This window comes from Rattus rattus, chromosome 9, assembly GCF_011064425.1.
Source record: "Rattus rattus isolate New Zealand chromosome 9, Rrattus_CSIRO_v1, whole genome shotgun sequence".
NCBI lineage: Eukaryota > Metazoa > Chordata > Mammalia > Rodentia > Muridae > Rattus > Rattus rattus.
The window spans coordinates 36,733,884-37,242,637 of record NC_046162.1 but is presented as its reverse complement, the minus strand read 5'-3'; the positions used below and the strand labels follow the sequence as shown (position 1 = coordinate 37,242,637).

General features: G+C 41.4%; 5 protein-coding genes and 1 non-coding gene across 12 annotated transcripts; 1 reads left to right on the top strand and 5 right to left on the bottom strand.

The window, feature by feature from the left end:
- The first annotated feature begins 23,938 nt into the window (after positions 1 to 23,938).
- Positions 23,939 to 92,912, top strand: Cdc42se2 (CDC42 small effector 2). Its single transcript, XM_032911763.1, has 6 exons — positions 23,939 to 24,062; positions 54,148 to 54,290; positions 71,062 to 71,366; positions 86,697 to 86,798; positions 90,012 to 90,127; positions 90,684 to 92,912. The coding sequence occupies exons 3-5, from the start codon at positions 71,313 to 71,315 to the stop codon at positions 90,108 to 90,110; spliced, it is 255 nt and encodes an 84-aa protein (XP_032767654.1). The 5' UTR covers positions 23,939 to 24,062; positions 54,148 to 54,290; positions 71,062 to 71,312; the 3' UTR covers positions 90,111 to 90,127; positions 90,684 to 92,912.
- A 12,545-nt stretch (positions 92,913 to 105,457) lies between these two features.
- Positions 105,458 to 268,385, bottom strand: Rapgef6 (Rap guanine nucleotide exchange factor 6). Of its 7 annotated transcripts, none has more exons than XM_032911944.1 (29): positions 268,148 to 268,385; positions 246,974 to 247,044; positions 244,628 to 244,684; positions 240,229 to 240,312; positions 231,683 to 231,752; positions 225,145 to 225,288; positions 192,358 to 192,489; positions 182,952 to 183,129; positions 180,915 to 181,051; positions 177,510 to 177,668; positions 176,786 to 176,938; positions 172,599 to 172,763; positions 169,326 to 169,433; positions 168,030 to 168,233; positions 164,320 to 164,428; positions 161,496 to 161,736; positions 154,991 to 155,148; positions 152,540 to 152,554; positions 146,116 to 146,356; positions 142,147 to 142,530; positions 138,856 to 139,067; positions 134,763 to 134,886; positions 131,737 to 131,760; positions 126,992 to 127,212; positions 124,495 to 124,683; positions 120,214 to 120,348; positions 114,120 to 114,348; positions 112,408 to 112,910; positions 105,458 to 108,650 (listed from the first exon to the last, which is right to left on the bottom strand). In XM_032911944.1, the coding sequence occupies exons 1-29, from the start codon at positions 268,214 to 268,216 to the stop codon at positions 108,625 to 108,627; spliced, it is 4,542 nt and encodes a 1,513-aa protein (XP_032767835.1). In that variant the 5' UTR covers positions 268,217 to 268,385; the 3' UTR covers positions 105,458 to 108,624. The 7 variants fall into 7 exon arrangements, with proteins under 7 accessions (XP_032767835.1, XP_032767832.1, XP_032767831.1 ...); XM_032911941.1 differs by lacking the exon at positions 131,737 to 131,760 and adding an exon at positions 110,217 to 110,531; XM_032911940.1 differs by lacking the exon at positions 152,540 to 152,554 and adding an exon at positions 110,217 to 110,531.
- A 5,352-nt stretch (positions 268,386 to 273,737) lies between these two features.
- Fnip1 (folliculin interacting protein 1) lies at positions 273,738 to 355,828 on the bottom strand. The gene is made up of 18 exons (XM_032911939.1): positions 355,633 to 355,828; positions 329,963 to 330,089; positions 320,337 to 320,471; positions 311,368 to 311,468; positions 311,034 to 311,108; positions 309,336 to 309,427; positions 304,442 to 304,525; positions 302,899 to 302,970; positions 300,715 to 300,850; positions 298,022 to 298,223; positions 295,746 to 295,831; positions 291,719 to 291,865; positions 290,610 to 290,779; positions 287,828 to 289,244; positions 286,736 to 286,904; positions 281,486 to 281,683; positions 278,368 to 278,483; positions 273,738 to 276,408 (listed from the first exon to the last, which is right to left on the bottom strand). Exons 1-18 carry the CDS (start codon positions 355,722 to 355,724, stop codon positions 276,330 to 276,332), a joined length of 3,498 nt encoding a protein of 1,165 aa, XP_032767830.1. The 5' UTR covers positions 355,725 to 355,828; the 3' UTR covers positions 273,738 to 276,329.
- On the bottom strand, positions 336,019 to 336,123 carry LOC116910646. Its single transcript, XR_004389182.1, has one exon. It is a non-coding gene; the product is annotated as a U6 spliceosomal RNA (small nuclear RNA).
- Positions 355,829 to 367,419: 11,591 nt separating the features above from the next.
- On the bottom strand, positions 367,420 to 414,875 carry Meikin (meiotic kinetochore factor). Its single transcript, XM_032914107.1, is given in 16 exon segments — positions 367,420 to 367,451; positions 376,461 to 376,581; positions 379,892 to 380,011; positions 381,856 to 381,936; positions 384,989 to 385,144; positions 391,159 to 391,225; positions 392,520 to 392,529; positions 395,149 to 395,213; positions 398,049 to 398,088; positions 399,189 to 399,308; positions 402,472 to 402,603; positions 411,924 to 411,981; positions 413,687 to 413,771; positions 414,572 to 414,589; positions 414,591 to 414,663; positions 414,758 to 414,875. Coding segments are annotated over 16 exon segments (1,296 nt in total).
- A 9,145-nt stretch (positions 414,876 to 424,020) lies between these two features.
- On the bottom strand, positions 424,021 to 482,279 carry Acsl6 (acyl-CoA synthetase long chain family member 6). The gene is made up of 21 exons (XM_032911845.1): positions 482,141 to 482,279; positions 465,617 to 465,837; positions 462,596 to 462,710; positions 461,928 to 461,992; positions 460,860 to 460,961; positions 460,374 to 460,473; positions 459,499 to 459,677; positions 458,414 to 458,446; positions 456,587 to 456,638; positions 451,156 to 451,229; positions 449,248 to 449,325; positions 447,503 to 447,637; positions 446,706 to 446,840; positions 445,219 to 445,314; positions 443,893 to 443,965; positions 440,285 to 440,373; positions 439,444 to 439,560; positions 434,178 to 434,321; positions 432,644 to 432,745; positions 431,758 to 431,829; positions 424,021 to 424,503 (listed from the first exon to the last, which is right to left on the bottom strand). Exons 1-21 carry the CDS (start codon positions 482,187 to 482,189, stop codon positions 424,366 to 424,368), a joined length of 2,169 nt encoding a protein of 722 aa, XP_032767736.1. The 5' UTR covers positions 482,190 to 482,279; the 3' UTR covers positions 424,021 to 424,365.
- Positions 482,280 to 508,754: the final 26,475 nt, after the last annotated feature.

The window sequence follows — 508,754 nt, the reverse complement described above, 5'->3', positions numbered from 1 at the left end:
GAGAGTGTGTCTGTGTGTGTGAGAGTGTGTCTGTGTGTGTGTGAGTGTGTGTGTGTGTGTATGTGAGTCTGTGTGTGTGTATGAGAGTGTGTCTGTGTGTGTGGAGTGTGTCTGTGTGTGTATGAGAGTGTGTCTGTGTATATGTGTGTCTGTGTGTGTCTGTGTGTGTATGAGAGTGTATCTGTGTGTCTGTGTGTGTATGAGTGTGTGTCTGTGTGTGTGAGTGTGTCTGTGTGTATGTGAGTGTGTCTGTGGGTGTGTTTGAGAGTGTGTCTGTGTATATGTGTGTCTGTGTGTGAGTATGAGAGTGTGTCTGTGTGTGTATGAGAGTGTGTCTGTGTGTGTGTATGTGAGTGTGTCTGTGTGTGAGTATGAGTGTGTGTCTGTGTGTGTATGAGTGTGTGTCTGTGTGTGTGAGTGTGTCTGTGTGTATGTGAGTGTGTCTGTGTGTGTGTATGAGAGTGTGTCTGTGTATATGTGTGTCTGTGTGTGTGTCTGTGTGTGTATGAGAGTGTGTCTGTGTATGTCTGTGTGTGTATGAGTGTGTGTCTGTGTGTGTATGTGAGTGTGTCTGTGTGTATGTGAGTGTGTCTCTGTGTGTTTATGAGAGTGTTTCTGTGTGTCTGTGTTTGTGTACGTGCACATGTGTACAGGTATCTGAGAAGGCCAAAAAGGGCACCAGATCCCTGATGCTGGAGTAAAGGTGGTTGTGAGCCACCTGATGTGAGTGCCGGGAACTGAACTCAGATCCTCTGAGAGAGCAGCAAGTGTTCTGAAGTGCTGATCCATCTCTGCAGCCACGGTCACAGGTTCCTCTGTGTGCCTTTTGTCTTGTATTGCTTTATCTTGCATCTTTGGGGTATCCACCCAGGACCGCCCCAGTGTTGAAACAAGAGCTCTTCACCTCAGCTACATCTTCTTGCCTGTTTCTTTCCCCCTTTCTTTTTTTTTTTTTTTTTTCGGAGTTGGGGATCGAACCCAGGGCCTTGCGCTTCCTAGGCAAGCGCTCTACCACTGAGCTAAATCCCCAACCCCTCTTTCCCCCTTTCTTGCTTACCTTATTTTTTGTGCTCTGTGTGGTTCGTTATCTGTGTAGCCCTGGCTGTCCTGGAACTCACTCTGTAGACCAGGCTGGCCTCAAGTTCGGGAGATCTATCTGCCTCTGCTCCCCGAGTGCTAGGATTAAAGGTGTGTGCCGCCACCACCCTGGCGTCTTTGTGGTTCTTAAGTGCTTGGGCAGGACCAACCCTAGGCAGGGAGGTCCGGGCTGTGTTGGAAAAGCTGAGCGGCAAGCCAGTAAGCAGTGCTCCTCCGTGGTTTCTGCTTCGGGCTCCTGTTCTACCTGACCTCCCTTGATGGCAGACTGTACCTGTAAGCTAAACAGACTTTTCTCCCCAAATTGGCTTTGGACAGTGTTCTGTCGCCAGTTGCAGTGATTGATGGGATGTTCTGAGACGGGAAGTATTGGCAGGATTCATCCAGTGCCACTCTGACTGGTGATTTTTGTGACATCTGGCCAGCTTCACAGACTGGAAGAGCTGCTGCTCGAGAGGCTGCACGTGAAGTAAGGTGTTGGACGAAGAAGGCAAAGGCACTTCCTGTTTTCACACCAGGTGGTGGATGTGGACATCACAGGCTCTTCCTGTCTAAGGGTCCTGGTAGGAGCTGCTTAGGGGATACACCGAGAGTTTAAATGGACCATCCTTCCCGTAATGCACTGGTTCCCATGTATTAGAATCACCTAGCTAACTACTGCCACAATCCCAATGCCAAGTGAATTATCTTTCTTTTTTCAACTGTTTTTTTTTTTTAAATGTTCGAGACAGGGTCTCAGGCAATACAGGCTGGCCTTGAAAGCCTGGTTCCTCCTGTCTTTATAAAGGCCAATGCTAGGCTGATGTGTGCCACTCTGCCTGGCAAATATTCTCAAACATATTAATTGGGCCTTTACTTTTTTCCCTTCCCCCAACTTTGGTTAAAAGTAACATTCCTTTAATATCAAACTTTATGATATTTGCATTTTTCTTTAACCACTTATAATCTCTCTTCTCATCTCTTCTCACCTCAATTGAATTTGGGGTTGACATTTTGTCCTTTTGTCATAATTGCTACGTTGTTCATTTCCCAGTTGGTTGATAATAAACCCTCAAATAGTTTGTTCAAGAAGAACTCATGGGGCCAGGGATGTGGCTCGACTGATAGAGTTCTTGTCTAACACATCAAAAACTGGGATCATTCGAAGTACCATGCAAATGGGGTACATTGGTGCTGACCATAACTTTAACACTGAGAGATGAAGGCAGTTCATCTTTACCAAGGCTGTCTTTAGCCATATATCAAGTTTAAGGCTAGCCTGGGCTACATGAGATCCTGTCTAAAAAAAAAAAAAAAAAAAAAAAAAGAAAGAAAGAAAGAAAGGAAGGAAGGAAGAGAGGAAGGAAGGCAGAAAGGAAGGAAAGGACCAAAAAACAAGGAGATGGGTAGTGGTGGCAGAGGCAGGTGGATCTCTGAGTTTGAGGCCAGCTTGGTCTGCAGAGAAAGTTCCAGGATAGCCAGGGCTACACAGAAAAACCCTATCTTGAAAAACCAAACCAAACCAAAATACCCAAGGAGAAATTAACAGAGCTGGAAGTGACGGCCTTTGCCTATGACTCCAACACTTAGAAGGCAGAGGGAGGAGGATGTCCATTTGAGTCTGCCTGGGTTGCATAGCCAGACCAAGGGAAGGGAGGGAGGGAGGGAGGGAGGGAGGGAAAGCCAGTAAGACATCTCAGTCAGCAAAGGGACCTGAAGGGGAAAGGAGAGCCAACTCCACAGAGTTCTGAATTCCTCGTGGCTCCATGGATTGCTTCATGGTTACACTCATGCATAGAATAGAAGAAAATATCGAAATACATCTTACAGAGAGTATATTTTCTGAACTGTTCTACGGTCAGAACTTTAATTCTATTGCTTTCATATCCTCCCCCTACCTGAACAAAAAACAATTTAAGTCAACATGAAATGGTTCATCCACACTCTCTCCCCGAGGACTGTGAATCCCAGAAGATTACTTTATTTAATATCTAATCAGGGCCGTGGAGAAATCTAAGGTACAATTAGTGTGACTTCAACTTTTACCAGGACAAACAAAATCATCTAAATCATCTTCTTTCTTTCTAATTACTCTCTCTCTCTCTCTCTCTCTCTCTCTCTCTCTCTCTCTCTCTGTGTGTGTGTGTGTGTGTCTGTCTGTCTGTCTGTCTGTATGTATGTATGTATGTATGTCAGGGTTCATGCATGTGTAGAAGTCAGAAGACAGCTTGTAGTAGTTGGATCTCTCTTACACCGTTTGGGCCCAGGATTCAAACTCAGGTTGTCAGGCATGGCAACAAGGCGACAAGCACTGCTGAGCCATGCTGCTGGCCTTCCCTCCCCTGTATTAATTAGGTAGTTATTCCCTCCCCCACCCAGATAATATTTTGTATAGACGCTACGATGGTTCCTCTTTCACTTTAACTCCTCTGGGTGTGAACAGGGCTGTGGGGGCCGGTTGTCGTCGCTTACATAATGAAGACTGTAGTGAGGCCTTGTGCAAGGCCACCAGCCATTCTCCTGTGTGTCCGTCCCTTCTGCAGCCACTGTCCTCAGCGGGAAGTGCCCCACATCACTCTGTCGGATGCTCGCTGCATAATTCTTTTCATCTGAAATTAGTGTGACTGCAACTACTTTTTACAAGCTCAGTGCTATTTCCTGATGAACCTTTAAAGTTGTCAAAGTATGTTTTAGATAAGCCTAAAGCCGGGCATGGTAGCACAAAATTTAGCAGGAAGAGGCAGGAGGCCCAGGCATTCTAGAATAGTATTAGCTCACATAGTGACTTCAAAGCAACTGTTGTCTACATGAGACCCTGTTCTCCCCATTCCCAAAAGCATACAAATATATCATTTGATGAATGACTCTAACTGGACAGCATCGTAAGAAGAACCCAAGTCAGGCCCAGAACAAGGACTGAGGACAGGGCTTCGTGGGTAAGAGCACTCTCTGTGCAAACATAAAGACCTGAGTTTGAATCCCAGCACTTATATAAAAAACTGGTGTGGCTATGCATGCCTGTAGCCCCAGAGCTGTGGGTGTCAGAGTAGGAGGACCTCTGGGGCTTGCTGGCTGCTAGTCTAGCTCCAAGTTCAATGAGAGGCCCTGTCTCAGGGGGATAAGGTAAGAGTGGAGAACAAGACTTGTGACATCCTCTGGCCTCTAAAAGCATACTTACCCCACCAATACCACACAGGTACACACATACGTACACACGTGCACACACATCCACACTACTCCAGGTTCAGTTCAAGACCCTGTCTCAGGTCAGGTAGTGGTGGTACATGCCTCTAGTCCTATCACCCTAGAGGCAGAGGTAGGTGGCTCTCTGAGTTCGAGGCCAGCCTGATCTCCAGAGTGAGTTCCAGGATAGTCAGGGCTACACAGAGAAACCCTGTGTCAAAACCCAAAAACGATAAAAAAAAGACCCTGTTTCAAAAAATAAAGTGGAGAACGTATGAGGAAAACACTAGAGTTGACCTCTGGACTGTACACACATGCATACTTGCATGGGCAGCCACACCCACATACACAAAGAGACATGAACATACACATGCACACACATGCACATGCACAGACAGAAAGGGAAAGAAGTAGGTAGTTGGATTTCTACTTTATGTTACATTCTAAAGCTACTCCATTTGATTTGGTGAATTATTGTCAAAAATGAAGTGAAATAGGGTCTCACCTGTGTGTCCCTGGATGGCCTGGAACTCACAGAGATCCACCTGCCTCTCTCTCTTTAGCACTGGGATCAAAGGCAGGTACCACCAAGCCTGGCTTCAAAACCAAAGCAGCGACGAAATGACTCATAATAAACATCTCTTAAACCACAAGCTACCCTCACTGGTATCATCAGTATTTACTCTTTTTGATTTGAGACAAGGTCTCGAGTGGCTCATGGTGTCTTCAACCTTGCTATGCAGCTAAGGAAGACCTTGAGCCATTCTCCTGAGGTCTGGAATGAGGGGAATGGAGCCCGGACTTCTTACAGAGATGAAAACAACACTTTAAAGCTGAGCCCTCTGGGGCTGGGGCTGGGCCTCCGTGGTGAAACACCCACAAGGCCCTGCGTTCAATTTCCCAGGAGTGAAAAATGAGGGCTGGTGAGATGGCTCAGCAGGTAAGTGGGCTGTCAAGATGCCTGACTACCTGAGTTTGATCCTCAGAACTCAGATGATGAAAGGAAAAAAAAACACAAAACTTTGACGAGTATTTTTTTCTTTCTTTTTTTTTAACCTTCAAAAGCATACCATGACACATGCCTTTCTCTCTAAAAACAAAACAAAACAAAAAACCCAAAACAATGAAAATATAGCCAATAAAACCATCTTTTAAAAGGATGTAGAAAGACTTGCAAGAAAAAACAAAACAGAAACAAAAACAAAACAAAAAAACAAAACAAAACAAAACAACCAAAACAATGATACTATACCCAATAAAACCATCTTTTAAAAGGGTGTGGAAAGCGGGGTTGGGGATTTAGCTCAGTGGTAGAGCACTTGCCTAGCAAGCGCAAGGCCCTGAGTTCGGTCCCCAGCTCCGAAAAAAAGAAAAAAAAAAAAAAAAAAAAAAGGGTGTGGAAAGACTTGCAAGAGGTTTGAGTATGGGTTGCTAAGTGAAACAAGCAAACCAGGAAATCAAACCGTGTGACTCTGGCTCCATGACTATCTGGGAAAAGGCAAAGTGGAGGACACAGGAAGGCCACCCGCTTTCCAGAGACCGCGGGGAGGGTGAGCATGGGGAATTTTAGAGCTGTGAATCTCTTCTGGATGAGACTGTTGTGCGTGTGTGTGTGGGGTGGGGTTTCAAAACAGTTGTCAAAAAAACAAAATGTTCAACAAAGGGAGTCGCTTAAATTACGAGCTGCAGCTAACAATAGCGTGTGCTGGGCAGGCTGCCACACGTGTACTCCCATGAGGCGTGCTGAAACATAGTGAGCTCCAGGACTATGGGCAATGAAGTACATGGTCTCACAACACGAAAACAAGTAGAATCAGGACATGTATATATGTTAATGGATTATGAAAAATACACTGAACTCGTGCACATGGTAACAAAGGGGACAATGGGGCTGAAGAGAAGGCTAAGTGCCTAACAGCATAACCTGCTCCTCCAGAGGACCCAAGCTCTGTTCTAGCACCCACGTCAGGCAGCTGACAACTGCTGGTAACTCCTGATAAGGCAAGCTTCTAACAGCCTCTTTTGGCCTCCCCAGGCACTATATGCATGTGCAAATAGTCATATACAGATTTTTTTTTAAAAAAAAATCTTTAAAATATAAAAAGTGATGGTTCACGTCTTTAATCCTAGTGCTCTGGAGGCAGAGGCAGGTAGATCTCTGAGTTCGAGGCCAGCTTAATCCACATAGCGAGGCCTTGCCTCAAAACAAAATAAAACAACCCAAAGGTAAATATATAAAAAGGAATTAAAGAGCTGGCTTGGTGGCCAATGTCTTTAATCCCAGCATTCTGGTGCCAGAGGCAGGCAGATCTCTGAGTTCCAGGTCAGCCTGGTCTACAGAGTGAATTCTGGGACAGTCAGGGCTACACAGAGAAACCTTGTCTTGAAGCAAAACAAACAAACAACCAACCAACCAACCACCACCACCACCACCACCAATGGAACTAAAGGCTGCCATGCCTTGCACACCATTTTTTTTTTTTTTTAAAAGCAGGTTTTCATGAAGCCCTGTGTGATCTTGAACTTGTGATCCCCCAGCTCCAGATCTTGAGTGCTGGGATTGTAGGCATGCACCACTGTATTATTTTCTCGTCTGTTACTGTGACTAGAGACCATGACCAAGAAAGCATTGATTTGGTATTATGGTTTCAGAGGGCTACAGTCCATCATGGTGGGGAATTGTGGTAGTAAGCATTAGACTTGGTAGCTGGGGCAGCAGCCAAGAGCTCACATTTTAGTCCTCCAGCAGGAGGTAGAGAGGCACACTGGGAATGTTGAAAGTCTTTTGAAACTTCAAAGCCCACCCCCAGTGACACACCTCTTCTGACAAAGCCACTCCTCTTCTGACAAGGCCATGCCTCCTAATTCTTCCCAAACTGTTCCACTAGCTGGGCACCAACTATTCAAGTGTATGAGCCTAGAGATGCCATTCTCACCCAAACCACTCCGGCTACTATGTCTGCTTTAGAGGTAGCTGGGATTAAACCAAGGACTTTGTGTATATTCAGCAAGCATTCTACCAACGGATTCACATTCATCGCTCCTTAAAATGTAAATTTATAGACACAGTAAAACCACATGAAGCAAGCCTAAGAAAGTATTACTATGATGTTGTTACTTATCAGATTTGGGCTTTCGAAGATTTTTAAATTTTTATGTGTGTGTGTGTGTGTGTGTGTGTGTGTGTGTGTGTGTGTGTGTGTGTAGATGCACAAATTGTGCAGGTGCCCAGAAAGGGCATCAGATCCCCTGGAGCTGCAGCTACAAAACACTCTTATTCACTGAGCCATCTTTCTGGCCCTGTAGCCAAGGTTAGCTTCTAAATGACTCTTCTGGTCCCACATCCTGAATCCTGGAATACAGGCTTATGTCACCACACCCAGCTTTATCCACATTCTTAACAACTAAATCACTTGATGTACTAGTCGTACATCTCATTTATTGTTTTACGGTTTGTCAGTTAATGAAAAACGAAGTTAGAATTGGAATAATTTCTTGATAAGAATGTTGGGCAGGGCTTACCTAGGATAGGAAGCTCTGTTGGGAGCTTCTGTAGGCGGCTTCCTTTCTTCTAAATCAGGAAATTCCTGCGGGGAGGACTTTTCTAGTAACAGACCACCAATTTCATGAAAAACTTATGTGTTTTCCCCACTTAAAAGATTTCCCAGGAATGTGCAAAACTGTGAAGCTGTTAACATTGGATCCAATGAGTTCATTTTCTTTCTCAGAGTGTCTTCTAAGAGGTTCTAAGAGTAAAAAACAAAACAAAACAAAACAAAAAAACAAAAACAAAAACAAAGAAACAAGCCAATACTGGCCCATTGTGTTTTTAAAAGATTTATTCTTATCTTTATGTGCATGAGTGTTTGCCTGCTTGTATGTGCACATCATGTGCATGCTGTGTCCATAGAAGCCAGAGGAGGGGGTTGGAGACCCTGGGACTGGAATTACAGGTGTTGGGGAGCTGCTGCGTGGACCCAAATCCAGGTTCTCTGGAAGAGCATCCAGTGCTCTCAACCATGAGCTGTATCTCCAGCCAGATACATTCGTATCACTGTATGCGCCTTACCTTTAGAAAAGGAAAATGCAAAAAAGGAAAAGAAAGTCATCTGGGTGACTACATACACATGGACAACAGAATATAGTATGGAAATTACCTTGTCTTGGCTGCATCTTGGGTGTGCCATTACTGTTCATGAAGAGAGAATCCCAACTAATGGCAAACTGTTCGGATGAACCGAAAACAAGCCCGAGAGCAGAGCACAAGAGGTGCACATTCATAAGCCAAGCACTCAGGAGGTAGATTAGGAGTTCAAGGTTATCCTTGGCTAGGCAACAAGTTAGAGGCTAGCTTGGGTTACATGAAACCCTGCCTCCAAAATTAATAATAAATACATAAATAAAACTGGAGGGATCGGTCTTTAACCCTAGGGTCGAAGACCTCAGAGGCAGAGGGAGGCAGGAGATGAGTGAGGAGGTTAGAGAGGCTGTATTGATCCTTATATTGATCTTCAGCTTTCTCCACTCCCCATACAATAGATGACAAATGCTATTGAATTGGACCCTGCTAGTTCTCTTAAAGAACCTGAGACCAGGCCTTGGGTTTGATCGCTACTGTGACAGCAAACAGATGAGGAAGGAAATTAACCAGCAGAATAGCCGAGGAAACAGAACAGCACACATAGCCACAGTGCTCCTTCACAGCTCCCATAGTCCACCATTTATGAATGACTGCCCCATGGAGCTTATCAAGGAAATAAGTGAAGCAACACGAACTTAAAGTGCAAAGGTCATGTATGAGACATTAATCCTGACTCCGTAAATGTCACTCTCCATGGCTTATGAGCTGTCAGTGTGTTTAAGCACATGGGTGTGCAGGGGCCTGTGTGTGTCAGTCTGAACTGATGGTTGGATGTAAGTCTTCCTCTATTGCTCTCTACTCTTTTATTTACTTAGTAATTTTTTCTGAGATGAGGGCTGCCACTGAAACTGAAGTGTTTTGGCTAGACTGGCTGTCTAGCACGACCTAGGATTTATGCCTCTCTGTCCCCTGGCCCTGGGGTTGTAGGTATGTCCTACAGCACCTTGCTTTTATATGTGTGCCAAGGATCCAAACTCCAGTCCTCATGCTTGCATAGCAGACACTTAACCTACTGAGCTAAACTGTAACCTTCAAGCTACATCGTTGACTCACTTCATCTTGACTCATTTATCCTTCCAGCTAACATCAGGCACCGTAGTATAATCTGATTTCTGTCTCAGAAGCCCCAGCTTGTTTCCTGTCCTCTCTCTCTCTCTCTCTCTCTCTCTCTCTCTCTCTCTCTCTCTCTCTCTCTCTCTCTCCATACCGTGCGCTCTCATCATATTTTCTCACACCTCTCCGAGTTGACACATGACTCTTCCACACTTAAAGACGTCCATCCCCACTTTGGTAATCCCTCTAAATTGCCTCTTGTCCTTTAGGAATCCTTTCTGGACTTTTATAGCTGGAGTCCAATGGTCTTCATCAGAACTTTGACTAGAATATTTAGCAAAGTGACTTCCTCCTCACACAGCGTTACGGAGCCGGAAGCTGTGGTTGCAGCATCTTGATTCAGCAGCTTCCTGACAGATTGGGAGGAAGGAGGCTGCAGAGCCAAGGGCAGAGAGAGGGTGACTACTCATCCCTTGGGAAGGGTGGCTAGAAGTCACAGCCAAGATCAAGAGCTATGGAGATTCTCGATGTGCTGTTAGAAGCAGTTCAGAGGCAAGACATTTGTGGTTCAAGAGGTGAGCCTGAGAAGACCTCAGAGGCAGAGGGAGGCAGGAGATGAGTGAGGAGGTTAGAGAGGCTGTCTTGATCCTTATATTGATCTTCAGCTTTCTCCACTCCCCATATAATAATAGACGACAAATGCTATTGAATTGGACCCTGCTAGTTCTCTTAAAGAACATCTCTCTCTCTCTCTCTCTCTCTCTCTCTCTCTCTCTCTCTCTCTCTCTCTCTCTCTCTGTGTGTGTGTGTGTGTGTGTAGGTATTTGTGAGGGCCAGAAGAGAATGTCAGCTTCCCTGGAGCTGGAGTTACAGGTTGTGAACTGCTAATGTGGGTGCTGAGAACTGATCTTGGGTCCCCTGAAGGAGCAATGTGTGCCTTTAACCACTGGGCCTTCTCTCCAGATGTACCCCCCTCCCCCTTTTCTTCCTTCCTTCCTTCCTTTTGTATGTATGAATGTGTGTGTTGGATGCACTTATGCCACAGCGCACACATGGATGTCAGAGGGCCACTTGCGGAAGATGATTTTGTCTTTCTACCTTGCAGGTCCTGGGTATAGTTGAGGTCGTTGGGCTTGGCAGCAACCAACTTCACCTACTAAGCCATCTCGCAGACCAATAGACTCTTCTTGTGTGGTGTGGCACACGTAATTTCCCAGCATTCGGGAGGCATGGTGAGGTAATTCTCCACAAGTTCAAGGCTGTATCTTTTGGGAATCTCTCATGGGCTTTTTTGTTATACTGCCTTGCATTATACATATATGGATGTGACCTATTTTTTTCCTACCTGAGTCATTAGGAGAAAAATTACTGCTTTGAGTCATCTCTGAATGTCCCTTGGGGCTTTAGGTTTCAATGGAGTACCGAAGAGTATTTATATGGGCATGTATGTATGTATGTATGTATGTATGTATGTATGTATGTATGTATGTATGTATATGGGTGTGTGTATATATATGTATGTATGTATGTATATGGATGTGTGTATATGTGTGTATGTATGTTTGTGTGTATGTATGTATGTATGTATGTACGTATGTATGTATGTGTTTATTTGAGACAGAGTCTTAATATGCAGCCCAAGCTGATTTTAAACCTTCCATCCTTCTGCCTCTGCCTTCTCTAGTGCTAGGATAATAGGCATGTGCAGCCACATCTGGTGAATCCTACAAATGTGCGTGCCTGTAGAAATGATGAGTATGGCCAGGAGCAGTGGTGCTCACCTTTAATCCCAGCACTCAGGAAACAAGGGCAAGCAGATCTCTGTGAATCTTAGGCCAGCCTGGTCTACTTGGTGAATTCCAGGGCTGCCAGGGCTATGTGGAGAGATCCTGTCTCAAAAAAACAACAAACAAAAAGAAGTAATGAGTGTGTGTGTTTGTTGGGCTTACTTGTTTCACTGTTTTTAGACCTTATTTTTGCACACTGGTTATATGGATTGAGACAAAAACAAGGGCTGGAGAGATGGTTCAGCGGTTAAGAGCACTGACTGCTCTTCAGAGGTTCAGAGTTCAATTCCCAGCAACCACTTGGTGGCTCACAACCATCTGTAATGGGATCTGATGCCCTCTTCTGGTGTGTCTGAAGATAGCAACAGTGTACTCATATACATAAAATAAATAAATCTCTAAAAAAAAAAAGTCGAGACAAAAACAAACACGTGAGCTTGCAAAACCTAGTCCAAGGTCTCTGAGGAACCTAAATGTTTAGTTAACTAGTGGTTACTTTAGAGACCAGTATATTTCTCCTGTGTGACTTCATGGCTTCTGGGTACTACTCTTCTTTGCTTTTATCACTTTATGTTATGAAATTTGAAATCAGAAATCAGCGTATCGAGTACACTCCGATCCTCTGATTGAAGTGTGAGTCTTTATAACTAGGAACTAATGGCCTGAAAACACTCCAAGTTTGGTCTTTATCAGAGTGTAACGTATGTGTATATCCTCATCTATCTGTAATTATCTTCTTATCCTTTGTGTATGCTTATTTTATAATTAATGAAGACTGAAACAAATTTGATTGAAATATTTCTTTAAATGTCTAACACCGAACTGGCCGATCTCATACCCATAGCTTCATGTTGCAGCTGAACCCTTGAAGCATAAATACTCCTCACTGAGATGTGTTGTAAACAATAAAACAAAACAAAACAAAACATGGGGCAAATGAGATGGCTCAGCAGGTAAGGGAGCTTTTCGAAAAGCCTTACGTCCTGAGTTCAATTCCTGGAACCTGCATATTGGAAGGACAGGACTCACTCCCACAAGCTGTCCCTTGATCTCCATCTACGCACCTTGGCACACCACAGCATCATGAACAGATAGACTGTCTCGGTTCTCATTCACTGTCGACTTCACACAGCCTAGAATCACCTGGGGAAAGCAGTCTCAGGTAAGTAATTGTCTTTTCCACATGGGGCTGTGGAAGTGTCTGTGAGGCATTGTCTTAATTGACGTAGGAAGAAGGCCCAGTCCACAATGGACAGGTCCTGGGCTGTATAAGATAACAAACTGCATGGACAATCGACTTCTGGGAAAAAGAAAGTCACTTTTCTTTAAGGATGTGGCTCCTGGCAGGTCAATCACACCTCAGTGGATGACTTCACACCAGGTTTGTATGAGTAGCACACGTATGAGTTCATGGGTCATTTAAAAAAAAAAAAAGGACAAGAGGTTGGGGGTTAGAGAGGTGAGGGTGGATCTGAGAGGGGTGAGGAGGGAAGGGGATCAATTATGTCTTATGAAATTCCCAAAGAATTAATTTAAAGAGCAGGTGGGTTCTATCTAACCATGAGCATGAGCCTATAGGAAAACATCCTCCCCTATGGTTCCTCTGGAAGGCCTGGTCTGTGAGCGAGTTTCCTGGTCTGAGGTAACACTGCCTGGAGTTTCCTTCCTTCAGTGGTGGACTGTGACCCAGAAGTACAAGCAGAAATGAATTCTTTCCCTCCCTAAAACGGCTTTTCCGGTATATTTTTTAAGTGGAGAAATGCTAGAACACACACACACACACACACACACACACACACACACACACACACACACACTGAATAAAAAATTTAAAGTACATGCTGAATTTTGAAGTCTTATTTTAAAAATGTGAGATGCATTTGAAAACGAGGACATGACAGTTCCTTGGTGTGGGTGGGTAGAAGGTTTTTATTGCAGATAAGAGGGAGAAGACATAGGCTTCTGGAAGGGTCCAGACTGAACTGGGCCATGACAGGAGAGAATGGGAGAAAGCAAGAGGAAGAGGGGGTGGAGAGGAGAGACCCAAGAGGTTCAAGAGAGCAAGTAGTCAAAATGGCTGCATTTTATAGGAAAGAGAAGCTGAGGGGAGGGAGGGGAAGCTCAGCTGCTGGTAGGGTATGGGTGGGGCGAGAAGTGCTGGGCAGAGCCACAGAGACCGAGTGAGACTTGTCCTTTAGGGCCTGGCAGTAACTTCAGTGGACTTTATATGGACTGCATGCTGAATGGTGTGTTCGGGATACTGAGTGAGATGAACTAGTGTTGGCATTGGGCTTTGTGAGCCTGCCCTCTGTTCTTCCATTTCAAAGACCTGAAGGGTTACTACCATCCACAGGTTTGAGGACTTACTGGCCTGCTGCTTCAAAATAAAGTTACATTTGAACACACTTTTACCTAGATGAAAATACGTAGGTTCAGATACGTTAAATTATCAGGAAAAAAAAAACTGCCATGATTTCCTCTCTCTCGTCTAATCATAAACAGATAAACCAGGTGTGTGGATAATGCGTGGGTATTGGTCCACCCGCTCTTGAGGCTTGACCATAGCATGGGAACTCAGGTACACTCTTGAGGCTTGAACCTGCCTCCCAGTGGTGAAAAGGAAGGCTAAGTCAATGCCAGCGGCTGTGTTAGCTTTCTATCGCTGTGTGACAGAATGGTGGAAGTTTAGTGACCTGAAACAACACCCATTTATTGGCTTATGTTCTCGGTACAGTAGGAGTTCAGTGTACCAGGACCGGAGTCTCTGCTGGTGGTTCTCTGCCCTCGGCGTCACAGGGTGAAATCAAGGTGTTTGCACGTCTTACTTCATCTGGAGGCTCCAGGTGGAGGGACTACCTCTTGCTCATTAGCCGGATCCAGTCAGTTCCTTGGGGGTATGGGACTTAGGTCCCTGTTCCCTTGCTAGCCGTCAGTCAGTGATGACCAGTCTCTGCTCTTAGGCTGTGTGTTTTTTTTTTTTTTTTTTTGCTCAGTTCCCCACCCTCCATCTAGCCGGCAAGCCTAAATCTCTCCAGCTTCTCTTCCTGTCACTAGGCAGAGAAAGCCCTACACTTCTAAGGGCTCGTGTCACTAAGTCAGACCCACTGAAATAACCTCCTTTCAATTCAACCATGGCAGCAGAGTCTGTTGTGGGAATGGCATCCCCTCCTAGTCATAGGGTCTTGGGACTGAGGCATGGGACGCTGGGAGTACAGGTTCATTTTTAGCAGTCAGCCTTCCAGTGTCCTGGTCATCTGATAGGGTGAGTAACCAGAATGGTTGTGGAAGGGAGGGAAGGGAATTCAGCCTGGCTCCTGGGAGGACAGGAGCAGAACAAGAGCTGAGTTTCTGTGAAGCAATGGCCCCTGCTGGCTCAAGAGCGCTACCGGGACAGGAAGGGGTCTGGTTTGCCATTTTCCTTCCCAGAGATACAGATCTCTGTGCTAGCAGGAAGTGACAAAAGTCCTGCCTTACGTTTAGGACACCAATCTCTTAAGTGCTTGAGGGCTACTAAATGTCCTTTGCCCTCATGCTGGAGCTTCGACGCGTGGAGATGGAAATTCCACTGCCTCTCCACTGCTCACTAGCCCTCACTGCCAAGGTCCCCTGTTGCCCTCCGGTCCTGCTGTCCACTGACCCCCACTGCCACTGGCTCCTGCTGCCCTCCAGTTCTGCTGCCCAGTGACTCCCACTGCCCACTGGCCCCCATTGCCCACTGACCACCACTGCCACTGACCCCTGCAGCCCTCTGGTCCTGCTGTTCACTGGCCCCCACTGCCACTGGCCCCCCGTCCTCCACTCCCCTCTATAGCCTCCTACTTCCTACTGCTCCCCACTGCACCCATAGCCTCCTGCTGCCCACTGCCCCCCTACACACTGCTTCCTGTTGCCTACTGCCCTCCCCCACTGCCCACTGGCCATTGGACGGCCCCTGCCGTCCAATGGCCCCTGTTGCCTGCCAACAGTTCTGCTGCTCCTCTGAGCCAAGGAGCCTTGTCCAGGTGCAGGCAGGAGCATCTCGCCAGCACAACCTCCACTCCTTTTGTACTTACCTCTCCCCATGTTTAAACGCTCAACTGATGTTCTTTAGCTCGCTGGGAACACTCTCAATGTGCCAATTTCTGAGCCTTTCTCATTAAGATTTGTGAACTGTAATCTGCCTTTTCTCTCTTCATTACCATTATTACTTAGGTTATATTAGGTGTTGGGTCTCGCTAATATTTTTAAGTGTTGTAAAAATTATGATGATGGTGGTGGTGGTGGTGGTGGTGGTGGTGGTGATGATGATGATGATGATGTGAGATCACAAGTTGCCCAAATTGGCCTCAAACTCCCCCCGAGTGCTGACATTACAAGTACATGCTCCTATTCCAGCTCACCTCTACTCTCACTCCTACTCATACAGTGCCAGGGGTTGAACCCAGAGCTTCAGAATGCAAGCTAGCTAGGTACTCTGCCAACTGAGCTATATCCTCAGCTACAACTCATGCTTAGTGTGTGTTTTTGCATGTGTGTGCAAGTTCATGTGTATTCATGTGCATGGAGGGGTCAAAGTTCGGTCATACCTCCGGTGTTTTTCTTCAGGAGTCATCCACATTTAAAAAAGATGATCGCATCTGCTTGTGTGCACACATCCTTGCCATGGTGCCCTTGTGAGGCCAGAGAATGGCTTTGCTGGAGTCGGTTCTTTCCTTCCACCCCGTGAGTCTTGGAAAGCAAACTTAGGTCCTAAGGCCTACCCGCTGGGACATCCCTCTGGCTCTGACGATTTATTTACTTATGTGTATGAGTGTTTTGCCTCATGTGTGCCTGGTGCTTTAGGAGGCTAGAAGAGGGCATCAGGTCCTGTGGAACTGGAGTTATGGATGAGGTTTGAGCCTCCTCTACAAGAGAAGGAAGTGCTCTTAAATATTGAGCCAGCACTCCAGCCCCTCGCCTAGTTTTTTGAAACAGGATCTTCCTCCCTTTTACCTGGAATGTATTAATGCAGCCAGATGATTCCAGAGAGCTGCCTGTCTCTTCCTCCCCAGTGGTGGTGTCACATAGATTCTGGGGGGGGGGCGTCAAACTCAGGTTCTCATTTTACCAATTGAGCTATCTCCCTAGTGCTCCCCAACTCATATATAACGTAAATTTTTATTGAGAACTCATACATGAAGGGTATATTTATATCATGTCTACCCTTTCCTCTTTGCCTTCCAACTTTTTCTGTGTTCCTTTCACTCACTCCCAAATTCATGACCATTTCTATAACTTTTGAAATTCTGTTATATATATATATATATATATATATATATATATGCACAATGTGGTGGTTTGAAAGAAAATGGCCCCCAGAGGCCCATAGGTGTGGCCTTGTTAGAGGAAATGGCCACTGGGAGTGGGCTTCGAGGTCTCAGATCTTCACACCACACCCAGTGAGTGAGGCAGTCACTTCCTACCGCCTGCAGACACAGACGTAGAACTCTCAGCTATCTTTCCAGCACCAAGTCTGCCTACATGTCACCATGCCACCTGCTGTGACAATAATGTTAAACCTCTGGACCGTAAGCCAGCCCCAATAAGTGTGTTCCTTTATAAGAGCTGTCGTGGTCATGGTGTCTCTCCCCAGTGATAAGACACACAGGCAAATAGATACGACCGACCTACTGAGTCCATTTATGTGTGCACATGTCTGGCCACTTTGGACTGGGTAACCTATCAGCAACCGTTGGTTGCTTATAACCATTCATCTGGGGTGAGGCCTCACGAAATCTCCCCGCCCTCAGAGGACCATAAGTTCATTATGTAGGTCTAATTTAGGCAACCGAATTGTTGAGGTTCCATGGGTAGAGCATCCCTTTCATCTCCAGACACTGTCTAGCAGAAGATGTCCTGATTCTCTGGCTTTTATAATCTTTTTGCCTCCTCTTCTGACGTGTAGAGTTGAAGTATAGATGTACCATCTGGGGCTGGGCACCCACAGTCACGTAGTCTGTGCATTTTAACCAGTTGTGGATCTCTGTAATAGCCTGTGTCTGTTGCAAACAGATTTTTTTTAACTTCTAATTTATTTCACGTGCATGAGGATTTCGCCTGTGTGCAAATATGTGCACTTGCTGATATCAGAAGAAGGTGGCAGATCCTCTGGAACTGGAATTATAGATGGTTGTGAATCTCTGTGTGCATAAATTGAACCCTGGTCCTTAGCAAGAACAAATGTTCTTAGCCATTGAGCCAACTCTCAAGAAGTTCCTTGGTCGGAGGGGAAAGATACACTTGTCTGGGAGGGCTGATGCTCCCATTTAACTCATATTTAACTTTTTCTTTTTTCTAAGACAGGGTCTCTCTCTATAGCTGTGGCTGGCCAAGAACTCACTACATAGATAGTGGTTCTCAACTGTCCTAATGCTGTGACCCTTTAATACAGTGCCTCATGTTGTGATGACCCTAACCATAAAATTATTTCATTTCTACTCTGCAACTGTAATTTTGCTAATGTTATGAATCATAATGCATATATGTCATATGCAACCCCTAAGGGGGTCTCAACCCACAGGTTGAGAACCACTGATGTAGCCCCAGCTGGGCTTGTAATCACAGACATCTACCTGCCTGTGTCTCCCTCGTGCTGGGATTAAAGGTATATGCCACCACACCAAGCTTTTCATATTTAACACCAATAAACAGATAAAGAAAATTTACTGCTCTTTGTTGGGAAAATCTGCATAGCTTACATATGTTAACAGGAAGGTTAACAGGGAAGAAAGACGGGGGCTGTAGTTTGGTGGAAGATCACTTGCTTCAGATGCAGTATACCCTAGGTTTAACCCCAATCCTACTTTTTTTTTTTTTTTAAAGGATGAAATAAATAGAAAAAGTTTCTAGTGGCTGGTGGTCACTGGTCTGATGATCTGACATATTGTAAAACCTCTCCCTCCCCGTTTTCTGACTGACTGTTTCCAAGGGCTTTTTGATTACAATTCCCAACTTTTTTGCTGGACATGGTGGCATAGACCTTTAATCCCACCACTTGGGAGACAGAGGCAAGTGGATCTCTGTTCGTTCAAGGTTAGCCTAGTCAGTCTACGTAGTGAGTCCAAGGCCAGCTAGGGCTACCTAGTGAGACCCTGTCTCAAACCAAACCAACAGAAAACAACAACAACAACAACAACAACAACAACAACAACAACAACAACAGTGTTACTGAAGCTACAGAAGCAACATGGATCCTAACCTAGACTTCTCTATCTCTGCTCCTTAGGAAGCATGCTGCTCCCTAATATCGTCCTCCATAGCACCCCATGTGTGCTCTCCATGGTATAGAAGCTGTCTCTTCTAACTGAACAGCTAACTGCCCCCTTTTACCCTGGATTCTTGTCTGTACAGATCTCTGTGACTCTACTGTCTCCCTAAGGCTCTGGTGTTCAGTTATGTGATGTTGACATGTGTCATCTCATGGAGGAAAAAGGCCAGGTTTTTCTATCCAGATTTGCCCAGCACTTGGTATTGTATCCAGCGCACAGTGGGCATTCAGTGACTACTTGTGGTCTGGTGCTCTGTAAGGGCTGAAGCAGGCATGCTTCAGTTTTGCACAGTGAGTTCCTGTTGCAGTGCTTCAAGCCATGACCGAAGTGGTCATTTTTTCCTGTCCTTACTGAGTTCCACATATTTTCTGAGTTTTTCCCATCTTCTCAAGTCGTGATTCACGTGCCACGTGTCTATTATCCTTCAGGCCAACTGGCTAAGATATTTGTTCTTTTATGTTGTCTGACAGAAGGTATAGCTCAATGACAGAGGGCTCAGCGAATGTGAGGTCCTGTTTTCCATCCCTAGCACCAAAGAAGAAGGAGAAGGAGAAGGAGAAGGAGAAAAAGAAGGAGGAGAAGGAGAAGGAGAAGGAGAAAAAGAAGGAGGAGAAAAAGAAGGAGGAGAAGGAGAAGGAGAAAAAGGAGAAGGAGAAAAAGAAGGAGGAGAAGGAGAAGAGGAGGAGGAGGAGGAGGGGGAGGAGGAGGAAGAAAAGCAACTTAACTTTCTATAGCTTTACATAGAACTGATGAGTATTCTCTGTATTCCAAACAATTTGTACATACTTCTGAAGAGTGGTTTTATAATTTGTCACTGAAGCCTGGATACAACTAAGAGTAAAAAGAGGGACAATAACTAGTAAGCCAGGATCAGAGATGACCCTGAAAAAAGTCAGAAACATGGACATATTATTACGCTAGCAGTTGTGTATTGAATCATTCGGCTGTGAAGCTGTTCTAGGCTGACGTGGGTCTTATTTCTCTTTCCTTTCTTTATCGTATGAAACTGTGTTACAAAGCCTGCTTGAGGGACTGTTGGTGCCTCTCTGAAGACACTCTCTTAGGGCTGGAAAGATAGCTCAGTGGCAGAGTGCTTCCCCAGCGTGTGAGAGGCCCTAAGTTTAATTCTTAGAATTGCACATACACTGCCAAGTTTATTTTATTGATTCTGCTTTCTTTAGGGCTCAAACAGTCCCACGCAGTGCCTTTTATGAACTTTTTTCTCAGTATTATTATGAACCAGGGCAAGGAGCTTAATTAGATGCTTGTGGAGAGATAATAGTTAATGTTTTCTTGTTGGTACTTAGCTTGGGCCTGTGAATTCGCTCAATGATTTCCCACAACAGTTCTCAAGGTAGACATTATTAGTCCTATTAAATGAAAAGATAGGTTAGGAAAGAGCTTTGATCTGAACCACATTGCTAATTAAGCACCAGAGTCTGGATTGAACTCCAGGTTTTGATTCCATACATCATCTCCTTTCTAAGTGAGGAAATGTAGCTGCTGTCAAGTTCTGGGAAGCAGTTTAAAAAATTAAATGTCACACTTTTAGGAACATTCCTTTGCTTTGAGTTGCATGTGCCTGTATGCAGGCACAGTGCATATGCATATGCAGTGCATACATGTGTGGCTATGCATGTGCAGTGTATACATGTGTGACTATGCATGTGCAATGTGTGCATGTGCATGTATGCATGCACTGTGTACATGTGTGGATGTGCATGTTCAGTGTATGCATGTGTGGGTGTGCATGTGCAGTTAGTGTATTCGTGGCTATGCATGTGCAGTGAGTGTATGAGTGGCTATGCATGTGCAAGTGTCCATGTGCATGTATTGCATGCATAGTTCATGCATGTGTAGTGAGTAGATGTGGGGCTATGCATATTCAGTGTGTGCATGTGTGTTATGTAGAGGCCAGAGATTGACAGCACATATCTTTTATCATTCTCTATCTTGCTTTTAAGGATAGGGTTTCTTGGGGTTGGGGATTTAGCCCGGTGGAAGGGCGCTTGCCTAGGAAGCGCAAGGCCCTGGGTTGGGTCCCCAGCTCCGAAAAAAAAAAAAAAAAAAAAAAAAAAAAAAAAGGATAGAGTCTGGGAATTGCCAACCAGGCTAGTTGGCGATCCTCTCTTGTCTCTGCCTCCCAGTGCTGGGATTACAGGCTTTTATCAGAGATGGAACTGTACAGCGAGTACTTTCCCCGACTGAGCATTCTCCCTAGCCCCCGCTTTGAGATCTTCAAAAGAAGATTTATTCAATTTACTAAGAATGCAGAATCAGGCCACTGTGGCAGCTATGTGAGCTCAGAAGAGATTAGGAGCTGGTGAGACCAACATGTTGCTTCCCGCTGTCCTTGGTGTTTGCACTTGCTATGGATTAGGAGGTGCACAGGACAGCTTCTTCTGTACTTTAACAACTGTGGTACTTATCAGTATCTTCAGAGGCAGGCCACTGTGCAGTGATGAATGGTGGTGTCTGTTTTCTGCCCTCGTTCTTTGGGAACAAGACTGTACTTGGGAAGACAGTGAAGACACACCCTGTCTCTGACTCTAGAAAATTCAGTTTTTGGTGTTATCATAATTACAAACTATATTTTGACATGATGAAATCCACTGTCAATAATTTTTGTGAAGAAGAGCAAAAGTTAACACTGGCCCCTTCCGCCCCTTCTCCCAAAACAGGGTCTCACTGTATAGCCTTGGCTATATTAGAACTCGCTATGTAGAACGGGTTGGTCTTGAACTCACAAGATCTTCTGGAACTAAAGATATGTTGTCCCCATGGCTGCCCTAAAACTTTGTTTTAAAAAACTGAATCATAAGGTATAATTTTTAGCTTTGTTTTAAATCATAAAGAATAAATCAAATATGTAAAGAGACCGCTACTAATATGATATTGAGCAAACCATCGTGTATATCTACCATTAAACAATACTATCATCCAAGCTAGGCCCACGCATGTAATCTCAACATTTGAGAAGCAGAGGCTGGTGGATTGCCATGATTCAAGGTTACCCTAGTCTGTAGAGTGAGTGCCAGGCCAGTCAGATCTATGTATGGTGAGACTTTGTGACAAGAAGCTGTAACAACAGCTGTAGCAACAAAATAATATTTGTCTAATTGAACAGAATTGTGTCCTTAACAAAAGGGAGTATGAATGGCCCTAGCAACCACAATTAGATACTGTTCAATCAATCATACACACACACACACACACACACACACACACACACACACACACACACACACACACACACTTTTTGAGACTGGATTTCTCTGTATAGCCCTGACTGTCCTAAAACTTGCTCTGTAGACCAGGCTGGCCCTGAACTCATAGTGATTCACCTGCTTCTGTCTCCCAAGTGCTGGGATTAAAGGTATAGGCCACCATCGCCCAGTCTCACATGAAATAATGCGTAACCATTCCCATAAAGATTGTTACCTTTTATGGATAAGTGGTAGAAAATATTGTTTGTGTGTTTGTATAAGGTGACCGTATTTGCATGTCAAAGAGCAATACATGTAATGTATGACACTTGGGAAGTTTTTGGGTTTTTTTGCCTCAGGAAAGTTTTCTGAAACAATGTGCCTTTAAGTATTATATCCAATTTTCTCTACCCTATCACATTATTCTTACTCAGTGAAATAGGATATGAGGATGTCACTGGCCAAAAATTGCATCAGATATCAAGTAAATGGTTACTGTATACAAAAGAACCGAGAAGTCCGAATGTTCATGGTATGATGTAGGTTAGAACCAAGAGGAAACTGAAAATAAAATTGGTTATTTTTGTTGTTGAACGTCTTGGGGGCATGTGTTTTTTGTTTTTTGTTTTTTTTTTTCTTCTAGGCACTTAGGACAGATCAGTTGAGTAGAACAGTTATCCCCAGTCTCAAAGGTCGACATGTGTAGCTCAGTGGTAAAGAACTCACCAAGCCAGAGCAGGCCCTGGGTTTCATCCTCAGCACTGCAGACATCAAACCCAGCCAACCCAAAAGACACCCAGCTTTTGCTGGGGAAGACATACACGAACAACATTATGGAATAAATTGTGCAGATTGTTCCTGGAGCAGGAGAGCAAGGGCAATAAAGGGAAGGCTTGAGGCTATAGCAATGTAAAGTAGTGGGTTTAGGCTAAGTGTCATCGTCAAAGAAGGTCTGAGTGGAGTGGAGGGGCGAAGGTAGACATTAAAGAATGTCCTAGTCCCTGAGTGCAGTCTGGACTTTGCAAGCATCAGTGAGGTTGGGGATGAATTCTGAGACCTACAGGGGGGGGGAAAAATCTCAGGGACTTTGTCAGCCATTGTAAAGATCTTATCTTCTACAGTAACTGGAACACTGGTGGATTTTGATCAGATGAGACATGAGCTGACTCTCTTTGCGGGAGGATATTTTCCCTGTTGTTTTGACAACACAGTTTGTTGATGGTGGTTAGGGAGGCCATTTAAGAAACCCACTGGAAGTACGACTGAGGCCACGGATGATAGAAACAATGTAGGTGAACAGTCTGATTTTGTTTTATTTCGAATGAGCCGTACCAATTACCCTTATGGACAGATGCAATATTGAGAATTGGAGGAACCAAGGAATACTCCAGTTTTGGGATTGAACTGCTAGAAAAAAGCCTACCAATCGTGATGGTCACGCAGCTCCCTGTCTGAGTATGTGCGGCTAGATTCCAGTGAAAAGACACCCATTTGTTCCTTGCTTCTGGGTAGGTAAAGTGTACAGCTAATGTAGTCGCAAGACAGAATGTGGTGGCTGAGTTAGGAGGACTGCTGTGAGATCCAGGTCAGCCAGGATTCTACTACAAAAGTCTTTAGGCATGTGACACTTGTCATCCCAGCACTCGGGAGATGGAGGCACAAGATCCAGACCACCCTTAGCTATATAGTGAGTTGGAGGCCAGTCTGGGCTACAAAAAGACCCTCTCTCAAACAATGACAAACCAAAACCAAAACCAAAACCGATCCCACAAGAAGTCACAGAGACACACCGGACACTTTTCAAATGCTAGGTGGATATTCTTGGCTCTCCAATGAGTCAGTGATTCTGATTCCTTAAAAGTAGCATGATCTAAGCGTTTGGACAAATAGTTTTCTTCGACTGCTACTGAGAGACATCTGGTGCTAGCCAGCTCTGCCTACTAGCGCCCTCGCTTGCCCGGGCGCGTCTATGGCCGGATCCAGATAGCAAGGTGTTGTGGTGCGAGGCCGCGGCCTCCATCTTCCCCATCGCCCACCCAGCGGTCACTCAGTGCGCGCTTCGCATCCTCTAGGTCTCGCCGCTCCCTCGATGGGCGGGGCTTCACAGAGACCAGCCCGCCTACTGGGAGAGACAGGGCGTGTCCCTGTGGCGGGGGCGTATCCGCGCAGCCGCACACACAGTTTGTGGCTCCGCCTCTGCGCGCCAGAGACTAGGCGGGAGGGCGGAGCCCGAAGCCGGGAGCGCAGCTGCTGGTGTGTGGAGATCTTAGGAGCTTCGGAGCCGGCGCTCGGAGCCGCGCGGCTGGAGCAGGCGGCGGAGACAAAGGCGACGGTGAGTGTGGGAGAGGGCCCCGCGATGGCCCTGCCGCTCGAGGCGCCAAGTACAGAGCCGCGGCTCGGAAGGCTGAGGGCGAGCGGGGCCCGGGCCTCTCCGCGCTGCGGACTTGGGCAGCGGACTGGGGCTGAGGGCTGAGGCTGCGGCGGCTCCATTTTCCAGTCTGGGCGAGGTCCTCACGAGAGGACCGGCGAATGGTTCTCTTCATTCTCCGTGAGGCCAGCTTCCACTGTAGCTTGCACCTTCCCGATGGGGGAGGCGCTACGGACCCCTCCCCCAGTCAGCATCCTGGCCAGTCTGGACCGGCGCGGAGCGGCTGGACTCCCGGATTCCGACTCCCGCCCGGCCTCCCCGGGACCCCGGGAAAGGAAGCCCGGCCACTGCTTTGCAGTCGCTCCGGCGACTCTTACAGGTTGTTGCACCGGGAGCTCCCAGCTACGGTGGTGAGCATTACTAACGGGTGTGGTAGGTAGCGGCTCACTGACGTCGCGTTTCGAGCTGAGGAGCAGCCCCATGCCGGTTGATTTCGGGCAACCCTGGGAATTCCGCGTTAGCAGCCGTGATTGCTGCTGCTGAGCTTTCCTGGAGGAGTTTGGTGGTGATGTGCAGAGCGCAGAACTGAAACATTCTGGGCCTGGGAGTACAGCTTAGTGGTGGGGAACTTGCCTTGAATGTAGGAGGCCCAGAGTGGTTCAGTTCCCCAGTACTCCCACCCGCCACAAAGAAAAAGAGAAAATTAAATGCTCTATTAAAGGTCTTATCGCATAATACATGCTCAGTAAAATACTGATGTAATGAATGAATCTCAAAACACCACACGAAGCTGTTCCTACTAGTAAGATTAGGCACATAGCTTCTTGACTTGGATAAAGGACTCTTGGAAAGAATGCTTAGCAAGTTTTTGACTCCCCCCTCCCATGTAAACTAGCGATAACTAGTCGGTCATTCTTGACAGTTTTGCAGGCAGTACCTTTGAGATGTGGAATTTTTGAGAGCAGTTGGGTTACAAATTTCTGTTTCTTAGCAGACCCGATTTCTCCTCTTCTTTGAAAATAATTAATTGAGAAAGATGTTTGGAGTATATTTTGAGGTCTATCTTTCTATGTAGTAGGAGTAAAGAAGTGTATGTGCTTTTGAGGGGCTGTGGCATGGTCTTGAATCTATCTCTGTGAGCTAGGGAGAGTTCTGAACTTTGAGGGAGGGGACCTTGGTGATTTAACGTCACTGTTTACCCAGCATACTCATTAGACACGTATTAAGTGCAGAGAGATTTTGAATGCTGTTTGTGGAAGGGAACAAAGCTCCAAATGATTTCTCTCTTAAGCTTGAGCATGAAGTTCGTTCTGTGGTTTCCATGTAGCAAGTGAGAACCTCCTCAAACCCCTAGGGCTACTTCACATGAAAAAAAAAAAAAAAAAAACGGCTGGTGAATTTCAGGAAGTGTTCATTCATAGCCTCCTACTTAAAAGTTAATGAGTAACTCTTTAAGGCTAAGATTATTGGGTTATGGTTTCATTTGCCATCTTAATAAAAATTCGTGTAGGTTTTAAAGCGACAGGAAAAACGGTTTCAACAAGATGGAACCTGAACTAGATTTTGCTGCCATGTTTTTTATCGATAGTGTGATTCCAGATCTGTTTCAGTAAGACTCTTTGTAATAACATTTTGTATATTAAAAAGTCCCTGCTCTGTGGTTAAATCAGCACTTGCTGCTCATCTAGAGGATTGGAGTTAAGTTCCCAGCACCCACACCTGATGGCTCACAATTGTCTGTATGTAACAGGGTTATGACGCCCTCTTCTGGTCTTCATGGGGCACCCGAATATAAGTGACATACACACGTATAGACATAATTACAAAACAGTAACAACAACAAAAAAAATCCCCAAAGATGGGTAGGGAATATGGGTCTGTTGATATGAAATCACTGGTTCAGCCACCAGCACCACAAGCTGGAGTGATAGTGGGAGCTCTATTACCACCAACACCTGTGATGGTGGAGGCAGAAGGATCATGAGTTTAAGGCCGTCTTTGGCGTATCTAACACAGACTTGAGGCCAGCTTGAACTATATGAGACGCAAAAGGCAAGATAAATTAGTAGCTTCCTTTTGTTTTGGATATTTTAGCCGTTTTATTTTATCTCACTTTTAACAGAACTAGGGATGTGGCTTATGGTAGTACACCAGGCTCTGGGTTCTGTCTTCAGTACCACAAAAAGAAAGGAGTTGATGGGTAGGAAAAAAGAAATATCTTAAGTAAAGCACCTTTCCAGCAATGTTGTTTTGTCTCCTTGTTTACCATAAAAAAATACACTATTGACTAAATAGTGTTGACAAGAGAAGGATTATTAGTAAAAATACGTGGTGCTGTTTGGACTCTCCTGACAGAATTACAACTATGATAAAACTGCGTGTTAAAATGAGTGTGGGCTAGGCACTATGGTATGCACTTTTAATCACAGCATTTGTGAGGCAAGAGGCAGGTGGACTTCTGAGTTTAAGGCCAGCCTGGCCTACGTACCTAGTTCCAAGCTAGCCAGAACCACAGAACGAGACCTGTCTCAACAGGGAGAAAAAGATGTAGGCCGAGGTTATACCTTAGTTGTTAATTTGTTTAGCATGCATGAGGCCTTGGGTATGAGCTCCAGTGCTGCACAAATTGAGGTACCTTCCTATAATCCTAGCACTGGGGGTGGGGGGAGGAGGGTTAGAGGTAGAGGCAGGAGGATCAGAAGTTAAAGGTTATTTTTGGTTGCTTATCAAGTTCCAGTCCAGCCTGAGCTACATGAGACCCTATTTCAAAACAAAACCAACTAACAAAACAGCCCCCTCAAAAAAAAAATTACCCCAAACACACACACACACACACACACACACACACACACACACACACACACACACACACAGACCCCAAACCAAACCAAACCGTGAAGAAAGACTTGTGTAGCCTGGTCGATAAGAGTGTTTTCCCAGCATGCATGAAGCCCTGGCTTGGTGGTCCACTGCGTCATTGCTTCAGGGGGAGAGAGGTGGAGAGAAGCATTGCATTTACTGTGAACGTGAAGTTTCTGTTGTTCGTTGCTGTGGATGTTTTTGGGTGAGATCGAGCCAGGGCCTCAAGTGTTCCACCTCAGTCAGTTGCAGCCATTTTCGTTTTCATTTTCATTTTATTTTATGTTTTCACATATGATTTTCTAGTCAACAGCATTGACGTTTTATGGATGTTCCCAGGAACAGTAAGAGAAGAGTACACTTGATGGAACGTTCTGATTTTAGATGTGTAGGGATTCCATAGCCAGTGTTTTTTCTAGGAATGATAAAAGTAACCGCCCCACGTGTTATTGATAGAGATCGTGATAGTTTCTCTTTTTAAAAGTTTTAAAAATTTATTTATGTATTTTATCTATATGAGTGCTCTATTTGCATATTCTCTTGTATGCCAGAGGCATCAGATCCCATTACAGATGGTTGTGAGCCACCATGTAGTTGCTGGAAATTGAACTCAGGACCTCTGAAAGAGCCACCAGTTCTCTTAATCACTGAGCCATCTCTCCAGCCCCTCACTTTCTTTAAAAAAGTTTTTTTTTTTAATTTAGATTTTATTTTAGGTAGAAGGTTTTGCCTGCATGTATGCATGCATGTATGTATGCATGTATATATGTATGTATACCATGTTTGTGTCTGGTGTCTGCCCATGGAGGTCAGAGGAGGTGTCAGATTCCCTGGAACTGGAGTCATGGATGGTTGTGAGCCAAGTTACCATGTAGGTGCTGGGAACTGTACCCAGATTCTGTGTTCTAAGTGACTATCTAAGTGCTATCTCCTGGTCTGTAGTTTCTCTTTTCTTAAAAAAAAAAAAAGATTTCTGTCTTTATTTTTAGTTATGTGTATTTATGGGTCCAGCTGTGGATATCTACACATCATTTAAGGGCCTGTAGAGGCCAGAGGAGGGAATGGAATCCCCTGGAACTACAGGCAGTTTGAGCCATCAGATGTGGGTGCTAGGAACCAAACTTGGTTCCTCTACAAAGGCAGTGTGTGCTCTCAACTGCTGAGGCACCTCTCAGCCCTGACAGTTCTTTACATGGTATGTTTCTTGTAGGAGTTATATAAGAATATATACCATATAGTCTTAAGTCTGTAGAATGTGGTGTTTGGGCTTGTGTAAAGTATACTCTACAGTAGTCATATGTTGAGGAGATCACCTAATGATACATTTTGCAGAATGTCTCCACCATTCAATGTTTAACTCCTTCAGAAGTCGAAATGAATGTTCTGCAAAGTCCATCTGCATCATTACAAGGTACTGAAGATTCACCACTTTTTTTTTTTTTTTGGTTCTTTTTTTTCGGAGCTGGGGACCGAACCCAGGGCCTTGGGCTTCCTAGGCAAGCGCTCTACCACTGAGCTAAATCCCCAACCCTGATTCACCACTGTTTTTACAGTTAGCTTTTGAATTTAGTAGACCTTTGTGATTTACCAGTGCTGGGACTATTTTGTCATTGTGTAAACTGACAATTCAAATAGGACTTTCCAAGTTCATTCAGACATTGGCTGTTAGTCTTTTTTTTTTTTTTTTGGGGGTATAGCAGCCCTGGCTGTCCTAGAATTTGCTTTGTAGATCAGGCTGATTTCAAGCTCACAGAGGTCTGCCTGGGTCTGCCTCCCAAGTGCTGGGATTTTTTGGCTGTTAGTTTTTTTATGGCTGTTCTTAGGAGTAACAAAAGTCATGAGTACCTGAAAACAGAACTTTACTGTTTTTAAGCTTCTGGCTGTTCACCCTTTTCATTTTAGTTATTCTTAGAACCATTAAAAAAAAAAAGCAATCCTTTAGATTTTAGTGGTAGAGAGTTGTGATAGTTTTAGAATGTTTATTTCTTGTAGGAATTTATTCAATAGCATGCAGTGACAGCCTAGTATTATGAAAAACCTGAGGGAAATGATTACAGAGCCAGTAAAGAACATTGAAGATGGACTGTGATGATGTCTGATACGACCTCCTCCTTGCTCAAGGATGGCTGCTCACCCTTGGCCACCAAGGTGGGAGCCACCAGAGTGTGGCCTACTTTAGTTCCTCACGGCTAATGGAAGGAAGACTCTTGATTATAGACTAATCCCTTACAGAGATCTGAACCCAGTGATTGTTACTCAACAGATTTCTTCTTGGTGCTTTTGAGCCTGAGGCTTCTTCCTGTCTAAGAGTTCCAGGTGGACAGTCACTTGAGCTGATAGATGGCTGTCCTGGAACAGCAGCTTGTGGAGGGGGAGGTGTCTTTGTGACTCTGCTTTTTGCATTTTTTTTTTTTCTGTAAATGTGAGCAGTGGTTAGAAAGAAAAGGTGAGGGTCATGAGGTCGGAGGATGAACTGTGCTGTCTGAACGTGTCTGTGTACGTGTGTGCATGTGGGTGTGTGCGTGCATTCAAGAGAACAGGGAGGAAGGCAGGAGGTGGAGAAGATAGCGGATTAACAGGAGGTGGAATTCCTTGGCAGAAAGTAGTTATTAAATACAGATATGTCTGGTGCTAGAGAGAGAGTTCAGCAGCACTGGCCACTCTTCCAGAGGACCCTGGTTTGATTCTCAGTGCCCACACGACAGCTCACAACTGTCTGTTGAGAGATGCATTAATGTATAACTATAACGATATGCCATTAGGAGTCAGTTTAATACTTTGTCCATTTAGTAGAATAAAAGTGATAAGTTCTCCCCTAAGGCCTATGAGCCACAGGTTCTTAGCCCCCAAATGGTGCCAGGTATGGGCTTCATCTTATGGAGTGAGAGTTACAGTCAATTAGAAAGTGGTTGGTGAGTCCCATGATGTTTATGTCACTACTGTACCAATGGACATGTCTTGCCAGAACTGTTGATATTGTAGTTTGCAAGGTTCACAGCTGTCAAGATTGATGTTGACTTCAAAAGCATACATAGCACCTTCTGGAATAATGAAAGCTAGCCAGTAGTGATGAGACTTCCAGGTCAATACCAGCATATTATCGCCATGTTCTGTGACTCAAGTGCATACCATTGGCAGTGGTGGGTCTTAATATCAAGGTCTGGAGGGTAACCAATAGCACTGGCAGTGGCCTGTAGTGTTTAGAGCTTATGGACCTTACCTGCCAGCACCTCCAAAGGAGGAGTTTGTTCCTAGCACTGGGCTGTATTTGTTAGTCTAGTAGGGGTATTTGTTCTGTTTTAGGGTAATTCTGTTTTAACTCTTTGTCTCTGTCTCTCTGTCTTTCTGTATCTCTTTGTCTCTGTCTGTCTGTCTCCCCTCTCCCCCTCTCCCCCTCTCAGTCAGGAAGCTTGCACAGTAATAGGTAGGCCTCCACATCACTTTTTGGAAAGGTCATCACTCTCCATTTTCTCTCTTTTACCCTGCTCTTCTATCCCCTACCCTTTCAGTTTAACTCTTCTTGTTCTGTTGATCTCTTTTAAACCTTTATACAACTGTTTTCAAGGCTTTCAAGGGTTGTGTATCTGATGGGGTCGGTAGTTCATATTTTGTAAGAGTGATTTTTAGACTTAGAACACAATTCTTTTCTCAGTTGAAAATTCTAAAATGATTAAGAACAATGCATGGCATATTGTAGTCTACATTTCGAAGGTACTGTATTTTCACATTCTCCAGGATAACCTGCTTTTATTTTTTAGGTATTAGACTTTTTAAATCATGAGATATTTAATTATTTGCTTAAGGATGAGTCTATTTTATTAATTTTTTTTTCTTTTTTCTTTTTTTCAGAGCTGGGGACCGAACCCAGGGCCTTGCGCTTGCTAGGCAAGCGCTCTACCACTGAGCTAAATACCCAACTCCTATTTTATTAATTTTTAAAATTTATTTTTTATTTCATGTTTATTGGTATTTTGCCTGCATGTATGTCTATATGGGGATGTCAGAAGCCCCTTAACTGGAGTTAGAGACATTTGTGAGTTGTAATGTGGGTCCTGGGAATTGTATACAGGTCTTCTGGAAGAAACAGCCAGTGCGCCTAAATTCTTAACCATCTCTCTAGCTCCTTAAGGTTTTATAAGAGTAAAAAAAAAATTAGATTTATTTTACTTTATATGTTTGAGTGTTTTGCTTCCATGAATTTATGTGTACCACATGTGTGTCTAGGGCTTGTGGGGACTGGAAGAAGTCATTGGATTTGTTGGAACTGGAGTTTTAGATGGTTTTGAATCTCCATGTGGGTGTTGGAAATTGAACCCAGGCCCCCTACAAGAGAGCAACTTGTGCTCTAAACTGCTGAGCATTTGGTCAGCCCTCTTGGAGGATTTTAAAAGAATTGAAAATGTATATTTTTGATTTCTTTTAGATTGATTGATTGATTCACTTATTTTGGGGAATAAGTCTCATGGAGCTAAGGTTGGCTCACAGCTGTGTGTGTAGCTGAGGGTGACCTTGAATTTCTGACCCTTCTAACAGGTCTGCTATCCCATACAAAGGGGATTTCTGAACTGAAACGTCCAGTTTCAATAATAAGTAATCTTTATCTGACACTTATAGAGTACTTATAAATGTATGTAGCTAAAGAGAGATTATGGTTAAAAAAATCCTTTTCCTAGAAAATAGTATATGAATTCACATTAAACCTCATGGTTTTTTACAGGGATTGAGTGAACCCTGACCAGTTTCGTTTACTGATCTAGAAATTCATGCTATGATTCTTATCATCTTCATGGTAGAGTTTTTGAAAGTGTATTGCATTAAAGCACAAAATTATTTTGTTTTATTTGGTTTATCAAGTCATCTACTTTGACTTTATTTTTCTTTTCGGTGCTGGGGTTGAACCCTAGGGTGCCCAGGTGTTATGCAACTGCCAACTATTGAACTGTACATCAGTCTTCTGCTGGGGCTTTTGGCATAGGAAATCAGAGTGAACCTGGACTCTATCCAACACCGTGTTTTACCCCTCCCTGCCTTGGGGAACTACAGGTCTCTGTGCAGCTGTTCTGCTCAGTGATGGGTCTCACTGTGCTTGCTGTCAAGCCTAGGTCTTAAGGAGCTCATGTAGCCCTCCTAGTCACTTAGATAATGAAGTCTTATAGTGTCTGTCTGCACTGGCCTTGTTTTAGTCCTTTTCTTTTTCCTCTTTTTTTTTCTTTTCAGACAGGTTATCTCTATGTAGCTCTGGCTGGCCCAGAACTTGCTATGCACATAAGGCTGACCTCGGACTCACAGAGGTCTGCGTGCTTCTGCCTCCTCAGTGGTGTGATTAGAGACCAGGTGTGCTGTCACACCTGGTGGTTTTCTTTCCTGTTCGTTTGTTTCTTTAGTTCATAAACAGTATTAACAATTCTTCAGTAAGGGCATCCTCCCCTGTTTAGAGGTTGGGGCAGGGTGAGGCTTTGAGTGGTTAGTCCCCGGGGCTGGGGACTGAACCCAGGACCTTGCACTTCCTAGGCAAGCACTCTACCACTGAGCCAAATCCCCAACCCCGAGTGGTTAGTCTTAACTGCTGCCATTTTTGTCCAATGTTCATTAGATGAATTTGGTCCTAGGAATACTGTAAGTGGTATTCTTGGGTATTCCATGCCTGGGAACCACACTCTACTGTTAGCTGAATAGCATGTTAGTAGAAGTAAGCATAGTACATTAAAGTGACTTCATACAGCATAGCTTTTAGCATTTCCCTGTGGCCTCAAAAATCCCTCCCAATTCCTGTTTAGTAATACACTTTCAGGGTACTTCTGTGTGTGTGTGACTCACTGTTGGTAGCATCCTTTGCTTTTAAGGCTCCTTTCTCCATAACATCTCTTGAACATTCTTTGTCATGTTTGAACCCAAGGTAGCCACTGTCTTTACACTCCATCCTTTTGTCACTGCACTCCTCTGACTGCCCTGTCACCCATAGGCCTGCTAGCAGTTTTTATTTAGACCATGCCCAGCTCTTCAAGTGCCCACTGGCCTTGCTAGCCTCGAGTGCCTTCACAGTCTATAATCCCAGTGCTTTCCCCTGGTCCAGTGCTGTCTTTCTCCTGAATGGCTGTTCACACCTTGTCTTCATCTCTTGGTACCACGTCCCCTCCCCTCTTTTGTCTCCAGCTGATGAATTAGTTTCTTGTATACTCACAATGAAAAAGTCAGAAAACCTTTTCTGGCCATCCTGCGTCTCTACTCACATCTTCTGTTTCTGCCCTTGCTCTTGGTTTTGTTCCTTTTCTCTGGTCAAGGATATTAACTGCTTCAGTCTTAATCTCATTCAGGGTTGGACCTTTGTCCTGTTCTCCTGGATCACCTTACTCATATAAAGCTAATGCTGAAAACTCTCCCTTCTCCTAAGAAACCTTCCTTAACATGTTCATCTTACCTTAGCTACTGCTCTAAAACAGTTGTGGTTTTTAATTATTAGTTGGTTTTGGCTTGTCTCTTCTGGCTCCTCTATTCTGTCGGCTGTATCTGCACCTTGGGGGTAGACTCCCCAGTCAGTTCTCCAAAGTAATTTCAGTTGAGATAGCAGCATTTGGCCTGGTTGATAATCATGTCTTTGAAACCTTTCTTTCCTTTACTTTCTGGATAAGACTGTGTGTTTTCAGTTTCTTCTACTGGTTCCATTTTTGTTGCCCCAGCTTTTTAGAAAGGAGGCAGTGTTCCCAGGCTCTATGTTTAGATCTCTGATGTATTTATATTTAGTCTCTCGTGATCTCATCCTATCTAGTGAGAAAAGCTGAGAATTTTATCTTTAGTCTGAGTCTTTTTCTAACCTCCAGTCTTGTATTTCCATCTGCCTATTCAACATTTTCAACTAGATATCTATAGGCTTGTGTTGTTCAACAAAACTTAACTAAACTCACTCTCCTGCTTCCCCTCTGGTCATTATTCCCATTCCAGTCTCCCTCATCGTGTTGAATGTTAACTTTGTCAGCTTCCTTGGCTGAAAACGTACCAGACCTTCTTGGTACTCCACATTGAAGTAAAATAAGGTGCCATGAAAGCATGCTTGAAAGATGCTTGTAGATACCTTAAAAGCCGTGTTAAGAATAAATACAGAGCCTCTAGGGGATGTCCAGTTTGGTGGCTGTGCTTGCTGAGCATGTGCAAGGCCCAGTGTTTGATCCCAAAAAACAGGCCCATAGGCACCGAGAAATAAATCGACCCAGTTTGCATCTTCACATCCTGCCGCTCTCTAAGCAGCCGTACTCTTCCTGCTCCTTCTCTGTTCTGTTCTCAGCAGAGCAGCCAGGTCATGATTTTAAAATGGAAGTCACTTCTATGCTCCAGCACTGTCTGTGGGTGGTCTCTGTTTTTTTGTTTTTTGTTTTGTTTTGTTTTTTTTGTTTGTTTTTTGTATTTTGTTTTGCTGGGTTAACATTTAGACCAGTGGTAACTTGGAGGAGGAAAGGATTTATTTGGCTTATACTTCCAGGTCATGTACATCATTGAGGGAAGTCATGACAGAAACTCAAGCAGGAGCTGGAGAATGAGTCAGAGTTGCTTTTGGATAGTGTTTTAATCACGGAACAGCGCAAACTGCAGCAGGTGGCTCTCAGAAAATGGACCAGAGTTACTGCAGAGCTCATGGGTCTCATAGACCCTCCTGTTTGTATTGTCCTGAGCTCAAGTTCTAGTTTCCCTTGGTGGACTCCAGTCCGTGGTCTCCTTTGAAGTTCCTTGGCCCTAGTATACAGTTGTGCTGTCTGTGCCCCTACGGACAACTTTGCTTCATTCTGGGGACTGTCTCTCAGTATCTGGGCTGACAGGGGTCGTCGTGGAAAGCACTAGCATTTGCTGAACGAGCACGTAGAGCTGGTGGAATGCATGTGTGCTTTTGTAGCTAAATTAGAAATTGGAAGAATTAATGGAAATAAAAGATGCTAGAGGAAGAAGTAAGTTTGAAATTAGTGTGGATATGGAAAGTGGAGACTGAAATAAGCGATAAGGGCCTGAAGAAGACATGAGGAGCAGTGGAGGGGGATGCAGCGACTGAGTGTGATCTGGAAGGAGGTGGCGGCACTTAACATTTACTTTGTTTTGTTTTGGTTTTGGGTTTTATTTTTTCGAGACATGGACTCACATTGTGCCACTCTAGATGCCCTGGAACTTACTGTGTAGATCAGGATGGCCTTAAACTCAAAGAGATCCTCCTGCCTCTGCTTCCCCAGTGCTATAATGAAATGAGCCACTATGCCTGGCTGGCTCATTAGAACTTTTTCAGGGTGCTTAACTCCATATTTCTCTTTAAGATAACAATTCTTGAAGGCTGAGTGTTGGTGACTTACATGGACTTACACACTCCAGGTTCAACTATGTTGTCCCTTGCTTTTTACCAGGACTATTTGCTGAAATGAGATTGAAAGCCAAAACTATGGTAAACATCGTTAAAGAAGAACAATTACTGTAACTTATGTAACCCAGTAGTATTTTTTTGTCTGTGTGTGTACCTATCCCAGAGATTAACTTCCAGGTATTGTTCCTTGGGCTTCTCCCTACTCCCTGCTTTTTTGAAACAGTCTTCCTGGGACTTGGAGCCTTGCAGATTCAATCAGGTTGGCCGGCCAGTGAGACCCCAGAGGTCCTGTTTCTGCCATCTTTGTCCTGGGATTATGGGTGTGTGTTAACTGCATGGATTTTATGAGGGCTGGGGACCGATCTGAGGTCCTGATGGTCAACACTTTATTGAACTGCCTCACCAGCCCCTTTTTGCATTATTGTTATCATTTCTTGTCAAAAGCTCAAACAGTTCTCAGAGTTTTAGGGGGAATTTCAGGGCACAGAAGTTGCTAACTACCGTGTCCTGTCAGACTAAATGTACTTCCTGTTTACTCCTCTCTCAAAAACAGAGCTGGGGGCATGAGGGCAGAGTGGTGGTGTGTCTCACAGATACCCTGCTTCTCCATGGTATGTTAGCAGCTAGCTGCAGTAATGTATATTACTTTGAATAGTAGTTAATGAATGGATGTACATATTTGTGTTCTTAAATGAAAAATGTTGGCTGTACATGAGTGCTTTCATTTTTATAACGCTGGAGGTTAAAGCGGGGATCCTACGTATGCAGGGCGGTCAAACTCCTGAGCCTTAGCCCCAGTCTCTGAAGTACGTTTTTAAACTGCAACTTAAGTTCAGTAGAAAGGAGGATGCCAGTGAAGTTAATTACATGCAAGTGTTCCGTGTTCTGCTGAGTAAGAGTTCCTACTTAACTTTCCACCCCTAAGCTGTAGGGACCATATCCTGTTGATTAAAGCAGTCTTTTAGGTGGAACTTTGAAAGAGGTGGTTTAGAAATCCCTGAATGAATAATGGTCCACATAAAAATTATTCTATTAAATATTTTTACAAATATTAATATGTAATAATCTATCTTTTCATTGATTTGTGAAACTAGTATGTGCACATAATCTGGACTTGATTTTTACAGCCATTTGAGGTAGGCTTATGTTTGCTTTTGTATAAACATGTACATTACAGTTTAGGCTTTCATGTCCAGTAATCTTAACTCCTAAGCAATAATAACCATAAAAGTCAGATTTCGTATTTTTATTTCACATTAAAAGAAACATTACATATGCTTTTATATGCATGCTGTTGTGATGTTTGAGAGAAGAAGGTCTTGCTGTTTAGCTCGAACTGGCCTCAAATTTGTCAGCTTCCTGCCTCAGTCCCAAGTGCTGAGATTATAAATATGTCTCACCACACCGGCTCTCTTTCATTTTATATATATATATATATATATATATATATATTTTTTTTTTTTTTTTTTTTTAATTTTTTTTAAGCTAGGTGTGGTGGCACATGCCTTTAATCCCATCACGTAGAAGGCAGAGGCAGGTAGAACTCTGTGAGATTGAGGCCAGCAGGGACTACATAGTGAGTTCAGGACATCCAGAGTAAGAGTCTATCTCAGAAAAACAAAACAAAATATGTATTGATTATTTCAAAATTGTGTGTGTGCATGCTCATATGAACATGCGTGTGTGTATATGAACATGAGAGCAGTTACCCATGGAGCCCGAAGAGGGTGCCAGATCCCTAGACTTGATGCTACAGGTGGTGTGATCTACCTGATGTGGGTGTTGGCAGCCTACCTTTGCTTACAAGAGCAATATGTGCCATTTCTCCCTTGAGCCATTTCTCCAGCCTGTTACATTTTTAATGTGTATTTTACATGTCAAGTAATTTTGAATGACACACTAGAATGCTTTGGTTAAATCCATTTATTTTATGGACTAAGTTATCTTTATTAGAATCCAGCATTGATCTGAATGAGTTTATGTGGGAAATGCCACCTGGGGATTAATGAGATCCTTATCCATTGACTCCTATATTTTTTCCATGTTTTTAATGTACTCCTGTGTGTGTGTGTGTGTGTGTGTGTGTGTGTGTGTGTGTGTGTGTGTGTGTGTATGTACACACATGCTTTGGTACTCCGCTGGAGGTCAGAGTGGACCTGATTATTAATTTCTTAACTGCATTTCTAATCACTCCTTCATCTCAGTGCAGATGCTAAAGAGCTTACCATGAATGCCTCTGAGAGTTTGTTGGTTTTGTGACTGAGCCTGGATCAGTCTATTCAGATTGTTTCTCTGTAGTGAAAGAAGTCCAGCTATACCAGTGTGCTGTGTGCAGTTACCTGCTCCCTGCCCCCTTCCTTCTGTAATGTATATATAAACACTCTAATTCAGCATTTTGGTTGGAGTTTGCCTGTCAGCGTATCTAAATGCTCCTGGCATTTTCTGCTACTCTCAACGTCTCCCAGTCAGTGTTATCAAGTCAGTAGATGATCTCCTGTCAGTCCTCAAGTGTTCACAGCTTCTCCTGTTTTCAACACCCTCGTTCTAGAGACTCTTGTCCTGTCATAGTGAATTTATTGTTCAGCAGTTGAACTTGGTTGACTGAGAGGGCTGCTGGCATTGATCAGCCACATTTACTTTACTTAATTTATTATTCTTTAACTCAGATTGTTCTCTAATGCACCATTGTTCTCTAATGCACAGCACTAAATAAAGTAACTGTTACATCAGAAAACATAAACCAGTGGAAAAGGCTTCAATCTCTACCCTTAGCATTACAGGGGGTTAATTTTGATAAATGTCTTTACAGAAAAGTCAGTGAATTTATCCTCAAAAAAGATTCTATTACATCTCACACCAGCCAATATTACCACCATAAAAGCATTGCTTTTTATTCAGTAAGAGGGGATCTGTTGGAAAAGAGGTAAAGCTGCAGGTAAAGTGGTGAGAAGTGGGCTGCGTGTGGTGGTGCACACCTGTAACCTCAGCACTCAGGCGGCTGAGGCAGGAGGAGCGAGAACATGGGAGAGGTCAGGTCACCTGTGAAGAGCTGGAGAGGGCTCAGAGTGTAGCTTATGGTGTGGAGATGGAGTCAAGAGTCTTCCTGGCCTCACCATTAATGGCTTGTACTTGGTCATCCCTAGAGTGGCCACTGTGTATATCTATAGGTTCAACTGTGAAGATGCAGGAAGAAGAATGGCCCTGAAGTCAGTCCCTGCTATGTGTCCAGGGACTTGGAGAACTAAGAAAGCATTTTCCTGACCCCTGGTAAACCCCTCAGCTATGGTCGTCTGTTCCTGCTAGGAGGCTATGCAGCATATTATGTAGCGTGTGAATGTTATGTTATACTGCATACAAATGAAAGAGAACCTTAAGGAGTATGGTGCAGTGTGAGCTACATAGTGAGTCCTGTCTTACTGTTCTCATGTTCTTTCTCTTCTCTCCTCTTGTGTTTATTGGCAGCAGAATGTGGCAGGCCACCTTATTTTATTTTATTGATTTATTTTGAGGCAGAGGCTGGCTTTGAACTCCTTATTTGGTGGCTGGTCATGAACTTCTGATTCTCCTGCCTCTACCTACCAAGTGCTAGGACAGCAGGCCTGTTCCACCGTGTTGGCTAGTAGTGTTTTGTTTTGTTTTTTCCTTAAGAACATTCTTACTGTCATACTTGATTATATTATATTGACTAACAAAAAAATGTAGTTCCTTACACAGTAGAATTACTTTAATAGTGGCCCTAGGACAAAATAAAGGTTGGAGGATAAATTCATGTTTTTCTCTGCCTTGTCTGGTGTTGCCTTAATGTTGAAATAATTACAGTGGGCCTGTGAGATGGCTTAGTAGGCAAAGGTGCTTGTTGCTAAGCTGACAACCTGGGTTTGATTCTTGGGACTCAACATAATGGACGGAGAGAATCACCTCTCACACAGTGCCCTCCAACTTCCACATTTCACCATGGCATACATAAGTGAGTAAATAATGTAAGAAAAAAGGTAATTTTAGAAGAATCCACCCCCCACCCCCAGGATCAAACTCTGGCAGAGTCTATTGTGCATACTAGGCATGGACTCCACCATTGAGCCATACATTTTCAGTCTCAAGGATGTGTTTAGTTGAAGGCCTATAACTAAGTCTGTGTAAAATAAACTGCATCTGCAGTTGACAGTTCCATTAGCTATTGCTGAACTCTATGTCAGGAGTTCTTAGAAAAAGTTTAGCATGTAAGAATTGTTACATTAGAGTTTGATTTGATTTTTATTTCATACATGTAAAAGTACTTGTGGGAGCAGTTTTGTGTGTGTGTGTGTGTGTGTGTGTGTGTGTGTGTGTGTGTGTGTGTGTGTGTGTGTATGTGGGTGGGTGGTTCTCTCAGAAAACCACTGTCTCAATCTTGTCAACATCTTGAAGACGTTTGCATCCTCAAGTAGTAGTGCCTACAGCTCTCCAAGAACCTTTAGGTTTTACAGTAAGTGACCAGTCTTTTACCAGCATGATAAGTTACTTAGGATGCACTGCTAATTTCTTGATTTGGCCTTATCTCCCTAATGCCTTTCATTGTATGGTATTACAGTGTGTTCACAGACAGGCTCCTGCAGTTTGTCTCTTTTATAGCTATTTTCTTACCTTAGTGCCACTTCCTTGGTTGTACAGATGTTGCTCAAACTACTTCTTAATGTGGTAAAGACGAATTAAAAGCAATACTGTTGATGTGGCTTTTTCTACTGAGAAATCGTGCATTTGTTGTCAGTCAACTGACAATCCCTTGAGAATGTCCCTAAAAATACGGCATATTTGTAAACAGATAAGCAACTGTTTAAGAAAAATGTTGAGAATTACTCCATATCTTTATGCTTAAAACTTTTTTTCCAAAGTTTAAATTCAGAGCAAATTTTGGCCTGTTATTTTTTAGAATATCTCTTATATTCTAACAGTTTTGTACATATGAACAATATATCATGTTTCCCTCAATTCCTCCCCCCTACTACTCCCAGGCAACCCCAAGATCTCACCCATCTTTTTTATTCCCTCTACTTTAGTGCTAATAACCCACTGAGTCCAGTTATCATTGCCGATTGGATGCTAGTTGATCTTGTCGACTTGATCTGGTGAGATAACCACAGCTGCAGTGAGCACATGACTGTAGTGTCACATCCTGTCCTGAAGACATTTACAGCCCGTCTCCCTCCCCCAGCTCTTCTGTTCTTTCTGCCCTTCTTCCATGGGTGTGTCGTGTGTGTGTGTGTGTGTGTGTGTGTGTGTGTGTGTGTCTGTCTGTCTGTCTGTCTGTCTGTCTGTCTTAGGAAATCTATTGTCCTTCTTTACATTTATTTTATGAGTACTAACCTTGTTTTTGTGAAACATTGCTTTATGTATAAGGCTGTGGTTCTCAACCTTCCTAATACTATGACCCTCTAATATAGTTCCTCTTTTGTGGTGACCCTAACCATAACATTATTTTGTTGCTATTTCATAACTGTAGTTTTGCTACTGTCATGAATTGTAATGTAAACATCTGATATACAACTCCTGAAAGGGTGGATTAACCCTAAAGGGGTCATGACCCACAGGTTGAGAACCAGTGGTCTAGATGCTTATAATTAACCACACAGCCTGTGTGTGGAGGAACTACTACTGAAGGCTAACTGTTTTCAGCTGGTGAGTGTGGGAGGCACCGGGAAGTGGCATGGCAAGTCCTCTTACCCTTGGTGCTTGCCACTTTTTCTCACTTAAGAAAGGGTATTAGGGCTTTCTTATTAGGGTAAAGGGTACTCAGACACACAAGTAAGTAAAGAAATATTTTCAAAGAAAGGGTATTAGGTGTGTTGGGGATGACTTGGCTTGTGGAAGATGTTGATAGTGTTTCATTTCCTTTCTGCTGTACCTACTGTGTTAGGATGTCTTGGGAGCTCTTAGAAGTTAATTGGGGTCAAGAATCTAAAAATATGTGGAATTAAGGTGAACTCATATGTATTTGTGGTGATTGTTTAATCGCCCTGTCCAAGAATGAGAGCAGGTCTTGTGACTTTTCAAAGTCTTTTTAAAATCTGATTTATGGCCGGGTGGTGTTGTTGCATGTTGCCTTTAATCCCTGCACTCAGGAAACAGGTAGGTGGATCTCTGAATTTGATGCCAGCCTGGTCTACAGAGCAAGTTCCAGAAGAGCCAGGGCTAGAGAGCAACGTTGTCTGGAAAAACCAATTAAAGGAAAAAAAAAAAAGCACCTGACTCCAAAGCTGGGCATGGCGGCACACACCTTTAATCTCAGCACCCAGAGGCTGAGGCAGGTGGGTCTCTGAGTTCAATGCCATCCTGGTCTACAGAATGAGTTCTAGGACAGCCAAGCGTAGTTAAAGTCATCTATAGCTAGGGGTTTTCCTCTCATCAACTTTACTCCCAGAAATAAGGGCTCTGGGACTTAATAGTTCATGAATAAACACCTAGGACAAAAGCTTTGCTTGTTCTCTGCCTAGCTCATAACTTAATTACCCATTTATGCTAGTCTAAATTGTGCCATGTAGCTGGCTACCTGGTCTTCAGTTTCATGCCACCATCTTCTTCTGTGTCTGGGGTGAATCTCCAGCACCTTACTCTTTGCCAGAGACCTCTTTCTCTCTCTCCAAACTATTTCCTGCCTCATCTCTTTGGCTGTAGGCCTTTTTATTTGACAGGTGAATGCTTTTACACAGTGCATAAGAGATTCTCTCTACAGCCAGGACACCCTGTCTTGACCACCCCCAACAAAAACAAAATAAAACAAACAAGCAAGCAAAAATCTGACTTCACTGGAAGTTTTAATGTTAAAAACTGAATTAGCCAGGCATAGTGGTACACATGCCTTTACTTGTAGCACTCTGGAAATAGACAGGTGGGTACCTATGGGTACAAGGTGAGCCTGCAATGCATAGTGAGTTCTGGGACAGTCTCACAGTCTTGAGACTAAGCTTTTAAAAAACAAAACAAACAAACAAACAAGTCTTGAGATTAAACTAACTGTTCTGAGTTGAGCTGAACCAAGCTGAATTGAGAGGAGCTAATTGTTGCTGACTAAAAGGGTGAGAAAGTAACTATTTCTGTGTCTTCTTAGAAGTGGACACATTTGCATTTCTAACATTTATTCATAATGTCTATTTTAATAAATTGACCCTTTTGGAAACAAAATATAGCTAAAATATGGAGGAAACAACTCTTAACTTCAGTAATAATTACAAGTTTCTTTTACCAGATTTGAGAGACTAGTATTTTGGTCCTGAATACAGTGTGGTTCTAAATGCATTGCTGTAGAGTGTGGGCTGGTGGATCTATTCTCCAAACACCTGCCTGGCCTGGCCAAACTATTGATCCTAGGATTCACTTAAGATTGTGCTTGGGGTTAAGAAGCATGTTCCTGATTTTTTTGGGGGGGGCAGCCCCCTCCCCCAATAGGCTTATGAGGAGATTTTATGTAGTGGTAGATTCGGTTTATTGAATTGTGTAAGTCAGTGCTGTTAACAGCCTTCTTTGTCTAAATAGTAATTTTATCACCAGAGAAAACCAACATTCTTTCAGCTCTGCGCTCAGACACAAGAAAGAGGTTTTTGTCCTGGGATTTGCCTCTTTGGTTGGAAAGGGGTCCTGTATTTATGACCTCTCAATGTGGTTTGTCAGCAGCGTAGCACCTGTCACTGTCTCTTACAACTGAGTATTTCATGGTGTGCATGAACAGCATTTTATTTCTCTATTATCAGTTTGTGAACATTTTCAGTTTTTCTTCACATTTCAGTCATTATGAATAATGCAGTTAAGAATATGAACATTAATCATCGTGTGGTAATTGAGTAATAGAGGCAAACAACTTACGTGTGGGACAAAGGTGGTCCTATGAGATCATGATGGAGATTCTTGTCACCCAGTAACATGTCATGGTATCTGCCCTGTCACCTGATTGTGGTGATGTTGGTCTAAAATTACTGTGCTGATGGTCATAGGTGTAGAACACAGTTATGTAAGGTATATAACACTTGCTAACATAAGCTATATGTTTATATAATTATAAATATGCAGTTTTCATCATTAGAGTATTCTTTCTACTTATATATAAAACATATAATGTGTAAAACAGCCTCAGGCAGGTCCTCAGCAGTTTCTGGAAGGCATTGCTGTCACAGGAGCTGACGGCGGCGTGAATGCTGCTGCTCCTAAAGACCTTCCAGAGGGAGGCTCTGGGCAGACAACATGTTCCTTCCTTATAATGGCAGCAAAGGTGGGCAGATTGCTGATACCAGCCTGGGCACATAGTGAGACCCTGTCTCAAAAAACAATAAAAATAACCTAGTATATTTTTAAAATTCACATTTGTTTATGTGCGTGCACTTGTACTTGTGGAGGTCAGAGGACACTTGTAGAAGTTAGTTCTCCTTTTACCATGCAGATTCCTGGAATGGAACTTGGGTCAGGTCATCAGGCCTAGTAGCAAATATCTTTACTTACTTAGCCATTTCATTGGTGTGTGTGTGTGTGTGTGTGTGTGTGTGTGTGTGTGTGTGTGTGTGTGTATGTAATCCCCCTCCCCCTCCCCAGACAGGGTCTCTCTGGCTGTCCTGTAACTTGCTCTGTAGACCAGACTGGCCTTGAGCTCAGAGAGATTTGCTTGCTTCTGCCTCCTGAATTCTGGGATTAAAGGCAAAGGCCCACATACCTGGCCTAGTTTTTAAATGTTTTTTTAAAAAGATTTATTTATTTTATATGTGATTACACAGTTGCTGTCTTCAGACCTGAGAACAGGGTATTGAATCCCATTCAGATGTTTGTGAACCACCATGTGGTTGCTGGGAATTGAATTCAGAACCTCTGGCAGAACAGAACAGTCAGTGCTCTTAACCACTGAGCCATCTCTCCAGCCCTAGTTTTAAAAATTTTTAATTGAAATAGAATTATATCAGTCTTTCTTTTTCCTTCCTCTAGCCCTTCTAGCCCCTCCCATATCCCCTCCTGCTGTCAAGTTGGTATAATTATCATCTCATATTCTCTCTCTCTCTCTCTCTCTCTCTCTGTGTCTCTCTCTCTCTCAGTGACAGTGTTTTGTTGTTTGTATGTATATGGTTTCAAGACTAATCAATACTTCAAAGTTTCCCCCTCTCATGTTAACATGTTGATTGGTTGCTGTCCCCGTTTTGTCTATGCATTTCTAAGAGATTCTTTCACAGCAGATGTCCTTGTGTTCTGGCTCTTAGAGTCTTTTCACCCCCTCTTCCATGAACGACGTTCCCTGAGCCATAGATACAGGAGTTGCAATGAATAGGTATTCACTGAGGCTGGACTACCCACAGTTTCTGGATTGTATCCATTTGTGGTTTTCCGTGATGGTCTCTACCTGCTGTAGAGAGGTTTCTTTGATGAGGAGTGGTCACTACCCTTACTCAGGTAAGCAGGCTCTTGCACAAAGAGGGATTGCAGGTCTAGTATTTACATTTAAAAAAGTCATTTTAGGAACTGGAGAGATGGCTCAGCTGTTAAGAATATAGGCTCCACTTCCAGAGGTCCGGGATTCAATTCCAAGCATTCAGATGACGGCTCACAACCATCTCTAACTGTAGTCCTGTGGGATCCAATGCCCTCTTTCAGTGTGCAGATGTACGTGGAGACAAAACGCCCACATACAAGCACGTGCTTGTCATTTCCAGCCTTGCACTGGTAATTTAGAGTCACTATAGAGAATTCAAGGGAGAGTGATGGTCAGCGTGCAGTAACATGGGTGATTTCAGACTGTGCATGCAGCTGTTCAGTGAGTGGTCTGGACGGTGAAAGCATTGAGGTTAAACATTTCTATACTTCCCAGGGGAAAAGGAGCATTTTATTTATATCAGATGGTTTTTTGGTTTGTTTTTTGGTTTCTGAGATTGTGTCTAACAGTATAGATTAAACTGGCTCTAAATTCCTGATTGTTGTGCTCGAGTCTGCTGGATGCTGGGCTTACAGATGTGTGTATCAGCAAGCCTGGCAAGGAAACTTAAAACCACAGCAGTTGGATCTTTATGCTAAGAGAAGTGTATTCAACTCAGAAAAACAGGATCATGCAGTCTTAGTTAGGATTTCAACTGTGAAGGGACACCCTGACCGTGGCAACTCTTGTAAAAGAAAATGTTTAATTGGGGCTGGCTTGCAGTTTCAGAGGTTTAGTCCATTATCATCATGGTGGCACACATGGTGCTGGTAGGAGATGAAAATTGTACACCCTGATCACAGGCAGCAGGAAGTGAACAGGCTTGAGTTTCTAAGACTTCAAAGTCACACACCTCCTCCATCAAAGCCACACCCACTCCAGGGTCACACCTCCTAGTAGTGCTATTCCCTATGGACCTGTGGGGGCCATTTTTATTCAGACTACCACAGGAGTGTTAGTATTTTATCAGTCCATTAATTGTCATGCGTTATACATAAAATAATTCCACATTATATCTGACAGAACTTTGTTGTCTTGCTTTTTGAATGTTGAAATTCCAGGCATTTGCTACCAGGCCAGGTATAAGAGAACCTTTAATTCTTCATACTGACATTACAAATTCAATTAATAATACTAAGTCTTACGTACTAGACTTCTCAAATGGAGTGAAGGAATAAATATAAGCAATGCATATTTTAAACCCAAGACACCTACTGTAGCTTTCAGATTCCATTCTGTGAAACAAAACTGTTCATGATTTCAGAGATGACAGTTGGTGGTGACGAAGTTTTTGGATAAGGAGGATCAGGTACATCAGGTGGTGTGTGTGTGTGTGTGTGTGTGTGTGTGTGTGTGTGTGTGTGTGTAGGAGGGTGGTGGTGTCAAGAGTTCCTGGACCATGTGAGACGCTGTCTCAGAACCTTTCCCCACTCTCCAAAAAAGGGAATGGGTGGTCTGGAAGAGTTAGAATTGAAGTAGTTTTGAATTAATATATTCAGGAAGCTAGGCCCATAGTTATGTCCTAGAGGTTAGGAAGTTGAAACTGGTAGGTGGCTGTCAGAACTCTGAATCTGGGGCCACAACTGGTGCTGGTAGCAGCCGCTAGTGAAGGCGGGGACCCTCCCATGCCCTGATTCACCACTCAGCTCAGCAGCAGGAAGCCTGTGGGTCTCACTTCTGCTCACTCTCTCAGGAGCTGCTTACTCAGCCTGTTTACATTCCAGATAAATTAACTGCAAGAGGACAATCTGGAAAATGTAGGGGATTTTTTTGGTTGTTACTTTTTAAAAAAAAAAAAAAAGCCTGTCTGCCCCTGAAGCATAGGAAGGAATGTATTCAAGGGGAGCATGAGTACCCTTCTGCTCTGGTTACGAGGCTTTGCATGCAGTGTATTTCGAAGGTGGTGAGAGTAAAAACATTTCAACTCGGATTTGATATGTTCTCAAATGTTACACTAAATGTGAGCCATTAATTTTTTTTTCTTTTTTTTTTTTTTTTTCTTTTTTTTTTTCCCCGGAGCTGGGGACCGAACCCAGGGCCTTGCGCTCGCTAGGCAAGCGCTCTACCGCTGAGCTAAATCCCCAACCCCTGTGAACCATTAATTTTGTTGTTTATATAAAATTCTTTTTTTTTCCAGGCCTAAAATTTTCAGTTGCAAATAAGCTAGTGTTTGTAAAATCCTTTTATAGTGTGCTTCGTGTGTTTCGTGTGTGTGCGCGCGCGCGAGTGTGTGTGTGTGTGTGTGTGTGCGTGTGTCACAGCATATATGTACAGGTGAGAGGAGGCAGGGTCTCTTGTTCACAGGCTGGTAGTTTTCTTGGGGTTCTTCTGTTTCTGTAGGAACACAGGATTAGAGATGTACTACTATTCCTGGCTTTCCTTGGATACTGGGAATTCAAACTCAGGTCCTCATGCTTGTGCAAGGATTTTATTTGCTGATCCATCTTTACTTGCTATGTTTTATTTTTTAAAATTCAGTTTATTTTATTATCTTGCTGAAAGGAGATGGGTTGTGATAATTTTCAAAAATATTGTGGGGAGGAAGTGATACCGGGGAGGGGGCTCTCCCTTCTCAGAGGAGAAGGGGAGGATCTGTGTGACTGTGTACTTGGAGGAGAGGAAGGTTGATATTGGAATGTAAAGTGAATGAATAAATAAATAAAATTTAAAAATAGATGTGGTGGCACATAACATTTAATACCAGTCCTCTGAGGCAGAGACAGGTGGATCTCGGAATGGGAGGCTAGTCTGGTCTTCAGATTGAGCTCTAGAATAGGCAAGGTTACACAGAGAAATCCTGTCTCAAAAATAAGATTTGTGGGGTTGGGGATTTAGCTCAGTGGTAGAGCACTCGCCTAACAAGGGCAAGGCCCTGAGTTGGGTCCCTAAATCCAAAAAAAAAAAAAAAAAAAAAAGATTTGTGTATTAGGAAAGAACAAGTCTTCCCAAACTAGATTGGGAAGATGCTATTATTATGTATTTATTTCTAAGATTTGTTTTATTTTATGTTTATGAGGAGTTTGCATCAGATCTTCTGGAACTGGAGTCAAGATAGATGTGAACCACCACATGGAGGTTGGAAGTTGAACTTGAGTCCTCAGAAGTGCTATTAACTGCTGAGCTATCTCTCTAGCCTGTCTTGTGTTACCATTACTCAATCTTAAATATTTCTCTACAGTGCTTTAATAGGGAACTGAAAGCTCATTTTAGTGTGTTCTTTTTCATGCCCTCCATGTTTAATGAAACGACAGCTGACCGGGTGGTTTTGATTTGCTGTGTGTCTTGTGTGTCTGCTGTGTCTGATGGTGCATACCTGCCTATAATCCCAGGCCAGGAGGATTTCGAACTCAAGACTGGCTTGGGCTACACAGTGACTTTAAGGCTAGCCTAGACTAAATAGGGAGAGCCTGTTCCACAAAAATCAAAGTAATGCTGGAGTGGTGGCACATCCAGCCCTGTAATCCTAGCACCTGGGAGATGGAAATTGGAAACTCAGGAGGAGATCGAGACCCATTCATTGACATTACATGGCAAGTTTGAGGTTAGCTTGGCCTGCTAGAGATCTCAACAAAACAAGAAATCACCCCAGAGCAAAACAAACAGAAGACACATATGCTAAATTACTTTCCGGATTCTGTTTTAGAGTTTTAAAAAAATGTATGTTTGCCTGTTCATATGTGTATGTATATGTTTATGTCTATGTCTGCCTGTCTTAGGGAGGAGGGGTTCTGAGTATGCCATAGCATGCATGTGAAGGTCAGAGGACAGTTTACTAAAGGGTCTCTTCTACCCAGTAAGTGGGTCCTGGTCTGTAACTCAGATTGTCAGGCTTGGTGGCAATCACTTTTACTAGTGGCTGCAGATCTGGAATTAAATAGATTGTAAAAATAGTTAGGCGAGATCTTGGTTTGGCCTTGAAGGTCAAGGCAGAAAGACAGGAGTCGGGAGTGATACTCTTGTTCTTTGCTTGGGAAACAAGGTAGAAGAGAGAGAATAGAATAAAGTAAGGTGGGTAGAATTGAGGTAGGAGAGGGGTAAGGAAAGTGGAGTTGAGTTGAGGTGTGTGGAGTGAGGGCACACACCTTGTGTGATGTGCTGCCTGCTGTAGACTGTGCATTTACACCGAAGAACATGTGGGCTGCAGAGCTTCAGGCTGGGAATGTGGGTTTGAGAATCACCGATACACATCATCAATATACATATGCCCCGTGAACTCTGGGCTGATGGAGACAAGGTAAGGAGCCTGTATGGACTGAAAGGACTCCAGTATTAATGTGTAAGCAAGTACAAATCTGCCTACACTTTTTAATCGGAAGAGTGAAAGCTGCCCTCACTGAGCAAGCGCCATTTGGCTTACCCCAGTTCCGAAATTCCCATTATTAGCATTTCCCTTCGGGTTGAAATGCAGCCTTTCTAGGAGTTGCCATTAAAAAGCAGTTATTTCTGAAGGGGTAAACTTTTAATCTGTTATGGTAGTGTTCATATTTTTAGATCACTGACCTTTATTTTGGAATTCAAATGGAAATGTAAGAAAGATTAAGTTTGGAAAACATAATACTGTCCCAAAGTGTGAGATTAAAGAGGAGTTTTAGACTTGGGGCCTGGGTTGGAAACAGGTCATGGTAGAGCACAGGGAACCTGTCACCAAAGAGGGAAGCTGGGAGCCAGCACACTTTGTAATCCTGCTCTTGGGAGGCAGAAGCAAGAGGATGGAGAATTCCCATGCTGCCTGTCTAGTGTGGCACTGATCCACAGAAGGAGGGGTGAAAGAACACTTGAAAAATGAAATACAGGGAAAGTCTGAAGGCATTTCAGTTATAAACAAGGGTGCTCATGTAATTTATGCTTGGGTAGAATTTCGGTGTAATTTGTTACTTGAACTAGATTGAGATAGAGAAAGGAATGGCCATGAAAACTGTGTAGACTGGGACTGTGATGGACAGTCCTTTTACAAGGTTTTGTGATTTCATTTGTAGCATAATGAAATATTTCAAAATGTTAGTCGTGTGTGTCAAGCATTATACTGAATTAAGTGGCACTTCTTTCTTCTGCCTCTCAAGTGCTGTGATTAAAGACCTGTGCCACCACATCCAATTTTTAAGTATATACTTTTTATTAGATTATCTGAAGTAATTTAATAGGATCAAGTCCTGCTAATGTGAATTTCTATCCATTTGGGAAAAGTGGGAACTAAGTAAAATTTTTTTAGTAAGACCTAGGACTCTCCCTTACATTTGATCAGTTTAAGCTTACGATTTTTGAGCTACAGGGGATTGGTACTTAAAACTTGTAAGAGGGTATAAGGATTAAAAGGAGTCGTACCTGGGTTTCTGCTATTAATGGGGTCTTTAGTTACTCCCCACAGTCCTGATAGTAGACACTGACGCAGGACAGCGGGACACAGAACAGTGTTCCAGTTGTTTCTCCTTATCCATCCTGTCTTGCTGGGTGGTGGAGGAGAGTATGTCTAACTTTTCTGTGACTGCCTGAATGTGTTTAAAGATAATCCTTTTTTTTTTTTTTTTTTTTTTTTGGTTCTTTTTTTTTTTTAGAGCTGGGGGCCGAACCCAGGGCCTTTCGCTTCCTAGGCAAGCGCTCTACCCCTGAGCTAAATCCCCAACCCCCATAATCCTTTTTTTATTCATGGCACTCTGATGCATACCTTGGAAAACAGAAGTTTCTATGCAGAGAGTGCTATAATCTCAAACTGAGCTAGAGAAGTAATACAGGGTGCTCTGTCTCTTCATGGTGAACAACAGGCAGGTGGGAAAGGTGGCATTTAATGTGGTACAAAGGCACCACCACACGCCAGGTCGTAAGGTAGATTTTCTGTAGCTTCGTGGCTCCTTCAGAGTTCTAAGGAGAATCTAGTACATGCCAGTAACAGGTTCATGAATGTTCTTTGTGTGATTACACTAAAGTGTAGTTTTAGCTGACAGTGAAATGATTAAAAATATTTGATTCTTACAGAATATACTAAGGGAGTAAGGAGCTGTACTGACTGGGATTGAATAAGTCTGTTGAATTTTCTTTTAGAGAGTGCCCAATTACACAAGGATCCAGTACTGTTTAGCACATGCTTTCTCTGTGATCGTCAACTAGTGTTTTGGTACTTACTTAGCATTATACACATTTCTGAAAAACTTTTCTGAAAAGATTGTGATCGTGTGTCAAGCTTGATATATTGAAAAGGTCCAGCTTTCTGTGGAAATCAGTCTTGACATTCATTATCAATCTGCAGTGAGCAATTGGTTATAATAGAATAATTGCACATTTTAATAGTGTCCAACCAGAGCTCCCAGGGACTAAACCACTACCCAAAGACTACACGCAGACTGACTCATGTAGATATCTATATATAGATATCTATGTAGATATCTATGTATAGATATCTATGTAGATATCTATGTCTGTCTGTCTGTCTGTCTATCTGAGGCTGGGAACAGACAGTGGGCCAGAGCTTGCCTGGGTGCCCAAGGCTGTGGTGTGACCCTAGCACATGACAATATATGTCACCCCAGTGCTAGTTTGCTTTCAGTCTTTGTGGTCCTCTTCATTGCCTCCTCACACCTATTGCCAGGCAGTTGATATATCTGCTCTTCGTTACCAGAAATTAGTTTTTGTTTTCTAGAATTTATATAACTGGATTTTAAAGCATATTGTGTGTACATGTGTTATGTGTGCATGTGTATGTGCATGTGTGTGTGTTTCCCTCAGTGCTGGAGAAGAAATCCTGGATTTTGTGTATGTTAACCAAGTGCTCTATCATAGGCCTATGTAGTCAGTCTGGGTGGGTTTTTGATGAAGTATAATTATTTTTTGATTCATCCGTGTTGATATATGTTTAGTAGTTAATTATTTTTGTTCATGTGTGATGTGTGTATTTCATATGTTAATATGTAAAAGCCAGAGATATGCTATTTTTCTTTGTCACTCTATCTTAAAAAACTACATTTACTAGTGTGTGTGTGTGTGTGTGTGTGTGTGTGTGCGCGCGCACGCACGCACGCATTCAGGTGCGTCTATATGTACACATGTGTGGAGGTCAGAGGGCAGTTGGTTCTTTTTTACTGTGAGGGTGCCTGAGGTTGAACTTAGATGTGACAGCAAGTGGCCTTACCTAGTGTGCCATCTCACTGTTGTCTATTTTGAAGCAGTCTCAGTGAACCTGGAGCTTGGCATTTTGGCTGTATGGCTGGCTGGCGCGTCCCCTGAGTCCACCTGTCTTGGCACCCTCACCACTGGGGTTAGAGGCGTGTGCCCCTGCATCCAGCTCGTGTGTGCTGGCCAGCATACTTAGGTCTCCATTCTCGTATGGCAGCTCTCTACCTGCTAAGCCATCTCCACAACCCTACAGCAGTTCATTCACTGTTAAAACCAGGCATGTTCAATCTACGTCTTCTTGTCCTCTGCAAAGTTCATCATTGAGAACCCGGGAGCTAAGACACACACACACACACACACACACACACACACACACACACACACACGCACAATCTCATACTGTGTTAAGTCAGTTTGCAATTCTGTACTGGGTTGCATTCACAGTTACTCTAGGGCTCATGTGGCACATGGCTGCAAATTCCTGAATGGAGGTATATTCCTGTTTATTCATTCACCTATCCATAGGCAATTGGGGTTGTTTCCTGGGTTTTGCTGTTTGAAAAAAAAAAAGGCAATTTAAGTAAATTGAGTTACAGAGCTATTTTTCTGAATTAGGTAATACTCATAATCATAAAAGATCCAGAGTTTTGTCTAACTGACTGGGTATTTTAAGACAGAAAAGGGAAGTACAGTAGTGTTCCATCTCGCTCTACCCTTTTTGGGTGTGGTCTGATCTGCTGGCAGCCTGTGCTTGGCTGAAGTTCGCCTGCTTGTGATTGGGTGAGGCTCAGCTGCTTGTTCTGCCAGTTCATCAGGTTTCCTGTTCGTTTACATAGTGAGTTAGGTGCATTTCAATTTTTTAAAAATGTATAAACTTGTATTTATAAAAAGACTTACAAATAAATAAAAACGTCACTCACCAAAATTAGCCAGACCCAAAACTCTATACAACGTAATGTATTTTGTAGTATAGGAACTCAGAGTATAGATACAGCTTCAGAGGACTGACTTTTTTTTTTTTCACTTATTCATTTTATCATCTGTTACAAATAAATGCTGTAAATAGTTTTACAGATGTACACTTTCGCTTCTTTAGATAAATATGTAGGAATGCAGTGGTTACATTGTATGACAGTGTGTTTGTGTGTATATTTTTAAAGGAATTACACAATTAAAAAATAGCTATGCATTTCAAGCTTGTACCAGCAGCATTTGGGAGACACAATTAGTATTTATTTTTGCTCTAGTTTTTGATACTAAGGTTAAACCTGGGGCCTTGAACATGCAAGGCAAGCACCCCTACCAACCAAGGTACATCCCCAGCCTACCAGTTTAAAGGGTTGAATATACAGACAGTTTCAACAAAGCAGTTGATGTCTAGGGAGGAATTGTTTGTTTGAATGGCTGGAATTGGAAGAGAATGACTTCTCGTGGCAATGCTTTTAGGGGGTGAAGACTTTGGATGGATAGGAATGACATATGTGAGTTATGGTGCCCCTGAGCAGAGTGAGGGAGTAGTGGTTAGATCAGCAGTCGAGCTTGTCCATGCTAGATTTGAGGCTCACTGTAGCTTAGTGTGCTATGTGTTACTCTGGATGCTTGTGTATGAAGGAATTGCTAAGCTTTACTATAGGCTACCCATTTTCAGAGTTAGAACTCAAACCTGCAGCTTTCTGACTCAAAGTTCATGTTTTTATCTCACGTTATCTTATGTTCCCAAATCTGGAAAACACATTTGACTTTGACAATAATATAGCATGCTCTGTGAGCTATTAAGAATATATAGCAGAGTTTGAAAGTTCAGATGTTTATCAGGTCCAGACAGGTAGCTGGGAACTGAGTTACAGTGGAGAGAGTGGCAGGAGGTATCTGTGGAGAGCCACAGAGCACACGCCCAGCGAGAGGTGGCAGTTTATTCAATCTGATGGCGCTCCTTGTAGGAGCAGACCTTAGGTTGTTTGATTTCATTTTTCAAGAGAGATTAGAGATCTGTGTTTTTGGTGAAGTCTTAAGATTTGTTCATGTAGGCAGGTGTCCTTTGACATACTGTGTCCATGGAAGACTTGTCACCTGGATTCTGTGTAGTGGGCGCCTTTGGTCTGATTCTACCTTGCATGGCATGGAGGCAACAGTCAGTCTATATGATGAGAAAAGGGTGGGGGCTTGTGTAATAAGCACATTCCAGGCATTAAAAAGTAGGTTGTTTGTGTAAACTTGGTGTTTAAGTGAGCTCTAGCATTTGAGTTCAGTTTTCATCTGTATCAGTTAATTATATAGAAGGGAGAATTGCTCCCTGCAGCTTTCCCCTCCTAACTACATGCTTTTGTTTTCAGATAGGGCCAGTGTTGAGTGAAACACAGAAACCAAATGAGAAGACGTCTTCAAGGAACAACTGCTAATGAGTCTGCAGAGTCGCCTGTGTGTCTTTCAGCGTAGTCCCCACTCAGAGCTGAGTGAGTGGCCCCATTGATGAGTGGTAAGTCTGTCCACTGTTGGCTAGACATCGAAATGACATCCACAGAACCAGTCTACTTCGTATTCTTAGCACTCAGCAGCAGTCAGTCCATTTTGTTGGAGTTCTCCCCTTCAGTATTAGTGTGGTTTTAGGGTGTGGCTTTGATTTTCAGGTTAAGCATAGCCTTCCATGGCCGATGGTTTCCTCTTCTCTCCCAGTGATGTTGGTTTATCATCTCATGGCTGTCTTCTAGTTAGTCACAATACATTCCACATTTCATCAGTTTAATCAGCCAGTGGTTATCTACTCTTAAAGCCACTTTGATAGCCTAATCTTTTTTTTTTTTTTTTTTAATTTTTATTTATTTATTTATTTTTTTTCCGGAGCTGGGGACCGAACCCAGGGCCTTGCGCTCGCTAGGCAAGCGCTCTACCACTGAGCTAAATCCCCAACCCCTTTGATAGCCTAATCTTAATTATTAAAAATCTACTGGGAGCTCGGTATGGTGGAGTATGCCTTTAATTGTAGCACTTGGGAGGCAGAGACTGCCTGGTCTATAAAGTGAGTTCCAGGATAGCCAGGATTACATAGAGAGACCCTTTCTCAAAAGAGACAGGGAGGGAGGGAGGGAGGGAGGGAAGTGGGGGGAAGAGGAGGAGGAGGAAGAGGAGGAGGAAGAAGAAGAGGAGGAGGAAGAAGAAGAGGAGGAAGAGGAGGAGGAGGAGGAAGAAGAAGAGGAGGAGGAAAGGAAAGGGGAAGGGAAGAAAAGACCTGAATTTTTTCCTCTGGATAGAAGCATGTTTATCCTCTCTACAGTGTGACCCACTATATAACAGAATGAGGATGTTTGAGATAAGAGACCCTTCCAGCACAGTCTCAGAGATCATAGACCTCCTCTGGAGGAAGGGTGTTTCCCACCAGGCAGTCAACACCTGCAGTGACAGGGAACCTGAGAGTTCTGGAGGGTCTTTTGGAAGCACTTTAAATAAAATAGAAATACTGTTTCTCTAAAATTAAGGGGAACTTAAAGCTGGCAACTGTGTCAACCTTTTAAAAGTAGAATATACTAAGGGCAAGAACTCATAAAAAACAAAGCATTTTAAAGTTCTTTTGTCAATACTGAGCGTGAACATTTCGTGTGGAGCTGGACAGCTATTAGAATTGAAAAGCGGAGGGAAAGCAGTTGTTTAACATGAATCCGACTGTGTTAAAGACACTGAAGTCACTGACTCGGCTTTGATTGCAGTGGATAAAATGCCAGTAACCATGTGCGTTTAGATCTGGGCCTCACTGAGCCTCTTTTCTGTGCCCTGAAGCACGTGTGTAATCGGGTCCTCCGGGGAGAGCGCCCACACTCCCCTTTCCTGCTTTCTCACACTGTAAGTGCATTGCTGGGGAACAGACTACAGTAGGCTCCCAGGAACGCTCCTACTCTAAATTCCTGTCTTTAAAATCATTGCTATGCTAAAGTTCTTAGTGCTACAAAAATTCTTGTGCCCTACCAACACTGAAAATGTTGCTTAATAAAAATGTGGCCTTGGTTTTTACTTTGTCTTTGAGTATTTAACGGTTTACATTCAGTTGAAAATAACTAATCTTCATAAATTTACATTAATGTTTCTTATAAGATAAATTCAGTCATAAATTGCCTCTCATGAGCTGGCCAGCAGTTTAGAAGTTTATTGAGAGAGGCACAGGGCATGTGGTCCTAATGAAAATGGAAGCGAATAAACCCATCCATAAAATTCTCCTCCCAGCAGCTGTCAGGGCCCTTAGGACAATAGCAGAGTGAGGGGATCCTTTCACTTCTCCCATTTCTGTTTGTGAAATGATTCTTGGGTTTAGAGAGCACTGGGTCTTTTCCCCAAGTGCTTTCTCTTTGGAAGTTTCTCAAGACACATCTAAGCATGAGAGCGACTGTCGCTCATGGCCCCATCACTGATTTTACACTCATGAGAAATAACTGCTAGGTTAAGGTTCACTGCTGAGCTGCGTTCTCTGTCATGACTCCGCACACTGTTCGTACGGCTGGGCTGCTTCTGCCTTTGTCTTTGGTGTTTAAGTTGGCAGAAAGGGACGTGAGTGGCTGTGCGCCTGCCTGGGAAGGGAGGAGAAGGGTGGAGCATAATCCACACTGAGTTTTGAGAAGAGATAATGAAATCCTTTATATCCTTTTCCATAGAGCAGCATTTCAAAGACCCCATTTTAATAAGAATTGGTTGTGCAGCTGCAGCCCTGGCAACAAGGCCTGGGTAAGAAGAATTGGGGCAAATTTCCAGAAACAGGCCATCAGTGGTCTCCTGTGGAGCTGTGCTAATGAAACAGATGAGAGCATAAAGCACTCATAGACATAAGCCTAGTTCTTTGTGTTGTATAGAAGATGTTGGAATCTTCCACATATAGTTTATTATTTAAAAGCTACAAAAGCTGTCATAAAAGCTATATTATAGTCTGAGTATAAAAAAATCTATCCTTTCAAGTTAATATTTATTTCTGTGAATTATATCTAAAATGTAATTGTTGCTGCCCATTTTTTGTGAAATCCAGATGTTTTCAAAACATGGTATAAGATTTATCAGATGTTTTAGAGATAATATTTGTTGCTGAAGAGACAGCTCAATGGCTGTCTTTAAGAGAACCTTGGTTCAGGTTCCAGCACTCACATGGCAGCACACAGCATTCTGCAATTCAGGTTCCGAGGGATCTGATGCCTTTCTCTGGTGTCTGAGGGTGCACAGACATACATGCAGGTAAAACATTCATACACATAAAGTAAAAATAAGTATCTTTAAAAAGACAAGCAAATCCCCAGCTCCGAAAAAAAAAAACCAAAAAAAAAAAAAAAAAAAAAAGACAAGCAAGCTTCCTCTTCCCGTAACCAGCCAGAGCTTTTGTGTTCACAGGTGACCTGTGGAGATGGTTTGCTACTCTTGACCCAGAAAACCCCACAAAATCATGCAAATCAAGAGGTTCAAACCTTTGTGTTCACTTTAAGAACACCCAGGAAACTGCCCAGGCCATCAAGGGTATGCATATCCGCAAAGCCACCAAGTATCTGAAGGATGTCACTTTAAAGAAGCAGTGTGTGCCATTCTGGTGGTATAATGGTGGAGTCGGTAGGTGTGCCCAGGCCAAACAGTGGGGCTGGGCACAGGGACGGTGGCCAAAATGGTGTGCTGAATTTTTGTTGCACATGCTTAAAAGTGCAGCGAGTAACGCTGAACTTAAGGGTTCAGATGTAGATTCTCTGTCACTGAACACATACGGGTAAACACAGCACCTGAGATGCAGCGGTGAACCTACAGCGCTCATGGCCGGGTTAACCCATACATGAGCTGCCCCGCCACACTGAGACGATCGTCACTGAGAAGGAACAGACTGTTCCAAAGCCAGGAGAGGAGGTTGCACAGAAGAAACTGAAGAGACAAAAGCTCAGTGTGAAGTAAATGCAGATAAAGTTAAAAACAAAACAACAAAAAGCCTGAGTGAGCGCGAGTTTATTTAACACTGACATGGCTGCAAAAGCCGTCATTAGCTATGACTTGGAACTACTTGGCCACTTGACATTGGGTTGTTCCAAGGTTTTTGATCTTGTCTTAAGTATTTCAGTGAAGAATTTTTATCCATGTGAAGTTTTCTTTCTTTTGAGTTCTTTATAGATTACTATTGGTGAAAATTTAGGTTGCTTTCATAAAAGGAGTGAAATTCACATATATGTGGTTTGCCAGTGCCTTAGAGATACCACAGTCAAGGCAACTCACAGAAGAGTTTGTCTGGGGCTCGTGGCTTCAGCAGGTTAGAGGTTAAGATGGGGTAGTGAGTGGAAAGAAGTAGAAGGTGGCTGCAGCAGCAGCTGACACTCAAAACTTGAACCCCAAAAGGAGGCAGAGAGCAAACTGGGAGTGACACTGGCCTTTGAAACCTTAAAGCCTGTCCCCAGTGACACACCTCCTTGAACAAGGTCACACCTCTTAATCCTTCCCAAACAGTTCCCCCATCAGGGGAACAAGTAATCAAACACGAGCCTGTAGGGGCTGCTGTCATCTCAGTCACCTCAGACATTTCCTTGTCCCCTTCCCAGTACTGAGCACAGTCACAGCTCAAAGTGAAAGTGGAATGCATATGACACAGTAGTTGCCATTTGGGCTTTATTTATTTATTTTTTGAGCAGGTTGTGGATTGGTTTTGTTGTTGTTGTTTGTTTTGTTGTAAGACAGGATTTCTCTTTGTAGCCCTGGCTATCTTGGAACTCACTCTGTAGACCAGGCTGGCCTGGAACTTGAAATTGGCCCGCCTCTGCTTCCCATGTGCTGGGATTAAAGACATGCGCCAACACCTGATAAAAAATAGTTTTAGTATATATTTGAGCACAGCATTAAGAAAGACCAAGAGAGACATGTGGAGAAATATAGTAGAATGCCCTCCATGGGCTTCTCTAGAGAGGTGCCAAACATTTCTTTAATTAGAAGCAGTGAGTATTTTAAACTTGTCATCTTCCCCTGTGGGTTTTCATATTTGATCCTTTTTTATTTCTCTCCTGAAAATCCATGACTTATTTTTAATTAGTGCCCTCAAGAATCTCTCAACAGTTAAGTTTCCCATTCAGTCTTTACATATAGTTTAATGTGCTTCAGTTCTGTTTATAGCCTGGACAAAGCATGATGATGGGTTACGGGCTCCTGACAGTCATGGGCTCCTTTCCCTTGTACTTCCACCTCCCCTTTCTGCTGGGCTGTGGATTCCCACTGGACAGGGCAAGTCAGCCGAGTCCTGGGTTCAAGGAGCCAGTGGTTTACTTCATTCTTTGGACATAATAGTTGGTTCCTGACCACATCCGACAAGTTGTTAAAATTGAAGTGCTGCTTTAATTTTTTAAAAATTTTTATTACCATTAAGTTGTATTGAATCCTTTCCTGCCCTGTGTTTGATTCCCACCAACCCCTCACACCCAAACAGGATCTCTGCAGCTCTGCTGTCCTTTGAATTCTGACTCATCCTGACTGTCACTCGGGCACTGGAATTACAGACAGAGAGACTCCATGTCCAGCTCATTTTCTTTGATTGGTTTAAAAAAATTAATTAGTGTTAGTAAATTTCCTTTTAAAACAGAAAACTCCAAATATATTATAAACCTCCCCCAAAAGGAGTTAAACAACACTTGAGTTGTTTACACATACTAAAAACATTGTGAAAAGGATTATCATTTATTTTAATTTTCATAATCCTAAGAGGCAAATGCTATCCTTATCCTGGGAATGAGGAAATGGCAATTCAGATACATCAGGCGTCTTAATAAAGTCTAGCTCACTGCTACCTTAAATTATAGTTATATATGACACGTTGTGTCTAACAGTTAGATTCCCCCAGTTAATTGTATATAACAGTCAACAGCCTGTCTAGATGGAGGTCTTCTCTGACCGACCCTCAGAGTTACTGTTTGCGTGACTTGAACTTTAACCTCTGTCCATCAGGGCCTGTGGGCAGGAGTTCACACTAGAGTACGTTTCTCCTTCTGTAGCTTAGTGAGTAGCCTAATACCTGTGGGCTGTTTGTAAGGATCCTGACTGAGTCCTGGGCTATGCTGCCGCTTCATCAGACAAGATGGCTACATGACATGGTATGTGCAGTATGGCCAATGAATAATTGTTAAACAGTGTATAGAGTACTATCTAAATCTAAGTCATGTTTTCTTGATTTTTAGTTTTCGTGTGTGTGTGTGTGGTGTGTGTGTGTGTGTGCGTGCGCATGTGCACGTGCCAGAGGAAGATCATCAGGAAAACAGAAATTTCCCCCTTATCCCTGAGGCAGAGTCTTTCTTGCTGACTTTGCAGGTTAGCTGGTCAGCAAACCCCATCAGTTTGCTTGTCTTCACCCCCTCAGTGCACAGGTCACAGGTGTGTGGGCCTTTTCTGTGTGTGTAGAGGATCACCTCAGGTCCTCATGCTTGCACAGCAAACACTCTTATCCTCTGAACCCTCTCCCTGTTCCCTAAAAATGATTTTCTTTTAGGGGGACTGGGTATCACCACGTAGCCTTCAAGTACACAGTCTTGCCTTAGCCTCTGGTGTGCCATCACTCCCTTCTGACTGTAGGCATAGGCTGTCCCAGCCTCCTCATGACTAGTGCCTATTCCTCGTCCTGTCCCTCTCCTTCCCTTTAAGAAAAGATGGAGCGTCCACACCTTAGTGGCTTACCAGATGCTATGCTCTCTGTAGAAACTGCTTCAACTACAATGTTAATTTGGGTAATACAGTTGGATGCAGATTTTTGTTAAAAACATACAACTTAAGCCTGATGGTGGTGTGTGTACAGTCCTCACTACCATGGGGACGAAGGTGAGAATATTGCTTAAGCCCAGGAGTCTAGGTCAGCCTAGGCAAGACAATTGAGGCTAAAGAAGCCTCACAATAAAGAATGTAGGAGGGATGAGGAGAGAGAGAGGTGGCACTAGAAAGAGGATAGTGTTTCGAGTGAAGGAGTTTCAAATAGGGGGCTGCAGAGCTGGCTGGTGGTTAACTTACAACTCTGTATCATTCTAGTTCCACAGGATCCAGTGCCCCTTTCAGATCTCTCAGGCAAAACATTTATAGACATAAAACAATAAATGGAAAAGCAATTTACATTGAAAAATGTTTAAAGTAACGAAGAAAACTCCATATAGAGTGTGGTGTAATTCTGTTGTCACAGATTATTTTATTTAAAAAAAAAAAAAAAAGGTTTCCATCCAAAAGCTCATTTGATGGCCGAAATGCCTTATTTATTGGAGGAAAATATCAAGTTGACAAGTCTGAGGCACTTGGCACCAGGCACATAGGAATGGAGTGTAAGTCCAAGTGATCTTTTGTCTCTGGGGAGTAATCTGAAACAGGATTAAAGCTGTCCTCCACCTTGCCTTGTTTACACCCAGATAAGCCACTGCAGTTTGTGTTGAACTGGCTTTCACATCCCAAGGGACTGATAGGGACTTCTTTGCCTGGCCAAGAGGCATGGATTACACACACCACTCATTTGTGAGGCCTGCTCCGTTATGTCCTCTTTTGCTTGGTAGATATGCTAGGAGTAGCTCGATATTGAATATCATTCCCTTCTAAACCTTTATGCCTTGGACATCCAGAGCCTTCTGTTTTTAGAGGAGAAAATGTGACAAATCAATTTAGTATGCAGTTGTTTAGTGAGACTTATTAATTGATAAAGTAACCAAGTTAGATTTACTAGTTCAACTATCTACTGAGAGTTCTCTGTAAAATTAATATATGATGTGGATGTATAAATTATACATTTAAAATACCTTGGACGATATTAGGACCTTGCTATAAAAAGGAAGAATTAATTTGATTGGTTTATTTTCTCTGTACCTTGATACCAGTTTTGCTATATTTTCTCTTTTAAATATAAATGTAGATAGATACTTTTTAATGTGTTGCTCAATCTAAGAGAGGGAGCCTGGCCAGGACAGTCTTTGTCCATTCTTCTAGGGTAGCACTGAGAAAGCCAAAGAAGAAAATGGTAACAAGGGCAACAGTAGTAGCATAGCAACAGTAATGAAAACAGTTACTTAGGAAAGGTGTTAAACACACAGCTCTGCAAACTTCCCAACCGCATTTCTAGGCAGTCTGTATTTACTTACTCAATCCTCACATGGATCATAGAGATATGAATACACTAGTATGAAATCATTTCGTAGAGCAGCAAAATAAGATCTACAAAGATGAATTTTCTGCAGTTCTAAGCCAGTTTGTTGGACATTGCTGTGTAGCCCAGGCTGGCCTTCGCTAACACTAGCACTAGCCAGCTGTTACAATCGTAAACCAGCATTCCATGCTCCTTTCTAACCTTTCCTCTACATACCAGTGTTCAGTGTGAATGGGTGTATCCTGTCCATGTGGTATAATAATTCTAAGCCAATTAATTAAGTTAACATTCATACTTGAACTTAGGCATTTTTGTGGCTATCTAAACAATAGTAAATGCAAACTTTTTAGGAAGCACTGGGCTTACATAGGAAAAACAAGCCTCTAGTCATGATTAATTCACAAAAGAGTTAAAAGGAAAAACAGTCAAACTTCGCAGTGATAGACTGATTCTAAAGTGTATGTGGAAATAGAGGAGCCCAGAAGTAGGATGGAATTCAAAAACTAACAGTAAAAGCAGGGCACTTCCGTCCCAACTGCAGGTCTTACCTCAGTGGAGCTGGAAGTGCAGTGGGGACAAATTGGGCTACAAATTGGAGTATAGATACAAAATTAAACCTAGGAGTTCTAGAATAAATGGACAGTCTATGTGACTTTGAGGAATACGTCAAAATTTCTTAGGCAGAACATAAATCATAAAAGATAGAGTTGATGTATCAGAGTTCATGCAAGCTAGCCTCTCTCCAAAAGACATTTGTATGAAAGAAAAAGATCAGAAAAAAATACTCATGTATGGAGTGGACAAGGGACTTGTTCTAGAGTATATAAAGAACTTGGTTTGGGGTTGGGGATTTAGCTCAGTGGTAGAGCGCTTGCCTAGCAACCGCAAGGCCCTAGGTTCGGTCCCCAACTCCGGAAAAAAAGGAAAGAAAAGAAAAAAAAAAAGAACTTGGTTTAATTAAAATGGAATTGAGATTACAGTAATAGAACATAACTAAAATTTTAAAATGGGCATTGGGAATCTGAAGAGATCGGTTCTCACACCTAGGCGGTTCACAGCCTTCTGGGGCTCAGAGCTTCTGCACTCTGCTGTTCAGAGCTTCTGCACGGACATACTCACATGGAGACACATAACACATAGTTAGAAATAATAAAAGTTTTATCTTTTAAAAATGTGCGGTAGATCTGAAAATACAGAGCTGAGCAAGGTGTGTGAATATCAACAAATGTGAAAACATCGAATGAGGCTGGAAGAATGGCTTAGCAGCCAAGAGTGCTCACTTCTCTTGTATTCAGTTTCCCATGGCACAGAACCACATGTAACTCCAGATCCAAGGGATCTGCAGGTACTCACACGCATACAGCATTCACGCACATGGGTACATACAAAGATAATAAGACCCCTTTTAAAAGAAAATACCGGGGTTGGGGATTTAGCTCAGTGGTAGAGCGCTTGCCTAGGAAGCGCAAGGCCCTGGGTTCGGTCCCCAGCTCTGAAAAAAAGAAAAAAGAAGAAGAAGGAAAAAAAAAATGAAAAGAAAATACCGTTAATAGTATTAGTTATCAGAAGAGGGTAAACTAAAACCGAGGGACACTACTGTCCACTGTAACGAGTAAGGTGAGCCATGCTGGCCGTAGTGTAGAGAGTGGCAGGGTGTAGGGCAGTGGGACTCTTACACATCACTGTTAGGAAGTAAGGTGATAAAACCAGTTTGCAAAAGTGGTGGACAGCTTCTTAGAAAGTAAAACTCATTCTGTGCTTGAAATTTGATGTAGGATTTCTACTCCTATGTTTCCTCCAAAATAAAAACTCTTCACACTTGTCAGCATATGAACATGATTTAAAACTTTTAAAAATTTACATACATTTATCCGTCTGTCCATTCATGCATTCGTTTGCTTAGTGTGGATAGTGCCCACAGAGGCCAGAAGAGGGAGTTGTGTCCCCTGGAACTGGAGGCACAGGCACTGCTCAACATATGTGCTGAGAACTGAACTCCGCGAGCCATTTTAACCACCGAGTCATCTCCCCAGCCCCGTTAAATATTGAGCTTAGTCTGTCATCCATTTACACCAATCAGTGGGAAAGACTAGTGTCTAACTGGTCATTTCAAGCAGGAGTAAAATACTGTTTCTGTAATTGCATGCACTCCTCTCTGCTCTTTGAGACTAGTTCAGGAACAGTGGCTTCTTTGGGCTTTTGGTTAACCACACAGAAGTGGATCTGTTAATATGTGAGTTGGAAACTCCTCCAAGAGTTATTACAAATCATGTTCAAAGAACAGTTTCAAGCTGGGCACAGTTGCCACTCCTATAAATTTAGCATGTAGGAAGTAGACCAGAGGGCTGGAGAGATGCCTCAGTGGTTAAGAGCACTGACTGCTCTTCCAGAGGTCCTGAGTTCAATTCCCAGCAACCACATGGTGGCTCACAACCGTCTGTAATGGGATCTGGTGCCCTCTTCTGGTGTGTCTGAACACAGCTGACATTCATAAATGAATAAATCTTAAAGGAAAAAAGGAAGTGAATCAGAAACTCTCAAGCAGTCCTTAGTTTGCTAGTAAGTTCAGGGTCACTTGGGCCTCATAAGACCCTAACTGAAAAGGCTGAAAACAGGGGCTTGGGAGATGGCTGCGTTGGCAAAGTGTTGACTGTGCAAGCATTGGGGACCAAGTTTAATCCCCAGTCTTTAGTAAAAGCCAAAAGGGCACAGCAGTGTATGCCTATAACCCCAGGGCTAAGGGTCCTATCCTTTGGGCTCCCTGACCAACCAGTCTAGATGAGTTCATGAGCTCTAGGTTCTGTAAGAGACTACCTCAAAACAAACAAACAAACAAACAAACAAACAAAAAACACTGATGGTATAAAACTGAAGACACCTGATGTAACTTGGTCTTTCCTGCAATGTGGAAAACAAGAGTCTGAGGAGATAGATTAGTTGATAAAGCAAGGACCCAAGTTTGATTTTCCAGAACCCACTAAAAATATGGGGCTGGAGAGAGGGCTCAGTTTAAGAGCATTTGGTGCTGTACTAGAGAACCCAAGTTCAGTTCCTAGCACCCACATGGAGGCTCACAGCCATCTGTAACTTCAACTGCAGGGGATCCAGTGCCCTTTTCTGGCTTTTGTGGGCACCAGGTAGGTATGCCCAGTACATATACACACATGCAAGCAAAGTACTCATACAGAAAAGCTAAACCTTAAACATAGAACTGTGGGCACTGTGGCACCCCAGTATTGGGGTTTGCTGTCCAGCCAGCCCAGCCTGGGGTCATTCCAGGCCAGTTTGAGACTCTGTCACTTGCACACCCCAAACACAGAAGATAGCTCCTGAGGAATGACCCCTGAGATTGCCTTCTGACCTTTACATGCACATCCCCTCAGCCATGCATCCACACCCCCCCCCCACATAATGAAACATTAAAAACAACAACAGAAAGAACCTGAAAACAAAACTGTTCGAAACTAGTGTGGGACAGTTAGTTTGTGCTCCTGTTGGCTGTGAATGAGCTGTATTGATAAGTCATACCTGTCATTGGTTAATAGCTTTGTACTTCTGTAGGAAACAACTCTGGCATTTGGTGTAAGTTAGGCAACCTTTCCCCTAATTTTACCCAACCCTTCAATGTCACTAGTAAAGGTGTTCATCTTTACTTGATTCTTTGCATTTTCATTTCTGATCCTCATCAGTTCATTTGACCAACTGCTAATTACATTTACTGTTACTGTTTATATCTTATTTAAACGTTTGGGCACTTAAAAATAATCTTGTAGGACTAGATTGGTAGCTCAGTGGTTAGGAATGCTTGGAGTTCTTAAAGGGGACGTGAGTCCGGTCTGGCACCTGTGTCTATAGCTCACAACCACCTTAACTTCAGCTCCAAGGAATCTGGTGCTTTCTTCTGGCCTCCCTAAGCACTGTGCTCATTACATACACAGAGCAAGTGGAGAGGAAGAGAGACTGCAGAGATGGTTCAGTGGTTAAAAGTATTCAGTGCTTTCCTAGAGGACCCAGGTTCAGTTCCTAGCACCTAAAGGCAGCTCACAACCATTTGAAACTCTAGTTCCAAGGGTTTAGATTTCCTTTTCTGGACTTTGTGGGCCCAGGCCATAGACATGTGCATATACACACATGCACACAAAAACCCTAATATACATAATGTTTTTAAATTAAAAGACAAATCTTTTTTTTTTTCTTTTTTGTCAGAGCTGGGGACCAAACCCAGGGCCTTGCGCTTGCTAGGCAAGCGCTCTACCACTGAGCTAAATCCCCAACCCCAAGACAAATCTTTAAAAATACGTATATTGACAGTTGTATGGTGCACAAATGTCCTGGTTAACAAATACTTTTATAGCTACAACCCAGGTTTGAGAGATAGATCAGGGCTGGGGTCACAGCCAGTGATGGACTGCTCTCCTGGCTTTCATTCTAGCCCAACTGGGAGTCGGGAGGGGGGCAGAACATTGTCAGTGGTCCAGGAGTCTTTGTGCATCCTTTTCTGTTTGGAATCCTGCCCTTGAGTGCCCTCCTGACTGTTAACTTTACTTTGACCTATTTTTGTATCTCTAGACAAATATTGTTTAAACTGTTTTTGAAATTTGTGGCAATGGTTCTCTGTGTGCTGTTTTATATAATGCTTCTCAAGAATAATCATCTGTAAAGCTGTGATTTGTTGTTATTTTTATGAATATGCCATTTTAATTTAAAAAAATTTCCCCCTTGGGGCTAAAGAGAGGTTGCATAGTTCTACCTTAGTTCTGTTCCCAGCATTTACATTGGGTAACTCCTGTCTGTCTGTCTGTCTGTCTGGTGCGCACGCGCGCGCGCGCGCACACACACACACACGCGCACACACACACACATGCACACATGCACACACGCACACACGCACACACATGCACACATGCACACACGCACACACACACGCACACCACCTGCCCTGTAACACCAGAGCTAGGGGGTTTAATGCTGTCTTCTGGCCTCCACATGTACTTGCATGCATGTGCACGTGCCCCACACACATACACAATTTTTTTTAAATTTGTTTTTCTTCTTGATAGATTTCAAAGCTATTTTGTAGTTAATTGTGAGATGTGGTAGTGTGTGCTTGTAGGCTGAGTTACTTGGAGGTCGAGGCCTGGGAATCCTTGAGGCACAGAAGTCAGAACTAATCTGGGCAACATAGTGCCATCCAATCTTGGGAAAACAAAATAAAACAAAACAAAACAAAACCACCACCAAAAAAAAAAAAAAAAATCCCTGTTATGTTAGCTTAGTCTTGCATTTGCCATTTTTAATTTTGATGGCAGATAAGAGCATGCGGTGTGCAGTGCCTGTGTGTATAGCATCTGATTTAGCTTTCATTTAGATCTGGTAACTGAAACATGGCATTCTGTTTTATAACAGAAATCCGATGGGTGCGAGGGCCTGTCACTTCTCCACGCCAACTCTTCTAAATGATTGGAATACTTAAGCTTCTGAAAGTCTTCAGACAGCCAGAGGAATGCCGCTTTCAGGAACAGCATCTAAACTCGGCTGTAGGCATAGCACATGCCATGTCTTTACTTCAATGTCTAAATTCCTAGCTTTGGTACAGTGCTATGCAGACTCAGTGTTCCTGTTTCTGAACTGTGTCCAGCTCTTCTTTCCCTTAAGATTAGGCTTTAGGAGAAAGTTCTGCTGCTGTGGACCAGTCTGATGTTGACTTATGTGTGGAATGTGCAGGGCTGTGTCACTGCTGGGCTTCTGCTCCCCTGTGGATAGTTGGTCTGTTTTTTTAAGTGTAGGGTTTTGCTTTGGTTTGTATTTTGTTGGGAATTCTCATGTAGCCCAAGCTGGCCTCAAACTTGTTGTACAGTGGAAGGTGACTTTGAACTCCTAATCCTTTTGTTTTCTGTAATAGTACTTAGCTTTAAAAGTATAAAGTTTTAAAAATGGAACTATTTTAAGCAACTTTCAGCTCAAGAAGTGAATGTTACTATTAATATAATAACAATGTTGAATTATTTTGCAACAGATTCAGTATTCTTTGAAGATGTTTATATATAAATATTTTAGGTTCATACACCTGAAATAATTCTAAAAATGTCATTTGAGGAGGGCAAGCACACTGACATTTCCCAAGGCATCTTAGGAAACATCTTTGGTGTGGTGCTTTAGATTTTGGTTTTTGTCTTTTTAGATACAAGTCCAGGCTGGCCTCACACTCAGGGATCTCCTGCTTCTGTCTCCCTAGTGCTAGGATTAAAGGAGTGTGCATTGGCTATGTGAAGAAAACGTGAATTTGGGGAAATGTGGATTGGTAGGGTTATTATAGATGGTAAAGCAAGAAGTCATGTGTTAATTTAAACAGTGTAGCCATTTAAGACAAGCGAATAAAGGAGCAAAGGGAACCTGCTGGAAATGAGAAGTTAATATTTGAAGGTGGGTTCTAGCTGCTTATATATAAACCAGAATGTGTGACACGCATGGACTAGCCAAGTAACAGGTGTGACAGTCCTCGAGGAGCTCTGTGTCTATGGGCTGCACCATGGTGAGCAGACGGGGTTTCCACAAGACCCTGGCTGAGGCCTGGGACCCAAGGGCAGGTCGGCCTGTTTGGAGCTATGCTTCAGCACAAGGCACCACGTTACAGTAAGGACGATAGTTCTGCTGTGCGCTCATACAGTAAGGTGACTCATTCCAGAAAGCTAGAAGAGAATTTTCAGAGTTGTTACCGTAAAGAATCAGTGTTTAAGGCAATAGATGTACTTTTTACTTTACAGAGTGCATACACGAGGGGGTTGCCCATGCACACACGAATATGAGTTAAACTTTTTTTTTTTTGGTTCTTTTTTTCGGAGCTGGGGGCCGAACCCAGGGCCTTGCGCTTCCTAGGCAAGTGCTCTACCACTGAGCTAAATCCCCAACCCCTAAACTTTTTTTTTTATCCTTAGAGACTATATGTTCTATGTCCACCTCGTGTGTGTGTGGGGGGAGGGGTGAGAGTGTGTGTGTGAGACTTTGACACTTTGGCTCTCGTGTGTGGAAGTTAGAGGATAACTTTCAAGAATAAAGTCTCTTCTTCTGTGTGTCTTGATCTAAGTGACTAAGTGAAGCCCTCAGTTTGGTGCCAGCGCCTTTACCCACTCTCTTGTCAGCCTTATCTGTGACCTTCTGTTTCAGTATTTAATTTTTTTTTTTTTTTTTTTTTTTTTTTTTTTTTTTTTTTTTTTTTTGGAGCTGGGGACTGAACCCAGGGCCTTGTGCTTGCTAGGCAAGCACTCTACCACTGAGCTAAATCCCCAACCCCAGTATTTAATATGTTTAAAGTGCCCATTGGATACTGTGAATTTAACTCATTTTCTAGTATATTCCTTATACCAGATTTGGCAGAAGAAATAAGTAAAAGACTTCCTTTGATCTAATTAAATCTCAAAATTTTTCTCAGTTTCGACATCTCTCCTTCTTACCTCTAGACTTGGTTTCGAGAATGATTGGAAGGCTCCCCTTCCTTTGTTTCTCTGTTAGTTTGACAAGGGTTTCTGGGGTGGAGTAAGGAGTGTTTGTTTCAAGGTCTGTATTTAAATTATACCAAAGCTGAATTTCTCTTCCTCCAGTCTTGAATGTGTTTGCCTTCTGCATGAACTGTGAGGTCCAGGATTGTTTGCTCCGTAGCTGATTACGTTGTGACCTGAGCAGTCACCTCCACAGAGACCTCGTCTTTCCAGAGATGACAGTAGTGCCATCTCAGCAGAGTTAGAGCCTTTCTAGCATTGAGGAAATCAAAGGGAAGAATTTTCAAAAGTATGTCTGGTTAGGGTAAAGGATACTTAACCCATGCTATAAAATAACACTTTATGTAGCAGTTACACTGGTGAGAATAAAGAGAATTTTGCGTTACCTTTATGCTATTTAATTTTGGAAGGGCAGGGTTTTAATCTGATTAGTCCCCAGAGTTCTGTGAGCTGATGAGATAGTCATTAAGGGATGGCAGAGTCTATCAGTTTAGGGGGCTTCTTTGAGAGGTTTGCAGATACTCAACTTATTTTACCATTTGGGTCAGAAATGTTCACATCTTTTTTTTGTAACCAAATGAAGTCATCTTTAGGGTTTGGTCTTTTCATTTCAAGGGTGGCTTTTTTCTTCACTCTGTGCCACAGTATCTTTCTAAGCTTTCTGTTTTTCTTGTGTATGTTGCCTTCACTTGTTGGCTCCACTGGCGGTCGGCCCCTCCCTTCTGTGGTCTGATCGTCCTTTCTCAGTGATATTTGACAGTGCCTCTCTCTCTTGATTGTGGGTAGCCAGATGTCTTTAGTAAACTTGTCAGGGGGCTGTAGTTGCTGTGCTGCCTCCCTCTGTTGAGCCATCTTTATTATTCACGCTGCTGCTTCTCTTAGATTCTCACCATTGTCTCGGTCATGGCTGGCTGACTGCTACGGCTTCCTTGGCTTGCAACTTACATATCCAGTATTAGGGATCTTCAACTAATGTGCATGGTAGGTTGCCAGGAGTGTGAGACCATTTAATGTAACTTTAGGCCTCACCAGAGCAAACTTGTATTCAGGTGACACTGGTCTTAGGAATGACTGGAACCTCCCTGGCTCTCTTTCCTTTGCTTCTCTGTCAGCTGACAAGGACTTCTTGGACTCACCTTGGCTTGCTGTGGCGGCATGAGAGATGTCTCCACTCATTTGGGTGGGGGAGGGACCCTAATGGCTGGATCCACAGAAGGAAAGCTAACTGCTAGGTACGGTTCTATTTCCAAGGATGGGTAGTCATTTTAAGGTTTTATACCGCTTTACCTTAGAGTTCATTGATCCGTCAGGTACTGTGGTCCTTCGTGTCTGAAAATAGAGGACTCAGGGAAACATAAAAGGACTACCAGCAAGTCTTTGTGGAACTTAGTGTGGCAACCATACTATTTTAATTGGTGATTTTTAAATAAAATGCTTTTAAACTAATTCATAGTCTATAGTTAGAGAATATTCTATGAAAACAAGGATTTTCTTTTTCACTATTAAAACTTGACCCCCCTCGTGGTCAAGCCATAGCTTAAAAAATAGTTTGTGAAGTCACCGTGACTTGCAGTACTTGCCTTTAGGTAACATTGCTCGTGCTACAGACTTCAGAAGATGCATGGCTCCGAGGGTACCTCACTCACGTCTCCTCCTCTTCCTAGACCTGCTGCCGGCTCTGGACCAAAGCTGTTCTGTCCTTCCCACTGACTTGGAACCAGTCTGTAGAACCGGAAGCAGAGAAAAGAAGCAATCAGACTTCCCTTTCAATCAACTCGTGACATTTGACTCCAGAGACAGAGGCACAGTGAAATAGTTATCTGACGACCATCCTCACTTTGAGGGCGCACATCGTGGAGCTTCCTGTGTGAAGATTTGGAGCCTTCCTGGTGCTTGCTCAGGCCTTGGACTGAGCATGAGTGAATTCTGGCTGTGCTTCAACTGCTGTATTGCAGAGCAGCCTCAGCCTGTGAGTATCTGGGACACTTGCTCTCCGACTGAGCATGGGGACCCCGGGGACTGGCAGCAACTGCAGTTCTAGGACTCTAAGCATCCATAAAAGCCCAGGAACAGAAGCACTGGGCGTGGTGGCACACACCTGTAACCCAGCACTTGGGCAGGGAGAAGCTAGGGTTTGAGTTTGAGGCCAGCCTGGTCTATAGAGAAAGTTTCAGGCAAGCCATTGTTATGTGGTAAGATCTTGCCTCAAAAAAAAAAAAAAAACCAAAAGCAAACAGAGGAGAGTGTATTTTGAAGATAAACTGGGTGTCAAGAATTGCGCTAGGAACTTTGATCCTTGCACTTGGGAGGCAGAGGCAGGCAGATCTTAGAGTTTGAAGCCAGTTCAGAGCAGTTAGAGGTGCGTGGTAAGATTGCCTGCCCTGGTAGGGAATTGTTGTAGGCCCCACTGCATCACTGAGAAGGCAGTGGTTCATGGCACTGACAGATGCAGGGTGGGAGAAAGGAGGCTAAGGGCTGAGTGCCATGCTAGCCATTAGACTGCTGCTGGGAAGGTGACAGCCAGGTCCTTGTGAGCTCTTCCTCACAGCTCTTGTCTCCAGTTGTGGCAGGCTGTTGTTTCACGCAGTCATGCAGGTGTTATGTGACCCTGTGTGACTTCACACAAGCTGTACTGTCTGGCTTATGTCAACTTGATACAAGCTGGAGTCATTTGAGAGGGGGGAATCTCAGCTGAGAAATTGCCTCTGGAAGATCAGACGGTAGGCTAGCCTGTAGGTTAGCCTGTATGGTATTGTCTTAAGTATGGGGGAAGGGCCAGCCCACTGTAGTTGTTGGTACCACCCCTAAGCTGGTGATCCTGGATGCTATAAAAAAGCAGGCTGAGCCAGCCATATGGGGAGCAAGCCAGTAAGCAGCGCCCTCCATGGCCTCTGCTTCAGTTCCTGCCCTCCTTGAGTTCTTACCCAGAGTTCCTTCGATGGTGGACTGTTGTGGGAGTGTAAGTAGATAATAACCCTTTTCTCCCTAAGTTGCATGTGGTCATGGTGTTTTATTACAGCAATAGATGTCCCAAGACAAAAGCCCTATTTTTTTGTGTTTCTTAACCTTTCTATTTTAAAGGTTAGAAAACTATTCATCCATCTTTGCAGAGGCCTGCATAAGGTCATCTCTGGAAGGCTGGGATACAGCTCAGTGGTGCAGGGTTTTGGCCCAGAACCTGTAGTTCTCAGGAGGCTGAGTTACATGGGTGCTGTACATGGCTCTTACCCGTCCTGAGCTCCGTAGAGGCTGGACCATGTTACTTTGTGTCTTCACGACCCAATAACGTCTTAGGGAATGCATATACATGCTAGCTGCTTGGCTGGACAAGTGAATGTGTACTTTATTCCACAGTATAACAGTGTATGGAGAATGATGAGGATTAAAATTTAAATATACTTGTACACAGACTTTAAATTTGTCCTTACCTGGTTTCTAGAAGGGGCAAACATCTTTTCATACACTTCGTGTAAGTCTGTGCTTCTTTTCTCATTGTCTGTTAATGGTCTATGTGAGTTATGTTGCTGCTTCAGGCATGCTTTTCAGATTAAAGGTGTGTACATTGCCTGTCATTTCTTAAACATAATGTCGTTAGAGCAGGTTTTGTGGAAGCTGGTCTTTGTGCCTGTCACTAGCTACATACTGCCTTCTGCTTTCCCTTTAGTGACTTCATTGATGTGGCATCAACTCAGGGGTACTTTTCCATGCTAAGTAGCTATCCAAAGACACTTCATTAAACAGGCAGTCTTTATTAGTGACTCGAAATGTCACCTGTTACTTTCAAATTCCCGAGTCCAGGTGTCAGAGGGGCAGGGTTCTGTCCTTTTGGCACAGTGGCCTCTGCTACTTCGCTGCTTTGTTCTTTGGTTGTTTTGTCTTTGTGGTGGTGCTGAGATTGAGGCCAGGCTCTAGGCAAGTGTGCTAGGTTGGTGCCTGCTACAGCTGGAGTTGCTGGACTTCCCTGTTTCACGAGGGAAAATCTTTTCATAGTTGTTCCTTGTCAGGATATTGGTTTTGTAGTGTCCCCAGCCAGCTTGTCTGTAGAGTTGTCTTGTGTCTGCCTTTGGGGCGAGACTTCCAGGTGGGCTGCGTGCTCACCCGACTCAGGTGTTCTGGGGATCCAAACGCCGGTCCTCACTCTGGTGTGGAAAGCACTGTGACCACTAAGCCGTCCGTCTCCGCAGTCGGAGACGTGTTTGAGAAGAGCGCATAGTGAAGTGAGCCGTTTGAGCTCACTCACACCTAGCGAGGGCTTTAAGCAGCTGGAGCTTAGGCCTTTGAGTTATGAGAGAGGAACAGTAGAAATAGAGTTCTTTCTAGAAAGACTCTGAGTGTAACATTTGACATTTCAGTCATAAAGCTACATCTACTCCACAGTCCTCTTTACTTTCTGAGAACAAGTGTGCAGCAGACTGTGGTCGCCATAGTTGAAGAGTTGGCTTTGCTGTCGGCTTCAAGCACACACTACAGAACACACGACTGTCACCTCTGTCTCACAGAGCTGTGTTCTGCTGATCCTGTAGCCAGTGTCGATAGCCTTCTCTGACAGTGACTTGGTTACATCTTAGTTTTCTGAAGCATTTGTAGGACAAAGTGCCACGTGCCAGCTCTCCCACTCCTTTATGACCCTGCTTTTACACAGTCCTTGGGCACAAAGGGAAGAGCCTCACGCAGGAAAGAAAATGGGAAGCCGTTTCCTGCCCAGTGGCTAAGAATCTCTCGTCTCCCTTCGTGTTGACACAGTGCAGTCTGTAGCACAGTCGAGCCCCGGTGTCTCCATGGTACAAATGCCATTGCTGCTGTTAAGGTTGTGAACTGAGCTCACAATGCCCTGTAACTAAATTTAAGAAGTTTTATCAACTGCTTTCAAGGGAAGTGAGTTCTCCAGTTGCTGTGCTGTAGAATACTGGCAACTCCATGTCATTATAAAGAGTGGACACTGGTTCTAGGGAATCATTTCTGTCTAAACTGCATGGCTTCCTTTCATGGCAGGGATGAGGTTTGAGTCTTTAACAATACCTTGGGATTTCTGAACGAGCCTAGTACTGAACACACATTTCTGCTCTCATGGGCTCACTCTAGAGGGAGAGAGCTTTACTGCATGCATAGGTCTATGATGTCATATGGTAGTAACCACTTTATGGGCAAGGAGCGCTGGTAAAGACAACAGGGATGTAGGAGAAACAGAGATGTGTGCGCAGGGCCAGAGAAGGCCTTGGAGCAGGCGAGAAGCAAGGACTAGGGCCAGAGGAGTAAGCAGCGCTCATCCTCACGAGGCCACATTTTGTCGGAGCCTAGAGCCAGCAAAGCATGCGCAGTGAGAGGACAGCTCTGAAGCCCCTGGGCTGGGAGTAGGGAGACCCCTGCTGGAGTGAGGCCAGAGAGAGGAACAGCCTTTAGCTTTTCCAGGTCACAAAGCACGTTGATTTTATTCTTTGTAAAAACAACCTAAACAACTGTGGCGTGCTTGCATGTGTCAAGAAACTAGTGGGAGAACTTTTACACTGAGTAGTTTGAGTGACAGCCATGCTCACCCAGAGCAGCACCTCCTCAGCTTCAGGGCTGAGTTTGCAGTGTGTTGGCTCTTTTGCTGCTGTGTGTGGCTCTGATGTACAGTTTTAGTCCGTAATGCCGAGCCAGAGGGAGACTGCAAGTGACCGCCGAGCATCACCAGGCGTCAGAGCAGGGGAGTTTGTGGATTTTCAAGGGAAGTGGTTGAGGAGATGGTTGATGGACCACTTGGGTAGTATAGAAAATCTGTCCTCAGTGCAGCGGGAGAGCGACAGCAGGCAGGCCTGGCCCTTTGTGATCAGGGGTCACAGGAAGCATGAGTGGCTGCCGAGGTCCTCAGGTGTCATAACAGTTGTTCTGAAAACAGAAGTACCTGTCCTTAATTCATTTAATCTCACACAAAGTCATAATTATAATTTGTCTCAAGACACAAGTACATGAATTTAATTTAAGAAAAAAAGTCATCCTTATCAATTAAGATGGGGAAAATGGCCCTGTTTTTTTTTTTTTGGAAGGTCATTGAAGAGGACTGATTGAAATGTAATTGTGTGATTGAGCCCCCAAATTCTCAAGACTGTTAGGTGGAAACCCCCTGCCTCCTGAGTGGCTGTGCTGTGATGCCAGCAAGGCTGGATCTTCAGTTAGGGCTGTGCTCAGCTCTGGGTGGTGGTGGAACCGGTAAGAGACCACACTTCACTGGCATGCATTCGGATGCCAGATGGTGCCGTCAGTCTCTTCCTCTTGAGCGCACAGCTTCAGTGCTTTGTGTTCATTCTTGACATTGTCTAGAGGTGAGGGGGCAGTTGACCAGGCCCCAAACCCTCCAAGGCTGAGCCAAAGTAGACATTTCCTTTTTTTTTAGCCCATGATCTGGGTATTTTGTGATAGAAACAGAGAGCTGACTCATGCGTGTGTTTCCTGTGTGTGTATTTTGTGTACAAGTTCTATAATGTAGGTATGGAGTGTGACATTGTCTTCATTTATAGGTCCTTAGGAATTAGGAAGGCTTCGATGATTCAGCCCTGCTATTTGTACTCCTAACCAGTTAGGAGCTATTGGAGAGCAAGATACAGATTGGGTTCAAGATGGGAGGGGAGGTGAGTCAGAGACAGTGGAAAGCCTTTTATTTATTTAAAAGATAACCCCTCAGTGTGGCTAAGGCTAGCCTGCAGTGCTGTGTGGCTCACCTGGAACTTACACAGACCCTGGCTAATGGGTTTGTTTTTTTTTTTTTTTTTAAATATTATTTATTTAATGTGTATGAGTACATTGTAGCTGTCTTCAGACACACCAGAAGAGGGCATCAGATCTCATTACAGATGGTTGTGAGCCACCATGTGGTTGCTGGGAATTGAACTCAGGACCTCTGGAAGAGCAGTCAGTGCTCTTAACCGCTGAGCCATCTCTCCAGCCCCCTGGCTGCTGGTTTTTGAATATTTATTTGGCTTACAAAAAAAAGCTACTTTCTTATCTTTTAGTACTTTTTTTTTTTTGGTTCTTGTTTTTCCGGAGCTGGGGACCGAACCCAGGGCCTTGCGCTTCCTAGGCAAGCGCTCTACCACTGAGCTAATTCCCCAACCCCAGTACTTTTTTAAATAGGTCTTGATTCAGTTTAGATTGGGATCTCTCCTCCCCCTTTCCCCTCTCTTCCTCCCCCTCCATTCCCCCTTCCCCTTCCTCTATCTTTCCCTCCTCCCTCCCCATCATCCCCCTCTCAGGTACCCTCACAGCTACCTTATAGTTGTAATTTATAGGCACCTCGAATGTTACAGCTAAAAAACCAGTTCATTAGTATTTAAAGGCAAAATCAAATCCTCTTTGATTTGTGAATCTGTAGAAATTACATTTTATGCCAGAATCACCGCAGTGATGCTCACCAGTGCCAGGATGACCATCAGGGATGGATGTCGTTGTTTGGGGGCAGGATGTCTTACACTTGTCCCTTGGTTGGACCTGGCTCTTGTCCTGTCTGTGGTCCTTGCTCTTTAGTATGCTGGGAACTTGAGCTGTGGGTTGTGAAGAGTCAGTCTCACAGGATAGCGACAACTGACTCTGGTGCCATGGTGCCTGTAGCACTGTTGGCTGTTGTGGCTGCCACAGGGTCTTCATTAACAATGTTTTTACCTCCGTTTTTAACAGTCTGATGGGTAAAGTGAAATTCTCTGATTTTTCTGTTTTCTCTTTTTTTCTTCCTTATGACTACTAACGAGGTTAAGCTCCCTCCCAACACCTTTCACCCTCTCTTTTTTCTTTCTTATTTTTTAAAAAATATTATTACATTGTTTAGGGAGACGTGTGGCCGTAACACACAGGTGGCGGTCAGAGGACAACTGTGGGAACTAGTTCTCCTACTCCACCACGTGGGTCCCAGGGAACTGAATACAAATCCTTAGGTTTGGCAGCAAATGTCTTTACCTACTGAGCTATCTTGCTAACCTCTTTATTTTTGAAATGGGATCTCATGTGTCTCAGGCTAGCCTCAAGGTTACCATATAGCCACAGATGACTTTGTGCTATTTATTGTTTGTTTTTTGAGACAGGGTCTCTACAGAGCCCTGGCTGTCCTAGAATTCACAGAGATCTTACTGCCTCTGGATGCTGGGATTAAAGGTGTGCATCACCAGGCCCAGCATTGACCTTGTGTTTTTGGTCTGTCCTCCACCTTCCAAATGCTTGGATTATGGGTCCTGGGGTTTCATTTGTGTATGCTAGGCAGGGGCTCCGCCAACTGAGCTGTGTCTGCAGCACAAAGCGTCTCTTGATGTTTATTGATCAGTGTGGTTTTCTATATCTCATATTCATAATATCTGAGTACAAACTATTGGTTGTGTGTATATACAATATCCACACATGTATGTGTACATGAAAGCCAGAGACCAATGACAGGTGCCTTCCCATGTCCTTCTGTCTTCCTCACTGAACTCAGCTCTCTGATTCAGTAACATTAGTTGGGTAACGAGCACCAAACAGCCTTCTGCCTTTGCCTCCCCAACTGTAGGGTTATAGGCCCAGGTTTTTATGTTGAGCAATGGGGATCTGAACTCTGGTCCTCCTGCTTGCACGGCAAGTACATGAGTACCTGAGCGCCTCCCTCAGTGTATAGAGTAGATGGAGTTAATAGCTGGGGAGGGAGCACTCAGGTTAGAGCTCTTATAGTGTACAGGAGACGGCAGATCAGACTCCAGCAACACAACCAGAAAGACAGAGAACTAACAGATAGCCATCTTGGGTTATGGCTTTGTGTCTTTAAAAATGTTCTCTCACTCCTGAGTTATAAAGATACACACCTGTACTTTCTTGTAAAAGTAGAATCAGTTGCCATATATAATAAAAGCCTCTGAAGTGAATTCATTTTATTTATTTGTTTGTTTGTTTATTTATGGAGACAAAAGTCTAATTTGTGTGGCCCAGGCTGAACTTGAATCCATGTTCCTCTTGCCCCAGCCTTCTGGGTTTAGAGGGTTCAGGTGTGCACCACTTTGCTGGGCTTGGAAAACAGAATCTAATTGTGCTTAGTTTCCTGTGTGGTGACTTTTTGCCCTACAACTCCTTGCCCGTAGTTCTTTGTCCCGGTATGAGATCTATCATAGTGTGTTGTGGCATGCTACATACCTGTCTTTCTCACTTAGCCACAGGTACTAAAATGTGTCCACATGACATGTGAGTCACACTCGAGTCTCTTCATTCTGCTTTTCCTGAGCTCAGCATTGTGCTGATGTCATGGTCTCTGTTTTTCTGCTTTATATTGTCCTTGCATTTGTGAGGGCAGATCTGTCCTTTAGTTTTAAGTTTTGGCTAGTCTTAGTGGAATCTTCCATACAAATTTCAGTTTGTCAGGTTTTCTGGAAGACCTATTGAGAGTTCAGTTGAGTTTCATGATTTCAGTTCAGATTCATGAAACTGGATAAATATGCAGACTAGTTCTGAGAAAGCTTGCTCTCCCCACCCACCCATCCATCCACCCACTCACCCTTTTACCCACTCACCCACCCACCCACTCACCCTTCCACCCACTCACTCACCCACCCACTACTCACCTACCCACTCGCCCACTCATCCATCTGCAGAGTCTCATGTAGCCCAGGCTGGCCTCAGACTTCCTACGACTTCTTCTGATCCTGCTTTCACCTTCCCAAGTGCTGGGGTTACAGTCCTGTACTACTGACCTGGTTTTATGTGGTGCTGGGGATCCAACCTTGGGCCTTGTGCATGTTAGGAAAGCACTCAGTCAGCTGAGTGACATTTCTAACCAGGAAGCTCTTGGGGGTGGCAGTGGGGGTGGGGTTTGTGTTTATGTCTTTAATTCCTCCATTGTTCTCTATTTTTTCCTCTGACTCAGGGTCTTACTGAATCAAAATTAGGATCTTGTGTTGAATTCTAATCTTGTGCTGTCTAATTTTAATGTGCATAATACTGGTTTGTTTGACTATTAGATTATGAATCAGAGTGATGCACAAACTAGCAGTTTCTTGAAATAAAATTCCCCAGTTCCATTCTTCCACTCTTTGACCCATGGGCATTTGCAGCCTAAGGTCAGTGTCTTTGTCACTGATATGTTGCTGTGAAGAGACAGCATGACCTAGGTCACTTTTATAAAGAACAACGATTAACTAGGGCTGGCGTACCCTCTCAGATTTAGTTCATTTTCCTCAAGGCAGGGAGCATGGCACTGGAGCGGTGGCTGAGAGCCACATCCTGATCTGTAGGTAAAGAGAAAGACAAAGATAGAGGGGGGTGAGCAGACGAGAGAACTGATTTGGCATGGGCTTTTGAAATCTCAAAATCTCAGAGGCCCCTCTTGGCACACTTCCTCCAAAAGGCCACACCCACTCTAACAAGTGCACCCTTCCTAATCCTTCTCAAGTACTGCCACTCCCTGAAGCCTGAGTATTTAGTGTGGGTCTGTCGGTGCTGTTCTTACTCAGACCACCACCCTCAGCCATTCTGGCCTTTTAAAAGGCCAGAGTCTGAGGAAGAATGTATCTATGAAGCTCCGCTGTGCCTTTAATTTCAAGTGTGGTTAAGTATTAATCTAACTCAGTACTTCTGTTTATTGTTTTTAATAACTTTTGTAGAAACAGCACACTTCATAGCCTCATAGCACCCTGTATACTAAGTATTTGTGGGACTGAAATTAAGAATAATGAAAAATAAAAACAGTAGTTGTTGTGTTTTCCTCCCAGGTCTCAGATAGGTGTGTTTTCTGCTATAGACCTGAGTGCAGCTCAGAAACAGGATTACCTTTGGGGAAGGGCAGAGCAAGCCAGGGCTTATGGTAGCTCAGACTTCCCTGGAGCCTTCCTGCTTCATCTCCCAGCAGGCACTGCAGTCACAGCTCCATCTCCCAGCAAGCACTGCAGTCACAGCTCCATCTCCCAGCAAGCACTGCAGTCACAGCTCCATCTCCCAGCAAGCACTGCAGTCACAGCTGTGCGCTCCTTACCGCACCATCTGCTGCCACAGACACAAACCTCAGGAGGAAAGGCAGGAATGCCTTTTGATGAATGTGAAGAAAAACAACTGTTTTCAAATAACTTGAAAAAAAGCTGCAGCTTTCTTTTCCTGTGCCTACCCCAGTGCCTCACACAGAATCACCCAGTCCTGTCTGCAGGCCTGTGGAGAGCTCCCATTAGCTGACAGCTTTCATGAGTTCTAAAACATTGCCTGAAAGACTCCATTGTTGAAAGTCATCTGACCACATCTGGGAGATTGTCGTGTTTATTTAGAAAATACAGTGTGCAGTTACAGGTCCTGTTGTGTGGTGGCCCAAAGTCTGTGCCTTTCTTGGTCATGAATTCTTAAAGGGCCAAAGTGAAGTTGCCTCTCTGACACCAATAGCATGGGCTTATTTTCCCCTTGGGTTTTATGAAACTGCAAGAATGGAGAATCAGGCCTCTGCTTGAGGTTATTGTGGTCGGGTTCTGTCTCTCACATGACTGATACATAAGTACCTCAGAAACTTCTGTTTCATTCCTTTTAAACCAGTAACAGGCTGATAGAAAGGTTTAGAATGAAATGCTTATGGTACACATTTTCTGTAACTAAGGACACAGTAGAGATTAATTATCCAGAATTAATAACACATTGATTTGGCTAAGAGTACTTACTGGCCATTCTTCCACAGGACTTGATTTTAGTTCCTAGTACTCAAGTTGGGTGGCTCACAATGACCTGAAACCTCAGTTCTAAGGGATCTCACCTCCTCTGGGTACCTGTGCGCACACATTTGTACATACATGCATTCACAATGTGTCATGTTAACACATAGGAAGAACATTCTCCTGCTCCTAGTAGGTAAGGTAGAGTAGGAAGGGGCCTCAGGTTCAAGGCCAGCCTGGTTTGTATTGTTACTTAGTTTGCATAGGTAACTAAAAAATATGTTTAGCTCTCTTCTTCACAGGAGAAAGGACAAATTGGATGTTTTTAGTGCTTGAGAGAGGAGACTCCATCATGATAAACTTTAGTCAGAAAGGATCCAATTAAAGTGATCAGGGACAACCTGACAGTGGGGGTAAGATTTTCTGTGCTATACGACTCTAGAGATGTGAGGGAGGGTGGAGCCCACAGCACCCAGGGCTAAGTATAAATGTCCTAACTACAAAGGCAGGTGTAGGGGGCGGGAGGTGGGGTGGGGAAGGCCAAGACGGGATCGCAAATTCCAGACCAGCCATGGCTACCTGGCATGCTTCCACTGCCCCGCTCAACCACCAACCACCAACCACATGGTATTCTTCAAGCATAAGGTGGATTTTTTTTTTCTTCTCAAGAACATGGTATTAAAATTTCAAGACAAACACAGATGCAGTTGTCAGCAGCCAGGGGAATTCCACAGTTGGGCCTCAGCAAAGCAAAAACAGGAAGCTTGAGAGGGCGCTCGCAGCCCTGCTGTGAGGACTTGGGTAGACTCACTGTGTTTCCGGAACACTTCACTCTCACAGGGCACCTCATTAGCTGCCGGCCATGCAAATAATCCGGGTCGTACTTAAAATGCTTTTCATTCTGTATAAGGTCAGGGGTTAGAGGCACAAATGGGAACAGTTGTGCTAGAGTAGAGGTGGTTTGGCAAAAGTATCTTTCTATGGAATTTCTGCATCATTACATCATAGTTGGAGCGCCAGTGTCCAGTGATTTGGAGTTGACACAGAAGGCCTTGCCACCACCTTGTGAGCCTTGCCTTCACGTGCTCTGTACAGCTATCAAAGAGTTATGGAGTTAGGGGAAACCGAGCCGACCGAGATGAGATGATAGCAAGGAGTTCAGATTGATTTTGGTTTGCTGCCGTTTAACAGATCTCAGAGTTGTGTGGTTAACCAGGAGTGACTCCTGGCATATGTGGCAACAGCTGCCACCCTCAGAGTAACTGCTCCGAGTGAAGGAGAGCACACGCTGTAGATCCATTTAAGTGAACCTCAGTAGATCAGCACCTACATGGAGAAAGGATGGGGGAAGGGACTTTGGGAGGACGGGTGTGCTCACTGTGTTGACTGGTATGGGCTCGTGTGCTTGATCTTCACCCCTTCCTTTCTATTTCCATCTCTTCCTTCCTCTCTCGTCTTAAGGGTATCTGTGCACAGCCATGTGTCTTTGTGATGAGTGGGCTGTGGCCTTCCTCCCCACCTTTGCCTTTATGTGTGAGTCCGCCCTTGGAATGTGCTTGCAGTCTGTCCCTCAGGACTCAGTGTGCAGGGAGTACTGGGCTCACTATGGTAGCTGTTCTCTGAGCCTCACCCAGGAGTTGAAGTTGGTCACTTGGGGTAGGGGTGTGGGCCATGTGTAACTTCCAAGCACCACATCTTACTGGTGGGCATGGAGAGGGCCTGGTGCCTCTGCACAGTCTTCAGGGCCAGGATGATAGAAACTAGGGATGTCTGGAAGGTGTGGCTCCAGAGTATGCCAGGTCTAGAGAGGCCCTGCAGCTGCCTGTGTGCACAGCAGAGGCAGGCGCTCCTAAAAGTCAGGTTCCCGTGAGACCTGGGGAGATGGCCCCGGTGCTGCAGATCCTTTGCCCCAGGATGTCCAGCTGCTGTCCTTTTCTCCTTGGGATGAAGCCTCCATCTCCACCCTCAGTTGGTACTACAGGGGGCAGAAGGTCTACTGAGTGGTCTTAGATGCTGGAAATTGATCATGATTGGAGTATGTACAGGTGGGTGAAGTAGGATGACTGGCTTCCGAAGGCCACTTTAACGGTCATTAGCAAGAAGGAAAAGAGTGAGAATACTGCCACATCCACTTTTCTTCGCCTTTCAAGGTTCTTCTACAGAATTATGATTTATTGCCCCCGACAGGAACAGTGGGGGCGGGGGAGTAAGAGAAGTGTGGTGGGTGCAGACACATGTGGAATCTGGGCTAGCCAAGTGTAGGAAGGGTCTGCACCTTCTCTTGGCTTCCTGAGACCTAGATTAAAGATGAGCAGGGCTCCAGGACACCCTTACTGAAGGCCTGGAGATTAGAGAAATAAAGCACAAATGACTTGGGTGATATCACATCCAGCATTTGGGAGGCAGAGGCAGGAGGCTCATACATTCATTCATTCATTCATTCATACATACATACATATATACATATATACATATATACGTACATACATACGGAGTTCCAGTATAGCCAGCCTATATAGTGAGGCTGGTCTCTGACAATACGGAAGGAGGCACAGGTGAGAGTGTTGACTCACTGTTTTAGAGGTTAGCATTGCAAGCGCTCACCAGAGGCTTACTGTGTCAGTAACGTGTAAGAGTGAGCTCTTGAAAAACCATAAGGGACAGGGAGATAGATGGTGTGGTGTGTAAAGGTATGTGCCACACAGGCCCAGTGACCTGGTATCAGTCCTCAGAACCCATAGACAGGTGGAAGGAGAGAACCGACTCCACAAGAGTGCTCTGGCACGCGCCTCTCCCAACACTAGTGATTATTACTACTCTTACTGTTGATGCTACCTAAAACAAGTTCTGCTCCAGAGTTGCAGCTGTAGGTCACGTGGCCTTGAGCACTTGCTGTGCAGAGGTGCACCTTAAGTTTAAAGGTTTATTTGTTTTATGTGGGGGTGTTTTGTCTGCATGTATCTTGAACCATGTGTATGCAGTTGCCTGAGGAGGCCAGAAGAGGGTGTTGGAGTCCTTGAAACGGAACTTACAGGTATGTGGGTGCTGGGAATAGAACCCAGGCTCTATAGTATAGAATTGGCTGCAAGAGCAGTCAGTGTTCTTAAACGCTGAGCCATCTCTTCAGACCAATTATCCATCATTGCATTCCCAGCACCCACATAAAGAGCCCAGCCCTAGAGGACAGGATGGGATGGAGGAGATCCCTGAAGCTTGCTGGCCAGCTAGCTTAGGCAGTCATTGGGTTCCAGGTCCAGTAAGAGACCCCATCTCAAAAACTAAGGGAGGCTAGACCTGGTGGTACATGATTTTAATCCCAGTACTAGGAGGCAGAGGCAGTTGGATCTCTGTGGGTTCAAGAACAGCCTGGTCTACAGAGTTCCAGAACAACCAGAGCTGCACTATGTAGAGAGACTCTGTCTCAAAACAAAACACAAAATAAAAAAGCCTAAGATAGAGAGTAAGAAAAAGGAATTCATGAGATGGGTGGGTTCTATACATTTTTATGAAGTTGTCAAAGAATAAAACAGAACAAAAGTATCTAAAAGAAAACCCACCACAGTCATGCTCTAAACATTTCTAAACTCAGTGGGTCATTTAGAAAGGGCATGGAAGTGTAACGGTGGGGGGCTGTCGGAGGAAAGGGGTTCAGTGGCCATGAGAGAGAATCTGAGAGGGGTGATAAGCATGACTGGGATCAAAACACTACATACACATGAGATTCTCAAAGAAATTTGAACAATGTTTTAAAGAAACTGTTTTTAAAAGTGAGGGATAGTGGGACCTCTGGCCTCACATGGGCCAGGCTGATGGAACAGCCCTGGCCGAGTGCTTGCTTTAGTGTCCTTGCTGTTTTCATCCCGCCATAGAGGGGGAGTCAGAGCTGACTGGACTGTGAACTTGAAGACTTTACACTCTAGCCTGTCAATTCCTGAACAGAGCAAGTTATTTTCCTATAACATGTTAAGAAGAAACATTTTAATAATGGATGTAAACAAACCGAGTGCTCGCTCGCTCTGTCTGTCTGTCTCTGTCTGTGTCTGTCTCTCTCTCTCTCTCTCTCTCTCTCTCTCTCTCTCTCTCTCTCTCTCACACACACACACACACACACACACACACATACATACAGCAGGCACATGGTCAGAAGTCACTGTGTCACCATGCAGTTACCAGGAATAAACCTCATCCCACTCAGAGAGGGAAGCACATGCCATTGCTGAACCAGGGGAATCAAGTATTTCTTAAGAAAAGAATCCAGCTGCTTTTGGGTTTTGTTCAGCAACAATAAAAAATCAAAATATTGTAAGTTGGCTTGTGCCTTGTACATGCGAACTTTGCACTTCTCCGTGTTTATAGAAAGCTGTGTTCTGACAGACAGGCTGCCATGAGCACTGTCAGATTTAGGACTTACTAGAATAGCAGCAGTGTTGCAGTTTTATGGACCTGGGGTAGTCTTCCCTGAGGTTCCGTTCCTACAGTTTGTGGTTCCCTGGAAATTTTGGAGCTGTGTGCTGTCACAAGGGAAGCCTGCTGTGAGGACAGTGACCCAGCTACACTGGTGGCTGCTCTTGTGTCATATCCAAGGGATCTGGGCAAACATCAGATGAGCAGGGAAGGGGCACTGGTGAGGCAGGAGGTGGGTGTACTGGTGAAGCCAGCGTGCCTGCTTGGCTGCTCACTGGGAAACTGGCTACTGCTCCAGCCGATCGTGGTGGTCACACCTCAGGAGCTGGGGCAGGATGGGCTATACTGATGCGACCCTATCACAAAGGAGGCAAGCCCCAGCCTTGTTGGGTTTAGACAGGGCATCAGTCAGCGCAGTGAACGGACCAGTGCTAAGTCTTGCCCCTCCCCCAAAGCCAGCTGAATGACACATTCATTCCAATGTGGAGAGGGCAATTGGAGACAACCCAAGTAAATGACATCAGAATATAATCAACTTGTTATCAAGAGCTAGAAAGTTGGGCTTAAAATCAAGAGCATTATGGTCAGGTCCCACATGTTCTTGGCAAATGATGAGGGGTAATTTTACATTTGTCTTCTTTTTGACATAAAAATATGTATCAGTGGACATTATAGACTGTTCAGTGGTTTTATGTATGTTTAGTCAGATTAGCTAGTTCCTCAGACATCTATTATTTTACCTAGTGATGGCAGTGCGTGCTTCTATTCTCAGCATTTGGGAAATTGAAGCAGGATGGTCAGGAGTTCAAGGCCCGTCTGGGCTACATGAGAATCGGTCTTTAAAAAAAAACAAAAGTACTGTTTCTTTAGTTTTGTTTTTTGAAAAGTTGTATATAATGTAGCCCGGCTGGCTTCAAACCCAAGGACACAGGCATGTGTCACCAGCTCGCTTAGTACTTGCTCTTTTATGTTAAAAACGTCCAGATGCCTCTTCAGGTAGAACTCTGATTATGTGGCTGCACACGTCCCAGCATCGTTGGGTGGGAGGTGTTAAAGGGCAACCTCAAGGAGTTAGCTCTCTCCCCATGTGTATTCCATGGATGGAAGCTGGGTTTCAGGGTGTACCTGGTAAGCTTTCCTAGCAGCCGAGCGGTTTTCACTGCCCATCCTCTGGAGTTTTGACAGTTCATTGTTTCAAAGAGAAATGAAAAGTATGAGAATTAGGGTTTCGGACCAGTGTCGGGGGAATAAGGCCTTTTCTTAACACATTATTTCTCCTATCTTAGAAGAGGCGACGACGGATTGACCGAAGTATGATTGGGGAACCAACCAACTTTGTGCACACAGCTCACGTAGGATCCGGAGACCTATTTAGTGGGATGAACTCGGTAAGTTTGATTGTGGGACATGCATATGGGAACTGTGGGACAAGGCCCAGTGGGACCTGCATAACAGACTCACACCTTCAAAATGATTTCTTGGACTGTTGTGCGGGTCCCTTTTAGTAACTTCATGTCAAGTGAGTTCTACAACTGGATTGTGCCAGTCATGGGTTGAAAATATTTGGAAAGGAGCATTGTCTGCATAGACCTTTCCCGTTGCCACCCCCTGAGCAGTATTGTCCAGCGTCATTTACATTACTGACACTATTACATACTGCTGTGTACAATACAGTGACTTAATGTTCATGGAAGATGTACTGTATACGGAAAAGGCAGACCACGTCATGCAAGAGCAGCCACTCGTGAGCATGTGTTTTTAGACTTGAATTTGGAACCTTAGTTAATGATTGATTCTTATGCTACCACCATGGGACTCAAAGGTCAGCTTTTAATTTACTATTTATGTCAGACGTGGTGTGTACTTTTAACTCCAGCACTCAGAAGGTCGAGGCAGGAGGAAGATCTCTTGAGGTCAAGGCCAGCCTATTCTTCATAATGAATTCTAAGACAGCCGAGGCTAGAGACCCTGCCTCAAAAAAAAAAAACCAAAAAAGAAACCCACCCAAATAAACAAACACACACGCATTAATACATATTCTCCTGTTGTGAACTGCTGTTCACATACTCTAGGTTTAGTTTTTATTTATGTGTTGGTGTGCATGCTGAGCTGGTCTTCAATGTGAGCTACTGCCTCAGGCTGGTGGATGCGGGGACACTACTTGGCTACCTGTTAAGATAAAGGTAGCTGGCGGTGCTTGGAAACATTCTCAGTCTTGTTCGTGCACAGTTCAGAATTTTCTTTAGATTCGTGCTTGCATCGTCCCATTCGTAAGCTTCACGGGGTCTGCTGCACGCTCCGGCTGAGGCAGAGGCTCCTGTGCTGACAGCATCAGGTTTTGCCCTGGAGGCCACTGGAGTCTTCCCTGGGACTGACGTGCATTCTGCAGAACCCGTCAGTCCTTTGGGTAGCCATTTCAGTGGATGAGCCTGCTGTCTCTACAGCATCCGTCCCTCAGAGTGCTGAGCTCTTGCTGACAGGTCAGTCAGGGAGGTTTTGGAAATTACTGCTGATAGTCCCCATCTGCATAAACTTGGCTGTGAGAGAAATTGTGTTTTCCTGTGTAAGAATAGTGACAGTAAGACAAAACCATGAGTAGAAATGCTAAACGTCCAAGGAGATGTTTGAACCCATCTGTCCTGAGACGGGAGCAACTCATAGGAACCGGCTTGTGTGTGAAGATGCCCGCCTGGCCTGCACCGCATCACTGACCACCCCTGAACACAGGGCTCCCCCAAGACATCCAGACGGACAGATTGATTTCTGTGGGCCGCATGGCACTGGTTGCTGCTGTTTACAGGCGTAGACTGCCACACCTGCAAGCTGACTTCTTAATGCCAACTTCTTGCCAGCAAGAGCTTTGTGAGCCTTTAGTAGTAGTTTTAAAACACTGTACCTGCAGTCATGTGTCTGCTCTTACACACTCACACTTTAGTTGGACACTGCAGAATTGATTTTTTTTTTTTTTTTTTGAGGAAACACACACCTTTTTCTTAGACTTGTGTGGCTTTGAGTTTGAAAGTCTTGACTGGTAGGTGGTCCTGGAATATCTGCAGAGGCTCTGTGTGTATTGGGTATAGACCGCTAAAGATTGGTATCTGAGCTGAGGTCACATTGCATCACAAAGGGATGTTGTCATGCCTCAGGGCTTAAGGATAAGCTGTACATTCTTACAGAAGCAGCCATCAGTCGTGAGTACAGGTGTTCAGCTGTAGTGTATGCAATGCCACCGGGGTGAGATGCTTCCCGGAAGTCAGTGTCTCCGAGTAAGGGCAGGGGAGTGGGTCCTGGAAGGTCCTTAAGCTGTTTGCAGCCGAAGAAGCTTAGCCCCCATGTGTACTCTTCTGGCATCTTTAAATCTGTTATTCCAGAAATAAGCTAGACAAGCTTCTGGGATTGGGCAGTGGAGGGAAAAGGTGGGTCTGGAGGTTCGAGAGTGGGGAGCAGGTAGAGAGGAAGAGAGAATGGGAGAGGGAGAGAGAGGACGGAGGGCGAGCAGAAGCCACAGTGGACCAGATCTTCGAGGCTGGGAGAAACCCAAGTAGCAAGGGGTCTCATAGCCAGGGAAAGCGTTAGTACAGTGTCAGCCCTGCCCGATCTTGTCACATAGCTTATCATTGTAACTGGATTGTGTGTTTTTCACAAGGGTGTATTAGGGCTGGAAATCCCACAACAAATTGACTAGGTGAAATAGTTGTCTGAGGAAACAGTTTATCTGACTAAACATTATACATAAAACACGGGGTGTTCTACAGTGTCCACTGGTACATGTCAAAATGACGACTTAGGAGCACCAGCAGAAAGCTCCTGTGCCTCCTTATGTCTCAGTGAATAGATTTATGAACATGGTCCAAGCGTCCCTTCTTCCCCTCAGGTCTTAGCTCAGGAAAGTGACCCTGCATGGGTCCCCAGACTGTGGCTGACTGTCACTGAGCATCACCTCCAAACTTCCTGCATGGGTTCCTCCTTCCAGCAGTGTGGCCTGAATTACTCTCTGCTTCCAGAATGTTTCTAATTTACAGGACCTGGGTCGGAAGGATGGTGATAGACTGAAGGAAGGTCTTCTGCATTTGCCCTAGCACTTTGCGGTCCATCGGGATGAGACTCTGGTCTGACCACAGAGCAAAGCCTGACAGGCTGAGGCAGTAGTTCACTCGTTGACAGGATTAAAAAGTGAACATGCCTGCCCTGTGTCTGTGGACACCTTCATCAGCCTGTTGATTATGAATCGCAGAAGGGAGTGGCAGTTTCAGAAACCTTAGGCAGTGTGACTACAAGTTCAAGGCCATCCTGTACTACTACACGAGGCCTGCTTGTGGGGAAAAAAAACCAAACTAAAACAAATTGTTCAGTATTGACCTCACCACTGGCACTATAACCAGGAAAAATTAAGATGTTTAAAAATGAATGTGTTCCAGTAAATGCTCAGTAGTACTCAGTAAATAGACTCATGGTGGCCCAGGCATCCGTCCTCCCTCTAGACTGTGGCTGACTGTCACTGGGCATCACCTCCAGATTCCTGTGTCCTGAAGATGGAGGGGAAATCACTGTGGCAGTCTCTGGTTCCTGCTGTGCATCTGTTCTGTTCCTGTTTGTTTTAGGTCAGCTCCATTCAGAACCAGATGCAGTCCAAGGGAGGTTATGGAGGAGGAATGCCTGCCAATGTGCAGATGCAGCTCGTGGACACAAAGGCAGGATAGCCCTGGTCCCTTCATCCGTGAGTACCTCAGAGCTGGGGTGGGCAGCCTCTCGCTTAGCCAAGAGTCTTAGTCTCGAGGTTAAAAAAGTTACTCAAATTCTCTTTCTTTGTGGCCTTGGCATGTGCTTGATTTTAGATTAAAATGTCAGGCCGTCTCCTCATGTGAAGGCCTTAAGAGACAGTTTAGGGGAAAGGCTTTGGCCTGTGATTCTGGTGACAAAAATACTGCTTTGTCTTCTTACCAAGAGGGACAGTATTGTGTACTGGGTAGTGAGGTAATTTATAAGTATTTCATTATTAATAAAATGACTTCTGAAAAGGCAAGACTTATTTTTACCTGAGAGTGTAAAAGATAGTTTGAATTTTTTGGTTGGATGTGGCAGCATGTGCTTTTAATCTCAGCATTTGGGAAGCAGAGGCAGGTAGATCTTGGTGCGTTCAAGCTAGCCTGGTCTACATGGTGAGTTCCAGGACAGCCAGGACTGTGTGTAAAGAGACCCTGTTTATAAAATAAAACAAACAAACAAAAAAAATCCTAAAAATACTAATTTGAATTCTTCTTTTGGTTTTGTAGGTCATTGTGAACTCCTGTATTTTCTCTGTCCACAGTTCTATAATATTTTTGTCTTGTGATTGGATTTCTTTTATTCTAATTATAAAAAAGAAGTGTGGCGGCAATCTGTTCACCCTGTGATCTCCAGCAAAGACGTTCCTGCTCCAGGAAAGGCAGTGTCAGGCCGACCTGCCTTGCCGTCAGCGGCATGCATGCCTGGGACTCTGACAGAGTTCTTTGGATCGTAGCTGAATTTTCAATGTTTAATTGACATGGATCGGATCTTAGCATGGTCTTCTTTGTGACTGCTAGCACTGTATTGTAATTTTCCATTTTAAACCTTTTTGTTGCACCTCCAGCCCCTCTGCCGTATGATTTACTGGTAAACAAAGACCTGTAATTACTGCCATCGTTTATGTATATTTGGAAGGTATGAGACCCACAGTACAATAGTCCTTTGCAGCTGTTGGAAACGTGCGTGGAGTGCGTCTGCACACTCCATGGTGCTGCTCAGAGGGGACCCCATGGGACACCAGACCTCCATCCTGAGCTGCTGCAGCCTGAGGCGGCTCCCCTCTCAGAGGAGGCTCTTTACAGATATTCCGAGTGGGTTCTGGTCTGACAGAGCCGTGACAGGAAAGCCTGTGTTGCAGAGGCAGTGGCTTGGCTGTAAATGTTCAGTGTATTTATTTGAGAGTAAGGACCTGTGATTGTGAGCGGATGCAGTCTGGATCTGAGTGTGTGAAGCCCATTCAGTCTCTCAGCATCGTCCTGTTAGCTCTTCTTTGTGTTCCTGTTTTCTACTTCGTCTTTTGGTGTCAGATTGTTCCCACTGTCTGTGTGTTCAAATTCCGGCCTCTGCCACCAGCTGTGACTTGCAGAGTCCTTGGCCTTCCAGTGCTCACTTACCATGGAGGCTGTGGCAGCTTCCAATAGCAGCCTGCAGCCTGCTGCCTCACTGACCAGCCCTCAGTAACATTCTGAGGACAGTAAGAGGCCTTTGCTCAGGTCCCATTCTGTCCTCTTCCCTGCTGAGTGTAAGTAGCTGGGCCCTGCGGTCCACGTTACTTTCTATCTGCCTTTGATTGATCGATTAGCATTTGTGCAGAAGATGGGTCTTAACTGAGATTAGAGCGCTGAAGGCAGTAGGTCCTCGTCTAGAGAAGCTGTGATCTTTTCTTTTCTGCCTTCACCTGTCCCCGTCCTGAGAATGCTGACTGAAGAGCCACTAGGCTGAGGCAGGCAAAGCCAAGAGCATTTCCCTCTGTTTCTTCCGAGCATAACTTACATAGGGTGGAACACTGGATGACCTGATTCTTTGATTTTGTGATTCTTACCATTCTTAGGTGTCAGTCCTGAGCACAGAGGATTTCTCTGTCTAGGAGAAACGTTTTCTTCACCGTTGTCTTTCATTCACCGGATGGACACTGCACTCTAGAGTCTGCCATTCTGCTTAGCCAGGGTGAGGTTCCTGCCAGGGCACTGCCGTGTGCAGACTTTCTGTATAACAGACAGGGATTTCTTGGCATCGTCGGCACTGATGGATGGGACAGCACAGGGAGCCATTGTCCCCTCCCCCATCACTGTTTGCTGCTCCAAGGCCAGTCATTAATAAGCCAAAGGCTCCTGAAGCCCGTGATGGTCCTGGCAGCCTCTGACCTCTCGGCACAGTGAGACACTGTCCCCAGCGCAGCGCCTGGTGCCCTGGAGGGTTCCAGTAAGGTGGAGAGAATGTACAGCGTGACCTGGTACATGCTGGTTACGGAGGCCTGAGGATGCGGCAAAGGTGCAGGGAGACACTTCCCACCTCCTCCAATGGGATCGTAAACCTTGGGAACTCCTCTGTTCCCCCTAGTCACACATCTCATTTTTAAATTGGAGCTAATAGGATTTTGTACCCAGAATTTATTATATTAATATTTCTCTGAAATACATGGTAACAACTAGTAAGCAGGAGAAACAGCAGATCGCAGCGGTGTGCTGGGCGCAGCTTCTCCAGTGGGCCTGGAAAGTGTTTGTCCATTAGCTTCCCTTTGGTCATGAAACGGAGCTGTTGGTGAGAGCAGCTGCTTGATCTGCTCGGTGACTCGTGCTCAGCCCCAGAAGACAAGATGGACGTATTTTTATAATCTAAGCATACTTTTTTTGTACATTGTGTTCATTCTTGAATAAAGTGAGCTCACTGTTGGCTTGTAGATATTAAAAAAGAAAGTATTGATTTTGATTCAATAAATGTTTTCTTTTAGTCTTTGTTTGGATTTTTCTTCTCTTTTAATAAAATTTTACTCACCAAAACTTATGTAGAGAATCTTCTAGTGTTCTCCAGTGACAGCCCATGGGTGCAGACAACTCGTCACTCTTTTGTTTAACAGTTTTTTTAAACGTGAGCTGGGCGAGGTGGTTCAGGTCTACAGTCTGAGAGGTTATGGCAGGAGGATTGTGTATTCATGTATCATGCCAGGACTACACAAAGAAAAGAAACCCTGTCTTAAAGAAAGACTGTTCCAAAAGATAGTTCAAAGTCTGCAAATTGTAATCCTTTCTTCCTTAAGGTCTCGCTGTGTAGTACTTGCTGGAACCTACTGTATAGGCCAGATTGGCCTCAGTTTCTGAGTGACAGTTAGTTGCTTATTGCTAACCAGGACATGTGGCTGGAAGTCAGAGGATAACTGTTACACCTGGAGGCAGGCTGGACCGCAGGCTCTTCTGCCGCCTTGGTCTAGACACACCTCCAGCAGCAGTGTCTCCAAAGCATCCTGTCGGAGTGGACTCACATTCAGCTGATTACTTCCTATGTGACGCTTGATGGCTTCGAGAAGGGTGACAGCCAAGCACTCTGACACAGCACAGGCCGGTGGTGTCACTTTTACCTCTGATGCAGAAGAGTAAAGCTCAGCATGCACCACTGTACTCACAAGAGCCCCAAAGTGGCAGGAGCCAAGAGTGGGTCAGTTGGACATAGAACTGCCTCATGGAACCCGATACACAGAAAAGCCAGAGCATCTGTCAACAGGTTTTGACCGCTTGCCCTGTATGTCCACAGAGAGGAAGTTGACTTAAGATGTTCTTTTCAGTGACAGGATGGCTCAGACTGTGAAGCCAATGGCCTGAGTGAACCTAGGGATCCAGATAGTAGACATGGAAAGCCAGCTGCAGGATGTCCTCTTGACCTGCACATGCACACGCACACGCACACACTCTTATGCCCACTCCTCCCCAACAGGTGTGATTTTAAAAAGTAAAACCAGAACAGAATCTAACTCCTCCCCTTTACCAAATCACCTAAAGTGATTGGTAGGAATGGTCCATGGGCTTAGCAGTTAAGAGCACTGGCTGCTCTTGCCAAGGCCTGGGTTTGGTTTGCAGCACCCACGTGAGTGATGGCTCACAGCTGTGTGCAGTTCCAGGGGATCGACCTCCTTGTCACTTACACTCAAGTACACATACACACACACACCTCAAAAAGGAATAAAGATTGCCTACAAATGAAATACTTGTGAGCAAAATTAGATAAATGTTGGAGGGATGAAGCTATGATAAAGCAGGATTGCTACACACCTTTAACTCTAGCACCCCTTAACCATTACATATAATGTCTTTGAGTCTCTCCCTCCAATCCTGTGTAACAGTCAGACCTTTTGTGACCTGGCTTCAAGTTTTGATGGTTTTGTCCCCATCTTCATTTATATAACTTTATTCTATCTAGAATAATTTATCCCCTTTATTAGAGATAAGATCTCAGATTGACATCATTTGTAACAAACTTAGGGGCTCATTGATCCTAAGAGAGTTCACATCTCAGCAATGGCTTTAGAGGTGTCAGTAACCCAGCCTTCCTGGGACCTGACAACACCTCCCCAATTTCAGGAGATTACATCACCCCGTACCATCAACAAAAGAGCTGGGATGATGGACAAAGCTGGGAGGAGAGAGAGGCCGGGGACATTTGTTTTGCTCATTGCTCACTGCCCAGGTTCTGGGTGAGACTCACTTGGGACCTAGCATACAGCATGTGACAATTTTCCAACATGATCCATACCCACAAGACATTTTCCTTCCTGTATAGGAATGAACCCAGTGATCTAAATATTCATAACTGCTCTGTGTCTGCAGGTGGAGGCAGACACCATGAAAAGCTTACTAGGTGCCCCCTCATGAAGACACCAAGGTGCAGGATAATACAATCATTCTATGAAGTGGAATAACTGCCTGTTAAACTGCTAGCAATTTTTTTCTTTTTGTTCTTTTTAAACTTACAAGTATCTTCAACCCTGGGACTTCTAAACAGCCATAAAAGCTTATGTCTAAGGGTCTCAAAAGCTGTGGCATCAGGTTGTTTTCCCCTTAGTCATCTGTGAAAAGTAAAAATAAAATCAAGAGTATCCAGGTGTGGAAGGGGGGAGACAAAGGTAGACCTCAGGCTAGGGCAAAGGAGTCCCAGTAACAACATAGTGTCAGAGGAACTGGCTTGGAGACCCAGTAGAAACAGCAGACGCTAGGATACAATAAAGCTAACCCCAGTCATTCTCCCCAGAGTGCACAGCTAAGGGACTTCCCATAGAAAAACTGGCCGTGCACCACAGGGGTTGCTCTGAGGTGGGGCCCAGGATCCACTTGGGTGGACAGGCTTCCAGAATGCCTGGGGTCTTGGCAGAGGTAGGGGAGGGGGCGGGGCTGCCACACTCCTGCCAACACAGTAGCTCAGGCAATTCTGCCCCAGCCAAGTTTGCAGAGCTCAGTGGAGGAGGCTGTAATGTCTCCTCATAACCAGATGGAGGAGCCCTTCCTTTGTCTTTAGTGATATCAGAGCCATTCTTTTGTTCTATGAATGGGATCCAAGATTCCTTCTTCCTTGTGGAATGAGTCCCTTGTTTTAGTTGGTCTTTTTGTGTCAAAAAAGAGATCCATGGGACAACAGCTCAGCTCCAAGGAATGCGAGGAGCAGGCTTTAGGGCTGAACATGAGCTTGCAATCTAATTTATCCGTCTTAACCTAGCTGAACCAGTGGCTAATTTCCTCAGAGAAAGTTCTTTCTAATCACCCTGGACAAAGGGGTCTCTGTAACATACAGAGTTCTCTAGCAGACAGGCAGAATATTTACTCATGTCCACTCAAAGACTGCGACATTCCCTCCCATTGTTTTCCTATGTCAGCCGTCTTAGGAAGGATCTCTGGAGACACCCATCCCTACCCTACCTGTTAGCTCTCCTAGAAAGCTTCCTTAGGGCTTGAGCAGAGCCCTCTTAGATCCTGTAGGGTTAAGACCTGGGGCCCAGGCTCAGCACCTTACCTTTCCCTGCAACTTCCTGATCTCTGAAGGAATCTGGAATAGTGATCAATGGAGGGTCAGGTCACTTTCCACCTTCCTGGGGCTCCTCTTTTCCATCTAGTTGAACATTGTTTCCAGCAGCACAAGGATCCAGGGTGTAGGAACATCTCGCTGGGGCCTCCACATGCTATAGAAGTAATGTCTTCCCAGTGAGGGCTGGCTTTTTTTTTTTTTTTTTTTTTTAAGATTTTTTTATTTACTTATTATATATAAGTACACTGTTGCTGTCTTCAGACACAGCAGAAGAGGGCATCGGATCCCATTACAGATGGTTGTGAGCCACCATGTGGTTGCTGGGAATTGAACTCAGGACCTCTGGAAGAGCAGTCAGTGCTTTTAACCACTGAGCCATCTCTCCAGTCGTCTTCCCAGTGAGGAATACTCTATACACTCAGATTAACGAAATGAAAGCTCTTTGACAATGGTACACAACTGATTCTAGCTGATGTACAAAAGGGGACCAGCCTGGGACAGAGGCTTTTACCAGCCTGTGAAGTCTTTAGGTTTATTCGCTCTACATATGCGCTCGCCCAGGTCTCAGCTCCAGGTTACACTTTGAATATAAACAGAGACAGGAGACCACAAACTGGACACTAGGACGAATGGAGAGTTGCACAGCAAAGAGATTGCCAGGATTATTTTAAGTACACCAGTGTTGTCCTTGTTGAACAGCTGTTTCTCAAAGTCATCTTCCCACCAGGCAGAATTACACTTTTCCTGTTGATATAGCACATGAGACAAAATGGCCGATCAAGATTTAATGACTGTTGTGACACTGCACCACCCTTTACGGCCATATTACTTGCTATGGGGATGGGCCTCGTGGGTGATTGTAAGTCAGAGTTGTCCCTTGCTATGGGAACGGAGCCCAATTGGAAGTCAGTGAATAAACATTAACAGAAACTTCCTCAGCAACCCTTAACCTCAGCTGTGGTACAGAGTTTCTACAGTTTCTAAACAGCATGGTTAGAGTTAAGGCCTAGGTTACTGTTACCTGGCTAGCCTGCCATTTTGTGCTGTTACTAATGGCATAGGGAAGCTTTCTCATATGCCGTTACTAGGCTGTTCTGTGCCTTCTTGTTCTTGGAAACAAATCACAACAGAACAACAGAAGTCAGAACTGCTTTGTACAGTGAGCCACAGCGAGCTTGGACCTGAACCAACCACTGAGCAGCACTACCCACACTGTGTATGAGCTTTTATGGTATTTGCCTTTCTAAGCTGCCCCTGGGATGGACCCCAACATAAGAGAGACGCCTGCACCAATATAAGAAACTATTTGGAGTAAGACTTCCATTTTGAGTAGGGTGAAGTTTAAGTTCCTAAGATCTCTCTAGGAACTGGCATTGTACTGTAGTAAGAGACTGTGGGTAACTGACACCCTAGTTGACACGTTAAGACATAAGTGTTATACAAGTCCCATCCTGGTTGACACACTAAGACATGAATGTTAGCTATATAACAAGGACATGTTCCTAAGGAAACCTCTTACCCTAAATCCTGACTGGTGAAATAATTTGGCACAGATATTTTTAAAAGCCATATACGATCTTGACACATCAGTCAGTTCCAAAGTCTGACATGTGGCCCTGATCAGTCTTGGGGTGTGGTGTTCAATAAACCATTCCTATTTGACTAAGATCAATGTCTGAGTGGTTTGTGTACTGATTTCCAGACCCCAACAGTTAGCACAGTATGTTCAACTTTGTGTATGTTACTATTTATTTTCTAAGCAAGTTTTTATTTTTATTTTGTTGTTTTTCAAGACAGTTTCTCTGTGTAGCCCTAGCTGTCCTGGAACTCAGTATGTAAACCAGGCTGGCCTCCAACTCACAGAGATCCACCTGCCTCTGCCTCCCAAGTGCTGGGATTAAAGGAGTGTGCCACCACACTAGGCTAAGGTATTTGTTTCTTAAAAGTAAACCTCCCACTGGGGGGTCACATAGCAAATATCCTGCATGCATACCAGATGCATATGGTTCCTAAGAGTAGCTAAATTAGTTATGAAATAGCAATGAAGTACTTCTATGGTTAGGAGTCACAACACGAGGAACTGAACTAGAGAGTAGCATTAGGGAGGGTGAGGAGCATTGCTTTAGCACATCAACTGTATTTTATCAAGTTTCTCCTGCTTTATTTCCACTTCCTGATAGTCGGAAGCAGGTGCTTCTAGCACAGCACAGCCACCAGCCCAACACAGGGAACCATGGAAGTTTCCGTCTCACGGGATCTGGCAAGCTTGCAACCCCAGCTGTAACCAGTCTGCAGCCAGACAGCTCAGCAGGCTTACCTCCAGGTCTCTGTCCCTACAACTGGCCTCTGACATACGGACAGTAGGGCAGCCCAGCTGGGAAGGGGTGAGGCCCATGCCTACCGACAGCTGCAGAGTAACGGGCTTGCAGCCACGACCTTGGAATGACCTTGGAATGACCTTGGAATGTTTGCAGTCCTCAGCTCTATGGTCTTCAGACACAGAGCAGCAGAGACGCACAGCAGCTCGAGCCTCTGGATTTCTGACCCACAGAGAAGCGCAGAGAATGTAGCTCACGCTACCAAGTTTGTGCTGATCTGTAGTATTAACTAGGTGTTATAACAGGATACAGGAGAAATCCAGTTATCTCAACAGACAGAGGGGAGGCATTGACAGAGCTCAGCAGCTAGTGAAGCCAAGGGTAGAGAGAAAGCTGGAACAGAAGGGCCTTTCTGAGGAAAAATATGTGTGTGTGTGTGTACATAAAAACATATACATGCACACACACACTTTGGCAAATGCAGGTTCTGTATTGATTGTCCTCCCCATCTCCTTTTCTCCTTTCTTTCTTTTTGGCCTGGCTGGCCTGGAGTTCGGGTAGCCTCATCTCGAGTTCTAGGATTAAAGGCATACACCACCATGCCTGCCTGGCCCTATCATTTCTTAGCATTATATTGTCGTGAAGAAAAAAAGAAAGTCTATACAACAAGAAGGCAGACACAGGTGTTTTTTTTTGTTTGTTTGTTTTTTTTTTTTTTTTTTGTTTTTTTGTTTTTTTTCGGAGCTGAGGATCGAACCCAGGGCCTTGCACTTGCTAGGCAAGCGCTCTACCACTGAGCTAAATCCCCAACCCCCAGACACAGGTCTAAATTAGTATTGGCAGAAGCAAGGCTGCCAGATGCCATATCAACATTAAAGACCCATTTTGTTTTCTATTTGTCAAGACTAAGTAATTAAACATTGAAAACACAAAAGCTACTTTTCAAAGTGAAGGCATGGAACAAACTCTTACGCAGTGTGTTACACAAAGGTTGGAGAGATGGTTCAGAAGGTAAGAATACTTGCTATTCTTGAAGAGGACTTGAGTTCAATTCCAGCACCCTTAAGGTGACTCACGACTGTCTGTAACTTCAAGTCCAGGGGATCCAGTGCCTGTTTCTGGCATCAGACACACATTGGCGCACAGATATTCCTACAGGCAAAAGCATCCACTTACTTAAAAATAAATAAAAACCTTCGCATGAAGAATAAGGCCATGAGCCAGACACAGAAAAAAAAGACATCATCTTCCATTTGGGGGGCTGATGCACAGGGGTGATGGGTCCGAGGCTGGCCTATTTAGAACAAAGAAAGAAAAAGAACCAATAAAAAGAAGAATTAAAGCCACCCAGAGTTCTGCGTGCGAAGACCGCCTGTCATGCTGACGGACCGCAGCATTAGTGTAGGGTGAGAGCCGGGCCTTCTCCAGTCACACAGGGACAGCTCCGTCTACCCCACGCAACACAGCCACAGCACTACAGCATGAAGGCAGAGTGGTTCTGGGAGTGAAGACAGACCACACAGCAGACTTAAGAGACACAACAAGAAACACAGTCATATTCTTGACTTAACAGCAAAGATAACTGCTGTGTGGTGGGAAGAAAGTGGCTTTTCAGTAACCGTGAAAAACTATGGGAGCTGCAGATATAGACCTGGCACCACACTACACACACGTGCTCTGAGCATCATGTATGAGAGGACTAGGAAAATATTCACATAGAAGCGTGGGCCGTAAAGAAGACACATTAATCTAGTTTGAAATGAGGGGTATTTTTTCCAGGGCCAGAGAGCTAGTTCAGTGGTTAAGGGATGATCGCTGCTGGGGGAGGTGGCACACGCCTTTAAGGAGGCAGAGGCAGGGGAGAGGGAGGGGTTAGGGGGATATTGGCCTGGAAGGGGAATAACAATCGAAATGTAAATAAGAAATACTCAAGTTAATAAATATAAAAAATTTTAAAAAGGAGGCAGAGGCAGACACAGGTCTATCTCCATGAGTTCCAGCCATAGTGAGTTCCAGGCTAGCCAGGGCTACATAGGGAGGCCTTATTTTCAAACAAAACAAAATAAGAAGTGATTACTGCTCTTGCAGAGGACGGGCGTTTGTCAGCACGCACGCCGGCCTGCTCACGATTGCTTGTAATTCCCGGGGAACTTCTGACCCCAAGATGGCGTTTGTTAGCCACCACTCACAGACAAGCTGCTGTTACACAGGTTTTCTTTTCCAAGACAGGGAGGGTTTCTCTATGTGGACCAGGCTGGCCTCAAATTGAGATCCAGCTACTTCTGCCTTCTGAGTGCTGGGATTAAAGCATGGGCTACCACACTCAGCTCCCACCTCACTGTCTAGCTGGCTTCTTCCCTCTCTGCTGGTCAGTCCTCTCCATGCACAGTATGTTAGGGTCTGCTCTCCCTCCTCCCTTAGGCTCCCTGCCCTCGTTTCCTGGCTCACACTGGTACCCCACTTTCCATAGCGCATACTGAAGACCTGAAGCTATGGGCTGCATGTCTTTGGGTCTGGGTTATTTCACTGTCTATTGGTGGCGCTGAGGACTAAATCCAGGGCTTTGGTTATGCTATATAAAGTCTCTACCCCTGAGCTACATCCCTACCTCACTTGTTTCCAATTCTGTCCATTTCCCTGTAAATTATACTTCCTGCACAGCTGAAGTACGAGGATGTATGACATACTGCAGCCTTGTTACCCACTCACCAGCTGTTGGGCAGGTAGGCTGCCCCCGTTTTCTAGCTACTGTAACCTCTGAAAGGATTCAAGGCCCACTTCTCAGGGGACAGGGGCTGGTACTCTAAGCTTGGCTGAAAATCTAGGTCTGAGGACGTAATAGGCCCATGCAGGAATAGTATTTCTGATGGTTAACTAAATGGACACAGCAACACACTGCCTTCAAACACCCATGCTTATACCTGTAGACAGAGTAGCCTTCATCTTTCATCAGAGGCCTTCCCTCATAGCACGCAGAGAATGAGAGACAGTTGTGGGCTCAGCCCTGAGCAAGTCACTTCACCCCCACCCCTAATGCTTAGAGCACACCGTGGAAGAGGGTGTTATGAGTCAGATGACAGGTGAAGGGCTACAATGTACCACGGAATGATACCATACAATGTACCATGTGGCAAAATCACAGCTCGGGACAACCGTGGACATCTGTGCTGGCCGCAGGAGACCAGACTGTGAACAGACGGCCAGGGAGGTGTGGGGCTCACAGGACATTCCACCTCAGAACTATGGCCAATACATAGACTGACTCTACGAGTGAGAATCACTGTCTTTAGTGGTACTCAAGTTGTACTGAGCCCACCAGGCTCCAAAAGGCAGCTTCACACCCATGGATACACACATGGAGCCGATGGGTCTCTAAACAAGAAATGAATTAGAGAGATTTGTGAGGGGAGTGGGTAGGGGTGGAGGGAAGGTGGGAGGTGAGAGCCATCCGTATGCTGGGCTTACCTGTCTTAAAACTAAGCCAACTAGGTCACGGGCTGGAGAGATAGCTCAGTGGTTAAGAGCACTGACTGTTCTTCCAGAGGTCCTGAGTTCAAATCCCAGCGACCACGTGGTGGCTCACAACTATCTGTAATGGGATTCGATGCCCTTTTCTGGTGTATCTGAAGACAGCTACAGTGGACTTATATATAATAAATTTAAAAAAAGAAAAAAGAAAAAAAGAAAACCCGGTCGTGTTGTAGCATGGCGCCACCTGGTGTCTGTTACTTTTTTTTCTTCCCTAAGGCAGGGTTTTTCTATGTAGTCTTGGTTGTCCTAGAATTCATTCTGTGGAGCAAGTTGGCCTCAAACTCAGAGATCAGTCTCCCTTTGCCTCCCAGTGCTGGGATTAAAGATGTGTCCCACAACCACGTGGTTGACTCTAAAAGGTTCTTAACTTTGCCCTGGGAGAGACTCTTCTCTCCAACCCCCCAAAGAACTCAGGTTGCAAAAACGCCAAGCAGAAGCCCACATTGTAAGACTGGCTGAATCACTACATTCACTCCCAGTCTCCAAGTGCCCTAATCCAAACTGGAGAGAGCGAGACCTCACACCTGACCCGGTACTGTTTAAGAAATGCTTAAGTTTAAAAATGGCTCTGGCGGGTGTGTCGATGCCTATGTGGGCACATGCATAGAACACAACTCTGGAGAGCTGGGTCTCTGCTCCTGCCTTTCTGTGGATTCAGTTGTTTGGTCTGCAGGTCATGATTGCCTTTTTGGTCTACACTTTACCAGTCTCCACTGGAGGTCTGTGAACTCAAGTATCTCCCTACCTCCCAGCCTTTGTGTTTAGAGACATTACCTATGCCTTCAAATACTGTCAAGTCTATCCTTTTTTTTTCCTTTTTGAGACTGTAGCTTTGACTGTCCTGAAACTCTATGTAGACCAGAACTGTCTGGAACTCACAAGAGATCTACCTCTCTGATAGCTGAGTGGTGGAATCAAATGTGTTCTTCAGCATGCTTCACTCAACCATACTTTTAAAAACCCCAAGATTTCAATAGGTTCCGCACATGCATGACTTACCAGAGCAGTAGTCCAAGTCTGTAATTGTTTTGAAAAGCTTTTGACAGGTTCAACTGCCCAACCCCACTCCTTTCCATTGCCAGGTTAGCCTTAAGCTCATGATGCAGGGAACCATGGTGGGCTTCTCATCTCTCCGCCTGTACCTTCTGGTATGGTGGTCGGCAGGTCTTCTCCCACCAGGTTCAGTCACTCTTACCAGTAAAACCGTGGCTCTTCTGTTTCCCTTTCATGGTTCTGGGGAGCTCTTCTTAACAGCAACTCACAAGCATAATACTGTGAAGACCACAATTATGGTCCCTTCTTGTTGCTAACCAGGGTTATTCCTCACCTTACATTCTCACCAAATATTTTCAAAGAGCCGAACTGTATCCATTTTGGGCACATCACCTCATTAGTTTATGCTGCTATTAATTTGTTTAGCTTACTATTACTATTATTCTGAATTGTTAACTTACTAATTGCAGTTATTACTGAGACATTAATTTTGTCTAATGTATCTATCTAAAAGCTACCAGTTTCCTTTTAAGTGTGCTGTTAAACTAATAGGTGGTGGCAACTGGGAGGCAAAGGCAGATGGCAGATGAATCTCTGTGAGCTGGAGGCCAGACCTGTCTATACAATGAACTCCATGATAGGACCACACGGTTGAGACCATTTCAAGAGTAAATCTTAAAAATTCCATCTGTCGTGTGTGCATGCATGTGCCATAAGACATGGATGAGGACAGCTTGTGGCACCCAGTTCTCCCTTCTCACTGTGTGGGTTCAAAGACTGCACTCAGATCGTCAGGATAGATGGCCAATGTTCTTACTCCCCAAGCCTAGTGCAAGAAAATGCTGTTTTGTTCTATGGGGCTCACGCTCCTGACTACAAGTGTATGCTACTGTGCCTGACTTTGCTGGTAGCTTCAGTACACAAACACTCCATTTTGATCCATGGTCTGGGCTCATCTAGCATTTACTCTGAGGTGTGGGAAGTGTTTCCTATTGGATGGACTGTGTCCTTTCCATTTCCACATCTTCACTCAACTGGGGAAGGTTAAGCTTCCATCATAGGCTGGGGTAGCTGTAGGATTTAAACTATGAGGACAATATGGAGGCCTGCTCGGTAGGGACAGATGCTCTCTTCAATAATGTCTAGCAGTTCCTGCTCCTGCAGGCAAGCCTACTCAAACAAAAGGAGCCCAGTGTGACCAGTCCCAACATTGCACTAGACACACTGGCAAATAAGAGACTGAAAATGAGCACCATGAGGATTTGAGGCTCTGAGCAAGCAGCGAGATCCCCAGGAATCCAGTGTCAGGACAAAGGAGACTCCATGAAGCAGCATCCTGAAGGGCAAACATGAGTTGTACTGCCCACCTGCATCAGACGTACTACACCCTTACCTGCATATCTTGACAGATGTACACCCTTACCTGCATACCGTGAGTGAGGGACAGGCTGAGGCCGCCCTTCGGATGGCTGGCTCTTCTCTCTTCACAGGTTTCTAGAGATGAAGTTTAATGGGTTCTCAAGGTGTGCTATGGACTACACCCAAAGCAACAGGAACCCAATTACATAAATTTTGTTTACTAGACCTGCTAACAGATTACAAGGTATTTAGGTGACAATAAACGTGGTTAGTTCTGAGTTCTAAAAGCCTGAACTCAAGGGGAAAGCAAAGACTTGTTTCCCAAAGACTGCAACATACAGAGTCCTTTTGAAACTGTCTGCCCATTCTTACCTAGAGCAAAGGGCTGGGAAAACCTTGAGTTGGGATGGGAATCTGGAGCCTACAGGTGTTAGTTCCCACATGAGGAAACCCACATATATAGAAGGGACTGGGAGAACTTTACTGGGAGAAAAGAAATGGCCACCAGGGTACCAACTAAGGCTGGGTAGAGAGACTGCACAGGCTCATTGGCTGCCAAGGATCCGCACACAGTGCATGCCCGGCTTTCTCTACTCACTGGACTATGTAGGGTCTGTCCACTGCTCTGTCACAGCACATGTGTCTTAGACTTCCCAACAGGTTCCAGTCTACACTGTAGCTCTGATGGCCTTGATGTGAGCAAAGTTTCGGCAAAGCTCATTCTCCAATAAAAAGGGGCCGTGTTTTCATTTGGGACAATTCTTGAGATGATGCTCTGTATGAATGAGGCTGACAAGTTCTTTAGGGCCCAACAGCATCTGTAACAACCATGACAGTTGCCCATCGATATTTCTGTAGAAAGTGAGTTCAATGGGGTTTAAAGTCATTGTTACTTCATTTGTAACAACAAACGCCACCTTTAAATTACATCAGGTTCACAGATATGGTTGATAGTAACAGAAGACTCCCGATTTCTCTGGTGACTTGTGAGGTGACACAGGCCCCAAACTGGAACGCTAAGTTTAGTTAGGGTGTTCTAGGCTGGCTTCACACATTCCATTCAGTGGAAGGTGACTTTGAAATCCTGCTCCTCTTGCCTCCACCACCCCCGGGCTGTGGTTGTAGCTATGTGTTGAAATATCCACTTTTTGTGGTTCAAGAAATCAAATCCAGGGCTTCATGCATGTTAGGGAGGCAAGTAGTCTCCTGATGAGCCACCCCGAAGCCTGAACACTCCTTTGAAGGGACCTGGTTAGCTGTTCCATGGGTTCTATAGACTTGGGAAGGAAGCACACAGTTAATACACGTTCTTTATTGGTTCTGATGTATTAGGAGATGTGGTAATAAATGATACCCTTACATTTTTTAACCAAAATATAACAAGTATTTACACTCAGTAAAAATACAAAGCATACAGAGGCACTGTCTTTCTAAAAGACATAAGTTTAAGAGGCATCAAAAACTAGGAGACAACATTGCTTGTGACAGGATGCCTTACAATCATTGAATTGTGCAGATAATTGTCACTTGATCATAGCAACTGTGCAATTTTGCTTTTGTTTTTGATAAACTCACATTTCGATTTTAAAACATCTATCAAGTTCAACTGCATTCATTCTGTACAATAAAAATAAAGAGACCTTTTAAACAACACAAAAGCTAACGATGACTGGAGCTCAAGTTTTGACTTGAAAATGTACCTGACTCATCTCGGATGACCCTTCCCCCTTCGTAGCATGCGACAGATGCCACCGGGGTACACGCACTGCCTTCGAGAACCTTTAAGTCCAAATAATCACGGTTTAAAATTTTAAGGAAATCTTTTTCCCTTTTCCTTTCTTTGTAGTCCTACAATCACGTATTACACGTATATAATTATGTCCTATAGTCACTGCTGCTGTTCCAGCTTGGCAGAGATCATGGAGGTAATCAACACGTCACCCTCGCGAATATGCTCTGAAGGATTTTTCTCCCCAAAGGTCATTTATAAAGACATCAATTAGAGGAAATCAGGTCTGGTGACCACAAATAATCTTGCTGTAAGCAGTGCCGGAATCACTCATCTCTAAATGTAAATGGTTTACTATGAGATTTTGTTGAAATTTATTATTTGGCAAAATTCTGCACTAACAGTCTCCTGCTCTGACAGTCATGGCAGGTGCTGTGCACTGTCATTTTAGTAACGTTGCACACTTAGAACAAGGACAAATGGGGGCTTGAGACTGGAGCAAGCATGGGCTTTAAGGCTTACCTTGCTCTAGTCACATGACAAAGTAAAAAAAGGCAGACATGATTTTTTTCAGGGACTCATCTACATCAAATTACAAAGCATTTGGTTTTTATTCTGATCAATATGATCAGTTGGTGAGCACTCACAGATAAAGCTCGATTAAAACCAAGGCAGCTACACAATGCAGGTTCAAAGCCACAGACCTTAACTCTCTGTGCAAGACATTTATAGCTTTAAGGACCAAGGCAGGCAAGGGTCCATCTGTTTGAAGACCTGGTGGATAAACAGAAGCTGTGCAAAGAGCACATTTTTCTGGAGCAATGGATAGAAAATGGTGACAATGAGTACCCAAACTTGGATTAAAAAGGTGGATATAGCAAAAATATTTCTTTTGTTTTGGACGTGAAAACAATCTGCAAATAGGTGAATAAAAAGATTCACAATCAGAAAACAGCACAGTTCATAGGCCAGATCAGTTAAGCATGGCTGTCAAGCTGCAGCGGACACTCAGGCTGCCTTGCACTTAAAGGGTCAGCGAGGCCGTGCCTCACTGCACTGCACTGCACTGCAGGGCACCTGGGCTCATGTCTAAGGCTTTTGGGTTAATGTTTCTCCAGGGGAATTCCTCAGCCATTATGTTTCCTAGAGACAGGCATTCTGTGGGAAGACATAATACTGTTACATTTGGAACTGTTCTGACAAGTGACTGGGCAGAAAAACAGGAAGAGAGAGCAAGGGGAAAGTACAAACTTGAAAAGGCGGTTGGTCACATGACTGCTCTGGAGCAAAGCTGTCATGGTCAGTGCACTGTCAATGGCTTTGGCTTTTTTTGTAATTACAGAAGTTTATGAAATCTTACTTGCCTTTATATTAAGAAGCAAATCAAAACCTTTAAATATATATACAAAAGGTTATACTTAATTTGTAAAAAAGTGAAAAGTCCACTTAATTTAGTAAGCAGTCAATGAATTTGAGTTATATACTTAAGAGTGCCATGTCTAGGAGGTCACACGGATGTCCTTTCCAGGATGGACGTCTCCTCCAGTGTTCTAGCGTCTTTCTCCCTCTTATACTGAGCTCTGTGGAGGGCTCAAAGCTCAAGTTCAATGATTGCACATGTGATTGTGTGCTGCAAGCCACAGCACAAGCCATGGGCACCTTCACCATTGCTTCCATGATACTTTAAAAAAGTATTTCTCTTTTTTACTATTGTTTTGTGTATAGGGTTCCTCTGACTGCATGTATGTCTATGTGCCACATGCATGCAGTGCCGTGGAGGTCAGACGAGGGTGTCGATCCCCTGGATCTGGAATTTCATGCAGTTGTGAGCCAACATGTGAGTGCTGGAATTAAACTGGGCCCTCTGCAGACGTCTCTTAACCACTGAGCCATCTCTCCAGCTCCTACAATATTTCTTTTAAACTAGGATTTCCACACTTGTGAAATGTTAGCTTAGGGTTTCTATAGAAAGAAAACTCTTTAGAAGCCATTGCCAGTGGGTTTGTAGTATCCTCATAATTGGATGCAACATGATGTTCTCTCCTTCTTTGGAAATTAGAATTCTCCCTTCCTACTCCCACTCTGCTTTCCTTTCCGAAAGATTGCTAAGACCCTGTGGCTGCTGTAGCCATCATGACGAGCTGGCTGCCTGCACTACACCTGTATAGGGGTCCAGTTCTCACCTGAGTGCCTGCTACCATGGTGCCACATCTCCGTACCTGCTGCTCAGACCACACACAGCTTTATAGACTAAGACAAATAACAGCTAACAAGAGCTTTTGAATACAAACAAAACCACAATACTTCAAATAATAAGTTACTTTTCAAATACACAAGATTATCCTTGGTATTGGCAGACATTTTCAATGTGTCCTTTTAGCCCAAGCTATGGCTTGGAAATAATAATAATAATACCACTATCTTTAAAACGACTCTCGAAAGGAAAAAACTTATAGTGATATACAGGGGACAATTCTGAGCTTCAATGTGGTCCCAAGGCAGGAGTGATGTGCAAAGTTTAGGCTGAGATCAGGTGCAACACCCAGATCAGGAAACTGCACCTGCAGGATATAACAAAAGGAAGCACGACTCAGAAGAGCCCATCCTCAGAGCCCAGTGTGGAGATCTCAGCATCAGTGGCAGCAGTGAGCTGTTGGCCTTGGCCTGCAGACCCACGGGCTCTTGTCCATGGTCCTGACTTCCAGTGGTCTCCAAGGCGCCGTCCAAAGGCTAGACTGCTGACACCTGCTCATTCTCTGAAAATGATGAAGACACAATTAGCCAGCACATCTATCTGTTAATGTAGATCAAACAACAACAGACAGGTTATCCGCTACTTAAGAAGAAGCTTTCTCTATCTCAACAAATCTTGGTAGATATCCCATCAAGGCCCAGGCTTGACTGTAACACTGAAGGCTAATAAAAAGCTGGAAATTTCAAAATTAAAATTCTTTTACACTTATTTTTTGTGTATGTGTGTATACATAAATGCCACTGTGCATGCGTGAAGTGTCAGAGGACAATTTGCAGAATTGCTTCTCTTCTTCTGGGGATAAAACACAGGTCATCAGGCTTGGCAGAAAGTGCCTTTACCTCCTGAGCCATCTTGCTGGTCCCTGTAATTTCTTTTTTTTTTTTTTTTTTTTTTTTTTTTTGATGCGTGTGCTCGCATGCATGTGTACGGGTACATATGTGTGCTGGTGTGTGTGTATGTGTACATATGTGTATACTGGTGTGTTAACATGTGTATGAGTGCATGTGTGTACAGGTATGTGTCCATGTGTATGGAGACTAGAGGTTGACCTCTGATGTCTTTTTTTTTTTTTTTTTTTTTTGGAGCCGGGACCAACCTGGGCCTTGCCTAGCAAGCGCCTACCACTGAGCTAAATCCCATCCCCGACCTCTGATGTCTTAATGCATGGATCACTGTCTATTTTACTTACTCCCTATACCCATGCACCATCGACGGGGGGTCCTAAGCTTGTTGATCTGACTAGTCTACACAGCTAGCTTGCTCTAACTCCCTAGTGCTGGGATTATGGCCACTCTACTTCCCAGTTTTTACACGGAACTCTAAATTCTGCCCTGATCGGAGCCATCTACCCAGAGGGTTTTAATGTATCATTTTACTACTATACTGTTTAGAAGGATAAAATCTATTTTTAATGTAGACATTACTTTTTAAATTTTTGCTACAGTTACAAAGTTCATTAGGAGACTTGCTTGTCAAAGCAGCTAAGCCAAGAGAGTCTTTAGACAACCATCTTTTATAAAGCTTTACTCAGCAGACATCAAGTATCTTCTCTCGGAATTCTCCTACTTCAACTCCTACAGTTTCATTAGCAAAGATACTAAAGATACTCCATTTGAGCTGGCATCAGAGCAGTGGCCAATGGAGACAGCAGGAGTGTGTGTGTGTGTGTGTGTGTGTGTGTGTGTGTGTGTGTGTGTGTGTGTGTGTACAGGCGCAGGTGCTGTGTGTGTGTGCAAAAAGGCAGTGTAGGCCGTGTAGGCCGGGAGTAGTTCATTTTGTGGTGTTGGTGTCTCCTGTGTGGTGTGGAGGTCAGAACTCAGGCTGCCAGGCTTGCACAAGTGCTCTTGATGGGCTCAATAGAACAATAAACACATTTTAGTAGTGCTGGAGATTGAACCCAGGATCTCATTTGTGCTAGTCACTCTATCACTGAGCTATATTTCTAGATTGTAGTTAAAAAAAAATTTAAAGAGATTAAAAAATATTAGATTATCATAGACACCAGAGAAAAGACCCTTTTATGCTCCACAATCCACTTAAGAGCCATCGAGACAGTTTGTCAACGTACCATCTGCTTCGCTATCTGCATCAGCCACATCTGCTAGTTTGGGATGGGACGGCTGCAAGCTATGCCTTTGAGGCTGGGATCCGATCTTCGAGGGAACCCAGGCCGAGGTGTGGCTACTGGGAGGAGCTGGCGGCAGTCTAGACAGGCTGTTAAGCATCATCTTTGATCTTTGTACTGCCACACTATAGTCTGGAGGTTTTAGGTGCGGGTGGGGTCCTTCCTTTAGGTCCGCTAAGGAAATTCCCAGATATCCTGGAGGAGTGGGAGGTGGCTCCCTATGCCTATCACCTTTCTTGGGTGAGGTGACACAGTACACTGGGGTGAAAAAATAAGCAGTGGAAATGTTAATGGAAAAACGTAAGAAACAAAGGAAAGAAAACCCACACTGAACATCACAATGGCAAAAATATAACTTAAAAAACAGGCAAAATGAATACATTTAAATACAATGATAGCAAACTAAAAATGTTCCTACAGACACTAATATCTAAACCTGCTGGATACTGTAAGGAAACTCTGCACACAGACAGCTACATGAAGCTGGAGAACAGTGACAGGACAGCTCTTCCAGGTACAGCCCTCACAGGCACCCAACAGCTCAATCAAGCCCATAGCTCGAAGACAAGAGTCACAAGCACACTTCTGTTGGCTGCAAAGCAGCTACTCTGAACCACAGAGACTGTCTTCTGGTGCTCAGGGTGGACATTCTCAGTCCAGGCATGCAAACAATGAGCTTTCCCAGTTCAGATGAACTAACTCTTTGTGGATCGTATTTTTTTTTTTTTTTTCCCGGAGCTGGGGACCGAACCCAGGGCCTTGCGCTTCCTAGGTAAGCGCTCTACCGCTGAGCTAAATCCCCAGCCCCTGTGGATCGTATTTTTGAGAAAGGGTCTCTACACGGCTCTGGCTTGGCTGGAAGTCACAGAGATCTGCCGCCTCTGCCTCTGGGTGCTGAGATTAAAGGTGTGCATCTCCCTTGGCTAGGATCTTATTCTAACTCCTGTTTTCTGATTAAAGTGTAGAAAACCCACGAAGCTTAGAAAATGTGACCTTAAGAACAATGGTAACTTTTCTTTTTGTCAAGTGTGTAATAAGCCCTTGCTAGCATGGCACACAGCTTCAAAAAGCCTCAGAACAAGGAAGAAAGCAGTGAAGCCCACTCAACTACCTGCTGATTACACAAAGAACATTTAAGAAGACTGCCAACACATGAGCAGAATGGCTGTAAGGAGTATTAAATCCTTATCACATCCACATCCCACATCACACCATCACAACAATCCTTGTGAATTTCTAGTCTTCTACAAGTGATGTAATGTCAAGGCTAGAACAGCCTTCTACTTTCATCATGACAAACAGACATGACTAAGTATGGAAAAGTTGTCAAGAGAAGAGAAAAATGAAGGAGGTTTTACCCATATCACCGAGAAGTGAAAGATATTAAAATTAACACTTAGAGGGAGCTATGCTTATATATTCCTAGAATCCTGAAAAATCCTAATCAAAGCCAAGATATTATAAGATTAGTACATTTGATGGTCATTTCATTTAAGAAGAAAGAGATATTGTGTGAAAGTATTCATGTAATTCAGGGAATAAACAATTCCATGACTAAATATACTGCAAAAGCTTATTACTAGACAGCAACCTTCAAATCAGCTGACACCCGGTAGTGCACGCCAGGCTAGGTACACAGAAACGCCTGGGGTCTCTTTCTGTCTCTGTGATGCCTGGGAGTGAGAGCAGGGCCTGTGGAGCTAAGACCTGCTGTATCACTGAGCCTGTTATTTCTGTCACAGATACACAGCAAGTGTGGTCCCAACAACGTAGAGACAATACAACAGTCTTTTCTTCCCCTGCTCATACTCCTAACGGCTTGCGTATCTCCTCTGGAACTTTAGAAAAGGCTTCATGGAGGCTTTACCTGGGTGTCTGTGTGTTCCATGTGTATCTGACGGATACGTGTGTTTTCAGTTAAGATCACTGTCAATTCACTTCTTGCTTTGTACATAAGTACAAAGACATGCATGGCAGAGGAAAAGTAAAGCTCCAGAAGAGCCACGAATTATCGAAGGCAGAAGAATAGTCAAGTAGGAAAATAATAAGATCTGGTAAAGATAGCGCAATCGTTTTTTAGAGGAGGGTGCAAATAATGCCTCAGCATCAGTGATACAAACAAACCTGCACTCACCAATCAAGCCCTTGTCTGTACTGGAAGTGACAGTTTTATAAACGGGGTCACTGGTATCCCTGGGCTCCAAGCCATCAGGTGCCTCTGCTGGTGTACTTTCCAAAACCCTCCGCTTGACTGTCCCGTAGTTTGGTTCCCACGTGTCAGACAGTGAGCTGGATGAGGCCCAACTCTGCCTCAGCTGGTTCGTCTCTAGGCTGCCTTTGCACTGGCTACAAGTTCTTGAGCAACCTTTCGGACAGGCGCAGAGCTCACAGTCAGGAGGCTCAACTTCAGCAATAGGGTCGCCTAGATGCGTGTGTCTGTAGGAGTTCAGAAAGTCCCAGCTCTTTTGATTCTGAAGGCTCTGGAAGTTGTCATGGGAGCTGCTGGAACAGGATGTCCAACTGCCCCGGCCACTGTCAGCTGCCTCCAGCACGACATGCTCCTGAGACATCTCTTCGCTGCTCAGAGAAGACGAGACGGCCACGCCCTTGATAAGAGACGGCTTTGACAGCATCCACCTGAGCATGGGGAAAACAGCTGAGCAGTGAGGAATCTGGTGTGTACCGGAGACTCCTAAGCACACGCACAGAGACCAGGACACAGCCGAGTCCTAAGCCAGGCAATGCTTCCTCTAAGAAACCCTGACCGACTTTAAATAAAAATCTCAAGTGAATGGAGAGTAACCTTTGTAAGTACACTGCTCCGCAATGTGGAAAATCCAGCATTTCTGAGCTAAGGAGCCACGTTTTATTTTTTCACAAACATTGGAAGTTAGCTAAGTATGCCAGGAAGTCAGCAACACCTTCCCAAAGTGCCTACTACACAGATGTCAGCATTTACAGCAAGGATCTGAAACATGGGCTCCATGGAGCCAACAGTTCTTCTGTACAGTCTGCGGTAGAGATGGTTTCTGTATAGTTAAGGTTCCTTTTCTGTTCAACCTGCAGCATGCATGCTGGCACGAATAGTTACAAACATACCGCAATACAAAATCTGTAAGCATATAATTAAATATGCTTATAAATACATGGTGAGGCAGTTATTATTATTATTGTTGTTGTTGTTGTTATATTTTTGTTTTTGAAGGAGGGACGGACTCAACTGTGCTTTTCTTGAATGTCAGTTCTTTTTCTTTTCTTTTTTTTTGGACAACAAAATAGTCTCACTGTCAAAAGGCTAGACATGGGAATCAAGACCAAGAAGGCCTGGTCCTACTCTCCTAGCTCCTGTATTGTGCTAGACAGGAAGTCTGTTGTGTGACACAATCTTTCTCCAAGAGTCACGTCTCTAGTAACAACAGCAGCACATGATGTTCTTAGTGAGCGACGAGATACCTGGCAGAAAGTAACCTGAATAAAGAGAATTCAGGAACACACAGAAAAGGGTATCTACCAAGTATGGCTGCAGCACATTCCTTTAATCTCAGCACTTGGAAGCAGAAGTGCAGGCAGAGGCAGGTGAATCTCTGTGAGTTTGAGGACAGCCAGGGTACACAGAGAAACTGTCTCAAGAAACAAAAACCAAATCTAAACAATAAAAAAAGGGTATCTGTGCACCTTTCAAGTAGCGTGTATTTGCACACTCGGCACACACAAAGTGCATAACACAGCCTCATACTCCTACACAGTAGGCCACACACCTAAGCTACAGGGGAGGGTGCGAGTCAGGCTCTGAAGGCTGCACACTGGTTCTGCTTTTGAGATAGGAACACAGACATGGACGATTACCCGTGAGCAAGCTGACTGTGGTCTGAGATCCCCGAAGGGTGATCTGTCTTTTCCCATGCCCCGGTGGGCTCAGGAACTGCTAGGCTGTGGGCCGAACAGCGTTCATCCTGTCCAGCTGCCGACATGGAGTCAACAGAACCATTGCTCACAATGCTGGACCGAGAGGAGATTTCACTGTGGCTGGAGTCAGATAAGTTGTCACATTTACTTGATGGTGTGAGTGTACAACCTGAATGAGAGAAGAATACCAATCAAACTTCAAAATAAGGGGACAGGGGCAGCCATGGGAGACCAAGAAAAATAAAAGGACAGAAAACAAAGCAGGAGGAAATGTGAGGAAGACTCATGCTTGAGGAGGTGAGGATGGCAACTTCTCCACTCTTTTCCCCATACAGCAGTCATTCACCACCACACCCACAGAACTCCACATTGCAGAAAAAAGTCAAAATCGACTATTACCGTTCCAGACTCACATACTTCCACAGTTCCAATAAAACACGAGCAATAAATACATTACAAACATTAACACGTGCCAACAGTACACTTTTCGACCTCGTTCTAACTCTGTATTCCCTTTTTTTGACATGAAATATCTCATGGCCCACCCTGTGGAAGCAACAGGAGGGCTCAAAGAACTGTGCTTGGAAATTTTCGCAGTGCACACACTTACCCCAGATATTCTATTACTCTACCCAAGTCTTTCCCCAGATATAGGACCACTATTTCAATCAATTATTTGTGGTGATTCTGAGAATACAATTCAGGTATTCTTGTACAGGTCGGGCAAAGGCTCTACCAGTGAGAGCTCCAGTTCTGTTTTTGTGTGTGTGTACACACACATTAGTGGTGTATGTATATGTTCATGTGGGTACGTGTAAGTCAGAGGGTGATGTAAGGTGTTTTCCCTGATTGCTCTCTACCTTATTTTTTTAAGACACCGACTCTGTAACTCATCAGCTGGCTGGCCAGAGAGCCCAGGCACCCTCTCATCTCTAGCTCCCTGACCCATGCTAGTGTTACAGAATGCACAGTGGATTTTTACTTAGATGCAGGCGGTAGGGATTCAGGTACTCACATCTAAAGGCCTTCCTAGCCCTGTTTCAGTTTCTTTAAACAAATTGTTTTAGATTTGGTCATAATTGATTTTGTTAAGAATTAAATAGCTGAGCACAGTGCATGGTTACAGAAGACCTCTCTGTTTTGGAGGGATAGAAGGGGAGGGTTAAGGTGAGGGATCCAAAGCCACAGCTACAACATGATGGCGAAATGTACAAGGTGCTCTGTCTGTAAGAGCAAGAAATCACACTTTGGTTTCAAAAGAAAAGAAAATGCTGTAGCAGTTCCACAAGGAGCTGGTCTTTAAGAAGCAACAATACTTTCTTGTTCACAGGGCAGAGTGAGGCCACATGACTTTTGGATCAATTTTCAAAACATCACTAAAGAAATGAAGGCTCTTGTACATTCCTGACCCTCAGTAACACAGAGAGGAAGACTGAGCTAAGTGCTAGGGTCTCCTTCGGCCTTAAGAATTTTGGTATGTGTGATAAATTAACTGAAGAAAAAATGGCCGTGAAGCAACATTTTTGTAAGGTGCCATTAATCATTTTACAGAAAAAAAAAAAAATCAAGATCCAGAAATGTGTGAATTACCCTGGGGCTTATGAGCCAAAACCCCAGTAAGACAGACAAGTCAGTGCTTCTGAGTTTTACCACACAGCCTTGAGTTTGGGCTCACTGTCAGCGTCACCAGTGCCGTGAAATGATTATTCAGTTTTTAAGAAGACCAAGACAATAAATATGTCAAATGAAAAAAAAAAAAAAATCAAACCAGTTAACCGTCTTCTTCCAGAGAGAACCACTGCCTTTTCGCTGTACTGAACAGACTTGCTCTGCTTTCTTCAAATCAGTTTGATCCTATGTTTGTTACATCAGAGTTTCTCAAAGGTAACTGATACTAAGAACTGCCTGGAACATTTATTAAATTACATACACATCTGGCACCCATTCAAATTTATGAGACCTGGGGTGGGACATGGTAATTTTACTTAAAAGTTTCCAGATGATTCTGAACCTGCTGGGGTAACTGACTTCTTGGCTTACAGTTTTTTGGGGGTGAGGAGTGGGAGCAGTTGAGGTAGTAAGATGGTAAACAGCTTCCTAAGAAGCTTTCTTTGATAATTTCACTCAGGTTCAGCTGCTATCAGAAGAAAATACAGCAAAGTACAGAAAACAAGTGGATAAAATTTACTAACTTAACACAGTGGTCAGAGAACATATATACAAGTGAGACACAGTAAATCAGTATTTCTTTGCTGTTAAAGGATCTACAGTACGCATAAAATTCTTAATAGTACTTACTACATTGTCTGCCCAATGTTTGACAGATGGCTGAGTTCGAGCTACATTTACATGAATAACTTAAAACAAGTTTAACACTAATATTAGATAAGGAACTTGTCAGAGAGTCTTTCTCCGTTTAGTCTTGAACCGCGTACAGAAGCAGCTTAGCGCGGTACTGTGGCTTTGGCTACTCGAGTCGGAGATGGCATTCCCTCTCTCATCTGTGATGTTGCTTCCAACATCCTTCACTTGCTCACAGCTGTCTGTAGCTTGATTGTGATGTGCATCCTCTTTCTGGTTGTTGACTAGTCTCTCCCTTGAAAGCGTTCTCTCCCTAAATCTTCTAAACGGGGATGTCATCCTTCTCCTGGGAGTGTCCTCACACCTTGTCCTGTCTCTATTCTCCTCAGTGGACTTCTTGGTCCTGTCTGTTCTTTTGGCTGTGCTCCCAGTAATCTGAAGGATTTTCTTTTGCAAGTAAACCCCACCTATTCCGGGGCAGCTCTGGCCACTGATCTTGGTGCTGGGCTCACGGGGAGGGGATGAGGAAGGCCCTGAGAGACGCAGCAGGATGCTGTGATCAGATAGGAGACTGCCAACTGGAGGGAGAGATGCAAAAACCCTGGCATGGTCAATTAATTCTTTTCAACTAGTCACAATCAGCTAGGTTTACATAGCATTTCAACCATTATAAATTTTATCATCTTGACAATATCTAAAAAACTGAACTATAGTAAGTTTTTTTTTTAGTAACTCCATAAACTATGGAGCTATAGCTACTGTACAGCATAAACACCTCTGTTACTACGAGACAAGAGGACAGACATTACCTTGCTCAGAGCATGCTGACAAAAAATGCTGAAAGCAAGCCATATTGGTAAAAATTAAAAAGACAAATATGACAACAATATCAGGTGATCTGAACCATTTCTTAAAAGAAATAATGCTCTAGGATTTTCAGGAGAGTTTAATTAAAAAAAAAAAAAAAAAAAAAAAAAAAAAAAAAAAAAAGCTCAGTGGAAACCAAATAGGACACACACAGGATCCAAGTGTACCTTTATAAAGCACTGTTTCTGGTGCATGTGGGGCTCCAAAACGAAGGAATGACTGTGCCACGTGTGCGTGTGCGCAGGTGCCCCGGTGGAGGTCAGAGGAGAAGCAAAGTGGTGCTCTCCCTGAGGAACAGCTCATTGATTGGCCCAAGTGATTTGCCTCTCTCTTCCCCAGTCCCAGGATCATGAGTGTGCTACCATGCCTGAGATTTTACACAGTGCTAGGGTGAACCTAGGTATTCATACTTCCATAGTGGGTGTTTTATTGACTGAGCTGTCTCCCCAGACCTTGGCTTCTAAGTTCTTGTTTAAATTTTCCTTATGAAAATATGAAATAGGGTTACCTTACTAGTTATGAGAAAAAAACTAATTCCAAAGTTTAACAGGTACTGAGAACAGATGAATAATGGATTTGTATTACAAAAATGTTCACCCACAGGCCACTAGCATGCTCCTGTTTATGGAAATAGAGGTAGTGAGGTGGGTTGGGCTTTTCTTTTCTTTTTGGAAGGGTCCCACTCTGCAGTTCTAAAGTGGCCAGAAACTTGCTACAGCCTCCTCAAGAATGTCCTAGAGTGCATGTCAGGTCCTCCTGCCTGAGCTGGCTGAGTGCTGGTGTCACAGATATGCACCGCTCATCATGCCTGGCTGCCTTGACGGGGTTTTAAGATATTTAAGAATAATTTCTGAACATTTTTTTGAAGAGAATTCTTCAAGCTTCTAAAAACACTTATAAACATTATGGTCAGCTGTCAGCCACATATTGAAAGACAACAGAGAAAAGGAGAATTTACACCAGTGTAAGAATAGTTTTTTGGACTGGAGTGGAGGTACATATCTTTAATCCCAGCACTTAGGAAGCAGAGGCAGGTGGATCTCAACCCCAGCCTGGACTACACAGCAAGTTTCAGAAAAGACAAAAAAGAGTGAATTTTTCTTGGGATATTCTTATCCATAATATTTCTTCCCAAGCCACAGTAAGCACAAACCATAATCAGATCTAGTAGCTTCTTCCTTACAGAAATGTTTGTGCAGTTTCCAAACTCAGGCCTTGGCACATTTGACCACCTGCCTGACTACAGGCTTGGTTGCTCCTTCTAGAGCTCTGAGAAGGTTTTCTGGATGATGAGCTCCTACAGAGAACTATGTCTTCTCTGAGTCTCACACAGTATAGTGAGATGCAGAGGATCAGAAACTGCTTTATGACACGCCTACTATACACGCTCCTTCTGTGTCCTATTTGATTTCCATGAACCATTCCTTAGATAAATCTCAGCTACCTGAGGGTACAAAGGGCTGGGGAGTAAGTGAGTCATGCCATCCTGGGGTAACGGCAGGAAAAGGGTCATTTGAATGTATTAATCATTTATCACACATAGAAAGAACATTTCTGTTAAACTGTATACATAGACCTCAAGACAAAGGGTCTTTCTGGACCTTATGAACAAGTCATGCATGGTGACAAAGAAGTAACAAGGGACAGAATGTCAACTTCGAGTGTTAACATCACCATGCTGCAACTGGCATACTGAAACTTAGATCTTGGGAAAGTAGTGAGGTGCGGGAGTTTGCGGGGAGCTCCAATAGCCAGGACTGCCAAACTTAATCTCTGCTCTGGCCAGGCAAGGTCCTCTACGGTGATTATATAGTATTTTTTCTTTTTCATTCATGAAGAAGCCAGGACTAGGATAGGTTTGGAGTGTGGAAGACCAGGATAAGAAACACATTCTTTAGCCTAACATGTGGTCAACATCATATGCCACATCAATAGTTCAGGTTAGCCAAGAAAATCTTCAGCCTGAGTCATGAAAACACATGTAAAGAATCAGGATTTCTGTCTTTTCTTTTCTGGTTTTGTGTAAATGTAAAAGCCCCAAGACATAGTTTATTTTAAATCCCCATAAATAAGAAAAACAGAAGAAACCAAAAGGAGGAACCTAAATATTCCCTTTTTTTCTCTCTTTTTGTTTTTCAAGACAGGGTTTCTCTGTGTAGCCTAGGCTGTCCTGGAACTCACAGAGCTCCACCCACCCATCTCTGCTGGGATTAAAGGTTATGTCACAATGCGCAGCTAGCATTTGTTTCTTTTCCTCCATTTTGTACTTGAACAAAAAAAGAAGAAAACCTTTTCTGGGGAGCTGGGTTTCAGGCCTTGAACCTATTATGCAGTAAATGACAACCCTGACCCCCTGGTCTCCTCTTCCCAGGTGCTGGGATGACAGGTGTGCACTATCACAACCAGTATAAGTATGGTTTCTTGTAGAATTTCTTTTTTTCTTTTTTCTTTTTTTTTTTTGGAGCTGGGGACCGAACCCAGGGCCTTGTGCTTGCTAGGCAAGCGCTCTACCACTGAGCTAAATCCCCAACCCCGTAGAATTTCTTTTTGCAAATTCTCCACAGAGACGTTCAATTATATGAAACTGGAACGATGGCACTGAGCACTGGTCCAGACCAAAACAGCTGTCATTTATGCTCTCATTTCTACCCATGCTTGCCCTCTTTAAAACAGCTAATAAGGATCATGCTTCGAACACTGGAGTCCTAGTTACTTGATAACACCTGAAAAACGTTTGAACAATTCAGTGTGAAATATTAATTTAAAACTAGGCCTTAGCATTTTACCTTTCTGCCATTTGCTTATAGACTTAAGTGCTGAAGTGCTATTTGGTTTGAGAAGAATTAGTGGGAAACATTACTCTCACCTTTGCGAGGGGAGCTTTGAGGAGATGCAGGAGGACTAGAGTGTAGAGAGGACGCTACAGAAATAGTATCTTCTGTGTGTTTCTTACCACTCACTTCTTCAGTTGGTCCTAAACCTTTCTGAGGTAAATTTGTACCTAAAAGTAAATGAATAAACAAACAAGGAAGCAAATCAGCATCATTTTACAATAAAATGTATGTAGTTGTCTAAACATTAGTAACTAAAGATGTGTAAGTGCAGTTAGGGACTTAAAGTCTCTGGGAAACGTCAGATAGGCTTCATCTCTACGTTGTTTGTTCAACCTCAGCTGGTCAGTACAGCCCAGATTAACAAGGCAGCTTGCTCTGTGGTATGGTGTCCTAACCCTCGCAGTGATGTGGGGTGCAAGTACTGTCACCACCTGAGTTGCATCTCTGCTGTGGGTATGCACATGAGGCTGCAGGGCTGCCAGGTCAGCCCTTTTCAAGAGCACTAAATTCATATTAAAGAACAAAAGCCAGCAACAGAAAGGAAAATTATATGGAGCTCCTAAAAACATTTTTGGAGAGTTCTATCCTACACTAACGAGCTGTTGGGCATAGGTGAGATTCAGAAATGGTTCCAGCCCACTCAGTTATTATATCGTTTCTAAGAAGTCACTGAGGTCCAGACTGCTCTCAACATGGAGTGAGGACAGCTGTGAGGAGCTGCTACAGTGGCAGCAGTCTTCTGAAAAGGCACTCACTCACACCAGCCAGGCTCTCTTGCCTCCGGATTTGCTCTCCTCTTCCCCACAACTGTCTCACGTTTAAATATATCTCGACCTCTCTCCTCCCCCTTTTCTTTCTCCTTCCATCTCCCTTCCCTTGTCTCCTTCTGTCACTCTCTTGTTCAAGCTGGTCTCAAACTTGTAGCCTGGGTTAACACTGAACGTGCAATCCCCCTGCTTCAGTCTCCCAAGTGTTAGAATTAGAGGGGTGTATACCATGTAAGATTTCCAATCTTTTTAGTGGTTCCCCAGTGACAAATTTTGTTTGTCACCTCTAAAACCTACACATATTATGGCTTTACTTCTCACATCCTTGGGAGGCTGTTTAGTTTGGTGGTTAAAAAGCAAGAATTTTAGAGCCAACCTGCCTAGGATCATGCCAGACTGACTATGTACTGGCACTGCGTAAATCACTAAGAATCCATGTAGAATGAGGCTGTCTCATTCTACATCTCATCTCATAGGGTATTATGAAGACCAAGTAAGTATATAAAGTTAATAAAGATGGACAGTGCTAGCATCTGTCTAAGCTCCACCCCAGTTATCTAGCAACAGCCAAGTAGGCCTGACTCACTATAAAAGGGGCTGCTTGTCCACTTCTCTCTCTCGCCCCTCCTCTCTTGCTCTTCCCTTTCCTGTTCTGTCCTCTCATCCCTTCCCCCTCCTCCATGTGCTCATGGCAGGCCTCTACTTCTCTTCTCTTCCCCCCCACCCCTGCCTCTACTACCTTCTTAACGCCCGCCGCCCCATGCCCTGAATAAACTCTATTCTATACTATACTGTGCTGTGGCTGGTCCCTCAGGAGGGAGAAATGCCTCAGCATGGGCCCACCGAGGCACCCCCTCCCCATACTACACCACCCCACCCCCTCCTCTTTATCTTTTTATAAATAGATCAGACTGTGTCTAAAACTCAGTGTTAAATGTGAGCTTCAAATGCTTATTTGTGCGTGTGTATGCATGTGTGTGTATGCATGCTGCTGGGAACTGGGCTGACCTTTGTGTACACTAGTCAAGCACTCAACTACCAAGTCAAATCCCCAACCCCGACTTTCAGTTACTGTCTCTTTTTTTTTTTTTTTTTTCGGGGCTGGGGACCGAACCCAGGGCCTTGCGCTTCCTAGGCAAGCGCTCTACCACTGAGCTAAATCCCCAACCCCAGTTACTGTCTCTTATCTGTAGTAAACCAAAGTGTGTGTAGCTCCTTACAGATAGCAAACATTATCCCTGCCTTTGTTAAAGGTTTCATTTGTTTCTTTTAGTATACTGTGTTAGCACACACCTAATAGAGAAGTAATTTGTGTCTACACTGACACTAGATCGAAACCCTGGCCATTTTTTTATTCAATTCTGTATTCTCCCATCAAATCAAATCAAATCAAATCAAATCAAATCACATACTTCTACTAAGCACATAATATGTATAATACATGGACCATGTTAATAATAATAGGAAACAAAGGTAATCCAGCTTCATATATAAAAATGCAGAGATATTGTTAAAACGCCAAATAAATGTAATTCCAATAATATCTATATGGCTCAACAGGGAAAACAAGAGTTGTAGATTATACTTTCTTTATCTTTAAAAACTTTTTTAGATTTATTATTTTATGTGTATTAATGTTTTGCCTGCATGTATGTGTGCCACATGTGTGTCTGGTGCCCACAGACGTCAGAGAGGCATTTGATCCCCTGGAAATGAAGTCACAGAGTGTTGTGAGTCATTATATGGGTTCTGGGAAGCAAACTCAGATCCCTATGCAAAGTGCTTATTAACCACTGTGCCATCTCTCTAGCCCTGTTATTTAAACAAAACACAAACCCCAAAACCAACCACAAAGATTTATTTTATTATGTGTCTGGGTGTCTGACACATAATAAAGAATAAGAGAATAAGAAAATATAGATGCCCAAGGAGGCCAGAGACTGATTATCTGGAACTCAAGCTATAGACAGTTGTGTGCCACCTGATGTGCTGGGAATCTAACTTGGGTTCTCATGAAAGCAGTATTCCTTAATCACTGAGCAATCTCTCTATCCTTCTACATTTAGTTCAAATTAAAAATTTTCCAAGGAGTCTATGGGGCTGACCCTAGCTGAGACTCCTATCAATGGGGGTTATGGAGTCTGAGGTGGTCATCTCCTGTAGTCAGGTGGGACTTCCAGGGGAGGGAGGAGGACAATAATCCACCCACAAAACCTTCAACCTTGATTTTGTCCTGCCTGTAAGATATGCAGGGATAAAGACTGAGCAGAGATTGAGAGAGCAGCCTACCAACAACTGGCATAATTTGAGACCTATGGGAGAGAGCCAACCCCTGACACTATAATGATACTCTGCTGTGCTTGCAGAAACCTAGTATAACTGTCTCCTGAGAGGCTTCATCTGGCAGGTGATGGAAACAGATGCAGAGACCCACAGCCAAACATCAGGCAGAGCTTGGGGAGTCTTGTGGAAGAGAGGGGGATAGGACTGAGGGAGCTGGAGGGGTCAAGGACATTACAAGGAGACCTACAGAGTGAAGTAACCTGAGCCCATGGGGGCTCATAAAGACTAAATTACCAACCAAAGAATATGTAGGGGCTGGACCCAGACCCCCTACACATTTGTAGACGTGTACCTTGGTCTTCATGTGGATTCCCTAACAAGTGGAGTGGAGGTTGTCTCTGACTCAGTTGCCTGCCACTGGGGCCCCTTCCCCTAACTGGACTGCCTGGGAGAGGATGTGTTTAGGCCCGTGGTGAATGGATGGCCCAGGGCAGGGTGGTATAGGGGGCGGAGGGGTGTTCCCTTTCTCTGAGAAGAAAGGGAGGAGGGTAATAGAGTGGATGAATTTGCAACAGTGAGACTGAGAGGAAAGGAGGGATGAAAGGCTGAGATGTGGATGTAAAGTGAATAAAATGTGTATATGTGTGTGTGCATTTATAGGTGTTCTGACTGCCTGTGTGTCTGTGTATCACATGTGTACAGTGGTCATAGAGGCCAGGAAAGGATGCTGGATCCCCTGGAACTAGAGTTACAGATAGTTGTGGGCTATCCTGTGGATGTAGGCAATCAAACCAGGCCCTCTGGAAGAGCAGCCAGTGCTCTTACCCACTGAGCCATTGCTCCAGTCCTGAATTCTTGTTTACTTTATACAAGTACATTTCTCCTAATGAGGTTTTCTGGAGGAGGCATTAATAATTGTTTATTTCATAATAAACACTTTGATCCTCATAGCTTTTGGAGGCTTGCATCTGTAGTATCTGAAATACAGCTTTGAATGCAGAATGGACTTCAGCTTGATTGATGTATTACCTAAGATTTGATGTAGATATTCAAGATGTACAATTGTGTAAGATTTCTGATGATAAACAGATTTTAGTAGTATACAAATCCCACCACCAGTATTTAAAACATGCTGTCATCAAATATGTTGAAGTAAAATGAAACCTTTTTGACTCATGAAGCCATGACCATATTCTTGTTAGTACTTAGCTAATTACCTTTGGAAATTAAGAGTAAAATGGGTTTAGGGCTATGAGCACTCACTCAGCACATGGTCTTTGGTTTGTCCTTTCTTCCGGATGGGGTGCAGGTTAACTGCTGGCACCTGAAGCACCTGGCTCACTCTGTGTGGCTGGTGCGAGTGGACTTTAGCTGTGTGGCCAGCTGACCTCAGTGGCACAGGAGACATCTCAGATGATCTGGCTGACTTTTTTTCAGTTAAGCTCTTTGTCACTACAACAAAAAAGAGAATGGTCAGGCAACTGCAGATTTTTAAGGCAAGACCATTAGCAATGACAAGTAGTTGCTTAAAAACCACACATTTTTATACAAAAAAATTATCAAAGATTATTTTCATAAAAGAAATTTAAACTCTGAAATTGCTGTGGAATAAGCTGTTGCTTCTTAAATTCTTGAATCTCCTGAGGCCAAGGTCACACTCACATCTATATGACTGAAATTCTCTCGCTGGATCAACTCAGGTGTGCCACTAGCCATTCTCTGGACCACAGCGGCGTGATACTAACATGGAAATGTAAACTACTACCTTCCTTCTCCTCACAACTCCTCGTACTCCAGGCCTGTAGAGCCATGACTACCGGCCTGCCTCCCCTGTGTATTTCCCAGTCTTCCATGCCAGAGGCTTGGGATTTCTATCAGGTCAGCCTCTGCTCTGTTTGGTGTCAGTGCAAGCACACCCCACTAATTTTCTTCAGTAGAAGTATCCAATGTATCCTCGCTCTCTTTTGAAACAGGCCTTAATTATGCAGCCCAGTCTGACCATGGACATACACTATTCCGTCTCAGACGCTCAAGTACTGTTCATCACTGGAGAATACCTGGAGGGCTAAAGTTATGCCCCTAATATTAATTACTGTGCTTAAGAGATCTATAAAATAAAACTGCCTCTAACCTGTAAACTCCACTTGTCTGAGGACAGACAATTTACCGAATACTGGAAGCTGTTCATGTAACAAACCATGTATGTTCCCTTCTGTAAACAAAGTTGTTTCCACCAACTGCACAGAAAGTGTCTGATCACATATAGGTAGGAGGTGCCTTGGTATAAAGTACGTTAGGATGTATGCTTGTCCTGAAAGTACATATTGTGGGTTTTGCCTTTATAAGCACCTCACTAACATAATTTGAAGCCATTTTTTTTCTGGGAATCTTGGGTATGGGCCAGTGCCCATTGTTCTGGTCAGTATTTAATGAAACTTGCTTCAAATTTGGCTCAGAAATTGTGACAGTGCTCTTATTTTTGTCTGGTGGGAATAACATACCACTATGCCTGACTCTTGCTAATATACGATACATTGAATAACTCTCTTTACCCAGTAGTTTAAATTCATTGTATTGTTTAAGCTTGGTAGTTGTTTCTCTGTTCAGCTGGCGAGCTACTATATTAGTATGGAAATACCAACACATTTATCGAGTTTTAGGCACACAAAGAATACCATTCCCCTCTGTCAATAGAAAACTTGCAATTCCATTATGCTATTCTTATAACATTTAATTTACCATTAAGTAGTATCTTCTTTCAACTTCACCTCCTATAACTCAGTTTTCCTAACCCAGAGACATGTGCTCTGAAGCCTGCACTTAATGAAGGCAGCACTGGACAGGGTGCTTCTTGGGGTACAGTACATACTGAGCAGAGCACTGGGTGGTAGACTCTGAGGTGTTAGTAGTGAGGAGAAAATCTCTTCCACAGTGTCAGAATGTGTTTACTTTCTCTTGTATCTTACTGGTAAGTTGTCACTGCTAGTGTTTAACCAAACCCCTAAGCTTTATAGTTAGTAATTTTAGCCTAATATTGATGTTACTTTTCATTTAAAAGCGAGGGCAACAGTATTCTCAAACAGTATTTTCTACAATGTTCCGATAAAAAAATTTACTCCTATGTTGTGTATGGGTGTTTTTTTTTTTCTGCATGCATGTTTGTGTACCATGTTTTTGTAGTGCCCATGGAGTCTAGAAGAGGGCATTAAATCCTCTGGAATTGGGATGCGGGACAGTTGTGTGACACCATATAAGTGTTGGAAACTGACCTCAGGTTCTATGAGAGCAGCAAGTGCTCTTAACACATGAGCTAGCTCTCCAGTGACTGTGTATTATCTCCTCTCCTTTTTAAAGCTACATTAATATTCCTATTTAAAAAAAAAAAAAGAAAAGAAAAAAGAAAAGCAAGGGTTTCTCTGTGTAGCCCTGGCTGTCCTGGAACTCACTCTGTAGACCAGGTTGGCCTTGAACTCAGAGATCTGCCTGCCTCTGCCTGTCAAGTTCACCACCACTGCCTGGCAATGCTTCAATTTAAAACACCCCCCCCCCAAATGTATTTATAAAGCCTTTAAAGGAAGAACTATTTACCCTTCTCCGTCCTTCAGTTATTTAAGGGCTGCATGGGACTCAGTATCTCATGAGCAGACCAGGCTGCTGGAGGACAGCAGTCATCTTTGCAAATGAAATCAGCACTAATTCTGAAGATCACAATGTCTATTTTGCTTTGCTCACCAGTGTGACACAAAAGAAAAGTACTCACAGGTACCATATGCAGGCTCCCACTGCAGTGACATCATCTGGAACTTCTCCTCGTCTGTGTCTATGTCCAGACTAGAAAGATACTGTTTCACTTTCCTTGCCATTTGGGCATCTTCATACAGTTTCTTGGCATTCAGCAGTGAGCTGCGGCGTGCTCTTTTTTTGTGAGCCCCTCCCTGAACATCTAGCATGTTAGAATTTGTGCTGCCTTGACTCAATGACCTGTAAGAAGATGGAAACTATAATGAGAGCCTGTGAAGATGAGAATTCAGCACGAAAGAATGAAGATTCAAGTATTTTTTCGGTTAATGCTATTGCATGCTGATGTAAATGAGTTAAAAGATGAAAAGCATTAATGCAAAGTAATTTGGCACAGATGGCAATGTTCTCAATTAAGAACAAGATCTGTCAAACGTGGATTTCAAAAGGGTAAGACACCAGTTCCCCCCTGAGTAACATATCCTATTACAATCTTTGTGTGCCTATGCAACCCACGGCTAACCCACTGTGCTAACAAGAGCTTTCCTCTGCTCCTCTTAGGCCATGCACACTGTAAGATGTGGCAAGAGTCTGGGTCAGGATGAATTTGTTCTCAGTCCTTCCTCAAAGGCAAATAGAGCAGCTTTATTACCTGGACTGCTTGCAGTATGCTATTAAAAACATCATTTTGTGACAGCAGGGTCATTCCAAACATAGAGACTAATTTTACCAGCAACCATATTTTGACCAAAACTTAAAGAGAACCAAGATATTATCTGAAAATAACATTTCAACCCAGTATAGTGAGAGATCAGAAACTCAGTAAAAAATTGCTACCATCTCTGCAGATACAATGTAGTCAGACATTACCTGCATTCTAGAATTAGCTGAGATTCTGCCCTTGTAACACTCCTGCACATGACGGGACTTCACACTGGGTCTTAGAATGATACTACTCAAGTAAGCTGCTTTACCCACCCCAGCTTTTCCGTCAAGCCTGCTTATAGGATGCATACCCAGAACCAATGGAAGGTAGCAACTGTTACGTAGCAGGTCACTTCTAACAGGCCAGCAAATTCAGTGCTTACAGGATTATTTACTTGTTGCCATGTGTGTGCAGTGGTGGGAAGATGCCCCAGCAAGACGGTGAGGTCTGAGGAGTGTTTCTCTCCTCCTACCTTTATGTGGACTCTAGGTAGCACTCATGACTCCAGGCTTGCAGTCAAATGGTCTTTAATCTTTTTCTCTATTGTTAGTATTAGTATCTTATTTCCAGAAAAGATTCTAAAACATGGGCTACTTGTGTGCTCACACACCCAGCTTAAAACAGACACCAAATCTTAATGTTTGCACTGTAAATCACATAAGGCAAAACTGAAAATCTGTTACTGGTGGTTTTTTTTTTTTTTTTTTGTTGTTGTTACATTTTTAAGAATTTTGAAGTAGGGTTCCCAGGAGAGAGGGGGAAAGGAGACAAACCACAGTGATACATGCATGAAATGTCATAAATAAACCTATTTTGGAGGTTACTGAAATAAAAAACCAAACCAACCAAAAACCCCAACAATTCTTTTAAAAAAAAAAAAAAAAAAAAAGGAAGGAAACAGTAGGGTTATAGCTTGCATTTTATATGGTTTTGTTTTAAAGACAGTTTCCTCTGTGTAGCCCTGGATGTCCTTGAGCTCAGAGATCTACCTGCTCCTACATCCCGACTGCTGGGATTAAAGGCATTTGGAATAATAACCTCCTGGCACCCTGATGACTTTTAGTTGAGAGTCAGGTAGAAATGGTGATGTGGCTGCAGGCAACCTAGAGAAAAGACTGCAAAATCTGCAGAATGGTTTGGAAGAAAAATCTAGTAATTAGCGAATTACCCTTTAACCTTTAAGAACCTGAAAAATTCAGTAAATATCTAACATAACTGTGTGCTGGGCCAGACTGGATGCCGACAGGGTCAGCTCTGCCTTCTTTTACATTTATCCTTAAGTCATGGGTGACCACTATACTGGTGGTACAGAGGGTAGTACTGTGTACACTCCACACAAGCAGGGACAAGGGGCAGGTACTGGGGATTCCAAAAATGATCTAGAAGATTCAACTTTTGAGTATGAAGTTTCCTTATATTTCCCTTTTTATGTCTGTATAAAGGTGTTACATGAGGAACACATAACTCAGTTCAGATGGCGAGAATCACGACACTAGCACAGCGGCCTGACAGTTCCAGCAAAGCTGAGTGTACTGCTACGCCTGTTGTCCTGCTCTCTCTCTTCTGGGTTTTGGTCTCTGTGTGCTGCACTCTTGGAGACTTTCTGCATTATGATTCATTTTATGTCTTTTCCTGAGAAAGACTGCATCTGAGTCTTTTTAGGAAAATCCTAAAATTAACTCTATCTGGCCACTATTTGGAAGTCCACCTTATGCACAGATAAGCACATAACTAGATGAGGCCATTATTCCAGGAATCTGCTTGGGGTAGCTGCCCCTGAGCAAACTCTAGCAGCATAATTGGTGCAGGGTAAACAGACACAACTGACATACTCTTACTGGCCAGGAGAATAGGTTTCAGATTCAAGGTCTCTTTTCATTTTAAGCTTGGAGCTCTTTGAAAATATAGTTTAAAGAAAGGGGTCCTACAGGGTACACCCCTGGAGGAATAGAACTCAAGTGAATAAGATAGGTTGACTAAAACAAGCGTTTCCTACTTTATAGTGTAGACGATGAAACACATCGTAAAAGGTTAGGTATTAGTGTTTGCTATTCATAGAAAGACCAGTTCAGATATTTTCTTTAATTTGGAGTTATAGGGCTAAGAATAACAAGAATAACCCATTCTGTTTGTATTTTCTAATTGTGACTGAACTTGTAACCCTGGACATGTAATAAAAAGTACTACTTGGATATCATTAGTCTGTCTTTATTCTGTGAAGCTTATATAAATATAGAAGCACCTGGTTGCTAGTAAGACAGAGTAGTAGTAAAAATGGCCGGATTGTTGGACAGTCAGGGCTGTAAGTTCCCCTGACCATTGCTTGACTCCCTCCCTCCCTTTGCTGATTCCTTGCCATCTCTGCTGGCTATCCTGTCAGCCATGACCCTCCAACTCTCCTCTCCGTGCTGGGCAAGTCCCAAGACCCCACTGGCATCCAGACACATGAAGCATTTCAAGAAGCTCAAACAAACAAGGTACTGCACTGGCTTTTCTTGGTACACAGATAAAACATCTCATAATGTGGTGACTATTATTGTGTGAGTGTGCTGTGTATGCTACAGTGGATCTGTGGAGTCACAGACTGCTGTATGGAATTGGTTATCTCCAACCTTCATGTGCATACCAGGGATCAAACTCAGTGAAACAAAGCCTTAACACTGATAAACAAAATTTTAATGCTAGCAATTATTAATCTTATTTTAGTTGTTATCTAAAATAAAAAAGCCAGCTTGTAAACAAACCTATAAAGTTCTAATGCATGAGACTGACAGAGGATAATATAGTGTCTTCTGAACTACTGCCAAAGCATCAAATACTGATGTGAATAAAAACACCTGATGTCTGCAAGCCCCAAATCTGACAGGACTGGACCTACCGGCTCAACAGCTGCAGCTGCCTGCTGTAGCTCTGTCACTAGGTCAGAAGATGTCTGCTGAAGTAGTAATGACATCAATTTCTACTTCCAGTAAGAAGAACCAGGGAAGACCAAGACACAAATGTATGACACAGAAGAAAACACACAAACACACCAGAGGAGGAAAGTCAAGTTCACCAAATGAAAAACAAGACTACGAATACGACTCAAAGATATGGCCAAAAAATTCTTATATGTAGCCTAAGTATCTAGCCTCACAATTCATTGGTTTTAAACATCAAAATTCTATCTGCATTCTCCGTATGTATGCAATTCCATGCACCTACAGTACCAACTCTTCTCTCATTTAAAATGAAAGGTCTAGGGAAATGATGCATAAGATCTTTAACTGCCTGTGGCTCTAAACCAGATGGCTAGCAATGTAGAACTCAGAGTCCAGAACCTACTTAAACCACAAAAGACTGAGTAGTTAAGTTTTTGGGAGCCAAGGGAATCTTTATACAAAGGCAATGGAGACTTAAAGTAAATTTCAATCTAAGATTCAAGTTTCAGGCATTCAGTGGATCTGATGAGGGGTTTAAAAATTCTATTCACTTATACAATACAGATCAAATAAAGATGCTTCTCTGCAAAACTAATGGGAAATGCAACCCTTACAAACAGGCCTTTTACACACTAAAATGTATGTTCACTTTCATAAAATAGGCACTGAAATTAGAGAAGGTGTGGTCAGCTTTTACAGCAGACTGTCTAGGCTTGGATCCCCATCAAAAGGTGTAAGACTGGGCACGTTACCTTCCCCACCCACACCGTGGGGATAACACCAGTTCACAGGGTAAGAGGGGACTTTTGCAGGTTACTCATTTAGACAGCTTACAGCAGTGTAAGGACACAGGAAAATGCAACACGTATTTGTTATCATCTACATCTCATGAATCTGTTAAATTCAAATCTAAAAAGGGATTACAGAATGCCAATAATGAAAAAACAAACAAATGAAACGGAGACCGACACAAGGCTGTCCCATCACTACTTCCACCGTGTTAGCAAAGGCGTCTGTCAGGTGTAGGCTGACGGAGTTAAGAGAAGGCATGCCATCTGATCTGCGTGCATTAATGAAAAGGATGCAGCACATGTTAAGAGTTGCACAACCTTCATTCCAGCTGTTCATTTCCCCACTTACCCCAGACTCCGCCACCTCTTCTTCCTGTAAGCAAGAGCCACAAACATTGAAGCATGTATTTGAATAGGAAAGCACAGAAAAAGACAACAGTTGAGAGTCAGAGAATTTATGCAGACAGAACAGAACAGAAAAATTTACCAGGAAAAAAAATCATATCTTAACAGTAAAAAATGGCTCTAATGAAATGAAGGAATGGGAAGGACGCATTGAGTCCTGAAGGCCAAACCCCTCGATAGCATGTACTTTAAAACATGCTTTTAGATGAAATGCACTTTTAATACCTGTCTAGTCATTAGTTGATTTTTGTTTTTGTTTTTGTTTGTTTTCTAAGAAAGGGTTTCTCTATATAGCCCTGGATGTCCTGGAACTTGTTCAGTAGACCAGGCTGACCTCACATGCAGGGAGATCCGCCTGCCTCTGCTTCCTGAGTGCTGGAATCAAAGGTGTGAGCCACCACCGCCCGCCATTGTAAGTTGATGTTATTAAGCACGGGATGCCATTTGTTCACTGCAAACTTTCGACTCTGTTTTGGGAAGTGTAGGAACTGGTCTTAAGATCAGAGTTTAGACATACTTTTGGATCCACTCATTTAAATACTGAAAGATTACAAGGAACATACAGATAGACAAATCCATTTTTAAGTGAAGAAATTTCTCTAATCAAATATTGTACAAAAAAAATTGATTAGCAAATCCAACTTTGAAAATAAAAACATATGAGAGCAGGATGGTGGTGTGCACATATGTACTATGACATGGGAGGAATTCCAAGCCAGTCTGGGAACACAATGAGATCCTAATAACTTAGGTACTGGTGGAAACAACTGAACTAGGATAAATATATTTATTTCCCCATGCACTTCTTACCCAACCCAGGTTATTCCCAAGCAAACAGCTTTTTAATTGTATGTTTGTGTGCATGTATGCGGGTTATGTGTGCACATTTATGTGTGTTTAAGGCAGAGGTCAGCCTTTGGGGTTGTTCCTAAGGTGTCATAAACTTGTCCCTCCCCTCCCCCAACAGGATTCTTTTCATTGGCTGGTTAGTTAGTCAACTTACATGATGCTGGGGACTGACAAGGACTCAAGTTTTCACTGCAAGCACCTTACTGAGTGAGTTCTCCCCTGCCCTCTTATGTTAATTTGGAAGTACAGCTGCACCTTCATACGCTACCAAATGATTTGGCGGGTAACTAATTTGTTGTCTTCAGGCACTAGAGTGAAAACATGCATGAGTAGATGGAGGGTCACATAAGACAAGAGACAGTAGAAAGTCCACTGTACTAGGACATTCAACAAAAACAAAAACAGACAAGCCTCCTCCAGGTGTGCTTTGGTCCCTGGTTCTTACTGGTTTTTGTTTCTACATTCTGGAGAAGTGACGTTTCATTACATTACCAAGAGAGAGAAAAGAGATGGGAAGAGATCTGGCACTCCTTCTCCACTACTCTGAGAATCTCTCAACTAGAGCCAACACGAGATCGTCTACTAGGGAAGCAGTGAGTGCTCCACGGCGATGTAAGTGAAGCAAGTGAAAGCGATGCCTCCCCAGCCAAACTCAACCTGACACGCACTGACTATAAAGAATCAAGCATTTCTATTTTCCTAGAATATATATATTTTAAAAGCACAGCAATTATATGTACTTAAAATTATTTTATTTATTAATTAATGCCCTATTTGGAGAGGTCCAAAAGGAAAATCTGATTTAAAAAAAAAATACACTGTAATGTCTACTTACATGCTGAAGATTATAAAAATTACTGGGAACAGCTTAACAACACACTTCCTATAAACTCTATACATAAATCTGTAGCAGCCTTTTTAGTACACAAATTATCAAAAAAGCATTCTCGTTTTGAGTATGGCTGTGTACACCTGTAATACCAGCAATTCAAAGTGGAGGCAAAATCATGAGTTCTAGACCAGCCTCAGTTATGTAGTGAGTCCAAAAAAATTCTCAGGTAAAATTAAAAGATAAATGAAACTCTAATCAAGGTGCAGCGTGGTAGGGCTAGAGAGATGGCTCATGGTTAAGAGCACTGACTGCTCTTCCAGAGGTTCTGAGTTCAATTCCCAGCAACTACATGGTGGCCCACAACAATCTGCAATAGGATCTGATGCCTTCTTTCTGGTGTGTTGGAAGACAGTGACAGTGTATTCATACACATAAAATAAATAAATCTTAGTTAAAAGAAAAAAAAAAGGCTGTAGCATGGATAAATGTAATTTCTGGGAAAGAGCTTACATGCAAGCAGTTACAGTGTAACTTTTGGAAAAGAAATGTTTTAGAAAACTGAAGTACCAGTTAGGACTTTAAAAGAGAAGCAGAGGGGTTGGGGATTTAGCTCAGTGGTAGAGCGCTTGCCTAGCAAGTGCAAGGCCCTGGGTTTGGTCCCCAGCTCTGGGGAAAAAAAAAATAAAAAAGAGAGAGAAGCAGAATGATTCTTTACTACTTAGGTTAGAAAACAGATGAGACAATTTGCATTCAGAGGATTTCAGGGAACTCAATATTCTTTTATTTGCTTGTTGGTACTTTATATATAACAACCATACAGAACTACTTGTACAGTCAGAAAAGTCATTGGAAAAACTAGGGCTCAAATCTTAGTAAGTTATACAAAAACTGTTTGAAGGCCTAGAGACATGGCTCAGCAGTTAAGGGCACTGAGCTCTTTTGCAGAGGACCGAGTTCAATTCCCAGCACTTACATGGTAACTCACAAGCATCTCCAACTCTAGCTCCAGAGAGGCCCACACCCTCTTCTGGACCTGCAAGCATTGCACATGTGACACACAGACACACATGCAGGCAATCATATATGAATTAAAAATAAAACAAAACTGCTTGGGATTCAATTTCTTCAGCTGTAAAGGGAAGTTGAATATTGTTTACCTGTGAGAATTACCGTAATGAAAGACTACTGGAGACTGATGTGTATACAACACTTAGCACAGTACACAACAAAGGACAGACATCATTACCTCACCACCCTGATGCTACCCGTACGTGATTTCCATGTCATACCTCTGGCGAAACATCATGGCAGGGTCCATGTTAGCAGAAGTCATTCGAATAATATGACGGATTTCCTTGGCAATCATTCTTAGCTTCTCGAAGTTTACTAAGCCATCTACTTTGGAGTCATTTCCTATGAAATATATTTTTTAAAACTTTCATAGTTATAATTTTATCTCCAAGTAGCACAAGTTCAGTTATTACTGAGTAATAACTGAATAAGCTTGCTTTACCAAAGTGTTCCCCCCACTCCCTTTTAAGACTTGATAAATTCATAGATGGTTCCCCCTGACTCCAGGGACTGAGCTTCTAAGAGCTGTGTTTCCTGAGGGAATGACGACTCTGAATTCAGAGAGTGACTATCTATGGCTGCTAAAGCTGGTTCAGTATCTCATAGGCACGTACACAAGTTACACAGCATATAATCTTGTTCTGTACATGGTTTGGTCTATTGGAAGGATCTATAGCACCTGAAAACTTAGGCTAGCCACTTGACAAGGGCACTGTTGGGCCTACTTACTTACTAATAATTAAGTCGGCCTACAATTTTTTTTTTGATTTATAATTTTTAAAATAAATAAAATTATTTAAGAAGTAGTAGATACACTCATAGGAGTAAACAGTGGGAGATTAAGTAAAACTGGATTTCTTTCTCAAATGGCAATAATTAGCTAAAACTAAGGTAGCTATGTCATAAGGATAATTTCTGGCCCCACATTCACTTTTTCTCTCTCAGAATCTGAATTTGTCACTGAGACTTTAATCACTGGTATGAAAATAACTGTGTGTAAGTTCTTTAATTTACAAATTTGAAGACTGTCCACTTTTCCTGAAGAGATTAGTTATGAGGCCATATGGAGCCCATGTATTGTCTTACTTAGTCCAAATCATCAGGCGAAAATGTCCTAAGTCTGTCTGCCTGACCACAGTAGCATTTAACTACACCTGTCTGTAACTGTTAGTGCAACCCAGCTTTTCTAACAATGAAGGCCCTGAAGCCAAGTCTGAGAGCTCTATGGGTTTAGATCACATCCTTTTCACAGTAAGTGGCACCTGTGCACTGGTCACAGGAATGGTTCGTGGCCTCAATGCCAGCTGGAAACAAAACAACACCAATCATGCTCAAATGTTATAAGAGTATGTCAGAAGTCTGTGAGGATCTTTTCTTATGTAATGTGGTGATGATGAAATTCTGAGGCAGGAAGACTAGGCAACTAGAAGACACTCTCTGCTGATGACAATTAGCAAGGGCAGACAAGGCACATGGAGCTGAAACAAGAACTGAGTAGAGCCCGTCTGTGTTTTGAGGTAAGAAGAATAAAATCAATTAAATCCAATTAAACTTCAATGTTTTACTTTGGGAATCTGACTGCATCCTGGGGATAAGGATGAACCAAATGCAGACTGGAATAAAGCCTAAAAACTTGGAAATAAATGAAAAACATTTGGGATTGGGGCTGGCGAGATGGCTCAGAGGTAACTGACTGCTCTTCCAGAGGTACTAAGCTCAATTCCCAGAAACCACATGGTGGCTCACAACCATCTACAATGGGATCTGATGCCCTCTTCTGGTGTGTCTGAAGAGAGTTACAGTGTATATATTTATTATATATATTATATTATATATTATACATATATATAAATCTTAAAAAAATTGGGATTAATAACAGTCTTAACTGAGCAAAGTTTAATCCTTATTAGTCATAAATTTCCGATTTTTGGGCATAACTTTTCCACTGTTCTCTAAACAAACAAATAAATGAACAAAAAACCAAAAATTAAAACACCAATGTGCATCAAGAAAAAAATGAACCTGAACAAAACAAGATGTGAAAGAGGGCCCAGAAAGAGAAGCAGAGAAGACTCAGACTGCAGAGTCACTATAGAGAAACCATGAAATACCCGTTTTAAACATGTTCAAAGATACAAAACCAATACTTTAACAGAGAATATGAAACAAAAGAAGTAGTAAAACTGAAAAACAATGAATTAAAGAAGGAATTCAGTGACAGGTTTAATTGACTGTACACAGCTGAAGAGAAGGAGTGTGAAGAACAACACTACTCGGAGTACAGCACAAAAGGACAATCTGCAGGAAGATGTGAGGCTAACAAGGCACGGTGTCAAGTCAGACAAAAGTGAAACCAGAACCCCAAAACTGATGCCAGAAATGGGCAAATAAACACCTAACTATACAGTATGTTCCAAAACTGAGGAAGGTAATCTATTTCAATATGACCAGAAATGTAAATCACAACTACAATGAAACAAAATTACAAACCTCACACCTCATAAAACCTAACAAAACAGCAAAGTATGAGAAGGCCACAACTGCAGCTATCAGCAGAGGCAGTGAAAAGAGTAACAGGAAGACTGCGGTTGACGTCTCAACAGTGACAATGGGAGCCAGAAAAGAATGGCTGCTACTTCAAAATGCTGAAGGAGAGCAGCTGCCAATCCAAACCACACTTCTGAAACTGAGGTCTTGGCCTTCAGATGAACAGAAATTGATATCTCCATCACTTTAAGGTAATAATGGTGTCTGATATACCAAACAAAATCAAACTCCTCAACAACTAACCACCAAAGCCCTCAAAACCACAGAGTGCACTAGTCATGTGCACACACAGAAACGCAGGATGAAAGAAACAGCAGCAAGCACAAATAGACACATGCGAGATTAAACACTGATTTTAGTAACTGACAGGAAAACAATGTCGGACTGACAGCACAATGGGTGAAGAAGACAGGCGAAGAGTAAATGAAGCTTGAATAGTCTTAAGTTTTTCACATGGCCTGAAACAACACAACACTCATGAATACTGGCAAACACACTGACACTTACATCATCGGTGTTAACAGTAAAAAAAAAAATTGAAAAGTTGTACAGGTAACTAAGGGAACAGAGTAGGAAAAATACCATTAAATAGACTGTAAATGAACTCTAATGGTAAAAGATCAAAAGACAAACAAACAAACAAAAACCCCCCAAAAACGTTTTAGCTAAGAATTTCTACTCATCAAAAAATAACCTTAAAACAGTCAAAGAGCAAGTTATTCTATGCCCAGGATGTAGAAGAGAATGCTTGTAGAAATTGTGAACCAAAAAGAAAACCTATTACAAAATGAGCAAGGAATCCGAACTGGTAACTGTCAAAAGGGTTACTGCACAGGACACAGTTATAATCATAGACGTGCAAATTACAAGCATGTCAAGATATAAGCACACACTTACTGTAATGTGTGAAAACAGCTTGGACTTAAAAGATAATGGTAAGGATGAGCAGTAAGAGAACACCCCCAATGCTGGAAACCAACATCACCACCACACCATTTTTTTAAGGGTTGACCCACAGAGTCTACTCAGAATGTGTCGTCTAGTCATTAAGAACATATCTGCCTAAAGAGCATCAACGAGAACAAACAACACTCTTCACAGCAGGACACTACGGGGACTACTTAAACCCCACAAACCAGAGTGAGTCACTGACAGCACTAGGACCTGGAACACTAAGCTAAGCAGTTTTAGACAATAGTGAAGATTCTCCCTAATCCTATGTTGACCAAAATAAGCCAAAAATCAAATCAAACAAACATTCTGTGAATCTGTTTGTTGAAAGTTCAAGAACAACTGAGACTCAACTGTGGCACTAGAAATTAGGGTAAGAGTCACCTTTTGAGGAGAGGAAGAGGGGAGGGAGGGTTGGGAATGAGCGGGAGCAAGCTTGCTTCTAGGATATTGGCAATGTTTAATTTTTGCCCATAAAACTTATTATGTTGTCAGATTTTATTAGTTGTTCATTTATTTTGGACAGGTTTACTTATGTGAGATTTAAATTTTAAAAATTTGGGAGGAAAAAAAACATCACTAAGCTTAAAGCAAATACAAGTCAGGTGTGTCTGGTAGCGTCAGTCTATATCTGAACTTATACTGTGAACATTCGATTTGTTACTGTTGACAATGTGGCTTTACCTGTCATAAACTCACTGCATTTGACTGTATAGATATCTAGTGACATGAAATGATTACATCGAAATGGATAACAGATTAAAATGCTGCAGCTAAAGTTAAACATGCTAGTTTTCAAATGATTTCCAATACCTTCATGAAGGAATGTCATATCTTTCTTGACAACAGGGAAGAGTGGAATAATTGGAGGCTGCATGCTCTGACTACTAAGAATATTTCTGTATTTTGCCATGTTTCTAGATGGATCAAAAAGGTCTTGTAGATCTTGAAGGTGTTTCTCATATTTGCTTGGTAACTTTTCCCAGGTGCCTCTCAGTCGTGCTACTGGTGCCAGGTTCAAGCCACTGTCAAAATGAGAAAAAACAAAACAAAACAAACCATTAAGAGTGGATTTAAAGGAAATGGTATAGGTTCAGGTCAATAAAGTACACAACCACAATCTAGAGAGGGAAATAAGCAGGACCCACTTTATTACTTTGAAACAAAAAAGAACTATAAGAAAAATAAACAAAAGGGACTCTTTAAACCTTAAACAATAAAAATCTCTTGCAGAGAACCAGTGGTAGGATAATGATTGCTTTACTTTGCACGTAAGAGATAAATGTAGCACTCATACAAAAGCTAAAAGGAGCGTGAGCGTCAGTGTTGCTTACACAGCACTGACCTGACAGTTTAAATGATTGACTGAGGGAGATTCTTGATTCAAGTGTCTGTGTCTGAAGGCTCCAATCTTGTCCCCTAAGTCTCCAGATATCTATCTACTTTCCCTGTTGCAGAGAACTTTAAACAAGTTCAGACAGTCCCTAAGTTGAAATATAATTCATGTCCATCAGGAAGCAGTCTCTCCTCAGTCCTTCATGCTGCATGCCAAAATTCAGCTGTCACTGAGCTGTATCACCTAATATACCTCAACATTCCTACAGTTTAGTCCCCTGCCTCCCAGGCTTCTGATTTTTACCTACACCACTACATGCAAAATGTTCTCCAAGTCCCGAACTACTAGAATGATTGTCAAAAAGTAGCCAAGGTTAAACAGCAGTAAGCAGAGGTACAAAAAAAAAAAAAAAAAAGATACACATAGCTGAAGAATGAAGGAAGGCTGAACAACAGGGCTCCAAAATTACAAGGCAAAGAACAATTCCTGATTTGGAATAAGAGCAAAAAAGTCTGGCAGTAAAGATGAACTCAAAGGAAGCTGTTCAGGAGGACAGCAGGGAGAAACTAAGTTATACACAGCCCTAAGGATGCCAATCTCCACTCAAAAAGCCAAAGGCAAAATAATTTCCAAGACCAATCCTGTTAGCTAGGAACTGAGCCCCAGCTTCTCTCAGATGAGCCTGGATAAGTAGCTGCTACAGAAGTCCTCAGTCAGAACGACTGTGACAACCACATGCCGTAAAAGAACAGTCAAAGAACGCCTGCCTAAGGAGGATAAAGAAGGATGCTTCCAAATTTTATGAACCAGCATAGAACTGACATTAAATTCACAAACTATGAGACCATCAAAGAACAATGTGCTAAAACTTACCACGATTACACACACACACATATACACACACAGATTGTAGGGTAATTATTATTGTGAAACTATTAAAATTTATTATATTATGATCACTTTTGATACGAAAATATCATATAGGCTGAGGGTATGGCTAAGCAGCCAAATGTTTGTCTAGCATGTGCAAGATCCTGGGTTCAAATCTCAACTAAGTGAAAAAAAAAATCAAACCTTAAATTCAATTTTCATTCCTAATTTTTAGGAAGTCAACAAAATAGAATCAATAGCCTATTTTTCAACCTAAAGACTGCATTGTGATTAGTGAAATAATACTAAAAACAATTATTATGAATCACAATTATGCAGAAGCTCATATGTGTAATTATTTAATGTATAAATTTAAGGAAACAAGGAGCAAATAAGATAAACAGGTAAATGGGAAGAAACTACATCTTCATCATTATTTGAAAGAAACAAGAAAATGAGATTAGACAACTCCTCCCTCCCCCATATTAACTCAAAACCATAAGGAAAATCAAAAGAAAAAGAAAGTACCATGCCAATACATGGAACTGATACATATACACAGTCGAATACTTAGCAGAAGCAACAAATGATCAAGACACTATCAGGATGCCACTCACTCAAAGACTTGTTCAAGACTTACATGTACAAAACCATGAATGTCACAGAGGGAAAGTGAAGTGTAGTAGTGTTTTGGCGGTAAAGGAGCTATTGCTAAATAAATCTATGTATTCTGTGTAATTTCAATAAAATATTACCAGGACAGTTTTAGAAGACCTAAATGAACGGACTCTGAGGCTCACATCAAACAGTCAGCAGCAGCCAGAGACAGGATGAGGAAAGGAACAAGGAACTTGACTAGTTCTGTGAGAACTCAAGACCCTTAAAGCTTTAGTGCTCTAGCAACTGTAGTTAAATCACTGATACAGGACATAGAAACAGACCAAGATAGGTTTGGGGTTTTAGCAGCATATTTTATTTTTTTAAAGATTTATGTGCAAGAGTGTCTGTCTACATGTATCTATGTGTACCACATGCATGCCTGGTGCCTGCAGAGGCAGAAGAAGCCATTAGATACCCTAGAACTGAAGTTAGAAATAGTTGTGAGCTTCCATGTAGATAAATAATGCTTATTCTAAAGTTAACATTAATTTTCCTAGTACCCAGGAGGCAGAGGCAGGTCTATCTCTGTGAGTTTGAGGGCCCATCTGTGAATTCCATAGTGAATTCCAGTCCAGCCACAGATAAGTAAGAGGGCCTGTCTTAAAAACACAAAACAAACAAACAAACAAGCTTTCCTCTTAGCCTTTTGTTTTAGCCACCTCTATTTCTTTTATCCGCCCCTGATCCCCAGAAACACTATCAGGAACTCCCAGGGGCCACACCAGCCTGAGACTCTGATTGATCGGTGTCTTCCTAAGCCATTATCAGAGGGGCTTTTTTTTTTTTTTTTTTTTTTTTTTGGCAGCAGAAGGGAACTAACACAGGAACCCACAAATGCAGAGCGACATACTTTGGAACACAGTTGTAAATGGGCTGTCTTTGGGCTCATGGAAAGAGGTGGAAAGGTTGCAAAAGTCAGAGAGGATGATGACCCCAAAAGAATACCATCTTCCAGATACAAGACTGATGCACACAGAACAGAGCCTGTACAAGTTCAAACCAGACAAGGTCCCAGCACTGAGAGGGTGAAGTAGCTCCCACTCTTAACCAAGTAGCTGTCTGTGATTAATACTCAATGACAAAGGAAAATTTAGTTTTCTTTAATAGAATCTCACTAGGTATATTAACCACACATCAGGGTAGGATCCATGCCCTACATATTTGTTGGACAAGACAAACAGAACTCAATGGTATTTTTATAGAAAAAAGTCATTATATAGGTATTTATACAAACTTACCTTATTATTGCAAACATGGAATTGAAATTCTTGCATTCTCGGCAATGAAGGGCAATTTTAATAAAATGTTTAATAATCTTCATTCTTTTCAGCTGGTTTGACTCACTTAGAATCTCCGCGGCAACCCAGAATGTCTCTTGGTTTACAATATCCTCAAACTGTTTCAAGTGAGTATTTCCTGTTTTGGAATCTAATTTAAAAAGATCATCAATATATTCAGTAGGCTCAATGTTACGAAACAAATCAAAGTCCCTCATTGACAGCTGGGTGGCAACCTCGATGGTGCTGAGCTGCAGCATGGAGAGCTGGCTTTCTTTCAGTAGTTCCTGGGCATCTTCATCAGAACACAATGTTTCTGTCTCCATGTTATTTTTTAGGTAATACCTAAATGAGAAGAAAATGATAAATATGATCATAAATAGATTTCACTTATAAGAACAACTTTCTTACTTTTTGCTTCCCAAAAATACAACTTTATGATTAGCTTTTGCCACAAACATTAGAATATTCCCTAAGAGATGAAATGGGAAACTACGTTGAAGGCCATCTTGAGGAGTTCTTCTACTTCTGCTGTCTAACATCTATTACTGAAAAAAAATAAAAACGAGGATGAAAATTATCTTGAAGTCAGTCATTTTAAGAAACAACTCATTTGTGTGAACAATTATGTGTTGTGCTGGGAAGAAAAGCTCTAGGGGGCAATGGTGGGCTCTTCTCACCATTGTTGATGCCTGGTCCTTAGGGGCAGTGTGATAGGAAAATAACAGAGAAAACTGGTGCTGGACAAGAAGGGTCACTGCTGTAGCTAACCTCATCAAATAGTTCCTAAGCTTTTGGGACTGGTTGGTGGGAGGAAAATTTAAGACCTTGGAAATGTGGGACACTGAAGTCCTAGAATATCCAAAGTGCAGCTCAATGGCCTACTTTAGTTGGAACTTTGAAGAGCAGAATACCAATAGAAACATGGACTGTTAAGGCTTTGTTTGAGAATACTTTGCTTCCCTTAAATCAGTGGTTCTCAGCTTGTAGGTCATAGATGTCATCATAGAGGACAGTGGGCAAATGGATTAGAGGTCACCGGTGTTATCTTCTGCCGAAGAACTTGTTTACCATTTTGTTCATGTCCTAAGACTGCTGGAGACCAAGTTTAAAAATAACTTAGGCAGAGGAAATTCAAGCCTAATAAAGTATCCAGGCCATGGACCTTTACTTTATAGTGACAATTAGGAGCAAAAGTAAGAATATAAATACATTAAGTTATTTTCATCAGCCAATCTGATGCTGGAACTAAGGAGGGTATACTTTAGGCTGGAGAGATGGCTCAGTGGTTAAGAGTATTGTCCATTTGTCCTGAGTTCAATTCTAAGCAACCACATGGTGGCTTACTGTCATCTATGATGGGATCTGATGCCCTCTTTTGATGCTGTCTGTCATGCAGGCATAGATGCAAATAAAGTGCTCATTTACATAAATAAGTAAGTATTTCTAAAAAAGGACCAGTACCATTTAAAGTAGTGGTTCTCAACTTTCCTAATCTGTAACTCTTTTTTTTTTTTCTCCTGTAACTCTTTAATACAGTTCCTCATGTTGTAGTGACTACCAACCATAAGGTTATTTTAGTTGTAGCATCATAACTGTAATCTTGCCACTGTTATGAATCACAGTGTAAATATCTGATATATGACCCCTGTGAAAGGATCATTTAACACCAAAAGGGTTATGACATAGGTTGAGAACTGCTGATTTAAAGGAAACAAAATATTCTGTATCAGGATGACTAGGAACTATCTTAAGAGCTTATCAGGACCTGGCCAGATCTTTCCTGTAGCAGTAAGAGTGTGAACTTGTAAACGAATTTAGAAGAAATTTCTGTCTGGACTCAGTGACACAGGCTAGGCTCAACCTTATAAAGATCTACCAATTTTAGTCTCCCGGTGCTGGGATTAACGATGTGCACCATCATGTCCACTGGCACAGGCCTAATTCCAGTTACTTGGGTGTCTAAGTCTATCAAGCTGTGCTTGGAGAACTTAGTGAGATCTTGTCTCAAAATAAGAAATTAAAACAGGGGTGTGGTGTGGCAGGGGGAATAGGGGGCTGGATATAGTTCAGTGGTTGAGGCCTTACTATGTAAGAGGATCTAGGTTCAATTGACAGTACTTCAAAAATAAATAAAAATATGTAAGTAAAAAACTTCCTTTTGGAAAAAGAAAGAGCCACTTGGACCCCTCTTAGCATAGTGCCACTGAATACACTGTTTCCCAGGATTAACTTTATCATGTTCAACTACCTGGCCACCCATAAACCACTGCAACTAGAGCCCAAAGGGTCTTGCTGCTGCTTAGTCCGGCAGCCAACTGTGGCACTGGCTGTGATAATGTTTTTGAAGGCATGTGGACCGAAAGAGGTTTGGGTCATGGAGGATTCTACCAAGAGTTTTCAAAGAAAGGCTTGAGAAACCAGGCAATGTGTGGGAAGGTCAAGACTGCAGCAGTCAGCCTCTGGGCAGGTTGGTAAGTAAAGTGAAAGGTTAAGATGAAGATACAATGGAGATGCCATCAATGTGGAACGCCCTACAGGCGAAGGAAAGCCAAAAACAAGTTCAAGATAGTTGAAGAGGCAATACAGGTGGATCTTCCCAAGCCAAAAGAATGATACCATGTGTGTGCCCTGGGCACAGGCACGGGTCTACAGGACTTAATGTTTGCCTCAATAAATTTTGTCTTGTTTTGGTCTGACTGGTCTTTGCTATTCTCACGTTATTCCTACTCAGAATGGAAATTTACCTGCTGTCCCTTTCATCTCTTTTGTTCGTTTGTTTTAGTTTTTGAAGACAAGGTTTCGCTGTATAACAGCCCTGGATGCCTGGAACTCACTTTGTAGACCAGGCTGGCCTCAAACTCACAGAGCTCTCCCTGCCTCCGCCTCCAGAGTGCTGGGAGTAAAGGCATCAGTGCCCAGCTGCTTTCAGCTTTTTTATTCTTCAATGACAAGCTAAGAGCTTGTCCTGAGTCTTAGAAGAGACTTTGGGTTTGGGCAAAAAAACTGTGAAACAAGTTGGAGGGATTAAGATTTTTAAGATTCTCAGATTGAGGTCGCATGACCGGGAGTGGGGGGTGTGATGTTATGGTCAAAATGTTTCACATGGGTTCAGATAGAAGGGGGTGCATACCTTGTATAGTAGGCTGTCTGGAGAAAGCAGGTCACTGGGGTCATGCTTCTGAAAGTTTATCTAGTCCTTAGTGTCATTCCCTCTCTCCTTCCTGACTGCTGCGAGAGGATCTACTTCTGCTCTGCTACACACTTCCTGCCATGATGGACTCTGAACAAAATTAATCCTTCCTCCATCAAGTTGTTTCTACCAGGTGTTTTGTGACAGCAATAAAAACTTAGTACAGTATTTGACATATGGGTTCTATTATATAAATATTAGTTGACGAGGAATAAAATTTCTGACTGGTAAGAAAAAGCGGATACATCCAGACTTGTTTTCATCCCTATTCAGTAGATGCTATTGGACCCACTTTCCCTTCCCTCCTGTCTGACACTTTCAAGTGAGGCAAGAAAAAGTGGACCTGCAGGCAGAAGTTGTCCTTAGTGGTTTCTCCTACATTAAATAAACTTTGCATCTTAGCAAGTGGTATGGATCAATCCTTGTACAAGAGAGCTCCACTTCCTGCTCTCTCTAGAACAGAACCTCTGTGATACCTAGGTGAGAGGCAGGCCTCGACTATTTACAGCTGGGCATTGATTATACAGGACTGCTTTCTTTCTCCTCTTTATAGTAGTCTTTAAGGATCTCTCCAAGTTTCTATTTACATAATTGTAGAGACAAAAACTTGAGAAGAGAAATCCTACTTTAATGCGTTGAACTAAATAGCAAAGAAGCATTATGTTTCTTCCTAAAACGCCTGCTTTAACAGGGACTCTACAAATAGCACTCTGCATATGAGGAATATGCTCATTCACCTTCCATTGAGTTGAATTCTATCAGCTAATTTGGAGAACTGGTCCGGAAGTCTTCTCTGCTTTATAACACCCTCAGGAGTAACAGAAACTTCACAGAGAGAGTATGTGTCAGATGCACCAGTCAAACCAAATTCCTGTACAGCTTGGCAGACCACTTCTTTAGCTGTGGTATCTTTACTGATGATAATGTAGCAGCTTTGTTGATCTGCTTTGAAAACTCTTATAACTTGATCAGGAATATCTATATAAACACAAAGTTTAGCCTTAGTATTTCAAAAAGTAACATTTAAACACCCCAAAAAGCAAGTTGGAGTACAAGGATCCCTCTACACATTGAAATATACATTTCTATTTCACACAGGATATGAAAGAAATGTATCCATTTTCTTCAGATGAAAAATATTAATAGTAGAAGTTCACAAAGACAAAAATTGTGATAATACAATTTAAAGACAATTCATTTAACATATTATAAACATTTTGATGTTGTTATTCCTCGATAAAGCTATTTATATCATTTAAAACAAAAAATGTGTATGGGTGTTCTGCCTGCATGTATGCTGTGTTTCACATGAATGCTAGGTGCCTGCAGAAGCCAGAAGAGGATACCTGACCCACAGGGACTAGAGTTAGTGATGACTGTGAGCTATCATGTAGGATCTGGGATTGAAGTTGGGCCCTCTGGAAGAACAGCGGGGGGCTTCTAATCATTAAGCCATTTCTCGGGCCTTCACGCTATTTAATTTGGACATGTAGGGATAGTAGTCCATAGGTATTGAGAGTGGGCATGTGCACACAAGTGCAGGTGCTATTGGAGCCCAGCAACACGGGATTACCATTTCCTATCATGACAAAGAATATGATACAAACTCCCCACAGTAGATAAAACTTTATTTTTTCAAGCTCTTCATTGACAACCCTTAAAAAGCCTTTGAAAAGGTAAGTGTATTTTCCAGGTCTTTAAAATAGTTTCCAATATTTCTCTAGAAGATATGTTTCACGATCCTAGAATGTGATGAGAGCAGGTTTGATCCTGTCTGTATTAAAATTGTTTATTACTTCATATTATTGTCTTGCTGCCTATTCTGAAAGGCGATCTTTTTCTTGTCTTCGATACCTTGGATTTTTGAGACAGGGTCTCTCTCTATGAAGTACTGGTAGTTCTAGATTTTACAAAGTAGACCAGGATGGCCTTAGACTCACAAAGATCCTCTTGCCTGTCCTTAAGTGTCAGATTTAAAGGCATGTGCTAATACTTTTTTGGCATTACCTGTGTTTCCTCCTAGTGAGTCATAATGATACCAACATTATTCTACTTTAAAGTGGCAATCATTTTCCTAGCTTTTATTGTTCTTTTTAACGGGGAGGCATTATTTGTGTTTGTGTGAGTTTGTATAAGTGTATGTGTAGAGGCCAGTGGTTTAACATGAGGTATCTTCAATGGCTCTCCACCTATCTTTTGAGACATGGTCTTTCTCTGAACCTGGAGCCCCATGATTCCACTCAATTGAGTTGCCAGTGAGAACCCTTGCTCTCTACGTCTCCAGCCTTGAGATGGTGATTGCTGTTCAGTGTAGCAGCAACCCCCCCTTTTTTTTTGTAAATATGAATGCTAGATATTAAACTCTTGTGTAACAAATACTTCACCTACTAAGTCATCTTCTCTGCAGCCTATTTTCTCAGTTTTACATTAACTGTATTTTAAAGAGGAAAGTGTTTAAATGTCCATATGATTAAACAACTTTGTTCTGTGATTTTGCTAGTAGCAAATAAATTCATACTGTTCATATGATATGCACATGTAAACATTTCCTCCTTCTGTCTTATTTTCCTTCTTAAGAGAAGAGTTCACACCTCCAGGACAATTCTTACAGCAGGAAAAGATGATAAAAATGAACACTGACACGACAGCATAAACAAATGCTAAGTTTCCACGAGAAAATAAGCTGTATTTACAAATAGGAATATTTATTGCTGACTTGTGATGAGGGCAGCAAATAAGTGTATACGTTTGCTCAGTACTGTCTTTCTTAGCACTACACACAGGAAAAAAAGGGGAAGATGAGAATAAAGAATGGGCACCACAGCAAACAGTTCTACAGAATAATAACCCCCATGCTCTCAGACCTTGAAAATGAGAACACAGAAAGACACCTGCTCCCAGGACTAAAAGATCCAACTGAATTTACATGAAAGCAAGTCTACTCCCTAGCTACTGGGCACTCTGGGTCACGTTCACGTGCTCAGTAGTCTCTGTTCTAGAAAGACACACTACGCTGTCTTTCTCTGATGTATGTAAAGACCTGAGACAGCAATTCTTCTTGCTCCTATTTCTTGCCAATGAAGTTTCTAACTTGCAGGTAACAGCACCATTATTCCCTAAGCTTAAAAATGTTAGATCCTTCTACAATGCACCAAAATCAGGCATGCTTCTCTGCCTAGGACTAGAAATTACTGTAAGCAGGCAGAAGTCTGGTTGTCAGGAGAAGAAAAGTAAGTGAAGGGGTTTCACCACACACTTTTACTCTTTAAAAAAGAACCAAACAGTGCTTGTGTTTCTTGTATTGTCTCTGCACTTTTCATGGACTGGGCTCTAGAAGTAGATTTCTCTGTTAGAATTTTGGAGGCTAAGCCCCAGCAAGTGGTTCTGGCTGCCCCTGAGGATATGACGAAACATCTATGCCTTTATTAGCATCTTTAGGGGGATATATTCACAGACAGGGTAGGGATGTGCACAACTTCACTCTCTTTCTCTGCTCTTCTAATACCTGGGAAGAAACACAGAGTTGTGTATCTTGAACAGGCTAAAAAGCTGAACGTTCTAAAACCATTTGTTCCTCATATAAAAGACAAATTGTTGGACTGGAGAGATGGCTCAGTGGTTAAGAGCACTGACTGCTCTTCCAGAGGTTCTGAGTTCAATTCCCAGCAACCACATGGTGGCTCACAACCATCTATATAATGGGGATCCGATTCCATTTTCTGGTGTGTCTGAAGACAGCAACCGTGTACTCACATACATGAAGTAAATAAATAAAATCTTTAAAAAAAAAGCATTAAAAAAAAAAAAAAGACAAATTGTTCCACAGACACATAACACAAAGTCAAGGTTTTTTTTTTTTAAAGGTGTTTCTAGAAGAAATCTGTAAATAGGATTACCCAAAGGCACCACCACAGAAACCCTGATCAATCTGCCAATGCAATGAAAACCGATCTGGAAAACAGTGAAATCGGAAGAAAACAATTCCTTCTCTTTGGCCATCAAGAGTACTTCAGACTCTACTTTAGAGCCACTATGTACATCACTTACAAACACAGTGCCAGATGGAGATCAATATACACAAAGTATTTGGCTCATGACAGAGTCAAAAGAATCAAAAGGAAAAAAGTGTATAATCACCTTGAATTCTAAGTCATGAAGCAAAACTGCAAACACAAAAAAATTCCATTAAAAGAAAAGCAGTTTTGGTTTTTTGGATGGAGAGTTCTGGGCAAGAGTTCTGCCACTAAGCTATCACTGTAGTCCCAGAAAAACATGCTTCTAAAAGACCTTGGAAGTGCATAGTATTTACTAGCCCAGAGATTCGTGTGCAGAGATGTGTGTGTGTGTGTGTATTTGCATTTGTTTGTTTATTTTGTGTGACTGGTATGTGGGTGGAACATCATACACATGCCACAGTACTTATGTGGAAGTCAGAGGACAAAATGTTGAAGTTGGTCTTCTATCATGTGGATCCCAGGGACAGAATTTACGAGGGCAGGCTTAGTAAGTCTTAGTAGTAAGTATGTCCTTACCTGCTGAGCTATTTCATCAGCCCTTAGATTCCATCCATCCATCCATCCATCCATCCATCCATCCATCCATCCATCCATCTGGGGGCAGGGTGTGTGTGTGTCTGTCTGTCTGTCTGTCTGTCTGTCTATCTATCTATCTAGGCAGGGTTTCTGTGTAGCCCTGGCTGTCCTCAAACTCACAGAGATCCACCTGCTTCTGTCTCTTAAGCACTGGGCTTAAAAACCTGTATCATCATGTCTGGCTCCAGATTTTATTTTTAAGAAATCAAATTAGACAAATGAAGCAACCACAAACTCCAAATATCTGGACTTTTAAGTTAGAAATACATCTCTGGAGTATATTATTATTATTATTATTACTATTATTATTATTTACAAGATCTCTTTGTGTAACCTTGGTTGTTCTAGAACTCTGTCTAGGACTTGTCTGTCTGTAGACCAGGCTAACCTCAAGCTCACAGAGATTTGCCTGCCTCTGCCTTCTACGTGCTCTGATTAAAGGCCTGTGCCACCATGCCTGACTATTTTTCTATACTCTTATGTTTTTTTGAGGCAGGGTTTTTCTATGCAATATACCTGGCTGTTGTGGAACTCACTTTGTCGTCCAGGATGGCCTCAAACTCACAGAGATCCACCTGCCTCCTAACTGATAGGATTAAAGTCACCACTACCTGCCCTTAATTTACTCTTAAAGATTTATTTATTTATTCCTTTGTGTGTGTGCTTGATTGTCTGAATGTATGAGCACCACATGTGAGCAGTGCGAATAGATCTCATGGAACTGCTGAGCATTGCTCCAGCCCCTAGAGTGCTAACTTTGATTCAGTATGTGAACAACAACAACAACAACAACAACAACAAAACAAAAAAACAAAAACAAAACAACTTTAAAGGAGCTGGGTCTGGTGGTGCATGCCTTTAATCCTAGTGCTTGGAAGGCAGAGGTAGGCAGTTCTGACTGAGGGTAGCCTAGCCTACACCAAGTTCCAGGACAGCCTGGGATATAGAGAGACCCTATATCAAAACAAAACCTTTAAAGATGTACTGACCATGAGATCACACCACTAAAAATAAGATAATTTTTCATGTTTTTAGAAAGATTTTTAAGAAAATAAAGTTTACTTTGTCTTTTGCCTCAAGTTTTACTTTGCTGAACTGATACTTTTTTTTTTCTTTTTTCTTTTTTTCGGAGCTGGGGACCGAACCCAGGGCCTCAAGCGCTCTACCACTGAGCTAAATCCCCAACCCTGCTGAACTGATACTTATGAAGCACTTGCGTACCCAGTGTTCCAGCTGATGAAAACACATTAGGAAGGACAGGCTTGACCTGAGGCATTAACTAATTCCAGAGAATGGGAAGTGGTTCCAGGAAAGACAGTAACGGAAGAGTAGAACCACCAATGAAGTGATCAGGGTGTGTGCACATATACATACATGCCTCCAAGGGGACAGGGGACTAGAAAAGATCAAGAATTGGCATACGTGTCCTATTTATGTCAAGCGAGTATCTAACTCATTTTTTAGGCATTAGACAGTGTTGACTAAGTTCAAAATGTGTTAACATACAAATATAAAACATGGGAATCTATGAAGACAAAGATTTAGCAAAACACAAATTTCCACGATTGGGGACTAAAGAATTTTACCATATCTTTAAACAATGTTGGCAGAACATCACATCCAGATACATAAATATCTAAAGTACTTTGTTAAATAAAATGGTGAGGGAAGTGTAACACCTCATTTGAATCAATGGGATTGGAACACACATTTTACATCAATGAAATCTGTGAGAAGATCTAAATAAATTATTCATTGCAAAACCTGAGGGATAGAGACATTTGTATTAACCATTGTCTATAAAGTTTTACTTTAAAAAAAGTATGGTTATCTATAACTAAAATATCACTAAAGACTTGGAATGCAGACAGAATTAAGTCTGCTGTATCAAATAAATTAAGACAGGGTTTCTGCTACAAAATGAAAAAGCAAGCAAAGAGCTCTGTATGTAAACTCGGTGGGGTGTGTGGAGTCAGAATCCAATTTCGTTTAGCCACACTGAATTTTTTCTTTCTTCTTTCTTTCTTTTTCTGGGATGGGTTTCATGTAGCCCAGGGTGGCCTCAAACATGCCATGTAGTCAAGGATGATCTTGAACTTCAGATCCACCAAGAACTGCTGGCATTACAAGCCTGTGCCACCATGAGAGCTATGAAAGCTTCAGGTCTTTTATATGCTAAGCAAGCACTCTAACAATCCAGCTACATTCCTAGTTTCATACTCTGAATTCTTTAAGCTTCAAGTTATGCTAGACTATAAAAAAATACTTCCAGAAGCATTCCATGACACATGTTCACACACACACACACACACACACACACACTCTACAATATAACAAAAGTAAAATTTCAAAAAACTTTTCACAAGTTGTAAAGTGGCATGTATATTCTGACTCTGTATGAAAACAAAAACATATGTAGTCAAGAAACACAACTAAAAGGCTCGCACCAGTGAGCACTACCTCACGAGTGGAATTCTGCTCCCTATTTTATTGAGTTCTCTATCATATTATATTCTTTTTGAAAATAACAAACTACACACAAAAGACAAAATGATACCAAGATACTTACAGTAAAAACCAACAGCTGTAGGCAGCAAAAATAAAGCAAAATTATAAAAAGTCAGCAATCAAATCAAAGTATTCAATAATTCTACAGCTCTGCCTGCATTGAAACTTTGATCTGGTAAGAACTTTACATGCAGACTCAACACAGCTGAACTTGACTGACAAATACCAGTCATGCTGGCTAATGACAGAAGGTCACTGCAAGGGCTTATGCACAAAGCAAATTCTAGTACTACTGTTCAATGTTAAGAAGCTGAATTTGGAACTGGTAATAACTTTCCCCAAAAAAGCCTGATAACATTCGTGCATCTTTCCCGTACATGTGGAGGTCTCTGATGGGGTGTCCAGCTTTATCACTAGGATGTGCACATGCTGCAGTCTCAGCCTCATGGGACTGTCTCCAGGTAGATTGACAATGCATCTCCGGGTCGTCTTGAGATATTCTCAAGGACAGAACTGTGAAGCCAATCTGAGAGCAATTTGAGAAGTAACTGTTCCTCAGGGCTGACTCAGTTCCACAGTACAACTGTCTAAATTTTAACCATTTCACCTCCCATCCCCCTTTTTTTGTTACCCTTTATCTTCCTTTTACCACTTCTTTCTCTTCTTTCATTTAAGTCCTTTTTTATTCCTTCGGCACCACTTTCTAATTATTTACTCATTTACTTTTGTCTGTGTGCATGCATGGGAAAGGTCAGAAGATGGCAATTGGGAATCAGCTCGCTCCTACCAATGGGGTCCAAAGAGCACACTCAGATTGTCAGACTTGGTGGCAAGTGCTTTCTTTAACTTGGGTCTTCACCACCAGCATAAATATAAATGCTTAGGACGTCAATACAGCCAAAAAACCCAAAACAACAACAACAACAACAACAACAACAACAACAGCAACAACAACACCCATAAAACCATATGCCTTTTCTAATAATTGCTTTAATAAAAACATGCATATTTAAGATTGTGAATCTTCTATGGAATGTAAGAAATATACCACTGTACACCACATACAGACAAAGAGAAACAGATTTTGATTGCACAACATGATGGACACGTGAAGACATGAAAACATGCTGCTTTCAGCAGAGGAATGGGCTGGAGCACTGGAGAGTAGCACTAAGGGTAAGAGACCGCTCACTGGTTACAAGGGGAGAATCTACAGGTGCCAAAGCACAGGCCGCTTTCAAGAAGCAGTGAAGCAACAGGTGGTCAGAACAGGCAGCGAGAGAGAAATTCATCCCCGAAACACCTCAACCCTGTACAGACATTTCTTCCACGTCACAGAGAGGAACCCAGCCTCTGCATCTGGGACACCTTAGTGCTCACTCTTTCTGAAGCAAATAATTCATTTTATGTACTCATAAGTAGTTTTGCATTTATTTATGATTTTTGTCTGATGACGAGACTTCACTAATACGGCAAGAGCTAGAAGTTAAGTGGAGTTATGACTCCCTGAAATATTTGTTCTACAGTTGGCAGCCCTACGGAAGGTGCGATGCACAGCATCGGCCTGCTGAGCATCATGGCTCTAGCCTCAGTTGGGAATGGGAGAGAACAGTGTACACAACTACTTTCACTGGTCTGTGTTTTCGTTAAAGCTTGGAGTTTGTAGGTTGTTATAAAAAAAAAAAAATCCCAAGAAATAATGTACAATACAACCTTCAGCAAATGCTTTCTGTTGTGCTAAGGTTTTTTTATTTAAGTTGCTGTAAGAAAAGAGAAACTTTACTAATACACCTACATTTTCTTTCTGGCACTGAAATGTACGTGAACAAACTCCCTTCCTCTGTGCACTAGAACTGAAAACGTAAGTTCAATCAGAAACACGTGGAGGGACCACTTTCCCCATCTCTACCTTTTGTCTTTTCTTGAAAAACATTTCACATCTTTTCAAGTGATGGGTATATAATCAGTTCTTTATAATGAAATTTTAGATCATATAGTTATGTGACATTTTATGCCTCCGGGCACCAATACATGTAGAAAGCAGCTTGATGTTCCATCCTGAAAATCATTAGCAATGTAAACAATGCTACACTCTGGTAACAATTCTTGACCAACCCCCAAACCAACAAAACAAACAAACCAGAAACAACTTTAGTGTCACATGCTGAGGGTAAAAAATCAGTGCTTCTAAGAAAATTACTAAGATGCTTTAATATTTAGAGATATGAAGACAACCTGCCTTAATTCTTTTTCACAGTCTGTTTTCATTCCATCACTCAGCAATTTCTGAAAAATACCACTGAGATTGTTTTATTATCAAGTTTCAATTTTCAGGGAAGTAACCTTGTGCTTAGGTTTAAAAAAAAAAAGAAGACGACGACGACAATTTTCCCCACTAGCTTTTTTCATGAAGTAAAAAGCCAGAGTCAGAAGTGAAAACCGCAGGCTAACCCAGTATCTGCTGCACAAAGCTCAAGTGATGGAGCCATAGGAAGTTACATGGAAATGTTACCTGAAGGATTGGAAAAGTCCAACATGCTAGTGGTAGGCTGTAAGAGATCTGGGCTGCTGGACGAGAGTGTTCCAGGAATTGGCATGATAGCCAGGCTGTGCCTACAGTGCCTGGTTCCCACAATGCTGTCATCTTGTGATTGACTCAGGCCTCCGTCACTTTAAAAGAAAAACATGTATTACTTTCAAGTATTAGAAGGTACTTACACAGCAAACAATTTGACTTCCTAAGTACAAAGGTGTAACAAGAACAAAATCAACTCAGTGTCATGATTCAACCAGTTAGATTAAAACATCTCAGCGAACAAAAAGGAATGAAGATACAGCAATGAAATGTTTTTGATAGTTACATTAAAATGAAGTAGAAAACAGAAGTAATTCTACTAATCACAAATAATGAGTTTGTTTCCTCTGGTTTTGGTACAGAACAACAGTTTAGGGACTGATTTACTGAGCTATATATGACTACAGCACAGGAAGTGTCCCCTCCAATCACATGATAATCGCAAGACAGTTTAAGTCAGTAACAGCTCTCTTTTAAGGTTTCAAAACTGCATATTAACTAAAATGCCATTATCTAGGACAACAAAATATTCTTCTTTTAAAACATTTAGAATATTACACAGGTTACTCTAAAGCCACTGTAAGGAAAAATATAGACAGTTAAACTTTGTGTATTTTCCAAATATTACTTTAATTATAAAGTAAAACTGTTGTATAGAATTTAAGATCACAGTGAAAAAGATTTCCATCATCAGCAATGACCAAAGTAAGAGTTATTCCCTAAACTGACTAGCATTGAAATGCTTTCTTTAGTATCTATTTCCATCTCCATTTTACTCAGCACAGCCTTCTGTTTTGTTTGTGTTCCACAGAGGTATCACAGAACACTTACCAATCATCATGGAAAAGATTAAACTACAATCTAAAAGATGAGTGATATAGAATATATTTAGAATATGTTAAAGCCAAATATGGGATACAGGCAGACTATGAAAGGAAGCAAGATGGAGAGTAATGGACTGTTAATAGCAAGACCAGAAAGATAGCCAGGACAAGAGAATATAGTCAGGAAGGCATGAAGGTATGGCATGGAAGGAAGTCACTGTGATGGTAGACAGACTACTATAAGGTTGCCTTGAGTGAATTCCTTCTCTAGCTGGCCACTGGCTGAAGGACTACTACAAAGACTGAGTGAGCCCAACTAGATGAAGAACAGTATTTGTCTTTATGAAGAGAGCCAAGTACTGTACCCAAATGAATAATCCAAACCTACAGGAGAGGATCGTTTACTTTAACTTGTCACTGAGAAGTAGTGGGATAACAATACAACTGATACAAATAGCATTTATCTTCAAGGAGAAACATCAACCTACTCTTATGAAAAGAAATACTGTATTTGGTGAGTAATTCATGCTTACCCTAAGCTAGCTCTCTACAAAGTTGGTTGCTGCTGTCACAATTAAACATTTTAGGATTAGCTAGGAGGAAAAAAGAAATGCTACTGAGTATTTAAATCATAAAAAGTGTAAAGATCACAGAGGACTCTTGGGTCTGGGATCAGTCAAAGAAGCACCTAACCCTCAAGGGACTGGAGGCCCTAGGAAGTTTAGAGGACTGGTGTGGTGGGTGGGGTGGGGACATCCTTGTGGAGACTGGGGGTGGGGGGAGAGTATGGGATGTGATGTGGAACAGTCGGGGGATGAACAGGGAGGGGAATAAAATCTGGAGTGTAAAAATTAAAAAAAAAAAAAGAATTCTGTAATGCTATTGGGGAGGAAAAATAAACACAGAAAATGTTAATAATTTCAAATGTTCTGATATATTTAGTGTGTTAGAATCCATAATTAAAGCCATAACTGTCAATAAAAAATGTGTAAAGATCTATTTTTGAACAGTAAGTCTTTCTCTAGTTGATGTCTGAAAACAAACACACCAGTGTTTTGATTCATAAGGTCAGGTAAGCAAATCCAAGGAAACAAACCTTTAAAGACATGATCTATTCTTAACTAACAACACTAAACTAAGATTAGAATTGTTTTTTGATACAGGGTCTCATATAGCCTTGACTGTTCTTCAACATTCTATCTGGTGAGAATGACCTTGAACGCCCAATCATCCTACCTCCACCTCCAAAGTGTTGGTTTTCTATGGGGCCTGTGGTCAAAGACAGAGACTTTCAGAAGGGAAGCAAGCACTCTGCCTATGAAGTCAGGTCCCCAGCCCTGGGTCAGAGTTTTACATTACAGGCAATTTACCACAGAGGCAAAGCTCACAAAATATGAAAAGTTCTTAATATTTACTATCACTTAACATTGATTCTGCTTTTTAATAATTAATACCACAAGACTATCTAGCTACACTCATAGCAAGTAGATTATAAATTCATAGTAATTAGGGTGTGAGCATGTAGACATGAAAACTCTGTCCTGCGCAATTCAAGCTATGACAGAAATGAAGTAGTTAATTTGCAAAAAAAAAAAAAAAAAAAAAAAAATCCATGCTTAAAGTTGAACTGATAAAGCCTATTTGAAAATAATCATGTCATTTCTTACCAAAACAGTCTCCTGAGAAGTGATGCAGTAACAGAAACAAAATATTTTTGAAAAATTCCTCAATAATTAGTTCCCTAACATTTAAAATGTTTGAAATAAAAATAATTAGTTTTCTTATGAAACCAAAGAGGCCACAAAATAACTCCAACATTACAAGCAAACAAAAAAAAAATATACTGGTATTTGGAGAGGAAAACAGTTCTTGATGCAGAGAACGAAACAGCATATCTCTAAGGTACAGTGATGTCGCTTGGGCAACCATGAGTAGAGAGAGTAAAGCTGAGCCATTTTAAAAAGGGAAATTGATTCCCTGAGTGGAATTAGCCTTGGCTAATGAAAACCATGCTTTATCTCATAATTTATGGATGGACCCACATCAACAACTTGTCAAAAACTTATTTTCATTTTAACTTTTTTATTTTTTAAAGATTTATTTATTTTATGTACATGCCCTCTCTGCATGTACACCTATACACCAGAAGAGGGCATCAGATCCCATTACAGATGGTTATGAGCCACCATGTGGTTGCTAGGAATTGAACTCAGGACCTCTGGAAGAGCAGTCAGTGCTCTTAACCTCTGAGCCATCTCTCCAGCCCATACTTCTTTTTTTAAAGAAAAATTCTTTTCTTCCTGCTCCCACAAATACTGTAATAGCTGCCCTGTTCTTAAGAGGATATGTGGGAGAAATAGAATTTGAAATGCTTCAGCTAAGGAGCTTTAGCACATAGGGATTCAGAAACTACAGAATTAAAATTAATTAATATTTCATCTTGGTTTTTGAGACTGGGTTTATCTGTGTAGCCCTGGCTGGCCTGGATGCCACTCTGTAGACCAGGCTGGCCTCAAACTCAAGAGATCTGCCTGCCTCTGCCTCCTGAGTGCTGGGATTAAAGGTAGGTGTGTGTGTGTGTGTGTGTGTGTGTGTGTGTGTGTGTGTGTGTGTGGTGTGGTGTGTGTGTGTGTACCACTACCACCTGGCAAAACTACTTGATTTTTAATCTCAATTAAAAGAACTGAAATATTTTATAGTAGGAAAGATGAAAGACAAGGGGAAAAAAGGGAAAACTTATTTGTGCTTTATAAAACAAACAAAAACATCTGTCCTTCTTGCTACTTTTCATGTCTAACATACCAATCTCTTATACTAGGGCTTGTGGTGTATTTGTAGCTCTTGTGAGGCTGAAGCAGGAAGATCACTTGACCACAGGAGCTTGAGGGCAGCACTGGCAACATGGCAGGACATAATCATCATGAGATCTATTGAAAGGGTGTTGTATCCTTGGATAAGCATCTGTATGGATCATTTGAACTCATGTTTTCTGCCTATTATCTACTGATATCACAGTCTTGTTTTTCCCTTGAAATGATTTCCAGGAGTTTGTCAGAGAGGGTGAATCTCTGTAGTGGGTTGAATGAGTATGTTTCCTATCAACTCAAATATTTGAACACTTGTTTCCCAGTTGGTGGTGCTGTCTAGGGAAGCTTAGATAGTGCAGCCTTGCTAGAGGAAGTACATCACTGAAGACGACTTTGGGTGTTTAGAGTCTCATTCCATTTCCTGTTTGCTGTCTTTGCAAAATGAAAAAAAAAAAAAAAACCAAACAAACAGAAATGAACTTATTTACTGGATGTGGGTGACGCATACCTGCACTTCTAGCACTTGGGAAGAAGAAAGAGTTCAGCCCTTTAAAGAGTTTGAGACCAGCTATGGCTATACAGTGAATTCAATGCCAGCTGGAACTACTTGGGGAGACCCTTTTTCAAAAAAAAAAAAAAAAAAAAAAAAGCCAAGAACTAGTGATCTGGTTCAATGGTATAATACTTGCCTTACATGGGGAAGGCCTTCCAAAAACTGCAAGAAAAATTACCCAAATTCATTTTAAATGATTAATAGTATCAAAAATAATAATACATGTTCTCAAAAATACAGAGTAACTAGTCTAACATAAAAATGAAAACCGAATTCTCACAAACTGGTCTCAGAAATCTGTAGAACTCTTATCTTTTAGTGACTGAAATGACTGACATTATATATCATACTGCATCCAAGAGAGGTGTAACACAAAGCAAAAAGCTCAGCAAATGAAAAATTAAATAAAAATATATCCTGAATTTAAAGAAACCCACTTTTAGTAGATCTTTCTTCCTTGGTACCAATTAAAAGTTATCATGTGGGAAATACTCCTGGTGACAGCAACTTCTGTGTTTCCTGCTATGAACCTGGTGTCCATGCCTAGTATCCTACTTCCACTCTCCAAAGAATATGCATAATGCCACTGGCTTAGTTGCCCAGGAAGGGTCTCTAATGAGCCACAGTCACAACATTCTCTAGTTGTAGATCCTACCTGACATAACCATACTACCAGTTGCAATGATGTACATACTCTAGACCAAGCCATCAGGGCTTCTGGAGGTAGATCGCAAGAAAGGCACTCTCTGTGTGAACTATTTCCTGCTTTCTGGGCCCTAGGTTTTTCTCCTTTCCACCGTGACTTCAAACACGTCCCAAGCTTGTTAGTGTAGGCTATCCTTCTAAGGTCTCTTCACCCAACTTCCTCTGGTGTCAGTGTTTGCTGATATGTACAATAATAAATAAATATTTTGGCTGTTTTAAAGTTGTGGTTTTTATAACCTAGTCACCTCAGTGAAAGCAGGAAATGAATGAGCAATGAGCTCTAGAGTGGAATTAGAACAAAGCCATTACAATTACGTCTCAAATGAGCGACTAATTAATTGAAGAGAAAATTTGTCTCCCTGGCTAGAAGTAAGAACTTGTGAAGAATATTTCTTTATCTTTCAGAAGTGTGTGTGTGTGTGTGTGTGTGTGTGTGTGTGTGTGTGTGTGTGTGTGTGAGAGAGATGGGGACATACATATGCTTGTGTGTGTCTATGTGTGTAGGGGGCCAGGAGGCTGACATCAGCTATCTTCCTTAATGTCTATATTTTATTTTTCTCAGAAAGTTGACAAAAAATCTCTGGAATCAGAGCCTACCAATGCTACAAGACTGGATGGCTATGAAGCCTCAGGGATCCTCCCATCCCCGCCCCCGACAGCTGAAGTTACAGGTATTAGCTAGTGTACCTAGCTTATTACAATGTGGGTGTGGGGTCATCATACCTGAGTGGCCAGGGCTCCATCTACTGAGCCACTTTCCTAGCATGAGAGTCTTCAATGCTAATGAAGACAGAAGACTGCACATGTGTTTTTCTTGGATGCACCTTTTTGTCAGTGACAGTTCACTATCTTAACTGATTCACCAAGTACTGGATACACCCTTTGTTTTACGTACTGTACTTGCTTAGTACTTTGTAAAATTGGTAATACATATCCTGGAGTTATTCTTAACCATGACACTTCAGTGGAGTGATTCAATGATCATTTTACAAACCTCAATTTGCATACAAAATTCTTAGATTTTATTTAATTTTGGAGATATCTCATGTTTGAAACAAAAAATAGATTTAAACTGGGAATGGTGAATGTATGCCCAGAAATCTGAAGGCTATGGTAGAAGCTTTTGAGCTCCTGCCAATATGTGGTATATTTATAGAAAGACGATCTCAAAAAGACCAAATATCAAAAACTTCACCATTAGAATTCAGGAGAAAGTAATACTAGCAATAAAAAATGACATTTAAAAACAAAAAAAAAAAATTACTAGCGATGAACATGTCCCAAGACTTAAGATATGCAAATTTACAGATCCCGTGAATTGAAACTGGACCCTATATAGAAAAATATACCATATGAAACAATCTTCTCTAGAATTCACAATACTAAAAGCTACCAGTGATAAATTCTACAGATAATGTGGAGAATTCTGATTTCACTCATGCACTATTTGAAGATTTTATGATGAATAAAAACAAACACGAGTCAGAGTTTGCTTCCCTACCATAAAAACCAGTCAGCATTACAGCCCCACACGATACATTGGTATTACCCACCTAAATAGTTTTGGAGGCAAGATACTAAATCGTGTTTTATCCAAAATTTTCCTGATTTTATTTCTTCCACCTGAAACGGTATTTGCTTTAATTTTCTTGTTTCCTTTCTCCTGTGGCGCCTGCTCAATATCCCCTGGGACATCTTGAATTGAATGACGATTACTTTTTTTTTCAGCAATTTTGGGAATATGAGGGACACCAGATTTCTCTTGTTCAGTCCTACTGAGCAATTCTTTGAACACTGTGGAAATAAACAAACATCATTTTCCTTTTCTTTGTTAAAAAGTTTTATACCAACACATTTTAAGGAAAAACATCATCGCTTTCTCAGTCTAATACTCATTTTAACATCAGCTGCTAGATTCCCAAAGTGGTAAGATGAAGTCACTGGGAAAAACTGAGAGGAAACAGGTAGGCTGCCAGCAGTGTGAAAGATGGGTACTACACAGTGAGACTGCTCTCATACGGCTCTACCGTGTGAGCCAGTAGCAGCCTAGTCCAGGGCTTGCTTTTCTCTGTGCTGCTTCTTCTGTCATTTCTTTCCTCTCTTACTTCCCTTTTGCGGTTCTGACACAGGATTTTGCTTCACAGCCTGGCTTGAACTCTCAGTATCTTCCTGCTCCAGCCTCCCAAGTGCTGGGATTACATGTGTGTGCCACTCCACTGGGCTTGTTAAAAACAATGACCTGTACATACTTACGGAGATCAGGATGTTATGCACTCATATCCCCAACCACTGTTATGTCCATGTTTGCACTGTCCCTCAAGCCTTTCTCAGTCTAAGCCTGATTTCAGGCCAACACTGCTTTTGCTGCCACAGAAGAGAGACCATGCCGAACTGGTCTCTGTGCCAGACTGGACGATCTTAGCGTAATGTCTTCCGATACTATCCACTTTAGCCAAGTGTCAGGATTTGACCTGGGCTGTGGCTTAATACTCCTAAATATCATGTACCGTCCTTTTACCTACTAATGAGCCTCAGGCTGATTCTTAATCTTAGTGATTTGTGAGAGCAGCAATAAGTAACATACAGGTATTTCTTAGGTGTATGATGTCGTTTCTTGTGGTTATCCACTAAGGAGGGAGACAGCACCCTCATGCACAGGTTCTGTTTAGCCGTATGAAGAGCTTGTCTTCTCCATAGCAGTTATGCTGAGTTACACTGACACCCAGAGTGTGAAGAATGCCTTTCGCACACATCCTTATCATCAACATCTGCTATATGTTTTCTTCTTTGTTTAAAGTTACTTAAGACAGAAGATGACTATGGCCTAGATTTGTAGTTTTCTGATGGTTAATAATATTGAGTACTTTCTCAAATATTTGTTGACTATGTCTGTTTCTTCTTTTAAGAAGTGTCTGTTTAGATAATTTGCTCATTAAAAACCATAAGATTGCTTTTTTCATTTTCTTTAAAGATAGCATTTCATTATATATCTCAGCTACACTTAAACTTTCAATCCTGCTTCAGCTTCTAAGTGCTTTCCTTTCCTCCTTTCTTGTCTTATATTTTGGAGATAATGTCTTAGGTAGTTCAGGCCAGCTTTGGAATCCTAATTCTCCTGCCTCCACCATACCAGCTTTTTGAGATCTTTACATAATCTGCATATTAAGGTTTTGCTAGAAGAACTGACAAATATTTTTTCCCCATCTTGTAGGGTTTTCAGCAAGACAAGACTATACTGCCATGATGAAAGCATTTGAAAAATGAGACTTATTTTTTTTATACTTATGTGCACATATGAGTGTCTGGCATGTGTGCATGTGCCTGCTGAGTTCAGAAGAGGGCATCAGATTCTTTGAACCTGCAAATGCAGATGGATTTTGCCTGATGTAGGTGCTGGAAAAAGAACTGAGGTCCTCTGGAAGGATAGCAAGTGCTTTTAACCACTGAGCCATCTCTTCAGCACCAAGAGAGACATTTCAGTTTGCCCTAAGACCCCAAGCGCTCCATTTCCTTCTGAAAGGCAATCTAATCAGCCTAAAGGGATTTTCTTCCCCTGTCTTGTAAAAACTCCCAAGTGGCCTTTGGTTTTTAGTTGCTATTCTGGATTTATGGCTATCATTCTCATGATTTTAACCAAAATTCAATACAGTCTAAAGCAAGTGTTAATAAATCATAAAAATGTCTAAAGCAAATGACAACAAATCTTAACAATTACAAGAACAAATGAATGGTACGTTTGGTGACAAGCACAAGCTTAATACCTCTTTTATTCTGCTATGAATATGAAACACAAACGACGTGCGGTACAGATATAGGTCAGCTACAGCATTCAGCTATACTCAGCTTACACTCAGGCCTAGCCCCGTCCTTATACTACAGAACTGAAGAACACAGTGTAGCTACGATAAATGTTTCTACACAGAACCAAAGGACATGCTGTTTAGAAATCTCACTCATATATTTCAATGCTTCATTCAGTTTACTTGATGAAACAACTAATCTGGCGTTTGATTCACTGTGGAAAGCTCGGTTTGAAGGTCGGGAGTAGAAAAAAGCCTGCTTATGAGTTCTAAGCTTTATTTAGGTCATCTAGGTTTTATTGCTGTACTCTGTACTGCACAGTACACAACAGGAACTCGAGAGATACTTTACATAGGACCGAAGCTGTATCACTATTTCCTTAGGTTTAGGAGTACTTCTATTTCCATGAAATTTAGATTATATAAAAATTATCGATTATAAAATCCTAATAACCTTAGCAGCTTCACAATAAAGTTTCTATTTTACTATCATCTACCTCACTGAAATGACTTTTAGCTTTTCTATTACTCAAAATAAAACAAAACCTTATCTCAATAGCTTTACAACAAAACTTACCAAAAATGTTGGTCTTCACAGTAAGTGCAAGATGAGTATTATTCCTCAAAATTTCAAGGGCTTTAGCAAATGTAATATTCTCAAAGTTTTGCCCATTGACTTCCATTATCTTGAAAATATTTTAAAAATACAAATTAAGACAAAGATAATAGTAGTCACATTTATAATCTTAAAAGCTTAAGAGTAGAAAAACTAAATAGAACTTGAATAAATCACACCATATATAAACAATGATGAGAAGCTGGGCTATCATTTTTTTCCCTGTATGGCTTAATTTCCAAATCTTGCATTCCATGTATTTTAAAAGTTTATTTTCTTTGGGATCCCAAAGGATATGGCCCAGTAGTCAAGAGCAAGAACTGCTCTCACAGAGAATGCAGTTCAGTCTGTACACGCATGGTACCTCACAATCACCCACAACTCCAATTCTAGGTGATCTAATACTTTGTCCTGACCTCTGTAGGCTCCAGGCAAGCATATGATGCACAGACATTTAGGCAAAACACACATACACCTAAAATAAATAAACCTAAAAAAGAAGAGGGGGAGGGGGAAAAGTAAAACAGGGACCGGAGAGATGGCTGAGTGGGTAAAGGTGCTTGATCCCCAGAACCCACATGGTGAAAAGAGAGAACTTACTTCTCAGACATCCACACATACATCATGACTCGTGTGTGTGAATAAGAACATATACATACACTAAACATAATAAAATATATGATAATTTGTAAGTGAAGAAAAATTTTAATCATGTTTAGCTCACAAGATGAAAACACTACTTATGTATATTCATGCAGATTTTAGTCAAATAGTCTAAAGGGAAATTTAGTGCATTCCAAGGTATTAACTTAATTTAATAGCAGCATGCTAATACTGAATGCAACAGTGCATGCCTATAATCCCATACTAAGGCAAGAGGACTCAAAGTACAGAGCTACACAGTCAGGCTTTGTCTTAGGGGAAAACCAAATCAGGATTCTAAATATTTCCTATATTTTTCTTTCCTTTTTTTAATTAATAAAAGAACCAGGCAGGCAGCCAAAAGCAGCACTACCGTGATGTTTTTTTCTGCAGGTGAGAAACTGCTTCTTCGCAGAAGGGACTCCTTAATTTGGTTATACCCCCTCACCACACAAAATGTTTAGTAGACTGGGGGTGAGGGTGGGAGGAAGCAAATCCTAAGGGCAAAGAAAATAATGAGCAAAATTCTTCAGCAAACAAAAAGCAAAGAGAACAGACTTCAGAAGTGACACAGAAATTCCCAAAGGAGAAGAGAATACAAAACATATATTAGGAAAAGAAAGGTCAATAGAAGCGAAACTCAGAATTCCACAAAGACAGGTCAGGCCCATTGTGGTGGCACACCTTTAACTCCCGTGGACTCTGAGTTTGAGGCCAGCCTGGTCTACAAAGTGAGTTCCGGGTCAGCCAGGGTTACATTGTGAGACTCTGTCTCAAACAAGGCAAACAATACCAAATAACTCATATCTATACACCAAAGTGCCCTGGCACTGAAGACGGCTCCAGTCAGTTCACAGTTCCCAACAACTCTGAATCTCAAGGACGAAGAATAAAGATATGTCTGTGTAGGGATCAATAGTATGAAAAAAGGGCAGGCTTCTGGCTTCCATTGGGCAACGATATGATAAGGGGATATTTTTCTGCAACTTCAATATTCTTAAGAGTAAAACCAGTTACCATAGAACTGTATAATACACTAAACATCTTCAAGTATATACAGATGTCTGTAGAGTGAGAAATCACAGAGATGCATGATCTAACACATTAGAGGTGACTGTGGGAGAAAGGATGGAAGAAGCAAAACCAGACAGATTTCACATCTGGAATATAACTTTTAGATCTCACTGTCCTCTTACCTACTATGAGAAATGATGCTTTTAAATGTTTTATAAAATTCTTTAAAAATCATAATAAACTAATTCTAAAATACTGACTGTTAGATATTTTTAATGAGTAGACTGAGGAAAGGGCCAGATTAAAAAACTTTCTTCAAGAAATCAAAGGATTGCTACCACCCCCAACCCCCACCCCCGTGCTCACTCCCCACAGTGTCTCACTGCATGGCTAGCCCTGGCTGGCCTGAACTCAGAGATCTATCTGCTTTTGCATCCAAGTCATGGGATTAAAGGTGTGCATCACCAAGCCTGACTTACTACGGTTTCCCCATACCCTACCCACCAGCTTCTGACATTCAGGGTATTGTAGGCCATTCAGTGGCCTCTACTCACTGTGCACCAGCAATAATCTCTAGGTTTGATACCCTAGGGGCTAGAGATAGAGCGTAGTAGAACACAGTGCTCACCCAGCATGTGTGGAGCCCTGGGTTTTATCCCTGTGTATACGATCAACAAACCAAACAACAACAAACTCCTAACAAAAACAAAATGAAAGAGTGTACATGTCTATTTTAGACATTGCCAAATGATGGCCATTTTGTGTGTGAACTGAAGATTAGCAAGAAAACAACACTGATGTACATGAAAATCATCTATAGAGCTTTTTAAAAATACAGATTCCTGGGGCAAGCATGTAAGTTGGTGTTAAAGTGCTTGTCTCACATTAGAAAGCTGTGGTCTGATTTCCAGTGCTTGAAAATAAAACAACCAAAATTAAAAAAAAAAAAAAAATCACAACAGGTTCCCAGGCTTTTCTGTTGATATTAATAAAATTACTTACCAATAAAATTACTTATCAATAAAATTAATAAAATGACTGAGGGAGCTTGGGAATTACATTTAATATGTAAGGTGCAGTATATTACATTTTTAATTAGGTTGTACAATAGCTACTTAATTCCTAAAAGGAATAAGCCAACCAGGTATAATGGCACATGACACTGGCACACGCCCAGCACTCAGGAGGCAGAGCTCTGTGCGTTCAAGGGCAGCCTAGTCTACTATATAATGACTTTAAGGACACAGTGAGACCCAGCCTAGAAACCAAAACCCAGAAAGAATAACAACAACAAACCAAGTAAAAAACAAACAAACAAACAAACAAACAAACAAACCAGTAAGCTACAACCAATTCCTCCCACATCTCGGCTTTTCCTGGTTTTTCATCTGGTTCACTCTGCTTATAACTGCAGCTGTGGCACTACATGGACATTAATCTGATGCTATCACCGAATCTTCAGCCACTTATATTAAAAGCATTTTGAAGCTTCTATTGTATCACACTTGTAAGGGTGCTAATTCATGAACATTTCTAGAACATTTTGAAGTTGCCAAGGATAAATTTCATAATCCTTGGGAAATAGGGAGGGCCATTCAAAAAAACTGACTGAGTCCTGTAGAACACATGGTTTCAACATTATAAAATTTCCCATCAAAAGTAACGAATATATGATAAATATTTTGAAGACAAATCCTATTTCAATATTAGCGCTCGGGCTGAGGAGATAGCTTGGCTGGGAAAGTGAGGACCTGACTGCCTGGTGCTGGGAAGGTAGAGATGGGGATCCCTGGCGCCTGCTGAGCAGATGCCCTAGCCAATTTGGCAAGTTCCAGGCCACTGAAGCTGGCAAGGAGGAAAAAAAGGCAGGCAGCCCCTAAGGAAAACACTCAAAGTTGTCTCTGCTGTGGACACGCACGCTCTTCACTCTCAAAACTGCCCTCCCCAAAAAGAGACAGAAGTAACAGATACATTGTCTATCAAAGTTCGTACTTAAGTGTGGGTTACTCACTCACCTGGTCACCCCGTTTCAGTCCTGCATCAGCAGCCTTGCTACCAGGCTCCACTACTTCAACAAAGACACCAAACCCCTTCTCGCTGCCTCCCGTGAGGCTGAAGTGCAGCGGGGACTCACGGGACGCCTTCTGCAGTACAACCTGCCTCCACTTAGCCTTTGCAGCACAGGCGATGTTCAGTAATCTGAGGTGACCGTTCATTTTCTGTGAAGCAGAAGACTGAGGTGTACATGTATGTATCTATTTTTACAGGCTTTAAAATATCCTACAATGGTTAGGATTAGAACCAAAAAACCACAAACTGTAGAACTTGTGACAAGGTAAACAAGACAGGAGAGGGTACTTCCACCCTAGAGCACTCAGTACAATTTCTCAAGTGTTTTAAAAGACTTTTTGTTAATGAAAGGTTATCCCGAATCTGCTGAATTTAATGTATTATTCTTGTATACCTCCTGGCTGTTATACAAAACAGGATTTTCTAAAATTCTATTTTAAAACTAGAGTAACTTCCTATTGCCTAATATTCAGACACATCCAAGTTTCCATGTCTTCAAAAATTAACTTTTTAAAACTCAGTAACATTCTAACTTGAAGTTCTATCCCAAATTTAATATTCAACAATTCTCAAACAGGGAATGTAATGTGTTTGTGAACATGATATGGCTCTAATAAAAAGCTATAGATATTTTTTCTTCCAGGCCAGCAATCAAATTCTATACTTGTACATAGTACCTTAGAGTGGGAGATTTCAGTGAATGGGATTGGGGGCAATCCAGGACTCAACCTCGCTTTGTTTAAATAGCTACTCATTGACACTGTGAGAGCTAAACGATGGTAGTGTGCCTGGATGAGTCAAGTTCCCCAATCTCTGTTTATGCTTCCTCATTCTGTACAGAGCAGATATGCTACAACCAAGTCTACAGGAACTGAGGGTAAAAAGGGACCAGGGTTGCCACTTTGTTCCTTCTGTGCTCAATTCAACCCACTTGCTCTGGGAACTACACTCCTGAGTATTTTCTCTGTTTTCAGGTTTACCTCACTATAGTTTTCACAATCTGCCCAAATTGGAGATTACCATTTTCTACTGAGATCTGAGGCATAAGCTTAGGAAACCTGTCCATGTGCACATTCTAACAAGAGGCTAGGTCCAAAACAAAATGAACATGTTTTATTTTGGTGAGGAATTCTCATCCTACAACAGATATAGGAGTAGAACTTGTTCTGAGTTGCTGTTTTTTACTGAGGGAGTACAGAGAACTATGAATTATAAAAGTAATAAATTCTTTTGAGCCTTACTGTATCTTCCAAATTTTTTTCAAATTCTTCTAGAAATCGAGTCATAGCAGGATCACCTTCAAAATCATTAAAATGATTATTTACCCATAAGAGTACAATCCGGGTCACCTGTGGAAACAGGAGAAAGCATGTGGTTATGCGGTACTCTTCTATCTTCTGGCTCCTCTTGAGCGTCCTTTGTTCTAGGCAGTTTAATCTCAGCATATGTTTCCTTTGGTTCAGCAAGAAGACACAAACGAAGATGTGTATTTCACATAAGCGTCTTAAACACAAGCCTTTGTATCTTGTAAGTGCAGGCAATAATTTCAAACATTAAAGGTGTTAAAAATGTACTTGACCAAAATTGTGAAGAAAAACATATCTAAAAAATGTCACTAAATACTGTCAAATTTTCAAAGCCTTGAGTTATTATTTTGTTGCATAGTTAAGTAAAAAAAAATCAAGGAACGTGGGGCTAGAAGAGAGGGCTCAGTGTGTAAAGTGCTTGCTGTGCAAGCACAAGGATCTAAATTCAGATCTTGGCACCTATGTACAACCCAGGGTGCGCTGGCACACACCTCTAAGCCCAGTGCTGGGAGACGGAAACAGGATAATCCAGGGAGCTCCCAACTGGTGGCTCCTAGTCCAGCTTGATACCTTGTCTCAAAAAATATTGCAGGGAGCAGGGGGTTCTCATGTGCTACAATGGACCTGCATACACACAGGTGACCCTCTCCTAACATAAAACTAACAAATGTAAGTGGATTTGAATACTGTGCCTAATAAAGTCAGTAATTGATTCACACTCCAAAATTTGTGATAGAATATCCATGTCACCATTTTAAGCAGTCTAAAGCACATACTCATTATATGAAATTCTAGAACATTCTTTATCACAGCTGTTCTCAACCTGTGGGTCATGGCCTCTTTGGCAATTCTCTATCTCCAAAATCATTTACATTATGATTCATAAGTATAGCAAACCTACAGTTACAGATAGCAACATAAATAATTTTATGGTTGGGGTCACCACAACATGACGAACTGTATTAAAGGTTACCACAGCTATTAGGATGGTTGAGAACCACTGCTTTATTACTTCAAAAGAAGAATCCATATTCATTCATTAGTGTGTTTTCATTATTCTGTACCCCTTTGCCCCTGAAAGTTACTGTTCATCTGCTTTTCTGTCTCTGGATTTTTCCTACTTCAAATATTTCATATACAGACTCATGCAATAAGTATCCATTTATGACGTTTTCACTTAGCACTTCAATTTCATGCATATTTATTTTACTGCCACACATGATTCATTTATCTCTGATGATTTTGGTTTGTTCCCACCTTCTAACTATTATCAATAGTGCTATAAATATCTGTGTTAAGGTTTATGCTTGCAAAGCTGTTTTCTTTCTTTGGGTACATACCTAGCAGAAGAGTTTTTGGGTTATGTGTCTGCTGTGTTTAGCCTTTTAGAGCTGCTAAATTGTTTTCCATAGCGCAACAGTTTATAGTACCATCTTCAATATTGTGTGTGTGTCCATTCCTTATATCCCCAGGAGTGCTCCTTTCTCCCATTAAAAAAGCCATCTTAGTAGGTGAGGTGGTACACGTCACTAGATTTTGAGTGCACTTTCCTATGTGCAATGAGAGTAAACATCCTCATATGCTTGTGGACCATTTATGAATCTTCTTCAGAGAGGTATTTACTCCAGTCATTTGTTCATTTTTCAGTCATGTTGCTTGTCTTTCTGTCCTTAAGTTTTAGGAGTTTTTTACTCTGGTGAGAAGATCCTTACCACACCTATGATTTGTAAATTTTATGTTGTTTATACAACTTTTCGCCTTTTCCACTTTCATAGATTGGTTGCAGTGCTTACCTGGCATTTGCATGGGTTCTGGGGATCCAGACTCCCATTCTCATCCTTGCCCAGCAGTGTTTTTAATCACTGAGCTGTCTCCCTATCTTGTAGTTCTTGATAGAGCTCTTTGATACAGAAAAAAGATTTTAGTATTGGAAGTTCTGTTTACCTGTCTTTTTTTCTTTTTTGCTTGTGTTTGGGTGTTATATCTTTAGAACTAAAGTCATAGTCTAAGGGCACTGTATTTTGTCTCTTAAAAATGTTTACAACTATTATTACTGTATATATTCATCATCTGTGTGGAGTACATGTGCCATGATATGCATTAAGGTCAGAGGACAACTTTGTGGAACTGGTTCTCCCTTTTCACCTGCATGTGTGTCCTGGGGTTTGAACTCAGACCTCCACGTTGTCAGGACTGTGCAGCAGGTGTCTTTACCCAAGACTCACACTGCTGGCCTCAAACCTGCAACACTGCTCCTGCATCAGCTGGGGGTGAACTGTAGGCACCTGGGTCCTCCTACAGCTACTAACGTTGATTCCTATGTTTAGGTCTCTGATTGATCCCTTTTGAATAAATTTTTGTATATGGTGTATGAAAGGGTCCAATTTATGCTTTTACATAAATATATCTAGCTATTTCTAAATAATGTTTTGGTTCTTTTCCTAAGTATCCCTTTATTTTCTCTAGAGCTAAAGTACTTGTATCTAATTCTACAACATGGGTGGCAGTGAGGGGAAGGAAAGGCTGTAGTCTCCTGAATAACAGAATTCAGTGTCCTCACCTACGGTTTATTATCTCTAACATATAAGACAGGAAAGCACACCGGAAATGATGACCCCGCTTTTACTTTCTGAAAACAATTTATTCCCAACTAATATGATGAGGTGTCTTTCCATTAAAAATATATAGATGTCCTATAAAATAAACTAAAATCTTCAATCAAAAATAGCAAACAATGCGCAGTGCAAAAAATAACCCAAAGACACATTTCCTATACATTATGGGAAACCAACTAAGTGCTAACAAAATTTCAGATGATTTTAGAGTCTCTAACTCAGAAAAGCTTGGACCGTCTTATCCTGAGACAAATAGCCCATCTTCTTGAAAAGAAGTGGAGTATTACTTAAAACTCACTAACCAGCTTCATGTTCTATCCATCTGTACAACTACTACTACGGTCCCTGAGTTTACAACTAGCTGTGCCACTGTCTTACCTCAGTTTCTGATCCTGTAGCTGGTACCCACTTCTCTCACGGCTATTATGTTAGGAAAGTGAGCAAACACATGTCTACACTAACTCACTACATTAATTAGGTAAGTTTACTTTTTCCCACAAAACAACAAAACCCTCACTATATCTATTAAGTGCAAAAGTGTCTATTAATAAAATGTAAAGGTTAAAGTTGTCTTTTCTATTTATAAACCCACCTTATCCCTTAAGCTGTCAATCTTAAACCATTCCAAAAGCTTGATCCCAACATCCAAAGGAGTTTCAAGAAATGTTCTGTAAGTTAATAGGAAATCTTCTATATAAGTTGGGTCCACAATAGAATGCTCTTCTATCAAATGCATGATGAGACGCTCAGGTGTCGCCTAAAAACCCAAGAAAAGAAAAGATTAGGAAAAAATAGAACTCAAGGTGTCACATTATCTCCATTATCCTATCTTATCTTATGACTGTAATTTAGTAGCAGCCAGAGGATCGGAACTGAGATATGGCAGAGGGGTAAGTCCCCAACAGCATCTGCTCAGCTGTGCTTCTTTCTTCTGCCATTTCACCATGGCAGGACCCAGGAAATGTGCCGACTCGTTCCTATATGGGCTTTTACTACTAATTCTGCTACAATATGGCAGGTAATGACTGTCTAAGGCAAAGGAAACAACAGAAATAAAGAAGAGAGCAAGCAAGTAAGCTTTCTTCCACTTCTAATCCAAGTCAACTGCCATACTAGGCTACAGGAATAATATAGAGGTCTGTACTCTTCAAGCTTTGCTGTATGTGAAATGACTAAATCCTGTATGGTTTCTATATTCAAGATTTTAAATGCTTGTATACTTCAAATTTCGCGTGCACACACGCGCACACAAACACATTTTCTATTGAGTTACTGAATCGATGTTAAAATTTATTAGACTTTGCAGGTCTCCTAATTAATTAATTTTTGGTGTCTGTGTCATGAGGAGGCCAGAGGACAACCCTGAGTATTGTTCCTCAAGAACTTTTCCTTATTTTTTGAGACAGAGTCTTACAGGCCTGGGAGCCTTACAAGCATGAGCCACCATGCCTGGCTTTTTGGAGGGTTGGCAGAGTGAGGGTTAGGCCAGAGAATTACGTCAGTGTCTTCCTCAAATGTTCTCCACCCTTTTTTTTTTTTTTTTTTTTTTGTGGAAAAAAATATTTTTGTTGGGGCTCACCAACTGGCCAGACTGGCTGGCTAGAAAGCCCAAGGGACCCTTGTTTCTGCCTCCTCAATGAAAGAATTAAAGTTGCTTGTCATCATACTAGTCTTTTTAAAGAAACCTGAATTAAGAGTCTTGTGCTTGAACAGCAAACACTTTACCAACTGACCCATCTCTCCAACCTGGAGAGATGACTCAGTGATGAAGAGCACTTGGGCTTGGTTCCTAGCACCCACATGGTAGCTCACAATCATGTCTAACTCCAATTCCAGGGGATCCAATGTCCTTTTCTTTAGACTTCTGTAGACATGACACATACATGGTACATAGGCACACACACAAGCAAAAGACTAATATTACGGATATAATTTATATACACAAACATAAATATAATTTAATATTTTATACATTATATATCATTTTATGTAAATAAAATTTAAAAATCTAATCCTGGCCCTTAAGTTCAAATGCCAATCTGCTGCAACCATACAAATAACTAATCCGAACATCTATATAGTAAACATACATTAATACTGACAATGTTATCTCAGAATTTTTATTCTCCAAGGGCACCCAATGTTAATAAGGTACTCAGAAGTAAGAAAGATGTCATATAACCAACTTATGGCATAGAGACTATAAGTTATTCCTTTTTATTTCTTACTCTTAAAAATACTAAGTCTAAGATTATGAAAATGGGTTTGTTATTTAGGCCAATGATGGTCTAGGAAACTTATATGTGGTCTTAGGGTAGACATAGTGAGTGAGTGTGCTAACTGTTCAACTTTAAAAGAAGAACACTATCCTGTTTGTCTAAAACGGTAGATAAGGGTTCCTACAGAGTCTGGGCCATACATTAAAAAATATGAAGAGGCCATTATCATGCAAAAATTAAGTCTTCAGCGTCTACCCTTGCAACCAAGAAACTTTGGTCCTTGGAGAGAGAATCACACTCTGGATAACCTCCACTTGGAGAAAGGCAAAAGACATGGTTGGCACTGCTATTCTGGCATGGTAGAGACTGGTTAAAACCAGCAAATAAACAAGAGAAGAATTAATAGATATGGAAATAAAACATTAGAAAAAAAAGTCTGTAGGATAGTTTTAGGCCAGTTAAATATCATATAATGTATGGCTGCAGAATACACAGAGAGTTGTAGATGTACATTGATAATGAACATAAATACCTGTTTTCCTAGCTCTGACTCACGAGGGGCTAAAAATATACAATATAGTAAATTTCCAGATCTGGCTTATAAATGCTATTTTCTACTGGAAAGATCAGGAACTTTCTGGAGAAATGGCTGATTCCAGAGTAAGAACAAGAAAAGTTCATGATAATCCTTACTGACTGTTAGAAAACTAAGAAATGCTCAAAGAATGATGAGGGCATTTCAAAAGAATACAAGAGTCAACTTGTAGAGCATTTGAACAATACTGATGGCAAGGGAGTATAACAATAAATCCATATCAAACACAAATTAAAGAATGACAATCAGTATTTATAAGAGAAATTATAGTATCAGTAAAATGGTGTTTTCAGCAGGAATCATCAACAATAATAAAAGAGGTGGGAAGAGGTTTGCACCTAGTTGTTACTATCCACAAACTAGAGGCATACGCTGACAGTCACCTCAGAACATCTCTTCATCAGATACCCATCAGTTATCAAGTGTCACAAATGGTGACATCATAGGAAAAAAATCCTCACATATGGACACGGGTCTTCAATGTTAGGTTCTCCAGAGGTGTTTAAGTAGTACTCTTGCTTTAGGAATGGTGACATACTGTATTTGTAAAATATCTCAAACAATTCAAAAGAAGACTGACGAAAAAGGGGCAAACGCGACACAATATTAAAAGTGGGGGAAATCTGACTTACAGAGTCTCTGTATTCTTGAAACTTTTCTTTTTTTTGTTCATGTATATATGGGTATGTGTGAGCCAAAGGTCAATTTCGGATGTCTTACTCAAATATTCTCCACCATGTTTTAAGACGGGGTCTCACACCAAACTCAGAGCTCATGAATGTCACCAAGATAATGGGATCCTCCTATCTCTGCTTCCCCTCTGCTTCAATTACAGGTGCACAACGATGTGCCCAGAGTTTTACATGAGTTCTGACAGGCTCAGGTCCCTGTATCTGCATTTGTCTGACAAGCCCTAACTAATTAAACTGAGCCATCTCCCCATTCTAGTTCTTAAACATTTCTATATATTTTAAATTATTAAAATATAGGGGTCTTTGCCCAAAACAAAATGATAATATGCATCAGTCTATGTATTCTATTTATATGTTGTCCTTTCTTTCTTTCTTTCTTTCTTTCTTTTTTTTTTTTTGGAAACAGTTTCAAATAGCTGTGTATGGCTTTGAACTTGTTTTACATATAGCTCAAGCAAGTCTTGGACTCAGGATCCTCTTGCCTTTATCTTCTTAGTATGGGAATGATTATAGGTGTGCAACTACCATACTCAGCCACACTCACCTTTTCTGCACACAAAACTTATACTAAGAGACAGCTCTAAGAATTCAATTCCTAGGAGAGAACTGTTATGGCATCACTTGTATTTCCTCTCTATGGTATTAAGTTCTCCACTTGCCAATTAATGACATTTTTCAAATAAGGCTACCTTAAAAAGAGAACCACGTATCTTAGTTTCAACTTATATTTGATTTACTTTATATCTAGGGGTCTTCATAGAGACAAGAGTGACAAAGAATAGATGAAGAGAAGAAAATATAGAGATTGCTGCTTTGAGTGTAATCATACTACAACTCCAGATTCCCTCCCTCAGTCTTGACTGCACCGCTTCTGTTTTCAATTAGAGAAAGGGTCAGAAACGCCACAGCTGATTTCAAGCTAACAAGACCTCTGCACCTTCACTGTGGACTCTGTGTGTCTTTGTGGCTAGTTTTTAAATTTCCAGTTCTGGTCTCGCCACTAAAATTGCTTGCTTTCTTTTTTGTAAGACCAACACCCACTATCAAGGGCTTACATATTTAAGAACATTTGACCAGTATAATCTAAAATAATATATCAATTTGGATATTAAAGGGTAATAATTATCCTTTATCATTCAGGTGTGTGAGAACAAATTAGACAACAAGCTAGTGAAGAACTTTACATTACTCATAGAAGTGGTCTAAAGCCTGTTTTTAAAGCAAAATGAAAGATCTGAATGAAGTTTCTAGAACAAGAAATAAAAACACCCACCTTGATCACAATGTGTCCTTTTCTAGTTCCACTCCGGTCTAGTTCACGATGCTCATGTACCATGACGATTTCTCCCTCTTCCTCAACTTTATGGGTATTTTTTTCGACATGATTTAAAATTCTCCAATAGTCCTGTTGGGCTATGCAGACAAACTGTCCGAGAACAACATGGGGACAGTTAATGAACCTATAGTACATAAACACATCACTACGCACCAAGGCCGAGCACAGTGGCAAGAAATCAAGCGGCATCAGTGCTTTCTCATTCAATTTGTTTAACCTCAAACAAAAATCAAGGTAAACAATTCACACGGAGAGACAAAGTGGAATCTTCTGCATTCTGCTCTAAAAGGAGAAGTGAACATCCACTTCTCTCAAACAGACACTATGCAAAGAAATCATGAAGCAGGAGTAAGCTAGAAACAAACAACTCACAAGTTCCCATTTCCTTCCTTTTCTGAAAACAGAAAGCGGCTGAACTGGATAACAAGAGTTTGAATGTTCAAACAAACCAACAGTTACTTGAAACATTCTCTTAAAAAGTTACACTTTGTTCAAGTCACAAAATTTGAGAGAGATATAAAATCTACTTTCTCTTGTCAACTTCAGGCTATCAAAAATCCTAATTCTCAACTAATGCTGTTTTATTTTGAGCAAGAAAGAGAAAAGCAGGTCTGCCATTTCCAGTCTTAAAGGAGGAGGGAACAAAGCAGAGTAGCTTTACCTGACAATCATCGACTTTGGTTCTGACAACTCCACGCATGTGCTGCTTATCCAGAGTGGGCACGATTCCAAAACTATTTCCCATGAAGAGATTTTCAATTTTCCCATCTGGATGGCTAATTTCTACAGTGCCATTTAAAATGACATACCACGAGTCAAGCTACAGAGGAAAATAAAGGTATTAGAATCTTTTTTTAAAAAAGACAGTTATAAGTTAACTTTGACGAACAATTTAACAAAATATGTCAAATGCATCACTTAAAGGAGAAGAGAAGACCTAGCTCTATGTTCAGTAATTATTCAGCAACATCCTATGCCTTGTCTACACAGAACTACTGGTTTCTTTCACTTTCTTCTTTTAGTCACCAAAGGAAATTTCCTAATTGGCCAAATTCTCTGAGGCAAAATACTGTACTGTTTCAAAAAACACTTATTGTTTTAAAGAAAATTTATTTTGTGTGCATGAGTGTACACACACACATGCCCTAGGTCTCCAGATAAGGGCTTCATACTCCCTAAATCTGGACTTAGAGACAATTGTGAGGTGTCCCATATCTCCTTTAAGAAGACCCAGGGGTCTCAACTGCTAAGTCCTTTATTAGGAGCAAAAATGTGTAAATCCAGACCCTGCCACTGAGCAGCACAGTGACTTTCACGAAGTTATATAATGTCTTCAGGCCTCAGTTTATTGCTAAATAGATGTTAAAAAAGAAAAAAGTAATATAGAACTCCTAAAGTAGATGGCCAATTTAATAAAGACCAAATGCTTACTTACAACAGTGCCCAACATAGAAATCATCCTAATGATAAATACTAGCAAGCCTGAATTTTAATGCACAGTTAACAAATTATATATTTTATATATTTACATTATATTAGAAATTGGTGCTCATATTAAAAACAAATCATTTATGTGAAATCATTTAACATGAGGGAGATACACAAATGTTCGCGTGAAGGTTAGAGGACGAAAAGTAGAAATTATTTCTCTCCTTCTACTCTATGGGTACCATGGATTGAAGAGAGGTCAGGCTTGGAGGCAAGTTCTTTTACTCACAGAACCATATTGCTAGCCTGGGAGATGACACGTATGCATGTACACACTTCTAATTTTAAAAGTGTATTTTAGTTTATGTGTATGAATGTTGGATCCCCTGAAACTGCCATCTATCCACCTAAAGCTATATATATTTTTTTCTTTTTTCTTTTTTTTCGGAGCTGGGGACCGAACGTAGGGCCTTGCGCTTGCTAGGCAAGTGCTCTACCGCTGAGCTAAATCCCCAACCCCCTAAAGTTATATTTTTAAAAGTCTTCTGTGTATTAGTGAAAGAACATTTATTCTTTATAGTCATTCCTCCTCGTGAGCCTAAACTTTCAACATTTTCCATGCAATCTGAGTAGTAACTAGGTAACAAAAAGACTATTTTAAAGTCCATTTCTTTGTTGCTGATTATAAGAACACAGTAGAATTTATAGATAGAATTTATAGATTATATAAACTACAGAGAATGGGGCTGTGTCTTTTCCCAACCACCATATATATTCCTGTGTCACAGAAATACCTAGTACAAAGTCGATGGACAATACATATTTTGTTGTTGTGTCTGTTTTTTTTTTTTTTGAGACAAGATCTCTATGTAGTCATGGGTGTCCTGGAACTTGCTAATGTGGACCAGGCCGGTCTCTAACACACGGAGATATATTTGCTTGCCTCCCTAGTACTGGAATTAAAGGTGTGCACCTTGCCCAACCAGACAATACATTTTTGCTAACAGAACTATAGAGACTTAGAGAACATAAAAACTTGTAGAAAAGAAAAGCACATTAAAATCCTACTGTCTAAACAGCTTTTATATATTATTTTAAGTTGTTGAATATATTTAGAGTATTCTGCTTGAGTATATGTGTTTGTATATATAGGTAGACAAGTGTGTGCATGTGGAGACCAGAGGTCAACCTCAGGTGCTATCCACGTTGGTTTATTTTCGCTTGTGTATGTGTAGGTGCAGGTACACATGTGTGCATATGTGAACGTACTTATTTGGAGGCTAGAGGACAACCTTGGCTGTCTTTCTGCAGACACCAACTACATAATTCTTTTAGAAAGGGTCTTGTTGACCTAGGGCTTGCCAAGCAGGCTGGACTGGTTGACCAATGAGCCCTAGGGACCTTTAGGTTTCCATCTACTCAGTGCTAGGTTTACAGATGGATGCCACGAATCTAGCTTTTGTTGAAGCTTCTGGGGACCAAAAGTGTGTCCTCACATTTGATGGCAAATACTTTACCAACTTAGCTATTTCTCCAGTCCCTAATCTTGTCATTGAAGATAAAAATATAAACTAATCTGTCTCCTCAAACTTCCTGGGGATGTGTATATTATTTGTTAGATGTACAAAACATGCAAATAAAGCTGGAGGAGACATCTGCCCCTGGAAGAATTTCTAGCAATTGAAAAAGAATGTGAGCTTGTGGAGTACACAGCTCAGTGGGACATCACTTGTCCAGTATGTTGGGTTGGATACCCCAGTAACACAAAGAATGACTAAGAATACTCTACTCTTTTATCCCACGCTTACCCATTATTTGGTTAGCCATTGCTTGTTTTTAAACTATAGTTTGGCATACTCAGTTTTTCCTATTACAAATATATAATGACCATCTTTTGACACAACTCTTGAGTTTATTCTGTTCTAAGGAGACACTAGTAAGTAGAACAGATTAGAGAGTGTGAATATAGAGAATTCTAAATGAATTTCGGAAATATTAAAAAATTGGTAATACACTTCTGAGCAATCTTACAGTCGTGTTTCCTAGTCACACTAAAGCAGTGGTTCCCAACTTGTGGGTTTTTACCCTTTTGAGAGGTTGCCCAAGACCACTGGAAAACACAAATATTTCCATTACAATTTGTACCAGTAGCAAAATTACAGTTATGAGTAGCAATGAGATAATTTTATGGTTGGGGGTCACTGTAACATGAGGAACTGTATGTATTAAAGGGTTACAGCATTAGAAAGACTGAGAAACACCACACTACAGCCCTGTCACATCCACTAGGAGGCAGGGATCAGCATCAATACCCTGGCCCTCCTCCTTTTAATTCACATTCAATGAACATGGGGACTAAGTTTTAAACACACACACACCCACAACAACAATCAAAAATTCTTTAGAGATTTATTAATTTTAGTTATTAAAAACGGTTGAATTATTGATTGAGTATCTACTCTGCATAAAGTCTACTGCTAGGAAAACAACGATTTAGATAGTAAAGCAATAACAACACAACTTGTCTCTTCAAAGATTAACTACCCCACTCAGGATTTACTCAAAAGAATTTAAACTCAAAAGCTTGAATTTATACAAGCTTAGAGAAGTTAATTTAACACTTAATTTGCTGACTTACCTCTTGCCCATCTTCAAGAATAACAGCCCCAGCCTGCTCTACTACTTCAAAAATCATGACAGAGCAGAGCTCTCTCCTTACAGACATGGTCATGTTCGCAAAGGCAGGTAGCTGGTGCATGAACTCAAGTAACTGCTCTATAAGAAAAAGACCAATGATGCTACTTTAACATACAGCACATTTTGCAATTCAACAGTCAACTTGTTAATTAACTCAGGATCTGATACCCATGTCTGACCTCCACAGCACTGCACACACATGATGCACAGACATACATACAGGCAAAATAGCTATCACATAAAAATAATTAAAAAAAAACCCAGTTAATTTAGTAGGCTATATGTGTGCACACACACATTATAAACTGTATGCGTATTTACCCTCACATACCAACACAAGCATACTGAGAAACATCATTCAACCAGGAACCCACAAAGGTTCAGACAAAGCTGTAACATCTATTTGATGTGCTTAGTTCAAGATGTCACTTGCTCAGTGGTGCAATTTAGTAGTGCTGTACTTTGATTTGATAGATTTGCACAAACCCTTCTGTTTATTCCTTTTAGGCTAGAATTTTCTTTTTCATAATTCTACTGGTAATGTCAGTCAGTAAATTAGGGATAACTAACGTGATGTATAGCTCAAGATTTGTTAAACCAACTAATTAGTTAACTTCTTTTACCAAAAATTTATTATTTTTACTAAATGATTATGGGTTTCTGAGACTATTTTCTGACGTCAAGAAATAAAGATAAAAATAACGGAAACATATGCACAAACATCCAAAATGAGATAAACAAGCTTCGATAGAACTGGCCACACAAAGAAGGTATACACTCATAGGTAACTGGAATTCATGAAAGGTAGAGTGTCTGTGTGGATGTTTACAGCACGTCTAATCTGTGGTTATTTAACAATATTCTATCTTTATAATGGCAATGTTTAAATATATCATTGCTAATAAAAGTTATAATTTTCACTTAACATTGACTTCTAATATGAACAGCAATATGATAAAAAATTTAAGATAAAATCTTAAATAAACAACAGCAATATGTAACTGACACTAAGTAAACTTAGTTCCTTAACGATGCATCACCATCTTTAGATTCAACTTTTCATTTAAAAATAGATTAACTGTAACAAATTGAGAAACACACAAAAAGCTTTATCTATAGTTTTAATGAGGGTAACATTAACGAGGGTGCACAAATGAGGGTACTTGAAATATATTTGAAATTGATTTAAAAATTATTTCATAGATTTGAGGTACTACTCTAGTGAGCTTTAAATGTCTTATGAACATGAAGATACAAATCAGTAAAATGAAATCAACATTTTTATTTTATAAACACTCACAGCAAGTCTCAAAATGGCTCTCAATGATCTGACATTTTGATACCAATGTCCAGGTATAGTCTTTCACAAACACACTCTCAAGTTTGCATGGTGTAATGGTTATGGCAGAAGAAATGATAGTCACAGAAGACATTGGGGGCATCTATCTACCTTACTCACTGTGAATTACTAGATCCACACTAGAGATCGCCTGCCATGTTGTTAAGGTAAAGAAGCAGGTACAAAGAAGACTCCATGACATAAAACTGAGGTCTGGGGCCAGAAGTCTCATGAATAGGCATCTTGGATCTAAGATTTTCACACACTCCAGCGAAGGCGCAAGTGACTGGAGTCTGTGTGTAAACTCTGACTAAGATTGTAAGCTAACATTATCTAGCTAAGTTGTTCCTGATTTCTCGACCAACAAAGACTATGAACTAATAAATGTATGTTGTTTTAAGAAGTTATGTTTTGGTACAATATGTTATGTGGCAACAGCTTATTTTGTACATAAGGGTAAAAATGTTTATGTGAACACAATTATTTCTTCTTTTCTCTTTCCCCTCCCCCCCCTTTTCCCTCCTTTCCTCTCCTCTCCTCTCCTCCCCTCCCCTCCCACACCCTCCCCTTCCCTTTCTTTTTTAAAAGACAGGATTTTCTGTGGAGCTCTGGTTGGCTTCAAATGTATTTATTTCTTACCAACGTCATCATCAGTTTTGTCTGCAGGTTCCTTTTCAAGACATTCCCGGACAAGATCTCGACCCTGCAGTGGATCTGTTCGATCAAGCTCTTCCTCCTCCTCCTCTTCATCCTCAGAATCAACAGGTCCTTCAGGAAGACGGGTTAAATCTACATCTCCTACTTCACTCTCTGTAGCCTACAGAAAGAAGTTTCAACCACAAGTTTGGAAACTTATCAATGCTAGATATCATAGGAATTAGGATGTTTCAAAAACTACCATTCACAGAAGATGAAGATTTTTTTCAAAAGTAAAAACTGATTAGAATATTTTTTAATATTATGCTCCTGATGCATACTGTAAATGAAAAAGCATGAATATTAAGAGTTATAGAAAATGGTGATTTGAGCACAGGGATTCTATAATAATAAATATCAGCAATCAAAAATGAGTAGTAGTGGAGATTATGACAGCTTCATTTGAGACGGTACATGTTTTCTGGCCCCTTTCATAGTTCTTTATTCTCTTTTCCTGAGCCCAATGATTCAGAGAGGAGAAGGTGGAAGGAACTCAGGAGCCTGAGGATGGGGAAAAGTACGCTGAAATACTTAGTCTGTATATAGGATGTTGCACTCATGAACTCATAGCAACTGTGGTTACCCATATAAGATCAAGGAAGTTAAAACATCCAACATAATGTGCATTGTTATTTAGAAAGTACTTTGAATAAAATTAAATCAGTATTAAAAAAAACTCATTCTAGAATAGAGTTACTCCCAAGGTCCCACTCGTAGCTGAGGATCTATAAGAAGTGGTGGAAAAGAGTCTTTTCTATGAGGGGTAGATGCTGGCAGGTTCCTTGTGCTGCAGCAGATAATTGCACAACCTTGTATATATGGGTAGCACTAAGTGGGCTCATTGGGACATTTATATGTGTATGTGTGTGACCATCAATGAAAGTTTCAAAGAGTTAAAAATAGGAACAAAGCTAAAAATGAACTGGAAGAGCAGAGGAAGGGAAATGGAAAGGAGAACTTTTGAGTAAGAGAAGTAGAACCAAAAAGAGCAATGAAGCAACAGAAATACAGCATACTGGACACAGAATGCCAGCAACAGAATTTCAGAGAAGAATGGAGGGAAAACAGGCAAACCACAGTACACAGGATGACCTTGGAGACAGGCAGGAAAGAGAGCCCTATCTGCAACCCCCTCCCCCCCAATCAGAACTGCTTTTACTGTTTCTGTGGGCCAGCATATTAATCTTCTAGCCTTTGTTAATTTACAATAGGGCTCAGATAACAATTCAGTCTTGCTTTATGCACAATTTTATAGTGCCTTTGGATTCCTATTTGTTTTTAAGTAGTTAATAATCTAGATTGAATGTACAACTTGAGCTCCTAGTCTTAAAGACTAGAAAAGTGGCTTGTAACAGTCTGCTGCTATGGTCTGGACCATTATCTTCTCTTTTCCTTTATGAGACAAGGTTTCTCGTGGCCCAGATGGGCCTCGACTTCAGACCTGTAACTAAGATGCCCTTAAACTCCTGATCTACTTGCTGCCATTTAGGATTATAGGTATATGCTCTTGTACTGAGTTTATAAAGTGCTAAGCTCGAACCCAACAGCAAGCACTCTACTAACATATCTCCTCCCTTTTCAACAGTGCTAGGCATCAAATACAGGGCCACCCAAGGCCCCTTTAGCCAAGGCATACCCCCAGATCCTAAAACTTTAAAAAAAAGATTTATTTATTTATGAATATGAATGCTCTGTCTTCATGCATACCGGAAGAGGGAACCATATACTATTGCAAATGGCTGTGAGCTACCAGTAGGTGCTAGAAATTGAACTCAGGATTTCTGCAAGAGCAGCCAGTGCTCTTAACCACTGAGTCATCTCTCCAGCCCGTATTTTTATTATATGTGCATGAATGTTTTGGCTGCATGTATTGTAAGTGAACTTCATGTGTGTTTGGTGCCCAGAGAGGCCAGAAAAGGGAACCTAATTCCCTGGCACTGGGGTTATAGATGGTTGTGAACTGCTATATGGGAGCTAGGAACCAAAACCACAAGTGCTCTACGTGGAGCCATCTCTCCAACACCCTAAAAATTCTTGATAGAAAGAAATCTTAACTTCAAGAAGATGGTATTGGAAGGTGGAGCCTTTGGGCAGCTAAAAGCTCAGTTATTAGAATACTCATGATTGGGTAGTACCCTAATATAAGAGGCCAGAGGGAGTTCATCAAACCCTTCTTCTGTATGAGGAAATAGCTGGATGGTGCCACCTACAGATCAGAAAGTCTTTTACAGGATAGCAAGTTTGCCATCACCTTAACTTGGAATATCCAGCCTCTAACCCAGGAGCATGACTTTCTACTGTTTGTGAGCTATCCAGGGCATGGCTTTTGTTTTTTAAATAGAAGCTTGAATGGACTATGATAGTATCTCAGAGAAGGTATCCTATTTTGTAACCACCATGTACTTAGAAAGCAAAAATAAGGACTCTCATTAAGGATTTCATAACTGTAAAATGAATAGATGAATAAATTTAACTGTGTGTTGTGGCTCATGTCTGCAATCCCAACACACGAAAGACTGAATCCCTGAGATCTAGACCAGCCCAGGGTAAGACTGGTGGATGGCATGGTGAAGAGAGTAAATATGAAGACTCAACAAGAGATGGACAATGGTCGATTAAAAGAAACAGAATCGAGGGACTAGAATGACAATATTAAGAGATGGTAGGAGACTTATTTTTGTAGGATAGTTAGCAAATTGAACCAAGCACCCCCAGGCACAGATCATCAACAAGATGATGATAAACGGGTTAAGCACAGGAGTCTAGTAGGACAAGGATTAAACCTCTTTTGGTTTTCCTTTCCTGTCACATGTACTTTGTCTAATGCGGTGAGTACAAACTGACTCTGTGATGAGTTGGCCTTCACCAAATAAACCATCAGAGAACATCCTTTTCCTGTTTGCAGCTAAACATGAAACTACAGTAAAAGGTGCCACAGGTTATAACCAACTTATAAAAACCACATTTTTAAACTGAGGTTTAAGTGTGAAGCCAGACCCTCATATTTCCAATGCCTTTCCTTTCGGCACAATCATGTCCAGGTTCCCTTCTCAGGGACCATTCAGTTTTTTTAAGTTCATCTTTGTTTTCTCGATCAGACAAGAATTCTGTGCAATGCAGTCTTCCACAGTTCTGCAGCCCGGGATGGCCCTGACTGTTTCTCTCCTCTGTCTTACAGTTACATTTTGGTCAGCAGAGATAGTTCGCACAATTTTCTTCCACCAATACTGACATTTACTTTCAAATATATAATTCAACTTGAATTTTTTTCCAGATTACTTCTAAGTGCCCAAACAGTGCTTGACTCAGCAAAAGAAACAAGATTAGTAAAACAGAGTCCCACCTGCATACATTTCTTCTGATAATACAAAACACCACCCTTACAAGATACCATTAAACACAAAACACCAGAAAGACAGCTAAGGAAAAGCAAGCATGCTGAAGGACTAGCACGTGTTCTGCTCTGAAGCAGACTCTAGCATGCTGTAGAGAAAGAATGGAATACAGAACCAGATGGCAGATGGTAGTGGGAAGTGAAAGGCTTGGAATTTATAGTTTGATAAGAGTGAAGCACTGATATTTCATTAATAGAGTACTTTTTAAGCCTTCATATTCTTGCAATTTGTTTTAAGTAGGAGTTTAAATTAAATGGCATTGTATGTGGGTAGTTGACAAGGACATAAGATGGTGTTTTTTTACATTTGTATTTTTCTTAGGATTAATAGCAAAGATCAAGCCCCAGGACCTTGTACACATTAGGCAAGTGCTCTACTGCTAGATCACAAATTCTCTGGCTGCCTTTCTCTTCCAGAAATGAAGTCAAAGCTCAGAGCAGCTCAGTCCTGATCAGACCTGGTAAGACAGCATGCTGAGCAGCTCCTCTACATCTTCCAGCACGAGCCAAGCTTGTGTCCTACCTAGTGCCTGCCCTCAAGCTTCAATGCGAAGCTTGTCTACCCTGTTGAAAGAACCAGCCTCCTCCCCCAAGCTCCCCTGCCCCACTGTTCTGTCTGGATTTGAAGTGAAGGTTCCCTCACATCCCTCCTCACTTTCCGGAACCCAGTCATGCTATACAGCAGGTAGTTATAGCTCCAATTACAGCTTTTCTCAGAATCTGAAGAAAAGTCCTCTACTTCCCTGCAGGCTCTACCATGCTTCCTATGGCCTGATGTTTTTTGTTTAAATGTTCTCTTGACGGTCATGGGGGTGGGAATCCTTCTCTCCTGATAAAGCCCCTTCCTGAAGGAAAATTTTGTGCCAGCTCCTTTCTGCAAATGTATATTTTTAAGTAACAGCTATCACTGAGTGACACTCCTATTGAACAGATGATATTCTTAACAGAAAATTTAAAGACAGGTGGCTAAAGAACATTTAGCAGAACAAAGCTAATTGGGAAAGGAAAAAAAAAAGCAGCTCTAATGGAGATATGGTACAAAGTCTGGTAACATGGACACCGGGGTTGAAAGTTAAGGCATTTTTTGAAGTCTGTTTCTTTCCCACACAGATGGGGGATAAATGGCTCTGTGCCTTGGATTACGTACGAGTGAGTTAAGACAAATGCCTAGAGACTGCACTGTAGTTAAGAGCACATATTGCTCTTCTAGAGGGCATGAATTTGGTTCCCAGCACCTAAATTGCTTGGAGCAACCAGTAAGGCAAGATAAAGAGGATCTAATGCCCATTTCTGGCTTCCAGGAACACTACACTCAAGTGTACAACCATACACAAGGACACATTTTGTTTTTTAAACAAAATCAAAAATTTTTAAAAGGATAAATGTTTTTGTTCAAGAGCTTTTCCTTTCAATTGTCCAGCTGTTAGATAAGACTAAAGTTAATAGAAAGAAGGATCTAGAAAAAGAAGCACTTCATATTCTCTTGAACATTCTTGGAAGATGGGTAGAAACTCTAAGAATATTCTGGCATCTTAATGCATACTTCGAGCTAAAATTTAAGATAATCTGATAAAGACATTTACATTGGAACCTTACTTGTAATCTTCTTTTTAAATAGTGGTAAATGTTTTGGTTTACCACAAAGGCTTTTATTTTTAAACCAAAATAAAAAAAAATTCAAAAGGCGGTAGTGCCTAAGAATATAGCCTCATACCTGGCTACATGGTGCTTCTAGCATAGTACTAAACCCAGCTCCCCAAAGTGAAATATTTGCATCATTTCACAAGACTTTGCTTTATAGTTAAATGCCAAGTCTTCACACTTAAAATATGTCAAAAGCTGGAATACTTACAACCATACAATTTTACAGCTGTTGGTTCAGTTATCAGCAATATTCATGTCTGACAAAAAAGTATATTCATAGCTTTAACAAGTATTCCTCTGAAGGTAGCCCTGGGTCCAGTACTAATGCTTAACCTTTCTTCTGTTTTATTCCATAAGTTCTTTTTCACACACACACACACACACACACACACACACACACACACACACACACACACACACACCATTTTAAACTTGTTTTTAACCTCTAGTTAAAATCTTACAATTTTTGAGGTCTACTTTATTATTCTGTTCTAGTTTATCTTTTAGTAGATATTCCTTTAAGCGTTCCCTACACATTTTAAAATTATCATTTGTTTATTCCATTTTAAGGCATAAAATATAAGAATCCCTTTCTATTTTATCTTTGCTGGCCTGTTTTTCTTTGTCTTATGGGACGTCATGTGCATAAATCATCAACTTTTAAAATGTATTCTTTTTTTTTAAAAAAAGATTTATTCATTTATTATATATAAGTACACTGTCTTCAGATACACCAGAAGAGGGATCAGATCCCATTACTGATGGTTGGGAACCACCATGTGGTTGCTGGGAATTGAACTCAGGACCTCTGGGAGAGCAGTCGGGTGCTCTTAACTGCTGAGCCATCTCTCCAGCCCTAATCATCAACTTTACATAATCTAGAATCATACGGGAAGAGTTTCGATGAGGAACTATCTGTATCAATTTGATAATCTAGAGTCATACGGGAAGAGTTTCGATGAGGGACTATCTGTATCAATTTGATAATCTAGAATCATACGGGAAGAGTTTCGATGAGGGACTATCTGTATCAATTTGACCTGTGAGAATGTCTACAGAGGCCATCTTGATTCTGCTGAGGAGAAGCAGAGAACTCTAGACTGTGTAAGGGTAGAGAAAGGAAGCCGAGCACACGCGTGCACCTGCTACCTCACTGCTCTTTGCTCTTGACTGTAGATGAAATCTGACTAGTCGTTTCAAGTTCCTGCCGCACTGACTTTCCCACAGTGAGCTGCGAAACTGGAACTGTGAGCAAATATATCCTTTCCCCCAAGTTGCTTTTGTCACAATAAAATGTTTATTTTTAGGCAATTGCCTTACAAGTTAGCTGCAACTAAGAGTCTGACAATTTCTACCTTAACTGGCCTCTCCTAAGAGACCCTTACCTCACACGTCTGCATTTGGGTTTACTATTACCACAATTTTCTTTAGCTTTAGCTGTTGTTGCTAGAATTTAAATGTTTATATCTTTTTTTACTTGTTTATACTCTGTAAATTCACTAAAACTTACCACGGTCTTACTGGGTAATTAATAAATTTCAATACATACTTCCTTCTAGTTGTAGAGATTTTATTTAACACAACATTTTGGAGATGTAAAACAGTAAAAGTAGAACAGAGATTGGTTTTTGTAAGGACAGGGATCAGGAGAGGAAATGAGTACAAACAAGCCTAAAATGCTTTCAGACTCACTTCTCATATTAAAAAGGGTAAATTGTGCTATATGTGAACAATTCACTAATGACCATGAAACAAATGCACACGATTAGTGATATAGGAAGCTGAACTGATGGCATGGAACTGAATTATGTGTTCTTCAATATTCTGTAGCATGCAGGTTAACCAGCAAGATGTCTATCTATATTTTGATGAATTATAAAGAAAACAGTTAAAAGGTAACACAAACTGCAGATTGCATGGAAGTTTGCAAACGGGGTAGTCACATAGAGGGACATTACCTTGCAATACAAGACTTCTACCTAACACTAAGCAGGCAAGTGACCTGAAGAAGCTATAATCAGTGAGGGATCTCAGACACTCTTCCAGCATCTTTGACGAGATACCAGTTGTACACAGCCTATCCTTGAGTACACAGCCAAGCGCTGACTTGAATGAATAAATAAAGATATGTTCACTACCCCTGCATTCTTTCTGTTACAACTATTGGGGCTTTGCTTCTTGCCTAAAAAAGCCAACCATATCTATCTTAGAAAGAGACTATCCCAGTGAAATTAGGTACCAATGGAGTGTCAGTACCACATTGTTGCTTACTGTCTTCTCTTAACAAGGCATACATTCCCAATGATTCTGAGAGAATGTACAGCTACAACACTCCATTTGACTGTTTTAGAATCAGTCTTTCTCAGTATTCCTTTGTGAAACAACACAGAAGCAAAGAAACCACCACTCCAACTGAGTTTTAGATGCAACAACACCCATGGTTCTTCTACAATGTACTTCTGTTTGAGAGGCAAAATATACTAATTAACCCCACCAATTACTAAAGAAATGGAGTAAGTAACTAAGAGTTACTGTATTAGTTTGACTTTCTTTGTTAAATTCCTTACAGTATTTCTACAGAAGAGAAGAGAAAGGATCAGTTCTTTGGATATAAATATTGTAGAAGAGACAAACAGGAAGTCAGAGATGGTCACTGCATCTTTAGGAAGTCAGAGATGGTCACTGCATCTTTTTGTTAAGAAAGCTGTACAGAGACTTAACACTGAAAGCTTTTTTTTAGATTTTGTATCTGCGTACAAATTCTCCAATCACAGTTTCTTAAAATACTTGAATCTGGGAAGCAACTCAGTAAAAACTCAATGTAAATATTTCCTTCTGAAAAAATGACTATAATTTTGCTTTTTGCTACATTGTATCATACACACACACACACACACACACACACACACACACACACACACAGAGTAAAATATGAGATGGGCTGTAAATCTAAACTAAGTATGAAAAAAAGTATGCAACAAAATTCAGTACAACATTAAAACATTACTCAAATGTCAAAATAATATTTAGATATACTATATTAAATAAAATATATCACCAAAGTTGAATTTATGTTTCCTTGTAGATGACTACTGAAAAACTTAAAATTAGATATGCGGGGGTTGGGGATTTAGCTCAGTGGTAGAGCCCTTGCCTAGGAAGCGCAAGGCCCTGAGTTCGGTCCCCAGCTCCGAAAAAAAAAAGAAAAAAAAAAAAAAAAAAAAAAATTAGATATGCAGCTCACATGAAAGGTCTACTAGTCAGTCCCAAAACACAAAATGTATCTGAATTCGTAAGTAAACCAACCATTGATATTGCATCTCTAGTTATCTACCACTCCTGGGCTTCAGGTCACAAGGCTTTACATCTAGAAAACTACCCTAGACATCCTACAGAAGGACGGTATCCTACGCTACCATAAGGATCTAACAAATCAGCACTGGCTGAAGCCAAATTTGAATTCAATCTAGTAGGATGTGCAAAGATTCTCTCAGTCTATTATGATTCCCAGAACCCTCTTTTTATTATAAGAATTGCTGAGGGAAGGAAAAAAAAAAAACCTTACTTAGTTTGGAATTTTCTGTTCGGCTTTAAAGATAGAGTAGTCTGTAAGTACACTCCCTATTTAACTTTCTATTTCACTAAAGTTACATGGGAGAAAACTTGCAAAGTTTAGCAATGCAAAAGCAATCCTACTTTTCTTCATAAATTTTACTTATAGACAACTTCTACAATTAAAAAAATGAAAAAGCAGTCTTTTCACAAGTATAAGCCATTGTTTCAGAAACCTGCTTTAAACCCAGGCATGAGCTCTCAGAAGGCTGAGGTAAGGAGACTGAAAATTTCAAGTTAGCCTACGTTACAGGGCAACATTCTGTTTCACAAAAACAAAACTCTACAAACCTTTCCCTTAACTAAGGCAAGCATTCTATATCATATGGATTCAACTGGATAAAAGAAATAATCAGGCTGACAAATGAGATAACATATTAAGCATACTTTGCTAAAAATCTTATACTTGAGTTTCAGTTAAATTAAAAGATACATGATCTTCTAGAGCAGTGGTTCTCAACCTTCCTAATGCTGCGACCCTTTACTACAGTTCCTCATGTTGTGTTGAACCCCAACCATAAAATTCTCATTGCTACTTCATAACTGTACCCTTGCTACTGTTATGAATCTTACTGTAACTATCTGTTTTCTGAGGGTCTTAGGAGACTCCTGTGAAAGGTAGTTTGATGTAGAGGATAAGCAGAGGGTATTTTGCAGAATCAAAAAGTCCATATGCACAGTACCCAGCCTAATGATTACCTGATAGATATCGGATAAACTGCTGCTCCCAGAGTCACTGGCAATGCTACAGCCAGACTGACTAGAAGACACATGAGTGACCTGTGGATGAGGGTTGTCCGTGAGGTGCATCTTGGTAAGATCTGCTGGAAGCTGAAGGAGAAAAGAACTGGAGTTATTCTGAATCCCAAACTTTGCTTATTACAGAGTTCTTGACATAATATAATTTTAAAAACAAAAAATAGCTTTACATGTCAAGAATAGTAAATACACAAATACATACACACTGGTAGTGTGTCTAAATAAAATTAACAGTAATGTTTCCAATGACAAGTGAGCACCTGTGGGCAGTAAGACAAGGTTAACGAAATGACTATACAAGATTTTAAAATGTTACAACCGTTGTTCTTAATGTTGCATTATGTAGTTAGTTGCTGGAAAATTCATTAGTGATCACAATTATACAATGAATGCCTCTGGTAAGTGCAGAGTTACAAGAAGAATAGAAAAGACAAGGCAAAATGGCTCAGTGGGTAAAGGTGATTGTCTACAAGCATGATAAACCAAAATGACTTCGGGACCCACAGAATAGAGAGAACCAATTCCTACAAGTTATCCTTCATCTTTACATGCTCATCATAGCATGTCCAAGTGCACACGCAAATAAATAGAATGCAATTAAAAATAAAAAGCAAATGGCTCTACCACTTTATCTTTAATATATGACTAATCTTATCAAGGATGCAGACTATATGATGTATCTCATACTGTGAAATAAAACAGGTATCTCATAAGCAATATTATGGAAGTTAAGACAAGAAATAATTCGATATGCTAAAAGCAGTTAATGTTCTAAGGAAGAGATAAGATCATTCACTATCACTCCATATAATTTCTCTTTAATTTGCGATTCAGGACCATTAAGTAAACCTAAAATTTGAAATAAGTTTCTGAGTTGCATACACGCAATGTATTCTATATTTATTTTAAAGAGAAAATGATCAAGTTTAAGTTCCACTATCTTACGAATTCAGACTACAGAAATTACAGACTAATTATACCATGAACTTCTGCTGATGGGTTAAGTAATTCAGACAAACATTGCTGAAAGAAAACAACACACAATACAGCATCAAAATGTGCAAGGAAAAATGAACCAGAAATAGAAGGACTAATGTATGATCTAACTTCTATGGGAACCAAAATGTTAAAATTCACAGAAGCAAAGAATAAAATGGTGGGTACTAGAGGTTGGGAGCTGGGAGACTGTAGAAAGTTTCAGTTATAAGAAATGAATGAATTTTAGTCACAAATTACACAGCACAAGTAACAATCATTGTAAAAAATGTATTATAGAGTTCCAAAAACTAAGACTAGATTTTAAATGTTCTAGTCGTGAAGAAATATTTTATATGAGCAGGCTAACTAGCCCTGGTCATTTCACAGTATGGGTATATATCAAAACCTCATCACAAACATAATTATTTTTCAATAAAAGAAAGTTAAAAGTGAAAATAACAATGGGAGATGAAGCCACACTCATGTTATGAAATGTCAGTGCAAATCTCTCACTAACAAAAACATAAAGATGTGAACATAGTTAAGAAATGTCACCTACAGTGTGCACACAGAGAGCATAATCCAAAAATTATAGAACATGCATTCTTTAAGATAGACATCAAATATTTGTAAGAATCATACAAGGCTAAAAAACAATTAAAATTATACAGAGAACATTCAGTAATGTGCAAAGGCAGAAATACGTAACAAAAATATAAATGATCACGTATTGGGGAACTATAAAATGAAGTCTCTACAACCCATAAATCAATACTATCACATTAGAAACAAGACCAAATAAATGCTACATATTAGGAAGGGATGGGGATTAAAGTCATCGTTTAGATGGGTGTGGTGGCACACACCTGTCACCCTAGTTCACAGGAGGTGGAGACAGAAAGATCAAGAGAGGCAGAGAGAGGCAGTCCTTAGAGCTAACTGGCTGTCAGCTAGCCTACCCAAAACAGCCAGGGAGGGTCAGCAAGAGACCCTATTTCAACAGAGTAAGGCAGAAAAAAGGAGTATATTGGATATTTGGCTCTGGCCTCCATGTTCTCGAATGGTACCCTCCTGTACCCGCTAAACATCCACTACATAACACACCCACACCTGATTCCTACACAAAGGAAGACAGATCAAGGAGGTGTCACCTATGACAGTTATGTAACCAATCAAAGTCAAAGAGCTGCAGACTAAGCCTGGTAATACAGTGTACTGAGAAATCTTTAAGCTCTACCAGCCCCTGAAAGCAGTGATTTTCACTCTTCTTACTCTACTAATGAGGGACTGAGGCAGCACAACTGAGCAGTGTGCGTAGTTTCATATTCAAATAAGCAGTGGAACATGGCTTCGGGCAACTTGATTTTAGCATCCCAAGATGCTGTATTTTATGCTAGGAACACAGGTGATGACACAAAAATGAAGACACAGGGACGATGTGAAGACTATATATAGAAATTTCCTGAACCTCTTCTTTAAGAGACTAGATATGAAGATACAGCGACTGCAGTTAACACTCGCATGCTCCTTAGGAAGTTCATTTGTGAACCATAGCAAATACATTCATATGCCTTTACATAGATTTTCTGAACCGAGAATGAGACCAAATGAAGTAGCTGTTTCATGACATTAAGCTGAAGTTTCTGTTTACTTTGTAAGAATCAAAATAGAAAATTTTTATTCCTTTTCTTCATGACCATCTAATCCAGTAAGCTCTGCAGAATGTCTTGTCTGTCAGACTCTGTCAAGTATATTCTACATCTGGACTTACCTGGTCTGCTGAAGATCATGTGCTTATAAAGACTATTGCCAAAGTTACATTCAGGAAGCAAGATGTCTTGAATACAAACATTACAGAAGCATAAAGGCTGTTGCTGACTGAATAAACTTAAGGTCTCACAGGTACAGACAACCTTTTGAGGGAAACTGCCTAAAGGCTCAGATATCTGGACTCCTTTGTTGTTTGGCTTTACCATTTATCTAAACATGGAGTCACTTAGGTTAAGACAGAAGATACAGCTAGAACTGACTATTAATCTTGCCCGAGGCCAGAAAAAACACTTATTTTCCTCCAGGAAAAAAAAAAAAAAAAAAAAAAAAAAAAAAAAAAAAAAAAAAAAAAAAAAAAAAAAAAAAAAAAAAAAAAAAAAAAAAAAAAAAAAAAAAAAAAAAAAAAAAAAAAAAAAAAAAAAAAAAAAAAAAAAAAAAAAAAAAAAAAAAAAAAAAAAAAAAAAAAAAAAAAAAAAAAAAAAAAAAAAAAAAAAAAAAAAAAAAAAAAAAAAAAAAAAAAAAAAAAAAAAAAAAAAAAAAAAAAAAAAAAAAAAAAAAAAAAAAAAAAAAAAAAAAAAAAAAAAAAAAAAAAAAAAAAAAAAAAAAAAAAAAAAAAAAAAAAAAAAAAAAAAAAAAAAAAAAAAAAAAAAAAAAAAAAAAAAAAAAAAAAAAAAAAAAAAAAAAAAAAAAAAAAAAAAAAAAAAAAAAAAAAAAAAAAAAAAAAAAAAAAAAAAAAAAAAAAAAAAAAAAAAAAAAAAAAAAAAAAAAAAAAAAAAAAAAAAAAAAAAAAAAAAAAAAAAAAAAAAAAAAAAAAAAAAAAAAAAAAAAAAAAAAAAAAAAAAAAAAAAAAAAAAAAAAAAAAAAAAAAAAAAAAAAAAAAAAAAAAAAAAAAAAAAAAAAAAAAAAAAAAAAAAAAAAAAAAAAAAAAAAAAAAAAAAAAAAAAAAAAAAAAAAAAAAAAAAAAAAAAAAAAAAAAAAAAAAAAAAAAAAAAAAAAAAAAAAAAAAAAAAAAAAAAAAAAAAAAAAAAAAAAAAAAAAAAAAAAAAAAAAAAAAAAAAAAAAAAAAAAAAAAAAAAAAAAAAAAAAAAAAAAAAAAAAAAAAAAAAAAAAAAAAAAAAAAAAAAAAAAAAAAAAAAAAAAAAAAAAAAAAAAAAAAAAAAAAAAAAAAAAAAAAAAAAAAAAAAAAAAAAAAAAAAAAAAAAAAAAAAAAAAAAAAAAAAAAAAAAAAAAAAAAAAAAAAAAAAAAAAAAAAAAAAAAAAAAAAAAAAAAAAAAAAAAAAAAAAAAAAAAAAAAAAAAAAAAAAAAAAAAAAAAAAAAAAAAAAAAAAAAAAAAAAAAAAAAAAAAAAAAAAAAAAAAAAAAAAAAAAAAAAAAAAAAAAAAAAAAAAAAAAAAAAAAAAAAAAAAAAAAAAAAAAAAAAAAAAAAAAAAAAAAAAAAAAAAAAAAAAAAAAAAAAAAAAAAAAAAAAAAAAAAAAAAAAAAAAAAAAAAAAAAAAAAAAAAAAAAAAAAAAAAAAAAAAAAAAAAAAAAAAAAAAAAAAAAAAAAGCTAAGAAGCAAAGTATTTATCGAAAGCCTATGAAATACTCATACCCGTGTTTCTTGGTTTATACTTCCCTCCTAGAGGCAGGCCATAGAAACCAGGATTTTCCCTTCCACAAGGCAGGTTACAAAATTAATCTTCCCTTATCTTTTTACCTTGAAGCTGGCTATAATTTCTCTGATACCCTGTCTGATACTAGATAGTAAGACTCCCACAAGGAATTCTGCTCCCTATTCTTGAGGACAGAATGCTTAAAAATCTTGAAAGACCTTTGCTAGGTCTCCCTTTCCAGTCTTTGAGAAGTAGATCTGACTTTTTCTGCACAATTTTATTTTTATGTAGTGGTCCCAACTTTAATCAGGCCCATGAAATGCTGTCTCTATAAAAACCCAAGCAGTGTCAGCTGCAGTGGCCCATTCACGCCTTTAATCCCAGCACTTAGGAGGCAGAGGCAGGTGGATCTCTGAGTTTGAGGCCAGCCTGGTTACAAAGTGAGTTCCAGAACAACTCACAGCTAGATAGAGAACTAGCTAGTAAAAAACCAAGCCAAAACCCAAAAAGCATGTGATTTTAAAAAGTTTCTAAGAACTGATCACAGTGAAGACCCAGGAGGCTGTCAGGGGAAGTCAGAGAAGTTCCAGGTTCCTTGGCCTAGGCATCTCTCAAGCTGTGGCCTTTGTAATATCCTTAACTAAAAAAGAAACTATGTCTTTGAGTTCTGTGAGCTACTGAGGCAAAGCAAGTAAACTCTAACAGTGGGATCTGAGAACCCTGATTTATAGTTGATTGGGCAGAGAAAAGGGTAAAATAATCTGGGGCTTACAAGGCATGACACAGTCCTGGGACCTGAACTTCAGCCTGCAATCTGTGCTATCTGCAGGTGGATAGTGTTAGTCAGGAGACGCCCAAAGGATCCACAGTATGGAGTGATTTCTTGCTTGGTGTATGGAAGGAACCCCAATGTTGTAGCTCCTGATCCCACTGTGAACCCCGAGATTATGCTATTTACTGAAAATACCTGTTTCTAGTTGTGGTGTGACTTGGCACTTGGCATACACCTATATTAATTCCTCTGGCTAGACTACAGACATGCCCTTAGTACACATATTTAATCCAAAAAATAAAAGTAAAGTTAGTTTGTAGAAGGAAGTTTAAAAGTGAGGTCTAATTGAGTGGCAGACAGAGTGACAAATCAGAGAAAGATCTGACAGATAAGCTATGCCCAACTCTCAACAGGAAAAAGAGGCTACTTGAGAGCATCACAGAAAAGAAAGAGGGGGAAGGAATAGGCAGTTTTGCTGGGACAGTTATAGACAGGTTGCAGAGAGAGAACAAGCTAGACACAGGTAAAGACAGGACAAGCTAGAGCATGAGGAGGAGGAGATTAACAACCAGAATGAGAGTAATCATTATCTGCCTATTTTGGAATGGACTTGCTTCTCAGTACCCATGGTGGACTGATTCCTGGACCAACCCTGCAAACACTAGAATTGACAAATGCTCTAGTCTCCTCCAAAATGGGGGGAAATGGTTGAGTCTGCATATAACTCATTCACATTTCCTATGTATTTTTAAACATTTCACATGCGTGTCTGTTTTGCCAGCATGCATGTTATGTGTACTATATGTAACAGAACAGAGTCTCAGGTCCTCTGGAATTAGAGCTATGAATGTTATGTGAGACACAATGTGGGTGCTGGGAACCGACTTGCATCCTCTGCAAGAGCGTAAGTGCACTTGATCATTAAGCTATCCTTCTAACCTCTTTTACAAGACCTAACACAACATAGTGCTGTTAATGGCATGCAAAGTTGTTTAGAAATGAAAGCTAGGGGGAAAACAAATTCAGTGCCATTTGTTTAATGTATTTTTGCTCCATGGTTGGTTGAATACATGTGGACAGTGCTCACAGATGCTAAGGTCCAACTGTATTATTCAGAATTTAAAGGTCTGAGGTAGATTTGTACATTTAAACCTCAATGTATCTCTCAAATTTTTTAACTAAAAAGCAAGCTTCAGGATGAATATAAAAGGTGCCACAAATGTTTAAAATATAAGAATTACGTGTGTGTGTGTGTGTGTGTGTGTGTGTGTGCGCGCGCGCGCGTGCGTGCGCACCCTAGGATATAAACATCTTGGTTTATAGGGAAAGATTTAGAAGTAGAAAAGCAATATTGTTGTTTTCTAAAAAAAAGAAAGTCTAGGACTGGTGACTCAAAATGAATTTTAGCTAATTTGAAATATATAGATGAACTTATTCCTTATGGAGAAAATATTTGTTTCATAAAAGCAGAATCTTTGTAGGCCGCACAAGCTGGCATCCAAATTCTGTTTGAGTCTCTTGAGTGTCAGTATTACAAGATCTGCCATACTTGATTCTTTATTTCTTCTGTAAATAATTTGAAAACCTTTTATGCTAAAACTGAATGTGTAACATATGTAAACATGTTTTGTACACATATACATGCAATGTGGGACATATTCTTTAATCTTTAGTAAGGATTGCTAACATAAGGATACACATTCTAGAGTTTTGATTTTTATGTGGGTTCTTAGGATTGAACTTGTGTCCTCTTGTTTGCTGAGCAAACACTTTACTGACTGGTGGTCTGATAATGGCCCTCACAAGCTCATATATCTGAGTGCTTAGTCACAGGGAATGGCATTATTTGAAAGAATTAGAAGGAGTAGGAGGCTTGGTTTTGTTGGAGTAATGTGATACTAGGGATGAACTTAGAAGTTTCAAAAGCCTAGGCCAAGCCCAGAGTCTCTCTTTCTCTTGTCTATGGATCAGGACGAAGCTCTCAGCTACTGCTCCAGGGTCTGCCTGCCTGCTGCTATGCTCCCTTGTCATGATGATCGTGGACCAAACTTCTGACACTGTAAACAAGGCCTCAATTAAATGATAACTTGTATAATAGTTACCTTAGTCACGATGTCTCTTCACAGCAATAGACCAGTGACTAAGACACTGACTGAGGAGTGATCTAATCCTAAGTCCTCCACATTCTGCTTTTTTACAATGATAACAAGATTAGCAGATTTCAAAATGGGTTTTTATTATAATGTCTTATGGGAATAACTAATTCACACAATATTTATGGTAGTGTTGCAAATAAATGTTAACATACAAGCCATAAATAAATGTTAACATACAAGCCAAAAAAAAGAAAAAAAGAGTTGAAAGTGCTACAAGATAATACAGCATCAAAATAATTAAAGCTTATGTAAGAAGCTTACAAGGAATAAAGTATTTCTGTATTTTTACTATATTCATTTAGAATTTTTTCTATTCATGTAGAATTTCTGGTTCTTGGCATTTTACAATATTTCTTCTTTACCCATCAAACAAAAGCCTGGTGTAGTGATGTCTGCCCTGCACAGTCTGTTCATTAAATATCTGTAGAATAAATGAATGACTGCAACCAGCGCCTTAACACTGCTGCTCAGTATTTTGTGATTTCTGAACAAATGAAACTCTAAAGTTCAGTTTTATCTAGTCTCACCCAACTCCCTTCCACATGCGGTTTTCAGCAGTGCCACCACTGCTGTCAGCAGTGCTGAGGCCCCACGGGATAGCTCCAGTCTGTGTTCCACATAGCATCAACTCTCCAAAGCTCTATACTGTTTTAGGAAACACAATTCATGAATACTGAAAATTAAATAAAATGGTTCATTCTATGGTTGAACAAACTGGAAAATGGTGATATTCTTTATGTCCTTTAACTCTTGATAGCACAAGAAGTTCCTCAATACAGAAATCTATTTTTACATACGGTTCTGCAAATTTATTTTCCCCAATACGATATTGACATCTTACCAGTGTAAGAAATTTATGTTTGCTTTGGAATAATCTGATATAGTCAACAATTCCATGTTTGAAATACTTTCATAGGGCAACTAGTATTAGTCAAAGACATAACCGTGAAGAATACCTGCAGCTTAGCAGATGGGGAGGGATATCAATCTGAATCAGCACAAACATAGGTAATACAGCCAGAGTAATATTACAGGGTAGTTCTATGCCCTATTTCAAGAGTGACCTGCCAGTAGGGATTTCTACTGTATACCCAATGCTAGGCATGACCAAATTCAAGTCTTGGGGTACAGGAGATTAAGAAATTATTAAATCTCAAGATGTAATTTTGAGAGTGATGTTTGAGGTACATCATTAGGATAATCAATATTTTTGATAAGCATATCAGATAACGATAACAAAGACCTAGAAATGTAATACACAAAATAGTGAATCTAGTTACATATGTGCTTAGGCCTGCCATGATATACTCTAATGGTAAAATGATATTAATGATATTAAATTTATAACATTTAGCACAAAAGGTAAAATACTTCACTACTAATTATTATTACACAGTGAAATGATATTTTGGATAGACTCTCATTTAATAATGATTAAGATTAATTTAACCTAGTTTTCACACTATATTTCTGTTAAGTGGCATTGATCCCAGAGGCTTCTGATGCATTCAGAATCCATAGAAGACCAGCCAGCCCAGGCAAGGGTACAGAGAAGAACAGTAGGATCCTTTTCTTTCTGCAGTGCTGGAGATAGGACCCAAGGCATTGTGCATACCAGTACAGCCCTCTCTCCCACGAATCATAGCCCAAACCTCAGATAGGACATTCCTTAGTGTTTACAACTCCTGTCTTAAAAGTGAACCTCTGAAAATTTTTAAGTGGGAAAGTGATAGAGATTTTGGGTTTTTAAAATTACTCTAGAAACATTTAAGATGAAAATAAAGTCAAAGAGATGAGCCCAATTTGGGGTTTAAGATGGTGGAGGCATTCTCCAAGCCACCAAAATTACAAGGGCCCTTTAGTACAGAGTAGTCGCATAACCAACAGCTGACAGTGCGAGAGAGAGAGAGAGAGAGAGAGAGAGAGAGAGAGAGAGAGAGAGAGAGACAGAGACAGAGACAGAGAGACAGAGACAGAGAGACAGAGACAGAGACGAGAGATTGATTCTAAGATCTCAAGAGCAGTCCCCAGACACAAACCTGACCCTAAGGAATATGTGTTCTAAGTATCTCAGTGGCCTCAATTTCTACTCATTTTCTAAAAAGTAAAATTTAGAGATGTGAAGTAAGGTAAAGGCCAGGTATGACTGGTCAGATATGACAAAGCTAGCTATTTATTAATTGTTTTCATTGGCTCATGGCTGTGAACTGCACAAAGAAGAATAAAGAAGCCAAAGCCCAATGGCTTCTTCAACACAGTGAGATGACACCTCAATCAAACTGTCTTGTCCAACAGTGAAAGGAGCACCCAGCTAACAGTCTCTTGTGTGAAGCTCCCTGGAAACCAACGATCCGAAGACAGGAATCTATTATACAGGGAGAAGAATAATCACGACTATAAAATAAAAACCATTACTAAAACAAATAACTGTGAGCTTCACTTATGAGGCTTAAGAAACATGTAACATAAATGGGTACATTTAAAAATTTAAAACATGGGCTGGAGAGATGGCTCCGCGGTTAAGAGCACTGACCCATCTTCCAGAGGTCCTGAGTTCAATTCCCAGCAACCACATGGTGGCTCACAACTGTCTGCAATGGGATCTGTTTGTGTCTGAAGACAACTACAGTGTACTCATATTACATAAAATAAATAAATAATTAATTAAAAATGTTAAAACATGTCTAGCATTGGTTACAAAGAAACAATAAATTAGTGAGTTAGAAACATCAAACTGAATGAATGTTTAAGGACATAACAGGTGGACAAAAGTGAGAGGAGCTGCAATTTTGTCAAAAACAATCTCTACTAGCAGTACACACCTTGAATCCCAATTCTTGGGAGGCAGAGACAGGCAGATCTCTACAAAGCTAGCTCAAGACTTGGCAGGGTTTTGTAGTAAGAGCCTATGCCAAAAATGTAACACCCTCCCCCCTTCTTCTTACAAATAAAGACAAACAAGGCTCTGTGGCTTGAAAGAGTCCTCAAGAGTACTAAGAAAGGAAAACAAAACATTTTGATGCTTGGCGAATTTTCATGGATATATAAACTAACTAAACATACAACTAAGTAAAAACATGACCCTCAGTGCAAACTTCTCATATGGACAGAAGATCGTGTATTAAACTTCAAGGGCCATAGAGAAAGGACTGGGAGCTTATTTTATATACAACTAAATAATAAAAAGAATCATTAAATGAAAGTTAAAAGAGTAAAACAAACTTGAAAATCCAATATAGAGAGTATTAAAATTAGTATCTAGTATAATGGATTTAAATAAAGAGTTAAATCTTAATAATAATGTAAAAGATGAGGGAAGACAGGAAGGAGACATGTATACTTATAAATAATTTACACAGGAAAGCACTCATCACAGAATTCTCATATTTTTCTGTTACTTTGTGTGTGTCTTTTCTTTAAAAACAACTCCTACACCCCATTCTTAATTTTGTTCAGTTTTATCTGGTCTTATCCAATTCCCTTCCACATGCAGTTTTCAATTCTAGTAGTGTGACTATTACTGTCAGCAGTGCTGGGAGCCCACAGGTGGCGTCTGCACTGAAGCAGCCACATTCTTTGTATGTGAAGATAAAAACACAAATTGCATAGCTAGGCTCCTTTCCACCTCTTTATGTCACAGCCACTGTTGCCAAATGATTTAAATATCCCTCCTACAAGAGCATTCAGGGAAGATGCGATGAGCTAGGCTGAATAAACAGTACAACACAGTGCTAACAACTACTTTCTCCTTAGTCACCATCAACAGCGAACCTCTGAAACAAAGACCTTCCTGTGAAGTCTCCAGTGTGCCTAAGTATCACAAAGAAATCTTGAAATATTTAAAATCGACCATCTAAGCATTTTCTAAAACAGAAAAGATAGCTTCAAACATTGTAAAAAGCTATTATCAACAATAAAACTACATTGCTATAGACTATTTTCAACCACTCAAGATTTTGTCAGTGTTTGCTTTAAAATGACAAGTGGTTTTTGTTTTTTTTTTACCAATTACTATTTTACAAATACTTTGGAACACTGAATATTTTTACATAATTAATTTACATTCACTTTTTTTTTTTGCCTTATTCTTTAGGAATGAGCACTCAATTTTACGAAATAGAACAATTCATTTCTAAGTTATCAGTTATTACCACATTAGCAAGATACGTTATATAAGCTCATGATTAGAACACTATATCTAAACATACTAGTTCTTTAAGGTGAGAAACAACAGAATGCCTCAAGTTAAGTATGGTCATAAGTAATTTAAATTAAATGACAATGAGACAAGGATTTATATATTGTTTTGTAGCTCTTATTTTTAAAGTTTAGAAATTAGCAAATAGAACTAATTTAGAATTCAAGTGCAATTTAAATTTAATGATTAAAGTATATAAAAATAGTAATTACTTACTTTGGAGGCCCATGGCTGCAGACAATTGGCATAACATCGAACAAGAAAAGCCATATTTCCTTGGTTGGAGGGGTAGTTTCTCTTTTAAACCAGAGAGAGCCACACTGACGAGTATGTTGACAAAATTCTGCTAAGTTTCTTTTTACAATCCACACATCATTGTTGCTATATAAATGTAGCCCCTCTAACCCTCTTTACAGACAAAAATCAGAAGCTTTCAGAAGCAGAATATTGTTCTAAGTATAAAAATTATCCTTAAATGCCACTTTACAAGCAAGTAACATGAAATAAAGATGTTTAGATTTCAGGCTCAGCGCACAGTTACATGCATCCTCAGGCACCTGACACAGACATACACATTGGCAGCAAACAGACTAGTACCGGATCAGTCAAAGCAAGCAGGCAACATGCATGAAATCTGTGTTCCTGGAATCCATGAAACCTTCCTCTGTAATATAGCTATTTTTCCATCAACTTATTTCATGCTGAAGAGCAAACACTGCAGAGACTTCTGCATCGGAGGCAAAGCAAATGCTGAATCCTGAAGACTACAGTCTCTTCTTTAAATATCCTTAAATGCTAGAGGTTAAAAAACAACCCAAACCAAAACAAAAGACGAAACAAAAAAACCCACCATGCATGCACATCATCCCAACCACAGAGCAAATGGAGGCAGGAGACAAATGCTCTAACAGGTTTGTCCTGTATAATGTCTGAGAATATCCAGAATTCAAAGCAACCTTCTCTTCTCCCAAGCAGTTTCACAGCTCTACAATACAGCTTCTGATTCCAGGCATTAGTAAGAAAGCACTGATGATCTAAGTCTGCCCTTTCTAGATCACATATATATACGATGCAGCAAAGAAACCACTACATCTTTTGTGAACGCAAGAGTCTGTCAGTGTCTTAATTCCTACTGCCCTTGCCTGCTTCACAGCAGCTCCCCAAGGAGAAGCTCCTATTGATTCTATGCCCTGCAGTAAGATGAAATATCTAATAAGGAGGAAAGAGAGTGGGAGGAGAATAGAGCTAAAAGGATGACATCACCTGTGCAGAAAGCCTTCACAAACTGCATTAGATCAATTGGCTACTGTATCTGCAGATGTAGCCCAAGAGCAATTACTAAACACACACACACACACACACACACACACACACACACACACACACACACACACACACAAACACGACCTTTTGTGAGATGTGCTGGCAAGCTAAATTCTATAAGAAAAAAAACCCTGGCTAATGTCCCTGTCTGTTCTATAGTTTTAAAAATTCTGTACATTGATATTCCATTGTATTTGAGAAGCCTCTTTTCTAATATTATTTAAACTTAACACAGAATTGTTCTCTCAGGGGAAAATAATTTGCTGTAGTAAGATACTACTGAATTCTAAGTACATGGGCATTCTGGTTCAGAGATGTCACATCAAAGTAATGCTAATACCACAAATTTATGGGTTTCTGCATACAACTTGCTATTTATTGAATGAATGTTCTGAAGGTTAAATCTTCAAGCCCACATTGAGTTAGCATTAAAAATAAAAACGGGTGCTAAGATTTATATGTAAATACTTTTAAACAAATCCAAGATTTTTATGTAAACAAAAAAATCCTTCTTTTGCAAGGGGGAAAAAATCCACGCAGACACAATGTATACTAATTCCTTTGAGGAAGAATAATCTATACAATCTGGGTACTTCCCTGCAGCCCAATGTGCAATTCCTAGAAAGAGAGCCAGTCAAACACAAAATGAACCAGAAAAGGAAACAATTAAACCTGTCTCTGATTAAAAACATGGAATAAAAGGAAGCTGTCATATTTTTTCTTTAAAACTTAAAAGAGAAAAAAAATTGCCACACCCTCTCCAGTAAGAAAAGCACCAACCCTTTCCATTATGCTTCTGCTACAAGGCATCCTTTCCTTTATCCTTCTGCTTATCCTCCCACCTAGCACTTCATCTCCTACCATTGCCCCCCAATGGTTAAAGTACAGTCAGGTATACCTCCAGGCAGCAGAATTGTGAGACGAGCAGTTAGCAGTAAAGTAATAGAACTATTTTCCTCTATTTACTTTTGAAGACAGGGAATGTGCAACACAGAAGGAGATTATTACCTGAGAAACAGATATTGTAATGAAAGATTCTGTTTCCTGCTGAAAATATATCTTGTTGACATACATATACAGGCAGGCAGGCAGGCAGGCAGGCAGGCAGGCAGGCAGACAGACAGAGACAGACAGACAGACACACACACACACACTTCCTCGAGTCACTCCAGCAGTCTCTTACTTTCTAAGCGACACTATGCTCCTAATATGAATTATGTTGCTCCTTATACAACTAGAATTTAATGTAATAATGCTATTATTTTGAACATATTCCATGTTTATAATATACAATTTTATTTTACATGAATTGCCCATGAATTGTTTTATTCAAAACCCTGTGAATTGCTTTATTCAAAAGCCCAGCCCTTTCCCACAAAACGTACAGTGAAATACAAAATTTGTTATCACAAATTCAAATAAGTACTAGTTTACTAAATATAAACCATATACTACTTGTAGAGATTGATTTTCAAGAACTATGTTTCCAATTTAATGAATATACCCTAAGTTGGGATTTCAAAAATGCAACTTTAAAGACAAACGAAAAGCATTTATTTTAAAATATAAAAATATGGATAAAGATAATTTTTTTGCTAAAGATACATTTCCTAAAGAAAAGTACTAAACAAAAATTAGTAACAGGACTCAAGAATTATTTTAACTATAATGCCAGTATATAATTGTATTTATGTATGTACTGGCAGAATAAATGACAGCCAACCAAAACCAGTATCTGCAGTGGCTCCTTGTTCCTTCCTATAAATCATGCTTATACCTTTGACACAAAGAAAGACCTCAAGCTGGGCAAAAAGACAAGTCATCTCTTAACTGCTGCTCCGGGAGTGAAATGCAAGCCACTAACGCCATATGTCAGACCTACTGGAGTACACATCAACCCCAATAAAGGATCAAAACAATTCTTTCTCTCCTCCCTGCTCCCCAGTTTGGCAGGCTTATAAGTAAAGATGACATCATCTTGTTCTACCAATTATCTTACAGTATTTGCTATTCCAGAAACCAGTATGGTGAACCTATCATGGGAAACCTCCTGGGGTAACACTATCAGAAGAAAGCAAGAGGCCAAACTATACTCAGCATGTAGACCCTAAAAGCCAGCTGATGATACTCCCTTCCATTGTCTCTTCACATTCAATAACTAATCTTTTAACTAATTACTGATATAAACTAGGTCAGTAATTTGTTAAATAATTTGTCAAAATGAATTAGTAGATGAATCAATTATTTTTCATGGGCATCACGTTTAGAATTTATCATGATCTCACCTCATTGTCAAGTGAAGTCAGTGCAGTGATAGAGGGAGTGCTGATTCATAGTCTAGAATCATTACTACAGGCTACGCACTGAGGAACACACCTTCCTGCATATGAAATACCAGTATGCTAAGCCATACAAACAAAATCTTTAGTTTTAAAAGGGGCATTTGACTCCTGTGAGATAAGACCAAGTTTCCAATAATTACAAAACAGTTTTTATAAATATATAAACAATCTGGTTAGTAAGATTTGTTATCTGAATATATAATTTACAAGCCAACTATAAACTGGAATATTGGAAATTATGCTGCATAGAAAACCAAAGATAAGGTTCTAATAGTTAATAATTTCACCACCCATCTGCACAGTGAAACAGTACAGGTAATTTAGGGATGCCAAATGCCAAAAGAGAATAGCAAACCTAAAGCTGTCATTTTAAACATAAAATGGCTGGTCATTTCTGCCTTTGAAATAAACTGATAATGCTATAGTAATGAGCACACCACTGCAGTGACAACGTACCAGCTAAAGTAACCACATAGTGTACCACCTTATCTTTCCCTTGCTTCAGAGAAATGAATCTGTAGCTATCAAACATGGTTAACTCTAATTATTGTTGCCCCTTAGTAATTTCTGACTTCAAGAAGCAAGTCCTAACTACTACTCATCACCTCTAAGTATCAAAGCTTTCTTTCTATTCTTTTTGGGAAACTGTTCTAGCATACTATGGTGTGTTCACTGATTGCTTGCATGCTATCAAAAATCTCTGTCAAAACCACTTGAAGTCCATATGTACTATGAAATATGATATATCCTTAGGGAGTGATTGAGAAAGAAAGAGCAAGGAGAGAGAGGAAAGCTGTTATCATCAGCGATGGTGATGTAAGCTTCTATAATTAGAATCAGTGAAACTGAAGGAACAATAAAAGGCACCACCATGCTTCTACTTTGCCCTACCCAAAGCAGCTATACCAGGCGTTTTTATTACACAGAAAGAAAACACACTTGCATACAGAAGTCAGACAAATACATACTATTATGAACATAGTTTTAGGATAGTATTTATTTTCAAAAACAAAACCTAGTAATTTAAAAATCCACGAACAAGAAAATCTCATTTAAAAAAAATAAACTGTCAAGAATACTTTATCTGAACTGGATCACATTAGTACCTTTAATTTAAACACATCATTTGCTAGCACTGTGGAAATTGAATACAGAACATAGTTTTTAGTGAATAGAGAACAGAGCAATCTGAAAAGCAGTAATGTTAATTTGTTTGCTGTTTAAGGAGCTGCTATACTTGTCTACCCGGAATGCTATCAAAAATTATCCTCAGACTCCTGACACACACTAATACCCGAGTTAAACAATTATTGAAAGAGCTTTCTTTGGCAACTGCTGTGCAAACAATCACAAGTGTGATAATCTTTCTCATTCTGGGTCCTTGGACATATCCACATGAGTTAGTTTCATCCCTAGGGAAGCACAAACTGCCCCAGAAGAAACAGTATACCTGGCTGTCTTCCACCAACATTAAAGTTCATGTATACTAAATATTAAAAACAATTGAAAATATGACTACTGTGCTAGTAATATTTATGTAGAAAGTTAGTTTCGTACTTTTAACCCAGTAATTTAATTTCTACATATTAATCCTGAGGAAATAACCAGTCATTTATTAATTTATACATAAAAGCTGTTAGTTAACAGAAGAAAAACTAGGAAAGGCAAACATATAGCACAGTATGAATGTTAAAGTATTTTGGAGAAATTTTAATTGACAAAAAATTTAAAAGGCAGGACATATAAGCAGTTAGCATCATCCAATATAAAGGTTTGTGTTAATAAACACTCCTTTGAAAGTCACTTTCCCAGCACTACCTCTGGCTCTGAGGACCTTGCCTTACTTTCCTTAATATTCTTCTATGCATTTCATTTCTGTAAGAAGCATATATTTCACAAAAACCTTTAACCATTTTTAAACTGACATTTCTCCCACTGAATACCAAGTGCACTTATTTGTGGACTCACAGCCCTAAGGTTTGTTATAAGAATCTACGTTACTTTCCAGAGTGAACCAGATTATACTAGGAGATATGGATAGTAGTGAATGAGTCAGAGAGGGGAGAAAGAGGGGTGCAGTAGGGAGGGAGGGAGGGAGGGAGGGAGGGAGGGAGGGAGGAAGAATATCCTTGAAAAAATTTAAGATAGAAAGCACCAGGAAAATCACAACACTTGTAAAACAATGGAGAAAGTAAAAAAATGTAAAAGTTTTTAATAACCAATGACTAATGACCAATGAATAATACTGAGGGGCTTGAGATCCAGTTAAGCCCACACTGGTACACCACAATGAGACTACCTAGTAAAAGAAACTTAATTTCACAACTAAAGTACCCAAGTGCCAACTAATTTTTAAACTTCTAAAACAATGTCCAGATCTATAATTGACTCAGTCACATTTCTATAAAAATGACTTAGCATTAATAATGTCTGGTATTTCAGAGATTCATTTCCGGTCAAAGGTACATTAAGTGTTTAATTTGATAAAAATTATAAGATGTTTTGTGTATATTGGTTCAGGCTTACTCTTGGAATTTAACTCAAGGTAATATCAGTATTAAAAATTGAACACACATATGAAAATGCTCACTATTAGACTTTATTTCAAACAAAACAATTGGACTGAGGTGGTGGCTCAATGGGAAAAGCATTTGCTATGCAAGCATGAGGTACTGAGCTTTGGCTCTCAGATGTTGTACTGCGCATCTTTTAACTCCAGTACCCTACACGTAGATAAGGGAGAGACACGTTTCAGTAGCTTGATGCAGGCCAGCTATCCTGGTATACACAAAGGTGAACAAGAGAATGTGTCTGAGAGGACTGGCAGTGGAAACTGTCTTCTGAGCCACAGATATGCTGTGACACATGTGTGCCTACACACAGACATTTAAATATAAAGATAAAATAATAAAGCAACTAGTCTTATGTAAAAAATAAAATAAAGCTCAGGACTGAACTTGTGACTTGCACAGGCCATGCATGTTCTTTACCAATGAACTACATTCACAAACTCAGCAAGTTGGTAATTCAGTTTTCTCAGTGAGTAGAACTGTATGGGCACCTGTATCAGGCATATGTAATGTACTACAGACCAACAAAGGGAAGTACAATCCATGAAGAAACGTCAGGGGTTTCTCCAGAGAGAATGGAGTTTAGGAGCAAAGTCAGACTCTGTCAGAAGATACAGCATAACAATACTATGAACAAAAAGAACAAGAAGCAAGTTAAGATTAGAGGTAGAGGGTGCTGGAGAGATGGCTCAGCGGTTAAGAGCTCCAACTGCTCTTCCAGAGGTCCTGAGTTCAATTCCCAGCAACCACATGGTGGCTCACAACCATCTGTAATGAGATCTGGTGTGTCTGAAGACAGCTACAGTGTACTCGTATACATTAAATAAAAAAAAAAGAAAAGATTAGAGGTAGATTCAAAAGCCTAGCATTAATATTAGGGGAAAAGGTCAGTAATAGCCTCCCAGAAAAAGAGCAGACTGAAAGAAAGGAAGGATAGAGTTGTGCCGGAACGCTGTAAAGGTAGACGGCTGTCACATAAGAAAGGGACTTCAAACTGTAAGACATTTAGGTTAAACAACTAACTAGCCTTGCTTACTAAAAGAAAGGAGGATTTTTTTTTGTTTTTGTTTGTTTATTTATTTGTTTTTTGGTAAGACAAAGTCTCACTCTGTAGATCAGGATGAACTGGAGCTTGTGGTGGTTCCTTCTGGCCCTGCCTCATGAATGCTGGGATTAAAAGGATGCACAGCCAAGGCTTATTTCTGTGCTTTCAACTCCAAGAGCAAATGTGGTCTGAAAACGTTGAATTGATAATTCTAGCAATAGACAATCCACAAGTTTTAAATAGTACATCTTTCTGAGTAGCATTATTTAGATCCTATTGTCTTGTTCTTTTTAACACTCATCTCTGTTTGGAAACTTAGATTGTGTACTATCTACCAAGAACTCAAGTTCAAAGTGTTCTAAAAACTGTGTGTGTGTGTGTGTGTGTGTGTGTGTGTGTGTGTGTGTGTGTGTGTGTTAAATTTATGTGTATGAGTATTTTGCCTGGATGTTGTGAGCCTCCATGTGGGTGCTGGGAACTGAACCTGGCCCTCTAGAAGAGCAGCTGGTACTCTTAGCCACTGAGCAATTTCTCTAACTCCTTAAGTTTGTATCCTGAGTATAGTTGATTGAATTTAGGTTATTAGGCTTGGTGCCAAGCATCTTTACCTGATGATTCATGTCACCAGGCTCAAGTTCAAGAAAGTCCTACTCTGAGGTTGCCAATATCTTTAGAAATGAATCTTTTACCTGTGAAATAGGGAAAGGCAAAGAACATTTTGTACTGTTTTGCTGGCACATATCAAACTAAAAAAAGGCACAGTGATATTCAGGTTAAGATGAGGAAGGCAATAAACTCGAAGAAGACAGACAAGCATCCAAATGACGGCATGTGGTACACAGAAGCAACAGGCCCAATCAATGCCTCTGCGAAGGAGCTTCTGAAACGAGAGACACCAAGCTATTCACTGCAAGTAAGAGATGGCTATGAACATTTAGGATTCAGTTTGGACCAAAAAAATACAAAAATGACTGGTAAGGCGGTGTCTGAAATAAAGAAGTTGCTGCCATATTCTATTTAGCAGGAGCAGTGTGCTTATGGTGCACACTAACATCAAGCTACCCTGAGCTTACACTTTCATTCTCATTCAGTAGCTTACTTAACTTTATTTAACATATTTATGAAAGTGATTGCAGTTGCTGAGTGTTTTACAGAGTACCAGACACTGGGCAATTCCTTTAATAAACCTACAAGTTACCAACCTAAACATACCAATACCCCCAGAACTATAATACTACCAACAGAACCCACAAACCAAAAACACTCAGACCAAAATAAAGCCCACACAACCTGACTAAAGACACACCAAGCTAAGTAAACTTACCTAAGACAGGTGCTGTTATTATGACAGTCTGATCACTCTGAGGATACAATGAGGCGCTCGTTATTAAGGCAAGAGCAACGGAAGGTGGAGAGTGCATACAGACATTTGACATGAGTAAGGCAAGCACAATGGAAGGTGGAGAGTGCGTACAGACATTGACAGATGCTCTGAAAGCACAGGTGCACGCTCCGTCTTTCCAAAAGGAAAATGACACAGAATTGACTCTTGGGGATGAATAGGTTTTGGGTAAAACAACAAATAATAAAGGGAGATTTAAAACAAAATGAAGAATATAAGCGATTTATATAAAAACATGGCCTGTTTAAGGACCAACAATGTGGCATGGTAAAAAAAGATAGAGGCTACATAGGAAAACAAAGTACAAAGCTGGAAATGTGAGGACCTGTGCTAGGCAATCTGGCAGCTGCTGTTTATCTATTTAATTACTTAAACGGAGTTCAAACTAAATAAAGTTAAAACTCTAAGACACCATGTTACATTAGCCACATTTTAAGCGCTTAGGGAACCATATGTGGGTGGCCGTTCCCATCTGGGCAGCACCAACATAAGGCACCTGCACCATCATAGCAAGTTCCACTGCACAGGCTGGTCTAGACTCTGGAAGTCATCATGTGCTGGATCACTGCCACTTCTCCGATAGACTGTGGTAAACCACCACCAAAATTGATCAATCAATCAATCATAAAACAAAATTAAAACAAGGATATTGTTAGAGCTCCATCTAAAATTTAAAAAAGCAAAATGAATGGACCAGTTGGTGGTAGGGGGTAGGAGAATATGAAGAACAAGTTTACCAAAAAGAAAACCAGTTTTGAACAAATTTTAAAATCAAATACAAAAATGACTAAGTACATTTGTTTTGATAAAGAGATTATATAATACTTTTCATCTTAAGAAATACCCCCAATTTAGATGAAAACAGTTTGTGCAGTGGGCTTGGGTGATACTGTAACAGTCCTGTGAGGAAAATTAAGGCAGGGGTAGTGGCACATGGACAGGCAAGAGGATCATGAGTTCAAAAATGTCCCAAGTTATATATTGCAAGACCTCTCACAACAAAATATTAGTGAGCACTTAGAGAAATGACACAGAGAGACAGAAACACACATTTTAAATAGCTGATGGGAAAAAAAATCTACAGGTACTAAGAATTAGGCACCATGTGTGTACTTCAATCCCAAGTACCCTGACAGAAGCCCAGGGAACAGGCAGGTAAGGAGTCAGGACCACCGCTTTAGTGGCAAAGCAACCAAAGTACAAAGTGAGTACAAAGGAGGAAGACCTGCAGGCAGCCTGCTCATCCACCAACGCTGGACTCTCTCTACATGGCGTAACATCTTGTTTTACAAACATTTTTGTGCTATTTCTAAATAATAAATACATCTTCTTCAAAGGTTCATGATCTGAGAAGATTTTACAATATCCAAAATGGCTATAAAGTATGAAAAGGTTTTAATTATTCCTACAGCAAAAAAATTACTGTTTTTAATTAAAACAATTTTAAAAAAATTAAAATCTTAAAATCACAATGTACATAGGTGTTAGAGTTTCTGAAGAAGGCTAATAAAATCTGACTCCATCCAGTGCTGCGGAAAGGAGGTGGAACAAGTTACTTTTTCTCTTAGACCAAGGGAAAGACTACAACGAAGAATGGAGAGACTGTGCAGGCACCCTAGAGAACAGGCTCTCGGTTTCATTTTGTTTTAAATCATGCTGTTAAATGTAGCATTTAATATATGATCTAGTTACCTCTCCTGGGTACGGACTTGAGGAAGCTGAAAATAACTGTCTCAAAACAGATGTAGACAAATGTCCCTAACTGTGCCACACTGAAACAATTAAATACTTAACCAACAGGTAGAACATGAAACAAGCTACGCCACACTGAAACAATGGAGTATTATTCAGCAAAAAAGTAGAGATAATGAGATACATAATATGGATATATCTTTAATCACTGAAACAAATATAAGATGATAGGCAAAAGAATAATGTAACATATTAAGCCATATAACATTTCAGAGAATAAAACTAATTAACACTAAAAGAAAGCACAGTGGCTGCCTAAGGACAGGGATTTAGTGAAGGATGGCTTACAAAAAGAGACAAAGCATTTGGGAGTGATAAAAATGTTTATCTTGATCATGCTGACTGCTATAAAGGTCTATATATAATATTAAACTTCAAGTATGAGTTATATACTGTTTATAGCCAATAAAGTTAAAAAAGACACATAAACTGTTACAAAGACTGAGGTTTTAAAGATATTACTACTAGAATGAGGCCTGCAGGCACAGGCCATACTTTAGAGCTGTCTGGAAAGCCGAGACTGCAAGTTTCAACCCTGAGTTGGTACAGACTGAGTTCGACCCTGTCTCAAAAGTAAAATGGAAGCTGGGTATGTAGCTCCGTCAAGAAATGTAGAGGTGCTGAGGTCAAGCCCCAGCACTACATTCTTTTTACATTATTTTCACGCTGACATTATGCCTGCCATTGGGAGGAATGAATACAATCACAGTACAGTTTATGCATACATTAAAACATCACAATAAAACTATGTTGTAGTTAATAGTAAAATTCTAATATTCCATCTTTTCAGTCATGCTTTTAGTGGGTGAACCAATGCACAAACATGCAAAGTGCTAAGGATTACATTCAGGGACTCAGTGCATGCTAGGCAAGCACTTTACCATTGAGCTATATTCCCAGCTCTTCTGCAGTTATTCTAATTATTCAGTAAGAAAAACTTAAAATCTAACCAAGATCTTTAATTCTCACAAAATTATGATGTACAGGTTATGCAGTAAATAGTAAGTGTGACAAAGAAAACAACAATGACAAAATATTCTGTACATTTTCAAGAACTGCACACTTTTAGCACTCTAGCAAGAAAAATTTGAAGGTTGTAAACTGAAGAAAAGAGACTATCAAAGATTCAGATGGATGGACCTCTGAGTTCAAGACCAGCCCAGTATATACATAACAAAGTGCCAGAGCAGCCAGAGTTACACCGCAAACAAAAACTCACAAATAAAAGTATTTCTCATTTTGCTCTATGAATTGCTGACAGTAAGACAAAGAAAATAAAGAACTTTATAGTGGTTATAACACCAATTCTCTCTAAATGCTTTCACAGAAACTAGAACCTCATTTTTCTTTTTAAAAAACTTGCAGTCTTATAAATTTATTCAAATGAGTGTTTTGAAAGAAGCATCCAAACTTTACAATTACATTTTGCTAACTTTTTGTACAGGTACATATTTTAAGTTGAACATATTTCCCTTCTGTTCATTCTTCCCAAAGCCCCCTTTCTTACCTTTCTCCCTTTCATGTCTTTGTCCCCCTAGGCAATTTTACTTCTATTTTAATCATATATTATATACATCCATACACACATGCATATATCAATATATCCACACATAATTTTATGTATACATATATAAAATCTAACAATCACAAAAGAAAAGACATTTGTCTGTGACTGGCCTAATTCGCTTAATATGACTCTCCAGTTTCACCAATTTTCCTGCTAACAGTATAACTTCATTCTCATGTGTGCATGCATATGGGCATGTGAATACATGTGTATGTGGTAATGTCATGTGTATGTTGTAGTTAGAAGATATTGTTCTTGGTTGCTGTCCGTCTTTTTTGACAACCTTTAACCAGCCCAGAACTTGTTAAGTAGGGTAGATTGGCTGGCCAGGGAGCCTTGGAGACTAGGATCTGCCTGTCTCACTGTTGGGGCTACACGTTTGGGACTTCCATTACTAGCCATTTAAAATGTGGGTTCTAAGAATGGAACTCAGGCTGTCATGATTGCAAGGCAAGCACTGTATCGTGGAGCCATCTGCCCAGCTCTCATTTTACTATACACACGCACCACACTTCCCTTACCCATTTCTCTGCTGTTAAACACTAAGCGGTTTCACACCTATTTTTACCAGTGCTGCAATAAGCACTAGTGTGCAAGCGCCTCGTTTTCGGATGTGCTGACTTGGAGTTCTTCAGGTCAACACCCAGGAGAATACAGCTGGCTCAAACAGTAGACCTACTTGGAGTTTTGAGAAACTGTCATATCAATTCCTTTAAAAGTTGAACTAGTTCACATTCTTAGGAAGACTGTCAATATAGCATTTTCTAAATTGCCTGAAATATATCCTTTCTATGAAAAAAATATTAATTCAAGATACCACACACACAAGTATTCTGGTAAAAATCCTTTTCTAACTAATCTAGTCTCTCTGACAAATAATCAGGTTTGCCCCAGTTGATCAATTAAGTTCCCTCATAATTTACCAAATTCCAGACAGCACCTAGTGGGAAAACTACCTAACTCAAGCAGCTTATGTACACACACACACACACACACACACACACACACACACACACACACACACACACTTGTGCAAAAATGCCACTTAAAGAGTTATCACCCAACAAAATCCTAAGTGCTAACTGCTTGGTTTAATCTAGTCAGGAAATCAAACTGTCTAAAGTGAGACGACTTTCTTCAGCACACAGGAAAACTAAAAGCAAATGACTCACGTATGTAAACCATAGATAGACCTCAAGAGGAAATATAGACTATGCCTTTTGACATGACACCAAAAACAAACAAAAATCTGGAGAAAGAACATATTAAAGTTGAAACTAAAATGTACAAGCAACAAACATACATGTAGGTGCCCCACACGTACACACATAGACATAAAAGTCATAAGTACTCTTTAACCCATCATACAAAGAGCCAAACGGTATAAACATCCTTTTATTTGGCAATGCTACATCTTATAATTTTTCTAGTGTGATTAATATACTGAGATACCCATCCACAATGATATTTCATAGAAAATCATTTTTAAAAAAACCTAGAACTAAGTTTAATAACCAAGTATTAGAAGCTCAATGAAGAAATGATGACATATTGTTACAATGAGTATTAAATGTGTGGTGGTTATGTGTTTATAGTTCTAGCTACTAGGGAGGCTGAGCTGGGGACATCTCTTGAGCCCAGGAGCTTGGGACAAACCTAGGCAACATGGTGAGAAGTTATCTAAAAAAAACAAATCAATGTTATAAAAAAGTTTAAAATTTTATTTTTTTAAGATATACTCTTACTTTATATATATTTATACATTTGGCCAGCATGGATGTCTGTGAACCATGTATATGCCTGTGTACTTCCTGTGTGCTTGGTGCCCAGGGAGACCAGAAATGGGTATCAGAACCCCTGGAGCTGGAATTATAGATGGTCGGGAGGCTGGGAATCTAAGTCTGCTCCTCTGCAAGAACAAACAGTGCTCATAAGCACTCACCTGCCTCTCCAGCCCCTAAACTTCCAGTTTAAAATGTTAGAACATAAGGAGATCCAGCACAAGAAGGTCTATAGGAGTCTAAATAGGGCTGACTAGAAAATATCTTTATCATGGCATTTTAGAGTTAAATTGTCCAAAGAATAAGAAACAGAATTCTACAAATTGCAACAAAACAGTGTCATATCACACTGAAAGGTATCTTATTAGGACTATGCAGGCTTCTCAGGAGAATTCTTAGCAGTTGAAGTACTGTTAGAGATTAGTTGCCAATTGAGAATGTTAGTCTGAAAGAAACTAAGGAAAAGTCCAAGACAGGCAAAAGAAGTCATTATAAGACAAGCCTCAGAAAAAATACTTAGGGAACCCTCCAGTAGTGAAAGATAGGCAGCACCACTAGGGAAAACATACAGTGTAAAATTCAGAAGAGACAAAATTAAAAAGAGAAAACAATCACCATTCAGTAAAACATACAGATCAATACTAGGAAGAGAAAAGGACAGAGGACAACCAAAATGATGACAGGCTGAACATATTCTGATGCAGATCACCATGCAAACAGAACCGAAAGCAGGCAGATACACAGATATTTGTACCTGAAAATAGACTATGGAGAACTTAAAAATTAACACAACTGTAAGGAACTAAATAGAGACCTAGCACTTAATATAATAATAATATAATAAATAGAGCACTTAATTTCAAAAGAAAAAAAACCCTTAAAACAAATGAAAATAGCAATATAACTAGGATACAACAAAAATAGTACCAAGAGTTTCCTTCCAATCATTACATACAGCATAGAACAGAATAGCAAATAATGTAATATGCACCTCAATGACATTATAAGTAAAACCGAACCAAAAACAAAATTAATGAAAACAGAGAGAAACAGTAAAGCCTGGATGTAATGTAAGAGGTTAATGAAATAAAGAAGTGGGGAGGGGGCTGAGAACACGCATCTGAGTATGCACGTGGAGGGCAGTTACAGAACAACCTTGTGTTGTCGGTCCTTGCCTTCCACCTTGTTTGAGGCAGGCAGATGCTCTGCTGTTTGTAGCTATGTTCTCCAAGCTAGATGGTTAGTGGGTTTCTGGTGATTTTCCAGTCTCTAGCGCCCATCTTACTGCACAAGTTCTACAATTAAGAGAGACAGACCACTGCACACGGGTTTACAAGGGGCTTCTAGGGAATTAAATCAAGGTCCTCACGTTTGTTTGTTTGCTTTTTTTCTTCAAATATAAAATCAACAAAATTTTTTAAAGTAGAGGGGAACAGAAAATTTAAACAAACTACACACACACACACACACACACACACACACACACACAGAAAGAAAGAAACTGTCTTAAAAACTCAGTGAACAGGGGCAACGGAGGTAGCTCAGTGGAAATAACTTTAGTTCAATATTGAAAATTCATTTGTAAAACCAGGTCTGGTGGTGCACAACTTTAATTCCAGGACCATAATTTCTGTGACTTTGAGAGCAGCCTGATACATAGTAATACTTACAGCAGCAAGTACTCATATTCCCAGCACTGGGAAGGCGGAGACGGGACAATCTCTAAGTTTCACTGCTCAGCCAGGCTTGCCTACTTGGTGAGTTTCAAATCAGTAAGAGATCCTGTCTCCAAAAAAGACAGTTAACAGTGCCTGAGGAATAGCATCTGAGTTTGTCCTCTGGTCTCCACATGGGTACCTTCAAACACATGCATGCATGCATGCACATACACATATGCATGTCTACACCACACACACACACAAATAAGAAAGCAAACAAAATACATCACATCAGAACAAAGTATAAACATCCTATAGTTTTCTTTATAAATTTGGTAAAATTTACCACTGCTTCATGATAAAAGCCTGATTAAGTTTCTATAGAGAGATCATAGATTAAGTTAATAGAGGCTATATAGATACAAATGCACAGCATTATACTAAAAGGAGAAATGCTGAAGTGCTTCTCTTAGGTATGGTGATATTCACTTGCGCTGCTCATTCAATATATAGAATTTCTGAAAATTTTAGTCATTAAAATGTAATAATAAAAGTATTACAAAAAGGAAGGCAAGCTATCCCTGCTTACAGATATGATTCTCTACATAGAAAAGTCTTTAAAAAACTAATGAAGGTTCAGAAGTAAATGTGATAGACCTACTTAAAAAAAAGAAAAGCCTAAAAACCCCAGCAAAAGATTATTAGAACTGAAAAGGAAAATTTGGTAAATTTGCAAAATTAAAAAGGTTCATCGTGCAGATGGTGTAGAGAGGTCACTTGGTAAAGTGCTTGCCCTGCAAACATCAGAGCCCGAGTTTAGTCCCTAGCACTCATACTAAAAAAATAAAAATACCAGAAATAGTGTGGATGCTTATAACATAGTGATGGGGAAACAAAAGTAGGTCCTGGCCAGACAGCAAGAAGAGATTCTAAAGACAAAATAAAACAAATGCTAGGTGGACGGATGGTTCCAAGGGAATGAAACCTGAGCTGGTTCTTTGGCCTTCCTGTATTCATGCACCTGTACACACATTTACGAAAATCAGTAGTTAAAAAGTTCAGTACACACAGGTCTCACTGAGTAGCCCTGCTGGCAGGCCCAAAACTTGCTACATGGATAAGGTTGGCCTTCAACTCACAGAAATCTGTCTGCCTCTGTCTTCTGAGTACTAGAATTAAGGCTGTGTGCCACAGTGTCAGGACTCAGTACTGTTTTTAAATATACTTCAACTTCAACCATTAAAAAAGAAATATAAAAACTTCACAAAAACAAGCCTAGGACTGAATTTAACAAAGGAAGCCACAGACCTCTCAAATGAATTTTCTCTATGTTCATATACTAAGAATTAATGTTGCTAATGTTTAGGGGCTAGAGTGGTGGTTCAGTGGTTTGAGAGTGTGTACTGTTCTTATAGAGACCGACAGTTTAGTCCCCAGAACTCACATAGGTAGCTCACAACTTCTTCTAACTCTAGCTCCAGGACATCCAACACCACCTTCCAGCTTCTATGGGCAGAGACCCATGTACAATAGTGTTAATTCCCACACATCCAAAGCCACTTGCAGGTTCAATGCAACCCCTTTCAACAGTATACCCTTAACAAGACAAGGGAGACCTTCCTCCCCCAAATTCTTATGGAAGCACAAACATCAAATAGATGAAAAGAATACAGAACAAAACTGTAGGCACCACAGCATCACCTTCAACACAGCACTAAGCAAGAGTAAGCAGAAACGCTGGTACCAGCACAAGTACAGAACAGAAGAGAGAACGACTCCCTGAAAAAACAATCCACACAACTACATACCAAGAAATGGCAGCCCTTTAATGAACAATGCCAGGAAAATAGATATGCATATGTATCTCTTATCTTGCACAAGAGATCAAAGACCTGAATTTCCAAAACTACTAAAAAAAATTTCAAAAACACTTAAGATACACTTCAATGCTGAATATAGGTAGTATTTGAATATAAGCTTAAAGACACCAACAATAGGAACAGAAATGACAAATACAAGCTTCTATACATAAAGAAAACCAAAAAGTAAAGAGAATATAAAAAATTCCACCTATTCACTTGACATAAGATTACCATCTATAAGATTTAAGAAACTCAGAAACAATATGAAAAGCTCCACATAATCCCATAGAGGGAAAAATGGATAAATGATTGGAACACTTCTCAAAAGGCAGCAGTACAATAATCAATGAATATAATCTTAAGACGTTTAGTATAATTATTCAATAAATCAAAATTGTAATAAGATATCATCGTAGCCACCTAGGAAGTCAACTGTAAAATACAGACAAACCAAAACCACAAACTGCTGACAAGGATGTATGGGGAAAAGACACTCTCACCCTCTACAGATGAGCTGTAGTAGAAGAACCATTATGAGAGACTGTACAAAAACACCTCAAAAAGCTGAGAATTGTTGGGAGTAGTGATGCTTCTGCCTCTCCCCCTCATGTGTGTGCATGTGTGTGTGCTTATGTGTGATGTGTGTTGTGTGTGTCACAAATTCATAACCAGCTCTGGGAACATAGTAACAGCATGTCTAAAACAAAAGAAAATGAAATATGCTAAAAACAGATCTGTATGAGTGAGCAACTCCATTCCTTGGTATACACGAGTTGATACATGAACCATGTTTACTAGGGCACCCACTAATGAATGGATAAAGACAATGTAGTATATATTCAAAATGCAGTTATTATCCAGCCATAAAGATGAATCCTGTCACCTGAAACAAGATGGGTGGAATTGAATTACCTTAAGTGGACAATCAGACACAGAAAGATAAACAATGCATTCTCTCATGGAGAAGCCAAGAAAAAGCCAATTTGGGGCAGCAGTGACAGTTCCGTAGGCAGACAACACATAGTGCCAAGTTAGATTCCCCACCACTATAAGTGTTATAATGGTACAGGTACATACATACATACATACATACATACATACATACATACATACATACATACATACATACATACATATAAACAGAAACTTGGATATCAGTGTTTCATTGGCTAGCCAATCTAACCAAAATGGTGAATTCTAGGTTTACTGAAAGTCTTTCTTCTCAAAAGTTAAGGCATAGAGCAACAAGGGAAATACTTAAATTTGGATTCTAACTTCTATAGGGCACATGACAGATGAATGTACCCTCACATACTCATGCAGAAACGTGAACATAAATATGTCAATCTGAACATAAAAAGTGACTAACAAGAGGTTAGAAGGGTTATTGATGGTGATATATAAAACGTTGGATTTGATCAGTATATACTGTATGCAAGTGATAACAGGACATGGAATACCATTAATATAATCTATAAAAAGTACATATGAACAGATACTGAGATCCAAATTAATTAATTATGGCATATTGTTATAATGGAACACTATGTACTCATTCAAAATGTAAAAGAAAATTCAACGGTATTCAAAGATGTTAAACTATATACATGATTTTAAAGATCACACATGTTTAGAAAATTTAAAATAGACATTGTATACAATAAGGTAAAAAATGACAATTTAATTAGTAACAGCAAAATCATGTGTGTGTGTATGTGTAAATATATATACACATATATATGTGTATACACATACACACACAGATATATACTTTGGACAAGAGTATTTAAAACAGGGTTTCCTCTGTGAACGCCTGGCAGTCCTCAAATTCACAGAGATCCGCCTGCCTTGGTCTCCAAGTGCTCTACCGCCCAGCAATAAACTGTATATTTAAAAAGAAACTGTTTCTTCATATGACTCCAGTATTGGTTGCAAATTTTGTAACCAGTATGTTTATTTTTAGAAACATAACATATAATTAATGAAATTAGGCAAATGTGATAGAATCATTAAAGCTGCCTTGAGTCCTATTCTTATTCTAGTAAACCTGACTATCCTCCTCTACCCTGCCATACACAAAATGAGAGCATTTCTTTCCTGAAACCAAAGCAACAGACTTGTCAGTTTTTCTGCAACCAACTCTGCCATCACTCTAACACCAACTCTGCCATCACTCTAACACCAACTCTCCCACCACTCTAACACCAACTCTGCCACCACTCTAACACCAACTCTGCCATCACTCTAACACCAACTCTCCCACCACTCTAACACCAACTCTGCCATCACTCTAACACCAACTCTGCCATCACTCTAACACCAACTCTGCCATCACTCTAACACCAACTCTCCCACCACTCTAACACCAACTCTGCCATCACTCTAACACCAACTCTGCCATCACTCTAACACCAACTCTGCCATCACTCTAACACCAACTCTCCCACCACTCTAACACCAACTCTGCCACCACTCTAACACCAACTCTGCCACCACTCTAACACCAACTCTGCCACCACTCTAACACCAACTCTCCCACCACTCTAACACCAACTCTGCCACCACTCTAACACCAACTCTCCCACCACTCTAACACCAACCTGCCACCACCTAACTTTTACCTGCTTGCCACCAACAACTCAACCCTGCCACCACCTAACACCAACTCTCCCACTACTTCAACACCAACTCTACCATCAATTCAACTCTGCCACCACTCTAACACCAATCTCCCATCACTCTAACACCAACTCTTAATGCCACCTGCCCACTTAACACCAACTCTGCCACCACTCTAACACCAACTCTGCCATCACTCTAACACCAACCTCCCACCACTTAACACCAACTCTGCCATCAACTTCCAACACCAACCTTGCCATCACTCTAACACCAACCTGCCATCACCTAACACCAACTCTCCCACCACTCTAAACCACCAACTAACCTGCCACCACTCTAACACCAACTTCTGCCACCACTCTAACACCAACCTGCCACCACTCTAACACCAATCACTCCCTAATAATTCAACTCTGCCAACACCTAACAATCCTCCCACCACTCTAACACCAACTCTCCCACCACTCTAACACCAACTCTGCCACCACTCTAACACCAACTCTGCCACCACTCTAACACCAACTCTGCCACCACTCTAACACCACTCTCCCATCACTCTAACACCGACTCTCCCACCACTCTAACACCAACTCTGCCATCACTCTAACACCGACTCTGCCATCACTCTAACAACGTCATTTAAACACAGACCAGAGGAGGAAAGCTGTAGGGCAACTCAAGAGTTCTGAGACTCTGCAGTGCTGACTCCTTGGAAGATACAATTATGGAATTTCCCCTTAAAAATGCCCATGGGCCTATTCTTCAAATTATTATTTCTCAATTTAACCATTTCTCAGTCTAAAAAGATGTTATCTGCAACAACAGAGTTTAAAAAAAGACTTCTAAGGCAACGGCTTCCTTTCTCTGACTTTAAGAAAGCTCGATGTTTCATTTGCTTCTTTCAACGTTACTTTAACACATATTTTTACACTAGTGCCTGCTTCTATGTGTGACCAACTAACAGTCTTGTAGGCCAAGAAGAATTGCCATGGTTTTCTTTCTTTTGTCATGTCTTCCATCATATTACGTCTTCCCATTAGTTGATTGCCTGAGTTCTCAGATTCAATCTACATCCTATTCAGTAACTATAAAGGCAAGAACATTCATAAATGTATACAAGAAGCTACAACAAATACTTTGGTTAATTATTTTATGTAAAACTAAAGCTAAAGCAAAATTCCCACAGATAAGATTTCTAGTCAATCCAACAGTCAAGTGTAAGTGTTTCTAAAAACTATTTTACCATAACTTCTACATGTAAAGACCAAAAAACATGTAAATTAAAGATAATTTACGTGAAAATTAAGGATCCATAAAAAAGTCTAAAATATACTCACCGAAAGGTAGTTATTAACATCCACCCCATCGATTATGGTTTGGCGTTCTCCCTTATAGTTAATTTTCCGAAACCTTCGTCGAGACTGTCTGGCAGGAATTTCTCTTTGTAATATACTATCTTCATTGTCTTTGGAATTTTCTACCTGAAATACATGTTCACAGTCCTGATTAAATATCCAGTTTTTCCACCTTACTGAGAGTCTATGAAGTCTTAAAAGGCTCATAAGGAAGCTTCATTTATTCCTGCCAAGAAAGTGCCTGAAGAAACAGTCTGTACAAGGCAATGTTCTGAGTTGAAAAAGATTAAAGACAATGTTTTTATAAAGAACTAGAGACCACAGCTTCCTTCCAGGAAACTGTCTGTCTTGAGCACATAAACATGTATCTGTCTAAGTAAAGTCTCTTACCAGAAACGAAGGCTGTTAGCTACACCTACACATTCAGTACTTATACCCGGATGTCAGTCTAATTACACTCTGCCTCATTATGCGCTTTACTTACCAAACAATCATGGCTATCATTTTAGTGAACTACTGAAAAGTAAAACAAAACTACTCTATTTTTTTTTTTGGTAGAAATTCTTTGGTGTCTACCTTAATGCATAAGAACGGCAACTTTTAAAAACAACAGAGAAGCTATTATAGAGACTACTTAAAATAGACATACATATAAATATTTCACTCTGCAACACTATCTCCAGTTACTATCTCTGGGTAAAAAACAAAATGAAAGCCCCAAAGACTAGTATCTTTCCTTACTAAAGGTGAGCTGCTGGCAGGCCTATCTATTTACAAAACCTGAAGTGTTGACATAAAACTGCTATCCAATCACAGTATATCACTACTACAAAACTAACAATATTTTTAAAAGACTTATTTTTCACTTATATGCACATATGTGTATCATGTCTGTATGAGTCAATACTACACATGTGCTGGTACCTAAGGAGGCCAGAAGAGGGCACTGGATTCCCTGAAGCTGTGAGTAGCTTTGTGTGGGTGCTGGGAACCAAACATGAGTCCTCTCTAAGAACATTCTCTTCAGCTCTCCAAACTTCAATCTTTGCATAAACATATACTGGTAACTTCTAAATTATACTTCATAACTAAGCTAATATTCAAGACATTCTGTTTCTCTCTACAACTACTTTTCCTACTAATGTCACATCTCTCTGCTATCACAAAATATGCTTTAGGCACTGAATTAAGCAATTCAGTCAATGATCAATTTCCAGCTCTCATGCTCCTCTTCCAAAGATCAGATCCATTTCTCAGGAGGTCATACTGTGTACACGCCCCGCTCCTAATGCCCTTTCTTTCAATAGCATCATCACCATCCCTTATTTGAGTTTTAATCACTTCAGTTTTGCAACACATCAATAGTGATCCTGCTGCTTTAGACAAGTTCTCCAACTCACACTGTAGTAAGATAAGCTACCAAGATAAATCATCCTGTCAGGGCTCTAATGTGACCACGGACAACCAATGTTTATTGTACTTATTGAAATTTTAAAAATTCATTTTATGTATATAGGTTTTTTTCCCTGTATGTATGTCTGTGCACTACACATATATCTGGTGTATGTAGAGTCTAGAAGGCGGCACTGGACCCCCTGGAATTGGAGTTACACACCATAACCATGTAGGTGCTGGAAACTGAACTCAGCTTCTCCAAAAAGCATCCCTAATGTTACCCAGCATCATCTCCTTACCCTTGATAAATGTAAACTCTTACACCCGATATTCAAAGCCATGTATGTCTCTGTCTCCCTTAAACTATTTTTCTTTGTCCCAGGACAGATTCTTGTTCTGTATCTGTGCCCGACCTTGAACTTAAAATATTCCTGGAATAGTCACACAATTATGCTTATTTATGGGAAATAATTATATATGTACTTGCAGTGTATTTATTTTATTTATTTCACATGATTCTCTGATGTAAATGAAGCCTCATTATTATATGTGTATTCCTTACATTTTTTTCTCTGAAATGAGTATTCTTTTTCTTTAGATTTACTTGTTTATCTTATTCTTTGGGTATGGGAGTTCATCTGCATGCATGTATGTGTAACATGTGTGGGCCTGGTGGCTGTCCCCGTGGAAACCAGAAACAAGCATCAGAACCGACTGTGATGCTAATGAACCTGGGTCCTGTGTGGGAGTCCAAGTGTTCTTAACTGTGACCACTCCAGTCCTGCAATGTGCATTCTTTGTCCTTTGGTTTAAAAAGTTTCCTTGGTACTCAGATTACTGTAGTTTTGTTCTATAAATCATCTATAAAATTTCCTGTTTTTTATTGATATAGTTCAGTAGCTTTCTGTATAGTCATGAAATTGTTTAACAGTCACCGTTTTCTAGTTCTAGCTCAATGTTACCACCCTAAAGAAATTCAGTCTCTCTGTCTTGCCCTTCCTTTTCTATAAAAGGCAACTACTAATCTCCACTGTTCCTATCAGTTTAATTTCTCTTTTGTAATATAAGACTTATTTGTAATACACACACACACACACACACACACACACACACACACACACACATACAGATAGAGAGGAAAACACCAGATAGACACAGACACACACACAGAGATGGAGTATCTTTATATCACCCTTGCTGGCGTCAAACTCGCTATGGAGTAGACCTGCCTAACCTTATACTCACAGAGCTCTGTCTGCCTCCAGAGTGCTAGGATTAAAAGCACGTGCCACCACCTGGAGTCCTATTGTACACAGTTTATATAAATGAAGTAATATAATTGATGGCTTTGTGTGTCTAGCTTCTTTACATTATTTTGCATTCAACACAGTATTTTTTTCCATCAATTAACTTATTTATTCACTCTACATCCCAATCACCGCCCCCTCACCCCCTCTGGTTTCCTTTAATTAACAGAGTATTTTCAAGGTTTATCCATTTATGACAGAATAGACAGCTCACTCTATATAAGGCAGAGTACTATTCCATATTATGGACACTGGATAAAGTTTATTCAGGTTATAGATATTTGAGCTATTTCTATTTCTGGGAAATTATGGATAATGTACAATCTGTATACAAGATGTTAAATATTTTGGAGTGAAATTAATGGGAAATATGTTAACCAACACCTAACCATTTTTCTAAGTTGGCAGTAGCACCTCACACTCTCAGCGGAGACAGAGGCTCCAATTTTATTAGATGCTTTCCAATGCTAATGATTGCCTACCAATAAAACCCTTTGTCATTATTTTTAATTATGGATGAAGTCTTCAAGTTACAACATAGGTGCCTGTCATGTAGTTCTTCACTTTTAGGAAAAACTGGTCTAACCACAAGAATGTATTGGGACATAGGCTGTTAAGTAGCTGTCTTTGTCTTCCTACCTAGAAGAAACTACATTTAAAAATTAAAAATAAAAAAAAAATGTACAGAATCTTTTAAGTATCATCTCAACACAAAAATCCCTAATGGGGAAAAGAAATCTTTCTAATGTAATAAAACGCATTCCAGGGGTTAGGGATTTGGCTCAGTGGTAGAGCGCTTGCCTAGGAAGCTCAAGATCCTGGGTTTGATCCCCAGCCCCGAAAAAAAGAAAAGAAAAAAAAAAAACAAAACGCATTCCAGATAATAGATTCATAACCTCTTAAAAACAAGATTAATTTTGTTTTCTCAGCTTACGAGAGAGGGTCTCACTGTGGCCCACATTGTCCCTGAAAGTTCAGCATTTCTCCTGCCTCAGTTTCTGAAGTACTGGGACTACAGGCATTTGCCACCATGGCAACAAATTGATCTTTACTTTGAAAGATATCAACTAAGTTAATATATTCAATGAATAAGGTGTCTGGCCACAGGTAGTTCCAATCATCCCTGAAGTTACTAGAGATCAAATATTTGAATGAATTCTCAATATTTTTTTTTCTTTTCTTTTTTTTCGGAGCTGGGGACCGAACCCAGGGCCTTGCGCTTCCTAGGCAAGCGCTCTACCACTGATCTAAATCCCCAACCCCTCAATATTTTAAAATTCTAAAATTTTGGATTATTTTCTACTATAATTAACAAAGCATTCTAAACATAGATGAATCAGCAAAAACAGTTCTAAAATTTAAAAATTATATTTATATTTGAACACATTTTAATTGACATTCTACACACACCATTTTTCCTGAACTATCTAAAAAGTAACTTAGAGGGACATTGTCTATTTCTTATGAAATTTATCAACATGCATTTTCTCATGCCTAGAACTTTATCCCATACTAGCATAACACAGTTATCAAAATCAAGACTTCGACAGTATCTTACCTGCATGCCATATTGCTAACATGATTTCTAATTCTCCACTGCCCGAGAGTCAACAAGCACTATGTTCATTAGATGCTACATTTGTCTTTTAGAGCAGTTCCAGGACTGTTCTAGTTCCTGTCACTGAGATCTCAGCAATTCGTAGAACATTCTCTAATTTGTTTGGTAATTCGTGAGTCTGGTTTAAGTATGAATGCTGAGCAAGAATTCATCCCAGAAATGACCTTTCTTCTTTCAGTGTTGTCACAACAGGAGTAGTATCCCATTAGTTTGTGTACATGTGATGGCAGTAGCAGTAGCTACTACTCTGGTGGAAATCTGCCATATTTTAACATCAGAAATTTAGTAATGTTCCCTTCATAAATTATTGCTAGGAACATACTCTGTGATGTCCTAAGTACTTGGTTCCCTAACTGACCATTAGCCTCCCTAGTTTTGCCAATTTTAAGCCGAGTGTTTCCTCACTCTTTGTTAGTTGGCATCCTACCACCATGGAGTGCTAGTTCGTCTTCCCTTGTCACTCATTACATCATCAAGAGTTAACTACTGTATGACATATGAAGGTGCTATCACCACCATAAATGTTTATTTGGATTCCCAAATGCTCCTAGGTTTGGCCAATGGGAGTGTTTTTGATCTGGGTCCTGGGTTACTTTAAATTCTCTTAAATGTTTCCTTTACATTGTCAGGTAATGAAAATATCTTGTTTCTTAAGAGGGAAAAAGAAGATAATGACGTACAATTCATTGTTAAATTTTTTAAAGGTACATTTAATACATGTGTACATTAAAATTCTAGACAGTAATTTCTTCATAAAAAAATATATATTTGTATGTTGGTATTCTGGCTAGTAATACATGTCTCCTCACCCTAGTCCTTTCTTCTCCTTCTCTTCCTCTTCTTTTTTTCTTTTTGAGACAATGTCATAAGTAACCCATACTGCCTGTGACTCATTATCAGGTTTTGAACTCATGCTCATCCTGCCACCACCTGGTCAAGTGCTTGAATTAAAGCATGAATTATGATGTCTAGCTTGTAATTAGTTGTACATTAAGTTTATTAGTTTAAAAATTAACAATTCTTAAACAATTTTTATTAACATCTTCTTACATTATTTAGTATACATGCACACACTCTACACCAAGGGTGGATGGAGGTCAAGGGACAATCTCTAGAAAGCAGGCTGTCAGACTTGATGGCAAGCATCTTTACCTGGGGAACCATCCCACCAGTCTAATACTTAAACAATCTGATGGGTAAATTAATAGATACATGATAATGTAAGCTAATAAATTCTAACTCAGTAAATAAAAAGGACATGGTAAAATGCCAGAATAAACTCTGGGCTTTAAACAGAAATGGAGAAATGAACATAAATGTAAATTCATACACAACAGGTTGGCATGCATTGTACTGGGATCTCAAGGAACTAAGCACAACCAGCAACCAGAGCTTAGCATCATCATCACAAACTCCCTTTCCAACAAAGGCTTAACAGTTCCATGTTTCAAGCAGCAAACAGAAGATGAGACTGTAGCATAAAACGCTTTCCTGACTTTTCCTGACCCACAAACACGCTGTATGTGCACTAAGTACTAAAGCACAGTGGAATACCCTGCAGGTCTAGCACCTACAGTTCTAGGGCACCTCTGTCAACAGTGCATACATGTGGCTCACTTACACATATGTAGGCAAACCAATCATTCATAAATATACATAAAAATAAATCTTTTAAAAAGCTAAACTTTCTAAAGGTCTAACAACTGTCTAGGCCTCTTATGGAAAAATAAAAAAAAATTCATTAAACACAAGTCTAAATAAAATATCTCAAATTATTAAAGAGTGTAAGTATTAGAATCAAACTATTTCTTACTTGAGTCTATTTCTTATGTGCCTTTATTTTCTCTAGCTCTTTCCCTCAGATCATCTGAAGTTTACTGACTACATCAATGGCAAAGGAGAAAACACTAGAAAAACTTATGCTCCTTTAAAGAGATCCACCCTCCTTGACACACAGACAGACATTTTCTGGTAGAACAGGTAAAGAAAGTTACCAATTTGGGGACATGTTATCTCCATTATCATGTTAGACATTATTTCAACCATCAAAGTGTTAGAGATAAAAATAGCTAAAGGTGTTACACGGTTCTGATTTAAATATCGCCATAGGTCATGGAAAGGAAACTTTCCTGGGTATTGAAAGCCTACCATATTTAGAGTTAAAACTGAAGCACATCAAAAAAGCAATTCAGCATCTTACCACAATCATTTCTGAAGGTTCTAATACAAGACAATCACATCCTCTTTTTCCTCCAAACTGCTTACCAAAACTATAAAAACAGAAAAACAATTTCTTTAGCAGAAGTTATAACGCATGTCAATATGGGAAAAATAAAAACTCCAAGACATTAACTGATCCTATTAGTGAGTTTTCTAACAAAACCAAAATAAACGAGTTCCTCTTAATTACTCAAATATGATAAGTCTCATCTCTATTCTATGTACATTTTCCAAAATTTCTTTACTTAGTCCCCATAACTGTTTATGAAAGATATTTACCTAATCTTAAATTATAAACACTTAAATGACTAAATTAAAAAAACATTCAAGATGTTATAATTGTTTTATAAAAGTAAACTATTACATTAGAAAACAGATATAGAAACAAAAAACATTTTAGTAAATGAAGAAATGCAGATAGACAATAAAATGGTGTTTTTTAAAACGGGAATTGCCAGATTAGCTATTTCTGGGAAAAACAAATAAAGAAAACCTTAAGCAAGTCTATGCTAAGAGAAGTACTCCATATGCTTCATCTGAGAAAAAGATTTCTTCTTCTTTTTTTTTTTTTAAGATTTATATATTTATATGAGCACACTGTAGCTGTCCTCAGACACACCAGAATAAAGCGTCAAATCCCATGTGGTTGCTGGGAACTGAACTCAGAACCTCTGGAAGAGTAGTCAATGCTCTTAACTTCTGAGCCATCTTTCCAGCCCAAGAAAAAGATTTCTAAACAAATCAAAACTAGAAAGAAACAATGAAAAACTGGGCCTTAGAAAGGTAAATTTAAAAAAAAGTGCAAACAGAAAAAAAGGTTGTCAAACGGCTGAGACACAAAGATGAACCAAGCCTATGGGTGCGTATATGTAAACTTGAGAACGCTCTAAGACACTAGCACCAGGACATAACAAGAGGTAATGGACCTGAGGGTTGTTACACTGCTGCAGACAGTAATAGAAATTGTTCTACTGCACAGTCTATCTATCTAAAACAGATTTGATTATTCTGAGCCTTATCTTTTCAAGTTCAAATGGATTGAGGGATAGAGAAAATAAAGGCGCAAACGAAATATACCCAAGTAAGAAATGATTTGTTTCTAATATTGTGTCCTTTAATAATTTGAGATAATATTTCATTTAGGTTTATATTTAGTGAATTATTTTTTTATTTTTTCCATAATAGGCCTTGATACGTGTTAGAATTTTAGATAATTTGGCTTTTTAAAAGATTTATATTTATGTTTGATTTTTTTTCTTGCATGTGTATAAGTGAACACCATGTGGCAGTTAAAAAGCACTTATTCCTCTTGCAGAAAACTTGTATTTGATCACAGTATGCACATGGTGGTTCACGGCCTTCCATAATTCCAGTACTAGGGGATTTGACATCCTCTTGTGGTTTCCAGTAGCACCAAGCACATATATATTTACGTGTAGACAAAATACTCATACATATGAAACAAAAAATATATATCAAAGTAAAATTCTGCCTCTCCATTAAGTAAACAGGAAGGGGAAAGACACTAATGTTAAAAAAAAAAAAAGCTATTCAGAATAAATTCTAAGTCATTTATAAGGAAAATTATATAACTTTACCAATGAACTGAAACCAGGGCTTAAATAAGGCAACAAATAGCATATACTTTTACAAGAAGGCTCAAAATTATAATTATACAATTTTATAACATATAAGATTTGTTATTAACAATTTGCAATAAAAATCCTTAACAAAATTCAATAAAACTGAATAGCAGGGCATTGTGGCACACATCTTTAATCCCAGCAATCAAGAGGGCAGAGGCACGTGGATCTAGTTCAAGGTCAGTCAGAGTTATACAGTACAACTCCCCTACCCAAATGTAAGAAAATTGTCTTTTGAACATATAAAAAAGATCACTTTATTTCTATGCTGAAGATTTATGAATATTTTTTCTAAAATTGAGCCTTATATTACCTAATACATAAAACCTAAAGAAGTTTCATGCAACACAGAATAGGCTTACAGTCCTTCCCACATTTAACCTTGACAACACTACCCACTAAGCAGTTAACTGAATTGAAAGATAGCAATTCAATTTTTAGGAAGAAAACTGCTTCAAATTTTTCAAATTTGTAAAGCTGGAGCACCAGAGAGGAGATGAAGAGGTAAAGATGGATAAAAGAAGGAAGGGCGGGAGGGCAGACACACATTATGCACTTATGCACTTTGGAGATCTCTGGAAAGGTCCTCAAGTCTGTACTGTACTGTGATTCACAGCATATACAGGGAGTACGTGAAAAAAAAAAAAAGAGCCAACGGAACAAGCACTTAACATATGGACACAAACTACTGTCCACAGAAATGCATCTTGTTAATAATGACATCACAATTCTGAAGAAGTGCTAGATTTAATCTCACAAATTTAAAAGATAAGGCTCAAAATAATCAAATCTGTTATAGATAGCTAGACTATATAGTAAAACAATTCTTATTATTATCTTAAACAATTGGAATCCATTTATATAAGATGTACAGCATATGATATCGAATCAATAAAATAGCATTTCTCCAAATTGTACAGATTCGGTACAGTTATAAAATAATTTAAAAATCCCAGAAAGTTGGTTTTAAAGTCTGACATAACAATCCAAAGATTTACACAGAAATTTTAAGAAGCTACTACTGTACTGAAACGAAGGTGGGAAACAAATTAACCAACTGCAGGACACAGTGGTAATCCAATGATGAAGTACGGGACCAACTCAGGCCAAACAACTTAAGAGACTAGACTAGACAGGCCTACATATACACACTCCAACTGTTTTGTAACAAAAGTAAAATCATATTTAGTGGGAGAGAAACATAAACCCCACCTTTTAAAAATTTTTTTAAAGATTTCTTTATTATTATCTTTTATGTATATGAGTACACTGTAGCTGTCTTCAGGTATATCAGAAGAAGGCATCAGACCCCATTACAGATGGTTGTGAGCCACCATGTGGTTGCTGGGAATTAACTCAGGACCTCTGGAAGAGCAGTCAGCGCTCTTAACCACTGAGCCACCTGTCGAGTCCCCCTTTTAAAATTTTTAAATGACTAGCTAATTAATACAGAACAGCTAACAATAAGGGTCAAGCAAAAGAGGCTTAACTCTATGTCTGGCAACCTGAGTTTAATTCCCAGGACCTACAGAGTGAAAGGAAAGAACTCCTCCAAGTTGTCCTCAAATCTCTACCTGTGATCTGTGGCACAGAAACACATACAAATAAAAATTATGAAACCAAGGGGAGATTCAGTAAAGCACCAGAAGCAAAAAATAATTGGAAATGGTCGGAAATAAGTGAAAACAAATAGACCACAAAGTAAATTTTTTATATATGCTTTTTATTAGGACTAGGAAGTTGCTACCTGTATGTCTGCAAATTTCACTTTGTTTTGTATTCTATCAATAATTTTCTATGCTTAAATTACCAGGCAGTTTTATATAGCATTTTATTTATTTAGACATAGATTTGTATAGCAGGCACTGTAATCTATAACACTTTTTTTTTTTTTTTAAAAAGAGATTTATTTATTTTATGTATGTGAATACATTGTCACTGTCTTCAGACACACCAGAAGAGGGCATCAGATCCCATTATAGATGGTTGTAAGCCACCTGTGTTTGCTGGGAATTGAACTCAGGATCTCTGGAAGAGCAATCAGTGCTCTTGACCACTGAGCCATCTCTCCAGCCCCATTTTATTATAGTATGTTTTATTAACTGATTTTGGATGCAGAACCAACCCTGTATTTGGAAAATTCTAATGCTGGTAACACAGTATTTTAAATACATTCCTTGATTTCATTTACTATTATTTTGTTAGTAGTTTATGTATATCCTGACCTTCACAATAGTCACAAATAATATAACATAATATAAAATATCTTGGTGTGACTCTAACCAAGCAAGTGAAAGATCTTATGACAAGAACTTCAAGTCTCTGAAGAAAGAAATCATAGAAGACCTCAGAAGATGTAAAGATCTTCCATGCTCATGGATTGGCAGGATTAATAAAGTAAAAGTGACCATCTTGCTGAAAGCAATCTACCAATTCAATGCAATCCCCATCAAAATTCCAATTCAATTCTTCATAGAGTTAGAAAGAGTAGTTCTCAAATTCATTTGGAATAATAAAAAACTCAGGATAGCAAAAACTATTCTCAACAATAAAATTTATGGGGGAAATCCCCATCCCTGACCTCAAGCTATACTACAGAGCAATACTGATGAAAACTGCATGGTGTTGGTACAGAGACAGGCAGGTAGATCACTGGAACAGAACTGAAGACCCAGAAATGAACCCACACACTTATGGTCACTTGATCTTTGACAAAGGATGGTTTTACATCCAGTGGCAAAAAGATAGCATATTCAACAAATGGTGCTGGTTCAACTGGAGGTCAGCATGTAGAAGAATACAAATTAATTCATTCTTATCATCCTATACAAAGCTTAAGTCCAAGTGGATTAAGGACCTCCACATCAAACCAGATACACTCAAACTAATAGAAGAAAAAGTGGGGAAGAGTCTCGATCACATGGGCACTGGGGAAAATTTCCTGTACAAAACACCAATGATGTATATTTTTAAACTCCATGATTTTTTAAGAATTTATGTCTTAGAAATGACATTTCAGAAGTATTTAGATGCAACTTTGTTAAAGACATTAAATATTTTCCTAAGTATTTTCAAACTTATAAACTTCTTTCCTAAATTTAAATTGATTGTTTTTACTTTTAAGTCTGCTTTTACTCAATTAATAGTAAATAGTAGAAGCTCCAATCATAGAACAATGAACTTCCAACCTCCACCTCGGTTGACCCAGTTCATCCCTATATAGGCCAATATAGTCATGAGCTTTTTCATCACACCTGGATTTTGAATCTTGAACTAACTCTTATTTAATATAAACTCTTTATTGAGTTTGTTTTCCCTGCATGTATGTCTGTGTGGCACGCCTGGTGCCTAAGGAGGTCAGAAGAGGTTGTTGGGTGCCTTGGAACTAGAGACACAGATGGTTGTGAGCTGTCATGTGGGTGCTAAGATTCAAACCTGTGTCCTATGGAAAGGCAGCCAGTGTTAACTGCTGAGCCATCTACTAGTTCCTGATTTAACCCTATTAAATTACACAATCTATTAAAATTGATATTAAGATGAAGAAAACCACTATGTTCCTCTTGCCATTTATTTCTTGTGGCTCTTAACCATGCTTCCAAGGAATGCTGATCCTGCAGAAGCTGGAAATGAATATTTCTAGGAAACAGAACTTGAGGTAACACATATAATGCATTCTGGCTTTTTATATATAACTTTATTGATTTTTTTCTTTCACTGTTCTTCTCATAAACAGATTGCCACAATTGCTGATCCTAAGAGACAGTTACTAATTTTGAATGGTCAGTGATTTCAAAGAACAGAATCAGAAGCCCGGTGATGAGGTAGTCTGGGAAGAGTGGATGTGCACCTTTCAGAATAAGCACAGAATTTAAAGATATCTGTGTCCATATAGAGTCCAGCAGGGCATCTGCTGTGGAGAGGGCTGTTATTTATTCTCTAGTATGTGTGTACAGATGTTTATGTGTATGCAGCTAGAGGTGGACAGTAGATGTCTCTTGCTCCATCATTTTACAGCTTCTTTTCTGGAACAGCGTTTCTAAGGGAACACAGAGCTCAGTGTTTTGGCTAGACTGGCTGGCCAGCAAGGCCTATGATCCTGCCTCTCTTTATCCCCTCTATTCCATACACTACCACCCCATGACGCTGGGATTATAAGCATACATCTAGACAGCTATATGTTTGCTCAGTATCTAAACTCAGGCCTTCATGCTTGGGTAGAAAGCACTTTACTTGCTAAACCATCTGTCAAGTCCCAGAGAAGGCTCTTAATAATTAAGAAGGCAAAAGTGGACATCCATCAGTCTCTTCCTCTAGCTTTTACAGTGCTTGTACAGTGAGACAATAAACATACTGAGTATGGTAGCAAAAAAAGAGAAGATGAGATGGGGTTCAAATTACATCTGAGCATCTATCTTTTCAGAAGTAGGAACAATACTGAGTTCCTAATATGTTGGAATTTCTCAAAGGGACAAAATACCTATAGAATTTATAGCGATTTATAATGGATCTCTTCTATCATGGAGGAGTCAGGTTATTTGTCCTCATAGAAGAGACACATTCTGAATTCTGCTAACACTGGTAACCATCACAAGCTTACAAAGTATATTTTCCTACCTGGCACTACTTCCTCAACTCCAAATGGACTGACTCTCTGCTTGAAACTGACCCTTTAACAGTCCTACATTGTAATAAAAGTTGTAGATTCTGTCAGTGTTCTATTTTCCCAGGTTCCAGAGGCAGTTTTGTCAGCAGAGGCTACCCAAGAAAGGTCTCTGCTCTACAGTTGGCAGGGTGGGGCAGGGCGGGGCAGGGCATGGCAGGGCAGGGCAAAGTTCCTAACCCTTTTACCACCTGTGGGTCAGTCTGCATCTGGAAGAGATGAGACTTGGGTATTTTTCCTACCTGCCATCACTGTTCATCAGTTCATACTCTCAGTTCCCAGACACTATGAACCAACTTTTGGCAAGAGGTACTCTTGCATTGGATTGCAAGTAATATTTTTTTTAATAAAGTCTATATTTCAGTCATAAAGGAAAAAAACAGTTCCTTTTTCTGGTTTGACTTGGGATCTTACCATCAGCTGGGGTGCGGTCAATTACTTTTTATCCTTAATAGTATCAAGGCTTATTCAACAGTTAATACCTTTAAGCTAAACTGTCCCAATAGAGACGTCATTGTACTTCTGTGAACCAGGATACTACTATCATCCCTAGTCTTACACTACGGAGGGTTCATATTCTTGTATCATAATGATTAGAAACAATATTCACACAAGCCAGAAATTATGTGATGATTATTTTATGACAACTATCATTTTGTACTTCTCATTCCATTAACTCATTAATCCTAATGTCTGCCTGATAACTTTCACACATACAAAAATAAAGACCTACTACTCATATTCTATAGCATAAAGATTAACTAAATGAGTATCATGTTTGCTGTGTTTTTGGTGGCTAAATTAATGTCCAACATAATTTTCTTTAACTTGTAAAAACTCATATATTACCATGAGTTATTTTAAAAACTAAAACTTCATTGCCGAGATTATAATTTAATGGTCACTTATTGGCTACAAACAGTTACTGCAGCAAATCTGGAACTATTTAAAAACCAGAGGAGTGGTTTAAAATATTCAAAAGAAAATACTAATCCTAAAATCAACCACATGCAGGGGCTTCAGAGCTGACTCAATGCAAATATATTAAATTTCACAAACATGCAGAAAGGAATAGCAGAAGGGCTTAAATAACCAAGAACCAAAAGAATTTCTTTGTAAAAGGTTAACATGCTTTATTCTACTCATGAAGTGCAGATTTCATTTAACCCATGGCCAACAATTTAAAAGTTTTAGAATTCAAGATATAACTTTTAAAATGGTATATAAATTGAGATTCCCTGTGCCTTAAGTTTAATAAATTTAACGTTACTAAACTAATTTAGCTGTATGTTTATGTCCCACTTTAAAAGTCTTCTTGGGACAATGAAATGGTTCAGTGAGTAAAGGTGCTTGCTGCCAAGCTGAGGACCTCAGTTCCATTTCCAGAACCTGCATGACAGAAGGAAGAGCAGATTCAAGTTGTCCTGATTTCCCCACATGTGCACTATAACACAGCATGAGTGTAACACACACACACACACACACACACACACACACACACACACACACTGAAAAGACTTGTTGAGAAGGGGATTAGTGGGAAAGTGAGAGAATCAAAATACAAATACACTATGAAAGAATACATTTTAAAGGTATATTAAAAGAAAAAAATAATTATAAAGATTGCTAACAACTACTGTAAATAGCCAAGAGCTGCACTAAGAGATTTATGCTCACCGTTTACTTTGCAGACCCAGCCCCTGAAACAGCTTCCACTACTATCTATTATACTTATTTCTAGTAAGTTACCTGCCTACGAACCGCTAGCTAGAAATACAAACCAGTAATCTTGCTCTAGAACATGAGTTCTTACAGACTCTTGAAAGCTTTGAGCAACGGGCTTGCTAATGCCTCATGACAACATTTACCAAGGGTTATTATTACCTTTGTCTTACAGAAAACTAAAAATAAGTCACACAACTGAGTAAGGTTCAAACACAAAGAAGGGAAAAATTACACCATCAGAAATGTCAGTAATAGACTCCTGCCAAAATGTTCAATTACAACAGAAAATATATTTTAAGAATATATTATCCACTGAGAAAAAAATATACATTAGATCTGAAGTAATGAATGAAAGAGTTACAATATTAATTTTGTATAGCTAGATGGAGTAGACTATGCAAAAATCCCAACACTGAGACTTGAGGCTGGAGAACAGTTCAAAGATAAATAGTTACGACCCAGTCACAAAACAAACACACAGTATCAATGGAAACTTACCTGCAAGGAGGAAGGACCATAGAATCTTTTACAAGTACAGATCCAGAAAGCAGGATATACCAACATCTGGCAATAGTTTCTGAACTGTTTAAATATATAAGAAAAAAAGTAAGCAAACAAAAATGTCCACATATGTGCAATTCAATATGAATACAAAACACAGAATGCATTCTGATAATGCTGCAAATAACTAAAAACTAAGTAACACTACTGGGGGACCTGCATAGTCCTTACCTAAGGCTTTACACAAAGCATGTTCACAAGGGGCGGGGGATAATTCTCAGCACATATACAGAAGGGGGGAAAACCTTCACATCACCAATAAACGGGAAACATGAGAACACTAAAAAAATTTTTAAGAAAAATTCTCATAAATTAGTCCAACTTAAAGGTTGTTAAAAATTGTGCCTAATCATTGTGCCTAAACACTGAAAATCACAATCAGCTCTTCTTTAAAATACAGTACTGTACTGCAAAGGGCAAAAAGGAATTCTACCCTGCGGCTCCAAAATTTTATCCTTCCTACCTCTATATAACATAATTTCAGTTCACTGTTCTTACTGTTCTTCTATTTTCTAATTGTCCTCTTGTCTGTTCATATAATCAGAGAAGAGATACCAACATACATTTACATGCAGGATGACAAAGTATAGCATATGCACACATACATCATAAAAAAATACAAATAGGGGTTGGGGATTTGGCTCAGTGGTAGAGCGCTTGCCTAGGAAGCACAAGGCCCTGGGTTTGGTCCCCAGCTCCGAAAAAAAGAACCAAAAAAAAAAAAAAAAAAAATACAAATAGTTATGAAAGATAGGACAGAAAACAGCCAGCATCACAAGACAGAGTTAAGGGTGAAGAATAAGTCCAACTTTGTTATAATTAAACTGTAGGCCCAGGAAGAAAGAGCTAGTCAAAAGTATGCAAAGTTAGCAGTTGTCAAAATGTGAAAAGGTAAAAGAAGGAATACTGTCGTTCCTTCCCCCACCCCGGGACTATTTATCAAACAATCCAAATTGTTAAACAACTTATTTTAGGAAAAGTCCACTGAAAATTAGAAAACATAGTCTCACATAAAAATATGCCTTTCCACAAAGATTTAAGGAAGATTGAAAAGTATCAAGTGTTCAGAGCATCTACTTGTGGGAAACAAAATACTACCAAACAAAGCCTATTTACTTTGTAGTAGTTACATCTTTAGACAATTTCATATTATATCACAGTCTAAACTTCAAGTGCAAAGGAGCTTGATTAAAATTCCAATTTCAAGCCACTAAAGGGGCTGGGGGCTTAGCTCAGTGATAGAGCTGCTCTGTGACCCAAAGTTCCACTTCTAGCATACCAGAGTATGTGAAGGTAGGAGAGAGTATCTGTGTGTGAAAGAGAAAGTGAGGATATCCTTTTTTATACAATTCAACAACTTTTACCAAAATACTCTAATATTTTAGATCTCCGTATTTACCACTCATTTTCTAGGAATTGTCAAAAAATGTTATTAATTGTCAGTAAACATTTAAAATTCTGCAGACACTCACTAGCTCTCCTGAACCTTAACAACTAAGCACAAGGGTAAAAACACCTAAGGCTTCTGAACTCCAGTCAGACATCTGAAAGACATCTTTTATTCTCAGTGTGTTCACTCCGGATTGCCTTGAATTCTGCCTACTTTACAGACATTTTAAAATAGTAGATGGCTTCTCTCACATATTTCTCCTGCCTCTGGGCCTGGAGATGACTCACTGTTCTCTCCTTATACCTCCTATCGATTATCAAACTATTCTTTTCATTAAAATTCCCAGCTGTAAATTTTAGATCATCAGATAGATCCTATCAGTCCGTGTCCTATGATGTAATCAGTTCTAGACACTAAAGGTTAATCCTCTCGTTTCTTGTAGAATTCTTGGCTGATACAAATCCTTTCTAACATTGATATCATGGGGTTTTATACTGTTATACTGACATTGATATTTACTCTTCTCAACTTCTTGATTTCTTTTTTCTTTTCTTTCTTTCTTTTTTTTTTTTTTTTTTTTTTTTTTTTTTTTTTTTGGAGCTTCAGTTTTGCTAGACTGGTAGAAGAGCAAATACTTTCCAAGGGGTTAAAACCCCCCTTTATTTTCCCCAGGGCTGGAATTTTTTTTTTCTCATCAAATTGTCCTTAAAGTGTTTTTTTTTTTAACGAATTTTTTTTTTTTTTTTTTTTTTTTTTTTTTTTTTGTGGTAGAATCTTACTCTGTTGATGTTATTAGCATTCTTTCTAGGCTCCGCCCATTTCCTGGCAATAGCCAGGTATGCCTGGCTTACTATAAAAGTGGCTGTTTGCCCCTCCTCTTACTCTTACTCTCTGCCCCTTCTCACCCTGACCCCTTTCTCCCTCTTTCCCCTTCCCCCTCTCTCCATGCGTTCCTGGCCGGGCCTCTCCCCCCCTCCTCACCCCTCCCTCTCTATTGCTCTGTCTGTCTCTATTTCCTTCCCAACTCCCTTTCTCATGCCCTAAATAAACTATTCAACCTACCTCTGCCTCCTGAGTGCTGGGATTAAAGGTGTTCACTACCATGCCTGACTTACAATTTTTTTAAAAGCAGATATTAAAAAGCATTAATCATGGCTAGGGAGATGGTTGAGGGGTTTAAGAGTGCATATTGTTCTTGCAGAGGATCTGTGTTGGGCAGCTCATAATCACCTATAAATCCAGTTCCAGCAGATCTAATAACCCTTTTGTTTTCTGGGTATATATTCTTTTAAAGATGTGGAAAAGACAAAAGTCATAATGAGAAAAACATTTGCAGTAAGCATATCTACCAAGGATTTGATAATTCATACAGAAAAATCCCTAAATAAGGCACTACAATAGAAAAATGATTAAGAACTCTTAAGATTTCATTAGAAGCTAGCCAGGTAAGTTGAAAACATGAGAACCATTCATCATCATCAGTAAACTGGACACTGTAGGATAAAATCACAGTGAGATAATGAAGTGATGAGCAGAATGCCTAAAACTGAAGCAAGTGCACAAAACAGGCTGCAAAGGTTGTTAAAGATGGGTCAACAAGGCCAGGCGTGGTGGCTCATGCCTTTGGCCCCATCACTGGGGAAGCCAAAGTAGACAGATCTACATGAGTGCAGGGCCAGCCTGGTCTAACCCTCACCTGATCTTGAAAAAAGAAAAAAGCAAACAAAAAACATGGGTACAAGGACTTACTTACACTGGTAAACTATAGGAGGAAGCTGACTGACACCCATACAATTGCACAATTTTAGTAACTCCATTTAGCAACTCCAAAATATGTAATATTCTAGTAATTCTATTTATATGAAGATATCTAAGTGGAATTTATATGTAAGGGTACAAAGGTGTGAGCTAAATTTCCACAGGGAGACTACTTTTCACTTCACAACAGTAAAAAACTGGAAGCAACCCCAATACACAGTCAAATAGATAAACCAACATAGACTCTAATTACATCAGTAAAAGAGAACTGTTCTCGCTACCAAAGCTGTAGCCATTTTGTCCCATGCCTGCCAGCTATTTCATATTGTTGCTGTAATGTACCTGCCAGTCAATGACACAGAAAAATAGCTTGACTCAGGGCAGGGTCATGCTGACTGCATATATATCCTGTTATGTTCTGTATGCTAAGAGGTTTGTTAATCTTAAGATATTCTACAACTATAAGCTTCATGTAGGACCCACCAAATTAAAGGTGAATATGAACTGTTATGTCTAAAATGGCTTGAGTTGGGGCCTACCACTGGGCAGCGCTGTCAGCACCTGCATATGAGCTCTGTGGTTCTTGCGGTTTTCGCCTTTATAAGCTGACCCTGAGAAAGGTCCAGCACACAGCTGTTAGCTCTTGAGCCTGAGCTGCTGACCTGGTCTATCCGTTTTCAGGTATGTATGTGTTCAACAAGCCATCCCAACTCCTAAACCCCAACAGAACAAGGGTAGAACATTAAAGAATCCTGGACTGACATCTGAGAAATCAGACATAAAACTGATTTTTTACTAAGCTTGGAAATATATGTAATACAATAACATTTTTTATAAAAGCAATAGATAATATTTGGGTTTAAAGTATTTTGCCTTCCTTTCACTTTTTAACAACCTGATTAAAAGATTCTTTAGTAAGAGGTTGAAAAAGAGGTAAATTAACTGATAACAATAAAGTCACAATTGTAACTACCATTCCAAAACAGTACTGAGTAGAGCTTACTAGAAAAGAAAGCCAGTCTCTGTAGCAACAGTGGCCACGGTTTCTAACACTGACTGTACCAGACCATTTCCGATGTTTTGTATTATTTATTATACTTTAGTTTATGATTACCAAATCAACTTTAATGTAAAAAGTCCAGATTTAAACATAAGTCACTAATCTGAGCTAATCATAAAAATACTTACCAAAAAAGCATTTGATTGCCATTGTATCTCTCATAGCGTGCTCTTGTAGACATTAACCTAATAAGAAGAGTAAAAAGATAAGGCTTTATCTTACATTTTGTTTCAAAACTGTCAGTTCTATCATAGAAAAATTATCAGACATAAAACTAAATTTTTACTAAGCTTGGAAATATATTATAATGCAATAATATTTTTAATAAAAGCAATAGGTAATATTTGATTTAAAGTATTTTGCCTTTCTCTCACTTTTTAAAAAGTAATGCAAACCAGTCATAGTGGCATATGCCTGTGACTGAGGCATGTGCCTAAGTCAGGTGACTGAGGCCGAGGCAGTCATATGAAGCCTGGCACGAATATCATGCTCATCAGGGCAGTACAGTGAGATTTTGTATACAAAAATCAAGCAAAGTAAAACAAAACTACAAAGCCAATCAAAACCACAATGATGCCATGGAATTAAAATTCTTATGCACATTAAAAAACTTGTCAATTCACACCAAATAATTTTATCATGATGAAATATACACGTGAATGGCTCATCCCCCCATCTTGTGAAGAACAGTTGCTGACAGCAGTACATATACACACAAAAAAATCTTGAAAATAAATACATTTTGATGATTGTTTTCATTTTTAGTTTTCATTTTTCCTGATATACTCACAAACACTAACACCTAAGTTACTTTATACAGAAAACAGAATGAAACAGAAAATAAATTATATTTTTAACAACCTGGTTCATCATCAAAACCTTGAACACTGAGGAAAAGCAGTGGACTAATTTAATTGATCATGGAAAGAAAGCGTATTGAATGAAAATATACAAAATCACAATAATTAATGCTTTATAGCACTCTAAAGGGTGTACAATATAACCGTATGATCCCAGATATACAGGTCTGACTTTTCGTTTCCTCTTTTTGGTTTATCAAGTCAGGGATTCTCTGTGTTCTGGAACTTGCTTTGTAGACCAGGCTGGCCCTCAACTCAGATTCACCTGCCTCTGCCTACCAAGTGCTGGGATCAAAGGTGTGTACCACCACTGCCAGGCAAGGTCTGACTTAAAGAGGAAGCAGAGGTTCATAAAGTAGTATGGACCTTGGCTGCAGAAACTCATGCCAGGTTAACATGTGCCCATCTTAAGCATCTGGCAGAACTCTTCAAAAAGGAAATAGAAGAGTTTTGAGTTCTGTGCTGGTTAGCATATGTCAACTTAACACAAACCTACAAATAATCAGGAAGAAGGAATTTAACTGAGGAACTGCCTCTATCAGACTGGACTGTGCACAAGTCTAGGAAGCATTTTCTTGATTTAAGAGTTGACGTGGGAAGGCCCGGATCACTGTGGGCAGTACTATCTGTATGCAGGTGCCCTAGGTTGTACAAATAGCAAAGTGAGCAGTGTTCCTCCATAACTTCTGCTTCAGTTCCTGCCTCAGATTCGTGCTGTGGCTTCCCTCAATTATGGACTGTAATGGGAACTTGCAAGCCAAATGAATCCTTTCCTTCCCACATTAGTTACAGTCTTTATCGCAGAGACGGAAAAAAAACTAGGGCCACTCCACAGTCTGGCACATACTGAGAGCATAGTTCTTTAGTCTCATTTAAATTAAAAGTACTGTAACAAAGACAAAGTTATCACCCTATTTTATTGAAGACAAAACTGCAGTGCATATGATAAAGACTTAAATACCGTGGCTAAGAAAAACTGGGATAAGAAACAGAAATTTCTATGTCTGGCCTTACAAAAATTCCTAAGTTATCTGACTCCCTGAGACTACTGTATTCTACCTTTTTTTTTTCTTCCCACTCTGTACCAGAAACAAAAGTATTCTTTGGCCCATTTTCTGGGCCCTATTACAGAGGCCTCTACTCAAAACCCATTTCCTAAAAGAGGTCTTCAGTAATCATCCAAATTCAAGCAGCTACTAGTTGTCTTCACATCACCATGCTGTATCATACTCACAGTATTTACTTCTGCATAGCATACATTTGTTTTCTTTCTTTTTTTTTTTCCCCTTTCTTCCTTCCATTTCCTTTTTGGTTTTTTGAAACCAGGTTTTACTGTGTAGCTCTAACTGTAGTGAAATTCACTCAATAGACCAGGCTGACCTCAAACTCATTGAGATCTGCCTGCCTCTGTTTTCCAAGTCCTGGGATTAATGGTGTAGGCTAACTCCACCCTGGCTGTACACAGTTCTTACTGTGCTTTCAAACTCTAGGATACTAGAGATCTAATCTAAGTGTTCCAAATGCCTAAAATAGGATGACTGTAAAAGGCGCTTCACAATTCACAAGTACATGGTGAACAGACACAGCACAGACTGACACACCAATTATACTTACCTAAGCTGATGCTCCCTGAGGTTTGATAGTATTTCCATCCCATGGAGATAGGAATAAATAATATTTAAGTCCTGTGGAACAGAAAAGTTTTTAGATTACTTTTCAAATATACATTTCAAAATATGACCCATCCCCCTCACTCAAATCTTTTTAAGCATCCAACCATTTAGGACAGCTCTGTTAAATATACAAAGGCCACAAAACCTCTGAATTACAAATTTCAAAAAAGTAAGGAGGAGCTCCCTCTAGGAATCCCTCTTCTTCAATGAGCATGGCATCTACTCAAACAATAAAAAAGCCAAAAAGTCATTACTTCTTACCTAAGTATATCACCTCATTACTTCATTTCTAAACAGATAGGACACACACTTGTAGACACTAAATATAAAAATATTTAAAATGTTCACATAGGCAACTAACTATGTCTTGCTTTATTTTTAGTTTCCTCCAGATTAGCCTCAATGTTTGTAGGCTTTAGGCATCCCATCTAACACCTCCAAAAGATCTGTTTTCCCCTTTGTTTTAAAGATTTATTTTACTTTTAATTATGTACATAAGGTGTTGGTAAGGAGTATGTTCATGTGATGACTCTGGAGCTGGATTTACAAGTGGTTATAAGCTGCTCACAGTGGGTTCTGGGAGCACAGGTTCTCTGCAGAACAGAGAGCAGTAAACAGACTTAAGCCACTAAGTCATCTCTCTCCAGCCCCAGGGTTTTTAAAACATGATTTTCTAAAGACTTTAAAGAGACTTAGTGCTATAATTTCTTATAAACAAAAAGATATCCAATGGACAGCACTACTGTTCACTGTAAGAACAGCAAGTAATCTTTCTTTAGCTCTCTGATAAAATACAATCTTAACTATGAGCTTTGGAATATGAAAATGAGAACTTCAAAGAAGTTCACATCCCCAACAGAAAAGTGTGTTCTGCTACTCATGTTATTTAAGATTATGGTATATGGTGATGATAATAAAAAGCAGACAAACTTAAATTCTCTATATAATACTCTCATAAGAAACATTTTCATATCAGCAGAGACCACTGCTAACTACTGTCACACTCTGATATGTGACTTGCCAAGTATCAATTAGTAACAGAGAAAAAAGAAACCAAGACAGCTTGCTTTCTAGTAAGTTAATAAGGCAACATGGAGATACTAATAAAGAGAGACATTGCACTGAATCCAAAGATCACAATTTCCTACTAACTATGGAGAGTTAACATACAGTATCTCTGATTAATCCTTATTAAAATGACAAGTGAAGAACATTTTAAGTGAATAAAAAAGGTAACAAGATTAAAAAAGGAAACCATGTCAAATAAGAAAGTTCTATAAAGATTTGGAAGATAGCAGATAAAACAAATTAAATTTCTAATACAGCTACAATGATATTTCCTCTTTTCTATTAGTATCTCATGCTTTCCTGCAATAGGAATACACCAACTCCCATCAAGAACTGGACCCTGTGTGTCTTTCCCACTGATTTCAGTTAGTTCTATGATTTATTCCAATCAGAATGGGACAGGAACAAGGTTACCTAACTTTAGACCTGCAAGTACAATAAGATTAAGAAGCCATGTTATTAAAGAATCAATCTTACCTAAATAAAATCTGCTGAAGATAATACAGTCTTGGCAATAGCCTAACTCATAGTGGATCCACTAAACCAACAGACCCACCTAATATGTTATTCTTTGTTCTTGAATTTAGAGTTTAAATACTTGGCAGTTAGAATAACCCCCATAATGGCTCCATGACCTCATTAGTAAGCTGTGGACCTATGTATGACAAGCTTAATGCAAACATCTGAAACTATTCACCCCCAGGAACAAAGTAGTAAACCAAAGACAGACAAGACTTGTTCAGAAGGGGTGTGTGTGTGTGTGTGTGTGTGTGTGTGTGTGTGTGTGTGTGTGTGTGTGTGTGTGTGTGTGTGTAGTAAGGGACTAATGATACCAGGACAAGTAGTGGCAGCCCTTTATACTGTATTCAATTTGTGTAGACAGTTTCTAGCCCCCATCACAATTGCAGTTTCAGACACAATACTGTTGCTGGAGCTAAGTATCCTCAACTAGTACTGATCTAGCTAGTGTACTCTGATTATAATAGTTTGTTTTCATATGAGATATTAACTTATGTTTTTGCCATAGGGCTAGTTCAATGTTCCTACTGTTTCACATCATAGTCCAAAAACATCTAGATACCCTAATTATGTATGATTTCATATTACTTAACAGAAAGAACAAGCAAATGAATCAGAGGTAGTTTGTACCATGTAGTACTTGGCAATGCAAATGCCACAAGGTAGGAAATAAACACTGTACGACTACACTGTAAGACTGAACCTGCCATGTCAGTAAAGCTATTGGGGTACCCTGGGTACATAAGGACATTCCTTCCAAAGGAAAAAGATTGTTGGGATTTCAAATTTAGGTCAAGGCAAGAGTAAAAGAGACTCAACCAAGAATGTACCTAAAACTCCTAACAATAAAACCAATATATGAAAGACATTTTTCGTTATAGTTTCATTTATTTTGTAGCAGTTCCGGTGCACAGGTGGAGATCAGGGAAAAACTTTTGGGAGTAGGTCATTCCTTCTACCATGTGTGGGAACCAAACTCAGGGCTTCAAGCTTAGCTGCAAGCACCTTTTTTGGGCTAAGCATTAATAGCTCTGTGACTTTTTCATTAAAAAGAATGATATCAAGAAACAAAGGCAACGGGGCTGGAGATGGCTCAGCAGTTAAGAGCAATGGATGCTTGTCCAGGGGTTGAGTTCAATTCCCAGCACCCATGTGATGGCTCACAACCATCTGTAATGTGATCTGATGTCCTCTTCTGTCATGAAGGCATGAAAATAAAGTGTTCATATACATAAATAAATATTTTTTTTAAAATAAGAAACAAAGGCAGATGACTCTTCAAACAGAAATTTATACATTTGGTGATACATATGATTATTCAAACTATATTCAAACCTGTAAAGAACTGGCAGGAAGGGAGTAGAAATTTGCAAAAAAGGAAGGAGATGGGGAGAAACTATACCAAAAGTAGGTTCTAGAAACCTGCAAAAGGTCCCCCTCTAGTCTTGAAGACACAGTGGTCACCACATGGAAATATGTAAAATTAAATTAAAAAAAAAAGAGAGAGAGAGAACAGCATAAGATAGCACATCATTATAATCACAGCACTCAAGAGATAGAACCTGGACAATCAGAAGGTCAAGAGTCATCCTCAGCTACATATGGAGCTTGAAGTAAACCTGGGCTATAAAAAATACTGTCTCAAAATGGAAAAACGAAAGACCAACAAAAAAAGGAAAATATTTTTTCAGGTAAATAATAACTAGATTAAAATAGAAAAACATGAGCTTGAGAAATGGCTCAGTGGTTAAGGGCACTGACTGCTCTTCCAGAGGTCCTGAGTTCAAATGCCAGCAACCACATGGTGGCTCACAATCATCTGTAATGGGATCCGATGCCCTCTTCTGGTGTGTCGGAAGTTAGTTAGTGTACTTATACATAATAAATAAATAAATCTTTAAAAAGAGAGAAACATTTCAAGTAAGAAGTCAAATAAGAAAGTTCATTCCAGAAGAAATATATATTTCTAATAGTGACTCTGCAGGTTTGGTGATCTTGATTCCTAAGGGTGTATACAGTTTTTGAGGAAAGAAGCAGTACAAGACTGTTACTGAACTTAAGCTACAGCTGCTAGCAGAGTAACTTTAAACTCTAGGGCCGAAGAAGCATCAGGTGAGGGCAGCTGCTGATATGAAAGAATAAACTGGTTTTCATCAGCAGGGAGAAATAGAGCTGCCTTTTTTTTTTTTTTTAAAGATTTATTTATTTTATGTATGTGAGTACACCGTCACTGTCTTCAGACACCAGAAGAGGGCATCAGATCCCATTACAGATGGTCGTGAGCCACCTTGTGGTTGCTGGGAATTGAACTCAGGACCTTTGGAAGAACAATCAGTGTTCCTAACCGCTGAGCCATCTCTCCAGTCCCAATAGAGCTGCTTTTATGTAGTACTTCAATATAGAATAGCAACTACTTATATTTTAGTTATCAGTCATCTAGAGAAACTATGAAGTATATGAGAGGGTGTATATATGTTACATGCAATACAGCACTTTTATATAAGGGACTTGAGAATCTGCAGATGTCCACTAGTGTCCTGGAATCAACCCGTTGAATTCAAAACCAGCCTATCCTACATCATTTCAAGTCAAGGTTTCATAATAAGACTATTCGGAAAGCCCACTCCTGGCGGGGTGAGGGGTGGCAGAATTGCGATCAAGTTCTGGTGCATGTAGTAATAGTCCTATGAAATGCTAAACTAGCAACACTTGGAAGCTTTGAGGAAAATGCATTCTCAGGCCCAGAATCTTAGGAATTATGTTTCCATGTCTCAGGTCTAGTTTAATAAGCCCTACAAGCAAGTCTTCATACACTAATCTTAGGTTCACAGACAGGCACCATGCCACTCTAAATTATTTGTCTGGTAACATACTAATTGGGGATGAAAGTAAAAGAATGAGGATGCTTACTAAATGCCAGTTCTTCCAATATTCCAACCTAAAAAGATACAAAACACTAAGCCTTCATAAAAAGACAACTTCCAGAACACATGGGTAGTTATTTTTTATTTGTATTTTTTTTAACACAGAAAGGAGTTTCTTGGGGCTTTTGTATCACTTAACCATTATGAGACAAGATTGAGAAAATGCATGACCTATTACACTTCTTGGTATATGCCTAAGAAACAAAATCTATCCTAGCAAACCCCACTTAGCTCCTCTTTAAAAAAAAGGGGGGGGGGGCAACACCAATAGAACCTGAAAGTCTTATAGAACTTTGTTTGCAGTCACAAATCCATATGCTAGAAAGGGGATGCTAATCACTTACAGAGTGTACTTGAAAGCTATTTGATGGAGCCTGAAAAGAGAAGCCATGAGGAAGACAGAAAATTAACCATCTGGGATATGACAACACCCCAAATCACTAGCATCTGTTTCTTTAACTGTACCAACAAAGTACTGCGGAAATTATTCAGAGCATTAGAACAAAGACCAGGTTAGGTTTAGGAATAAAATTAAAGGCTTCAGCTAAGCAAAAAAGTGAAGTCACACACTGCAGTTAGCAACAAACCATGTACACAATGGTGGTCCCATTATGGTGGAGATGAAAAACCCCTATTATCTAGTGACCTTAGAGCTGTAATGATGTCATAGGGCAATACAGACTCATGTGTCTGTGTGATTCTTGTGTAAACAGAGCTTCTGTCCCGACAGTTGTATAGAAACATAGCAACACAGTTATATATAATAACTAACAGTTGATAAAGATAAGTGACTCCAGCACTGCATTAGCTTGTTATACTATACCTTTTATTGGTGCTGTGTATGCTCATGCATGCACACATATTTGTACATATGGAGGCTAAAGGACAACTCTGAGTGTTGTTCCTTTGCCATCGTCTATCTGTTTACTTATTACTGGTGATGTAGTCTCTCCCTCACTGGCCTGGAATTCAGTAAGGCTGGATGACTGCCTGGTTAACAACAAGAATCCTACAAACACTATCACACCTGATTTTTCACATGAGTTGAGGATTAAACTCAGGTTCTCATGCTTGTAAGCAAGGTAAACACTTTACTGACCGAAATCTCTTCCCAATTCTTTCATAATTCTTTGAGAGTATGCCTCTACTGACATGAAGAAAAGCTCAAGGGCTAGGGATATAGCTCAGGGGTAAAATGCCCAACTCGAATGCATAAGGCCCCAGGTTTCATCCGTAACACTGCAAATAGTATATGCCATGCTATACTGGCACAAGCCTCACTCATTTTTACTACACTTCTTAACTGCAGTAAGATGTCACAGAAGTGATTGAGCTGTACTGTGTTGGTGTGTGTAAGTCCATACAATTACAAAATTGCCCAATGACGCTTTTCTGAAAACATATCCTCATTGTTAACTAACGCATGACCAGACTTTCTAATGCTGATCAGTGTCTTCTGTATGGAGGTGAGTGATGGAGTCACTGTCACACTAAAACAAACTTTCCTGTACCCTTCACACAATCCAAACCCACAACATTTACTGTAGATATATTTATTCTAGGGGCTCCTGTTTAGGGTATAATTAAGAAGTTAACCCAGGTCTGATATTTGATCCTCAGTACCAGGCCAGCCATGGGAAACCCAGTGTTAGACAGTCACATGACTCCTGACAGCAATCCTCTATCCACCACAACTATGCTTAGATCGGGAGGTTGGCTACCTCCTTCACCCTCAGGCTGTGGAGGGAAAATAAGACTCCAAGTGCTAGAGAGCAGAGCATAAAAGCTAGCCAAAGGCTTTGGCCTGGAGTTTTATGCCTGGTCCAGAGTGAGGCCAAACACCCTATAGAAACTGAATGCCCTATAAGCAGGCTAGATTTTACACACAGAGTCTGGACACTGGCTCCTGCAACAGGGAGATCTTTGTGTATGGGTAGAACAAACTCCAGTTTCAGCACGTGTTGTTTCCAGCCTTGGACTGAATCCCCAACACATCTAATTTACTAAAAGTAGTACAGTTCTCTGTAGCTATGAGAGACTCAGGTATGAAATAGCTTAACATCATCTCTGGTGGCCAAGGTCCTGTCTCTACTACCCATACCCAACCTCAGGCAGTGCCAGTATTGCCAAGGTAGTATTAACTAATAGGACTCTAAACTGTCAAAGTGCCAGATAGGTCCATACACTAGCAGGACAAACACATCCTTCATTACCACCAGCTATGGACCCCAGTGCACCCGTGACTATTAACAGCTTCAACATGTAAAGCCTGACCAGGCTTAATCAGCCAGGCAGATCAGGACTGAACCTTCATCAACACTATCCCAACATTTGGTAGCACAGTGTGGAATGAAGACTCAATTCATGGGACAGGGTAGTAAGCACAAAGCGTTACGCTGTAACTTAGCACTCAGCTGGTCAGTCTCTGAACAGTCTCAGTACCAGAAGAAGACTGACACCTATGACTGGTTGCAGTCATCTTGGGCCAGGAGTCCACCTCAGCAACAGGCAGCTCATAGCACTGTGACCCTTGGTCACAGTACCATTTTGTTGTGCTGGTAGTATGTAGGCTCAAAGTACTATTCATCTTACAAGTATTGGTAGCTACTAGTACAATATAAAAGCCCAAGGATCAAAGATCTATCCAGAGATTCTTTTCTGAACAAGGTTGAATCCTGCACTGTCATATAATAGAAACCAGAAAGAAATGTGGAGCTACAGATGAGGCAGCAAGGTCTACAGGACTCAGGCAGAAACTTGCAGTTAAAAGACTGTACTTTCTTGGTTCTTTCCAAATGACATACATAGAATTCACATGAGACAAACCTAGGCTTAAATTGTGCTCAAGAGGTGACAATGTTGTATTAGCAAATATAGACTCTCCATTCGGTGCTGGTATAGTAAAAGTGACAACGGGCTCAAACTATATCATAATGATTAGGATACCTCAATGCCAAAGAACAGCATGAACATTTAATGGCACATGCCCCAAAGCATTAAGATATTTCAAGAAAACAAGATTTCACTTCAGTCAGTGTCAGAGGGTTTTTAAAGAAACCCAATGAGATTGTAGAACGAACACACACACACACACACACACACACACACACACACACACACGTTTCAGTACTTTAACAGAAACTGAAAGTAAAAGCAGCTTTTACAAAATCTATCAGAATCTTTTAGCTGAACAATACACTCAAAAGACTTTAAAACTAACAGAAGGCATTAACAGCATAACAGATAAAACAGAAGAAAACAACTGCGAACATATAACCAGCTACTGGAAACTATATGGTGGAAGGTTGGCTGGAAAGATGGCTCAGCAGTTAAAAATGCTTGCTGCTCTTGCATATGATGTTTGGTTCCTAGGACCCACGCCCTGTGGCTCACAACTGCCTGTTAACTCCAATCCTAGCCTAGGGACCTGACACACTCTTCAGAGTGTGCCAGGGGAGAGAACCTGCCAGAGTGCAATCTAAGTGTGACCAGCAGAGGCCACTGGTGTTCAAACAAGGAAGATTATCAAATTTGCCAGACACCACAAGTTTGCCTAAGAAACTCAGCGACAGCATAAAGCTCTAGGAAAGACAGAAGCCCAGTTTAATTGACCCTCTCCGGCCCTCATCACAGAAATTTATTGAGCAATATTTTTCTCTTTTCTCATTCTACCTTGTATCCTCCTCTGTTCCCAAGCTATTTTTAATAGTACTTTAAGCTGTTTCAGATGTTCTTATGTTTTTAGTCCCCTTCTTGCACTTACCTTTGTTTTTGAATTTTTTCATTATTGGGAAATCTTTATTTTTTACTTAATTTTTTCCTAATTTCTTGTTCTTTTCTCTTCCATGTTTCTCTATTGCTTCCTTTTCCTTTCTTTCATTTAACCTATTTCTCCCTTTACCTGCTTTTCTCCTTCATTTATTTCATCCACTTACTATGTCCACACTAACCTTAAATAATTTTAACTTCACAGCACATTATATGCAACCTTGTAATTTTCTGTCCTGTGATAATTAACTGATGACATCAGCTGGCTTCAATCAATTGTAAAGTATATTTACTGTGCAGTGTTTGATGCAGTTTGCTGCTAATAGTTTGTTTTCTTCTCTCTGAATGGTAATGGGGACTGAGCAATAAAAATCAAAGCATCATTTATCAGAACCTCTGAGATATTAGTTAATCTAACAGGCCCCCAGACCTTTAAAAAAAACACAAAAAACCCAAAAAAAAAAAACAAAAAACGGACACCATGTTAGAAGCAACATTCCGACCATAAATCGTAACATGTAGGCCTCAACACTTGCCAAAACAGGAACATAGATGTAATCCATCAAAGACCTAGTCTACAGTTCCAGGAAGTGCCTAAACGCACTTGCTTTCTGGCTTCTGTAGGTCTGCTTCCTGCTCTCTGTAGTATGACAACCAGGATGTGTTTTTGTGCACAAGGACAAGGCTTGGGGCTGCATGATTTGGGCAAGTTCCCAATGCAGCTGCGGGTCAGCAATAAAGAATTTCTTTTCAGCTTTAAGAGTGTCTGTGTAATGGTCTCTGGTGGTCTTAGTTTTACCTCAAAAAACTAAGGCAGTGATGAAAAAGTATAGAGCTATTATATTAAATCTTTGTCCTACTGATATGATGAGACACAATGACCAAAGCATTTAATTGGAGCTGGCTAACAATTTCAGAGGCTTAGTCCATTATCATCATGTCCAGAAGCATTGAGGCATGCAGGCAGACATGGTGCTTGAGAGGAGCTGAGAGTACTATATCTGAATCCTCAGGCAGGCAAGCGAGCAAGCAAGCCAGAGGTGGGTGGGGGAGCAGGAGGGAGAGCGAGAGCGCACAAGAGCCACTTGGCATAGCTTGTGCTTTTGAAACCTCAAAGTCCACCTTCAATAACACACTTTTCTAAGGCCATACCTTTTAATAATAATAATGCCATTCCCTGGTGACCAAACATTCGGCTCTAAGAGTATATGGAGGCCATTCTTACTCAAACCACCACAGTTCTGAAAATGTTAGGTAAAATGTTGTGATATGGTATTAAAGAATAATGACAAAGGAAAAAAAGTCTGTGTTCAGTATAGACACAATCTTATCTACAATACTTTTTTCTTTTACTTTTGCATTGGTGAGGGATCAAATCCCAGAGACTCACACATTACAGGCAAACATTACACCATGGAAATACATCCTACAGCCCTTCATAAACATTCCCAATCTGAAGTTGTTTGGCTCTACAAAATTGAACTTGTAGGTACACAAGTTCTTAATTGGCAATTTGACAGAGTTAGAAAGTAATAATACACCTCTTGGTGTTGTCTAATGAAGGTGTTCTAGAAAGCTAATATGGCTGCATAATCAATTTCATGAACTGTGTCCTATACTGACAAGAAAAGAGACAGTCCACTGAGCATCAGCAAGCCCCTGTCTGCATCCTGACTGGAGGTGCAATGTGTCCAGCTGCCAAAGCTCCTGTTGCCATGCCTTCCTACCGTGATGTTCTCTCTGTTCCTCAAACTGTGAGCAGAATAAATTCCTCCTTAAGTTGCTTTTGATCTGTATTTTGTCACTGTGAGAAAAGTAACTACTATACAAAGAGTTAACTTTATACTGCATGAGATGTGACTAAATGAATGGCATTTATTTACTATAGCCAGACATGGTATACTGGTGATTCCAGGACTCAGGAAATTGAAGCAGGAAGACATCAAGATTAAGGACACCCTGGGCAATGTTAAACCCATCTAAGTATCAATACAAGAACAGCAGCAGCAGCAGCAGCAGCAGCAGCAGCAGCAGCAGCAGCAACAAAACCCCCAAAGTTAAGAAGCTACCTTTGTTCATTATACTAAGTAAAGTCAGTGCTAAAAAAGATCCTGATGAGTCATATGAATTGAGCAAGAAATTTTATTTTACTCCTTTGAATTCAGTTCCTTTGTATATTCAAACCTCGCTTAACAGGCAGAGGCAGGAAGATCTCTGTACATTTGAATCCAGCCTGAACTACATAGCAATTCCAGGCCATCTGGGGCACAAAGACAGTCTCAAAGAAACACAAGCACATCAAATTTTTTCCAGGATAACTAGGATTAAGCCTGGAAAAATTGGTGCACATCTTTAGTCATTTCCCATTAATGGAAACTTAACTTTATAGAATAGGTAAAAAAACAAAACAAACAACACCTAGATTCTAGCATAAGGAAACTCATTCGTAGTTCAGGCTTTCCTCCTCCAGGAACCAACACTGCTATGTTATTCCACTGACCAAATTTGATCTAGCTTAGTAATCTTCGTTCTGGTGCATTTCAAATTGTGCTTTTAGCATCACATTAACAAAGTTGTCAAAATCCTAGAAGTGTATGTGGTGGGCTGAATATGCTTGCCCTGGGGAGTGGCACTATTAGGAGGTATAGCCTTGTTGGAGTAGGTGTGGCCTTATTAGAGGAAGTATGTCACTGAGGGGGTGGGCTTTGAGGGAGCTTCCTCCTAACTACCTGTAAGCCTGCCCCAATTAAATGTTGAGTTGTCCACTATGAGTTGTCTTGGTCATGGTGACTCTTTATCACAATGGGAACCCTAACTAAGACAGAAGATGGCACCAGGGACTAGGGTATTGTCGTGATAGGCAACAATGCTTTTGTTTGGAGGAACGTGGATTTTGGGACTTTGGAAAGTAGTGGAATGCTTTAAGTGGGGTTTACTGGGCCATCCTAGTAGGAATATGGAAGATATTGGTGCTCTGGGTGATTTGAACTGTGCAGACATGGTCCGAGAGGTTTCAGTGGAGACAAATTTCAGTATGTGACCTAGTGATTGTTTTTGTGGTACTTTGGTGATGAATGTGTACTTGTTGCCCTTGTCTGAAGAGTCTGAGGCTAAAGTAAAAAGACTTACACTAATTGAATTGACAAAGAAGTCTCAAAAAAGCCCAGCAGAGACTTTGTTCTCTGATTTAGTCTTATGAAGAGCATTTTGATCAAGCACAGCAGGCTTGGTACAAAATGTATGGTTCAAAAAATAAATGGGACTAAGAAGTAGAATGGAGCCAAATCTCATGCTCAAGAATATTAAATGCAGTTAAGAGAGTGGCCACCTCGGGACAAGATATTGTACATGTGTTTGCAGTTGAACAAGTAATAGTTGTATCATGCTAAGCATTACTGCCTGGTTATTGTTTTCATTTGGATGTTTAATCTGGGATGAACTACAATCCAGAAATGGAAGGCACACTTGTGATCCCCATCTTGAGAAACAATGGCCATGAAAAGCTTTGACCCAGGTATGGTGATACACATTTTAAATCCCAGGAGACAAAGCCAAGCAGACCTCTGGTTTCAAGGCCAGCCTGGGACACAGAGCAGGTTCTAGGTGAAGAAAAGCTTAAGTCTAGGCACAAGCTTTTGGTACAAGCAAGTGGTACAAGCCTTTGATCCCAGCATTCAGGAGACTGAGCCATGCACATCTCTGCATTCAAGGTCAATCTACAGTTCAAGTTCCAGGATAGGCAAGCTTAGGCAATGAAGGAGTAGGAAAACAGAAAGCTGGTGATACTGTAATCGAACAAAGGGGCCATATTCCAGCAAAGGCAAGCAGCAAATGTGCCAGCTTCAGCAATGTGGCTCTCGCTTTAGAGTCAAGTCTATTCATACAGAAGGGACTACTGGGACAATTGATGCTGGTTAGTTAGAAATTGGTGGTGATTAAGAAGAGACCAGCGGGGTTGGGGATTTAGCTCAGTGGTAGAGTACTTGCCTAGCAAGCGCAAGGCCCTGGGTTCGGTCCTCAGTTCCAAAAAAAAAGAAGAGACCAGCACCATCTGGGAAGTATTTTCTGAGAGCACAAAGAAGCTGTGTTCCAGAGAGAGCGAAGGTTGTACCTCATGCTTTAGCTGGACTCAAAGAATTATCCAAGTGATACTGGTTTTGAAGGCATAAAGGGGTCAGGAAGGCAGCTGAGACTTGGCACTATGTGAAGCCAGGGTAAAGGTGCAGCCTCATTTTACAGTTGACGGCTCAGGACTGAAAAGGGGTCATGCAAAGATTTCACCTCAGTGGTGTTGGTCTCTTAATCACCACCAATTTCTTAGCTCCAACTAACCAGCATCAATTGTCCCAGTAATTCTTTCTATTCTTGACTCTAAGGCCACAGCCACATGGCTGAAGCTTGGCACTATGAAGAGAACCCGTGAGAGGCTATTGGTGAAGCCTAGCTGCAGTGGAAAACTCCAGCGAATCAGAGACGCAAGTACCACGGGATGAACACCAAGAACAGCAGCAGCAGTGGAGTGGAGTCAACCAGGGCTTAGAGTGCTACAGACCACAGAGTTAGAAATATGACCCAAGCCTTTTGAAGGAGTCCAGAAGATCATGTGAGGATCTCAGACATTGGAACAAGAAGCTGTAACTTGAAATTGTCTTGGAGACCCCAAGATATTTGAAATACCAGAGTCCTGGGATACCTGCTGAGAAAAGCTGCTAATAGGAAGTGGAACTGGCCAAGGAGAATTGTGCTGCAGTCAACAAAGCAAATAGGAGTTGGACATCAGACACAGAGATGGGAGTTTATCCAGCTGGTTTTGGTCTTGCTTTGGTACAGTATTTCCTCACCGTGAAGCTTTTGGAATGGTAATGTATATATCCTGTGATGTTGGAGGTATGTGATCTGCTTTTTTATTTTGATTTTATAGGGTATTACAGTTAAGAGACTGCGTGAATCGCTGAAGAGATTTTGAACTTTGGACTTTTAATAACATCGTGAGATTGTTATAGACTATGGGACATGTGAAGTTGGGCTAAATGTATTTTGTATTATGCCATGGCTAGGTATGGTTACCATAGACTCATGTGTTTGAACAAGCCTATGGGAGCCAGGGAGTGGAATGTGGAGGTTTGAATACGCTTGACCTAAGGAGTGGCACTATTAGAAGGTGTGGCCTTATTGGAGAAGATGTGGCCTTATTGGAGGGAGTGTGTCACTATGGGGGTGGGATTTGAGAGCGCTCCATCCTAACTACCTGTAAGCCGTCCCTAATTAAATGTTGTCCATTTTAAGAGTTGCCTTGGTCATGGTATCTCTTTACAGCAATGGAAACCCTAATTAAGACAGTGTACCTCTTTATTACACTTCATCACAGTGTGAATTCTTGACCCTATGCATTTGTCCAAAAGCTCTAGTGGTAGGCAAGAGTGGGAAAGATTAGTGGTAGCATTAATGGTAGCTTCCACTGCCATGCCAGAAGTCACCATTCTGTTTTTATGTACAGCCACACCCTACTTTAACCAACTCGGCTTGTTTAATGATAAACAGTTCATAGCACTCACAATCACTACAGCCTTTCCAAAGATGTTCATGTCATGAGGCTCAGCGTGCTGGCTGCTTTCCCACAGCTTTTCTTCTTTATACGGATGGGTGTTTTGCCTGCATTTATGGTTGTGGAATGTGCCTGGTGCCTACAGAGCCCATTAGAGGGTATGAATCCCCAGGAAACAGAGCTACAGATGGTTGTGAACCACCATGTGGGTGCTGAGAATCGAACTCACATTCCTGAAAGAGCAAGCACTCTTCACCACTGAGCCATCTCTCCAGCCCCCAGCTTTTCTTGAATAAAGATCTCATCTAAATTTGGTGTTGCTGTTACATATCTAGTTGGATTTACAAATGAAAGTCAAATGGTCCAGAAGTATAAATAAGTTTTTTCCCCCAAAGAACCCTCTGAATGTACATTAGCTGGGAAAACACACAGCAGAATCTTTGTTCAGCCACCCACGGAGTATGCAAAGTGACTCACTCAAAAGTGACTCGGTCATTCTACAGGTTTAGAGTCACAGACCATTATTCTAAAATCTGAAGCAGGTTAAGAAATAATTGTAAGAATACTAAATATGTTTCCAGTCCTCAGCTCCTCTAACTTTTATATGAAAACCAAGCTAGGTCTTAATTTTTTTATTTTAAAATTTGAGGTAGAATTATACTAGCACCCAAATGAGGATGAAATTCTGGCCGACAAAATTTCCCCCTCTTCATTTTGAATTAGGACCTCACACTGTAGCCCAGGCTGGTCTTGAACTCATACAATTCTCCTCCTCAGCTCCCTATGGACTCCTTTTTGGGGGGGAAAAAAAAAAGGCTAAAAAGTTAAAACTGCCATTTATCTGTAATACTCTTTGATGTTTTCTTTAAAAAAAAAGTTTTGAAGCCATACAGAAAAGGAATTTCTATTCTAAAATATAACTAGGTTTCTTCTATTTCAATTGTCTTTCAAGCATAGCCAGGTATTTTACAAGCTATTTCAGCTTCTTTATGATGACTGTATGTTATTCATCTTTAAGAAGTATTTTAATTCTATTTATGTGTATGCCGTGTGCTTTAAGATGCCAGATGAAGTCATAAGAGGACATCAGATCCCCTGGACCAGACCAGGAGTCACTGGTGATTGTTGGCTACCTGATGAGGGTGCTGGGAAAATAACACAGATTCCTTGGAAGAACAAACAGCAAGGGCTCTTAATCATCCACCATCTCATCGGCCCTTATTCAATTTTTAGAAAAATAGGAAATTTTGCAGGTTTTATAATTAAGTCATTTTATCTCAGCACATCCAATATCAGACTAATCCGACATCACTACTGCTAGAATATTTAATAACGTATAATGAGCTAAAAATCAGGATACAGGCATTGTCCTCAGGGGGTTCAAAGCCACAGACATACCAGCAATCAGAACAAAGTCTTAGAACATCATGCTTGAAGGAAATTCAAAGTATCAGAAAAACAGAGGAGTGGAAAAATGAAAAAAGAAGAAAGCACAACTCTACGGATGCGCACCAGGGATTAAATTGCAATGCTAAGTCTTAATTTACTAAGGGATTATACATTCTCTCCAAACAAATGACAAACCAATACATATGACAACCATTTATTGTCATCTGTAGGCACACTGATAAATATTTTACATTATCTCATTTAGTCCATATAAAGAAGCTCCAGTATTTAGATTTTAGAGAAGTTAGGTAACTTTCTAACAAGCACTCAAATGCTCAGGACTTCCAAACATTGTCCTGTGTGTATAGCCATCTTAATCACAGCAGCTGTAATCATCCGCAAAGGGCCCTTAAATCAGACCTGCCTGGAGTTCCCTCCAGCTGGAAAGTGTCATTAGACCTTCACCTGAGATTTTAGCCATGCCCAGGTGTGCCACTGCCTCAGCTGTATGTAATTCTGCTTCAGGTGCACATGGTATACAAGGTATGGTTAAACTTTCAACATTGTAAAAAGATGTTATCATCTATAAAGTTCATACTCAAGAAACATACAATTGTGTTAAAGGAAGTTGGGGAGGGGGAATCATTTTTTAAGTAAGTTTTCGGTTTTGTTTTGGACTATACTCGAGGCCAGTTACAGCAAGCATAGGCTGTGGTTGAGCACACCTGCTGAGAATATAAAGGGTGGAAGTTTAACTCAAGGTTAAGGGTGAGGGATTTATGAAGAAGTCATCAACCACACTGCAATGAGGTTTTTTTAGTGATGCAGCTATTTGGTTTTTCCCACATGATAGCAGGCCTCTACTTGGATAGAACTGTTACTTTGTCCTGTTGTTGGTAACCTAACTGGAGTGAGCAGTCACTTACTTCTCTCGGGAAAAGTTCACACATACAAAAATATTAGATACCAGTATTGAAATGGGACCATGTAAATAAAAATTCCCGTCTTGCAAGGGGTGGTATCATGACCACACTATCTGGAGTCCCAACACTTGAGAGGCTAAAGCAAGAAGACCATCAATCAGGCTTGAGGTCATACAGAAAAGTTGAGATCAGTCTGGATTACAGTCAGACCCTATGGCCAAACCAAACCTAAATTCCAAGGCTGATATATTACACCATACATACTATGCATGCAAAGCAGAGATGGAGAATGTGGCATGACGCACAGTATCCCAAATCTCTTGTGTGTTTATCAGAATTACTACATGGGCTATATATAAATAGCAATGCCTATGGGCTAGTTCTAATTTAAGAAGTGAAAGATTTGCATAGTATTTATAAATAAAAAGTGAGCTTAAGTGTATTTCCCGAGTTGGGAAATTATACAGCTTAGGTTCATAAACAGTGTTAATGTACTTACAGATATACTATACATTTTATGACAACATTCTGAGAAGCATATCATTAGTTCACCCTGCTCTTGTGCAAACATTACAGTGTACACAATACCAAGAAACTATGACAGTTACTAGAAGGCTCAGGAAACATCCTGAAATACATTAAAGTCCTTTTTTTTTTTTTAAAGTCATGGTCTCAACTTGTGTGCTCTAAAATCCCACCTCTTTCAGCTTCCCTGACTCTTGGTGCTATAGGCATGTGTACCTGTCTCTGGTGGGGCTGAAATCCAGGGCCCACACATGCTAGTTAGGTGCTCTACTTGAATCCATATCTCTTTAATAGCTTTTGTGGTTTTAGAACACTTTTAATTACCAAGACCCATACTTAAGCCCATATTTTCCCATAAGAAATCCTTTAAAAATGGGAAAGGAAATCAGAGAGCACAGGAAAGACAATGTGTTCTGAAACCTGGATCCAAAAAAAAGAAAAGAAAAGAAAAATGACAAATAACCAGAGCAGTAAAAACTTTTAGAAAGATATCTAAATGTCACACTTCACTACTCAGAATCTAGGTCACTAAGATTTATTACAAAGTTATAAAAACACTGACTCTAAATTTGGCCTGATAGCACACACTTATAATCCAAGAACTTCAGAAGCTGAGTCAAGAAGATAATGATTTAGGAACGGCCTAGGCTATATAGTGAGACCCTCTCTCAAATACAAACACACCACTGTCTTGGCGATTTACACAATGGACTTGCTTCCTGCCAGAGCATCTTAAAGGAGGAAAGACTTCTGGTTTCTACCTTTAGGGGAACACATGATGGCTAAAGTGGGCCAATCTGTTTGGGAGTAAAGAGGGGCAAAAAGTGAGGCAAAAGCTCCTCATGTCTGGTGATTAACAAGAAGAGGGCAAACTTGGGCTGGAAGTCGGGCTAGACTATGACCGACAGACCTATCCCCAGTGATCCCCATTTGCTCCAAAGGTTCCACAACCTCCCAACAACGTTGCCACCAACTGGGGACAAGGTATCGAAACACAGGTGCTTGTGTGTGTGCCGGGGGGGGGGGGGTCAGGGGGGGGAGATTTCAAATTCAAACCACAATGATGTCTAGTTGTATTATTTTCACATGCTGTGCACTCAGTACACATTCAAGGAAATGGAACTAAATTAAATTGAACACATGAATGTTATCCCCTTCCTTTTTAACTTTGGTTTTTGTTTGAAACATGGTCTTAATGCTGTTGCCTCCACTTCCTAAATGCTGGTATTCCAGGCATGTGCTATCATGCCTAGCTTTTGAAAATAGAATCCCCCAATCCTCCCTGAGAACTGAGCCCAAGGCCTCACATGTGACAGACAAATGCCCTACAACTAAGCTACACGCCTAGCCCATCCATTTTTACTAACTTGGCTTTCATGACACCACTAGACACTGGGTGAATATGTGTCTGTTTCTGTCTCTTTTTCGAAGATTTATTTATTTTATGTATGAGTGCTCTATATGCATATATGCTTGCATGCCAGAGGAGGGCATCAGATCTCAATACAGATGGTTGTGAGCCACCATGTGGTTGAGGAGAAATGAACTCAGGACCTCTGAAGAGCAGCCAGTGCTTTTAGAGCTCTCTTTCCAGCCCCTCTGCCTCTTAATTTACCAATTTATTCTGACATTTTTTCCTAAGACAAATGCCACCCACTCCTACCTTCTCCCGCCCACCGTCACTCATACCAGGCAGGCATGGAAACAGTGGCAATCTCCTTCCTCAGAGTCCCATGCTGTGATCACGAGGTGTGACCCTATTCTCTATGTATATTCTTTATATTAGTGATTTCATAATTCTTCCAACTGAATGTCTACATCCCAGTGACTGTAAGTTTTAACACCTCTTCTATTCTCTATGTATATGCTCTACATTGATAATTTCATAATTTTCCCAACTGAAAATAATGTCTACAACCCAATGACTATAAATTTTAACTCTTTAGTTCAGTCTTCTCTTAGAAACATAATTTTTATGTGTTAAATGTTTATTCCAACATTTCTAACAGATATTTTAAATTAGACATTGAAAACATAATTTCTGATATTCCCCCCTCACAAAAATCAACTCTGGCAAATCTCTTGTATTTTTGTTTTGTGGGGCTGAGGATGAAGCCCAGGATCTCATGGCACTATGTGTGCATTGTAGCACTGCCCTACATCCTGGGTCATTTCTTTGGCAACTCTTCAACTTGCCTTTGGTAACAACTTCTACACTCCATAATTTAGACCAAAACTCTGTATCCATGCTCTTCTTCTTTTCCCTGCAGTCTACACCTAATGTATTAACAAATGCTCTTGGCTAAAATGTCAAAAATATTTCTAGAAGTTGATGGCTATTCAGAACCTCCATGGCTGTCATTTTAGTCTGAACTATCAACATCTCTTACCCCATTTATGCAATAGCTTCTAACTTCCTGCTCCTACCCTTGTTTCCACCTAGTGTACAGGCTATACAACCAGCCAAAGTCTTTTTAAAAATCTAGTAAGATAATTTCATTCCTCTGCCTCAAAACCTTCAGATGGTAACAGGAGGAGAAGAGAAGTAGTTGTAGTAGTAGTAGTAGTTGTAGTAGTAGTAGTAGTTGTAGTAGTAGTAGTAGTAGTAGTAGTAGTAGTAGCAGCAGTAGTAGCAGCAGCAGCAGCAGCAGCAGCTGTAGTTGTAGTTGTAGTAATAACAACCATCACAGTTTACAAAGTCCTACATGCTGTGTCGCATCCTGCAGCACCACCTAGGACTTCCTACCCACTCGGCTCATTCACCACTATTCAAGTGTTCCCTGCTACTCCAGGAATGTGTGAACAGAACACTCTAATCACAGGGTCTTTGCAATGATCATTTCCTCTGTTTGCAAAAGCTTTCGTCCTCATAAAACTCTGCACATAATTCCATTCACACACATCAATATAATGTTCATCAAATCAAATCCCTGAACCAGGTATTGTGAGGCTCACTACCATCCTTATACAAGCAAAGTGTTGACAAGTTATGGTTCCAGGTTTCTGTGCGCTACACAGGGACATCCATTTTAATTCAACAACAAAGTCAAGTTACAAAGGACAATAGGAACAACTTCATTTTAACTATTATCTAGCTTATTTTCCCTTTCCCCAATTCTCCTTATCCTATTATTGGAAATAGCCATGACTAGCTAGCAATTTACATATTTATCACCTACCTTCTCGGTTCCTCAATCCATCAGAATGTAAGTACTGTACGGACTTGTTTATTTTGTCCACTAAAACCTTCTATTAACAAAACAGAATCTTGAACAGGTTATCAATAATTACCAAATTAATATATTTATAACAAACCCTTAAGAGTCTACTAAGAGAATCTTCTGACAGCACAACCGAACTTGTGAGAATTTCACGGAATTCTTTGTCAAAATAAACTATCATTAGCACTCTGGATAATGATTTATTAGTAGCCCAAATTCTACACTCATTGAAAAATACAGCCAATGAATCCAAGCAGTTAATATTCCCTTCAACAATGTTGCTCTTCCAGTAAAACGAGATAAAAGTCCTCAACGCAGCACACATGACCAAGCGTAACTTCCCCAACAGTTCAGAAAACTTCCTCTGCTTAAAAAGACTCAATTTCAAATTAAATAATTCGGTACCTGAAGAGAAGCAGTTTCCCCTCATTACCTAAATAATGTTCGTAAATAAAACTTAGAATGCACATTACAATAATCATCACCACAGAAAAGCTGATTCATGAATTATAAGTGGGAAAAAGTAACTCCTGGAAAGGGGGAGGCAGGAGTTCCTACGCAAAGATCAAGGTTTCAATAAGCAAACTGGACTCATCACAACTTCAGTAATGGCTGTAACAAATGCATGTCCCAGAGTGTTTGCCCCAAGTTTCTGAGACTTTCTATGCAAAGCACTATAAATCTGAAACTCGAGTGACTAAGAATTAAAGCATTTCATTTCAATTACTGCAACTTCAAACAAGACGACTCATTGCATTTTACATCGCTGTTGGAATATTTTTTTCTTTTGGTATAATACACACACAGCCACTAAAATTACAGAAACGTCTTCAAACCAAGAAAACTTACCAAATATTCTTAAGTTTCCCACGGACAGTTTGAAAAAGTACCTAGGGAAACCACTCAACACGCATCACCCGCCACGGAACTTAATGTCTGACTTACAGTCTGATACGGACATTGGAAACCTGTCTTTTGGGGGCAACTGTGAAGTATCTTAGAGCACCGCACGCACTGGCTGTAGTATGAACTGTCTGTTACACATTACAATTCCAGCCTGTTTCTCAGCCCACCTGAGCACACACAAACTCAGAAGCCAGTCAACAGTAACGGTGCTTTCTTATCAGAGGTACAAGGAAGTCCCCGGCAGGAAGCGGCAGGAAAGGTGCTCATCAGCCCGCGCGACCACGGCCAGGTCGGGGCCGATCGGTGCTCGCCAGTGCCCGGCCTTACCTCAGGAGTCCGCTCCGGCGGCTTCTTCCTCAGTGCCTGCCGAGCGCCAGGGTCCACGGGCGAGTTCATGTCCGCAGCCACACGCTCCTTAGCCTGCGTCTAGCTGCCCATTCTCCTGACCCGGGTGTGCGCCGGCCCCAACGGGAGGGAAATGAGAACTGTCGCAGGGTCCAAACTCAAGCAAACAAGTCTTCGCAACGCCCGCCCAGGGCCTCAGCCCACGCGCGACTGGCCAGAAAGACGCCTGCGCGGGGGCGAGAGAGGACGAGAGCGCAGGCGCACAACGAGCACGGTAACGCCCGCCTAGCCGTGACGTAAAGACTTGGGCGTGGAGGGGGCGGGGAATGAGCGGCTTGGATTTCGTCGCGAGAGTCGGTCGCAGGATTGTAGTTTCCGCATACCCAGCTTCCGGTTAAGATTCCGGAAATGCTACGAGGGCGTCGCCAAAAATAGACTACCGGGCAGAGCTGTGGGGAAGGTGCTCTGGCTTAGCGCCCAAGTCCGGAAGCCGAGGGGCTCTTATGGCCCCGCGGAAGTCGAGGCTGCCATTCAAGAAGCGGGGAAGCCCACGCACCGCCGCCCAAGCCACGGATCTCGAGGCAGTACTCGTGCACCCAACCCACTGCTCTCTTGCAGCGTATTCTACGCGACTTTGAAAAGCAGAAACAAACCACGAAATCGCTAGTGAAAGCTGCCTCCAAAAAGCATAAACAAATGTTCTGAAGACTAGAGATATATTTCAAAGGGTAGCCTGCTGGCTTAGCATGCACCAGATTGTCCTGGACCTGATGATGGAGAATGCCGAAGCGCTGTGTGCATAACTGTAGGATCTTTAAAGGGTTTATGACCTAAAAGGTGGATTAAGGAGCTCCTGATAGGAAAGTTGACAGATAACACCTGTGGGCTATCAAAATCCTTGACACTTCTGAGATCAATACACCAACTTCTTCTTGGTATTTAGCACTTTTAGACTGTTGGGGAACTGACCCGCAGGTGAAATCTTGTATCCCACAAGTTTTTTTCTCCGTCCTATAAAACTCACAAGCCCTCTGTACCACCTGTGCAGCCTCCACTCCCGTGAGAAACTTGTGTCTCTTGTTCTGATTATAGGACAAAACTTCCGTGGAGGTAGATCTGTTCGTATTTCCAATTGCCTCCAACAATCCTGATCTAACATCTTGACTAAAGCTCAGTGGACAGCGAGAGCGAGTGGGTGGGGCTGCTTTAACCTAAGCAGTAGGAGCAAACCTTTCCACCCCTTCCTCCTCAAGCAGCTAGGTTTAAAGTTGCCTGGAGCCAAGGGGTGAGTGGTTTTGTATTGAATTTTACATTCTAGTCTAACAAAATAAAGACAGCTTCAGTTTCTTTACTTGTTCTTTGGTGAGAAAAGCTGCAAAAACTGAGTAACAGTTATTATTTCTATTGTGATAAAAGTAATCCTAGAGGGTTTATTTTGGCTCACAGATTGAGCTGGAACTAACAGGAGGCTGTCAATCACTGGACATCAGTGCTGAGAACTGAACTCTGGCCCCCTCCCACTGCACTACTTGCTCTTAAACCACAGAGACATCTCTGCAGCCTACTGTTTATTATTTTAAATGTTTCTTTTGTGTGTGGCATGTGCTACTGTGCTCATGGAGGCATCTTAAAGGAGAGTTGTGTTTTTCTTTCACCATCTGGGTCCTGGGGATCAAACCCAGATTATCTTGGTAGCAAGTACCTTTTCCGGCCATGCCATGGTGGCAGGGGTGTCAAGTGGCTGTTCACTTTGTCCACAGGCAGGTAATAGCACATTATGAATGCTTTTTGCTTAGTTGGCATTTTTATTCAGTTCAGTACCCCAGGCCCAGGAGACAGAAGAGTGGGTTTTTCCTAACTTCATTAGAAGCTTCCTCTTAGACATGCCCAGAGATTTCTCTCCTTGGGGGAATTCTAGAGTCTGTCAAATTGACTATCAGTGTTAACCATCGCAGGCTATTTCAACAGTAAAGGCTGACTTTCAGAATTCCAGAATCCATAATTTTGGGAGTTATTTTGCACTGTTTTTATCAAAGCATAGGTGGGCCACCCTAGTCACACCATTCCTTGTGAACCTCCACCTTCTGACATTTCATTTACACAGAATTTAAAAACTGAGGGCTGTGACCACATCTAGGTACATCATAGTAGTATTCTCAGGACTAAGAGTCAACTAGGGAACTTCTTAGTGTTTTATGATTAGACATGCTTTCTAATAATGATACACAGTACCTTTTCTCTGGAAAGGTAAGTATCTCTAATAAAAATAACAGGAGAGTTCAGGCTGTAATATTTCAGAGTAATGACAGTGCTGTATTTTCCGTTGGGCCCTGGGGCTTACCCAAACTTGGGAGTTTACAACACGTTATTAGCACATCTTTTCTGAGGTTGGGGCACAAAAGCCCGTATGGTTCAGCTACTACCGATATAAATTGCAAAAAAGATACAGGGTACGTGTGCTGGTTGATTTTTCTGTCCACTGATAAATGATAAGATCTGGGAAGAGAATGTCAATTGGGAAAATGCCTCCATCAGACTGAAGTGTTATCAAGTCTGTGGGAAGCATTTCCTTGATTAATTAATGACAGGTGGAACACTCAGCCCATTGTGGGTGGGCAAGTGCTCCTGGGTCCTTTAAGCAAGCAATCATAGCAAGCCAGTAAGCAATCTCCTTCACAGTCTCTGCTTCAGTTTCTGCCTCCAGCTTTCAGCCTTGTTCCCCCCTTGACCTCCCTGTAAGAGGAAAGCCAACCCTTTCCTCCTCAGGTTGCTTCTGTTCAGTGTTCCAACACAGCGATAGAAAGTAACTAGGACAGTGTTGCAAGGGGCCTGCATCACTTTTATATAATGTCTATTTTAAAAGTTTATATATAGTATATAAACTAGATCTCAAAGGTGATTCCCCCAGAAGATTAATGTTCAGTCTCACCTTAATATTTTTATGATTTATTTATCTTTATGTGCATTGATATTTTTGCCTACATGCATGTCTATTTGGGTGCCAGATCATAGTTGTGAGCTGCCACGTGTGTGCTGGGAATTGAACTCGCTGCCAGTGCTCTTAACTGCTGAGCCATCCCTCCAGTCTCTCATCTTATTTTGAAAGAGGGGGAAAAAATAAACCTTAATCTATACAAACTTGAACTTTGCAGGCAATCAGACAGGAATTTAACTTTTAGTTAGGAAAGGAAGTTGTTTCCCAGTGTTGAGGAGAACCCAACTCCAGGCAAGCATTCTATTATGGTTATGAACTCACCCCGACACTATTTAATTTATCTCTGAATGTCCATTTGTACATCTGTATGGAAATAGTGGGCTTTCAGGATTTTCAGGATTATGAGTTAAATCATGTGAATCATTTAGTATGTTGTCACCACAATCCAATTTCTTCTGGAAAATGATTTCTCTAAAATAGAAGTTCATGTTTGAACAATTTGGATAGTTTTAATGTAATTAAAACTTATTAAGGAATATGACAAAATCGGATATGCTGTTTTAAATTTACATTATTTTCCCCTTGAGTTTTCTAAACTTGTATTATTTATTGACTGTGTATGAATATTGTACCTGTGTTATGTGCACTATGTGCACCAGGTGCCCCTGGAGGCCAGAAGAGGGCAAAACAAGTTGGATGGTGGCAAACCATGTGGGTGCTGGGAATAAAACTCAAGTGCTTTTAACTCTCTCTCAAGCCCCTGATGGTTTATTTTGAACATAACTTGAGCCAGCTTAGGTCCAATTATAAACAAACAAAAAACATTAAACCCCTGCTGGCAGCCTGCTAAAGCTAGTTACCTTTATGCAAACTTTGCTAATGTAGCTATTCCCTAGAAATTTAAGATAGAAAATTACTACCAGCCAAGCTTGCCAAATAATTTGTAGACATGACAAGTTCATGCACCAGATAAGCTGCAACTTCCCAGTCCTCACTGGCCTTCAGCTTGGGCTTGGTCTCACCTTGCTACTCTAAGGCCCCCCTTCTACACAGAAAAGCACAGATAAAAAACTTGGGATAGTGTTACTACCTGTCACCCCAAATAGCTGGGAAAACTTTCTGGTCTAAGAAGAAGTTGTACTTTACAGGAGTCTGTATGACTTTAGATAACCAGATTAAATCTTCTGTATCTTACTCAGTTTCTCATAGCAAAATCAGTCTTCCATACTACTTAGGAATTTTACGTTTCTGAAAGTTTATACAAACAATTCATAAATAACTGATCCTTACTTCTCAAGTAAAGCAGCACTCTTCCACTACCCAAAGACTATACATGGACTGACCCTGGGCTCCAACCTCATAGGTAGCAATGAATATCCTAGTAAGAGCACCAGTGGAAGGGGAAGCCCTTGGTCCTGCCAAGACTGAACCCCAGTGAACGTGATTGGTGGGGGAGGGGGTAATGGGGGAGGATGGGGTGAGGAACACCATAGAGAACGGAGGAGGAAGGGGTTAGGGGGATGTTGGCCCGGAAACCGGGAAAGGGAATAACAATCGAAATGTAAAGAAGAAATACCCAAGTTAATAAAGATAAAAAAAAGTTACCAGAAAAAATAAATAAATAAATAAATAAATAAATAAATAAATAAATAAATCTAATACAGGTAATTAATATATGAAACTGGGTTCTGGTCAAGTGCTGCCTCAAGGTTCAACTCAATTAAACTTAAGACAGCCTCCCAATGAACATAGTGAGGATTAAATGACTGCTGCAGAGCAGGTGCCAAGGATGGATAGAGGGTTGAGTCCTACATGATGTACAGCAAGAGGACACACTCCCTCAGAGTTACATCCAAAATCAGAGAGCAAAGCAGAGCCAGACAGCAAAACAATCGTCCACGTTGTTGGACCTGTTGAACTGTGTATTAATGATCATTTGGTTTGTTGTTGTGTAGTTTTTTTTTTTTGAACTTTTTCTTTTATTTTTTTTCTATTCTTTTTTTTGGAGCTGGGGACTGAACCCAGGGCCTTGCGCTTGCTAGGCAAGCACTCTACCACTGAGCTAAATCCCCAACCCGTTTTTTTGAATTTTTATTTGTTGGTTTATGAGACAGGGTTTCTTTGTGTAGCCTTCGCTGTCCTTGAACTAGCTCTGTAGATCATGCTGGCCTTGAACTCACAGAGATCTGCCTACCTCTACAACACCATAGCCTGGCTCATGATCATTTGTTTGAATAAAATGTTCTTAAATAGCATTACAAGGTAACCTCTTGGTTTGGGTTGGTTGGGTTTGGTTTGGACTTAAAATTTCAATTAATCATTATGAGTAGAGTTGGATGTATGAATGAATATACCATGATATTTTGGACACTAAGATCACAATACTAAAAAGCATATATTAAAAATTCTATGAACATTATATGGCAACTATTCCGGTTACCTGGCAAAAAGTCTTGGCATTTAGCTACATTCTTAACAATCATTATTTTACTCAACTCTCACAATCTAATGAAGTATTAACAGATTTTATCAATATAGAAAGGTCACATGCTCATCAACCTAGGTTGTCTTGATATTCAGAGCCCAAAATATTATATATGCCTCATTAACATATGAAAGAAACACAAACATTACCCATCAAATTGACATGAGTGTTTATTGCACAAATTTCCCCTAGAACTGGGAGGTTATTATAATACAGGTGTACATTTGAGAAATGTATTCAGAACAACAAACAAGTATGTACATTTTATATAGTCATCATCTAAATAACTTAAGAGAAAGCAGAACATTCTCATAAGACAGCTACTGGATGTAGGCATTATGCAAATTATTTTTAGTGATCATCTGCACTGTGTGCCAACTGCAACAAAATGAAATCTGTAGTAATGTTTATTGCACTTAACAGTTTCAAATTCAATATTAAGACATATTAATAAATGCAAGATATTTAAAATCAAATCAATTAGTTAACATATACAGAAAATTAGTTTTAATCCTATAATATAAAAGATCCCTTTTTAATTTCCTGTAACAATGAACAGGTATTTTTAACATGTAACACATATTTATCTGTACCATTAAGTAGTTGAAAAATTATTAAACAGGCCAAAACTCTTTTCACATTTATCACAGCCACACTGTAAAGAAGTAGCAGCTCATTCCTTGGGCTCTGAGTAAGTAAAGAATATGATGATCAAAGCATTATAAAATCAGGGAATCTTACAAGGACTAGAGAGTTTTTAAGAAACTATAGGCCTTTCCAGCAAAGCTGAGGTTTGAGAATATTAGGTGCACAAGCCATTCACTTATTAAAGACTAGAATTACTAAGTAGTAATGAGAGATTTCAGATAGAACTATGAAAAGCTCCAAGTTTAAGAAAACATCCCAGACATTATCTACCTGCTACATATATTCTGAGCCACAATCAAAAATAATGTACAATGGCCCATAGGAAACTTTCTGAGATTCTAAATTCTAACACAAATCTACTCACTGAATTTCAACAGAAAAGAACAGAGCAATTCCACTAACAAATGGGTTACAAGGACATCAAAAAAACCAAAAAACCAAAAAAACCCACATCTATAAAAAACTCTTTGGCACCAAGTCATCCATGGGAGACCCAGGTACTAACTGGAACCAACCAACAGAACAAGGGCCAACTGCAGATACCCTAAATTTTGGGTTTATGTTCCATTAAAACATCCTATTTATTCTTTTCTAGTTGGAATTCTCTTGAACGCACATAAAGAGCAAGATAAATGTAACCAGACACATAAATTCAAGATTCTAAAGACTATAAACCACAGAAATTTTTCATTAATTACTGAAAATTTTAAATAGCAAGAATGGATGTGTTATAATAAAAGTATTCAGTAACCAAACACGTGGGTAGGGTTGTTTTGGGGGTTTTATGTTGTTTTCTATCTTTTTTTTTTTTTGAGCTAAACAATTTAGAATTAGTAAATGAAAACAGAAACCAACTTTAATTCTAGCCCACACAAGCAGAGAGTAAGCTATAATTCAGTATTCAAGTAAACTGAGGTAGTAGAGTATACTGAAAACATGATCTACCCACCTTCCTATTTACATTACTTACAAGAGTTTGGTTCCTTATTAGCCTTTCTTACAGCAACAATCTACATTATATACAAAGAGGATGACAAAGGATAAAAGGAAAGCTTTGAAAAGCAATCAATATTTTAAAGGAACACTTAAAGAATAATTTTAAAGTTATTACTTCTACTAGTGTAAATTGAAAATTGTTAGGAAATATTCTGCTCACATGGGTTTATAATGGTTGATACTGGTTTGTGGCCACCTGAGCATATTTAAAAAATACAGTATTTTTGCCATTGCTTTGGTGCACTTTTTAATCTTAATTTTTATTTATTAAATTAATATGCAAATATCATTAAGAATTAGCTTATTCTTAGAAAACAAATGGTAAAAAGTAGTATTCTTAGGGAATCTACAACCTTTAGCCTCTGAAAGATTGGCTTTAAATATATTTTAGAATGTGTGAAACAGAAAAAAATCGTCAGAAGGTAGTATTTCAACATTATATACAATACTAGATGAAAAAATATTTTTTAAAAAGGCATGTTTATCAATATTGTATTTCTACCCCTGCTTTTTTAAAAAAAAAATAGATACATATGTACACTTCAGATGAGCACATGACATCGTCACTCATTCTGAGTTTCTCATAATTAACAGGTTTTTTTTAAAAAAAATACTTAAATAACTAGAAATTAGTTGATCTGAATTGCAAAACAACAAACAAATCAAGGTCTTATAGATTTCTGTACCATAGAAATAAAAATTAAAAATCAGTGAATGAAGATTTCTGACATTTGATCATGAGACAACTATTGCTATTCATGAGTTGTGACGACATTTTAGAGTTTGCATGAAATTTCTGGATATTCACAGAAATTTTAAGTTACACTTTGGCTTTTGCAAATTCCACCCCTCCACATCTCCCCAATTATTTTGATTTAGTTTTACTTGGTTGAAAATCTACCACTACCCAGATGTGCAGTTAGAAATAAAAAGTCATCTGGTCTATACACACCGCAATGCAACAAGCATGGGGGTGACACATTCACCCAGAAGCAGAATGGACAAATACAAAACAGAACAGCAACAACTCCACAGATACACACTGTGCCTGTCTCCTTGGTTTCTATTCAACTTTGAACCAATGTTCTCCTCTAGCCATGTTAAAGGAGTATCTGAGCGACATATGGAGAGTGGGTGCTTGCTACAGCAGCCAGAAGGGGAAGGTCACTGGATTCGATCCTGAAATAAAGAAAAGAAAACTCAGTTCAGGCTTTCTGTACCCAAACTATGAATCTTAGAGGCAATAGTCACTCCTACACTCTGTACCTCAGCACTCCAGTGCTTATCCTAGACAAAAGCAAAAGGGCAAGGAAAATTTCACTGACAGAAGCACCACAGATTCAAAGGAACGGAAGCTTCTAAATGCAAAGACAACCAAGGCACAGGCACAGGCACAGGAAAGCACCACAGCTGACCTACCATCCATCTAGGGACAGATGTGCAAGAAATGCAACTTACTAGTAATAAAGAATTGGTCTGTGTGATATATGCTACAAGTAATGGAAATTTCTTTAAAAATACATCAAACCATAAGTGATTCAAAGAGGGCATGGTGTACAATTCAAATTATACACACACCTGTAATCCTGCAGTGAACAGACCCAGGGAAGAGAATCACAAGTCTGAGGTCAAGTTAAGTTACAAGGAAAGCCCTGTCTCGAATAAAAATTTAAAAACTCAAATAATTTTGAGAAAAAAAATGGTCAGTAAGTTTAGAAAAAAGTTAGATTTAACTTGTTTAAGGAGTTTGGAAAAAAATTGCATGCCATTTTCCAGCTCAGGAGTAACAATTTTGAAAGTCTGCTACAAGCCTGGTTATTTAATAAATGATGGCTTTTTGTTCAGACAGAAAGATGTACTTTCCAGACAGAATTTAGTGTTATCAAAATTATGTGTATAATAATTTGCATGTGCTTTAGTTAAACATTCTATTCCCAGGGACTTATGCTCACAGGTCACAATTTATTTTCATTCCAGCATAAGTTTATAACAGCAAACATTGTAAACTCTAAGGTATAAAATGGAAGGCTGTTAAAATGAGATGTAGCAGCGTGCATCCATATGGAGAGAGTCAAGCGCTATTAACTGCCCACTGCACAACAGCATATGCACTCCAATTTCTAGTTTTATACATTTTAAAATTCAGTAACAATAAACAATGTCAACAGTGCTAATGTTGGGGTTGTAAGCTGAGGAAAGGTTGATGGTAATTTACTTTCCATTTTATACCAAATGTACTATGAACTTGGGTTTATGTACATTATTTTTAAAATTACAGGTAGTGTGCACATTCATATTCATTCATTCATTCTCTCTCTCTCTCTCTCTCTCTCTCTCTCTCTCTCTCTCTCTCTCCCTCTCTCTCCCCCCCTCCCCCATTTTCCAGGAAAATAAGATTATATTGTTTCTGATTTTCCAACTATGAAAGAACCATTCTCTAAAGGCTTCACTGGAATTTGAACAATCTTTGGTATAGAATACGCATAGTGCTGAAGTCAAAAATATTTGGAGTCATTCAAATCCTGTTCAATCTTAATATGTGACAAAAAGACATGTTAATTTACAAAACTAGCCACTTCCAATTTGGATACTGCTTGCACACTACAGAATGACTAAAGAATTGGTCAAGGGAGGTAATATATAACTCTAGTAGAGTATTAATATGTGTGAGGCTGTAAGGGCAAATCCCCAGAATGGATGACAAAATAAATGTAAACTTTAACTCAGCGTTGTACACACTGGATTTTGAATGATTGGTGCTGATCCCTTTCTTTTTAGAGAAATTAAATTTAGGGGAAAAGATCTTTAATTCCTTTTATCATGCACACATAGACCATAGAAAAGCTGATAGCACATAATACAATAGGGCAACATTATGCTTGGAAACCAACTTCCTTTTCCTCCTTAGTTATCATTTCAGATAAGTGTTACTTTTCAGAGAGGGACTGCAGAGTAGGTCAAGGGCCTATGCATTTATATTAGTGGATAACAGAAATCTGCTTTTCCAGGATACAAAGAAACACTAACAGTACACAGATTCTAATAAAAAAAAAGATACACTATAATAAACAACAGAGAGCAGTCCCGAGGAACATGACAGGAGACATAGAAAAGCCAGAGAAGAAACCATGGACATACCCAAGAACTACTCCTAGCTCCTTGACATGAACACGCATCTGTCCCCTCAGGTACTCAGCCAGCATTTTGCTCTTGAAGTATAACTCCTGTAGCCGGTCTTCAAGGTGCATTACACACTGCAGTTTGGAAAGAACCAAACTCTGTTAGAAAAGCATTCCAATTCTTTTGAGTAGTATCAAATTTCTTTCCTTGCTGGGGAGAGGGCACGAGGAATAAGAGCAGAGTTTTGCTAACTCCCAGCATAGTTAAGGATGGCCGCACATTCTTGGTTGCTAAATTATAAAAGTATCCACTACCACATCCAGATAGCAAATTTTAGAGCATCAAGTTTACACAAGTCAATTTGGTTATTCCAACTTGAATTTATGTTCAGAACAAATCAGGTATGCAGTTTTAGCTGAAAATGAGCACAAATCTATTTCAGGTCAGTATCAAAGATCAACTCCTACAACATTGTAAGTTTTAAACTACAATAAAATTTACTATCTCAACCATTTTAAATGTAAAATTCACCAGCATTCCAGATGTTACAGAATGGTCATCAGTATTCATTTACACGACTATAAAACATACTTTAACTTCAAATCTGATAAATATATATGCTCATATATTGCAAATGTGTATATGTGTACATACACACATTCATACATACATACATGCATACACATATTCTCTCTCTGGAATAAAAAACAGTTTATAACAGCTCAAAGAATAAGACCTTTCTAACCTAAAATAGTAAAAACTCAAAATCCCTACATTTTATAGTTTGTAATTAATTTGTTATATGTTTAGATGATTTTTTTCACATGATTGGTATTATATATACTTTAAGGGGAAAGTGTGAATTTTAAGTAATAAACACTAAATTCCTTTCTAATGAAAATGAACTACTAAAAGCACCCGATAAAAATTTTATTCTAGAGAACACGACTGAGTGGAAGTGGAGGCTTGCTAACTGTGTTGTGATATATATATATCTCTCATCCATAATTCTCGTTTATGCTAAAAATGCCTTTAAGAAAATGTTAGCTACAGAATATAATTCATCTTGCAATTTTTTTTTACGTTTTGAAAATGGAAATGGGGTTAGGTGAATATCAAGGTAGACATAAACTTGTTATAAAGTTCAGGATGACCTTGAACTTCTGATTCTCCTGTCTCTGTCACCACCACTCTGGGTTTATGACATGCTGGGGATCAACCCAGGGCTTTTTGCATGGGAGGCCAGCATTCTGACCTAGGCTCTATCCGCTGCCCAAACACAGAGCATTTTAAAGTATATAAGTGAGTGGCATTAAGCCCATCTATAGTGTGAAACTATAATCACCAGTCACTTGAGAATTTGTTTTTATCACAAACTCTTCACCCAGTAGTAATCTCCTCCCTCCCACCTTCTAGTAACTATTAACTTATAAGAAAACAAAGAGGAAAACCTTCTGTGACATATAATGAGTAACAAACTAATTTTTTAAACCTAACACCCAAAACACAGGCAACAAAAATTTTAGCTCTTAAATATAGGTCTTTCATCAAAGTAGAGCTCATTTTTATATATGGCATAAAATAAGAATTCAAGAACATTTTTAAAAATATTGCTGTCTTCTATTGAAAATACTTTTCCTTATTAAACATGGTCTTGGCACTATTACTGAAATCAATCCTATATGAAAAAGTTTAATTTTGGGTTCTTCATTTTATAGTTAATGAAGAATGTCATCTGTACTCCGGTCTACTACCACCATGGTCTGACTGTAATACCTGACTTTGAATCAGGTAGTTTGACTTCTCTAATTTTGCTGTTGTTGTTTTCTAAGACAGCTCTCGCTGTGTAGCTCAGATCTTCTGAGAATTACAGGCAGGCATGCACCATCATGCCTCGCCACTTTCCTTCCAAAATGACTTTGGCTTATTGTGTTCTCCTGATGTGCTATATGACTGGATTAAAAGGGGCTTTCTATTGCTTTGAAAAATATTTCTGGTTTGATTTTTTAAATTTTATATACACACCCATGTACATGTATGTTTGCCTGTGTGTGTGTGTGTGTGTGTGTGTGTGTGTGTGTGTGTGTGTGTGTGTGTGTGTGCGCGCACGTGCGTGCTATATGCATGCAGTGCCCGAGCTCAGGACACTTGGTAGAGGAGAGGTGCCTGAGTCCTTCATCCTCTTGTCACTGGTGTGGTCATAACACCTAGCTCAGAACTGCTTCATTTCCTTTTCTGTTTACTCATGGCTAGAATACAGAATATCTTATTTTTACATGTCTTTTCTCCTGAAAATTCTATCGTTTTTCTCATATATTTTTTCTAGATCATGTCATTTGCAAATAGAAATAAAGTCTATCTTCCTTTCCAATTTTGAAGTATTTTGTTTCTGTTTTTGCTTAATAATTCTGGTTAGTACTTAAGTACCATGCTGAGCTAAAGTGCTGAAAACAGGTCTCTTCAGTTCTCCTCCTGGGAGAGCTTCCAGTCTTTTGACACTGAGCAGTGCTGTTGGATGTTTGTCATACAGGCACAGAGAGCTTTTGAACCACACTATTTTATAGTTCTCTTAACAGGAAAAAGAATGAGCCCCTGAAAGTGGGAGAGCGTGAAGAAGCTATTACTGTCACACAGTGGAATTTATTCAAAGTCCTGACCTCATGATGGTGTCCAAAAAGACATCCTATACGAACCATGAGTATTGTGTGGCTACACTAAATATGACCAAAACTCTGGTTCCTGAAACCAGACAGCACAGATGTAAGAACATCCCTTTCATTCTTAGCTCATAGATGAATGTCTGGGCCCTAGTGAGGGCTCTTTCTAGATGATGGACAGCCACCTTCTTGCTGTATTCTCACAGGGCAGAGACAGAACAGTCTCAATCTCTCTTCCTACTCCTCTCATGTGAACCACCATTCAACACCTAAACCACTTAAATGATCTAATCTAACCTTCTGAAATATCCCAGTTCTAGACTATGTCTCCACAATGGTTGTAGAGGATAAATATTCATGGTAATTCTTCTTTCAGCAAAGCAATGGTAAAGCTAGTAAGAACATTTAGTGTGTGTGCGTATTTAGCAAAGTTCACGTAGCAGAGTACTCAAAGTCACTCAAACCTTACATATACTTACAAAGTTTGGAGACAAGTTATGTTTATAAAGCTGAAGAGTGGAATGAAGCAGGTTGGAAACAAGACTGGAAACCAACACCTCCTTTCCCAATTTATTATCTGTCACCCGTCTCTGACTGCTGGCCACTTGAACAGTCCATTTATCCATATCAGCTATAATACAGACAGCTTCTGCTATTGGCTCATCTAACACTGGATGCTGGAAAGAAAAGAATTCAGTCTATGGTTAGCAAAGTTTTCAAAGGTAATATAAGTAGAACAAATCAACTAAAAAAAAAAAGCAGAAAAATATATTAAATAAAAGTTATCGCCAAAGAACCCTTGGTAGAAAATACAATAATTAATAACAAATACATTGAAATATTTTATAGAAATAATCACACAACATTCCTTATGTCCATTAGTGAAGCTTTGTAGCCTTAAATCTAGAATTTAACTTTTCCTGATCTTTTTGATCCATTACTCACAAAAGCACATGCCAGACAAGAGGAAGAAAATAGTTCTTAGTTTAAAAAGGCCAAATCTTTCAAAATACAGACTTACTTTCCTTTGACATAAATTTATTTGTACAAATGAGACAATAGTAGAATTCTGTGCTATCAGCCATCGACATGCTTCACAACCACAGGAGCGACTCAGTGATGCTATGAAGCACCTTTCGGCCTGTGTGCATTAACTTTTCTATTTGTCAGGACATGCAGGCATAATACAGATACAGTGTTTAAAGGAGAACATATCCACAGGCATAGTCCACTATGAAGAACAGTGGGCAGACCTTGAGGCAGGAACTAAAGCGGAGACATGAAGGGATTCTGCTTGCTCAGCTTCCTCCTTATACAACCCACAGCCAATGCCAAGGGCTGGTGGCACCACTCAAGTGGGTTAGGCCTTCCCACATCAATCCTTAAGAAAATACGGGGTTGGGGATTTAGCTCAGTGGTAGAGTGCTTGCCTAGGAAGCACAAGGCCCTGGGTTCGATCCCCAGCTCCGAAAAAAAGAACCAAAAAAAAAAGAAAAAGAAAAAGAAAATACATCACAGATTTGCCTACAAGACAATCTGATAGAAACCCAATTTCTCAACCGATGTTCCCTCTTTCTAGATGATTCTAGTTTATATCAAGTTGGCAAAAACAAAACAAAACAATTAACTATCTAGTACACTGACATACAAATAAAAGGCCATAAGGCAGAAGGCTGTACTTTTGGACTTCCCTCAGAGGAAGTCAAATCATTTATACCAAAGGTTAAAAATAACAATTAATGCCAGGCAGTGGTAGCACAAGTCTTTAATCCCAGCACTTAGGAGGCAGAGACAGTTGAATCTCTATGAGTTTGAGGCCAGCTTGCTCTAGAGAGGGAGTTCCAGGAAAGCCAGTGCTACACGGAAAACCCTGCTTTGAAAAACGATAGATAGATAGATGGATAGATAGATAGATAGATAGATAGATAGATAGATAGATAGATAGATAGACGGACAGAGAGATAGATAGATAGATAGATGGATAGATGGATGGATGGATAGATAGATGATAGATAGATAGATAGATAGATAGATAGATAGATAGATAGATACACAGACAGACGGATGGATGGATGGATGGATGGATGGATGGATGGATGGATGGAGAGAGATAGATAGCAACTACGTTTCCAGCATTTATATCAGTAATATCATCCTGCAATGCTGAGTACTTCACTATCTTTTATTATTTGATAGGTTATAGGCTTTTAAAAAAACAAAAATAAAACCACTAGCCAAAGAAAAGAGCAACAAAAATGGAGTAAAAGGTCTTTCTCCTCTCACTTTTATCATTACAATAATTACCAAGCTAAATTTGTAAATTTGCTCCTACATGATCCCTAGTTGGCATCCTCAACATCCATCCTTTACCCAGTTAATGAACAACCACTCTGAATAATATTCTTTCCAAGACAACAGACAAGGAAGTTATCAACCTTTAAAAGAGAGTAAAATAATAATCCTGTTCCAGCTAAAGCGGAACTACTGGAGGGTAAAAGAGAGCGCACTGCAGTGTGGGTAAGCCTGCAGGTGAAAGATGAGAAACAGCTCCTTAGGAAGAGACAATGTGAGAAAGCATCAAGTAAATGAATGTGGCTATAGTTCTGAGAAATGACACTGAGATATGGGAGACACAGATAATAAACAAAAAGGCTGGAGAGAGTCAGGCATGCTGGTATACACCTATAATCTTAAAACTCAAAAGTAACCTGAACCATACAGGTAAGTTTCCCTCCCCCCACCCATCTCCGCTGCTCTCTGAGCCCTCTGGGCCAAGCCAAGATGCTCTGAGTAGTCTGCTAGCCCAGGGAGACTTCCATTCTCCCGTCACCTCTCTGCCTGCTTCATTGGACCTAAGACTCCTAAACCATACTGAATTGCAGGTCCAGAACTATACAGCCAACAGATACCCATCAGAGGTCTGCCACACCAGGACCACCCAGGTTCACCTACCTCCCCTCCTAATCCCTACAACAACAAGAATATCCAGGACCAAAGCCATTCAGATGGCTAAAGGCCCTCAAAAGAATGCAATCAACAAAAGCCAGGGCAATATGACATCCACAAAGCACAGATACTTTATTACAGCAAGCCCTGAATATCCTAACAGAACTGAAACATAAGAAAATGACCTTAAATCCAATCTTATAGAGATGATAGAGGTCTTTAAAGTAGAAATGAATATAGGAAAATACAATCAGATACAGGTCTTTAGAGAGGAAACAACGTTATGGATTTGGTTTATTTCTTATGTTAATTGGGTTCCCAAATTACACAGGAACTCACTTGTCTGCATGCAAAATGCCATGGGTCCTTCCCCCAGTTGGCTCTAACTGGTAAATAAAGATGCCCGTGGCCAATGAGTGGCTGGCTGGGCAGGGAGAGAGAGTTGGAACTTTAGATTTCCTGGGCAAGGGACCATGGGAAGAAGAAGGTTTCAAAAAATCGCATGATCAGGCTTGAGAACTTCAGGAGAGAAAACATACAGCCATATAAAAATCAGGGAGGAGTGGTCCTAGGGGACCTTCCCCCTATTGGTTCTGGGGTAGCAAAGATGGAATATAGATTCTAATAAGTAATAATTCAGGAGTATCAGAGGGGAGATGTTAGCAACGTAGAAATTTGGAAGTGGTCCAGCTATTGAGCTGCTTAGAGCATATTAAAAATAAGGCTGGGTGTGTGTGTGTGTGTGTGTGTGTGTGTGTGTGTGTGTGTGTGTGTGTGTCTTTCTTCCAAGAATCCACAAAATACACCCGCTAGGGAGTTAAGAGCAGATCAACCATACTACCTTTACAAACCCTTTACAAACAAATAAATCCCTTAAAGACATACAGGAAAATACAATTAAACAAATGAAGGAAATAAATAAAACTGTGCAAGACCTGAAAGTAGAAACAGAAGCAATTAAGAAAACACAACCTGAGGGGACGCTGGAGATGGAAAATCTAGGGAAGAGAACAGGAACAACAGATACAGCATCACCAACAGAAGATGGAAGGCAGAATCTCAGGCATAGAAGATACAGTAGAAGAAATCAATAGACCTGTCAAAGAAAATGTTAAATCTAAAAAAGTTCCTGACACAAAATATCCAAGAAATCTGCGACACTATGAAAAGGCCAAACCTACAAATAATACAAGAAGAAAAAGGCCCTCAGCTGCAAGGCCCAGAAAATATCCTCAACAAAATCATAGAAGAAAACTTTCCCAACCTAAAGAAAGAGATGACTATAAACATAAGAAACTTAATAGAACACCAATTAAACTGGACCAGAAAAAATCCACCCAACACATAATAATTAAAATACAAAATCTACAGAACAAAGAAAGAATATTAGAAGTGGCAAGGGAAAAAGGCCAGACAGGAGCATGTTGTCCTTTGAGAGGCTCCACTCAGCAGCTGCCTCAAACAGATGCAGACACCCACAGCCAAATAGTGGATGGAGCCTGGGACTCTTGTGGAAGAACAGGAAGAAGGATTGCTGGTCCGAAAGGGAATAGGAACTCCACAGGAGAACCAACAGAGTCAACAAACCTGGACCTTGAGGCTCTCAGAGACTGAACCACCAATCAAAAAACATACGTGGTCTGGACCTAGGCCTCCCTGCACATATGTAGCAGATGTGCAGCTGCAGCTTGGCCTTCCTAAGAGTCCTGAACAATTGGAATGGGTTGCTTATATGTGGGATATGTTCTACTAGCTGGGCTGCCCTGTCCTGGATTCACAGGGAAAGAAAGCCTCCCAGAGACTTGAAGTGCCAAGGTGTGAGAAATAACTAGAAGGGCCCCCAGCAGCTCAAAGGAGAAGGAGATGGGGAATGAAAGAAAGATTGTGGGGAAGAGGGTGACCAGGAAAGGGAAAGTGAGTGGGATGTAAAGTAAATAAGTAAAAAAAAAAAAAAAAATCAAATTAAATTATAAAAAAAACTTGAGATTAAGAATTGAAAATTTTATATCAGTTTGTGCTATACAGCAAGACTATTTCAAATCCAAGTCAAAACAAAATAACCCCCCAAACTACCAGAACAATCAAAATGAGCAAGCAACACCATCACCTAACAACAACAACAACAACAAAAAACCAATGACTTGGAATAGAAGGTCCTTCCACATGTGAAAAGGGTATCAATCTATAAAAATCCTATCAATAACACTCCTAATATGAAAGACTTGATGCTTTCTTCTAGTATAAGGAGCAAGATAATACCATCTTCTGTCTCCCTTTCTTTCCATGCACCACTGTACAGATTTGAACCTATATAATCAAGACTGGAATGCAAAACCTAACACTGTTTACTGATGGCATGAACTATGTGTAAGAACACCAAGGATTTAATATGAAAAACTAGCACAACAGTTCAGAGCTCAGGAAAGCTACAGAATAAACGATCTCACACACACGATCAGTTCTGTTTCTGTATATAAGCAATCATCTGACAAGGGAATTAAATACTCTCTTGGAAACCTCAAATTTTTGATAGTATGAGTATCTAAAATATTTTTTATATTTCAAATTTCCATTTGGGAGATTCCTAGATTTAATTCTTGTTTGCACAATGCTAAATACAAAGACACAAGTGCTATATATGAAGTGACAATTCAGAGAATAATAACTATCTTATATGATCACAGCTTGGCTAAAACTAAAATACCAGGCAGGATCTTTTACTGTTGTAAAAGAACAGTAACAGTTTGCTTTAAATATACTCAGGTTTTTTTAAGATATCTCACCTGCACAGCATGGGACAAATCTGATGCCAGGCACTGACGGAGCCTCTCATCACTCCCAATTCCTTGAAGAACAAAGTCAGGAACATAAGATGAGCAGTAGCCACCCAGCAAGGATCTTCCAAAGTTGGCAATGTTGGGCTGAACAGCACTCACTTCAATCAACTTTGACCTGGAAGAAAGATGACCAAAGGAAGGAAAGAAAGAAAGAAATGTACTAAGTAATAAACATCTTTTACCAGTGGCAGAAGATGGGGTGGGGAAGGTTATAGTGTCTTTCCAGTACCCTTGCTATTTATACACCGTATAAGGAATAAAGTTAGCCTTATATAAAAAAGTGGCCCAAGGTCTAAAACAAACAAACAAAATACTATTCTCTCTTGGAGGAGGTCTCAAGAACAGCATGACTCATCTATACTTAGGAGGCCGTACCTTACAAATATTTGAAACATGTTCCTAATACAATCGGACTATGAAAACCAGTGTGTAAAGCAAAGAAAAGTAGCTAAAAATCTGGCTCTGTACGATTTCAAAGCAGTGATATTTTCCTTGCATACTTGACCTTAAATATACATTCCCTCTTTGTGCTGGCTAAATTTATTTATTCCCTACTACCTGAAAGATTCCCCCTAAGTGTCAGGCTTGTCATAGGTCACTTTGGGAATGTGTATGTACATAATTCACTCCAAAATGGTTTGAAAACTAAGCAAAGACCAACTTCCTACATTTCACTTCTTTATTGTCTCTGATGCCTCCACAGGGGATCATATGGGGAATATTCTTGAATTCTCATTCTGAGTAAAAGAATTTGACCAGTAAAACAACATTAAAAATTATCTTATTAATCATTACTTTGGGTATAATTGCATGAAGTCAGTGTGCAACCCTTGGGAGTCAACTCTCTCCTTCTGAAGCGGTGGGTTTCAGGACTCAAACTTAGATTATCTGGCCCTTACGGCAGGTGCTTTTTACTTCAGAGCCATCTTGGAGCCGTAACCTCTTTAAAGTTAGATGCTCCCAATCTCTGGAGACTGATAAACCAAAGAATATTACACGCTCTGCAGGGGCTGGTTCAGGAGGAAACTTTCTACTCACCCAGGGAAAGGTATCTCATCCTCTTCTGCCCAATCTTCCTGATCCCCTCCACAGTAACTGCCAACTTGTCTCCTTATGTCAGGACCCGTGTCTTCACTCTCACTATCTCCAAGGGCACTATCTGAACTTTCATTTCTTGGAATGTCCCATTCAGTTCCTACAGCAATTTTTTTGTCTGAACTCTCTTTATCCCCATGGGGGACAAGAATAGAGAGGGAATCTCTCTGGTCCTGCTGAGGAAAGCAGGCATTACACGAATCTTGATGAACTGTTTCTATACATTTACAAAGTTCATTTTGCTGTTTGTTATCTTTTGTATACAATCTTTTTGGATACTCCAACATACAGCAATACTCTTTACTATCTGTACTTGTTTTAACTGGAACATCATCAATAGTCCTGGTTTCAATCGAATCATCATTAAAATATTCATCAAACAGGCTCATGCTTTCTGGATCTGAATGACTCCAACAAGGAAGCTCACAGGACTCTCCAGAAACCATGTTCTGTGTGCCAGAGCCTCCAGATTGGTCCTTAGTGATTTTATTTTCTTGATGCTTCTCAGTCACTCCTCTGTCTTCCTTCAGTGGTTTGCTATGATGTCTGTTAATCTGATCCACCACAGCCTGACTCCGAAGTTCAGTATCTGAATCAGGTGACATAGAATCTCCAATCAAGAAAGTAACCTTTGTCTGAGTTAACTCACAGGAAAATGCACTGGGCACAGTCTTATCTGGAGGTTTCTTTTCTACAACTATCCCTGTAGGTCTCATCGCTGTGCCTGTTTGATTATCTGAATCCAGCAATTCCTTACTCTGCCAGGATTCTTCTGTTGGCTCCAAGCCTGTCTCTGACAACACACATTTGTCTGCTGGAGCAGACCCTGTACAAACAACTGTCTCTAACTTGGTGTCAAGACGAGCTCTTAATTTATCTCTGTACTGCTGAACATCAGTAGCATTTTTTTCTTGGCAGTCAGGAGGAGGAATCTTTTGGCACTCATCTGAAATTCCCAGCAATTCCTTAGAGTTGTCTTGAATATCTTCTCTCTCTAGTTGAGACACATTCTCTGTATTTTGCCCAAGGAGTGGATGACTGCAATATTTACAGTTACAGTTGGAAGTTCCTGTCTCTTCTGACTCTTTAAAGAGCAAGCTGCTTTTGTTCCTATGCATTGTGATCAGCACATACTCTGATTCCTCTACTTCCCCCTTTTCTAAAGTGGTAGTAATCACTGTGCCTGGCATAACAATGGCTTCGTCTTCTCCATTTTCTAAAAGATGGGTTTCTTGAAGTTCAGAGCATCTGATAAAGTAAGTAAGAAAATAAAGCAGTCTCTGGACCAGGTCTTGTCGTTTGCCAACTACTACAGTTCTTGCTAACCGTACTGGAGACCCAATAGCGCCATACAAATCTCCTGCAATGAAAAGGATAAGAAACACAGCTAAACAGTCTTTCGATCTTGAGAAATCTCCTCATACACGTTCATAATTTACTCTTAAGTACTTCACAAGATGGCTGATTATTCAGGAAAGTAGGATGAGTGGTTTTACTCAGGGAGAAAGGTGAAGAGAGGGGTTTTTTTTTAGCTGTGTTTCTAAACAGCTGGTGTGGTTTTAAAACCTCAAAGAGCTAGTTTTCAAAGTCAAACTTAAAAATAAGAAAATTCTCTACACAAGGTGTCACACAAAGGAACTTTATCTAGGTGAAGTCTGTTATAAAGGAGGCCATAGTCAAATGTAGAAAGGAAAAAACACAGTGACTGCTACAGGAAGAGGAGAGGGGCAGTGGTGGCATAGAGTGCAGCAGGAGTTGTGTTTTTATATTTTTTTTTTATGGGTCAAATTAAACCTTTAACTCAAATGCAAAACAAAAACTTATAAATGAAAACAAATACATCAATATAAAGCCCTTTTACAAATTTTCAATATACTTATTTAAAAACCTTTACTTTCATGTTATAAAACAGCCATATTTTTGAAAGAATGAACATAAATCTTGAGTAAATATCTGCTGCAGACAGAATTGTGATACATTTTTTCATCTGGCTAATAAACTGGCTAGAATATGACAACATCATTCTAACATAATCCTCCCAATTCTCACTAAACATCCAATGAACTGAAACGGCTTTGGCCTGGTGAGTCTGTCATGGTAGGTTCCACCTGACTCTCCCCACATCATCTCCTTAAACTTCCCTTGTGTGGCTGTTTTCTAAAGTCCTCACCTAAACTTCAATGCACACTAGCTTAATACTCTAATGGTCAGAATCCCTAACTGCACGGTGCTCATCTTCCTTATCTCTGCTATTGTCAAGTTTCTCGGCCAGGTGTACCCAACAGTGCAAAGACTGACTCCCCCTCCTAGGCTACCACTCATCTTTCATTTCACATAACTTATCAACTTGCATTTCCATTATTGTAAAAAATACATGCTGCCTATAGTATTATGACTATAAATCTTTTGAAACAATGATAAAATTATTCATCCATCTTTACATCCTCTTATACACTCTTTGCATAAGCCTTAGATACAGAATTTGAAGTTGATTTCATATATCAAAGTTAACGTAGCTGTAGTGCACTCCTTCTACTCCACCCACAGTTCTCTAGCTGTAAGGAATGTGAGCAGGCAGAAGACAACAGGACAATTTAGCAGAAAAGAAGGGGCAAGTATCAGAGACACTCTAGAATAAAACTGACAAAAAGACTGTATTTAGTTAGTTTTTGCTTAAAAATGAGTTTTAAGTTTATACACAGTATATGATGTTCAGACTACATACCAAGTTGTGCCCAAAGAGGGTTATATGGATGAGTCTTTGCCAACATGCCCACACTCTGAGAGGAATGTTTTTCTAAAAATATTTTTATAGGTGGCTGTCCATTTGGCATGACTGTTGGAACCCAGGCAAGATGATTGGTCAAAACTGCAGTAATGAGAGCTGGCAAGAATCTGAAAACAAAATGTCTCCTATTACTTTCCAATCCACACTCCTGAACTCTAAATAAAATGTTTGCTACAGTAAACAATGAGAATGCCTATTTTAAGGTTACTGAATGGCAGTTATTAAAAAGAAGAGGTGAGAAGTAAAGACAGGTACACCAACCAGGAAAAGAGCCCCTATATTTCTTTGAAGAGGAATTCAAAGTTTAATACTAAAAGATCAATAAGGAAAATTTCAGATCACAACTACAAAATTTTAAAAAAAGCTTTTTACTTAAAATATGAATCATTTTCAGTATTTAATCTGCAGTTCACTAACGAATCAGTGAACAGGTCCTTAATTTTCAAATTTTCAGGCAGTGGGAAATGAATGAAAGTATTAAGTAACCTTTATCATTAACTAGAATGAAAATATTTGAATCACCTTACGCATGCTAAAGGCTTGATAAACAGTAAGAGGAAAACTAGGATAAAATAGCCAGCCCCGAGCATGGTGGCTCAGCAAACTGCTCTTACTGCAGCACAGCTCATCTCTGCTTCTGCTTAGTGTTTGAGGAAAGCTTCCTTGTCACTCACATGGAAATAAAATTCTGAGAATGGAATCTGAGTATTTCCTTACATTTTTAAACTTTATGAAACAAAACTATCATAAATGAATGCAATTCATATATATACAAAATTAGAATAGTTGGGGAATTCTGTAACATCAGGAATTTTAATTAAGCATAAAGATATACTTATTTTTTAATCCATATAGTTCTGTGGTACTCTTCCATATCCTGTCATTGGCTCATCTTAGAACAGCTTAATCATAAACAAGTAATAATTATTAAGACAAAGAGTTATTCTCCTAATTCTATAATTAAGTTTGCTTTCAATTCAGACACAGTGATAGTAAAGTAACATATATACATACATAAATAAATAAAGTAAGTAAGTAAACCATACTGATTTTTGGAAGCATTTTCCATTAGAAAAGTGAATTCCTTCATGAAACGATGGCAAAGCTGGTTCTTTTCTGGAGTCCCTGACATCATTGTAAGCCACACAGGTTCCCCAATTCTTGGCATTGTGTAAAGATTACAAATTGTTGTTCTAAAAAGAAGAAAACACATTGTAAAATTTGTGGTTCTCCAAATAACATACTCTTAAAGGCTATGTTGCCAACCGAAGACTTTCTCCTAGATTATTAGAGTTTCTGAGGGAGGAAAAAAAAAGTCAATGCACCCCACTTTTCCTTCTTTACCATCTGCTAGTAGCACAAGGAGTACCGTCTGTAGATGAAGTGAAGTACATTAGCTTTGCACCTGGAGCTGGCCCTTTCCCCCACTGACAGTGTCCTTAGAGCACAATGTTTTCCTACTTTGGATACCAGGTTTTTTCCATCTATTAGGCTAAAGGATTGTACTAGGTTCTTTCTAGATCCCCTTCCCACCTTAAAGTTCTAAAATATATGTTCTATTTAAGCCAGCTACAAATTATCAGCAAATACAAAAAAAAAAATCAAAACAAAACAAAACAAAAAACCAACTACCCATTAGAAAGTTTTAGGAACAAGTAAGTCTGGTAAGTAAATTGGGGCTCTCAGAGTCTGAACCACCAACCAAAGAACACACAGGAGTTAGAACTAGGCCTCCCAGCACATGTGTGCAGCTTTCTGTAGGTCCTGAACTACTGAAATGGAGGCTATCCCAAAAGTTGTTGCATGTACATGGGCAGCTTTGTCTGGCCTCAGTGGGAGAGGAAGTGCAAGGGGAACCCCCCTCTCAGAGGAGAAGGGGGTACAGGGAAGGATTGTGGGAGGGGGTGACTGGGAGGAGGGCAGTGAGCAGGATAAGTAAAAAAGAAAATTAAATTAAATTAAATTAAAAAAAGAGAAACAAGTAAGTCTGGCATCTACACAACAGTAGTTCCATTCTCTACAGTAGAATTTTCAAACATAGTTTCCTCTTTGATGCAAATGCACTACGTTAGCAATGTCTGTGCAGAATCACAGGCAATAACAGAACAACTGAAACTTGAGTCCTGAGATGGAGGAACTGAATTGATTTAAGTTATAGTAAATAGATAGCCTCATATATGGCTATAGGCCCAAACTATATTAAGTAGTATAGCTCTAGAAAATTCTTTGAAATCTCCAAAAATTCTACTTCTTGTTTCAGTAAACTTCTTTAACAACTAGAATCTAAAAGAGGAAAATAAAAATAATTCTTTTGCCCATACAAGGTTTCATTTAATTAAAATATTCTCATTAGAAAGAAAGGGAGGTAGGAAGGTAGGAAGGAAGGAAGGAAAGAAGGAAGGAGAAAGAAAAGAAGGAAGGAAGGAAGGAAGGAAAGAAGGAAGGAAGGACAGAGAAAGAGAGACAGAGACAGTCAAGAGAGAGAGACAGAGACAGAGAGCAAGAGAGCGAGAGAGCGAGAGAGCGGAGAGCGAGAGAGCGGAGAGCGAGAGCGAGAGCGAGAGCGAGAGAGAGAGAGAGAGAGAGCGCTAGCTATAGTAGCATATACATGGAAGTCAGGAAGACAGTTTATGGGAGTTGGTTCTCACTTTCTACCTTGGTGACATAGGATCTCTCTTGTTTCTACTATGGTGCATAATCCAGGCAGCTGGCTCATGAGCTTCCAGCCAATTCTCCAACCCAGCAAAAAGTCTGTAGTTCTTGCTCATTTATAAGTTCTCTACTGTGACCTTTTTTATGCTCTCCCAAGAACTTAGTAAAAATCACTGCCGAGAAGTTATGAGTAAGAACTCTGACATTTTGCTGGGCACTGTGGCACAAGTATGCAATCTCAGCACTTGGGAGAGAGAAAAGAGGACTACTCTAAGTGCAGTTTCAGCCTGGCCTACAGAGTGAGTTTCAAGCCAGCCAGGGATATATAGTGAGATCCTGTCTCAAAAATCCCCAAACAACAATGAAGAGTTAAAGATATTTTAATTAAGATAAAAATAAAATCTTTGTAACAAGAATTTTATAGATTAAGAATTCTATGAAAACACAAATATAACACAAATTAGTAATAAAACTATAAACTTTATATTTTATTTTAAGTGAATGAGTGCTTGCTGATTATATACACATACACCACATGTGTGTGCCTGGTGCCTACTGAGACCAAAGGATGGCATCACATTCCCTGGAATTGAGGTTATAAATGGTTGTGAGGTGCTATGTGTGTGCTGAAAACCATGAATCCTCCCTCCTGCCAAGAGCAGTAAGTGATCTCAACTGCAAAGTCATCACCTCTTGTGCCACTCCCCATATACATCTTAAAACTTAGTTATGTGCATATTAGCCAAAAAAAAAAAAAAGAAAGAAAGAAAAAAAGAAAAGAGAAAGGAAAAGAAAAGTACAGAATACCCGAGATGCAGTCCACAGAACTCTAAAAGGTCAACTTGAAGGGCCTAAGTGAGGACGCCTCAATCTATACTTGGGAGGAAGAAAGCAACTATAAAGGGGGGGGTGGGGGAATAGGGAGAAACCTGGGTGGGAAAGGGGATGGTGGGGTGATGTGGGGAACATAAGCTGGTATGGGGGTGGGGGGGAAGGATTGAAGCCCTGAGGGCCAGCAGAAAGAATGGAAACAGGCAACCTCAGAAGGTAGGAGGTGGGGGGACATTCCAGAATGTACCAGAGACCTGAGAGGTGAGAGACCCTCAGGACTCAAAGGGAGGGTGATGATGAAATGCTCTACAGTGTGGAGAGTGAACTTGTAGAGCCCACCTCCTGCAGAAAGACAGGGCATCAAGTGAGGGTTGGCGTTGCCATCCCACAGTCAAAAACTCTGACCCAGAATTGTTCCTGTCTGAAAGAACTGCAGGGACAGAAATGGAGAAGAGACTGAGGAAAAGAAGGTCCAGTGACAGGCCCAAAGTGGGATCCACCTCAAGGGGAGTCCCAAGGACTGACACTTTTACTGAGGCTATGGAGTACTCACAAAAAGGGACCTATCATGACTGCCCTCCGAAAGACCCAACAAGTAGCTGAAAGAGTCAGATGCAGATATTTGCACCCAAACAATGGATGTTGCTGACCCCTGTGGTTGAATTAGGGAAAAGCTGGAGGAAGCTGAGGAGGAGGGTAACCCTGTAGTAGAACCAGCAGTCTCAATTAACCTGGACCCCTAAGATCTCCCAGACACTGGATTACCAACCAGGGAGCATACACCAACTGAGATGAGACCCCCAACACATATACAGCAGAGGACTACTGGGTCTGGGTTCAGTCAAAGAAGATGCCTCAAGAGACTGGAGGCCCCAGGGAGTTTAGAGGTCTGGTGGGGTAGGGGAGTGGGGACATCCTCATGGAGACAAGTGGGTGGGGAGGAGGTATAGGATGGGAAATAGAGGGTGAACCAGGAAGGGAATAAATTCTGAAGTGTAAAAATTAAATAAAATTTAAAAAAGAAAGAAATAATAAAATTTAGTTATGATGAACTCATTCTAGTTACCTTATTATGCCTAAAAATATGGATGCCTTAACTAAGCCAATAAAGTTTCACTTGAAGCAAATTAACTTTATACCTATCTTGAAAGAACAAACTACACTTCTGCTCAAACATAAACTCTTCTCATACTTGTGTCTCAAATGGTCTAAGATTAAAGCTACATTCCAACAACTCCCAAATGTGACTTAACAACGTAAGCCAACAGCCTGACTGAATTATACTTTCATATGGCTATGAGACACAAGAAATGTAAAGAAATGCATTTCCAGCATCTTGTAGGCTAAGGCAGGAGGACCCAAAGTGCCAAGTTCGCCTTGGCAGCACAGTAAGACTGTCCGAAAAACAAATAAGAAAAAAAATTCCAATAACAAAAGAAAGAAAGAAAGAAAGAAAGAAAGAAAGAAAGAAAGAAAGAAACTTAAATAACTAAATCTTACTTAAACAAGGTAAATTTCTATGTACATAAACAATCTTCATAAGCGTACTGTAAAACAACTCTGTCTTGGGTAAAGTGAGGAGTAAAGTACCTGAATTCAGTCAGGGCATCAACTATTCGATTGTATGCCAAACTTCTCTGGCCAGCATCAGCTGATCTCCGGCTCATTTTCATAGCCTTAAAAATAATCACATAGTTAATTCTTATACTAGTCAAAGTCACAACATTGGAGGAAAAAAACAACCTTAATACACATTATTTACAGTGGTTTTCTCTCTTGTATTTGTCATTTATGATTGTTACAAAATTTAAAAATTTCAATTGTCAAAATGTCTCTGTGGTAACAAACTGCAAAACATCAACACACAAATAATATTGACAGTCTGCAGGCTACAACAACAAAATCTGTAAGTTTTTTGAGACAAGGACTTACTCATTTTGTAACCTAGCCTACCCTGGAACTATGTACCTCAGAGTGGGCTCAAACTTTTGGGAATCTTCCAGTCCCAGCCTCCCCTCTGCCAGGACTACAGTCATGCTGGCTATAAGATACTTTTTCTCTCAACAAAATACACAGGAACTCATTAACTGAACTAATAGTATTCACAAGTACTATTCTTAATACCTTTGAAAAAATGTGAAATTTAATACAATTCAACTCAGGAATCTCAAGATATGGTATTTCCTTGTTTCTCTCTAATTGTCCTGATCAACTATCCTGATCAACACCCTCCCCCCCAAAAAAAAAAAATCCATTCCCTAAACATCTAGGCAGGCTCTCTCACTGAGCTACAACCAGGCTAGTACTTGTTTTCTTAAAAGCATATGCAGTACAAACTGAAAAGCTTTTCATATAGATAGAAAGTGGATCAGAATTCAAATGGTGGAGGTTAAAAAAGAAAAATTTAACTTTTCCAATGAGAATTTAATTCTTCAATCTTTATGTAATTTCAAATTGGCTAAATAAAACTCCATGTATTTATGTATCTATTGTTTGTTTGTTTAAGGTTCCATTATTCTAAGGACAGTTTCATAGAAAGAAAGAGAAATGCACTGTTTTAGTCAATGTCAAGAAATCTGCAACTGGTAAAATGAATGTTCTTTTGACAGAATTTATTGTTGTTCTTTAATCTTGCTAATAACATTTTAAAACTACATCACAAAGTTCAAAAAGTAGTGTAGACTTCAAAATAATTACCAGGATGCTTAGAAACAAAAATCAATAAAATAATAAAAGTATATATTTTACAAGTTAGTTCTAGAAGAAATGCTTATTAACTTCTATCAATTACTTTATAATTTCTATTATCAAGTCACATTATGTAAATGTGTAAGTTTATGTAAATGTGTCCATCATTCTATAATTGATATTCTAGACTGTAGGAAGGTCAAGTTGTTAAAACATGAAAACACTTATAATAACTAATTCTTAACACTGCCCACCAAACTTTACACTCAATGTAAAGTTCTTTTCTAAGTAGGTGATGCCCACTGCAACCCTGTACCTGAGAAGTAAAGACAGGACTGAGCACCAGACCAAATCAAACCAATGCAAAAGATCCAATCCCAAACTACAACACTATAAGAAGTTTTTCAAGTCACTCAAAATGTTTCAGATACAAGAACTACAAGTCTATCAACTTTGATGTTAATAATCTACACAAAAGGAGAGCAGCCAACTTAAAAAATATATATGACCAATGTTAAACTTGAAAAACTTAGACAGCATTAACTCATTTGTGCAGCAAAATTATCTATTTTTAATTGGTTTAATGTAAGCAAACATCTGTGTCTTCCCTACAGGCAGAAAAATCCCCAGTTACTACTGAGTTTCTGTGGAACATTCCAAATGATTTCCTTGCCCCATCTTTAAATCTCTTTTAAATAGATCCTACCTGTTGAAGTGTCTGATAGCTCAGACATTCCGCTCTCTTCTTCCTATCTAATAAATTAGCTCCATGCCTTTACTACCTTACATACGTTAATGCTCTTTCTCTTAACTCTAAAACCATGGGAAGATAAAGGAAAATAAGAACACTGCTCTGCTTCACCTCAGAGCACTGCCTAGCACCTCAAATGCGTATGTATTCACCATCCCACCTACTCCCTGCTAGCTTAGGAACTCAGGAGTGCCTGTGCGCTTTCCTCCAGTTTCCTACAGCCTCTTATGAATCAACTGTCTTAGGCCTTTGACTAAAATAGTCAACTCCTTTAACAACACTGCATCTGTTTGCAGCTCTTGGAGCAGGTTGTACAGTAAGTTTAAGACACCTATCAAAGTTTTCCAAATGAATAAACGTAACTCTTATTAAAAGGAACAAAATGCAAAGGAAAAGATAGAAATAAAATACAAAGGACCACACTTACCTGTTCTATTGCACTCTTTAATTTGTTCATGTGGCTTTCAAAGAGAGGAAAATGTGAAAAAAAGAATTCATTGAATTTGTTATTTTCATCTTCATCTTTGGATAATGAAAAGATTACACCAATTGCAATCTTCTTTTTCCTCACAATTCCTGGGTTAGGGCCACAACTTTCATCTGACAGATTAAAGCTTTCTTCTATAGACCTTAAAAATAAATGTTTTTGTTTAAAACATCAATAGTTTATCTCCCTGCTAATTCAATGTAGGTGAGCAAAAGCTCTTCTGTTGTTTCATCAAATTAAATATAAATTTACAATGTTTAACAATTGTTACCTCTCCAAAAAAAATCTATTTTTCATTTCTTTAAAGAGTTTACCAGAATCAAGTTGGAAATGGTTGAGAATCTTGCTTCTTACTAGAAGTCTTAAAGAAGCAGATAACTCCAGTTCAAAAAGTAAGCTAAAAGTATCTGATGAAAGTAAAAGAGAGTAAGTAAAATAAATGAGGAAACATTAAGTTTCTAAATCTACAGTTGTACTTTAGGAAAAGCTTAAAAAAAAAAAAAAAATCTTGAGACTGAGCAAGCTGCCTAAATAGAATCATGAAAAATTAAAGCACTAAAATATGTGGGGCAAGAACAAAGCGCTTAAACCCAGAACTCTCTGAAGAAAGCAAAGAGCTTCAACGTACTAACTTTGGCCATGATTTCTCTGATAGAACAGAAAAGTCACCAGCACAGAAATGAATGCTACAAAAAAACAACTGTATTCAAGTACATGAGCAGCAGCAGGAGGCAAACACAATCCACAGAATGGCAGGAAATATGTGCAAATCATGTATCTAGTAAGGAACAAATAATCCAAATATTCAAAGATGTCTCCTAACTTCTCAACAACAACAATAAAACAAAGAGCAAAGAGTTGAATATTTACTCCTCTAACGATGATGTGTGAATGACCAAAAAGCATTTGTGAATCACTTCGGTTTCATTAGGATGAAAATTACTAAGGAGTGGGACTGAGAATGGAACTCAGTGGTAGAGTACAACTCGGAGGTATAACGCCTCGCATACAGGAGGTTATGGAGGTATAACGCCTCGCATACAGGAGGTTATGGAGGTATAGCGCCTCGCACACAGGAGGTTATGGAGGTATAACACCTTGCATACAGGAGGTTATGGAGGTATAACACCTTGCATACAGGAGGTTATGGAGGTATAACACCTTGCATACAGGAAGTTATGGAGGTATAACGCCTTGCATACAGGAGGTTATGAAGGTATAATGCCTCCCATACAGGAGGTTATGGAGGTATAATGCCTCGCATACAGGAGGTTATGGGCTTCCATACACATGACTAAAACAGAACTAAAGCAGAAAATAATGTGTTGGTGAACATACAAAGATTTCAGGACTGTCTTTACATTGCTGTTACGAATGTGAAATCATACAGTCACTGTATGGCAGTTCCTCAAAAATTAAAAATAGACTAACTATACAACTCAGTAAGTCCACTTCTGGGCATATACCCATAAGGATATGAGGCACAGACTGAAACTAATGTTTATAACCCATGTTCATAGCAGTGTTGTTCACAACTGCTAAAAAGAAGAAACATCTATGTATTCTTGAACAAACAGAGAAAGGGTATGTTGCTGTGCATACACTGACGCATATGCACACGTGTGCGTGCATGTATGTAGGTATGTATGTACAGGTCAGAGGTTGACATTGGGTATATTCCTAATGATTCGCCACCTTATTTTCTGAGATGACGTCTGTTCACTGAACCTGGAGTTCATCAATTCAGCTAAATGTTCTGGCCAGCAAGCTTCAGGAATCCTTCTGCTTCTGCTTCCCCAGTGCTGGGATAAGAGGTGCACCTGGATTTTTACATGGGTAATGTGCTGGGGATCTGAACACAAATTCTCATGCTTACACAGCAAGCGATTTACTGAAAGTGCCATCCCTCCAGTCCCCAAATGTACTTCTAGTGTAATGTTATTTGGTTACAAATATAATTTTCTTATATATGCTACACCACAGGTGAACTTCAAAGGCATACTGAACAAAAAAAGCCAGATATAGAGGGGTAAGTACTTCATGATTCCACTTATGCAAGGTATTTATAAGTTTATGGAGATAAAAAATCGCTGGGGAGATGGCTCAGCCATTGTGAACACTTAATGTTTTTCCAGAGGACTCAAGTTTAGTTCTCAGCATCCATGTTAGGCAGCTCAAAACTGCCTCTTTTCTGTGTGCACTGACACATGTGCACACACCTGTCTATACATGATCCAAGGATTTTCCTCTGCCTTCCATGGGTACCCGTACACAAGTGGCATACATTCTCATAGACATCTAGACAAACTAAAAAATTTTAAACTACAAAAGTTTAGAATTAGCATACTGATTACAAAGGGCAAATGAAGAGTAGGGAGTTACTGTGTAATAACTTCAGGGCTTCAGTTTGGGAAGATGAAAAAGTTCAGGACTTAAGGAGTAGTGATGGTGTGAAGGTATTTAGTGTCATTGAACCATATGGTAAAAATGATTAAAACAGAAAATTGTTTTTATCTGTCTTGCCACAATTAAAAAATTAATAAAATTTTAAGTTTCCAGTTACAGACTTCGAATACACAAAATACAAGTCTCAAACTCTAAAAACTAGTCAATCTTTTTCAATCCCAACTTACCATCTAGGAAATACCCCATTTTCCAAACTTGTTGTTTGGCTACGTCGCCAACGTCGCTGGTAGCTGCTGGCACAGCTTCGGGTGAGTGAGGAGTTTGGGGAGGGAAATGGGGTGATGAGCAGGCTGCTCAGAGATGCTGTTGCGGCAGAAGAGCAAATGTAACTATTAGTCAAGGAGTAAGCATGGTGGCAAGTTTCTATTTAACAGGTTGAACAGAGTAAACTAAATATTTTATTTTGTTTCATGAATGTGCCTCATCTTTCCATTTTAAAGTGTAATTGGAGGAAATTCGTATATTAATACTAAATTTACAAGAGTCTCTATGATAATCATTTTTGGCATAGTACAACCAAGAAAACAATGCTACTGGAAACAAGCTATCAGCTCTTAGTGTCCACAAACTTGGCTGAACCCTCACTATTCTTAAAGGAAACCTGACATCATTCCAAACTGACTGCAGTAGGGTTTTAACTAGGAAGAAGATTTGGAAATGTTTGAATGGCACCACAAGGGTCATGTATAGCACTCATGGATCACCCACTTGTCATGCCTATCACTTTTAGTAATTCTTTACTTAAGTGTTAAAGACAGCAGACCCTACACAGCACACTCTGGAGCATTCTAAGGTGGCAGACACACATGAGTAGACACACATGAGTGAACAGTATAGACATCATGCTGTGCATAATAAATAAATACAACTTTATCTATAAATGTTAATGATTTCTTGTTTTAAAGTTTTATGTCTATTACTCTAAATTTTGTATGTGTGTGTGGGGTGCGGTGAGGGTGGGGGGATGGGCATGAGAGTGAAGGTTCCAGAGAAAATAGACTTAGATCTGCCCAGAGCTACAGTTATATACAGCTTTGAACCAAACTTGGGTCCTTTGTAAGAGCTCTTAACCTCTAAACAATCAAAATCAGCTGAGCTTTTTCATCTTGTACTAAATCAGTCTTTGAGAATAGAAATTTTTATCTTTGAAAGTTTATGTTATTGTAACTCATACCTAAAGATCAAAACATAGATGAAAGTTAAAATTACCCTTTGTATTTAAACTGACTCACAATAATAGTAAAGGTAGGTATACGATGTGACCAAGCCTGCCGTGAAGCACAGGAAACAAGTTTACAGTGTCTAATAGGATTGTAAGTCCAAGATGAGGGCTCCTCTTATTAATGGTTTAGAGCCCTAACATACAGTTCTAGTTTTAACTGAAAATGTCTTTGCCAGGCTAACTCCTTGTCATTTCCTAACACACAATTCAGGAAGCCTTGCTATAATGCACTGCTGATACTTGCCCCCGGCCCAGGTAAGCTATGTGTCTTTTTTTCTGAGCCTCTTTGCATAAATCGATCACTGAACATATCACACAGGATTTTTTGTTGTTTTGTTTTGTATTTTCTGTTTTATCATTACACTGTGGCTGGCATTCTCTCCTCCCTCTTTCTCCCTCCCCCTCCCTCCCCCATCTGTCTGTCTGACTGTCTGTCTGTCTGACTTTCATATCCAGCATGTTTCAGTAAATGTTTTCTGTAAATGTTTCAGTGATACATAACAAGTATCACTGAAGTCCATGTTTTAAAAGGGGGGAGGGAACAATAATACTAATTCTTAATTCCTAGCTTCTCCAGACAATAAACAATCTAACTATTTCAACACTAGCTAACAGCAAGCAGATGTAAACTGATATGGTTTTTCTACTCTGGTTTTTAAGTAGTGTCCTGAGCAATTTTTTTTTCTTGTCCTGACTAAGCCACTTCTATCAGGAGTGTCCAACCTTTTGACATTGCAACCTGATACTGTCATCTAGAGTCCTCTCAGTTAAGATCCACAATATAGTAAACAAACAAACAATCCAAAAATAACTCATAATGTTTTAAATAAATTCATGATGTCTGTATTAGGGCACACTTGAAACCATCCTTGGTCACATGTAGCCAGCAGACCACAGGTTGAACATGCTTGATAGGGCACATCCTACCAAACATATTTAATATTAATAATAAACATTAAAAATGCCAAATTTAAGAGACTTTGTTCTATCCTTTCTATAATCCTCTTGTATTAAATGCCAATTTGAACAAAATGGACACAGAATTAGCCCACAAAGACAGAGATAGAAATAAAATCAACATCAGCTAACAACAATCACAGAACAAAGTGGGGTTAGTGTGTGACATTACCAGAGCGTGCTATGCCACTGTCTCTGTCCTCACTCAGTTCTCTTCCTGGCATGTCCATTGGGTTGCTGTGAACTGCAAATCAAAGTAAATGGTCAGTCATATAATACACTAGTATTGAGGTGGATGTTGCTCCTTTTAAATCGCAAACCAGATCATGCTTCATCTCATTGCATTCCTTTTTCAATAGCATGGCACCAACCCAACACTAGGAGCTATTACTCAGTTGAACAAGCTTTCAGATTTATCTGAAGATTTACCATGTGATGCAAAACTATCCAAGATATGGAATGCACTGAGTAACTAAACTTCCTATTTTGAAAACATATTTTAAAAACACAGATGTTCATACTACTGAAAAGCATGGATGTTAGTTACGCGGGCCAGGGACAACTTTATGGTAGTTCCCTCTGCTTATGTCTGTAACAATGTCTAAACACAAGCATAAGTAAGGATTTAAAACTCTGAATTAAATGTTTGATAACTGTTTAAACAGTATGGTACAAATTATGTTTAAAAACAGGTAGGGGTGCTAAGGATGTAATTAGTGATAGAGCGCTGGCCTACAGCATATATAAGGTCCAGGATTTGACCCATAGCAATAGGAAAACAAAAACAAACAGGTGAGTAAGTGTAAGTGCTGGCAGGATAGCCTGTATATTTTTAAATTAGTTTTATATTTTCCAAGTTTTCTACGATACGTATGAATTGCTCATATCTAATGTTTACATGTAAAGTAAATTCTAATTAAAACAAGTGTATTAGCAGGATGTGGTGACAAATATTCATAATCCCATCACTCAGGAGCCCTAGGCAGGAAGATTTCAAATTCAAATGTAGCTGGGCTTATGATGAGAGACTGATAATAGCAAACAGTGGGGAAATCTATGGACTGATAATTCCTACTAGAAAATGATAGTGCAAGATCAGTGTGTGTGCAGTGTGTGAAAAAATGCGGCAGGACTCTTATTCTGAAAATGTTAGCAAGGCACACACTCCGTTAACAATATAATGATATGAATAATTATGCCCACATGCCTTTTATTTAGAACAGTGCTTGTTCATCTAAATCATAGCTCCAAGAAAAGTCGTCCTTAGAGAAGAGTGTAGAAAATTTGCAACAATTACAAAGATCGGATATTTCCAGCAATTGGTGAATTACAATATAAAAGCTACTTAGCCATGGAAACAAGAGAGCATAACATTAAAACTTCCAAGGGGCAGTATAACTAATAACTAAGCCTAACTACATACTAAATTTTTCTTTTGTAAATCTAAAGTTTAAAATTATTATGACATACTAAGGAAAGAAATGACAAACTAAAATTTCATAAAACTTTTAATCCTATTGATGACACATTTTGTGAAAAGTTTAGGAACATACCCAATGGAAAGCAGTCAGTTCCTCTACTTTGTAAGCAATGCTTTCGTAGCTCTAACCTCCTGACTTCATTCTCTACTAGAATTCTCTTGTTTCCACAGCTTCACTAGAGGTTCTAGCCACTAGGGCACACCGACTAGTCTACCCACACAGCACATGGCAAACCTGCAAAGAAAGAGGCGCTCCTGATCAGGCGGAGCGGACCCTGCTCAGAGAATGCCCGCCTGGGGCTGCAGAACTGTGAAAGACCTATATGGCAAAAATGCAAAATACACATGAAAGAGGCCTGTTAGAGAAGCCACACGGCATCAAGAAAATAAAGTGAGGTAAAGCAACACAGGAGCAGACCAACAGGTAAAGCACAGCAACTTTTAACCAAAGCAAGAACAACTCAAGTCATTTTCCTTTTAGAAAAAGTTTAGTTCTTTTGGTCATAGTTTATACCAAACAATAGTTTCATGCCTATTTATGAATAAATCCATTTAAAACAACAGAAATAGACTTCTGTTACAATAGGCTTCTGTTATTTTAAGTGCTCAACTCTAATATAAAACATTTTAACCACTCAAAAAGGTAATGGTAACTGCATAATGTCTGCCAAACTTGTTTTTATTTTTGTTTTAGGGGAGTTTGTTTGGAGACGGGGTTTCTTTGTGTAGCCTTGGCTGTCCTAGAACTCATTGTATCAACTAGGCTGGCCTCAAAATCACAGAGATTCACCTGACTCTGTCCCCTGAGTGCCAGGATTGAGGCATTCACCTATCATCTGGCAAAAGCCAGTTTTAAAGACTCCAATGTTCTCCTGCAAATGCAGTAAGAAGATCATGTTACTGCACTTACCACAAGAGCATAGTAAATCTATCAAGGAATTTTACTGACAAATAAGCACGAAAATTGTTATTGCTAGCCCACTGGTAAATAACAGAAGAAATTGATGTTTTTAGAGCCGTAGTTAACCACTATGAAAACAGGAGACACAGTACAGCCTATATTCCTAAGAGTACTACGCATACACACACAAAACCACAAAGAAATAATAGTAGCCTGAATACCCAAAGAAAGAGCATAAAGGCCAGGAGCGGTAGCACCTTAACTAAGCAAGCAGATCTCTATGAGTTTGAAGCCAGCCTGGTCTACATAGAAAGTTACAGGCCATCCAGGGCTACAAAAAGCAATTCTTTCTCCAAAAGAAGGAGAAGGGGGAGTGGGGAATGGATGTGGGGAAGGAATAAGGAATTAAAGCTGGAAACCAAGCAGCTGAATTATATGTTGCTTTTATTCAATTATGACAATCTAAGTAAATGGTTCTCAACCATTCTAATGGTGCGACCCTTTAATACAGTTCCTCATGTTGTGGTGACCACGCCCCCCACCACACGCACTATAAAATTACTTTCATTGCTACTTCATAACTGCAATTCTGCTATTGTTATGGATCATAATGCAAATATCTCATATGCAAGATATCTGACATGGGACCTCCTGTGAAAGGCTAATTCAATGGCCCTCTCCCAAGGGAGGTTGTGACCCACAGGTTGAGACCCACTGGTCTAAGAAGTTATGTTGGAATTGTACACCCAGGACAGATAGCCTTTTGCTTTAAATAGCATCTGTATTTCCCAAATTGCTGATACAACTTTTTTCTGCAACAAAAATTTCTGTAATTACAATGTAGCAACCCTTCCATTTCTCAATGGTCAACTCTTTCTTCAACATTCCCTAGCTATTTCAAAATTTAACGTCTTTAAACTCCTTCCTCCCTACATTTCGTTACAAATGACTATGTGGACATTGCTGTAGATGCACAAAGAGCTTTCAGATTGAAACTGTCTTATCACTCTACCTCCAAAGTCACTCAAATCCATACCCATCTTTGCCAATTCCTGATTAAGATGAAATAATACCTAACATCCAAGCCATATGATATTAGAGACTTTATCATGAGTTCTGAGATGCTCGTCCTTATCTTCCTAAGCTAATTCTAAGTCAGCTAGGGTCCCAACCAACATTTTCTCTTAGAAACCTCTCTTGTCAACTATCATATCTTGCTTTAATTTCATTCTTTCAATGGTTTCCTTTTGTCCAGAAATACCTATATATAATCAAATCTCTTTCATGTTTCTTCAACATATCGATTCCTGCAGCTGTCCAGTTTTCCAAATTTAGTTGAAGGACAACTGGACCCTTTCAGGAGGTCAGTGAGGTCTTCCATTTTCCAATGACTTACCTTCAGGTGAGATTTTTTTTCTTGACATATGTTAATCCCAACTGCTTAGATTCACTACACATTCTTTTGCACATATAAATCAGACCTGATTATGTTGCTGGATTTGAAACAACTTTCTGTGGAAACCTTGGGAGTGTATCTAAAAGATTTCAATTGTGCTTTTAAATCTATTGGACATCTGTGCAAGGCTATATATATTACCCATAACATACTCTTAGCCAGTAATTAAATACAGAGGATACAAAGTCGAGGCATTTCTGACAAGTAGGCTTTCCTCCTTAGACAGCTATCAAAGGCTGGGGCACTGATATGTAATCTTTGATACTTTTCTCTTTTACTTGGAGTCAGACATGTATCACAATGTATGTTTCCTTTGGCTTTTCCCACCTCGCCCATTTTCTTTCTCACAGTCATTTCCAGTAATGAAAACTTTGCATGACTAATCGTGTCACGGCACTTGCTTTAGAAAACAAGAGAGGAAACTAGGGTGTCCTCACTGGTGTGTGACGACATGGAACATGAATGTCAATTTGTTGCTGTGGCCCACAGTTCCCTCTGGCACCTTGCTTTTGCTCAATTCTCTCTTTTCATGTTTTTTGTTTATTTTTGAGACTGAGGTTTTTTGTTTGTTTGTTTGTTGTTGTTTTGTTTGTTTGTTTGTTTTTTTTGAACCGGGGACCGAACCCAGGGCCTTGCGCTTGCTAGGCAAGCACTCTACCACTGAGCCAAATCCCCAACCCCGAGACTGAGTTTTAATATCATTTCTCCCTTCCCTTTCCTCCCTCTAAAGCCTCCCACAAACCCTTACCTCAATTCTTTCCTTTCCTTTCCCTCTACTGTGTGCTCTACTCACATGAAGTTATTTACATGCTTTATGATGGTGTGTCCTTGGTCTGGTATGTCCTACTGCTTCTTCCAAGACAGCTCTTTCCAAGAACTATATAAATAACTCTTCAAGTTTAGGTGTCCTATTCTCAAGAAAGCCTTCCACAATTCTCCAAGAGGGAATTCATGCTTATATTTGAATTACAACCATATAATGTTAATCTTGTACACCATTCTGTGATTGTATTAGTCATCTAATGCTCACTAACTATAAATCCACTGAGGCAGAAACTGTATTAGCTTACCTCTGCCTCTTCAGGGTCTACCAGAATGCTTGCCCTATTTATTACAGATGCTAAAAAATACTTGATTAGTCAACTAGAAACACAATCAGTCAGAAATGGGTCTCAAATATCCTTAAGTCACAGTTAAGAGTGTGGAAATGCAAGCCATACACTATTTAAAGGCTGTATCTTGGTTAAATTGATCAAATTTCTCCTCTTTTTGAAGAGAAAGATCAAATATATCTAGCCTCCATAGTATGACTTACTTTTTTTATAAAACATTTTTGAAGATTAATTTATTTATTTTATGTATGTGAGTACAGTTACTGTCTTCAGACACACCAGAAGAGGGCACTGGATGCTGTAACAGATGGATATGAGCCACCATGTGGTTGTTGAGAATTGAACTCACGACCTTTAGAAGAGCAATCAGTGCTCTTAACTGCTGAGCCATCTCTTCAGCACCAGTATAAGTTACTTTTATAACTATCAGTTTATGTGTACTATTAAAATGAACCACTTTCAACATGTACTTGGAATTTTAAATAATATACAATTTTTAAAAAGGCATTTCTTTGTTGCAGGTTTTTTCTGTCTTGTCTCTCTTCTTTCTTCCTTCCTTCCTTCCTTCCTTCCTTCCTTTCTTTCTTTCTTTCTTTTTGTTTTTTGAGTCAGATTTTTTCTGGGTAGCCCTCACTGTCCTAGAACTCACTTTGTAACCCAGGCTGGCCTTGAACGTAGAGATCTTCCTACTTCTCCCTCTTGAGGGCTGAAATTAAAGGTTTGCTTTGGTGCAGTTTTATTTCATTAAAATCAGTAATTAAAGTCAAATGAATTAGAAAGAACTTTTTCTATGAGCTGACCTATACTTTAAAGTAGGCGTGACACTAAGACTAACCCACATTGTATGTGTAATAGCATTTCATTTGAATAAACAAATTAAAAAACAATATTTATTGAGTACAATGCTATACTATTCAAACAGGGAGAAAAAGAAAACCCTCTTATTTGAATAATCATAGATTTAAAGATAAAATTTACTCAAGGGTACGTAGAAAGTACTAGGGCAGCTTGAAATCATCTCAATAAATCCATATCTTAAAAAGAAAAAATAATCATCTAAATAAGTTTATACTAAATAAGGGTGGCTGTTCACTCCCTGATATTATTCATCAGAAAAATAATCAAGCAGCAATTTAGCTATGCTTTCTCGACAAGAAGTTGCAGAAATACTATGCCATTTTAAAATGCATCACACATTGTGAACCATAATTAACTAAATTAAGCTATTATTTTAATACACTTCTTAAAAATCATTTGAGCATTTGCTCATATAAAGCACAATTCATAAAAATGAATACCATTTTAAAATGACTTTTAGGGTAGAGAAGAGAGTAGGGATAGCCTTCCCCAACTATAATATTCCAGACAACTGGTAATGGCTTTCAATAGCAATATCAAAAAAATACATCTAATTTGAAAACAAAAACCCAATAAAGACAAATTCTTTTACAGATACAAAATGAATATTACATTAAAATCTAAGAAAAAATGTTTTTCCAATAATAGAAAGGTCACACATGTGAAATTTAAACAACCTTTCTTCTGTTTACACCATTAAAAGCTCGTAGGTTATACAAGAAATCTATATAATTAAGAAGTGACTTCAGATCTTATACTGTTAACATTTTTTAACTTTATAAAATGAAAATAAAGCACCTACCTATATTTCCAAGCAGCCCATTAATAACTGTGCTGCTATCAGCCTTTAATGTATTACTGTCCTGATTGATGAATTCAAGACTGTCTTGCAGTCTACAGAGGAAAGAAAAACCAAACAAATTCCAAATACATTTAATGGTCATTCTTCACACATCCCAATGAAATTTCAAGTGTAAAGCTTTTTTGAAATATTTGAGGTAAAGGGGACTACTGGGAATAGGAAGAATAGAGGTTGAAATGAACAAAATATAATGGAATGAAAACATTATGAAACCTATCATTTTATATATTAGCAAAAAAAAAAACCTTTAAAGTTAAAACTACTAGTAGTAAGGTTATAAGTACAAACTATGATGATAACTACATAATCACTTAAGTGACTGGTTAGTGAGCTATACCTGAAGGCCATATATAGCTGCTGTACCTTTTATAAGCAAAGCTTCACAGGAGGAAAGTTTGTGTTCATTCATCTACATGCTGCTTATGGCTGCTTTAATGCTCCAAGGGCAGCAGTAGGAAACTACAGCATACTATATGGCTCACAAAATAGAAAATTTGCCACGTGGCTCTCTTAGAAATAAATTGCTGACACTGATTTACATCACAGACAACAAAGGTTTCCCTCATATTTTAGACTAAAAATATTTTGTTAACCTTTGGGGTTGGGAATAGTCAAAGGAGGACTTGCCGGTGAGAAAGGGAACAGAGAAAGGGAAGGAGAGCAGCAGGAACAACAATCAAATTATCACACTTTAAAAATGGTGTATACTACTTCTTTTAGTCTCTTTGAGAAGAGCAAAAGTAAAATTACTGTGCTTTCAGTCTGAAATATCTTTTCCATATGATTTCAGAAATTATCAGTTAAAATGTTGGAAAAAGAAGGACTTTCACTTCCACTTCAGTATTAAATTTAAGTTTAGCAACATTTTTTAAAGTATTCACAATATTTAAAAAACATCTATCTTTTCCTTTCTTCCTAAAAGAAAGATAAAAATGAGCTAGAGATAGTAGAGACCTCTACAATTAGAACTCTCAAAACAAAAGTCTTTCAAAGGCTCAAAAGAATTTCTCTAGAGTAGGTAGACTCCCTGCTACTTCCCCATTCATTCAATTATTCCAGGATTCAAGCTAGACAGTGCTCTGATTTGACACCTATGAAACGTCACCCCCACTAACCTAACAATAAACCCTACTCCACATTTTATTTACTAGGGTTCTGCTACATAGCCTGTTACCCCGAGGAGGCCCACTCTTGTTTCTACTTCATTGTTCTAGTTTAAGCAAGAACAACTAATGATATCCCTGTAGCTGTTAAGGATGTGTAGAGTGGGGGATGACTCCGATTTAATAGTGACATGGCTACCTAAGGCTATTCTAGTCTGCGGGGCTCTGTACACTGAAGAATGTAAAGAATGTAAACTCAGCACAGAAGAGTAAGACTAAAAGGAGCACGCCAGCCTATGATGGAAATGCATTCAATATTTTGCTTCAGGACACACCTCCTGGAAAACTACAGAAAAAAGAAATCACATCTATATATTCAATTATATTCAGAAAGGGTATGTAATCTGGACTCCATTAACTTTCAAACTTGAGGAAGATATAGACTTGAAATTGTGCTATAATTTAAAAAGCCATTTTAATATTTATTTTTATATACCTTAAATATCAATATCCCCCTGAATCCATAAGCACTTACGTATTGAGACTTCCACAGATACTGCTGCCAGTCCGTGCAGTGAAAACTTTGCTAAGCATGAGCTGGGGAGGAGAGCTATGGAAGAACACAGAATGACGACAGGAAGAGATTAAAACTAAAATACATGACTTTTGGTTTATTGTAAGTAAAAAAATGTAAGTTACAGAGATTTCATGACGTCATCACAATGGCTAAGAAGAAATACTAAAACTATGTACATGATAAGCTTAGATCTGACATGCTCCATCTGAGTAAAGAACTAAGAAATTATTTCATCTTCAAAAACCTGACCATCTAAAATGAGTATAATGTAAGAAGAACTGAACGCCCTTACCGGATCTGATGAATTTTTAAGGTGGATCCTTTGTAGCTCATTGCTACTGAGCCAAACATCATCTCTCCGAGCATATTGGCATCAGAAGAACACCGAGAACTCTGGAAAAATTTTAAAAACAAAAATGAAATTAAATAATTAAAAGCCTTACAATGATTTAAAATATCGATCCTTTGCAATTTTAACTGTACATTATACAAACTGTTCTGTAATTTGTTCTTCATCATGTGATTTCTTAAATTAAGCTCAACTGTATCATTAAATAGGAATTTTACTCATTTTAAAGGTGCATGGGTATTCTTAGGTATAGTAAAATGTATAATCCTAACAGTGGGAAGACTAAGGCAGGAATATCTCAAGTTTGAAATCAAGTTGGATACTTGGGGAGAGTCTGACTCATTTAAGGGAGGGAGGGAGGGAGGGAGGGAGAGTAAAAAGGAGGAAGGGAAGGAAGGAATTGCACAGAATTTGATTACATAAAAAATCCATACTTCAGAGCTGGAAAGAAGACTTAGTAGTTAATACTACTTGCTGCTCTTATAGAAAACCTGGCTTGGTCTCCAGCATCCACACGGAAGTCCCCAACAACCTGTAACTTCAGTTTCAGGAAGCCTGACCTTCCTTGTAGGCATGTGTGTAGGGCTCATTCATAAACCTTGGCAAAACACTCACACACATAAAATAAAAATAAATAAATCTCTTAAAAAGTACCATACTTCATCAAGTCAGACCAGTTACTGAGGGGCATTTAGTTCACCAGTAGGATTTTGATAATAAAAATAATTAAAACTTCAAGTAAACATTTTGTACAGTTACTCATGTACAAAAGTGAATGTGCACACTGCATGTGAGTGGAGGTCAGAGGACATCTTGCACAAGTTGGTCCTTTCCTGTGGAAAGGTCCTTTCCATCATATGGGTCCTAGAGATTGAATTTAGGCTGTGAAGCTTGGTGACCAGTTCCCTTATCTTTTTATATATATGTTTGTGTGTGTGTGTGTGTGTGTGTGTGTGTATACACACACATACATATATATGTATGTATCTATATATGTATATATGTGTGTATATGTATGTATATATGTATATGTATATGACAAAATATATGCACAATCTATCAACAACCCATCATAAACTTATATACCATATATAACATTTCTCCAGTAGGTAACAAGGGTAGAACAGACAGTATAATTTTTACTACTTCCATTGTGGCAAAGAATCAAACACAAATGCAGCAATTTAGAACTATCATGGATTGAAAACAAAGGATTACTTATAATCTATAAATATACTTGTTTATAAACACAGAAAAACATTCTAAAATATTTTTAAAAGATCACAAATAGCAAAATTATCCTTGAAAGAAAACAATAAAACTGAAGCTATCATACACCCACATTTCAAAATATAATATAAATCTATAGTAATCAAAACAGTACAGTACCAACAGAAAGACAAAACAAATCAATGGAATGGGACCAGAGACCCAGAAATATATCCATACCAACACAGCAAGATGGGTACTAAGGAAAGACTCTTGAAGAAATGCTGCTGGGAAGGCTGGATGTTCCTAACCATCACTAACTACAAATACAAAGTACTCTCTACTTAATTTAAAAAAAAAAAAAATTGCTGGTAGTATATGCCTTTAATCCAAGCACTCAGGAGGTAAGGGTGGACCATCTCAATATAGCGAGTACCAGGCTAGCCAAGGCTATATAGTGAGAACCTGCCTTAAAAATATTATTTATTATTTATGTCTGGCTGTTTGTAGATACATCATGCTAATAGCACAAATGTAGAGGTCATAGGACAACATTTGGGACTCAATTGTCTCCATCTACTATGTGGGTCCTGGGAAAAGAACTCAGGTTAAACAGCAAGTACCTGTACTTGCTAAACCATGTTATCAGCCCTCTCTACTGAGTTTTTGAAGCTCAGTGTGTTGTAAGACATCAATGTGCCCAGCTAAAAGGAGTGTTATTTCATATTTCATACTCTAACTGATGTAAGATGGCCTAAGGATAGCAATTTTGGAGTAGCAATTTTCAGAACTACAGACTCACATATACTTTAAGGAACTAAAATGAAATTCAAATGCAAATCATTAGAAATGGACTGTTATTTTCTGGGCAACAGACCACATTATATCAAAGTTGAAAGATAAATGAATCCTGGACTTTTTCTGAGGACATACATATTCAAGCCAATAAATCCCATGCATCACATGACTCAAGACTATTTATGTAAGGAAAATAATTCATAGTCTGTGACTAATCCTCATTTACAGTTGGAGACATTAAGGTTATCTTTCTCAGTGATTATTTTATTAAATGATTAAATCAATTAAGCACTCTATGGAAGTAATCTAATAAAATCGTGTAATTTGATATTAAAATTATTGTATGCCCAACAGTGTCAACTAACCTGGACCCCTGAGAGCTCTCAAACACAGAGCCACCAACCAAAGAGCAAGCAAAGGCCAGGCAAAGGCTCCAGCACACTCTGCAGCAGAGGGCTGCCTTTCCTGCCTCAGCGGGAGAGGATGTGCCTAATCCTTCAAAGACTTGATGTGACAAGGTAGGTGGATACATAGGAATGTGTCCATCTTCTCAGAGGCAAAGGTGAGGGGGATGGGAGGAGGGACCCTGTAATGGGGGGGACCAGGAGGGATAGCAGCATTTGGGTTATAAATTAATTAATTAATTAATTAATTTTAAAAATCATTGTCTGCTATAACAAATAGCAAATGGTTAATGTGAATACCAGGCACTGTTACACATTTTCATGTGAAACAATTCACAATAAGGCCACAGAATTAACAAAGTGCTGCTGTCACTGCTACCTTTTAAATGCTTTCTTTTAAGGGTCTACTCACTTCAGGTACTCACTCCTGGAAAATCAAAGATAATATTCAAAATCCTAGAAATCATATTTTATCTAATGTATCAAGAATAACTGAATGCTTTTGTATTTTAAGAACCTATACTTTGTGGGACTCAGATAAAAATGAGATTATAATCAATCACTACCTTTTGAATCTACAATCTTGGTACAACATAACAAATGAGAAGATGTCTCATAATTTTCTGTTATACAGGAGCTATATGGCATATTACTGTTGTCAGGCACTTGTTACAGTATTATGTCTAAGATGAAGGAAAAACAAGAAGGCAGAGTGGAATTGAAAATTACCTCCTTTTTTTTAAATTTTGTTTTTCTTAGATATTTTATTATGCATTTACATTTCAAATGTTATCCCCTTTCCCCCCTCTTCCCACACCTTGCCCCCTCCCCCTGCTTCTATGAGGATAATCCCACACCTGACCCACTCCAAACTCAATGCTCTGGTATTACCCTACATTGGGGAAACGAGCTTTCACAGGACCAAGGGCTTTTCCTCCTATTGATGCTGGACAATGCCATCCTCTTCTACATATGTGGCTGGAGTCATGGGTTACTCATTGGTTGGTGGTGGTTTAGACCCTGGGAGCTCTGGAGGTCTAATTGGTTGATATTGTTGTCCTTCCTATGGTGTTGCAAACCCCTTCAGCTCCTTCAGTCTTTTCTCTAACTCCTCTCTATTGGAGTCCCCTTGTTCAGTCCAATGGTTAGTTGCAACCATCCTCATCTGTACCAGTAGGGCTCTAGTGGAGCCTCTCAGGAGACAAGCACTCTCCTGTGAGGAAGCACTTCTTGGCATCAGCAAGAGTGACTAGGTTTGGTGGCTGCATATGGATGGATCCCCAGATGCAGTCTCTGGATAACCTTTTCTTCAGTCCCTGCCCACTCTTTGTTCCTATATTTCTTCCTGTATTTTATTCTCCCTTCAAAGAAGGAATGAAGCATCCACATTTTGGTCTTCCTTCTTCTTGGGCTTCACATGATCTGTGAATTTTTTCTTAAATATTCCAAGTTTTTGAGCTAATATCCATTTATCAGTGAGTACATACCATGTGTGTTCTTTTGTGACTGGGTTGTCTCAGTCAGGATGATATTTCTAGTTCCATCCATTTGCCTATGAATTTCATGAAGTCATTGCTTTTAATAGCTGAGTAGTACTCCATTATGTAGATGTACCACATTTTCTGTATCCATTCTTCTGTTGGGAGGACATCTGGGTTCTTTCCAGCTTCTGGCTATTATAAAAAGGCTGCTATGAACATAGCATGTGGAGCATGTGTCCTTGTTACCTGTTGGAGCATCTTTTGGGTGTATGCCCAGGAGTGGTATACATGGCAGTACTATGTCCAATTTTCTGAGGAACCGACAGACTGATTTCCAGGATGGTTGTACCAGCTTGCAATCCCAACAGTAAAGGGGTGTTTTCTATTACTCCACATCCCCTGCCATCATCTGCTGTCACCTGAGTTTTTTGATTTTAGCATTTTGACTGGTGTGAGGTGGTATCTCAGATTTGTTTTGATTTGCATTTCCCTGATGACTATGGATGTTGAACATTGCTTTAGGTGTGCCTCAGCCATTCGATATTCTTCAGCTGAGAATTCTTATTTGGCTCTGTACTCTGTTTTTAATAGGATTCTTTGATTCTCTAGAGTCTAACTTCTTGAGTTCTTTGTATATATTAGATATTAGCCCTGTATCAGATGGAGGATTGGTAAAGACCATTCCCATTCCGTTGGTTGCTGTTTTATCCTACTGACAGTGTCCTTTGCCTTACAGAAGGTTTGCAATTTTAGAAGGTCCCATTTGTCAACTCTTGGTCTTAGAGTATAAGCCATTGCTGTTCTGTTCAGGAAATTTCCCCCTATGCCCATGTGTTCAAGGCTCCTCCTCACACTGTCTTCTATTAGTTTTAGTGTATCTGGTTTTTTGTGAAGGTCTGGACTTGAGCTTTGTACAAGGAGATAAGAATGGGTCAATTTGCATTCTTCTACATGCTGACCTCCTGTTCAACCAATACCATTTGTTGAAAATATTTTTTCCCATTGGATGGTTTTAACTCCTTTCTCAAAGATAAAGTGACCATAGGTGTGTGGGTTCATTTCTGGGTCTTCAATTCTATTCCATTGATCTACCTGCCTGTCTCTGTACCAATGCCATAGAGTTGGTTTTTTTTTTAATCACTATTGCTCTGTAATACAGCTTGTGGTCAGTGATGGTGATTCCCCTAAAAGTTCTCTTATTGTTGAAAATAGTTTTCGCTATCCTGGGTTTTTTGCTTTTCCAAATGAATTTTCAAATTGCTCTTTCTAATTCTATGAAGAATTCAGTTGGAATTTTGATGGGGATTGCATTAAATCTATTCTGCAGATTGCTTGTGGCAAAATGGCCATTTTTACAATATTAATCCTGCCAATCCATGAGCATGGGAAATCTTTCCATCTTCTGAGATCTTTAATTTTTTTCTTCAGAAACCTGAAGTTCTTGCCATACAGATCTTTCACTTGCTTGGTTAGAGTCACACCGAGGTATTTTCTTTATTTGTGACTATTGTGAAGAGTCCTTTCCCTCATTTCTTTCTCAGTCTGTTTATCCTTTGAGTAGAGGAAGGCTACTGATTTGTTTGAGTTAACTTTATATCCAGCCACCTTGATGAAGTTGTTTATCAGATTTAGGAGTTCTATGGTGAAATTTTTGGAGTCATTTAACTATACTATCATGTCATCTGCAAATAGGGATATTTTGACTTCTTTCCTTTCCAATTTGTATCTCTTTGACCTCCTTTTTGTTGTCTGATTGCTCTGACTAGGACATCATGTAGTCCTTGAATACTACAGACAGCCTTGTCTAGTCTCTGATTTTAGTGGGACTGCTTCAACTTTTTCTCCATTTAGTTTAATGTTGGCTACTGGTTTGCTGTATATTGCTTATACTATGTTTAGGTATGGGCCTTGAATTCCAGATCTTTTCCAGGTCCATACCTAAACATAGTATAAGCAATGCATCATGAAGAGGTGCTGAATTTTTGTCAAATGCTTTCTCAGCATCTAATAAAATGATCGTTGGTTTTGTTTTCCTTGAGTTTGTTTATATAGTGGATTATGTTGGTGGATTAGTGTAAATTGAACCATCCTTGCATCCCTGGGATGAAGCCTACTTGATCGTGGTAAATGATTGTTTTGATATGTTCTTTAATTTGGTTTTCGAGAATTTTATTGAGTATTTTTGCATTGATATCCATTAGGGAAACTGGTCTGAAGTTCTCTTTCTTTGTAGGGTCTTTGGGTGGTTTAGGTATAAGTGTAATTGTGGCTTCAAAGAATGAATTGGGTAGTGTTCCTTCTGTTTTTATTTTGTAGAAGAGTTTGAAGCATATTGGTATTAAGTCTTCTTTGAAGGTCTGATAGAATTCTGCACTAAACCCATGCGGTCCTGGGCTTTTTTTGGTTGGAAGACTTTCAATGGCCGCTTCTATTTCTTTAGGAGTTATGGAACTGTTTAGATGGTTTATCTGATCGTGATTTAACTTTGGTACCTGGTATCTGTCTAGAAAGTTGTCCATTTCCTCCAGATTGTCCAGTTTTGTTGATTATTGGCTGTTGTAGTAGGAACTGATGGTTTTTTTAATTTCCTCAATTTCTGTTGTTATGTCTCTGTTTTCATTTCTGATTTTGTTAATATGGATACTGTCTCTGTGCCTTCTAATAAGTCTGGCTAAAGGTTTATCTATCTTGTTGATTTTCTCAAAGAACCAGCTCCTGGTTTTATTGATTCTTAGTATAGTTCTTGTTGTTTCTACTTGGTTGATTTCAGCTCTGAGTTTGATTATTTCCTGCCATCTACTCCTCTTAGGTGCATTTATTTCTTTTTGTTCTAGAGCTTTAAAGTGTGCTGTCAAGCTGTTAGTGTATGTTCTCTCCAATTTCTTTTAGGAAGCACTCAGAACTATGAGTTTTTCTCTTAGCACTGCTTTCATTGTAGCCCATAAATTTGGGTACGTTGTGCCTTCATTTTCATTAAAATCTAAAAAGTCTTTAATTTCTTTATTTCTTCCTTCACCAAGTTGTCATTGAGTAGAGTATTGTTCAACCTCCATGTATATGTAGGCTTTGTGTCATTTTTTTCTGTTGTTATTGAAGACCAGCCTGGCATTTGTGTTCTCTTAGCGCCTTTATGACATCTGCCAGGATCTTCTAGCTTTCACAGTCTGTTGAGAAGTCTGATGTAATTTTGATAGGTCTGCCTTTATATATTACTTAACCTTTTTTCCTTACTGCTTTTAATATTCTTTCTTGTTTTGTGTATTTGGTGTTTTGACTATTATGTAACAGGAGGAATTTTTTTCTGGTCCAATCTGTTTAGAGTTCTATAGGCTTCTTGTATGTTCATGGGTATCTCTTTCTTTAGATCAGAGAAGTTTTCTTCTATAATTTTATTTAAGATATTTACTGGCCCTTTAAGTTGGGATTCTTCATTCTCTTCTATACCTATTATTCTTAGGTTTGGCCTTCTCATTGTCCTGGATTTCCTGGATGTTTTGGGTTAAGAGCTTTTTGCTTTTTGCATTTTCTTTGACTTCTGTGACAGTGTTTTCTATGGTTGCTCTTCAATCTCTTGTATTGCATTGGTGATGCTTGTGTCTATGACTCCTGATCTCTTCCCTAGGTTTTCTATGTCCAGGGTTGTCTCCCTTTGTGATTTCTTTTATTGTTTCTATTTCCATTTTTAGATCCTGGATGGTTTTGTTCAATTCCTTCACCTGTTTGGTTGTGTTTTCATATAATTTTTGTGTTTCCTCTTTAAGGCTTCTACTTGTTTACCTGTGTTCTCCTGTATTTCTTTCAGAGAGTTATGTATGTCCTTCTTAAAGTCCTCTATTATCATTATGAGATGTGATTTTAAATCCAAATCTTGCTTTTCAGGTGTGCTGGGTAGCCAGTATTTGCTGTGGTAGGAGAACTGGCTCCTGATGATGTCAAGTAGTTTTGGTTTCTGTTGCTTAGGTTCTTGTGCTTGGCTTTTGCCATCTGGTTATTTCTGATGTTAGTTTATCATGCTGTCTCTGACTGGAGCTTGTTCCTCCTGTGGGCCTTGAGCCTGTGAGCCTGTGACCTTTGGAGTGAGAGTGCTCCAGGCAGACCAGCTCTCTACTGGTAGGTTTTGCGTTCAAGAGCTGTGGAACAGCCCAGCTCTGGACACAGATGGAGACCAGAAGGGTCCTGTCCCAGGCTACCCTGATGCTCCCGAGCCTTGTGCACTCTGGGCTGGTCTCTCTTTGGACAGTCGATGGAGAGAAAGTGGGGTACCACCTGTGGCTGTGGGATTAGGAGGGAGAGTGCCCTTGGCAGACCAGCTCTCTGCAGGCATGTTTTGTGTCGGAGGGCTATGGTACAACCCCAGCTCTGGGTACCGAGAATTACCTCCTAACATGCAGATTTTATTTTACATTATGCCTTATTGATGGCATACAAAGTTAAATTTCTACCTAAAAGCAGCTATCTCTTATAAACACAATGACCAAGAGTCTATTTTAACACTACTAAATACAAGTCTGTTTGATTTGCATAACCTTGGGATAACATAAATTCACAGCAGCTGACATGAACTTAATATGAAACTGAATTGATCTTATTTCATGTAGTAAACTTATATATAAGTTCCAGTGTAGTTACTGATTCATTTAATCTTATATCCTAAAAAAATTTAAAATCCAGTTACTTGTGAAAAACAAAGATATGCATTTTAATCCATGTACTTACACTTTAATTAGTAGCCAAACTGTATTGGTATCTTAAGTTTATTATTTAATAATAAAACGGTGCAAAAATAAATTATTCTGGGTACTCAATAAAATGAATTGATACAAAGATATCTGCTTCCAATACCATAGACCTCTATATTTTCTTATCTTTATTCTTAAATTCTTAAAACCTCTTTAGTAAATTTATCCATCTCTACAGCTGCAATGTAGGCCATAGGAAGGTACAGTCTAGTTGCTACTGTCACCTGATCCCTAGGAAAGTGGTGGAAATATCTTGTAAATGAAAAGCTGAGTGGTCTTACCTGGTATTTGGGACACTGGTCTTTTCCATCAGAAGATAAAGTGATAGAGCTATCCAAAGAGGAAGAACTGTCTCCCCCTGGCTTCAGCTGGCAGCACTTCCCAAAGACCTTGACTTGAGCATCATTACACAGCTTCTGAAAGACAGAGGATACTTCCATTTATAATCCAATACATTCTATCAGCATATATAAACTTAGAAGCAATATTTAAAAAAATTGAAAAAACAAGGATGAGATCATTGAAAATAATGTAACTTTTATATTATTTTTCTCTATTTCCTCCAATACTATTTGGAGTGCATTTTTCTCACCAAATTATCAAGCCACAGGGACTTTCTGTATTTTATGGCCAAAATAATATTCATTAATTGCGATTTAGCAATCTATAAATGATTTTCAAGTTATTTACTTTCAAAACTTTATACTCATAAATTATTGTGAATGTCAAAGGACTTTTATTTAGGAGTTTTATCTATTCATTATCTTAGAAATTAAAGCTAGGGAAGTTTTAAATGTCTATTTCAATTAAGTATAACAATAACATGTTACAAGATAACAAACATCACGGTTATGAAAAAATTAACCACGTAATCTATGAGGAAGGAGAAATGTAAAGTAGACTTACATTTTTATTATAGGTACATATATCTGTTAATCTTTTGTGTATGGAGAAGACAGTTCTTGGCCTGAGCACAGGGGCATGTGTGTGGTAGGCACGTATTCTACCTCTGGGCTACTACAAACTGAGTCCCATGTCCAATCTTCTAAAATTAAATGTATTCATGTGAAGAACAGATAAAGAATACATTTTAAATTTAGATGATTGTGCTATCAAGTAGAACTAGATGAAAGGCTCACTGTTTTTAAAAAGATGTTTATATTTTGCTGGCATTTATGTTCATACACGATATGTGTGCCAGTGCCCACAAAGCTAGAAGGTGGTGTCAGATACCCTGGAGCTGTAATTAAGGAGCCACTGTATAGGTGTTAGGAACAAAACCTTAGTCCTCTGCAAAAGCAACAAGTACTTTCCACAATGGAATCATCTTTCTAGCCCCAAAACTCATTTCTTTGACTTGATTTCTTTTCCTCTCTTTTCCATCCCCAGTGAACCCTGGAGATTTCATTGTTCACAACTACCAAAGTTACAGTCCACTTAGTGACCCCACTAAACAATACTTCCATGCTTTGTCAGTTTTAAGTATGTTCATTCTCCCATGTTAAGATCTCAGATTTTCAGAAGCAGCAATCAGAATAAAACTGCAAATTTCTGGAGTAAATATTTTATAGTTGCATTATCACTAAAGGCATTTTAAAACAAGGTACAGAAACGTCCACATCACCTGCAATTAAATGTTGCAAGTAAAAGAGAAAAGGGCTTTAGAGCTTTTGAGTAGATACAATGAGTTTGAATCCTATAAAAGTTGTTTGAGGTCCTTAAATCTTAGTTTTTTATCTGTGGAATGTGAAGAGAAACCATAATGATACTTGAGGTACTTCTAGTTCTAACAGTCTAGAGAACTAACAAACTTACTGATGGTTGATATAACAAAAAGTTGAAGTCAAGGGCCTCATTAGATATTTTTACTTATATTATTATATATTTATATTATTTCATTTAAATGCTTGCTAATACCATTTAGTTTGGGTATCCTTGGCCATATCTTTTCTTCCTTTATTCGCCCATACATTACATCCTGACTGCAGTTTCCCCTACCTCCACTCTTCATAGCCCCACTCCTCAACTTCCCTCTTTCCCAATTCCACTTGTCCTCCATTTCCCTTCAGAAAAGAGCAGGCCTCCTATGGATGTCAACCTAACCTGTCCTTGGTTATATCTTAATAATCTTATTACTAACAGAATGTTGCCAGCAAAATACAAAAACAGCCAGGAGGTGGTGGCACACACCTTTAATGCCAGAACTTGGGAGGCAAAGGTAGGTTGGAGGCCAGTATGGATCACAGAGTGAGTTCCAAGACAGCCAAAACTACACAGAGAAACACTGTCTTGAAAAACATAAACAGGGGTTGGGGATTTAGTTCAGTGGTAGAGCGCTGCCTAGCAAGTGCAAGGCCCTGTTCGGTTCCCAGCTCGGGAAAAAAAAAAAAGAGAAAAACATAAACAAAAAACCACTAGTCCTCATGTACATTTTCTTTATTATTCAGTATGAATGATAACTATTAAAATATCTCCATTTGTATATGAAAAACCTAAAGCATTGAGATATTAAATAATTTCTTCCAGAGTTATAGCAGCTCCTAAGTATGTTATGTAATTACAAACGAAACTCAGCAGGCTTTACTTACCTCATCCTACAAAGCACCCTTTCATCAGTCAACCAAAGTACTTAAGTGCTATACTGTGTCTCAACCATCTCAAGCTGCCCCCACCAAAAGAGAAGTCCCAGGCTCTCTTCTTCCTCTTCTTGTCCCTGTCCACAGACAAGTGATTTCTCTAAAAAGATCTGGTTCATTTTAATGAATAAAAGAACTCAGAAAAAAAATCATTTAGATGCTAGACATGTTTACTATATTGGATTCTCATTGCCCTACATTCTCTGAATGGACAAGAGCTTGAAAGTATGTGTATGTGTACATGTGTATACACGCATAGCTTTATAGACATTTGGTGTGTTTATTTATGTGTGTGGGATATATATATATATATATATCCCACACACACACACACACACATACACACACCCCAGAAAAATGGATGGAGTTGGAAACAAATCATTCTGAGTAAGGTAACCCCAGAAAGACAAACATCATTTTTTTCTCTCATGTGTGATGTGAGCTTTGAATCTTCATGTGGAATATCCACAAAGGCCAGGAACTTGCTAAGAGACCACAGGAAGGGGCTGTCAAGGAAGGAGAGATAGGACACACTGGTATAAAGTGTTTAAAGTGAATAATGGAACAAAAGGGTTAAACCAGGGACAGGAAGTGGAGGGTAAGATAGAAGAGGGAGTATGGGGAGGGATAAGAAACACTAAAGGCGTTGGGGATTTAGCTCAGTGGTAGAGCGCTTGCCTAGCAAGCGCAAGGCCCTGGGTTCGATCCCCAGCTCCGAAAAAAAAAAAAAAGAAAAAAGAAACACTAAAGGCCTTTCAAAAAAGACATGTGGAAACCTACTATTGTAGAATCTTCTTCACACACACACACACACACTCCTCACAGCTCTCTCTCTCTCTCACACACTCTCTCTCTCTCTCTCTCTCTCTCTCTCTCTCTCTCTCTCTCTCTCTCTCTCTCTCTCAAAATAGAAAAACACTGAAACAAGGCAACAATGTCCTTAACTAGATACCAGAAGAAGCTTAAATAAAAAGCCCATTGCCAGGAATGGGTTTCTCCTTTTGGAGATGTTTCCAGTGAGGTTCCAGAGATCTCCAAACATTACTGTCTACTGCCACTGGTCTTGATTACCTTCTAGAACTTCACATAAGATACTACTGCTGAAACTGAAGTAGACGTTTCTGGCTGCTTCATGTGATCCAAATTCAAATGTTTTGTTGAGGCAGGACCCGTGGAAGGACATGTGATGTTTGGAGAGAGTATAAATAGGACTCAATGGACAGTGATAGGGCACTTGCATAGCTAGCTGTGCAACTCTTCATTGGTCTTTCCTGGCATTCCATCTAGTCCTGGTCTCTCCTGCTGATTTGTGCCAATTTGGCAGAGGCCAGGCAGTTTCTGCTGGATCATGCTGCCATTGCTGATTCATGCTTCGTGACACTTTTAAACTGTTGGTATCCTGACACTACTGAACTGGACTGTTGGTGTCCTGACAAATAGAGATTGGAATCATCCCAAAGATCTACTTCTACACAGGTCCACATCCCCTTGTCCTATTTACCATCTTTTCCCCATCCCTTTGGATGGTGGACTAGAAGGAGAGGGCATCAAAGCATTTCAGAACCCATATTAAAGTAGGTTTTGAAAAATCTAAGCCTATAGAAAAGAATGCATCCAATTTTATCATAGAACATGGTGATACCAAGCTGAAACAGACCTGAAAACTTCAATCCTATTACCTACCTTCCATAGTACTAAAACGTGCTAGGCAAGCTACTAGAGGAGAAAATTAATCATCATTTCCAAGCTATGAACCCTACCAGAGACAAGAATGACTAGACTAGAAAGACATGTATGCTGGTACAATAGTGGAATCAACATCATGGGAGTAACCAACCACTTTATGGTTAGATTTAAGTCTTAATCCACAGGATAAAACCCATACCTAACATCATCACCAAGCCTAAAAACTATGGCTCAACAGGTCATAGATGCAAGGCAGAACCAATAGAACCAATTACTATTATGCTGCTATATAAACTTACTCCTAATAATTTACTATTATATCAACAGATCAACATCTCTCAACCCTTACCTGAGAAACTTCTATTTGTAACAGATAGTGATTAACACAGTGATCTACGACTAACCAAGATGCAAAGAGTAAGAGAATGTTTAGCTCTAAAGAAACACATATACTTCACTTCCTAACGTTCAGAGATCATTGCAGTAAAGAAGTGGAAAAGAGTAAGGAACCAGAGGTACAGATGAATACAAGGAGACAGTATCTTCTAGACACAGACACAAAAGGACAGCTACACATATGATACACAGTGGTCAAAATAGCACAGACAAAACTGTGCAAGCCCAAGCCAGAATAAATCCCAGAATAGAGAGGGGAGTTAGACACACAATTCCATCCCTAGCTGTAGAGTTACTGGCAATTGTTTGTTGCTGGCTGGGGGGGTGGGGGCGGGGGTTGCGATGGGACACAGCTTCCTCTAAGAGTGTAGCCCAGCCCCTAGCAAGTTGATCATGCCACGGTAGAAGATCACACATTTAAAAATATTTGGACAGCACAAACTGGTATTGAAGATTTGTTTTTAACTGACACAAAGTTGGGTATATAAGAAGGAATAATCTTGGAAGAGTTGGGGAATGAGGTGTGAATATGGTCAAAATATGTTGTATGAAAATCTCAAAGAACTAAAAAAAGGTGTTTGAACACAAGTCTTGCCTTGGTGGACAATGGTAACACAGGGTTTATTAAATGAAAATTTCAGTGGCAGGCATGGGCCACCACCCTGAGTTTTTGGTCAGAGAGGCCCCAGAGGTTTTCTAAACAATACAAGCTATTGTCATTGCTCTTGGTTGCCAACAATATTTAGATGGTAAGACCCTATTACTAAAGATATAACACACTTTGGTTGCAAGACATAGAGAAATCAATTTAAAATTGACCTGAAAACTTCCTTCCTGATGGCTAGTTTTCATATTGCAGAAGGTGCTATGCAGTCTACTATGGAGAAAAGTGGTATTACTCAGCAGTGAACCCTGAATGCTACAATACTGACCTGCTGGGAATATGTACTCACTGGTACAAAAGTGATGTAAAGGTTACAGGGATAACAAATGCTTTCTGGTTAGATGTGAGGTCTGTTCCACAGAAGAGGATTCATGATTAGTACTATAAACTTGGTTAAAAGCCCATGCCCCAGTAACTCTGTCTCTAGCTGGGAACCTACTACTTTTGTTTTGCTAAATAAACATATTGTCAAACCACTTTTTAAAAAATTGTGCTGGGGTTGGGGATTTGGCTCAGTGGTAGAGCGCTTGCCTAGGAAGCGCAAGGTCCTGGGTTCGGTCCCCAGCCCCGAAAAAAAGAAAAAAGAAGAAAAAGAAAAAAAAAATTGTGCTTATGCCCACATAGTAGCGATGCTGTCAGCTTTATTCAGAAAAGTATCTTTTCAAGCCAGATGTTTGGTTCACACCTATAATCCCAGCACTCGTGAGGCAAAGACAGGCAGATTCTAGAGCTTGAGGCCAGCATGGTCTACAGAGTGAGTTCTAGGACAGCCAGAGCTACACAGTGGGAATGGAAGGGAGATAACAAAGGATCTTAAGGGGAGAAGTAGGTTGAATAGTAAGTGTGTAACACTGTAATAAGGCCAACATCAGAGACAGAAACCAAGGTACTTCATGGAAAGACCACTAAAAAGGAGAAACTAAGAGGAGACAGAGAGAACATTAAAAACAGACACCCAAGGATAGCTTAACAGGATAGCCTAACAGAAAAAGAGACATTAGTAGACACTGAGAAGTGATAAAGAACAGATACAGAGAAGGGCTGTGGAGTATGAATACCATGTCTCCCCCAAATTAATGTTACAATATGAATCCCTGAAGGGATGGTATTAAGAGTTATGGACTTTGGAATGTTCTTTGGTCGTAATGGCCAACAGCGCCCATGTAGTTTTCAAAGACTTAATTTTCAAAGACCTACTTTTAATAAAGGTTCTTAAATGCTTTAATCTCCCTTCTAGCCCACCACCCACCAAAGGTAGTGAAAAGAAAGGTTATTAGAATACAGGGGAAGTGGACCTACTTAGAAATGGTTCTTTGGAACAAATCCCATCTCAAATCCCATCTGGGTTGTGAGGAAATCAGCAGTTCAGTTCACAGGTCAAGCTCCCACATCATCCTGCAGACTTTTCAATGCTACTTCCTCCCATTTCAGCTTTATTTTCAGTAAGGCCCTCCTTAAAGGACTGTCACTCAGCTTGATGGAAACTTGGCTCTTTCTTGTTGGCAGCTTATTAAGTATTTGGTAAGCAGTACTTTACAGTTTATAGTTATGCGTATATTTATTTGTTCAGTATCTACCTGCCCTAGTAGGATGTCTAACTATGGAAACCAAGATGGCACAGAAAATCTCCAAGTGCTTACTTAGTATTTTATACACTCTTGAGTAACTTGATCTTTTCATCAGATTATGAAATGTAAGAAATAAACAATCTAAACAAAGCACAATCTCAAGGAGGTTGGAAATTCTTAATGTAGAAGGAATACTGGAAAACAGCAATCAAAAGAGATGAACACTTATTAAATGCTACTATAGAAGTTGTTAAAGACACTTGTAAAAAAGTCAATGAACCAAGAGACATAATATTAAGAATTTTTTCAGGGTTGGGGATTTGGCTCAGTGGGACAGCGCTTGCCTAGAAAGCGCAAGGCCCTGGGTTCGGTCCCCAGCTCCGAAAAAAAGAAAAAAAAAAAAAAAAAAAAGAATTTTTTCAGAAGGCAAAAAATCTCAAATGAACCCAGTTCTTTAAAAACAAAACAAAACAAACAAACAAACAAACAAACAAACAAAAAATCCCACCAAAGTCAAAGTGATTGTTTTCAGTTGATTATTGGAATGCTGGTAGACAGTGCCCACCTAAGGAGGAGAGACCCATTCTAGGACCAGGGCATATAGTCTTTCTCTTACTGTATAATAGCAGTAGCCAACACTAGGCTCTTTTGGCCAACCAAGTAAATATCTAACTGCTACCAAACTAGTAACAACGTACAAAATAAAGTGTTAGAGATTTGCAGAACAGATACAAGTTCTTAGTTCTGCATTAGAGTAGGACAAAGTATGTTAGCAAGACTATAGACTTAATTTGCCTTATCCCATCAGATAATTTTTTCTCTTCTTCAGGTCTCACTTTCCCTGATTGCTCAAAGAGAGATCTAACCAGATTCTCTACAAGGCTCCCAGTAGTTCCCAGATCACAACGTTTAACAATACCATCATATAAGGCAGTGGTTTTTAACTTTCCTAATGCTGTGACCCTTTAATACAGTTCTTCATGTTGTGGTGACCTCCAATTATAAAATTATTACCACTGTTACTTCATATTTGTATTTTTGCTGTTAGGAATCATAATGTAAATACCTGTGTTTTCTGAAGATATCAGACAACCCCTGTGGAAGAATGTTTGACCTCCAGAGGGATTGTGACACACAGGTTAAGAATCACTGACCATATACGGGAATAAACGTGAAACAAAAACAGTTTCTGGCTAGACTAATGACAAGTAATGCAAGTGTTGCTTTTAAAAAAACAACTCATGGAGTGGGCCTTAAATCAAATCTATCACTCCCTCAAGCTTTGTGCCGCCACTGCTCTAGCTTTCCTTGCAGACAGGGGTCAGTGTAGATCAAAGGGTTTGCAGCAGGGTTGGTGTTTACATTTCTCCTTTGGTAGCATTCAGAGTATCTTCCTGTATTGAAGATACTAGGCACATAAGGTGAAGGCTCTCTGTAGAACCAGCTCTACTCTCTGTGCTCAATGAGTTGTGTAGGTGTTATCTTCAGCAATGGAGCCTTGCCATTAAGTTTGTGGAGAGCAATCTACAGTTCTGACAACAGCCTGAGTTGTTTGGGAGTTCCTGTGGGACCATTTTGGGCAACAATTCAAAGAGATATAACCTATTTCTAGTACTGGAATCTTCATTTGGTGACAAGAGATATCCAGTTAGAACCCTGTCTCCCCCATTATATATGTACATATTTAAGGAAGCTTCCACTATATTAAATTTTCATACTACCCATATCCAATACTGCTTGAGTGACCAAGAACGTGAGACTAGACAGCCCAGAGACCGAGAATAAAACCAAATACTAAACTGTTCTACTAAAAGAATGCAGTAATTTAAAATTTACTCCAAATGGCATTTTGCTCTATTCGTAGATCCGTGCCTTGCTTAGCCATCATCAGAGACCTTCCTCCTGCAGCAAAAGGGAGCGAACATAAACTGACAGCCAGACATTATACAAAGAGTAAGAGACTTTGGAACACTAAGCCACAAATGGATGTCCCCATCAAAGCTCTCCCCTCAGGGCTCAGGGATCCCTGTAGAAGAGGAGATGTAAAAATGTAAAAGGCCAGAGAGGATGGAGGACATGAAGAAAACAAAGCACTATAAATCAGCAGGGTCAACACCACATGAACTCACAGAAACTGAGGAAGCATATACAGGGCCTACATGGGCCTGCACCGAATGGGGTCCTAAAGCTGAAAGGAGAAGTAGACACATGCCCCCATCCCTAATCTAGAAACTATCTCCAATTGATAACCACTTGCCCATGAAAATCAGTGTTCTCTAAGGGATTCTCGCTAGGGAAATAAAGAGCCCATCTTAAGGATAGGCTGAATGCCCAGCAGTGGATAAACAGCTAAGAGAAAATTACCTCAGAGGCACCTTTGGAGGTTCTGTCTCATAATGTCAGTTAGGGCTTAAAGTTTTTATTCTTTATTATATATGTATATATATATTTTATAACCTCTCTTTTTTCCCTCTCTGACCTAAAGGTCCTTTGTGTGTGTTTCCAGTTCAATATTTTTATGAGAATCCTGAGTGTGAGATCAAGTGGATCTCCACATCTTTATCTGTTTCTTATGTCTTTCCTTGGGTTCTTTTCCTTCTGTCTGTATGTTATGACCTATTTCAATGTGTTAGTTTATATTATATATATCATATTATAATTATCTCTTAGAAGCTTGTTCTTTTATAATGAAGACAGAGGAGGGTGGACTAGTTGGGAAGGGACGTGGGGACAAACTGAAAGGAGTAGAGTAGAAGAAACTGAAATCAGGATACATGAGGAAAAAAAGTTTATTTTCAATAAAAGAGAAAAAAAGTCTCAAAATTAGGATTCTGAATTCTTAACAAGCCAAAGATGTTTTACACTAACAAAGTTACCTTACTGAAATTATACTGATTTTTCTTGAATTATTAAAATACCCAAGATTAAGTTTTAAACAAATGATCAATGATGCTCACCGATACTGATGTGTCCTCATTTTTTCTCTTAACACTGGAGTCAAACAATACATTTCTCCCTCGTCTTTCACAGTCTTGATATACAATCAGTCGAATCTGGCTTGGGTCAAATTCTGGCAAGGGCCAACTTGGGGGAAAAAAAAAAGGAACCATTTGAGTTACTTTAATAAATATTCCATATATATTCTTATAACCAAAATCTTATCTGACAGATTCAGAAGCTGTATTATTACAGAAGAATATACAACTGTTCTTTATATAAAATGCCACTATGTGGTAAAGGCTTTAAAAAGTTATGTAAGTATAATTTTTAGATTAAAAATAAACATACAATTAAAAACAATATAAGATAGTCATTTATATAAAAGGTTAACTTACTAAATATATACAAGCACAAATTACTAATAAAAATATGTTGGTCTTGTAGAGAGGTGATATAAGGTTAAGACATTTTATTTTCTTCAACACAAAAGTATAAAAATAAAAACAGATTTGCTATAGGTCAAAACAGAGATGTTTTATAAGTAAAACAGGCACACAAAAAAACCTACTGCATTTTCATTTAAATAAATGCTAAAGCCTAGCAAGATTCAGTCTAAGAATATATACCTAATTTTTAAAATTACAGAAAAAGAAAAGGAAAGTAAGCTGTAAGCAGTCCTCTAATCACTGCCCAGCCTGCTACTTACTCTCAATGTACTCAGTAAAGGAAGCAGAAGAAGTGAATGAGAAAGAGTGAAGGGAAGAGGAGGGTGACAGCCCTAAAGTTTGCAAAGTGCTCACCTAAAGAGCAAGGATACATCAAAGAACACCAGGAAGGGGTATTCCAGGCGGAGTAAGGCAGGAACTGCATCTCATCAAGACATTGCTGAAGTACAATTTTCACTCCACAACAAGTATTTGGACGAAAACATACTGCACTTGTTTTACGGACTGTTATTTGTGCATTAAGCTGTCACAATTTAAAAGAATAATGTCGCTGTTGGAAACTGATGGAAGTCTGACCCTACATATCAAGCTCAAGCAGACATCTATCCTTAATACTGGCTTGCATAACACAGGAAGGTACTTATAAAACTATGACAGAACAGACCATCATAGGTTAAAAATCAAGAAGTGGTTTCATGGAACTGACAGAAATGCTTTAAGAAAGGAGTATAATCCCAGTAACTAAAAAGCATTCACCACTTTTGGAAACATCATTGGTGATCATGGTGAGGAAAGTTTCAAGGAGAAAGATTTCACAGGACTAAAGGGGGGGGAGTCAGCTGTCAAAAAAAAAAAAAGGCATTGAGAGCAAAGAGTGATGGGTATTTTGTTACTAAGAGGAAATATGTGAACATGTTTACACTCGGATGCAGTTTGAGGTGGAGAGGAAATTGCAGGCCTTTGAGGAAGTAGTGGAGTAAAAGTGTTTAAAGAATTAGCTCAAGAACTGGCTTCTCAGCCTCTGACTAGTATCAAGTTCAGAATAAAAATAACTTGCATTAGACTGGAAAGAGAGGAGGGTAAAAAGGAGCATGGCGTTTTCTGGGAAGAAATACTGATTAGTGACAGTAAGACTTTTGGGCAATGCTATGAGCCTATACCCAGTTGACAATTATTGAGAATATGATTGGCCACAAACTGTTCAGGAAATCTTTTTAGAAAGATCTCAGGGGGTTTGAATTTGAATCGGGGAGAGACAGGGTAAAGGATTTTGACAGACAAATGGGAGAAAAGGAAAAAGAAATACTGAAGATAGAACAGAAAACTGCAAGAATACAGCTGAAACAATGAATACAGCCTAAATGAGAAAATAGTGAGAATCTGAGCTAAGAGAAGAATGAAGGCATAACAGTCAAGGTGATAAGAAGACAGTGAGGATGGTGATCAATACAGACCGTGCTTACAAAAGTCAAGGAAGATGAGGAAGGCAGCAGTGCACAGAGCCAATGTTGCATAGGGGCTAAACTTTATAAAGGCCGATTCAGACATTTGGTGTGGTTGTTTCTCTTGCTAAAACAGTGTCAGTGGAGAGAGGGAATAGTCAAGTAACAACAAACAGGAAGGGCTAAGAAGGGCAGCAAGTATTTAAGATTCTAAGCAGACTCCTGTGAAAGATGATGATAGAGAACTATGAGTGAAATAACTTACCATTAGACTACATGGTTTGGAATTAAAAGGTAACCCATATAGTCAGGAAGAAACTGGGATTATCTTGAACCAAGACCTATGATTACCTAGGCAGCCAGAACAGGTAAGATTATGAGGCTTTTCACTTAAAAGACAAAGGTATGTAGATATGAAATGTGCAGGTGTATAAAGGGAAAACAAACATACTTAAGGTTTACATTTCTAAATTAAGAGAAAAAATAAAAAACTAACTTAAATGTAGCTAAAGAAACTGGCAAATCAATGGTCCAAAGTTAGAACAAAGCATTCTAAGCAGGAAAGTCCCTAATGAACTGTAAAATATATTTAATGAGGTCAAGGGAAATGACCTACAAAGGAAAATTACTACAGATAGATGTACAAGGTTGGAGAAACAAAACAATTATTTAAATGTGGTCATTTTTGTTTTATCTATAAAGTATGCATTTTCAGAAGCATATATGAGGAGAGTTGTCTGAACTAAGGTATAGACTTAAGATATAAGTGTTTAACAAAAAATTAAAAGTGAGAAAGTGAGAAAGCAAAGGTACAATTAGATTGAAGACCCAGCTGAGTCACAAGTTTGTGTCCGGCCTGGGCTACAAAATGAGACCCAATTTTTAAATGATAACAAAAGTGACAGCAAGTAAGGAGAGACCTGGACTTCACTATCTGAGGAACTGTGGCCAGATGACTCTGACTGAAGCAAAGGATGTGAAATGTCAGTGGTTTCCTTTGATTGCCCAGACACTGTTTCTGTAGTTCCCAATTCTCTTTCCTGTAATGGAAGTTGGAGTAAACTTTGAAATCTATAAATACAGAATATTTACCCCTAAAAAGAAATTTACATCAAAGGGATGCCTGATGTGGTGTTTTGAATATGCTTGGCCCAGGGAGTAGTACTATTAGGAGGTATGGCCTTGTTGAAATAGGTGTTAGAGGAAGTGTGTCACTGTGGGTATGAGCTGTAAGGTCCTCAAAATAGTCAAGTCGGTATTCTCTTAACAGCCTTCAGATGAAGATGTAGAACTCTTAGCTCCTTCACCAGCATCATGTCTACCTACATATCACCATGCTTCTGCCTTGATGATAATGGACTAAACCTCTGAACCTGTAAGCCAGCCTCATTTAAATGTTGTCCTTATAAGAGTTGCCTTGGTCATGGTGTCTCTTCAGAGCAGTAAAACCCTAACCAAGACACATGATCAATTACACTTAAAACATACTAGAACATAGTATAAAATAAAATAACATCCCCTCGGACAGAACATGAATCTGCTAGCCCCTGCATCTTGTTGGGAAAGCAAACTTCATAAAAAAGTTCTGATTTCTCCAGATTAGTTTCAGAAATCAAATACTTCTCTGAGACGTATATACTTTAATGATCTGTATCTTTTTTTCATAGTCCTGTTCTTTTTTACTGTTGACAGGACTTCTTAAAGAGGAAGATTTTCAGCCCCAATTAGATCTCCTAAGTTCTTTAGTAAAGCAGCAGTTTAGAAGCTCTACCACACTCACTGAAACATTTTCACTGTCAGAGTCTACACTAGGCTGAACAAACAAAGTACATGACAATCCAATTCCTAGAACACAGGCATATCAAAAATGATGCCTACAGAGTGTTACTTTTGGCCAGGAGTTTTTTAAAAATTAGTCTTATAAAGAATAAAGAAAAAAGCGATTACTGGAGAAAAAGGTGGGTCTACAGCTTTCTCAAATAGTAGCAATATATCACACAAAAGCTGACCAAACTTGCATTATTATCAGGAACTGTACAGCAAGCGAATAATCAGCAGGGCATAGTAAACCACTGTAGACCACGAGACGCAGCATTTAAGACACTGAGACAAGTGGATTGCCCAGAGTTTGAGGCCAACCTGGGCTACATAGTGAGTTCTAGGCCAGTCTAATACAGAAAGAGATTCTGTCTCAAAACAAACAAACAAACAAACACCACATCAAACAAATGGACTATCTATCTTGTTTGCCTGGCTGCTTGCATGAAGCACTTTATAAGTCCAGTAAAGTAGCCTCAGCATAGTACTCTAGAGGTGAAAGACTGGAAACCAAAGGTCATTTTCCCTGGGTTCAAGGCCAGTCTGGGATACAGAAGACCCAGACGATGATGTCAAACATGAAAACAAAGAAGCAAAATCATCAGAAGGAATATTTAAATTCCTTCTGATTTTGTTAACAATAGAAATCCTTACCACATTAACACAAATGCCCGAGTACTATAAAGAAAAATGGAAGAGATAGGAATATATAGAACCTTTTACATATAAATACATTCATATGTTATATACACAAACACATGACTTTCCAAATATCTGCAGTGTTTTTGTACAGATATAATGAGAAAGGAAAGCAATGAACAGCAGAAAATTAGTTAGGCACTCATATACCTTAAAATATTTGCAAAGTACAAATTTAGATACACCTGTCTAAAACATTCTCAAGAATTCTTCAAGCTCAGAAAGGTAGCATGTGCCTGCATCTCAGCATTTAGGAAGCTGAAGCAGAGAGGATTAAGAATTTTTTAACAGAGCCTGCCCCACATGTGGCCCATACAAATACAGCCACCAAACTAGATAAGATGGATGAAGCAAAGAAGTGCAAGCCGACAGGAACCAGATGGAGATCTCTCCTGAGAGACACAGCCAGAATACAGCAAATACATAGGCGAATGCCAGCAGCAAACCACTGAACTGAGAACGGGACCCCGTTGAAGGAATCAGAGAAAGGACTGGAAGAGCTTGAAGGGCTTGAGACCCCATATGAACAACAATGCCAACCAACCAGAGCTTCCTAGGGACTAAGCCCTACCCAAAGACTATACATGGACTGACCCTGGGCTCCAACCTCATAGGTAGCAATGAATAGCCTAGTAAGAGCACCAGTGGAAGGGGAGGCCCTTGGTCCTGCCAAAACTAAACCCCAGTGAACGTGATTGTTGGGGATGGTGGTAATGGGGGAGGATGGGGAGGAACACCCATATAGAAGGAAGGGAAAGGGTTAGGGGATGTTGGTCGAAACCGGAAAGGGAATAACAATTGAAATGTAAATAAGAAATACCCAAGTTAATAAAGATGAAAAAATAAGAAAAAAAGAATTTTTAACAATGATTTAATTATTTTTGCATATAGTGGTCATTAAAGGATAACCTATTCAAAACATGTTTTTATACTCCAACATCCTTTGCCATTCATTTACTACAAGTAAATCCCTGCCTGCCATAAAGCAGAGGTTAATCTGCATATGGAGCATAGTGAGTAAATTGAATACCTTTCCAAATGCAGCCTCAGAACAATTCCATACAGCAAGTTACCAGTTAATGGTACATATTAAATAAGTCTATGTTAAAGCATGGACAACCAGAATTCCTAGACATATTTTCTTCCTAAGCAGGTATTTTATGCCCTTTAGGGGAATTTCTAGAGTGTGGATTTAATTTCTGTATAAAGTAGTACCTTAAATATACCATTAAAAAAAAAGTAAACTAGAAATCAGACTTGGCTTAATGAAGACATTAATTTATTACCATCTACAAATAATTGTAAGAAAAACATTCTGCATAAAAAATCTAGATGACCTAGATTGCCTTGCACATTGACATCTTTTTAACTACTGAGTTTGGCAAAATTAACTTCATTTGACATCACCAATTCTACAAAGTTGGGGAGGGGTAAGCACTTATGGAGTTGAGTTTCAAATCCTAAATACATTATTTAAGTCTGCCTTTCTGACGAAATATCAATACTCTTGGTTACCAACTGCAAGTAAAATGGAAGCTTCACCAGCATAACTCTAATCCATTTAGTCCACTCGTTTCTCACACAATGAACAGCTTTTGTCTATCAGAAGAGCATATGGATCCCCTTTTTAAAACCTTTGATTCTAGCTGTAACTGGTCTCAATAAGAAAAAATATCGCAGTGCTTCATAACCTGGCATGTCATCTTTGTGCAGGGCCACACTGATTTTTTTCTCTATATTTTTCCAATATTAGGATATTTACTCCCTAAATGAACATGAGAGGATTGAAGTTTGAGGCCAGCCTGAGCTACATAGTAAATTCCAGGTTCACCAGGTCCATATAGTGAGGTCCAACAAATAAAAAATAAATTCTTCAAAATAATCAAAATTATTACCAAAACTTCTCATAAAATAAACAATCTAAGAACAGCATTTAAATTTTATTCTCCATGCATTTTAAAGCAACAGAATCACCAAGTTTAGAACTAGATATAAGGGTAATTTATTTTTTAACACATTTAAAAAATAACATCTTAAATTCAGTTGTACATTACTGGCATCCTATTTCTCTTAGGTTATTCCACTTGCAAAATCCCTAAGAACCTCAGTTATGTACAACTTCCAAGCCAGGTTAATAATAGCAACAAACCATATTCAGCTAAAACGACAAAACTGTCAGCTGATATAACAAGAATGAATTTAACTCAAAAGCCTCTGTGTGCAGCAGTACTAAAGGTAAAATCCTAGCAACAGAACCATGGGGCAGGCACTAGGGTTCAGGCACTAGGAGTCTTTAAGGAGTTTCATATCAATGACAAAAGCCATTTTTGCAAAAGGCTTCATCTATCCATTTCCACAGTTATGGCAGTAACACCACTTTTTTGTTTCACCGAAGATTTCACAGAAGTAACTTGGTTCTCTTTCATCTCTTCTACCACAAAGTTATGACAAGGAGAAGTCAATCCAAGCATTCTTGGAAACTAAGCCCTACCTGGCAGCTTGTGCAGACCAAGAACGCCTACAATATTCAGTGTTTTCTGTTAATTTTTGTGCAAGAGTGGAGGTGGTGGTTATTCATGAAATCAGAAAAATGAAAAACAGACAAAAAGTAGGTAAAAAAGGAGAGAAGAGAGGGGGATGAAAATGGGAGAAAGAGAGAGGGGGAGAGAAAAAGGAAAGAACAAGGAGGAGGAGAAGGAAAGAGAGGAAGAAAGGTAGAAGAGGGGAGGGGAGGGAAAAAGGAGAGGAAAAGAGGATGAGAGGTAGAAGATACCCACAGAGGACATTCCCTTCTTGCCTGGGTCCTCTAGCTAGGCCCCACTTCCTTAACTTTTCAATACCTACGAAATAATGTTGCCACCTGGGGATCACACCTCACAATAGTGCAATTTCACAGACAGTGCTTGCACTCAGTGAGAGCTGCCCTGAGTACAGGGCTCAGGCAACCACAGCTACGACACAGTTCTTCAAAAGTTCAACACCTATAAGGAATTCATATTTACTTTATAAACAAAAAAAATGGAAAAAGTTCTTTTCAATTCTGTATGCCGCTGCCCAGCAAATGCAAACTACACCCTGCTAATCACTGCATTACGATGACAACTCTAGCAGAAAGACTGACTTTATAGGGCTGCAGCTCAGTGGTACAGCCACTTGCCATTTATGAAAACTTAGCTCAGTCTAACTGCTCTTCCACAGGGAAATATGGAGACGGAAAATGGAAGCAGGAAAGCAAGCAAGCAAACAAACAAATCTGAGTATTAAACTATAAACTTCAATAAAATCACCATGTTAAATTACCTGGCTAGTTCACAAAACAGACACTTTTAGCTTGGTTTACAAACATGGTTTTTCAGTCGGATTATGCTTTAACATTTATCAGCATGTCCTTCTACAAACCAAAGGATATCTCTGTATGTGTTTGTACTAATAAGACTAATGTGAAACAGATGGCTTAATGTAACAGGCTATTTACCTACAATCTAAATAAGAGACAATATGCTAAGACCAAAAATGATTATCCGTACCTAACATGGCAAAAACATAAGAATGGGTTCTGGATCAGCAGAACTTGAATTTAAATCCTCTCTGCCACATACTGACTGACTGTGGTATTAGATGCAGCTACCTAGAAAATTATTTATGCTCATTAATATTAAAAATTACCATACTCATTAGATCCACAGTAAATCTGTTAATTTAACCAGAATGGAGGAATGCTAATTTATAACAAATGTAGTATTTCAGTATCATACATTTCAGCACAATGTGTTTTCCTCATAATCTTATGTGCATTCTATTTTAAGCATTTATAAGTAGGAGTTGGAGAGATGGTTCAAGGGCTAAAAGCACTAGATCCCTAGCACCCACGGTGGCTCACACCCATCTGTTACTCCAGTCTTAGTGGATCTGGACACTCTCTCCTGGACTTCAATGGCACCAGGCATATGGTGCCCTGACATATACATACGTAGGCAAAACACTCCCATGTATAGAATAAAATAACCACATTAACAATACTTCTAATTTAAAAAAATTTAAATGTTTTTATCTGAGAAACAATATGGGTTTACCAGGATACCAAAGAAAATAGTTTATAGGGAAACCAGTTAAGAATGTCATTCTCTAATGATTCCACAAAGAAAATGTTTGTCTAGCTAAGAGACAAGCTAGAGACATAGGATGAAGTAAGTCTAATAATTTGGAATAGTTACCACAAAAGGTTAATTTTTAATGGAGAAATTAATTTTGTGATACTGGAAATTAATCTCAGAGATCCTTAAACATGGTAGACAAATGCCCTTCCACTAATCCATATATACCCTTGGCTCAACACCGATTCTTAATGGTAGTTTGGAAATTTAAGCTTGTAAAAAGAAAAGTAAATTCAAATGATCCGATCTCTATCTTTTTCCCTTCCTTCTGATTCTCCCCCACTTTTCTCAGTACCACTGGCATCTAAATCTATGTTAACACTACTTCTGAATCAACAAAAAATTTGCCTTAAAAGATTTTCTGCTGTCTTCACAGGTAATTAAAATAGATTTTAGCTTTACAAACATGGTTTTTCTGTAAGGTTATGTGATTTAAAAAAAAAAAAAGGTATTCTCAGCCACTGTGATTCACAGGCCTTTCATCCCAGCTCTGGAGACAGGTCAGCCAAGGTTACCTGGAACTACAAGAGACCATGTCTAAAAAACCAGAAAGGTATCTTCTTTTTTCAGGTATGTCATTTCTGTTTTTCTTCCAGATTAGCTTTTTTCCCTTCCATTCCCTCATTTTCCTTCTCTATATCACAATTTCATATTAATTACTTCAAATTCAAATGCATGTTACTAAACTGTAAAGTATAATAACTGTAAGTCATTTCTTAAAATGTAACAATGAAATGTACTCTGCTCTAAGAAATGGATTTTCCTTCTTTATGTAATCCAGTTTGGTCCTAGTTGTAATTTTTGTGTTGGGATGATGCTTTTTTCCTATTCATGAGTTGTTTATATTTGGGTAAAAATTGTTAAAACACTTAAGAAAATATTTTCGTGTAAAAACGAGCAAAACCCTTTTTAGACATTAGTTTTTAAAATAGATCTACCACTCCTTTATATTATTAAAAACCAGTTAAAGAGTCTTTCATTTTTCATAAAGACAACATGCTAGCTGTGGTGTCTCCTTGTTGCTAACTACCAAGCAAGTCCTAGGAGTGAGACTTTGAAGAGCAGACTAACTTGAAAACCATACATCTCGGCTATACATTTTATATTTTTATGTTATACTTTGTTAAAAAAATTTTTTTGAAACTCACATGGCTTTTTGTTACTACAAAAGAGTACTTGATTCACACCACAAGGGTTATTTCCTCCCTGTATGAAAGATAGTGCCCCAACACTTCGTTCTTCATGCTAAGTAAAGCACGTACTGAGCACCAAGACAAGAATTAGCATACAACTGAATTGTCAATAGGACCTTAAGCACTTGCAAACTTCTTTGAGACCTAGAATATTTAGTATACATCAGAAATGTTTTAAGGTATAACCATCAAAATTGAGCATTCCCCTAAGGGAAGCACTTTTCTTGAGGAAGGAATCTAGAAGGCCAAATATGTGTTAGTAATAAACATTTTCCCATGCTCTCATTAACTGAGGATCACAAACTATCTTTAAATCATAGTTTAATATCATATATATTATCAGAACAAGAACATTTCCATGTGGGATCTATGATTTCTATATTAAAGAATTATAACAGATTCAACCTATGTGAACTATCAGTTTCTCAGAAGCCCAAGTTAAAACAAACAAATAAAAAGCAAGAAAGATTCTAATGCACAGCTAAGCTGCAGTAAAACATTAGTGTTTCTCGTTCCAAACCACTACAAATAAGATAGGAGACAGCAGACAAGTCGACGTAAGACCAACTGGTACCAGAAGACAACGACGCTGTTTTCCTGCAAACAGTTATTTGATTGTTCATGCTATGCCTTCAGAAAGCTAAACAATCTTTCCTCTGAAATTTTAAGTTAAAATGTGAAGACATGACCAGGTATTCAACCGAAGAATTTAGCTGAAAGAAAATATAAACTATCAAAGGATCTCATCCATATATAACAAAATAGTAAGGGTAAGAAACAATTAATTAAAAAATATCCAACCTAATTAATTAATCATAACAATTTCATGCTGGACTTGCAAAATGACCAAGGATAATTAATATTATCGCTACTTATTTCTGCTTTTTAGTTAAATTTGAATTTTTATGCATGTTGAAGTTTGGTTAGTTGCTATGTATTATAATGCGGACCCCCAAGACCTGGTTGCCCCAGAGATGAGAGAAGAGTCCACATGTAGACCCAAGTGACCTTTTGTGACCTTGCCCTCAGTTATTTCTGATTGGTAAATAAAGATGCCTACAGCTGGGAAGAATTGAGATAGATGAGACTTGGTGTTCCTGGACTTGGCATCGGAGAAGACCATGAAGGGAGAGAGAAGATAAGAGGAGAAAGACACCATGGGTTAGGAATCCAGAAAACATGGCCCTGACAGATAGCCAATTGGAGTTAAGAGCAGCCCAGATAAAACATAACAAGTACTAACTCAGGGTTATCCATAGGGAAGTAGATTCTAATAGCATAGAGGGTAGGTATCTGCCCAACTCTAGTACTGATTAAGGCTTAGTGTAAATAATAAAAGTTGTGTGTCTTTTTATCTGGGAACTGAATGATCAAAGGCAGGGTAGAAGCCCCGGTTTGGGATTAAAAATTTCTACAACATATTTTTATTGTATATATTTTTTAAATTAATGTGAAAAACTGAATTCAGTAAATATTCAAATATAAAATATCTAACTTATTTGTAGGACATTATCACCAATCCGAAAATGTAACCTCTGAGAGACACCTGCTACAATACTTAAGGAAACTCAAGCTCCACACTAGACAAAATACTATCCAAAATTGTCTGTTGCTATGAAGCCAAAGGCGAGGCCAGCAGTTACAACAGCTTGAGGTAGGCAAGAGATCTATTTAAAAGATGGGTGGTGCCATCAGAGATTTATTTATGGCACTGGAATTGTTCAACATCACTAGTGATAGTAACTCTGTGCATCTGGCCGTGTGCAACATTCATACAACTCTAGTCAAAGTATGTACATGCATGTTCACAGCAGCACTAGTCATAAAAAACAGAAGGTAGAAAGTCATTCCAATATTCACCAGTGACTGGGTATACACAGACTTACACAGAACATTCAACTACAGAAGGAAAGCACTGATGCATGCTATAACATGGATGAACACTAAAGTCACTCAAAGGAAAGTCAAGACATAGAAGGTCACAAGATTCCATGTTTATGTGATATCCAAAATGGGTAAATCCAGAGAATGGAGACTGGTAGTTGTCAGGGTGCTTTGAGGGGAAGAAAAGGAGAAACCCCTGAATGTACTTGGAGTTTTACTTTGCGCTATCAGAAATGTTTTGTAGCCAGATAAGTGGGCAGTTACCTAACACTGTGAATGTACCAAATGCCATTGAACTGTTTAGTTTATAGCAGTTAACTCAGGAGATAGAGGCAGGGGACTTTCTTCCACAGGTTTGGGACTAGTCTGAACTAGACACTGAATTTCAGGTAAGCCATGACTATATAGCCTGAACTGGTCTCAAATAATAACAATAACAACAACAATAATAATGTAGCAAGATCTGATACAGTCATGGACATATACTTACCTTATAACCTATAAATTCAATCTGAGCTAAATATTTCAACAGATATGTACATGTTACTAAAGTGGCACCTCAAAATCACCTTGGAGACGTACAAATCAAATCAGTCACATGCCAAAAGACTACCCTAGAAGACTGAGATGAATGAAGATAGGATAATACAAAGGACTTGTAAAGAGGGCCACCGTGACTTACTCCAGGAAGAAAATCACTATGTACCATTAGATACTAGGTTCCTTGGGGTTGAAGATCTTGTTTTGGACCCTCTGAAGCAGGTGAATTTGAAACTTTTTAGGTTACGTTCACAGCTAAGGTTAAGTGACAAAGCAAGCAATCTTATTACTAAACATCTTATATACAGAACATTGTGCTTTAACTAGAAGAGCAAACATCTCTCAATTTCTCCATTTTAAAATTGTGCATAATCACTACCTAATGATAACATGACAATTTTATTCATTATTCCCTCTGTAAAGCCCCAGAAAACTGCCTCTAAACTATAATGTATCAAAATAAGAAAGACATGTATTTAAAAGGCCTAAGAAATTATTAAAAGATAACATCTTTCTAAGAAATCATGCTGGATGAACAGGAAGAATTTAATTTTATATATGAAGTGTAAAAAAGATTGAGTATTTTTTCATGACTAGTAAGAGGAAAGTAAAAGAGGGTTGGGATTTGGCTCAGTGGTAGAGCGCTTGCCTAGCAAGCGCAAGGCCCTGGGTTAGGTCCCCAGCTCGGAAAAAAAAAAAAAGTAGCTGGCTTGAGTAACTTCAGCAGTCTCCAGAGTATGACCGAAGATCCTAAATTGTGTGATCCCTGGCTCTGGAATAATTACAGCAGGATACAGGCAGAATAAAAGGAGGAGTTGGGGAATAAGGTTTAACTAATTTGCATATTTGGAGGGGGAAGTTGTTATTATTTAGTTTTTCCTTTACCACTGAAGTTTACCATCAGTCCTTCAGTCTATTTATAAGATACAATGACTCCCAGAGACCTACTGTAGTATAAAAGTAAAACAAAACCAAAATAAGGTGGCAGTCATAAAAACGAGAAGCCCAATTTCTATCCCGTAAGGGAAAAGTACGTAAGTTCAAAGGATCTCCTGGCCAATTTATCAGAAAAGAAGAAAATACTTAATACCCCAAGTCATTAGAGCCATTTAGCTGGTTTCTAAGACTCTAGAGACGACGACTCTCCCTCCCTTTCTAAAAGAACTACTCTACAACCTAGAAACCACATTATATGTGTTCTTGTCAATATTCTTCACATATATTTCCTGATCCCTGAATGAAAGTTTCTTTACTACAATACACACAAGAGAGTGTATATTGAAATAAACTAGCCAGAACATGACAAAAGACAGAACCAGGGGTTGGGGATTTAGCTCAGCGGGAGAGCGCTTGCCCAGCAAGCGCAAGGCCCTGGGTTCGGGCCCCAGCACCGAAAAAAAAAACCAAAAAAAAAAAAAAAAGACAGAACCAGAAGGAGAAAGGGATGAAGAGAAAAGAAACTAATATCAAGTTTCCTTCCAACTTAAGGTCTATTGTAGGCTCTGTTATCCTCTAAGGCAACTTCCTTCACAAAGGTTTAGGGATTGGACTGTTTCCAGAGGTGGTGGTATGACAAACTCACACTACTACTCTTCCTATCTTAGGTCTTGACACAAAACAAGTGAATGATATTTACAGTCACAATGGTACTGTGACAGTATCCCAGAGTTGGGAAATATATAGAAACATATATGAAAATCCTACAAGAAATAAACAATTGTTTGAAACATCTGGCCAATAGGATATGAGCTTTTCTACTTCACAAAAAAAAAAAAAAAAAAAAAAAAAGCCATATCACTTACTTCCTAAAGTCCTTGTACCAATTTATACTCCCATAAGGAATATGCAAGTGTTCTCATCACTCGACATTCTTGCTAATAGCTAGTACTAATCCAAAATTTTGGTCTTTGCCAGCTAATGTCAACATATGCACCACTCTTTCCCAAATTAAGTAGGCTATAGTATTGGTAGACACATTTAATCTATCCAATGTTAAGAAATCGTCCTTCTAAATTTGCTACAAACTTTTATCTTTTTACAACAAAAAGCTGAGTTTTATCAAATAAACGTTTTTTTTCAACTATTCATATAGTCTTTCTCCTTTAATAAATACAATAGCATACAACTCAAAATGCCAGGCACTGCTGAAAGAACTAATTAAATCCTAACAAACTGATGACGTTTTATTTCGCTTTACAGAAAAAGAAGCAGAAGCACAGAAATTTAATTATTTGTCATAGGTTAACCAACAAACACCCAAACTGGCATTTAAAACTATCTGCCTTTGTGACCTATAGTTCTAATTTTCTATATTGGTTCTTTTTCCCGTTGTATCACTGACTGTGTAACTATAAAGAAAAAGGCTGATTTAAGTTCACAGTTCAGGTAGTGATGGTTCTTGTGGACAGAGCCCCAAGGCAGTACAGAGCAAGGGAGAGTACATATATGTATCTCCTTTGGTCCTTTCTTTCTCTTCTTGTAAGTCCAATCATATAGCCTCCAGACTGATGATCTTATCTAATTTCTAATCAACTTCTTAAGGCTACACCTCTAAAACCACAGCTGGGTTAAATTTCTATCTTTACAATATGCCAAAATATTGTGATTAAGCTCCAGCATGCATTTCATAAGGGACAAGCCATGTTCCAACTATGGTATGTGTGTGCATGTACTTTCTCTTCCCACCTCTCCTCTCCTCTGTTCCCTTTCCCTCTCTCATCTCTTCTATCCAGATACCTGTTAGGCCAACAGTTCTCAACCTGTGTGTCATGACTCTTTTGGGGGTAACGGAAAAAGGCCCTTTCATAGGGGTAACCTAAGATCATCAGAAAACACAGATTAAGATGGTCTTAAAACATTACGATTCATAACAATGGCAAAATTACAATTATAAAGTAGCAATGGCGATAACTTTATGGTTGGGGGTCACTATGACATGAGGAACTGTATTAAAGGGTCACAGCATTATGAAGGCTGAAAAACACTGTCTTAGGCACTGAGGAAATTATATAATTTCTGAAATGTTTCTGGTAAGTTCCCTCATCTATAACATGAGGCTATTACTAAGTTTGTTTAGCTGTCTTAAGTAGTAAATAAATTAGCATAATTCTCTACAATCCTTAAAATTCTGCCTGGCACATATGTACTAACTGATATTACAAATATTAACAACAGAGGCTGGAGAGAAGATACTATTCTCCAAGAGACCTGAATTGGATTCCCAGTACCTAACATTAAGCTGCTAACCACTACATGTAACTGGAGCTCCAGCTTCCATACTCCTTGCTACCTGCGCTCATGTACACACACATGTCCCAACCCCAATATATTTATTTTAAAATGTTAAATGTTAACAATGTTCTCTTATCTTTTCATATTTGTAAAAACGTTTCATTTAAAATTGTGATTATTTACACCTAAGCTTCATGGGGGGGGGAATTCATCTATTTTAAATAAAACATTTTGAGTTTATGTTCTTTTAATTCTCTCCTATGCAATTCTCTCCTATGCAATCATGTCTAGCTCATTAATTTGACTTTTACAGCATTACTAATTCTATTTTCTTTGGATTTGCTTTTCTAACATTAAATAGAACACTCAACTCATGTATGTACATTACATCAAATAAATGTTTTTTTGTTTTTTAAGAGTTTTGTTACCTTTTGTTTTTTGAAGCTGGGCCCTATCATGCCCAGCTCTAAAGTAATTTGTAGTCTCCATTTTTTTTTTGTTTTGTTTTGTTTTTTGCTACTTGATCTTCAATAAGTAGGAGAAATATGTCAAAATCACCTATCATAATAATAAACGTCATTTTATCCATTTTTGTTTTATGTGTTTCTAATTTGTTTATTTTGGTTCTTTTTGTTTGTTTTTAGATGAATTCTATGTGCCCCTGGTAGTCCTAGAACTGAGAAAAACCATCTTGCCTCTGCCTCAAGAGTACTGGAAATGTCAATAAGACATGGGCCACCACAACAGGCTATTTTGTATGGTTTTAAAACATGCTGTAACTGACTAGCAAATAAAATTTACCTGTATTTTACCAAAGTAAAATTTTTTACTGTATTTACCAAACTCAAGTTTTTTTTCTGTTTTACATGCTGTAACTAAATCTATTAACTTTCTTTTTTGTGTTTAGGTATCTTTTCTTAACCCTTTGTTTCTAATCTTTCAGAACTTATATTAATGTATCTTGAAAATGTTTTTCTATATATGGTAAACAGCATACTGTTGTAGAAGCTTTAAATTACAACTCTATTACAGCTTTCTTGTGGAGACGGGACTCCTGAGTGCTGAGAATACAGGCATTACCATGTCTTATATAACTTGTAAACAAACGACTGAATTTATCAACATGTTTACAAACTGGGTTGGTATAACTCAATGGTACAGTGCCTGCCTACTCTATATATTGAGGTCAATCCCTAGCACTGGAAAATAAGCACGTTTAAATAAACTGTATGGGGAGTGAGTCAATCTAGCACACTACCAGTCCTCTCTCTGGATTTTCAGGCATGGTTCAGCAATGCAAGGACTCTACACTAGCAAACTAGATAAAAAGAAAACGTATGGCTGGTGGATGTCTACTGTCAAGTTTGTCTTCTTCATTCTGTGTTAGCCTCATCCTTCACACAGAACAGATGTGTCTTTGCTTTAGAAAATATCAAACATCATACTCAAGGTCATTAAGAAGAGAAAGAGACTTGTAAAAGCAGACCCTTGGAAATTAAAATTTGGTAGCTGAATTTAAAACACACGTTCATAATTCACTACCAAATAATATTTATGAAATATTCTAGAAGTACAATATAAAAGTGATCTGACAGACATTGGGAAGAAGGCTGGCAGTGGTGGTGCATGCCTTTAGTCTCAGTCGGTACTGTAAGGCTGAGCCAACCTGTTCTACACAGTTCCAGGACAGTTAAGGCTACGGAGAAATCTTATCTCCAAAAGCCAAGAGAGGTGGGGTAGTGGGAAGAAATTGGGGGAAAACAAAACAAGAAACCCAACAGGATTTCCATAAAGGAAGTTTCCCTTGAAAATCTTATGAACAAAATCCAAAAAAGTGATGAAATTGTGAAAATCATGTAAGAACAGTCCCTAGAATGAGATGCCTCCAGACAGAAAAGATGAGTATCAGCAAGTTATCCCTAAACAAAACCCAAGTTATATTATTCTTAATTATCAGAAGGAAAATGCAAAAAATAAAATCCTGTATCTCTTGTGATTTCTCAGCTACAATATTGGAAGCCATAAGACAATAGAGTAATCTCTTTGACTTTCCAAGCTAAAATGATTTTTATTTAGATTTTATTTAGTTTGTGTATGTATATGTGATATGTGGTCTATGTGTTTGTGTGTGCTGGTCAGAGGTTGACACTGGGTGTCTTCCTCAATAGAGTTCTACCTTATTTTTTGAGATAAGATCCTTCTGAACCTGAAGCTCACTGGTCCCACTATCCCCAGGGACCTTCCTGTCTCTGTCTCCCCAATGGTGGTATATACAAGCAGATGGCACTGAACCAGGTTTTTACACGAGTATTGGTGTATGTGAACTCAGGTCCTCAAGATCAGGTGACAAGCACTTTACCGACCAAATCACCTCTCTGGCCCTTCGCACTAGAATTCTATAACCATCAGATTGGCAAGCAAACATAAAAGGAGAATTATTTTTTAGGTTTTCAAAATCTTGTTTGATAAAAAAACATGATTTCTACTATATTTATGCATTGTTATGGATATGTAGTTTGTGGCTTCTATTCTAAACTAAGAATGAACCCAAAATATAAAAACTAACAGCAAACCCATGAGGCTTGTGTGAACAGACTACATTTGATTCACCTCACTAACTTCACAAGCTGCATTTTCCTGATTTAAATGGAAATCTTTAAAAATTATATACTGATTGTAAAGAAACTTTTAGAAAAGCAGGCCAACAAACCTCAAAGTCCCATCCTCTAAATACAGCATCAGTTGTATAAGCTGAGTTCATCCCATCTACAAATTGTGATTCAATGCTGTCACTCCAACCACTACACTACAGAGGTAGGAGAAGCACATGACACATTCGGAATGGCTTGGAATAGAATGCTACTGTGTCAAAGGACACTCTGTATTAGGCAGTGTGCGTGTACACAGAAACAGGTCCCTGGAGCTCTGGAGGTGTCCTTCCAAAGCTAGGTTAAACTGCTGCTCCAGCTCCCCAAAAGGTTCACTTGACAATCACACTAGACCTAAGGGTCCAGAATGTTCAAACAGGGGGAAAAAAGTTTGTAAAAACCTTCTGTGTTTTTAAACTCTAAATTACCAAAAAGAGATTACTAGTTCATTAATTCATTCTTTTACTCAGTCAGCAATACCCAATGTCAGAGATGACATCAGTAAATACACTATTACATTACTCCAATTGTTATGAGCGGTGTCATAATCTATTCTAAGAAATGGGGCTAACCTTATCTTTAAAAAGAAAAACAATGGAAATTTCTTTAAATTAGTAAACAATATCAAAGAAAAACTTGCTTAAATTATTTATTCAATATTATCAAGCAAATAAATAGGAATAATTTAACCAAATGAAATTTTTTTTTTTTTTTTTTTTTTTTTTTTCTTTTTCTTTTTTTTTTTTTTTTTTTTTTTTGGGAGCTGGGAACCGAACCCAGGGCCTTGTGCTTGCTAGGCAAGCGCTCTACCACTGAGCTAAATCCCCAACCCCATGAAATCTTTTTCAATTCCATAATTTAAAATATTTTTATTTCTTAATTTTTATAGTTTGAGAATTTCATTCATACATGTAATATATTTCAAGTTAATTTTTCATTCATTACTTAGTGACTATCTTCTTAAGCCAGGCACCAAAAGTAAACCAATTAGAAGCTATGCCCTTATAGAACTTGAATTCTAGTGAGGATATGGACACCAATGAATACAATTACATCACAAGAAGGGAACAACCAAAGACTAGGGATGTGGCTCCATCCTAATATATATGAAGACTTGGGATCCATCTCCAGCATGAAAAGAGGAAGAAAAGGAGAAACACAAATTCTATTACACTTTTTGCTTTATAATTGGAAACTGGGTCTTACTATGTAGCCCTGGCTGGCCTACAATTCACAATGTAGATCAGCTGGGCCTTAAATTTGCAGGAATTCTCTTGCCTCTGCCTCTTGAATGATATGATTATAGGTACAGATCGATATGCCCTTTTCTTCTGAAGCTTTAAAGGAAAATATGAAGGCCAGGAGATGACTCAGTTGGGTAAGTGCCTGTTGTGCACACATATGGACCTCAGTTCAACCCTATCACCCAGGTACAACTCAGAGCTTTGGGAGAGTGGAGAGTTGGAGACATCCAGAGACTATTTATTGCAGAGGATTATTAATACATGTTCCAGAATAGCCTGTCTCAAAACAAGCAAAATAAAAAGCAAACCTGTATTAGCTATTCTGCTGTTGCTCTGATAAAATACCATGACAAGACATACACATATGGAAGAGAGAGTTTGTGCTTACTGTTCCAGAGAGTTAAGGCCATCCTAGCAGGAAAGCACAGCAATAAGCAGCAGTTTCAGCAGTAGAGTTTCACCTCTTTAACAAGCACAAAGTACAGAAAGCCAACTGTCAGTGGGCACCAGGACTTAAGCCCACCCCAGTGATGCACTTCGTCCAGCAGGCTGACCTCCTAAACCTCCCCAAACAGCGCCTGAGCCTATGGAGGACATTCCTCAGACAAACCACTAACACTCCAAAATCAAACAACAAAAAGAGAAACGTGAAAGAGGAAATTGGGGTGGGAGGACAGGGAGGGAGGAATCTGGGAAGTGAGGGTTTGGGGAGTTCTAACATTTGAGTACCTATATTAATTTACTCCTCAGAAATACTCTACGAAGGTAGTATATGTAACAGATGCCTAGACTCTACCCAGCGTCCCCCGCCCAATCTCAGCTACATCTGATGAGACCTGATCATATTACTAGCTTCAGATATACTACCACAATCAGAAAAACTCCACTGGCCTCAGCACTGGTTAAAGTCTAAGGCAACTAGGGCAATCATGAGTAATTTCACTGGTTATATGAACAGCACAGATTCTCTAAAACTTTTGCTAGAAATCTTGGACTACAGTCTGCTCCCTGAAGCGATGTCAGAAAGAGCAAGCAGCACTGCATCTAAGACTTCATATGATTAAAAAAGAATGAAGCCTGAGGACTTTCCAATTCAATGCTTAGAATGCAAATATGAGGTGGACACTCACAACCAACTGCTGAACGGAGAGCAGGGTCCCCAATGGAGGAGTTACAGAAAGGACTGAAGGAGCTGAAGGAGTTTGCAACCCCATAAGAGCCTCAATATCAACCAACCAGACCCCCACCTCCACCCCCGAGGGCTCCCAGGGACTAAACCATCATCCCAAGAGTACACAGGGACGGACCCATGACTCCAGTCGCATGTGTAGCAGAGGATGGCCTTGTCTGGCATCAATGGGAGAAGAGGCCCTTGGTCCTGTCAAGGCTCGATGCCCCAGTGTAGGAGAATGTCAGGGTGAGGTGGTAGGAGGAATGGGTGGGTAGGGCAGCACCCTCATAGAAGCAGGGGGAGATAGTGGATTTCTGGAGGGGAAAGGGGATAACATTTGAAATGTAAATAAAAATATATCCAATAAAATAAAAAATGTCAAGAAAAAAAAGAAAGAAAGAACCCAATCACCTAACCCCAACAAATCAAAAAAAAAAAAAAAAAAAAATTGGTCTGGTTTTAGAAATTTTTAATCATTACATATTTCCCAAAGCTGTCTATACCAACAAATATCACTGGGACAGGAATCCAAATACAGGTCAAATATATCACCTACAACTCAAAAGAAAGCTAGCAAGTCAAGTTGAAAAACTGGACTTAGTTAAGAATCAATCTTCCCCTCCCCCTCCCTCTCCCCCTCCCGCCCCTTTCTTTTTCTTAACTATAAAGTGCTGAGATGAATTTAGTTTGGAGAAAGTCAAGAAGGACATGAAGAAAGATCCATGAAGAGGTAGTTAGCCACAAAATTTCTGCTACAAACAATAGGGGTAAATGTTCTTAACTGTGCTGGGTAGTTTTATGTCAACTTGACACAAGCTAAAGTCATCTGAGAGGAGGCACTTCAATTAAGACTATGTCTCCATAAGATCAGGCTACAGGTAAACCTGTGCAGCATTTCCTTAGTGATTGATGGGGGAGAGCCCAGTCCATTGTGAGCAATGTCACCCCTGGGCTGGTGGCCCTGGGTTCTATAAGAAAGCAGGCTGAGCAAGCCATGAGGAGCAAGTCAGTAAGCAGTACTCCTCAGTGGCTCCTGCCTCCAGGTTCCTGCCATGCTTGAGTTCCTGTCCTGTTTTCTTCTGATGATGCACTGTGATGTGGAAGTGTGAGCCAAATAAACCCTTTCCTCCCCAAGCTGCTTTGATCATGGTGTTTCACCACAGCAATAGCAATCCTAACTAAGACACTAACTTAGGAAAATAACGAAAACACGGAAAATTCTCTTTTGAATAATTATTTCTTATAAACACTTAAAACAACCTTATTCACCAAGACAAAAATACTTAAAGCAAGCCTTTTCACGTGAATATAGTTACTGGGTTTACATGCCACTTTTTATTTCCACTTTAAAGTATCTAATGGGAAGAACGCAAGCAGAATCTTCTAAACAGTGCCTTGTTTCTCAAATTCTTTAGATGACCTAAATAAGTTACCATTTCAATGCTATAATGACTCTGGGCATGGTGGCATAGGCCTGTAATTCCCTCCCTCTGGAAGAAGGCAGGAAGACTGGGTTTGAGGTCAAACTAAGCTACCCAGTCAGTTCAATTGAGGCCAGCTGGAACAAAATGGTAAGGCTTCATCTCAAAAGAAACAAAAATCAATTCTGCAAATGTCTGAAAAATATCCTAAGCTCATCTTCAGCTCAAGAAACAGATGAAGCAAGCCCGTAAGACTCTGTTCAGTAGGGACCATTCTAAGAGTCAACAAGAGCAGAAAGGCAGCAGTTCCTGGCCATCTTTTCTAATGGGGTAACCATGAAAGACAATATAGAAACATATCTATGGCTTCTTTGTCAAAAGTATCTCCACTGCTGGGCCTTGTACATTGGGTGCTCTAGGAACAGCCTCTTGGAAATAGGTAGTAGCCAATGTCTGTGCTTCATGTGATTTAACAATTTAAGAGGCTGGAGAGACGGCTCAGAGGTTAAGAACTCTGGCAATTCATCCAGAGGACTCAGGTTTGATTCCTGTCAGCTACACGACAGCTAACAACTATCTGTAACTCCAGTTCTGTGAAATTCATACCTTTTGCAAAAGGCACTGCATGCACATGAAGGCAAAACACCCATACATATAAATTAAGTACTTTCTAAAAAGTGACTTAATATAAGCTGACTAGCATGTCAACTTACCTGCGCACACACAAACACACACAAATTTTGGCCAGTTTAAGCTGACTACTGCATACACACACATAATTTCAATCACTCCAAACTCTAGTCACACACACACAATGCTGGCCAACACCTTAGGCAAATGCAAATTAAAACAATTCAAGGGGTTGGGGATTTAGCTCAGTGGTAGAACGCTTGCCTAGCAAGCGCAAGGCCCTGGGTTCGGTCCCCAGCTCCGAAAAAAAAAGAAAAAAGAAAAAAACAATTCAATATTACTATATATCCCATAATAGCTACAATCAAAAGACTAAGGAATTATTAGGGGCCAATGAGATGGCTTAGAGGTTAAAGGTACTTGCCATACAAGCCTAGTGACCTGAAAGATATCCCCAGAATTCATGGAAAGGTCAAAGAAGAACACAGGGTTGCCCTCGGACCTTCACAAATACACTGTGGCACATGTATGCCCCTCACACATCCTACATACATACACAGCAAGAAATAATATTTACATTAAATTTCTAATCAGTTAAGATAGATATGTTTTGTATCACAATGAAAATATATTAATTTTTAAAAGGATAAAGTACTAGAGAGATTTGTCATAAAAGTTACCTTAATATATTGCTACTGGGACTATAAAACAAGTATTTTTGAAGAAGTTTGGAAACTTTTTTAAAAAATAAAACTCTGCACATTAGCCAGCAGTTCTACTGCTCAGTATCTATACCCAGAAGAAACAAAAATTATTTCTAGTTAAAGATTTATACACAAATATTCACAGCAGAATTGTTCAAATATCCTCTATCTGATGAGTGAATAAACAAACTATGAGGCTGGACAGATGACCAAATGGTTAAAGTACTTGCCCTGCAAGTGTGAGGACTGGGAGTTCAGATCCCCAGAAACCCACAGAAATGGCAGGTGGGCATTCTCTGTCACCTGTTAGTCCAGTTGCATTAAGGCAGAGCAAAATGGTTGCCAGAGAAAGCTGACTACCAAGATCAGAAACGTAGGAAGCTCTGGGTTTGACTATGGGACTCTGTCTTAATAAGAGGAAAGGTCAATCCAAGAGGATTCTCAACATCAAATTCAGCACATGCAGGGGGTGTTGGGGGGGATATGTGCTATATCCATACAATAAATCACCTACTTAAAGGATGAATGGAACTACTAAAAAGGGAATGTCATAGGTACATCTGAAAAAACATTATTGTAGGTAAAAAGAAGCCAGACATGGCTATGAAAGTTATAATCACATTTATATGAAATGTTCAAAAAGCCAAAATATAATGAAAGAAAGCAGACCAAATTTTACTTGGGTGAAAGGGGGTTAAGGACTGAGGAAAAGGAGTGAGCACAAGTGAAACTCTCGGTTGACAGAATGAATGGCTGTGAAGGTTCAGTGGAGTGGTGTGTATAAACTGTGTACATGTGACGGCACTCAGGGGACTGTAACCTTACGTATACTCATTTTTATTGTATTCTAATTATAGATCAAGGAAGCTTTTTAAAAGCTGGATTAATTAGATCTCAAGTCACTAGGTATGTGATCCAGAATTCCTTTTCTCACATTACACTTGTACACATCTTGTTTTCATAGCAAGCTCTCATGATCAACTGCAGGTATTGGGCTTCCATACTGGAAAAAGGATTATAAAGTCATCTCTACATTGCTACTTGCTCTGTCTCATGAGGTTACTGTGCAACGAGATAACCGATGGGAAAGTTCTTTGGCAGCAGTAAAGTATTACACAACCATATAGAACACTTAATCAAAAAGTAGATTTTGTTCACATTAAAAAATTGAGACTCTTGTAATCTTATTACCCAAAGCCAGTCTTTGCACAGAAATAGAAAGTTGTCTATTTAAATGTTATCTTTTAAATCTCTCCAGAGGCTGCTTCCTGGGTTTCTTGATTTCCTAGGTGTCTTGGTGTATTATCTGGTGTTATCTGCACTTTCGTTTTTCAAAGGAAAAACAAATGTCAGATGACTACAGCACAAGACATTTACTTCCCATTATGAAGAAAAGCCAATACCATGAAAATTCTTTTATTGTGTTTCCAAAACAGTAACTGACCTTTTTCTCCCTTTAAATATCAGTTAAATTACTTGCCATTTAATATTCAATCCCACGCATTGTTTCCTGATGTGATCTGTATTATTGACAGGGTGGATAATTTGAAGAATATTAAAACCCGTAAGACCTATGTAGTGCAATCATCTTATACTTGGGCTTGGTGCAAATTTTGACACTGTTTCCCTTTTACTATTACTGTACAACTGAGTTCTCTGCTATACAGCCAAGTTTGTGTGATATGTGACATTTGGCCTAGTTACGTGTGCAAGTTTCCACAGCGCATTATGGAAGACACAACAATATCTTCTTCAAATACAATTTCACGGCTGAATTTAACCGTTGAGTCCAAGCTTCTACATATCTGACAATTCTAAGAAGTTACTGTACAAGCAACAGGTTCTGCAATCAGAAAGAAACAAAGCCTGCAGCAGCAGCAGCAACAACAACAACAACACACACACACACACACACACACACACACACACACACACACACGCTACCGTTCTCCATTTGCAAGAAACTCCTTTTCAGTAACAGGTGTAAGAAGGGAAAGAAAATTCGACAGCAAGTTCTAACCCAAGTCCTCCTTGAATCCGGCCAGTAGTAACCCTAACCACTTCGGTTTCGTATTTCTCCTTCGATAACACTAAGGTCGCTCGGCACGATAACTGCACAGCTCCAATTTTAGTTTCCAAGAAGCCTGACAGACCGGCAGCCTGCCCACTCGCTCCTCCAGCCTCCTCAGTGCTCCGCAGGTTGGCCGAACGCGGGGCAGTCTGCACAAAGCCATCCGACGGCTGCCGATCACAGGGAGACAGCAACTCCCAGCCCGGCCCCGGAGGCCTGCGGTGAGGTCGCAGCCCGAGCAGCGTGCGGACCGCCAGCCTCCCGAGGCCGCGGTGCTGGGGCGGGGGACGCGGCGCGTGGCGCGGGCGGGGCGTAAACAACCGAGCGAAGTGGGCAGTGGACCGTACGCCCCGCCCGAGGCCGCGACCCTCGGGGCCCCGCGACGCCTTACCTGAACGCGCAGTCCGGGTCGCGGGCGTCTCGTCCCGACGCGCCTAACCCGCTCCGCTTGCTGAAAAGCTTCTGGAACAAGGTGGGGGCCATGCTGGCCGCCTCCAGACCGGGGTCGCTCGGCTGGGAGCTCGCCGGAGGCCCCCCGCTCCTACCGCCGCCCCGCCACCCCCATGGGCGCCTCAGTCATATGACAGAAATTAGTCACTTCAAACGGCCACGGCGCGCGGGGCGGAGCGCGAGATTGAGGTCGCGGCGATTGGCTGGCCACGAGCCGCATCACGTGGCAGCAAACTGAGCGGGGGGCGGGGTGGGGGTGGGGAGGCGGGGCCTCCTGCCATTGGCTGGCCCATGGGTCAGTCACGCGGCCTCTCACGGGGCGGGGCGCGCGAGGGCGCGCTCGGCTGGATGGCAGAAGAGATCCTCCAGTACCGGGGCCCGCCTCTGGCCCTCCCAAGCTGCTAGGGCTCTAGGAGGAGACCTGGGTCTGCGACTTGAGGCGCGGTTTGCATTGACACCCGCTTTTAGTCTCTAGGAGGATCTAGCGATTGGAGGCTCAGGCTCGATCTCCTTGGTAACCAACAAAATTACAAGCAAAACCAAGGGAGGCAAGCAGCCGTAAAGAAAAAAAAAAAAAAAAAAAAAAAAAAAAAGCATCTACCTAAAAATATCTAACAGTTTATGCTAAGTATTTAGAATTTGAAAGACTGCGGTTAGTGAGCTCCTCATCACCAAACAAGAAGTTTAGCAAATGTCTAAGGGAGACCAGAATCGGAACTTCCATGAAACAAAGCTATATATCTTAATATCTAGGTATGAGAAAAGGAGGAACCGTGACATTGTAACCAAACGGCAAGACTTCTTTCAAAACGGAAAATACAGCTCACAAACATCCTTCCAGTCTTATCAAAATACCAGTGTTCAGATCAAATTTGTCATCGGTTTATCAGGATAAGGGATTTAGTAGAGTGGAATGCAGTTCTCTGAGAAGTGTGGATGTGGGGAAATATTGGTGTATGCTTGGAAAGCTAGATAAAGACATTTGAGAATTTCACTTAGACATAGGAAACAAGTCTTTAAGAAGTTACCAACTTAGGCTTGGGGATTTAGCTCAGTGGTAGAGCGCTTGCCTAGCAAGAGCAAGGCCCTAGCAAGGCCCTGGGTTCGGTCCCCAGCTCCGAAAAAAAAAGAAAAAAACAAAAAAAACAAACAAAAAAAGAAGTTACCAACTGATCTGTAGTTAGAGTTTAAGAAAAATAAATAAGTAGCCCTAACGTGGAAAAAAAGAAAAATTAGCAGAATATTTTATATCGTTAATAATTTGTCTATGATCAGCATGTTGAGCTCTAATGTTACAAGATTTGTATATATTTATTGAGACAGGCTCTCTTGCTGGCCTGTAGCTCATCAAGTAGTCTAGGCTACCCCTTCTGCTTCATCTTCTCCAACAGTACTAAAATTACAATCTTACATTCCTTTGACTATCCTCTAAGTGGGAATGGAATGCAGGTTCTCATGCTCACACACCAAGTACTTCATCCACAGAGCTACCTCCCAGCTTCCAAAGATGTTGGCTGAGGAGGGAAGAAGGAGGGAAGAGGGAGGAGGGAGGAAGGAAGACACTCTAGTTCTATATCCTGTCTCTGTCACCCAGTACACAAGACATTTAAGGCAATAATGTAAAAAGTGAATTTGCAGTCAAGCAGTGGTGGCACACACCTTTAATCCCAAAGGCAGAAGAGGGTGGATCTCTGTGAGTTTGAGACCAGCCTGGTCTACAGAGTTCCAGGGCAGCCACCCCTACACAGTGAATCTCCATCTCAAAAAACAAACAAAAAAAAAAATTTACTCATTCCACAAATTTGAGCTCTGTATACTGCGGACCAACATCAAGAACAGAAAAGCTAATTTTATAGGCACAGAGACAGTAAATGGATAAGTAATTTCAGATCGTGATTAGTGTTGTGCAATTAATGAGCTAAACAATGAAATTATGTCACAGGAAGGGCTTTCTGAGAACGTAGTGCAATGGTTAGATTTTAATCATAGGTCCTTTGTAAACTGCTCATTTCAAAAGTTACTGGGTGTGTTGGTTTGAATAAGAACGGACCCTACTAGTTCATATTCTTGAATGCTTGGTCACCAGATAGTGGAACTGTTTGAAAGGATTAGGGTGCCTTGTTAGAATAGGTGTGGCCTTGTTGGAGAAAGTGTATCACTTAGAGTTTGCTTTGAGGTTTCAAAAAGCCCACACAAGAATCATCTTCCTCTCTCTCTCCCTCTCCCTCTCCCTCTCTCCCTCCCCCTCCCCCCTCTCTCTCTTTCCCTCCCCTTCTCCCTCTCCCTCTCCCTCCTCCCCTCTCTCTGCCTGCAGATAAAGATGTAGCTCTCAACTACTCCTCTAGCACCATGCCTGCTGTGCACACCACTATGATCCCAGCCATGATAATAAAGGACTAAGCCTCGGAAACTGTAAGCAAGCCCCCAATTAAATATTTTCTCTTTGAATGGTTGTCGTGGTCATGACGTCTCTTCACAGCAACGGAACAGTGAAAAGGGCTATATTTTTTTTTCAAACAAAGTATTTGTGACTTTTTTTAAAGGTGGAAAAAACATCTGATAAGTCAATGTGATAAGTCAATGTGCAAACTGCTGACCTTTCTTGTTTTTATACAAGTTAGATAAATGTGAGTAGAGGCAGACTAACGTTTTCTACACAGGACCAAAGACTCTTAAGGACAGGAGGCTGTTTGTGGCTGGCACAGAGATGAATCTTTCCAGGTTCCCTCAGAAGGAAGTTTCCGAATACAGTATCCTCATGTGCCTTCATCTTGGGAAAAAATTACTTCATGGGTGATCATGGATATTAATAGTAGGAGAAGCATTGCTGCTTGCATAAGAGATGCTTTATTTTAGTGTTCTCCACTCATGCAGTTGCTTCATCTCTGAGTTCTCAGTCTTCAAAGTACAGAGAAAACCAAATGTATCTGCTACCATTCATCACATTCCCCTTTTACTGCAACATAATGCTACAATAACAGAATGAAAACTCTGAAAGGAAACAGATTTAAAATAAGACATGCTATACAGAAATTCTTTTGAGACTGGTATCAACATATATTTACCCTGCTGTTTAATATGGTCTGTCCTCACAGAGAAGCTGAGGTGTCTTGAAAGCAAGCTCTTTAAATTTAGGAAATAGTCTTGCAGAAATAGAAAAAAAAAATAACCGTTTTTATCTAGCCATTCACTCTATCTTCTGTGAATGCGGAACAATGAGTTAGAAGTATTAAATATAAGCCTAGAAGATTCAGTCTCTCCCAGACTGGTCTCTGTCAATCAGCTTCAAGATCATTGTTCTTTGACTGGGCGTGGTGATGCTCTGCTTTAATCTCAGTGCTCGGGAGGCAGGGGCAGATGGACCACTGTCGAGTTTGAGACCAGCCTGGCCTACAGAGAAGTTCTGGGGCAACTAAAGTCAGGCATGCAGTGACTCAAAACAACAAGAAAAAATATATCACTCATCTGAAAATACAAATGGCAGGAGTTGTCTTTAATGTACATATCTGCTGTTTGCCTGGCATAGGAAATGGGCCAATAAAACTATAGTCTGGCTCCTTTAACCACCATTCTAATAAACTTTGACTCAGTTGTCCTACTAGTCTGAAAGGAAAACTTCACTGATTAACATCTCAGAGTAATCAGTCCACTTATACAGACTTGGAGCAATTCGATTCTTAAAACTCTAAAGCCAGCTATTTGTAGCGAGAGGAGGGGAGGGGAGGGGAGGGGAAGAGAGAGAGAGGGACCCCATTAGGAGCTTCTTTCTTACTGGGAGGAGACAAAATGCCTGCAGGTGGTAATAGGAGCTACAGCAGAAACTGATGGGTGCTGGGGAAGGTCCCTCCAAAGATTCAGGATTTGAGCTGGTGTCTGAAGAACTTAGGAGGCAGCTATGGAAAAGACGGTAAAGAACATTCTGATAGAAAGAAGACAGCGTATGTACAGAGGCTCAGAAGAAGCAATGGGTTTGGTTTGAAGAGAAGGGAAGCCAGAAGAAAAGAGCAGACTTTGGGAAGGAACAATAGCTTGCATGTGGTTAGAAAAAGACAATGGGCCTGATTATCTAAACCATGGTTCCTTGCAGCTCATGGGAAGGAGGTTAAGGGTGATGGGAGTAAGCTGGTTATGTAGCTCAGTGGCACAGTGCTTGTGTAGCATGTGTGAAGGCACAGGGTCAACCCCTGGGACCACAAAAGAGTAAATGATAACTCTGTGTAAACAGTCCTACTTAGACTCAGTGGGTCACAAGAAAACAGAAAAAGAAACAATAACAAAAACCATGAAAATAGGAGAAATTGTTGGGAAGGAGTTCCGTGTGAGCAGGAGGGAATTAGAAAGAGTAATAGAGAATGAAAATGACCAGATACATTGCACACACCTAGGAGATTGTCAAAGAGCGAAGAAATCCATGTGCGATAGGGGCTATTGAGTAAGGCTAAAATAGGAAAGGGCCATGATCCAACTTATGACTCCAGCCTGGCCATTATGTAAAAAAAGTTATTACAGAAGAAAAGGAATGGGAGGAGGGCAACCAAATAGGTGGGTGGCTGTGTTGGGGGAGGGCTGATAGTGTTTACTGGCATTATTTTGGAGATGCAGCTGAAGTTAAGTTCTAATGGAGAACATTATATATTGCCAACATTTAAAAAACTGTATTGATTCTTTGTAAATTTCATGCACCACAATTCCACTCATCTCCCCACTCCTTCATTTTTGTCCTTTGCCCTTGCAACCCTCTCCCAAAAGAAAATACGAAACAAACAAAAATAAACAAAACATAAAAAAAACATCTTGTAAAAACTGTAGTGTGTCACAAGGTGTCCCACAGTACACCCTTTTGTTCACGCAGCTTTACTTGCAAATGTTCATAGGTCTAGTTTGAGGCCTCTGGCTTCTGCTACACTATCAATACTGCATCCTCACCAGGACTTCTCTCTGTTCTATCCTGTTGTTGCCCTGTGTCAGGGAGAGCCTGCAGCTTTGGATCTGCAGGACCAGCCCTTTCACATGCTCTAGCAGTTCGTAGATGAGGTAGATGTTGGAGTGGGCCAACTCAAAGCCCTGGATCTGGCCCGGGAGAGCCTGCACCCACACCACATGGGTGAGCTTTCCAGTACAGCACTAGTCAGGTCACCCAGTGCTGCAGCTAGAAAGCAGCAAGGTCAGCTCTCCTGCTTTTACGTGCTCCGGGCCTACTCACCCACACTCACACCACCAGAGCCATCTCTACTGTACTTCCCTGTCTAGGTGTGGGGCTCACTTTCCTGGGTGCTGCAGCTGACAGGGGCTGGGTCAGTTCTCCCTCTCTTACATCCTGAGGGCTGGCTCACCCACAACTAAGCCATCAGGGCTAGCTCTACTGTGCTGCCCAGGGCAGAGACTGCCCTCCCGATCTCAGGCTCTCATGACCCTGGAGCCATTACCATTTCTTTACTTGAGCAACTTAAATGTAAGTTAAATGATTAAAACACCAGAAAAAATAGGTTTGAAGAGGAAAATCCAGTATATTAAGTTTGGATATATTATGTTTGAAATGTTTGATGCCCATGTGGAAATTTAAGTATCACATATGAGTAAAAGGCAGGATTTGGGAGGCTCAGCTCATACAATTCAAAACAATTTTTCCAGAGAAAAAGTAGATACACAAAAGATGGTCAAGGATTAAGAACAAAAGAGGAAAATCTCAAAAGTTTAGAAGAAAGAGACCAACTCAAGGATAAAAAGAGAAAAAAGAATGCCCTCCCCCTCAGAAGAGGAATGAATCGATCACATGGATGTCGGTGACCCTGAGTGTGCATTAATTAGATTGTCCGCCAGGAGATCTTAGCAAGACTCTCAGTGGAACAAGTAAAGGAAAGCCTGACTGAGCAGCTTCAGAAGACAAAGGTCAGCTGGGCTTGGCGGCACATGCCTTTAATCCAGCACCCAGGAGGCAGAGGCAGGCAGATCTCTCTGAGTTCAAGGCAAGCCTGGTCTACAGAGTGAATTCAGGACAGTCAGCGCTACACAGAGAAATTCTGTCTCAAAACAAACAAACAGACAGACAAACAAACAAACAAAAATTAGACAAAGCGGGGAGGGAGGGAAGGAGGAAGGGACAGAGAAAGTGGGAGAGGGAGAGAAAGAGAGACAGAGACAGGGAATACAGATGAGTGGAGGGAAACAGCAAAACAAATGTAGTTTCTCAGCTTAACAAGCGGAGAGTGGAGAGTGGAGGGTTTCTTTTTCAAGAGGGAGACATCATAGAATGTTCATGCTAATAGAGAATAAAGTTTCAAATTCTAAGGATACAATAATAAGCAAGACAGACAATCCCTGCCCTTTAGAAAAAGAGCAAGTCACACAAGAAGTTACTGGAGACTGTAGTCAGTTCGTCTATGGAATCAAACCATTACCTTAAGTATAAGAAATATTAGCAAGAATTCCTTCCTTACTTAAATACATACAAAAGTTCTTTCATAGATAGTATATTTCTATGACAAACCTTTCAACAAATATTTTTTTCTTTTTTCTTTTTCTTTTTTTTTTTTTTTTCGGAGCAGGGCCTTTTGCTTGCTAGGCAAGCGTTCTATCACTGAGCTAAATCCCCAACCCCTCAACAAATATTTTTAATGTACATTGGTGTTCTGCCTCCATGTATGTCTGCATGAGGATGTAAGGGCCCCTGGAACTGGAATTCCAAACAGTTGTGAACTGCCCTGTGAGTGCTGGGAATTGAACTCAGGTCCTTTGGAAGAGCAATTGCTCCTAACTACTGAGCCGTCTCTTCAGCCCCATCAACAAATGTTTTTTGAACATTTTAAATTATTATTATGTGCCTGTCAGCTTTACTAGAAGATGGAAGCATAGTAGATAATAACACATGGTTGCTGTATTGTTGGAGCTTAGAGTATTTCAAAAAAGGAGACCTGATAGGTGACTGTATGCTCTCGCTTACATTAATCCTGTGACGTTGACATCTATAGAAAGGCTAATTGAATTGACCCTATCAACCAGATATTCTATATTGATCATAAACACAAACAAATTAGCATAAACAAAAGAAGGAAGTTTATTAGCTTCCATAACTAGACCTAAAACTACATAAACAGCTCAGCTTAGACTCCTTCAGCTGCTACAAGGATGATAAGTGCTGGAAGGATCTATGCAGATCCCTAATGGAGAAAAGACACACAATGATATGCCAGACAAGATGGGCCCACTGGTACAATAGTAGGAAGGCAGTTCAGGGGGAAGACAACTGCTATGTGATTGGGTTTAAAGTCCATACCACAAGAAATTCTTGTTCAGCACCATGGTTTGAGAGGTCATAGGCCCTAGAGGGAAACCTACTGTTGTTGCTTTGCCAAATGGTCATGTTGTTCATGTACCACCTACGTATTTGTGTTTATGCCCATAGATTATGACTCAACCTTGTTCAGAGAAGCTGTTTGTGTGGTGGGCTGCAGTTAATGCACATAGCGTGTGAAAATGCTGAGGACGAGTGACTGCTGTGTGTGCAGTCCTAAATGGGACATCTGGATCAAACCCCTTTTCACCCTCACCCTCTCCCTCACCCTCACCCTTGGATCAAGGAACTCTGCAGAAGAGAGTTAGGAAGGAATATAGGAGCTGCAGGATTGAAGGAGTATTATGAAATGCTCTCTTCTTGACATAATATAGCTGTTTAACTCATATATTCACAGCATATGGTTACCTGCACAAACCCCACAAAATCAAGCCAATCAAAATTCCAACACTAATGCAAGAGGGGCTCGTGAGGTCACACACCTAGCCCAGGAGCTATTAGCAGTTTATGGCAGCCTCCATTGGGTTGCCCACACTCTAGTGGATGGCCCCATACCCATGCATCTATTAGCAGCACTAATTAGACTTCGTGGATTATTTTTAAAAGAAAAGACATGAAATTAGGAGGAAAGCTTTGTTGAGGGAGTCTGGGGGGAGTTGAAGAAGGGAGAAGGAGTATGGGGCTGGGTATGTTCAAAATACATTGTATACATGTATGAAATTCTTAAACAATAAACAATTATATTTTAAAAAGAAAAAATAACAAATAAAATACTTAACAATAGTTTTCAACATCTTTAGCCATCGAGGAAATCAGCAGGTTACATCTTATTCTAGTCAGAATGGTTATCGTGAGGAAAGTAAGTGACAGCAAATGCTGGCATGTATGTGGGGAGGGAACAACTAATATTCACTGCTACTGGGAATGTAAACTGGCATGGCTGCTCAGAAAATCAGTCCGCACGAACACATTAACCAGAGCTACCATATGAGCCAGCTCTACTCTTGGACAAATAGATGAAGGAATCTAAATTATCACAACTCAGAAATACTTCCACGTCTATATTTACTGCTAGTCACACTAGCTAAGGAATGGAACTACCAAGATGTCAATCAGCAGATAAATCTCCAAAGCAAACATGGTAGGCATGTACAATGCGAGTTTATTAAAACAAACAAACAAACGAAAGAGGAGTTCAGTTGGGGACCCGTGGGTTGGCTCAGTAGATCTCAATAGGCACTTGTTGGCAAGCCCACTGATCAGACTTCAACCCCACGTGGAGTACCAATGTCTGCAAATTGTCCTCTGACCTCTGGAATGCATGACTCTCTTACTCATGCATAAATACAGTTTTAAAAAGGAAGGGCAGGGTCTATAGATCAGAGATTGAGCACATACCTGGTACACATGAAGTCATAGTTTCAATATACAGTACAGGAAGAAAATACAAAGAAAGAAGCTTTTGGGTTGGGGAGATGACTCAGTGGAGAGAGCACTTGCTTATCAAGCTTGATGGATGAACTTTGTAATCCCAGAACCCACATAAAAGCTAGGTAGGCATGATGGCCACCTATTATCCCAGAACTTAGGAGGCAGAGACAAAGGCTTCCTGGGGCAGGCTGGCCTGCTAGACTAGCTGATTGACAAGCTCTGGGTTCAGCTGAGAAAGCCTGTCTCAATAAATAAAATGGCAAACGATTAAGGAAGATGCCCAATGTTGGCCTCCATGTGTGCTCTACATATGTGTGTGTGTGTATTTATATACACATATATATGTACATGTACACCAATACATATGTGACCATATATATACCCACCTGCTACATACATATACACAAAAAAAACTTCCTTTTTCTTCTAAGAGAAAAGTCTATATTAGATCATTCCAAGAAAATGCTCTGATATTTAACCCAACAGAAAGATGGGGCAGCTGAAAGAACATTAAAGAAAGTTTTAGGGTGCAGGAGGACCTAATATTTCTAAACTTAGGCTAGAAAGTAAAAATTAATAGAGAAGCTGAAAAACAAACGTTATCTGGAGTCTAGTCATCACACCCTTTGCGCTGGAAAAACACACAATGCTATATACACAATAGGAGTCAATGAAACTATTCCTCAGGTGAAAATCCACCCACTCCAGTCAAAAATAGAAGTGACATTATGCCTCCCATGGATTTTAACTAGACTTTTAAAATTTAAATTCATGGTGTGTGTGTGTGTGTGTGTGTGTGTGTGTGTGTGTGTGTGTGTGTGTATAAATATGTTTGCAGGTGCCTATGGAGACCAGACAGTCCTCTGGGGTGCTTGGTACTAAACTCTGGTCTTCTAGAGGAGCAGGAAGTGCTCTTAAGTGCTGAGCCTTATATTCAGCCTCTTAACAGATAATAGTATTTTAAATGAATGAAATGTAGTTTAATTAGTTATAGGATGAGGCAAAAATGGTCCAGGTCTTTTCAGTGCTGAGGATAGTGAGCCTAGAGCCTCTCGTTTTCCAGGCAAGTGGTCTCCCTCACCAGCTCTTTAAAAGGCCTTGCCTGGATCTCAATCCTCACCCCTCAGCCTCCTCAGTAACTGGGGTTAAAAGTGTGCCACTGCGTCATAAAATCGGCGGGAGATGAAAACAGTGAAGACTTCTTTCCAGACAGAAATGAAGGTCTTTTACAGGTTCTTGGGGGTTGGGGAGCTGGATGGGGGTTTATAAAAGACTGAGGCTTGCCCACGGGTCTAAAATTAAGGGTCTACCCTTCTCCTGGGATATAAAAACAAGAATCTGCTTTGGACTTCTCATGACTGCTAGCCAATGGCCCCTGTTCTCCTCCTCTTAACCATACTGAAGGTCACATCCTCCACTTCCAATCATCCAAATGTCGGTTCAAATGAGCTCTTCCCTCTTCCCTTTCCCTGTGCTCTCCAGAAAATGGGAAATCCTGGGCTCATACTACACTGCCTCTTAATCCTAGCACTCACCACTTCTAAACCATATAACCTGTTGAAGGACCAACCTCCAGAGCTAGACATTTTTCCTTGTTAGCAATATGAACCAGTCAAAGATGGTGATGCCTTCTAATCCTCCCACTCCCAATCCACACCGTTTCCTCACAGGACTTACCATAGCACTGGGAAGTACAGAGTAATGCACTTTTCCTTGGATCGAACTCTGTGAAGACAGGAAACAGACCTTGTCTTGGTCCTCAGTCCCCCACAGTTTATCATATTTCTGCCTTTAAAACCACTCTAAGGGCTTGAGAGATGGCTCAGTGGTTAAGAACACTGGCTGTTATTCCATAGGTCCTGAGTTCAATTCCCAGCAACCACATGGTGGCTCATGACCATCTGTAATGGAATCCCATGTCCTCTTCTGGTGTCTGAAGAGAGCAACAGTGTACTCACATACATTAAATAAATAAATCTTAAAAATAAACCATTCTAAGAGTTGCTGTCTTAGTTGAGCTGATCTGGAAAACACATCTGCATTCACTGCATCCTCCATTATAGACATTCTCTTCTGTATTTTTATATAGTTTACCTCCAGATGAAGTCAGAGAAAAAAAGTAGCTTTTATAGTGGCTTAGATCTTTTCAGAACATTTAAAAGAATCTTTTCATAGAACTTCTATTTAAAAAGGAAGAGTGTATGGGTCACTTAACCTCAGATAAATACAAAGTTTTATGTTTTTCCTTGCTCCTGAAGCAGCTTTGAAACATTGGTTCTTTCTTTTATGTGCAGCCTTAGTCCCAACATCAGGGTTAAAGTCTCACCAAGTTATACAACTGTACTCTGTTCACTGACAACGGCTTCTGTTTTCTTAGGACAGGCTTTGTGCAGATGCCACAAGTTATACCATAAGACCCCTGGAACAAGCACAATCGTAACCCTACAGAGAGGGCTGAAGCTAGCTCGGAGATGAGGTAACATATTAAATACTTGGTGTATGATTAAGTGTACACATCGTATATTCCTGCTTCAGCAATTTTCGAGTGTAGAATTTCTTTTAGTCAGACCTGGAATTAGGTCTCTCACTCATGTGGTTTCAATTAAGTTCTGTTAAAAATAGCTTGTAATATAATCATTTTCATTTTTAGCACTTCAACGACTTTACTACTTTTGATCCATACAAAGGACAGATCTGGGGACAAAGAAAGAAAGAAAGAATCCTGATAAGAGCTCATAATGAGCAGAAAAATCTATTTTGGTGCGTGGTCTTTTAATAACATCTAACTGGTTCATATTTTAAAGTACAAATTTAAGAAGAATATGGGGGGATGCTTCCTTTCTTAACTGACTAAAGGAAATGACAAGACCATTAGGAGAATTTCCACACGGTTTATCACAAACAATAAGAGAATTTTTAATTTTATATAATTTCAGGCAGACATTCTGCTTGTATGGACTTCATATTCACATTCACATCTTCAAAGCAGTGAACATCCAGCCGCTGTTAAGTTCTGCCATTCGTCTTCATTATAATATCTAGAGAAAAATATACATATTATTCTGTAGAGAAGCAAGTGCCCAATAATTACTAATAACCAATTCTCAATGGTGAGAGTTCTCCCTGCCTGCACCACAGCCAGCGGCTTCCTAAAACCGATGGGGAGTTCTTTCTAGAGACATCAAGAGTCCTACTTGGTAACATTCTAGAAGAAAGCCTGATAAAGGCTGATAATAGAGCCTTGGCGGGGTTTTAGAGCTCCTCCTTGTTGCCTAGAGGAATTCTGTCCCTGTTCTTTCTGTCCTTGTTCCCCTTAGTCACTGCCCAGGCAGCACCTCACAGTCTCATCTACCACTCCTTTTCATTCCCCCAGTCCTTGCTGCAGTAACATCCGCTTCCTTCCCAAATACAACATTGTTGCAGCTTTCCCCTCAGAGCTTACACCAGGAGAGCAATGGAGACTAAGCCTAAGGGCGTTCCCACTGCCACATTTTCATTTCCCTTCTTGCACCTCAGAAAAACCTGCTATCATCGTCATGCTTCATGCCCATTGGAATCATTGAGTAAGATTCACATGATCTTACCAAATATCACATGACCAGGAAAGTGATTATAAACCAGAGAGCCATTATCTTTGCTACTCAAAGTGGGGCCCCATCCAGAGAACACAGTAACAGCAGCAGCATCTAACTGTAGTCTTACTATTAGAATTGAGGGTCCTTTGGTACCATTCTAAAGGGACTGGGAAAGCCACCTTCATTGTGTTCTAACGCTCTGTGTGTTAGATGTTGTCACTCAGCACCCCTCACCAGCCTCTGGGTAATCCCCAGCCTCACCTTCGTGTTTCCTTCATATGCTCAGACTCAGAGCTTTGACCTTATTGTCCCAGTTATAAACCACCCCGCCTCGCTTTGGGAACTTGAAATTACTAGAGGGCTGGGCATCATCTCCCAGTCATCTTTTCTTACCACCACGTACAAACAACTGGTGAGTTACTGAGTGCTATCAACTCTCTTTAGACTGGTTCTTAGAATTCCTGAGTCAGACTTCTGAGGCACTAACTTGAGAATTAGTATTCATAAATACTCAGTGGTCTGCGTAACACACTTGGAGGTAGACTAGCACAGGTCTCTGTCTTCCCAACTCTGTCCATATGGACTTTGACAAAACTCACCCAGCCTTTCTACTTTCTCCTCACTTCTTCCAAATATAAACCTTCTTGACAAAATGATCAACTAAAAAGTAACTTTGATCAAAATAAGAGAGAGAGCATGCCCTCGGAGATGCTCCACAATCTACCTCCCAATCCAAGCCAACTCTTAAGTTTTTCAAAAGTCACCTCTGAAAGGGTGGCAGCCATAACTCACTTCAATTCTCTGGAAGGACATTAGATGCTTATGCTTACATTTATACTGAAACTTCTCTGTAGAAGGCCCATACTAAATTCTCCATGGGCCATAGATTAACTACCAAAGGAGACCCACCCTTCCTTGTGTACTCTAATAGGATCCCATAAATATTTCTATTAAGGCACATAGGCCTTTATCAGAGTTGTTTTAGCTATCTAATATCTTCTGTCAGATTATTAACTGACCAAAGGAGGTAACTGTATCAACTCCACAAAGTAACCACCTGGAACATAACATTATGACTCCAAGAGTATTTCCCAATGAGTCGGCCAACTGCAGAACTCCATCATTTTATGAATGTCAACCAAACAACAGGCTTGAGAATTCTTTTTGATGTCAAAACATGTTTATTTCTTCTCCTCTAAAGCACTGACTGGCCATACTTTGCCTCTGTAACTATACTAGGTAAATATGTCTGTGACATATTTGATATATCACTGACTTGATATACCTACCTGATAAATTATTCTTCATATGAGATAACATAATCAAATGTATCATCAGATACAGCAACTACATACATATTTTAGACTTTTTGCAATTTAAGGGAAACCAAGTTAAAGTTTTCAAAAGAGATATGTCAGTTACACTTGAGGACCTAATCAAACATCTAAAAGCAAATTCTTACTGCACACTAGATGGTTTCTTTTTGTAGAGCTGGGAATTGAGCCGAGGGTCTCCATATACCAACGAAGTGTTCCACACTGAGATACAGTCTCAGGCTTAATAATTAAGTGGTTATTCTCTATTCCAGATACTTTACATAGTTTACCTGTAAGCTTTACAATTCTTTTAGGTAACAACTACTATTTAACCAATTTTACAGATAGCATACTAAAATCTATAGACTTTTAAGGAATTTGTTCACGTGTTAGAATTATCCAAAGACTTCTGTTACCATCTGTTACATAATTATTTCCACCTCATTTGTTGTGTGTCTGTGTCCATTTCTACCCACTATCATTATCCAAAATCGCAAGCTTCTTATCAAGAGAGAAAGAGAAGGGGTATATATCTGTGATTATATGGTTGGTTATATGATTAAAGGATAAAAGTATCCTCTTAGCTGGGCATGGTGGCACATGCTTTTAATCCCAGTGCTTGGGAGGCAGAGGCAGGAAGATCTCTGTGAGTTCAAGGTCAGCCTGGTCTATAGACTGAGTTCCAGGCCAGCCAGGGCTGGGTTACACAGAGAAACATTGTCTCAAAAAACAAGACAAAACAAAACAAACAAACAGGTTTGTTTAATGCAGATAGTTCTGATTTGTCCAGTAATTATCTGAGTAAACAAGGACAAAACCACTTATCAATCTGGTGAAAAAGTTTGTCATCTGTAGAGGGAGGAAAATAGAAAAGAACGATGCGTTCACATTTTAGTGTTAATCACCTGGAAAGTTTAACGTCAGTCAGATTCCCCTGCCTTATCTCTGGCACCTATAACTTACCAGGTTTTCTGATGTCCTGGTGGTCAGAAGACCACCATGGAGAAGTGTTGATCTAGACATTTTCTAAGGCCTCATCTACCTAGTAGACACCATTTTTCAGAGTCTATGTCTTCCCTGTCACATCATTTTTTCGGTTGGTGTTTCCTTGAATCAAGTTTTTTTCTTTAATCAACATAGTGCTAATGAACATAGTCCCTTTTCAGTCATACATACAGGGTCCTAGATCATCAAAATGAACGTTACCCTCAGACCCTGATTAGGTTACTGCCAAACTCAAGAAAACTTTAAAGGCCAATGCTAAGAATAGGCTGTTGAATATTTTAAATAACATGATCACAAGTTAGCTTGGTGCTTTGCTATTTTTACTAAGTGAAAGGCAGACACAAGTAGCAAGATGTCGAAGGGCAATCACTTAGGTGAGGAGACTGCCCTTAGAGATAAGCCAGGAGATGGCGGCGGCAGCTCAGCATCCACGAGGGACCGGCTCTAAATAAACTGCCCATTGTGAACAACTAAAATCTCCTATGCACAGTTTAATTTGGATCTGTTACTTAAGCCCCAAATTTTGACAGTAGCTGATGTCATAAACTAGTATGACAGACCTAAAAAGGATCAATAGTTTTCCTATCTTTATTAGTGAAGTTTTTATTGGTATAATATAAACAACAAACCACATATGTTCAGTTTAAGAATTTTTCATAAATGTAACATGCTAACATAACCAGCACTATAAAATTATCTGTAGCAACTTCTTTAGTTAAAACCATCATTCAGAGCCTGCCCCACATGTGGCCCATACACATACAGCCACCAAACTAGGTATGATGGATGAAGCAAAGAAGTGCAGGCTGACAGGAACCAGATGTAGATCTCTCCTGAGAGATACAGCCAGAATACAGCAAATACATAGGCGAATGCCAGCAGCAAATCACTGAACTGAGAACGGGACCCCCATTGAAGGAATCAGAGAAAGGACTGGAAGAGCTGAAGGGGCTCGAGACCCCATATGAACAACAATGCCAACCAACCAGAGCTTCCTGGGACTAAGCCACTACCCAAAGACTATACATGGACTGACCCTGGACTCTGACCTCATAGGTAGCAATGAATAGCCTAGTAAGGGCACCAGTGGAAGGGGAAGCCCTTGGTCCTGCCAAGACTGAACCCCCAGTGAACATGATTGTTGTGGGGAGGGCGGTAATGGGAGGAGGATGGGGAGGGGAACACCCATATAGAAGGGGAGGGGGAAGGGTTAGGGGGATGTTTGCCTGGAAACCAGGAAAGGTAATAACAATTGAAATGTAAATAAGAAATACCCAATTTAATAAAGATGGAGAAAAAAAAACATCATTCTAATGAAGGTGTCCATTCCCAGTTCCTTCAGAGTTCAGTTTACCTGGTTTTTGCCACACACATGTAAGTAAATAATAGCAAACATGCTCCTTAAGAATGTCTAATGTCTGATGTGAAGTTTATTAACATGGTCCAGCATAACAGTTTTATTAACTATATTAACTATATGTTGTCTGATATTAACTATATGTTGTCTGGCAAATCAGACAACATATAGTTAATATAGTTATTACTGTGTGGCATTTGAATGAATATGCTACAGTTGATTTACCTATTTTTAATTGATGTTCATCTGGCTAGATTGTGGTTTGAAATTATTATGACTAATAAATATTCTAGTATATCTTTTTTAGACAAGTCATGTTGCCCTAGCTGGCCAGAAATTTGCTACATAGAAGAAAGATCTATATTGCCTCAAACTCACAGAGATCCACCCACCTGTCTCTAACTCCGAGTGCTGGAGTTAAGTATGTGTACCCCTACACCTAGCTCTGGTCTATATGTTTGGGGGTGCAAATTTAAATCAAGCTTTATTAAATACTGACCAAGAGATGGACTTTGGTCAGGAATTTCCCAGCTAGAATGACTTCTAGTCTATATCTTTTGATGAGCATACACAGACATCATTGTTGAGCATACTCCTAGAAGTGGAACTATTGGCTTGCTAGGAATTTTCTATCTCAGGGATCCTAGGAGTCCTGTACTGTAAGATAAGCCCGCAGCATAGCACATTTGTTATAACCAGAAAAGGCATATTCCTACTCCTTCATGGGCCATTATGGATTTTGTTGTCAATGTGTATCTTATTGTGTGCTATTCTAGCCCATTTACCAAATGACCTAAAAAATTACATAATTTAACAAGAGGCCCAGAACAAGACTCTATAACAGATACAAGCTATGCTGCAAGATGCTCTAACACTTGCACTACATGGTCCAGGAGATCAGGGTCCCAGACAAATAGAGATGCCTCCTGGATCTCAGAATGGCCTCTAGGATTAAAAACTTAAGTTCAACTATCATTGGTGGATAATTTCTTAAACACCAAAGAACAGCATTTAGCCTGTGAATGGGCCACAACACTGGGCCACTATGTTACTGAGCACTACTGTATTTTATAAGACTTAGCAAGCCACAGAGTGAAGATCAGGTCTTCATTGCCAAATGAAACTGATATATATAGGATTGCACTCAAGCATGCACAGAAGGCACAAGTAGGTCACATAAAGAGCTGATACAAGTGCCACAGCCCCTCCTTTAACTTCTTATGTTCTCACATCTAGACAACATTTAAGAGGTCATGGGAAGTGCTCTATAGGTGGCTGGCCAGGAACCAAGGTCAGATCTGGTACATACTGATCAGCCCCTCTGACGTGTCTCAGAAAAAACCTGCAGAATCTTCTTGCCCAGGGGCAGGACTTTAGTAGTGTACCTGGTTGTTGATTTGCTGGAAGGAGGAAAGATCAGATGTTGAATGTATACCAATTCAGTGGTCCTAACCAAGGTTTGGATGGATGGTTGAGACTTAAAAGAAAAAGAAAAATAGAAGAAAAGGACATTTGAGAAGAGGCATTGTAGAAAGGTCTCTAAGTGGACAAAAATCATGAATATATTTAGTTGGATGACATACAAATATACACCAAATGGTGACCCCAGCAGAGAAGGATTCTTAATCAAATGAATAGGATAATCAATGCTTGTGGATACCAATCAGTCTCTTTTTCCCCTAGCAACCTCCGTCAGAACAAGGTTGGAGAGAGAGGAAAGAATCTGACTGATATCCTCTCTGTCCTTGTATATAAATGAACGAGGAAGCAGGGAGCACAGGCTCACCAACACTGACCTAGCTGGCTCTATGACAGCATTACTTCTGAAGTGCTCAGTCAGCAACACTGAACAACTTATCACGCAAAAGGCAGTGTTTCGTCCTTATGAGGTAAACACTTCAGATATAGACATGCCTTTTTTCCATACAGCACCTCTGCCAAAGCTGCTGCCTGTGAATTCATGGACTACTTTACAGAGTGAGAGTGGTATTGTGCTGTTATGGTTCAGATATAAAGCATCCCCTGTGGGACTATCACTGGGCTGGTGGTACTGTTCTGGAAAGCGGGAGAACCTATAGGAAATGGAGTTTTCATGTAGGAACTGGGTCATTAGGGGCAAGCTTTGAGGTTTTATAGCTCAGACTGACATCCTGCCCACTTTCTGCTCCCTGACATCAGATATGATGTTACCAGCTGTCTCATGCTCTTCCACCATGCTTTCCCCACCATTATCCACTGTACTTCTTCTTAAACCATGAGCCAAAATAAACTCCTCCCCCTTTAAATTGCTTCTTGTCAGGTATTTGGTCATAATACAGAAAGTAATTCATAATACAGAAAGAAATTAATTCATATAGGAAAGTTGGTACCAAGAGTGAGATCACTGCTCTGATAAACGAAACTATGCAGTTCTTAGGCATTCGGGACTGTTTAGTGGGGGGAATGTAGAGGAATCTGGAGCTGTGGGTTAAAGAAGTCCTAGAATTTGTAAGTAGACATTAATTGGCCATTCTAGTGGGAGTTTGGAGAATTCCAAAGAGTGTGGAAAGAAATGCAGACAGTGACAATCAAGCTCATAAAGATTCAGAAGGGAACTGGTGCTGTTTGGAACTAGGTTACAGGTCATTTGTGTGTGTGTGTGTGTGTGTGTGTGTGTGTGTGTGTGTGTGTGTGTGTGTGTGTGTATGTTGCCTATGTCCTGAGAACTTGAGCAAAGTTGAAATAAAAAGTAATAGACTCATTTGTTCAGTAAAAGAACTATCAGGGCACAGTAGCTTTGAGCATTCATGCTGTGGTAGTTTTAATATGCTTGACCCAGGGAGTGGGACTGTTAAGAGGTGTGGCCTTTGGAGTAGGTGTGGCCTAGTAGAGGAAGTATGTCACTGTGTGGGTGGGCTTTGAGACCTTCCTCCTAGCTGCCTGGAAGACAGTGCCTGGTTGCCTTTGAATCAAGATGCAGAACTCTCAGCTCCTTCTCCAGCACCATGTTCACCTGCCTGCTGCCATGCTTCCTGCTATGATGATAAAGAACTAAACTTCTGAAACTGCAAGCCAGCCCCAGGTAAACATTTGCCTTTATAATAGTTACCTTGGTCATGGTGTCATTTCATAGCAATGGAAATCCTAACTAAGATGCATGGTTACTGCTCATCATTTGTGGCTAAGAATTTATACCACTGGCATCTCTTATTCTCAAACCTTTGAGTTTTGACTTAGCTATGCTACTGGCATCTGGTTTTCCAGCCGTTGGATGGCAGGCCATTGAACTCTGAGCTTCCATAATCATTGATCAATTCCTGTATTAAGTCTCCTTTGACATAAAATATCCTCGCTCTATATTTGTCTATGTTTCTATCTATCTATGAATCAATCTATCTATCTATCTATCTGTATGTATGTATGTATGTATGTATTTACATATTTGAGCACAAGAGACACCAGGAAAGGTTCTTCATCTCTCTCCGAGAAGTACAAAACTCTGTGTGTTTGAGGGTATGCATAGAGGAACAGATACTTATTAATACCTGTTCTGATATTCCGGGCAACCCCCAGGAATATAATTATTAAGTATAGCATGAATAGTATTGACTTAGGAAATCAGACAATTATTTAAAAAGAGAATTCTCCATGACTTTGAAGCATGCTCAAAGCAGACATTGTGGAAGAAATGAGGACAAAAGTCAAGAGTGAACAGTGGACATAGAGGAAAACCATTACATTTTAGTTGTTTCACTGGGTAACCACTCATGAGATGTTCCTCAGCTCCACTAAAGAATTAGAAAAAATGCTTAGTTTGATGTTAGATACCTTGAATGACTTAATTCTCCACAACCACTTGGTAATGTCTACCATTTAAAACCTCCTACTTTTCAAATGTATAAAAATGGAATAACATAACCAATTCTATCTACTATAATCACAGTGAGGAACTGAGATGCTAAGATTCTTAACACAGTGCCTTACACAGAAGCACTCAACCAGTACCAGGTAAATAAGAGGCTCAGCTAGCACCTGACTAATACAGATGTAGACATTCACAGTCAACCACCAGACTGAGCACAGGGTCCCCAATGGGGGAGTTAGGGGAAGGATTGAAGGAGCTGAAGGGGATTGCAAGCCCATAGGAAGAACAACAATATCAATTAATCAGACCACCAAGAGCTCCCAGGGACTAAACCACCAACCAATGAGTACACATGGAGGGACCCATGCATATGTAGCAGAGAATTGACTTATCTGGCATCAATGGGAAGGGAGGCCCTTGGTCCTATGGAGGCTTGATGCCCCATCATAGAGGGATGCTAGAGGGGTGAGGCAGGAGTAGGTGGGTGGGTGGAGGAGCACCCTCATAGAGGCAAAGGGGAGGGGGGATGGGATGGAGGGTTTGTGGAAGAGAGATAAGGAAGGGGAACAACATTTGAAATGTACATAAATAAAATAATCAATAAAAAAAAGAAAGAAAAGAGAAAACAAAAACCAACCAAAAAACTTTATGTTTTAAAAGAATACAACAAAAATAAATTTAAACAGTAGAAAATTTGAAATTATTGAAGAAGCATCCTAGATAAATACATTTAAGTCAATATCATAAACAAAGTTTTCAAAAGATAAAGTATGCATCTTCAAAAAGTTATTTTACTCAGGTTATGAAATCTGTCCAGGCTTTTGTAATTTTATCTTTTCTGTTTTATATAAAAACTTAAGAATACAGGTTATAAAAGAGGTTTCCTGTGTACACAAAGCATTTATCATAGAAACACTTTATATAATGAGAACACTATGCTAAGCTCGTACCTAGAGGAACGTCTGTAGGGACAGAGCATCTGTTTTTCACAGCCGCATCTTTCCTTCTCATCTGTCTAGTTCCTGGTGATGCCCTAATAATACAACAGATCTCTGATGTGTTTGGAGAAAACTGAAAAGGAAAGAGAAGTAGTTATCGCTTAATTCCTCCATTATTACATTTAATGCTAATTAAAGCGCAAATAGTCTCAGTATTCTTGGTTAGGACGACAGAATCACATCAGAAAACAATAAGTAATACCCAGATAAACAAGGATATGCACCATGTCTAAGGAACGGTTTAGTACTGATGCTAGTGTTGAAAAATAGAAAGGGATGATGAATTATCTTAGTTATTTTCCTATTGTGATAAAACACAATGGCCAAAGCAAGTTATAAGAGAAAGACGTTAGTTTGGCTTATGGTTCCAGAGGGTTAGAGGCCATGTGGTGGCCGTGAAGCCACAGCATCAGGAATAGCTGAGGGCACACATCTCAAACCGTGAGCAGGAGGCAGAGAGAGCAATGTGCTTAGTACCTGGTTTTGGAAACCACACAGCCTGTCCCCAGCTACACATCGCCAACAAAACTGCACCCTCCTAATCCTTCCCAACAGGAGGGGCCGGGATTTAAACACATGAGCCTGTGGGGGCTGGTTCCCTTCAAATCACCAGAGAATGGATCAAGCAACAAGAAAACAGTACTTATAGAGAGGCTAAAGTGAATCATAATTTGAAGCACTTTGGAGGGGGTAAATGATTTATTGTCTAAATGATGGGAACAAAGTTGTCGATTTACCTCCTATTTTAGCCACACACATTCTCTTTTCTATGGATGCTATTTTATACCCGCATCTGCTTTCTGACTTCTTTCAACAGTTTCCTCCCATCTCAAGCACAGGACAGAGAATTGTCCTAAGGGCCTATCAGATCATTTCCTTCTTGGAAGACTTCTGACCATTCAAGGTAGAGGTTCTGTGCTGTAAGCAGCTGAACGAAGTGAGCCCACATCTCCATTGACATAAATACAGATGAGACCAAAAGCCTCACCTCCTCTTTAAGAAACAGAGTCCCTGAAGGAACGAGCTGTCCGTGTTCCACTCTGCTCAGCATCTGTCTCTAAGGCGAACACAGAAAAGGACTGTATTTGAACCTCTAATTAATCAATCAATCAGTCAATTGATGCTGACAGACCAGTCAGTTCACTATTCTTTGCTGGGACCGAAAGCTGCTCTACAGATGAAACCTTTCCTAGGTCACGAAGCCTTCCCAAGTGCTGCCGTCAGATAAAAGCAGGGTGTTTTTATGTTTGTTTGTTTGTTTCTTTCTTTCTTTCTTTTTTGAGGGAAATAATATGGAAGTGCTCCCAAAATATTTTTGAAAGAATCAGTGGCTATAAAAAACAAGAGAAAATGTTAATCAATAAAAAAACCCCACCCGAAATGTTAAAAATGTATATTAACAAAGAATAAATTAGGGAATAATCAGAGCTGTAACAAAATATTTGAACTAAAAAAGAATTCTGTAAGATAAAAGTAACTGGCTCAATATACACCTAAAGTTTCCCACCCTACTTTTAAAATAAAAAGAAAGCATCACACTCCAACATGTCCTCAAAAGGCTTCCTTTTCTGAAGCAGGGCTTCCCTATATAGGCCAACCTAGTCTTGAGATCCTTTACTTCTTCCCTCCAAATGCTGGGATTAAGAAAGTTTTTCACTTACAAATTACAGAGTGGAAAAACAAATTATCTGGAAAGGAATGCAATTTGGGATGATCTCAATGTTTCTCTGTCCAATACCAAATACCGTGAAATAATTGTAATGGAGAATGGCATTTCATGAGCTCAGCAAGTTTTGGTTGTTCTGTGACCAAAGCAGTGGGAAGGAAACCCAGGCTTAGACAATTACAGTTTCATCTCCATGGCAATGGCAGATAGACCAGGACAGGCATGTAACTCAGCAAAGCTATCAGGAGTCCTTAAGCAATCCGGACATACATATACACAGAAGAATAAGCCCTTTTCCTTCTACTTGGGCTAAACCATAGAAGATGGGGAAAGTCTGTTTCTAATAGAAGTGATGAAGGTCAAGAAAGATAAGCTAAATTAAACTAAATAAAGATAAGAGGCTAAAAACAAGTGTGAGGACCGGAATTTCGATCCCACTCACCCATGTAAATGTCAGGCAAGTATGGCAGCCTCATGCCATCCAGGTTCCAAGGAGGCAGAAACAGAATCCCCTGAACAAGCTGGCTAGCCAGACCCCAAACTGGGAGTTCTGGGTTCAGAGAGAGATTATGCCTCAATATACAAGGTGGGAAACAACTGGAGAAGGTACTTGATGTCAACCTCAGAATTACACACACACATTCACACACTCACTCACACACTCACACACACACACACACTCACATTCACACACTCACCCACACACTCACCCACACACTCACCCACACTCACTCTCACACACACACTCTCACACACACACTCTCACTCTCACACACACACTCACTCACACTCACACACACACACTCTCTCACACTCGAGAGCATGCCATGAGAATACAGATGCCCACATCACAGATACATATCCAAATAAAAATCTGAATAATAAATAAGTAAAGCAATCATAGAAACATCTAGAAGTTTCAACAAGAATTTCTAACAAGTGCTATTCACTTTCTGAATACAGTCATTTCCTACGCATTTGTGAGTCAATAAGTCATACTACCATGACCCATTGCAGATTATATGTGTGTGTGTGTGTGTGTGTGTGTGTGTGTGTGTGTGTGTACAAAGAAACTTGTGAAAAACAATAAAACATCCACTGAGCTCTGGAAGTACAATGTTTTTGCCTTGCTTGGGCATAATGGCACATGCCTATAATCCAAACATTGGGGAATTTATAATAGTTTGAGATTAAAACTGTGAAACTTAGTCTAGCCTGAACTACATAGTAAGTTCTAGTTGCAAAAAATGAAAGAAAACAAAACATTTATAATCTGAAATTATTATACATAACTTTGTATATAATACAATTCTGACATATTTCAATTAGATAGTGGCATTGTAAAACTGAGTGCCTCCATGTAAAAGAGAAGTTAGATGCTCAGAAAACAAGCAAGTCAAAGTAGATTTTTATACCTAACTATGAGATCTGCAACTGTTTAAAGAGGCAGCAGCTTCCTGGCATTCAATTTGGTCATCACTTTTTGTATGACACCGAAGATATAGGTTATAAAAGAAAAATGAGCTTAACCCACGAAAATTTCAAGTGTCGTACTCCAAAAGATTCCATGTGCAGAGTAAAAAGGCAGTTCAGGTAAGTGGAGGAAGAATGTGCACGTCACATCCTAAGATTCTTCTCAGCACACATAAAGGATGTTAGTCTCAAGGCACAGCATAATAACTATTTTTTCAGCAACTGAAAAAATTGAAAATGTTACCTCATTTAAAGAACTCTCTTGCCAACTTGATACAGGAACAATTTCACTTGAGTTAACATAATTGCTGACATTTGGAAATAGTTCTTCAAAAGATACATTTTGCACTGGAGACAAATCAATCTATACAATAATATAATTCCTTTTAAAGTTTCGAAAACAATTAGCTTTAGGTAATTAAATTAACATTGAAAGTACTCTTCTTCTGAAGCATTTTGTTGTATATTTGATGCACAAATAATTTCATTTGAATAAACATGATTACATTTAGAAATAATTCTTCAAATCATATTTAACTGTGGATAAATCAGTGTTTCAATTATTTTCTCACTAAAACCAAACAGAATACAAAGTCACAAATACTGGCAGGATGTACAGGGACTGGAAACTAGCACACTGCTTAAGGTTGCTAAATGTTGCCAGCCCTATGGAAAAGACTTTCTAGAAAACTTAAAAGTGCCCCTACCATATGATCTAGAAATTCTACTCTTGGGTATATTTTCAGAGGCAATGAAAATAGGGAACTTATACACATGCATGATTTTACCTCCAGTGTTCGTAACAACCAAAGTACACATAACCAAAATGTCCACTGACTGACCGACACATAAATAAAATGTGATCTTATAACAGAGATGTTTTTATCTCTAAACTAATTAATTTAAGTAATTTCATGTGTGTGTGTGTGTGTGTGTGTGTGTGTGTGTGTGTGTGTGTGCTGGTGTACACATACCTCTGCACTTATGTAAAAATCAGAGAACATCTTTCAGGAGTTGGTTTTTACCTTTCACAGTGTTAGTTCTGTGGATAAAACTCAGGTTATAGGAAGTGCCCTTACTCACTGAGCCACCTCCCATATCTGTTTTTTAAAACTAGTTTATTTTATGTGTATGGGTGCTAGTATGTTCATACACCATGTGTATGTAGTACCTGTTTAGGCCAGAACAGTTAGTATTCTTAGCTACTGAACCATGTCTTTAGTCCTTAGAAGGAATCTCTGACACATGCTGTCACATATGTAAACTTGAAGGTATAATATTTGTGAATACATTAGTCATAAAAGGAGGAATACTGCTGAGCATGGTGGAACACACCCATACTCCCAGCTACTAGAGGAGGTAAAGGCAGGAGGGTCATCTGACCCCCAGATAAGTCAGATCCTTCCTTAAAACCCAAACAGAGGAGTAAGAAATGCTCAGTTCTAACTATAGGAGGCACTTACTGTAGTTCACGTCATATTCAGAAAGTAGAGCGGTGACAGTCGTGGCCTGGGGATGGTTCTATAGGGAGCTACTATTTAATAGCTATGAAATTTTTAAAAAGATAAAAAGAATTCTAGAGCTAGACAGAGATGATGGCTTTATAGGAATGTTCAATGCATAGCTAAGCATGGTTAAAATTCTAAATTTTATGTTACATATATAGAAACACCGGTCGGTCATGGTACTATATGACTTTGATCCCAACCTTTCTAAAACAGAGTTGGACTGATCTCCATGCATTCAAGGGCAGCCTGGTTAACACAGAGAGTTCTAGGCCAGTCAGGGCTGGAGGGGGAGAAAAATTTGTGACTTGGCCAAGTTTGGGACTAGCGCGATGGCTCGGCCATTAAGAATGTGTGCTGCTCCTGCAAAGGACCTGAGTTTAGTTCCCAGCAACCTCGTCACGGAGTTCACAGCCATCTGTGACTCCATCTGCAGGGGACCTGACACCCTCTATGGCTTCTGTGAACACGCATACCTAGGTGCACACACCCACACCCAGACACATACATGTAATTAAAAATAAAATCTTTAAACAAAACTGCCAAACAAACCACATATAGAGTATTTCCAATGAAAGTGTTTCTGCAGCAGAAAAGCACAGGAATTACGCTTTACAGGCAAACCCACAGTAGAGCATACACAGATGAAAAAGGAAAAAGGGTGTCAGAAAACAGGCCCATAAGAGCCAAGGGTTGTACTCACCACAAACTCAGCTATGTCTGAGGATGGCGTACTTGTTAGCAGGACTTTGCTTTGATTATCAGGAAGAATACAACTTTTTTTCTATAAACATATACATAATAGGATATTATCAGAAAGAAAATATTTTTAAAATAGTAATTCAAAGGTAGTACACTCGACCTTATGTAACATAACCCTTATTCTGTGAATTAAATTTTAAACCACCTGATGGGAAACTGAAGAATTTTCTGAACTGAACTAGGTCAAACAACCCTGAATAGAATCGTATATGATGACTGAACTATCAAGCAAAGAGTATACGTGGGCTGTATCTCAGTTCCCTGCACATATTATGGCAGATGTGCAGCATGGTCTTCAACGCAGGTCCCCCGCCGACTAGAGCAAGGGCTGTCCCTGACTCTGTTGCCTGCCCATGAATCCCGTTCTCCTAACTGGGTCACCTTACCTGGCCTCTGTGAGAGGATGTGCCTAGAACTGCAGTGAGTTCATGTGCCAGAGTGGGTTGGTACCCCTGGGAGGGCTCCCCCTTCTCAGAGGAGAAGGTGAGGAGGGTATGGGGAAGGACTGTGTAAGGAGAGTACTGGGAGGAGGGGAGGAAGCAATCGGGATATAAAGTAAATAAATAAATTAATGGAAAAAAGAATTGTATCTGATGTAACAACTCTATAAGAATGTTAGGTTAAAGTTACTATCAATTTAAGAAGAGAAGCCAGAGTAATAATTAAGGAACTGTGCTTTGATTATCTTTTTGTTTTTTTAACTATCTTAAAGTTATTTGCAGCATTTGTTTAGTTCCTGGACTACTGTACTTTTTAAAATATAGTGTCAGTCTTTTCATTTAAATACTGTAAATTGTCTCACTGCTGTCACAAAATGTCAGGCAAGAAGTAAGAGAGGAAAGGTTCATTGGGGCTCACTGTTCAAGGATACAAATCCATCCTCCATGGTGGAGAAGGCATGTTGGCAGGAGCTGGCCACATTGCATCCATTGGCAGAGAGCAAAGAGAGATGAGGGAGTGCTTGTGCTTAGCCTTTTAGCTTTTCTCTATGTGGCCCAGGACCCAGCACATGGAATGTTGTCAGTCATATTCAGGGTGGGCCTTTCCACCTCAATTAACCAAATCTATACCAATCACTCACAGTCATGACCATGTCTTCTAGATGATTCTAGGTCCTATCTAGTTGATGATCAATTTGATGGTCATACATGCCCAAGGAAGTTAAATCTGTAGGTGAAGATACTGCTAGGACCAGCACATTTTGAATTTTTAATACTGTTCCTAAACTATTACAGTTCATTTGTCTTTTTCATGGCAAAATAGTTTGCTATTTGTTATGTAAATGTATGTAGTTTTTAAGTTAAATGGTTATTAAGAAATTCTTATGGGGCTAGAGAAATGGCTCAGTGGGTAAGAGCACTGGCTGCTCTTCCAGAGGTCCTGAGTTCAATTCCCAGCAACCACATGGTGGCTCACATCCATCTGTAATGGAATCCGGCACCCTCTTCTGGTGTGTCTGAAGACAATGACACTGTACAACGTGCTTACATAAAGCAAATACATAAATCTTTTTTTAAAAAAGAAATACTTATGTAAATATTGTTGAAAAATCTTTTAAAATCAGAATTCTCCTAAGCAGCTTAAAAATTAAATCCCATGACATGCACAAGCCAACACAAGGCACATACAGAAAAATAAATAAAAATATAATGAAAAATCTGAAGCATTACTAAACAGTTATGATAACCCATGTTCAGTTTGATATGTATTAAATGTAAGTTTATAAATGTATTCGGTATTATTGTTATTCAAGTATTTTATCCTGATGTTTTCATGGAAAGACTCCATAGACAAAGTGGGAGTGGAGGGCAGGAGAGAAATGAGAGGGGAAATGGAGAGGTAAAGATGCAGGAGGAGAGGGGAGCTCAAAGAGACCAAGACTGACAGGAGGGAGAAGAGAAAGGAAAGACAGACAACAATAGAAAGATAAAGAGACAGCGCCACAGGAGGACAGCGACAGTGTGGAGCAGGGAGACTGGTAATAAGGCAGAGACAGGAATGAGAGACAGCTCGACACTGAAAGAGACAAAACACAGGCAACGAAGAAGAAAGAAACAGGTAGAAAAGCAAAGCAGAAGTGCGTAGAGGCAGAGCGACAGGTGGATAGCTTTGTTTCAGGCAACCAGCTGCCCTTCCAAAGCTTGGATTCCATAAGCGCACCATGCCTTTCTGGTCAGTCTCTCCCTTAAATAAGTGACTGTTATGTGACGTTAAGTCTGGATCTGGAACCCAAACTCTGAGATAAAACTGAAAATCACAGTTAAGTCTGTGTTAGTTTTGTTCCAGTTTTACTTTCCTCTCACCCTGGTTTTCTTCTGAAATGATCTATTTAAACTAATCTAGAATGGATTATTAAGAAAAGTTATAAAAAACTTAGGGGTACATTTGCTTGGTTCTGAATATATTTGTTCTAGCTTATTAGCTATATACTTTTAATTTCTTCATGTGAACAATGAGGACTAGTCGACCTTTAGAATTGGTGAGCAAGGATTACAAAGAGTGTATGCAGAGAGAACCAGCAGGTCCTGGAGAGGAGACACTCAGTGGGCTAGCTCTAGCACCATTCTGGCAGCCTGGGGGAGGAGGTCGCTATTCAGATTTCCTAGAACAAAGAACTGCGGGCACGCGGCAGGGGTGTGTTTAGGGATCGCTGAGCCGCAGTGTCTTTAGATCTGTGTCAGCTGTCAAGCTGCAGCCGTCAGCTCAACCTCCGGCTAAGCCCTGAGCACAGCAGCACAGTACAGGCTTGGGTGATGCAGTCTTTGCTTCAGAACTCCCCATTAGATCCAGGCAGCCACTGGCCAATCCCTCCCTCCCTTCTTTTCTCAGGTTTCATCTGCTCCAATCGGTCACTGGAACTCTTAATTGTATCTCAGAACCTGCTTTGCAGGGGTCCCGATGATACAACCATCAGCCCTCAGCTCACTTTACACAGCATTAGTTCGCATGCAGATAATTTGACTGCATCCTATTTTCTCTGTATTTGTTAAGAAATCTTGTACTTCTAGATCTTCCTAATCAGTGCATGTTATAGCCTTTCTAAGAATTCCGAGTGAATAAATACCAGAACTTACCAGCGCAGGCTCCAGGCTTTGAGGCAGCAGAGCATCCCTGACTGCACTGCTTTCAGGAGCTGAACTAAGAGGGGAGCACAGGACCTTGCTGTCCGGATGACCGGAGCTCAACTTTGTCTGAACAAGTGGACCTCCATCTTCAGATTCTTTTTCAGGCTGAAACACATTCCCAGTATGAAATATAATTCACAATGCTATAAAGCATTCTCGGGGGTCCTATTGCTTCTAGTTGCAAAAAATAAGATTTAAACTCGAGGACAAAGGATTTTCTAGGAAAAGAGAATGTAGGGGTATATATCTCCCGCACCATAAGACAAAACCCAAAGCCCGACATATGCTTAAAATAATGTGTCCCGTTTATTTAAATGAAAAATCTGGTAAAAGACAAAATAGGTTGAACTCAGTTCTATCACATTTGAGGGGATAACGCTCACATCGTGTTCTACAAGGTTGGAAATATGGCTTGATCAGCGGCAGAGCACTGGACCAGCAGCGGTTAGGAGGAGCTAGAAATCCAAATAATGTTTTGCAAAAACAAAATAAATTATGACATCTGTTCGCTAACACTTAAACTAATACTATGGAAAATATTAAATATATCTATTATTGTCTTTATTATTCAATAATCTGTATTTGAGAAACCACATCCTAAAAAAGAAAATTCTCTTAACATCAGGATATGCTAACTAACCCTAAACTGAATATTATAAATGGTCATTGTTTCCAGTTATGGATTTATCTCATGGTTTCATAATATATTTATAATACTATAGTGCTTAAATACAAGCATGGCAAACATAAGTCCGGAGGTAAAATTTGAATTTCACATAAAATCAGTGGTGGTCTAATTGTGAAGATTCTAAGTTGGGTGAGGGTGTGAGGATGGCAGAATGTGGGGAAGGAAGTAGGAGCTAAGAAGGTATAATCCCTCTCAACGAGTAAATGTGAGAATAGAGACAAGAGCGAAGCATGCAGCAGCCTCCCCAACTGACTTCTTCCCTCTGAAGGTTTTAGCTCGTGAAGACAGACATCTCCTTCAGCCTTGACATTATTCTAAACAGCTCCATCCACCAGGCAATGGATACACACAGCTGACCTCTCTGTCCCTTGACGTCTATGCTGCCTTTTCCCTCACGCCTCTATAGTTATGTCACCATCAAGCTTAGCTCTTGCTCCAATAGAAACTTCAGAATCACCAATTCACACAGCTGCCTATGCCTTGTTTGAGTGAAATAACATGCTCCCCTCATTAAAACCTGTAGTCCGAGAGGATCCTGTTGGTGTATCTTCACCATAGTCCTCCTTCAGTCTTCTTCATAGCTTATCTAACCAGTAGGTGATTATTCGACAGCACAACTAATTTCTTATCCCTGCTCCTCCTATCACAGATGCCTCTTCAACCTCAGGCAAGCCCTCATTCCCATAGCCTCTGTGCCACCAGTATAACTGGACACCAGTTGAATTGTGAAATCTGCCAAAACACAGGCTCAACAAAAGTCGTCTCACACAAACAACTCTACTACATATGTCTAACTTCTACACATAGCCATTTCACACATGCTCCAGTTTCCTCATATGTGTCTTCTTCCCTTTGCAAGTTTCAGCCGAAAAACTTTCACCATATACCCTATATGGTGCTACAAACCCAACCCGTAACAACAAACTATCAAGCAGGATGTCACCTAAGCTGCAAAAATGTCAAGGCTCAGTGCAAAATGTGAGGCCTTTGTTTAAAAACCATTAAGAGTTTAAAGATAGAGTAGAACGCTGAATGGCTGAATGTGGTATGTGCCCTTTCAAGTGCAAATTCAACCCTCTCATACTGCATTTATAAACCTACCACAATGGCTATGACCCTTCTGTTGAAGGGCCAGTATCCATGCTTAAATTCTACACTGATGCCTTCTCATCTTCTTATAGACTTCTCTCTTCAATATAATATGGACATTTAAAATTAACATAGTGCCTCTTACATAGTTTTATTGAGACACAATTCAACATGTGCTAAAGTTCATTTAACAATGAAATACTTTAAAGGTCTTTCTAGTCATGCAACTATTACCACAATCTAATTTTAGAACACTTTTGCTACTAAAGTTTCATATCAGTGATAAATTTCCATTCTACTACTAAGTAACCTTTTCTGTAATTCTGTCTTTATATATTTTCCACCCTGGGTATTTCTTGTAAATGGAATCCTAGACTGGTCTTCTAAATGGTCTTCTGTGACTTGCGTTTTTCATGTCGCGTACTGTGTTTAGTTTTAGCATGCATCAGTGCTTGTTTTTAGTTGCTGGATAATATGTTATTATATTATGCTATATTATATTTTGCTATATTTTATGACTCAATTATTAGGTGGGCATCGGAGTTATTTCTATTCTTTGGCAATTATAAATAATTGTAAGTGCTTATGTACCCGTTTTTGTGATAGATATTCTTATTTTTTCTTTGGATTATTTATTTTTCCTTAAAAGTTAAGATAGAATTGCTGGATCCACATTTACATTTTTTGAGGACTCAACAAACTGTTTTCCAAAGTATCCATGCCACTTTACATTTTCAGAAGGATCCAATTACTCCATACCCTCACCAATATTGGTTATGGTCTTTTTTACTGTGGTCATTTTACTGGGTGTGAATAAATATAAGTGGCTCTGATTGGCATTTACTCAATGCATAATTACAGTGAGCATCATTTCATGTGCTATTGGCCATTAGAGGATAATAGGGACATTTTAAACACCAGGATATCATAATAATAGACTTATATTCAGGAAGAGACGTCTCTGATAAGCATAGTTTTTGAAACAAGGCAGAACACACAGTAGCAGAGAAATGGCACTAATATAAGATAGAACACACTTCAATCTCCAAGTATTAGATCTGTATGTGAGAAGGGCCACAGCAGTAGAAGTTGCATTATGGAGTAGACATTCTAGTTGAAAGACAAGAACAGGTTCCAGGAGGAATGAGAAAGAAGTAAAGAGAATGGAGGAAGCATGTGGAAGACTTTCTTTCATTGCTTTAAGGCAATGGATTGAAGTTTGAGTGAAGTGAACTACATTGCCAGGCCATGGGATGCTCCAGATGCCTACTGGGTAAAATTCAGTGCTACGCTCCCATCTTCCTGTCCACCACTTTTAGTAGTCTTCAAAACTGATCTGATATATCCAGCTTTTTAGTAAAATGGCTTGAGTCCCAGCCTCTCCATTCAGTTGTTACGCTTCTTTTCTGCTATTTCCCATTAGGGATCTTCTCCCCCACCCCCAGTCTTGCACTTTGCCTCTGCTCCTTCCGCTGCAGCTTCTTGGTCTTCAACTTCTCTTTGAGCTTGGTAAGCCAGTGGCACTGGGCTCTGGTCTTCTTAGGCATTAGGTCCAGAGGCTTGTTCTTTCTTGCCCCTGTAGAAGTTCCCCAGGTTTCCTTTTGAGTCTGGTTAATGACACTGAGGACACTGGTGATGGATTTGCAGATTTGTATTTGGTAGCTTGGATACCTCACAGCCTGTTACCTTGGCAATGAGAAGCTGGGACAGTTCCACCTTCAGATCATCCAGTTGTTGTTTCAACGGCTCCTCCTTCTTGCCCCAAAGGTCCCAAGCCTGAATCTCGGCCATGGCTGAGTTTAATGTTGGGTTCTATACATAATTATGAGCTTCCCCACTTCCCCACAGCTATAACCTATCCCAATTTGGTTTGATACTCACTGGTCTAGTAAAATCATTCTTGCTGAAATCATCAGACTTTCATGATCTTAAATGCAATTCACAATTCTTTTTAAAATTAATACAATTTTTGAATAGTTTTGAATTCACATCAAAGTTGAACAGAAGAACTGACTTCTCACACAGTCCTGTCCACCCCTCCCACTGTTACCATCCTCTATTTGGCGCTGTGTTTGACATCATCAATGAGTCTACAGTCATACCAGTTAACTTTGTGGTTCACTTAATGCTGTATATGTGCTGTAGTTTTGCACAAAAGTTTAACACGAATCCATCATGTACTATCATAAAGAATAGCTTCTTTGCTCTAACAAACGTCCTCTATGCTTCACCTCCTCATCCCTTTCTTCTTCCAGTTCCTGCCAACCATTAGGTTTTTGTTCATTTTTAGATCTCCATAGTTTTGTCTTTTCTAGAATAGCACAGAGTTGGAATCACATAAACCATTTCAGATAGGTTTTTTCACATGGTTTGACAACCCCATCGCTTTATAAATTACTAGTGTGCTTATGTGTATGAGTACAGGTGCACCTTCACCGTGACATGCATGTGAAGGTCAGGGGACAGTGTTAGGAATGGCTTCTCTCCTTCTACCATAGGTTCCAGGGATCAGACTCATGTCATCAGGCTGTGCAACAAGAGCCCTGACCTGCTGTCTCATCTGCCCACTCACTGCTTGCTCGTGTTGAATAATAGCACACCATTTGGAGGCTCCACAGTCTGTGTTTATGCTCATCTACTAAAGAAGTGGTTTGGTCACTTGTAAGTTCTAGAGATTATGAATGGAGTTGCTATGCACATCCATGTGCAGTTCACAGTTTGTGTGGACGAAGATTTCCCTTCATTGGGTAAACACTAAAGACTCATTGCTGCGTCTCAGGTAAATGCATGCTCAGTTTTGCTAAAAGAAATGCACAAACTTGTCTTCCAGCATGGCGGTGTCATCTGCAGCCTCCCAGCAATGACCGAGTGTCCTGTTACTACACATCGCAGCAGAACTTGGCATTGTCAGTGTAGATGTGGAACATTCTACGGCGTTTTTTACTTACAATTTTCTATGAGCATGTGGTGGTGAGCAACTTCTAGCCATCTTCCTGCCGTCTGCAAACCTTTTAAATGAAGTATCTGCTCAGATCTTTTGTCTATTACTTCGTCTTCATATTTGAGCTTTAAAAGTTCTCTGTGTTTTGGATTATCATAATATATACTTTTTAGAAATATGAGGCTTGTCTTCTTTCTTTTTTCTTTTTTAAGATGACTATTTCATGTTAGTACACTGTGGCTGTGTTCAGACACACCAGAAGAAGGCATCAAATCCCACTGCAGATGGTTGTTGAGTCACCATGTGGTTGCTGGGAATTGAACACATGATCTCTAGAAGAGCAATCAGTGCTCTTAACTACTGAGCCATCTCTCCAGCCTGTCTCCTCTTTCTTAACTTTGGCATACACATGTGCACACACATTTTTGAGACAATGAGTTGATTTGGGTAGACTAGCTGACCAACAATGCCCCTCCCCCCAGCCCCCAGGGATGCTCCTGATTCTGCCTCCCAGTACTGGGATGACAGGAATATGCTACTGCACCCAGCTTTTGCATGTGTTCTAAGGATTAAAACGGAATCATTTCTCCAGCCCCTCCAATAACACTGTGATCAATCAGCTGCTCAGGGCAAGATTTAGAAGTCTTTCTCAAAGCTTGTCACTTGCCACTCCATCTTCTATGTCAATCTGTCAACTCTACAGGCAAAGTTATACTTCAATCCACACACATCTCGCCACCTCTCCTATAAAGCACATTCATCAAAGCCAACACAAAATCCCTCACCAAAAAATTGTTAGAATGTTTTATGATAGCTCTCCTTCCTAACGTGTTTGCTGTTTCCCAATTTATTCCCTAATCTTTACAAAAGAAAGAAAGGGGACTTTAAATCAAGAAAGACCTGCTGAAAACTACTAAAAAATGGTAAAAATAGAAGCCTGTTTTCTCAACTATATGATAGATACCATCAGACAATCAGACAAATAAAACAATTATCTGACTGGATGATATCTATGTTTTAAAAACCCAATACAATTAATGAAAGGCTTTCAAAGCCTTCCCCAGAGAACTTCAGATTCCAAGCCTAACTCACTACAGTCTTCAGCATGAAATGTCGCTCTGGCTACACATAACCCTGTGCCTTGATGAATAACATATACACAGTATTAAAGGAAAACCAGAGAAATGTAAAATACATTTTCATTCTCTTTATTAAATGTATATAAAGTATATATTCACGTATGGTCTACATAGGTTTTTCACAAACTTGAGTAAATCTTATTTTCCCAAATGCTTTTTCTATTGCCCAAAATGCACAGAAAATAACTTCTATATGTGTTAATTAAAATCACATATTTTATCAATGCAATTATTTGTATAGTTATCCTGCTTCAATACTTGCCTTTTTCTTTGTTGTCTTGATTGTTGGAGGGCCAGTTTTCTCAGTGCATATGACTCCAGAAGCTGCACTTTCTACAAGTGAAAACATAGTTTCAGTCTATTTAACAGGCCATTAACTCTAAGTACAGAAGACAAAGATTTCAAAATCAAAATTGAAACCAAACCAAATCCTCGATTTTAATGACTTTACCTCTTATACAGAAGGAAAAACCTAATGTGTGTTGAATAATCTAACTCACCTGAGATAGAAGGAAATATCCTTAAAAGATTTATGTCAGACAAGGCTGCTGATAGCCAAGTGGTTAAGAGAACTGACTGCTCTTGCAGAGGACCTGCACTTGATGGCCCACACCCATGTGGTGGTCCACAGCCATCTGTAACTGCAGTTCCAGGAGTTCCAGTGGCTACTATTGGCACTGTACATGCATGGTTCACACATTTACATACAAGCCAAAACATGCACACCCCTAAAATAGAAGCCCATCTCAGAGCTCCATGTTTCACAGAAGTAAATATATGGTTTACTTTTGACTTAGCAGGGATGTTTGTGAGTGAGTGAAGTTCTTTACTTCTCCTCCCCTGTATTTTAATACTCCCTTTCTCCTGTGACCTGCCTCTCAGTATTGGGTCATTTACTTATGAATGAAATGAGGTTTCTATGTTGCCCAAACTTGAATTCCTGGGTGTAAGCCATTTTCCTGCCTCAGCCTTTTGAGTAGCAATCATCAAGTACCTGCCACTAACCTGGCTTTATCAACATTGAAAACAAATTCAGGCCTGGCCTGTGTTATTTAAACTTTTCCTGTGCTCCATATTTCCCGCTTGTGGGCCACCTCCTACCTGTGGCTGCATTTCTCCAAGGGCTCCTTTAGCTTATCCAACATTGCTTAGCCCTCTGGACAATAGGCAGGGAGATAACTACGGAGGATAACACCATGTACAGAGAGCTGGAAAAATGTTGGTCTCTAGTTTGAAATACTCAGTGACTTCCAAATGCCTGCATGGGTTGTTTTGCCTGTTACTCAGATCACCCTGATCCTTTCCAATATTCCCCTATGAAAACAGCCCGGGTTCCACCCTTTGACAGTGACATTTGCATAACTAATTAAGGAAATGTTGAAAAAAAGAGGAATACAGAAGCACATTATAATTCCATAGTCACTACTCTGCTCTACTATCATGTTCTTTTTTTTTTTTTTTTTTTTTTTTTTTTGGTTCTTTTTTTCGGAGCTGGGGACCGAACCCAGGGCCTTGCGCTTCCTAGGCAAGCGCTCTACCGCTGAGCTAAATCCCCAACCCCTACTATCATGTTCTTAAAATAACATTTTCCATTACAAAGCAAAACTTTTGATTTGAGAAGACCTAGGTACAACTAGGATTGGTTTTTGTACCATGACCCCTTTCCCATTAATGTTTTTCTCCCAGTGTGTTTTCTGGTGCTCAGTATTTGTGCACACAGGCAATCATGCTACTACTGCAGGTCTCACTTTGTCTTTCACTGCCTTGCTTCTCTTAGTGTAAGAAATAAACGCTTAAGGTCCATTTTCAGTATGAGGTATGCTTAGGGTGCCACAGAGAGTCGCACACAAGCAGGAGTCAGTCACTAGGCCCCTCTCTCCTAACTGGGTGCTGGTACCTGCTTGTCTCCGAGCTCTTGGGTTGAAAAGCTGCAGGCGGTCTGCTATGGACAGCGTTAGGAGACTGTAACTCTCTGGAGCATCAGCCCATAGGAAAGGGAGCAGACAGGGATGCCTTGTGAACAGGGACTTTAAAAAACAGTTTTGGGGCTGGAGAGATGGCTCAGCCGTTAAAGGCTAGGCTCACAACCAAAAATATAAAAAACAGTTTTGTACCAAACCAGCCATTTTTGTCTTTTCTTTATGCTGTGTCGCCTTCCTTCTTTATATTTTAAAGCCACTGCAAGTCTGGGTTATCTTTCTTGGCATTTTACAATCTTTAAACTCAAGTGAAACAATGAAATCCTGTAATTTTATTTATCAAAAAAATTAAATCCTTTAATTTTTATTGTTTTAGTATTTATTGGAAATAGAGTCTCCTCTCATACAATATGTTCTGACTACAATTTCCTCTCCCTCCACTCCTCTCAGCATCCCTCACCTCTCCTCTCCCCCAGATCCTCTCCCCCTTCATTTCTCTTTAGAAAAGAACAAGGTTCCAAGAAACAGCCAAACAGGACAAAACAGAATACAGTAAGACAAGGCAAACACGCTCTCTCAAGGCTGGACAAGGCAACCCCCTAGGAGGAAAACATCCCGAGAGTAGTCAAACGCGTCAGAGATACACATTCTTCCACTTAGAGTCTCACAAAATGCCAAGCTAACAGCCACAACATCTGCAGAGGACCTGGTGTAAACCCACGTAGCTTCTTGCTTGCTGCTTCAGTCTCGGTGAGCTTCAGAATGAATATTAAGATTTTTTCTATTTCTCTAACCTTTTGCATGTGTTATTACAAAGTGAGGGCCTCACAGTTCCCTTTGAGGGTTGTAGTTTTTGACCTCCCAGTGGTAACCTAATAGAATGGACAGTCCACTCCTCCCTTGGACTTGGGCCTTACAGGCTCGGTCTCTACCACTAGAATACTGTCATTCAGAACAGGAACACATTTCATCCCCAGGATAGGGTCTCAAGTATTTAGCTCTGGTTGTCTTAAAACTCACTATGTAGACCAGGAGGGTCTCTTAAAAACAGCTTCTTATGAAGATTTTACAGTTAAGTTTATATTTTAGGTTTATATAAACATTTGAAATAATTACTCATTGAAGAAACAATTCTTCAAATTTGCTTCCAAATACATGCTATAATATTTGTTGCAAGAAATAAAGAAAACAGGGACTAAAGACCCTATTTAAAGACTAAGTATGTAGATCACACTGGCTTCTTGAAAATAACTTCTTAAAATGTAAGTTTCACAACTAAGTTGATATTTTCAGTTCATATAAACATTTGAAATAATTAAGTTATTCCTTGATGAAGGAACAATTCTTCAATTTTGCATCCAAATAGATTTATAAAACTTGTGGCAAGAAATAAAGAAAACAAGGGCTGAAGAGGTAGCTCGGTGTTTAAGAACACTGGCTACTGCTCTTCCAGAGGACCTGAGTGTGATTCCCAGCACCCCTGTGGCAGGTGTTTATAACTCCAGTTCCAAAGAATCTGCTCTTCTCTTCTGGGTTCTGCAGACACTGCATGCATACGGTACGCAGGAACACATGTAGGCAAAACACCCTCAAAGTAAAGTTTAAAAAAATAAGAAAGTAAGGGTTGGGGATTTAGCTCAGTGGTAGAGCACTTGCCTAGCAAGCGCAAGGCCCTGGGTTCGGTCCTCAGCTCCGAAAAAAAGAACCAAAAAAAAAAATAAAATAAATAAGAAAATAAAGACCTGGCCTAAACTGAGGCTAATGATATAAATGTCTTGTTAAGTTCACTTCCATAATAAATTGAATAACAGGGGGCCAGTAATACAAGACATTTTGCTGACCCCATTGTTTTTCAGTCATTACATATAGTTCAATTGTTCTCTCCTATTACTGAGCCTGCAGGGGCAGAGAAAATGTTGTGCCTTCTAGAATGTAACAATGCCTGGTACAGAACATACCAAGTATGTTTCTCTAAGAACAAACTATGGGTGTTATGTGGATAATTAAGAAACATTTTCTAACCCCATGAATATCCTTCCTTCCTTCCTTCCTCCTTTTTTTTTTTTTTTTTTGAAATGAGGTCTGGCTCTGCATCCTTGGCTGACCTGAACTTGCTCTGTAGACCAGGCTGGCCTCTAACTCAGAGTTTCTTCTGCGTCTGCTTCCTGAGTGTTGGGATTAAAAGTGTGTACTAACACACCCAACCAAATCTTTACTTTTAAAATGCAACCAAGCTAAAGTGTTTCCTGGGGTAACAAGTAATCAGTAGATGGTATACTGTAGCAAAAACAAATATGTAACCATGTAAATAAATTAGTGCCAGTAATTATTACCTGATGCTAGGTTTGAAGTATACTTTGGTTCTGGAGAAATATGTTGGGCCTCTAATGTCATTCCTCTGTAAAAAGAACAAATTAATGATATTTTCTAATCTTTTAGTAACTTTCAGTTATCCTCAAATTATACTAAAAATAAAGATGTGCAATTAATTATTCTGTAGGGGAACTACAGCTGGTTAGAAAAATGTATCATGTTTATAGTAACAGTTAACAGTAACATGTACTTACATGTTTATCAGTATGACACATGTCTCTAGAGGAAAACCATAATGTTTAGAATTACACAGACTGGAGTTTAAGTCAGATCGGTTACTCACGCTTTAGGGGCCTTGAGAAAGCTAAACTTGTCCCCAATCTCACTCTCCCTATTTATGCAAAAGAGATAGCAAGCCTGCTACCTAAGAATCTGGTGTGATATTTTTTGATCTGAGTGATGTTTTTAGAGATGAATATCTTTCTCTCTTTGGAACTTCCACAAAAGAGATTGTGTTTTGTTCTAACTGAACACATAGGAGAAGATGAGCTAGTATAATAATGGGTATGGATCCAAAGGATTCAGCGTTTGCCCCCAAAACATGATCTGAGCAAGACCGAAGATTTCCTTAACATGGGAGTTGACAGCCCGATGTGAGAGCAGACTCTTCTAGATTCTTTTACTGGTTAATTGAAAAGTTGGCTGAGTAAAGAGCAAGCTGTTTTCTCTCATTTTCCTTTAAGCTGAAATGTTCAAATAAAACTGCCTTGCTTCTGACCAAACTTTCATGTAAACTTCTTACCAATGCATCCTGGGTATTCTCTGAATAAAGAGCAATTCTTAGGTGGTAGAGTCCAGTGTATTAGCACAACGCCAAACTCCTACTGGTCAGCATTCACCTTCCCTGGCCCTGCTCACACTCAGTGCTATGGGAGAGCAGCTCTGTCTGGTTTCTTCTCTAGTTCTTGCTACCCTCGACCAGCACAGCACATGCATACTTGTCTGACACTGGTTTTCTCTGGCATAGGATCAATATGATGTGGAGGTGGAGTTCCTACATTCTGTAAATTGTCTATTTTCTTATGTTTTCTAAAAGTATTCATTGATAGTTAAATTACTTAAAATTTTTCACAATCTGCTTCTGAAAATCTTTTGTTTATTTATATACATCACAAATGCTGCTCCGCCTCCTGGTCCCCTCCCCCTCACAGGGTCCCTCCCTCCATCCCCCATTCCCTTAAGATTCCCTTAAGTGGCTCTCAACACCTTTGGAACAAAATAAAACTCCAACCCTCGAGGAGGCCTTGCATAGTTCCGATTGTGGCTACGATTGTGGCTATCCTCTTGAACTGAGATCCCGTCTCTCTCACAAACACTGTGTTCAGTACCCGTGCCCCGAACCAACTGCTTCCTCCAGTAACACTTCTCCCTGGTCCTCCCCATGGCGCGTCTACCACTTTTTCTTTCTCAAGAGCCTCATCATTGAGGGCTATTGGCATCATTTAATAATAACCGTCTCCGTAATAATCCCTCTGAAACAGAACTTCGAGTGCTTTTGAAATAATTACACAAATAATCTTATTTGATGTCAATGTTCCTAGGTCCTATTTACTGATAATGATCCTAGGAGCCAACAGAGGTCGGTCTGCTCTTAAACTTTTACAGAGCTACACAGAAGACTAAGTAAGCAGTGCGTATTTATGGAAACTCAACGCTATACTGGATAGTATATGTGGTTAGAATCAAACAGAGCAGGGTTTAAAATCTGCTTTGCTACTTTTTGGCAATGCACAATGAATACAGACTTTTCCTTTCAGATTACCAAAAAATCTAAGAAATTAGAAGTCTAATTCAATTTAGTTAGATGTATAATTGTTTGTAATCCACAAGTGTTTAACATTTTACCCATAATACTGATTTCGTTTGATATGAATTTAGACAGAGAAAAGGTGCCTTTCCATCTGCTTGCATTAAGAGAGAAATCACTCTGCCAATTGTGCATCCAATCTATAGACTTCCAGAAGCCAGACTGAAACAGGGCCCAAGGAAGACCAAGCTGGAAATGCTTACGATCAGTTCACTAAGGTGGATGTCAAAGCCGTCTATTAATAGCCAACATGAATTAATAAAGGCTTGACTGACAGAGCTCCACAAAGTGAAGCCTGATTCAATTTTGACAAAATAACTTCAGTGAGATAAAAATACACCCACTGGGGGTTGGGGATTTAGCTCAGTGGTAGAGCGCTTGCCTAGGAAGCGCAAGGCCCTGGGTTCGGTCCCCAGCTCTGAAAAAAAGAACCAAAAAAAAAAAAAATACACCCACTGATTTTTTTATAAAACATTATCTAACATATGTGCTATTAACCAAACTGTGGCGTCAGCCTTGACTGCTTTCTCTCATTGCATCTCTGAATCCACCAACAAATCCTACTCACTCTACTTTCAGATATCCTAGAAGCTCCGTCTATTACCCCAGAGCCCTCCTCTGGGTGGTCCTTCTGTCCAAAGTGCCCATCGCCCATCTTGCCCTTCCTTTGGAGATGTTCAAATGATGCCTTTCCAATGGCAACCTTCCCACCACACTGTTTAAGGGAGCAAGCCTCAGCCCAACACTGCAGAGCCCATCTTGCTTTATTTCCTCAGTATCCTTCTTTACAACACAGCATGTAGCAGCATATTTGCCTGTCCAATGTCGGCCTCTCCACGATGCCGTCTGGACTTGATGCGGGCAGCGTTTTTGTGTTTGATTTTACTCCCCACTCTACTCCAGCAATTCGAACACTCCCGGCACAGAGTACGAGCTCAGCAAACACTGAATGAATGAAGCTCATCTGACTTTGTAAAATGGCAGTCATCACTATTACACAACTCTTACAATACGGGGTTTTGAACAGCACAACATCAAATGGTTTAGTCTTACATTTTTCTCTGGCATTTTTCATAGTTTTCTGAAGAGGAACCTATCAAAGGAGGGAAAATCAATCCATTAGACATAGAGATAATTCAAAGGTGCCCGTGAAGATAAAATTATTCTGGATAAAAATAAATATTTCTCTTCAACATACAAAGTGACTGAACCTCGGTTTTATGTTTTAGACTGTTTTATCATGTTTTGTTTTGTTTTGTTTTGTTTTTTTGTAATTTTCTCTTAAATCAGACAAAGGTATTTCGAAAGTATCAAAGTAAAACATAACAAAAAGTATTATGAAATACTATAGGATACATAAATATTTAGACAGTTCTTTATAATCTGGATGTCTTTCACAACTATTATCTTGGGAATTTTACACTAATCATGTCAACCAAACACACCAATTTATTTTTTCACCATCTTACATATGAGAAAACAATGGTTGGTTACAAAATGCACCAACAGTGGGGTTTAGGCACAGTAAGAAAGATTATCTCACAAACTAGGGCGGGCAGTGAGATGAGTAAGTTCTACAGCTTGCCAAGTACGCACCAGGCCACACAGACAAAACAGCAATAACAAGACAGACTGAGTGAGGCTGGGAGACCCTCAGGCCCTAAAGGACTTGACGATTATGCATGAAGACCTGAGTTTGAACCCCAGGAGCCATGTTGTGGAAGCAAAGAACCAACTCCGAAAAGCTGTCCTCTGATCTTTGCAAGTGTGTCTTGGCACACATATATGTACATGCACTCACATCTATATATTAAATAACTGTAATTATAAAAATTAGGGGATGGTAAGATGGTTCACTGGGCAGAGGTGCTTGCTGCCAAGGATGACAATGTGAATTTATCTGCAGGACTCCTTCGGGTTGTTCTCTGAACTCTGTATTTGCACTATGGCATATGCAAATGCTCATACATCCTGCATACACGCATACAGACACATAATAAATAAAATGTAAACAATAAAATAAAGCCCATATGTACTAAGACTATTGTTAGTTATTATTTGAAGCCAAAAGCAATCTCAGCTTGTAGGTTTAGCGTGGAAATCATTTAGGAGGGAAGAGAACCTTAGTTTCATTTTCCAATACACATGAGGGATTTTCTAAGTGAGAGGAAAGAAAAGAATGTAAAAACTCACTCAAAACTGCAGAGAGGTTTGCAAACTGTGGCGCCTTCTCTATCACTACTGCTTTACTGGTGTCTAGAAGAGTAGAATTCTTGTAGAGCATGTAATCTTCCAACTTGGGATGCTCCCAGTCTAAAAAGCAAAATACATCATGGTGTACACAGACACACACAGACACACACAGACACACACAGACACACACAGACACACACATACACACACACACACACACACACGTGCGCACGTGCGCACGTGCCTATGAGCTAAGTAAGTAAATAAATGTAAATAAGTAAATAAATGACATAAGTTGAAAGTTTAGAATGACAGAACACAGGACAAGTAATGATGGCCTCAGACAGGAGTCTAAAGCCTAGTTCAATCCTCTGTCCTTCCTCGTCTTCCATCTAGGTCTTTGCTCTACAGAGATCACTGAGCTGCAGGACGGCAGCACACACATACCTGGCTCACTCTCAGTTTGCTGTACTCCTCTCTGCTCATTAAGCCTCGTGTCGGTGAGCAACAGTCACACTGCCATTAGCTGGTATTGGTTTTAAGCTTTCTATCGACCTCAGCTATAGAAGAATGGTGCTATTCTTGTTGCATCCCTGTCTGTACTTTTCTCCCGGTCCACGACATGATAATAATATATCATCAGATGTTCTTTTTATGTGTGGAGACCATGGACTGAACCTAGGGCCCCAAGCATGCTAGGCAAACACTCTACCACTGACATCTATCCCCAGACATAGTCAATGTAGACATCATGGTGATAAGATACTACACAAATCTTATTCTTCTGGTACACTGTGGCAATTGTTTGGCTTTCCTGAATCACATTTCCCTCTCTCCCCAGATGATTTAGTTTTTTTATGTGATTCTATTGTTTAATCTTAAACATGGCAGGATCAGCGGCCCTGATGAGAACCCAGGAGAGACTACTGGTGAAGCTGCGGCCCAGTTGCACCAGAGAGCCCCCCATTTTGGAGATGCCAGCACTATGGGGTGACAGCCAAGGGTAGCAGCAGCTATAAGAAGGAGCTGGCCTGAGACAGGCGACATACTGTGTGTGTTTTATAGGTCCTTTGGAGCTCAGAGAATTATGAGTAGTCTGGCTATCAAGTACTTAATGTTTTTCACTACTGAATTTTGACTTCACTTTAATTTTATTTTGACTGTACCCTGATTCTTCCCTCTCAGAGTAAGGAAGTATGTAACTTATTTTATAGAAGCCCACCGTTAGGACTTACAAGTTTAGAGAGATTTGAAATTTTAGAGTAACTTTGGATACCTTAAAGTGTGTTGATATTTTAGAGAAACTCTGAATTTTTGAAAGAGATTTTGAATGGTTTAAATACACTGAATTTTTATATTTTTGTTTTTGACATGTGGTCTCTCAGTGTAGCCCTGGCTGTCCTGAAACTTATTATGTAGACCAGGCTGGCCCCAAATTCACAAAGATCTGCTTGCCTCTGTCTCCTGAGTGCTATGATTAAAGGCAGCTCCAGGTTCAGTGAGATACCCTGTCTCAAAAGATAAAGTGGAGAGTGGCTGAGGAAATCAGTTTACACACACACGTGCCCACAAACAAACACACAATTGTGGTTTTTATGTCTGGAAAGAATGGAACTCAAATTTTGATTAGCGTTGCACTGAATCTTCATACTGCTTCTGACAGGTTGAACATTTTTACAATATTAATTCTTCCAGGCCACAGGCATGCGAGGTCTTTCCTTCTGGGGTCTTCCTTTTTCAGTGTTGGGACATTTTCATCATAAAGGTCTTTCCCTTTCTTGGTTAGATTTATTGTAAGGCATTTTATTTTGAGGAGGGATATTTATTATTCATGGGATTGCTTCCCAGGTTTCTTTCTGAATATGTTTGTCTTTGGTACAGAGAGAGGTTATTAGGGTGTATTAATATTAATTTTATATCCTGCTACTTTACCGAAAATGTTTATCAGCTCTAAGAATTTTCTAGTAGAATCTTTAGGGTTTTTTACCTATGCAATAATATCATCTGAATAATTAGATTTCTTCCTTCCCTAGTCATAGGCCGCATATCTTCCTTTCTTGTCTTACTTCTCTAGCTAAGACTTCAAGCAATATACTGAACAGGAGTGAAGACAGGGGACTCTTTGTCATGTTCTTGATCTCAGTGGAAATCTAAGTTTTTTCCTTGGCAAGTCCAAGCCAATTAAGAACGTTTCTAGGCCTTTCTTATGTCTGTTCACTGATACCTTTCTTATGTCTGTTCACTGATAGCTTTCTTATGTCTGTTCACTGATAGCTTTCTTATGTCTGTTCACTGATACCTTTCTTATGTCTGTTCACTGACACCATTGCCCAAAGAAATCTACACGGCTCATCCAAAGCCAAAGGACAGAAAACCAGCACAGCGAAATGAGTCATTCAGATCAACAAATCAAAACGTCACAGCACCCTGCTGTTAGCAGGTCCTAAAGTCATCTAATCCATAATCCCAGCACTTGGAATTTTGAGACGGAGGACTCAAGTTCAGTTTAAGGCTAGCCCGAGCTATATAGCAAGAAAGAGGCTCCCTCTAAGTAAAAGGGAACATTTACCATATCTGCCATTTAAAAATTACATCAATGTCTGTGTACCTGTGTGCATGTATGCATGTATGTACACATGAGTGTGCATGTGTGCACACATGTGAGTATGTGCATGTGTGTACATGTGTACAACTTATATCAACACTTTTAAGTGTTGTGGTGCCATCTCACGCTTCCCAGCCTTCTACCTTATTTGTCCTTCCCTCTCTCCCTCCTCCACTAGGCCTCCCATGCCCTAGATTCTTCCCTTCTCCTTTCAAGTCATTTTTCTGTTTCATTGCAATGTATGAGAGAAAACATACAATACTTGTGTTTTTGTGTCTGGCTTACAGTTCATGCTTTCTTCTTGCCAATGTGTGTACATGTGTGTCTTTATGAGTTAGTTTTTTTTTTTAAAGAAACAACTTTCTGTTGTTGCAGAAAGTTGTAGAGAAAAGCCTACGCTGTCTTCTGTTATCAACCAAAGGCTCCATCTATAATAAATAATAAATGTAACTAACTGTGAAGAAAATTCAGCATGAACATGGCCTACTTACCTGTCATATACTGAAAAGTAGGAAAATTACATAAAGTAAAAGAAAACAAATAGAAGTGGACCGAGACAGCATATATGTTTAGAGAACAAACACACCTTCCCTGTGTGCAAAGGTACTCACTGAAGAATTTATAGACAAAGCGACAGTTTCACAGTAGAGCCACCGAAGGAGGGAATTATATTCTCACCCAAACAGTCTGCCCCTCTGAACAGTTCTGGTGATGGGAAGCTACTCCCACTGTCTTCGGTGTTCTTTGTATATGACTCTGCGTTTGAACAACTCGGGAGACAACTGGAAACATCATCCTGCATGCTTGGTCCTGTGAAGCCAAGTGAAACAAAACGGTTGGCATGAACAGAGAGCAGAACTGAAATCCCAATAATACACACCTGTGGAAATGTACATGCAAATATGTATCAAGAATGTAACACTGATTTCACACATGATTACAAAGTCATAATAGTATCAATAATTTTGATTTGGATCTTAGTTGAATGCTTTGATCAATAAACATAATAAAACCCTTCCTGATGGCTTCCCTACATTTTACTTTTTTTTCTTTTTTTCTTTTTTCTTTTTTTCGGAGCTGGGGACCGAACCCAGGGCCTTGCGCTTTCTAGGCAAGCGCTCTACCACTGAGCTAAATCCCCAACCCCTACATTTTACTTTTATGGCTCACTCCTTATTGATTTCAGCTGTAATCTAGCTCAAAAATTCGATTTTACATATATGCAATTCATTAGCTAAGAAGAAAAAAGGATGAATCCAGCTATTCCATCTAAAAAGCAGAGACAGACTAAATTAACCCAGAATGAAGAACACGAACAGAAGACTGAGCAGACATCCCAGAAATAGTCTCATAAGTATGTGCACAACTGATTTTTATGAAGACATGTAAGTGATGTAATGAAGAAAGGATTGTCTTTTAGACAAATTGCATTAGAATCACTCCATATGCATATGTAAAACCAAAACAAAGTTTGGGTGTGTGACTTTGTGGTAAAACACTTGCCTAGTTTGTATAAACCCCTGAGTTCAATCCCTATCACAACAAATTCCCTTCATTCACCAAAATAAAACCCCAAAGAGAACAAAACCAAAACTGAGCTGAAGAGATGGCTCGGCAGTTAAGAACACTTGTTTTTCTTGCAGAGAACCTGGATTTGGGTCTTAGCAGCTGTATAGCAACTTACAAATGTCTGTAGCTCTATTTCCAGAGAGTCTGAGACTTTCCTCTAGCCTCCTTGGGCACTAGGCACACATGTAGTACATATACATACACACACATACACGTAAAATAATTTATAAAAACATAACATTTATACCATACTCTATGAAACTAACTCTAAGGTAGGCACATTGGTATAAGCTCCATGGACTACTCATAGCAGCTTAGAAGGCTGAGGCAGGGAAACCTACCTGGTCTATAGAGTCAATTTAAGGCCAGCCTGGGCAACTTAGTGAGACACTTGCTTAAAATAAAAAGTATAAAAGAGATCTAGGGAAGAGAATGCAAAACCAACAGTATAAATGGAAGTCACACATTGTGTGGGAATCAGAGCTGTTAAAGGGCTCAGATAGACATCTTTACCTGGACTGAGGCTACTGAGAAGGCTAAACCTTAGAAACTCAAACTGCTCTCCCAGGAACAACAGATGAATTTATTGCTATTCACACACACACACACCTGATTCGAGACAAGTGCTAATTAAGACATTTGAAAATGCAAACATGGAATGCAAAATGGTCATTAAAGGACCTAACCAATGGAAGAGATAGCACATATGGAAGAAGACTGGATCAGGGAGATGACCAATATTGGTTCTAGTGGGTATAATGCAAGGATAATTGGGCAAGCCATAGCTAAAGGTTTTAGATTTCTAAATGCATTGTGTTTTAACTGTGGGAGATATTATTTACAAAGAGACCTCAGATCTCAAAATGCCTAGTGTTTTAATTGTAGGAAATACCATCATTTGCAATGAAATTGTGAACGAGGCATCTCTAAGGGCAGTAAGTATAAATATAAACCAGAAAGAAGGCCTAGGCTTCCAGGAATGTGCAGGCAATGTGGCAGGAGTAGCCATTAGACCAATGAGTATAGGTCCAAGACAGATATCCAGGGCAGTTTCTTGCCATTGGGAAATAAAATGGGCATGGGAGGGGCTAGCTCACAGCCCTACAGAAAAAGTATGAGCCAATTTGTCTCTTCTCAGCCAGGAAACAACGAGCAGGCAGGAAAACCTTGACTAAGTACTGCAGACCTAATGTGTGCTACCGCAGGCAGTCCTGCTCTAGGCTTGGCCATAGATAAACATCTTACACTATCCCCCAAGATTCAATGGTATAACATGATTACTGGAGTTTATGGTCCTTTGCCCTCCAGGACAGTAGGAATGGTCTTGGGAAGAAGCAGTTTGACTTCCCAAGGATCCATTGTGATTCCAGGAATTATAGATGAAGATCTCAAAGGAGAAATTACAAGTGGCATATGTAAAAAGAGAGATGCAACTTAATGCCGGTGACGGGATTGCTTAGCTGTTACTCTTTCCCTTTATCAAAGGCAAAGCTGTTCCAGTAGAGGAGGGTTTGGAAGTATTAGAAAGTGTGTGTTCTGGCAAACAGTTGTTAATGACCAGAGGCCAAAATTAAATTTGCCTTTAAAATGAATGGCATTGTAATAGGTTTGATAGATACAGGGGCTGATGTAGCCATCATTTCACAAAAATCTTAACATCCAGAATGAACACTTAAAAAGGTTTATATACAGTTTCTTGGAATTGGAAAGTTGTCTCAGATAAAGTGTGCAGTGGGTTAAATGTGTGGGGCAAGAAGGTCAAATATGAAAGTTAAGGCCTTAGACTTAATACAGTAGTGATGAACTCAGATTAATTTCCCCCCCCTATACCAGAGGCAATCCCTATGGATGGAATGGAAGATGCTTCTGGGGAAGGCATTGAGAAATGTCATTCAGAACGACCACAGTCTGTGCAAGTTGTCCAAGAAACAGGACAGACAGAACAGGGATTGAGTTCCTGAATTTATGGGAGGAGGGCACTGCTGAAATTATACCAATGTTCCTAACCTTAAAATGGTTGACTAACAAGACTGTGTGAGTAGTTCAGTGACCCTTAACCAAAAAGAAAATTACAGGCACTTGAGCAGCATGTACAAGAGGGACTGGAAGTTCAACTTATAGAAGAGTCTACCAGCCCATGGAATTTCCCTGTATTTGTCATAAAAAAAGGAATTTTAGAAACAGAGAATGATACCAGATTGAGAGCAGTAAATAGAGTAATCCAGCCAATGGGTTCATCACAGCCTGGAATTCCTTTACCTTCTTTATTGCCTAGGCATGGCCTATGGCAATAATTGATTTTAAAAACTGCTTTTTTACTATTTCCTTGCAAGAGGAGGATGAGGAAAAATTAGCTTTTATAGTGACTACTTACAATAATGATCAACCTGTAAAAAGGTGTCAGTTGAAAGTTCTTCCACAAGGAAAGTTTAAAAAAATCTTCATGTCAATATTTTGCACAACAACCACAAGAAATAAATAGGCAATTTCCTCAGTCTACTATTTACCATTATGTGCATGGTATTCTGTTGGCTGATTCTAATGCAGATATTTCAGAGAAAATGTTTGGTGAAACAAAAAGAATTTTGCCTTGTTGGGGTTTGCAAATTGCTTCTGAAAAAATGCAAAGATTCTATGCACTATTCAGGTTAGAAGGTAAGACAACAACAACAACAACAACAACAACAAAATTCAACTACAGAAGGTTCAGATCAGTTCAGTTGTGAACTCTTAATGATTTTCAAAAATTAATGAGAGATATTAATTGGCTATGGCCCATCACTAGATTAACTACTCAAGAGTTATGTAATTTGTCTCAATTGTTGCAAGGAGATGCAGACTTAGACAGTCCAAGACAGCTAATGAAGAAAGCAGAGAAAGAGTTAACTTTAGTAGAAAGAATATGCAAGATACTATGTGATTGTATTTTGGTCATTTGCCCTCAACTCATTCTCCTTCTAGGATAATTACATCGCCCCCACACGTCTCCAGTATGATAAAGGGATTCTTTGCACATTACAGGTTTACTACACAATCCTACAGAACAAGCAGTTGTAGAAAGAGATCTAATCTCATCTTAAAGGAAATGCTTATAAAACAAAAAGAAAGAATAAACACCCCTGGGGATAGTCTAGTGTTATTTTTAAATTTTCTGAACATTAAAGAAAAAGGAATAACAACAGCTGAGACACTCTGTGCTATAGAAAACTGTGGAATTAAACCAACCTATATACTATAAGGATGTGGTAACATCAGAATGGAAGTCAGTGAATGTTTTGTGTTGGGGACACAGATTTGTTTATATTTCCACAGGAAATAAAAGTCTATGGATACTATCAAAATTAATAAAATTCAGAGTTGAGCAAGAGAAGTCTTCTGAAAACCTTGGCCACTGACCCAAAAGCATAAAGAAGAGAGCCTGGCTTGCCACTGACTTCCCCTGTGAGCTAAAAAGCCTAGACAAGAAATGTCCCTATATAGTGCCTGAGCAGTCTGTAGCAAGAGCCATTCAAATGCCAGCCAGCCCCTCCTTCCTGCCACTGTCTATAGTTGCCATAAGATGCCACTGCTGGAGCTGTCAAAATGGTGGCACCTGTCAAAAGAGCGAGCCTCAGCCTTCTGCCATTATGAGGAACCATCCACAGTGGCAACACCTTCTTTCCTGCCTCAGCCTGTGGTCACTGTGAGATACTACCATAGTTGTCCATGATGGCAGCACCACCTCTCCAACATCCACTGAGATGGAGCTTCAGTCAAAGCCACATGTGGGCAGGAAGGACTTCCCATCCTAACCCACTGGCCTGAGGCAGGGAAAAGGGGGTGAAAAAAGCCACTGATCCCTGAGCAGGAAAACCCACCAATCCCTGAGTTTGGGAAGGTCGGGACTTGAAATCTCACAAATCCCCACTCTGGAAATCTCTACCCTGAAATGCTTTGCCTCCATCCCCTAAGAAAACCTATATAAGCCCTGTCCCTTTTTGTTCAATTCCCAGCTGTCTGCTTCTTAGATTTGACCCTCTTCCTCCTGAATCCTTCCTCCAATGGACCTCAACTGCCTGTTGTGACTCTGCCATTGGAAGAAGCAAAGAAGTGGAAAAGGAAAGAAGCAAAGAAGGAGCAGGACTGAGACTCCTCCCCTGGGAGCTGCAACACCTCTACTGAAGAGGCTTCCTCTCAGAGCTGTGTGGTTCCTGGGCTCCCAAGCCCCAGGACACCTTTCCATCTGAGGAGGAACACTTACAACCTAACCACTGATGGGCCCGTAAGCAGGACTTTGGTTTCCTGCAATGCAAGGCTATCTACAATGCAGAGCACTAACAGAGCTGTGAGCAGGGCTGTAAGACAGATGATGTTGAGTATAGCAAACCCAAGTTTGGGCTGCAAGCCAAAGGTTCACAGAACAGGGGCCAGATATTAAGAGACTTCCACGAGGAACTCTAGAACACAAGGCGCTAGAAGATAAGACAGTCCAGGAGTATAAAAGTTTCAGGAAGCAGAACCCAAGTTACAAGAAAGAGAAGCACTATTGTTAGGTTCTTATCTCAGTTGTGGACGTGCCCCTGAGAGATCAACAGAAAGATCACATCAGATACCTGAGAACCCTGGAGGAGACACTGAAAAGAGTGGAGAAGCAAAAATCACAACAGCAGCATGGCTACAGGGAACGCTCAGAGCAGCTTCAAAACTGTATCATTAGTAGCTAAAACAAATGGGGAGAAAGGTAGTGTGATTTATCTTGTGTGCCTGGCCCTTTAAAGGATCCCTAGTCGCTAGTCAACTGGCCCTTTAAGAATTCTTAGCTGTCAGAACTGTGTGGCCCTATGACCTTCAGTGTTGGACTGGAACAGTATAAGATGGGGGCGGGCTAGCAGAGTGAGAAGGGAAGGCAGTTGATGCAGAAGATATTGTTAGGAGACAGCTGAGCCAGGAGGAGCTGAGCAGAGCAGATAGACTAGAGCAGATGGTACAGTTTGGAGTTGCTAGTACTGGGAAGACTGGGAGAAGGACTGTTTAAGCAGACTGGTGGGAAACTGAATGAGGAACAGTTGGGGAGGGGGCTGGCAGGGAGTTAAGAGAGCTGATAACTGCTTGTAAAAATATTTACACCCCATCCCACACACACATGCCACTACCCTGAGAACCATATGAACACAGGGAGCTGACCTAGACACAAACGTGAGGACACAGGTATACTTAGGCAAAGACTGTAGGACACTGGTGAAAAGCAGCCTGTGTTCTGTGCTCAATAATATTCAAATGCAAAGGTTATTTCGTCCTCATTCCTAGCCCCCCCTTTGCCCATTTCCTCTTTACTTTTCTTTTTTTAACTTTGAGATAGGATCTATGCAGCCCTGGCTGTCCTGGAACTCACTGTGTAGACTAGACTGGCCTGATGTTCCTGCCTCTGCCTCCTAAGTGCTAGGATTAAAGGTGGTGGGTTAAATCCACCATGCCTGGCTTCTTTGTACTTACCATTATTACTATTTTTAACAATAATCTTCAAATCACTTGCTTATTTGATCAGTTTCCTAGCTCCTTAGTGAGGAAGTAGACAAAGTACTCAATTGCTTTTTATTGAAGTTTAATATTTGGTTTGTTAAATCATTCTCTGTTATAGTTGTCTGCTCCTTGCCTCAATGATAGTGGGGAATCGTAAACCCAAGAAAAGGCCACCCATGAAGAAGATCCACAGGGTTGAACAATGAGTATGGGGGAAGACCCACTGGAAAGACTCATCCATTGCATCAGATACACAGCAACACAGAAGCACACACAAACTTAACAAGCAGACACAGCACCTTCGAAAGCTCACAACTCTTCAGTAACTGACAGCAAAGCTAGTGAACCAGGAAGAATGCTAAGCAACTCAAGAGCCTAATTTCTAAAATGTTTAACAATTTCGAAGAGTTTTCAAATGAGTAGATAAACGAAGCAAGGAGATCACACAAGTCAAGGGCTTGGAAAAGAAAGTGAGTGGGGAGCTCAGGAACACAGAAGAGAATCTCAGCAAAGAAACTGAAATTCTGAAAACACAAATTAAACCCAGAAATGTTGGCTATTGAAGAGTTCATTCATTAAATTAAAACCGCAGTAGAGGGCACCATCAACAGATGATCAAGCATAAGAAAGAAGATCAGGGACAGAAGATGACGTTGAGGAAATACTAGACTCCATCTAAAATGAAGAATATAGGTGTCTCAAGCAAAAATTTTCACAGATTATAATCTGTGAGATCATCCGCTTCAATTTCCTTTTAAAAACTGTCTGTGGGGGTGTATGCATCTGTGCACGAGTTTGAATCCAGAGGTTACTTCCAGGTAAACTCCTTGTTTAAATCAGCCTCTCACTGAAACCAGAGCTTATTGCTTGACTAGAATGGCTGGCCCGTGTGGGCCAGGATCCACCTGTCTCCCCTTGTTTGGAACACTAGTGTTACAGGCGTGTACATTAGGACACGAGTTTTTGCAGATGATGTGGATCTGAAATCAGGTCCCCATGCTGACTGAGCCATCTCCCCAGCCCCTAATTTCCATGTTTATATGGTTCCAGTTAGTGCTGTATCTTTGATAATTATCAGGACGTACCATTTATTGATGAACTTCCACTGGCCAATGTCACACACACTCATAAGAGATGCCAAGAAAATCACAATGAAAACACCGAGCATCAGGACTTACTAAAGCATTTTCTCAGTGGACCCAGATACTTTCAAGTCTTTATATTCCTAGATGTTGGTACTTAATGTCAACATAGATTTTGGTCTGGCCTCTGTGAGCTTTCTTGTAGAAAGGATCATATTATGAAAGACCTAAAGTCTGGTCACTCAAGGGAAGAAGTCATCTATAAGTCAGGGTTTTTGTGGAGTCAATAAAATTCCTGTCTAAAGAATGAATGGGCTGGAAGGATGGCTCAGTGGGTAAGAGCACTGGCTGCTCTTCCAGAGGTCCTGAGTTCAATTCCCAGCAACCACATGGTGGCTCACAACCATCTGCAATGGAATCCGATGCCTTCTTCTAGTAGGTGTCTGAAAACAACTTCAGTGTACTCATATAAATAAATAAATCTTTGAAAAAAATGAATGAGTCCAGTGCTGAAGGTGCATTTAGAGTCTATCTCATGATTACTGTCAACATTCAGGATCTCATCAGAAGAAAACGTGGGCCCTTCCTTTTAATGCTGCTAATTAATTTTGTCAGTAACCAAGTGTCACCAGGGAAATTTTCATTAGATGGCGATACTAACTGAAAAAGCAAAGAAGATGCTCTCTTCAGTAGTTACTTGAGTACGTATTATGCATTGTGTAGGCATTGTCACTGGGCTGCTTAGTTTTATGTCAACTTGACACAAGCTAAACTCATTAGAGGAAAGGGAGCCTCAATTGAAAAAAAAATGCCCCATGAGATCAGGCTGTAGGCAAACCTGTAAGGCATTTTCTTAATTACTGATTGATAGAGAAGGGCCCAGCCCATTGTTGGTGGGGCCATTCCTGGGCTCGTGGTCCTGGGTCCTATAAGAAAGCAGGCTGAGCAAGCCATGGGGAGTAAGCCAGTAAGCAGCACCCTTCCATGGCCTCTGCTTTCAGTTCCTGTCTCCAGGGGCTTGCCTTAATTCCTGTCCTGACTTCCTTCAATGATGAACAGTGATGTGTAACTGTAAACCACATAAACCTTTACCCACCCACCCCCCAACTTGCTTTGGTCATGGTGTTTCATCATGGCAACAGTAATCCTAACTAGGACAGCCATCTTCATCTACACCAGCATATTTTCTCCAAATCCAAGTATTTAAAAACCAGCAGTGCCCTCTTCTTTGAAAGCAATCACCATTGATTAAAACGAATTTAACAAGTTATGTGGTGACTACAAGTATACCCCCAGTGTGGTGAAAGCATGCACCCCCAGTTTCCAGTCTGATGATTTTCGAAGGGGTTCATGAAGTATCACCTCAGATTTTCTTATATCCTCTCACCTCAGAATCAAGAGGCACCACTGCATTTCCATATCATCCTAGGCCCACTAGGGCCAAAGCTTGGTTCCACACTGGGAGGTCCACTCCTCAAGGCATGATGCATCCATGAGTTGCAGAAGAGTGATTCCTGCACAGGTAAGCTGTCCCTGCTCTATCCTGGGCTTACTTGTTCTGGTCCTAATGTCCAGCAATATGTCCTACCATGCCTCCTCCAGCTCTGGGTACCAGCGAGATCATTGTACCTGCTGTTTCCTCTGCACAGACTTCTCTCCACTCTCTTTCTGCAGAGCTGATTTCTACTCCCCTTGTGATCTCAGTTCAGACACCATCCTTGCATGGAAGCACTTCCTCATATTTCTAGCTAAGCGTAATTAATTACATTCAAGCCATTATCTTTTGTAATGTCACAACTATCACATCACATTTGCTGGTGTGTGCATGGAGACAGTGAGAATGAGGCCTAGAATCCAGTCAGAAGGATTCATGTTGGACTAGGGGAAAAACATCTCTTCCACTGAGATGAGAAGTCAAGAGATACAAACGAGTGGCCATGTTTGAAGGGAGGATGAAAAGCTGTTACCTGTTAGTCTTACCTGAAACGAGTTCAGCACCTGATGAAAAGCTGTCAGTCTCGAAGGCATCAGTCACTGACTCCTATGTAGAATAAGAATTAAAGACAGAGTACAAATTATGAGATGGATATTTTCATTTGTTTTTTAATATTTGATTTGATTTGAAAAATGAGTGTCAACTTTGTAAGTTAGTTTCATAGATCAACTTATTTTAGAATATTGATCACAGATAATCTGCTTTTTTAACATTAAATCTAACAGTAAATGTTAAAATTTCTATGAGTAAACACGAAGAACCAGCAGTAGTCAACTGAACATCCTGAGATTAAATAGTGAAGATAAAGGTGAACTTTCTTGTTTTGTTTTGTTTGAGACAGGGTTTCTCTGTGTAGCCCTTGCTGACATGGAACTCATTCTGTAGACCAGGCTGGCCTCAAACTCACAAAGATGCTCCTGCCTCTGCCTCCTGAGTGCTGGAATTAAAGGTGTACAGCCTGACTAAAGGTGAATATTTCTTTGATAACCAAGGAAGGAAGGAAGGAAGGAAGGAAGGAAGGAAGAAAGGAAGGAAGGAAGGAAGGAAGGAAAGAAGAGAGGGAGGAAGGAAGGGAGGGCTTTTCCTCACCCTTTAAAAAAAGAAGGAAATAAATCAAGAGAAAAAATTATACACAAGTCCAAAATAATAAAATTAAGGACTCATAAGTCAATTAAAATATTTCCTGCGTGTAAGACTATCTTCAGTATATAACGAACAGATACTTCACAATAGGATAAATACAAATGGATGATAATGAGGGAGAAAAGGGCCACCATCATTAGCATTCAAAGAAAAGAAATAGAAAATAAAGCGACACACTGTTTTTCAACTCTCACCATTTTGAGTAAGAGTGTGTCGGTTTGCCAACGTGAATCCCAAAATGTCAAACACATCTACTCTTTGGTCTCTTAGTATTTATCCTAGGTAGCAATCTGAGACACACACAAGTCTGTAGAAGCACGTCGTCTATCAATGCCTACAGAAGTAAAACCCCAGGCACTCAGTCTCCCAATGTCCAGGAAATAGTCATATATCTATTAGATGAGCCACGATGAAGACACTAAAATAGACACTTTAATAACAAGGTAATACATAAGTTGTAAAATGTTTTTAAAGCACAGAAAAAAATGGAGCAGAAAGAAATGTACAACAATTTGAAGAAACGTTCATGTACTATTTTGAATATTTAAATCATCTACACAGAATACTTCGTTGTACACTCTTAAAACATTATGTAAAAATTGTTTTCAAAATGTCGTATGTGAGATAGCCATTTTCTAAACACAGGTTGAGACAGAAAGATTGTGAGTTTAAAGCTAGCCTCTGCCACACAGTGAGATTCTGACTCAAAAAAATTGTAGATTATAATACAAGAATATTAGAATGCTCTGTAGCAAACCGAATCCTTAGTGATCAATCATGTCTCTGGTTGCTAATAAACAAAGTCAAATAGAAAAATGGGAAAGTGGCTTTCAAATATGAAAAATTTGAATCTGCAGGATAGAACATTAACTGGTGACATTTCCCCAATACTCACCAAGAGATGTGAAAGAGAAGGAAACACATAATTACGAACCGGTTAGACAAAGACATGTATATCAATGTAATTAAAAACACTAGAAACTATTTGATATCTATTAACAAAGAATATTCAGTTCTTTCATTCCGAGGTCCCTGGCGACTGCCCTTCGAATGCTGTTGAACACTGCCTGTAGGTATAGAAGCAGCCTAAGAGAAAAATACGTACACTCAATGGTGGTGTCTTTTCCTCTGGGGTCTCTTTTCCAGCACTATTTTCTTGTAGGCTTTCCCCTCCTGGAACACTTAGCTGACTGTGAACAAACAAAACAGTTCAATTTACACCATCTGGATTTGACTGACTCTTCGTAGTTTAAAATCTGAAAGTTTTATATAATAAATAAATAAATCTTTTAAAAAAAAATCTGAAAGTTTGTCAGGTATGGTGGCACATGCCTTTAATCCCAGCACTTGGAACACAGAGGCAGGAGGATCTCTGTGAACTGAAGGTCAGCCTGATCTGTGGAGTGAGTGCCAAGACAGTCAGGACTACACAGAGAAACCCAACTCAAACAACAACAAAAACAACAAAAAGTAAAATCTGGAAGTTACTTTAAGGAGATCTTGGAGAAGTGACTTCAAGATTTGCACCAAAAGCTGAATGCTGTTTTCCTTAGAGGTTCTGTTTTACTTTTAGGTAACTTGGTCAGCCTTTATTATTAATAAAACGAATCTGTCTGGACAGGGGACTGTAGCTAAGTTGGTAGAGAGCCTTAAAGCAGAGCATAGTGGCACAAGTCTATAATCCCAGATTTGGGAAGTGAATGCATGAAAATCTATTAATCTCAATCTCTACTGACAGGGAATTTGAGGCTAGCCTGGGCTATATATATGCACACACACGTTATCTGTAGAAGTATATATAGCATGCGAGAAAAAGACATATGAGAATAAATGTATGCTCATCCCCCAAATTTCTGGGTCTGTGTTTTAGAAGCAAAACCAGAGTATTCATTTTCTTCTTTGATTCCTCGAACGAGAGGCTACTACGCCGAAACAAAACTTACTTTCTGAGAAAGCCAAGTGCCCAGGGCTGTTACCCTAGGCTACCCACCTTGGCCTCCGTGAGCCTACCTGTGGGCCTGCTCAATTCCTCTTCTTCAGTTATCTTCTGCAATCCCTGCTCTTTGCCCTTTCCCTTTAGACCTGTAAGAGGGTGCGACGTTTCAGGAGACCTGCTCGTGCCCCTCCGAGGCCCTTGCCGAGGCCCACCCTCCACCCAAGCCTGCCGAGCTTCGACCTAGCGGGGTCTTTCCAGGGAGGGCCAGGTTTGGCTTCGGGGTGAGGTTGAGCCTTTCAGCAGCCCTCTTCTTGCGGATATAGACCCGTCTGAGCCTCACACGCCCTATCTTGTCCATTGCCCTCCTGAGGAACCGGCCACCCACAGAGAAACACCCTGCGGGGCTGCCTCAGTCCCGCCTTTTATGGCCGCAAGGGCTTCTGGGAAGATGGTGGGCTGCTCCGGGCTGGCCAGGGCCTTGGCTATGTGGATTTCCTTTGGATTGCTGAACCCAAGCTCCTTGGGTTTTACATTCTCTCTCCTCTCTCTCTCTCTCCTCTCCTCTCCCTCTCCCTCTCTCCCTCTCTCCCTCTCTCTCTCTCTCTCTCTCCCCGCCCGTCTCATCTCATTTTAGTTAGATCATCCCCACACCTGTTACTAACACCCTGCTCTTCTGAGCCCTTCAGGAAGCCCTATCCGTGGAGTTTTTTCTAAATTCAGGGAGTGAAAGTGGGAGGCTAGCCTGACTCAGTGCAGGAAGACTAAGGGCAGATTTGTTAGAGGTGCCTCCGTCTGATAGTATATTGAATATACAACAACCTCCTATTTAATCCAAAAAATAAAAAATAACATTTGACAACACTGAAAGCTCACTCTGTAGAGATGACATCACAAGAGCTTGAAAGCTTTTCTGAGAGACCACAACATTTTTTTCTGAGACACCCCAATATTGTGCATGTGCCTATGCAGATGAGTACGCATGTGTGTGGAGGACAGGTCAACACTAGTGGACCTTCTTAACCTGCACTGTTTTTGTTGGTTTTGTTTCCAGACTCAGTCTGTCAGCAAACCTGGAGTTCACTGATTTGGTTAGACTACCAGGCTGACATACTCCAAGAATCTTCTTGTCTCTGCCTCCCCAGCAAGGTGCTACAGACACACACTGCCATGTCAGCTTTTAAAGTAGATACAGGGGATCTGAACAAAGGTCATTATGTGGAAAGCACTTTACCAACTGAGCCATTTCTCATCCTAAGTCTCCAGTATTATGCATATGAATACAAACAATTAGCATGATAAAATTATGCTGAAATTGACAATTGAAAATAGGCTCATGGGAATATTTATGGCAGCCTATTAATCATCAAAATATAACCTTGTTAAAAACAGAGGGTTCTTTAAGGGCATTCTTTTTTTTTTTTTTTTTTTTTTAAGGGCATTCTTGCTTGCTTAGACGTTTTGGTGCTTTGAGTCCTTGACTTAGTACTGGCTGAGCGTCTTACCGTGTTAGGCACTGTGTCCCGGGGATGTGAAGAAGTAACAAAGGGTCCTTCAGTCAAGGATCTCAAAGTCTTGCTGCACTCCGAACAATAATCACAGTCCAACATTCTTTCTTGAGTCATACCCATACTATGAAAAACGGGGAGTCTCTCACTCATGCACCAAGTCTCCTGACTGCTTTCATTGCTCAGGGAGACTTGTGAAAACAAAGACATAACCCACATCAGTTCTCAAGTGATTTGTGAGAGGCCTGGGACTTGGGAGCAACTCTAAGAAGCAGCGGGAGTAAGACCAGCTTAAAAGACTTTCTCTCCCTGCAGGTGTCAGACAGGGAAATGAACCGAACCACATCCAGACTGTTGCCTCAAGCCACGATGGTATTCCCAAGCTGTGCAGCCTACAGGGGGCCATGCTGGTGCCCCAATAGGTCTGTGCTGTAGCCTGAGGCCATATTGATGTCCATGCTCCATGGTCCAAGATATCTCCAAGGGCCTTGTCTAGTTCTATGAACCTACTCCAGCCGGGTCTGTGCTGTCACTGTGTGGAGGTCCATGACCCATGCTCCTGCTGTCTGTGAAGAGCAAGGAGGCTCCTTTTGCTGTGGTACGGATGACTGCAGATGCAGAGTTAAGAGGGAAGGACATGGAAAGCGTCTGCGACAATCTTTACCAACCCCATCATTCCCCCCGCAAAGTAACAGCCTAGACAGGAAGTCATGGAAGAGAGCTCTTCTAAAGTGATGGGGATGCTGAAGTGTGGCTCTCCCCAACTGATGGCTTCTGGCAGGGTGCGGGCGGAGAAGGTGCAGTTCTATTGGATCCTGAGAGCCTGTTCATGTTCCAGTGAGTATATAGATATACAAACTGGCTTTTTTTTTCTTGAGGGGATGTAACGAGGGTGAGGGCAGACGTGGAAGAACTAGAAAGTGAGTGTGATCAGGGCACACGAAGTGAAAGTCCCAGAGAATTAATAAAAATGTTATAGTTTAAAAAAAAAAGAAAGAAAGAAATGAAACCTGGTATATATTGACTGCATCAGTCTGGAACAGACTTTGGGAAGTCGAAGTCTAGTACTGAGTAGTTTATTCCCAATGTATTTAAGCTCAGTATAGTGTGTGTGTGTGTGAGTTCCCTGGTTTAATACAATGCCCAGTGCACAAGGAAGCTTAATTACATCAACACTCAACTCAGGGTACTTCTCATTCCTTTCAAGAAGATGGGCTCTAGAGATAGGCTACCTGTGCTCGCTTGAGTGTCTAAGGGCTGGTCCGACAGATAAAGCAGAGGTCATTTGGACTATTAGACACCTCTGGTCCTGTTTGTAGGAGTTTGATATGTCTTGTCCCAACAGATAACACAGATTACCGGGCTGTTAACCACTTCCAATTCCCAGCTCTCTGGAGGAAAAAAAGGGTTTCTCATCTTTCCCATTGAAAATGCAATCTCATGTGCTTAACATTTCTGGTTTCTCTGGAGACCTGTAGGCGCATGGACTTCTGTGCTACGCTCCCAACAGTGATCCTGTTCCCTAAACAGTTTTGTTTGTTTATTTCAGACGGGGTCTCGGTATGGAGTCTCGGACTTACCTGGAACTCACTATATAGATCACCTGCCTCTATTTCCTCAGTGCTAGAGAAATAAAGGCATGTACCAAACCACCATACCCAGCTCCCTAAAGTTTATTTTCCCCCCAAATACAGTTTCATGTAGCCCAGGCTAATAGCTAATCACTATATAGCCAAGAATAATCATGAACTTCTTATCTTCCTCCTAAGTTCTGGAATAACCAGCAGGCATCCCAAGTCCCAGTTATATTTGGTGCTGGAATCAAACTCAGGGCTTGGTGAGTGCCAGGCAAGCACCCTACTAACTAAGATAATTACCCACATCTCTAACCCTAACGAAAGCATTCATGGATGTGCAAACAAGTAAACATGTGTGGGAATTAGGCCCAATGAGATGTCTTAATAGGAGAAAGGAAGGAAGGAACGAAGGAAGGAAGGAAGGAAGGAAAATACATGTCTTGAGGTCTGGAGAGTAGCTAAAAGCACTCGGTGCTATTGCAGAGGACCTAGGTTCACTTGCCAGCCCTCACATGGAGGATTGCAACCATCTATAACTCCAATTCCAGGGATTCTCATACCTTCTGGCTTCCACAAGACCAAGTATACCTGTGATATGCATGCACACATGCAGGAAAAACTGTCATAAGCATAAAAATAATCTTTAAAAGCACTTTCCATGCAAAATTGACAACTTAATTCCATCCCCAGATGCCATGGTGGAGGGAAAGAAACAAGTCACAAAGGTTGTCCTCTAGAGGCTAGAAAGGTAGCTCAGTGGTTAAGAGCTGTCCTCGCAGAGGACTCAGGTTCAACGTCTAGCACCCACACGATGCTCATGTCTGTAACTCCAGTCCTAGGAGATCTCTGGCTTCCTGGGCACCGAGTATTCATACACACAAAATAAAAATAGTGTTTTAAAAACTTGCCCTCTTACCAGCACATGCTGTGGCACATAAGCGCCTCAGTCACACATTTTCGCAGCTGAGAAAACCATGTCCTGGGGATGTCAGGAAGGCAGGTGGTTGCCATAGGCAGCATAGCTGCCTTAGCATTTGTCTGGTAAGCTGGGGTGCTTCCTGTGCCTTCTAAGGGGGAAGGGCAAGGTGCAAGAGGAATAAGGAGAGGAACTCGCATCCCTTAGCCATAAGAGAGAGGAAGAGACTTGAGACATAAGCGTTCTGTTTGCTACTTCACCTAGAACCATCTATTAAATAAAAGAGAAGGACAAGTTGCTTCCAGAAGATCAGGATTCGGTTTCCAGCACGCCGCCTGTAACTCCAGTCCCAGGACATCTAATGCCCTCTTCTGTCCTCCATGGGCACTGCACAGAATTGGCGTAGAGACTTACATGCAGACAAAACACCCGTACACATAGAATAAAAAAAAAATAAAATAAAATACTTTTAGGGGAAAAGAAACAAGTGCTCCACAGGAAAGTGAGGTGGGCAAAGATATCTCGACTCAGCCATCATTCTCTCTTCTCCATCTCCAAATGCACCGGGTCTGTGCAAGTCTTCACACGTGAGGTTGATGAGCTTCCTCCCCTCACCAATTTTACTGACTCCACCCTTGACCCAGAAGTCCACTGGCCATGTTCAGAGAGACATGAGCTTCTAGGGGGAAACAAGTTTTAAATGTTGAAGAGATATCTGAAGAACTCCAAGCTTTAAACAGCCAATCTGTGGGGTTTGAAGTCCTTAAAACCCAAAGAAAATTTTACTGAACAATCCTTGTGTGTCTGTGTGTGCATGTGCATGCGTGGGTGCGTGCGTGCGTGCGTGCGTGCATGAGTTTAATGGAGCAATCCACTGAGAGGCTTTGCTTACTCTGCTCTCCATCCATGGGCATCAGGGATCCAGCAGAAGGCTTGTTTAGACATGTTTAGGTGACAAGAACAGAAGAAATAGCAAAGGTGGATAAAATATAGCTTCCGATACTGCAGTTTTAATGCAATGAAGCATATAAGGAGGGCTAAGGGGATTCTCCTTTAATAGACATTTCTTGAGCACCTACTTACTGTAGGCTACACTTTTTACACAGAACCTAAGGTCTGAAACCATTATCCCAGTAGGGATGGGTCAGAGAGTCCATCAACCAATACGTCACTTGGGAAACGTCTATACTTGGAGCTTACTTTTGTTTTGTTTATAAATGTGTATGCATGTGTGCCAGGCTGAATTTTATGTGTTCCATGTATGTGTAGGAAACTGAAGGCCAGAAGAGGGCATCAGACCTCCTGGAACTGGAGTGACAAGGACTGGAGTGGGGAGCCACGACATGGGTACTAGGAACCCCTAGTTGTTCGTAAGAGGACTAAGTACTCTTAACCACTGAGCTATCTCTTCAGCCCCCAAACTGGGTTTTCCAAGAAAAACTGCAGAAGGTGGGGGTGGGAAGGAAGAAAGGGAGAGACTTAGAGGCAGAGCGAGAGTCATTGGTATGATTGAGGCCAAGGCACCATGAGGACATGGTACGAACAGAAGCAGAGCTTCATTCTGGAAACCATGGGACAGATCCAAAGAAATAATGAGAATGACAACTTAGAAAGATGCCCTGGCTAAACTATAGATTGTGAAATCTAGGAGAGTGGAGTTGGGACCGTGAAGACTGTTTTAAGAAATAAACCACTATTTCAAACCACCAACAAGGGAGACTTCACCTACACAAACAACTGCAAGAACAGGGAGGAATGGATAAAAGCAATCGTGTGAAGGCAGGATCGGCGCCAACTCAACGTGGTAGACTGCGCTGTTTTAAGAAACTGTACTTTTTGCCTTGTACTTGATTCCATGATGGAAAATCTGAACAGTTACTTGTTCTTTGGAGGAGTGAAAATTATTTAAATCAAGGACATATATGATAATAGCAAGGGTTCCAGCAAAGGCCCATGTAAAGAAAGCCTCTGGGTGCACTTAGGCTGTTCGTAGTTAAGCATGTCTAACTGCTGAAAGTTTGGGGAAACTTACAGGAGACGTAGAATCTGCTGCTGGTAAAGCTGCATGCTTCACCATATATACCATGATTGATGGTTATCAAACAGATCCCCATGAGGGAATTACGTCATGTAAGCATATAAAGTGTAAAGAACCACGAGCAATTTTGAGAAATAAAAAAAAGAAATTTTTATTTTCTTTTTTACAAAAGTTTCCGTCAGTGCATTTTGAATTTGCCGACCATGCTGTTATAACAAAGCAAATGAAAATATAATTACAGTTAAGATACATCTATGCATATTTAAAAAGTAATATTTTAATCCGTTCATTTTCAAAAGTTGAAAGTAGAGTAAGCAATTCTTCGAAAAATAGCCATTTCCCCCTCCCCATGCAATCGCCGCGATGATTTAACAAAGAAACATAAAGTGTGCGGAGAGATGAGCGCTTCCGTGGCACTGCTACCTCGTGAAAACCCTTTATGTCTGCGACTAGGTTTAGAAACGCCTGCTCACATTTGCAAGTACTCATCACCTCTGCGGTACAACCATTAGTGTGCTCTCAGTGAAGAGGGGCTCATCCAGGGACGGGTCCTCATGTGGATGCTGGTCTCATTCTCATGGGAGGATTTGTAGATGCACAGGCAGGGGTACGCAGCATACTTAAGAGAGAACCTAAGACCATCAGGACCCTTCCCCCATTGTAGGGTTTCCTTAAATAAAAACTGTCAAGAAAATACAACCTACGTATGATTTACCAATTTTACATACAACCATTCATTCTTTTGTCCTGAGATATTAAGCAAATTTGTAAGCAGTCTATTTTCATGCAAAAAAAAACCACCCCATGATTTCCCATTCTTTACATTCGTTTTCTAGTATTTTGTATTTTAAATAGTATCCGACTTGTGCTCAATACAAGTGAAAAATAGAGAAATCCACTTATTATGGCTGAAAAATTAATAATCATTGGTTCTCTCCAGGGCAACGCGATCTGACTTTAAGTGCTGATTCGTAAGTGGCTAAAACGTTACCTGACTGTCAAACTCCCAATAGAGATCCCCAATTAGACCTATGAGGAAGGCAGGGTATGGCTACTCCTTGAACCTCTGAGTTTGAGATCCTAGGACATGGAGCTAGGCCTCCGTACCACACGTGACCAAGCTCTGCTGTTTCCAGGGGACGTCTCGATGCTTTGGATAAAGACATCTTTTGTGACAAGTGGGGGAGATGAATGTCTGTTTTAGAGACTGCTCCAACAGGGTTAATTTGTCAAAAGAGAAAAACATGTGAAAATTGGCTACACGTTTGAGTAACAAATAGATAAAAACGGCAAACACTCAACGTATTTCTGATGAAGGAGTCAAATCTCCATGGTCTCTGGACTTTAAATGGTAGCTGGTGGCCATTGGGATCGTGGCAAGTCTTAAGTACTTAGCCTTTGCTCTATACTGGCTAAAGAGAAACACAAACTTCATTTTCATCCCTTGAGATAAAATTGGGAAGTCTGAAGCAAGAGGGATTTTTCCACTGACTCATGCCCTACCACTTTCTCTTGTACTAGGTAGTGCTCTACGGAGGAGGGAGAGGACATTTAAGGCCCACTGTTTACTTTCTGAGCGCATTTGTACCCTCCCATTAAGTGTGATGGTCCCCACACAGGTTGTGAAGTTCAACAGAAGCATAAGATTTTGGGAGAAACAAACAATAAACAAAGCTTGTCTGTAATAAATCACACCTAACTACAGCGAGATGTGAATAGAAGCAGGGTAGTTTTTAAAATCGTTTGCCTAAAACTGCGCTGCTCAAAACGCTGATGGAATCCAAGTCAACTATGGGGTTTTAGTCAAGTAAGAACAATGGAAAACATTTTAAAATTTGAAATGCAAAACTCCTTGCCCTTCAAATAACATAGATATCTGAGTCAGGTAATGACGTTCAATTTTAATTGATCGAACATACATTAAACATTTAAAAAGCCAGTGCTCCTCAGATCTGGGCTTTCAAGGTGTTATTTGCCTCACCAGAAATGCATTTCAAAGTTAACGCACACAGCGCTGGAAGTGGAGCTCAGCGGAGCAGCTCTTGCCTAACCTGTGCGAGGTCCTGGTTTTGCTCCTCCGTACTGTGAAAGAAACTAATGGGCACAGAATTGCTCATTTAGTCAATGTCAAGTTAGTAGGTGCAACATTGAGTCTTCAGAGACATGATGCTCAAGGAATGTGTGGGGGGAAAAAGTACCCGGATAACTACATCAATTGAAGCTCAGGTCATGACGTGACTGAAACGTATGATCAATGACGTAGACCATCCAACAGGCCTGCCTGATGGATGATGCAGGTTCTGACTGAGAACGTTCACTCACATACATGTTGGGACCATCCAACAGGCCTGTGTGATGACGCAGGTTCCAACTGAGAACATTCACTTACGCAAATAAGTTGGATTTCCCTCAGAGCTAAGGAGTTCTTGCCCTGCCATACCCATCACAGATGCATTTGGGGAGATCATGTGACCTGCACGAGTTCTCTGCGTACTTTCAGAGTCCTGCCCCCACAGAAGAGAAATACTTCCCCAGGGACCTTGCCCCTCCTCGGGTGCACAGTTTATAGTGCTGACTGTCCATGGTATCGAGGCTTTTTGGTGACATCAGAATCTTGGCACCCAGATTTAGGGTGCAACTAAACATACAATACAATTAAGGTTTTCTGGTCGATTAGGAGCATCTGGAGTTTCTAGGAATGGAATTAGGCCATTAGCAGGGATTTCTCTATGTTGGGCTTCCATAGGTTTCTAGGGGAACTTTGAAGAAGTGCTTCTGTACCATGTCATTGAAGAGTTCTTTTATTTGGAAATAGCAGATAGTCTTCCTCTCTTTGCTTTGATGTCATAGGAAAAGAAATCGAGGTTGTTCACAATTTCAGCCGTATTGCGTTTCCCAGACCTGTCACAGACATATTGAGAGTGGGAAAGGCAAAGACTCTAGCAGAAACATGGGTATGCCGACTGTTGCCCACCCTGAGAAATCACTGAGTACCCTCCCTCAAATGTTCGCCAAGAGTCCATTTGCTGTCGCCGACAACACACATCTCTTAAGCTTGCTTATGGTAAGAAGTGCAGAGATAAATGCAACCCCTACCTATACTTCTGTACAAAGACTCTGAATGTTTCGGTGAGCTTGACAAGTGAGAAAATTACTCAACGGCCTATGGAGTTGTTAAATATGATATTTGCTTTAAGAACAGCTGCATTTCCGCTTTTCATGAGTAAAAGTAAAAATCAGTGAGGAGTTGGCATCGTGTCGGCAAAGGTGTTCACGTTAGAGGATGGGGGTCGGGTCACGTGGGAACTATCGTGTTTTGTTTTGGCGTGACTTCCTACACCTTGGTTTCAGTTTTAGGTCTGATCTAACTGTGACTGGTGACAATCGTTTATTTAATGAGGTAGTCCACGTTGCCTAGACTTTCACTGTACCTGGTTATTAGTCCACAAATAATTAAGTACAATATATCGGTTACGTTTTTTTTCTTTATGTTTAATGGAATTCTGTGAACATCGCGAATATATTACTTTAGTGGTACACAGTTCTTGAGAAAGTGTCTTGATTTGTTTTTACATTACCGTTTGCAATAATTTTTTTAGCAGCTTGCTACAATATCATTTAATAAAAATAAAGTGTACTTGGTGATGGTAGAGAAAATATTGTTAGAGACTTCTCAGGTCAGGAAAGGCTCAGTTGCAAAAAAAAATCAGGTGCTCGTTCACTCTGAGCTGTGGCATTCTGACTCCTTTCTCTCAAGAATAATTAGAATATTGCTGCAAACTTTGCTGGGCTGAGAAGGGCCTCCTTGAGCTTCACATGGAGATTGAGTACAGCTCTTCTATTTGCTTTTTGAAGTACTCTCTCAGCTCGGGCCTCTTAGCCTTTAGTGTTGGTGTCAGCAAGCCATTTTGAACTGAGAACATGTCACAATGGATGTAAATGGCTTTAACCTAAAAACCAAACGCAGAATATATCTTTAGTAGGAGTCAAACACAGCATTTGCAGCATACAGTGTCAGAGTAAACAGGCGGAGAGGAACAGGCATCGTGACTTAAGAGTACCATGCTGAGTCAAAATAATATTCAAACACATTTCAGCCTATTTGATATGTCTGAAACCCAGCCTTTCCTCTTGCCATTCACTCATTCATTCATTCATTCATTCATTCATTCTTCATTCACTCAGCAACTTGACAGACACAAACTTTGTTCTGCTAGGCACTGAGAATACAAGGAGTCCTAAATGCCAACACCCTAAGTGGTGGATAGTAGTGTTTACAGAGCAGACTGGAGGATGGTGGACAATTTTCAACATGATGAACAGAGAATGAAGAGGCCGGACCTGAGGGAGGGTAGTTAAAGTGAGGTGTAGTCAGGGACATCAGGGAAGATTTTAAAATCAGGTGAGTGTTTAAAAAAACGAGTTGAGGCCAGGTATAGTTCTTAGCTGGTGCTTGCCTACTGAGTATGATGCGTGGGTTTGTTCCCCTACATCCTGTAAAACCAGGATGTGGTGGCACAAAACCAGCACTCAGGGGTTAGAGGCAGGAAGGACAGAAGTTCAAAGTCACCGTTGGCCATATATCAAGGTGAAGTTCAGCCTAGGACACCCTATCTTAAATAAATAGTCAAGCAGCAATGAGGGGAGAGTGGGCAGGGGAGGGTTCCACAGGCGTAGTCGTCAAGAACAAAAGGATATATGACGGGATAACTAAGTGGCTTCTCATTGGTTACATAATGAAGTCAAGTGTGTTAGGGATGAGGCTAAAGGCATAGACAGGCCAATGGTGGAGAATGCCCAATTTTATTCCAAGCACAAGAGGAAAGGAGATCTCTAAAGAAAGCAATGGCACACACGCACATGAGCTGTAGAAGGAGATCTGTGGCAGAAACTGGAAGGTGGCTTTGGGGAGAGTTAAGAATAGAAGCATATGGCCCGTTCATTGGAGGCGAGACAATACATACAGAGCAGAGGCAGACGCAGAGATAGGCAAGCGACTCAGAATGAATCGGAGCTAGGACAGGGACAAGACACAGTGTGGAGGGAGGCTGCCGTGAGGATTCCTCAGATGGCTGCCTAGGGATGATGTAATTTTTACAAAGACTGCAAAAAGAAATGAGGGGCATAATGAATTAAATCAATATTCTACTGTGGGCATTCTTTTTTTTTGAGTCAGGATCTCATGTAGCTCAGACAGTCCCTATATACCATGGAGCTGTGCATGACCTAAAATGTATGCTGTCCCTTCCCTCTCCTCAGGGCTGGGATGACAGGTGCACATCTCCGCACCTGGTTTCTGTAACAGAAGGGTTAGAGCCCAGGGCTTTGTGTATCCCAGGCAAGTGCTCTACCAACTGGGCTACATCCCTAACCTGTGCCATGAGCTTTTGTCAGGCCTTTTAGAGAGGCGCATGGAAGGAGCTGACCTAGTGTTCTCGCTGCTGCCTTCTCTGAGGCAGAGCTCAGGCTCCTCAGACAGTCCCTTTGTGAGGTGGACTGTGTACGAGAGAGGATGGAGGGATGGTTGAGGGTGTCTCCTACGACTTCTGTCATGTGCGGGTCCAACAGGAAGACTTCCAGGCAGTTGTCTGAGAATATTACATCTGAATTAGGGCTGGACATGTGAGTGGTGTGACAGACATTGTGTCCTGCTAACTAGGGCCAAATTAAGTGATTTCTCCTGAGATGATAATGCACTCGTATTATTAAACATTGTTCTAACACATACTTTAAAAATTATATCAAAGTGTGTGTGTGTGTGTTAAAATATACAGAGAATCAGATATAGTTCTAGGTAACTAACGCTCATTGAGCACCTACAGCATGTTGGGTACTGTGTTTGGCATCAGGGATACAAAGAAAAACAAATAGTTCTACAGTTCAACGAGAGACGCTAGCATTTGACAGAACTGAGCGGGGATGAGCGCTGGGGGAGGACTAACAGTTGCTCTTCTGATCTCTGTGCTCCACTGCCCCCATGCTAATGGAACCCTGACTTAGTTGGGTCCAGAATCCATGCCATGACCATCTTCTCTGATTTCTCAGCCCTGCTTTGCAGCTAGAGGATAGCCTTAAGACCCGTATTTGGTTACTAGTGAAGAAAAAGAATTGTTCCCTAATAGAAAAAATTCAGGCACAGCTACTTCTATTTCCTCTCCCCTTTCTTCCTTGAATGTGAGCAGTGTTGAGAGCTATTGCAGGCCCCTTGCCACCCTGGGGTGAAAAGCCAACGTACTAAGAGTTGAGAGAAGTGGAGAGACAGGAGGAGTTCAGGACCTGTACCTACCTGGGATCATCCATCTTTCCACTTATGCAAAGAAGGAAAACCCAGTAGGTCGGGAGTTGGCATTTCTTTCTGATACGCCACATACCCTAGGCTTGGCAGGGTTTGAGCTGCGTTTCATTGTTATGTTTCCCCTCATTGCTATGACTAAAATACCTGACAGAATCAATGTAAAGGGAGACCAGTATCTCCTGGCTCCAGGTTTCAGGGGGATTGAGTTCCTTGTGGCAGGGAAGTCGACACAATGGCTCCATCAGTGGCATCGGGAGAGAGGCTGTAACTTGTTCACATGATGGCAGATGAGAAAGACCAGAACAAGAAAGCAGAGAAATTAGACCAGAACAAGAGGTGTTTGTTCAAAGACTTCAGGGACCTACTTCTGCCAGTCGGGTCTCACTTCTTAAAAGATCTGTGACCTTTTCAAGATAGTACTATGGGTTGGAAACTGAGGGCTCAAAATATGAACCTGTGAGAGACAGAGTTCTTTAAAAAGGTCTGTTTGAGCTGAACTGTGAACAGGAAGTCTGTGAAGACCAGAAGAGGGCATCATATCCCTTGGAACTGGAGTTACAGTTATGAGCTTCCTTATGGGTGCTGAGAATCAAAACTAGGTTTTTTAGAAGAGCAACAATTTCTCTTAACCATTAAGCTACCTTTCCAAGTCCGTATGTATGTATGTATGTATGTATGTATGTATGTATGCATGTATGCATGTGTGTATGTATACATGTATGTATATGTATATATGTATGTATATGTGTATGTACGTATGTGTATGTATGCATGTATACATGTATGCATGTATGTATGTATGTGTGTATGTATGTATATATGTATGTATGTATAGATGGATGGATTTTCTGAGACACGTGTCTCTCACTATGCATCCCTGGTTGGCCTGCAACTCACTATGTAGACTCACAGAGGTGGACCTGCCTCTCTGCCTCCCGAGTGTGCTACCACACCTGGGTTTTTCCAACTTTTAATACATTTTATAGAAGAAATAGAAAGAGAATGCCTAATATTAGCCTTCTGTCTTGAAACTTGTCATTGAAATGATATTTATAGAAGTTTCATTTTTTAAAAAAAGCATAACATTCAAACATTGCATTGGAAAGTAAGACCTTCAAAGTCTCCAATTATTTTCTCTTCTAAGAACATGAACTTCCCAGGGGCTGGAGAGATGGTTCCTTGGTTAAGAGCATTGGCTGCTTTTCCAGAGAACCCAGATTCCATGGCCAGCACCCCTTGGCAGCTCACAACCATCTGCCACTTCATACCCAGGGGATGTTACCCCCTCTGCTGATCCCTGAGGGAACTGCACACACATGGTGCATGGACATATATTCAGGCAAAACACCCATACCCATAAATAAAAAAAATATATAAAATCTCAGAAACTTAAAAAGGCAACAACGAAATCAAACTTCCGTATTCTGAAGAACCATACCGCTTGAAGGTCTTCAAAGGTATTAACTTGCTTTTGCTTGTAGATAATAAACAAAAAATAAATCATTTAAGATGGAAGATGGAAAGAAAGATCAACGTGTCCTCGAATCAGGGAAATGATAAATCCATCTCTAAACTGATTCTGCAAGTATCCATTCCAATGAGAAGCAACACGACATGGCTGAAAGGTTCACTGATTAGAAGTTGAAAAAAATCTTCATGTCATACTTCACTTTGTCCTGTCTGTGTAAATTAGAGAGGCCCTCAAATATCAAGAACATTATTAATTCACAATTAAATGTGCTCAAATATCTGCTAGTCATCTACTTGTCCACAGGATAGTCTAAGTGTATCCTATTTATTTGTTAATCTACTTCTTAAGATACACATCTTTTAAAGACCTCCATAAATTGCTAATGGCTGACCTGTTTCTTAGAATTGCACGTTTCTGGAAATTAGGCCACAGTAAGTCCATTTTTTCCCCTAACTCGAAGTTTAGTACAAGCAACCCTGCTCAGGAACCCTGAACTCCTAAAGTTTATAGAGGGTAACTTAAACTCTGGATGTAGTCAGGTCGTTGTTAGTGAGTTTAGAGTTGATCTTCGAGGCTGGACAGGTGGCTCAGCAGGTGAGAGCTCTCACTGCTCTTGTAGAGGACACAGGTTTTGTTCCCAGCACTCGCAACATCCTAGGGGATGGGCTCCATCTTCTGGACTCTGAGGGTACTACATACTCGTGTAGTGCTCTTAAATACATGCAGGCAAGACACCTGTAATCTTAGCCTATTAAGGCTAATCCTTAATAGCCTCCCCCCTCCCTTGAGACAAAGTCTCACTACGCAGCACTGGGTTGGCCTTGAGTCTGTGATCCTCCTGTCTTAGCCTCCCCAGAGCTAGGAAGGCAAGTGTGGCCACATCATTGGTTGACGGTTTGTTTGTATTTTTGTTTGTTTGTTTGTTTCTTTCTTTCTTTCTTTGGGATAAGGTCTTAGAGCCTCAGTTGGTCTGGAACTTGCTTTGTAGTTGGGACAGCCTTGAATTTCGGATCTCTCTGCATCTACTTTCCATGTGCTTGGATTATATAAACACACTGCCTCCCTGCCTCGTGTACACGGTGCTGGGGATCGAATCCAGGGCTCCATACTAGGCAGCTACTCGCCAATTAGATCACACCCTCAGCCTCTGGTCATTTATTTTTGAAAAGGAAAAAGACCAAGACAAGCATGGACTGTGGATCAATTGGGACAGCTTCTGTGAAGGGCAGCCTGTGTCTGGAGTGCACCTTCCGATGGACAGGAACCCTGCCGTTTGTTCTGCTGTGGTCAGCTGAGGCTGCTCCGTGTGCTGGGGAGGATGGCACAGAGCAGTGCGGACAGAATGACAGAGAAGATCAAGACAACTTTGGCAATGACGCCGAAGACCTCTGGGATGCCACATGACTTTCCTGCATCTGAGGTTGCCATGGTTAGGGCAGATTATTAGAGTAGAAACTACACAGGGTATGTGGAAACTCAAGAACTTTCTTTCTCATTAGTGCTCTAACCAAAGGCAATGGAGACTTTAAGGTTCCTAATCAAAATCTCTCTCTCTCTCTCTCTCTCTCTCTCTCTCTCTCTCTCTCTCTCTCTCTCTCTCTCCCTCCTCCTTCCTCCCTCCCTCCCCTCTCACCCCAGAGTAGGTTTTATCATTGTGTCCTGTGCAGGTCATGCAGCTTTGCACCAACAGATGGCGTGCAGGGCTTAGGAATTCGCAAGGCTGTCACCAGGTGCAGCCCCAGCTGGTCCTTTAATTGCCCCAGACTGCAGGGTCTGGAACCTCTCCGGGGTAGCCCCTGAACCACATGACCGAGTGTGATCCAGTCATGCAGATCCCCATTAAGGAAAGACCACAAAATAAGTTCTACCAGATCTGGAAATTGAAATAACCACACTGGCAAAAAAATGAACCTTCCACTCTGAAAGTACCACAAGCAGCCAGCGTGCTTGGGAGTCAGGCTTTAGCTGAAACGTTTACTGACAAAGCAAAAGTTTGTTTCTCAGTAAAGTTGGTTAAATTTAAACATCTGTCCCAAGAGAAGAACAATCTTCAACGCTGAAGCTGTGTTTAGATTCCTTCAGCTTGAAATGAAGAAATTAGAACCTTAGCTGGATATCGTAGGTAGCTCACACCTGTAATCCTAACTTCCAGAGGCTGTGACAGGAGAATTGCAGTAAGTTCAGGACCAGCCTGGGCTACATAATAAATAGCAGGCCAGACTGCTCTGACCTGAAACCACTATAGCCTGAGACTCTGTCCAAAACCAAGCAACACAACAATAAAAAAAGAAATCTTTGTACATAAACATTTTAATTCAGATTTAACATAAGAATTTTACATTTAAAACCAACTTTAAAATAGTTGTAGGCTATCGTCAAAACAGCGTACAAAATTTAAAACTTCGTATAAGCCTTGCAGACCCCTCATGCTATATTTTTTGGGAAATTTTGATGGAAAACATGTTTGTTTGCTTGTTTGTTTTTGAGACAGGGTCTCTCTACAGAGCCCTTGCTGTCCTGGAACTATGTAGATCAGGCTGGCCTTAAATTCATAGAGCGCCACCTCCCGAGTGCTGGGATTAAAGGCGTGTGCCACCAAACCCTTTGAAAAAAGCAGTTCTTGAAAAAAATTGTTACATTTATTCACCCCCCCACCTCTCTGTGTGTAAACAAGTGTGTGCATAGAACGCATGTATGAATATGAACATACATGTGTGGAGTTCAGAGGTCAACTCATTATATGAGACTCAGGAACTGAACTCAGGTCATCTGGTGTGACAATAAGCACCTTTACTTGCTGAGCAATCTCCCTGTCCCCAAAGGACAATTGTGAATGCTGATTTTATAAAAGACAGTTATCTCACAATCCAAAGGATAAAATTTTTATCAGCGTGTTACTATTTTCTGCTTGGAACCTTCTCTCTGGCTTTTACTTAAGAGCATAAACGCTAACAGGAAGGTGGACTGAGCATGCTCAGTCCTGAGCCCGGCTACAGAGAGTCTCAGAGGAACTGAGCGTCCTTTGTTCGCAGGTGCTTTGTTTCTTCCTCCTTTGCAAAAGGCCACTGGGCTGATAGTGTCCTCCCAGCAAGTAAGCTTGCCTGCAGCTGCTAAGACAGCAGTGCCCGTAAAAGTAAAAATAAGATAGGGTGCCTGGGAGCCCGACCAGGCCCACGTGATCCACCAGTGACAGCAAGGCTTCTATTTCAGCCTTATGATTGCCTGTGGTTATAAGGGCAACAAGCACGGCCTTACTTGTCCAGCGACCTATTTTAGCTCAGGAGCGGGAGATTGCAGTTGGGTCAAACAGCCCTTCAGGGGCTCTTTTTGTGTGTAGCTTTCTAGCTGGCCACATACCAGACAGGGAGAGAGCCTGGGTCAGGGCCATGGTGCTTCTATGCAAAGGGTTATAACGGATGTGAGAAAGGTCATGGTTACCTGTTCAAAAGAATGCAGTCCACTTTCTTTCCCCAACATCACCATGTCATCCAGAATGGCTTTCTTCAATTCCTGAATTGAACCATGTAAGTGAAACAATAACACAGAAAAAACAGGGATGGGGGCGGGGTGAGGATAGAGGGACCAGTGACGGAGCGGACACATGCTCTCTTGGTCCCTTCCCTGCTGAGGGTAACCTGGCGCCATGCCAATCGATACCTCTCTCCAGGAGAAAGGGGGCAAATGTGGGTGGGTTGGGGCATGCTTTAAGTGGTCGGTTGGAAAGGCTGCCACCCCTATGCAAGCTCAGGGCTCACGGAGGGAGTGTAGGACCAGAGGCACCAGGCTATGTCTGCTGCTGAAACAAACAGCAACCTTTCCTAGATGTATGATAAGACAATTCCTTGATGGTGGGAGTGGGGGATGCTATAAGCGGAAAGAGCTGTGGTACTGTTTCTGTTCTACCGCTGCCTCTTAACCCAGTACACAAGAGCTCCACCCTCCCCTGGCAAGGGCACAGCCAGTGGGTCCGAGAGCCTGTCTTCACATCTGACTCTGCTGTGAACCAGCTGTGTGGTCTGGGACAAGTCATCTCCTCTTAGCTCCCTTCCAAGCTCTGGAGCAGTGAAGTCGGATGAACTTTGTGTGATTGCTCCTGGTCCCGAGAACCCAATGGATTACTCCATTTCTAAAAGAGCAGGGATGTCTTCAACAACCACACGAGGACAAATCTCTGATTCAGGGTTCCTACAATGTGTAAAGTGATACCAGACACCTCTTATGAACTTAGATTTCACAGCTGTCAGCTCTTCTGTCCTCTTGTTATGTGACTTATAAAACACTCAGCAGCCTGTCAGGAGGCACCCGGGGGTACGGGGGTACAGACCTTACTTTTGCAGAGTTCCTGGTAGTTCCCTCCGATTCCTTTCTTCTGAGCCCAGCAAGGCATGACTTCAGGGTCGGGCACAACAATGCCAACCAGAAAGGCCTACAAAGCCCACCAGAAAAGCACGGTCATGAGGTCATGACAAAAGCTTTCAGAGCTCTCATTTGTGGTCCAGCATTAAAAATAATCTCTTGGCATTCTCAGACTCCACCTTTTCCTAAAAATAAGTCTACAGTTATGAAACGTTTATTCGGAGGTTATAAAACACTTCCACTTGTGTGCCATGTGGTCCTGCCTGATCATGCCTGGCATGGGCCTGATCAGTGGTTAAGTATTTGGTTAGCCTGCCTGAGGCCTTGAGTTCAAGCTCCCATTCCAAAAGCCAAAAGTTAAATGCATGAGCGCGCGTGCGCGCACACACACACATACACACACACACACACACACACACACACACACAACTTCTAACATACCCCCAGATTTTCATGTCAACCTCAGATCTGCACATCTTGGAGGATGCTAATCTAACAACTTTATTGATCCAAATTCTGTGAGCCAAAACATCTCCCAGAACTTCCAATGCATTCATGAAGAACCATTTTTTATTTATTTATTTATTTATTTATTTATTTATTTATTTATTTTGGTTATTTTCTTTAAAAGTGATTTAAGGCTCAGTTATATAAACAGATGTGCAGGATGGAGTCAGTAACTCTGATACCGTGGCTTATCTTTTTGGTCTTTCTGACCGTGACCTAAATGATATTGACAGCAAATGTCTTAATACTGACAAGCAATATTATCATCCGTAACATTCCTTGCATTGCTATATTAATTTACCTACACAATTGATTTGCATATTAAAAATTGAAACAGCAGTGCTTAGAGGTTGGTGTATCTCAGTGTTCTCAGTGGTAGAGTACCTGCTTAGCATGCAGTAAGGCCCTGCGTTCAACCCACAGCAACATACACACACACACACACACACACACACACACCACACATATGCACACACACCACACACACACACCACACACACCCATGCACACACACACACACACACAATCAGAAAAGCAAAATTACTGAATTTTTATTTAATATCTTATTTCAAGAAACCCCTCCTTGGAAGTTAGTGGGCATACATTAAAAGTTAGTGGAGGTATCTATTTCTACGTCTTCAAGGAACTCACTTGCCCTAACTGCAATTAACCAAATCCTAAGTAATTAAGATTTCTTCTGCGTTTTCGCTTTGAGACTGAGGCTGCCCTCAAACTCACGATCCTTTTGCCTCTGCATGCATCACCCATCCTGGTTTTAAGTGGTGCTGGGAGCAGAAAGCAGGACTTCCTGCCCGCCAGGCAAGTGATCTGCTCAGTGAACTAGATTCCCAAGCCCCAAAATTTCTCTTTTGAAAAGGAATTTTCCCTCTTGATTAGAAATGTATGGGTGAATCCTAGTGGTTGACTAGAAATCAAAATGCAATCTGGACGTTCTGGCAGGCCATGCGCGGGAGCGCTGGAGCAGTGGTGCTCACCTTTAAGCTGTCCCCATGGACGTAGATTTGCGCTACAGGCTCACTTCGGATGTAGATGTTCTCTATCTTCTCTGGCGCAACGTATTCCCCCTGAGCAAGTTTAAATATGTGCTTTTTCCGATCGATGATTTTAAGCGTTCCCTCCTGTGGAGTGGCACAGACAGCTTCCTAAGACAGCGCTCCCACTTGCGAGCTGGAGCCGCCCCTCCTCCGTGCAGACTTACCCTGTACACCCCAGCACCCCAGAGCTGCTGCGCTCTGTGTCCACAGAGATGTTGCATGGGGTTTGATGGAGCCATCACCCACCACATGCCAGTTCTGCGTCCACCATCCCTTCTTCTGTATGGGCCCTAACGGGCCTTCCTACTTACCCCGACCCCCTCAACCCCCGCCTCCCGCCCTCTGAAGTAGGCATTCTTCTGCCTCTACTCAGATCCATGCCTGACCCACCAGGGATCCTCTTGCCGAGGCCCATACTTCAGCTGCACCTTTTCTCACCAACATCCCCAGATCCACTCTCTTTGACCTCGTTAGAATCTATTTCCCCAGCTACTGCCTCAACCCCGAAGTGCTCTTGCAGTCTCCTGGTTGAAAGCAGATTCCTCAGAGAGCCCGTGCTTCCACCCGGTCACTAGATCATCTTCCCAGCATCCACTGGCAGGGAGGGCAGGGAATGAGTGCTGGTGCCAGTGGTCTCTGGGACTCTATTCGCCTCACTGACCCTGGGACCTTTTTGAGTTCCTGGGGTGATGAATTGATATATAGCCCATGAATGTTGTTCTTTCCTTATTATCTCTGGGAACAGCGCACCAGAAATAGACATTTCCATGTGCTTAAGTTGATGGCTAGATCTCTTCATGGGCTCCCAGATCTCGCCATGGTCAAGTGACTCCTGTCAGGCTGTGAAAATCTGTCCACCTAGAATATAGCTCAGAGTCTTTGAGATCATTGTCCTCTAGTCTGCCTTAGCCTGGGGTCATCCCTGTCTTCCTCACCTCTCTCTCTCTCTCTCTCTCTCTCTCTCTCTCTCTCTCTCTCTCTCTCTCTCTCTCGCTCGCTCTCTCTCTCTCTCTCTCTCTCAGCTCAGGCCCATCAATCCTCACTAGTAGACTCCCTCATGCTCACCTCTTTTTCCTCCTCCCATGGAAACCAACCACTTCCTGAGCAGACAGACTCCTGCACACCCTCCATCCTCACGCCATGTTTGGACCTCCTGTACCAGAGCATCTCTCCAGGAAAGGAAAAGAAAACAGGGCCTGTTTTTTTCTCAACACTAGGGCTGAATCCCCATGCTTCCCCTGCCTAGCTTCTTTGGTCATCATAGCAACAGCTGGCTCTTGTCAGCTCTGCTCTCTAGTGAAGAGAATGAGGGTCCAGTTAACTGGTCCTCATTAGTCGGGAATTAGTTGACTCCTCCAACAGCCACAGGGGCTAGGAAGAGAGGACTCAGGGTTGAGACCCAGTACTCTCTGGATTAGAGGACTTCATCTATTACTATAAAACGGTAAGTTTTAAATGCACAGATGTTTCTTAAATATAAGCACTGAAGCCTTGCATATGGGCTTCTAGAAAACGGGTCAAAAAAAAAAAAATAGGTCACAAACATTGCCTGTCTGCTCATTCAAGTCAGCGGACACCAAAACCGGAGTCGTAGCTCAGGAGAAAAATTACAGATTGACCTCGTTCATGGAGAGACAAAAAGGGCACAGGCACATGTATGCAAGAGAGACACATCACAGCCATGACAAACGTAAGCCACGAATGCACAGTCAGCTGACGGGGAAGACATGGAAAGAATAAACACTCATTCCAAACACAAGAGCAGCTTCAATGAAGGTTCAGCCCTGACTTAGAAGTGATGGTAACTTGATTCTGACTTCATGGCTGCTGGCCGCTGTTCGCGTGTTTTGGGTCTGAGCACCTCAGCTGCTTCTCAGGAGTTTATTCAGTCACTTCCTGCCATGCCCTGGAAGGGTGGCTTCACTCAGGTTCAGTGCCTCAAATCTGAGTACTTACTGTTCTGAGACATATATAGGATTTCTTTATGAAGACATGTATAGTATTTTTTTTAATGAAAAAACAGTATAGGAGCTGGGCATTATGGTACATGTCTGTAATGCCAACAGTAGGGAGGCTGAGTCAGGAGGATGGCAGCACATTTGAGTTCAACCAGGGCTATTCAAGAACCCATCACCATCATCACCATTGTCACTACCACCACCATTATCCTCATCATCACCACCACAAATACATAAAAGCGAAAAATGGTGAAATCGATTGCAGGGCCTTGAGTCTCAATCATCCTTGGTTTCTGGGACAACCCTCCCTCCAAGGGTGTCCATGCCCCATAGGCCTCTCCGACTCCTCTCCTCTGTGGGCCTTCTGTTGGAGGTGACTGTCTGCTGATCCTGGCCTGTCTCTTCCAGTCTTTCTTACCCTCTTGGCCTAAGAGTGAGGTCCAGTGAGTACCTGTCCTCTGCTTCTTCCCTTAACCCTACTCACGCCAAAAATAAACATAAAAACAAAAAACACATGTCTTCCCAGAGCAGAGCTCCTGCCCCAGGGCATACACTGGAGACTTGTCCTTGTCTGCTACATGCATGAAAGTTTCTCAAAGGCCCAAAGTGCACAGGCCCAAGCACAGGCAAATTCGCTCATCTGGCCCAGAGCCAGGGAGGCCTTAGGATCACTCATGTACTGATAAACGCAACACCTCAGATTCTAACCAAACAGCAGCAACCTTCCGGACACACAGAGTGACACCAGGCAAGGGCTCAGGTGTTGGCAATAGCGTCCTGCCCTCCCCCAAAATGTTTGTGTGAGTGTCTGATACCTGCCAGGCACTGTGCTAAGCGCTTTGTAGCTATGACCTCATTCATTCCTTGTGACAGCATCCAAGGCAACATCCTTGTAGAGGCAAAGAACCTTATTATCCTCATTTTTACAATAAGGAAATGTGGACAAGAAAGATGGTTTAGTGAGTAAGGCTTGGGACTTGAATTTGATCCCCAAGACTCTCATGGTAGGAGGAGAGAATCAATGCGTGCAAGTTGTCCTCTGACCTCATGATCACCATGAGGTGAGTACACACACACACATACACACACACAGGTACACACACACACACACACACACACACACACACACGTACACAGAAGAAAGAAGAAAGAAAGAAAGAAAGAAAGAAAGAAAGAAAGAAAGAAAGAAAGGAGGGAGAGAGATAGAAAGAAATACAGAAAGACAGAAAGAAGGAAGGATGGACAGAAAGAAAGAAAGAAAGAAAGAGAGAGAGAGAGAAAGAAAGGAAGAAAGAAAGAAAGACAGACTTTTTTAAATGAGAGAATGGGGCAAATTTGTTTGGGCTAAAAAGCTGGGAGGTATAACCGAAGAATGCTATGAAGATTTAGTTTCTTATTCTATACCCTGTAGCCCAAAAGAGGAGTGTAGCGGGCTGGAGAGATGGCTCAGTGGTTAAGAGCACCCAACTGCTCTTCCAGAGGTCATGAGTTCAATTCCCAGCAACCACATAGTGGCTCACAACCATCTGTAAAGAGATCCGATGCCTTCTTCTGGTGTGTCTGAAGACAGCGACAGTGTACTTATATATAATAAATAAATAAATCTTTAAAAATAAAAAGAGGAGTGTAGCTTTGCTCAAGGTGCTAAAAATGACTTCCAGCAGAGTCAAAGGAACTGAAGTATCCCTTATCTATCAATGCCAAGAAACCAATCCCTTTTCCAGAAACCAATCTCTCAGTGGTTGCCCCTGCTGTGGTGGTTTGAATGAAAATGGCCCCTATAGAAACTGGAAAATATCATCCTGAGTGAGGTAACCCAATCACAGAAAAACACACATGGTATGCACTCATTGATAAGTGGCTATTAGCCCAAATGCTTGAATTACCCTAGATGCACAGAACACATGAAACTCAAGACGGATGATCAAAATGCGAATGCTTCGCTCCTTCTTTAAAGGGGGAACAAGAATACCCTTGGCAGGGAATAGGGAGGCAAAGTTTAAAATAGAGGCAGAAGGAACACCCATTCAGAGCCTGCCCCACATGTGGCCCATACATATACAGCCACCCAATTAGACAAGAGGATGAAGCAAAGAAGTGCAGGCCGACAGGAACCGGATGGAGATCTCTCCTGAGAGACACAGCCAGAATACAGCAAATACATAGGCGAATGCCAGCAGCAAACCACTGAACTGAGAATGGGACCCTCGTTGAAGGAATCAGAGAAAGGACTGGAAGAGCTTGAAGGGGCTTGAGACCCCATATGAACAACAATGCCAACCAACCAGAGCTTCCAGGGACTAAGCCATTATCCAAAGACTATACATGGACTTACCCTGGACTCTGACCTCATAGGTAGCAATGAATAGCCTAGTAAGAGCACCAGTGGAAGGGGAAGCCCTGGATCCTGCTAAGACTGAACCCCCAGTGAACTAGATTGTTGGGGGGAGGGCGGTAATGGGGGGAGGATGGGGAGGGGAACAACCATATAGAAGGGGAGGTGGAGGGGTAAGGGGGATGTTGGCCTGGAAACCGGGAAAGGGAATAACAGTTGAAATGTAAATAAGAAATACTCAAGTTAATAAAGAAAAAACGGAAAAAAAAAAAAAAGAAAATAAAAGAAAATGGCTCCTATAGGCTCAAGGGAGTGGCTTTATTGGGAGGCATGGTCTTTTTGGGGTAGATGTGGCCTTGCTGGGAGAAGTGTGTCACAGGAGGTAGGCTTTGGGGTTTCAGAAGCCCAAGCCAGCTCCACTGGCTGTCTCTCTTCCTGCTGTCTCCTTATCTGGATGTAGAACTTTCAGCTACCTTACCAGCACCATGTCTGCCTGCACGCTGCTATGCTTCCCACCGTGATGGGAATCAACCTTGGAACCGTAAGCCATCTCCAATTAAATGTCTTCCTTTATAAGAGTTTTTGTGGTCATAGTGTCTCTTCACAGAAATAAAACCCTAACTACACACTGACTTTCTCAGATCTTCCCAAGAAATGCACCTTCTTCTACTTAGCCACCGGTCTCCACACACCAACCTTTCCTGGATTCCATGAGGGATAGGACGTTGTTTTAAGGAAGGCCCAAGTCCCGCCCTCCACACAGCCCATTGTCACTTTCATTGGGACAATGGGAGCAGGAAACTTGGGACAAGGTTGGGGCACATTCGGACAGGTGTCCCCTCAGCGAGCTGGTTTCGCACACCCACTCATCACTGACACGACATGTGGAACACCAGCCTTCAAACCTACATACCGGCAGCCATTTTCCAATGTCTCCCGTGTGAAGCCAGCCGTCACTGTCCAGGGCCTCCTTTGTCCTGTCCTCGTCTTTTAAGTAGCCTTTGAACACATTTGGTCCTTTCACACAGATCTGTGGGAGCAAATGCATGGCTTTGCTCAGTCAGGATTTAAGAGATCCAACACTGACAGGCCGTCAGCGGGCACAAGAGAAAATGTGCTCTCCGTCTGCTGGAAGGCCATTGTGGAGCTTGTGACAGGTCCAGAGGGTGTGAAGCACCCCTCTGCTGTCTCTGCCCTTTACCTGGTCCCCTTTGCCTTCTCTGGAGCAGTGTCTTCTTCCCTGCGCTGGCCATCCTTTCTCCACTTACCACTTCTCCCTCGTTTGCCATGAGTCCCTGACCATGAGCTCATGCTGTTTTGGGATACTCACCGAAGACACCGGTGACTGGATGTCCCTGCTAGTGGCGCTCAGGCCCTCTGCTTCACTGCTTGGCAGGAAGCCTGATTCTCCACCCACTCCCTAGGGCTGAGCAAGAGCGGCTCCGCTCGGCCCACTTCATTTGGCCTATTTGATGTATGGCCGTGTTTCTGAAGAGACAAGGTATACTGCAGCAACCTATGCCACAACAGGGTGCATTGTGAGGGAGGGGTACTTCTTTTAAAGTCCAGAAATGAAGAGTTCTTGATTTAGGATCACTCGGTCTCAGTGGCGTTGGTTGAATCAAGTATGTGGATGACTTAAAATGACTTTGCGTGCAGGTAAGGGGGGAAAATGGCTCTATGCCTATGGCTTTTTGCTTCTGCTTGGCTACACGTGACATCCACAGAAGCAAAAGGTGACATCTGAGCCTCACCTCTCCTTCTCCTTTGCTGGTCCAGTAGTTGAGTTCCTCTGCATCGACCAGCTTGATGTGGTTGCAGGGTAGAGGGGCTCCCACATGCCCTAGGGCAGAAGAACAAGGTGACACTAGTCAGTGGTTCAGCACTGATGATGTGCGACATCGCTGGGGGATGCCCAAGCACCCCAGCAGGGTGGAGCATGCCTATAACCCCAGAACTTGAGAGGTAGGCGAAACGTATCAGGAGCACAAGGTCATCCTAGGCTGCATAGTAAGTGGTTCGAGGCTAGCCTGGGTCACAAGAGGCCTTACCTCTAACAAAACAAAACAGAGCCAAAACAAAAATGGAAACAAACTCCCAAGTGGGTTAAAGCAGGGAGCTGTGGGACCAGAGTAACACACTGTTATGTAGGTGCTGTTGACAGGGACAAATCGAGGATAAAACAACACTCTGAGGAAAGCAGAGGGTGAGCTCCACACACACACACACACACACACACACACACACACACACACACACACTCACTCACACACACACAAATGATTGTTTTTGAGACAGGGTTCTCTGTGTAGCCCAGGTTGTCTTGAAATTCTCTATAGCACCCAGGCTGATCCCAGACTTGTGGTTCTGTATGTTAACTTCACCAGTCTTGTAAATTTACATTGGTAAATTTATCTACATTTATTAGTCTCTCTCTCTCTCTCTCTCTCTCTCTCTCTCTCTCTCTCTCTCTCTCTCTCTGTACAGGTACACATGCCACAGCACATGTGTGGAGGTCAGAGGATGGCTTGGAGGAGTCAGTTCTCTCCATCTTTGCATCATGTGGATTCTGGGGATTGCCAGGCTTGGTGGCACAAGCTTTTACCTCTGAACCACTCACTGATCCTTATGTTTGGTTCTTACAGAGTGGGACTAGCATATTAACCTAGCACAAACCTACATGGAGGCCCTGAGTAAGGCGGGAGTCTCATTCCACCATGCACATGGTTAGGAGGTTTTACAGTGGCGCCCACATCGAAACATCTTTCCCAGGTAGGCATGGTGGTGCACACCTGTAATAGCATCATCCAGGAGATGAGCTCGGAAGATCAGGAGACTGAGGCCAGCGTGTGCTACAGGCAGATCGTAAACTACAACTGCTATTTCTTTTCCCTTAGTCAGGCTCCTGATTGGTGCGTACAGAGACAACCTAGAGTGCTTGCTACACTGCAGATTTGGACTGAGGCCTGGGATGAGGCATCAGGGTCTGTATTTCTCACAGGCACCTAGGGCGATATTGATGCTATTGTACTTAATGTCGTGCTTAGGTAAGCAAGGGATATAAAACCAGGATGCAGTTGCTCATCCCTGGGAAAAAAAAATCAAATCCCAAAGTCTGATGATCTTATGCACTCCAGCCACAAGATCCTATCTAAGTCATTCACTGGCCCTTGTGGTCTTCACCTCATGCTGGGAAGGAAATGAAATGCTAGGCAGGTGCTGGCCAAGGTCCTGATCAGATGTGCCACGGGCATGAAAAAGAAGGCTATGGCACTTGGGTTCTCCTTTAGGAGACACATTGCCAAACCTGTGGTGATACTATACAAAGAGACATAAGTTTCCTCTCACCCAGCCTCCTAGGGCTTCCAGTAAGGGTGAATTAAAAATTCAACAGTTTTTAATGGGAACACGACAAGGATGGTATCCGAGGTAAGTGGGATGAGAGTGGGCTCAGTGGGGAAAGGAGCTTGCCCCCAAGCCCTGTGCCCCAGGTTTGATCCCCAGAAGCTACACGGTGGAGAGAACGGACTCCTGTAGTCTTTCTCCTGATAGTCACATGTGCACTGTGAGATGCATGTGTTCTCTCTCTCCCACACAAATAAATAAATGTAATGTTTTAAAAGAATGAAAGTATCCAAAAGGAATGGTATTCATGGAATGGTGGCTTGGTACAGTGGACACAACAAGGAGAAAACACGCACACGCACACACATACACACACACACACACACACACACACGGAGCTAGGTGCTGGAGAAATGGCTCGTCCTGCTGCTCTTACAGAGAATTGCGTTTCTAGCATCTACATTAGGCAGCTCCAAACCAGCTGAAACCTTGGCTCCAGGGGATCTGGTGGCCTCTTCTGGCCCCCATGGACATTTGGACTCACATGCACATCCCATCTATGTATAATTAAAATTAAATATTTGAATAATTTTTTAAAAAAACGAGTGAGCATGACTTCAAATGAGAGTCCCTGAAGAATATCTGTCAGTAGGAGAATGAGCAAAAAGTTTGTATGGGGAGCAAGCAAGCTTCACCCAGTTTCGGTGAAATGAGACAGGGTTCATGAAAAAAAAAATCACTCCTTATCTGGCTCCGTCCCATGCAGTTTCCATTTCGAGTCTACCTATCATGTTTCAAGACCCTGTGATGCTATTGCATTAGCTAGCTTTTTTTTTCTGCATGCACATCATTCCAGATTTTCTGGTTTGTGTTTGAGCAAACGTAAGCACAGTGGTCCTAGTGTGTTGAAGAATTCTCTTGCTGAGTGCTTTCCAAGTTCGGTCAGTGCCTAGTCTGAGTCTGGTGATGGGTGACCCAAAAGCTGACCACTACAGACCTACTTCTGTCTGCCTAGGAGGAGGAATCTCCTCACAATGAGAGAGTGCATGGATCGCTTCTCGGCCTTTTGGCTAAGATCAAGTGGAGAGATTGCATGGGCCTCCTCCTTCCTGAGGTTGCCACTGCCTTCCAGATACACCGTGGGAGACCCACCCTTATAAAGAGGAGCTGGAGACATGGCTCGGCAGTTAACCACTTGTTCTCCTTCCAAAAGGACTGGGGTTCGATTCCTAGCACCCACGTATTGGCTCACAACCATCCAGCACTCTAGTTCCAGGGGATCCAGCACTCTTTACTGACCCCAACAGACGCCACACACACACATTGTGCACATATATATGTACCTGCAGACAAAACACTCATACATTTTTTTAAAAAGTTGCCTGTTACGAGTCACGTTCAACTCATAGCCTGCTTCTTTCATCGTATTTAAAAACAAAACAAAACAACAACAACAACAACAACAACAACAAAACAAAACAAACAAAAAAAAAAACCAGAAAACGAAAACCAGCTCTGAAACAGCTGTAAGCAGAGCAGCGTGGTTGTGTAGAATCTATGAGCTCAGTGTGCAGGTGTTAGAAGAATTTCCCATGTGGAGTTCTAGCCTGCGACCCACACTTTGCACAAATTCTATTTATAAAACAAAAATAAAAACAAAGCAAACAAACAAAAAGCAGGAGGGCAAAGACGCTTGCTGCTGAGTTTGAAGAATCTCCATTTCTCCCAGAAATCCAGAGGATGAAAGGGGAAAACAAACTCCTGGACCTTGTTCTCTGACTTCCATGGCGTGCCAGGGTGCATGTGTGCATGTGCACACATATAAACAAAGTAAGAAAATAAATGCGGTTTTAAATTACAAGTAAAAATGTTTTAAATAGGGGGAAGATATGAAGGTGTGAAACTCTGCGACAAAGAAAACATTAGATCCACAGTCTCACAACTCAGACGCTCCCCTGACACCACCTCGTTACCACACCTCCTGCCTCTGCCCTCCCTCCCCCACAAGCTCTCCTACCTGATGTCCAGTCCCCTGGCGTTGTGAAGGTACACCCAGCTGTGCATTCCGTTTGCCCATAACCTTCATAGACCTTCAAGCGAAACAGAAACCGTGATGTGGGCTACACTGTCTCAGAAATGTCTGGTGGCCTTTCAGCCTGCCTCCCACTGACCATCTGCGCCTTCCTGCTGAGGATGCGGGGGATGGGGACACATGGTTCCCTGAGTAGCTGACACTGGTGCAACTGAACCCAGCAGGGTTGTGCTGCTACTTTTAACCATGAGCACTTAGGTTGTGTGGCTTGGAATAAGGGTTTCTGGCCAGTTTTCAACCATAGGCTCTATGTTCACTATACTCAAGATAAATATTCTAAGTCCACTACGAATCTGATTTTATCTTTGACTTTCCTCTCCAGGCCCTGCAGTTCAAGGCATCTAAAGCATAATTACTTGAGCACTGTACATAAGAAACGGACATGTTTGGCTTCCCTTGAAGCCTTGCTACAGCCGTGACACAATACCCTGCCTCTGTAGGAACTTGACAGATTTTAACTGAATGGATAAGTCAAGAGATGGTTTTGTTTGTTTTGTTTCTTAGAGATGACCAAACAAACAACACCACACAGATAGGCTCTCTTTTATCCTGATGCTCTTGCTTCGAGATGGGAGACTCTTGGAAGGTGGTAGAGAACAGAGAGGTGGGGCAGTGTGACACAGTCTCCAGCACATGGAGGATACATTTACATTTTCTATGTTTAAAAACATATTAATTTGATGTGTAATGTATATGGCTGAGTATATATATGTATGTGCACCACGTATGTACCGTGACAGTGGAGGTCACAAGAAGGCACTGGATCCCCGGGAACTGGATTTGTGACCCACCATGTGGTTGCTGGAAACCAAACTCAGGTCCTCTGGAAGACCAGTGAGTATTAGCCATTGAGGCATCTCTCCAGTATATATACATATACATATACACATATATGTATGTGTATATATATATGTATGTATGTATGTGTATATATACACATATATATACATATACATATATACATATACATATATATACATACATATATATATATATATATATATATATATATATATCAATCATCTGATTCCCTTTCCTTTTGCTAAAACTTTCGAGGTTCCAGGTAAAGGACTCTTGTACCATGGATACTCCTGGGGGTTCTCAAAAGGTGGCAAAGCCATTCTAATTCTCTGTGGCTGTGTGCTTCTGTCACCCACAGGATGACAGGTTTAGCCCTCCGGCATCTTCCTCTCTACAGCTGTGCTGTCTAGCACACATCCCGCTCCCAAGGGAGGTCCTATATGACAATACCTGGCACCCCAGAGCTGCTCGTAGGAATCCCAGGACTGTTGGTGATGCGGGGGCTGCTCCGGTAACAATCATTCTCACGTGCCCTCCAAGACTGGCCTGCGGGAAGATAGAAGCTGTCGATGATGGTGACACACGACACAGTCCTCATTCAAGGTCTGCTTTCAACAGCTGGACCCTGGATGCTGGGGCTCGGGTGGGGGATTGGTACATGCTGAGGAAGCCCCTTCTCTTTTGTAATAGATGTGACTATTGTTAGTTGACAACTTAACCGACAGTTTGTCCAATTCTGTGACCAACACTGTGCTGTTATGCCATGAGGCATTTTTTAAATTACCATGCTTCTCCCTCCTTAAATGATTCAGCTGCTTCTTCCTCCTCTCATTATTCACTGGCTTCCAAAACAATTACTTAAGACAATTTTCTCCAGCTCCAGCTTCCATTTTAATGGCATCAGCTTTTTCTCGTGTAGGAATCAATACCATGCTTTATTTACTATGTTCGGCTGGGGACGAAGGATATTTGAAACACTTTGTTTCTGTATGTTGAGCCAAGTTTAAATATTAATTTTCTTGGCTAAAAACAGAATAGCAGGAAGAAGGCTGAGTGGATACCACTAATGAACCAGGTTCCTAGGGTGGTGCAGGACATGGGACTGCGGTGGCGATGTGGCAAGGAACTGGCTCTGGCCTGATTCAGGAGAAGTTGGTGGGACTGGACACAAGAAAAGGGAAAGAGGACTCCTGTTTATCGGAGAAAAGTAAGTCCTGTTAAACGCCCACCATCACCAGTTTTCTGGGAATGGCAGGAGGAAGCCCAGGCCTCTGGGCCCCAGGAACACCCAGCAGGGTGGAGGCCAAAGGACCTACTTTCTATGGGTCTTTTAAATACATATGTATGCATGCATGTATGTATGTATGTATGTATGTATGTATGTATGTATGCATGTATATGTGTGTATGTATATGTATGTATTTGTGTGTGTGTATATATATGTGTGCATTTGTATGCATATATCTGCATGTATGTATATGTGTATAAAATCTTTAATTAATTCTTTGAGAATCTCATACTGCATTCATTCCCCCACTCCTCCCGTTAACTCCACCAGGGCCCATCCCTGTCTCTCTCACCTCTCTTCCAACTTCCTGGTTTTTTGCTCTTGTTTTTTGTTTGCTTGTTTAACATCCTATGGAGTCCAACTTGTTCGGCCCACCTATGCGTGGGCGTGAGACCATCCAATGGAGCATGGCCAACCTAAGGGTCCTTATTGGTAAGGTTGCTTTTTAGCAGATACAACCCATCTCCAAAAATTAAGAAAAAAAATCGTTGCTCTAAAATTCCAGCAGCAGCACAAGAGTTGTTGTTGTTGTTGTTATTATTATTATTATTATTATTATTATTACAGGTCACTGGGCCATCTCCATTTCTCCTATGAAATCGCCCACTGGGCACAGTGTCACTCTAGACTCACAGACTCATTTCTTTACCTGAATCTTATTAAAGAAGAGTTCATCCCAGATACTATTGTTTCTGATGATTCCGCTCCGGACCTCAGCCTGCTTGCGCTTTGCCGCAAACTCCAGGAGCCAGCGCTTCAGTGAGGTGTCTGCCTGGTGGAAGATCTGAGGAGCACAAGCAGGAGACAGCAGTGAAGCGGGGCCCGGTTATCTTCTAGACGCTCCCTCCAGGAAGAGGGTCCATCTGGCCAGCAGAGGACACGTATTCCCATGTATTCCCGTGTACACTCGTGAGAGAGGGGCCCTGGGTTTGTAGCATGAAGCTGAAGGTTAAGGCTATCACGGGACAGGTGCATTTTGGAGATAGGAAGGAGATGGGGTAGAAAGGAGGAAGGGGGGCTGGAGAGATGGCTCAGTGGCTAATAGAATCGACTGTTCTTCCAGAAGTCCTGAGTTCAATTCCCAGCAACCCAGCCATCTGTAATGGGATCCAATTCCCTCTTCTGTCCTGTAGGCATACATGTAGGCGGAAAGCTATAAAATGTATACATAATAAATAAATAAATATTTAAAGAAAAAGAAAGGAGGAAGGGAAGGGGGAAAGAAGGGAAGGGAGGGTAGAGGAGGATCAGGGAGGGGAAAGGAGGGGAGGGGAAGGGAGGGGAAGGTCTTTTTACCCAGAGTTTGAAAGCTGGAAGGAAACAGGAGAAAGAAGCACAGGGAAGAGTTGGGGAACACAGGAAGGAGGCAAGTTTTCAGACCTGGGTTGGAGGGAAGGAAAACCACCCTCCTGGAACCCCAGAGTCTGTCCAGTCCGTGGGACCCACCTTGTCATACATCCGATTCAGCAGCCGTGGGACCACAGGGAAGATGGTGGGGCGGAGAGCCTTCATGTCGTCTGAGAGGAGGCGGATGTCTCCCTGGAAGAAGCCCACGCGCCCTCCATGGCAGTAGACAACAGACTGGGGGGAAAGGATAAGAAGGATCACTTAGGGTGGGCACTCCTAGCTGCAGGCCAGAGCTATCCAAAAATTTTTGCCCTCCATGGAGAACACCCAGGCCCCTAACCCAGCTCTGGCTGCTGCCATAAGACACTGAGTGGCAGGTAAGTGACCCGCCCACCAACCCACAACCTTTGTATCAAGTCCCAACCGGGCCTAGGGAGAAGGCCAAGTGGAATGATGCTGGAGTGGCCATTCTTGTTGGTGCCCGCCCCTTTACACCCGCTCTCAACCCTAGACATGTGCCACCCCATCCCACCCTGGAAACTCAGGTCTGAAATGTTCTACTATCTGCACTCCATAAATGGGGCTATTCCAGGCCCCTAGAGAGGCTTTGGATTTCCCAGAGACATCTCTGCAACTGTGGAATGAAGTGCTATTTTCCTTGGATACTAGAGCTGGTGGGAGACCAGGGGCTCCTGGCTGGGTCCTATGGGACCAGAAGCACACGAGGAGCCTTATTATGTGCTCTGTTCTTTAACGCCCAGGGCAGCTCTTTAAGCAAGGCAGTGTTTCAGCCATGACCCGTTTGTGGGAGAAGAACGCAAGGCTCAGAGAGGTGAAGTGGTTTGCCCAGCTGCATAAAAATAGTTGATGATAATGGCTGGCATTTGAATCTAGGCCCAACGACACCAGCTCACCCCATCAGATGGAGTAGAAATTTACTTGAAAGATATATTTTTATTTTTTTTAAGATTTTATTTATTTTATATAAGTGAGTATCCTGTCACTCTCTTCAGACACACCAGAAGAGGAAATCAGATTGTGTTGCAGATGGTTGTGAGCCACCATGTGGTTGCTGGGATTTGAACTCAGGACCTTTGGAAGAGCAGTCAGTGCTCTTAACCGCTGAGCCATCTCTCCAGCCCCAAAAGATATATTTTATTCACTGGCTGAATCTTTCAATGACATGTGCACGGGAAATTCTTTGACTCCACCATCCTATACGGATTCCCCACTTTGCCCTCTCTCTACTCTTACACGAGCCGTCTGAGGACCAACACATAGTCCAGGCTTACAGCCTAGGAGCCATGACAGTTTGATGCCACAATTTTACTGCTTCATTCTGGCCTTTAGAAGTTTGTAAGCTATGGAACAGAAGCACGTTGGCCATCAAAGAGCAGTGCCCACGTATAGCTGGGGGCGGCAAAGCACTTCTGTGGTCTGTCATGCTCTTGGAACCGATGCCACCAACCAGGCCCTCTCCCAGCTGAGGCGTGTCTGCGAGAAAGGTGAGGTGGGTCTGGGTGTCTCCTGAAGCATCTCTCCTAGGGAGGACAGGTGGGGTGACCAAGGGTCCTCGGATATCTCTGGCCCCTCGTGCTACCTTCTAAGAAAGGAGTCAGTCCTGCTTCACTCAACCAGTGACGGGTGAGACCCTGCCGTAAGTGTAGGTTCTGGGCACAGAGGGTGCCTCCCTGATGCCAGGGCCTTACCTGCACCATTCGCTCAAACATGTGTGCTAAAGGCAAATAGGAAAAGTGTACATCCGCACAAGTGGGGGCCCACTGACTCTGCAAGAGAACACAAGGAGCCCAGGCAGGTCCCAGTCAGCCAGGTAGGAGGCTTACCTGGATCACTCTCTCAAACATGTGAGCCAGAGGCAGGAAGGAGATGAGCACATCGTCCTGTCTCGGAAAGATCACTTTCTGCAGGTGACGGGCATGGGAGACAGAAAGGAAAGAAACACTGACAGGAAGACAACGAGAGAGTCATAAAACAATAAAGAGAAAAAAATGGTCCTGGGGGGAGGGGGTGGGCAGGGTGGGGTGGGGAGGGGAGGATGAGGACAGAGAGAGGTAAGAGGGGAAAAATGATGAGAGAGAGGAGGAGGTGGGGAGGAGAGGTGGAGGAGGGAGGGGAAAGGAGGGAGAGAGAGAGAGAGAGAGAGAGAGAGAGAGAGAGAGAGAGGCAGCATAGGAAGCGAAGTGTTAGGTCGCAGCGCCAGTGGGTGTGGGTTATCTGCAGAAGCAAAGAGGCACATGTAGCACACATAAACCAGCAGAGCCAGGCTCCGCAGGGAAGTCTCCTCTCAGGACGGCCTGCACCTCACTTGTAGTCTCTGTCTGTTGGTGTTGGCGCCAGCCTGGCTCTCTCCCCTCCTGCCCTTCCAGTAACATCTGCCGCCCCGGCTACCTGAGCGGAGTCACACAGTCTCGGCTTGATGGTACATTCTGGGCCTCATGGAGAAAGTGGCTCAGAGAGTCCTACCAACCACCGTTTGTGCCAGCTTTGTGAGTTGGGGGAAGGGGGCGGTGGCGGGGTGGGGGAGGGGGAGGAGAGACCAAGCCACAAACAGGTGGCCAGACACCAAGCCACAGCTGGGTGAATACACAAGCTGTCCTTAAAGGAGAATACACAAGCTGGGCACTATCCCACAGCCGTCTCCCAGATGGGACCGGTCCCAGAGTCAGACTGTTCTGGCCAGCGAAGGGTGGGGACGTCTTTAGAGGGACCTAACTGTCCTCTGTCTTGTCATACAAGTCTTCGCTCTCCTTTTGCCTTTGGGCCAGCTCGGACAGTCTTTGGGATCTTGGGTCGTGACTCGGAACCCGATCTCATCCAGCAACCATGCCTCAGTTTCCCACCAAAGCATCCCAGCATTTAGAGTGGAATGCCCTACGGCACCGTGTAGCACACACTCAGACAGTTTCCACAGCGGAGGACACTTCCTCTCTCCTGAAGGAAGCACATACTCACCCCACTTGGGACGGGTCCTCCTTCCTTAGCTGTTTATAAACACTAACATGCTTTGGTCAGACCGAGATAGCGAGCTTTTCGGACTTTGCAGTTACCTTTAAGGGCAGCCTTATAATTAGCAGCTGCCGGTGTTTCTCAGACTCTAGTAGTCCTTGAACACAAAATGGCCAAACTAAACCCAGCCTGCTTGACAAACGGGTTGTGGAGGCTTACTTCTGAGGTAAAGGAGCAGGAGCTCATGGGTCTCACTGTTTTGAAGTGAAGAATAAAATCAGGCTTTTGTGCTCCCCCCACCCGGGGCTCTTAGAGCTTTTCGATATCAAGTGAACATTGGGGGATGGGTTATTTCTGCGCTGGCGTGGAAAGCTAGTCTGATGGCCTATGCTTGTGATCTCAGCATCTGGGAAACTGAGGCAGGGGCATCAGGTATTTGAGGCCAGCCTGAAATACATAGTAAGACCCCAAACAAAACACAAAACAAAAACAAAACAAAACAGTTTTAGAGGTTAAACGTGGTTGTAAAAGTGAAGTTACCCTAGCAAAAACAAGAACTTCCTGCCTGCAAGCGCCTGCCCTGAAATAACAACAATAGAACACGACTCGAACCACATCCAGCCCGTGACCCTTGCAGCACGTTCATCTCAGGAGGACTGTGACTACGGCCGGGACGTTGGAAGACTAGAGAGTCACACGGTATTATCGAAAGGTTGACACCCTTGCTACAAAGACTTGAGATGTGTCCTCGAGAAAGGCCCCCATAGGGAGTTTGCTTTATTCACCTCTGTGACTTTCAGAAAGCCCGAGAAATCGGCCACCACGTTCCCGTGGGTGAGCATCGCACCTTTGGGGTTCCCTGGAAACAGAAGGGAAGAAAGGGTTTCATTAGGAGCCTGGCAGTTACCCTTTGACCTCCGCATAGGTACCACATATGTAGCGTGGCACGCTGTGACACAAAATAAATAAACAGATGTTAAAAGATTTAACAACAAGTTTCAAACAGTTAATTGAAACTAGATGCGGTGGCTCAAAACTGTAGTCTCGGTTCTCTGAAGGCTGAGGCAGGAGAATTTTGAGTTCAAGGCCAGCCTGGACTATTGACTGAGACTGTTTTTAAAAGAGGGTGAATTTTGCCTTTAACAAAAAAAAAAAAAAAAAAAGAGGAGGGAAAGAAGCAAAATTTGTAAGGAGAATTTCTTTGGAGAGGGTTACCCGGAGTCTCTGATCCTAATCTGAAACCTAAGCTCACACAGATGTTAATAGGATCCAGGGAACCCCATGGGAAAAGAGAGGAGGCGGTGCTCGGTGCTCGCAAACAAGTAACAGACTGGAGAGGTGGGAGCACTCCACAGTCAGGCTGAGGAGCGAGGAGAGGACACTGCCTTAGGAGGAATTTGGTCTGCGGGATAAACAGAGCCTCTCTGTAATAGTTAATTTAGACAGGATCTAGGATTACCTAGGAAACAACCCTCGGGGCTGCTCTATGAGGCATTTTTGGCGAGATCCGGCTGAGGTGGGTGGGAAGAGCCACCCTGAGTAAAAGGCAGGGCTAACCCATGGCTGAGAAGCCTGAGTGAGTAACACGGGGACAGTGAGCGGAGCACCAGCGTCCCGCCCTCTCTGCTTCCTGACCGTGGCAATGTGACCAGCGGGCTCCTGGCGCTTCCCATCCAGACTCACTCTATCTTTCCTTAAATTATTAGCTGAGATGAAACCAGCCAACCTTCCTTCCTTCCTTCCTTCCTTCCTTCCTTCCTTCCTTCCTTCCTTCTTTCCTACTTTCCTTCCTTCCTTCCTTCCTTCCTTCCTTCCTTCCTTCCCACCTTCCTTCCTTCCTTCCTTCCTACTTTCCTTCCTTCCTTCCTTCCTTCCTTCCTTCCTTCCTTCCTTCCTTCTTTCCTACTTTCCTTCCTTCCTTCCTTCCTTCCTTCCTTCCGTCCTTCCTTCTTTCCTACTTCCTTCCTTCCTTCCTTCCTTCCTTCCTTCTTTCCTCTTTCCTTCCCTTCCTTCCTTCCTTCCTTCCTTCCCACCTTCCTTCCCACCTTCCTTCCTTCCTCGCTTCCTTCCTTCCTTCCTTCCTTCCTACTTTCCTTCCTTCCTTCCTTCCTTCTTTCCTACTTTCCTTCCTTCCTTCCTTCCTTCCTTCCTTCCTTCCTTAAGCTATTTTTGTCATATCAATGAGAAAGGCAACTGGTCTGCACTCCCTCCCCATGAAACTGAAGAGAGGGTCAAGTGTGGACAGAGTTAGGAGCTGTGGGGGAGGAGGTTTCAGAAGCTCAGGAGAGGCACTGCCTACGTCAGAACTCAGAAGAGTATCCATCAAGGAAAGTATGAGCTTTAGACATAGTCACTCAACCATCGCCCAGCTTCCACAACCCACTTCCTTGTTCTTGATTCCCCCAAGTCAAGCTTGGTAGGAGAGGGCAGAGCACCCACTAACAAGGTTTGGGAAGCAGCAGCAGCAGCAGAGAGGGGAGAAGGGTGGGGGGTTGTGTCCCCCCTCCGTGCCAAGCCCACAGGGACAGGGAGGTCTTGAAGAAGCTCACTGGTTCCTAGTTTGGACGGACACTGTACCTCTGAACTCAGCCTCTGACTTACAGTGACCATGGGACACTTAGTTGCCCAATAGTGACCATGAAGACATTTATTCAGGGGCAGAAAGAGAGAACTACCCTCCCTGATCAGGTGGAGTTTAGTAATGAGGATAAAAATAAATTCTTTCTCATAATTATATCCCCCGAGGCCTGTTGGCTCATCTTACAAGTGACCCATTTGGCATCAGTCATAGCCTCGTCTTCTAATTCAAGTGACAGAGGTGTCCCTCTGCCTAAGATGTGTGATGGATGAGGTCTCAGCTTGTGAAATGGTGCTTCCTCCTGTGATGTCAACCACAGCAGATGTTCAAGGGGACATAGAAGGATGTGTTTCTTTAAAAGTGACTATTTTGTTTTCCAATAAGTAGTTGTCAAAATGTCTTCCTTTGGAAAAAAGAAAGATTCACAGGAGCTGCCTCACCTGTGCTTGGCTTTTTATCCTAGCGCTCCTTCAGGCCTGAGCCCGTGTTCTCTCTCCTAGCTGACCCTCAAGATATGAATCCTTCGAGGTCCTGGAGTCCTTAAAGTATTCTGAGAGTCACCTGGCAATTTTCACCTTCAGGTTCTGGAAGTTTCTAAGGATCCAGACACAGAAGAGGAATGTCACAAAATAGATCCTTGTACCACAGAGTTGTGGGTTTGTGGCTAACATGTGGATGCTCAACATAAACTCAGGGCAGTTGTCTTTACAGATGAAAATTCCTCACAACCTTCTCAGCTGAGGTGCAAAACCAACCCTGTTGGTGCTTCTTCAGTTCTGTCCTTTTCTTCTCCAGTGCCAAAGTTCAGACCTTTAAGAAACACACAAATTTTCTTCCAGATTCCAGTGTCGCTTTATAAATAACCCATAAGACTCTTGAAATATTCCCACAAATGTTCAGATTATCTGCGTAAGTTATCTCTGTGCGTGACCCCAAAGGCCGAAGGTGAAATGGATGCTCATTGCAGACTCTGGGAACGGACAACAAAGGTCTCCTTGGGAAGTGTGAGGTGAGTCTTCCAGAAGGTTCTGTCTGCTGCTCTGGTCCAGGATGAGTCTGGATCTCTAGCAGTATGTCTTTTAAACTGGATGTAGAAAAGTTTTCTGATTGCTCACACGGAGAACAGAAACTATCGTGCGTTTTTTAATGATATTGGTTGCAAACCAGAGTGAGATCTTCAGCTGTTTTTTTGCCTGGTATAGATGGCGAGACACTGCGACCCAGGTCAACATCTCAGTGATACAAGCCTGGCTCCCACTCAGAAGCTAACCCTCTTTACACAAAGTGTATTTACTTAATATCTTCCAGAAACTGAGGCTGAAGAGAGGTCATGTGACTCCGACGCTACTGTAAGCGAGAGGTGTCCCCCAGAGAACCAGCAGGTGTTTTCCAGTAGCTGGGTAGGACAGAACTGACAGATTCTGTTCTCTTCTGGCCTGACTAGGGGCTTCTAGGGTTTCCTCCCACAGGGTAGAATTTCCCCCTGGAAATCTCTGCCAAATATCGGTGTCAGGTCATATTTCCTACATTTCCCCACTAGAAGAATAGCATAGCTTTCATCAAGGCTCACAGCCAGACACTAGGCATGCAAAGAAAGCATGTGGCTGTGCTGGGACATCAAGGACAAGTGTGCATGACATGCTGACAAGAGGATGAATGTAAGAGGCACAACACGGGCTTAGCCTAAATCCAAGGAAGTCCAAGTATGTGGTCCAGCGAGATGGTTTCAAGCCAAAGGTCTGCTTGCTATCTCAGACCTGCCAAGCACTGAAGAAGGTATAGAACACATAAGTTCCAGCCAGTCTTCCAGCCCCATGAATGCTGCCCCTCTGCCCAGCTAGGTAAGGGCAGTGTGGCTTCTAATGTGAGTCCGCAGTTGGGAAGGCGCTGGGTATAACATCTGTCCTTTCCTGCTGGTCAATGGCATATTTCAACAGCATGAAGTATTTCCCCAGATAAAAAGGACAGCACCACCGACCAAGTGAGCTGCTAAAAACACGAAGCTACTTACTCTTGGAGGGCAACCAGATCCAAAGCTAAAAGCCACAGCAGTGACTTGTTCCCCCAAACCATGTCACTAAAAAAAAAGAATCATGCCGTGAAACTCAACACAAAAAAGACTTCAGGAAGTGCTATTTTTAAAGCAACGTAAGCCTGAAGGACACTTTTAAAATTCTGGGCTGGCTCTGGAGAGTGGGGGCTGTGTTACTTTTCTGAAAGCATTTAACAAAATATAGTTTTAAAATGTCTTGAAACCCACTTGAGCCCACGGCAAGAATCATCCCCATCGGCTGTCTGATAAAGGCATGCCCCTCGAGACCCACTGGCTTGCATAGCCCAGCCTTGGAGCTGGTCAGCGCTCTCCCAAATGCTCCTACTGAGAACTAGCATCAGGCTGGCCAGCCCTTGGTCTAGAAGTGAATGCTGGGAAATTCTTGTCCATTCAGGGTGAAGCAAGTGATGATTTGAATGAGAATGTCTCCTATAGTCTCGGGCATTTGAGTACTTAGTCCCCAGTTGGTGGCACTGTGTGGGGAGTTTAGGAGATATGCCATTGCTGGAGGAAGGCCACTATATCACTGGGGACAGGCCTTGGGGCTGTAAAGACACAGGCCATTGCTAGTTTGGTGCTCTCTGCTTCTTGTTTGCATTTTGAGGTGTGGGCTCTCAGCTCTCAGCTTCCAGCCACTATGTCTGCCACCCGTTGCCTTGATGTCTCCACCACCACCTCGGGGCTCTAATTCTCCAGAACTACAAACCTAAATAAGCCCTTCCTTCCACAGCTTGACTTGGTCATGGAGTTTTATCACAGCAATACAAAAGCAATTAAGACATTTCCAAAGTCAGTCATTGGATGAACGGATGAACAGGGAGGCAGCGGTGACAAGGACACCAGGAGAGAAGTTCAAAGAGCAGGAGGCTGGTCCCTGTGCCTCCACATAGAGCTGTTTTGCCAGCAAGCCTGCTAACCTCACAGACTGTGCTGAGGGGAGCAGCAAAGTGAAAGCAGGGGCGGGGGAGGAGGGGTCTGCAAAGTGCTGTGTCCAGACCTTCTCCAGGAAGCGTTTCTAGATTATTCTTGCTAGTCTACTCCTTGGTCAGCACCAAGCATGAACATTTATGTTCATGTCTTCTTCCTGGCAATCTTGCCCATGGCTGTCCTCACACATCTCAACCCACATATCATTTGGCACCTTCAACTGCCTTCTTTCGGGTGAGGACTTGGAGACAGTGACAGCAGAGGGCTTAAGTGATTGGCTTGGAGCACTCTAGCGAGTGGTAGGAAAGAGGTTTTAATCCCATACTCTCTTCCTGGTCTCTGGCACAAAGGCCAGGAAGGGGCAGAAAACAGAGGGGAGAGCCATTTCCAAGAAAGAAATGGCTCCACGAGCAGAGACCATCTAGCTCGGGTTCCAGCTGCCTGGGCTCCATTGTCCTGGGTCTAGCAGGTGCTGGGTCCCCTCACCATCTATCTACATCTGCCCAGCCCTGCCTTGCCCACCACAGGCAATGGTGGAAGGAAGTCAACAACAGTAGCTGAATAGGACCAGGCTGACTCCACTCCACAGAGGGCACGAGAGATGCCTGAAGTCTCCTGTCAGGCATCCAGGAAGAGGGGCATCTGGACCTTGGCTTACCTGTTGTACCGCTCGTGAAACACACAATGGAGAGGTCATCGGGCCGTGGGGGCTGCAGGAGTGAGAAGAGACATATGTTGGGGAGAGCCAGTGGGACCCTCTACCACCCTGCCCCATGCGTGTGCTATAGTGAGGTATGTGTTGAGACTGTTACACACTCCTGTATGCTACAGTTGGAAAGATGGGCAGGTAATAACTCAGGAAAGAAGAAAGAAGCATGGTATATGGGTCCATGTCTATCCTACCAACCTTATACCTGGTCCCATCTCTCCTCCTCCAGCCTCAGCAGAGTTTGACAGGGGGTTGGGCTGCAGAAACCAAAGACCCTTCTTTTCTAGTAGGCATGGCTTGCTGTTGAGCTCTTTATAGGATCCCAAGCTCTGTATCAGGCCCTGGCTACAGCACTGGGTCCATGGCCCTAAGTCAGTAGAAGGAGCCCACTTAGTCCGTGTGTACACAGAGAACAGCTTCCTAAACAGGTAGCATGTGAAGTGATGTGCAAAAGCCAGCAAGATCTATCCAGATGAAGGGAGCTTCTGGGAGGGGACATGACTGGTCATAGATACTGTAGCCCTGGACATGGGGCATGCTGAAGGGTCATGGAGCCATTCTCTGAGGCTGAGTCAGGGGTAGGGGAGATATAAGAATACATAGGGTACTCATGGAGGGGTCTAGGAAGCAGAGCTCTGGCCTGCTCTGGCCTGCTCTGCCTGGATCTGTGGGGAAGACTGAGCAAGAAAGGACCTAGAAGTCAGAGGCCTTGTGAGAAACTTGAACTCCTCCCTTTGATGGCCAGTCCAGAAGGCAGAGACCGTCACTGTAACCTGACCTTGGACTTGATTGCTTGGGTTGACACCCAGAAAAGTTCAAAGAATGAAAACGAACCAAGAAAAATCCAGAATGGTGCTAATGCTTATAATCTGACTACTGGGAAGGCAGAGACCGTCAGAGTCATGGGGCTTTCTGGCCAGCCAGCCTTGCCCACTTGGCAGGACCTACTTTGAGGCAGGTGAAAGGCCCTGTCTCAAAGAATGCTACCTAAAGAAAATCAGTTGAGGCTGATGTTGGACCTCCACACTTGCTCATATACACTTACATAAATGCCTGCATACATATAAACATGAACATGTACATGCGCACACACATACACACATACACAACACACACATATACACACATGCACACACACACAACACACCACACACATATACAAACATGCACATATACATACACACACATACACACACATGCACACACACCACACATACACACACATGCACACACACCACACACACAATGCACACACACATACACACACACCACACACATGCACATATACATGCACACACATGTACACACATGCATACACACATGCATACACACATACACACACATGCACACACATGCACACACGCGCACACACACACACAAATAAGTACAAAGACAGCTGAGCCACAAGCCCCTGGGCCATGAGGTTCGCTTCTAGTTCTTGGATATTTCTGTCTGTCTCATGCTCTGTGGGGTTCCCAACATTCAAAGGAGCAAAAGAAAAACAAGACCTCCCCATAACAATGTTACAAGAGGACTGAGGGTGGCCAGGCCTGGATGTCCTTGTGTCTCTCTCCTGTCCTCAGTCCCTCCCTGGGCTCCTAGCCCACAGCAATGTTGGGCAGCTGGGCAGGTGCCCCTAGGCTGCATACAAGATCTGTTTATTAATGTGGAGGTACTGGTTGGCTTGTCTACCCAGCTATGTGCAGTGAGGGGCTCTGAGAGGACCGTTCTTACTCACTAGCTTGCTCACCAATGCCTGCTGGGAGATTAGCTTACCACGGGGACACGATGATTCTCTTGGCCGCAGTCCTGAAAGAAAGAAAATACTGTCTTAAAGAGACCCTAGGGTTTTCATAAATTTAGAAAAGTAGAAATCACTCACCACAGTAGACTTTGCTCTTACAAAAAGCCCAGAGTTTAGGGTCCCTGATCAGACATGGGCTGTGGTGACAAATGCCACTTAGGTGGTCCCTCCTCAAACATATTCTAGCCTAAGGCTCCTGGAAAGAGGGTGAATGCTGAGGGGTCACAGGCCCATCCCATGTGCTATAGACAGGGAGCCTGCTGCTCAAGGAGAAGCCAGCACTATACAGATGCCACTTGGTTTTGGGACATGTTGGGAAGCGGACACAGAAGAATGGCCGCATGACCTAGGCTTCTAGATGATAACAGTCAGCGATGGTGTGCAGGGGGAGGGCAGGGAGGGAGCTGCCAGTGCAGGTGTGGCTAATGTCACCAAGTGTCACGAGTGCATAGGGTCACGGATGCAGTGAAGGACAGAAAGAGAGAGGCATGAGGACAACCGGAGGGCTTGGGGGTCGGGGTAAGGGACTACATCCCATAAACATGGTAGAGGAAAACTGCTCTGAGCAAGCCTGGGCTCAGGAGGCCAGGATGCCTTGCACTGCTCTATTAGCCCACACACTGCCACCAATCTGACGCCTCTGGGGTGGTCATGTACAGAAGAGTTAATTTTGTGGGTTGCTGAAAGGGTCTGGATCCCGCTGACAAGAACCTTCCCAGGTTCCTGGACCATCAGTCCTGTGGTACATGAAAGTTTACTCCTTCTGCAATTGAGGAAGTGCAAGAGGCCGTGTGAGTGCCTCCCAGGCTGGTGACATCGTCCATCTGTTGGTGCCTGGGGCCACTGCTGGACCAGTGTCAGAGTGTCTCAACTTAGAAGGTGCACGTAAGCAAAGCCCAGGCCTTCCTCCTCTACCCCTTGCAGTGTCTGCTGTGTCTTTCCACCGATGGATCTGCAGGGCCCAGAAGAGCCACCCTCAGGCACGAGTGGGGTAGGTAACCAGCAGCTGTGAGCTGGCAGCCAGCCAGCTATGAACTCCCTACGTGCGGATTCTCACCTCTATAGCCTGCATGGACTTGATGTCCACCCCGCACTTCTTTCCCCTCTCTCTCAGGGCATCGTCAAATGGCTCCATGAGGATGACCAGCTTGAGGCCCGGAGTCTCCTTCCTCTCCACGTGTTCTAGCAGGAGTACAGCCTTATGCGGCTTATCCACGATTACAGTGCAGATGTCCGCTGTGGGGACCAAAGGGGGGAGTCAGGCTGAGTAGTGCAGGCTGGGACTGGACAGGCCACGACAGGTCGCTATACCAGTAAATGAATGTGTGAGACAGGCTCTCAGTGCCATGCATCCTGTGCACCAGGAGCATTGGGAGGAGTCAAGGGCAAACGTCAGCGAGCCTCCCAAGGCGGATATTTTCCTTCAGGCAGCCCCATTATCTTAGGTCTGCCTGGGGTATTTACTGCTACAGCAAGAATGATGCCAAGCTGCAGGAATCTCACATGATCATGGCCTTTTAGAAAATATAGAGAGAGACTCTTTTGGCATCCCAGACCCAGGGAAGGAAGGAGGCTTTATGTGAAGCCTGAACAAGGACAGTTTAGCCCTAGGAGGCCAGGTCAGGGGCCATCGTATAAGCCCCTGGCGTTTTGGTTTGCTTTTTTTCAAATTGTGAGATAGAGTCTCGCACAGCCCAGGCTGGTCTCCTGCTGGTTGTGCTGTGAAGGATGGCTTTGAACTTCTGATCCTCCTCCTTCAACTTTCCAAGTGTTGGAGTTTCAGACATGTTCCACTGTGTCCGGCTAATATCTTAGTGTTTTCTGAGAGCAGAGGTAAAATTCCTTTTATGAATGCCCAACGATCAGTGTGACCCAAGAGGCTGGAGGGTGAGGGCTGATGCTCATTCAGGAGGGAACGGAGCTGGGGCTCACCTGTATTGATGATGTAGCGGATAGACCCTGGGCCCAGCGTGTCATAGAGTGGTATCACCACCATGGAATATGTGTAGCAGGCCAGCTCAGCAATGATCCACTGCAGAAGTGCAAAGTTGGGGTTAAGTAGAAGGAGGTGAGATTAATCCAGTGAGTCAGTGTGAGCCAAGGCTAACCCAAAAACCTCTAGACCATGCTTGCTATGATACTGGGTAACCTCTGGATTTCATGTTTATGCAGTCCAGATCCACTCCCTGCCCCTGCATGGACCTCTTCCTCATGACTGTGGCTCCAGCTACAATGTGGATGGAGCTTGGCTAGGACCTCCTTTCCTGCTGCAGTGAAAAGCTGGGCAGGGAGGTGATAACACTACAGCCCTAGATCTCACTCTTGGTCAGTCCCAAGGCCCTACCAAGAGCAGGGACACGACTCCCAATCCCTATTCCACTGGTGCCTCTGAAAGCAGTCAGACGGATGGATGCTCACCTCTGGCCGATTTTGTGCAAAAACGCCAATGAACTGCTCTGTGCCCACTTTACAGTCATGCTGGAGAAGTCCTGACCCCAGGAATTCAGCCCTTTTGGCCACCTGCATGCAGATGTGTGGGGGAGGGGTGATAGAGAAAGGAGAAGGCTTAAGCAGAGGAATTTGGTGGGAAGGCCAGAAACATAAACTGTGACCTGCTCTGGCTTGTCAACATTCCATCACCGATGTCTGTGTGTAGGGGGTTCATGAAGCCCCACCTATCCCCTGGGAGATGTCCACAGTCAATGGCTGGGGTGGGGATGGGGTCATATTCTTCTTACTGATAAGTTGTTCATGCTCCTGTAACTAAGCCCTTACCCATTCCCATGTAAGCAACTCCACTGAAGCTCAGAGGGTCACAAAAGCCAAACAGACAGGAAAGCGTGTGTGTGTGTGTGTGTGTGTGTGTGTGTGTGTGTGTGTGTGTGTGTGTGTGTGTGTGTGTATGTGTGTGTGTGGGGGGGGGGTGGGACTTTTCAGGAAGGATTTCAGTGGGATGAGAGGCAAAAGCAACTCAGACACATTACATACATCGTCATGACACTGTCACCACTGTCAAAAGTTTAAAAGCAAGTATAAGAATAAAAACAAAACAAAGCAAGGGCCTTGTACACATTCTACATCCAGCTTCAAATGTGGGCATTTTTCAATGTAATAATACATTTCTCTAAAGACTTTGAAAAAGGAAGACTTTAATACTGTACATATATTTGTATATTTTAGTCTGTTTAATTTTATTTTTATGGCTTCTTGGTTTTTTATTTTTATTGCATTTGAGAGTTTATTTTTTTAACCATAGATAATATCTGAATTGACTGTCACTATGCAGACATTGAATTCACATTGTTCTATTTTTCATATTATGTTGCATAAAAACATACAAAACTTTCCAAGGTAAAAAAAACCTGACTTTTTTTACCTTGAATTTTAAGAAATGAGGCCCTTGGAAGCCAGCTGGGTACTCCTGAGCCTTCCACCCAACATGGGCTGGAAAGGGCTGGACAGGTTGGGGTCTGTGCCCTCACTCACCTCTTGATAGGACAGCCACTGGTAAGGTTGCTCTGGCTTCCGGAAGCCAAGACAGGGTCCATTCCCTGCGGGGAGACAAGTGGGCCTTGTGTCGGGGAGAACTCACCTGCCCCTGCCCCCCAGGCACTGGGTGGAAATGGTCTGCCATGGGAGCCTCTGGCTTCAGGAACCTCCGTCCAGCATCGTGCTGTGGCCCAGGGATGTTATAAGAATGTAAGAACAGTTCCTCCCTGGGGATCTGGGAGGCCAGGAGTGTTGATAGCATGGTACCTAGTTCCCACTATGACTTATGTGACAGTTCCTATGGGACAGCTAACAGGGCACTTATAGTTGGTGACAGGGGGCAGTGTCTGCCTCCCTATGTCTCATACTATTGAGACACCTCAGGGGTGCAGGTTCCAAACCATGACTGACAGTGTGATAAGACAGTTCTAGGCTCCCCAGGGTCTGCCCATGGAGGGTGTAGAGAGTACAAGGCCTGGTATCAGGCACTCATGTGAAGGGTTGAAGCAAAGTTGAAGTGATTCCTAAGCCATGTAAGTCAGCTGCTTCTCTTACTGGTAGAAAGACCAGGAACTCTCTGCTGACCTGGGCACTGCTTTGTCCCTTGTCCCACGTTGGAGATCCGCTCAATGCCTGATAACAATGTTCCGTACACCTCTCCTTACCTGAGATGCTAAGCCCACGTCGGAACACCTGGTACATCGTCCGGGCATCGTCATAGTAGTGGGTAAGCAACTGAGTGCAATCCCCAATCACAGATCGCCGGGCTCCACCACTGTCCTAGAAAACCAACACATCAGAGGGGTTGGATGAGGCAGGCAGGGACATCAGGAGTGGGTCCTGGAGTGTGCACAGCTTGGAAGCACTCTTGGTTCACATAGTTGAGGTTTGGAAGTGCTCACATTTGCTACCGGTTCACACCAAGAGTATTCACACCTAGTCTGTTTGTGTCCACACTCAACATAATTAGATACTGCACACAGGCCCAGTCTCTCTCTCACACACACACACACACACACACACACACACACACACACACACACACACATCTACACTTGACAGGCACACAGTGTTTGTGTACCAGATCGGCAAATGCAGAATGCCCACATTTTCCAGGAACTCTAAAGACAAAGCTCTAGAATGGAATGGGAGTCTGATATCACTTGGAATCAGGATCAACCTGCCAAGGTACCCTGCACCAGGCCACCTATTGCTATGCAGGGCAAAGCCCTATACCTAGGGCAGCTATGTATAACCCTGAGCTAACAAGACTGGTACCCATCATTGGTGCTAACGTGGATTTGCTGATGACTAGGCTTTAAGGCACTTTCCAAGAAACTGAAGCCTAAGAATGTGTGTAGGGAGAGAACAGACTGGATAGCAAGATCCTGGGCCCTCAGCGATGCAGATCCAGAGAGGCATGAAATGAAGGCCCTCTGTGACGGGAGCCAGGGACAGGAATTGGGCATCTGTGCCTTCCTCTTCCCCAGGGTCCCCAAGCCCAGAGCTCTTCTACCACAGCCCTGCCTGATCTCTCAGTGCTATTTGGGTTGTCCTGGGATGGCCCAGAGCCACCTGGTTCTTGGAACATTGGGTCTAAAGAAAAATTAGCAATGCAGAGCAAATGGCCAAATGCAAAACCACAACCATTTGGAGCGGAACGTTCTGATTGGCCAGTTCTGCCCGAGAGAGACTCGTGTGGTATTTAGGGGTGCATGTAGTCAGACCTGCTTCATACCCGGACAGCAGATCTGACACTGCTGGAGACTGTGTGCCGGGGACCGGGGCGGGGGGCTTGTGCCTGTGTTTTGGGCAGGGGCATCTGGGATTTTGAGGTGATGCACAGGGATTGGCCAGGCAGAATATCCCGCACGCAGTAGCAAGCACACACTTATGGTGTAAGAGCTCGGAGTGCTGGGGGAAGTGTGGGGAATCTGTGGTGCTCTAGATAAACACGAGGTGAGGGCAGTTTGGAGAGGGACACAGACCCAGGAGTGATGGCTGGACTTTGGGTGGAGGGAAGGGAAGGGCTTTAAGCTGGGGGAGTGAAATAGTCTCAATTATGCGTGTCCCAAGGAGTGCAAGAGGGCTTGCCACCCTCACATCCTTTTTTGCCCCAGTTGTCACCTTTGCCTAGTTCACACAGCCACTCACGGTACTGGAGGACAGGGACAGAGAAGTCTTCCCTGAAAGGGTGGATCTTTCTGGAGGACAGGGACGGAGGTCTTCCCTAAGGTCTGTCTGGGCTAGTGGTTTCTCTGCTCCATCCTGCCTACCATTTGGTGCTCCTTGAGTACGCACTTTACAAACTCAGTGAGGCCAAGAACCACAGAGCTCGGGTTGGAGCTTTCCGGCCTCCAGCCCAGGATTTCTCTTCTCCATTCTCATTGCCCCACTGCTGGTCTTTTCTAGCCCCTCTCCAACTGCCGGGCACCAAACACAAGCCAGCACTTCCCAACACCACACACTTTCAAGCATACCTGGGCCTTTGCACACGGCATTCCTAGGAAGACAGCCTGGGAGTCCAGATCTCTGTTCTCCCTGTGCCCTTCCCTGTTGGCAAAACATTGCCAAGCTGATGGTCACCAGATGGATGGTCAAGAACAAAGTGAGGTGCGCAAGCGTGTGTACCATGACCTCACTTAAAACTGGGGAGCTGGGGGTGCTGATGTGCACCTGCAATCCTAGCACCAGGGACCCAGAGGCAGGAGGATCCAGGGCTTGAAGCCAGCCTGGGTTACATGACAGCCTGTCTGGAAAACAAACAAACAAACAAACCAACCAACCAACCAACCAACCACAAAACGGTTAGGAGACGAGGCTATCTCTCTAAATTGGCACAGAACTGCTAACAGAACCAAAAGCCCAGCTGCAGGAGGTAGAAGTTTTTCTGAATGAAGCTTTTCATTTCTTACGAACCATGTGAATACACTGTCCACGGAAGTTTGCACAGTAAGTTTAGAACACAGGCAGAATTAAAAGCAAAACAAGCTAAGTCAAGCCAACAAACAAACAAACAAAACCCAAAGTAAAACAAAAAACAAAACAAACAAACAAAAAACCAACAACAACCAAAACCAAAACAAGAGCAACAAAAACTGGCTACTCTTCCAGAAGACCAGAGTTCAATTCCCAGGACCCATATGGCAGCTCACCCCTGTCTGTAATTCCAGTCTCAAGAGAGCTGGCACCCTCCCACAGACATACAGGCAGGGAAAACACCAATGCACACACAAATAAATAAATCTTAAACAAAAGCCAAAGTCCTTAAGTTCCAAGGAGAAGCAAATCTCACTTGCTGGCAAGTGAGCGTATCTTCTCTGTTACTGCTAACCTTCCTCTGAGCTAGGTGCTGTGTGAGGAGAGGACCCTGGGATGAGCTCAGCTCTCTGCCCTGTCAGCCGAGACTAAGGGCAGGAACTTGGGAGTGAATTTACCCTGCAGGTCCCAAGGACCTGCTTAGCCTGCCTCGTGGTCAAGGTCAGGCTCTGTCAGGGGTCAGTCCTTGGCAGAGGTAGGCGGACCATCTTGCTGGCAACCTTGCCCAAGGCCGCTGCAGAGCCTGTTGGCTGGTTACCAGGGAACACCAGGATTTTTTGGGGGTTACTTGGAGTCAAACAAGCTGCAGGTTTGACTTCTACCTCCTGGGGCTGCTTTGCATGATGGGACAGCTCTGCCCTGCTCACCTCTACTTCTTCAGACTGCATCAGGAGGTTGCATGGTGGTTGCAAGGCCTTTGGCCGGTGAGTGAGCCAGTATGCAAGGATGGCAGCCAGTGCACCCATACTCACAAGGGTGGTGGCTGAGAGGCTGCGGAAAAACTGGCCCAAGTCCGATAGCTCGGGCAGCCGCAGGACCCTCAGGATCTCCTGGGTCTGCATCTTCTCCAGAAGTGACAGGGCAATCTCTGTAGGAGACAAGAGATAAGTGAGGGAGGAGACCAGACAGACAGGCCATGGACTAGGTCGCTAGTGGACCGGCTCGATATGCAGTCTCCTGGTACAGCACAGCCCAGCCCAGAAGCTGGACACTTGGGGATGCTTTTCTCTGGGGAGAGACTAGAGCCCTCAGTATTCGCACCTGGCAGTCTAACATCAGTTTTCCTGAGAACCACATGCCCATGCCGGGGCCATGGCTGACAGCTGATTCCACATCTGCCAGGGGTCAGCATGCACTGGCAGTTCTGGCCACAGAGTCTCTCAGGTCTCAGGGTCCTTTGTGACCCTGGTCACAGATCTTTGCTTATGTTTGCTTCTGGGATACAGAGAAGATAAACAGATAGCAGAAAGCACCCATCACTGTGTACAGGATGAGCTGGGGTGGAAGGATGCAGGCTCTACTTGATCCACCTCTGAGCTCAAGCCCAGGCTTTGACTCTGAAGGAGAGAAGGAAGGGGAATTTGGAGGAGTCCGTGGACTAGCCGAATAGATAGCTTTAGGCTTCATGACTTGAAGGTGATGACCTGTGTAGCAATATGACCATCGTGGCACTAGCATACATGGGGTACTAACAGGCATAGCTGACCCAATCCTTGACCGGATATAGTTAATGGAGCAGAGGGAAGTGTTTAGGTATTAAACTGATGGGAAGAGGAAAATAAACAAGGCTAAGAGAGGAAGGACTATAGTGATGGACGGGTCTAGTGGAACCAGCACGTCCTTTGATGTGCACGTGGTGACCAGGGTGCCCTGAAGGAAAGCAGGGCATCTTTCAGAGCTCTCTTATGTCCTTCTGTTAGCCGCTAGGTGATAACACATTGGCTCTGGGTTCTATACCTTGCTCGGGACTGAGAGGTTGCAGAGGAATTGGTCAGGTATCAGATGCTGGAACTCATGCTGGGGCCCCTTAGTGTCACTACCCGGTATGACCTGGAGCTAGAAGCTCCTGGGACATGCACAGGTCTGCCTTTCCAGTGGCTACCCTGTTTGCAGACTGCCTCTTCATGGACCCTGGACATCATACAAGTGGTAGGTATGGTTTTCCTTCTCGAGAAACAAAACTAAATGCCAGCAGTGGTGACTCTGGAGCCACAGGACAGGAACTAAACAGTTGATTGCCCTCTGACTATTTATTTCTCCCTAAATAGTAGTTAAGCTAAACTATAGCATGGCATGAGGTCAACAGTGTTCAAAATCATCATAGGCAGAGGGAAGAAAGCTCTTTGGTTCAAGTCTTTATAAACTACACACGGTTAAGCATACCCTACCTTCTCTGAACCTTCACTTCCCCATCTTTGAAATGGGCACAGTACCTCTGGGCATGGCACAGTCACAGAACAATAGACATAATTACAAGATGCGTCTGTTAGATGGAGGAGGCTGCTCAGCCCTGGAGAGAGTAGAGGCAGGACTGGCCCAGGTGGTCTAAACACTGGACAGAGGCAGTTTGGCCCGGCCCCTGTGCTTCCACGGGAGTGTAGCTTTGCAGATGCACACCAGGCTTTCTGAGTTCCAGGAATACTCACCTACCTCCAGGGATGGGTGTTCCTAGAGAGCTGTGAACGTGGGCCCCTAGTCTGGTAAAGGCATCGGCCCTGATCTATGGAGTTTGAAACTCGATTTTACCAGCAGTCTCTTTTGCTGTTTAAATGTGTGTGGGTATTTTGCTTGAGTGTACATCTATGTGCCACATGCATACCTGGTAAAGGTTAGAATAGAGTGTCAGATTCCCTGAAACTGGATGGAGTGACAGCTATGAGCCATTATGTCGGTACTAGGAATTAAGTCTGGGTCTCCAGGAAAGCAGCAAATTTTCTTAACTGCAGAGCCATCTCTCCAGCTCCCTCTAGAAAGCAATCTTCTGGGGTTGGGGATTTAGCTCAGTGGTAGATCGCTTGCCCTAGCAAGCGCAAGGCCCTGGGTTGGTCCTCAGCTCCAGGGTGGGGGCAGGGGGGGGGGGGGGGCAGGGAGAAAGCAGTCTTCTTAAGTGAGACCAATGATAAGGACAAACGTCCCACAGCAAAATCTCTCTCTCTCTCTCTCTCTCTCTCTCTCTCTCTCTCTCTCTCTCTCTCTCTCTCTCTCTCTGCAGGTCAACTAGCTAAGTTAAGATTCTCATCATCAAGGGGTTGGGGATTTAGCTCAGTGGTAGGCGCTTGCCTAGGAAGCGCAAGGCCCTGGGTTGGTCCCCAGCTCCGGAAAAAAAAAAAAAAAAAAAAAAAAAAAAAAAAAAAAAAAAAAGATTCTCATCATCAGAGCAGAGTCACGCCTATGGACCACGTAACTCCACCAAGGAAAACATTAATGGAGAGAGGGCTCTGGGTAGGTGGCCAGGGGCCTTCTCTTCTCGGGACATCCCCTTAGCTAAGAATGCAGATGGGAAGCAAGTTCCAGCCAGACCTACCAGATGAGTGACTTAGTGGGAAATCTAGACGCTTCCACCAGCTTTCAGGGAGGGCTCTGAGCTGAGGGTGTTTTCCTTTAACAAAATGACCTGACTCAGCGGGCTCCTATCCAGCCCCAAGGAATCCACTTGATGGTTTAAAACAGTGTTAAAGAGCCTGGAAGGTTATCTTGGGATCACCAATCCCTGGTCCTTGGCAGTTGCTCACAGACAGGCCTCACGCTGCGGCACAAACTAGCCATCCAAGGAAGAGGGTTGCGACGCTTAGCACCGTCACGGGGGTACCAGGGTTGCGACGCTTAGCACCGTCACGGGGGTACGACGTAGGCTGGCTCGGCCACCCGTCCACCCTCCCACCCATGTATCTGGCAGTCTCCACATGGTCTCTGTTCTCACCGCCTCAGAGCTGCAGGGAAGACATGAGGGAGTGGGCAGCGGTGTACAGTATGGTCTAGGCTGTGATCAGACACAAGGCGGCAGAGGAGGTGCCTGACTCAGCTATGACGAGGCAGAGCAGGCTTCTGGCAGGAAGTGATGGGGGAGGAGAAGAGGGAGTCCTAGGCCGAGAGAAGCCAACACGCAAAAGCTTGAGAGCGGCTGCAACGCACGGGAACAGTGTTCTATTCAGGTAATAAAGCCTTTGAGCCCCTGAAATCCTGTACAAAGGTCCCCATGGCAAGCCTGTGAGGATAGTCTCTGAGCTTCAGGAAGAGTGGGACTTGATTAAACTTCCTGACTTCCTGATTCCTAGAAAAACCTGTCTTATGCACCACACTGTTTAGTCCTTGAAACAGCTTCTACAGCTACTACAGGGAAGTGGAGCCGACCATGTTAGTGAGTGAGGGGCACGGAATTCGTCCCCTTGTCCTCTGTGGCCACCCCACCCCTGCCAACACAGACATTTCCACAGTTTTCCTCTCCTTTGCAGTCATGTTGGACACACAGAAGAAACAGCTCTCGCCTACCCAGAAGGACCCAGGTTCAGGTCCTGGGAGGTTGTAGCAACGTGCAGAGATACCGGGGTCTGGACACCGGATCGGCCAGAGGGATTAGTCATGTGCTCTTTGCTTTCCACACGCCATGAGCCACCCCCCACCTGGACCAATGAAGGGCATTAGATGAAAGACTGCTCCTCAGGTAGCCGTCTACTTAAGGATCTGGCTACAGCGGCCATAGCTCCATAGCCTGCAAGCCTCCTTGGCAGACAGAGGGTTCTGTTTTACCAGCTTTACCTCCTTAGACAGACAGTCAGAGTGCTTGTTTTTTTGTTTTGTTTTTGTTTTTCTGAGTTTCCCTTCAGACCTGGGAGCCACTTCGGGGCAGAGCTGTGAGTCCAGGTCCTCTGAGGACACTGGCTTCAGAGCCAGTGTCCACCACCAAAACCTTGGCGTGTGGGAGAGGGAGAGCAGAGACTAGTTCTGGGAGTCTGGTCTCTGGTTATCTCGCACGGCCTTGGCCTCCTCTGACCTCCTGTTACCTGGGGTGGTCCCTGAGGACCAAGCCCAGCTGCCTCTTTCCATGCCCCGGGAGGCTTTTCCGGTTGCAGCAGCCATGGTGGGTAGGGGTATACTGACAACACCCCAGGGACCAGCAGACGCTGCTGTTGCCAAGAGAGCCGCTGTGGGAGTTTGTAACTATTCACCTGGCAGGGAGGACCCAATGCTCAGCAGAAGCTAGCTCCCTCCCGAGCCTCACCCTTTTGGACTATCAGGTAGTAGCCCAGGCTGGACACCTGAGACTTCTGCCCACCACCACACCCTGGAAGGTGGATGGTACAAGCCGTGCCCCCTTACCATCAAGGGCGGGAGAGAACTGAACAAGAGGAGCCTCTCCTCAGGTAGGATGACTCCAAGATGATAAGGTGGAAAGTTCACAGTGTCAAGCACAAACCCTATAGAGATGACCCTGGGAGACGGTGAGCCAGCTTTGAGAGACCCCTCTGTTGATGCAGCTTCCCACCCCAGTTCTCCACACCTTCCTAGGCTACCTTTACACTTCTGTATGGAATGACTGCCCCTGTAAAGCTTTCAGACCTGACCATTACCTCAGCTCAAAACCCCCGGTCAGCCACTACCCAGTGCAGCCCAGATCTCCAAGCAAGCCTCTTCATGTATCTCTTTTCTCTAACCTGTGCCTACATTTTTACCAAAGTTATTTTCCTGTCACACACAGATGTGACTCTGTCATGCCACCGCCCAAACACCTAATCTGGCCCCTTACTACCTTAGGACCCAATGCCCAGACTCAGTGCCTTTGCCCTGAGGACGCCCATATTCCTCGGAATCTTCTCTTGGATTTCCTTAGCACCGCCCTTGATACTCTTAAATCACTATGGCCTGGTCTAGCGGGGTCCTGGGCCTTTGCAACCCTCAGCAACCTTCAGTAATGGTGAGCAACATGAACCAAGCCATCAAATCATCAAGGAACCACCCCATCTCCCATTAGAGAGCTCAAACCACAGCCTCGCCAGGCCCCGGGGTGTAGCACTCCAGTAAGCAAGTTAAGGAGAGAGTCAGAAGGTGGACTCCAGTGCTGGACTGAGCAGCCTCCCAATCTTGATTTAGACTCTTGATAGCTGTGTGGTCTTGGGCAAGTCACTGAACCCCTCTGGGCCTCTTTTCAAATCAGATCATGGGCAGGGAGTAGATGCCAGGCACACCGTAAAGGAATCGCTTTAGTGGAGAGCAGTTAGCTGAATTGGTTACATCGTGGCTCTGCCAGCCAAAGGGGCTCAAAGACAACTTGCAAAAGGCGATAGTCAGCATCCTACCTTTCCAGCAGCCTCCGGGCACTGAGGAGGTGGAGCTGATCCTGCTAGAACCAGCCTCTCTTTCTAGAGCCTGTGGCGCTCAGGGAAAGAGGTTACCACATCTTGATGGAAGGCACTGCCCCTGGGAATGGCTGATGGCAGAGGTTCTGAGAAGATGGGTGACAGGAGAGGCACTAACTGTAGGGATGGTGGCTCCTGGTGGCTGTGGGAACAGGTCTTGCAGGGACCAAGGCACAGAGCAGCTCTGTGAGGAGCTGTTGGCCCCTCAAGGCCCCCACTGGCCCCCCCCTTCATCTGCACATGGGGCGGTACTGGCTCAGGCCAGCTCAAAGCCCAGCAACCAGGCCTTAACCCTTACACTGCCAGCCTGCCGGGGCCTCAACCCTTCCACCTTCCCTGACCCACATTGTCTTTAGTCTGGGAGGGGAGTTGGCTATGGCTTTTCAGAGGACAAAGCCTTTCCTCTTCTCTCTCTCTCTCTCTCTCTCTCTCTCTCTCTCTCTCTCTTTCTCTCTCTCTCTCTTTCTCTCTACACACACACACACACACACACACACACACACACACACACTTCTGAGACATCAACTGGAGACCAGAGAACTTGGCTTCAGCACCTCTGCCAGATTTCACTTCTTTAGTGGGTTCTCTATTTTACTTTTAAACGCTATTATTATATTTTACCACTGTGTATGTGGTGTGTGTGTGTGTGTGTGTGTGTGTGTGTGTGTGTGTGTGTGTGTGTTCAAGAGTAGCACAGCATACGTGCTCAGAGAACAACTTGGAGTAAACTCCCTCCTTCCACCACACAGTTTCCTGGGATCAAACTCAGTTCATTAGGCTGAGCAGCAAGTGTCCTTACCCACTGAGCCATCTTGCCACTCCTCCTCCACTTTCCCTCCAGACATCTCTCAGGAGGACAAACATCTCCTCGGATGCTTCTCAGGGACACTTAGGGGGCAACCAGAGTTCTGGGGGATGAAAACTGCGATGTGCCAGGGCATGGGGCTAAGGGGGGCAGTTCTGTTCCAGAAAGTGTGACCCAATTGTCAGGGTAAGAAAAGCTCCCTCCTCACTACCACACCTGAGTAACCCTAACACGCACAGCCATATGGCAGACCCCGCTGGGCCTAGCAGTGGTCTCATCTGCACAAGGGTTCGATCAAGCTCAGGGCTGTGTGGCCAAGGGGCTTCCACTCCAGTTTCCTCTTGGGCTTTAATTAAATTTATAGAGTCACAGATGACCTGGCGATGGGCCTTCCCAACTCAGGCATTGCCAGGAGAGGCTTTGTGTGTATCTCTCCTGAGATAGGGTTGCCCAGTTACCAAGTGGCTCACTCCAGAACTCTCTGGGGAGCCTGATTATAACTCTCTCAGAAGGGTGGCTGAAGCTTCTTACGTGCAAAAAGGCCCTCACCGACCGGTTACTGCAGTTAGCTACTGCCCTGGCTCCCCCATACTCACTGTGACCATGCCCCCAGTGTCTGCCTTCACCAACCTTCGCGGCCACCCTCAGGTCAAGCACCTCTCAAAGTTTTTACTCACCCCAGACCCCTGCTGGAAACCATGGCCACACACATGTGATGAGCAGACTAGGAAGCCAGACTCAGACTGCACTTCCCGAGACTCAGAGACAGAAGGAGCCTTGAGATCAGAGTAGCAAAGAGAAACACAGTGTCTTTTCCGCCAGCACTGAGATAAGCCTTGCTCTCGCCACAAGTCAGGCACAGAGAAATCACAGACCAGGGGGATGAGAACAGCATGGCAGCTGCCCCTTTGGAGATATCTACAAGGCGGAATGACCAGAAATGATGGCTCTAATGGACTAACGGTTTGTGGCTAAACTGAAGTCCCATTGTTCCTCTTGCCACACTGCACTCTGGGGCAGTAGGCAGAACTCCAGGGAGACTAGCGGGGGTCATGATCACCACACAGACGGAGGCCAGGTCTCATTGTGCAGGAAGGCAAGTTCTAGGCACATCAAGAGCCTTTCCTTCTCAGACAAGTCCATGGTCGGGTTGCCTTGGCCTTGGGGCCAGGAGTCCGTTTCACTGCCAACCTAGACTGAGAACATTGTCACAAACGCTGCAAGTTCAAGCTCAGGGGATGCATCTGCTCTCCTGGCAGGAACAGGTGCTCAAGGGTCCAGCTACAGATGGCCAAGGTGCAGGGGGAATGGACAGCTCCCCCTGGCTGGGACCATGCTCCTTGAGGTAGAAAGGGTCCTGGCCAGACACACTTGGGGTTCCTAAGGTGGGAGGGGAACACTAAATGGTGCCCTGCTTGCCTGACTGTCATATAAGAACACTGCTGTTTTCTTCAGGGGGGATACCTGCTCAGAAAGAAATGGTGGAAGAGCAAAGGTGGGGCTGCCAGATGGGGACCTGAAGGGCAACTAAGCTGGGGCACGGCGGCACAATGGGTCGCTAAGTTCCAGGAAAAGCCAAGCTCCCTCAGTGTAGGGAAGGAGGCAGGATCCTGGCTGTGACAAGGGCTAGAGCAGAAAGCTGAGGCCAACAGGAGGACATTAAGTCACAGAAGGAAGAGATTACAGCTGGCACTGTGTGCCTCATGTTTTCCAAGGCATGGCCTGTAGGTACCCTGAAGCCTAGAGATACAAAAGTGTCCCAGGCAGGCTGTATTTTTGTGATTTAGCCAGGAGTGCACCTGCTATAGCTTAGAACCCATATGGCTCTTTTACCCACAATTCTCTCTCTCTCTCTCTCTCTCTCTCTCTCTCTCTCTCTCTCTCTCTCTCTGTGTGTGTGTGTGTGTGTGTGTGTGTGTGTGTGTGTGTGTATACTTACATATTAAGCAATGAATCAGTCTTATCTGTGGTTCAAGGTACATTTTCTGACAAAGATAAATTACCATGCTTTCTAGCTGCCACTGGAAGAAATTAAAGGGAATTTGCTACCAGTGCAGCAGAAGGCAGTGCTGATACACAGAAGTCTGCTGTGTTCTGCACATCAGCACTCCGGAGGTCAGGGGTGGCTAGCTAGCACTTGCGGGCTCAGCCTCTGGCTCACAGGGTTAATTTAGGGCTCAAGTTCTGGGCCCTTGGCTGGGCCAGGGACGAAGAACTCAGGCCTCCTTTTCAAGGGCAGGATGAATGGGGAAATATGCAAATGGACGCCCTGCCTCCCAAGCTGCAGGGGAGGGCCTGCGGCTGGCAGGCGGGCATCACTCCACTCCGGGCCTGTCACATGAAAGGGTTTGCACTCCTGCTGCTGGCTCCTGCAGCCAGGTCAGGCAGGGGCTGTTCTCACCAGAAAACAAAAATCTCTTTCAGACCAAGGCAAAGTGAAGGCCCCAGCCGGTCCAGGGAATGCTATTGGAGGCTGTTGACGATGACCTACTGAGGGTACACATCCCTGAATTCTGACTTCCCATCCAAAGAAAAGAGCCAGCCTCTTTGGAGAGGGCCCTAGAAGCCTCTGTAGCCACTGAGGAAAGCACAGGGTGGGGTGGGGTGGGGGTGGGGTGTCAGGGTTAGGGCAGTCTTGTTGATCTTGTCCTTTTCAAAAGCAGCAACATCGATGGCTGAGATGGAGAAGACACGTTTGTTTGTTTTGGTTTTGTTTAAGGAGACCTTGATATAACTCTTGTGGTGTTCGTGGTGAATGCCAAAGGAGAGACAGAGGGAAGGAAGCAGGGCTGGAAACAAGAAGAACTTGCAGTGTTGCCACAGAGAGGACCTTAAGGACAGAGGCCGAGGGTCTTCTCCACCATGTGCTTTTGTGGCTTCTCCAGAAGCAGGGTAGATGGGCAGGGAAATGGGAGGAGACATGAGGACAGGTCTGGACCCCCTGACTCTGAATTACAGTCGGAGCTCCACACTAGCAAACAACACCACAAGCAAGATTTCCAACACAACCGGCAATGGCTTAAAGTCTTTCCCCCCCTTTCCTAGCTGTAAAGCTCTACATTTTCTAGCAATATCACCAGAAAAACTTTCACATGGAAAGGACACATACCAATGCCCTGTGTACCCCCAGGGGCCCCTGGTTTCATCTGATCAGTCCAACTTCATTCAAGGCATATATAGATAACACACATACCATGACTCTTCTTTGAGAAGCTCAAACCCAAGCTTCCGGGTGTATCTCACTTTCTGAGCATACCTCTTCCTCTGAACCCTCTGGCTTTGCCTGGGTTAAGGTAACTCAAAGTGGCTAGTCCCGAAATTCTTTTCCACACTGAAGTCCTGGTTTGGCCTGACCTTAAAAGATCCAGGGGAACTCTAAGGCTGCTGAGGGTGGTGATAGTGGCTTGCTATGTCTCTGTCCCCTCACCTCTGATAGCCCAGGGTCACCAAGACCTGTCCTTCAGCCACAGAGTAAATCTTGGGTCCTACAAGCACACATGTGAGGCTCAGAATCCTGCTTCTAAGTGATGCAGCCGGCACCATTTAGCTTGAGGGCACAGCCAAGGCAAGGCGCTAACAGCTCATTCAGGAAGCACGTGAGGGTGAGAGGTGTTACGGGGGTCTTCTACAATCCAAGGCATAGGACCTTGTTGGCTTTGCAGCCCTAAGAAAAGGTCCAGCCCTGGTAGGTAATGGGCCATCTGCCTCCACCCACCTGCCTCCAGTTGTCCTACTTTAGGGTGGGGCCACACAGGACATAAGATGCCAGATGTGTCTACACCTACCCAGGGAGGAGAACCACGAGGCAGAGGAAGAGGAGGAGAGAAGACCCTGTGGGCCCAGGAAATGGAAATTTTACAAGTCATACTCTGCCCTCTGCCTGACCTGCAGCAAGGACACCAGGAACACATATGCCCAAATCCCCAACTAGTCTGCTGGTAAAAGGAAGGCCCCGTACCCAGGCATGGCCAGGCTTAAAAGATGGCAGAGTAGCAGCTGAGTAGGGGTGAGGTGAAGGTTTACCCCAGAAAACCTCCTCCTATCAGCTGAGAGGTATGGTGACCACCACTGAAATTCTCTGCCTGCTAAGCAGGATGTCAGATGTTAGATGGCTTTGTGAGGCCTCAGCTCTGGAAACAGAACAGAGGGGCTGCTACTTCTGAAGCCGTGGTGGTCTCTGCCAGCCTGGATGGTTCCTATCTGATACCCCTAATTCCCATGTTGATAAAGTATGCTCTTTCCACTGACCTGAGAACATCCTGTCTAGCCTCTAAGTACTTCCCTATCTGATCTCACTGGCTGGCCCACATCCTACCTTGCTCCTCTCTCTGTCTCATCTCTGATTGTCCTACCATATAGCCTCAGACTGAACTTTTACTGTTCAGTTTCTGGTTGACCTTAATGTCGACTGGCCTTTCTGTCATTCCTCAGAACCTACTGTCAGTGTTCACACTGCTCTGCAGCTAGAGCTAAGGTAGGAATAGGTGGGCAGGTAGATCTCTCGGGGGAGGGGGTGTCAAAGTCCCAACAGTTCAACGGAGTGGGAGAAATGGGGCTGATAGTAAGCCCAGTCCTACCTACTCCTTCCAGATCCATAGGTGGGACAGATAGTGCAGTTAGTAGGGTTTGCCTATTCAACCAAAGGTTGCTTTTTCTTCCCCCTGCCTCCCCTCCCCATGGTGGCCACCGATCACTGGGTTGGTTCCTGGCTCCAAAGGGTCCCGATCTGGATTTGCTTATCCCAGGTTCTGAAAACTGAGATTCTGATTGTTGTTGGTTTGAAGCCTCAACAGGCAGCCAGCTTGGAATGTAAGCCTGATCGGGCAAAACATAAGCCAGAGTCAGCCACTCCCAACCTTCCACATAAATCCCCTACCTGAATGCTCAGTGTAGGGTGGGGGGGATGAAGGACATTTCTGGGCAGATGGATAGAGTCAGGTGGGTTGTTGGGGATTGGTTCTAATGCTTTGGTTCAATCGGGATCTGTGTGTCCAAAGGCTGAAGGTCCTTGTCCCCAATTGGTTTTTGATTGATCAATAAAGATGCCAATGGCAAATGGCTGGACATGGGGCAGAACACTTAGAGTTTGAGGGTTAGGACGCAGAGAGGAACAGAGCAGAATCACCAGGATGAGGTGGCAGACAGAAGAAGAGAGCTACAGGAGAGCCAACAAGCCATATGAGAACTCGGGTGGGTGGCCATGGCCACTTCCCCGCCCGATTGGGCCTGGGGTAGCAGGGGAAGGTTTAGGAGTGCTCAGCCTTTGAGGTAGCCAAGGCGTTTTAAAAATAAGTGTGTGTGTGTGTGTGTGTGTGTGTGTGTGTGTGTGTGTGTGTGTCTTTCATTCAAGGATCCAAAGATAGCTCCCAGTTGGGTGTGAACGTGCTATCTGCCAGGAGCCAAATCAGTGTAGCAAAAGCTCACCACTACAGTGGGTCTACTTGGAATGAACCAATTCAGGATCTGAGATTATCAATTAGATCTCTGAATAAGGGAGTTCAGTTCAGAATTTCTGTTGCAACATGTGTGGCCTATTCCCACTTCTCACAGACCCCAAGTCTGCCATGAGTCAGGAGAATATTTGGCATTGCTACACCTGGTAAGTGAGTGAGTGGCAGGAATCCATCCCTAGGCAATCTAAGGACAGCTTCCAGGCCAGATCCTGAGGTCCTGGATAGTGAGTGAGAGCTATGGCTAGGTCAAGGTAAGGGGCAAGGACTATCACACCAGGCCATCTACAAAGGCAGGGACTTGACTGGATCTTCCTCTCAGATATGCTAGGCAATGTGCCTAGAACTCCCTGTCTATAGAGAGACGAGATCTTAGAGTTCCAAGGAAGCAAGAGCCCTCCGAGAAATCTCCCTTCTACAAACCATCTATCCGGAAGCTGTGGGACATCCATCCATCCATCCATCCATCCATCCATCCATCCATCCATATTTTCTCCTTCACTTTTGGAGCTCCTGAACATCCCAGCCCTGACAATACCAGGGACCAACCAGAATTTGTCTCTGCAAGGTGAGGCCATTGACTGGAGATTTCTCTCAGCTATGCTGGGTAGAACAGTCAGCTCTCACTTTCCAGTTTTTTATTTATTTATTTATTTATTTATTTATTTATTTATTTATAGACAATATTGTATACCCCAGGCTGGCTTGGAACTTGCTATGTAGTCAAAGCTATCCTTGAATTCCTGATTGCCTTGTGTCTGCATCCCAAGTGCTGGGATTGCAGGCATGAGCTACCACACTCAGCTTTTACCTCAGACACTTCTGTTGCTGATCTCTCCTCATCAGGACCCTCTGACCTGGAATGCTTTTTCTTTTTTCCTCCTTCATTTCCGGTTGTTAGAAACCTGGCTCTCTTCTGGGCTGCAAGTCTGGGGAACCATTCTGACCCTCAGCTTCTACAAGGGGTTTCCCACTTATAATCCTCTGGGCCTCAGAGCTTCGGGCAGTGGGCGGTGATAAGGGCAACACGGCATTGTGGGAAGATTGAAGGGAAGATGGAAGAATCATAGAAACGTGGTGATGGACATACAGTGCGTGCAAGGTGAAACAGAAATGCAGATGATGTGTTTACACTCAGTTCCCTCCTTTCATGCAATGAATTTCTATGTGCCTTCTGTGTGTCAGGCCCTGGCTAGATAAACAGCATGCCCATTACTATACAAAACTTGTTTCTTTTTGCAAACAAGACAGACCTTCTCCTTACTGCCCCATGTACAGAACAGCCCTGAGTTCTATCACATCTTTAACTGAACTGAATTCATCTTCAGGAAGGTCAACTGAAGAGCCCTTAGACTCACAAACCCCAGAGAATCAGCAGGGGCGCAGGATGGCTGGGTTCTGCTGCCCCCTGGTGCCAGCTCTTGCTAATGCAGCCTTATGCCTATGCAGGCTGCCAAGCAGCTAAAAAAAAAAAAAAAAAAAATTCTTCCCACAAGGTAAAGGCTTGAGTGCAAATTCAAACTTTCTTCCTTTGGGAATCATGCCTGAAAAACCTGATTTTCCTGGAGCTTCACCCTCAGACCCAATTTTTAGCTGCCTTTTTGGACTTCATTTGATTGCTCCAGGCCTCATTTCCCTAGTGGAACCTGGAGCTAGGAATGGGATCTAATGGGGCAGGGCTGAGTTAGGCTATGCAGGTTTGCACCTGCTTGTCTGGATCTGTCACATCAGCCTCTTGGAACCACGCCCCACTCCAATAGGGCGTGGTCCAGGTCCCCAGAGCAGGAGTCGGGACTGGAGGTTCATCTCTGTCTCTTTCTGGATACATGTATTCATTATAGCTGCCACTTAGGCTAACCTGGGATTCATGTATTCTTATAACATAACGGTCCCATGCAACACGCCTGGCCTCCAGTCTATTGCTCCTGACTCCACCCAGCCACTGTGTCTAAACGGAGGGTCCTTCTGTGCTCCCTGATAAAAATCCTCTCCTCCAGGACCCATCCAACAACCCAAGTCTTCAAGGCAGAGAACCATGAAGACTTAGCCCCATCACAGTTCTCTCTGCATACCTTCAACAGCTCTGACTTCCTCTGTTTGGTACTTGGTCTACCTGTCTCTTATAAATGCTCCATGTCCTGTGGAAACCACACAGGCATCACTGGTGGGTAAGGTCTGAGATTAAGCAGGTTGGATCTTGTAGAAGAGTTTAGAGCTACACCAGCCTGAAGGAAGGGGTAGCCTTTTAGAAATACATCAAGAGTGCTATCTCTTTCCAGTCCACACACAGGTATCACAGAGATGAGCAGGAGTCCCAACTCACTGATCCCCACCATCCTCTGAGTGCTTGGGATATTTCTTACCAGACTGAGCACACGACTCATGCTGAACTCATATCATTCTCCTTGTTTACAATTCAACATTCAGGCTAGATCTGAAATGGTCTGGTATTGTGCAGCCCAGAGCTCAGGGCTGTCCCTCTTCCAGGTTGCTTTCCCCCCATCTTTCCCTGAGAGCCCTTGAGGTCAACTTTTGTCAGACCAAGGCTTGTTTCCCTAGAGATGCACTGAGTAGCAAAAAGCACATAGACACTGACTCAGGCATATCCTCCTGTTTGACAGAGTGGCAGAAACCTGGTAGCTACACTGGGTTATAAAGTAGATTACAAGGCAGAATTCATTCTTAGGGGTGTGTGTGTGTGTGTGTGTGTGTGTATACGTGTGTGTGTGTATACGTGTGTGTGTGTGTGTACGTGTACATGTGTGTATGTGTATATGGGTGTGTCCGTGTGTGTATGTGTGTGTATATGTGTGTGTGTATGTGTGTGCGTGTGTGTGTGTGTGTGTGTGTGTGTGTGTGTGTGTGTGTGCATGTATACACATTTCTCAGACCCTTCCATCCCAAGAGAAAGTCTGAGATCTAGCAAAGCCCCTAGAAGGGCAGACATATGATCTATAAAGCCCCCCACTTTATCTGGGTTATTGCATCTAAGGAAAGGCACATGTCTGACTCTGCCTTCCAGCAATCAGAGCAGCTTGGCCCTCTGTGGAAGCAGCTGCCACCTATTACAGGAAAAGCTCTGCTTGATTCTCAGAGCCCTTGTTTAACCCTTCAAAGAGGCAGATTCTCCCCTTTCTTATCCAAGCAGGCATGACAGAAACTCAGCCTGACTCAGTGACCATTGTCTACCAGAAGAACTCCCGGTCAGGGGCTTCTCTCACAGCTACTGATGACCCCTATCACCAGTGGCCCTGTAGCCTCCTGACACCTCCATGGAACCACAAAAAGACCAAAGCTTCTGAACCAAAGACCAAAGCTTTGAACCCATGCTGGGTGGAGTTCTTCCTGGAGTAGAACAAAGAGGACCAAGTACTGGAAAGAGGCCCATAGGCCATTTTGTCATGTAGGCAATAAATAGCGTCTGTTACCACCATCACCACCACCATCGTCATCATCACCACCAACAGAATCATTATTATTTTGATTACCCATGACCCCAGTTCTAGCCTGTCCTTGCCTGTTGGGCACATAACAAGACCAGAGTGGCCCTGAGCAACCTGTCACCAGACGCTGGCATACGGAAGGAGCTTAGGGAGCTGAAGGGATTAGAGAGGCCTTAGTCTCTCTCCCCAGCTCAGGAGAACTGTGTCCCTGTTGCCTAACTCAGGACAATTGTGGGGGCAGGGAAAATAATTACCTGGCCCACCATCCCCTCAGGTTCAGACATGATATAGCCAAGCACGCGGCATGGGTTGATCAGCTAAAATTTGAGATCAAATTCCAATCTGTTAAGTGTTATCCATATGGCACTGGGAAAGTCAGTTTTTTAATCTCAACAATAAAAGAGGTCCCATCAACCTACTAGGTTTCACAGTGAATATTAAAGAGCAAAGTAACACATGAAAACACATGATTCCCACAAAGAATCAACCTCTGCCCTTCCTTTAGCTCAGAAACAACTTTGTCACCACCTCTGGTGGTGCTGTCTGAATACCAGATAAGAAATACTAGCACAAGGAGAGCATTTGCCCTGGGCTAGGCCAAGCATTTTTCGTGTAAATTATCAGGCTTATTCTGCACAGAGCTGGGGCCAAGGTTGGGATGGAAACCCTTTAGAGGTATTAGCTGGAGACGTGGAGAGGCCAGTGCAGAGAAGTAGTATTGGTAAGGGGGTGGGCCTGTTGGGAGAGTCCAGGTATGGGTGTAGGAATTTGGGGAAACTACCAAACAAGGATTTATCAGGAGTCCCATAGTTTCCTAAGAGGGTGCAGAGATGAGCAAACAGGGTAAGCCAGGGGAAGTAACCAGACAGTCTTGTCCTCTGGCTAAAGGGCAGCAGGAACCGGTAGTGAGAAAGGTTCTGGCTCGAATCAGGAAGCCCGGGCCGGCTCTGACATACAATTCACCTACCAAGAGACCTTGTGGGCAACATAACTTAGGTTTTAGTCTCTGGAGATGGACACAGACACAGAAAGTCTGCCCTTCCCTTGGCACTGGGCCTAATCTGATCACCGGTTCTCACCACAAGGAGAAAGGAGCTTGAGAACTGAAGGGAGATTATGGGGGTCTCAGCTAGCAAGGCCCTTCCTCGGGACTGACCCAGCTGCTTTCCCAACGCCGCCTATGGGTCCCCACCAGAATTAGGGGGCGGCTCGGGGACCTTGAAGAGACTGCTCAGCAGCCGCAGCAAGGGCTCCGCAAGGTGGGGATGTCACACCCGCACCCTGGGCCGAGATACTACAGCTTCCTGGAGATGGAAGTCAGGATCGGACCGGGACTTACCGGCAAACAGCCAGAGGGAACCCCCCGACACCAAGAAGAAGGTCAGCATGTCGGTGAGCGGGCCCAGCCCGGGTCGCACTGCTTCCCAGGCCCGCAACCCCGCAGCCCCAGAGCCACCGCCGCTGCCGCCGCCGCCGGGTATTTTTAGCCCCCGCCTCCCCGCGCCGCTGCGGAGACCCGGCGGGAGGGGGAGGGCGCAGCGCGCGCTCCTCACGGAACCCGACTCCCAGCCCCGCAGCGCGGCCGGGACTCCTGGGCACAGAGACAGCGGCATCCGAACCGCCGAGCCCGCCTGGGGGAGGGGCTGGCCGCCCGCCACGCAACGTTCTGGGGGAAACGGGCTGGAGAAAGGGGCTCACGGGCGCACAGCCGCTGCTACCTCAACCCTCCACCTACGAACGACCCTTACCTCCGCACGATCGGCCTCCGGGGTTTTATGGCTAGGCAGGTTCAAATGGCAGCGGGGGTCCAGGGCTTCTGTCCCAGAGAGTGCACATGCTGAAGGGCCGCATCCTGGCTGACTCAGACGCCCCCTAGGACCTGATTTTGTAGTCGCTAGGAGTCACATCTGCAAACCCAAGAAGGAAGGGAGTGATGGGGGCTGGGGGGTGGGGGGGTGGTTATCTAGGTGAGGCTAGATTGGATAATACCCAGATTTAATAAGAATGCTCAAGGTCAGTTTGGAGGCCACACAAGGTCACGGGAAGACTCACCAGCTGCCATGTCCCTAGGCATGTCACATGAAGCCACAGGCAGCCACATGGAATCACAGGTGTCTCCCAAGGACACAGGCAGTGATGGTTATGTGCAGTACACGAGAGTTCAAGTTCCTCTTAGCTGTGATAAATGGCCGTACAGCCAGCAAGTTACGTTGCTGAACTGAACCGGTGGAATCCCTTTGTCTAGGAACAAAAGGAGGAAGCCTGACTCTGCGATTTTCCAAAAGAATAAAGGTAGGTATTCTGATGGACATCTTCAAGTGGATTTCACCAAGGTCCCCTTATTCTTCAAGCATTCAGGACTGTCTAGGCTTCCAGCACCGAGGACAGCGCTCAAGCAGCTCGGACCTCTCTACTGGCAGGGAGGCACTGGTTAACACTAGGCCAGGAGTAAGAGGGCGAGAAACCAGACATCAGAGATCAGGAAGCAAGGGGTGGATAGGTCAGATTGCTTGCTCTCTGTGCACTTGAACTCATAGCTGGGCTGCAATTCTCCCTCTCTCTCTATCTCTGTCTCTGTCTCTGTGTGTGTGTGTGTGTGCGCGCGCGCACGCGCGCATGTGTGTGTGTTTGTGTGTGCTTGTGTGTGCATGTGTCTCTTGTGTGTTTGTGTGTGTCTGTGTGTTTGTGAGTGTGTGTCTATGTGTGTGTATCTGTATATGTCTGGGTGTATCTGTCTGTGTGTCTCTCTATGTGTTGGGGGAGGAAGGGGGTGGTCATGCATCTTTAGTATTGGTATGTGTGTCTAGGCATATCTGTGTGAACCTTAGATACGTACAGTCTGCAGAAACATCTACAGTGAGTCTCTACAATAGATCATTCTTTCTCATTACAAGAACCGGGTCTTGGGAAGGCTGCACTTGCTTGAATCCTTCCTGGCAAGGGAAGGATTTTTTTTTTTCTGGAATCTAAAACTTGGCAGACACCTCTTTGAGAGGATCACAGAGGTTATGTGGCAGGACTGTTCCCACTGGGTGACACAGCAACCTGAAATCTCTCCTTTACTCCCAGCATCAGTGGAAAACTAATACAGAAGGCCTGCTCAGGTGGTGACCCAGTCAGGGGAAACTTCTAGGCAGAAGGAATAGGTAGTCTCAAGTCAGACTGACCTAGGGAGTTGACTAGAATATTATTACATTTATTTTTTAAAAATAATGAAACCATAAACAGGGTTTATCCCATTGCAATTTCTGATCGTATGCCCTGTAGGGCCTCTTCCTTCTAGCGCCTTCGGCTCTGCATTCTGTCAATATCCACTTCACATTCATAGACAGGACATCCCCTTATCAGATGCCCTTGCTTCTCTATTATCTGTACACAGGACTCTGCTCTGAACAGAGCAGGGGTCCTAGGAGGCTAGCAGCAGGCTCTGGGGCCAGTCCTCTGCGGCACCAAGCTGCAGGAACATCCAGGCTCCTAGGTGCCTCTGGCAGCCTCTTCTCCAGAGTGATGTCATGGGACACATTTAGCCTGGCCTCCTGCAGAATGCTGCATCCAGTTACTCTTCCTATAGATGTCTCTGTTTCTTGCGAGTATTACAGTTTAAAACTCTGCGCTGGCGCCGGGCTGATGACAACTTAACCGAGTGGGGTTCTGTTTTCCTATGAGCACTACTTGGCTTCTCTTGAGGGACAGAGACAGGAAGACGCTGGGCTGGCTATGGGATCATGGCCAGGTCTCTTTTCACTCTACTGTCCCTTCCACTGAGTCATAGCGCTGCTGTTTTCTGTACCGAGTTACCCAGGGCCTCTTCCTCCTCGGAGGTCTCCATTATGAACCAGGCAGCTGTGACTCTGAGACCTCTAGACTGCATGGGTCAGGCAACCTTGGAACACAGCGAGAGAGAAACCAGCGTCCGGAGATGTCCCAGCAAGGTGGGATGGGGATTTTTTTTTCTTTTTTTCGGAGCTGGGGACCAAACCCAGGGCCTTGCGCTTGCTAGGCAAGCGCTCTACCGCTGAGCTAAATCCCCAACCCTGGGATGGGGATTTTACATCAAGTCATGTGATAGCTGTGGTCTCCTAGCTCCCATTTATTCACTCTTTAAGCTACTATGTGTTCTCTGCCCTCTTCTGGTAGGAGCTGGGGTGTGGGCAGGCCAGTTAGAAGCAGCAATAGCAGCAGTCTAGTATGGTAAGTCTGGAAACAGAAGGGTGGTCCTACCCTAACCCTGGGACGATCTCCTGGGGGTTGAAGCATTCCTATTGGACCTCCAGCCCTAGTGTAAATGATATCCCTGGAGAAGGTTCATATGTTGAAGGCTTGATCCCTAGGTGGCGCTGTTACTGAGAGGCAACTAGACAGCGACCATGCTAATTTCATCAGTAGAGTACTCCCTTGGTGAGTTCGTCGCTGAGTGGGCTGCAGAGATGGGAGACCTGGGTGAAGCAAGTAGGCAAGGAAGGCGTGGCTTTGAAGGGTGCGTCTTCTCCCTAGCTCTTTCCTCTCATCCTCTCTGCTTTCAGATGAGCGGCTCTGCGTCCTCCCCACCATAAAGCTCTTCCTCTCTGCAGGTCCAGAAACCGCCAAGCAACTGTGGACTGAGACCTTTGAAACTATGATCCAAGATAAAACTTTAAGTTGATATTTCTAAGGCATTTTGTCGAGAGTGGCAGAAAGTTGACCAACACATCAGCCATCAAGGTTGATCAAAGGATAACAGTCTAAATGCTGCCCTGATTTCGTCATTGCGTGAAGCCCAGGGGAAGTCTCTACCCTTTCTGTCTCAGTGGATGCAAGTAAATATTGAACTAGAGGATTCTGGTTGAGCATAGGTCTAAACCAGCCTCCATCTACCCCCTGTCCGTCTGCTAATGGCCATGAGAAATAGCCCAAGACGGATGGGTTCACATGATCTTACATGTAGAGCAACTGAGCTATGGCCCTTTGGTATTTGTAAGTCTGTAACATGTTTTAAGTCTGGGGGATGGGACCCATGGCTTCCATTGCTAGGCCAAGTGATGCATTACGAAGAGTTATTATTAGTTAGCCCTGCCAGTTTTGAACATATTTTCAGAATTCTCCACATTGGAAGTACCTCTTTCTTCCGGGACCCAGAAAACTCGTTTTTCCAGCCTTCCTCGAATCTAAGTGTAGGTAAGTGAATTAGGCTGTGCCAATGAGATATGTCTTCATGGACCTCTGATCCAAAAGTTAGAGATGAGTTGGAGAAAATCCTGTCCAATTGCACCCATCTTGCTGGCATCGGGAAAGTAGCAGAAGCATGGATGGTGGGTGACTATGAGAGCTGTTCTTGGAGATTTAAGGCTCTTTTTTGAACCTCTCATAAATGCTGTGAGTTATGCAACTTCTCAGTATGCTCTTTTTATGCTAAGAAGAATCCATACGGATTTGGTGGTGTTTATGGCCAAGAACTCGGATGGCCTACTTTCCCATTGCTCGAGGACTTTTCAGCCCTTGGAAACTTGTGGCTATGGGGCTCAGCATACAGCATGGCCCATATCTTGCCCCTAATGGATGCCTACACTATGGGGAATGGAGATTCTGGCTAATGAGGCTTGATGAGCTGGAAGGGGTCTAAGCTATAGCCCTGGGTGGCTTGAAACTCACTATGTAAGACAGATTAGTCTCACAGCGACTCACCTGCCTCTGTCTCTCCAGTGCTGGGCACTGCAAGTGTGTGCCCATGCTTGGCTCTGGGCTGAACTCTTGAGACTCAGTAAAGAGTCTACTCAGAAGAGCTACCCCATCTACAGTAAAGACTTTGAAGATAAGAAACAACAGCTAAAGAAATGTAATGTCCAATTCACGTCCTCTAGCGGGCTTCCTCTCACTTAGTAAAATTGTTCATTGCAGGATGGAGAGACAGTACCATGCTTTGCCTGGGAGCCCATACTGCTCTTGTAGGAGACCTGGATTTAGTTGCCAGCACCCATGTCATGCAGCTGTTGCCTATAACGCCTGCTCCAGGGGTTCTGATGCCCTCTTCTGGCCTCTGCAGGCACTGCAGTCACAGAAATACAAAGTAGAAGTAAATAAAGACAATTTAAACCTTGTCTAATGTAGACATTTTGGGGAAATACAGAAACGTATACAGTAAGGTTACCCATGGGCTGGTGAGATGGATTATGTTTGCTGCCTAACATGATGACCTTAGTTTAACTCCCTGAACTCTGATGGGTGGATGGACACCCCCAGGTTACTCTATATGTACACCATAGCACAAGACACTCCCCCATACACACATAAATAAGTGTATTTTTTTTTTTCGGAGCTGGGGACTGAACCCAGGGCCTTGCGTTTGCTAGGCAAGCGCTCTACCACTGAGCTAAATCCCCAACCCCATAAGTGTATTTTTTTAGTTAAAAAATAGTTCCTTGGTCAAAAAGAGTAATAGTAGAAACAGCTAAAGAAGCTCTCACTTTGGAGACCTGCTATTGCCCAGATGTCACACGAGGATTCTTTTAGTTCGAAACTCTTTAATGGGCTGAACAGACAAACATAGTTAAAGAGATTTTTTAAAAGACCATTAAATGACTGAGGAGTTTCTGAGAGTTTTTTTCATAAGCACAGGAAGATAAATCAACCCCCTCGTAGGTTTTCTTGTGTCTACCACCCCAGGGGTGAACAGGGGTCAAACCACTCATTCCCTCACGTTCCCAAGAAGGCTTCTATGCCTGTGTCTCTGGATATACAAGGTTGGGTTTGTTGAAAAACAAAGTACAATGTAAAGACATTGAAAAGGAAGTTGAAGAAAAAATTAGATGAATGTTGTATCGGCTGGGGATGGGGAAAGTCTTTCTATGTAGAAACCACAAAGGAAAAGGTTGGTAAACTTAAAGTTCTGACACATGCAAATCTAAAAGATCTGCATGCTAAAACCACCATCGAAAAACTAAAAGAGGAACGTACACCATTCTGCAACAAAGGATTTGATGTGTAACTCAAACCAATCAGAGACAGATGTCAGGCACACATACAAAGAGAGACAGAGAGACAGACAGAGAGAGAGAGAGAGAGAGAGAGAGGAAGGGAAGGAGGGAGGAAACAAGAGGGGAGAGAGGGAGAGGGAAAAGGAGAAGCTACAGATGTAGATGGATGAGTCAAGGATAAGAAATGTTTCTCTTTTTGGCATGTTTGGTACTTCCTGACTGCCTATGGAGGGGAGACACGAGGACGCTGCCAGGGTGGTCTCATCTCCTTTCTCTAGAAAGTACGGCCTAAGATTCTCCTCCCTCTAAACCTCACGGCCACATCTTTGATCCCCGAGAGAGGATCCCTGTCTACCCTGAAGCCCTACTGAAGGAGAGTTCTAGCCACTAACTTTAGTCATTCTATTTTGTCCTCTTATGGTTCCATTTCTGCCTCCTTAACGTCACTCTCCTGACTCCCTCTCTTTATCTGCCTTGTATTCCAGGGATATCAGGAATGGTTGATAGACAACTTTATGACAATAGACTGAAGTCACCCCTCCAACAACATCAGGGATAGGACAGATAACCCACCAAATGGTAGCGTTTATCTATGATGGCGAGGCCCTGCCATGAAGCAGGAGCAGATATCTTTAGGGATGACCGTGATAACAATTTCTTCAGATTGCCTCAAAGAACCAGAGCTGAGATAATGGTCTTTACCAGGATTTCTTAATTACGCATACAACTTGACCATAACCCAGTTCTATTTCAACTTACCATCATGCCAACACTCCAAAGACAAACTCTTCCCAAGACAGCCACTTAGATTAGGCTCCTTTTCTTTGTCATTCACTGATACTCATCTCTCTGGCTTTAAAACTCCAGGAGGGGGCACGGGATGCAGTAGATTGGCCTCAAACTTGGCATGTAGCCCAGGGTGACCTTGAATCTCCATCCTCCTGTCTCTACTCCCTAAGTTCAGGGATGGCAGGCATCCACCATCACGCCAAGTCTGCACAGTGCTGGGAAGAGACCTGGGGCTTTATGTTTGTTGGACAAGCGCTCTACCAATTGAACTACACGTCCCCAGTCCAACCTATCTCTCTAATGCATGTATTGGAATGGGGAGCTGAGTTTAGGCTGTTGAGATTCCCAGAACTGGGACTTTTTGTGCAAAACTCCAATAATACCATCACCTATTGTGTCTGCTGAAGACCTGGGCTATTTTTCTGAGGAGCCAGTGAGACATCAATCTATCTCAGCCCAAGTTAGGCCAGATGTATCCCAGCAATAAATCAGAGATCATAAGATAATGGGGGTATCTGAGGACCCGATGTCCTAAACACCACTTAGCAAACCACATTACAAAGTTCTTACCCACTGAGGACCAGTGCTTTTGCTTAGGCCTTAGCACAAAGCAAGAAAAATCAGGATTATATGCACATAACTAGTCATTGCCACCACCACCCATGGATCCTGCAGTCTCTAGGAATTTGCCCAAGACCCCATGTTCCATTGTACCATTAAAGGCTCACAGAGAATGACAGTTGGAGACAGGGCTGGGGATGGTCACCTCCAGAGTAGCTCATGTCTGCCTAGGAACAAGAAATGGAGGGAGAGAAAGAAAAGACAGGGAGATCCTCTTAGGATGGAAGGAGGAACTTATGGAGGCCCAGGGAGATCAAACAGATTTTTTTTTTTTTTTTTTGGAGCTGAGGACCGAACCCAGGCCCTTGCGCTTGCTAGGCAAGCGCTCTACCACTGAGCTAAATCCCCAACCCCACAAACAGAATTCTTAAGAGAGTGGTGCATCCCCTGGACCTGGAAGGAGCACCCAATTCTCAGAGCTCTCTTGAGGAACTGAGAGAGAAAAGGTGTACTCCGCTTCCTGGCTCCTGGCCAGGGGAGTACTGAGCAGTCTGTCTAAGAGAAAGAAACAATATCAGAATACTTGGTCTAGGGAACTGCTCTCTCTCTCTCTCTCTCTCTCTCTCTCTCTCTCTCTCTCTGTCTCTGTCTCTGTCTCTCTCTCTCTCTCTCTCTCTCTGTCTCTGTCTCTGTCTCTGTCTCTGTCTCTCTCTCTCTCTCTCTCTGTCTCTCTCTCTCTCTCTCTCTCTCTCTCCTCCTAAAATGAGGAATAGAAACTTTTTTTAATGGGAAAATGGAGAAAGCAAGAGCTAATTGTTTGCAAAGAGGAGTGGGAACGTCGGGAGCCACCGTGTTGAGTAGAGGGGATAAAGAGCACCTCAGCCACCTCTAATCTATTTTTAGGCCCTGGTTCTGGGAGGGGGTGAACCCCAGAAAGGATGAAAGAGAATGTCTCTTGTATTTGTAGAAACACCAGGATCAACCACAAGTGCTCAGCCATGACACAATAGGGGTGAAGCCACCCAAAATATCAGTTCATGCTATATGTCAGTCCCATGCAAAGTCATTTCAAAAAAAGAAAAAAAAAAAAAAAACCAAAAAAAAAAAAAAAAACCAAAATCTGCACATTAAAAAACACCCAAACATGGAAGTGGCAACGGAATGTTGACCATTTGGGGTAGACTGCCAGGAGATCCATGCTGTACGAGAGTTTGCAGGGTGAATTCCCAGCAGCAGCAGGGTCAGGAGTGAAACAGCAACATCTGTGGAGAGTCAAATTGAAAGCCACAGGGCCACCCCACCCCCTCAGTCACCTCTGTCACTCACTGTGCAGGCCCGTACGTCACTCAGACATCTGGCATTGGTAAAGAAAAAGTTGGTGCTATAGAGTTGCTTAAGGAAGGAGAAATCACAAGGCAGATATGAACCGCAAGAGGACCTAGGAACCATTCTGCTGAGGAAGTGCTTCCTATGTCAGAATCAGCAAAGGCCCGCCAGATAGGGAGAGACTAATCATTCACTTTACATCCCTAGGAAAGACCATGAAGGGTGATGTTAGAGAATGGGGTACCGACCAACTAAAATATTAAGCTTTATAAGCTACTGCAGTTCATGCCTACCATCCCAGTGGGAAGCTTAGGTAGAGAATAGAGAGTCCGAGCTAGCCTGGGCTATACATACACACCCTGGAACCTGTCTATCTCTATACATCTGTATATGTAGAGCATTACAAAGGTGCCGATTCTCTCCAAAGCCGTGTTTATATTTTACTTTGTTCTCTTTTTTGAGCTTAACAAAATGAGTTTAGATTTTATTTGTCAGGAAATTTGCCACTGGAAAGAGGGTTCTGCAGTTAAAAGTACTGGCTGCTCTTACAGAGGACTTGAGTTTGATTCACATCACACACACACACACACACACACACACTCATACTCATGCACACACACATATACTCATACTCACACACACACACATGCATACCACACACATACTCATACTCATACACACACACACACACACACACACACACACACACACACAGGCTCAAACTATCTCTAACAGTACATCTGGGCACCAGGCACAGATGTAGTAGTACAGATAGACAGACAGACAGACAGTAAAAGAAGCCATCTAGGCTAGAAACACAGCTCAGTTGATAGACTATTTATAGAGAATGTGTGAAAACCCAGGTTTGATTCCCAGTACCAAATAAATAAACTAGGCTGTGATGGCTGGCTCATGCTCACTATAGAATTTGGGAGGTAGAGTCAAGAGAATCAGAAGTTCAAGGTCATTGCTGGATATGTAGAAAATTCCAGGGCAGCCTGGGCTACGTGAGATCCTATCTTGTACAAAAGTAAAAGAAATACAACGTCAAAATTTAAAAACTAAATAAATTGACTAAGCAAAACAGAAAAGATAAAATGCAAATGGCTAGTAAGTACTAGTTAGCCCCACAAGTAATACAAGAAAATGCCAATAAAAACAAAAAGAAAGGGCTGGAGAGATGGCTCAGCGGTTAAGCGCACTGACTGCTCTTCCAGAGGTCCTGAGTTCAATTCCCAGCAACCACATGGTGGCTCACAACCATCTGTAATGGGATTCAATGCCCTCTTCTGGTGTGTCTGAGGACAGTGTACTCACATATATAAAATAATAAATAAATAAATCTTTAAAAACAAAACAAAACAAACAAACAAACAAACAAACAAAAAACAAAAAAGAAAACTAAATGCAGTAATTCACATGCAATCCCAGCACTTGGGAGGTAGAGGTAAGATCAGGAGTTTGAAGTCATCTTTAGCTGTATGGCAAGTTCAAAGCTAGCTGAGACCCTGTCTTTTTTTTTTTTTTTTTTTTTTTTTTCTTTCGGAGCTGGGGACCAAACCCAGGGCCTTGCACTTGCTAGGCAAGCGCTCTACCACTGAGCTAAATCCCCAACCCCGAGACCCTGTCTTAAAAGCAAACAACATTCCAATTCATTTCTTTTATTAGTTATTAAAAGTAAGGTATGCCCATAGGTTAAGAGAAAGGGATTAAGGACATGGGTTGAAATCAAAGAGAATAGCAATTTGGCAAAACACTCTAAGTTGGCTGTAGGGTGCACGCCAGTGGGCAGAGGGTAAAAAGTGAGGCATGAGAGTCTCTAGTTCAAGGCCAGTTTGGGCTGCACCTTTGCTGGGCATGGTGGCACACACCACTGATCATGGCACCTGGGAGGAGGAAGCAGGAGGATCAGGAGTTCAAAGCCATCCTTAGGTATATTCAAGCCCAGCCTGGGCTCATGAGGCCCTGTCTCAAAAAAAAAAAAAAAAAAAAAAACCAACCCCAAAAACCTGTTTAGTAAGCAGTGTAGACCCAGCAGGTTCACCATACGAATTAATCGTCAGGGAGTGATGTGCAGAAATAGGGTTGCTACAAATAAACATTCAAGGATATTCTCAACACTGTTTCCTCTGACAACTTTAAAGTAGGTGCAGAGGGGCTGGAGAGATGACTCAGCGGTTAAGAGCACTGACTGCTCTTGCAGAGGTCCTAAGTTCAAACCCCCAGCAACCACATGGTGGCTCACAACCATCTGTAATGGGATCTGATGCCCTCTTCTGGTGTGTCTGAAGACAGCTACAGTGTACTCACATACATAAATAAATTTTAAAAAAATAAATAAAGCAGGTGCAGTATCTAGTCGGTTAGAGAAATACATATTTTGTGTGCTCGCAAGATAAAATAGTATATAATCATTAAAAGCAGTGGGGGAGGATGTGTGATGAGCAAGAAAAATGATTCCTGGGCCTTAACTGACAACAGACCATGAGATCTGCTCTTCTAACAGCTTTCTGAGTGACTATATGTGTTAAAGCCCCATTTCTTGTGAAGCCATATTCCACTGCAAAACTTATAAGGCACGACACCAAGTACAGCTCCAGTTCATAAAGAAGAGATGTGCTTAGAAGGGAGTCAGTAAGGGAGAAACTATCTGGGGCTTTGGAGATGGCTCAGTTGGTAAAGTGCTTGCCTTGTAAGCATGGGGACCTGTGCTTGATCCCCAGAATTGGTGTGCAAAACGCTGACTGTGGTGAGAAGTGCCTGCATTTCTACTACTGGGGAAGCAAAGGTAGGGAACGTCCTGGGCTTACTGGTCAGCCAGCCCAGCCTGCTCAGGGGATGTTTCAGACCAACCAGAGGCTGTCTTCCAAAACAGACTGAACTGCTCCTGAGACATGACATTGATCTTATTCTCTGGCCTCCACCTGCACACGTATGTGCACAACCACACACGTGCACAAGGGCCCACAGGGCAGGGGTTCCTGTAGGTGTCAGACAGAGAAGCAAACTATTCGAAGAGATAAAAGTGAAAACCTGGTGCAGATTGACTTCATCAACAGACTTGGAAGAGGCTTGTGGCTTATTCCCGATGTATTGAAGCCCAGTATAATTTGGAAGAAGTTTCCTGAGGTAATACAATCCCTGTCGCACAAGGAAGTGCAATTACACTGAAACTCAGCCCAGGGTAAACGGCATTTTTTTCTAAGAAGATGGGCTCTAAAGATACACTACCTGTACTAGCCTAAGGGCCAAAGGCTCTGGCCTGTTCCCAGTCATTCGGATAGCATAGAGGTCATTTGGGCTATTAACCACCTCTGCTCCTGCTTGTGGGAGCTTGGGGAAGCCTCTGGCTGTAAGGGTCATTTACATAACTAAGATACCTCAGGCCCTGGTTGTGGGAGTTTGATATGGGCTGCTCCAACAGATAACACAGATCCCCAGGCTGTTAGTTCCCTCCAACTTCCAGCTTCCTGGATGGAAGAAGTTTTTGTTTGTCTGTTCGTTTTGCTTTTGTTTTGTTTTTTATCTTTCCCACTGGAAAGACAATCCTTTGTGCATAACATCCCTGTATTCTCTGGAGACCTGTGGATATGGATATGAAGACCTCCCTATTATGCTTCCAACACATGGGCACATGCACACACAGAGAAGTGAATACCTCTGAGCGGGGGACTGAGGTAGGTTTTGGATTCTTTTTAATGCTTTTCTGAGGTCTCCAGACTTTTTATGCTATTTTACTTTGTTATTTTATTTTATTATTATTATTATTATTATTTTTGTGATATTAGGGTTACCCAGGACCTTGTCTAGGCAAGCCAGTCTACCACCAAACTACATCCCCAACCAACAAATTATTTTTGTCATGAACATAACTCACATTTGTGACCACAAAGAAAAAGGCTAGAAGCTTTAAAAAGAATGCAAGTTAAGGGCTGGGGAGATGCTTTAGGGGTTAAATTGCTTACTGCCAAGCCCGATGACCTGAGGTCAATCCTCAGGAGAGAACTGAGTTCTCTAACTTGTCCTCTGACCCCAACACATGCACAGTGGCAGCCTTGCAACTACCCCTCCCACATCGCTACACAGATAGATGAATGTAATTGAAATAAAAGTGTAAAACCCCCTAAGTTGGGCTGGCTCCGTGGAAAAGAACACCTGTTCCTGCAGAGGGCCTGGGTTTGACTCTCAGCACGTGTGGTTAGCAACCATGTGTAACTTCAGTTACAGGAGATCCCACAGCTTCTTCTGATCTCTGTGGGCACCAGGCTTGACTATGGTGCACATCGTACACGAGACAACACGCACATGCAAAGAAAATAAATCTTAATTCTTTTAAGCACGCAAGCTCAGACTTATATCAGAGTTGGTTCTTCCTAATGCAGGGTTTCCTTTTCCTGAGCACGATGTCTTCATTTCCCCTGCCTCTGTAGAGAAGATGAGGGTGGTGCTGCTGGTGGGGCACCTGCAGTTCTGGGAGTGGAGGTAAGGGCTACCCAGTGGGTGTGGGATCCTGATAACAGAATGACAAGTGGGAGGAAAGGAAAGTTCAGACTGAGGAACATCTTCACCCCATACCGCTGCCCTGATCCCGATCACCAAGTCTTTCCCATGAGTCACTGTCAACTCATCCCTGGGCCGGGCCCAGGTCCGGAATCCCCGGAGCAGCAGGACAGGACTGTAGAGTTGGCCTGACTCAGCCTTTCCTAACCTGGCCTCTTCTTTTACTTTCTGTCTCTTTTATTGGAACAAGGTCTCACTAGGGTTCAAGCCTTAGTACAAGTACACAAGCTTTGCTTGACCCATGTGCCCTCCACATACCTCTATTCTCTTCCCCATCACACTCTGGAAGAGTCATTTGCACTCCCCATCTCTGTACCGTGTTGCTGACATTGTCACTTGTCAAGGTCACCGATGGCTGTCCACATCCAAGGCACCTTTTTTGCTCAGCTGATGGGGATTGCTTTCTTTTCTTCACTTTGGACTGAACAGAACACTCCCAGGCTCTCTGCCTTCCCCACTGGCTGCTGCCCCTTTGTTTTCCCATCTCTCCTCCTTGGTTGTCACGGTGAACAGTGGTCTTGTGGACGTTAGTTCTGGCATACTTTCCTAGACTCCATTCTTCCCTGAGCCGTATATTCTGCCATGAAAACAATCAGCGTAGCCCATCCTCACTGCCATGGCAACAGGTGATAGAACTTAGTACAATCAAATTGAACGAAAGTCCATGGCTTTTATTATATGACTGGTTCATAGAAGCTTCAACTGGTGGGCATCATGACTTGAACCACAGCAACCCTTTGCCCACCGAGAAGAAAGGCTGAGGACGGATAAATCCATGGAGGAATTTACAGAAACTTGTATCAAGATTCTCAACTCCAACTGGACTTTGCAACTATTGCTGTTGGGATACCTAGTTGATGGCCAGGCCGGGCGTGATGTATCTTCTGTCATATGCTGGCAGTGACACTCGGATCCATGCAATTGTACAAACAGAGCTCTTGTGCTCTTGCTGCCCTATCCCACTGTCCTCCTGTGGTCCTTCTCATTTTGGCTCATAGCTTCCTGTCTTTGAAGGGGCACAGCTGATCCTGTGCTAAAGCCTTGATTCCTTTCATTAACATTACCACAGCTGTGTTTAAAACATGAGTGGGGATGAAGGAGAGAGGAGCCTCCAGAGAAGAGCACCCGTTGCTCTTTCAGAAGACCTGAGTTCATCTCACAACTACCTGTGACTGCAGATTCAAGGAATCTGACTCCTCCTCTGGACTCCAGGGGCACCCGCATGCATGTGACGTACAAGCACACACACAGATGCTCCAAAAAATAAAAATAAATCTTAAAACAATGCAAGGGGGAGCATCTATTCCTCACCAGGGAACCTCGACTGGAGCAGGTAACCCTGCTTCCACTTCTGTCCCAGTGCTGCCCACATTGTCATGGCAGCCAGATTACTCTTTGAAGTCCATAGATCAGTCAACTAGCCTGCCTAAAAAAAATCCGACTTGGTTTTTGTTTTTGTTTTTTGTTCTTTTTTTTTTTTTTTTTTTTTTTTTTGGGTGTTGTGCCTTTTTTTTTTTTTTTTCTTTTTTTTTTTTTTTTTTTTTGTTCTTTTTTTAAAAATCCGACTTGGAATAGAAGACCAAGACCAACTCACCTAGTTTTCTGTCTAGCTCTACCTTTCCTGCCTGCTCTCTGACTCGCTGGCCTGTTAGATTCGTCCCCTTTCCTGCCTGCTCTCTGACTCCACTGGCCTGTTCCTCCTCAGAGCCCCACCTGCTCCCATCACTTGTATTACCCCCTCCCCCTTCCTGCCACTCTGAACTCAGATGTCTCCTTCTGAGGCAGGTCTTGTCAGTGACTCGTCTCATGGCACCTGTCCAGTCACACGCTGCCCTGGTCTATTGTCCTATTCAGTTGATAACACAGCAGTATCTGAAGTTTTCATTTGTGTCTCTTAGTAGTCTCTCTCCCTCTCCTGCTGGAACTTCCCGGTGAGAGGCTTGGTCTCATCTGTTGCACTATTTCAGGGCCTAGCCCTGTGTTTGAACCAACTGCAATTTCCATTTGTATCTGTGACCGTCACTAAGGCAGAAAGTGGTTGTGGTTGCTATCATAGGAATCTCTGCCCCACTGTAGTAGGCATAAGTTCTCTGACAGGCTTCTGGGTAAAGTGAGAGTGCGGAGGCAAGAGAGAGGTTTCTGAAGAGAATCTGTGAGACTTTCAGGACCAGGTTTCCAGAGGATGCTTTTCAGCAGTACCCAGCGGTCTATGGAAAAAATGTCAAAGGAAAGGGGCCAGAGAAACTACTGTGCCTGCAGTCATGGGAAGTCCCAACTCCGAGAGGCCATGGGGGCAGGGTGTGTGTATGAGGATCTCAAGTCACACTGAGGCCTTTAGTCACGTATTCCTTGCCTTTGGGGAGCCATATTGACTACCTTGACCATTGTGGGGGTGGATGATGCCATCTGTGAAGGAGTGGTCACTGCTGCCATGACAGGCTTCAGATGAGATCTGAGGCTTTGCTGGACTGGACCACTAAGGCCCAGGCTAGGGAGGGGCCGCCACACATGCTTCCTGGTACAACTTCCTTTCTCCTGTCTGATGGGCAAATGTTTCTGGGGCCTTGGCCACAGTTTCCTGTCTCCTTCTGAGAGCAAACGACACACAGTCTCAGCCATGCCCTACCAACTGATGTTATACTAAGAGAGGGCCAGAATTCTCCCGAAGACAGACTAGGCATGTGCGGATGGTTATCTGCCCTCCCCACCCATCCCATGGCACCCCATGCCTTGGAGGTACACTCAGAGTCAAGCCACCTGATATTTTGGGGATGGCAACTCTGGGCAGACTTGCTCTCAATACCCTTTTGAGGGAATCTACAAGCTTTAGAATTTTCCATTTTCCGATTGCATTGTTTGGCTTATGTCAACTTAACATAAATCAGGACATATCTGGGAGGAAGGAATCCTAATTGAGAAAATATCCCCATATGAATGACCTGTAGGCAAGTCTACGGCATTGTCTTGATTAATGATTGGTGTGGAGGAGCCAGCTTACCGTGGGCAGTGCTGCTTTGGGCTTCTGGGGTGAGTACTGTGAGAGAGCAGGCTAAGCGAGGCATAGAGCTAGCCAGTAAGCAGCATCATTCCACGGCTTCTGCGTCAATTCCTACCTTCATGTTTCTGCCCTGCCTCCATTCCTGCCCTGACTTCCTCAGCGATAGACTACTACCTAGAAGTATACGATGGAGTAATGCCTTTTCTCCACAAGTGCTTTTGACCATGATGTTTATCACAACAATAGAAAGCCAACCAGAACACCGACCAAGGGTCATGCCCCCTGACCTTCCATCTGTGCTTCTCAAGACTGCATCCTCAGCTGACGTCCTTTCTCTGAATTCTTGTCCTTCCAAGTCCTCTCATATGGTTCTTCCCCTGGGAACCGCTTCCATCTCCCGCTACCACAGAGAGCAACAACCCTTCATCCTCCCTCAGCCCCCACAGTGAGGTTCTCCGGGAAGATGCCTGGATCTAACCTGGAGCCACCCTGACCATCGTATTCAAAACCAATGTCTCTACCTCTCGTCAACACTCCTCTTTCCTTTAATTTTCTACTTCCTCTACGGCATTTATCACCTAGCACATCACATGAGCTTTACGTTAGCCGTATATGTATTTCTAATTTAACATATAACACACACACACACACACACACACACACACACACACACGCACACACAGACCACAGTATGTACACTTGCCACAGCGAGTATGTGGAGTCCAGAAGGCGCCTTTCAGAAGTCTTTTCTCTCCATCCACCCTTATAAGGGTTCCTGGGATGGAAATCCTTCTCAGGTCATCACGCTTGACATTTATCTACTGAGCCATCTTTCTATCCCAGGACTGTGCTGTTGTTGTATCTCCTTTATGCTGAGTTTTATAATGGTGGGTGAGCGGAGCATTTATGACTCTCAAGTCCTCTGAACTGTCTTTAGGAATGAGTTGGTCTTTATTTGGAGTTGGGGTTGAACCTAGGGCCTTGAATGTGCGAGGCAAGTGCTGTACTGTTGAGCTGTAGCCCTAGTACCATGGCGAACAGTAGACCATCAGCGAGTGGGTGTATCCTGCCGGGAATGTGGCGCTCTTTGAAGGTAAGGTCCAAAGCTAAGTCATCACTGAGACTCAGGACTTGATTCCCTGATAAAGTAGAGCCCTTGCCTAGCACTCAAGGGCCTTCTTATCTATGACTAAGCTTGACTTCTGGTCTCCTCGGCATAGTAGCATGGGACAAGGTTCCGGTTGAGAGAGCAGCCAGCGGCTTTGCCTTTCTCACTGTGGTCACTCTCAGCTGCCTAGCTTACCAGTTATGGAGTCACTGCATGTCTTTAAAAATTAATAAAAGAAATAAAAACGTTTAACTGAGAGCTGGTGTACACTCTCTGTGATGAAATGCACAGGCATGTACCTGTGTGTGTACACACACACACACACACACACACACACACACACACACACACACACACACACGTCGAGGCAGAACTCACACCAGGACTTGGAATGTCTCCGGCGTCCTAGGAGCTTCATGTTCCCTCCTCCTCTCCTAAAAGACCAGTAGAGAGGCTAGCCTACCAGCACCACGGATAAGCAGAAACCAAACAGAAGAAACATGCCCACACACCATAGCTCTTAAGCACAGTGATTTGGCTGGCGAGATGGCTCAATAGATAAAGGTGCTTGTCACCAAGGCTGATGGCCTGAGTTCAGTCCTGGGGACTCACAGGGTAGAAGGAGAGAACTGACTTCCCAAGTTCTTCTGACCACCACATGCTGAATTCTATCAACTCTAGTATTTCACACTCCCAGAAAACAAATTTTAAGATTAATAGAAAAATAGTGTTTACATTTTAACATTCAAATATATCACGTTTTTGCTAAATATTTAATAATAATGTATACAAATAAAACACTATGTACAAATACAAGTGCATATAAACATACAAATAAATACAATAAAATGTGCTTGAGAAATAGTTTAATCTTTAAGCAATAAGTAAAAATTTGAATAGTTTTTAAAAAAGATTTATTTATTTACTATATATAAGTACACCGTAACTGTCTTCAGACACATCAGAAGAGGGCATCAGATCTTATTACAGACAGTTGTGAATCACTGTGGTTGCTGGGATTTGAACTCAGCCCTCAGATAGGTTTATGCCCACCAAGAGGTTTTGCAAGCATTTATTTCTCAGTAAAGACAATTTACAAAATGAACTGATGGCATTAAGACATTGATTACAAGGGCTGGAGAGATGGCTCAGCAGTTAAAAGCACTGATTGCTCTTCCAAAGGTTCTGAGTTCAATTCCCAGTAACCACATGGTGGTGGCTCACCGCCATCTGTAACAGGATCAAATGTCCTCTTCTGATGTGTCTGAAGAAAAGACAGTGCACACATACATAAAATAAATAAGTTAATTTAAAAAAAGAAGAAATGGATTCCAAATGGAAACACTGAGGTGAAGGGGTGGTGAGATGACTCAGTATGTAAAAGCACTTGTGTGCAAGCTTGGAGACCTGAGTACAATCCCAAGAACCCACATAATAGGAGAGGAAATCTCAATCCTAAGAATTGCTTTTGGACCTTTTCAGTTGCACTGTGGCACACACACACACACACACACACACACACACACACACAGCACATCATACACATCACACACACATCATACATGAAATCACACATACATACACCACACACACACATCATACGCATATCTCACTCTTCACACACACATTATACATACATCACACATGCACACATCAAACACACATCACACACACAGTATCATAATACACATCACATACATTATACACATACATCACACACACATCACACATACACATCACACATATCACACATACACACATATCACACACATCACACATACATCATACATGCATCACACACACACAATTAAAATAAAACTTGAGATGAAGGAAGAGCCTAGAACATGGGCAGGTAGAGATGGACAAATGCAGAAGTGTGAGGAAACACCAGGCCCCAGTGGTGTTTCACAAGAAGTAAGTCAGGAAGCAGGCGAGCAGACTCCTTGTATTTTCTGAGAGGAAAGTAACAACTAACCTTAGACATTAGTAAGTGAGGAATGCTATCGTTTCTGGGGAAACTGTTAGAGGAATAGAAGCAGTGTGTAGACTCCCAAACTAACAGAGGGGGAGAAAGGCCAATAAAATGCCTAACAGAGATAGTGAAAAAGGAAAAGTTACAGAATAAAAGAAGCAAGTCAGATGGAAATCACCATGTGAGGTGATAAGTGGAACCAAACCATCACGTTATGTTAAGAAAAACAATTAAACACCTACAGTGAAAGGCGTAGTTCAGACTAAAAAGCAAAACTTTGTTATATACTTTCCAAGAGACAAGCCTAAATGTGACAGAGGTTGAAAATAATGGACCAGAGAAAGACACACAACATGTTAAGACATATAACATGTTAAGACATGCAACATGTTAAAACATGCAATGTGTGCAATAGCTAAAAGAAACTGTCAGAGACATGTAAAAGCAGGACAAACAAGACTTGAAGCAAATAGCCTTTCTAGAACAGGAAAGCCATTTTATCCTAAAAAGTTGTTGAACTTAAAAGGCATGTTATTTAAGATTTATGTACATATTACAAAAATATAAAGAAAACTCATGGAAGATTTTTCACATATTCTGACTGAAAAAGCAATAAAATCTAATAAGGTCTATATCAGTTACTCCTCTGTCGCTGCAATAAAATGCCCTGACAGAAAGAAACGTAAGGAAGAAAAACATTTATTTTGGCTTAGGGTTCCCATAGAATCCATCACAGTGGAGAAGGCAGGTCAACAGGCCAGGAGAGTACGGCGGTGGCGAACAAAGCTGGCTAATCATATTTTCATCCACATTCAAGAAGCAAAAAAGAAAACTGGAAGTAGAATGAAGCTATAAAACCCCAAGGCTCACCCCAGTGATAAACTTCCTCTAGCAAGGCTCCCACCTTCTAAAGGTTCCATTATCTCCCCAAACTATGCCACCAACTGGGACCAAGAGTTCAAACGCATTTAAAGTCAGTTTGATGAGCTCTAGAATCATCTGGGAGATGAGCCTCTGGATATGTCTATGGGGGTGATCGTCTAGGTTAACTGAGGTGAGAGGAGCTGCCCACTGTGGGTGTCACTATTCTCTGAATCTGGGGGTGAGAGAGGGGGGGCGCAAGGAAGAAAGAAAGAAAGAAAGAAAGCAAGAAAGAAAGAAAGAAAGAAAGAAAGGAAGGAAGAAAGGAAGGAAGAAAGGAAAGAAAGTGCCGAGCACAGGCATTCATCACTCTCTGTGTCCAGACTGTGGAGTCAATGACACCAAATGCCTGAAGCTCCTCTGAAGTCCTCAAAGGCCAGGACTTCTTGCCACGGGGCACTGTACCCCTGAGCAGAAATGAACTCTTTCTCCTTTGAATTACTCCTTGTCATGGTGTTTTGTTACAACTAGAAAAGTGGCTTGCAGAACACACCAAGAGCACCTGACCAATGAACACATGTAAACATGTAAACATGTAAAATGTTGCATCCAGTAACAAAAGATTGTAGACTATTCCTAAATATACACGGAACATGTATAAAAATTGACCATACGCCAGACAGTGCAACCTTAGGGAATTTGAAAGCCTGGCATTATCTATCATATGGCATGCATAGACACATGGAATATGGCCAGTCCTATGATGGTGTTGCATGTGGAGAATATACACTGTACTTTGAAGACTTTGTCCAAGGAAGGGGGATGTAAATACTTATTTATAATCATTACACATATTTCAGATATATTACATTAAACTAAAAGGTAAAAAAATTGATTTCTTCCTGATGCTTTTTATTAAAAAAAATTAAGTATGTATGTACACACACACACACACACACAACACACACACCACACCAGCATATGTGTGAAGATCAGTGGACAACATGCAGGCATCTATAGTCTATACCTTCCTTTCATTGTGTGGTTTTGGGGGATCAAACTCAGACCCTCCATAGTTTCCAAGCATCCTTGTGTGTGGAGCCATCTCATTGGCCCCAGCACAGGCATTAACAAATTAAGAATGCCACGTGGGCTTACACTGGGTTTCCACTGACTGGCACTGGCCCGGGGAATGTCCTCTGACCATAATGCAAGTAAGTGGGACTCAGAAGTGAAACACACAGCTCAAAAACAACGAAGCTAAGAGCATCCAAACACTACTACTGAGAAATACACTTCAGACGCTTGTATCAGAGAAGAAATAAAACTAAACCTTGGAAATATTAGAGTTAAAAAATAATAATATATAATATCAAGTTTTATGGGGGATACTACATTCAAAGCAAGGGCTACACACTCCAGTTCAGAAGACAGATCTAGTCCACAGGTCAAGTTTATAAATAAAGTTTTTAAGATGCATTCTGCCTTGTTGTCTTTTGGACGAGCTCTCGTTCTAGCCTTGGTGGCTCTTTAACTCACTGTGTAGCTCAGACTGGTCTAGAACTTGCTATGATCTTCTTGCCTTAGCCATCCGAGTGTTGAGGTTACAAACCTAAGTTACCACTTCTGGAAAGATGCATTCATTTCTGATTTGTTGCCTATCACTGCTTTTGGTCTACATTGAGAGGATTGTGCTCTACGGTTGAGAAAGAGCCACCATGCCAAATATAGCCACATCTGCCCTTTATAGAAAAATTGACTTGATATCATATATGGTATGATTATATATACATATGTACATATGCATATGCATACATACAACTAACAGACAGCATTCAAACACCACTACTGAACTGATACACATTAAACAGAGATGCTCATGTTTTAAATTTTTATTACATTCATTTATTCGTATGTGCATTGTGTGTGGGAGTGCACCATGGCACAAGTGTGGCCCTCAGAGGACACTGTGGGTGTTAGCTCTTTCTTTCTACCATGTGTATCCTGAGGATAAAACTCAGTTTATCAGGCTTGGCAGCAAGTGTTTTTTTCCACTGAGCCATCACTCTGGCCTGAGAAGCTCATATTTTAAAAGTTATATACTAGCAAAATCTGGAATTGGGATGACAAATTAACAGAAAATTACACCCTCCCTCAGAACTGGCATAAGAAGAAATAAAAATACATGTATAATTTTATAACCTATATAAACACCATAGTCAGTAAGAGAGCTCTGATCACCGGATGACAACAGGGCTGCACTCTATTAAACACATAGGAAAGATAGGGCTCCTGTTTGTAAGGCTTTTCTGGAAAGTCCAGCATGAGGAGAGGTACCTGTGATACCAAAACTGAACAAAGCACAAGTAAGACACTACCACCAGAGAGACTAGAGACTTTGCTGTCCCGACCACAGCGCTTCTGTGAGGGAAGTGCTGTAAGTGAGCCATGGTTCAGGGCAGGTGATGCTGTACTGCCCAACACAGCTCCCTTTCTCAGCAAACTAATCTTCCTAGGATGGATGGATGGATGGATGGATGCATGGATGATGGATGAATGGATGGATGGATGCATGGATGGATGGATGCATGGATGGATGGATGCATGGATGTATGTATGTATGGTATGGTTGGATGAATGGTTGGTTGGATAGATGGATGGTATCAGGATAACATGTATAAACTGAAGTTTTCCCAAGCAAACCAAGACATATACCTCCCTAAACCTCACGCATGAACTTAAGTCCAAACAAAACCTAAAAATTAAGATATAAAACCCAGCAGTCCATAAAAGTGGTCACCGTGGACTTATCTGGACTATAGATATTCTTTTGAATAATCAGGAAGTAGATTTGTGTAATCCATTCCGTTAGAAGATGAAAGTGTGATGGTCCCACTCTCTGTGGAACAATTAGCACATGTTCAGCCTGAACATTCTTAGCAAACCTGGGAATCAAAAGGAATTTCCCTAATCTGCTAAAGCAAATCTTCTGTCGCCTGAGAGGAAACAACATCCTGCTTCCTGGTAAATGATGAGATTATTTTCCTCTGAGGTCTGTTACGGACATGGATGGTGACTGAGAGCATGAGCTCATGTAGCAGGATGCAGGGGGAGGGCTGAGAGGGCCTGGCTTATGCAGCAAAGAAGGGAAAAGAAATAAGGTGCATGGAAAACAGAAAAAGTAGACAGCAATCATTACTTACACGGATGGTCCACGTATGTAGATCCCATGGAAGCTACAGAAGAGGTTTCAGTTCATGAGTAAATGCTATAATTCTGATGGAGATGAGATCAAGCTATAAAAAGCTATAACGTTGGGGTTGGGATTTGGCTCAGTGGTATGCCTAGCAAAAATGCAAAGCCCTGGGTCGGGTCCTCAGCTCTGAAAAAAAAAAAAAAAGAAAAAAAAAAAAGCGATTATGTTTATCTATATACTCAGAGGTTCATTAAGCTCACATTTGAGAAGACGTGTTGCTTTTGAAAACATTTCTAGACACTAAGATGTAAATCTGATAGAAGTTGTATAAGCCTCGTGCCAAGAAAGAAAGTTAAACTTTACTGAGATATTTTAAGGTATATTTTTATTTTATGTATATAGGTGCTTTGCCCGCATGTATGCTCGTGCACTCTGTGCATGTCCCAGAAGCCAGAAGAAGGTGTCAGATTTCCTGGAACTGGAAGTATAGATGGTTGTGAGTTGGCACACGGATGCTGGGAACCCAGTGCAGGCAGATCCTCTACAAGAACAAATGTGCTTAACTGCTGAGCCCTCTTTCCAGTTCCAATTGAGAAATACTGCCAAAATAAAAAGAGATGCTGTGTTCTTCCTTTTAATTTTTTAACCGCAGTTATTTATTGTGTACCCGTGTGTACGCGCACACTCACACATATGCACACGCATGTGCATGCAGAAACGTGCCTGCCAGTGTGTACTGGTGGCAGTCAGAGAATTATTTATGTCCTTTCTTTCGCCCCATAGATGCCTGGGATTGAGCTTTGGTTGCCAGGCGCCTCTACCCACTGAGCATTTCATTCCGGCTGATGGTTCAGTGGGTAAAGTGTTTGTTGAGCTAGTATGAGGACCTGAGTTTGGAAACCCTGCAATGCATACATAGATGATAGATACAGATATATAGATATGGGCATTATATGGAGGTACAAATCCATAACCCCAGAGCTGGAGAGGGGAGGGGCATAGAGGTAGGCAGATTTATGCAGCTATTGGCCAGCCGTCTAGCCAGTTGGCAAGCTCCAGGTTCAGTGAAAGATCTTGTCTCAAAACATAAGAATGAGGGCGATAGAGAAGGATGTATGGAGGGCACACACACACACACACACACACACACACACACTGCACCACACACACACATATATATATACACACACACACACACATACTCCACACATATACACACACATGCTGCATCACACACACTCCACATACCACACACATACACACACCACACATATAGCAACACACACACACGCACACACACACCACACACCACACATACACACACATACACTCCACACCACAGCACACATGTACACACACCATACCTAAAACACACCCATACCCACACATACACCACACACATAACCCCCACCCCCCACCCATACACACACATCCCCAAACACATACAGAGAAAGAGAAGGGGGGAGGGAGGGAGGAAGGGAGGGAGAGAGAGAAACCCTTGAAGGAAAAAGACAAGCTGGGAGAATTTTCTCTACCATATACCAGGATGCATTATAAAGACACTGATAGTGATGTCATTAGTTCAGGGAGGGGTGATGGAAGACTGTAACAGAATAGAGAGCAAGAAAAGACCCACACCCACATCCACATGAACCTTTGAAATGGGACAGAGGCAGCAATGCAAGGCAGTGGAGAAAAGGCAGCCTTTAAAACAATAATGTTGGAGCAAGTGAACGTTACTATGGAAACGATTAAATCAAAGCCTGGCTCATACACTCCAGATTGATTAAAGGTGTCAATATGAAAGGTAAAACCACAGAAGTTTAAGCTAGGCCAGGAGAAAAAGATCTTAGGACGCTGAGGATTGTATGGAACTCCTACACAAGACAGAGATAGCTGAAGAGAGTGCTCCAGGAGGAATCAAAGAAATTAGCTGTGGAACAGAAAGCCTGACCTTGGCTGAGTCAAAGGGAGACAACTCCTGGAAAGGCACTACTGAAGGCCAAGTTACTCCTTAAAAAGTTCGAAAGGGTGTACTTTTGCTATTAAGGGCTGCTTGCCTCCTCTAAGAGCTCAGAGACTCCCCAGTAGGCTCCACCATTAAAATAAGTATGGGCGCAATAGCTGGACAGTAAGCCAGCTCCTACGAACCCTGAGACTACACTTGAGGCCGCAGTCTGAAGCCAGGGGTCTAGCCATAGGCACCTGTGCCCCAGTGACTTTGCTTTTGGAATAGCAAGGAGGAGAAGGACTGGTGCCCAGGTTCTATACAGCTCTGAGCCACGGGAGCTCAGAGGTCAAAGGCCTGGGAGAGCTGCTCAGCATTTCAGCAGGACTTTGGGAATAATACAGAGTTTTCAGAGAGAGAGGCCCAACTGCCAAGAGTAACCTGAGTATGCTCGAAAGCCAGATGAGGTGTGGAGGAGGAAGGGCAAGCACTATGGTGAGTCCAGGGCAGCCTAGTTAGTGGTGCATCAGAGGTAGACATGTTGGACATAGCTGGTCCAATCATAGCCAAGTCCAAGCATGTGGCCAGTGGCACCGTGTGAGGATCTGAGGGCTCCTGACTCACATCTATCCATATAAACTTACTCTGAGGGGTCTGGGGAGATGGGGTGGAGCTTGAGAAGACTCAGAAGAACTACTTAATATCTTTTCTTGATCTGTAATCTTTTTGACAAGTCCATTGATGTACGTGTCATTTTCTGGAACGTCCCATGGGTAAAAACTACTATTGTTCTTATTTTCTTAACTGAAATGGAATTACATCAGTGTCCTTCCCCCTTTCCCCTTTCCAGCCTCTCCTATGCCCCCCTTTAAGCTGCTAGTCTATTCCTTTGATTAGTATTGTTACATACATAAAGTTTCATGACTTATTACTCTGCACTGAATAACCAAAACGAGGCCTTGGGAAGAAGATAATTCTTCTAGCAATTATTAGTTGCCTATAGTTCTTTGTCTAGGGGAAGACCTCCCCACATTCCCCCTTTCGCGTTAGCGTATCCATTGATATTACACGACTTCCGGCCTTGTCTGTGTGGCCACTAGAAACCTAGCCGGTTTTTCAGGGCTAGCGAGGTCTTGGATCTTAGAAAAATGATCTATTACGACCACTTTGCTAGATCAGCATAATTCCTTTCTGTATCCTGCTCTTCTCCTTAGACCTACAGAGAAGCGTAGCTACCACTCCTCACCAAAGAAACTTCTCTTTACAGCAAATGGAAACCACCACAAAGAGCCACAGCTGGACACAGTGAAGAGACGGTGGGGAGCCCAGCCCCAGCAGATACGTCTACATCACAGCTCCTGTATCTGTGACTCAGGAAACATCATGGAAAGGGACGGAAAGTTTGAAAAGCCAGAATACCAGAAGTCTGCTGTGAAACAGTCTCTCCATGGAAAGACTAGGAAAGGGCATTTGCAAAGTTTCCCTCTTACCTTATCTGGGAAAGCAAGGGGTCACTGGGCACAGGGAAAGGGCAGCCAGACTGTAGGCTCACACGAGTCTGTCTCTGCCCAGACTCAGCCATGTTTTGGTCCTGCCTGAGAGGCAGATAGAAGCTTGCCTGGCAACACCATCGACACAGCTAATGAGCCACCGTTACCCACCAGGATGAGCATTTGCTGGGGGC

What these genes read in the sequence shown, in the direction of transcription:
- Cdc42se2 (XM_032911763.1), top strand. Translation starts at nt 71,313, where the DNA reads ATGAGTGAATTCTGGCTGTGCTTCAACTGCTGTATTGCAGAGCAGCCT. An exon ending in TTGCAGAGCAGCCTCAGCCT is followed by an intron (nt 71,367 to 86,696) that starts GTGAGTATCTGG and finishes CTCCTATCTTAG; the next exon opens with AAGAGGCGACGACGGATTGA. An exon ending in TATTTAGTGGGATGAACTCG is followed by an intron (nt 86,799 to 90,011) that starts GTAAGTTTGATT and finishes TGTTTGTTTTAG; the next exon opens with GTCAGCTCCATTCAGAACCA.
- Rapgef6 (XM_032911940.1), bottom strand. Translation starts at nt 268,216, where the DNA reads ATGAACTCGCCCGTGGACCCTGGCGCTCGGCAGGCACTGAGGAAGAAG. An exon ending in TTGACAGCTTAAGGGATAAG is followed by an intron (nt 169,434 to 172,598) that starts GTGGGTTTATAA and finishes CTGTTTCCACAG; the next exon opens with GTGACCCGGATTGTACTCTT. An exon ending in AGAATTCAACTCAATGGAAG is followed by an intron (nt 142,531 to 146,115) that starts GTGAATGAGCAT and finishes CTTCTCATTTAG; the next exon opens with GTATTACCTAAAAAATAACA.
- Fnip1 (XM_032911939.1), bottom strand. Translation starts at nt 355,724, where the DNA reads ATGGCCCCCACCTTGTTCCAGAAGCTTTTCAGCAAGCGGAGCGGGTTA. An exon ending in TGGGCTGCTTGGAAATATAG is followed by an intron (nt 304,526 to 309,335) that starts GTAGGTGCTTTA and finishes TTTGCCATATAG; the next exon opens with GTCTTTCACAGTTCTGCAGC. An exon ending in CAGTGGCATAGCACGCTCTG is followed by an intron (nt 300,851 to 302,898) that starts GTAATGTCACAC and finishes CTGCCGCAACAG; the next exon opens with CATCTCTGAGCAGCCTGCTC.
- Acsl6 (XM_032911845.1), bottom strand. Translation starts at nt 482,189, where the DNA reads ATGCTGACCTTCTTCTTGGTGTCGGGGGGTTCCCTCTGGCTGTTTGCC. An exon ending in TGTTTGAGAGAGTGATCCAG is followed by an intron (nt 447,638 to 449,247) that starts GTAAGCCTCCTA and finishes CTTTCCCCCCAG; the next exon opens with TCTGTTGTCTACTGCCATGG. An exon ending in TCCATGGGGACAGCTTAAAG is followed by an intron (nt 432,746 to 434,177) that starts GTGAGCACCACT and finishes TGGGCTTTGTAG; the next exon opens with GCCTTTCTGGTTGGCATTGT.